At 39.0% G+C, this 487,587-nt stretch overlaps 19 protein-coding genes across 35 annotated transcripts in view; 6 read left to right on the forward strand and 13 right to left on the reverse strand.

Annotated features, from left to right (window-relative positions):
* The window catches only part of csmd3b (CUB and Sushi multiple domains 3b), a 636,199-nt gene extending 555,483 nt beyond the window's left edge, over nucleotides 1–80,716 (forward strand). For 4 of the 6 annotated variants that reach the window (XM_089123029.1, XM_089123027.1, XM_089123031.1 and 1 more), the window contains 21 exons: nucleotides 2,998–3,183; nucleotides 7,878–8,072; nucleotides 8,170–8,343; nucleotides 9,890–10,063; nucleotides 17,917–18,102; nucleotides 19,192–19,377; nucleotides 22,412–22,585; nucleotides 42,105–42,287; nucleotides 47,008–47,184; nucleotides 49,598–49,777; nucleotides 54,781–54,954; nucleotides 56,956–57,129; nucleotides 61,310–61,383; nucleotides 66,259–66,370; nucleotides 69,619–69,798; nucleotides 71,761–71,826; nucleotides 73,331–73,489; nucleotides 74,018–74,130; nucleotides 75,504–75,591; nucleotides 77,678–77,813; nucleotides 78,102–80,716. In XM_089123029.1, coding sequence (XP_088979155.1) covers nucleotides 2,998–3,183; nucleotides 7,878–8,072; nucleotides 8,170–8,343; nucleotides 9,890–10,063; nucleotides 17,917–18,102; nucleotides 19,192–19,377; nucleotides 22,412–22,585; nucleotides 42,105–42,287; nucleotides 47,008–47,184; nucleotides 49,598–49,777; nucleotides 54,781–54,954; nucleotides 56,956–57,129; nucleotides 61,310–61,383; nucleotides 66,259–66,370; nucleotides 69,619–69,798; nucleotides 71,761–71,826; nucleotides 73,331–73,489; nucleotides 74,018–74,130; nucleotides 75,504–75,591; nucleotides 77,678–77,813; nucleotides 78,102–78,261 — 3,251 coding nt within the window. In that variant the 3' untranslated portion in view covers nucleotides 78,262–80,716. The remainder of the gene's footprint in view (nucleotides 1–2,997; nucleotides 3,184–7,877; nucleotides 8,073–8,169; nucleotides 8,344–9,889; nucleotides 10,064–17,916; nucleotides 18,103–19,191; nucleotides 19,378–22,411; nucleotides 22,586–42,104; nucleotides 42,288–47,007; nucleotides 47,185–49,597; nucleotides 49,778–54,780; nucleotides 54,955–56,955; nucleotides 57,130–61,309; nucleotides 61,384–66,258; nucleotides 66,371–69,618; nucleotides 69,799–71,760; nucleotides 71,827–73,330; nucleotides 73,490–74,017; nucleotides 74,131–75,503; nucleotides 75,592–77,677; nucleotides 77,814–78,101) is intronic. The other 2 variants (XM_089123028.1, XM_089123030.1) reach the window with 1 other exon arrangement.
* Nucleotides 80,717–92,823: 12,107 nt separating this feature from the next.
* On the forward strand, nucleotides 92,824–105,929 carry rad21b (RAD21 cohesin complex component b). Of its 2 annotated transcripts, none has more exons than XM_039677904.2 (14): nucleotides 92,824–92,978; nucleotides 95,563–95,750; nucleotides 96,453–96,582; nucleotides 96,659–96,758; nucleotides 96,841–96,947; nucleotides 98,007–98,216; nucleotides 98,296–98,421; nucleotides 99,221–99,352; nucleotides 99,477–99,700; nucleotides 100,700–100,853; nucleotides 102,461–102,606; nucleotides 102,697–102,861; nucleotides 104,618–104,701; nucleotides 104,795–105,929. In XM_039677904.2, exons 2-14 carry the CDS (start codon nucleotides 95,607–95,609, stop codon nucleotides 104,984–104,986), a joined length of 1,914 nt encoding a protein of 637 aa, XP_039533838.1. In that variant the 5' UTR covers nucleotides 92,824–92,978; nucleotides 95,563–95,606; the 3' UTR covers nucleotides 104,987–105,929. The 2 variants fall into 2 exon arrangements, with proteins under 2 accessions (XP_039533838.1, XP_039533840.1); XM_039677906.2 differs by having other exon boundaries at nucleotides 99,224–99,352.
* Nucleotides 105,930–105,934: 5 nt separating this feature from the next.
* mterf3 (mitochondrial transcription termination factor 3) lies at nucleotides 105,935–112,884 on the forward strand. Its single transcript, XM_039675579.2, has 8 exons — nucleotides 105,935–106,059; nucleotides 107,116–107,498; nucleotides 107,575–107,727; nucleotides 107,799–107,988; nucleotides 111,734–111,881; nucleotides 112,037–112,108; nucleotides 112,190–112,351; nucleotides 112,609–112,884. Exons 2-8 carry the CDS (start codon nucleotides 107,141–107,143, stop codon nucleotides 112,801–112,803), a joined length of 1,278 nt encoding a protein of 425 aa, XP_039531513.2. The 5' UTR covers nucleotides 105,935–106,059; nucleotides 107,116–107,140; the 3' UTR covers nucleotides 112,804–112,884.
* Nucleotides 112,885–246,585: 133,701 nt separating this feature from the next.
* uqcrb (ubiquinol-cytochrome c reductase binding protein) lies at nucleotides 246,586–248,646 on the forward strand. The gene is made up of 4 exons (XM_039681025.2): nucleotides 246,586–246,708; nucleotides 247,322–247,390; nucleotides 247,500–247,666; nucleotides 248,458–248,646. Exons 1-4 carry the CDS (start codon nucleotides 246,690–246,692, stop codon nucleotides 248,533–248,535), a joined length of 333 nt encoding a protein of 110 aa, XP_039536959.1. The 5' UTR covers nucleotides 246,586–246,689; the 3' UTR covers nucleotides 248,536–248,646.
* Nucleotides 247,536–255,954, reverse strand: lrrc14b (leucine rich repeat containing 14B). 4 transcript variants are annotated; one of them, XM_089123035.1, is made up of 7 exons: nucleotides 254,955–255,910; nucleotides 254,834–254,860; nucleotides 254,702–254,748; nucleotides 252,659–253,926; nucleotides 251,346–252,525; nucleotides 249,935–250,294; nucleotides 247,536–249,639 (listed from the first exon to the last, which is right to left on the reverse strand). In XM_089123035.1, exons 5-7 carry the CDS (start codon nucleotides 252,248–252,250, stop codon nucleotides 249,324–249,326), a joined length of 1,581 nt encoding a protein of 526 aa, XP_088979161.1. In that variant the 5' UTR covers nucleotides 252,251–252,525; nucleotides 252,659–253,926; nucleotides 254,702–254,748; nucleotides 254,834–254,860; nucleotides 254,955–255,910; the 3' UTR covers nucleotides 247,536–249,323. The 4 variants fall into 4 exon arrangements, with proteins under 4 accessions (XP_088979161.1, XP_088979163.1, XP_088979162.1 ...); XM_089123037.1 differs by adding an exon at nucleotides 254,011–254,119 and having other exon boundaries at nucleotides 251,346–253,926; XM_089123036.1 differs by lacking the exon at nucleotides 254,955–255,910 and adding an exon at nucleotides 255,921–255,954 and having other exon boundaries at nucleotides 251,346–253,926.
* A 621-nt stretch (nucleotides 255,955–256,575) lies between these two features.
* On the reverse strand, nucleotides 256,576–260,754 carry gatad1 (GATA zinc finger domain containing 1). The gene is made up of 5 exons (XM_039681168.2): nucleotides 260,310–260,754; nucleotides 259,816–259,938; nucleotides 259,677–259,736; nucleotides 259,416–259,599; nucleotides 256,576–259,234 (listed from the first exon to the last, which is right to left on the reverse strand). Exons 1-5 carry the CDS (start codon nucleotides 260,487–260,489, stop codon nucleotides 259,053–259,055), a joined length of 729 nt encoding a protein of 242 aa, XP_039537102.1. The 5' UTR covers nucleotides 260,490–260,754; the 3' UTR covers nucleotides 256,576–259,052.
* A 689-nt stretch (nucleotides 260,755–261,443) lies between these two features.
* On the reverse strand, nucleotides 261,444–354,024 carry ankib1a (ankyrin repeat and IBR domain containing 1a). Of its 2 annotated transcripts, XM_039681176.2 has the most exons (21): nucleotides 353,806–354,024; nucleotides 348,541–348,819; nucleotides 341,230–341,530; nucleotides 337,487–337,669; nucleotides 335,971–336,088; nucleotides 333,804–334,012; nucleotides 333,628–333,716; nucleotides 332,478–332,622; nucleotides 332,012–332,172; nucleotides 279,874–279,962; nucleotides 279,581–279,711; nucleotides 277,549–277,683; nucleotides 276,760–276,846; nucleotides 276,612–276,678; nucleotides 276,364–276,509; nucleotides 273,399–273,577; nucleotides 272,588–272,639; nucleotides 272,332–272,406; nucleotides 269,172–269,292; nucleotides 268,593–268,636; nucleotides 261,444–266,492 (listed from the first exon to the last, which is right to left on the reverse strand). In XM_039681176.2, the coding sequence occupies exons 2-21, from the start codon at nucleotides 348,726–348,728 to the stop codon at nucleotides 265,803–265,805; spliced, it is 3,210 nt and encodes a 1,069-aa protein (XP_039537110.2). In that variant the 5' UTR covers nucleotides 348,729–348,819; nucleotides 353,806–354,024; the 3' UTR covers nucleotides 261,444–265,802. The 2 variants fall into 2 exon arrangements, with proteins under 2 accessions (XP_039537110.2, XP_039537111.2); XM_039681177.2 differs by lacking the exon at nucleotides 272,332–272,406.
* Nucleotides 354,025–356,283: 2,259 nt separating this feature from the next.
* Nucleotides 356,284–366,536, reverse strand: lypla2 (lysophospholipase 2). Its single transcript, XM_039680720.2, has 10 exons — nucleotides 366,424–366,536; nucleotides 364,818–364,910; nucleotides 363,851–363,882; nucleotides 363,711–363,776; nucleotides 363,561–363,608; nucleotides 362,316–362,386; nucleotides 362,016–362,089; nucleotides 361,823–361,924; nucleotides 360,802–360,978; nucleotides 356,284–358,755 (listed from the first exon to the last, which is right to left on the reverse strand). The coding sequence occupies exons 2-10, from the start codon at nucleotides 364,893–364,895 to the stop codon at nucleotides 358,705–358,707; spliced, it is 699 nt and encodes a 232-aa protein (XP_039536654.1). The 5' UTR covers nucleotides 364,896–364,910; nucleotides 366,424–366,536; the 3' UTR covers nucleotides 356,284–358,704.
* Nucleotides 366,537–367,401: 865 nt separating this feature from the next.
* On the reverse strand, nucleotides 367,402–369,238 carry pithd1 (PITH (C-terminal proteasome-interacting domain of thioredoxin-like) domain containing 1). Its single transcript, XM_039680722.2, has 6 exons — nucleotides 368,872–369,238; nucleotides 368,489–368,532; nucleotides 368,278–368,355; nucleotides 368,074–368,178; nucleotides 367,874–367,982; nucleotides 367,402–367,706 (listed from the first exon to the last, which is right to left on the reverse strand). Exons 1-6 carry the CDS (start codon nucleotides 369,058–369,060, stop codon nucleotides 367,605–367,607), a joined length of 627 nt encoding a protein of 208 aa, XP_039536656.1. The 5' UTR covers nucleotides 369,061–369,238; the 3' UTR covers nucleotides 367,402–367,604.
* An 801-nt stretch (nucleotides 369,239–370,039) lies between these two features.
* On the reverse strand, nucleotides 370,040–384,370 carry eloa (elongin A). Its single transcript, XM_039680661.2, has 12 exons — nucleotides 384,214–384,370; nucleotides 382,815–382,871; nucleotides 382,601–382,716; nucleotides 381,281–381,759; nucleotides 380,687–380,961; nucleotides 380,504–380,615; nucleotides 377,464–377,616; nucleotides 377,092–377,189; nucleotides 376,062–376,242; nucleotides 375,121–375,247; nucleotides 372,218–372,366; nucleotides 370,040–370,660 (listed from the first exon to the last, which is right to left on the reverse strand). Exons 1-12 carry the CDS (start codon nucleotides 384,283–384,285, stop codon nucleotides 370,599–370,601), a joined length of 1,881 nt encoding a protein of 626 aa, XP_039536595.2. The 5' UTR covers nucleotides 384,286–384,370; the 3' UTR covers nucleotides 370,040–370,598.
* A 1,317-nt stretch (nucleotides 384,371–385,687) lies between these two features.
* On the forward strand, nucleotides 385,688–395,490 carry klhl43 (kelch-like family member 43). Its single transcript, XM_039680660.2, has 6 exons — nucleotides 385,688–385,894; nucleotides 389,267–389,879; nucleotides 390,948–391,294; nucleotides 392,124–392,423; nucleotides 392,722–392,897; nucleotides 394,255–395,490. Exons 2-6 carry the CDS (start codon nucleotides 389,465–389,467, stop codon nucleotides 395,009–395,011), a joined length of 1,995 nt encoding a protein of 664 aa, XP_039536594.2. The 5' UTR covers nucleotides 385,688–385,894; nucleotides 389,267–389,464; the 3' UTR covers nucleotides 395,012–395,490.
* A 1,589-nt stretch (nucleotides 395,491–397,079) lies between these two features.
* Nucleotides 397,080–401,715, reverse strand: rpl11 (ribosomal protein L11). The gene is made up of 6 exons (XM_039681097.2): nucleotides 401,616–401,715; nucleotides 400,906–401,056; nucleotides 400,458–400,564; nucleotides 398,233–398,364; nucleotides 397,868–397,978; nucleotides 397,080–397,157 (listed from the first exon to the last, which is right to left on the reverse strand). Exons 1-6 carry the CDS (start codon nucleotides 401,619–401,621, stop codon nucleotides 397,128–397,130), a joined length of 537 nt encoding a protein of 178 aa, XP_039537031.1. The 5' UTR covers nucleotides 401,622–401,715; the 3' UTR covers nucleotides 397,080–397,127.
* Nucleotides 401,716–402,211: 496 nt separating this feature from the next.
* Nucleotides 402,212–410,874, reverse strand: LOC120485031 (cyclic GMP-AMP synthase). Of its 2 annotated transcripts, XM_039680519.2 has the most exons (7): nucleotides 410,691–410,874; nucleotides 410,272–410,350; nucleotides 409,949–410,181; nucleotides 408,699–408,927; nucleotides 406,591–406,854; nucleotides 406,313–406,412; nucleotides 402,212–402,969 (listed from the first exon to the last, which is right to left on the reverse strand). In XM_039680519.2, the coding sequence occupies exons 1-7, from the start codon at nucleotides 410,718–410,720 to the stop codon at nucleotides 402,462–402,464; spliced, it is 1,443 nt and encodes a 480-aa protein (XP_039536453.2). In that variant the 5' UTR covers nucleotides 410,721–410,874; the 3' UTR covers nucleotides 402,212–402,461. The 2 variants fall into 2 exon arrangements, with proteins under 2 accessions (XP_039536453.2, XP_088979166.1); XM_089123040.1 differs by lacking the exons at nucleotides 410,272–410,350; nucleotides 410,691–410,874 and having other exon boundaries at nucleotides 409,949–410,188.
* Nucleotides 410,875–412,576: 1,702 nt separating this feature from the next.
* Nucleotides 412,577–419,143, reverse strand: eef1a1l2 (eukaryotic translation elongation factor 1 alpha 1, like 2). Its single transcript, XM_039680834.2, has 8 exons — nucleotides 419,033–419,143; nucleotides 418,014–418,169; nucleotides 417,185–417,364; nucleotides 416,784–417,080; nucleotides 416,519–416,669; nucleotides 413,402–413,658; nucleotides 413,087–413,321; nucleotides 412,577–412,996 (listed from the first exon to the last, which is right to left on the reverse strand). The coding sequence occupies exons 2-8, from the start codon at nucleotides 418,155–418,157 to the stop codon at nucleotides 412,872–412,874; spliced, it is 1,389 nt and encodes a 462-aa protein (XP_039536768.1). The 5' UTR covers nucleotides 418,158–418,169; nucleotides 419,033–419,143; the 3' UTR covers nucleotides 412,577–412,871.
* A 211-nt stretch (nucleotides 419,144–419,354) lies between these two features.
* LOC120485211 (elongation factor 1-alpha) lies at nucleotides 419,355–422,770 on the reverse strand. The gene is made up of 8 exons (XM_039680833.2): nucleotides 422,592–422,770; nucleotides 421,850–422,006; nucleotides 421,143–421,322; nucleotides 420,754–421,050; nucleotides 420,516–420,666; nucleotides 420,180–420,436; nucleotides 419,863–420,097; nucleotides 419,355–419,773 (listed from the first exon to the last, which is right to left on the reverse strand). The coding sequence occupies exons 2-8, from the start codon at nucleotides 421,991–421,993 to the stop codon at nucleotides 419,649–419,651; spliced, it is 1,389 nt and encodes a 462-aa protein (XP_039536767.1). The 5' UTR covers nucleotides 421,994–422,006; nucleotides 422,592–422,770; the 3' UTR covers nucleotides 419,355–419,648.
* Nucleotides 422,771–427,306: 4,536 nt separating this feature from the next.
* On the reverse strand, nucleotides 427,307–442,092 carry LOC120485150 (sialin). 3 transcript variants are annotated; one of them, XM_089123042.1, is made up of 11 exons: nucleotides 441,970–442,092; nucleotides 438,377–438,544; nucleotides 437,234–437,451; nucleotides 435,337–435,570; nucleotides 434,937–435,111; nucleotides 434,259–434,377; nucleotides 431,908–432,069; nucleotides 431,699–431,831; nucleotides 430,359–430,506; nucleotides 429,309–429,399; nucleotides 427,307–429,216 (listed from the first exon to the last, which is right to left on the reverse strand). In XM_089123042.1, exons 2-11 carry the CDS (start codon nucleotides 438,474–438,476, stop codon nucleotides 429,070–429,072), a joined length of 1,527 nt encoding a protein of 508 aa, XP_088979168.1. In that variant the 5' UTR covers nucleotides 438,477–438,544; nucleotides 441,970–442,092; the 3' UTR covers nucleotides 427,307–429,069. The 3 variants fall into 3 exon arrangements, with proteins under 3 accessions (XP_088979168.1, XP_039536642.1, XP_039536641.1); XM_039680708.2 differs by lacking the exon at nucleotides 441,970–442,092 and adding an exon at nucleotides 440,299–440,441; XM_039680707.2 differs by lacking the exon at nucleotides 441,970–442,092 and adding an exon at nucleotides 440,162–440,441.
* ppt1 (palmitoyl-protein thioesterase 1 (ceroid-lipofuscinosis, neuronal 1, infantile)) lies at nucleotides 440,463–446,331 on the forward strand. Of its 3 annotated transcripts, none has more exons than XM_039680713.2 (10): nucleotides 440,463–440,604; nucleotides 440,815–440,950; nucleotides 441,575–441,684; nucleotides 441,777–441,904; nucleotides 441,988–442,058; nucleotides 442,705–442,807; nucleotides 443,188–443,278; nucleotides 443,388–443,486; nucleotides 443,564–443,635; nucleotides 445,976–446,331. In XM_039680713.2, the coding sequence occupies exons 2-10, from the start codon at nucleotides 440,836–440,838 to the stop codon at nucleotides 446,096–446,098; spliced, it is 912 nt and encodes a 303-aa protein (XP_039536647.1). In that variant the 5' UTR covers nucleotides 440,463–440,604; nucleotides 440,815–440,835; the 3' UTR covers nucleotides 446,099–446,331. The 3 variants fall into 3 exon arrangements, with proteins under 3 accessions (XP_039536647.1, XP_039536646.1, XP_039536645.1); XM_039680712.2 differs by having other exon boundaries at nucleotides 440,464–440,604; nucleotides 440,822–440,950; XM_039680711.2 differs by having other exon boundaries at nucleotides 440,465–440,604; nucleotides 440,801–440,950.
* A 659-nt stretch (nucleotides 446,332–446,990) lies between these two features.
* Nucleotides 446,991–462,342, reverse strand: cap1 (cyclase associated actin cytoskeleton regulatory protein 1). 2 transcript variants are annotated; one of them, XM_039680717.2, is made up of 13 exons: nucleotides 462,202–462,342; nucleotides 458,660–458,777; nucleotides 458,290–458,390; nucleotides 458,116–458,193; nucleotides 456,734–456,877; nucleotides 455,071–455,156; nucleotides 454,874–454,979; nucleotides 454,636–454,798; nucleotides 451,450–451,622; nucleotides 451,100–451,223; nucleotides 450,625–450,707; nucleotides 449,190–449,333; nucleotides 446,991–448,147 (listed from the first exon to the last, which is right to left on the reverse strand). In XM_039680717.2, the coding sequence occupies exons 2-13, from the start codon at nucleotides 458,766–458,768 to the stop codon at nucleotides 448,064–448,066; spliced, it is 1,395 nt and encodes a 464-aa protein (XP_039536651.2). In that variant the 5' UTR covers nucleotides 458,769–458,777; nucleotides 462,202–462,342; the 3' UTR covers nucleotides 446,991–448,063. The 2 variants fall into 2 exon arrangements, with proteins under 2 accessions (XP_039536651.2, XP_039536650.2); XM_039680716.2 differs by having other exon boundaries at nucleotides 462,129–462,283.
* An 837-nt stretch (nucleotides 462,343–463,179) lies between these two features.
* On the reverse strand, nucleotides 463,180–485,342 carry kiaa0319l (KIAA0319-like ortholog). Its single transcript, XM_039680714.2, has 22 exons — nucleotides 485,183–485,342; nucleotides 481,641–481,775; nucleotides 481,390–481,507; nucleotides 478,412–478,746; nucleotides 477,250–477,493; nucleotides 477,012–477,110; nucleotides 476,843–476,934; nucleotides 475,423–475,510; nucleotides 475,229–475,321; nucleotides 474,501–474,633; nucleotides 474,113–474,341; nucleotides 472,291–472,414; nucleotides 472,053–472,185; nucleotides 470,660–470,808; nucleotides 470,173–470,324; nucleotides 469,834–469,972; nucleotides 468,675–468,834; nucleotides 466,877–467,019; nucleotides 466,671–466,793; nucleotides 466,058–466,148; nucleotides 465,877–465,965; nucleotides 463,180–464,485 (listed from the first exon to the last, which is right to left on the reverse strand). The coding sequence occupies exons 3-22, from the start codon at nucleotides 481,484–481,486 to the stop codon at nucleotides 464,289–464,291; spliced, it is 2,910 nt and encodes a 969-aa protein (XP_039536648.1). The 5' UTR covers nucleotides 481,487–481,507; nucleotides 481,641–481,775; nucleotides 485,183–485,342; the 3' UTR covers nucleotides 463,180–464,288.
* Nucleotides 485,343–487,587: the final 2,245 nt, after the last annotated feature.

Below are 487,587 nucleotides of genomic sequence, written 5' to 3' on the forward strand. Positions count from 1 at the left end.
CGAGATATAAACTCGCAATTGTGAGAAAAAAAGTCAGAATTGCGAGATATAAACTCGCAATTGCGAGTTATAAAGTCAGAATTGCGAGATATAAAGTCAAAATTGCTAGATATAAAGTCAGAATTGGGTGATTAGTCGCAATTCTGAGAAAAAATGACAAAAGTGCAACTTTTTATCTCACAATTCAGACTTTTTTGTCACAATTGCAAGTTTACATCTCGCAACTCTGACTTTATAACATAATTGCGAGTTTATATGTCGAAATTCTGACATCTTTTCTCAGAATTGTGAGATACAAACTCGCAATTGCGACTTATCAGGCCAGTTCTAAGGGGAAAAAAAGACTAACATTTTTCCCCCTCAGAATAGTTTAAATCTCACAATTCTGACTTTATATCATGCATTTCTGACTTTATAACACGCAATAGTGACTTTATATCTAGCAATTCTGACTTTATAACTCGCAATTCTGACTTTATCTCGCAATTGCGACTTTATATCACGTAATTCTGACTTTATATCTCACAATTCTGACTTTCCATCTCGCAAAACTCGCAATTGTGAGAAAGAAGTCATAATTGTGAGATAAAAAGTTGCAATTACCTTTTATATTTTTCATTCTATGGCGGAAAGAAGGTTCCATATATTAATGAAAATCTTAGCTTTTCAACAATGTAAATATGCCAGAATTAGCCCCAGGGCTACTTTACATCTGCAGTCCCCCATCAGGTCGTCACAATATCAAATAACCAGGCTAACATTTAAATTTAAGATAGTATTAGTATTAGACAGGTAGTATTCTGGTTCCAGGTTTAATATTACAAAATTAAGCTGAATCGACAGCATTTGTGGCATAATATTAATTACCACAAACAAATAATTTTTTAATCATCCCTCCTTTTCTTTATGATTACTGTGGATGAAGTAAATGGGGACAATTTTAGGAGGATTTAAAAGCATAAATGTGAAGATATTAATGTAATGAAACACTTTTTTGTTTTTATTAATTTGTTGTAATTTTTACAGTAATTGTTGAGTTTTAGGCAACAATTTTGTAAAGAAAAGGATATTTTATCTTACTAAAGTTTTTTTAACACTGATGTCTTGTACGTCTTGTGAATATTGAAACCATTTTCAGAATAGCCTGATTCTTTCATTTTAAGTGCCTTTTTTGTTTTGTTTTAAGAGAATGAGGGATGAATCAAAATAATTGTTTACGCTAATCACCATAATACCACTATTGAACCCGAGGTATTCGTTTAACACCAGTATTGTATTGACTTCAACACCCAGCAGGCCTTTTTTAAAGTCAGCAGGTAGTAATTCAGCGCTTGCAGATATGATCAGTAATTTTCCTGACGCCTCTCTAACAAGCTTTTACGGTCAGTGATGGAGACGCAGTAATTACTGTCTCACTGATACGGTTTATTCATGACCCGTCACATTACTGACTAATCTTCAGAGCTCTCTTTATCCATCGGAGTCGTTGGTCCTGCTCCACCTATCCTCTCAGACTCAGCTTCGCAGTAGAGATGAGCCTGACTAAATGGTTTCTGAGGCGGCGCATTCATGCGGGCCCTTCCTCCAGCACTAATGTGACAGAATGGGCCCCAACTCCCTCTAAGGGCCACAGGCTCCTGTGCCACTAACATCAAGTGACACTTAGATGACTCTGTAAACTTCAAAAAGCATTCTGGGCACTTTCAGCCTTTTGTGTTGGGCAACAAGAGTTCATCTCACGTCACTGTCACTGTCAGAGACTCAGTTCTTGATATGTGCTCTTTGATTATCGGGAGGATATCGAATGGCTGTGAACCGATGCCGTTAATGCTCTTTGTTTCTCAAATGTACCAGTGGTTTTGTTGCTCAATAAATCTTGATGGCTTGTGCACAGCAATGATTCATACTTAGTGTCATCTAAAAGTACTGTGCGTTGATAAATAATATGTTCTGCTTGCATAAGGGAGAAGTGAGATCCATTGGCTGATTTGCAACACTGATGACAAGCGTAGTTATAGTGGGATGGTGTTCAACTCTTTAAGTGCTATTTCGTTGTTTATGAAAAGGGTCTGCCATTTCATGCAAGTTATTACTTTTAACACAATATTGATCTCTCTTAGAAAGTGTATCTGAACTTCAATATGGTTTTACACCACTAAAACTCCTTTTGTAATTAAAAAAGACAACCGTTTGAGAGGCTGTGAAAGTGTACGTCTCATTTCATGGTGTTTGTTGTGAATATTTAGATCTGGTGACTTTGCGTTTTAAAATGACATGGTCACCTGTAGTGGGAACTGGGAAATCTAATCATCCTCAGGTAAAAGTTGATGCATTTCACATATTTACAATATTTGGTTGTTGTTAAGTGTTAGCTTATTACATTTTTGTTGACATTTTATGAATGTATTGTCTATAAATGTTTGTATCTCAGGGGATACGTTGCCCTTTAAGGGGTATAAATCAAGATTTTTAAAAAATAAACCCTGGCCTTGTCTATAGACTTAAGTTCAATACTTAACTCTTAAATGAAAATGTACTGTATATTCAATTATTAAGCCATTTATCTCAGTTATCTAAATTGAATTCAATTATGGGTCAACAATAATTTATGTCAACACTTTCTGTGGTAGAAGGTCTCAAGACAATTAAATATCTGAAATTAGTCAATACTGATCAATTAAAAAAAAACTCTAATCTCTTTTAGCTGATATTGTACAGACGTTAAATATTTCATGCATCTGTAAAAAAAAAAGTGCATTATTGTGACTTTTACTCCTAATATTAGTATTGACCTTAAATAAAGCCATTTTAAAAAAGCATGTCCAATTACAGTATTGTTAAATCAGCCACTCGAATAACCAATTTTTAGTGCTCTAATGGTGAAATATAATAGAGTGATAAGCTATGTTGAGAGTTTTTTTAATTATCTTGTCATAATTATATTTGAAACATAAGACCTAACGTTCCTAACATCCTTCTTATTCCCACACCCATAAGCTGTGTCCTGTGGGCTGCCCAAGGCTCCTGTTAACGGAGGAGTGCTTGCGATGGACTACTCTGTGGGAACACGTGTGACCTACTTCTGCAACGATGGCTACCGGCTGTCCTCCAAAGAGTTGACCAGCGCTGTGTGCCAGCCTGACGGCACCTGGAGCAACCACAACAAGGTCCCTCGCTGCTCAGGTACAGGCCACGCAAAGAGATGCAGAGAATCAGAGAGAACCGCCTCTTAATAGCATATGATAACTCTAGTGTGTGCATTTACTGGACCAGCCTGAACAATCAGGGGGTTTTAGCATTGAGCAAGAAAAGCTAATTGTATTGTATCATTGTTGTCAGATGTGATTACTTATTTGAAGTGTTATTAAAACAATTTAGACAAAGAGGTTTTTTTGTTTTTTTGTAGACTTTTATTTTTTATTGTTATGCTTTTAGTAGAACACAATCAAAAGAACAGAACAAACCGGACCTGGTTTCACAGACAGGGCTTAGATCAAGCCAGAATTAGACCGTAGTTCAGTTGACCCTTCGCTAAGCCCCGCCCTGCCTAGTTACTGTTGCTACGCCTGTCAAGCTTTCGTGGCTGGCGCATCTATTATAGTGTGGATGCACCGGTGTCAGACATTCCCAATGAGATAATTAGTATTTTTTTGGCGAACAAGTGAAATATCTGCGAGAGCAAGACAAAAGGGACTGCAGTATTCCATTCGAGGGATATATTCACGACATAATATGCAACCGATTAGAGAATCATTTCTTAAAAATTGAAGCTAAAGCCTATAGTCCCAGTGCAAGCATCTGCCGCCTCATATGCTGACCATTCAAATGGGAAACACACAAATTGAGGAACAGCTATGCTCGTGCACAGCAGGGTATTTGAAATGTGAAAATAATCCTAATAATTATAAATCTAACAGCTTATCCTTAAATCTTGTGGAATAACACTAATAGACCCCTTCAATGTTTGTACACATTGGAATCCTCTGTTGGGTGCACGCGCAGCATGGGGTCAGAAAAATGGCGCGGCTAAATAGACCGGCATGATATTGTGTCAAGTTATGCACTGTCTTTGAGGTCTTCACGGGTCCAAAAACTCATGCCCGACCCGAAAGAGACCCGTAATGTGCTACACCGAACCGACCCGGACCCGTCGTTCATTTCAAAAGTTGGACCCGGACCCGTGCAGACCCGAGAAATGCCATAAATGTACTGCCCGGACCCGACCTGGACCCGTCTATTATTTGAAAACTGGACCCGAACCCTGCAGGAAGACACAAACCCGACTGGACCCGATTGTCACATATTATTTCACACGAGTTGCGAAAAATAAAACTTTTTGTCTTACCTAATTTTAGTAGCCGTCGTCTCGTTACTGACTGACTGATGCATTAATCCACCGACAAGAAAGTTCTATCCATGCTATTTCTCTCGTTATTCCAAGCTTAATCCACTCATTATTTCAGCTTTAAAAGTCCACTTGATGTCACGGTGATGGATGACAAATGCAACCTTGCACATGTACATTCTGACTCGAGTTAACTCGCATAATAACTTTAACTGTTTGCCCTTTTGAATAACGATTGTTTGTTGCTTGTTCAGCTTGATCATATCTGTGCTCTCTGCTCTTCATTGAGTCTGAATCTGACCACCAAAACTTTAAGATTAGACAAGACGGTTCATTTATATTATTATAAACATTGGAGAAAATGTAAAGCGCGGTTTGGCGGAAGCTCTGCTTTGGTTGCCATAGAAACATGACACGCGCTTGAGATTGCACTCCGATCGCACGGGTATTACCCTACAAATCGCTAGACGCGTATAATTACGTAGTTTGTGGGCATGTTCAGACGGTTTTATATAGCGATATAAGCGATGACTTTTGTGTGTTAAAAGCGGAGGTTTTACCGAGCCAGCGCCAGGGGAAAAAGACCTCTGTCGTGATCAACAAGCGGGCTACATACATACTGCAAATTGCACCTGCATGGCAGGGTAACGTTAATTATTTATCATATTGGAGACGGATGCACTGTAGACTGATTGACTTGATGGTTATTTCCCTAGAAAACTGTCACGACTAGGCTACTAATCACTTACTCAGCATCCGTCACCTTTCCTCCAGGGTCATTATTGCTAAACTAAACGTGTGTCTGTCATTTCACCAATTATCGCTGAGATGTGTGGAAATCGCGTCAGTGCGTGATGTAAAAAAAAAAAAAACATAAAAAAACTCATTAAGACACAACACACGGTTAGAACAAGCATGCACAGTGTACATAGCCGATGTAAAAATACATAAAACAAAAATCATAGTAGGCATATTAGTATTTATCGTTAGTATTTATCGCAAGTTAGTATTTATCGACGCAACAAGTAGGCATGTTGACGAGAAATTCTCCGGTAGCTGGTTTAAACTATGGTTACAGCACGATGGAATGAACTTTTCTGACCCCGACATGCGCACTGCGCACCGCATTTTTTTCTGTGACGTCAACCGTGAAGGGGTCTATACCAGGAAAGTCGCGATCGGATTGGGTTAAAGTTACTTAGTTAGGGGTAGTAGGCCGTCGATTACCAAAATGCTGAAATATATTTTAAAGTATGTCAGTGAGCCTCTGTTTTGTCTTTAATCGTCTTATTTTACGTTAAAATATCCAAAGAACCATCAATATTTCCAAGCAATAGGTGTTTTTGTTAATTTGTTGTTTTGTTAAAAAATTCCACTCCCCGTCCAAACTTTTAGGATATCAGATTTGCACAATCCATACGCACAATGCTTCGGCATTTTTCCCTCGCTCGAAAGCTTGCCAGACCTCCCGTGCCTAGATACATGGCCGTGGGAACTAGGGGTGCTGAGGGTGCTGCAGCACCCCGTGGCGACAGCTGTTTCACTACATTGAAATTTAATATGACGTGACTTTAAATAACTTTTTGTTTTTCAGCATGTTTTTTAAGAACACTTTCTATTTCATTTCCATATGTTGTCGAATATAGTTGTATAGAAATTAATAGGCTGGCTGCCTATCATAAGGCAAAAGTCGATCTCGCATAGAGTGACATGACACTGGTTGAGGTCCAGCATCACAAAATTGATTTGACACTCATTTTATGCATGTGAAAAAACTAAATATAGATGTCTTGATTAAAGCATTCTTTGGCATTAAGGGCTGTTCACAAAGAACGAGTTTTTCCATTACCCTCTGCAACTGTTTCAATGATTTTCCCTGTGAACGCGCACGCAACTGTTGCGCTCGCGTCTCGCGAACGAAACCTCATTCTCAAAACGAGGCACTCAAGTTAAGTTCAACAAAAATGCACCTCGAGACCTTGCATTCCCCCAAATTCGCCTGTATGTGCTGTAATGGTAGTAATGTACTGTAATGGTCTAGTGGTAGAACATTAGACTAACGTGAAAGAGTTTCTGAGTTCTATTCCACACTCGCATAGTTATTGTTTTCCCCTCATTAAAACCGATTATGTTTATCAGTTGTTGTCAAGCAGAGACATGACAAAATGTTTAAATTTATTTTACTTTGTGGTTTCACCGGTACGAATAGAGATTTCTCCGCAACTGGTCAAGCTTGTGTCCGTGTGAAGATGTTCCTTGTGGCAGCGCCAGCCACAAGAGAATCAGCACTCAACGAGTCAACGAGTACTTTGATCACTTGATTTAAAAAACAACACATTTAAGCGTGCTATTTCTCCTCTTATTTAACAAATAAATGCTCTGCTAGACTAGTTAACCGGATGTTTTATTTATTTGTATTGGTACATCCCATAAACTGTGGTACATCCGTGCCGCGAGATGTTTAAAAGTGCTGGGGACAATATCGACCTTGGCAAAAAGTGGTGGGGAAATTCCCAAATAATAATTATTAATAATTATAATAATAATAAAAGGTGTTTCTGTTTCTGTTTTTTTTTTTTTTTGCGTAAAAATATTTCTCAAACGGCAGTGCCCCTCCAGTAGATCTGCTCTGGCGCCGACTCTGTCAAGCCACGCCCATTAAGCCCCGCCCCCAGCACCCCCATGATAAAATATGTTCCCACGGCCATGCCTAGATACGGTTGCTAAGACATGATTGGCCAGTGACGGTTTTTGGGCGTGGCTTAGCGAAGGGTCCATTTTAAGTAGCTTTTATAAAAGTGCCTTGAGACATCATTGAGCCATATTTTAATGTCAGTGCAAGTTTCTTTCAGTTAAAAACATGCATTTTAGTCTGAGTCTAGACTTAAGCCTTGTCTGTGAAACCAGGGGCAGGTCACTGGGGGTTATCACATACAATTATGTTGTTCATATACTGTTAACGTCATATCAGGGGTTACTCTCCCAATAGTCTCAGAAGAGTGAGAGGTTAAGAGAGAATATATATATATATATATATCAAGTAAAGATTTGTAAGGGTCCATAAAAGGTTCAAGGTTAGACAAAGAGTTTGGGGAATTTCAGTCTTTCTCCATTTCAAGTAAGCAGGAGCTGTGTTTTTATTGCTGTTGGCTAAATAGAAAATAGCTGCCGGGTGCATAACCAAGATGGCCGCTGAGTGAACCGAAATCTCTTTGCTTCAACTTTAATATTCATCTATTCATGAGCCAATTATATCTGCCGTTCCAAAGCAATGCCTCTTTGCAATGAAGGATTTTAAGACACCCTTCTCAACACCAAAATAACGTTGCCTTTTAAGACGCATTCATTTAGAAATTTTTTAAAGGCCCGTTCACACAAAAGAACGATAATGGCACAATACGGAACTATAATAAAATATTACCAGTACTTTATGGGTGTTAATGGTTGTACTACTGGCACCATGTATGGGTACCACCTGGTACCGGGTGGCCATTTGTTTCTGAATACTGGTTTCTGTGTATTTTCTGCACAGTTGTGGTTTGTCCAAGTATCGGATCTTTCTCTCTGGAACACGGAAGATGGCGGATCGTTAACGGCTCGCATTATGAATACAGAACAAAAATCATCTTCACCTGCGATCCTGGCTATTACCGGCTAGGCCCCGCCCACATTCAGTGCACAGCCAATGGTGCGTGGAGCTGGAGGAACGAGAGGCCCCACTGTCAAAGTAAGTGTGCAATCCACCAGCTGTTTGGCTCTGTTAGTCGAAGGTTTAAACCTTCCAGATTGTCTTTGTTTGTCTCACCCTCTCCCTTCCCTCTCAGTCATCTCGTGTGGGGATCTGCCCACTCCTCCCAATGGCAAGAAAATTGGAAGTCAGACCTCCTTTGGGGCCACGGCCATATTTACATGTGACAACGGGTATATGCTGGTGGGATCTACAGTGAGAGAGTGTCTATCTTCTGGTCTGTGGAGTGGAACAGAGACGCGCTGCTTGGGTAATGTGCTGTACATTCACTGCTGTTCGCATCTTCTGTTTCAGGCATGTTTGCCTGGCAGTGGCTTGATTCTTAAACCTTGTTAAGTGTGATAAATTCATCATCAACCTAGGTTCTAGTAGTACTTTCGGTAATACTTTACTTGAAGGGGTGTGCAAAAGACTGACATGACGCCTTCATAACCATGACATGACATACCGGTATGTCTTGAATATGAAGTAGGGTTTATGCATGCTTATGACAACTGTCATTAAGTGTCTTTCACTCAATAATGACATTTTGAATGCAAATATGACATTGTTTGAGATGTCTTTGTTATGACATCTTGACAACCTGTCAGTGTCTTTATCATGACAACTTGACATTAAATCAAGTTAAACTGAAGTTAAACAAAATTGGTTTTTATTACTTTTCAGTCAGCTCATCTGTTTCTTATTTTCTTTTGTGTATTGTTTTATTTTATTTTATTTTACACCTGATTTCCATGTATGGATATACCAAATATCAAGACATATACATTTTTTATTTTCATTATGAAATTGAAAAGTCGAAAACTTCGAAAAGTGAAAAACCTATTTTCACTATTGTAATCTTTGAAAAAAAAAAAAAACATTTAAAATGTGCCTACTTTTTTTATTTTTGTTAAAACTGAAAACTGAAAAAAAAATTATGAAAGTTCAAAAGGTCAGTAATTTAATGTCATCCAAGATGTCCATGTCTTTCTTTCTTTTCAGTCGAAAAGAAATTAAGGTTTTTGATGAAAACATTCTAGGATTTTTCTTCATATAATGGACTTCATTGGGGTCCAAACAGTTCAAGGTCCAAATGAGAGTTTCAGTGCAGCTTCAAAGGGCTTTAAACGACACCAGACAATGAATAAGGGTCTTATCTAGCGAAACGATTGCTCATTTAAAACAAATAAATAAAAAAGTTTAAGTTTTATAAGCACAAATACTCGCCTTGCTCTGTTCTGTGATGCACGTTTTTGACTCTCCTGTTCGAACTTGTTCATCAAAATGAACAAATCTTATTTCAAGTTATTTCATTCAAGTCATTATCCTGATAATACATTTAGCAATTTATATTTTGTAAATTTTGAAAAGTGAAAAACCTATTTTCACTATGATATTATTTGAAAAAAAAAAAAACATTTAAAATTTATATTTTTGTTAAAACTGATTAATTTTTTTTAAATTATTTTATGAAAGTTCAAAAGATCAGTCATTTAATGCATCCATGATGAATAACAGTATTATTTTCTAAAAAAAAAAAAAAAAAAAAATTCTTAATGACCCCAAACTTTTAAATGGCATGTAAACACACTCACACACAGTGTCTAAGTACTTGAATTACATTTGACCTCAATCATGTTTCTTTCTCCTGCTCCACTGAAGGTCTCACTTTTTTGAATTTGCATACACTCCACTAAACACTTAATTGCTTGAAGCAGTTGGTCTCTCTAAAAGCATCTGATGTTAATATTTTACAGTGTAATGTAGCTGCGCTGCACTTTAATCACTCTCTCTCCTCGTTCCTGTCCTTTCAGCCGGCCACTGTGGTTTACCCGAGCAGATTGTCAATGGTCAGGTGATCGGGGAGAACTTCGGCTACAGAGACACCGTGGTGTACCAGTGCGTCTCCGGCTTCCGGCTCATCGGCTCGTCTGTGCGGATCTGCCAGCAAGACCACAACTGGTCCGGACAGCTGCCCATCTGCGTCCGTGAGTTTGGGACTCGCTTTTCTCTCTCAGACAAGCTGTGGAAAATTACGGAATCCATGAATAGATTCATTCAGAAAAAGGTCGAAAGCGCCACACGCTGGGGGAAGGAATAGACACAGTCACATAGGTTTTAGCTACAGCTGTCAACTTAGCACATAGTTAAGTATAATTAATAAAAAAAAATGTTAATGCAAATCTGGCATTTGAATGTACTATGGAAATAATTATTTAGAAAGAGAATTATTCTCTTAATTAAGAGATGTTTGGGGTTAGTCAGAAATATTTTAAAGAAAATTCATTTTTATTCAGCATGGATGCATTCAATTGATCAAAAGTGACAGTTAAAAACATTTAATATGATACAAACGATTTATAATTCACGTTGAAGCTGTACTTTCTGTTAACGTTATAGACTTTATAGTCTTTGCAACCTTAAAAGACTTAAAAAAAAAAAAAAAAAGTAAAAAAAATCTTACTGACCCCAAACTGTTCAACGGGAGTGTAATTCATTTATTTAAAGCTTTGACTCAATTGATAGCCCTAATTTTAGCACACCCACTGTTGCACTTTTGACTACTACTATATCTAGGACACGGAGAATAACTCTATTGCATATAAGCCTAAGGGGACGTGACATCATGACATCAGCGCTCCGTTTCTCCTCCTTAAACGGCACTGGCATTTCAAGAATCCACCTTAAGAGCTCTGTATTTTGGGGGCTATTTTTATTTTTTAAGAAGTGGCGTCACTGTCATCTCCCACTGGGTCCACACACACATACACACACACACTCCCAGCCTATATCAGACACGCACTGCAGTAGGTCTGCCTCACTTCAACGGGGGCGTTTATTTGTTTGAAGAACATTTAGACAAAATGAGCCGATCAAAAGCTGCAGGGAAAGTAATGAAGTACGTCTCACCAAAAGCTGCAGGATTTGAGACTGCAGAATTTATCCACATCATCTCCCATTTTATTAAAATTATAGTTCACCCCAAAATTCAAATTCTGTCATTTTCTCTCACTCATGTCATTCCAAACCTGTTTGAGTCAAGTCAAGTCTGGGCACATTTATTTCTATAGTATTTCACACAACACAGATCGAATTCAAAGCAGATTTAAAGTGAAAAACAAGGTTCAATTCTGCTATAAAACAGCTCTAAAAAGACAATAGTACATTATTCAATACAGCAGTCCTTGTTCAGTTGAAATCAGTTTAGTGTTAATTCAGTTCAAGTTTAATGACTGTATAATGTTCATCAGTTATGAGTTCAGTTCAGGTGGAAACAGTGATGTCATCATCAGCTCAGTTCAATTCTCATCCAATAGTGTCAGTGCAGTCAAATCAGTAACAATGTTGAATTTTAAAGGAGTAATTCACTTTAAAAGAAAAAAAAAACTTTTGCTGATAATTTACCCCCATGTCATCCAAGATGTCCATGTCTTTCTTTCTTTGGTTGAAAAGAAATTAAGGTTTTTGATGAAAACATTCCAGGATTTTTTTCCATATAATGGACTTCAATGGGGTCCAAATGGTTCAAGGTCCAAATGAGAGTTTCAGTGCAGCTTAAGGGTCTTATCTAGCAAAACGATCAATCATTTTTAAAAAAAAAACCCCGTTTGGACCCCATTGAAGTCCATTATATGGAGAAAAATCCTGGAATGTTTTCATCAAAAACCTTAATTTCTTTTCGACTGAAGAAAGAAAGACATGGACATCTTGGATGACTTGGGGGTGAGTAAATTATCACCAAAAGTTTTTTTTAAAGTGAACTACTCATTTAAGTGTCCCCAACTAAGAACGCCAGAGACGCCAAAGGAACCCAAACTCCATCGGTGACAAAAATGGACAAAAACAACATTGGGAGAAAACAGACTCAGTCTGTCAAAATTAGCAAACTTTTAAGTTGGTGGTTTTCAAATGACAGGTTATGACCTAAGATTAGTTTCAGGTAGTGTTATTTTAGTTTTATTGTAGTTTTTATTTTTAGTTTGTAGTTGATTTTTGTTTCATTTTCAGCCCTTTCATTCTGTGATTCTGTAATTAAAAATATTGATTTATTGAGTTTTATAGCTTTATTTACAGTATTTCTAGGTAATAAACTTCAACTTCTTTTAGCTTATTGCCAAGGCATACGGTTTTTCAAATAGTATTTTTATTTTATTTTATTTCAGCTTTATTTCAACAGAAATCTTAGTTAACAATGATATTGCTGGTTGCAGGTCTGGCTCACTTGATCTCCAATCTAAAATCTGGGTTCTCTGCGAAACCCTTTGAGAGCCACGGCTTATATTTGGTGCTATCTGACTGTCATTTGATTTGATTCAAATTTTATTCACACTTTTATTCATGTGGCATCTCTTCCATGATCTTTTAGAGAATGGCAGTCAATTACGATGAAAGCGGGGCGACTGAGGCGTCGCTTTTGATGATGGTGATCACGGCATCTGAAATGATCACCGTTTTTTTGCATCTACAAATCATCTCACACTTTCTCAAGCCGAATAAAGCAAAAGGGAAGAAAGGCAATTTCAATGCAAGACAAGTTGCACCAGGCTTTGTGATTCCGCAATGGATCTAACCAATAGCAGCTGACATTCTTGATGTATTAATCGTTTACTCGACTTAAAGACCCCAAGAAATGAATATGGGAGTTTTTTTGGCTTTGTTTTGAGGTCGTCTATTTGCTGGTGTATTACTAAAAGTTTGCAATTGATTTTTAGCAGATTGAGAGTTTACATCAAAAATGTAAATTTTTTTCCCAATCAAATGCTTTCCAGAGTGAAAACATCCCCTTTCACCAAGACCACTTCTGATGAAGTCATACATATTTGTTTTTGTCTCATTGAGATACTTTTTATAGTTTGTATTAATATTTTGAGTACATTTTTGCTCAAGTAATGTCATTTTTTGTTTGTTTGTTTTTTGTTTAGTAAGTTATACATTTTATTTACTTTGAGTTATTTTAATAAGAAATGTTGTTCTAGCTAAAACAAAAGCTTTTATTTCAGGCAACGTTTATTCTATTTCAGTTTTTAATGGATTTTAATTAACTATAATAACCCTGCCATGATGTAAATTAGGCACTAAGTAAATAAAGGCACTCACTTCCTATTTCAATAGGAAATACATCAACACAGGAAAGACAAAACATGCTCATTGAGTGATTTCAGGGGGGCTTTAAACATAAAATTATCACTTTTTTCCACAGCTACTGTACGTTTCACAAGCTTTGCACGACAATCTGAAATCACAGAAAGATGAACATTTTCAGCTATTTTAGCATACAGTGATTTGGTTGGAAATTTGGGCTACGTACGGAGAGTCTTCAAATGAAAGGGAAATTGCCTCCATGCAAAGAGAAACAAATTACAACCGTGATTATGCAAATCAACTGTGGCTTTTTATGATTGTAGAAAAGAAGCACTGTGATGAACAAAATATACTGCACCCTGGAAGAGCTATTACAGTACAAATATACCTCTAAATGTGCATATCAGCGAAAGAACGGTCTCCTTAATTAAATAAGAGCTCTTCAGTATGTTAGAGTAAGACAGACTGGAGTTAATCAATACACATTAGAGAAGTAAGGCAAGGGTAGGCTCGTCGTACATGCGTTTTCACAATACACAGTAGATAACAAGCAACTTTCACCGCGAACACCAGATACTGACTGACAGTTTAGGTCTAAAACATGGAGTAAACTCAACCTGGCATGTAATTAAAAGGCATTATTTTGTTGTTGGATTGATTTACTTTGCCGCCTGTATGTTCTCTGATAAACGATATGATTTGAGTGTCTAACTGAGCATTAGAGTGACAGCTCTCACCCGAGGGCATTGAGTGTGAATCTTGTATTTACAGCATGCACCGCTTCATTCAGCCAACAAATATCTCCATTTGAGCACAAATGTTGCCCACTGCTATTACGACCGCGGGATTTCAGTGGACTAATATTCCCTTCACACAAAGACTGTCACAGAGCTAAATTACACCTCCCAGACAAAGTGTTTCTTATTCCCTATTCTACTGTTCAAATTTTTGGGGTCTATTCGCGGTTCGTGGTGTTTCAATTCAATCCTATGGAAGTCAAGCTTCACGCTCGCATAGTGCATTTTGGGATTGCAGCGGACCGGTGAAAGCGTTGAGAGCGTCAAAAGGTTGGGCATTTCTCGACTTTATGCAAATTTCAAACGAAAAATGAGGTCGGCAGCTAATTGATGTGACGTCTGTTTTGAGATTTTTTAAATATGCAAATTGTGCCGGAGTTTAGGCTGGATTTAGTGCGTAAATAATTTTGTTTACAAATTAGACGCTTTGCAGTTGTTATATGTTAAATAATTCATTTTGGATGTGTTCATTGTGATTATACTGGCTGGGTTCATAAAAGTTTATAAAATTGACGGGATATCCTTGTTTGGGGAATTTATGTAAACAAAGCTTGCTATTTCCGAATGTAATTGCGTGCATCTCTGATGATTATACTGTGTTTATATGTTGAAAAAAACATTGATTAAACACACTCGCAACAGACACACCCCAAAGTAAAGAGGTTATAGGGTTGCCTGCGGCACTGAGTGGAGTTTTGCCGCTTTAATGGAAACGTACCGTTTTGCTCACTAAATGTGCGTTCACACCGGATACCACATTAATAGCGCGTCAAATTCGCGTCTACCACGTCTAGTTTGACGCTTGACCACTTTGTGTTAATTCGCGCATCAAGAATGAAACTGACACGCGTAAAAACAAAAGTTTGAAGCGAAATTTACACGCATCAGAATTGAAACCTGTTGGCGGCCTTTTTTATGTTGATCGAGCATTCATCAAGAGAGTCACCGCTCTGTTTTTGCTCTGAAGAGCAGAACAGCGGCATGGGGATCATCGTCGCCGTATTTGTGTCCACCGGACCCTTCGGAGGCGAACCGTTTGGCGAGTTTCACCATTTGCTTGCTCCAGGAGCTGCGCCTGTATGACAGCCGATGTCAGCGGTACTTCCGCCTGTTCCGCGTCCAATTTGATGACCTGTTGTCCCGCATCGGAGCGAGGATCACCCTCGCCCTCATCTACTAATCTGTCATTTGTTTTGATGATAAATAGAGCCAGCCTCCAAAAGTTATTAACCTGTCCTGTGATTTTATTTTTCTCTCACACGTCCAGACACAAACTTATGCACATGTATGTTTGTTGTCTTTACATCATAATATTATTTCATATAATCTAGATATGTAATAAATAACATTCAATACATGTCTCGTATATTGAAATAAAGTTTTAAGTGATAAAATATTTGCTTTGTTGTGCATTAGAACCACACAAGGCATTTAGTCATATTACAAAATAACTTATTGAAGCATCCTTCTCCAAGTGAGCAAGCAGCTAGGCTCCTGATTGGTTAACGTGGAGCGAATTGACACCAAAGTTCAGATTTTTCAATTTGGGCGGCAGGCGCGAATTCACGTCAAAGGCGTGAAAGCACTAACTAAATAATTTGCGCTTATCGTGCCAGACGCTCAATTGGCGCGAACTTGACACGTGAATGAAGCATATTTGCGTCCACCGCACCGCACTCTATGCCTCATTCGCGCTGCAGGAAATTTTTACGCGCGTTACACGTCTTTGCATTGACTTAACACTGAAATAACATGACATTGAAAGAACCCTTTTTTATGTATTTTTTATTACGTTAAATATTGGGTAGTGTCACATCTGCCACTTCCTAGAAAGAAATAAAAGTAATGTATGAATATTGAAATTATGAATTGACAAAATTCCATTGAGAAAATACTGTGCATACTGTGTAACGTTTACTTTATTGTTCGGTAAGATTTGTTAATGTTCTCGAAAAAAAAAAATCACTCTTCGTCTCATCAAAACTGGATAAATGGAAAAAATCCAGTAAAAATTGTTTAAATTATTACAATTTAAAATAACTGTTTTAATATATTTTAAAATGTAATTTATCCCTGTAATTAAAGCTGAATTTTCAGCATCATTACTCTAATCTTCAGTGTCACATGATCCTTCAGAAATCACTCTAATATGATGATTTGATGCTCAAGAAACATTTATGACTATAATCAATGTTGAAAACAGTTGTGCTACATTTTTCAGGATTTTTTGATGAATAGAAAGTTCAAACAGCATTTATTAGAATCAAAATTGTTGTAAAAGTAATTTGTGACGAATTTAGCTCATCCTTGCTGAATTAAAGTATTAATTTCTTGTAGTCTTACTGACCCTAAACTTTTAAACAATAGTGTATATATAGAGAGAAAGCGAGCCATGGATTTTTACATTTTCCATAAATAATATTATTATTATAGATTATTTATATTCTTATTTCTTTTCATTTGAATGTTAAGTTTTCTCTAGAAATAAGCTGTAAATCATACAGTTAAAACGTGACTTCATACAGTAAAAAAAATTTGCATTAAAATGATGGCATATACGATGCAAAACATTTCAGATTGTTTTGTTTGTTTATTTGTCTGTTTATTTCCACACTGTTTATTTCCCTTTGTTTTTAAATGGATGTGTAATGTACATCTTTTGGGTTGAGCCCTGCCTTCAAAGCTGTATGTGATTGTGTAGTATTTGAAATGACAGTGAATTAATCTTGCCTTTATTTCTGTGCATTAGCCTTTAGAATGTGGTTCTGGTTTTATCAAGGAGAAACTGAATCTGATTTATTGCATTTGAATTGGCAACTTACCAAGTGAATTATTAGAAATTACAGAGGGAAATTGAACTAATTTTCTGCATTGACCAATCAATATTTAGGGCACATCTATTTTCTGCCATAATTGAATCACTCTCTAAAACGTTTAAATCTTTTAATATGTACCTGTCCTGTTGTGAGAAAACAGCTCCCAGGAAGAAATCATCCCACATTGTCAAGTCATTTTCATTTATAGCACTTTTAACAATGTCGATTTTTCCAAAGCAGTGATAGGAAATTAAAGTAACAGATTGTTTTGGCTTTATGACACCAGATCCAGAATAAAGTTTACAGCTAATGTTAGTTGAAATTGATTCACTTCCGTCACAACGATCATTAGTTATTAACTTATGGGCCACTAACACGACACCGTTTTACCAGAAAACTCTTTAAGTTATCTCTATGCAGACTTTAATAACACAAACCTGTGAGAACGCTGATAGTGTGCATATTATGCATATTAGAGGAGTAGTTCACTTTAAAAAAAAAAACATTTGCTGATAACTTACTCAACCCCATGTCATTCAAGATGTCCACGTCTTTCTTTCTTCAGTCGAAAAGAAATGAAGTTTTTTGATGAAAACATTCCAAGATTTTTCTCCATATAATGGACTTCAATGGGGTCCAAATGCTTCAAGGTCCAAATGAGAGTTTCAGTGCAGCTTCAAAGGGCTTTAAACGACACCAGGCGATGAATAAGGGTCTTATCAAGCGAAACCATCAGCCATTTCAAAAATTAATAAAAAAGTTTACGTTTTATAATCACAAATGCTCGCCATGCTCTGTTTTGCGATGTCCTTTTTTTTTCGAGTCATTTGGTCATTCAACGAATGAAATGAACGAAATGACTCGAAAAAGAGTTGTTCATTTTGATGAACGAGTTCGAACAGGAGAGTCATGAACACGCATCACAGAACAGAGCAAGACGAGCATTTGTGCATATTAAAATTTTCTATAGGGATGTGCGTTTGATATGTGCGCAGATATATACAGTAGTCCTTCCCTAAAAAACCCAGCCCTTAACAAACTACTTGTCTGTCCTTAAAATGTATAATATATAATTTTATCACATTGCTGCACACAGATTGTATGCTTATGCCACATTAAAGTCTCTCTCTCTCCTGTGATCTCTAGCCATCAGCTGTGGGCACCCGGGAAGCCCCATCTATGGCCGGACCGTCGGCAACGGCTTCAACCTCAACGATGTGGTGAGCTTCTCCTGCAACATGGGCTACGTGATGGAGGGTCCTTCCCGAGCCCAGTGTCAGGCCAACCGGCAGTGGAGCCAGCCACCACCAACATGTAAAGGTGGGGAGAAAAGTTAAGTCTTTTATTCACACGGAGCTTTGCCTGATTCACCGGCTGACCGTATTAAAGCAGCGCAGTGCACTGTGGGTAAGAAAGGCTGAAGCAGATGTTGGATGTTGAAAAGTGGCTGCCGATTGTGGGGTTTGGTGGCAGTAATTTCATAAACTAAATTGTCAGTAATGATGCCTGGTAAGGAAACACAATGTTGTACTGTTATTATACTAAAATGTTATGCCGATATATTTAGTTTGCATGTTCTGCATATGCCATTCTGCATTTGTGCACTGACTTATTACTGCATGCAACTGTGTGATACATGATACTAACACAGATTGAGCTGAATTATGTTGAAAAATATATTATATTACAAAAATAGGGGTTATATATATATATATATATATACAGTATATAAATATATATAGTGTATATATATATATATATATATATAATATATAATATATATATATAAGTAGGTATATGTAGGTATATAAAATATGTATGCATATATATATATATATATATATATATATATATATATATAAAGCGCTGTCAAATCAATTAATCCCGATTAATTGCATCTACACTTTAAAAAATGCTGGGTTGTTTCAACCCAAATTTGGGTCAAATATGGACAAACCCAATGTAATTTAAAATTTTAACCCAACTTCAACTTTCACTTTTAACTTTAATTTTTTTTTTAATTACATTTTTAACCCAACATTTCGGTTTGTCCATATTTGACCCAAATTTTGGCTGAAATAACCCAGCATTGTTTAGAGTGTAATATAAAAGTTTTTGTTTATATAATACCTGTGAATATTTATATATATATATATATATATATATATATATATATATATATATATATATATATTCATATTATTGTCTTGATTAGTCCTATGTCACTTTTTTTAAAAGATCCTATATGTCCTATCAGTCAATTTTTGAGTGGATGTCTGTGACAGAATGGCAAATTCTCATTCTCTGCGTTGCTTGCCGAGAGCATCTGACCTAGTTGTTTCCACTGAAGTCACTTGCTTAGTGCTTCTGCCAAATAACATGTCTCTGTTTCTGTCCTCTCCCGTTCTTCTCTTTATTCAGTTGTCAATTGCTCTGATCCTGGGATTCCTGCCAACTCCATCAGGCAGAGTAAGATCGAGCACGGAAACTTCACCTTTGGCACGGTGGTTTTCTACGACTGCAACCCCGGCTATTACCTGTTTGGCTCCCCCGTCCTCACCTGCCAGCCCACGGGTCAGTGGGACAAACCGCTGCCCGAGTGTATCGGTATGTTTCTAGCGTCTTTCAATGAAAATTTGGCAGTGGCATTGTGTTGCTAATCACCTGTTCCTTCCAGTAATTGAGGGGAATCAGTTGCACGACCCTCTTCCTGCTGCTCAAGATCAGTGGTTGTAATTGAGGGACAGGTGGAACACAGATTAGCAATTATCTGATTCCCGCTTTATTATGTGAAAGTTAAAACACAGCTCAGTGCAGTGAGACACGATTAGCAGCAGCTGTGAAGTCGACGGGACCCGAGCTTACATTTCGCCCTGACAAGACTCCCTGCTGTCAGAGATGCCCTTTCTCCCGGTCGCCACTTTGCTTTGTGTTTCTATAACCTTTGCTGTAGTTTTACATGTGTGATCCTAACACCATTTGCAAGGCTCTTTGAATACCTAAGTGATCTGAGATACGTTCTGCATAAAAATGCTGACGCTTACTTGCAGTCCTGTATGAAGAGTGTTTGTTTCTCACTTGATAATGAGATTTACTCAATGCTTTATTTATACATATTTATGTGTTCACAGCTTTTCTGCTGACATGCAAAAATATATATGCACAGTTGAGACCCTTTGTTTAAGCTTTTCTGTTGTTTTACATTTGAAGCATGTTAAAACATATCTATTTCTGTTCAATTCGTATAGCGCTTTTTACAATACTTATTGTTTTAAAGCAGCTTTACAGAAAGTGCATCAGAAAGCTTTTATGTTAGCTTTATTACAGTACATTTCTGTGTGAGCCTTTAATGTGGCTCATTACTTTTAATACTCTTTTAAATAGCTTAAGATAAATCATTACTTTTAATTAAATCATATCAATTCATGCATTGAAATGCATTTTGATTAAAGTATTTAAATTTTAGCAGCGAGGTCTGAAATACAGATTAGGAAGAAACTTTCAGAAAGTGCTGATCAAAATGCTCACACAGGAAGCTGAATTACCACCGTATTCATTGAGACCAACTAGAGCGATTATATAATTAAAAGTTAAGAGCAGCTTTGTTTCAAGTTTTTTATGTTTTAATAAAACACCTATGAAGAGACGACACCAACTCCTGCACTCCTTCAGATGATTCAAGCTCTGAATCATATTCTTCTAAATGTCATCATTTGTTAAAGAGATACTTCACCTCTGGAAAGTTGAATGCACATTTAAAATGGGTCATTTATGTAGAAGAAATGTGAAATTATTTTTGAATTTGGAGATTTCTAGACTGAGAAAAGCCAGAAAATTTATTTTTTGCTTATGTGGATGAAAGACAACAACTCCCAGAATGCACTTGCTTCGCTGCCCTTGGAGGCCACGCCTACCGGTAACAGAGAGCAGTAGTTAAACAATAAGGCTACTAGTGAGTCTCCGTGACGAGTCTGCCCAAAAATGTGTTTCTAGATCGCCCCAAATATCCGGGATTCGGCTTTTGCGTTCTACAGTCGCCATTCATCATGTTTACTGTGGCTAGCGGGACGAGTGAGGGCCGCGGGAGAACGGCGCGAGGCCGGTGGTGTGATTAGTGATGAGCGACACCTGTGAGACGCACCGGTCTCGTATCTCTCACGTAGGAGCGGGAATTATCTTAGCAATGTTAAAACGCACATCAACCAATCACTTGTTTAGCGTTCATGTAAACATTACATTCAGATTCACCAATCGGAACGAATTCAGTTAGATTGAAACAAAAGCTGTGCATGTAAACAATGAATGGCGACTGCAGAAAGCAAAAGCTGAATCCCGGACATCGACGGCCGGACATGTCCTGGAGAAAGAGGACGGTAACCCCTACTACTCAGCTTTCTCCACAGAACAAGAGCCTGCTAGCTTAGCTTCCAAACAAAGATGGCCGACACTATGTGTTCATTCTGTGAGTGAGATCCACCCTCTATGGGCAGGTTGAGAACATGCAGACCCTACAGACCCAGGTTTCCTACAAATACAAAGCTTAAAGGGTTAGTTCACCCAAAAATGAAAATTAAGTCATTAATTACTCACCCCCATGCTGTACCAACCCCGTAAGACCTTCGTTCGTCTTAGGAACACAAATGAAGATATTTTTGATTAAATTTGAGAGCTGTATAACTACCACATTGGCTCCTAAAGGACTGCCTCTTGACGGCCCAGAAAGTCAATGAAGAAAATGTTTAAATATCCCAAGTGACTACCGTGGCTCAACTATATGTTTATCAAGCGACGCGAATACTTTTTGTGCGAAAAAACAAACACAAATAACGAGTTTATTCGACTATTTCTTTTCTTCCTTGTAGGCCAGAACGAGACTTCCTTAGATTTCCACGACGCATGCGCGAGAATTGCGATCTGCTCACACCAGCTTACACTACTTCAGATCGCAATTCTCGCGCATGTGTCGTGGAAATCTAAGGAAGTCTCGTTCTGGCCTACAAGGAAGAAAAGAAATAGTCGAATAAACTTGTTATTTTTGTTTGTTTTTTCGCACAAAAAGTATTCGCGTCGCTTGATAAACATATAGTTGAGCCACGGTAGTCACTTGGGATATTTAAACATTTTCTTCATTGACTTTCTGGGCCGTCAAGAGGCAGTCCTTTAGGAGCCAATGTGGTAGTTATACAGCTCTCAAATTTAATCAAAAATATCTTCATTTGTGTTCCTAAGACGAACGAAGGTCTTACGGGGTTGGTACAGCATGGGGGTGAGTAATTAATGACTTTATTTTTATTTTTGGGTGAACTAACCCTTTAATGCTAAATCCTGAAGTATCCCTTTAACAAACAAGTATTCGTTACTTCAATGAGCTCATAGTTTCTGCCTTCAATTATTACATTGTTTAAAAAATCAATAACTGATTTTGTATATTTACATTTCTGAAATCCATAACTTAGACAGTTAGCTCTGATAACACATCACTCTAAATTGTAATGTGGACTCGGAAACGATGTGTATTGTGAAAAGCGCTATACAAATAAATGTGAATTGAATTGAAAAGAATCATATTCAACTTGTGAACGTGTACTGAAGGAGTGTTTGCCGATCCAGTCATTATTTCCCGTGTGTGTGTTGTGTATAGTGGTGGACTGTGGGCATCCTGGATCTCCTCCTAATGGAGTGCTGAGCGGGGACAAATTCACCTTTGGTGCCACGGTACGCTACATGTGTACGGGTGGTCGACAACTGAAGGGCGAATCCTCACGAACCTGCCAGCTCAATGGTCACTGGAGCGCACCCATGCCCTTTTGCTCAGGTAGGACAAATACACGCAACCTGCATGATTAAAGATGCTATTACACACCATGTCCAGACACGACACGACTACAAGATGCGAAAGATGCTTCACAGTTTGAATGTTCATGTTTCCTTCAACCTTCGGTTAAAGCCACACTATGCATTCTCTGATTTTTCTGTAAAACAGTGACCTCTAGAGCCGCTGTGGTGTACTTGCACTGTAGTAAATAACCGTTATTCCCCTGTTACTGCATACCTACTGAACTACTGTCAAGTTTTAGACTACTTTATAATAATAAAGTTGCCTATCGCGTTTGCTGGCTTATAAAGTTTTTACGTGATTTCTGCTAAATCACAAGTAAATTGCCTATAGTGTTGGACTAATACTATTTCATTTGTGTTTTTTGATTTTAATGTAATCATTACAAAATGTTATGATTTCATTAGACATGATTGACATAAAAGTTAGCAAATTGTGTTCAATTACACTATTTACAACCTCTAGGCTTATATATGTCCTAATAATTATGTGAGATATTGACTATGTTCTCATGATAATCACAGGAATCAACATCAACAGCGTCAAGATTTAATTGATTAATAATCAACACAATCCGAAGAAAAATTACAGTCGGGAAGTGCATTGTTAGTCAGATAAAGTTTATATAACAGTAACTTACGCCATAAGAACCAGACACAGGACTAACGTTACGTGATACACATCACAACACAACACCACACAATAACGAAAAAAACAACAACAAAACTAAGAGAAACGACTGTTTGTTAGGAAGTCTGCTTACAGCTTTTGTAAACGAAAGCTAGCTAGACGTGTGGGAATTATTGAACTTGTCTAATTATCAACAACGGATTGTAGATCTAAAAAAACTTATTTTGCTTTCCCCATGAAAAGAGACACCAGTGATTTTGCCAAGAGATCTCTCGAATTTATTTATAATATTTATAAGACATAGGAGGAAGAGAAACAGAGGTCTTCATTCTGCATCGTTATCATCTCTTCCTGCTTTTCGGACAAAAGGGTCTTAGTCTTTATACCACTGACCAAGAAAAAAAACTGCATCACCATAGTAACACATGCATTACCACAAGAACATTTGGTTTCCATTAACTATGGAGTGTATATACATCCCTGATGGAAACTATACACTACATAAACTTTCAGTCTCACTCCAACATACATTCTCTCATACAGTTTAACTTATTACAAAGTCTCTCTCTCTCCTACATCTTCAAAACATTATAATCACAAAATGCAAAGATCACAAATAATAATGTGTGTACATGTAATAAAACAGATACATATAATGAATATTAATAAAAAATAATAATAGTACTAAAAACAACATTAAATGAAGAGATTTTGAATCTTCAGGATGAATGAACAGCACCGTAAAAAATGACAAACTACAAGCTAGCGCAACAACATACAACATAGAACGCAAACAAGTTTACAAATAAGAGATTTACTTACAAGTCCATCACAAGATTGGCAGGTCAGCATCGCAGTTACAATCCAGTGCTGCTTTTAAGCTCGCGCCAACGAGTGAAAGCCCGACCGAGTGGGACTCTTGTCCGGTTTCTAGCACGGTCCGATTCTCTTTCCCTTTTTCTGGACATTTCTGACCGAGTTTTCTTGGATGCGCGCAAGTAGCTTCACACAGTATGTTGTTGTTGATGTGTGTGACGTCGTTGCCGTAAACCATTTCGTGATGTGTCAGGTGCCCCCAAGCTTTCCTACCAGGATGATTCGCCCTACTATGACTTTGTTAACCACCGAAACGACTTTGAAGCTGTTATATTAAGGTACAGATCTTGCATAAAGCGCCTTTAAGTATTCTAACATCTTGCCTCCCCAAAGAAATCTACATTTGTAGGTTGCGAAAGTTATTTTCAGTCCACTAGTTTGATTGGACAGGCGATACTCCAAAAATGCTGGTCTTTTGTAGAACAGTTCTGGATCAGTCTGTTGACTGTTCGCAACACTTCCTACCTTGGCTTCTTTTGAAACTGTTTTCTCTGGCAGAGCAAATCTGAAAAAAATAGCTGGCCATGTTGTGTTTGGAATGTAAGTTAGTTGATATTATACAATTTCTTTTCTAATTTGTGTTCCAAGAGTCCTGATATACAGTCCAACTCTAGGAGTTGTCACTGTTTGTATCTCTCTGCTTGACTGTGTTCCAGATAGAATCTCAGTGTTTTTATTTGTAGATTTTTTAGCAATGCTTTCTGCAAGTTGTATATTGAAATGCTCGTAAATTACTTTTTTTTCCCCCTTGCACTCGGCGCAAATGACTTTATACACAAACACCTGTATCATTCCTATTTTGCACCCGCGCAAAGCGGGCTTTTCCCTCCACAGACGCACGGCGGTAAACTAGGAAATGAACTTGCGCTCCTTGGGCAGGTCGACGCAAAAAGGAGGCGTGTTTCGGCGCAAACATTCCTTAGTGCTATTTTGCACTTCCAGAAAACAATTGCGCCACTGACCAGAAAAAAAACCCAGTCTAAAGTCAGTGGCTTGTTGCACGTTGTTCGAGAGCATAAGTCCCGCCCCTCCGCTTCCGGCTCATGGGACCTTATTTCGGAAAGAATATGAATGGTAGTCAATGGCGAGAGACAACTTATCTTTTTATTCTGTCTGAACTGTGCCCTGAATTACACATATGATGTTTGTCAATTTAAAAGATAATTCTGAAAGTCAAAAATATCGCAGTTTGTCATAAAACAGAAGAGTAACATTTAGTTTTATGTGAAAATCGCTCAATGAACTACATCTCCCGGGAAGTGAAACAACGAGCAAGATCCGCTTGTGTGTGCAGTCTGGAACAAAAACACTCAGACATGACGGCGTAACGTTACGATTGTAACGTAAGACTGTAGAAACAATGACAGACATTAGCCTCAGTAAAGTTAGCTTCATTCATTGAGAGAAAATGTGCGCCTTTGGGGTTTGTAGTCTTTGTAATTACGTATTTTCACAGTCTTATACCTCAACGGTTTTACATCAAACTTAGACGTTCTTGACTTTAAAATGATTCTTTTAAATTGACAAACATCATATGTGTAACTCAGAGCACAGTTCAAACGAGATCAAAATATTTGTTGTCTCTCGCCATTGACTACCATACGATATTTTTCCGAAATAAGGTCCCATGGTGGTCGACCGGAAGGGGAGGGACTTACAGTAGGCTCTCTAAGCGTGCATGCTTGGCCATAATGTAGCGAATGCACAACGTGCATACACTTTGATTCTCTCATCAACACAGATGCAGCAGTTTTTATTTTTGCAAATCATACATTATAACAAGGAACAATATTAACACATGAGGGAACATGCGCACCTGCTCTTAAAATGTATGTTGGATGACGCTCTGATTGGTTGATGTTACGCCCAAACCACACCTATGAATAATGAGGCTACTTCAGACCAACCCCTTTTAAACTTGCGCCCGGCGCAAGAGTCATTTATCCCGCCGGTTAAATAGCAACAGTGCCCAAGACTTACAAACTTACTTGCGCTTCGCGCTTGATACTTGCGTTTCAGATCGTTAAAATAGGGCTCATTGTGTCATTCACTCAAACGTCTTGGTCAGAAACACAGTCATTCAGTGTAAAACATTACTACACACGATGGTTGATTGTTCTTTGACTTTGTTTGAAACAAATTTCATAGTTGAAGCAAAATAGATAAAGTAACTCTATCAGTAATGCGTCTAAAGGCCGTTTTTAGCATCGGTCGGGTCAGCTTAGTTTTTTCAGTGTGTTCAGCAGCATTGGCTCTAGTCGGACACTATGGGTTTTTTTCTGCATGTTGAATCAGCGCCTGGCCTTCGGTGAGAGAGAGAACTGTGATTGGCTGTTCAGTCAAGAGAACGAATCAGCAGTAAGTCGAATCAAAGAAGTCAAGATGGTACAGGCTCCTATAATATTGTCATCTTACCCAAAATATCGAATGCAGGAATATTTTCATAATAACATGAGCCGAGCCGACAGGAATGAAGAAAGTGATCCGCGCGATTGATACTGTATTCAAAATCAAAGCAAACGCTGCTTTGTTTGCGGTTTGTTTATCTGCAGTCTTTCAGTGTCCCTTTTTGAATGACGAAAATATACTATTAAAAGCTGATATAGACAGATATTTACTTGCACGCGGGTGCAGAACGCACATGCTAGTTGACAGAAGAGGTGACAAAACAGCTTTCGTCTCCGCTAGTTCTTTGACGTCGGCTTGGTGTGTCCTGGGCTTAAAATAACTATAAAGTTAACTCTTAAAGATAACAGTAGTGCTTTATTTTACAGTCGTGTTCCCCATGTATATACATTGTACTTGTTATTGTAATTGCAAAAAATGGTAATAACTAACCTTAACCCATGTAGTTAGTTACCCTATATTAACCAGTCCTCCGCCACTTTAAAAGTCGGCTGTCATTTATTTTCTTATTGGCTGTCAATGTTTTTATCGTTCATAAGCTGGAAAAAAATGATTCCGAAAGTGATTCAAATGATGTTCTTTATCTGTCTCATTATTGTTGTAGTTGTAGTGTGGACTTATAGTTGTATAGTTTATCGTTGTAGTTATCGTTCTTGCTGTGAACAGACCTTTAGTGAATAATAACATTTTTTTTTTTACACCTTCTGTCAAATCACTGCTTCAGAATGGAAGAGGAGTCACAGAATAAAGAATAAAGCCCCTGACATTTCTTTTCAACTCCCTGTCACGTGAAGCTTGCGAAACAGGAATAACACACAAACAGACTCGCTAAAAATAGGATGCAATTTGTTTAGCATCTTTCCCCTTTGAATGCATATGAGTGTGTTTACTCCTCTGGGACTTTCCATTGAGAGTATGTGTTTATGCACAGCTAGAGTGAGAAATGGTGTTACTTTCAGTAAACACAGTCTGTTCTGCTTCTGCTTTAATATGTAATTAGTCATTTTATTGGTCATTTAAGTGTAGAAGAACTTCAGAAAATAGCTCGGCTGCACAACCACCACGGTAAACAATTTGTGAGAAATAAGTTTGGATGACTTCCAAGCAGTAAAAATGCCTTCCAATAAATCTTGTCAGGTCTTCGGTGTGAGAAGAAACTCTCCAGCAAGGCCGTGAGAAAGCATTAACTCAGCAGAGGTTCGCGTGGCCGGGACTGTTAACACTAACGCCCGCTGAGAGACGCGCTCCAGACTCGCTCTGACTGTCCCATGACTATGTAAATGAAGTTTACGGCTGAAACATCGGCTGGTGGGGGCGTCCGACGTCTGTGAGGTGTATAATTATAAAGTGGGTTTGCTGTGCTGTTTTTTAAAACATTTCAGTCATTTTTTATTGAGATTACATGCTGATGGCTTTCGGTGGAGATGCAGTAGTGGCTAAAAGGAAAATTTGTTTTAAACCATTAAACCATCAAAACATGAGGAAAATGTTTTGTATATTTTAAATATGAGGGTAGAGCGATGCACTAAACTTGTTTAAAGGGGTGGTTGATTGCGATTTCACTTTTTTCATTTTAAATAGTGTGTAATGTTGCTGTTGGTGTATTAACATTATCTGCAAAGTTGCAGTGCTGAAAGTTCAATGTAAGCAGAGATATCATGTGGAAAAGGACCCAAGGTCTAACTAGGACCAAGGAGCAGGACCGGCGCACAGAACGTTTTAATATATTTATTAGTATAAAATGACCGACGTTTCGACGCACATGCGTCTTCTTCAGAGTCAAACGACATCTTTTAGAAATCAGGAATTTTACTGTCTACAAAAATGACTCAAATGGCACTACAATGGATTTTAGACGTCACTAACCCATACATTTACATCAACCCTCCCTCCGGAATATGCTAGAAAAGGGCATGGCCATATTTCTGCGGCTCGTCGAAAGTGTGTTATGTTGATCCAGCTGTCAGGTCTTCTGTGTTCAGGCTTCCCACGGACGTTGTAGTTCGTCAACAATGGATACAATTTATGTTTGATTATGTTCCTGAAAATTAAATAGCTCTCTCTGCTGCGCATTTGAAGAAAAACAGCTTCCAGAATCTCCATGAATTCAATGCCAGATTCAACAAGAAACTGTTACTAAAACATGAAGCTGAAACCTTAAAACCTGAGGCAGCAGTTGTTGGGCCACAACCTGTAAGTAAGACTTAATAATTTTAAATGTATTTCAGACCTAATGTTTTAGTTTTATCAAATGCCAGCACTAGCTTTATATCCACTTAGTTATGCTATTTTGTGTCTACGACAAACGCATAAAAACATTTTGGACCTGAATTTGTATATGTACTAATGTTGTAAATGTATTTTTCATATACTTTATGATGTTATTTTTTGATTTGATCAAGAACGTAAACCAATGCCAACGTTGTTTGTGTAAAAATAGTAGCCAGTTAATTTGATGCTACTACTGACTCTGTGATTGGTAGATCAGTGGAGGGTGGAGCATCTGACCAAAACACAACATGACAGTTGAGGGCTGCAACTTAACTTTTTAATGACAATATCCTGGCTGGACTGCTGTTGACAGTGATATAAGTATTGGAAATGAACATAATTTCTTAATGTCTAGTGATATATCAGGACCCTTTTATGATTATTTGAAATAAATTTCTTACATACAGCTCCTTTAAATGTCTGAAACTTAAATAAACATGATGTGGTTACAAATACTCAATAGTTATGGAATATGACAGCACTGGCTTAGCGCCAGCCAACGCACGAAAGCACATTTGAATTTAGAAGTTGATCACGTGACATATAGACGCTGCAGAGCAGTGCGTAAAAGAAGCTGTCTTCAACGTTTCTATCGAAAACTAATAAATTATAGTTTTTTTTATTTAAAATAAGCGATTACAAAGGAAATATTTACAATTTACAGGTTTTTTTTTTATTATTATTTTATTGTATGGAAAAATCCTACTTAAAAAAAAACAGCCCATTCTCACCCCCAAGGCGTCACTTAACTGACGCCTTGGGAAGCATTTGGACATGCTTCAATATCTGACGCTTTAGGCGCCCTTTAGCGTCAGTTAGATGACGCCCTACGATCGCGTGTACCCTACCCCCACCCCACACCTAAACCTAACCGCGTCCTCTAACTGACGCTTTCCTTTAGCGTCAGTTAGATGACGCCGTAGGATCGCGTCATGTAAGTGACGCTAAAGGGCGCCTAAAACGTCAAATATTGAAGCATGGTCAAAGGTGACGCCTTGGGGTGAGAATGCGTTGAAAAAACAGACCGCCATTGCATTTTTCCTCTCGCGCACCCCCTGGTGGCAGCTCACGTACCCCTGTGGGTGCAAGCACCTCACTTTGGGAATCCCTGATTTAGCTGACGCTTTTATCCAAACCGACTTAAATTGCTATATATGTCAGAGGTCGCACGCCTCTGGAGACACTGGGGGTTAAGTGTCTTGCTCAGGGACACATTGGTGTCTCACAGTGGATACGAACCTGGGTCTCTCACACCAAAGGCATGTGTCTTATTCACTGCGCCATCACCACCCTGTAATCTAGCTACTTCAGACCAACACATTTTAGATATGCATCGGAAGAGTCATTTATCCCGCCGGTATAATAGCAACAGTGCCCGAGATCCGCCCAGAAAATGACTTGTGTTTCGTGTTTAATACTTAAGTTCTCTCTTGTTTTTGCATGTGTTCATATTTTCTTTATATGAGCTTGTTTGTTGGCACATTTGTCATGTTTCATTGCGTTATCACAAATAGAACAAATTGACCGTTGAAATTGAAAAAACGCAGTATGCTTACAAAATCTTTAACACATTTTTAGTAATATTTGAATAAAGGGTGAAGGTGTCATGTTTCACTACTATGCGGAAACATGCACACACACACAAGGAGTCTGTGTCTGTTTATGTTGTTAGATTTTAAAACAAGGTGATCTGCAGAGACCAGACCGAACATGAACATTTCGTAACTAACACAAACACAACACAATCCCCCCAACCATCTCACTGCCATTGTTCATTCTGTAAATGGAAAGGAAAGGCATGTACTAACTTAGAAAAATCCAGAGGGGAACCTCAAAGGTCTCCACATGTGAGTTCCTACACCCACGCGAACACCACAAGTTTAGCTTAGAGAGATTTTACATTAAACCATCCGCACACAAAGCGCTCTGCAAGGCCACTTCAAAAAGCTCTGAACTTAGTGTGCTAGCAGCAGCTGAGCCTTTGTCACATACAATTATCGCGAATCAAGGATCCTTGTGTCCAATGCCTCTCCTGACTTTTGTTCTACTACATTGTTGCATTGTCCTTGGGGACTTTAAAGGGAATTAAAAATAAACACGCAGTGAAGGTATGGAGTGAGCGAACGGCTCAGTCACTGGCATTTTGAATAGTGTTATATCCCATTCTGGTTCAGTGAGCTCAACAAGTCCCTCCTGAAACAGTCCGCATGCCCTTTAAGAGAAAAAGAGTTTGTGCACCGAACCACTGACTTGGTATTGATAGCGAAGGACACAATTCTCCCTTTTAAACAAACTTTTAGAGTCGTTTGTTGTTCTTGGGATTGAGAAGGAGCTCTTGAATAATTAGAAATCAGGACAAGAGGTTTTGCTGTTTTTTTTTTTATAACCATATATACCGAACTGTGATTGGTTTGGTTGATTGTAGTGTCCTTGTGTTTTAAATCCATCCATCAGAATCATTGTTCATGATAAACACTTGGTGTGCAATCTTTTAAGCCCTTTAATTGTAAAAATTACATGTATTTTGAGTGTATTGTATTACATGTATTGTTAATGTGTGTTCGATAAAATGGCGTCGGTCTAAATTACTGTTTGTAAGCCTTCAAACTGAGCATGAATTACACTGAGCAGCTCTACTTTTGTAATCAGCAAAACCTCAGCTCATTCCCGTGGCTGATATGTGCCAAGTCAACTGCATTTTTCTGGTTATTAGGTCTCGGATTTTGGCGTGTTGGCCATTTTTTTCCCCCACATTGATACTACTGTTCAAAAGTGGTCAGTGCAATTTTTTTCAAAGAAATTAAAGGAGTAGTTCACTTTTAAAAACACTTAAAGTTCCCCATGTCATCCAAGATATCCATGTCATCGAAAAGAAATTAAGGTTTTTGATGAAAACATTCCAGGATTTTTCTCCATATAACTATATAACAGTTCAAGGTCCAAAAGACAGTTTCAGTGCAGCTTCAAAGGGCTTTAAACGACACCAGACGATGAATAAGGGTCTTATCAAGAGAAACGATCGCTCATTTAAAAAAATAAATAGCAATGTTTAAGTTTTATAAGCTCAAATGCTCGTCTTGCTCTATTATGTGATGCACGTTCGTGACTCTCCTGTTCAAACTCGTCCATCAAAATGAACGAATCTTTTCCCGAGTTAACTCATTCATTTTGTTAATTGAATGAACCAAATGGCATGAAAAAAGATTCGTACATTTTGATGAACTAGTTCGAACGGGAGAGTCACGAACGCGTATCACAGAACAGAGCAAGGCGACCATTTGAGCTAATAAAACGTAAACTTTGTTATTTATTTTTTAAATGAGCGATCATTTCGCTTGATAAGACCCTTATTCATCGCCTGGAATCATTTAAAGCCCTTTGAACAGTTTGCAGTTTGCACTGAAACTGTCTTTTGGACCTTGAACCGTTTGATTCCCATTGAATTCCAGTATATGGAGAAAAATCCTGGAATGTTTTCATCAAAAACCTTCATTTCTTTTAGACTGAAGAAAGAATTACATGGACATCTTGGATGACATGGAGGTGAGTAAATTATCAGCAAAAGTTTTTTTTAAAGCGAAATACTCCTTTAATACTTAAATGGAGTAAGGATGCACTAAATTGATCAAAAGTGACAATAAATGAATTTTAATATGCCCTAATGCTGTACATTTATAATAATTTTGAAACATTTGTTGAGCAGCAAATCATTATATTAGAATGATTTCTGAAGGATTGTGTTACGCTGAAGACTGTAGTAATGATGCTGAAAATTCAGCTTTGATCACAGGAATAAATTAAATAAAAATTGTAAAAAATATTTGTCAGTAATCCTGTTTTTGTTGTATTTTTGATCAAATAAATACAGCCTTGGTGAGCAAAAGAGACTTTCAGAAACATTTATAAAAAATCTTACAGACCTCCAACCTTTGAATGGTAGTGTAGATTAAACATCAAATTGTGATATTGTCATGATTTTGTCGAATAACAGCATTTTTTTCGTTGCTACTTGGCTCATGGGGTCACTGTTCCTTGCCTAAGTCATATTTTTATATAAATGTAATATAATAAATATAAAAAAATATTACTATATTGCGCTTCAAAAAATGCTTTGGGTCAAATATGGACAAACTCAGCCATTGGGTTAAATGTTTAAATTACATTTTTAACCCAACATTTGGGTTTGTCCATATTTGACCCAACATTTGGGTTAAAACAACCCAGCATTTTTTACAGTGTAAGTTCCTACTCTTACGTTTATTACATTTTACTAAACATTGCTTATTGATGTTTTTTTCAGCATGCAAGAAAAAACGAAACAACCATGTTGTAATTGAGTAGAGGACTAAGTGAATTAAACAACAGAGTTAAGAAATGATAATAATGTTCAGAGTAATGTCCAGCATCCTACACAAATGGATTAACTAAACTTCCATTTGACAAATTTTGAATTGATTGCACGCAATGAAATTAAGCAGTGTCAAAATGTTCAAGAATTGTGTTGCGTTAGCTCATTTTAATCAACCAAATTGCACAAGCAGCAAAAAAACATTTTTTGAGTGCATGTTGCCTCTGATCACCAACTCGCATTGAATACAAATCACTTCACCTTGCTTTGTCATTACAAATCGCCGTCAGTGTGACTATACCATGCTGGACACATTCACACAGTCTTTGCATGAATGTGAACACTCAGATGCATGTTTTTAAACACCCACTAGACCTGTGTTAAGTATCTGTGACCCATAAAGCGTGAACACACACAGTCTCTCTCCAATCCTGCTGTATACGCCAGATCCATGACCCAGAAAGAGAGAGAGAACAACAGCTAGACAGAAAGAGAAATCTCTCTTCCTCTTCCTGGTACTGTTCATCTGCCTCCAGGGTTTTCTGGGTTTCATGGCACAAAATCATAGCAGCGCAACTTCATCCTTTTTCCTGTGTGTTGTGCTGAAGGCATTCGTACGCACAACATGTGCTCACGCAGGGGACTGCAGACTGTTAGAAAGGCCTGAGTTGATGTTTTTGTGTGTGCATCTGTTGCGCGAGCAGCTCTTGAGATCGGGTCCCGTGCTATTTTACTACCTTTTCTTTTAATAACAGTCCAAACTGAAGCTATTACAAGCCTTTGGCCTCTTCTAATTGCCTACATCCAGTGAGAGGTCTCTGAGGTAAAGCCTCCTGAAGTTATGACACGATCCAACCCTGTTAAAATCAACAAACAACCGTTTACTCTTTGCCCCTGAAACAGCCTGATACCCAATTAGCACATGTACTGGGCCGCTTCAGTTAGGGCTTTAGTGTCCTCCTGATGGGAAGATCTTCTGTTCTCTCTCCGCTCACACCTGAACTTCCCGTGGCCCAATTAAAGCATCTGTACGTATGTGAGGACTGAAGCCTTGAGCAGCGAGCCTCTCCAGACTTAACTTCCCAGCTCTGCTTGAGCTTTCTGGCACTGCTTGACTGCAGATAAAGCGAGGCGACTGCACTCAGATCAGACCTCGGGGATTCGGCTTTTCTTAAAGGTGAAGTGGGTCATTTCTCCATCCCTAAAAGAACCTAAAAAATTAAATTGCTTCCAATCAGGTCTCTCACAATCTCCGAGGACACCTATTGCTCGTGGTTTGGACAAACAGGTTGTCCCGACCTATTAGGCTAGAAATAATGGGTAACACTTTACTTGAAGGAGTGTGCATAAGACTAACATGACAACTTCATAATCATGTTTGTTACAATTGTCATTAAGTGTCATTCGCTCAGTTATGACATTTTTAATGCAAATATGACATTGTTTGAGATGACACCTTGACATAAACCAATACATCATAACCTGTCAGTGTCATTGTCATGACATCTTGACATTACTAAGACAACACAACCTGTCATAAACATGACATAGCAGATTAATTATCAAACTCAAGAAACCACCTAGCTTTATTGGTTAACATTACATTAAATTGTCTATTGGTTGGTTTTGACATTGGCTGTTATGAAGCCATTATAACATTTTAATGACAAATTCATTTAGTACCACTGTAGTTGAGGTACTAGTCATATATGAGTCATATTTGCATTCAAAATGTTATTATTGAGCGAATGACAGTTGTAAACATGCATAAACCCTACTTCATATTCATAACATTGGTCATGTCATGGTTATGAATGTGTCATGTCAGTCTTATGCACACCCCTTCAAGTAAAGTGTTACCAAAAAAGGTAATGGGAATTTTAGTGAATGTGTGTGACGTCACGGTCGGCCGGAGTGACTGCGGATACACACACTAAGTGGCAGCATTGGTTTTCAGCGTGAATGGTGCAAAAAAACACAAAACACATATAAAACGGGAGATTTACTGTACAAAAAAAGATTTGACAAGAGATCTGAGGTGTATTTTTACAGACTGCCAAAAGCTACAGAACAGAGAAGCTGCAGTTCACAGAAACAACTGTATCCAGTCAACGAAAGGTGGATTTGCAGTTATCATATTGTGCAAATATGCTGCATTTTGTGGTAAAATCATACCCTATATATTGTATTGACAACTCATCAATTAAAATTGTTTAATTGCAATGCCGTTGTTCTGACATTCCATCCTACCCGTCAGATTGTCCTACCAAGGCTTACTGCGCATGCGCACATCAATAATACGTCATTTTTGTCACGCTGAACAACACGCCCATAATATTTTACTACTGATGAGGTATTTTGCACTGTAAAATCATACTACTCGTTTATTTCATACAGGTAGGACAATTTGATGAGGTATTTTGCCCTGTAAAATTATACTACTCGTTTATTTCATACAAGTAGGACAATCTGATGAGGTATTTTGCACTGTAAAATCATACTACTCGTTTATTTCATACTGGTAGGACAATCTGATGAGGCATTTTGCACTGTAAAATCATACTACTCGTTTATTTCATACTGGTAGGACAATCTGATGAGGCATTTTGCACCGTAAAATCATACTACTCGTTTATTTCATACTGGTAGGACAATCTGATGAGGCATTTTGCACTGTAAAATACTACTCGTTTATTTCATACAGGTAGGACAATTTGATGAGGTATTTTGCACTGTAAAATCGTCCTACCCTTGTATATCATACTGGTAGGACAATCTGATGAGGCATTTTGCATCGTAAAATCCTACTACTCGTTTATTTCATACTGGTAGGACAATCTGATGAGGTATTTTGCAACGTAAAATCATAGGCTACTACTCGTTTATTTCATACTGTAGGACAATCTGATGAGGCATTTTGCACTGTAAAATCATACTACTTGTTTATTTCATACTGGTAGCACAATCTGATGAGGTATTTTGCAACGTAAAATCATCCTACCGTTTATTTCATAGGACAATCTGAAGAGGTAACGTTACTTTGCACTGTAAAATCACCGTAACATGGCCTAATAAGAAAATTCGGCAAAGTTACACTGAAATATTTTATGTACTTAACGTTAGTCACAGACGCGAAGCAGAAACGCTCAGTAGGAATTTACGACGAGGTAAGATGAACCGATAGATATGGCTATAATTTTGCGCTACGGTAGGAAAATCTGACAAGGTAGGACAGATCGACAGAACACTGTAACAAATGCAATGTTCATTGTTAGTTAATCCATTAACTAATGTTAACTAATGGGATCTTATTGAAAAGTGTTACCAGTGCACCTTTAAAGTAAGATAAGAGAAAATTCAAGATTCAGTTCTAGTATAGAAAATATTGCATACTTTACTTTGTAACGTATGCTTGATTATTGTGGTAGAAGGGAAGTGACATAAGTGGACTTTTTCCATTTCTTTGACCGAAATTCTAGAGACAGGGCAGGGAATTATGGGGAGAATGAGATGTTGGATATGTGTGTCTTGATTGAGTGTGGACAATGTGTGCTTGAAAGGCAATTTTCACCCAAAAATGATTTTGTCATCATTTACTCTCTCTCGCTGAATGGCTTGCTCTTCTGCAGAACACAAAAGAAGATATTTTGAAGGCTTCTTCAGCTGTTTTTGTCCATACAATGCCAACATTGGACACCATGGACTTTCATTATATGCACAAAAAAAGAACAAAATATCTTCTTTTGTGTTCAACAACATGAGGGTGACTAAATTTCAACTAACTTTAAATGCTAGGCTATGGCTCAGTCAATTCTTCTGTTTCATATTTGACCCATATCTGCTGTCCAAAAGCATATTTGACTGGAAGTGAAAACTCAAACCTGACTGCTAAAAGCCACCAAAGATGCAGCTGATCAATAATCCATGCTTAATTCCCCACTCGAGGTTTGTGGATGCAGAAAGATGACGTTTAGTGTCAGTCATCTGTCCGCAGTGTTGCATCGAAGTGTGAACTGCATGTTTTCAGTGACTTCTTTTGATCAGAAGTGGCTGTACATCAACTTGTGACATGCAAATGTACCCTCTCCTGGCGTGTCTGCGGCGGTCTCCGAGCTGCTGTTGGATAAGTGGAAGAGTTCCAGCGGGACGGCTAATACAGCAGTCCCCTCCGTCTGCCCTTGAAGTGTGATGCTTGGTCAGCACTCTCTCGCTGACAGAGTCCAAACACACACACACACACCTCACGGCTCTCGCTCCTCTCGTCCTCTGCCACCAGCAAGAAAGACATAGAAGCACACGTAGACCTCCCAGGCAATTTGCCACCATGTGTTTTCCAATAAGAGCTGGACGTTGCATCACGTCCCAAGAAAAGTACATGTCACTGTCACAACACGTTGAAGTAGTTGACAATGCAAGCGTGACCGATGGGGTTCCCGTTCCTTCATCGCACCGAACCCTGAGAAACAGATCCCTCGCTGTGCTTGTTCTCCGAGCGGAAACCCCTCTCCTCACTTAACTTCATTTCAACATGCATCACGGCGGTCTGGCCGCGGGTCCCACTGTGTGATGCATGGCACATGTGTGCCATTTACAATAAAAACCTTCCAGTCATGCAAGGGTCAACAACTGGTCGTTCAGCAGAAGAGCCTGTTTAAGCAGCTCACTGACGTATTAATAAGTAAGAGGAACATCCTGCAGTCCTTTAATGACAGTCATTTTAATCTGTCCCGTGGGCCGCCCGGCCTACTAACTCCCCAGCCACACTGATGACTTACAGCTGCCCGTTCTTAAATAAATCATTACTTGTTTATGGAGGCGGCCGGTTCCTTTGACATGGGTTGTTTTAGATGTTGGCTGACCTGATATGAGAGGGGAGTTTTATATTAAGTATTTTATGTTTGGCTTTAGGGTGTTGGGAGGCTTGCACCAACTGAAGGTCTTTGGGAACTTCATACTAGTGCTCTCTGAATAAATATATAGCATCAGGGCTTTCCTAACTTGCATAAATGAGCTATAATGTCCTGCACCCACTATATAAAGAAAATGTAAAAAATTAAAGCAGCACTATGTAGTTTTTTCAACCTTTATAATATTTTTCCAAAACCCTTGAGATGGTACATCGACTTACAATTAGGGTTGGGTATCGTTTGAATTTGAACGATTCTGATTCCGATTCCTTGTTTCGATTCTGGTTCCTAACGATTCTCAATTCCGATTCTTTTAAGAGGCAGGGTCAAAAAAGTTTAGCTAACCTTGCTAACCAAAGGTCTTTCGGAAGGAAATAATCCTTTCTGAAGGAAATACTCCTTCTGTCACAAATACTCCTTTTGTCACAAATACTCCTTTTGTCACAAATTTTGCCGAGATTTCGTTATTTTTAGAAAAGTGAAGCCACACTTTGGACCGCCGACGTAAGCTACTCATGTTCGACTCGCGCGGTTATGCCAACACTTCCGGTAGACGCTTCTTCGTTGGTGTTGTCCAGCGGTTTCTTCTTCCACTCGGCGGACTGTGAATATCGAAACTAGGAATCGAAATTTTAACTTTTGAACGATTCCGGGAAAAACGAAAAGTTAGTCCCGGTTCCAATCGATACTCGATTCTCGATACCCAACCCTACTTACAATAGGTTGAATGACAGGTCTGCCATACGTGACAGTGTCTGTATCGCTTTTACTGGCACTCTGTAGCTTCGGGGAGCGGGTAGGAACCCAAAATTCGACTGCTTTACGGCATACATCGCTTTCCCCACTTCCTCAAATCCTGACACAAGAGCCCAACGAGCGTTTTTTTTTTTCTTTTCTTTTTTCGGTAATGTGTTGTGTAGCTTCGTCCCTCGCCATATCCATTGTAGACTGCATTGCTTTCTTTTGAGGGCGCTTAAAACACTCAAGCATACGCGTAGAGCCGGGGCAGGCAGCTCGCGCCAGCTCGAGATGTGAAAAAATACTGATTAATGAGTTTGGTTGGGGTTAAGTAAATAATACACGATTAGACAAAATAATCGGTCAGGATAACTATCCTATGTCTGCAGGCTGATAGTCATGTTTGTTATTTATTTTTCTGGTGAAAGTGTCTTGCCTCAGGCTATAATGCAAATCGACTTTTCAAATTTGCAGATTCATCTATGGTAGCTTGATATTGTAATATTGAAGACATGGCTATTATCTACTACACAAATATTGAATTGTATTAGCATCAGGTAAATCCATAGCCAATAGGCTAACGTTACTATAAAGACGCTGGCTTGTAAACGTAAGCTATGCGATCTTTTGACGTTTGAAAAAAATAAAGCCCATAAAACTTTATTCATAAGACATGCTGAAATATATGCCAATGTACCTGGGAGTCTGCGCAAGATGTGAGAACTCCTTCCTTCTGCAGAGTTGGGGGGGAGCGCTTGTCATCAAATGCACGCGTGTATTACCCAGTGTAACCATGAGAGATTTTACGACAGTAGTAGAAGACAATACTGTTTCCCAACTGTAGGGGGAACCAGAGAGCAAAATTTCAAAAGTAACATAATGCTGCTTTAAATATGGTAGATATTTTTTTGGCTTGACTGTATAAATGCCATGTATATATGTGTGAAGGACTGAAGTCTTGTCAGGTAAAATATGAGGTCTTTGATATAATTGAATCAGTCTGCTCATATCCAGACGCTTTCGGTAAGTATTTATTTTATGCATGATATATTTGTGCAATGCTCTAATATTGTAAATTGTAACTTGGCGCCAGAACTAAGGTTAGTTGCACACAGCTGTTACAACCTGCCTCTGATCTATTTTAGCTCTTATGGTTTCAGCAATAAGTCATGGTTTCTAACACTGTGTCCTAATCAGCTTTCCAGGGGCAAGATATTTTTCTGTGCATGCAGAATGTGAAACCGCTGTGCGACGTGACACAATCACAACCGATCACTTTCTATATTTGGTGTGGCTATATTATTCATAAGCCCTACAGTATGTGCGTGTGCAGGTGTGTGCCTGTGTGTGTGCTGATGATGAATGGAGCGCAGGTTCAGGTGAGGTGCAAGGCTGCAGGGCCCTGAGCTCAGATATATGGATGCTGCAGGAATCAATCAGGAATATCAATTTCCAGAGAGCTGTAGCAAAGCCTTGAGTGCATGGGGAAAAGCTGTCCTCCTCCCAGATTACATCCTGAGAGAGGCCGCGAAACAGGCGAAGGACTAGTCATCCTTTTTTATTCAGTTGACAGTAGAATAGGTTAAAATGGTACGTTTCTTTACACTTGACGCAAATTCTTGATTTATTTCTTTTTTCTGCCTCATATTTTCTTATTTCATTCCTGTCATGCGGTATCTTTTGCTACTTAAAATAACTTTGTTCTGTCGTTCTATCTATCGTCTGTCTATCGTCTATCTATCGTCTATCTATCTATCCATCATCATCTGTCTGTTGTTCTATCATCTCTATCTATCTATCTATCATGTATTGTCTGTCTATCTATCTATCTATCTATCTATCTATCGTCTGTCATTCTATATATCATCTATCTATCATCTATCTTTCGTCTGTCTTTCCTTCTATCTATCTATCTATCTATCTATATCAATCAATCATCTGTCATTCTTTCTATCATCTATCTATCATCTGTCGTTACTTCTATCTATCTATCTTTCTATCTATCTATCTAGCTATCTATCATCTATCTGTCTATCGTCTGTCGTTCCTTCGATCTATCTATCAAGCGTCTGTCATTCTATCTATCATCTATCTATCTATCATCTGTCGTTCCTTCTATCTCTCTATCATCTATCTATCGTCTATCGTTCCTTCTATCTATCTATCATCTGTCGTTCATTCTATCCATCTATCCATCCATCCATCCATCCATCCATCCATCCATCCATCCATCCATCCATCCATCCATCCATCCATCTATCTATCTATCTATCTATCTATCTATCTATCTATCTATCTATCTATCTATCTATCTATCTATCGATCGTCTATCTATCTATCATCTGTCATTCCTTCTATCTATCTATCAATCGTCTGTCATTCTATCTATCTATCTATCTATCTATCTATCTATCTATCTATCTATCATCTATCGTCTGTCGTTTCCTTCTATCTATCTATCTATCTATCATCTATCTATCATCTATCTATCGTCTGTCGTTCCTTCTATCTATCTATCTATCTATCTATCTATCTATCGTCTATCTATCTATCATCTGTCGTTCCTTCTATCTATCTATCAATCGTCTGTCATTCTATCTATCTATCTATCTATCTATCTATCTATCTATCTATCTATCTATCTATCATCTTTTTATTTTAGAGACATCAAATTACCCTTTACATTAACCGAATCAGTATTTACAGTACATATACTAAAGTTAAAAAATGTTTTTTTTTAAAGAAATTAATACTTTTATTCAGGATGTATTAAATAGATCAAAAGTGAGAGTAAGGACATTTTCACATCTTTACAAAACAATTCTACTATGAACGAATGCTGTTCTTTTGAACTTTTATTTGTCAGAATCCTGAAAATCCTGATGTCTATAAGAAAGCAGCACAACATACAATAGTAACAAACTTAAAAAATCTAAATCATATTGATAAGTATTTCGGTAACACTTTGCTTAAAGCCTTTATTTATAATGCATTATAAAAGTATTTTATACACCTTATAATGCATTGTATGGTCTTGTTATAATACACTATAACACATATCTATTAATTGAACACAACTTTAGAAATTAAAATGCATTAAATCACATGACAAATATCAAGGAATTTGCAGTATATTTTAAATTCACCCCCATATGTTCACTTAATGGTGATATTGTGATAAAAGAATACTAACCAATGCAGCTTCTGTCTATAAAATTCTGAGTTTAATATTATATCCAATATATTATGCCATATACAACAGGGATATGAACATTTACGACATAGTTGTAATGACCCTCGCCTCTTCTCTTTGTCTCTCAAGGTGATTCATCGGGGACATGCGGTGACCCAGGCACACCGTCCCACAGCAGCCGAGATGAGAGTGACTTTCGGATTCGCAGTAAAGTGCACTTCAGGTGCTCGCTGGGATATGAGCTTTTTGGCTCGGCAGAAAGGATGTGTTTCCCCAACGGCACATGGTCCGGTTCTCAACCGTCCTGCAAACGTAAGCGCCTGCAGCGTCTGACATGATACAGCATCTCTGAAACTGCCCAACTCACACTTCACACACTCTTCTGAATTCACTGGGTGAACATGACATTGCAGACCAAAGCTAGTCAGTAGTTTTCACAAGTCATCGGTTAATCTGAGACTTTGTACAAACTGCACACAAATATGGTTTGGTTGTCAAAGCCGATATTTAGAGCCGACTGTCATTTTGCATGTGATGAATCCAATTGTTCAGATTTGGTGAGTTAGATGCTGCAACTATACCATCTGTTTCAAACATAATTTTTTTTTCTCAAATTCTGATCATACTTTCATTTGATCTTTTTGCATTTGATGGCCATTCAAACTGACCATTGTATTCCGGTGAAATCATTTTTCAATCAAATTATTATTTACTGTTCTGAAGTTTCAGGTCAGACTAAATATGGGCTTTGTTTACAGTAGCCATGTTTACATGGACACAATCAGATTGAAATCAATACGATTGATGAATCCGATCAAGGTGTTTACGTGAATGATAAATAAAGTGATCGGGTTGATGTGCGCGTTTATATGTGACAAGATTAAAATCGGAATTGATTTTTTGACATGCGCACACTGCACGAATATGCCACTATACACGCATAACCATAACTATTCTCCCCTATTGGTTCTGTATTTGTTTTAAACAACAGACTTTTTTTATCCGTCTTTTTAATTTTTATCCGTCTCTGGTCATGATTTGGGGACGATGAGCATGAACCGTTTTGCCGTGCTGATTGTATTTATCACGCAGTAAAACCCCGCGCCCAAAAGTCGCGTGTGGATGAGAATGTAAAACAAGCACTGGTGGGACGTTGTCCTGCTTCACTTCACAGACATGGAGTGAAATGAGAAATTTTTTTTAATAACGAAACATTTATTTATATGACACTTTATTCAACAGGAAGAACAGCTCGTTCCGTGCGTCATACGTCATTACGATATTTCAACGTCATTGCACATCCGCAGTCCTTTTAGTTTCGGTTTTCAATCCGATCAAGTGTTTACATGTTCTCTTGCTCGGATTACAAAAGGAGTAAACCACCCCTTTCAGTCCGATCGAAATTCTAGTCGGATCGAGCTCAATCGGTTAAGGTGTTTACATGAAGGGTTTTTAGACCGATTGAGCCGCCAATCCGATTAAAAGGGTCCATGTAAACGCAGCTACTGATTTCTGTTTCAAATTAATGCGGTTCTTTTGAACTTTCTATTCCTCAAAGAATTCTGACAAATGTATCAGTTTCCAAAAAAATATGAAGCAGCACAACTGTTTTCAACATCAATAATAATATGAAATGTTTCTTGAGCAGCAAATCAGCAGGATAGATAGATAGATAGATAGATAGATAGATAGATAGATAGATAGATAGATAGATAGATAGATAGATAGATAGATAGATAGATAGATAGATAGATAGATAGATAGATAGATAGATAGATAGATAGATACCCAGATAGCAAACTGAAACAACGTTGATCTGACATTGTTTTGCTCATCGAATTAACGTTGAACCAACGTCAGAAGCGTCATTCTTTCAAAACTAACGGAAAATCAACTTGAAATCAACGTTGTTTCAACGTTATGAAAGCAAACCAATTTTCGATTTTCATTTAGCTTTGAAGAATGCCGCGTCTGACGTTGGTTTAACATTAATTCGATGAGCAAAATCAACGTTGTTTCAATGTCATGAGAGACGTCGTTTCCACGTTGATTCAATGTCAGTTTGCTGTCTAGATAGATAGATAGATAGATAGATAGATAGATAGATAGATAGATAGATAGATAGATAGATAGATAGATAGATAGATAGATAGATAGATAGATAGATAGATAGATAGATAGATAGATAGATAGATAGATAGATAGACATACAGACAGACAGACAGACAGACAGACAGACAGACAGACAGACAGACAGACAGACAGACAGATAGATAGATAGATAGATAGATAGATAGATAGATAGATAGATAGATAGATAGATAGATAGATAGATAGATAGATAGATAGATCACATCTTTCATCATGTTCACTTTCACATATTGTAGACTTATATAACATTTTATATAATTCCAGCTTTATAAAGAGATCTTAATGACTGGTGGGCTCTGGTTGCTATAGTGAAGATGTATGCATAACCACTATATGAAAAGACTTTCTCATCAGCAACTGAGAGTTGTTTTGGAAGAATAAGATGGAAATCGTGACCTTCTCATTATTGTTGCTGATCTGAAAGTGGAACTTATTAAACTCTATAACAAGCCTTCCCTTATTATTTCTGATTAAGTGCTGAACAGAGGACCTTCCTGTTCATTTCAATAATGATATTGCATCCAGCCGAGCCCCCTGGAGCAAGACTTGTCTTTGTTATGCCATAAAATAGTCTCAAAAGTCATTTATCAGTAACAAACAATAAAATCAACTACCCGCTAAATAATATATCCCCGTCCATATTGTTACCTGATGTTTTATTTGGGCCTGTTACAGTCGTACAGTTGTGAGAGTCGTAATAAAGCCACATTTTCCCCGAGGCTGTAAAGTCTACAGCACAAATGAAAGATGACCAGGCTCTTCCAGGGGCATGCAGACAGTGTTTTCTTTAGGAAACATGATGCACCATCTTGTTTTCTTGCTTCGAGACCTGACTAATGGTGCTTCTCCCAGGGCTCCCACTGAACTTAGTGTTGACATGACCCAAGCCATTGTGCGGGAATCATTTTTGAGAGACAGCAATTGGCACCGGGACACAGGAACACTGACTAATTGAGGGGGAAGGTGTCGCGCTGTTATCCGTCCCTCATGCCGTGAAGTCACAAGCCCTGTGGGAATCACAATGGTCAGCGTGTCATCGCAAGACAAAGCGAGCGCTGAAGTTCCCCGGCATGGAGGTGTACCGCAAGCGCTGTCAGTTTAACAACTGCACAGAGAGATGATTCAATCCTGAAAGCTGCTCCATTGCAGGAGAAGCGCTTCGGCTTGGCGGTTTAATGGGTTTTCCACCGGTTAATTCACTCAAACAGCATCTCTGCGGCTCTCTTTTGTTCGTTTCATTGTCTCTGTGCCATGCTCCGGGTATGATCTACAGGCCTGTCACACCATATCTTCAAACTACATCCCACTCATTTAAGCCTTGCAGCCGCTAATACCTCATTCTGTTACAGCCACTGTCCCTTATCATAGTCATTACATGGTCAACGGCGTCTCTGTAATGATCTCTGTTCCTTTAGACCATCACTTTCTTCCCATCAGATGTCCATAAAAGAGTGTGGGGAAAGCAAGCTACTCAAAAAGTATATGGATATACAGAATAACACATAACGGACTACTTCGCTATAAATTGTGATTGTTCAGTTGCTGATAACTTTATGCTATTACTTATTAGAAAGCACATAGACTTGTGTGGCCAGACCTTTGACAGAACAGCATATGGTTTGGTCCGCTGAACATTGCCACTTATTCTTGCCAAGAACCACCTACTTAGATCGTTTTTGTGAGCAATATGTAAGGAACAGACTGTGTGTGCCATCTGAGATACAAAGATACAAGGCTGAGCAAGACACTGGGGGTATGTACTGTGTGTGATATTTTTAAGTAATATTTTATGTAGAAGCACAATTTATCAAAGTGAAAATGCATTATAGATTAATGTTTTAATTTTTTCATGCACCCTATTGTTCAAAGTTTGGGCTTGTTAAGATGGTTTTGAAAGTCTCTTCAGCACTGCATTAATTTGATCAGTACATTAATATTATTACCTATCTAAAATCATTTTTTTCTATTTTAATATATTTTAAAATGTACCGTAATTTATTCCTGTGTCTAAAGCTGAATTTTCAGCATCAGTCTTCAGTGTCACATGATCCTTCAGAAATCACACTAACATAGTGATTTGATGCTCAAGAAACATTTATGATTATTATCAATGTTGAAAACAGTTTATTTAGAGAAGCATTTAATTGAATCAGATTTTTTTTTCCAACATTATAAACTTTTATGTCACTTTTGATCAAAATGTATCTTTACTAAATGCAAGTAATAATTTATGTTTATAAATAATTTGGACACTGACCACACCACCCAAAAAAATGACCCCTAACTTAGTATGAACCCTAACGGTAGTATATGTTTAAATAAATCTCCTGATTCTGTCACAAAATATCTATCATCACAATATCCAACATTTTGACAATGTCTATTATTTCAGTTTTGAACCTTCAGAAATCATAAACAAGGTAGTATGATGGCCATCAATTATTATATCTCATAGAAATATAGATATTTTTTTCCTTCAGTTTATAAAAGCATTTGTTTTTGGGATAAAGTGATTCAAACTGATGCTGCAGGTCACAGTACAGTAAACAAGGGATAATAGGACAATAAGGTAGGCCTACATGTGTGAACGGTGAACGTGATTTCACCAAGTACCACATGTTCCTGGATCAACTTTCCAATCAACCAATCAGATTTGAGGTACAAGTTTACAGTTTATGTCAAGTTTAGGCTTAGAACCAGAGTGAAGTACCTTAATAACCCTCTGATTTTAGGGAAAAGTTACGGTTAGGGGTTACGGTTATACATTTTCTGGGACAGGAATGTTGATCCAGGACCATGTCTTACTTGGCAAAATCACGTTGACCATGTGGGAACAGCTCTTCATAACTCTTCATATATTTGTGTTTCTGAAATACTATAGCGGTGCAGTGTGGTAACCCTGGGACTCCCAGTAACGGACGGGTTTACAGACTAGACGGCACCACCTTCTCACACTCGGTCATCTATTCGTGTATGGACGGCTACCTGTTGAGCGGCTCCACCACACGACAATGCCAAGCTAACGGCACCTGGTCTGGCACTGCACCCAACTGCACCTGTGAGTCCAACACGCCAGCACATAGAAACAAAGAATACACCATAATGGCCTCAGTAGCTCTTCATTCCAGAGGTGATAATATAATTGAGGTGATGTGACCGTGGGATTCGTTTGTGTAAAGCTGTACTAAAAATATTTCATCATGGTACCAAACTTGACTGATAGAGAAAAGTTCAGGCGACCAACTTCATGAAAGCTTCATTCAGGCTCCTCCATGAGTTATAGTGTTCATTTGAATATGGAAGATTAGAAAGTTTTCAGATAAGGGCATTTTGTGGAAGAATTGGGCCATAATTGGTGCGATTGCCGGATCAGGTTTCTCTGTAATGGTCTTTTGTCAAAGGGAGGAAGATGAACAGGTCAGAATGATTCCTCATTTGCTTCTGCTAGATACATGAATCAATTGTTTCAATATTTAAAAATCGCAATGCTGAACTAGAGTCCTTAAATTAGTCACAAACCCTGTTCGTTTAAATGCCGTGATCATCTTATGCACATTACCGATAGCAAAAATACAACACAAATTATTTACGGGATATATATATATAATAAAATATAATCATGTGATGTCATGAAGGAACTTTTTGGAATGTCCTTTTACTTTTATTCATAAATTATATGGCAATTCATAGTTTTTTACTTGCAAAAACAATACATTTCACAGTATTTTACAGCAAAATGTCATCTAACGCAATGTTTTTCAGAATATATGTTAACTTAAAGTAACGTGTTAACCAATTAAAGCAGCACTATGCAGATTTTTACCTTAACTGAATAGCTTTGGAGTTATTGCAATGGTTATATGACTATTTTCGGTTTGAATGTGGGCGTCCCCACCCCCGTTGCCTGTAAGAGGAAAAAACACACTTGCAACTTTGAGTCGGCGGGCCGCAGCATCAGGAAGTGTCGCATGATATCACGTCTCGCGATGTAACAAATTGCTTTACGGCAAGAAATATCTGCTAAAATCAGCATCAAACAGAAATGACCCGGCGCCGTATATATGTGGTGTTCGAGGCGCATACAATACAGACTGCCGACAGTTCAACATGGCCCAGCTCTTAAAGGAGCCACACCTTATTTCCACTCGTTACAGCTTCCATCCTACTGAACAGGTACCGGTATACGGGGGGGTGGGATCAGGCCGTGAGTGCAGAGACATCTCTGCTTGAGTGCTATTTACGACAGTACAAGTACTCCACAGTGACTCTAGGGGTCACACTTTGACAAAAACGGAAAGCGCTGCTTTAACAGTTGTGTACTGTTGCATTTAAAACATTTTCTGTAAAAAAATGAAAACATCAAATAGCTATTTGTTACAGTCATTGTTTTTTCACATGGTTAGCTTGCGGATCATTTCAATCTATTTCACTTCGATTTGTGAGTGATGTAACGCTCACAAATTATAGTAGTAATAGTTGTTTGAGGAATGATGAATAGCCACACGGAACAGTCTGCGTAATGTGTCTTGGTAAATTGACATTATCATCCATAATCACATCGCTTAATGCTCTCACCCTTACACATGTGCATATTCCCTGCAAACTGTAGACCGGGATCATATGGGAGGCGCACCAAACCAGCTCTGATTGATGCGGCTCTACATGTGTTTATTGAGTGGGCCGAAAGCGGTGATACATGGCTCTGTCCGAGGGAGGAGTCGCATTAGCATTTAGCGTTAGCCATTTCTCACCATCAGCTGACATGTTTATGTGCGAGGCCGCTGATGGATTTTACAAAGCATCATTTTCCGTCCTTTTCCAAAAGACACAAAATGTATGGCAACTCAAGGGTGACAAATAAGTAATGGTCCACCATAAATCAATAGAGGAAATTAAGATGTTGCATTGGGGAAATAATTAAATAAATGCACTGATCGAGTGTGGTTTTGTCAGCCACAGCAAAGTGCAAAACTACAAACAAATTTGTTACATCTGAATTCCAGTAGCGCCACATTCTTTCTCGCATCATTCCTACACAACCACCTCTTATTTATCCATCGGGAGGAATGATAATTGTAAAAGATCTGTGGGATTGATTTGAAGTTGCACCTCGGGGACGTCGGTGGGAAGGGAGCCGTGCTTGCGTGCTACTATTGATTTCTTTACATAATAGCAAGATCTATCATTGGAAATAAAAAAAAAGCCAGGGGTCCTAAAGATCGCTGTAGCGTAAATGAGTTGTTAAAGATGATTTGTGAACGTGGCTCCCTAAGGTTTGTTTCGATAGCCTCAATCACATTGCCACAAAAAGCTATGATTGCCATGTGATGAGTCGTATGAAATATTGAATAAAGATCTACAGTGCTGTTGTGTGGCACATTTCCCAGACTTTTAGCTCACATAGAGACTGTGCTAAACACAGTAGTTTATGTTGGCCTATAAACATCATAATTCTGATCTTTAATTTTCAGTGATCAACTGCGGAGACCCTGGAGTGCCAGCCAATGGGCTGAGATATGGTGAGGAGTTTACCATTGGACAAAACATCACTTTTATGTGCCAGCCCGGATACACGATGGAAACCGAGAGCTTCTCTATCATCACTTGTACCGGAAACGGGACCTGGAACGCCCCTGTGCCTTTCTGTAAAGGTAAAAACTTGATTTAAACTTCAGTGGACATAATAAAAATGACAGTTGTAATAGATTCTGATAAAACTTTACAGTTAGGTTCAATGCTTAAAACATATAAGTTGTCATGTGATAACAATGTACAATACTCGTACAGCTTTGTTTTAAGGAATAGTGCAATTCTGTCATTTCTTCTGTAGAACATACACTCTAAAAAATGCTGGGTTGTTTCAACCCAAATTTGGGTCAAATATGGACAAACCCAAATGTTGGGTTAAATTTTGAAATTACATTTTTAAACCAACATTTAGATTTGTCCATATTTTACCCAAATTTGGGTTCAAACATCCCAGCATTGTTTAGAGTGTATAAGGTTGTCTCAACTGGTTTTGTCCATTTAATGAAAGTCAATGAGTCCAAAACAACTTTGGACCCCACTGACTTTCATTTTATGCAAAATATAACATATAAAATAAATATCATCTCTGCATACTAAAAAAAACTGGGTTGTTTCAATTCATATTTGGGTTCAAATATGGACAAAATAGAACCAAAAAAATATTTGACCCAAACATGGTTTGAAACCACCCAGCATTTTTTTAGAGCATCTGGTATGTATTCATGTATACATATACTATTTTGTGTGCTTCTTTACTAATACTTTTTAATTAAGGACCAAACATTTAACACTTCATTCATGATAGAAGTGGGTGGAGTTATGAGGTTTGGCTGACAGTTTGAAAATCCAATAGAGTTGTGAGGTCTTTTTAATACTGTAAGGCCTGGTTTCACAGACCAGGATTATGTTAGGCTCAGGTAAATTCAGAAATTTAAGTTGTTTTTATAAACGTGCCTTAGAAAAAAAAACATTACTGGTGTGCATCGTGAGACAAAACAATGGCATTGACATATTTTAAGAAATGTCAGTGCAAGTTGCTTTCAGTTAACACCGATCAAACATTCTTTTTACTCTGGGATTAGTTTAAGCCTTGTCTGTGAAACCGGGGAAAAATTGGTTACATTTTTGCAAAACTCACAGAAAGACGTAAAGTGTGACCAATATTAATGATTAAGAGGAAAAAAATAATGTTTCCGCCAAACAGCAACAGTTTTTTTTTTTTTACTTTTCAAGTTGAACAAATTAAAAAAATATTTAAAGGACTATACACAGATGAAAATGAACAATGAACAATATATTTCCAAATTAACATAAACAAACATTAACATAAAATTAACAAATTGAACCTTGTAGTAAAGTGTTCCCTAAGTTCTCCTCTGTGGTCCCAAGATTAACACATTACTCCAGCATTTTCTCTGCCAAGTAAAGCCAAATAGCTTTATTGTTCACAAGGCACGGTTTAAGATGACTCTCTCACTGATATATATCTGCATATCTGGCCTCGACCGCCCCGAGCGTTAGATACACAGATGCTCCTCCTAGAGCGAGTTGAGGTCTTCCAGCTTTGTGTCTTCGCTGTTGTGATGTATGTCTTGTTTGAAATGTAGGGAGGAATGTTTATGCACCCTTGTAAGTCATCTTTTCTCGTGCGATTGCGCCTCAACCAACGGTAAACATTCATGTTTTATCAACCAATCATGCTGTGTGACAAATGACAATCGTACGCAGACACAGACTGAGCGTTCAGCCCTCGAGGGCTCTGTTGTTCCCATTATTATAATCAGCTTTGACCTATGAGCCCTTGCATTTCTTGTAATTAATTTCACAAATGCCTCCTGTCATCTTCCTACTGCCAAGAGATGAACTGGTACTGAATATATCAAGTGATATGAAATTGAATTTCAGGTTTGGACATTGCATTTGTGATCCTCCTCACCAGTGCCCTAGCCTCGAATGCCATTTTGCTAAGCTCATTTAGATAGACACAGATGTCTCATTTATTCCTGAAGGCAGCGACCTCCTCCTTCTCTTAAAGGACATGTTGTGCATACATATCTGAACTTCAAACTCCACTGATCTTCTGTCTCACAAAGCCATTAATACGCATGCTGAAGTGAGTTCACTCAAAAGAAAAACACTCCCACATGTGTCAAACGCTTCAGGTGTGGGAAGGATCCTGACATTGAGCGTGTGTGTGTCCCTTCTGTGTCTTTTCTTCAGTTGTAGACAGTATGTATGAAATATTCATTAGCTTAGGAGCCCCAGTCTGGTCCAGGCCTTTTAAAAGGATGCCAACACAGATTCTGATTGAGTAGTTCACTTTTGAAAAAAACTTTTGCTGATAATTTACTTGCCCCCATGTCATCCAACATGTCCATGTCTTTCTTTCTTCAGTCGAAAAGAAATTAAGGTTTTTGATGAAACCATTCCAGGATTTTCTCCATATAATGGACTTCAACGGGGTCCAAACGGTTCAAGGTCCAAATGAGAGTTTCAGTGCAGCTTCAAAGGGCTTTAAACGACTCCAGACGATGAACGATTTCATCGTTGACGATTTCGTTCGTTGAATGAACCAAATGACTTGAAAAAAGATTCGTTCATTTTGTGCCTTGTGCCAGAAAAGAGCAAGGCAACCATTTGTGCTTATAAAACTTAAACTTTTTTGATTATTTTTTTTTTTAAATGACCGATGGTTTTGCTTTATAAGACCCTTATTCATCGTCTGGTGTCGTTTAAAGCCCTTTGAAGCTGCACTGAAACTCTCATTTGGATCTTGAACCGTTTGGACCCCATTGAAGTCCATTACATGGAGAAATATCCTGGAATGTTTTCATCAAAAACTTTAATTTCTTTTCGACTGAGGAAAGAAAGACATGGACATCTTGGATGACATGGGGTCGAGTAAATTATCAGCAAAAGTCTTTTTTAAAGTGAACTCCTTTAATAATACAACATTGGGGATTTTTTGTGTATTGATTGTTTCACATCAAGCAAAGACAACACAATCAGCTCATAAAGAAGCTGTCAAATTTATTGTGTTTGCATTTTGGCTGGAACTTTACCATGGTTTAAAGAGTGTTGGATTGGGTGTTGCTCCATGTGTCATCATGAGTGGCCGATTGAGCAAGGCATCGGCTTCCTGTCTGGTGGAGTGTGATTGATTTTAAAAGCTTGTGTACCTGAGGACTGATAACCGAGGAAGAGGACTTACCTCACAGAGTTGTGTGGGCAGTTATTGGAAAAGATGGGGCCTCTAAGACAGATATAGCATTCAGTGCCTTCAATAGTGTTTGCAGAAGCAATTAATCTCTCTGAACCTGCTAGTATTGCTATAGTTAACACTTTTTTAGACATATTGTTGTGTCTTGTTCTCTGAGAAAATTCAACTTTTCTATTACACATTTGTGCTAGATTTGACAATTTAATATTTAATATGCAAATTGAATATGTATTGCATGAAATGCTGTTCTTAATCCTCCATGTCTTTGTCTTGTTTTGCAATAAAAAAACTCAAATAAAATGGATTTACTTCATGTTAACTCTTAAAACAAGTTATAAAATATTATACAAAATTATACAAATTAAATGTTTATTATAGGGCTGTCAAACGATTAATCGTGATTAATCGCATCCAAAATAAAAGTTTGCGTTTACATATATATGGGTGCACTGTTTATAATTATTTATATATATATATATATATATATATATACCACACATGCTTGTTGCATATTTAAGAAATATTTTAATGAATATACTGTATATAGATTTTTTCCTAAATATACATGGTTGTGTGTGTATTTATATATACAAAATAATTATACACAATGCACCCACATATATTATGTAAACGCAAACTTTTATTTTGGATTCGATGAATCGTTTGACAGCCCTAGTTTATTAAGATTAAATGTAAATTTTCAAAAATAGTATTAAAGATTCACTGATTGAATTATTGATACATATTCATATATTTCATAATTATTTCAACGTCTTATGTATGATTTATATTTTTAGATTATTCATAATAATTGTATGTAATATTTTTAAGTAATATTTAGCGGGAATTATGCAGACGGTCTACTAATACTTTAATGACAGTTAGTTGACTTAAGTTAGTTGACAGAAGATTGTCAACAAATTATCAACAAATTATTAGAATTATCAACAAAAGTAAAAATTGTATCATTTCAACCCTGTTAACCATGTTGTTGTAAGAAAAAATAGTCAAGTGATTTTCTTTAATTTATTGCAAATAAAGAAAACAAACCACATTTGGTCCCGAACTCTCCCAATGGAGACTTTTTATGTTTATTTAATGTTTATTGCTAGAAGTAAATCACATCAGGCTTTTAAACTGTATTTATTCCTCAAATGTTGGTAACAAGGTTGCAAACCTCATATAAACTGAACAGAAAATAAAGAAGCTCGTATAATATTTAGTTTGCCCTCCTGGGGCGAGCAATCAGCATGTTCTCAAGGTTAAGCTTTTCTTACACTGAACATTTGTTAAACGGGAAAAAGAGGCCCTGGGAAGTGACATTTGTTGTATTTAAAGGGTGTTTAGACATTTTTACTGGAAATCAAGTCAAATACTTGATTAATATACATTTTTTTATGTTGGTTACATTCTAATTTTACCATGGTCTGTTAATTCTGATTGGCTGGAAGATGTGCATTAAAACCATTTAATGCACTGGTAGTTCACATATACACACGTAATTCACACATGCATCTGTCATTGATTGATAATTAATTAAAATAAATGATATAATTCATTAATTCAAATAAATGTAATGTCTTACCGCACTACCTTATCTCTGTGTCTGATTTAAAGCGGCTGAATGCTGGATTTAAAGATCCATAACTAATGAAAATAACCGTCATATTTAACATTCCGATCAAATGTTGTGCTGCAAACATCAAAAACAGCTTGTCAATGCTGGCCAATGACTATGGTATAAGCGGGATAATCCACGGCTTGCTGTGCATTCAATTATTCACGTCGGGTGGCTCTTCGCCTCCCCGTCATGCACTTAAATTGTTAAATGCACAGATTATCCCTGACTTGTATTTGAAATGGGATTGTTAATTATGCGTTGCTCTGTTTAATGTGTCCGTTCAGCCGTGACCTGCACAGCTCCTGTTCCCATCTCAAACGGGCTCCTGGAGGGCCGAGACTTTGAGTGGGGCACCAGCGTGAGTTACAGCTGCTCCCCGGGATACGAGCTCTCTTTCCCTGCCATCCTCACCTGTGTGGGCAACGGGACATGGAGTGGAGAGGTGCCTCAGTGCCTGCGTGAGTACTGTAAATTAATACTAATCAAATCCCTTTGGGTCTTTGCAACCCTATGCATGCTAACATTTCAGCCTTATACTTGCTGTTAACGTGGAATTAATGATCAGATTTCATTGATTGAGTGGTTCATCTTTGAATATGTACATACAGTATAATTCAACAATTGACATTACATCCTTTTACAAATATTTGTTAAAGGAGTAGTTCACTTTTAAAAAATCTTTTGCTGATAATTTACTCACCCCCATGTCATCCAAGATGTCCATGTCTTTCTCTCTTCAGTAGAAAAGAAATTAAGGTTTTTGATGAAAACATTCCAGGATTTTTCTCCATATAATGGACTTCAATGGGGTCCAAACGGTTCATGGTCCAAATGAGAGTTTCAGTGCAGATTCAAAGGGCTTTAAACGACACCAGACGATGAATACGGGTCTTATCTAGCAAAACGATCGGTCATTTCAAAAATAAATCCAAAAGTTTTAGTTTTATAAGCACAAATGATCACATTCGTTAGTTAAATGAACCAAATGACTCGAAAAAAGTTTCGTTCATTTTGATGAACGAGTTCGAAAAGGAGAGTCACGAACGCTCATCACAGAACAGAGCAAGGCGAGCATTTGTGCTTATAAAACTTAAATTTGTTATTTATTTTTGAAATGACCAATGGTTTCGCTTGATTAGACCCTTATTCATCGTCTGGTGTCGTTTAAAGCCCTTTGAAGCTGCACTGAAACTCTCCTTTGGACCTTGAACCGTTTGGACCCCATTGAAGTCCATTATATGGAGAAAAATCCTGGAATGTTTTCATCAAAAACCTTAATTTCTTTTCGACTAAAGAAAGAAAGACATGGACATCTTGGATGACATGAGGGCGAGTAAATTATCAGCAAAAGTTTTTTTTTAAAGTGAACTACTCCTTTAAGGGACACCAGACACGGTGGGCTCAGCATGGTGTAGCTTGGGATATCAGTTCTGTCTGTTTCAGCACATCCAATGCTGTATTGAGGTTTTGAACATCTAAGATGAAGAAACTGGCATGAGAATTTAAAGTTTAAAAAGCCTAGTTATCACAAAGGTACCCTTGTTTTAGCCCTCACATGTAATAAAAGCAGGCAAACTTTAGCTTGAGAAAGAAAGTGTACCTCTGACTTTGTGATGCTGATTTTTTTCCTTCTCTTTGTTTTCCACTTTTATTTTATATCTTGACAGCATATCTATAATTCATCAAGAAAAGTCAAGTTTGTAGTGCTGGATCTCAGGCACATTAGTCTGACCAGCATATTTATGATGGATCCGTCAGTTGGTGACGTCAAGCATGTGATTGATTTTCCCTCAGACTCGTTGTTTGCCTGACAGTGACAGAGCCATAGATAACACTCTTCGTGTGCTTGGGATTTCCCACACTATTCCATACTATTCTTACCATTCCTTCAGTATATAATATGTACACACTATTTTGGGGTCAGTATGATTTAGCAAGGATGTATTATGAAAATATTACAAAATATTATGTTTTAAATAAATGCTTATCTTTTGAACTTTTGAACAAATAATTTTTCGGTTTCGGACAACTGTCATTAAGTGTCTTTCGCTCAATAATGACATTTTGAATGCAGATATGACATTGTTTTAGATGTTAACCAATAAAGCTAGGTGGTTTCTTAAGTTTAACAATTAATCTGCAATGTCATGTTTATGACAGGTTGTGTTGTCTTAGTAATGTCAAGTTGTCATGACAAAGACACTGACAGGTTATGATGTATTGGTTTATGTTAAGGTGTCATAACGAAGACATCTCAAACAATGTCATATTTGCATACATGAGCGAATGACATTTAATGACAGTCATGGTTACGAAGGTGTCATGTTAGTCTTATGCACACCCCTTCAAGTAAAGTGTTACCAAACCTTTTTATCTAACAGTTTACATGCATCCTTCATAACTAACCCTTTGAGGATGATTTAGTTGAATGTGTTTCTTTATGATTTCTGTGATAATAGCAAAGTTCTGTGGAGATCCTGGAATCCCTGGTTTTGGCTCGAGGGAAGGCCGCAGTTTCATCTTCCAGTCTGAGGTGTCATTTAGCTGCATGGCTCCCTACATCCCAGTGGGCAGCACGACACGCTTCTGCCAGGCTGATGGCACCTGGAGTGGATCCCAGCCTCGCTGTATAGGTAAATCAATTATGATGACACAGTTTGCATGTTTCAACCATATGTTGAATTCCCATTGAAACGGACTGCCATACTAATTGTTATATGTATATCAAAACCCAATAATCCCTAAAACCAAATAATAAGCTAGCTGGCCGCTATGTCCAACTCTGCTCAGCGAGAAGCAATTACGGCCGCTTAAAGTGCTCCTATGATGCTTTTTTACATTTGACGTTTTCAATGTTCAATGTTGCTGTTTGAGCAAGTTACAAAGCAAAGGGAGTTATTTTGTATATCAGTGTCAGTGTTTCTGAACTCCCGAAACGCCTCAATTGTAGTCTTGAGTTTTAATCTTAATTTAAATAATTCATACACAGAATAAATGGGCGGGGCCTGGTTGAGTTAGTTAGTAGTGTGTTAAACTGCTGGTTATGGTAAGGGGCGGGACATTTCCCAAACACACTCAAAGCTGTTGACCAATAACAACACACTGATCCAGCCGGCCAATCAGAGCACAGAGGGCCTTTTCAGAAGGAGGGGCTTCATAGAGACAGGAACTAAACAGAGCGTTACTGACAGACTGGGAAGAGAGGAGCCGCAATAATGGAGAATATGTGGAAAATAATACTTTTTTTTTTTTTTTTTTGAGCATTCAAGCATGAAAACCTATTCTAGTAGAGCCCAAAAAACAAAAGTTATTTTAAAAGTTATTTAAAAATGTTTTACGATTCAGTTCAGACATTTAACCTAGGTGGTCAGAATTGAAAGTTTTGCCCCAATTAACACTTTCCCGTTGCTCCAGCTGCTGAGTGTTAGGATTTCCACCCACAACGAAAAGCTGTTTTGGTCTTTTTTGTCGCCCAGTGCACAAAAGAGCTCAAAAGTATTTAGTAGCAACAACAACTCCAAAGAAATCAATGCCCTCCACACAGCCCAGGTCAGCGCTGCTCCAAGCCCGCCTGGTGTTGTCTTGACAATTATGGTGGAGAAGAACAAAGCCACTCCTTTTAGTGACCTCTGAACAAGGGAAGTGGGAACAGTCTGCAGACGAGTGGAAAGAATGAAGTGTGGAACCGAGGTCAAGGAAAACTATATAAGTTTGCCAAACGTCAACTTGCCAAACTTATTTCTTGACAGTCGGCAATGGGAGCTGTTGTGAAGCTGTTGTAATTGTTGGCTTGATTCCCATGACCTCCTCAAACACAGGTGTGCTGAATACTACATTAATGTATTCTGAACCAACATCAATCAACAATGAACAATTCATTGTTCATTAAAAATGTTTTTATGTATAATGAGAAATTTTAACTTATTGTGAAATATTACTAAAATAGTATTAATCAATTAAAAGTCACTTTGTGTCCTTTTTGTAAGTTAAACTTGAGATGAAATAGAAGTAGCAATAGATCTTTTTTGGTAATGTGACAGAGACAAATGTAGGTCAGGTACATCAGCTGTTGATTGGATGTTGATTTTAGGAAAGGGGCGGGGTTTAAGCAAACTAAATTGTAGAATATGTCACTAGCAAGATGTCGGTCGTCTCAGTGGAAGATTGAGGTATGATATTTTATAAGATCAATAACATGCCTTTTCAAAATAGGCTGAATTTAGATGTTATGCCGATTTAACACAACCAGTTAATGCTGTTGTTTGGCACTTTTTAGTATATATATATATATATATATATATATATATTAGGGGTGTAACGGTACCCGCATGTGTATTGAACCGTTGGGCTTTCGGTTCGGTACGCATTTCAAACCGAACGATTTGATGGACCATTTTTCCTGCCGACCAAAATTTTGTTTGCATTTGCGCTGGCGCGGCCACCACAGCACTGCCCAACATCAGATGGTAAACGTGATGAAAGCGGAACGAAACTGCGCAACTCTTTTGTGTTTAATGAACCCTTATGGGTTTGGACCAAATAAAATAACCTTTGTTATCCTTATAACTACTACAATATTACATTTCATTTTTTTTATAAGGAACTGTTTTCGTTTTGTATGCTGCTAAGAAGAGACAAGTATAGCTCCATCATTGTTCAAATTTGAAAAAAAGATACTTTATGATGTTAGTTTTAATAAATAAATACAATTTTAAAAATCAAGGAAATTTCTCAGGCATTTCATTCTTTTTGCTCCATCGAAAATATACCGAACCTTGTCACCACTGTATCGTATCGAATCGAACCATGCATTTTGTGAACCTTTACACCCCTAATAAATACTGTGTGTGTGTATATATATATATATATATATATATATATATATTAAGCATGATCTGTCACCAGATTTATGTCTTTACTGTTTTGTGGTTTATAAATGCTGTGATTGCAGGATAACTTATATTATCATCTGAAATTATTCTCTTGTCGATTGAGTTAACTTTCTGTTATTAACTTTCAGTGTGGCTAACCATTTTTAAAGACTATCTTGACTATAGTTGAACTAGTTTAAATTCCGTAAACTTCCCCAACACATACTGTGGGAGTTTCGAGTCTTTGTTCCTCCCAGGGTTTCGTATAAAGGCACTAATCTCTGTAAATCTGCTTTAGGGGGCAAAAAAGGATTCATGTGAATTAGTTCTATTTATGTATACATACCTCATATCCTCACTTCTCCTTCTCATTCCCTGTGTATGATGTGCTGTATTACGGCTACATCAATTTCTCCTCATCTTATTAACAAAGACTCCTCTTACTGTCCCCCTGCGTACAGTGTTTATCTGATTAAACCCCTCAGTTTATTCATTCATGAGGGAGTCCTTCTCCTAACATCAATAAATACATTGATAATTGTTTTTAATTGAGCAAGTAATTGAATAAATGGTCCCAACTCTGTGAGGCCATTATTGAGGAGCTGTGAACAGCCAGCAGGAGATTTGGATGAGCTCTGATTGGCGTTTTTAAGCATTTAGTGTATTGCGTCGACAGAAGATGACAGCCATGGCCCCAAAGCAGGTGTAATCATTTAGCAGTTTCAATGGAGTGTTACGTATTATGGCCTCATACAGTATTACACAATCAAAGACACCATGAAAACGAAATGAAGTGCTCTAAAATGCCACTGCATTTTTACCCACACCAATGCATATAGAATGAATCCTATTGGCTGTTGTAGTTTCCATTTGGTACATCTGGGATTACTGAGATAAAAACCCCATGCAGTCTTGTTTGATTAAATGCAAATAATGTTATTGAACTAACCTTAAAATTGTGCATAGAATAAATCAGTTAGAGAAAACATTTTCCATATCTTTTGCTGTTGATGTCAGGCTGTGCATCCAAACTCTAGCACAGATTCATCCATCAGTTTTAGACACAGGCAAATGGTGACATGAACAGGCTGTGTGACCTCATCTTCAAAAAACATTGAACTCATGCAATGCAAGGTACATGAAAACACGACCCAACCAGTTGTTGCGTGCGAGGACAGGTTTGCACAATCAGAGACATTTAGAAACCAAATTTATCAATTGTATTGTACTGTTCTGTAGGGTAAATGCTATTTTCATCTGAGTACCTCCATTCCATGATATCTTTTCAATGGTGGTGATGATGACTTTTAAAACTTCCATATGGATGTGGAAAGATGTGAACATCTCCCATGTACATGTGGTAGTTTTTACTTAATCCTATTTGGCCTGCTAGTCAGTTCTTCCTTCAAAATCAAAGCAACACGAGCACCGTCTGCAACTCTTTTATCCATATGGCAATGCAGTCATATATTTTCTCTGTGCTGACTCGGTATTCGAAGCCCCACACACATAAAAACGGGTGGGTTGTGTAAGCCTCGCAGGTTGTCCTGTCATTTGCACGCCTGCATTGAATCAAGGGTCTCTGCGTCAGCTCAAAATGTGCTCTACATCCCAATTACAGAGCAGCACATCTGTGTGGGAGCAGATGCACTTCTGCAGCAACACTGCCCCCTGCTGCGTCTCCCTATAACACGGCTGTTACGACATCGCTGCAGCACTTACATAAACACACAGGCCCATAACAATCACCATAAGCCCTAGCACTGCTTTGAGCGATGTGTCTGGGCTCAGGAGGGGCTATGTTGCACGTATTTATGAGAGATGAAATGCTGTTTCTCTGTTATGGTGGTGAGATAGAAACTGCCTCAGTTGTGGCTGATAAGAAGATCTTGAGATGAAGAATGTGACTGGATGTTCATTTGTTTTGCCTTTCTTTCCCCAGAGCCAACTCGTACCACCTGTGAGAACCCTGGGACGCCCCGCTATGGCTCTCTCAACAGGACCTTTGGCTTTAAGGTAGCAGGACGACTACATATAATAGAAAACATTGTGTCAGAGTTCAATGTTCATGGTTTGTGTCAGTTTGAGTGTTGCTTTCATGAAAGCCAAAGAGGGACAAAACAAAACACTAGACTCTAACAAATGCTGGGTTGTTTTAGCCCAATTTTGGGTCAAATATGGACAAACCATTTGGTTACGTTTTTAAATTACATTTTTAAGCCAATGTTTGAGTTTGTCCATATTTGCCCCATGATTGGAGTGTATTTTAAGAGTGTAAGAATAACCCAATACTCTTCTGAAATGGATAATTTAAGAAGTAATATTGACCAAATTAAGCTATTTTTTTTTCAGTTAAACTTTTACTATTATTATATTATATTATAAAAAATTGTAGACTTTTGTTGTATTTTTGTTGCTTTGGTCCAAGGCCCCCTATAGAGGGAACGCATTGACGTCACTTTCCCGCCGGAACAACCCCTCTCAGCCTGACTGAATGGCACAATTTTATCAATTTAGACTAAATGTTCGACTTAATATAGCGTTCCTTACAACTTACTAAAGATCCAGATTGACATGCAGCCAGGAATCGTGTTGCCTGACATTTATGTTTGCCTGTCCAATAATGAAGAATATGCAATGATAAATCTTTAATTAATGAGCTGTAAATATACACTCACTTAAAGGAATATAAGGAACATCATACTAATGCTGTGTTTGACCCCTTTTCGCCTTCAGAACTGCCTTAATTCTACGTGGCATTTATTCAACAAGGTGCTGAAAGCGTTCTTTAGAAATGTTGGCCCATGTTGATTGGATAGCATCTTGCAGTTGATGGAGATTTGTGGGATGCACATCCAGGGTACGAAGCTCCTGTTCCACCACATCCCAAAGATGCACTATTGGGTTGAGATCTGGTGACTGTGGGGGCCATTTTAGTACAGTGAACTCTTTGTCATGTTCAAGAAACCAATTTGAAATGATTCAAGCTTTGTGACATGGTGCATTATCCTACTGGAAGTAGCCATCAGATGATGGGTACATCATGGCCATAAAGGGATGGACATGGTCAGAAACAATGCTCAGGTAGGCCGTGGCATTTAAACGATGCCCAATTGGCACTAAGGGGCCTAAAGTGTGCCAAGCAAACATCCCCCGCACCATTACACCACCACCAGCCTGCACAGTGGTAACAAGGCATGATGGATTTAGGTTCTCATTCTGTTTACGCCAAATTCTGACTCTACCATCTGAATGTCTCAACAGAAATCGAGACTCATCAGACCAGGCAATATTTTTCCAGTCTTTTGGTGAGCTCTTGCAAATTGAAGCCTCTTTTTCCTATTTGTAGTGGAGATGAGTGGTACCCGGTGGGGTCTTTTGCTGTTGTAGCCCATCCGCCTCAAGGTTGTGCATGTTGTGGCTTCACAAATGCTTTGCTGCATACCTCGGTTGTAACGAGTGGTTATTTCAGTCAAAGTTGCTCTTCGATCAGCTTGAATCAGTCGGCCCATTCTCCTCTGACCTCTAGCGTCAACACGGCATTTTCGCCCAGAGGACTGCCACATACTGGATGTTTTTTCCTTTTCACACCATTCTTTGTAAACCCTAGAAATGGTTGTGCGTGAAAATCCCAGTTACTGAGCAGATTGTGAAATACTCAGACTGGCCCGTCTGGTACCAACAACCATCCCACGCTCAAAATTGCTTAAATCATTGCTTAAAACTTTCCCATTCTGACATTCAGTTTGGAGTTCAGGAGATTGTATTGACCAGGACCACACACCTAAATGCATTGAAGCAACTGCCATGTGATTGGTTGATTAGATAATTGCATTAATGAGAAAATGAACAGGTGTTCCTAATAATCCTTTAGGTGAGTGTATATAACAATACAAAATATATGGGTATGGTTTTACACCTAAATTCAGCATATTGACACAAAATGATAACTGCAAATCCACCTTTCCCTGACTGGATGAGTGATCCATTTGCTCCTCTTTCTATAGCAGTCTGTAAAAATGTACCTCAAAGCTGTCAAAGCTAGTTGTACAGTCAATCGCAAAGCTCTTTCCCACTTTATTTGTGTTGTGTTTGTTTTCGCGGCATTCACGCTGAAAACAAATACAGCCGCTCAGTCTTTTTGCCACTCACTGTGAGTAATTGCAGGCCGACGGAGACATCACGCGCATTCCCTCTATTGTCCACAGCAATACTGACATTTCCAGATATGTAATATTTACTGGAAAAGGAAATTCACAATTTCAACCTGATATTTTAGGATTTCAGAGCTTGCCATAACTAGAATAATTTTGATTAAAAAATAAGCTTAAAATTGCTCTCAGGAATTTAATATATATGACTTTTCCAAGTATAGTAATAACACTTTTATAGTTCTTTTCCAAGAAAACCATTGTTGAGATGGTGAATACGATTTTTTTTTTTTTTGTGTGTGTGTGGTTTAGGATTTTTTAAATCGTTGTTTTGTCTTTATTTTAAATCATTTTGTGTCATCTTGGCCACCTGGTTGAGATCCACTGCTTAAATAGAAATAGTTCATGTCAAAATGAAACATTTTATGTACATTTACTAACCCGTATATCATTCCAACCTGAAGCTACAGCTTCTGATGACAGTCCTGATGAGTTGTATGGACCGCTTTCACAAAGTCAAAGACCTCATTTTGTGTTTCACTGAAGAAGGAAATTGATACTGGGGTTTGAATAACATTAAAAATTGTTGGTGAACCATTCCTTTAATCTTCACATTAATTCATATCTTCACTTATTCCTTCCTTGAAAGCATTCTTAATGATCTAAAGAATGATTCATGGCTTTTCTTAAACCCACTCCAGACAAACTACTTGGTGAAGGCCCTTCATTCCCTCACATCCACTACAAAATATTATTAAGCCCTCTCAAGACTTGAGGAGCGATGAAATGTATGCATGGATGTAATAACACCTAAGAATCACTTGAATACAACAAAAAAAAAAAATCTGATTATGTTTCTTCAGGAGAGCAGGACAGATGGGTGAACTGAGAGAGATGTGAAAAACAGAAACACTGAGATTTACTGAGGAAGAGCATTCATCGCTGGCATTAAGAATTCAAGTCGTTACAGTATCAGAGGTCAAGCCCTCCGGAGGCTTCATGAAACCGCTAAATATCAGCCTTTCATATTCGTAAATCATTTGTCTGGCCTGGAGAAAAAGGAGCCAGTCAAGCTCTTTTGCTTTCCGGGGCTTAATGATGTTTGAGTCGGCGAGGGGAGATATCACACACCTCAGATAAGCAGCAGTGTCTATGGCTCGTCAGCTGTGTTTGCAGTGAGCGGGGACATGTTAATCAATTAATATGCTAAACCACAGTGACATGTGTTAATATCTTACTTCTCTCGTATGTATCCTAAAGCACAGCCCACGCCCACAGGGATATATGCGGCACTTTTTTGTCCCATGACCTTGCTGATAATAACGTATAGCAGCCGAACACGTTTGCATGAGGAGCGCTACCATATATTATGGAAATAAGTGGCACTTTACATCACTAGTGGTCCGGAAAGGAGGTCACAATGGCCTCCTAAGTGCATGTACGGGTGATTACTTGAGCTGTAGGTAAAGTAGGTAAGTAGCATATATATGAGAATATCCACCCAACATTAGCACACTTGCACTTTAGCTAAAGAGTGAGTCTGGGAAGCAGATGGCATACGGCGATGCAGAAGAAACCTGAAGGATCTGGCATTTCAGGAGTGAAAACTCTACGGTTTGTCAGGCTTGAAACAGGGTCATTGTAAACCCGGGTAAGGGTGATTCTTTAACTATGGTACTCTTTGAGCTAGACAGTTTCAGAAAAATAAAATATTTCTTACTACATTAACTTAATTAATTGTATGTTTTTTTTGTTTTTACATGAATTTTTTAGTATATAGCCCAAAATAATTTGCTGTTTAGCACGAACAATGTCATTTCCACCACAACCTGTCTTTACCACCACAATGAACACAGTGGTGGAAATGACATCATGCTATGTTAGCCTGTTAATATTAGTTGTACAGTTAGCATTAAATATACACAAATTACACATTATTAAATTCATTTTATCCAGTTATTTTTACGTCCATGTGAAATATGAACCATTTGGAAATGACATATTTCAGTTTTAGCCATATTTACTTTACTTTTTCTTCTTTTCATTACCCCCTAAAAAGGTCACCCTTTCACCCAGCCATGTGATCACTGTGGAGTTACTATTGCTATGGTTACTAAGTATTCAAACCTAAAACAATGATCCCAGGATTCTATTTTGTACAGTGTGGTGGAAATGACAGTGAACCCAAGGGACAAGGGTTCTACTTATGAAAAATATAAGAAAATGTGAATAAATATTGCAATATATAATATGTATAATTGAAATAGACATTATTTTATAATTTGTACTTAAAATCTACATTATTTAAATATTTAATTTAGAATTAAGCGAGGTTGAAGGTACAAAGTCTGGCTTAGGGACAGGGGGAAGTAAAAATCATGCATAAAAGGCCTCATATTATATAATAAAAAGAATGATTAAGCCATGATACATTTTTTAATGGTTCGTCTGGCAGCACAATGTGGTTTTAACAGCACAAAATCAGCACTAATCCTGCTCCGGAGCAAGGTTTCATACTCCTGTGTAAAAAGCGGAGCTAACCCCGCTCTTAAATTACAAGTGTGAAACATTCCTTTACCTGGGGTTAAAAGCAGGGTTTAGAATGACAATATGGGGTTAAACCCAGGGTGAAAAAGCTTTTCTTTCATTTAAATCTCCAAGTATTAAGTGTTTAACATTGTTTGTCTCCAGAAGAGTGATGGGGAGTGCCGTGTCTAATGGGTGTGTGTGTTTGGTGTAGGTTGGAAGTATGGTGGCTTTCCAGTGTCAGCCTGGTCACCTTCTGCAGGGCTCCACCACACGTCTCTGCCAGACCGACCTCACCTGGAGTGGGACACAGCCGGAGTGCATCCGTAAGTCTGATCCCTATACACTCTTTGAAATAAAGGTTACTTTTTAGCATCTATGGTTCCACGGAGAAGCTTTAACCTTTACATTACATAAACAGTTCTTGAAAAATGTTCTTTGGGCTATTAACTCGTTTCCCGCCAAAAGAGTTTTTCCGTCATTTTATGACACAACCGTTCCAATCGCCATTGTTTTCACTGTTATACGGTAGGGGGTGCTGTTGTGCATCTTCTGAAATGGTACAGCATATCCGGATCGAAAAATAAGCTCTGCATAAACCAGAAAGAACAGATCGAAGTTTATGCACAAGTAAGCAAACGGGATCATCAAAAAATTCAACAGTATATAAATGAAAACTGCTTAGCATCACCAAATTAAATGGCGAACCCACGAAAAGGAAGCTTTGGGGGTGTTGATGGACTACTTGATATATGGTTTGATAATCGTTCCAAATCCGATGTTAAAGAATGAATGAAGCTAGAATTTATTTTTTTGAATGAAAGTTTTGTGAATATGGTCAAAAATGTTGGCAGGGACTGGTGGGGAAAAAGTTCGAATTTTCTATGCACAAGAGGGAAAGAAATGCATTGGTTGGTTGATGAATTGGTTGAATTGAATGAACTGAATGGTTCTTTGGGGAACCCAAGTGTACCAGTTGCCACAATCATGGGAATCTGTCAGAATACCAATTTATATTTATTGAAGTTTCTCATTTATAAAGGTCAATGCAGAATATATTTGTATAATTGAGCTACAAAGAAATGAGTGCACCAGTATAGTCGAGAACAGCTCATTCGAGTCCAAGTCAAGACTGTGACCAGAAGAGAGTTTACATGTACCAAAAACATGAAAATATGGACTTGGCCTTGAGTCAGAGAGCAAGACCCTGATCTTGGCCCTCAAGTTCAAATTTTAATGGTCTTGGTCCTGTCATGGACTTGGTCATGACTTGGACTTGACCCCGTTTTGGTCTTGGTCTTGACTTTGATTTGAAGGAACTGGTCTTGTGGTGTCAGTTAAACTTAAAGAAACTTAGAAGCCAATTTTTCTATAAACAAGACATTAATATCAGTTAACTTGCTTTTGAGACAGCAAATGGCAAGTTATTTTGCTTTGCTAATTAAAGTAGCTCCACAGAATAATCATACTCATAAGTCAGAACACATCTTTTGAATGAAATCTTAGAGCTTTTTTGTCCCTCCATTGACAGCTACGCAACTACCACTGTTAAGGCCAAGAAAGGTAGTAAAGACATCATTAAAGTAATCCATGTGACTCCAGTGGTTTAACAACAGATTTATGAAGCGACACCAGTGCTTTGTTTACACAAAAATAACATAATGTATAACTTTATTTACAAAATCTAAATCTCCAATGCGCTTTCACGAGAGCACCATGACGCATGCGAGTTGGAGATCAACAGAAGCTCCGAAATCAAGAGCATTAAAGCAGGCTGAAGAACGAGAAAACAGCTGGCCTCCAATTTCACAAGACAGATTGCCATTCAGTTGAAGCATTTCAAAAGCTAATTACATTTTTCATCAAACCACTGCCCCGATCTGCCCCGAAGTTCTGTCATTGTTTTGCAAAAATTAGGAAACTAACCAATGAGATGGCTAGGAAGACACAGCACTTAATTGTAAATCTGTGATAAAACAGCTTTTTTTTTTCAAGAATAACCGAGATCATTCTGTAATTACGCACTGTAATTTTGTTTACACAGAGCAGTTGGCTACTCACAGAGTCAGGCTAAGTGCTAAATCATCTTTCTCATTTTTCACGCAGAATTGGATAATGGCTGGCTGTCCTTTCCATTAGCGTTACACTAGATTGGTCTCCAAAGAAATAAAATCATTTTGTGTTTTTTTTTTTTTTTTTTCTTGCGCTTTGCTTTGTCCTGAGAATTTATTTATTTATTTATTTACTACAAGTGGACTGTATAATATAATTCATAGCTATGGAAGGCTTCCACATGCAAAAAGCTATAGACTGTTTAATTTAAGTATGATGTAAAAATACATTTATTTATTTTTCAAGAGAGCAGGGATAATTTTAATCATATCAGTAATCGAATGATATCATGATAATTTTGCACAATGTGAAAAATATTGTCCAAATTAATTTTATCTCTTAAAACTCACCAAAATGACATATTTAAACGTTTTTTTTCCCCCCCTTGGAATAGATTTAATGTAAGTCGACACCCTTGCCTCATTTATTATACATGGTTCTGTGAATATGTAAATGAGACCCGCCTCCACTCATTCACTCAGCTCAGAGATCAACTCGTTGATGATCACATGTTGATCTGATTGGTTACAAGGTCATTTGTGACATCAGAAACACCAGCGATTTCAAACCGTGTGTTTGAGACTGTCTTTAGTTCACTGGATATTTGAGGAAAAACTACTCAGGACTTATGAATATACACATGGTTTGTCTTAAAGCATTAAAAACACCACATGGACACATAAACAACATTAAAATCTTGATTTTCACCAGCTCTCGTCTCTCCTTTAAAAGTTGTTTTGGTTTTTGTATGATTTGGTGGCAATATTACAAGGATTTTAATATTTTTAAATATTGCAATATTTCATCCAGTTTTTAAATTAATATTAATAATAATAATATGAACTTAACATCAAAGCAAAATTTAATTTGTATTTTCTCAATCAATGAGTAGAAATGTATTTAAATAATTACAATAATCCCCATACGCCCTCATATTACACTGCAATGTAACGAGACACCATAATAGTTTCTTTGCCTGATTTTGTAGCTGTATTGTTGTTCTGGCTCTAATGGATAGAAACCCTTATCAAAGTCTTGTATAAAAGAACTGGGCCCAACTGTGCTCTGAGCCAAAACCTCAATCCCGGCTACTTTTGATCAAAGTCACAGTGATGATGGAGCTGTTGGAGTGACTGGGTGAGCATTGGCTTGTGTTTGATCTGCTGGTGTGACAGGTAAAGGTGCGCTCCCTTTAAGTGCCGTCTGCCAGCATGCATCAACGTCTGCCACTCTTAAGGTTCTCCGCCAGCTTTTGTAGGCACAGGAATATGGTGGTGTCAGCTACTGAGAGAGAGAGAGCATAGATTTTCTCTAAAGAAACACGCCATGTTGTCTTAAAAGTTCAAACTTCATTTTGATTATGGCCACTGAAGTTTGAAGTCTGATTATACAGGGATCGAGATGGTTTGCTGGATAGCACTTTCATCTCTTTTGTTTCTCTTTGTCTCTGTTCTCTTTGTAGCCCACAGTTGTAAACAGCCCGAGAGCCCGGCTCATGTGGATGTTGTGGGCATGGATCTTCCCTCCTATGGTTACACGCTCATCTACACCTGCCAAACCGGCTTCTTTTTGTCTGGAGGGTCTGAGCACCGGGTCTGCCGGTCCGATGGAACCTGGACTGGGAAGATGCCTGTGTGTCGAGGTATCAAACACTTCACATTATCTGCTAGCACACTTAACAGCACAACACAACACTTAACACAGCATGCACCAAGCGTGCCGCACAAGCCCTGAAAAGTGAAGCCGAAACGTCTCAAACTTTTTTTTTTGGATTAGCCCAACCCTAAACCTAATGCACAATTGCGCTGTGCTCACTCTTTTCATTTGTTTTGAGCCTATGCTTTATTTTTCAGTAGCACTTTATTTCATTTCTGCTCTCATCTTGATCTGGTTTGTTTAATAAATATTATTTTTTATTAAAGTGGGCGTGCCTTTTGTGTTTAAGAGTAAATCTTTAAAGTAGTTAACTTTTAAAAAAACTTTTAATAATTTACTCACCCCCATGTCATCCAAGATGTCGATGTCTTTCTTTTTTCAGTCGAAAAGAAATTAAGGTTTTTGATTAAAACATTCCAGGATTTTTCTCCATATAATGGACTTCAATGGGAACCAAACGGTTCAAGGTCCAAAAGAGAGTTTCAGTGCAAACTGCAAACTGTTCAAAGGGCTTTAAACGATTCCAGACGATGAATAAAGGTCTTATCAAGCGAAACTATCGCTCATTTAAAAAATAAATAACAACGTTTAAGTTTTATAAGCACTAATGCTCGCCTTAATGCTGTTCGAACTCGAATGAATCTTTTTTCGTGTCATTTAGTTCATTCAATGAACGAAATGAACAAATTGACTTGGGAAAAGATTCGTTCATTTTGATGAACGAGTTCATACAGGAGAGTCACGAACGCGCATCACAGAACAGAGCAAGGCGAGCATTTGTGCTTATAAAACTTAAACTTTGTGAATTATTTTTTAAATGAGCGATCGTTTCTCTTGAAAAGACCCTTATTCATCGTCTGGAATCGTTTAAAGCCCTTTGAACAGTTTGCACTGAAACTGTCTTTTGGACCTTGAACCGTTTGGTTCCCATTGAAGTCCATTTTATGGAGAAAAATCCTGAAATGTTTTCATCAAAAACCTTAATTTCTTTTCGACTGAAGAAAGAATCACATGGATATCTTGGATGACATGGGGGTGAGTAAATTATCAGCAAAAGTTTTTTTTTTTTTAAAGTGAACTACTCCTTTAAGTTAATTGTCTATTTGTATATATGTTCAGCCTCGCTCTGTGTAAGTTATTATAACATATGAAACAAACAATTGTCTAAATTATGTTGCATATTCCTCAACAGTTCTGCTGATATCACTAGTTGACATAGTACTATTTTCGGAAATCACAGGCTATAATATTGTGCGGTTGCACGTGATGCAAGTGTGTCATTTCAGTGCAAAATAATTCGGTCAAAAATGATTTAATATACTGCAAATAGCCTACTCATTCATTTAGGCGGACAAGGCTACCAAGTACTGCACTGCTAATTAATCGAACAGGGGTTTTTTTTCAGCGTTTTTCTGGGGTTCCCCGTCCATCTTTTCAAAAGTTGAAAATTCAGGACTTTTCAGTCGAGCAAGATTTTCTTTGGTTGATTGCAGCCCTATCAGGTATAGCGCTAGAGTGTGGCCGGCGTGCTGCAGTGCTGGGATTAGATCAGGTCTTCCTCCTGCAGCTCAAGAGCGCTGCACAGCTGTACACTTCAGGCTTTTCAGTAATTACTGCACATAAACAGATGTGATTGTCTATAAAAAAAATTAAAAAAAACCCTGAGCTTCTCCAAACTGGGATGAGACCTCATTTTTCTGCGCCTGTCCTAAACATCCTCCTATTGTAAGATCTGTTCTGCTCTTCTGCTGCTCGATACGCTGACCGTGACACCTCCTGCTGTCTACGGTCACCTAGTTTTTCTTTGTTAAAGGGAAGAAAAAATATCAATCACACTGTTGCCTGGGGATGTTACTGTATGCTTGAAATGATGAAAGTGATGCCAATTTGATCTCTCAATCTTTTCATATATAAGTGCCTTTATTCATTTTTCCTCTTTCTTTCCCAGCGGGCTCCAAACTATCTGAAAAGCCTATTAAAACGGTCCCAGGAACGCCGAGTCCGAAGCTAAATGGTGGGTGCATTTATTCTGAAATGGGATTTTCATTTGAAAGATCCACTTATGAGTGTTAAGCGCACCTTATTTTGGATGAATAATTTTGGCTCCAGCACGAGGGGACTAATGAGGAGAAAACGGTTCCAGTTATTTTGACAGTAAAGTAGACCGGCAGCTGCAACATACTCGACTGGAATCATAAGATAATACTACTGAACTTCGCCAGACGTTCTCAGAGCGTATCACGTCTTATGTTTATATACTTGGAGAGCAGGATTACATTGGAGACAAGTTGGTGTTCTGCAAAGCTTTAGGGATGTAACGATGAGGCTCCTCAAAGCAAGAGCACCTACAGTAAATATGACTTTCTAGACTAGAGTCTCTGACAGAAAGGACGAACCAGATATCCAGCACGTATCCAGAAACTGATGGATCTTAGGATCAGTAAGACACAGAAAACCCTTTGAGCTTCTGGGTTCTGTTAGATTACAGGACAAGTCTTTGTAAAGACTCATAGCATGTTATCGGAGAACTCCGGCCAGCACATTATTTCTTATCTGGCTCCGTATTAAATATCTTACCTCAATATTTATATGCTGTCTTTATTATGGATAAGTTTGACCTGATCATTTCCTTTGCCTAAGCTGTAAGATATGGGAGGGTGTGCTATATAACCGTATGTGTATATATATATATATATATACGTATATACCGTATGTATATATATATATATATATATATATGAATGTGTGTATATATAATATTTATTTATTTATTATAGATAAAAAGTCTATATTGTGTAGTTCCATTTTATAACAGCAATGGATACTACAAAATATAGCCTTTGTAATTTTACATAGCAATATATTTTTATAAAATATATAAAAATTATTTTTCAAATTTCAATATTATTCAATATTTATATATGAAGAGTTCAGATGCAAAAGCCTCTAAGTGCCATTTGAAATTTTCTTCTTTAATGATGATTTTTATCAAACTTGTATATTTAAGTTCAGTAATTTCACTTAAATTGCAATAATAATTATTTAAGTGAATTACTGAACTTAAATATACAAGTTTGATAAAAATCATCATTAAAGAAGAAAATTTCAAATGGCACTTAGAGGCTTTTGCATCTGAACTCTTCATATAATATACATATGTTTAATAAGATGCGGTTATTACATATCATTTTATAAAAAATACTATGTTTTTCTTTTATATTTTTATTTTCTGACTTGAACATTAGCTAATAATATGTTGCACATTATAGAATGTAATAATTGTTATTTATGTTTTTGATTAGGTAATTCATTTTTTTCTAAAATATTCGTTTGGCAATATAATATAGCAATGATTGTGTTGGTTTCCTGGTAAATGTAAATCAAAAGAGAAATTTCAGGAATTAAAAAATATGCAGATGTGTGTATGTGAGTATCACTGTTTGTATTTCATAATAAATGTCCTTGGATGGAAATTAACATTTTGTTTGTCTTTCGTCTGTTTGTGTATTTGTTCACAGTTCCTGATGATGTATTTGCTCCTAACTACATCTGGAAGGGCTCGTACAACTACAAGGGAAGAAAGCAACCAATGACTTTGAGTATCACAAGCTTTAATAAAACGACGGGTAGAGTAAATGTCACATTAACAAGCAGCAACATGGAACTACTGCTTTCAGGTTGGTTTACTGTGATATTCTGCAGATTTACTCAACTGACTGAACACATTATAATACACACTGCAAATCAAAGCAAGCAAACATGAAGACAGTGCTCCCACTATCACAGAATCTGATTTAATCCATCAGAGTCAAATTAAAATATTATAAGTATTCAACTTCATATTTTATTTAATTTCAGTTTTATTTCAATGAACAGAAATGTTTTAATTAGATTTAGTTAGTTAACGATAATAACCCTGATTGGAGGGCGTTTTCCAGGTCACAATTAGGTTAATGTTTGTAGCTTGGAAAGTGGGCGGTTTGTTCAGGAGGAGAGATTGTAGACAAAGAGCCTAGATAATGTAGGGCTTGTAAATACTTTTATTTTGTGGTCAGACTAAAAGGAAATGAGAGAGCGTGTTTGGGCTTGTGTGTGTGCAATTCTGAGACAAAGAGAGTGACCGAGACGAGGAGAGAGCAATAAGAGGATGAAATGCATCTCCATGAGTGTATAGACAGCTGTCTGCTCTCTGTTCTCTGTCACAGGTGTGTATAAGAGCCATGAAGCACGTCTGATGCTGCTGGTGTATCATGTGAAAGCGTCCTCATCCACCACACTCAGCAAGATCAAAGAAGAGCAGTGGACCCTGGATGGATTTGTATGTGCAAATGTGTCTTATTATCTTTTTAGGCTGTTTTGTACAGAAGAATATAGTGTTATACACTAAAATGCAGTGATAGACAAAGTACAACAACATCCTGTATCTGAGTTGTAAGCTGAATTTTAAAAAAAATAATAATAATAATTGCGACTTTTTATCTCACAATTGCGAGATATGAAGTCAGAATTGTGAGATATGAAGTCAAAATTGCGAGATATAAAGTCGCAATTCTGAGAAATAAAGTCGCAATTGCAAAATATAAAGTTGCAATTATGAGAAATAAAGTTGCAATTGCGAGATATAATGTCACAATTATGAGAAATAAAGTTGCAAATGCAAATATAAAGTATTAGTTCTAAAAAAATATAGCCGCAATAGCAGGATATAAAGTCGCAAATATGAGAAATAAAGTCGCAATTGTGAGATATAAAGTCGCAATTATGAGAAATAAAGTTGCAATTGCGAGATATAGTCACAATTATGAGAAATAAAGTTGCAAATGCAAATATAAAGTATTAATTCTGAGAAATAAAGTTGCAATTGCAAGATATAAAGTCGCAATTATGAGAAATAAAGTCGCAATTGCGAGATATAAAGTCGCAATTATGAGAAATAAAGTTGCAATTGCAAATATAAAGTATTAATTCTGAGAAATAGTCGCAATTGCAAGATATAAAGTCGCAATTATGAGAAATAAAGTTTCAATTGCAAATATAAAGTTAATTCTGAGAAATAAAGTCACAAATGCGAGATATGAAGTCAGAATTGTGAGATATAAAACGCAATTATAAGAAATAAAGTCACAATTGCAAGTTGCAATTGCAAATATAAAGTCGCAATTATGAGAAATAAAGTTGCAATTGCAAATATAAAGTATTAATTCTGAGAAATACTTTTTCCCCTCAGTATAGTTTATATCTCACAATTCTGACTTTAAAACACACAATTGCAACTTTATATCAATCAATTCTGACTTAAGCTTCCATAAAATACAGATAACATGATGAAATAGTACATCTCTTTCACATTTGAGTAAAATAACTTCTTTCTAAATGTGTCACACAAATAAAGCTCAATCTGACTTTTGTTATGTTATTAGGGATGAAAAATTAGGAGTCAAGTTATTAGTTATCTACTGCAATCGTATCCGTTGAATTCACAAAATGATTCAATGTGATTTATGAACTAGTTCAATCATTTGTTTACTGATCAAACTGATTCTCAAAGCGGATGTCGATTTCTTAACTTCAGCATGTTGACAATTTCATTGTCAGATTATCTCCCATATTTATCTTGGCAGTCTGAGTGAGCAGTAGTGATAATATATGGAAAGTAGATTCCCGTTGATCTGTTTGATTGTTGTCTGTCAGGTGTCTGCTGAACCAGACGGCTCCACATACGTCTTTCAAGGCTTTATACAGGGTAAAGACTTCGGCCAGTTTGGCCTGCAAAGGCTAGGTAAGAGATTGTGATGGTTTTTGTTGTTGTTGATTGTTTAAAATATGTTATTTCACTCTGTTTTTGGTGTGAACATTTGTTTTTAATAAAGGGCTCCTATTATGTTTTTTTACATCTTTAACTTTCCTTTCCTGTTTGAGCATGAAAAAGCTCTGCAAAAGCCCCTCAAATTGGGAGTTATTCTCTATATCAGTTTCAGTGTTTCTGAACTCCCTGAAACGCCTCCATTGTAGTCTTAAGTTTTCTTTATTCCTCATTTAAATAATTCATACGCAGGATAAAGGGGCGGGGCCTGGTTAAGTTAGTTATGCGCTTTTCCTCTACACAGTACCAGCTCGACTCGACTCGCCTTTGTTTGGTTTTGCACTGTGTAAATGTACTTTTTTTATATCACCTCCGGCGAGGTTCGGAGGCAATACTAAAATGTGACGTAAAAACAATGCCGACTGCTGATTGGTCAGAGAGAATCGTCACCATTCACTGTGTCATCATTGCACGCGCCAGATGGAGTATCCAATAACCCTGCCATTTTTAAATAGTTTGGACAGAGATAGTTACTAAAGTACTATTATTATGACAACTCAGAAGAATACGCTGTGGTCAAACGAGGCAGTGCAGACTTTCCTTTGTTTGGTTGCCGAAGAGAGGATCTAGCGAGAGCGTGACGGGGCAACGAGGAAAGAAAGGCGTCGCCACTATTTGCAGTGGTGGAATGTAACGAAGTACAAATACTTTGTTACTTTACTTAAGTACATTTTTCACGTATCTTTACTTTACTTAAGTAGAACAAATAGCGCATACTTTTTACTTTTACTTCGTTACATTTTGCAGCAATTATTATACTTTCTACTCCACTACATTTCTACAACTTCGGTTACATTTTCATTACATTTTCTGATCAGTTTTTCCCCTGCCAAAACGTAATCTGACCGTCCGTCCGTTGCAAGTTTGTCTCACCAGTGACGTTTGGTCGCCATAGAGCCTCCATTTTTGCACTCAGGTCTAAGGCCCATGGCCCTCTATCAGAATCCAGAGTTTCAAGAAGATTGGAGAAACTTATTTTTTCGCACAAAAAAAAAAGGACAGGGGTAACACTGTCGTTTTTTTTTTGGGTCGAAATTTTGAGTTTCTCCAATCTTCTTGAAACTCTGGATTCTGATAGAGGGCCATGGGCCTTAGACCTGAGTGCAAAAATGGAGGCTCTAGATATATCAACCCGGTCACACTAAATGCGTCTCCCATGCAGTGCGTTTATAGTGCAATTTATGAGCGAAAATTAATTTTTACATGCATAGGAAACGCACCGTGTGTAATATACGTTTGGTTAGGATTATGGCAAGCCAAGAGGTTCAGAATTACACCATAAATTAATCGCGTTTACTGCCATAGTTATTAACATATAGTAAGGATAAGCATGATGTGTATATTACCTAATTGCAAGCTTGTTTCAGAAATGGTGACGACAATTTTTTTCCATCGTTATTGAACATCATTATAGGAGTATTAGGTTGAATGAGTTAGAATTAAATGTTTTATTAATCATTAGAAAATAGACATTAAGAAAATAAATTATGCAAGTACTTTTACTTTTAATACTTAAAGTACATTTAAAATCAGGTACTTTTTACTTTTTGCTTAAGTATGGTTGTCATTGTGTTACTTCTACTTTTACTAAAGTAAATATTTATCTGGTTATTTGTATTTTTACTTAAGTACTGAGATTTAGTACTTCCTCCACCACTGACTATTTGTGGCGGTAAAAGCGAGTCGAGTCGAGGTGAGCTGCTACCGGTAATGGAAAAGCGCCGTTAGAAGTGTGTTGAAACTGGCGATTTTGGTAAGGGTCGGGACAATTCCCAAACATGCTGAAAGTGCTTGACCAATCACAACTCACCCATACAGCTGACCAATCAGAGCTCATTGAGTTTTCAGAAGGAGGGCCTTCATATGGATAAGGAAGGCTGTGTATCTTCAAGTATGAAATCATATTCTCATAGAGCATTTGTAAAAAGGCATAATAGGTCCTTTTAATGCATCTTTGACATATTTTGCAACATGAAAATTCATAATTCTCAATCTCTTGCAGGTTTGAACATGTCAGAAAGTAATAATTCGTCAAACCCACCACATGGTACAAACAGTAGCTCTGTGGCCATAGCAATCCTTGTGCCTTTTTTCGCCCTGATATTTGCAGGCTTCGGATTTTATCTCTACAAGCAGCGGTGAGTCTCGCGTCTTTTCTCATTTGTCAAAGTTTGTTTGCGGAGTTGTTATTGCTAGACAGATCAGAACGAATTTAGAAATCAGTCTCTGACAAAATCATCATCATTTCCTGCAGGACGGAAAGAAATAGATGGTGACAGATAACGTCTGTAGAGACAGAATTAGCTGGTTTGCAGGTTATTGAATGCGATCATAATTTGATGCTTGCGTGTGCTTCCACTGCAAACTCTCAAAGCGCTTGCAGATTGTTTTCTAATGACGTTTTGATGTTGTGTCTCGTCTGACAGGACTACTCCAAAAACCCAGTACACGGGCTGTTCGGTTCACGAGAACAACAACGGACAGGCCGCCTTCGAGAACCCCATGTACAACACCAACGCGAAGTCCGTGGAAGGCAAAGCCGTCCGGTTCGACCCCAATCTGAACACAGTCTGCACAATGGTATAATTAGATCCGCCTGACGCGATGAGAACATCTGTGGATTTTCTTTTTATTTAAGGGTTTTCGCCTTGTTTTTTTTTTAAATGGAGGTGGATACAATCGCATTACAGTCATGGACGGATTTGTCTGAGACTCGCAGAGGATGTCTAGCACAAACACTGTTGCCCTTCCTCTGGGATATAAAGCACACTCTTCAGGAACCGTTTGACCACGCGTGTCCGCCGAGGACATGTATGAAATACGAAACACATTGTCATGGGGGATCTTTTTCTGAAGACTCGCTCTGAAAAGGTTCTTCATGACGGAAAGCATGAAGAGATTCTTCTGCTACCTTATTCACACTCCGTGAGTGCTTCTTCACAGTGGACTGGGTATTTTTTTAGGGGAAAGGGATCTGTAAATCTACTTGCATATATATGAGGAGCATTCACCACCTATATTTTTGTGCTATATAGGGAAACGCCCACAGAGAACGATTCTATCAAGAGTTTATAAAGAGATTCACATTGACCAACACGTATTCTCTGACGGTTTTGTACGGTACACAACGTTTTATTTACAGCTTATTCAGTCATTCCTTAGGTTTCGGTTCGTGATGTCGCCAGTGATTGGACATTGATGCATTTTGTGATGTGTGATGATGTGTATGGGCAAAACACGAGAGAAAAAGAGGATTTTTTTTTTTGTTATAGATCTTTGATATTCGGTGGGTATGTCTGTTTATAAGCACCCATCTTCAGTATGGGCCGTAGGACACATGTCAGCATTCTGACCTGAAGCCTGCAGATTCATTTCTGGTAACACTTAAAGCCTTTATATAATGCATTGTAGAAGTATTTTTATAATCGTAAGCTGCATTGTATGGTATACATGACAAACCATGGAAACTGCTAATAGTATAATGCATTATAACGTGCATTATGAATACCTTGATAATGCATTAAACATACAGGTTTTAAGGGTTACTGAACTTTTCAGTGCTGAAGTGTCATTGAGCTCCATTTGTATTTGGTAGACAAATTTGATATGATAATTTGGTCATTATAACAACTTGCCATTCTTAATATATACAAATTTGTATAAAATGAAATGCACTTGACATTTATACAGTATACTTTTATATATATATATATATATATCTCAGATTACATAAAACCAATGCATGTTTCTTATATTGATATATGGTGGCATCATATCTATCGTGTACATAAGGCCCATGAAACTCTTTTCCAGTTATGTCTGACCTTGGTGTGTTAACACCAAACACACCCGTAAACTTTTGGTGACTAAGTAAACCGATGCGGACTTGATTTTAGAAATAAAGTGGGTTTGGTTAACCTTAAAAGTAAAAACGCGAAACACACCTAAGAGATGCGCTAAATGTGTGGTATTTGAGGAAATTACGGTACAAACACAAGCAGGGTCAGACACTATTGGTCATGTGTTTCCAGGCCTGCAAGCTGTGAGATTCATTCCAGTGCCTTCTGAAGTACTCACCACCACATGTTCCTAAACAGGCCATATGAAAGGATATTGAAAATGATTTTGTGTCCGTAGAATGAATGAGATATTACAGATATTACAGCTGTTGTGTGTTGCAGACTTCAGGAGGCTATGCTGACATCACTGTCCTGGAGGTCCAAAAACTAACAAACCAACATTTTTTGCATTCATGTTTGCACTCAGCCATAGGGATCTGCAGTCTTGCACGCCATTGACCGATTTATTTTGTTTTATTATTTATCAGGATGGTTGTTTTTTTAATACATGGCAGATTTTTTACACAGTGCCTACCAAAAACCATGTGACCCAGGTCTGCTGCTTCCTCACTTCACTTCTGCCATATTTCTTCCCATTGTTTTAATTCCTCCCTGCCAGTGAAATGTGTGGTTAAGAAGTTTTATCCAACGCCGTGGCCCGTTCCAGACCTTTCGACTTCCTCTGCCAGTCTGAACTTATTTGCCAACAACAGCTTTTGCTATACCTGACTGCAATAAAAGAAAACACACATTTATGATAAAAAAAAGACACTTTTTGATCAAACAGAAGAATATTTGCAGTACAGCTGGGTACTCCTCCCATGATAATGCATTCAAAAGAGATATAAAAAAAAGAGGGTAAAAAAAGAATAAAAAAGTTTTGTAAAGAAATATATTTTTATGAAGAAATTATTTGTAAAATGTATGAAACTATTATGTAAATTTTCAATGCAATGTAAGATTAAAAAGGCTAATTCCTTTTGTAATGAGTGTTTTGTGTTTTCATACTTTCATTCTCGTGGAATTAGACATGGTCTGTAAAGATGAGCCAAAAACAACAGACCAATGATATTGTCATGCTTTAAAACATGTTCTCCTAATATTATTCAAATCCATCAGATCCTTCTCAAAATCTCAGTGTGAACATTGTTCAGCAAACAACATGACTGATTAAGATTTCACAATTAAACATTGCTGTTTACCCCCTGCGTAAATGTCACACTTGTTGTCTTCAGGAACATTTGTGTTGCTGTGCAACCACTTGATTGACACCTTCCTTCACACTCTGACGCATTGAGTGCAGGGGTTTTTGAAGCTGCAGAAGTCCCTGTGGGGTGGACCAATCTCATTTCCCCTTTGACACCGTCTTAATTGCAGTAGCGGTCCACAAATGAATAAACTCTGCCCATGACATCCATCAAGTTACAATGGCTGCATGGGAAATCCAATACTCTACTTATTTTGAAGTACTTTGTGACCGCTAAAAGAGTATGTTCAAATGTGTGTTGTATGAATATACATTCGCCATGTTGTTCTTATCACGCAGCATCAGTTGTCGCATCACTGCCATTCACAAATCCTCTTAAAGGGTAACTAAACCCCTGGTCAGAGCCTGACTCCACCCACTGGCAATATTTGAAAAACGCTGGAAAAGTGGGCAGAGCCCAGCGGAGGGGGGCGTGCACCTGAGACGCATCTCTTTGTATGGAACTTGCCTATGTCACCAACAACCGCTATTTTACATACCACCGCAAACATCCAATAGGAAAATTCAACTGCAGTCGCCACCGTTCAACCTGAAGAGGGCAGCACTAAGACGTTTTTACAGCATACATTGTAGAAATAGAACACTTTATAAACAAATGCCAAAAAAGTTACTCGAGTCAATGACTGGTATTAATAAAGATCCATTCTTACAGATCATTAACTAAAAAAAGTTGGTTAAGTGTTTAGTTACTCTCCATCATATACAGACTTCTCACCGGAAGATCATATGTACATATGTACACACACACACACACACACACACATGCATGTATATTTAAGAAAAAAAAATATTATATATAAAATATTTATATTTATAAATTATATATAAATCTATACAGTATATATACAAGCATGTGTGTGTATTTATATGTATAAAATAATTATACACAGTGCACCCACATATATTATGTAAACACAAACTTTTATTTTGGATGCGATTAATCGCGATTAATCTATATTTATTTAGAAAATGGACAGTGTACATTAATAAACATTCTTACATAATGCACCCAAATTAGCCCGAAGGCTAGTTTTCATTGCTAGTCCCTTTGCCAGATGTTAGCGTCTAAACTAGAAAAAAAAGAGTTAAACATTACAGCAATACAACAGTCACAGAACTAAAAGTATACAAAAAGACAATATATGGTAACACTTTATGGTAAGGGTACATGAATTATCATGAATTCATGTATAAATGAATGCATGAATTGCATTCATTCATGCATTATTTCTCATGAATCATCAGGAACTAACACAAGTTCAACGTTTTTCATTCATGACTTCATAAATGAACAACACCTTAATTAAAACATTAACTAAGATGTGCACATCACCATGAATTATTATTATTATCATTTGTATTACGCATAATGTTTTCTTTGTTCTTTGTCTAGGTCAGTGACCTAGTCACCACTTTTTTTAAGGGGCCACACACATGATGAAGTCATTAATAGATTAATGCTTAGTTAATGATGACTATTGGACAGACACCATAATAGAGCAATCACAGCTCTTAGCACACACATTCTGTAAATCAAATACAGAAGTCATCATTAAATATGCATTATCTATCAATGACTTCATCATGTGTGTGGCCCCTTAACTAAAGTGGTGAGTAGGTCCTTTGAAACACTGATGAACAATGTGCTATTGAAAGGTGGCATAACTGTGAACAAAGAAAACATCATGATCATACGTAATAAATCATAATTCATGATGATGTGCTCATCTTAGTTAATGTTTTAATTAAGGTGTTGTTCATTCATGAAGTCATGAATGAAAAACGTTGAACTTGTGTTAGAATGCATAATTCATGCATTAATTTATACATGAATTCATGATAATTCATGTACCCTTACCGTAAAGTGTTACCCAATATATATATATATATATATATATGAAGAGTTCAGATGCAAAAGCCTCTAAATGCCGTTTGAAATTTTCTTCTTTAATGATGATTTTTATCAAACTTGTATATTTAAGTTCAGTAATTTCACTTAAATAACAATTAATAGGTAATTATCATTGCCATTTAAGTGAAATTACTGAACGTAAATATACAAGTTTGATAAAAATCATCATTAAAGAAGAAAATTTCAAATGGCATTTAAAGGCTTTTGCATCTGAACTCTTCATATATATATACATACAGACACAATTAAACAAAAAATAGAAATTAAACATATTTTAGTTAAATATGAATGAATCTATAATAAAATGAATAATAAGGTTAGTAATAATAATAATAATAATAGAGGAGCAGCGTTAATGTTCACATTGTTGGTTATGAAGTAGCCATTTCTTAAGATTAAGCTTGAAAGAGTTAAATGATGAGCACTCTCTAATTGGTTGAGGTACAGTATTCCACTGATGTGAGGCTTTGTATGAAAAAACAGCTTGACCAAACGATGTTACAATCCGCTCCAATTGCACCTCTTGTAATTCTGTTTTCAACAGATTTAGATTTAATCAAATCTGCCAAAGGAGGTGGAGCCAAATGCATAATCCTATAAACTAAACAAACATTTTTAAATTTTATTAGATTTTCCCTGTTAAACAGGTTATACTTATTTAAAATGTGACAGTGATGAAAACTGAATTGTTTTTTAACTATAATTTTTAGTGCTTGTTTGTATAGTGATTCTAATGGTTTCAGTACAATCAAATGTGTATTTGACCAGCTTGTCAAACAATATGTGACATGAGAAAGTGTAATAGAATGGAAATATATCTTTGCTGCCTGATTTGATAAACAATTTCTAATAAACCTAAAATTAACCAAGTTAAATGTAATCTTTTTGCAAACTTTTTTTACGTGAGTTTTAAAACCAAGATAGGAGTCCAGATGTACCCCTAGATATTTACATTGTGAAACAACTTGTACTCTTTCTCCTGTAAAAATAAAAATGTCCTATTTTTTATCAGACCTATGTCCTTTAGATAAGAACATACAAACAGTTTTTGCCACATTTAACCTCAGAGAATTCTGATTAAGCCAGGATGTAACTTTTACCATAACGTCTGTCAACTTTTTTGCAATCTCTTCTGCATTTTTGCAATGTGTAAAAATGACTGTATCGTCAGCATACATTAAGATATCACATTGTTCACACTCCTTGGGTAAATCATTAATATACATGCTAAAGAGTATTGGGCCCAGTATGGACCCTTGTGGAACACCAGTTGATAGACCTAATAAATTGATAAATTTAAAATGATCAATTTTTACTAATTGAGAACGGGAAGAAATGTAAAATTTGATTAAATTTACAAACTGTATAGAAAAGTTAAAATCATACATTTTTTTTAAAAGACTATTATGGTTTAGAGTATCAAATGCTTTCTGTAAATCAAGAAATACAGCCCCCACCATTCCACCTTTATCCATTAATGCTTTTACCTTTTCTGTAAAGTAACATATTGCGATATGCCCTAAAACCAAATTGCATCGGATGTAATTGGAAGGAACTATTATTAAGATGATCAATAATTTGTTTGGCCACTAGTTTTTCAAAAACCTTTGAAATTGTAGGTAGGACACTGATGGGCCATTACAAGGTAAGCAAGCTTGAACAATCGCTTGAAAGCCTTAATTTTATCAGACTACACAGCTACTTTCGAATGGCAGCCAATTGAAAAACACATTCTGAACTGAAGCTAACCAATCAAATCACCCTCTTGGGCAGGGGTGGGGAACATTGATCCTGGAGGGCCACTAGGTGTTTCTCAATGTCAAGGATACTTCCTTGGCAGGACGGGTCCTTCCAAGTCATTTCCTTCAGAGGCTAGGCAAGGGTCCTCTTTAGCGTTCGGAGAACATGTAAATGGAACAGGCTAGCAAGTGCACGTCATTGCGTCATTACATCAGTGAAAGGTCCGCTTCGGCGCTGCAAAAACCATTGTGCTGGTGTACTGCACTGTTTAAATACACTTGACAGTCCTTATTTTGTCTTGTCAGTCCTCATAGAAATAAATAAATAAAGGGATAATGTATACCAGGCGGTTGTTATAGTGAATACAACCCCGCAAACTAAAGCAGAGGGGTCTTGATCAGCCGGTTGTATTCGCTGTAACAACCGCCTCGCTATACATTTTCCCACTTATAACATGGCTACCTACCAAATAAATCAATAATTTGACACAAAATATTGATTTAAAAAGGAGTTTATTCATTCAAAAACGATTATTACCGGAGTTAACAGAACTACCTCCATATAGCAACATGATCTAGCTGTTAAAACACATGCAATTGTAAAATATGTGACCAACAAAAAAGGCTATGAAGTAAAAATTAAAAAGTTAATCACCAGTAAAAGGGAACAGCTTTAAATCCCCTCAGCAAATTTGAGCCGATATGTTAAATAGTTTAACAAACATTAAATAAATGGGCCTGGCTAAACTGAAATTATACTTGCTTACATTTGAAAGCATATTGCCGTAATCACTCCGACTCCGCTAACGGTCGACATTTTTTATTTTTTGAACAAGATAGCAAAGCTGCGCATAGGATTGTGGGTGATTTAAGAGCGCGAAGGCTACACATATGCATCCTTTCCTGTGTATGGGATATTTTCCGAACGAAGGACTCAGTCCTTGGTTGAAATTCTGAGGATCCTCGACATTGGAACAGTCCTTCGACGGACGTCGATGACGTAGCATCCTCGAAATTCCGGCTTCCGAGGATCCTTCCTTGACATTGAGAAACGCCTACTGTCCTGCAGAGTTTAGCTCCAACCCTAATCAAACACACCTGAAGCTAATCAAGGTCTTCAGGATTACTAAAGTTACAGGCAGCTGAATGTTTTTTTCAGGGTTGGGGCTAAACTCTGCAGGACAGTGGCCTTCCAGGATCAACGTTCCCCACCCGTGCTCTAGGGTGAGTGCCAATATCAATTTTATTTGTCAAGTCAACCAAAGTCATGCAAATCCGTCTTTAAGGTTTTAAATGTCTAAAATGGAATTGCATGTGTGTTTAATCAAAATGAAACAAATTGTGTTGAATATGATTTGCATTGTGGGTCTAAAAGTTAAGCTATACTTGTTTGTGTATGTCAATTCAAATGATGATTATGTTCCCCTGTGTTTGAGTGGAAATGCACTCTTTTGTTTGTACAATATTATTGTATGTATAGAGAGAGAGAGAAAAACACATGAATCAAGTTAAGATCATGGAATATATATATTGCCCTGCTGTCTGAAAGGAAGATGAAAGAGAATAGATGAAACAAACTCATCCTCTGTTCTTGAAAGTGTACATTCCTGACAGACCTTGAGATACTGAAACTTATGCAGGGATGAATGTACGGCCCGTTCCAGTTTGGCAAGAATTCAAACAAGGTGAAACACTGATGAGGAGGAGCAAGCCAAAGAATTGCACATTCATCATCAAGTTTTTATGATTATTATTATTACAACAAGTGTTGACAAAAATGATTAACAATGTACTAATAATATTTCTTGAAGAAGAAAAATGTGTATTTTTTTTACTCACCTAAATGCATTCAGATTCAGCACATAAACATCAAATCCATTCCAATTTCCAAGTATCTATTATTTAAGTATCACATTGCATTAAAACATGCCTAAACATAAAGCCTACAGGGTAACACTTTACTTGAAGGGGTGTGCATAAGACTAACATGACACCTTCATAACCATGACATGTTTTTTCCATTAAGTGATTTTTTTTTTGTCATTAAGTGTCATTCGCTCAATTATGACATTTTTAATGCAAATATGACATTGTTTAAGATGTCTTTGTTATGACAACTTGACATAAACCAATACATTATAACCTGTCAGTGTCTTTGTCATGACAACTTGACATTATTAAGACAACACAACCTGTCATAAACATGACATAGCAGATTAATTATCAAACTTAAGAAACCACCTAGCTTTATTGGTTAACATTACATTAAACTGTCAGGTGGTTGGTTTTGACATTAGCTTTTTAATGACTTTTTAATGACAAATTCAATTAGTACCACTGTAGTTGAGGTCACGAAAAATATTCATGACACAGTTATAATGGGCTCATGACAGCCAGTGTCAAAGCCAACCACATGACAGTTTAACTTTATTTAATGTCAAGTTGTCATATGACAAAGACACTGACAGGTTATGATGTTATGGTTTGTCATTATGTCATAACAAAGACATCTTAAACAATGTCATATTTGCATTCAAAATGTCATATTGAGAGAAAGACTTAATGACAGTTGTCATAAACATGCATAAACCCTAGTTCATATTCAAGATATGTCATGGTTATGTAGGTGTCAGTCTTATGCACACCCCTTCAAGTAAATTTTTACCAAATACAGTTTTCACATGTTGTTTTTGTAGTAAATTTGTGTAACTTAAAACAACAATGTGTAATTCTGCTTATATATATTGTCGACTAAATAGCATTTTTAGTCAGTCAAAGTGACAAACATTAATGTGAAATTAAGACTTATTGGAAAAAGGGTATTTTCATCAAAAGATGAAACACGACTGCATTTTAAAAAAGATAATTAAATGCACACTATTTAATTATTAGTTATTGTTTAATTATAAGTACCCCCCACCTCCAAAATCCCAGTTTAATCCCAGGATAACCTTTATCTGCAACCTAACCGGAAGCCTCTTGCGAACACAGTAACCATGAAGTCTAATGCGTCTAAGAGCTGAGGTTCATCTGAACGCCGCTACGTTTTATATCACAACAGCTTCAGGCGTGTTCTCTTTGAGACGAACCAGCAATTTTTCTCTTTCTACATCATTTCACGGCAATATTGAGATCAAGGTTACTAGTAAAAGTTCTCCTTTGCCACGGTAAAGCGGGAGATGACACCGCAGCATTCTGTATTGCTCTGAGCGTATACTTTAAAGGGGAAGCAGAATCACGCAGAGAGAGAGAGCTTACAATGATGATAACCAAGAGTGGCATGAGCACTTATTCACTTTCAGCCTTAACTCACATGCTTCGTCCGCTCTTTCACATATTGGAGCACTTTTACTGCCGTGTTCATGAGAGAAGCAGCCGAAATACGAATTGTTCTTTTGAGTCGAATTGTTTAAAAAAAAATCTGTTGCTCTGCCTTACAAAACAAGTCTGGGCAGTTTCCAAAAAGCATGGTGAGCCTGTGTTGATCGTGGAAACCATTTGTTTCTCGAATTGGTTTTCACTAGTCCACAAAAAAACATTGATTCTTTTCTCTGCCTCAATATAACTGCTCACTGAATGGGAGGTTTATCGTTGAATGATGATTTTAATATGGGTCTGTTGTTCACACAAAGCTAGTATTTCTTATAGTGCACAAGTTATTATTATAGGTCTAGTGGACAACCGCTTTTGGGTTCTTAAAGGGATAGTTCACCCAAAAATGAAAGGCCCAGAGAAAAGGAAATGAATAGTTGAAATATTTTATTTTTTTTTATTTTTTTTGTGTGCACAAAAAGTATTCTCGTCGTTTGATAAACTTAAGATTGAGCCACTAGTCACTTGGACTATTTTAACAATGTCTTTAATAACTTTTCGAGGCCGGTCGGCAAGTTTCAATCTCCCAAGAAGCCTATAGAGAGCCTACGTCCCTCCCCTTCCGGTCGACTACCATGGGACCTTATTTCGGAAAAATATTGTATGGTAGTCAATGGCGAGAGACAACAAATATTTTGATCGTGTTTGAATTGTGCCCTGAATTACACATATGATTTTTGTCAATTTAAAAGATACATTTTAAAGTCTAGAAATTTGCAGTTTGATGTAAAACTATTGAGGTATAAGACTGTGAAAATACGTAATTACAAAGACTACAAACCCCAAAGGCGCACATTTTCTCTCAATGAATGAAGCTAACTTTACTGAAGCTAACGTCATTGTTTCTATAGTCTTACGTTATAATCGTAACGTTACGCCGTCATGCGTAATGAGTGTTTTGTACCAGACTGCACACACACAAGCGGATCTTGCTCGTTGTTTTGCTTCCTGGGAGATGTAGTTCATTGAGCGATTTTCACATAAAACTAAATGTTACTCTTCTGTTTTATGACAAACTGCGATGTTTTTGACTTTCAGAATTATCTTTTAAATTGACAAACATCATATGTGTAATTGAGGGCACAGTTCAGACGGAATAAAAAGAAGATAAGTTGTCTCTCGCCGTTGACCACCATACATATTTTTTATGATATACTGTAAGGCCCCATGAGCCAGAAGAGCCGGAGGGGCGGGACTTAGGCTCTTTATGGACTTGTATGGAGGAGTGATCCAGCTCTCAGTTTTCTCAGATTTGTGTTCCAAAGATGAACAAAGGTCTTACGGGGTTGGAACAACATGAGGGTGAGTAAATACTGAAAGAACTTTCATTTTTGGGTGAATTATCCACCCACCCAAAAAAAATTAATTCATCTTGGTGAGTCATTGTATTAACAAGAGGTTAGTGACCCAAAACTTGCCTCTTCAAAAACCACACAAAGCAAACCAGTGGAGGAATCACTGTCTTCTGAAACTAAATGAGGTGTGTGTGTGTGTGTGTGTGTGTGTGTGTGTGTGTGTGGGTGAGAGAGAGAGAGAGAGAGACTTTTATATAAATCATCACGTCCAGCCCAATGTGTGTCAACATGCGTTTGACAATTGGCCGGAAGCAATGGTTTATAGTTTAAAATATTAGTCATTTCCTCATACACACATGTTTCACTGCAGAAGACATTGGCTGAGTACCAATTTCACACTATCCAACCCTAAATATTCTAAATTAGATTGTGTGTCCCAAACTGTAGTATATTGAATAAAGATACTAGGATGGTCTACTTTTTTCGGTTTGAATACAAAGTGCAGATTCGTGCACAATATAATGAATAAACATAAATAAAAAGTGTTTAAAAGTGTTTAAAAACTACCAACATGGCGGACGTCCGACCGTTTAGTAGAGAGATTTAGTTAAAGAGGTTTCATTTGACAATTCTCTCCAAAACGGCAGGAAATTAAATTAAATGTGGAGGATTTCAACTATGACAATATGATTGACTGGGCAGTTTAAATGTTGATCAGAAGCACGTAATAAGCAGAGCTGTCCATTAAAGATGCAGTTATGATGAAGTATGACTCTTCTACACACTCAAAACATGTACTGTTTCTTCTCAGAAAATAGTGCGGGCATAGTAAAGTAGGTGAATTGGGAGGAAGAAATTGATTCCTCCACTGGGGTCTCGTATAAATTACTGTCATGTTTGCTTTGCGTGGTTTTTGAAGCGTCAATTTTTGTTTGCTTTATACTCAAAGAGATGGATTATTTTTCATCGCTTAATTTTTAAAGGAAGAAAGTCACAGTAAAGCATGAGGGTGATGGGTAAATGATGAGAGATTTTTCCATTTTGGCTGAACTGTCCCTTTAATGAAGCTTGAGCTTTGGGCCCTAATTCATTGTACTTACAGCTCAACTCTTTTCATGCGCCACAGAAGACTGAAAGCCTGTTTTGGAACAACATGAGGGTGAGTATAATTTTCATTTTGGGTGGGTGAACAGTCCCTCCAACACCTCACCATTTCTGTAATGTATTGAAGAAATCACTCAGTCGTGAGTTTCCATCTCTGACATGCCTCGCGATCGCCATTCCTGCGCATCTACAGCAGATTCCATACTGTTGTTCTCATTTCCCACTGGCTGCCGATTCAGATTGCAAATGCACTCATGGTTACTCAAGAGCAAGTGCAGATGTCTCTGCTGCGTTTCTGTGTTTCGTCTGCATCTGCCTGCATCCCTGCGCTAATGAGATTATTAGAGGCCTGATTAAACACACTGAGCTCGAACCTCAGCTGTGACAGTGACAGGGCCATCCAGACCCGATGGAGGACATGGCCTGAGAGACCACGAAAACACTGATCAAGAAGGATGGCCAGAGACTTGGTGAAAGAGAGAGAGAGAAGTTTGTCTTCCATTGTTGCTCAAGGTCACTTTCCTTTCCGCTCGCTGAAGAACAAGTGTCTCCTGCCCTGAGACTTGATGGATGTCTCATTCTGGACTGACACTGTGGGCACCATATGAGAATAAATGCATGACAAAGCCTTCCACAGTAAAGCTCACACGAGAGTTATGATCATTTCCAATTAAAAGTAAGCAATTCGGTTGTCATGGAGGAGTAATGGAAACTCATATTCTCAGACTTGGAAACCCCTCACCCTAAAGGTAATATGCTGGAAATGACTGTCCTTATATATTCATTCCCCAAAGCGCCATGATTTATGCTAAATACTTTAAGAAGGTGCCGCTATTGTCATTAAAAGCAAAGGACAACGTAAGGGTATCACTCATGGCTCATATGCACCAAACTCCAAACTTATTTACCTCAGGTTCACTCCACATTAAGATCAGTAGGATGTGAAGGATATTTGTTACTTAAATGCATTTAAAAATATATGTACAATATGCATTTATTTCAATAATTGATTTTGCTTGGTCATTTTTTTTTTTTTATATGTGAGTGCAAGAAAAACATTTTTCATATCACTTAGTTAAGGCAACGTTATCATAATTTGATATATTACAAACAAAGACATGGCAGGGCAATTAGCTATACTTTTCAAACTGTTTTTTTATTTATGTGCCCTCATAATCTTGAATCAAAATAACTTCCCCTCCCTCTTGCAGCAACATGTCTTTTCTCTGGTGGTGACGCGTTTACTGGCGCAAGGGCAGGGCAACCTGTCACTCACATGAGATGAAAACATTCCAGGATTTTCTCCATATAATCGACTTCAATGGGGTCCAAACGGTAAGGTCCATATGAGAGTTTCAGTGCAGCTTCAAAGGGTTTTAAACGACACCAGACGATCATTTCATAGTAAGTAAATGTCTACGAATTCCAAATGATCAATATGCATTAAGCACATCATCTTTATAGCACAGGTAGGCCTTGGCGTTGCGACCTGTATCCGGATGTTGTCAACATACACAATGAAAAGACAAGTGTAAACGCACTTCTGATCGGATCTCAGTAATGTAAACGCAATCTAAGATGCTGCTAAAAAGTGCTTTATCTGGAAACCATCTTTTGTGTACAAACTAACATCTAATAAACGTCTTAGAAAAGGCAGTTTTGCATACATGCTCAATCATAAACAATTAAAGACATTTTCTAAATGTCTATTCAACGTCTGGCCTGATACTTCTTTAGAGACATTGTTATTGAAGAAGTGCAAACACTAAAAAATACACGTTTCTTGCACGTTTCTGTGATACGCGTGTGGTATCAGGGACACGTCACGTGTGTGTGTGTGTGTGTGTGTGTGTGTGTGTGCGTGCGTGCGTGCGTGCGTGCGTGCGTGCGTGTGTGCGTGTGTGTGTGTGTGTGTGTGTGTGTGTGCGTGTGCGTGTGCGTGTGCGTGTGTGTGTGTGAGGCTTTGCAGCGTCAAACTGCAGTGTTACTTAGGACGGAGTGTGAGCACCATCTGGTGGCTATGAACTGACTTTGTTATTCATAAAAAAAAGTTTGAAGGCTCCAACTTTCATTTCAACGTGATTTTTCTTATTGTAGGCTAGTGTGTTTGTAGATATCATTTTAAGTGCTTGTAATTGTACAAATTGTAGATTTCTTTGACTATTGCAGTGTAGGCTACATTAGGGTTTGTCATCATCAACCTAAATCGTTTCTGTTGCAGTTTCATTGCAACTGTAGTAAAGTACACTAGGCCTATGTACTGTCCATCACAGAGTCTATTTGACGTCTGCATTTGTATCTTACAGCAATATGTATTTTTTTTTTAGAGTTTGCTAATGCCACAGTTACAAGCAACAGATCATTAAGCAACTCAAGTCTTTCCTAGGATCATCATTTAAAGGCCTACGTAATAGCAACTTGTTCTTCTTGAGAAAATTATTTGTGGCTTACTAAATATATTAGAGCCCAATCTAGCAATAGCTCAACCAAAATTGCAGAAAAAATATATAGAAATATCCCGGAGTCGTCATAATTTGTATTCTCTGTAATTTTCATTCTCAGTTTTTATGTGCATGAGCTGTGAATGTTATGAATTATGCAGTCTCCCACACTTGTCCTCCATAAGCATCCAGCTCGTTCTGAACCTCTCAGCGTCGGCGGGAGGGGGCGTCGCCATTTTGTTTGTTTTAGGGAAACTGTACAGTGGGAGGAGGGTGAGAAAGGTACCCTAGATACGGTTGCTAAATACGGAAAGCTACGATAGGACCGTTCCGCGTAAGTACTTTCGGCGAAAACATAACAAAATGCATTTAAGTGCATGCATTGGAATCATCACCATTCGTTTTCGTCATGAAACTTGCTAGAAAATTCCATTCTCTCTCCCTGGTAACGTAACACCAGGGACAAATGGCAGACGCTGTGCAACATCACTTCTTTATGTTATCACAAAATACGCTAAAATGACATCTGTGAAGAATGCCATTGCAATTCATGAGCAAAATCCGCACATGGCGCGAGCGCAGGCAGATGTTGATCTCGCGACAGCACACCGTTTGCTTGCTAGCTCTTCTTTAGCCGCAGCCTTACATAAACAGTTGTCCTTCGTGTTAGATTATTAACGATCATTTAATGTAACATACATTTCATAGACTATTAAACAGCTCAGGAATAAAGCCATTTAGAGAATAATAAAAGTGCGTAAATAATAAAAGCGCATCACACAGGCCCTCCATCACTTGCAGTCACACACCCATCTCTGAAATAATAAAGGGGTCTCTATCTAAACACCCATTCTAGATTATTATTTGATTTAACTATTAATACAAATTAATACAGATATTTAGAACAGTTATTGCATCAAATATTAAAGATGTACATCTATCATCATTACCATACCATTTCTTAAAATGTAAAGGTAACTTTAAACTACATTTTCGCAGACGCGACGAAGAATCGTAAATTTTGCAAAGTTTTTTATATTTTTAATTTTGTAAATTGTGAAAATCTGCTAGACTGCTGTCTTTAATCAAATCTATTATTTCTAAACATTACATGTTTAGAAATAATACGTAATCAGATTTTAAGTAGCTATAAAAATGTCATTTATTTCTTTTAAATTTACAACAAAATATGAATTAATTTTTGAAATAGGTGACGCAAGTTACAATTGTTTTCCCGTTTATTGACTGACATCTCTTATGTTTACATGGTGAGAGAAACTGTAACGTTAAGTTGTAAACATGATGCTTATTGATTATTGGTTATACTCATCTCACTTGCACTAAACATTTCAGCATTCCTTAAAATGAATAGAAACAGTTAAATGCAAATTCAGAATATTAAATAATTGTGTTAAATAATATATTTTTTGTAAGCTATGTATTTTTAATCTCACTGTCTTTGCTGCTGACCTTCACTTGAAAAACAAACAAGCAAACAAGCCCAGCCTAGGTGAGAAAATTAATGCACAAGTAACGTAATGCATTACTTTCCATAAAAACTATAAGTAACTGAATTAGTTACTTTTTTAGTGAGTAACGCAATATTGTAATGTATTCGCTTTAAACTTTCCCCAACACTGCTACGCTCACTATAACTATCGATGTCCATCCAATTTACCAATGATTCGTTTATTTGAGTGAGTCAAATCCTTTGAATTGAAAATGTTGACTTTTTAGAGCAACATGCTCAGGAACCACATGATGAAGTACGTTGTGGCAGACATGAATTATTAAATCATATAGGATTATTTTAAACTGTGTAACAGAAATTAATCTGAATATCATAACAGCTTCCTGTGCTGTCTTTCATTGTTTGGTCAGACTGACAGTCCGGCACAACCTCGTACAAACAGCAACGCTTTGATACCACTAGCATTTACAGCATTCAAGGGCATAAAATTGCGTGGTTAAAGTTATCTCTGCATAAACTCTTAAAAGAATAAAAAGGAAGCCGAAAGCTGTCACTGGGGCGGTACCCTATCAAAAGATACATATTGGTACCAAAAGATAACATTTTACTAACCAAATGGTGCATAATACCTGTTTAAAGGGTAGTGTCCCAGTGACAATATTTGTGTCTGAGTGCTGGGTGCCTGGGACTGAGGAAAGTCTTAACATCAAAAAATTACACATCATCACCTTTAAAGGGATAGTCCACTTTGAAATTTATTTTTGGTATGTTTTAGCTTACCTCAAGGGCATTCAAGATATAGGTGTCTTTGTTTCCACAGTAGTCTCAATGTTGATATTTTTAGGTCAAACCATTCTTGTCTGTCAGTCATATAATGCAGGTCTATGGTCACCACCTCAAAGAGCATGCACAGAGAAGTCCAAATTAAATATGATTTAATGACTCGTAAATGTAAGTACACATTGATTGCCTAAAACACGAAACGAGCGGTTTGTGTGAGAAAACGAACAGTATTTATATTGTTTTTACCTCTTAACCACAGCCACAAAGCACCCGTGCCCTCAGATCACTTGGACGGGGTTGTGGTAACAAGAGTGTGGTTATAAAATGCTGTTCGTTTTCTCACACAAACCGCTCGTTTCATGTCTTGGGCCATCAATGTGTACTTACGTTTACGAGTCATTAAATCATGTTTAATTTGGACTTCTCTGTGCATGCTCTTTGAGGTGGTGACCATAGACCTGCATTATATGACTGACAGACAAGAACGGTTTGAACTAAAATTGAAACTACTGCGGAAACAAAGACACCTACATCTTGGATGCCCTTGAGGTAATCTAAAGCATACCAAAAATTAATTTCAAAGTTAACTATCCCTTTAAGAGCAATCAAATCAATAATGGTGATGTAGTGTTAAACCTAACACCAGTGCCATTTTATCCTGCAGGTTCAGCGTCCCCCTCCACCTCAGTGTGAGAAGGTGCAGGGACGATGTTCTACGCTCACTTTGTCCTCAGCAAACGTGGGCCGCTGGCCAAAATCTGGCTGGCGGCCCACTGGGATAAGAAGCTGACCAAAGCACACGTGTTTGAGTGCAATCTGGAGAGCAGCGTGGAGAGCATCATCTCTCCAAAGGTCAATGGATTTTCTCGAAATCACACTGTTTAGGTTTTTTGTGTATTATGGATTATTTTTAAAAGCTTAAAATGTATTTTAGACCTTTTTTTTAGAGGAATAGTGCTGTTCACAATATATTATATGAACATAATATAACACAATATAACTGAAAGTTTGTAATCCTAAGACCCTACCACATTTGAGGTTTTACTTTGAAGTTTGAATTTGCAAAAATGTTCGTTCAGAGTTTTGAACTCTATAAACGCATACATGTAATCCGATGCACATTTTCATTTACATGTGGATTATTAATATGTGTATTATTCAGGACCAAACTTCAGTTCATTTGTACTGCACCACGATAATGTTACTGGAACTACTATGAGTATAAATGCCATTTTTGCCTTGATAACATGTAAATAATGTTGATTGGATTATTTCAGGTCTGCACCGCCCCTTTAAATTTGATCAAAATTTAATGTGGATCGAGCTCATTAGGAGTGTTTTCATGATGTCCTTTCAATCCAATTGAGTCATAAATCCAATTCTAAACAGATTATTTCTGTGCATGTTGCTACTGATGCTTGTTACAAACTCTTTTAGCAGACCTTTACCCATAAATCAAAAACCTCTATTCAAAAATCACATTAGAAATTGACATCATGACTGAGCAACTCTATAGCAGCTCCATTTACTTCTAATATGTGCTTAATTTGATAGGTAAAAATGGCTCTCCGTACATCTGGTCACTTACTCCTGGGCGTGGTGAGGATCTACCACAGAAAAGCCAAGTACCTGCTGGCAGACTGCAATGAGGCTTTTATTAAGATTAAAATGGCTTTTCGCCCAGGTAAGTTGTGGCTGGACTACATAAGTTGATCCTGTTGCACTGCAAGAGATAATATTTTGTGCATTGTTTGACACAGGTGTGGTCGACCTGCCTGAGGAGAACCGTGAAGCTGCCTACAACGCCATTACGTTACCTGAGGAGTTTCACGACTTCGATCAGCCTCTTCCCGACCTGGAGTATGTGCAACTTTAATTTATAGGTATCATATAATTGTAGAATGCTGTCAGTGTTGACCCTTCCCTGTGTTGTGGATTGTAGCGACATTGACGTTGCCCAACAGTTCACCCTGAATCAGTCCCGTGTGGAGGAGATCACCATGCGAGAAGAAGTGGGGAACCTCAGTCTACTGCAAGAGACTGATTTTGGTATGGCATAAAAAGCATCATCTTTATATATACTCATAGAATTGCATATACTCATAGTTAAACTGGTGGTTATGGTAAAGGGCGACCTTTCCCAAACACACTCGGAAGCGCTTGATCAATCACAACACACTGATCCAGCTGACCAATCAGAGCACAGTCTGCTTTTCAGAAGGAGGGGCTTCATGGAGACAGGAACTAAACAGAGCGTTACTGACAGACTGGGAAGAAAGAAGCTGCAATAATGTCAAATATGTCAAAAATAATGTTTTTTTTTTTTTACATTCAAGTAAGAAAACCTGCATTGGGAATGCATTGATGTCACTTTCCCGCCGGAACAATCCCCCTCAGCCTGACTCAGTGGCAAAAGATCTGCTGCGTGACTGGATTTAATAGGGGAAACTGCGAAAATGCGACTAAAATGAAACATTTTATCAATTTAAACTAAATGTTGGACTCAATATAGTGTTCCTTACAACTTACTAAAGATCCAGTGATCCATGGATATTGACATGCAGCCAGGAATCGTGTTGCCTGACATTTATGTTTGCCTGATTTCGACACCGGGGAAATAAAAGCAATATAGACCTAAACATAAAGCAAATTTGCCTGTAAACGCGTTATTTAAATATATGGGTATGGTTTTACACCTAAATTCAGCATACTGACACAAAATGATAACTGCAAATCCACCTTTCGCTGACTGGAGTCGTTGTTTCTGTGAATTGCAGCGATCCATTTGCTCCGACCTCTTTCTATAGAAGTCTGTAGAAATATACCTCCGATTTTTTTGTCAAATCTACAATCGCAAACCTCTTTCCCACTTTATATGCGTTGTGTTGGTTTTTCGCGGCATTCACGCTGAAAACAAATACAGTCAGCCACTTAGTCTTTTTGCCACTCATTGTGAGGAACTACAGGCCCTCCGGCCGACGGTGACGTCACGCGTATACCCTCTATTCTAGTTTCAATGCTATGAATAGGTCCTCTTTAAACTGATTATTCAATCACATTGCACTCCTTCTCATACAGTAGAAATAACCAGCACATATTCCTCAACAGCTGATTTTGGGATGGATGACCGAGAGATGATGCGAGAGGAAGGTGCATTTGAAGTGGACATCATCCATGGGGCGTCTGTGTCTAACCTGCTGCTGGAGTCAGAGTCAAGTAGTGTACAGATGACGGACAAGTCCAATCACCTAGAGTATGACCAATACAAGGATGACTTTGGAGACAACCCTATGGAGAGCACCGAGGGAGGCATGCTGGGTAAGAGAGGCATCCATAAGCACAACGAAGCATGTAAAAGCATCCGTTGAGACTGAGCTGGCTGCTTGCTGTGTTGCAGTGGACAAGCTGCTCAGTAATGAAGATGGAGGGGGTATTTTTGATGACCCTCCTGCCATCGCTGAGGGTGTGATGATGCCCCAAGACCACGGTGGAGATGATGAGGATGATTTCGACAACCTTTCACGTAAAAAGCTTTTAACACAATGATATGTTAAAGGAGTAGTGCACTTTTAAAAGACTTGCTGATAATTTACTCACCCCCATGTCATCCACGATGTCCATGTCTTTGTTTCTTCTGTTGAAATAAATTAAGGTATTTGATGAAAACATTCCAGGATTTTTCTCCATATAATGGAGTTCAATGGGGTCCAAACGGTTCAAGGTCCAAATGAGAGTTTCCGTGCTGCTTCAAACGGCTTTAAACGACACCAGACGATGAAAAAGGGTCTTATCTAGCGAAACCATCGGTCATTTAAAAAAAAAATTAAAGTTTAAGTTTTATAAGCACAAATCATTGAATTAACCAAATGACTCAAAAAGATTTATTCAGTTTGATGAACGAGTTCGAACATGAGAGTCACGAACACGTATCACAGAACAGAGCAAGGCAAGCATTTGTGCTTATAAAACTTAAACGTTGTTATTTTTTTTTTTTTAAATGACCGATGGTTTCGCTTGATAAGACCCTTATTCATCGCCTGGTGTCGTTTAAAGCCCTTTGAAGCTGCACTCAAACTCTCATTTGGACCTTGAACCATTTGGACCGCATTGAAGTCCATTATATGGAGAAAAATCCTGAATGTTTTCATCAAAAACCTTAATTTCTTTTTGACTGAAGAAAGACAGACATGGACATCTTGGATGACATGGGGGTGAGTAAATTATCAGCAAATGTTTTTTTTTTTTTTTAAATGTGAGCTACTCCTTTAACATCTATATTACATGTTTGCATAATAATAAAGATTCTTTATTTTGTCCAATAGCAGCAGGAGGTCCAGACAGTCCTGATTCTGGTCCTGTTGAGCAGCTGCCCACCATGACAGACCAGACTGAACAGACCACCCTAGTCCATAATGAGGAGGAGGCGTTTGCTTTGGAGCCCATCGACATCACAGGTCAGCCAGAATAAATAAACAGTAAAGGTGCAGTCATACACCTGGTAATTACGTCGACATTACGTACCAATTCACCTAAAGTTCTCTTGCAAACAAAATGTCATTTTGCCTGGTATATTAATAGTGAAAGAAACCAAAGCAAAGAGAAAGAGGAAGCTGATTGTGGACAGCGTGAAGGAGCTGGACAGTAAGACCATCCGTGCCCAGCTGAGCGACTACTCCGACATTGTCACCACTCTGGATCTGGCTCCCCCCACCAAGAAGCTGATGATGTGGAAGGAAACAGGAGGAGTGGAGAAGCTGTTTTCTCTGCCAGCTCAGCCTCTGTGGAACAGCAGACTGCTCAAGGTCAGGACAGATCCCGGGAACAAGCTGTGAGACATTAATACAGGCTTTAGTGCAACAAAATACATAAGTAGCCTTGGATATGTCTGTTTTTGGCACTCTTTTGCTTATAATAATACACAGAAAGTTATGATGAAAATGAAAATTATGTCATTAATGACTCACCCTCATGTCTTTCCAAGCCTGTAAGCCTCCATTCATCTTCAGAACACAGTTTAAGATATTTTAGATTTAGTCTGACATCTTACCATTGAAAATATATGTTCGGTATCCTGTCCTTGTCCAGAAAGGAAATAAAGACATCATCAAAGTAGTCCATGTGACATCAGTGGGTTAGTTTGAATGTTTTGAAGCATTGAAAATACATTTTGGTCTGAATATAACAAAAACTATGAATTTATTCAGCAATGTGTTGTCCTCCGGTTCTGTTGTGGATCCACAATCAGTGCCGCTGCTGACGTGTGTCTGGTGCGGCTGAGCTTACAGTCTGAGGGAGACGCACGCTGTATAAAACAATCTTCACAAACATGTGTAAGGATTTCTACACAGAGGAAGACTGGCATTTTTTTCCCCAGCCATATTTATTTGAACCCGAATACACGGGTACCGAATACACCAGACGCGCGTCAGCAGCGGCACTGAACGCGGATCCACAACAGAACCGGAGGACAATAAAATGCTGAATAAAGTTGTTGTTTTTGTTATTTTTGATGCTTCACAACATTGTAACAAACCACTGATGTCACATGGACTACTTTGATGATGTCTTTATTTCCTTTCTGAACAAGGACAGTATATCGTACATACATTTTCAATGGAGGGACAGAAAACTCTCGGACTAAATCTAAAATATCGTAAACTGTGGGCTTACGAGCTTTGAACGACTCATTAATGACAATTTCATTTTTGGGTGAACTAACCCTTTAAAACAACTTATTAGGAGATTTTTTTTTGTTGTCTTGCCCTTAAAGTGTAGTTACCCAATGAATGTCCTCTGTGCAGATGTTCACACGCTGCCTGACCCCTCTGGTGCCCGATGAACTGAGGAAGAGGAGGAAGGGTGGAGAAGCGGACAGCTTGGACGAGTTCCTCAAAGACCTGGAGAACCCTGAGGTTCCTCGGGAAGAGGTCCTGTCTCAGCAAAGAGACATCATTGGTAAGATAGGCTGACTTGTGCTTTTAACTTCTAGAGCTGCACAATTTATTGTTAAACACCCACACAAACTTATTCCTAAAAGAATATGATTCTTCTAAGATGTCTATTTGACAAGTACGATCAGAGAACAGTCAGATCTGTGTTCTGACTCAGAGAGAGCAGCTGTTTATAGATATGAAACAGCTTTTCATATATCTGTCCTACAATAATTCAAATGACTGAAGTATTAGGATAAAAGTTTATAGTTTGGATATAAACACTGATGTCTTCAGTAGTGATCAAAATAGAGTAAATCTCCTTTTGAAAGAAACTTGACGCTTCAAATAAAGATCAATTACATTGTTACACCAGTAGGTGGCGACAGGTGACTGTTAAAAATATATTTGTTATTCATTCCAGAGATTCATTCAAAATTGCTGATTCATTCTTTATGGCTGCATTTACACTGCAGCTCTTGATGCCCAAATCCGATTTTTTTTTTTTTTGACGTCCCGCTCACAGCATCGTTTAAAAGTGACCCGTATCCGATTTTTGCATTTACACTATACACTGCTGAAACTACCAAATGTAGATGTTCTGACCCGGAAAAGGAAGTAAAACGGCACGAAATGCAATGGATGCAGATGCAAATAAAATTCTGCAGCGTTTTTTTCTTTCCACAATATTTTGAAAAGTCATCCAAAAAGTCAGAAAAAACATTGGTTTCTTACGGCGGAGGGAAAGAGGAGAGCACATATCCCCATGTTTTGTGAAATGTCTTCAAACAAGTATTTATTTCGGTAACAACCCTGCATTTTTGCCAGCACTCTTCGCCTCAAACACTCAAATACATGAAATCTCCGCATTGCTCCACTGTGTGTATCCTTCGTCTACATCGTGCCTATAATAAGTCATGTGATCTCAGTTGGTGGTGTCCATCTGAGTTGATGTCACTTTTTTAATGACGTACGACTTGCATTTACTGGGGAATATTCGATTTGTATGCTTACATGGCACAAGCAAATGTACGTTTCCGCTTCATATCCGATTTATAACCTCATATGAGTGAGGCCAGAATCTGATCTGAGAAAATCAGAATCCATTTGCTTTTTTCCTGCTTACACGTTCACCGGTCATATCCGATCTGTGCCACATGAGAGGAAAAAAATTAGATTTGGGTCACTTGAACCATGCAGTGTAAATGAGGCTTACGAGTGAGTCATTGAATCATTCATGCAGACCGATTGTTATAAATAAAAAAAAAATAATGAATATTTTAAAATAGACGGCAGCAATTAACATTTTGTAACACCTGTAGTACTGTAATTTTCATGTTATTTTGTTTACTTGTTTTATTTAGAATCTACCGAGAATCATGATCTATACTTTAAACACTTTTTTTTAAACTCACTGAAGATTGGAGTAATTAAGAAATTCAGCTTTGCATCACATTTACAAAAATATATTCACAGTTATTTTAAATTGTAATAATATTTCACTGTTTTTACTGTATTTTTGATCAAATAAATTAAGCCTTGGTGAGCTGTTTTAGAAACATTTGGAAAATAAATGACTCAAACATAGTTTTCTACTTTTTTCACTAATGCCCGTTTTTTGGCTTCTTGCAGACCAGACCATCTTGGAGGAGCCCAGTGTTCTGCAGGCTTCAGCCATGGAGGGCAGTCGCACAACCCTCGATGAATCAGTCATGCCTCCTCCATCCGGACCCCGCGGACAGAAGCGCAAAGCTCAGGACGCAGAGCCTGCCTTACCTGTGAGATCTGGAGTCGCAGGGTTTTCAGTGTGGCCATTGACCCCACTGAATATGTTTTTGTAATTCTGTGTCTTACCTATTTTCCTAAAGATGCTTGAGGATGATCGCTCCTCCATTGTTTCCACACAACACGTGAACATGCAGCCGGTGGAACTTCCTCCTGAGGAACCAACCAGCATCTCACAGCTCATCCCTGAGTTCGACCTGATAGGAGAGAAAAGCAAAGACAAGAAGGATGATGATGAGGAGGATGAGGTGAGGAGGCTTTAATAGACACAAATCATGGAGTTAAATGAGAAAAAAACTGTTATTATTCAAGGCCCTTGCACACCGCGTCCAAAATTTTCGCATGTTAAAAAATAAATACGACCTCACGTTATGTCAATCACGCTTGAACAATGTCTCTGAAACTTTCGTCCGTCATAAAAAAATAGGAGTGTTCTGTAGCATCTGTAGCGAGCAGTTTGAACAGTGTTTTGACAATTTTGAGCCACCGAATCACGAATACGAAAAAACGCATACGAAAATTTTGGACTCAGTGTGCAATGGCGTTAAAGAAGTAGTTCACTTTTAAAAAAAACTTTTGCTGATAATTTACTCACCCCCATGTCATCCCAAGATGTCCATGTCTTTCTCTCTTCAGTCGAAAAGAAATGAAGGTTTTTGATAAAAACGTTCCAGGATTTTCTCCATATAATGGACTTCAATGGGGTCCAAACGGTTCAAGGTCCGCTTCAAAGAGCTTTAAATGACACCAGACGATGAATAAGTGTCTTATCTAGCGAAACGATCGATCATTTCAAAAATAAATAAACAAGTTTAAGTGTTATAAGCACAAATGCTCGCCTTGCTCTGTTCTGTGATGAGCGTTCGTGACTCTTCTGTTTAAACTCGTTCATCAAATCTTTTTTCGAATCATGACTCGAAGGGTTCTAGATAAGACCCTTATTCATCGCCTGGTGTCGTTTAAAGCCCTTTGAAGATTCACTGAAACTCTCATTTGGACCTTGAACCGTTTGGACCCCATTGAAGTCCATTATATGGAGAAAAATGGGGACTTCAATGGGGTCCAATTGTATGGAGTTGGACTGTTTGTTTGATGATGTTTTCATCAAAAACCTTAATTTCTTTTCAACTGAAGAAAGAAAGACATGGACATCCTGGATGACATGGGGGTGAGTAAATTATCAGCAAAAGTTTTTTTTAAAGTGAACTACTCCATTAATGCTTATTTTTTTAACAAGAAAACCTGCTTAGTACAGCCAAACAATCTGCAGTCGCTTTTAGGTTTTCAGATTTAGGCTTTGTAATAGTAGAAACGTTATTTAAAAACATAATTTTTAAATGCCTAATTTTTTGTAGAATTTATAATTGTGCTACTATTTATGTTTTATGTGATTTCAGATTTTGATCAGTTATTAAAATATATATATATCTGGGGCATACTTTTTTGCCATTCACTGTTCACTTTTGCATTAGAAAATGTATTTTGCACCTGATTCCTATTAGATCCCTTCACTCAGTTAAAGAGGACATTTTATGCTTTTTTAACATGTTCAGCTTTCTTTATTGTGTAATGTTTGAACATTAAAAAAGATCTGCAAAGTTACAATGCACAGTCTCTCCCTGAAACGCCTCCATTGTCTTCTTGAGTTTTCTTCCTATATTCCTCATTTAAATAATTCAAACACAGAATAAAGAGGCGGGCCTGGTTGAGTTAGTTAGTAGTGTGTTAAACTGCTGGTTATGGTAAGGGGTAGGACATTTCCCAAACACGCTCGAATTGCTTGACCAATCACAACACACTGCTCCAGCCGACCAATCAGAGGACAGTGTGCTTTTCATAAGGAGGAGTTTAAAGAGACGGGAACTAGAGCGTTACTGACAGACTGGGAAGAGAGAAGCCGCAACAATGGAGAATATGTGAATGACATGTTTGAACATTCAAGAATGAAAACCCAAAGGAGTACAGCCCAAAAACAAAATGTTTATGTTTATTTTTGTTTATTAGGAGGAGGAAGGTCAGAGTGGAGACCAGGATCAGGAAGAGAGGAGGTGGAACAAGAGAACACAGCAGATGCTGCATGGTTTACAGGTTTGGCAGAATTGAAACATGCTCTAACTATCTTGATATTGCAATAGACTGACTTTATATCAACAAATACCCTTTTTATTCCTCTTCCTACAGAGAGTCATTGCTAAGACTGGAGCAGAATCGATCAGCTTGCTGGAACTGTGCAGAAACAACAACAAGAAACAAGCAGCTGCCAAGTTCTACAGTTTTCTGGTGCTAAAGAAACAGCAGGCGGTGGAGCTCCGGCAGGACGAGCCCTACAGCGACATCATCGCCACCCCGGGCCCCCGGTTTCACATTATATAGACTCTTACAGGTCAACACTGGCAGATTGTATTCTTTTTAATGGTTTTGTTTGTACATGATGTGTTGCGTATATCTGTGCATGTGCATTTTAATGCATACTACACGTGCTCTCTGTCTCAAATGGGAAAAAAGACTTTTATAATGTTGAAAAAGTGCTTCTTATAGCAATTTGCAAAGGCTTTGAGCCTTCAGTTGGTTGTCTTTAATCATGTTTCTCAGATGCTTCTGTTTCTTATTATTTGATGCTGTTTTGCATGCTTTGAATTACATATTGACATGCAACATACTTGTTTACTTTCATGAAAGTGTTTTCTTTGTCGTTTAAACTTAAGAGTAACATTTTAGCTGCTCCAAAGATATAAAAATAAAAGTTTGTACTTTGTATGTTTAAAATAGTATAATGAAGTATCGACCTACAGAGTGTTTTGTTTTTAGCTTTACTACTGTAACAATACTATTTCTCTCAAGTCTCCCTGAGCTTCAGTGTTGTGAACATTCACCCAAAAGCAGCTTTAGTTTTGCTTGTCAGCCCGAAAATTAAAGCAAATGTTATATATTGTGATACACATTGGTTAAAAAAATAATGTTGTGCCATTTGTTGTAAAGATCATTTTTGTAATTGTGCAAGCACTTTTTTAAACAGTCTCACAGACTTTGGTTTTATCGATGTTACCTATATGGCAACGCTCTGTTTTGTATGTTAAAGTAATTAAACACTATCTGTTACAGTACAATACAGTCCTTTATTTAAATGTCTCTGAAACTGCTTGTTTTATTCATATGATATGGATATTAAAACAATTCAAAATAATGTTGATAACAAGTTCTATTATTAAAATCGTACACATCACATTGTTTGCTTGTAGCCCTGATTTGGTACAACTGTGTTAATCGAAGTAATTTTTTTAATAAATAGTAATTAATAAATCCATTTGTCCCCTGACTGAATTGATTTTTCATTGAATCATCCGTGCATTAGAGGGCGCTGTGACTGACCAGCGAAGAGCAAAGACTGGAACAAACCATAGGAACAAACACGTGAACTCGCAGTATTGAAGATTCGTACTAATCAGGTAATGTTTATTTTTGTAAGACGTAAGTCATGTCTATGATATACAGGCTGCGTTATAATAATGTTATATAAGCTGCATTCCTGTTTCACCTTCTCTGGATAACTTTCATGTGATTCATGTTGATGTGGTGACATTGAAGTCTGTCAGGCACATAACGTTACACTGATATAAACTCGCAGTTGCCTCGTAAACTAATGAAACTGATGCATGCATTATGTAATCAAATATTATGTATTTTTACAATATCCTCCTGAGACCCAGGCATTAACTTTGTTTTCCTCTGTAGAGGACATAATATTTTAGCGAATTTCTCTGCGACCTAGTTTTAAAGGGATAACGTTAGTGCTGAAAATTCAATGGACAACAACTTCTCCTTGGTGTTTATAAATGACTGACGTTGACTGAATTATCAAACTTAGCACCCTTATGGAAATATGATAATCAAATTGTCATAAATCAATATATCGGGAAAAAGTAATGAAGTTTCTAATCAAAATATGATTGTTTATTACAAAACGGGGCATTCATTTCATACACGTCTACTGTAGAACCAGGACTTGTAGAAAGCATGTTTATCAGGCATTTTGGGGAGACAACACACTGAAAGAAATTATATATCAATAATTCTTTGAAATATGAAATATTCTTATGAAAATTACAAGTTATTACTTTCATTATTACACTTCATTTTTCATTACGTGTTGCCTCAAGAATACATTACTATGCTAAAATGTATGGCCATTTTACACACACATTGCATAAAGTAAACTAGCATATCAAATCCTTCTGTTATACTATATTTTATAACATTGTTGAGAACAATCTTTATACAAAGTTTGGTTAAAAATAGAAACCAAAAAATCGATTGCTTAATGTAACAAAAATTGCCTATACATGTCATTTTATTTGTTAATAACTAGTGTCCCCATCAGAGGACATTCCAAAAAATATTTCTACAATTGTTTCTTATCCTCCAAACAATGTAATGACATAATTAAAAAAAATCATGTTCTCATGAGAATGTATAATCATGTAACACAATCTTATTCCATCCAGGAAAACACTAGTGATTCGTATCATCATGCATCTTTGTCGGCGATGTGTGAGTTTGTTGTTCTCGAGGCCGTTATTATCTGCAGCTCTCCAGCCGTCAACACACACACTGCATCAGCGCTCGCATCATATCCTGCTGCAGCACTCGCACCATATCCTGCTACAGCACAGTCGGGAACAGCCACCCGTCCACAGTCTCACACAGAGGCACAGTGGAGAGACATGGGCACTGCGTGGAAGACGAAACTTAACCGACCACCAAGCCGCTTCACCAGATGTGTATAATAAGACTGATCTTGCTGAAAGAGAGGTTGAAAAACATATTGTGCCATTTGAAAATTTGAACGTGCATCAAATATCAAACCAAGAGTCCCTTTCGGATATAGGTATGTATATATAGCTATACTTGCATGTGTGTCCCTGATACTTATATTTTAATGGTATTAATCTGGTTTGTTATAGGCTTGGATGCATTTGTGCGTCCTTCTCCTCTTCAGGAAATCAGTGAGGAAGAAGCGGTCCAGATCCAAGTGCCTTCTGCCCTTCCGCCAGATTCTTTCACACTCAAACCTTATGTGGATAAATCAGAAACTCTCAGCAAACTTGTTCAGCTTGGTATGTCTCATATCTATATGTTGGAATGTTGGATTCTTTAGGATTTGTCTAATCTTTTGCTCAATTTCCAGGTGTCAACCTGTGGGAACTAGAGCAGAGGCCCAATGTAGGCTCCATGCTGATTAGGCTTGACTTCAATGCTGATGTTGCACCCAGACTTCTCTTCCTCAAAGATCTGGGAGTTGAGGAGTCTAAACTGGGCACACTGCTCACCAAGAACCCCTTCATCCTCACAGAAAGCCTGGACAAGCTTGAAGCAAGGTCAGTAAGAGAATTTAAAGTGGACCTAGTTTATGCTTGTTTACATGTTCATCTTTCTTTAGCAGTGCTCGAAGTGGGGCGGTACTCACCGGTACGCAGGACCGGCACTTCTATATTTTACTCTTAAGCGGACCTGCACTTTTTGTTGCGTACCGCTACTTCTCGCATGTAGCCGGTACTGTATAGCCTACCACTGACCACTGAAAAAGCATGACGGCCGTTTAACCCCTCATTTACTACACACATCTGCGGCGCGATACTGCTGCGAAACGGCAATCAGAGTTGATCGCGGGATTCGCGGCCACCGCAAGCGTGAGCAGCGCGTATTTTTCCGGCTTGCATGTTAATCAATGAATGCATTCAAACCGTGAGGAAGAGTGTCGCATAAGCAGGGTTGAGTCTATTTTTGAGTCAGGATTCAGTCTGAAGCGGGTTAGTCTATTTTTGGTGTGCTCACGCTCATTTAAGGTGAAAGCACACTTTTGATGGAGAAATTAAATATGATTTCACACAAAAAGTGACCAAAATGCACAGACTTTGCATGTCTAGTGTGTTTTAACAAGAACTGGAGTAGGCTACATCAGAAAAAAAAAAAGACTCAAAGATATTTATACAAGATTTAGCCATTTAAACTTGTCTTAATTATTCAGTTTGGGTAAAACTATGTTTTATAAATAAATAAAACGAGCAAGCTAGGCAGAATATAAGCTTTTCTTTTAGTTTATGTAATAGCCTACACAGACAGGTAGCCTACATTCCCAAATCAAACCTAGTGTAGGCCTACTTATTTTATGTTTGCTGTCTTGTAAACACATCGAAGATGACTGAAAAGACAATATCAGAGCTGTTTTCTTGGTTGTTTCTGTTGTTTACCATTTACATGCAATTGTTGTATACTTCCCATCTTAACAAACTTCAAGAATCAAGTTTATTAATGACCAACTTCTAAAAAGAGAATGTTTCTTTGCAAAGAAATGCGTGCGCACACACACACGACTTGTTTAACTACATTTGTTAACAAATAACAATAAATTGTTATTGTAAGAGCAATATTTTTAAGTTTTGTTTTTCCCTGTAAAAATTTCAAAAGTCATGATTTGCCAATTCAAGAGAGTACCGGCACCTTTTTTCCCCCACTTCAAGCACTGTTCTTTAGTGTTGTTGTTGCTGCTTGAGCATGAAAAAGTTACAAAGCAAAAAGTTGTTCCAGCGAGAGTTCTTCTCCATATCCGTGTCAGTGTTTCTGAACTCCCTGAAACGCCTCCATTGTAGTCTTGAGATTTCGGGAACAAACACGTCACAATATTCCTCATTAAATAATTAATACGCAGAATAAAGGGGCGGGGCGTGGTTTAGTTAGTTAGTAGTGTGTTAAACTGATGGTTATGGTAAGGGGCGGGACATTTCCCAAACACACTCCAAGCGCTTGACCAATCACAACACACTGATCCAGCTGACCAATCAGAGCACAGTGTGCTTTTCAGAAGGAGGGGCTTCATAGGACAGGAACTAAAACCATAGTTCCAACAAACATTCAGAAACAACACAAAGTTGTGTGGTTGGAACGACAGCTCTTGGCCTGTGGTTATAACCATAGTCTCTTGTTTGCGTGACATGGACTTAATAATTCCTTTTTTTTGAGACAAACAAGTAAGCTGACATTCAATACAATCTATATATTTTATTTAAAATACATACAAATGTCATTTACGTCTTTTAGTTTGTCAATAGATTTAAAGCACCGTCTTTGAAGAGTGCGCATGTGCGGATGTGCTCTACGTCGTAAGAACGAGCCGATGATTGAATCTGGTAATAAAGAAAAATAACTAAAATAACTGACGATAAGAATAACTGGAGATCTCAAATGGATTAATTAAAAGTTATTACTCACCACAATGACATCATTAACCAACGTGGCCAAATTTGCGAAAATACAGTTTCGGGAAAGAATTGTGAATAGTTATTTGATTTTTTTCCACAATTCATCATACTTAAAGCCACACCGTGGAACTCTTCAACCTTTATAATATATTACCAAAACCCATTGAGATGGTAGATCGACTTACAATAGGTTAAATGACGTGTCTGCCGTCTCCTGAAAGTGTCTGTATCACTTTTACTTGCACTTTGTAACTTCGAGTTTCGGGTAGGAACCCGAGCACAAAAAGAACTACAAAATTTGACCGCTTTACGGCATACGTCACTTCCCCCACCACCTCCTCAGAATCTAGTGCTCAACTCGCGTTTGATTGCCGTCCGTATGTTTTCGTCATGCCGAACAACAGCTACAAGGAAGAAGGCAACGGTTTTATCAGAGGAAACTAAAAAAGAAATGGGGAGAGTGACAAATTAAAAGCCAGGACGAGGATTAACATATTGGTCCAGCTTTCGCTTCGCTCGCTGGCGTGAGCTAAAGGAGGAGGGGTGCTCGACCGATGCGGACGCTTGCCTGCACACAAATGCCGTTTCTAAGGTAACCCAGATAAATTCATATAAGCAGTGTAGTATTTTCTAGTATTCCGGCCACAGCCGATGGTGTTATGAGTGTAATAAAATGCCCACAGATCAGTGTTCATTTCTACAGACACAGCCCGCCTCAGTGCTGGGCTCGCACTAATAAAATCGGCTCTTGTCAACGTGAACGTGCTAACATTACACACCACATGTCCCACGGTTTCTGTAAAAATAAACCAACACACATAACGTTACAGTCAGCTCTGGCCGACGGTGTTTTCAGTGCAGTGAATGTGTCCCCGCTGTCCCGCGCCCACATTCACTCACAGAAATGATAATCCCCACGGGGATCACCCCTCTCGCTCTGTCAGCCGACTGCTATAAGGGAATCAAGCGCGGCAAGGCTGCCCGGCCCGCCTCATACATTGCAAGCACCATAGACAGTAAAAGCACAAGCACACACAATCTAAAGACACGGGAGGCTGACTGGTTGACTGTTTGTTGACTTTAATTTGCGACAGTGCTGCGGAGCTTGTGGCCTCTAGGGACGTTGGACGTGAAAATTACATGTCGAGCACCATCTAGTGGCCAAAAAGTTCCGCAGTGTGGCTTTAAGTTACGTAGTTAAGGAGTATTTCACTTTTAAAAAAAAAAACTTTTGCTGATAATTTACTCGCCCCCCATGTCATCCAAGATGTCCATGTCTTTCTTTCTTCAGTCGAGGAGAAACTAAGGTTTTTGATGAAAACATTCCAGGATTTTTCTCCATATTATGGACTTCAATGCGGTCCAATTGTATGAAGTTGGACCCCATTGTATGGAGTTGGACTGTTAGTTTAATGATGTTTTCATCAAAAACCTTAATTTCTTTTCGAAAGAAAGACATGGACATCTTGGATGACATGGGGTTGAGTAAATTATCAGCAAAAGTTTTTTTTTAAAAAGTGAACTAATCTTTTAAGCAGCGAGTTACGTTGCTTTATGAGAAGCACAGCCCAGAGCGTTACTGCCAGACTGGGAAAAGAGGAGCTGCAACAATGGAGAATATGGGGAAAAATAAGGTGTTTATTTCAACATTCAAGCTAGCTCTACCTATTCTAGTAGAGTCCCAAAATAAAAACAAGACTTTGTAAAAGGGCTTAATAGGTTCTCTTAAAAAACAAAAAATTTTAAATAAACTGTAAATTGTCTCAATTGACATCCACTTGACGTGGATGACGTCTGCACTGCTTTATTTGTTGATCATTTTCTTCTAAATGTTACTTTCTTGCTTTGGTCTGTTCCTTTTAAGGGTGTCCTATTTAAAAACAAAGAAGTTCAGTCAACAGTCTGTGGCTGTCATGGTGAGCAAAGCCCCATATCTGCTTAACTTCAGCGTTGAGAGGCTCGACAACCGTCTTGGGTTTTTTCAGCAGAAATTGGGACTCAGTGCTGAGAAGGTAAAGCTGAATTGCATAAAATTTGTTTGAAAAAAAAAAAACAATCTCACTTTTAAGATCCATTCATACAGTGACTCCATAATGAAGTGATCCTGATTTTCATACTGACCTTCAGCTACATTCACCATGAGTGTTGTCGTGATTTATGCTTTCAGACCCGAAATGTTGTGACTCGTCTACCGAAACTACTGTGTGGAAGTTTAGAGCCAATCAAGGAGAATCTAAAGGTCTGACAATTAGTTGGTCTTGCTTAACTTTGTTTTTAATTGTAATATTGTGACAGCTATTGATTTATTTCTCTCTCTAAGGTTTGTGAACTGGAGTTTGGATTTCGTGAAAATGAAATCCAACACATTGTCACAACTGTTCCTAAAGTTTTAATCGCTAATAAAAGAAAGCTCACCCAAATATTTGACTTCGTTCACAACACCATGGAGGTTCCACACTCACTTATTGCTAAGTTCCCACAGGTACATCTTATTTGCCCCTTTCATATAAAAAAATAAAGAAAGAAATGTAGAGTTAGAGCTGTGATTGCTTATAGAGATAGGAGGATAATATTGTATGTGAGGCATTTTGCAAGGTAAATACTGAATTCAGATATTGTGCCAGTTTTTTATAAATTGCTTTTTCAAGGAAGAGAAATGGTGTCTATTCTGCTGTGTTAAATGGTAGAACTACAGTGTCAGAGTTTACTTGAATTTTGTTTGTTTTTTACTTCTCAAAGGTCCTTAATGCCAAATTCCTTCGCATCAAAGAGCGGCATTTGTTTTTGGAGTACTTAGGCCGGGCCCAGTACCAACCATCTCAACCCAACTATATCTCTTTGGATCGCTTGGTTTTCCTGCCTGATGACGTTTTCTGCTCAGAAGTAGCATTAGCCAACCTTGAAGACTTTGAAAGATTTCAGAAAACATTGTAGATGTACAGAATAAATTAAGTTACTTTAGGTTAGGTTGTATGAACATAGTCTTATAAATAAAAATTTAACATCAACATGAAATATATACGTTTTGATAGTCTTTTCTTCCCTGTTGTGACCTAAATCCAAGTGAAATGGCAAACAAGAACAAATGTAGGGCGGGGCTTGATTTTGTCAATAGGGAATTGATTGGATGGTTGTGGTTTGCTATTGGTGGATCTCATGTGAGTGTGACCTCGCGTCAGTAAACACTTCATAAGAGACTGTCACTGTAATAGGGAGGGGAAGTTATTTTAATTAAAGATTATAGAAAATTAATTAATTAATCATTAATTATAGAAAAATAATGATATGCATGGATAAATCATTAATAATAAATATTATGATATAACAAATTAAAATGAAGCAAGAATTATCCATTTTGATTTCATCTTGACTTTAGAAGTTGAGCTGCCCATGTGCAAATCTGGAAATGCCACCTGTTTATCTCTTATTATATATTCCAGTTTAATAAAAGGTTCATAATTGGCCTTGGTGCACTTGAATAAGTTCAGACTGACTTTATTTTGCTAGAGCCTTCCATTTTTGCACTCAGCTCTAAGTCCCATGGCCCTCTATCAGAATCCAGAGTTTCAAGAAGATCAGAGAAACTCTAAATTCCCCCCACCCCCCCAAAAAAAACCAACAGTGTCAAAACAGTGTCGACACTGTCGTTTTTTTTTTTTTTTCGGTGCGAAAAATAAGTTTCTCCAATCTTCTTGAAACTCTGGATTCTGATAGAGGGCCATGACACTTAAACCTGAGGGCAAAAATGGAGGCTCTAGACCCTTCCAGAGCTGAGATATCGAAACTCAAAATTTCGACCCGAAAAAAACCGACAGTGGTACCCCTTTCATTTTTTTTTTTTGACGAGAAATTAAGGTTCTCCAATCTTCTCAAAACTCTGGATTATGACAGAGGGCCATGAGACTTAGACATGAGTGCAAAAATGGAGGCTCTAGACCCTTCTAGAGCTGAGATATCGAAACTCAGAAATTCGACCCGAAAAAAAAAAACGACAGTGGTACCCCTTTCGTTTTTTTTTGTTTTTTGTTTTTTTCCGGGCGAAAATTACGTTTCTCCAATCTTCTCAAAACATTTGGATTCTGATAGAGGGCCATGAGACTTAGACCTGAGTACAAAAATGGAGGCTCTAGACCCTTCCAGAGCTGAGATATCGAAACTCAAAAATTTGGCCCGAAAAAAAAAACGACAGTGGTACCCCTTACGTTTTTTTTTTTTTCGGGCGAAAAATTAAGTTTCTCCAATCTTCCCAATCTCTGGATTCTGATAGAGGGCCATGAGACTTAGACCTGAGTGCAAAAATGGAGGCTCTAGCCCCTTCCATAGCTGAGATATCGAAACTCAAACATTCGGCCCGAAAAAAAAAAACGACAGTGGTACCCCTTACGTTTTTTTTTTTTTTTCGGGCGAAAAATTAAGTTTCTCCAATCTTCCCAAAACTCTGGATTCTGATAGAGGGCCATGAGACTTAGACCTGAGTGCAAAAATGGAAGCTCTAAACCCTTCCAGAGCTGAGATATCGAAACTCAAAAATTCGGCCCGAAAAAAAAACGACAGTGGTACCCCTTACGGGTTTTTTTTTTTGAACGAAAAATTAAGTTTCTCCAATCTTCCCAAAACTCTGGATTCTGATAGAGGGCCATGAGACTTAGACCTGAGTGCAAAAATGGAGGCTCTAGCCCCTTCCAGAGCTGAGATATCGAAACTCAAAAATTCGGCCCGAAAAAAAAAACGACAGTGGTACCCCTTACGTTTTTTTTTTCGGGCGAAAAATTAAGTTTCTCCAATCTACCCAAAACTCTGGATTCTGATAGAGGGCCATGAGACTTAGACCTGAGTGTAAAAATGGAGGCTCTAGCCCTTTCCAGAGCTGAGATATCGAAACTCAAAAATTCAGCCCGAAAAAAAACGACAGTGGTACCCCTTACATTTTTTTTTTTTCGGGTGAAAAATTACGTTTCTCCAATCTTCCCAAAACTCTGGATTCTGATAGAGGGCCATGAGACTTAGACCTGGGTGCAAAAATGGAGGCTCTAAACCCTTCCAGAGCTGAGATATCGAAACTCAAAAATTCGGCCCGAAAAAAAACGACAGTGGTACCCCTTACGGGTTTTTTTTTTTTGGACGAAAAATTAAGTTTCTCCAATCTTCCCAAAATTCTGGATTCTGATAGAGGGCCATGAGACTTAGACCTGAGTGCAAAAATGGAGGCTCTAGCCCCTTCCATAGCTGAGATATCGAAACTCAAAAATTCGGCCCGAAAAAAAAACGACAGTGGTACCCCTTACGTTTTTTTTTTCGGGCGAAAAAATTAAGTTTCTCCAATCTTCCCAAAACTCTGGATTCTGATAGAGGGCCATGTGACTTAGACCTGAGTGCAAAAATGGAGGCTCTAGCCCCTTCCAGAGCTGAGATATCGAAACTCAAAAATTCGGCCCGAAAAAAAATGACAGTGGTACCCCTTACGTTTTTGTTTTTTTTTCGGGCGAAAAATTAAGTTTCTCCAATCTTCCCAAAACTCTGGATTCTGATAGAGGGCCATGAGACTTAGACCTGAGTGCAAAAATGGAGGCTCTAGCCCCTGCCAGAGCTGAGATATCGAAACTCAAAAATTCGGCCTGAAAAAAAAAACGACAGTGGTACCCCTTACGTTTTTTTTTTGGGCGAAAAATTAAGTTTCTCCAATCTTCCCAAATTCTGATAGAGGGCCATGAGACTTAGACCTGAGTGCAAAAATGGAGGCTCTAGCCCCTTCCAGAGCTGAGATATCGAAACTCAAAAATTCGGCCCGAAAAAAAAAACGACAGTGGTACCCCTTACGTTTTTTTTTTTGGGGCGAAAAATTAAGTTTCTCCAATCTTCCCAAATTCTGATAGAGGGCCATGAGACTTAGACCTGAGTGCAAAAATGGAGGCTCTAGCCCCTTCCAGAGCTGAGATATCGTAACTCAAAAATTCGGCCCGAAAAAAAAAACGACAGTGGTACCCCTTACGTTTTTTTTTTTGGGGCGAAAAATTAAGTTTCTCCAATCTTCCCAAATTCTGATAGAGGGCCATGAGACTTAGACCTGCGTGCAAAAATGGAGGCTCTAGCCCCTTCCAGAGCTGAGATATCGAAACTCAAAAATTCGGCCCGAAAAAAAAAACGACAGTGGTACCCCTTACGTTTTAGTATTTGGGGCGAAAAATTAAGTTTCTCCAATCTTCCCAAATTCTGATAGAGGGCCATGAGACTTAGACCTGAGCGCAAAAATGGAGGCTCTAGCCCCTTCCAGAGCTGAGATATCGAAACTCAAAAATTCGGCCCGAAAAAAAACCGACAGTGGTACCCCTTACGTTTTTTTTTGGGCAAAAAATTAAGTTTCTCCAATCTTCCCAAATTCTGATAGAGGGCCATGAGACTTAGACCTGAGTGCAAAAATGGAGGCTCTAGCCCCTTCCAGAGCTGAGATATCGAAACTCAAAAATTCGGCCCGAAAAAAAAACGACAGTGGTACCCCTTACGTTTTTTTTTTTGGGGGCGAAAAATTAAGTTTCTCCAATCTTCCCAAAACTCTGGATTCTGATAGAGGGCAATGAGACTTAGACCTGAGTGCAAAAATGGAGGCTCTAGCCCCTTCCAGAGCTGAGATATCGAAACTCAAAAATTCGGCCCGAAAAAAAAACGACAGTGGTACCCCTTACGTTTTTTTTTTTGGGCGAAAAATTAAGTTTCTCCAATCTTCCCAAATTCTTATAGAGAGCCATGAGACTTAGACCTGAGTGCAAAAATGGAGGCTCTAGCCCCTTCCAGAGCTGAGATAACGTAACTCAAAAATTCGGCCCGAAAAAAAAAACGACAGTGGTACCCCTTACGTTTTTTTTGGGGGGGCGAAAAATTAAGTTTCTCCAATCTTCCCAAATTCTGATAGAGGGCCATGAGACTTAGACCTGAGTGCAAAAATGGAGGCTCTAGCCCCTTCCAGAGCTGAGATATCGAAACTCAAAAATTCGGCCCGAAAAAAAAAACGACAGTGGTACCCCTTACGGTTTTTTTTTGGGGGCGAAAAATTAAATTTCTCCAATCTTCCCAAATTCTGATGGAGGGCCATGAGACTTAGACCTGAGTGCAAAAATGGAGGCTCTAGCCCCTTCCAGAGCTGAGATATCGAAACTCAAAAATTCGGCCCGAAAAAAAAACGACAGTGGTACCCCTTACGTTTTTTTTTTTGGGCGAAAAATTAAGTTTCTCCAATCTTTCCAAATTCTCATAGAGGGCCATGAGACTTAGACCTGAGTGCAAAAATGGAGGCTCTAGCCCCTTCCAGAGCTGAGATATCGAAACTCAAAAATTCGGCCCGAAAAAAAAACGACAGTGGTACCCCTTACGTTTTTTTTTTTTGGGCGAAAAATTAAGTTTCTCCAATCTTCCCAAATTCTGATAGAGGGCCATGAGACTTAGACCTGAGTGCAAAAATGGAGGCTCTAGCCCCTTCCAGAGCTGAGATATCGAAACTCAAAAATTCGGCCCGAAAAAAAAAACGACAGTGGTACCCCTTACGTTTTTTTTTTTTGGGCGAAAAATTAAGTTTCTCCAATCTTCCCAAATTCTGGTAGAGGGCCATGAGACTTAGACCTGAGTGCAAAAATGGAGGCTCTAGCCCCTTCCAGAGCTGAGATATCGAAACTCAAAAATTCGGCCCGAAAAAAAAACGACAGTGGTACCCCTTACGTTTTTTTTTTGGGCGAAAAATTACGTTTCTCCAATCTTCCCAAATTCTGATAGAGGGCCATGAGACTTAGACCTGAGTGCAAAAATGGAGGCTCCAGCCCCTTCCAGAGCTGAGATATCGAAACTTAAAAATTCAGCCCGAAAAAAAAAACGACAGTGGTACCCCTTACGGTTTTTTTTTGGGGCGAAAAATTAAGTTTCTCCAATCTTCCCAAAACTCTGGATTCTGATAGAGGGCCATGGGACTTAGACCTGAGTGCAAAAATGGAGGCTCTAGCCCCTTCCAGAGCTGAGATATCGAAACTCAAAAATTCGGCCCGAAAAAAAAATGACAGTGGTACCCCTTACGTTTTTTTTTTTGGGCGAAAAATTAAGTTTCTCCAATCTTCTCAAATTCTGATAGAGGGCCATGAGACTTAGACCTGAGTGCAAAAATGGAGGCTCTAGCCCCTTCCAGAGCTGAGATATCGAAACTCAAAAATTCGGCCCGAAAAAAAAACGACAGTGGTACCCCTTACGGGTTTTTTTTGGGCGAAAAAAATTAAGTTTCTCCAATCTTCCCAAATTCTGATAGAGGGCCATGAGACTTAGACCTGAGTGGAAAAATGGAGGCTCTAAACCCTTCCAGAGCTGAGATATCGAAACTCAAAAATTCGGCCCGAAAAAAAAAACGACAGTGGTACCCCTTACGTTTTGTTTTTTTTTCGGGCGAAAAATTAAGTTTCTCCAATCTTCCCAAAACTCTGGATTCTAATAGAGGGCCATGAGACTTAGACCTGAGTGTAAAAATGGAGGCTCTAGCCCTTTCCAGAGCTGAGATATCGAAACTCAAAAATTCGGCCCGAAAAAAAAAACGACAGTGGTACCCCTTACGTTTTTTTTTTGGGGCGAAAAATTAAGTTTCTCCAATCTTCCCAAAACTCTGGATTCTGATAGAGGGCCATGGGACTTAGACCTGAGTGCAAAAATGGAGGCTCTAGCCCCTTCCAGAGCTGAGATATCGAAACTCAAAAATTTGGCCCGAAAAAAAAATGACAGTGGTACCCCTTACCCCTTTTTTTTTTCGGGCGAAAAATTAAGTTTCTCCAATCTTCCCAAAACACTGGATTCTAATAGAGGGCCATGAGACTTAGACCTGAGTGTAAAAATGGAGGCTCTAGCCCTTTCCAGAGCTGAGATATCGAAACTCAAAAATTCGGCCCGAAAAAAAACGACAGTGGTACCCCTTACGGTTTTTTTTTTTCGGGCGAAAAATTAAGTTTCTCCAATCTTCCCAAAAGATTGTCGTTTTTTTTTTGGGCCGAATTTTTGAATTTCGATATCTCAGCTATGGAAGGGGCTAGAGCCTCCATTTTTGCACTCAGGTCTAAGTCTCATGGCCCTCTATCAGAATCCAGAGATTGGGAAGATTGGAGAAACTTAATTTTTCACCCGAAAAAAAAAAACGTAAGGGGTACCACTGTCTTTTTTTTTCGGGCCGAATATTTGAGTTTCGATATCTCAGCTCTGGAAGGGGCTAGAGCCTCCATTTTTGCACTCAGGTCTAAGTCTCATGGCCCTCTATCAGAATCCAGAATTTAGGGGAAGATTGGAGAAACTTAATTTTTCGCCTGAAAAAAAAAAAACGTAAGGGGTACCACTGTCGTTTTTTTTTTTCGGGCCGAATTTTTGAGTTTCGATATCTCAGCTCTGGAAGGGGCTAGAGCCTCCATTTTTGCACTCAGGTCTAAGTCTCATGGCCCTCTATCAGAATCCAGAATTTAGGGGAAGATTGGAGAAACTTAATTTTTCGCCTGAAAAAAAAAAACGTAAGGGGTACCACTGTCGTTTTTTTTTCGGGCCGAATTTTTGAGTTTCGATATCTCAGCTCTGGAAGGGGCTAGAGCCTCTATTTTTGCACTCAGGTCTAAGTCTCATGGCCCTCTATCAGAATCCAGAGTTTTGGGAAGATTGGAGAAACTTAATTTTTCGCCTGAAAAAAAAAACGTAAGGGGTACCACTGTCGTTTTTTTTTTGGCCCGAATTTTTGAGTTTCGATATCTCAGCTCTGGAAGGGGCTAGAGCCTCCATTTTTGCACTCAGGTCTAAGTCTCATGGCCCTCTATCAGAATCCAGAGTTTTGGGAAGATTGGAGAAACTTAATTTTTCGCATGAAAAAAAAAACGTAAGGGGTACCACTGTCGTTTTTTTTTTGGCCCGAATTTTTGAGTTTCGATATCTCAGCTCTGGAAGGGGCTAGAGCCTCCATTTTTGCACTCAGGTCTAAGTCTCATGGCCCTCTATCAGAATCCAGAGTTTTGGGAAGATTGGAGAAACTTAATTTTTCGCCTGAAAAAAAAAACGTAAGGGGTACCACTGTCGTTTTTTTTTTGGCCCGAATTTTTGAGTTTCGATATCTCAGCTCTGGAAGGGGCTAGAGCCTCCATTTTTGCACTCAGGTCTAAGTCTCATGTTTTGGGAAGATTGGAGAAACTTAATTTTTCGCCCGAAAAAAAAAAAAAATGTAAGGGGTACCACTGTCGTTTTTTTTTCGGGCCGAATTTTTGAGTTTCGATATCTCAGCTCTGGAACGGGCTAGAGCCTCCATTTTTGCACTCAGATCTAAGTCTCATGGCCCTCTATCAGAATCCAGAATTTAGGGGAAGATTGGAGAAACTTAATTTTTCGCCTGAAAAAAAAAAACGTAAGGGGTACCACTGTCGTTTTTTTTTTCGGGCCGAATTTTTGAGTTTCGATATCTCAGCTCTGGAAGGGGCTAGAGCCTCCATTTTTGCACTCAGATCTAAGTCTCATGGCCCTCTACCAGAATCCAGAGTTTTGGGAAGATTGGAGAAACTTAATTTTTCGCCCGAAAAAAAAAACCGTAAGGGGTACCACTGTCGTTTTTTTTTCGGGCCGAATTTTTGAGTTTCGATATCTCAGCTCTGGAAGGGGCTAGAGCCTCCATTTTTGCACTCAGGTCTAAGTCTCATGGCCCTCTATCAGAATCCAGAATTTAGGGGAAGATTGGAGAAACTTAATTTTTCGCCTGAAAAAAAAAAACGTAAGGGGTACCACTGTCGTTTTTTTTTCGGGCCGAATTTTTGAGTTTCGATATCTCAGCTCTGGAAGGGGCTAGAGCCTCTATTTTTGCACTCAGGTCTAAGTCTCATGGCCCTCTATCAGAATCCAGAGTTTTGGGAAGATTGGAGAAACTTAATTTTTCGCCTGAAAAAAAAAACGTAAGGGGTACCACTGTCGTTTTTTTTTTGGCCCGAATTTTTGAGTTTCGATATCTCAGCTCTGGAAGGGGCTAGAGCCTCCATTTTTGCACTCAGGTCTAAGTCTCATGGCCCTCTATCAGAATCCAGAATTTAGGGGAAGATTGGAGAAACTTAATTTTTCGCCTGAAAAAAAAAAACGTAAGGGGTACCACTGTCGTTTTTTTTTTTCGGGCCGAATTTTTGAGTTTCGATATCTCAGCTCTGGAAGGGGCTAGAGCCTCCATTTTTGCACTCAGGTCTAAGTCTCATGGCCCTCTATCAGAATCCAGAATTTAGGGGAAGATTGGAGAAACTTAATTTTTCGCCTGAAAAAAAAAAACGTAAGGGGTACCACTGTCGTTTTTTTTTCGGGCCGAATTTTTGAGTTTCGATATCTCAGCTCTGGAAGGGGCTAGAGCCTCTATTTTTGCACTCAGGTCTAAGTCTCAAGGCCCTCTATCAGAATCCAGAGTTTTGGGAAGATTGGAGAAACTTAATTTTTCGCCTGAAAAAAAAAACGTAAGGGGTACCACTGTCGTTTTTTTTTTGGCCCGAATTTTTGAGTTTCGATATCTCAGCTCTGGAAGGGGCTAGAGCCTCCATTTTTGCACTCAGGTCTAAGTCTCATGGCCCTCTATCAGAATCCAGAGTTTTGGGAAGATTGGAGAAACTTAATTTTTCGCCTGAAAAAAAAAACGTAAGGGGTACCACTGTCGTTTTTTTTTTTGGCCCGAATTTTTGAGTTTCGATATCTCAGCTCTGGAAGGGGCTAGAGCCTCCATTTTTGCACTCAGGTCTAAGTCTCATGGCCCTCTATCAGAATCCAGAGTTTTGGGAAGATTGGAGAAACTTAATTTTTCGCCCGAAAAAAAAACCGTAAGGGGTACCACTGTCGTTTTTTTTGGGCCGAATTTTTGAGTTTCGATATCTCAGCTCTGGAAGGGGCTAGAGCCTCCATTTTTGCACTCAGGTCTAAGTCTCATGGCCCTCTATCAGAATCCAGAGTTTTGGGAAAATTGGAGAAACTTAATTTTTCGCCCAAAAAAAAAAAAAAAATGTAAGGGGTACCACTGTCGTTTTTTTTTCGGGCCGAATTTTTGAGTTTCGATATCTCAGCTCTGGAACGGGCTAGAGCCTCCATTTTTGCACTCAGATCTAAGTCTCATGGCCCTCTATCAGAATCCAGAACTTAGGGGAAGATTGGAGAAACTTAATTTTTCGCCTGAAAAAAAAAACGTAAGGGGTACCACTGTCGTTTTTTTTTTCGGGCCGAATTTTTGAGTTTCGATATCTCAGCTCTGGAAGGGGCTAGAGCCTCCATTTTTGCACTCAGATCTAAGTCTCATGGCCCTCTACCAGAATCCAGAGTTTTGGGAAGATTGGAGAAACTTAATTTTTCGCCCGAAAAAAAAAACCGTAAGGGGTACCACTGTCGTTTTTTTTTCGGGCCGAATTTTTGAGTTTCGATATCTCAGCTCTGGAAGGGGCTAGAGCCTCCATTTTTGCACTCAGGTCTAAGTCTCATGGCCCTCTATCAGAATCCAGAGTTTTGGGAAGATTGGAGAAACTTAAATTTTCGCCCGAAAAAAAAAACGTAAGGGGTACCACTGTCGGTTTTTTTTCGGGTCGAATTTTTGAGTTTCGATATCTCAGCTCTGGAAGGGGCTAGAGCCTCCATTTTTGCACTCAGGTCTAAGTCTCATGGCCCTCTATCAGAATCCAGAGTTTTGGGAAGATTGGAGAAACTTAATTTTTCGCCCGAAAAAAAAACCGTAAGGGGTACCACTGTCATTTTTTTTTCGGGCCGAATTTTTGAGTTTCGATATCTCAGCTCTGGAAGGGGCTAGAGCCTCCATTTTTGCACTCAGGTCTAAGTCTCATGGCCCTCTATCAGAATCCAGAGTTTTCGGAAGATTGGAGCAACTTAATTTTTCGCCCGAAAAAAAAAACAAAAACGTAAGGGGTACCATTGTCATTTTTTTTCGGGCCGAATTTTTGAGTTTCGATATCTCAGCTCTGGAAGGATTCTGATAGAGGGCCATGAGACTTAGACCTGAGTGCAAAAATGGAGGCTCTAGCCCCTGCCAGAGCTGAGATATCGAAACTCAAAAATTCGGCCTGAAAAAAAAACGACAGTGGTACCCCTTACGTTTTTTTTTTTGGGCGAAAAATTAAGTTTCTCCAATCTTCCCAAATTCTGATAGAGGGCCATGAGACTTAGACCTGAGTGCAAAAATGGAGGCTCTAGCCCCTTCCAGAGCTGAGATATCGAAACTCAAAAATTCGGCCCGAAAAAAAAAACGACAGTGGTACCCCTTACGTTTTTTTTTTGGGGCGAAAAATTAAGTTTCTCCAATCTTCCCAAATTCTGATAGAGGGCCATGAGACTTAGACCTGAGTGCAAAAATGGAGGCTCTAGCCCCTTCCAGAGCTGAGATATCGAAACTTAAAAATTCGGCCCGAAAAAAAAACGACAGTGGTACCCCTTACGTTTTTTTTTTTTGGGGCGAAAAATTAAGTTTCTCCAATCTTCCCAAAACTCTGGATTCTGATAGAGGGCCATGAGACTTAGACCTGAGTGCAAAAATGGAGGCTCTAGCCCCTGCCAGAGCTGAGATATCGAAACTCAAAAATTCGGCCCGAAAAAAAAAATGACAGTGGTACCCCTTACGTTTTTTTTTTGGGCGAAAAATTAAGTTTCTCCAATCTTCCCAAATTCTGATAGAGGGCCATGAGACTTAGACCTGAGTGCAAAAATGGAGGCTCTAGCCCCTTCCAGAGCTGAGATATCGAAACTCAAAAATTCGGCCCGAAAAAAAAACGACTGTGGTACCCCTTACGTTTTTTTTTGGGGCGAAAAATTAGGTTTCTCCAATCTTCCCAAATTCTGATAGAGGGCCATGAGACTTAGACCTGAGTGCAAAAATGGAGGCTCTAGCCCCTTCCAGAGCTGAGATATCGTAACTAAAAAATTCGGCCCGAAAAAAAAAACGACAGTGGTACCCCTTACGTTTTTTTTTGGGGGGCGAAAAATTACGTTTCTCCAATCTTCCCAAATTCTGATAGAGGGCCATGAGACTTAGACCTGAGTGCAAAAATGGAGGCTCTAGCCCCTTCCAGAGCTGAGATATCGAAACTCAAAAATTCGGCCCGAAAAAAAAAACGACAGTGGTACCCCTTACGTTTTAGTTTTTGGGGCGAAAAATTAAGTTTCTCCAATCTTCCCAAATTCTGATAGAGGGCCATGAGACTTAGACCTGAGCTCAAAAATGGAGGCTCTAGCCCCTTCCAGAGCTGAGATATCGAAACTCAAAAATTCGGCCCGAAAAAAAACCGACAGTGGTACCCCTTACGTTTTTTTTGGGGCGAAAAATTAAGTTTCTCCAATCTTCCCAAATTCTGATAGAGGGCCATGAGACTTAGACCTGAGTGCAAAAATGGAGGCTCTAGCCCCTTCCAGAGCTGAGATATCGAAACTCAAAAATTCGGCCCGAAAAAAAAAACGACAGTGGTACCCCTTACGTTTTTTTTTTTGGGGCGAAAAATTAAATTTCTCCAATCTTCCCAAATTCTGATAGAGGGCCATAAAACTTAGACTTGAGTGCAAAAATGGAGGCTCTTGCCTCTTCCAGAGCTGAGATATCGAAACTCAAAAATTCGGCCCGAAAAAAAAACGACAGTGGTACCCCTTACGTTTTTTTTTTTGGGCGAAAAATTAAGTTTCTCCAATCTTCCCAAATTCTGATAGAGGGCCATGAGACTTAGACCTGAGTGCAAAAATGGAGGCTCTAGCCCCTTCCAGAGCTGAGATATCGAAACTCAAAAATTCGGCCCGAAAAAAAAACGACAGTGGTACCCCTTACGTTTTTTTTTTTGGGCGAAAAATTAAGTTTCTCCAATCTTCCCAAATTCTGATAGAGGGCCATGAGACTTAGACCTGAGTGCAAAAATGGAGGCTCTAGCCCCTTCCAGAGCTGAGATATCGAAACTCAAAAATTCGGCCCGAAAAAAAAACGACAGTGGTACCCCTTACGTTTTTTTTTTTGGGGCGAAAAATTAAGTTTCTCCAATCTTCCCAAATTCTGATAGAGGGCCATGAGACTTAGACCTGAGTGCAAAAATGGAGGCTCTAGCCCCTTCCAGAGCTGAGATATCGAAACTCAAAAATTCGTCCCGAAAAAAAAACGACAGTGGTACCCCTTACGTTTTTTTTTTTGGGCGAAAAATTAAGTTTCTCCAATCTTCCCAAATTCTGATAGAGGGCCATGAGACTTAGACCTGAGTGCAAAAATGGAGGCTCTAGCCCCTTCCAGAGCTGAGATATCGAAACTCAAAAATTCGGCCCGAAAAAAAAACGACAGTGGTACCCCTTACGTTTTTTTTTTTGGGCGAAAAATTAAGTTTCTCCAATCTTCCCAAATTCTGATAGAGGGCCATGAGACTTAGACCTGAGTGCAAAAATGGAGGCTCTAGCCCCTTCCAGAGCTGAGATATCGAAACTCAAAAATTCGGCCCGAAAAAAAAACGACAGTGGTACCCCTTACGTTTTTTTTTTGGGGCGAAAAATTAAGTTTCTCCAATCTTCCCAAATTCTGATAGAGGGCCATGAGACTTAGACCTGAGTGCAAAAATGGAGGCTCTAGCCCCTTCCAGAGCTGAGATATCGAAACTCAAAAATTCGGCCCGAAAAAAAAACGACAGTGGTACCCCTTACGTTTTTTTTTTTGGGGCGAAAAATTAAGTTTCTCCAATCTTCCCAAATTCTGATAGAGGGCCATGAGACTTAGACCTGAGTGCAAAAATGGAGGCTCTAGCCCCTTCCAGAGCTGAGATATCGAAACTCAAAAATTCGTCCCGAAAAAAAAACGACAGTGGTACCCCTTACGTTTTTTTTTTTGGGCGAAAAATTAAGTTTCTCCAATCTTCCCAAATTCTGATAGAGGGCCATGAGACTTAGACCTGAGTGCAAAAATGGAGGCTCTAGCCCCTTCCAGAGCTGAGATATCGAAACTCAAAAATTCGGCCCGAAAAAAAAACGACAGTGGTACCCCTTACGTTTTTTTTTTTGGGCGAAAAATTAAGTTTCTCCAATCTTCCCAAATTCTGATAGAGGGCCATGAGACTTAGACCTGAGTGCAAAAATGGAGGCTCTAGCCCCTTCCAGAGCTGAGATATCGAAACTCAAAAATTCGGCCCGAAAAAAAAACGACAGTGGTACCCCTTACGTTTTTTTTTTTGGGGCGAAAAATTAAGTTTCTCCAATCTTCCCAAATTCTGATAGAGGGCCATGAGACTTAGACCTGAGTGCAAAAATGGAGGCTCTAGCCCCTTCCAGAGCTGAGATATCGAAACTCAAAAATTCGGCCCGAAAAAAAAACGACAGTGGTACCCCTTACGTTTTTTTTTTTGGGGCGAAAAATTAAGTTTCTCCAATCTTCCCAAATTCTGATAGAGGGCCATGAGACTTAGACCTGAGTGCAAAAATGGAGGCTCTAGCCCCTTCCAGAGCTGAGATATCGAAACTCAAAAATTCGTCCCGAAAAAAAAACGACAGTGGTACCCCTTACGTTTTTTTTTTGGGGCGAAAAATTAAGTTTCTCCAATCTTCCCAAATTCTGATAGAGGGCCATGAGACTTAGACCTGAGTGCAAAAATGGAGGCTCTAGCCCCTTCCAGAGCTGAGATATCGAAACTCAAAAATTCGGCCCGAAAAAAAAACGACAGTGGTACCCCTTACGTTTTTTTTTTTGGGGCGAAAAATTAAGTTTCTCCAATCTTCCCAAATTCTGATAGAGGGCCATGAGACTTAGACCTGAGTGCAAAAATGGAGGCTCTAGCCCCTTCCAGAGCTGAGATATCGAAACTCAAAAATTCGTCCCGAAAAAAAAACGACAGTGGTACCCCTTACGTTTTTTTTTTTGGGCGAAAAATTAAGTTTCTCCAATCTTCCCAAATTCTGATAGAGGGCCATGAGACTTAGACCTGAGTGCAAAAATGGAGGCTCTAGCCCCTTCCAGAGCTGAGATATCGAAACTCAAAAATTCGGCCCGAAAAAAAAACGACAGTGGTACCCCTTACGTTTTTTTTTTTGGGCGAAAAATTAAGTTTCTCCAATCTTCCCAAATTCTGATAGAGGGCCATGAGACTTAGACCTGAGTGCAAAAATGGAGGCTCTAGCCCCTTCCAGAGCTGAGATATCGAAACTCAAAAATTCGGCCCGAAAAAAAAACGACAGTGGTACCCCTTACGTTTTTTTTTTGGGGCGAAAAATTAAGTTTCTCCAATCTTCCCAAATTCTGATAGAGGGCCATGAGACTTAGACCTGAGTGCAAAAATGGAGGCTCTAGCCCCTTCCAGAGCTGAGATATCGAAACTCAAAAATTCGGCCCGAAAAAAAAACGACAGTGGTACCCCTTACGTTTTTTTTTTTGGGGCGAAAAATTAAGTTTCTCCAATCTTCCCAAATTCTGATAGAGGGCCATGAGACTTAGACCTGAGTGCAAAAATGGAGGCTCTAGCCCCTTCCAGAGCTGAGATATCGAAACTCAAAAATTCGTCCCGAAAAAAAAACGACAGTGGTACCCCTTACGTTTTTTTTTTTGGGCGAAAAATTAAGTTTCTCCAATCTTCCCAAATTCTGATAGAGGGCCATGAGACTTAGACCTGAGTGCAAAAATGGAGGCTCTAGCCCCTTCCAGAGCTGAGATATCGAAACTCAAAAATTCGGCCCGAAAAAAAAACGACAGTGGTACCCCTTACGTTTTTTTTTTTTGGGCGAAAAATTAAGTTTCTCCAATCTTCCCAAATTCTGATAGAGGGCCATGAGACTTAGACCTGAGTGCAAAAATGGAGGCTCTAGCCCCTTCCAGAGCTGAGATATCGAAACTCAAAAATTCGGCCCGAAAAAAAAACGACAGTGGTACCCCTTACGTTTTTTTTTTGGGGCGAAAAATTAAGTTTCTCCAATCTTCCCAAATTCTGATAGAGGGCCATGAGACTTAGACCTGAGTGCAAAAATGGAGGCTCTAGCCCCTTCCAGAGCTGAGATATCGAAACTCAAAAATTCGGCCCGAAAAAAAAACGACAGTGGTACCCCTTACGTTTTTTTTTTGGGGCGAAAAATTAAGTTTCTCCAATCTTCCCAAATTCTGATAGAGGGCCATGAGACTTAGACCTGAGTGCAAAAATGGAGTTTCTAGCCCCTTCCAGAGCTGAGATATCGAAACTCAAAAATTCGGCCCGAAAAAAAAACGACAGTGGTACCCCTTACTTTTTTTTTTTTGGGGCGAAAAATTAAGTTTCTCCAATCTTCCCAAATTCTGATAGAGGGCCATGAGACTTAGACCTGAGTGCAAAAATGGAGGCTCTAGCCCCTTCCAGAGCTGAGATATCGAAACTCAAAAATTCGGCCCGAAAAAAAAACGACAGTGGTACCCCTTACGTTTTTTTTTTTGGGGCGAAAAATTAAGTTTCTCCAATCTTCCCAAATTCTGATAGAGAGCCATGAGACTTAGACCTGAGTGCAAAAATGGAGGCTCTAGCCCCTTCCAGAGCTGAGATATCGAAACTCAAAAATTCGGCCCGAAAAAAAAACGACAGTGGTACCCCTTACGTTTTTTTTTTTGGGGCGAAAAATTATGTTTCTCCAATCTTCCCAAATTCTGATAGAGGGCCATGAGACTTAGACCTGAGTGCAAAAATGGAGGCTCTAGCCCCTTCCAGAGCTGAGATATCGAAACTCAAAAATTCGGCCCGAAAAAAAAAACGACAGTGGTACCCCTTACGTTTTTTTTTTTTGGGCGAAAAATTAAGTTTCTCCAATCTTCCCAAATTCTGGTAGAGGGCCATGAGACTTAGACCTGAGTGCAAAAATGGAGGCTCTAGCCCCTTCCAGAGCTGAGATATCGAAACTCAAAAATTCGGCCCGAAAAAAAAACGACAGTGGTACCCCTTACGTTTTTTTTTTAGGCGAAAAATTTAAGTTTCTCCAATCTTCCCAAATTCTGATAGAGGGCCATGAGACTTAAACCTGAGTGCAAAAATGGAGGCTCTAGCCCCTTCCAGAGCTGAGATATCGAAATTTAAAAATTCGGCCCGAAAAAAAAACGACAGTGGTACCCCTTACGTTTTTTTTTTTGGGGCGAAAAATTAAGTTTCTCCAATCTTCCCAAAACTCTGGATTCTGATAGAGGGCCATGAGACTTAGACCTGAGTGCAAAAATGGAGGCTCTAGCCCCTTCCAGAGCTGAGATATCGAAATTTAAAAATTCGGCCCAAAAAAAAAACGACAGTGGTACCCCTTACGTTTTTTTTTTTGGGGCGAAAAATTAAGTTTCTCCAATCTTCCCAAAACTCTGGATTCTGATAGAGGGCCATGAGACTTAGACCTGAGTGCAAAAATGGAGGCTCTAGCCCCTTCCAGAGCTGAGATATCGAAACTCAAAAATTCGGCCCGAAAAAAAAACGACAGTGGTACCCCTTACGTTTTTTTTTTGGGCGAAAAATTAAGTTTCTCCAATCTTCCCAAATTCTGATAGAGGGCCATGAGACTTAGACCTGAGTGCAAAAATGGAGGCTCTAGCCCCTTCCAGAGCTGAGATATCGAAACTCAAAAATTCAGCCCGAAAAAAAAAAACGACAGTGGTACCCCTTACGTTTTTTTTTGGGGGGCGAAAAATTAAGTTTCTCCAATCTTCCCAAATTCTGATAGAGGGCCATGAGACTTAGACCTGAGTGCAAAAATGGAGGCTCTAGCCCCTTCCAGAGCTGAGATATCGAAACTCAAAAATTCGGCCCGAAAAAAAAAAAACGACAGTGGTACCCCTTACGGTTTTTTTTTGGGCGAAAAATTAAGTTTCTCCAATCTTCCCAAATTCTGATAGAGGGCCATGAGACTTAGACCTGAGTGCAAAAATGGAGGCTCTAGCCCCTTCCAGAGCTGAGATATCGAAACTCAAAAATTCGGCCCGAAAAAAAAAAACGACAGTGGTACCCCTTACGTTTTTTTTTTTTGGGCGAAAAATTAAGTTTCTCCAATCTTCCCAAATTCTGGTAGAGGGCCATGAGACTTAGACCTGAGTGCAAAAATGGAGGCTCTAGCCCCTTCCAGAGCTGAGATATCGAAACTCAAAAATTCGGCCCGAAAAAAAAAAACGACAGTGGTACCCCTTACGTTTTTTTTTTTGGGGCGAAAAATTATGTTTCTCCAATCTTCCCAAATTCTGATAGAGGGCCATGAGACTTAGACCTGAGTGCAAAAATGGAGGCTCTAGCCCCTTCCAGAGCTGAGATATCGAAACTCAAAAATTCGGCCCGAAAAAAAAAACGACAGTGGTACCCCTTACGTTTTTTTTTTTTGGGCGAAAAATTAAGTTTCTCCAATCTTCCCAAATTCTGGTAGAGGGCCATGAGACTTAGACCTGAGTGCAAAAATGGAGGCTCTAGCCCCTTCCAGAGTTGAGATATCGAAACTCAAAAATTCGGCCCGAAAAAAAAACGACAGTGGTACCCCTTACGTTTTTTTTTTAGGCGAAAAATTAAGTTTCTCGAATCTTCCCAAATTCTGATAGAGGGCCATGAGACTTAAACCTGAGTGCAAAAATGGAGGCTCTAGCCCCTTCCAGAGCTGAGATATCGAAATTTAAAAATTCGGCCCGAAAAAAAAACGACAGTGGTACCCCTTACGTTTTTTTTTTTGGGGCGAAAAATTAAGTTTCTCCAATCTTCCCAAAACTCTGGATTCTGATAGAGGGCCATGAGACTTAGACCTGAGTGCAAAAATGGAGGCTCTAGCCCCTTCCAGAGCTGAGATATCGAAACTCAAAAATTCGGCCCGAAAAAAAAAAAACGACAGTGGTACCCCTTACGTTTTTTTTTTGGGCGAAAAATTAAGTTTCTCCAATCTTCCCAAATTCTGATAGAGGGCCATGAGACTTAGACCTGAGTGCAAAAATGGAGGCTCTAGCCCCTTCCAGAGCTGAGATATCGAAACTCAAAAATTCGGCCCGAAAAAAAAACGACAGTGGTACCCCTTACGTTTTTTTTTTGGGCGAAAAATTAAGTTTCTCCAATCTTCCCAAATTCTGATAGAGGGCCATGAGACTTAGACCTGAGTGCAAAAATGGAGGCTCTAGCCCCTTCCAGAGCTGAGATATCGAAACTCAAAAATTCGGCCCGAAAAAAAAAACGACAGTGGTACCCCTTACGTTTTTTTTTTTGGGGCGAAAAATTAAGTTTCTCCAATCTTCCCAAATTCTGATAGAGGGCCATGAGACTTAGACCTGAGTGCAAAAATGGAGGCTCTAGCCCCTTCCAGAGCTGAGATATCGAAACTCAAAAATTCGGCCCGAAAAAAAAAACGACAGTGGTACCCCTTACGTTTTTTTTTTTGGGGCGAAAAATTAAGTTTCTCCAATCTTCCCAAATTCTGATAGAGGGCCATGAGACTTAGACCTGATTGCAAAAATGGAGGCTCTAGCCCCTTCCAGAGCTGAGATATCGAAACTCAAAAATTCGGCCCGAAAAAAAAACGACAGTGGTACCCCTTACGTTTTTTTTTTTTGGGGCGAAAAATTAAGTTTCTCCAATCTTCCCAAAACTCTGGATTCTGATAGAGGGCCATGAGACTTAGACCTGAGTGCAAAAATGGAGGCTCTAGCCCCTTCCAGAGCTGAGATATCGAAACTCAAAAATTCGGCCCGAAAAAAAAAACGACAGTGGTACCCCTTACGTTTTTTTTTTTGGGCGAAAAATTACGTTTCTCCAATCTTCCCAAATTCTGATAGAGGGCCATGAGACTTAGACCTGAGTGCAAAAATGGAGGCTCTAGCCCCTTCCAGAGCTGAGATATCGAAACTCAAAAATTCATCCCGAAAAAAAAAAACGACAGTGGTACCCCTTACGTTTTTTTTTTGGGCGAAAAATTAAGTTTCTCCAATCTTCCCAAATTCTGATAGAGGGCCATGAGACTTAGACCTGAGTGCAAAAATGGAGGCTCTAGCCCCTTCCAGAGCTGAGATATCGAAACTCAAAAATTCGGCCCGAAAAAAAAAACGACAGTGGTACCCCTTACGTTTTTTTTTTTGGGGCGAAAAATTAAGTTTCTCCAATCTTCCCAAATTCTGATAGATGGCCATGAGACTTAGACCTGAGTGCAAAAATGGAGGCTCTAGCCCCTTCCAGAGCTGAGATATCGAAACTCAAAAATTCGGCCCGAAAAAAAAACGACAGTGGTACCCCTTACGTTTTTTTTTTTGGGCGAAAAATTAAGTTTCTCCAATCTTCCCAAATTCTGATAGAGGGCCATGAGACTTAGACCTGAGTGCAAAAATGGAGGCTCTAGCCCCTTCCAGAGCTGAGATATCGAAACTCAAAAATTCGGCCCGAAAAAAAAACGACAGTGGTACCCCTTACGTTTTTTTTTTTGGGGCGAAAAATTAAGTTTCTCCAATCTTCCCAAATTCTGATAGAGGGCCATGAGACTTAGACCTGAGTGCAAAAATGGAGTTTCTAGCCCCTTCCAGAGCTGAGATATCGAAACTCAAAAATTCGGCCCGAAAAAAAAACGACAATGGTACCCCTTACTTTTTTTTTTTTTGGGGCGAAAAATTAAGTTTCTCCAATCTTCCCAAATTCTGATAGAGGGCCATGAGACTTAGACCCGAGTGCAAAAATGGAGGCTCTAGCCCCTTCCAGAGCTGAGATATCGAAACTCAAAAATTCGGCCCGAAAAAAAAACGACAGTGGTACCCCTTACGTTTTTTTTTGGGGGGCGAAAAATTAAGTTTCTCCAATCTTCCCAAATTCTGATAGAGAGCCATGAGACTTAGACCTGAGTGCAAAAAAGGAGGCTCTAGCCCCTTCCAGAGCTGAGATATCGAAACTCAAAAATTCGGCCCGAAAAAAAAACGACAGTGGTACCCCTTACGTTTTTTTTTTTGGGGCGAAAAATTATGTTTCTCCAATCTTCCCAAATTCTCATAGAGGGCCATGAGACTTAGACCTGAGTGCAAAAATGGAGGCTCTAGCCCCTTCCAGAGCTGAGATATCGAAACTCAAAAATTCGGCCCGAAAAAAAAAACGACAGTGGTACCCCTTACGTTTTTTTTTTTTGGGCGAAAAATTACGTTTCTCCAATCTTCCCAAATTCTGGTAGAGGGCCATGAGACTTAGACCTGAGTGCAAAAATGGAGGCTCTAGCCCCTTCCAGAGCTGAGATATCGAAACTCAAAAATTCGGCCCGAAAAAAAAACGACAGTGGTACACCTTACGTTTTTTTTTTTGGGGCGAAAAATTAAGTTTCTCCAATCTTCCCAAATTCTGATAGAGGGCCATGAGACTTAGACCTGAGTGCAAAAATGGAGGCTCTAGCCCCTTCCAGAGCTGAGATATCGAAACTCAAAAATTCGGCCCGAAAAAAAAACGACAGTGGTACCCCTTACGTTTTTTTTTTTGGGGCGAAAAATTAAGTTTCTCCAATCTTCCCAAATTCTGATAGAGGGCCATGAGACTTAGACCTGAGTGCAAAAATGGAGGCTCTAGCCCCTTCCAGAGCTGAGATATCGAAACTCAAAAATTCGGCCCGAAAAAAAAACGACAGTGGTACCCCTTACGTTTTTTTTTGGGGGGCGAAAAATTAAGTTTCTCCAATCTTCCCAAATTCTGATAGAGAGCCATGAGACTTAGACCTGAGTGCAAAAAAGGAGGCTCTAGCCCCTTCCAGAGCTGAGATATCGAAACTCAAAAATTCGGCCCGAAAAAAAAACGACAGTGGTACCCCTTACGTTTTTTTTTTTGGGGCGAAAAATTATGTTTCTCCAATCTTCCCAAATTCTCATAGAGGGCCATGAGACTTAGACCTGAGTGCAAAAATGGAGGCTCTAGCCCCTTCCAGAGCTGAGATATCGAAACTCAAAAATTCGGCCCGAAAAAAAAAACGACAGTGGTACCCCTTACGTTTTTTTTTTTGGGCGAAAAATTACGTTTCTCCAATCTTCCCAAATTCTGGTAGAGGGCCATGAGACTTAGACCTGAGTGCAAAAATGGAGGCTCTAGCCCCTTCCAGAGCTGAGATATCGAAACTCAAAAATTCGGCCCGAAAAAAAAACGACAGTGGTACCCCTTACGTTTTTTTTTTTGGGGCGAAAAATTAAGTTTCTCCAATCTTCCCAAATTCTGATAGAGGGCCATGAGACTTAGACCTGAGTGCAAAAATGGAGGCTCTAGCCCCTTCCAGAGCTGAGATATCGAAACTCAAAAATTCGGCCCGAAAAAAAAACGACAGTGGTACCCCTTACGTTTTTTTTTTTGGGGCGAAAAATTATGTTTCTCCAATCTTCCCAAATTCTGATAGAGGGCCATGAGACTTAGACCTGAGTGCAAAAATGGAGGCTCTAGCCCCTTCCAGAGCTGAGATATCGAAACTCAAAAATTCGGCCCGAAAAAAAAAACGACAGTGGTACCCCTTACGTTTTTTTTTTTTGGGCGAAAAATTAAGTTTCTCCAATCTTCCCAAATTCTGGTAGAGGGCCATGAGACTTAGACCTGAGTGCAAAAATGGAGGCTCTAGCCCCTTCCAGAGTTGAGATATCGAAACTCAAAAATTCGGCCCGAAAAAAAAACGACAGTGGTACCCCTTACGTTTTTTTTTTAGGCGAAAAATTAAGTTTCTCCAATCTTCCCAAATTCTGATAGAGGGCCATGAGACTTAAACCTGAGTGCAAAAATGGAGGCTCTAGCCCCTTCCAGAGCTGAGATATCGAAATTTAAAAATTCGGCCCGAAAAAAAAACGACAGTGGTACCCCTTACGTTTTTTTTTTGGGGGCGAAAAATTAAGTTTCTCCAATCTTCCCAAAACTCTGGATTCTGATAGAGGGCCATGAGACTTAGACCTGAGTGCAAAAATGGAGGCTCTAGCCCCTTCCAGAGCTGAGATATCGAAACTCAAAAATTCGGCCCGAAAAAAAAACGACAGTGGTACCCCTTACGTTTTTTTTTTGGGCGAAAAATTAAGTTTCTCCAATCTTCCCAAATTCTGATAGAGGGCCATGAGACTTAGACCTGAGTGCAAAAATGGAGGCTCTAGCCCCTTCCAGAGCTGAGATATCGAAACTCAAAAATTCAGCCCGAAAAAAAAAAACGACAGTGGTACCCCTTACGTTTTTTTTTTGGGGGCGAAAAATTAAGTTTCTCCAATCTTCCCAAATTCTGATAGAGGGCCATGAGACTTAGACCTGAGTGCAAAAATGGAGGCTCTAGCCCCTTCCAGAGCTGAGATATCGAAACTCAAAAATTCGGCCCGAAAAAAAAAACGACAGTGGTACCCCTTACGTTTTTTTTTTTTGGGCGAAAAATTAAGTTTCTCCAATCTTCCCAAATTCTGGTAGAGGGCCATGAGACTTAGACCTGAGTGCAAAAATGGAGACTCTAGCCCCTTCCAGAGTTGAGATATCGAAACTCAAAAATTCGGCCCGAAAAAAAAACGACAGTGGTACCCCTTACGTTTTTTTTTTAGGCGAAAAATTAAGTTTCTCCAATCTTCCCAAATTCTGATAGAGGGCCATGAGACTTAAACCTGAGTGCAAAAATGGAGGCTCTAGCCCCTTCCAGAGCTGAGATATCGAAATTTAAAAATTCGGCCCGAAAAAAAAACGACAGTGGTACCCCTTACGTTTTTTTTTTTGGGGCGAAAAATTAAGTTTCTCCAATCTTCCCAAAACTCTGGATTCTGATAGAGGGCCATGAGACTTAGACCTGAGTGCAAAAATGGAGGCTCTAGCCCCTTCCAGAGCTGAGATATCGAAACTCAAAAATTCGGCCCGAAAAAAAAACGACAGTGGTACCCCTTACGTTTTTTTTTTGGGCGAAAAATTAAGTTTCTCCAATCTTCCCAAATTCTGATAGAGGGCCATGAGACTTAGACCTGAGTGCAAAAATGGAGGCTCTAGCCCCTTCCAGAGCTGAGATATCGAAACTCAAAAATTCAGCCCGAAAAAAAAAAACGACAGTGGTACCCCTTACGTTTTTTTTTTGGGGGCGAAAAATTAAGTTTCTCCAATCTTCCCAAATTCTGATAGAGGGCCATGAGACTTAGACCTGAGTGCAAAAATGGAGGCTCTAGCCCCTTCCAGAGCTGAGATATCGAAACTCAAAAATTCGGCCCGAAAAAAAAAACGACAGTGGTACCCCTTACGTTTTTTTTTTTTGGGCGAAAAATTAAGTTTCTCCAATCTTCCCAAATTCTGGTAGAGGGCCATGAGACTTAGACCTGAGTGCAAAAATGGAGACTCTAGCCCCTTCCAGAGCTGAGATATCGAAACTCAAAAATTCGGCCCGAAAAAAAAAACGACAGTGGTACCCCTTACGTTTTTTTTTTTTGGGCGAAAAATTAAGTTTCTCCAATCTTCCCAAATTCTGGTAGAGGGCCATGAGACTTAGACCTGAGTGCAAAAATGGAGACTCTAGCCCCTTCCAGAGCTGAGATATCGAAACTCAAAAATTCGTCCCGAAAAAAAAAACGACAGTGGTACCCCTTACGTTTTTTTTTTGGGGCGAAAAATTAAGTTTCTCCAATCTTCCCAAATTCTGATAGAGGGCCATGAGACTTAGACCTGAGTGCAAAAATGGAGGCTCTAGCCCCTTCCAGAGCTGAGATATCGAAACTCAAAAATTCGGCCCGAAAAAAAAACGACAGTGGTACCCCTTACGTTTTTTTTTTTGGGGCGAAAAATTATGTTTCTCCAATCTTCCCAAATTCTGATAGAGGGCCATGAGACTTAGACCTGAGTGCAAAAATGGAGGCTCTAGCCCCTTCCAGAGCTGAGATATCGAAACTCAAAAATTCGGCCCGAAAAAAAAAACGACAGTGGTACCCCTTACGTTTTTTTTTTTTGGGCGAAAAATTAAGTTTCTCCAATCTTCCCAAATTCTGGTAGAGGGCCATGAGACTTAGACCTGAGTGCAAAAATGGAGGCTCTAGCCCCTTCCAGAGTTGAGATATCGAAACTCAAAAATTCGGCCCGAAAAAAAAACGACAGTGGTACCCCTTACGTTTTTTTTTTAGGCGAAAAATTAAGTTTCTCGAATCTTCCCAAATTCTGATAGAGGGCCATGAGACTTAAACCTGAGTGCAAAAATGGAGGCTCTAGCCCCTTCCAGAGCTGAGATATCGAAATTTAAAAATTCGGCCCGAAAAAAAAACGACAGTGGTACCCCTTACGTTTTTTTTTTTGGGGCGAAAAATTAAGTTTCTCCAATCTTCCCAAAACTCTGGATTCTGATAGAGGGCCATGAGACTTAGACCTGAGTGCAAAAATGGAGGCTCTAGCCCCTTCCAGAGCTGAGATATCGAAACTCAAAAATTCGGCCCGAAAAAAAAAAAACGACAGTGGTACCCCTTACGTTTTTTTTTTTGGGCGAAAAATTAAGTTTCTCCAATCTTCCCAAATTCTGATAGAGGGCCATGAGACTTAGACCTGAGTGCAAAAATGGAGGCTCTAGCCCCTTCCAGAGCTGAGATATCGAAACTCAAAAATTCGGCCCGAAAAAAAAACGACAGTGGTACCCCTTACGTTTTTTTTTTGGGCGAAAAATTAAGTTTCTCCAATCTTCCCAAATTCTGATAGAGGGCCATGAGACTTAGACCTGAGTGCAAAAATGGAGGCTCTAGCCCCTTCCAGAGCTGAGATATCGAAACTCAAAAATTCGGCCCGAAAAAAAAAACGACAGTGGTACCCCTTACGTTTTTTTTTTTGGGGCGAAAAATTAAGTTTCTCCAATCTTCCCAAATTCTGATAGAGGGCCATGAGACTTAGACCTGAGTGCAAAAATGGAGGCTCTAGCCCCTTCCAGAGCTGAGATATCGAAACTCAAAAATTCGGCCCGAAAAAAAAAACGACAGTGGTACCCCTTACGTTTTTTTTTTTGGGGCGAAAAATTAAGTTTCTCCAATCTTCCCAAATTCTGATAGAGGGCCATGAGACTTAGACCTGATTGCAAAAATGGAGGCTCTAGCCCCTTCCAGAGCTGAGATATCGAAACTCAAAAATTCGGCCCGAAAAAAAAACGACAGTGGTACCCCTTACGTTTTTTTTTTTTGGGGCGAAAAATTAAGTTTCTCCAATCTTCCCAAAACTCTGGATTCTGATAGAGGGCCATGAGACTTAGACCTGAGTGCAAAAATGGAGGCTCTAGCCCCTTCCAGAGCTGAGATATCGAAACTCAAAAATTCGGCCCGAAAAAAAAAACGACAGTGGTACCCCTTACGTTTTTTTTTTTGGGCGAAAAATTAAGTTTCTCCAATCTTCCCAAATTCTGATAGAGGGCCATGAGACTTAGACCTGAGTGCAAAAATGGAGGCTCTAGCCCCTTCCAGAGCTGAGATATCGAAACTCAAAAATTCATCCCGAAAAAAAAAAACGACAGTGGTACCCCTTACGTTTTTTTTTTGGGCGAAAAATTAAGTTTCTCCAATCTTCCCAAATTCTGATAGAGGGCCATGAGACTTAGACCTGAGTGCAAAAATGGAGGCTCTAGCCCCTTCCAGAGCTGAGATATCGAAACTCAAAAATTCGGCCCGAAAAAAAAAACGACAGTGGTACCCCTTACGTTTTTTTTTTTGGGGGCGAAAAATTAAGTTTCTCCAATCTTCCCAAATTCTGATAGATGGCCATGAGACTTAGACCTGAGTGCAAAAATGGAGGCTCTAGCCCCTTCCAGAGCTGAGATATCGAAACTCAAAAATTCGGCCCGAAAAAAAAACGACAGTGGTACCCCTTACGTTTTTTTTTTTGGGCGAAAAATTAAGTTTCTCCAATCTTCCCAAATTCTGATAGAGGGCCATGAGACTTAGACCTGAGTGCAAAAATGGAGGCTCTAGCCCCTTCCAGAGCTGAGATATCGAAACTCAAAAATTCGGCCCGAAAAAAAAACGACAGTGGTACCCCTTACGTTTTTTTTTTTGGGGCGAAAAATTAAGTTTCTCCAATCTTCCCAAATTCTGATAGAGGGCCATGAGACTTAGACCTGAGTGCAAAAATTGAGTTTCTAGCCCCTTCCAGAGCTGAGATATCGAAACTCAAAAATTCGGCCCGAAAAAAAAACGACAGTGGTACCCCTTACTTTTTTTTTTTTTGGGGCGAAAAATTAAGTTTCTCCAATCTTCCCAAATTCTGATAGAGGGCCATGAGACTTAGACCCGAGTGCAAAAATGGAGGCTCTAGCCCCTTCCAGAGCTGAGATATCGAAACTCAAAAATTCGGCCCGAAAAAAAAACGACAGTGGTACCCCTTACGTTTTTTTTTGGGGGGCGAAAAATTAAGTTTCTCCAATCTTCCCAAATTCTAGCCATGAGACTTAGACCTGAGTGCAAAAAAGGAGGCTCTAGCCCCTTCCAGAGCTGAGATATCGAAACTCAAAAATTCGGCCCGAAAAAAAAACGACAGTGGTACCCCTTACGTTTTTTTTTTTGGGGCGAAAAATTATGTTTCTCCAATCTTCCCAAATTCTCATAGAGGGCCATGAGACTTAGACCTGAGTGCAAAAATGGAGGCTCTAGCCCCTTCCAGAGCTGAGATATCGAAACTCAAAAATTCGGCCCGAAAAAAAAAACGACAGTGGTACCCCTTACGTTTTTTTTTTTTGGGCGAAAAATTACGTTTCTCCAATCTTCCCAAATTCTGGTAGAGGGCCATGAGACTTAGACCTGAGTGCAAAAATGGAGGCTCTAGCCCCTTCCAGAGCTGAGATATCGAAACTCAAAAATTCGGCCCGAAAAAAAAAACGACAGTGGTACCCCTTACGTTTTTTTTTTTTGGGGCGAAAAATTAAGTTTCTCCAATCTTCCCAAATTCTGATAGAGGGCCATGAGACTTAGACCTGAGTGCAAAAATGGAGGCTCTAGCCCCTTCCAGAGCTGAGATATCGAAACTCAAAAATTCGGCCCGAAAAAAAAACGACAGTGGTACCCCTTACGTTTTTTTTTTTGGGGCGAAAAATTAAGTTTCTCCAATCTTCCCAAATTCTGATAGAGGGCCATGAGACTTAGACCTGAGTGCAAAAATGGAGTTTCTAGCCCCTTCCAGAGCTGAGATATCGAAACTCAAAAATTCGGCCCGAAAAAAAAACGACAGTGGTACCCCTTACTTTTTTTTTTTTTGGGGCGAAAAATTAAGTTTCTCCAATCTTCCCAAATTCTGATAGAGGGCCATGAGACTTAGACCTGAGTGCAAAAATGGAGGCTCTAGCCCCTTCCAGAGCTGAGATATCGAAACTCAAAAATTCGGCCCGAAAAAAAAACGACAGTGGTACCCCTTACGTTTTTTTTTGGGGGGCGAAAAATTAAGTTTCTCCAATCTTCCCAAATTCTGATAGAGAGCCATGAGACTTAGACCTGAGTGCAAAAAAGGAGGCTCTAGCCCCTTCCAGAGCTGAGATATCGAAACTCAAAAATTCGGCCCGAAAAAAAAACGACAGTGGTACCCCTTACGTTTTTTTTTTTGGGGCGAAAAATTATGTTTCTCCAATCTTCCCAAATTCTCATAGAGGGCCATGAGACTTAGACCTGAGTGCAAAAATGGAGGCTCTAGCCCCTTCCAGAGCTGAGATATCGAAACTCAAAAATTCGGCCCGAAAAAAAAAACGACAGTGGTACCCCTTACGTTTTTTTTTTTGGGCGAAAAATTACGTTTCTCCAATCTTCCCAAATTCTGGTAGAGGGCCATGAGACTTAGACCTGAGTGCAAAAATGGAGGCTCTAGCCCCTTCCAGAGCTGAGATATCGAAACTCAAAAATTCGGCCCGAAAAAAAAACGACAGTGGTACCCCTTACGTTTTTTTTTTTTGGGGCGAAAAATTAAGTTTCTCCAATCTTCCCAAATTCTGATAGAGGGCCATGAGACTTAGACCTGAGTGCAAAAATGGAGGCTCTAGCCCCTTCCAGAGCTGAGATATCGAAACTCAAAAATTCGGCCCGAAAAAAAAACGACAGTGGTACCCCTTACGTTTTTTTTTTTGGGGCGAAAAATTATGTTTCTCCAATCTTCCCAAATTCTGATAGAGGGCCATGAGACTTAGACCTGAGTGCAAAAATGGAGGCTCTAGCCCCTTCCAGAGCTGAGATATCGAAACTCAAAAATTCGGCCCGAAAAAAAAAACGACAGTGGTACCCCTTACGTTTTTTTTTTTTGGGCGAAAAATTAAGTTTCTCCAATCTTCCCAAATTCTGGTAGAGGGCCATGAGACTTAGACCTGAGTGCAAAAATGGAGGCTCTAGCCCCTTCCAGAGTTGAGATATCGAAACTCAAAAATTCGGCCCGAAAAAAAAACGACAGTGGTACCCCTTACGTTTTTTTTTTAGGCGAAAAATTAAGTTTCTCCAATCTTCCCAAATTCTGATAGAGGGCCATGAGACTTAAACCTGAGTGCAAAAATGGAGGCTCTAGCCCCTTCCAGAGCTGAGATATCGAAATTTAAAAATTCGGCCCGAAAAAAAAACGACAGTGGTACCCCTTACGTTTTTTTTTTTGGGGCGAAAAATTAAGTTTCTCCAATCTTCCCAAAACTCTGGATTCTGATAGAGGGCCATGAGACTTAGACCTGAGTGCAAAAATGGAGGCTCTAGCCCCTTCCAGAGCTGAGATATCGAAACTCAAAAATTCGGCCCGAAAAAAAAAAAACGACAGTGGTACCCCTTACGTTTTTTTTTTTGGGCGAAAAATTAAGTTTCTCCAATCTTCCCAAATTCTGATAGAGGGCCATGAGACTTAGACCTGAGTGCAAAAATGGAGGCTCTAGCCCCTTCCAGAGCTGAGATATTGAAACTCAAAAATTCGGCCCGAAAAAAAAAACGACAGTGGTACCCCTTACGTTTTTTTTTTTGGGGCGAAAAATTAAGTTTCTCCAATCTTCCCAAATTCTGATAGAGGGCCATGAGACTTAGACCTGATTGCAAAAATGGAGGCTCTAGCCCCTTCCAGAGCTGAGATATCGAAACTCAAAAATTCGGCCCGAAAAAAAAACGACAGTGGTACCCCTTACGTTTTTTTTTTGGGGGCGAAAAATTAAGTTTCTCCAATCTTCCCAAAACTCTGGATTCTGATAGAGGGCCATGAGACTTAGACCTGAGTGCAAAAATGGAGGCTCTAGCCCCTTCCAGAGCTGAGATATCGAAACTCAAAAATTCGGCCCGAAAAAAAAACGACAGTGGTACCCCTTACGTTTTTTTTTTGGGCGAAAAATTAAGTTTCTCCAATCTTCCCAAATTCTGATAGAGGGCCATGAGACTTAGACCTGAGTGCAAAAATGGAGGCTCTAGCCCCTTCCAGAGCTGAGATATCGAAACTCAAAAATTCATCCCGAAAAAAAAAAACGACAGTGGTACCCCTTACGTTTTTTTTTTGGGCGAAAAATTAAGTTTCTCCAATCTTCCCAAATTCTGATAGAGGGCCATGAGACTTAGACCTGAGTGCAAAAATGGAGGCTCTAGCCCCTTCCAGAGCTGAGATATCGAAACTCAAAAATTCGGCCCGAAAAAAAAAACGACAGTGGTACCCCTTACGTTTTTTTTTTTGGGGGCGAAAAATTAAGTTTCTCCAATCTTCCCAAATTCTGATAGAGGGCCATGAGACTTAGACCTGAGTGCAAAAATGGAGTTTCTAGCCCCTTCCAAAGCTGAGATATCGAAACTCAAAAATTCGGCCCGAAAAAAAAACGACAGTGGTACCCCTTACTTTTTTTTTTTTTGGGGCGAAAAATTAAGTTTCTCCAATCTTCCCAAATTCTGATAGAGGGCCATGAGACTTAGACCTGAGTGCAAAAATGGAGGCTCTAGCCCCTTCCAGAGCTGAGATATCGAAACTCAAAAATTCGGCCCGAAAAAAAAACGACAGTGGTACCCCTTACGTTTTTTTTTGGGGGGCGAAAAATTAAGTTTCTCCAATCTTCCCAAATTCTGATAGAGAGCCATGAGACTTAGACCTGAGTGCAAAAAAGGAGGCTCTAGCCCCTTCCAGAGCTGAGATATCGAAACTCAAAAATTCGGCCCGAAAAAAAAACGACAGTGGTACCCCTTACGTTTTTTTTTTTGGGGCGAAAAATTATGTTTCTCCAATCTTCCCAAATTCTCATAGAGGGCCATGAGACTTAGACCTGAGTGCAAAAATGGAGGCTCTAGCCCCTTCCAGAGCTGAGATATCGAAACTCAAAAATTCGGCCCGAAAAAAAAAAACGACAGTGGTACCCCTTACGTTTTTTTTTTTTGGGCGAAAAATTACGTTTCTCCAATCTTCCCAAATTCTGGTAGAGGGCCATGAGACTTAGACCTGAGTGCAAAAATGGAGGCTCTAGCCCCTTCCAGAGCTGAGATATCGAAACTCAAAAATTCGGCCCGAAAAAAAAACGACAGTGGTACCCCTTACGTTTTTTTTTTAGGCGAAAAATTTAAGTTTCTCCAATCTTCCCAAATTCTGATAGAGGGCCATGAGACTTAAACCTGAGTGCAAAAATGGAGGCTCTAGCCCCTTCCAGAGCTGAGATATCGAAATTTAAAAATTCGGCCCGAAAAAAAAAACGACAGTGGTACCCCTTACGTTTTTTTTTTTTGGGGCGAAAAATTAAGTTTCTCCAATCTTCCCAAAACTCTGGATTCTGATAGAGGGCCATGAGACTTAGACCTGAGTGCAAAAATGGAGGCTCTAGCCCCTTCCAGAGCTGAGATATCGAAATTTAAAAATTCGGCCCGAAAAAAAAACGACAGTGGTACCCCTTACGTTTTTTTTTTTTGGGGCGAAAAATTAAGTTTCTCCAATCTTCCCAAAACTCTGGATTCTGATAGAGGGCCATGAGACTTAGACCTGAGTGCAAAAATGGAGGCTCTAGCCCCTTCCAGAGCTGAGATATCGAAACTCAAAAATTCGGCCCGAAAAAAAACCGACAGTGGTACCCCTTACGTTTTTTTTTTGGGCGAAAAATTAAGTTTCTCCAATCTTCCCAAATTCTGATAGAGGGCCATGAGACTTAGACCTGAGTGCAAAAATGGAGGCTCTAGCCCCTTCCAGAGCTGAGATATCGAAACTCAAAAATTCAGCCCGAAAAAAAAAACGACAGTGGTACCCCTTACGTTTTTTTTTTTGGGGCGAAAAATTAAGTTTCTCCAATCTTCCCAAATTCTGATAGAGGGCCATGAGACTTAGACCTGAGTGCAAAAATGGAGGCTCTAGCCCCTTCCAGAGCTGAGATATCGAAACTCAAAAATTCGGCCCGAAAAAAAAAACGACAGTGGTACCCCTTACGTTTTTTTTTTTTGGGCGAAAAATTAAGTTTCTCCAATCTTCCCAAATTCTGATAGAGGGCCATGAGACTTAGACCTGAGTGCAAAAATGGAGGCTCTAGCCCCTTCCAGAGCTGAGATATCGAAACTCAAAAATTCATCCCGAAAAAAAAAAACGACAGTGGTACCCCTTACGTTTTTTTTTTGGGCGAAAAATTAAGTTTCTCCAATCTTCCCAAATTCTGATAGAGGGCCATGAGACTTAGACCTGAGTGCAAAAATGGAGGCTCTAGCCCCTTCCAGAGCTGAGATATCGAAACTCAAAAATTCGGCCCGAAAAAAAAAACGACAGTGGTACCCCTTACGTTTTTTTTTTTGGGGGCGAAAAATTAAGTTTCTCCAATCTTCCCAAATTCTGATAGATGGCCATGAGACTTAGACCTGAGTGCAAAAATGGAGGCTCTAGCCCCTTCCAGAGCTGAGATATCGAAACTCAAAAATTCGGCCCGAAAAAAAAACGACAGTGGTACCCCTTACGTTTTTTTTTTTGGGCGAAAAATTAAGTTTCTCCAATCTTCCCAAATTCTGATAGAGGGCCATGAGACTTAGACCTGAGTGCAAAAATGGAGGCTCTAGCCCCTTCCAGAGCTGAGATATCGAAACTCAAAAATTCGTCCCGAAAAAAAAACGACAGTGGTACCCCTTACGTTTTTTTTTTTGGGGCGAAAAATTAAGTTTCTCCAATCTTCCCAAATTCTGATAGAGGGCCATGAGACTTAGACCTGAGTGCAAAAATGGAGTTTCTAGCCCCTTCCAGAGCTGAGATATCGAAACTCAAAAATTCGGCCCGAAAAAAAAACGACAGTGGTACCCCTTACTTTTTTTTTTTTTGGGGCGAAAAATTAAGTTTCTCCAATCTTCCCAAATTCTGATAGAGGGCCATGAGACTTAGACCTGAGTGCAAAAATGGAGGCTCTAGCCCCTTCCAGAGCTGAGATATCGAAACTCAAAAATTCGGCCCGAAAAAAAAACGACAGTGGTACCCCTTACGTTTTTTTTTGGGGGGCGAAAAATTAAGTTTCTCCAATCTTCCCAAATTCTGATAGAGAGCCATGAGACTTAGACCTGAGTGCAAAAAAGGAGGCTCTAGCCCCTTCCAGAGCTGAGATATCGAAACTCAAAAATTCGGCCCGAAAAAAAAACGACAGTGGTACCCCTTACGTTTTTTTTTTGGGGGCGAAAAATTAAGTTTCTCCAATCTTCCCAAATTCTGATAGAGGGCCATGAGACTTAGACCTGAGTGCAAAAATGGAGTTTCTAGCCCCTTCCAGAGCTGAGATATCGAAACTCAAAAATTCGGCCCGAAAAAAAAACGACAGTGGTACCCCTTACTTTTTTTTTTTTTGGGGCGAAAAATTAAGTTTCTCCAATCTTCCCAAATTCTCATAGAGGGCCATGAGACTTAGACCTGAGTGCAAAAATGGAGGCTCTAGCCCCTTCCAGAGCTGAGATATCGAAACTCAAAAATTCGGCCCGAAAAAAAAAACGACAGTGGTACCCCTTACGTTTTTTTTTTTTGGGCGAAAAATTACGTTTCTCCAATCTTCCCAAATTCTGGTAGAGGGCCATGAGACTTAGACCTGAGTGCAAAAATGGAGGCTCTAGCCCCTTCCAGAGCTGAGATATCGAAACTCAAAAATTCGGCCCGAAAAAAAAACGACAGTGGTACCCCTTACGTTTTTTTTTTAGGCGAAAAATTTAAGTTTCTCCAATCTTCCCAAATTCTGATAGAGGGCCATGAGACTTAAACCTGAGTGCAAAAATGGAGGCTCTAGCCCCTTCCAGAGCTGAGATATCGAAATTTAAAAATTCGGCCCGAAAAAAAAAACGACAGTGGTACCCCTTACGTTTTTTTTTTTTGGGGCGAAAAATTAAGTTTCTCCAATCTTCCCAAAACTCTGGATTCTGATAGAGGGCCATGAGACTTAGACCTGAGTGCAAAAATGGAGGCTCTAGCCCCTTCCAGAGCTGAGATATCGAAATTTAAAAATTCGGCCCGAAAAAAAAACGACAGTGGTACCCCTTACGTTTTTTTTTTTGGGGGCGAAAAATTAAGTTTCTCCAATCTTCCCAAAACTCTGGATTCTGATAGAGGGCCATGAGACTTAGACCTGAGTGCAAAAATGGAGGCTCTAGCCCCTTCCAGAGCTGAGATATCGAAACTCAAAAATTCGGCCCGAAAAAAAAACGACAGTGGTACCCCTTACGTTTTTTTTTTGGGCGAAAAATTAAGTTTCTCCAATCTTCCCAAATTCTGATAGAGGGCCATGAGACTTAGACCTGAGTGCAAAAATGGAGGCTCTAGCCCCTTCCAGAGCTGAGATATCGAAACTCAAAAATTCAGCCCGAAAAAAAAAACGACAGTGGTACCCCTTACGTTTTTTTTTTTGGGGCGAAAAATTAAGTTTCTCCAATCTTCCCAAATTCTGATAGAGGGCCATGAGACTTAGACCTGAGTGCAAAAATGGAGGCTCTAGCCCCTTCCAGAGCTGAGATATCGAAACTCAAAAATTCGGCCCGAAAAAAAAAAAACGACAGTGGTACCCCTTACGGTTTTTTTTTGGGCGAAAAATTAAGTTTCTCCAATCTTCCCAAATTCTGATAGAGGGCCATGAGACTTAGACCTGAGTGCAAAAATGGAGGCTCTAGCCCCTTCCAGAGCTGAGATATCGAAACTCAAAAATTCGGCCCGAAAAAAAAACGACAGTGGTACCCCTTACGTTTTTTTTTTTGGGGCGAAAAATTATGTTTCTCCAATCTTCCCAAATTCTGATAGAGGGCCATGAGACTTAGACCTGAGTGCAAAAATGGAGGCTCTAGCCCCTTCCAGAGCTGAGATATCGAAACTCAAAAATTCGGCCCGAAAAAAAAAACGACAGTGGTACCCCTTACGTTTTTTTTTTTTGGGCGAAAAATTAAGTTTCTCCAATCTTCCCAAATTCTGGTAGAGGGCCATGAGACTTAGACCTGAGTGCAAAAATGGAGGCTCTAGCCCCTTCCAGAGCTGAGATATCGAAACTCAAAAATTCGGCCCGAAAAAAAAACGACAGTGGTACCCCTTACGTTTTTTTTTTTGGGGCGAAAAATTAAGTTTCTCCAATCTTCCCAAATTCTGATAGAGGGCCATGAGACTTAAACCTGAGTGCAAAAATGGAGGCTCTAGCCCCTTCCAGAGCTGAGATATCGAAATTTAAAAATTCGGCCCGAAAAAAAAACGACAGTGGTACCCCTTACGTTTTTTTTTTTGGGGCGAAAAATTAAGTTTCTCCAATCTTCCCAAAACTTTGGATTCTGATAGAGGGCCATGAGACTTAGACCTGAGTGCAAAAATGGAGGCTCTAGCCCCTTCCAGAGCTGAGATATCGAAACTCAAAAATTCGGCCCGAAAAAAAAAAAACGACAGTGGTACCCCTTACGTTTTTTTTTTGGGCGAAAAATTAAGTTTCTCCAATCTTCCCAAATTCTGATAGAGGGCCATGAGACTTAGACCTGAGTGCAAAAATGGAGGCTCTAGCCCCTTCCAGAGCTGAGATATCGAAACTCAAAATTTCGGCCCGAAAAAAAAACGACAGTGGTACCCCTTATGTTTTTTTTTTTGGGGCGAAAAATTAAGTTTCTCCAATCTTCCCAAATTCTGATAGAGGGCCATGAGACTTAGACCTGAGTGCAAAAATGGAGGCTCTAGCCCCTTCCAGAGCTGAGATATCGAAACTCAAAAATTCGGCCCGAAAAAAAAACGACAGTGGTACCCCTTACGTTTTTTTTTTTGGGCGAAAAATTAAGTTTCTCCAATCTTCCCAAATTCTGATAGAGGGCCATGAGACTTAGACCTGAGTGCAAAAATGGAGGCTCTAGCCCCTTCCAGAGCTGAGATATCGAAACGCAAAAATTCGGCCCGAAAAAAAAACGACAGTGGTACCCCTTACGTTTTTTTTTTGGGGCGAAAAATTAAGTTTCTCCAATCTTCCCAAATTCTGATAGAGGGCCATGAGACTTAGACCTGAGTGCAAAAATGGAGGCTCTAGCCCCTTCCAGAGCTGAGATATCGAAACTCAAAAATTCGGCCCGAAAAAAAAACGACAGTGGTACCCCTTACGTTTTTTTTTTTGGGGCGAAAAATTAAGTTTCTCCAATCTTCCCAAATTCTGATAGAGGGCCATGAGACTTAGACCTGAGTGCAAAAATGGAGGCTCTAGCCCCTTCCAGAGCTGAGATATCGAAACTTAAAAATTCGGCCCGAAAAAAAAACGACAGTGGTACCCCTTACGTTTTTTTTTTTGGGGCGAAAAATTAAGTTTCTCCAATCTTCCCAAATTCTGATAGAGGGCCATGAGACTTAGACCTGAGTGCAAAAATGGAGGCTCTAGCCCCTTCCAGAGCTGAGATATCGAAACTCAAAAATTCGGCCCGAAAAAAAAAAACGACAGTGGTACCCCTTACGGTTTTTTTTTTTGGGCGAAAAATTAAGTTTCTCCAATCTTCCCAAATTCTGATAGAGGGCCATGAGACTTAGACCTGAGTGCAAAAATGGAGGCTCTAGCCCCTTCCAGAGCTGAGATATCGAAACTCAAAAATTCGGCCCGAAAAAAAAACGACAGTGGTACCCCTTACGGTTTTTTTTTTGGGCGAAAAATTAAGTTTCTCCAATCTTCCCAAATTCTGATAGAGGGCCATGAGACTTAGACCTGAGTGCAAAAATGGAGGCTCTAGCCCCTTCCAGAGCTGAGATATCGTAACTCAAAATTCGGCCAGAAAAAAAAAACGACAGTGGTACCCCTTACGTTTTTTTTGGGGGGGCGAAAAATTAAGTTTCTCCAATCTTCCCAAATTCTGATAGAGGGCCATGAGACTTAGACCTGAGTGCAAAAATGGAGGCTCTAGCCCCTTCCAGAGCTGAGATATCGAAACTCAAAAATTCGGCCCGAAAAAAAAACGACAGTGGTACCCCTTACGTTTTTTTTTGGGGGGCGAAAAATTAAGTTTCTCCAATCTTCCCAAATTCTGATAGAGAGCCATGAGACTTAGACCTGAGTGCAAAAAAGGAGGCTCTAGCCCCTTCCAGAGCTGAGATATCGAAACTCAAAAATTCGGCCCGAAAAAAAAACGACAGTGGTACCCCTTACGTTTTTTTTTTGGGGGCGAAAAATTAAGTTTCTCCAATCTTCCCAAATTCTGATAGAGGGCCATGAGACTTAGACCTGAGTGCAAAAATGGAGTTTCTAGCCCCTTCCAGAGCTGAGATATCGAAACTCAAAAATTCGGCCCGAAAAAAAAACGACAGTGGTACCCCTTACTTTTTTTTTTTTTGGGGCGAAAAATTAAGTTTCTCCAATCTTCCCAAATTCTCATAGAGGGCCATGAGACTTAGACCTGAGTGCAAAAATGGAGGCTCTAGCCCCTTCCAGAGCTGAGATATCGAAACTCAAAAATTCGGCCCGAAAAAAAAAACGACAGTGGTACCCCTTACGTTTTTTTTTTTTGGGCGAAAAATTACGTTTCTCCAATCTTCCCAAATTCTGGTAGAGGGCCATGAGACTTAGACCTGAGTGCAAAAATGGAGGCTCTAGCCCCTTCCAGAGCTGAGATATCGAAACTCAAAAATTCGGCCCGAAAAAAAAACGACAGTGGTACCCCTTACGTTTTTTTTTTAGGCGAAAAATTTAAGTTTCTCCAATCTTCCCAAATTCTGATAGAGGGCCATGAGACTTAAACCTGAGTGCAAAAATGGAGGCTCTAGCCCCTTCCAGAGCTGAGATATCGAAATTTAAAAATTCGGCCCGAAAAAAAAAACGACAGTGGTACCCCTTACGTTTTTTTTTTTTGGGGCGAAAAATTAAGTTTCTCCAATCTTCCCAAAACTCTGGATTCTGATAGAGGGCCATGAGACTTAGACCTGAGTGCAAAAATGGAGGCTCTAGCCCCTTCCAGAGCTGAGATATCGAAATTTAAAAATTCGGCCCGAAAAAAAAACGACAGTGGTACCCCTTACGTTTTTTTTTTTGGGGGCGAAAAATTAAGTTTCTCCAATCTTCCCAAAACTCTGGATTCTGATAGAGGGCCATGAGACTTAGACCTGAGTGCAAAAATGGAGGCTCTAGCCCCTTCCAGAGCTGAGATATCGAAACTCAAAAATTCGGCCCGAAAAAAAAACGACAGTGGTACCCCTTACGTTTTTTTTTTGGGCGAAAAATTAAGTTTCTCCAATCTTCCCAAATTCTGATAGAGGGCCATGAGACTTAGACCTGAGTGCAAAAATGGAGGCTCTAGCCCCTTCCAGAGCTGAGATATCGAAACTCAAAAATTCAGCCCGAAAAAAAAAACGACAGTGGTACCCCTTACGTTTTTTTTTTTGGGGCGAAAAATTAAGTTTCTCCAATCTTCCCAAATTCTGATAGAGGGCCATGAGACTTAGACCTGAGTGCAAAAATGGAGGCTCTAGCCCCTTCCAGAGCTGAGATATCGAAACTCAAAAATTCGGCCCGAAAAAAAAAAAACGACAGTGGTACCCCTTACGGTTTTTTTTTGGGCGAAAAATTAAGTTTCTCCAATCTTCCCAAATTCTGATAGAGGGCCATGAGACTTAGACCTGAGTGCAAAAATGGAGGCTCTAGCCCCTTCCAGAGCTGAGATATCGAAACTCAAAAATTCGGCCCGAAAAAAAAACGACAGTGGTACCCCTTACGTTTTTTTTTTTGGGGCGAAAAATTATGTTTCTCCAATCTTCCCAAATTCTGATAGAGGGCCATGAGACTTAGACCTGAGTGCAAAAATGGAGGCTCTAGCCCCTTCCAGAGCTGAGATATCGAAACTCAAAAATTCGGCCCGAAAAAAAAAACGACAGTGGTACCCCTTACGTTTTTTTTTTTTGGGCGAAAAATTAAGTTTCTCCAATCTTCCCAAATTCTGGTAGAGGGCCATGAGACTTAGACCTGAGTGCAAAAATGGAGGCTCTAGCCCCTTCCAGAGCTGAGATATCGAAACTCAAAAATTCGGCCCGAAAAAAAAACGACAGTGGTACCCCTTACGTTTTTTTTTTTGGGGCGAAAAATTAAGTTTCTCCAATCTTCCCAAATTCTGATAGAGGGCCATGAGACTTAAACCTGAGTGCAAAAATGGAGGCTCTAGCCCCTTCCAGAGCTGAGATATCGAAATTTAAAAATTCGGCCCGAAAAAAAAACGACAGTGGTACCCCTTACGTTTTTTTTTTTGGGGCGAAAAATTAAGTTTCTCCAATCTTCCCAAAACTTTGGATTCTGATAGAGGGCCATGAGACTTAGACCTGAGTGCAAAAATGGAGGCTCTAGCCCCTTCCAGAGCTGAGATATCGAAACTCAAAAATTCGGCCCGAAAAAAAAAAAACGACAGTGGTACCCCTTACGTTTTTTTTTTGGGCGAAAAATTAAGTTTCTCCAATCTTCCCAAATTCTGATAGAGGGCCATGAGACTTAGACCTGAGTGCAAAAATGGAGGCTCTAGCCCCTTCCAGAGCTGAGATATCGAAACTCAAAATTTCGGCCCGAAAAAAAAACGACAGTGGTACCCCTTATGTTTTTTTTTTTGGGGCGAAAAATTAAGTTTCTCCAATCTTCCCAAATTCTGATAGAGGGCCATGAGACTTAGACCTGAGTGCAAAAATGGAGGCTCTAGCCCCTTCCAGAGCTGAGATATCGAAACTCAAAAATTCGGCCCGAAAAAAAAACGACAGTGGTACCCCTTACGTTTTTTTTTTTGGGCGAAAAATTAAGTTTCTCCAATCTTCCCAAATTCTGATAGAGGGCCATGAGACTTAGACCTGAGTGCAAAAATGGAGGCTCTAGCCCCTTCCAGAGCTGAGATATCGAAACGCAAAAATTCGGCCCGAAAAAAAAACGACAGTGGTACCCCTTACGTTTTTTTTTTGGGGCGAAAAATTAAGTTTCTCCAATCTTCCCAAATTCTGATAGAGGGCCATGAGACTTAGACCTGAGTGCAAAAATGGAGGCTCTAGCCCCTTCCAGAGCTGAGATATCGAAACTCAAAAATTCGGCCCGAAAAAAAAACGACAGTGGTACCCCTTACGTTTTTTTTTTTGGGGCGAAAAATTAAGTTTCTCCAATCTTCCCAAATTCTGATAGAGGGCCATGAGACTTAGACCTGAGTGCAAAAATGGAGGCTCTAGCCCCTTCCAGAGCTGAGATATCGAAACTTAAAAATTCGGCCCGAAAAAAAAACGACAGTGGTACCCCTTACGTTTTTTTTTTTGGGGCGAAAAATTAAGTTTCTCCAATCTTCCCAAATTCTGATAGAGGGCCATGAGACTTAGACCTGAGTGCAAAAATGGAGGCTCTAGCCCCTTCCAGAGCTGAGATATCGAAACTCAAAAATTCGGCCCGAAAAAAAAAAACGACAGTGGTACCCCTTACGGTTTTTTTTTTTGGGCGAAAAATTAAGTTTCTCCAATCTTCCCAAATTCTGATAGAGGGCCATGAGACTTAGACCTGAGTGCAAAAATGGAGGCTCTAGCCCCTTCCAGAGCTGAGATATCGAAACTCAAAAATTCGGCCCGAAAAAAAAACGACAGTGGTACCCCTTACGGTTTTTTTTTTGGGCGAAAAATTAAGTTTCTCCAATCTTCCCAAATTCTGATAGAGGGCCATGAGACTTAGACCTGAGTGCAAAAATGGAGGCTCTAGCCCCTTCCAGAGCTGAGATATCGTAACTCAAAATTCGGCCAGAAAAAAAAAACGACAGTGGTACCCCTTACGTTTTTTTTGGGGGGGCGAAAAATTAAGTTTCTCCAATCTTCCCAAATTCTGATAGAGGGCCATGAGACTTAGACCTGAGTGCAAAAATGGAGGCTCTAGCCCCTTCCAGAGCTGAGATATCGAAACTCAAAAATTCGGCCCGAAAAAAAAAACGACAGTGGTACCCCTTACGTTTTTTTTTTTTGGGGCGAAAAATTAAGTTTCTCCAATCTTCCCAAATTCTGATAGAGGGCCATGAGACTTAGACCTGAGTGCAAAAATGGAGGCTCTTGCCCCTTCCAGAGCTGAGATATCGAAACTCAAAAATTCGGCCCGAAAAAAAAAACGACAGTGGTACCCCTTACGTTTTTTTTGGGGGGCGAAAAATTAAGTTTCTCCAATCTTCCCAAATTCTGGTAGAGGGCCATGAGACTTAGACCTGAGTGCAAAAATGGAGGCTCTAGCCCCTTCCAGAGCTGAGATATCGAAATTCAAAAATTCGGCCCGAAAAAAAAACGACAGTGGTACCCCTTACGTTTTTTTTTTGGGGCGAAAAATTAAGTTTCTCCAATCTTCCCAAATTATGATAGAGGGCCATGAGACTTAGACCTGAGTGCAAAAATGGAGGCTCTAGCCCCTTCCAGAGCTGAGATATCGAAACTCAAAAATTCGGCTCGAAAAAAAAACGACAGTGGTACCCCTTACGTTTTTTTTTTTGGGGCGAAAAATTAAGTTTCTCCAATCTTCCCAAATTCTGATAGAGGGCCATGAGACTTAGACTTGAGTGCAAAAATGGAGGCTCTAGCCCCTTCCAGAGCTGAGATATCGAAACTTAAAAATTCGGCCCGAAAAAAAAACGACAGTGGTACCCCTTACGTTTTTTTTTTTGGGGCGAAAAATTAAGTTTCTCCAATCTTCCCAAATTCTGATAGAGGGCCATGAGACTTAGACCTGAGTGCAAAAATGGAGGCTCTAGCCCCTTCCAGAGCTGAGATATCGAAACTCAAAAATTCGGCCCGAAAAAAAAAAACGACAGTGGTACCCCTTACGTTTTTTTTTTTTTGGGCGAAAAATTAAGTTTCTCCAATCTTCCCAAATTCTGATAGAGGGCCATGAGACTTAGACCTGAGTGCAAAAATGGAGGCTCTAGCCCCTTCCAGAGCTGAGATATCGAAACTCAAAAATTCGGCCCGAAAAAAAAACGACAGTGGTACCCCTTACGTTTTTTTTTTTGGGCGAAAAATTAAGTTTCTCCAATCTTCCCAAATTCTGATAGAGGGCCATGAGACTTAGACCTGAGTGCAAAAATGGAGGCTCTAGCCCCTTCCAGAGCTGAGATATCGTAACTCAAAATTCGGCCAGAAAAAAAAAACGACAGTGGTACCCCTTACGTTTTTTTTGGGGGGGCGAAAAATTAAGTTTCTCCAATCTTCCCAAATTCTGATAGAGGGCCATGAGACTTAGACCTGAGTGCAAAAATGGAGGCTCTAGCCCCTTCCAGAGCTGAGATATCGAAACTCAAAAATTCGGCCCGAAAAAAAAAACGACAGTGGTACCCCTTACGTTTTTTTTTTTTGGGGCGAAAAATTAAGTTTCTCCAATCTTCCCAAATTCTGATAGAGGGCCATGAGACTTAGACCTGAGTGCAAAAATGGAGGCTCTTGCCCCTTCCAGAGCTGAGATATCGAAACTCAAAAATTCGGCCCGAAAAAAAAACGACAGTGGTACCCCTTACGTTTTTTTTTTTGGGGCGAAAAATTAAGTTTCTCCAATCTTCCCAAATTCTGGTAGAGGGCCATGAGACTTAGACCTGAGTGCAAAAATGGAGGCTCTAGCCCCTTCCAGAGCTGAGATATCGAAATTCAAAAATTCGGCCCGAAAAAAAAACGACAGTGGTACCCCTTACGTTTTTTTTTTTTGGGGCGAAAAATTAAGTTTCTCCAATCTTCCCAAATTCTGATAGAGGGCCATGAGACTTAGACCTGAGTGCAAAAATGGAGGCTCTAGCCCCTTCCAGAGCTGAGATATCGAAACTCAAAAATTCGGCCCGAAAAAAAAACGACAGTGGTACCCCTTACGTTTTTTTTTTTTGGGCGAAAAATTAAGTTTCTCCAATCTTCCCAAATTCTGATAGAGGGCCATGAGACTTAGACCTGAGTGCAAAAATGGAGTTTCTAGCCCCTTCCAGAGCTGAGATATCGAAACTCAAAAATTCGGCCCGAAAAAAAAACGACAGTGGTACCCCTTACTTTTTTTTTTTTGGGGCGAAAAATTAAGTTTCTCCAATCTTCCCAAATTCTGATAGAGGGCCATGAGACTTAGACCTGAGTGCAAAAATGGAGGCTCTAGCCCCTTCCAGAGCTGAGATATCGAAACTCAAAAATTCGGCCCGAAAAAAAAATGACAGTGGTACCCCTTACGTTTTTTTTTGGGGGGCGAAAAATTAAGTTTCTCCAATCTTCCCAAATTCTGATAGAGAGCCATGAGACTTAGACCTGAGTGCAAAAAAGGAGGCTCTAGCCCCTTCCAGAGCTGAGATATCGAAACTCAAAAATTCGGCCCGAAAAAAAAACGACAGTGGTACCCCTTACGTTTTTTTTTTTGGGGCAAAAAATTATGTTTCTCCAATCTTCCCAAATTCTGATAGAGGGCCATGAGACTTAGACCTGAGTGCAAAAATGGAGGCTCTAGCCCCTTCCAGAGCTGAGATATCGAAACTCAAAAATTCGGCCCGAAAAAAAAAACGACAGTGGTACCCCTTACGTTTTTTTTTTTTGGGCGAAAAATTAAGTTTCTCCAATCTTCCCAAATTCTGGTAGAGGGCCATGAGACTTAGACCTGAGTGCAAAAATGGAGGCTCTAGCCCCTTCCAGAGCTGAGATATCGAAACTCAAAAATTCGGCCCGAAAAAAAAACGACAGTGGTACCCCTTACGTTTTTTTTTTAGGCGAAAAATTAAGTTTCTCCAATCTTCCCAAATTCTGATAGAGGGCCATGAGACTTAAACCTGAGTGCAAAAATGGAGGCTCTAGCCCCTTCCAGAGCTGAGATATCGAAATTTAAAAATTCGGCCCGAAAAAAAAACGACAGTGGTACCCCTTACGTTTTTTTTTTTGGGGCGAAAAATTAAGTTTCTCCAATCTTCCCAAAACTCTGGATTCTGATAGAGGGCCATGAGACTTAGACCTGAGTGCAAAAATGGAGGCTCTAGCCCCTTCCAGAGCTGAGATATCGAAACTCAAAAATTCGGCCCGAAAAAAAAACCACAGTGGTACCCCTTACGTTTTTTTTTTGGGAGAAAAATTAAGTTTCTCCAATCTTCCCAAATTCTGATAGAGGGCCATGAGACTTAGACCTGAGTGCAAAAATGGAGGCTCTAGCCCCTTCCAGAGCTAAGATATCGAAACTCAAAAATTCGGCCCGAAAAAAAAAACGACAGTGGTACCCCTTACGTTTTTTTTTTTTGGGGCGAAAAATTAAGTTTCTCCAATCTTCCCAAATTCTGATAGAGGGCCATGAGACTTAGACCTGAGTGCAAAAATGGAGGCTCTAGCCCCTTCCAGAGCTGAGATATCGAAACTCAAAAATTCGGCCCGAAAAAAAAAAAACGACAGTGGTACCCCTTATGTTTTTTTTTTTTGGGGTGAAAAATTAAGTTTGTCCAATCTTCCCAAATTCTGGTAGAGGGCCATGAGACTTAGACCTGAGTGCAAAAATGGAGGCTCTAGCCCCTTCCAGAGCTGAGATATCGAAACTCAAAAATTCGGCCCGAAAAAAAAACGACAGTGGTACCCCTTACGTTTTTTTTTTGGGCGAAAAATTAAGTTTCTCCAATCTTCCCAAATTGTGATAGAGGGCCATGAGACTTAGACCTGAGTGCAAAAATGGAGGCTCTAGCCCCTTCCAGAGCTGAGATATCGAAACTTAAAAATTCGGCCCGAAAAAAAAAAAACGACAGTGGTACCCCTTACGTTTTTTTTTTTGGGGCGAAAAATTAAGTTTCTCCAATCTTCCCAAAACTCTGGATTCTGATAGAGGGCCATGAGACTTAGACCTGAGTGCAAAAATGGAGGCTCTAGCCCCTTCCAGAGCTGAGATATCGAAACTCAAAAATTCGGCCCGAAAAAAAAACCACAGTGGTACCCCTTACGTTTTTTTTTTGGGAGAAAAATTAAGTTTCTCCAATCTTCCCAAATTCTGATAGAGGGCCATGAGACTTAGACCTGAGTGCAAAAATGGAGGCTCTAGCCCCTTCCAGAGCTAAGATATCGAAACTCAAAAATTCGGCCCGAAAAAAAAAACGACAGTGGTACCCCTTACGTTTTTTTTTTTTGGGGCGAAAAATTAAGTTTCTCCAATCTTCCCAAATTCTGATAGAGGGCCATGAGACTTAGACCTGAGTGCAAAAATGGAGGCTCTAGCCCCTTCCAGAGCTGAGATATCGAAACTCAAAAATTCGGCCCGAAAAAAAAAAACGACAGTGGTACCCCTTATGTTTTTTTTTTTTGGGGTGAAAAATTAAGTTTGTCCAATCTTCCCAAATTCTGGTAGAGGGCCATGAGACTTAGACCTGAGTGCAAAAATGGAGGCTCTAGCCCCTTCCAGAGCTAAGATATCGAAACTCAAAAATTCGGCCCGAAAAAAAAAACGACAGTGGTACCCCTTACGTTTTTTTTTTTGGGGCGAAAAATTAAGTTTCTCCAATCTTCCCAAATTCTGATAGAGGGCCATGAGACTTAGACCTGAGTGCAAAAATGGAGGCTCTAGCCCCTTCCAGAGCTGAGATATAGAAACTCAAAAATTCGGCCCGAAAAAAAAAAACGACAGTGGTACCCCTTATGTTTTTTTTTTTGGGGGGTGAAAAATTAAGTTTGTCCAATCTTCCCAAATTCTGGTAGAGGGCCATGAGACTTAGACCTGAGTGCAAAAATGGAGGCTCTAGCCCCTTCCAGAGCTGAGATATCGAAACTCAAAAATTCGGCCCGAAAAAAAAACGACAGTGGTACCCCTTACGTTTTTTTTTTGGGCGAAAAATTAAGTTTCTCCAATCTTCCCAAATTGTGATAGAGGGCCATGAGACTTAGACCTGAGTGCAAAAATGGAGGCTCTAGCCCCTTCCAGAGCTGAGATATCGAAACTTAAAAATTCGGCCCGAAAAAAAAAAAACGACAGTGGTACCCCTTACGTTTTTTTTTTTGGGGCGAAAAATTAAGTTTCTCCAATCTTCCCAAAACTCTGGATTCTGATAGAGGGCCATGAGACTTAGACCTGAGTGCAAAAATGGAGGCTCTAGCCCCTTCCAGAGCTGAGATATCGAAACTCAAAAATTCGGCCCGAAAAAAAAACCACAGTGGTACCCCTTACGTTTTTTTTTTGGGAGAAAAATTAAGTTTCTCCAATCTTCCCAAATTCTGATAGAGGGCCATGAGACTTAGACCTGAGTGCAAAAATGGAGGCTCTAGCCCCTTCCAGAGCTAAGATATCGAAACTCAAAAATTCGGCCCGAAAAAAAAACGACAGTGGTACCCCTTACGTTTTTTTTTTTTGGGGCGAAAAATTAAGTTTCTCCAATCTTCCCAAATTCTGATAGAGGGCCATGAGACTTAGACCTGAGTGCAAAAATGGAGGCTCTAGCCCCTTCCAGAGCTGAGATATCGAAACTCAAAAATTCGGCCCGAAAAAAAAAAACGACAGTGGTACCCCTTATGTTTTTTTTTTTTGGGGTGAAAAATTAAGTTTGTCCAATCTTCCCAAATTCTGGTAGAGGGCCATGAGACTTAGACCTGAGTGCAAAAATGGAGGCTCTAGCCCCTTCCAGAGCTGAGATATCGAAACTCAAAAATTCGGCCCGAAAAAAAAACGACAGTGGTACCCCTTACGTTTTTTTTTTTGGGCGAAAAATTAAGTTTCTCCAATCTTCCCAAATTGTGATAGAGGGCCATGAGACTTAGACCTGAGTGCAAAAATGGAGGCTCTAGCCCCTTCCAGAGCTGAGATATCGAAACTTAAAAATTCGGCCCGAAAAAAAAAAAACGACAGTGGTACCCCTTACGTTTTTTTTTGGGGGCGAAAAATTAAGTTTCTCCAATCTTCCCAAAACTCTGGATTCTGATAGAGGGCCATGAGACTTAGTCCTGAGTGCAAAAATGGAGGCTCTAGCCCCTTCCAGAGCTGAGATATCGAAACTCAAAAATTCGGCCCGAAAAAAAAAACGACAGTGGTACCCCTTACGTTTTTTTTTTTGGGCGAAAAATTAAGTTTCTCCAATCTTCCCAAATTCTGATAGAGGGCCATGAGACTTAGACCTGAGTGCAAAAATGGAGGCTCTAGCCCCTTCCAGAGCTGAGATATCGAAACTCAAAAATTCGGCCCGAAAAAAAAACGACAGTGGTACCCCTTACGTTTTTTTTTTGGGGCGAAAAATTAAGTTTCTCCAATCTTCCCAAATTCTGATAGAGGGCCATGAGACTTAGACCTGAGTGCAAAAATGGAGGCTCTAGCCCCTTCCAGAGCTGAGATATCGAAACTCAAAAATTCGGCCCGAAAAAAAAAACGACAGTGGTACCCCTTACGTTTTTTTTTTTTGGGGCGAAAAATTAAGTTTCTCCAATCTTCCCAAATTCTGATAGAGGGCCATGAGACTTAGACCTGAGTGCAAAAATGGAGGCTCTAGCCCCTTCCAGAGCTGAGATATCGAAACTCAAAAATTCGGCCTGAAAAAAAAACGACAGTGGTACCCCTTACGTTTTTTTTTTTGGGCGAAAAATTAAGTTTCTCCAATCTTCCCAAATTCTGATAGAGGGCCATGAGACTTAGACCTGAGTGCAAAAATGGAGGCTTTAGCCCCTTCCAGAGCTGAGATATCGAAACTCAAAAATTCGGCCCGAAAAAAAAAACGACAGTGGTACCCCTTACGTTTTTTTTTTGGGCGAAAAATTAAGTTTCTCCAATCTTCCCAAATTCTGATAGAGGGCCATGAGACTTAGACCTGAGTGCAATAATGGAGGCTCTAGCCCCTTCCAGAGCTGAGATATCGAAACTCAAAAATTCGGCCCGAAAAAAAAACGACAGTGGTACCCCTTACGTTTTTTTTTTTGGGGCGAAAAATTAAGTTTCTCCAATCTTCCCAAATTCTGATAGAGGGCCATGAGACTTAGACCTGAGTGCAAAAATGGAGGCTCTAGCCCCTTCCAAAGCTGAGATATCGAAACTCAAAAATTCGGCCCGAAAAAAAAAAAAACGACAGTGGTACCCCTTACGTTTTTTTTTTTGGGCGAAAAATTAAGTTTCTCCAATCTTCCCAAATTCTGATAGAGGGCCATGAGACTTAGACCTGAGTGCAAAAATGGAGGCCCTAGCCCCTTCCAGAGCTGAGATATCGAAACTCAAAAATTCGGCCTGAAAAAAAAACGACAGTGGTACCCCTTACGTTTTTTTTTTGGGCGAAAAATTAAGTTTCTCCAATCTTCCCAAATTCTGATAGAGGGCCATGAGACTTAGACCTGAGTGCAAAAATGGAGGCTCTAGCCCCTTCCAGAGCTGAGATATCGAAACTCAAAAATTCGGCCCGAAAAAAAAAACGACAGTGGTACCCCTTACGTTTTTTTTTTGGGGCGAAAAATTAAGTTTCTCCAATCTTCCCAAATTCTGATAGAGGGCCATGAGACTTAGACCTGAGTGCAAAAATGGAGGCTCTAGCCCCTTCCAGAGCTGAGATATCGAAACTCAAAAATTCGGCCCGAAAAAAAAACGACAGTGGTACCCCTTACGTTTTTTTTTTTGGGGAGAAAAATTAAGTTTCTCCAATCTTCCCAAATTCTGATAGAGGGCCATGAGACTTAGACCTGAGTGCAAAAATGGAGGCTCTAGCCCCTTCCAGAGCTGAGATATCGAAACTCAAAAATTCGGCCCGAAAAAAAACCCACAGTGGTACCCCTTACGTTTTTTTTTTGGGAGAAAAATTAAGTTTCTCCAATCTTCCCAAATTCTGATAGAGGGCCATGAGACTTAGACCTGAGTGCAAAAATGGAGGCTCTAGCCCCTTCCAGAGCTAAGATATCGAAACTCAAAAATTCGGCCCGAAAAAAAAAACGACAGTGGTACCCCTTACGTTTTTTTTTTTTGGGGCGAAAAATTAAGTTTCTCCAATCTTCCCAAATTCTGATAGAGGGCCATGAGACTTAGACCTGAGTGCAAAAATGGAGGCTCTAGCCCCTTCCAGAGCTGAGATATCGAAACTCAAAAATTCGGCCCGAAAAAAAAAAACGACAGTGGTACCCCTTACGTTTTTTTTTTTTGGGGGTGAAAAATTAAGTTTCTCCAATCTTCCCAAATTCTGATAGAGGGCCATGAGACTTAGACCTGAGTGCAAAAATGGAGGCTCTAGCCCCTTCCAGAGCTGAGATATCGAAACTCAAAAATTCGGCCCGAAAAAAAAACGACAGTGGTACCCCTTACGTTTTTTTTTTTGGGCGAAAAATTAAGTTTCTCCAATCTTCCCAAATTGTGATAGAGGGCCATGAGACTTAGACCTGAGTGCAAAAATGGAGGCTCTAGCCCCTTCCAGAGCTGAGATATCGAAACTTAAAAATTCGGCCCGAAAAAAAAAAAACGACAGTGGTACCCCTTACGTTTTTTTTTTGGGGCGAAAAATTAAGTTTCTCCAATCTTCCCAAAACTCTGGATTCTGATAGAGGGCCATGAGACTTAGTCCTGAGTGCAAAAATGGAGGCTCTAGCCCCTTCCAGAGCTGAGATATCGAAACTCAAAAATTCGGCCCGAAAAAAAAAACGACAGTGGTACCCCTTACGTTTTTTTTTTTGGGCGAAAAATTAAGTTTCTCCAATCTTCCCAAATTCTGATAGAGGGCCATGAGACTTAGACCTGAGTGCAAAAATGGAGGCTCTAGCCCCTTCCAGAGCTGAGATATCGAAACTCAAAAATTCGGCCCGAAAAAAAAACGACAGTGGTACCCCTTACGTTTTTTTTTTGGGGCGAAAAATTAAGTTTCTCCAATCTTCCCAAATTCTGATAGAGGGCCATGAGACTTAGACCTGAGTGCAAAAATGGAGGCTCTAGCCCCTTCCAGAGCTGAGATATCGAAACTCAAAAATTCGGCCCGAAAAAAAAAACGACAGTGGTACCCCTTACGTTTTTTTTTTTTGGGGCGAAAAATTAAGTTTCTCCAATCTTCCCAAATTCTGATAGAGGGCCATGAGACTTAGACCTGAGTGCAAAAATGGAGGCTCTAGCCCCTTCCAGAGCTGAGATATCGAAACTCAAAAATTCGGCCCGAAAAAAAAACGACAGTGGTACCCCTTACGTTTTTTTTTTTGGGGCGAAAAATTAAGTTTCTCCAATCTTCCCAAATTCTGATAGAGGGCCATGAGACTTAGACTTGAGTGCAAAAATGGAGGCTCTAGCCCCTTCCAGAGCTGAGATATCGAAACTCAAAAATTCGGCCCGGAAAAAAAACGACAGTGGTACCCCTTACGTTTTTTTTTTTTTGGGCGAAAAATTAAGTTTCTCCAATCTTCCCAAATTCTGGTAGAGGGCCATGAGACTTAGACCTGAGTGCAAAAATGGAGGCTCTAGCCCCTTCCAGAGCTGAGATATCGAAACTCAAAAATTCGGCCTGAAAAAAAAACGACAGTGGTACCCCTTACGTTTTTTTTTTTGGGCGAAAAATTAAGTTTCTCCAATCTTCCCAAATTCTGATAGAGGGCCATGAGACTTAGACCTGAGTGCAAAAATGGAGGCTTTAGCCCCTTCCAGAGCTGAGATATCGAAACTCAAAAATTCGGCCCGAAAAAAAAAACGACAGTGGTACCCCTTACGTTTTTTTTTTGGGCGAAAAATTAAGTTTCTCCAATCTTCCCAAATTCTGATAGAGGGCCATGAGACTTAGACCTGAGTGCAATAATGGAGGCTCTAGCCCCTTCCAGAGCTGAGATATCGAAACTCAAAAATTCGGCCCGAAAAAAAAACGACAGTGGTACCCCTTACGTTTTTTTTTTGGGGCGAAAAATTAAGTTTCTCCAATCTTCCCAAATTCTGATAGAGGGCCATGAGACTTAGACCTGAGTGCAAAAATGGAGGCTCTAGCCCCTTCCAAAGCTGAGATATCGAAACTCAAAAATTCGGCCCGAAAAAAAAAAAACGACAGTGGTACCCCTTACGTTTTTTTTTTTGGGCGAAAAATTAAGTTTCTCCAATCTTCCCAAATTCTGATAGAGGGCCATGAGACTTAGACCTGAGTGCAAAAATGGAGGCCCTAGCCCCTTCCAGAGCTGAGATATCGAAACTCAAAAATTCGGCCTGAAAAAAAAACGACAGTGGTACCCCTTACGTTTTTTTTTTGGGCGAAAAATTAAGTTTCTCCAATCTTCCCAAATTCTGATAGAGGGCCATGAGACTTAGACCTGAGTGCAAAAATGGAGGCTCTAGCCCCTTCCAGAGCTGAGATATCGAAACTCAAAAATTCGGCCCGAAAAAAAAAACGACAGTGGTACCCCTTACGTTTTTTTTTTGGGGCGAAAAATTAAGTTTCTCCAATCTTCCCAAATTCTGATAGAGGGCCATGAGACTTAGACCTGAGTGCAAAAATGGAGGCTCTAGCCCCTTCCAGAGCTGAGATATCGAAACTCAAAAATTCGGCCCGAAAAAAAAACGACAGTGGTACCCCTTACGTTTTTTTTTTTGGGGAGAAAAATTAAGTTTCTCCAATCTTCCCAAATTCTGATAGAGGGCCATGAGACTTAGACCTGAGTGCAAAAATGGAGGCTCTAGCCCCTTCCAGAGCTGAGATATCGAAACTCAAAAATTCGGCCCGAAAAAAAAACGACAGTGGTACCCCTTACGTTTTTTTTTGGGGGGAGAAAAATTAAGTTTCTCCAATCTTCCCAAATTCTGATAGAGGGCCATGAGACTTAGACCTGAGTGCAAAAATGGAGGCTCTAGCCCCTTCCAGAGCTGAGATATCGAAACTCAAAAATTCGGCCCGAAAAAAAAAAACGACAGTGGTACCCCTTATGTTTTTTTTTTGGGGGGTGAAAAATTAAGTTTGTCCAATCTTCCCAAATTCTGGTAGAGGGCCATGAGACTTAGACCTGAGTGCAAAAATGGAGGCTCTAGCCCCTTCCAGAGCTGAGATATCGAAACTCAAAAATTCGGCCCGAAAAAAAAACGACAGTGGTACCCCTTACGTTTTTTTTTTTGGGCGAAAAATTAAGTTTCTCCAATCTTCCCAAATTGTGATAGAGGGCCATGAGACTTAGACCTGAGTGCAAAAATGGAGGCTCTAGCCCCTTCCAGAGCTGAGATATCGAAACTTAAAAATTCGGCCCGAAAAAAAAAAAAACGACAGTGGTACCCCTTACGTTTTTTTTTTGGGGCGAAAAATTAAGTTTCTCCAATCTTCCCAAAACTCTGGATTCTGATAGAGGGCCATGAGACTTAGTCCTGAGTGCAAAAATGGAGGCTCTAGCCCCTTCCAGAGCTGAGATATCGAAACTCAAAAATTCGGCCCGAAAAAAAAAACGACAGTGGTACCCCTTACGTTTTTTTTTTTGGGCGAAAAATTAAGTTTCTCCAATCTTCCCAAATTCTGATAGAGGGCCATGAGACTTAGACCTGAGTGCAAAAATGGAGGCTCTAGCCCCTTCCAGAGCTGAGATATCGAAACTCAAAAATTCGGCCCGAAAAAAAAACGACAGTGGTACCCCTTACGTTTTTTTTTTGGGGCGAAAAATTAAGTTTCTCCAATCTTCCCAAATTCTGATAGAGGGCCATGAGACTTAGACCTGAGTGCAAAAATGGAGGCTCTAGCCCCTTCCAGAGCTGAGATATCGAAACTCAAAAATTCGGCCCGAAAAAAAAAAAACGACAGTGGTACCCCTTACGTTTTTTTTTGGGCGAAAAATTAAGTTTCTCCAATCTTCCCAAATTCTGATAGAGGGCCATGAGACTTAGACCTGAGTGCAAAAATGGAGGCTCTAGCCCCTTCCAGAGCTGAGATATCGAAACTCAAAAATTCGGCCTGAAAAAAAAACGACAGTGGTACCCCTTACGTTTTTTTTTGGCCGAAAAATTAAGTTTCTCCAATCTTCCCAAATTCTGATAGAGGGCCATGAGACTTAGACCTGAGTGCAAAAATGGAGGCTCTAGCCCCTTCCAGAGCTGAGATATCGAAACTCAAAAATTCGGCCCGAAAAAAAAAACGACAGTGGTACCCCTTACGTTTTTTTTGGGGGGCGAAAAATTAAGTTTCTCCAATCTTCCCAAATTCTGATAGAGGGCCATGAGACTTAGACCTGAGTGCAAAAATGGAGGCTCTAGTCCCTTCCAGAGCTGAGATATCGAAACTCAAAAATTCGGCCCGAAAAAAAAACGACAGTGGTACCCCTTACGTTTTTTTTTTGGGCGAAAAATTAATTTTCTCCAATCTTCCCAAATTCTGATAGAGGGCCATGAGACTTAGACCTGAGTGCAAAAATGGAGGCTCTAGCCCCTTCCAGAGCTGAGATATCGAAACTCAAAAATTCGGCCCGAAAAAAAAAACGACAGTGGTACCCCTTACGTTTTTTTTTGGGGGCAAAAAATTAAGTTTCTCCAATCTTCCCAAATTCTGATAGAGGGCCATGAGACTTAGACCTGAGTGCAAAAATGGAGGCTCTAGCCCCTTCCAGAGCTGAGATATCGAAACTCAAAAATTCGGCCCGAAAAAAAAACGACAGTGGTACCCCTTACGTTTTTTTTTTTGGGCGAAAAATTAAGTTTCTCCAATCTTCCCAAATTCTGATAGAGGGCCATGAGACTTAGACCTGAGTGCAAAAATGGAGGCTCTAGCCCCTTCCAGAGTTGAGATATCAAAACGTAAAAATTCGGCCCGAAAAAAAAACGACAGTGGTACCCCTTACGTTTTTTTTTTTGGGGCGAAAAATTAAGTTTCTCCAATCTTCCCAAAACTCTGGATTCTGATAGAGGGCCATGAGACTTAGACCTGAGTGCAAAAATGGAGGCTCTAGCCCCTTCCAGAGCTGAGATATCGAAACTCAAAAATTCGGCCCGAAAAAAAAAACGACAGTGGTACCCCTTACGTTTTTTTTTTTGGGCGAAAAATTAAGTTTCTCCAATCTTCCCAAATTCTGATAGAGGGCCATGAGACTTAGACCTGAGTGCAAAAATGGAGGCTCTAGCCCCTTCCAGAGCTGAGATATCGAAACTCAAAAATTCGTCCCGAAAAAAAAAAACGACAGTGGTACCCCTTACGTTTTTTTTTTTTGGCGAAAAATTAAGTTTCTCCAATCTTCCCAAATTCTGATAGAGGGCCATGAGACTTAGACCTGAGTGCAAAAATGAAGGCTCTAGCCCCTTCCAGAGCTGAGATATCGAAACTCAAAAATTCGGCCCGAAAAAAAAACGACAGTGGTACCCCTTACGTTTTTTTTTGGGGCGAAAAATTAAGTTTCTCCAATCTTCCTAAATTCTGATAGAGGGCCATGAGACTTAGACCTGAGTGCAAAAATGGAGGCTCTAGCCCCTTCCAGAGCTGAGATATCGAAACTCAAAAATTCGGCCCGAAAAAAAAAACGACAGTGGTACCCCTTACGTTTTTTTTTTTGGGGCGAAAAATTAAGTTTCTCCAATCTTCCCAAATTCTGATAGAGGGCCATGAGACTTAGACCTGAGTGCAAAAATGGAGGCTCTAGCCCCTTCCAGAGCTGAGATATCGAAACTCAAAAATTCGGCCCGGAAAAAAAACGACAGTGGTACCCCTTACGTTTTTTTTTTTTTTGGGCGAAAAATTAAGTTTCTCCAATCTTCCCAAAACTCTGGATTCTGGTAGAGGGCCATGAGACTTAGACCTGAGTGCAAAAATGGAGGCTCTAGCCCCTTCCAGAGCTGAGATATCAAAACTTAAAAATTCGGCCCGAAAAAAAAAACGACAGTGGTACCCCTTACGTTTTTTTTTTTTGGGGCGAAAAATTAAGTTTCTCCAATCTTCCCAAAACTCTGGATTCTGATAGAGGGCCATGAGACTTAGACCTGAGTGCAAAAATGGAGTCTCTAGCCCCTTCCAGAGCTGAGATATCGAAACTCAAAAATTCGTCCCGAAAAAAAAAAACGACAGTGGTACCCCTTACGGTTTTTTTTTTGGGCGAAAAATTAAGTTTCTCCAATCTTCCCAAATTCTGATAGAGGGCCATGAGACTTAGACCTGAGTGCAAAAATGGAGGCTCTAGCCCCTTCCAGAGCTGAGATATCGAAACTCAAAAATTCGGCCTGAAAAAAAAACGACAGTGGTACCCCTTACGTTTTTTTTTTTGGGCGAAAAATTAAGTTTCTCCAATCTTCCCAAATTCTGATAGAGGGCCATGAGACTTAGACCTGAGTGCAAAAATGGAGGCTCTAGCCCCTTCCAGAGCTGAGATATCGAAACTCAAAAATTCGGCCCGAAAAAAAAACGACAGTGGTACCCCTTACGTTTTTTTTGGGGGCGAAAAATTAAGTTTCTCCAATCTTCCTAAATTCTGATAGAGGGCCATGAGACTTAGACCTGAGTGCAAAAATGGAGGCTCTAGCCCCTTCCAGAGCTGAGATATCGAAACTCAAAAATTCGGCCCGAAAAAAAAAACGACAGTGGTACCCCTTACGTTTTTTTTTTTTTGGGCGAAAAATTAAGTTTCTCCAATCTTCCCAAATTCTGATAGAGGGCCATGAGACTTAGACCTGAGTGCAAAAATGGAGGCTCTAGCCCCTTCCCGAGCTGAGATATCGAAACTCAAAAATTCGGCCCGAAAAAAAAAAACGACAGTGGTACCCCTTACGTTTTTTTTTTGGGGCGAAAAATTAAGTTTCTCCAATCTTCCCAAATTCTGATAGAGGGCCATGAGACTTAGACCTGAGTGCAAAAATGGAGGCTCTAGCCCCTTCCAGAGCTGAGATATCGAAACTCAAAAATTCGGCCCGAAAAAAAAACGACAGTGGTACCCCTTACGTTTTTTTTTGGGGCGAAAAATTAAGTTTCTCCAATCTTCCTAAATTCTGATAGAGGGCCATGAGACTTAGACCTGAGTGCAAAAATGGAGGCTCTAGCCCCTTCCAGAGCTGAGATATCGAAACTCAAAAATTCGGCCCGAAAAAAAAAACGACAGTGGTACCCCTTACGTTTTTTTTTTGGGCGAAAAATTAAGTTTCTCCAATCTTCCCAAATTCTGATAGAGGGCCATGAGACTTAGACCTGAGTGCAAAAATGGAGGCTCTAGCCCCTTCCAGAGCTGAGATATCGAAACTCAAAAATTCGGCCCGAAAAAAAAAACGACAGTGGTACCCCTTACGTTTTTTTTTTGGGCGAAAAATTAAGTTTCTCCAATCTTCCCAAATTCTGATAGAGGGCCATGAGACTTAGACCTGAGTGCAAAAATGGAGGCTCTAGCCCCTTCCAGAGCTGAGATATCGAAACTCAAAAATTCGGCCCGAAAAAAAAAACGACAGTGGTACCCCTTACGTTTTTTTTTTTTTTGGGCGAAAAATTAAGTTTCTCCAATCTTCCCAAATTCTGATAGAGGGCCATGAGACTTAGACCTGAGTGCAAAAATGGAGGCTCTAGCCCCTTCCCGAGCTGAGATATCGAAACTCAAAAATTCGGCCCGAAAAAAAAACAACAACAGTGGTACCCCTTACGTTTTTTTTTTGGGGCGAAAAATTAAGTTTCTCCAATCTTCCCAAATTCTGATAGAGGGCCATGAGACTTAGACCTGAGTGCAAAAATGGAGGCTCTAGCCGCTTCCAGAGCTGAGATATCGAAACTCAAAAATTCGGCCCGAAAAAAAAACGACAGTGGTACCCCTTACGTTTTTTTTTTTTGGGGCGAAAAATTAAGTTTCTCCAATCTTCCCAAATTCTGATAGAGGGCCATGAGACTTAGACCTGAGTGCAAAAATGGAGGCTCTAGCCCCTTCCCGAGCTGAGATATCGAAACTCAAAAATTCGGCCCGAAAAAAAAAAACGACAGTGGTACCCCTTACGTTTTTTTTTTGGGGCGAAAAATTAAGTTTCTCCAATCTTCCCAAATTCTGATAGAGGGCCATGAGACTTAGACCTGAGTGCAAAAATGGAGGCTCTAGCCCCTTCCAGAGCTGAGATATCGAAACTCAAAAATTCGGCCCGAAAAAAAAACGACAGTGGTACCCCTTACGTTTTTTTTTGGGGCGAAAAATTAAGTTTCTCCAATCTTCCTAAATTCTGATAGAGGGCCATGAGACTTAGACCTGAGTGTAAAAATGGAGGCTCTAGCCCCTTCCAGAGCTGAGATATCGAAACTCAAAAATTCGGCCCGAAAAAAAAAACGACAGTGGTACCCCTTACGTTTTTTTTTTGGGCGAAAAATTAAGTTTCTCCAATCTTCCCAAATTCTGATAGAGGGCCATGAGACTTAGACCTGAGTGCAAAAATGGAGGCTCTAGCCCCTTCCAGAGCTGAGATATCGAAACTCAAAAATTCGGCCCGAAAAAAAAAACGACAGTGGTACCCCTTACGTTTTTTTTTGGGCGAAAAATTAAGTTTCTCCAATCTTCCCAAATTCTGATAGAGGGCCATGAGACTTAGACCTGAGTGCAAAAATGGAGGCTCTAGCCCCTTCCAGAGCTGAGATATCGAAACTCAAAAATTCGGCCCGAAAAAAAAAACGACAGTGGTACCCCTTACGTTTTTTTTTTTTTTTTGGGCGAAAAATTAAGTTTCTCCAATCTTCCCAAATTCTGATAGAGGGCCATGAGACTTAGACCTGAGTGCAAAAATGGAGGCTCTAGCCCCTTCCCGAGCTGAGATATCGAAACTCAAAAATTCGGCCCGAAAAAAAAAACAACAGTGGTACCCCTTACGTTTTTTTTTTGGGGCGAAAAATTAAGTTTCTCCAATCTTCCCAAATTCTGATAGAGGGCCATGAGACTTAGACCTGAGTGCAAAAATGGAGGCTCTAGCCGCTTCCAGAGCTGAGATATCGAAACTCAAAAATTCGGCCCAAAAAAAAAACGACAGTGGTACCCCTTACGTTTTTTTTTTTTGGGGCGAAAAATTAAGTTTCTCCAATCTTCCCAAATTCTGATAGAGGGCCATGAGACTTAGACCTGAGTGCAAAAATGGAGGCTCTAGCCCCTTCCAGAGCTGAGATATCGAAACTCAAAAATTCGGCCCGAAAAAAAAACGACAGTGGTACCCCTTACGTTTTTTTTTTTTTGGGGCGAAAAATTAAGTTTCTCCAATCTTCCCAAAACTCTGGATTCTGGTAGAGGGCCATGAGACTTAGACCTGAGTGCAAAAATGGAGGCTCTAGCCCCTTCCAGAGCTGAGATATCAAAACTTAAAAATTCGGCCCGAAAAAAAAAACGACAGTGGTACCCCTTACGTTTTTTTTTTTTTGGGGCGAAAAATTAAGTTTCTCCAATCTTCCCAAAACTCTGGATTCTGATAGAGGGCCATGAGACTTAGACCTGAGTGCAAAAATGGAGGCTCTAGCCCCTTCCAGAGCTGAGATATCGAAACTCAAAAATTCGTCCCGAAAAAAAAAAAAACGACAGTGGTACCCCTTACGGTTTTTTTTTTGGGCGAAAAATTAAGTTTCTCCAATCTTCCCAAATTCTGATAGAGGGCCATGAGACTTAGACCTGAGTGCAATAATGGAGGCTCTAGCCCCTTCCAGAGCTGAGATATCGAAACTCAAAAATTCGGCCCGAAAAAAAAACGACAGTGGTACCCCTTACGTTTTTTTTTTTGGGGCGAAAAATTAAGTTTCTCCAATCTTCCCAAATTCTGATAGAGGGCCATGAGACTTAGACCTGAGTGCAAAAATGGAGGCTCTAGCCCCTTCCAAAGCTGAGATATCGAAACTCAAAAATTCGGCCCGAAAAAAAAAAAACGACAGTGGTACCCCTTACGGTTTTTTTTTTGGGCGAAAAATTAAGTTTCTCCAATCTTCCCAAATTCTGATAGAGGGCCATGAGACTTAGACCTGAGTGCAAAAATGGAGGCCCTAGCCCCTTCCAGAGCTGAGATATCGAAACTCAAAAATTCGGCCTGAAAAAAAAACGAAAGTGGTACCCCTTACGTTTTTTTTTTGGGCGAAAAATTAAGTTTCTCCAATCTTCCCAAATTCTGATAGAGGGCCATGAGACTTAGACCTGAGTGCAAAAATGGAGTTTCTAGCCCCTTCCAGAGCTGAGATATCGAAACTCAAAAATTCGGCCCGAAAAAAAAAACGACAGTGGTACCCCTTACGTTTTTTTTTTTGGGGCGAAAAATTAAGTTTCTCCAATCTTCCCAAATTCTGATAGAGGGCCATGAGACTTAGACCTGAGTGCAAAAATGGAGGCTCTAGCCCCTTCCAGAGCTGAGATATCGAAACTCAAAAATTCGGCCCGAAAAAAAAACGACAGTGGTACCCCTTACGTTTTTTTTTTTGGGGAGAAAAATTAAGTTTCTCCAATCTTCCCAAATTCTGATAGAGGGCCATGAGACTTAGACCTGAGTGCAAAAATGGAGGCTCTAGCCCCTTCCAGAGCTGAGATATCGAAACTCAAAAATTCGGCCCGAAAAAAAAACCACAGTGGTACCCCTTACGTTTTTTTTTTTTGGGGCGAAAAATTAAGTTTCTCCAATCTTCCCAAATTCTGATAGAGGGCCATGAGACTTAGACCTGAGTGCAAAAATGGAGGCTCTAGCCCCTTCCAGAGCTGAGATATCGAAACTCAAAAATTCGGCCCGAAAAAAAAAAACGACAGTGGTACCCCTTATGTTTTTTTTTTTTGGGGTGAAAAATTAAGTTTGTCCAATCTTCCCAAATTCTGGTAGAGGGCCATGAGACTTAAGTTTCTCCAATCTTCCCAAATTGTGATAGAGGGCCATGAGACTTAGACCTGAGTGCAAAAATGGAGGCTCTAGCCCCTTCCAGAGCTGAGATATCGAAACTTAAAAATTCGGCCCGAAAAAAAAAAAACGACAGTGGTACCCCTTACGTTTTTTTTTTGGGGCGAAAAATTAAGTTTCTCCAATCTTCCCAAAACTCTGGATTCTGATAGAGGGCCATGAGACTTAGTCCTGAGTGCAAAAATGGAGGCTCTAGCCCCTTCCAGAGCTGAGATATCGAAACTCAAAAATTCGTCCCGAAAAAAAAAACGACAGTGGTACCCCTTACGTTTTTTTTTTTGGGCGAAAAATTAAGTTTCTCCAATCTTCCCAAATTCTGATAGAGGGCCATGAGACTTAGACCTGAGTGCAAAAATGGAGGCTCTAGCCCCTTCCAGAGCTGAGATATCGAAACTCAAAAATTCGGCCCGAAAAAAAAAAAACGACAGTGGTACCCCTTACGTTTTTTTTTTGGGCGAAAAATTAAGTTTCTCCAATCTTCCCAAATTCTGATAGAGGGCCATGAGACTTAGACCTGAGTGCAAAAATGGAGGCTCTAGCCCCTTCCAGAGCTGAGATATCGAAACTCAAAAATTCGGCCTGAAAAAAAAACGACAGTGGTACCCCTTACGTTTTTTTTTGGCCGAAAAATTAAGTTTCTCCAATCTTCCCAAATTCTGATAGAGGGCCATGAGACTTAGACCTGAGTGCAAAAATGGAGGCTCTAGCCCCTTCCAGAGCTGAGATATCGAAACTCAAAAATTCGGCCCGAAAAAAAAAACGACAGTGGTACCCCTTACGTTTTTTTTGGGGGGCGAAAAATTAAGTTTCTCCAATCTTCCCAAATTCTGATAGAGGGCCATGAGACTTAGACCTGAGTGCAAAAATGGAGGCTCTAGTCCCTTCCAGAGCTGAGATATCGAAACTCAAAAATTCGGCCCGAAAAAAAAACGACAGTGGTACCCCTTACGTTTTTTTTTTGGGCGAAAAATTAAGTTTCTCCAATCTTCCCAAATTCTGATAGAGGGCCATGAGACTTAGACCTGAGTGCAAAAATGGAGGCTCTAGCCCCTTCCAGAGCTGAGATATCGAAACTCAAAAATTCGGCCCGAAAAAAAAAACGACAGTGGTACCCCTTACGTTTTTTTTGGGGGGCAAAAAATTAAGTTTCTCCAATCTTCCCAAATTCTGATAGAGGGCCATGAGACTTAGACCTGAGTGCAAAAATGGAGGCTCTAGCCCCTTCCAGAGCTGAGATATCGAAACTCAAAAATTCGGCCCGAAAAAAAAACGACAGTGGTACCCCTTACGTTTTTTTTTTTGGGCGAAAAATTAAGTTTCTCCAATCTTCCCAAATTCTGATAGAGGGCCATGAGACTTAGACCTGAGTGCAAAAATGGAGGCTCTAGCCCCTTCCAGAGCTGAGATATCGAAACTCAAAAATTCGGCCCGAAAAAAAAAACGACAGTGGTACCCCTTACGTTTTTTTTTTTTTTTTTGGGCGAAAAATTAAGTTTCTCCAATCTTCCCAAATTCTGATAGAGGGCCATGAGACTTAGACCTGAGTGCAAAAATGGAGGCTCTAACCCCTTCCCGAGCTGAGATATCGAAACTCAAAAATTCGGCCCGAAAAAAAAAAACAACAGTGGTACCCCTTACGGTTTTTTTTTGGGGCGAAAAATTAAGTTTCTCCAATCTTCCCAAATTCTGATAGAGGGCCATGAGACTTAGACCTGAGTGCAAAAATGGAGGCTCTAGCCGCTTCCAGAGCTGAGATATCGAAACTCAAAAATTCGGCCCGAAAAAAAAACGACAGTGGTACCCCTTACGTTTTTTTTTTTTGGGGCGAAAAATTAAGTTTCTCCAATCTTCCCAAATTCTGATAGAGGGCCATGAGACTTAGACCTGAGTGCAAAAATGGAGGCTCTAGCCCCTTCCAGAGCTGAGATATCGAAACTCAAAAATTCGGCCCGGAAAAAAAACGACAGTGGTACCCCTTACGTTTTTTTTTTTTTTGGGCGAAAAATTAAGTTTCTCCAATCTTCCCAAAACTCTGGATTCTGGTAGAGGGCCATGAGACTTAGACCTGAGTGCAAAAATGGAGGCTCTAGCCCCTTCCAGAGCTGAGATATCGAAACTCAAAAATTCGGCCCGAAAAAAAAACCACAGTGGTACCCCTTACGTTTTTTTTTTTTGGGGCGAAAAATTAAGTTTCTCCAATCTTCCCAAATTCTGATAGAGGGCCATGAGACTTAGACCTGAGTGCAAAAATGGAGGCTCTAGCCCCTTCCAGAGCTGAGATATCGAAACTCAAAAATTCGGCCCGAAAAAAAAAAACGACAGTGGTACCCCTTATGTTTTTTTTTTTTGGGGTGAAAAATTAAGTTTGTCCAATCTTCCCAAATTCTGGTAGAGGGCCATGAGACTTAAGTTTCTCCAATCTTCCCAAATTGTGATAGAGGGCCATGAGACTTAGACCTGAGTGCAAAAATGGAGGCTCTAGCCCCTTCCAGAGCTGAGATATCGAAACTTAAAAATTCGGCCCGAAAAAAAAAAAACGACAGTGGTACCCCTTACGTTTTTTTTTTGGGGCGAAAAATTAAGTTTCTCCAATCTTCCCAAAACTCTGGATTCTGATAGAGGGCCATGAGACTTAGTCCTGAGTGCAAAAATGGAGGCTCTAGCCCCTTCCAGAGCTGAGATATCGAAACTCAAAAATTCGTCCCGAAAAAAAAAACGACAGTGGTACCCCTTACGTTTTTTTTTTTGGGCGAAAAATTAAGTTTCTCCAATCTTCCCAAATTCTGATAGAGGGCCATGAGACTTAGACCTGAGTGCAAAAATGGAGGCTCTAGCCCCTTCCAGAGCTGAGATATCGAAACTCAAAAATTCGGCCCGAAAAAAAAAAAAACGACAGTGGTACCCCTTACGTTTTTTTTTTGGGCGAAAAATTAAGTTTCTCCAATCTTCCCAAATTCTGATAGAGGGCCATGAGACTTAGACCTGAGTGCAAAAATGGAGGCTCTAGCCCCTTCCAGAGCTGAGATATCGAAACTCAAAAATTCGGCCTGAAAAAAAAACGACAGTGGTACCCCTTACGTTTTTTTTTGGCCGAAAAATTAAGTTTCTCCAATCTTCCCAAATTCTGATAGAGGGCCATGAGACTTAGACCTGAGTGCAAAAATGGAGGCTCTAGCCCCTTCCAGAGCTGAGATATCGAAACTCAAAAATTCGGCCCGAAAAAAAAAACGACAGTGGTACCCCTTACGTTTTTTTTGGGGGGCGAAAAATTAAGTTTCTCCAATCTTCCCAAATTCTGATAGAGGGCCATGAGACTTAGACCTGAGTGCAAAAATGGAGGCTCTAGTCCCTTCCAGAGCTGAGATATCGAAACTCAAAAATTCGGCCCGAAAAAAAAACGACAGTGGTACCCCTTACGTTTTTTTTTTGGGCGAAAAATTAAGTTTCTCCAATCTTCCCAAATTCTGATAGAGGGCCATGAGACTTAGACCTGAGTGCAAAAATGGAGGCTCTAGCCCCTTCCAGAGCTGAGATATCGAAACTCAAAAATTCGGCCCGAAAAAAAAAACGACAGTGGTACCCCTTACGTTTTTTTTGGGGGGCAAAAAATTAAGTTTCTCCAATCTTCCCAAATTCTGATAGAGGGCCATGAGACTTAGACCTGAGTGCAAAAATGGAGGCTCTAGCCCCTTCCAGAGCTGAGATATCGAAACTCAAAAATTCGGCCCGAAAAAAAAACGACAGTGGTACCCCTTACGTTTTTTTTTTTGGGCGAAAAATTAAGTTTCTCCAATCTTCCCAAATTCTGATAGAGGGCCATGAGACTTAGACCTGAGTGCAAAAATGGAGGCTCTAGCCCCTTCCAGAGCTGAGATATCGAAACTCAAAAATTCGGCCCGAAAAAAAAAACGACAGTGGTACCCCTTACGTTTTTTTTTTTTTTTTGGGCGAAAAATTAAGTTTCTCCAATCTTCCCAAATTCTGATAGAGGGCCATGAGACTTAGACCTGAGTGCAAAAATGGAGGCTCTAACCCCTTCCCGAGCTGAGATATCGAAACTCAAAAATTCGGCCCGAAAAAAAAAAACAACAGTGGTACCCCTTACGGTTTTTTTTTGGGGCGAAAAATTAAGTTTCTCCAATCTTCCCAAATTCTGATAGAGGGCCATGAGACTTAGACCTGAGTGCAAAAATGGAGGCTCTAGCCGCTTCCAGAGCTGAGATATCGAAACTCAAAAATTCGGCCCGAAAAAAAAACGACAGTGGTACCCCTTACGTTTTTTTTTTTTGGGGCGAAAAATTAAGTTTCTCCAATCTTCCCAAATTCTGATAGAGGGCCATGAGACTTAGACCTGAGTGCAAAAATGGAGGCTCTAGCCCCTTCCAGAGCTGAGATATCGAAACTCAAAAATTCGGCCCGGAAAAAAAACGACAGTGGTACCCCTTACGTTTTTTTTTTTTTTGGGCGAAAAATTAAGTTTCTCCAATCTTCCCAAAACTCTGGATTCTGGTAGAGGGCCATGAGACTTAGACCTGAGTGCAAAAATGGAGGCTCTAGCCCCTTCCAGAGCTGAGATATCAAAACTTAAAAATTCGGCCCGAAAAAAAAAACGACAGTGGTACCCCTTACGTTTTTTTTTTTTGGGGCGAAAAATTAAGTTTCTCCAATCTTCCCAAAACTCTGGATTCTGATAGAGGGCCATGAGACTTAGACCTGAGTGCAAAAATGGAGGCTCTAGCCCCTTCCAGAGCTGAGATATCGAAACTCAAAAATTCGTCCCGAAAAAAAAAACGACAGTGGTACCCCTTACGGTTTTTTTTTGGGCGAAAAATTAAGTTTCTCCAATCTTCCCAAATTCTGATAGAGGGCCATGAGACTTAGACCTGAGTGCAAAAATGGAGGCTCTAGCCCCTTCCAGAGCTGAGATATCGAAACTCAAAAATTCGGCCTGAAAAAAAAACGACAGTGGTACCCCTTACGTTTTTTTTTTTGGGCGAAAAATTAAGTTTCTCCAATCTTCCCAAATTCTGATAGAGGGCCATGAGACTTAGACCTGAGTGCAAAAATGGAGGCTCTAGCCCCTTCCAGAGCTGAGATATCGAAACTCAAAAATTCGGCCCGAAAAAAAAACGACAGTGGTACCCCTTACGTTTTTTTTTTGGGCGAAAAATTAAGTTTCTCCAATCTTCCTAAATTCTGATAGAGGGCCATGAGACTTAGACCTGAGTGCAAAAATGGAGGCTCTAGCCCCTTCCAGAGCTGAGATATCGAAACTCAAAAATTCGGCCCGAAAAAAAAAACGACAGTGGTACCCCTTACGTTTTTTTTTTTTTTGGGCGAAAAATTAAGTTTCTCCAATCTTCCCAAATTCTGATAGAGGGCCATGAGACTTAGACCTGAGTGCAAAAATGGAGGCTCTAGCCCCTTCCCGAGCTGAGATATCGAAACTCAAAAATTCGGCCCGAAAAAAAAACGACAGTGGTACCCCTTACGTTTTTTTTTTTGGGCGAAAAATTAAGTTTCTCCAATCTTCCCAAATTCTGATAGAGGGCCATGAGACTTAGACCTGAGTGCAAAAATGGAGGCTCTAGCCCCTTCCAGAGCTGAGATATCAAAACTTAAAAATTCGGCCCGAAAAAAAAACGACAGTGGTACCCCTTACGTTTTTTTTTTGGGGGCGAAAAATTAAGTTTCTCCAATCTTCCCAAAACTCTGGATTCTGATAGAGGGCCATGAGACTTAGACCTGAGTGCAAAAATGGAGGCTCTAGCCCCTTCCAGAGCTGAGATATCGAAACTCAAAAATTCGGCCCGAAAAAAAAAACGACAGTGGTACCCCTTACGTTTTTTTTTTTGGGCGAAAAATTAAGTTTCTCCAATCTTCCCAAATTCTGATAGAGGGCCATGAGACTTAGACCTGAGTGCAAAAATGGAGGCTCTAGCCCCTTCCAGAGCTGAGATATCGAAACTCAAAAATTCGTCCCGAAAAAAAAAAACGACAGTGGTACCCCTTACGTTTTTTTTTTTTGGCGAAAAATTAAGTTTCTCCAATCTTCCCAAATTCTGATAGAGGGCCATGAGACTTAGACCTGAGTGCAAAAATGAAGGCTCTAGCCCCTTCCAGAGCTGAGATATCGAAACTCAAAAATTCGGCCCGAAAAAAAAACGACAGTGGTACCCCTTACGGTTTTTTTTTTGGGCGAAAAATTAAGTTTCTCCAATCTTCCCAAATTCTGATAGAGGGCCATGAGACTTAGACCTGAGTGCAAAAATGGAGGCCCTAGCCCCTTCCAGAGCTGAGATATCGAAACTCAAAAATTCGGCCTGAAAAAAAAACGACAGTGGTACCCCTTACGTTTTTTTTTTGGGCGAAAAATTAAGTTTCTCCAATCTTCCCAAATTCTGATAGAGGGCCATGAGACTTAGACCTGAGTGCAAAAATGGAGTTTCTAGCCCCTTCCAGAGCTGAGATATCGAAACTCAAAAATTCGGCCCGAAAAAAAAAACGACAGTGGTACCCCTTACGTTTTTTTTTTGGGGCGAAAAATTAAGTTTCTCCAATCTTCCCAAATTCTGATAGAGGGCCATGAGACTTAGACCTGAGTGCAAAAATGGAGGCTCTAGCCCCTTCCAGAGCTGAGATATCGAAACTCAAATATTCGGCCCGAAAAAAAAACGACAGTGGTACCCCTTACGTTTTTTTTTTTGGGGAGAAAAATTAAGTTTCTCCAATCTTCCCAAATTCTGATAGAGGGCCATGAGACTTAGACCTGAGTGCAAAAATGGAGGCTCTAGCCCCTTCCAGAGCTGAGATATCGAAACTCAAAAATTCGGCCCGAAAAAAAAACCACAGTGGTACCCCTTACGTTTTTTTTTTTTGGGGCGAAAAATTAAGTTTCTCCAATCTTCCCAAATTCTGATAGAGGGCCATGAGACTTAGACCTGAGTGCAAAAATGGAGGCTCTAGCCCCTTCCAGAGCTGAGATATCGAAACTCAAAAATTCGGCCCGAAAAAAAAAAACGACAGTGGTACCCCTTATGTTTTTTTTTTTTGGGGTGAAAAATTAAGTTTGTCCAATCTTCCCAAATTCTGGTAGAGGGCCATGAGACTTAAGTTTCTCCAATCTTCCCAAATTGTGATAGAGGGCCATGAGACTTAGACCTGAGTGCAAAAATGGAGGCTCTAGCCCCTTCCAGAGCTGAGATATCGAAACTTAAAAATTCGGCCCGAAAAAAAAAAAACGACAGTGGTACCCCTTACGTTTTTTTTTTGGGGCGAAAAATTAAGTTTCTCCAATCTTCCCAAAACTCTGGATTCTGATAGAGGGCCATGAGACTTAGTCCTGAGTGCAAAAATGGAGGCTCTAGCCCCTTCCAGAGCTGAGATATCGAAACTCAAAAATTCGTCCCGAAAAAAAAAACGACAGTGGTACCCCTTACGTTTTTTTTTTTGGGCGAAAAATTAAGTTTCTCCAATCTTCCCAAATTCTGATAGAGGGCCATGAGACTTAGACCTGAGTGCAAAAATGGAGGCTCTAACCCCTTCCCGAGCTGAGATATCGAAACTCAAAAATTCGGCCCGAAAAAAAAAACAACAGTGGTACCCCTTACGTTTTTTTTTTGGGGCGAAAAATTAAGTTTCTCCAATCTTCCCAAATTCTGATAGAGGGCCATGAGACTTAGACCTGAGTGCAAAAATGGAGGCTCTAGCCGCTTCCAGAGCTGAGATATCGAAACTCAAAAATTCGGCCCGAAAAAAAAACGACAGTGGTACCCCTTACGTTTTTTTTTTTTGGGGCGAAAAATTAAGTTTCTCCAATCTTCCCAAATTCTGATAGAGGGCCATGAGACTTAGACCTGAGTGCAAAAATGGAGGCTCTAGCCCCTTCCAGAGCTGAGATATCGAAACTCAAAAATTCGGCCCGGAAAAAAAACGACAGTGGTACCCCTTACGTTTTTTTTTTTTTGGGCGAAAAATTAAGTTTCTCCAATCTTCCCAAAACTCTGGATTCTGGTAGAGGGCCATGAGACTTAGACCTGAGTGCAAAAATTGAGGCTCTAGCCCCTTCCAGAGCTGAGATATCAAAACTTAAAAATTCGGCCCGAAAAAAAAACGACAGTGGTACCCCTTACGTTTTTTTTTTTGGGGCGAAAAATTAAGTTTCTCCAATCTTCCCAAAACTCTGGATTCTGATAGAGGGCCATGAGACTTAGACCTGAGTGCAAAAATGGAGGCTCTAGCCCCTTCCAGAGCTGAGATATCGAAACTCAAAAATTCGTCCCGAAAAAAAAAAACGACAGTGGTACCCCTTACGGTTTTTTTTTGGGCGAAAAATTAAGTTTCTCCAATCTTCCCAAATTCTGATAGAGGGCCATGAGACTTAGACCTGAGTGCAAAAATGGAGGCTCTAGCCCCTTCCAGAGCTGAGATATCGAAACTCAAAAATTCGGCCTGAAAAAAAAACGACAGTGGTACCCCTTACGTTTTTTTTTTTGGGCGAAAAATTAAGTTTCTCCAATCTTCCCAAATTCTGATAGAGGGCCATGAGACTTAGACCTGAGTGCAAAAATGGAGGCTCTAGCCCCTTCCAGAGCTGAGATATCGAAACTCAAAAATTCGGCCCGAAAAAAAAACGACAGTGGTACCCCTTACGTTTTTTTTTTGGGCGAAAAATTAAGTTTCTCCAATCTTCCTAAATTCTGATAGAGGGCCATGAGACTTAGACCTGAGTGCAAAAATGGAGGCTCTAGCCCCTTCCAGAGCTGAGATATCGAAACTCAAAAATTCGGCCCGAAAAAAAAAACGACAGTGGTACCCCTTACGTTTTTTTTTTTTTTGGGCGAAAAATTAAGTTTCTCCAATCTTCCCAAATTCTGATAGAGGGCCATGAGACTTAGACCTGAGTGCAAAAATGGAGGCTCTAGCCCCTTCCCGAGCTGAGATATCGAAACTCAAAAATTCGGCCCGAAAAAAAAAAACGACAGTGGTACCCCTTACGTTTTTTTTTTGGGGCGAAAAATTAAGTTTCTCCAATCTTCCCAAATTCTGATAGAGGGCCATGAGACTTAGACCTGAGTGCAAAAATGGAGGCTCTAGCCCCTTCCAGAGCTGAGATATCGAAACTCAAAAATTCGGCCCGAAAAAAAAACGACAGTGGTACCCCTTACGTTTTTTTTGGGGGCGAAAAATTAAGTTTCTCCAATCTTCCTAAATTCTGATAGAGGGCCATGAGACTTAGACCTGAGTGCAAAAATGGAGGCTCTAGCCCCTTCCAGAGCTGAGATATCGAAACTCAAAAATTCGGCCCGAAAAAAAAAACGACAGTGGTACCCCTTACGTTTTTTTTTTGGGCGAAAAATTAAGTTTCTCCAATCTTCCCAAATTCTGATAGAGGGCCATGAGACTTAGACCTGAGTGCAAAAATGGAGGCTCTAGCCCCTTCCAGAGCTGAGATATCGAAACTCAAAAATTCGGCCCGAAAAAAAAAACGACAGTGGTACCCCTTACGTTTTTTTTTTGGGCGAAAAATTAAGTTTCTCCAATCTTCCCAAATTGTGATAGAGGGCCATGAGACTTAGACCTGAGTGCAAAAATGGAGGCTCTAGCCCCTTCCAGAGCTGAGATATCGAAACTTAAAAATTCGGCCCGAAAAAAAAAAAACGACAGTGGTACCCCTTACGTTTTTTTTTTGGGGCGAAAAATTAAGTTTCTCCAATCTTCCCAAAACTCTGGATTCTGATAGAGGGCCATGAGACTTAGTCCTGAGTGCAAAAATGGAGGCTCTAGCCCCTTCCAGAGCTGAGATATCGAAACTCAAAAATTCGTCCCGAAAAAAAAAACGACAGTGGTACCCCTTACGTTTTTTTTTTTGGGCGAAAAATTAAGTTTCTCCAATCTTCCCAAATTCTGATAGAGGGCCATGAGACTTAGACCTGAGTGCAAAAATGGAGGCTCTAGCCCCTTCCAGAGCTGAGATATCGAAACTCAAAAATTCGGCCCGAAAAAAAAAAAAACGACAGTGGTACCCCTTACGTTTTTTTTTTGGGCGAAAAATTAAGTTTCTCCAATCTTCCCAAATTCTGATAGAGGGCCATGAGACTTAGACCTGAGTGCAAAAATGGAGGCTCTAGCCCCTTCCAGAGCTGAGATATCGAAACTCAAAAATTCGGCCTGAAAAAAAAACGACAGTGGTACCCCTTACGTTTTTTTTTGGCCGAAAAATTAAGTTTCTCCAATCTTCCCAAATTCTGATAGAGGGCCATGAGACTTAGACCTGAGTGCAAAAATGGAGGCTCTAGCCCCTTCCAGAGCTGAGATATCGAAACTCAAAAATTCGGCCCGAAAAAAAAAACGACAGTGGTACCCCTTACGTTTTTTTGGGGGGGCGAAAAATTACGTTTCTCCAATCTTCCCAAATTCTGATAGAGGGCCATGAGACTTAGACCTGAGTGCAAAAATGGAGGCTCTAGTCCCTTCCAGAGCTGAGATATCGAAACTCAAAAATTCGGCCCGAAAAAAAAAACGACAGTGGTACCCCTTACGTTTTTTTTTTGGGCGAAAAATTAAGTTTCTCCAATCTTCCCAAATTCTGATAGAGGGCCATGAGACTTAGACCTGAGTGCAAAAATGGAGGCTCTAGCCCCTTCCAGAGCTGAGATATCGAAACTCAAAAATTCGGCCCGAAAAAAAAAACGACAGTGGTACCCCTTACGTTTTTTTTGGGGGGCAAAAAATTAAGTTTCTCCAATCTTCCCAAATTCTGATAGAGGGCCATGAGACTTAGACCTGAGTGCAAAAATGGAGGCTCTAGCCCCTTCCAGAGCTGAGATATCGAAACTCAAAAATTCGGCCCGAAAAAAAAACGACAGTGGTACCCCTTACGTTTTTTTTTTTGGGCGAAAAATTAAGTTTCTCCAATCTTCCCAAATTCTGATAGAGGGCCATGAGACTTAGACCTGAGTGCAAAAATGGAGGCTCTAGCCCCTTCCAGAGCTGAGATATCAAAACTTAAAAATTCGGCCCGAAAAAAAAACGACAGTGGTACCCCTTACGTTTTTTTTTTTGGGGCGAAAAATTAAGTTTCTCCAATCTTCCCAAAACTCTGGATTCTGATAGAGGGCCATGAGACTTAGACCTGAGTGCAAAAATGGAGGCTCTAGCCCCTTCCAGAGCTGAGATATCGAAACTCAAAAATTCGTCCCGAAAAAAAAAAACGACAGTGGTACCCCTTACGTTTTTTTTTTGGGCGAAAAATTAAGTTTCTCCAATCTTCCCAAATTCTGATAGAGGGCCATGAGACTTAGACCTGAGTGCAAAAATGGAGGCTCTAGCCCCTTCCAGAGCTGAGATATCGAAACTCAAAAATTCGGCCCGAAAAAAAAACGACAGTGGTACCCCTTACGTTTTTTTTTGGGGCGAAAAATTAAGTTTCTCCAATCTTCCTAAATTCTGATAGAGGGCCATGAGACTTAGACCTGAGTGCAAAAATGGAGGCTCTAGCCCCTTCCAGAGCTGAGATATCGAAACTCAAAAATTCGGCCCGAAAAAAAAAACGACAGTGGTACCCCTTACGTTTTTTTTTTGGGCGAAAAATTAAGTTTCTCCAATCTTCCCAAATTCTGATAGAGGGCCATGAGACTTAGACCTGAGTGCAAAAATGGAGGCTCTAGCCCCTTCCAGAGCTGAGATATCGAAACTCAAAAATTCTGCCCGAAAAAAAAAACGACAGTGGTACCCCTTACGTTTTTTTTTTTGGGCGAAAAATTAAGTTTCTCCAATCTTCCCAAATTCTGATAGAGGGCCATGAGACTTAGACCTGAGTGCAAAAATGGAGGCTCTAGCCCCTTCCAGAGCTGAGATATCGAAACTCAAAAATTCGGCCCGAAAAAAAAAACGACAGTGGTACCCCTTACGTTTTTTTTTTTTTTTGGGCGAAAAATTAAGTTTCTCCAATCTTCCCAAATTCTGATAGAGGGCCATGAGACTTAGACCTGAGTGCAAAAATGGAGGCTCTAACCCCTTCCCGAGCTGAGATATCGAAACTCAAAAATTCGGCCCGAAAAAAAAAAACAACAGTGGTACCCCTTACGTTTTTTTTTTGGGGCGAAAAATTAAGTTTCTCCAATCTTCCCAAATTCTGATAGAGGGCCATGAGACTTAGACCTGAGTGCAAAAATGGAGGCTCTAGCCGCTTCCAGAGCTGAGATATCGAAACTCAAAAATTCGGCCCGAAAAAAAAACGACAGTGGTACCCCTTACGTTTTTTTTTTTTGGGGCGAAAAATTAAGTTTCTCCAATCTTCCCAAATTCTGATAGAGGGCCATGAGACTTAGACCTGAGTGCAAAAATGGAGGCTCTAGCCCCTTCCAGAGCTGAGATATCGAAACTCAAAAATTTGGCCCGTAAAAAAAACGACAGTGGTACCCCTTACGTTTTTTTTTTTTTGGGCGAAAAATTAAGTTTCTCCAATCTTCCCAAAACTCTGGATTCTGGTAGAGGGCCATGAGACTTAGACCTGAGTGCAAAAATGGAGGCTCTAGCCCCTTCCAGAGCTGAGATATCAAAACTTAAAAATTCGGCCCGAAAAAAAAACGACAGTTGTACCCCTTACGTTTTTTTTTTTGGGGCGAAAAATTAAGTTTCTCCAATCTTCCCAAAACTCTGGATTCTGATAGAGGGCCATGAGACTTAGACCTGAGTGCAAAAATGGAGGCTCTAGCCCCTTCCAGAGCTGAGATATCGAAACTCAAAAATTCGTCCCGAAAAAAAAAAACGACAGTGGTACCCCTTACGGTTTTTTTTTGGGCGAAAAATTAAGTTTCTCCAATCTTCCCAAATTCTGATAGAGGGCCATGAGACTTAGACCTGAGTGCAAAAATGGAGGCTCTAGCCCCTTCCAGAGCTGAGATATCGAAACTCAAAAATTCGGCCTGAAAAAAAAACGACAGTGGTACCCCTTACGTTTTTTTTTTTGGGCGAAAAATTAAGTTTCTCCAATCTTCCCAAATTCTGATAGAGGGCCATGAGACTTAGACCTGAGTGCAAAAATGGAGGCTCTAGCCCCTTCCAGAGCTGAGATATCGAAACTCAAAAATTCGGCCCGAAAAAAAAACGACAGTGGTACCCCTTACGTTTTTTTTTTGGGCGAAAAATTAAGTTTCTCCAATCTTCCTAAATTCTGATAGAGGGCCATGAGACTTAGACCTGAGTGCAAAAATGGAGGCTCTAGCCCCTTCCAGAGCTGAGATATCGAAACTCAAAAATTCGGCCCGAAAAAAAAAACGACAGTGGTACCCCTTACGTTTTTTTTTTTTTGGGCGAAAAATTAAGTTTCTCCAATCTTCCCAAATTCTGATAGAGGGCCATGAGACTTAGACCTGAGTGCAAAAATGGAGGCTCTAGCCCCTTCCCGAGCTGAGATATCGAAACTCAAAAATTCGGCCCGAAAAAAAAACGACAGTGGTACCCCTTACGTTTTTTTTTTGGGGCGAAAAATTAAGTTTCTCCAATCTTCCCAAATTCTGATAGAGGGCCATGAGACTTAGACCTGAGTGCAAAAATGGAGGCTCTAGCCCCTTCCAGAGCTGAGATATCAAAACTTAAAAATTCGGCCCGAAAAAAAAACGACAGTGGTACCCCTTACGTTTTTTTTTTGGGGGCGAAAAATTAAGTTTCTCCAATCTTCCCAAAACTCTGGATTCTGATAGAGGGCCATGAGACTTAGACCTGAGTGCAAAAATGGAGGCTCTAGCCCCTTCCAGAGCTGAGATATCGAAACTCAAAAATTCGGCCCGAAAAAAAAAACGACAGTGGTACCCCTTACGTTTTTTTTTTGGGCGAAAAATTAAGTTTCTCCAATCTTCCCAAATTCTGATAGAGGGCCATGAGACTTAGACCTGAGTGCAAAAATGGAGGCTCTAGCCCCTTCCAGAGCTGAGATATCGAAACTCAAAAATTCGTCCCGAAAAAAAAAAACGACAGTGGTACCCCTTACGTTTTTTTTTTTGGCGAAAAATTAAGTTTCTCCAATCTTCCCAAATTCTGATAGAGGGCCATGAGACTTAGACCTGAGTGCAAAAATGAAGGCTCTAGCCCCTTCCAGAGCTGAGATATCGAAACTCAAAAATTCGGCCCGAAAAAAAAACGACAGTGGTACCCCTTACGTTTTTTTTTGGGGCGAAAAATTAAGTTTCTCCAATCTTCCTAAATTCTGATAGAGGGCCATGAGACTTAGACCTGAGTGCAAAAATGGAGGCTCTAGCCCCTTCCAGAGCTGAGATATCGAAACTCAAAAATTCGGCCCGAAAAAAAAAACGACAGTGGTACCCCTTACGTTTTTTTTTTGGGCGAAAAATTAAGTTTCTCCAATCTTCCCAAATTCTGATAGAGGGCCATGAGACTTAGACCTGAGTGCAAAAATGGAGGCTCTAGCCCCTTCCAGAGCTGAGATATCGAAACTCAAAAATTCTGCCCGAAAAAAAAAACGACAGTGGTACCCCTTACGTTTTTTTTTTGGGCGAAAAATTAAGTTTCTCCAATCTTCCCAAATTCTGATAGAGGGCCATGAGACTTAGACCTGAGTGCAAAAATGGAGGCTCTAGCCCCTTCCAGAGCTGAGATATCGAAACTCAAAAATTCGGCCCGAAAAAAAAAACGACAGTGGTACCCCTTACGTTTTTTTTTTTTTTTTGGGCGAAAAATTAAGTTTCTCCAATCTTCCCAAATTCTGATAGAGGGCCATGAGACTTAGACCTGAGTGCAAAAATGGAGGCTCTAACCCCTTCCCGAGCTGAGATATCGAAACTCAAAAATTCGGCCCGAAAAAAAAAAACAACAGTGGTACCCCTTACGTTTTTTTTTTGGGGCGAAAAATTAAGTTTCTCCAATCTTCCCAAATTCTGATAGAGGGCCATGAGACTTAGACCTGAGTGCAAAAATGGAGGCTCTAGCCGCTTCCAGAGCTGAGATATCGAAACTCAAAAATTCGGCCCGAAAAAAAAACGACAGTGGTACCCCTTACGTTTTTTTTTTTTGGGGCGAAAAATTAAGTTTCTCCAATCTTCCCAAATTCTGATAGAGGGCCATGAGACTTAGACCTGAGTGCAAAAATGGAGGCTCTAGCCCCTTCCAGAGCTGAGATATCGAAACTCAAAAATTCGGCCCGGAAAAAAAACGACAGTGGTACCCCTTACGTTTTTTTTTTTTTGGGCGAAAAATTAAGTTTCTCCAATCTTCCCAAAACTCTGGATTCTGGTAGAGGGCCATGAGACTTAGACCTGAGTGCAAAAATGGAGGCTCTAGCCCCTTCCAGAGCTGAGATATCAAAACTTAAAAATTCGGCCCGAAAAAAAAAACGACAGTGGTACCCCTTACGTTTTTTTTTTTGGGGGCGAAAAATTAAGTTTCTCCAATCTTCCCAAAACTCTGGATTCTGATAGAGGGCCATGAGACTTAGACCTGAGTGCAAAAATGGAGTCTCTAGCCCCTTCCAGAGCTGAGATATCGAAACTCAAAAATTCGTCCCGAAAAAAAAAAACGACAGTGGTACCCCTTACGGTTTCTTTTTTGGGCGAAAAATTAAGTTTCTCCAATCTTCCCAAATTCTGATAGAGGGCCATGAGACTTAGACCTGAGTGCAAAAATGGAGGCTCTAGCCCCTTCCAGAGCTGAGATATCGAAACTCAAAAATTCGGCCTGAAAAAAAAACGACAGTGGTACCCCTTACGTTTTTTTTTTTGGGCGAAAAATTATATTTTCTCCAATCTTCCCAAATTCTGATAGAGGGCCATGAGACTTAGACCTGAGTGCAAAAATGGAGGCTCTAGCCCCTTCCAGAGCTGAGATATCGAAACTCAAAAATTCGGCCCGAAAAAAAAAACGACAGTGGTACCCCTTACGTTTTTTTTTTGGGCGAAAAATTAAGTTTCTCCAATCTTCCCAAATTGTGATAGAGGGCCATGAGACTTAGACCTGAGTGCAAAAATGGAGGCTCTAGCCCCTTCCAGAGCTGAGATATCGAAACTTAAAAATTCGGCCCGAAAAAAAAAAAAACGACAGTGGTACCCCTTACGTTTTTTTTTTGGGGCGAAAAATTAAGTTTCTCCAATCTTCCCAAAACTCTGGATTCTGATAGAGGGCCATGAGACTTAGTCCTGAGTGCAAAAATGGAGGCTCTAGCCCCTTCCAGAGCTGAGATATCGAAACTCAAAAATTCGTCCCGAAAAAAAAAACGACAGTGGTACCCCTTACGTTTTTTTTTTTGGGCGAAAAATTAAGTTTCTCCAATCTTCCCAAATTCTGATAGAGGGCCATGAGACTTAGACCTGAGTGCAAAAATGGAGGCTCTAGCCCCTTCCAGAGCTGAGATATCGAAACTCAAAAATTCGGCCCGAAAAAAAAAAAACGACAGTGGTACCCCTTACGTTTTTTTTTTGGGCGAAAAATTAAGTTTCTCCAATCTTCCCAAATTCTGATAGAGGGCCATGAGACTTAGACCTGAGTGCAAAAATGGAGGCTCTAGCCCCTTCCAGAGCTGAGATATCGAAACTCAAAAATTCGGCCTGAAAAAAAAACGACAGTGGTACCCCTTACGTTTTTTTTTGGCCGAAAAATTAAGTTTCTCCAATCTTCCCAAATTCTGATAGAGGGCCATGAGACTTAGACCTGAGTGCAAAAATGGAGGCTCTAGCCCCTTCCAGAGCTGAGATATCGAAACTCAAAAATTCGGCCCGAAAAAAAAAACGACAGTGGTACCCCTTACGTTTTTTTTGGGGGGCGAAAAATTAAGTTTCTCCAATCTTCCCAAATTCTGATAGAGGGCCATGAGACTTAGACCTGAGTGCAAAAATGGAGGCTCTAGTCCCTTCCAGAGCTGAGATATCGAAACTCAAAAATTCGGCCCGAAAAAAAAACGACAGTGGTACCCCTTACGTTTTTTTTTTGGGCGAAAAATTAAGTTTCTCCAATCTTCCCAAATTCTGATAGAGGGCCATGAGACTTAGACCTGAGTGCAAAAATGGAGGCTCTAGCCCCTTCCAGAGCTGAGATATCGAAACTCAAAAATTCGGCCCGAAAAAAAAAACGACAGTGGTACCCCTTACGTTTTTTTTGGGGGGCAAAAAATTAAGTTTCTCCAATCTTCCCAAATTCTGATAGAGGGCCATGAGACTTAGACCTGAGTGCAAAAATGGAGGCTCTAGCCCCTTCCAGAGCTGAGATATCGAAACTCAAAAATTCGGCCCGAAAAAAAAACGACAGTGGTACCCCTTACGTTTTTTTTTTTGGGCGAAAAATTAAGTTTCTCCAATCTTCCCAAATTCTGATAGAGGGCCATGAGACTTAGACCTGAGTGCAAAAATGGAGGCTCTAGCCCCTTCCAGAGCTGAGATATCAAAACTTAAAAATTCGGCCCGAAAAAAAAACGACAGTGGTACCCCTTACGTTTTTTTTTTTGGGGCGAAAAATTAAGTTTCTCCAATCTTCCCAAAACTCTGGATTCTGATAGAGGGCCATGAGACTTAGACCTGAGTGCAAAAATGGAGGCTCTAGCCCCTTCCAGAGCTGAGATATCGAAACTCAAAAATTCGTCCCGAAAAAAAAAAACGACAGTGGTACCCCTTACGTTTTTTTTTTGGGCGAAAAATTAAGTTTCTCCAATCTTCCCAAATTCTGATAGAGGGCCATGAGACTTAGACCTGAGTGCAAAAATGGAGGCTCTAGCCCCTTCCAGAGCTGAGATATCGAAACTCAAAAATTCGGCCCGAAAAAAAAACGACAGTGGTACCCCTTACGTTTTTTTTTGGGGCGAAAAATTAAGTTTCTCCAATCTTCCTAAATTCTGATAGAGGGCCATGAGACTTAGACCTGAGTGCAAAAATGGAGGCTCTAGCCCCTTCCAGAGCTGAGATATCGAAACTCAAAAATTCGGCCCGAAAAAAAAAACGACAGTGGTACCCCTTACGTTTTTTTTTTGGGCGAAAAATTAAGTTTCTCCAATCTTCCCAAATTCTGATAGAGGGCCATGAGACTTAGACCTGAGTGCAAAAATGGAGGCTCTAGCCCCTTCCAGAGCTGAGATATCGAAACTCAAAAATTCGGCCCGAAAAAAAAAAAAACGACAGTGGTACCCCTTACGTTTTTTTTTTGGGCGAAAAATTAAGTTTCTCCAATCTTCCCAAATTCTGATAGAGGGCCATGAGACTTAGACCTGAGTGCAAAAATGGAGGCTCTAGCCCCTTCCAGAGCTGAGATATCGAAACTCAAAAATTCGGCCTGAAAAAAAAACGACAGTGGTACCCCTTACGTTTTTTTTTGGCCGAAAAATTAAGTTTCTCCAATCTTCCCAAATTCTGATAGAGGGCCATGAGACTTAGACCTGAGTGCAAAAATGGAGGCTCTAGCCCCTTCCAGAGCTGAGATATCGAAACTCAAAAATTCGGCCCGAAAAAAAAAACGACAGTGGTACCCCTTACGTTTTTTTTGGGGGGCGAAAAATTAAGTTTCTCCAATCTTCCCAAATTCTGATAGAGGGCCATGAGACTTAGACCTGAGTGCAAAAATGGAGGCTCTAGTCCCTTCCAGAGCTGAGATATCGAAACTCAAAAATTCGGCCCGAAAAAAAAAACGACAGTGGTACCCCTTACGTTTTTTTTTTGGGCGAAAAATTAAGTTTCTCCAATCTTCCCAAATTCTGATAGAGGGCCATGAGACTTAGACCTGAGTGCAAAAATGGAGGCTCTAGCCCCTTCCAGAGCTGAGATATCGAAACTCAAAAATTCGGCCCGAAAAAAAAAACGACAGTGGTACCCCTTACGTTTTTTTTGGGGGGCAAAAAATTAAGTTTCTCCAATCTTCCCATATTCTGATAGAGGGCCATGAGACTTAGACCTGAGTGCAAAAATGGAGGCTCTAGCCCCTTCCAGAGCTGAGATATCGAAACTCAAAAATTCGGCCCGAAAAAAAAACGACAGTGGTACCCCTTACGTTTTTTTTTTTTGGGCGAAAAATTAAGTTTCTCCAATCTTCCCAAATTCTGATAGAGGGCCATGAGACTTAGACCTGAGTGCAAAAATGGAAGCTCTAGCCCCTTCCAGAGCTGAGATATCAAAACTTAAAAATTCGGCCCGAAAAAAAAACGACAGTGGTACCCCTTACGTTTTTTTTTTTGGGGCGAAAAATTAAGTTTCTCCAATCTTCCCAAAACTCTGGATTCTGATAGAGGGCCATGAGACTTAGACCTGAGTGCAAAAATGGAGGCTCTAGCCCCTTCCAGAGCTGAGATATCGAAACTCAAAAATTCGTCCCGAAAAAAAAAAAACGACAGTGGTACCCCTTACGTTTTTTTTTTGGGCGAAAAATTAAGTTTCTCCAATCTTCCCAAATTCTGATAGAGGGCCATGAGACTTAGACCTGAGTGCAAAAATGGAGGCTCTAGCCCCTTCCAGAGCTGAGATATCGAAACTCAAAAATTCGGCCCGAAAAAAAAACGACAGTGGTACCCCTTACGTTTTTTTTTGGGGCGAAAAATTAAGTTTCTCCAATCTTCCTAAATTCTGATAGAGGGCCATGAGACTTAGACCTGAGTGCAAAAATGGAGGCTCTAGCCCCTTCCAGAGCTGAGATATCGAAACTCAAAAATTCGGCCCGAAAAAAAAAACGACAGTGGTACCCCTTACGTTTTTTTTTTGGGCGAAAAATTAAGTTTCTCCAATCTTCCCAAATTCTGATAGAGGGCCATGAGACTTAGACCTGAGTGCAAAAATGGAGGCTCTAGCCCCTTCCAGAGCTGAGATATCGAAACTCAAAAATTCTGCCCGAAAAAAAAAACGACAGTGGTACCCCTTACGTTTTTTTTTTTGGGCGAAAAATTAAGTTTCTCCAATCTTCCCAAATTCTGATAGAGGGCCATGAGACTTAGACCTGAGTGCAAAAATGGAGGCTCTAGCCCCTTCCAGAGCTGAGATATCGAAACTCAAAAATTCGGCCCGAAAAAAAAACCGACAGTGGTACCCCTTACGTTTTTTTTTTTTTTTTGGGCGAAAAATTAAGTTTCTCCAATCTTCCCAAATTCTGATAGAGGGCCATGAGACTTAGACCTGAGTGCAAAAATGGAGGCTCTAACCCCTTCCCGAGCTGAGATATCGAAACTCAAAAATTCGGCCCGAAAAAAAAAAACAACAGTGGTACCCCTTACGTTTTTTTTTTGGGGCGAAAAATTAAGTTTCTCCAATCTTCCCAAATTCTGATAGAGGGCCATGAGACTTAGACCTGAGTGCAAAAATGGAGGCTCTAGCCGCTTCCAGAGCTGAGATATCGAAACTCAAAAATTCGGCCCGAAAAAAAAACGACAGTGGTACCCCTTACGTTTTTTTTTTTTGGGGCGAAAAATTAAGTTTCTCCAATCTTCCCAAATTCTGATAGAGGGCCATGAGACTTAGACCTGAGTGCAAAAATGGAGGCTCTAGCCCCTTCCAGAGCTGAGATATCGAAACTCAAAAATTCGGCCCGGAAAAAAAACGACAGTGGTACCCCTTACGTTTTTTTTTTTTTTTGGGCGAAAAATTAAGTTTCTCCAATCTTCCCAAAACTCTGGATTCTGGTAGAGGGCCATGAGACTTAGACCTGAGTGCAAAAATGGAGGCTCTAGCCCCTTCCAGAGCTGAGATATCAAAACTTAAAAATTCGGCCCGAAAAAAAAACGACAGTGGTACCCCTTACGTTTTTTTTTTTGGGGCGAAAAATTACGTTTCTCCAATCTTCCCAAAACTCTGGATTCTGATAGAGGGCCATGAGACTTAGACCTGAGTGCAAAAATGGAGGCTCTAGCCCCTTCCAGAGCTGAGATATCGAAACTCAAAAATTCGTCCCGAAAAAAAAAACGACAGTGGTACCCCTTACGGTTTTTTTTTGGGCGAAAAATTAAGTTTCTCCAATCTTCCCAAATTCTGATAGAGGGCCATGAGACTTAGACCTGAGTGCAAAAATGGAGGCTCTAGCCCCTTCCAGAGCTGAGATATCGAAACTCAAAAATTCGGCCTGAAAAAAAAACGACAGTGGTACCCCTTACGTTTTTTTTTTTGGGCGAAAAATTAAGTTTCTCCAATCTTCCCAAATTCTGATAGAGGGCCATGAGACTTAGACCTGAGTGCAAAAATGGAGGCTCTAGCCCCTTCCAGAGCTGAGATATCGAAACTCAAAAATTCGGCCCGAAAAAAAAACGACAGTGGTACCCCTTACGTTTTTTTTTTGGGCGAAAAATTAAGTTTCTCCAATCTTCCTAAATTCTGATAGAGGGCCATGAGACTTAGACCTGAGTGCAAAAATGGAGGCTCTAGCCCCTTCCAGAGCTGAGATATCGAAACTCAAAAATTCGGCCCGAAAAAAAAAACGACAGTGGTACCCCTTACGTTTTTTTTTTTTTTTGGGCGAAAAATTAAGTTTCTCCAATCTTCCCAAATTCTGATAGAGGGCCATGAGACTTAGACCTGAGTGCAAAAATGGAGGCTCTAGCCCCTTCCCGAGCTGAGATATCGAAACTCAAAAATTCGGCCCGAAAAAAAAACGACAGTGGTACCCCTTACGTTTTTTTTTTGGGGCGAAAAATTAAGTTTCTCCAATCTTCCCAAATTCTGATAGAGGGCCATGAGACTTAGACCTGAGTGCAAAAATGGAGGCTCTAGCCCCTTCCAGAGCTGAGATATCAAAACTTAAAAATTCGGCCCGAAAAAAAAACGACAGTGGTACCCCTTACGTTTTTTTTTTGGGGGCGAAAAATTAAGTTTCTCCAATCTTCCCAAAACTCTGGATTCTGATAGAGGGCCATGAGACTTAGACCTGAGTGCAAAAATGGAGGCTCTAGCCCCTTCCAGAGCTGAGATATCGAAACTCAAAAATTCGGCCCGAAAAAAAAAACGACAGTGGTACCCCTTACGTTTTTTTTTTGGGCGAAAAATTAAGTTTCTCCAATCTTCCCAAATTCTGATAGAGGGCCATGAGACTTAGACCTGAGTGCAAAAATGGAGGCTCTAGCCCCTTCCAGAGCTGAGATATCGAAACTCAAAAATTCGTCCCGAAAAAAAAAAACGACAGTGGTACCCCTTACGTTTTTTTTTTTGGCGAAAAATTAAGTTTCTCCAATCTTCCCAAATTCTGATAGAGGGCCATGAGACTTAGACCTGAGTGCAAAAATGAAGGCTCTAGCCCCTTCCAGAGCTGAGATATCGAAACTCAAAAATTCGGCCCGAAAAAAAAACGACAGTGGTACCCCTTACGTTTTTTTTTGGGGCGAAAAATTAAGTTTCTCCAATCTTCCTAAATTCTGATAGAGGGCCATGAGACTTAGACCTGAGTGCAAAAATGGAGGCTCTAGCCCCTTCCAGAGCTGAGATATCGAAACTCAAAAATTCGGCCCGAAAAAAAAAACGACAGTGGTACCCCTTACGTTTTTTTTTTGGGCGAAAAATTAAGTTTCTCCAATCTTCCCAAATTCTGATAGAGGGCCATGAGACTTAGACCTGAGTGCAAAAATGGAGGCTCTAGCCCCTTCCAGAGCTGAGATATCGAAACTCAAAAATTCTGCCCGAAAAAAAAAACGACAGTGGTACCCCTTACGTTTTTTTTTTGGGCGAAAAATTAAGTTTCTCCAATCTTCCCAAATTCTGATAGAGGGCCATGAGACTTAGACCTGAGTGCAAAAATGGAGGCTCTAGCCCCTTCCAGAGCTGAGATATCGAAACTCAAAAATTCGGCCCGAAAAAAAAAACGACAGTGGTACCCCTTACGTTTTTTTTTTTTTTTGGGCGAAAAATTAAGTTTCTCCAATCTTCCCAAATTCTGATAGAGGGCCATGAGACTTAGACCTGAGTGCAAAAATGGAGGCTCTAACCCCTTCCCGAGCTGAGATATCGAAACTCAAAAATTCGGCCCGAAAAAAAAAAACAACAGTGGTACCCCTTACGTTTTTTTTTTGGGGCGAAAAATTAAGTTTCTCCAATCTTCCCAAATTCTGATAGAGGGCCATGAGACTTAGACCTGAGTGCAAAAATGGAGGCTCTAGCCGCTTCCAGAGCTGAGATATCGAAACTCAAAAATTCGGCCCGAAAAAAAAACGACAGTGGTACCCCTTACGTTTTTTTTTTTTGGGGCGAAAAATTAAGTTTCTCCAATCTTCCCAAATTCTGATAGAGGGCCATGAGACTTAGACCTGAGTGCAAAAATGGAGGCTCTAGCCCCTTCCAGAGCTGAGATATCGAAACTCAAAAATTCGGCCCGGAAAAAAAACGACAGTGGTACCCCTTACGTTTTTTTTTTTTTTGGGCGAAAAATTAAGTTTCTCCAATCTTCCCAAAACTCTGGATTCTGGTAGAGGGCCATGAGACTTAGACCTGAGTGCAAAAATGGAGGCTCTAGCCCCTTCCAGAGCTGAGATATCAAAACTTAAAAATTCGGCCCGAAAAAAAAAACGACAGTGGTACCCCTTACGTTTTTTTTTTTTGGGGCGAAAAATTAAGTTTCTCCAATCTTCCCAAAACTCTGGATTCTGATAGAGGGCCATGAGACTTAGACCTGAGTGCAAAAATGGAGTCTCTAGCCCCTTCCAGAGCTGAGATATCGAAACTCAAAAATTCGTCCCGAAAAAAAAAAACGACAGTGGTACCCCTTACGGTTTCTTTTTTGGGCGAAAAATTAAGTTTCTCCAATCTTCCCAAATTCTGATAGAGGGCCATGAGACTTAGACCTGAGTGCAAAAATGGAGGCTCTAGCCCCTTCCAGAGCTGAGATATCGAAACTCAAAAATTCGGCCTGAAAAAAAAACGACAGTGGTACCCCTTACGTTTTTTTTTTTGGGCGAAAAATTAAGTTTCTCCAATCTTCCCAAATTCTGATAGAGGGCCATGAGACTTAGACCTGAGTGCAAAAATGGAGGCTCTAGCCCCTTCCAGAGCTGAGATATCGAAACTCAAAAATTCGGCCCGAAAAAAAAAACGACAGTGGTACCCCTTACGTTTTTTTTTTGGGCGAAAAATTAAGTTTCTCCAATCTTCCCAAATTGTGATAGAGGGCCATGAGACTTAGACCTGAGTGCAAAAATGGAGGCTCTAGCCCCTTCCAGAGCTGAGATATCGAAACTTAAAAATTCGGCCCGAAAAAAAAAAAACGACAGTGGTACCCCTTACGTTTTTTTTTTTGGGGCGAAAAATTAAGTTTCTCCAATCTTCCCAAAACTCTGGATTCTGATAGAGGGCCATGAGACTTAGTCCTGAGTGCAAAAATGGAGGCTCTAGCCCCTTCCAGAGCTGAGATATCGAAACTCAAAAATTCGTCCCGAAAAAAAAAACGACAGTGGTACCCCTTACGTTTTTTTTTTTGGGCGAAAAATTAAGTTTCTCCAATCTTCCCAAATTCTGATAGAGGGCCATGAGACTTAGACCTGAGTGCAAAAATGGAGGCTCTAGCCCCTTCCAGAGCTGAGATATCGAAACTCAAAAATTCGGCCCGAAAAAAAAAAAACGACAGTGGTACCCCTTACGTTTTTTTTTTGGGCGAAAAATTAAGTTTCTCCAATCTTCCCAAATTCTGATAGAGGGCCATGAGACTTAGACCTGAGTGCAAAAATGGAGGCTCTAGCCCCTTCCAGAGCTGAGATATCGAAACTCAAAAATTCGGCCTGAAAAAAAAACGACAGTGGTACCCCTTACGTTTTTTTTTGGCCGAAAAATTAAGTTTCTCCAATCTTCCCAAATTCTGATAGAGGGCCATGAGACTTAGACCTGAGTGCAAAAATGGAGGCTCTAGCCCCTTCCAGAGCTGAGATATCGAAACTCAAAAATTCGGCCCGAAAAAAAAAACGACAGTGGTACCCCTTACGTTTTTTTGGGGGGGCGAAAAATTAAGTTTCTCCAATCTTCCCAAATTCTGATAGAGGGCCATGAGACTTAGACCTGAGTGCAAAAATGGAGGCTCTAGTCCCTTCCAGAGCTGAGATATCGAAACTCAAAAATTCGGCCCGAAAAAAAAACGACAGTGGTACCCCTTACGTTTTTTTTTTGGGCGAAAAATTAAGTTTCTCCAATCTTCCCAAATTCTGATAGAGGGCCATGAGACTTAGACCTGAGTGCAAAAATGGAGGCTCTAGCCCCTTCCAGAGCTGAGATATCGAAACTCAAAAATTCGGCCCGAAAAAAAAAACGACAGTGGTACCCCTTACGTTTTTTTTGGGGGGCAAAAAATTAAGTTTCTCCAATCTTCCCAAATTCTGATAGAGGGCCATGAGACTTAGACCTGAGTGCAAAAATGGAGGCTCTAGCCCCTTCCAGAGCTGAGATATCGAAACTCAAAAATTCGGCCCGAAAAAAAAACGACAGTGGTACCCCTTACGTTTTTTTTTTTGGGCGAAAAATTAAGTTTCTCCAATCTTCCCAAATTCTGATAGAGGGCCATGAGACTTAGACCTGAGTGCAAAAATGGAGGCTCTAGCCCCTTCCAGAGCTGAGATATCAAAACTTAAAAATTCGGCCCGAAAAAAAAACGACAGTGGTACCCCTTACGTTTTTTTTTTTGGGGCGAAAAATTAAGTTTCTCCAATCTTCCCAAAACTCTGGATTCTGATAGAGGGCCATGAGACTTAGACCTGAGTGCAAAAATGGAGGCTCTAGCCCCTTCCAGAGCTGAGATATCGAAACTCAAAAATTCGTCCCGAAAAAAAAAAACGACAGTGGTACCCCTTACGTTTTTTTTTTGGGCGAAAAATTAAGTTTCTCCAATCTTCCCAAATTCTGATAGAGGGCCATGAGACTTAGACCTGAGTGCAAAAATGGAGGCTCTAGCCCCTTCCAGAGCTGAGATATCGAAACTCAAAAATTCGGCCCGAAAAAAAAACGACAGTGGTACCCCTTACGTTTTTTTTTGGGGCGAAAAATTAAGTTTCTCCAATCTTCCTAAATTCTGATAGAGGGCCATGAGACTTAGACCTGAGTGCAAAAATGGAGGCTCTAGCCCCTTCCAGAGCTGAGATATCGAAACTCAAAAATTCGGCCCGAAAAAAAAAACGACAGTGGTACCCCTTACGTTTTTTTTTTTGGGCGAAAAATTAAGTTTCTCCAATCTTCCCAAATTCTGATAGAGGGCCATGAGACTTAGACCTGAGTGCAAAAATGGAGGCTCTAGCCCCTTCCAGAGCTGAGATATCGAAACTCAAAAATTCTGCCCGAAAAAAAAAACGACAGTGGTACCCCTTACGTTTTTTTTTTTGGGCGAAAAATTAAGTTTCTCCAATCTTCCCAAATTCTGATAGAGGGCCATGAGACTTAGACCTGAGTGCAAAAATGGAGGCTCTAGCCCCTTCCAGAGCTGAGATATCGAAACTCAAAAATTCTGCCCGAAAAAAAAAACGACAGTGGTACCCCTTACGTTTTTTTTTTTTGGGCGAAAAATTAAGTTTCTCCAATCTTCCCAAATTCTGATAGAGGGCCATGAGACTTAGACCTGAGTGCAAAAATGGAGGCTCTAGCCCCTTCCAGAGCTGAGATATCGAAACTCAAAAATTCGGCCCGAAAAAAAAAACGACAGTGGTACCCCTTACGTTTTTTTTTTTTTTTTGGGCGAAAAATTAAGTTTCTCCAATCTTCCCAAATTCTGATAGAGGGCCATGAGACTTAGACCTGAGTGCAAAAATGGAGGCTCTAACCCCTTCCCGAGCTGAGATATCGAAACTCAAAAATTCGGCCCGAAAAAAAAAACAACAGTGGTACCCCTTACGTTTTTTTTTTGGGGCGAAAAATTAAGTTTCTCCAATCTTCCCAAATTCTGATAGAGGGCCATGAGACTTAGACCTGAGTGCAAAAATGGAGGCTCTAGCCGCTTCCAGAGCTGAGATATCGAAACTCAAAAATTCGGCCCGAAAAAAAAACGACAGTGGTACCCCTTACGTTTTTTTTTTTGGGGCGAAAAATTAAGTTTCTCCAATCTTCCCAAATTCTGATAGAGGGCCATGAGACTTAGACCTGAGTGCAAAAATGGAGGCTCTAGCCCCTTCCAGAGCTGAGATATCGAAACTCAAAAATTCGGCCCGGAAAAAAAACGACAGTGGTACCCCTTACGTTTTTTTTTTTTTGGGCGAAAAATTAAGTTTCTCCAATCTTCCCAAAACTCTGGATTCTGGTAGAGGGCCATGAGACTTAGACCTGAGTGCAAAAATGGAGGCTCTAGCCCCTTCCAGAGCTGAGATATCAAAACTTAAAAATTCGGCCCGAAAAAAAAACGACAGTGGTACCCCTTACGTTTTTTTTTTTGGGGCGAAAAATTAAGTTTCTCCAATCTTCCCAAAACTCTGGATTCTGATAGAGGGCCATGAGACTTAGACCTGAGTGCAAAAATGGAGGCTCTAGCCCCTTCCAGAGCTGAGATATCGAAACTCAAAAATTCGTCCCGAAAAAAAAAAACGACAGTGGTACCCCTTACGGTTTTTTTTTGGGCGAAAAATTAAGTTTCTCCAATCTTCCCAAATTCTGATAGAGGGCCATGAGACTTAGACCTGAGTGCAAAAATGGAGGCTCTAGCCCCTTCCAGAGCTGAGATATCGAAACTCAAAAATTCGGCCTGAAAAAAAAACGACAGTGGTACCCCTTACGTTTTTTTTTTTGGGCGAAAAATTAAGTTTCTCCAATCTTCCCAAATTCTGATAGAGGGCCATGAGACTTAGACCTGAGTGCAAAAATGGAGGCTCTAGCCCCTTCCAGAGCTGAGATATCGAAACTCAAAAATTCGGCCCGAAAAAAAAACGACAGTGGTACCCCTTACGTTTTTTTTTTGGGCGAAAAATTAAGTTTCTCCAATCTTCCTAAATTCTGATAGAGGGCCATGAGACTTAGACCTGAGTGCAAAAATGGAGGCTCTAGCCCCTTCCAGAGCTGAGATATCGAAACTCAAAAATTCGGCCCGAAAAAAAAAACGACAGTGGTACCCCTTACGTTTTTTTTTTTTTTGGGCGAAAAATTAAGTTTCTCCAATCTTCCCAAATTCTGATAGAGGGCCATGAGACTTAGACCTGAGTGCAAAAATGGAGGCTCTAGCCCCTTCCCGAGCTGAGATATCGAAACTCAAAAATTCGGCCCGAAAAAAAAACGACAGTGGTACCCCTTACGTTTTTTTTTTGGGGCGAAAAATTAAGTTTCTCCAATCTTCCCAAATTCTGATAGAGGGCCATGAGACTTAGACCTGAGTGCAAAAATGGAGGCTCTAGCCCCTTCCAGAGCTGAGATATCAAAACTTAAAAATTCGGCCCGAAAAAAAAACGACAGTGGTACCCCTTACGTTTTTTTTTTGGGGGCGAAAAATTAAGTTTCTCCAATCTTCCCAAAACTCTGGATTCTGATAGAGGGCCATGAGACTTAGACCTGAGTGCAAAAATGGAGGCTCTAGCCCCTTCCAGAGCTGAGATATCGAAACTCAAAAATTCGGCCCGAAAAAAAAAACGACAGTGGTACCCCTTACGTTTTTTTTTTTGGGCGAAAAATTAAGTTTCTCCAATCTTCCCAAATTCTGATAGAGGGCCATGAGACTTAGACCTGAGTGCAAAAATGGAGGCTCTAGCCCCTTCCAGAGCTGAGATATCGAAACTCAAAAATTCGTCCCGAAAAAAAAAAACGACAGTGGTACCCCTTACGTTTTTTTTTTTTGGCGAAAAATTAAGTTTCTCCAATCTTCCCAAATTCTGATAGAGGGCCATGAGACTTAGACCTGAGTGCAAAAATGAAGGCTCTAGCCCCTTCCAGAGCTGAGATATCGAAACTCAAAAATTCGGCCCGAAAAAAAAACGACAGTGGTACCCCTTACGTTTTTTTTTGGGGCGAAAAATTAAGTTTCTCCAATCTTCCTAAATTCTGATAGAGGGCCATGAGACTTAGACCTGAGTGCAAAAATGGAGGCTCTAGCCCCTTCCAGAGCTGAGATATCGAAACTCAAAAATTCGGCCCGAAAAAAAAAACGACAGTGGTACCCCTTACGTTTTTTTTTTGGGCGAAAAATTAAGTTTCTCCAATCTTCCCAAATTCTGATAGAGGGCCATGAGACTTAGACCTGAGTGCAAAAATGGAGGCTCTAGCCCCTTCCAGAGCTGAGATATCGAAACTCAAAAATTCTGCCCGAAAAAAAAAACGACAGTGGTACCCCTTACGTTTTTTTTTTGGGCGAAAAATTAAGTTTCTCCAATCTTCCCAAATTCTGATAGAGGGCCATGAGACTTAGACCTGAGTGCAAAAATGGAGGCTCTAACCCCTTCCCGAGCTGAGATATCGAAACTCAAAAATTCGGCCCGAAAAAAAAAACAACAGTGGTACCCCTTACGTTTTTTTTTTGGGGCGAAAAATTAAGTTTCTCCAATCTTCCCAAATTCTGATAGAGGGCCATGAGACTTAGACCTGAGTGCAAAAATGGAGGCTCTAGCCGCTTCCAGAGCTGAGATATCGAAACTCAAAAATTCGGCCCGAAAAAAAAACGACAGTGGTACCCCTTACGTTTTTTTTTTTTTGGGGCGAAAAATTAAGTTTCTCCAATCTTCCCAAATTCTGATAGAGGGCCATGAGACTTAGACCTGAGTGCAAAAATGGAGGCTCTAGCCCCTTCCAGAGCTGAGATATCGAAACTCAAAAATTCGGCCCGGAAAAAAAACGACAGTGGTACCCCTTACGTTTTTTTTTTTTTTGGGCGAAAAATTAAGTTTCTCCAATCTTCCCAAAACTCTGGATTCTGGTAGAGGGCCATGAGACTTAGACCTGAGTGCAAAAATGGAGGCTCTAGCCCCTTCCAGAGCTGAGATATCAAAACTTAAAAATTCGGCCCGAAAAAAAAAACGACAGTGGTACCCCTTACGTTTTTTTTTTTTGGGGCGAAAAATTAAGTTTCTCCAATCTTCCCAAAACTCTGGATTCTGATAGAGGGCCATGAGACTTAGACCTGAGTGCAAAAATGGAGTCTCTAGCCCCTTCCAGAGCTGAGATATCGAAACTCAAAAATTCGTCCCGAAAAAAAAAAACGACAGTGGTACCCCTTACGGTTTTTTTTTTGGGCGAAAAATTAAGTTTCTCCAATCTTCCCAAATTCTGATAGAGGGCCATGAGACTTAGACCTGAGTGCAAAAATGGAGGCTCTAGCCCCTTCCAGAGCTGAGATATCGAAACTCAAAAATTCGGCCCGAAAAAAAAAACGACAGTGGTACCCCTTACGTTTTTTTTTTTTTGGGCGAAAAATTAAGTTTCTCCAATCTTCCCAAATTCTGATAGAGGGCCATGAGACTTAGACCTGAGTGCAAAAATGGAGGCTCTAGCCCCTTCCCGAGCTGAGATATCGAAACTCAAAAATTCGGCCCGAAAAAAAAAAACGACAGTGGTACCCCTTACGTTTTTTTTTTGGGGCGAAAAATTAAGTTTCTCCAATCTTCCCAAATTCTGATAGAGGGCCATGAGACTTAGACCTGAGTGCAAAAATGGAGGCTCTAGCCGCTTCCAGAGCTGAGATATCGAAACTCAAAAATTCGGCCCGAAAAAAAAACGACAGTGGTACCCCTTACGTTTTTTTTTTTGGGGCGAAAAATTAAGTTTCTCCAATCTTCCCAAATTCTGATAGAGGGCCATGAGACTTAGACCTGAGTGCAAAAATGGAGGCTCTAGCCCCTTCCCGAGCTGAGATATCGAAACTCAAAAATTCGGCCCGAAAAAAAAAAACGACAGTGGTACCCCTTACGTTTTTTTTTTGGGGCGAAAAATTAAGTTTCTCCAATCTTCCCAAATTCTGATAGAGGGCCATGAGACTTAGACCTGAGTGCAAAAATGGAGGCTCTAGCCCCTTCCAGAGCTGAGATATCGAAACTCAAAAATTCGGCCCGAAAAAAAAACGACAGTGGTACCCCTTACGTTTTTTTTTTTGGGGCGAAAAATTAAGTTTCTCCAATCTTCCTAAATTCTGATAGAGGGCCATGAGACTTAGACCTGAGTGTAAAAATGGAGGCTCTAGCCCCTTCCAGAGCTGAGATATCGAAACTCAAAAATTCGGCCCGAAAAAAAAAACGACAGTGGTACCCCTTACGTTTTTTTTTTGGGCGAAAAATTAAGTTTCTCCAATCTTCCCAAATTCTGATAGAGGGCCATGAGACTTAGACCTGAGTGCAAAAATGGAGGCTCTAGCCCCTTCCAGAGCTGAGATATCGAAACTCAAAAATTCGGCCCGAAAAAAAAAACGACAGTGGTACCCCTTACGTTTTTTTTTTGGGCGAAAAATTAAGTTTCTCCAATCTTCCCAAATTCTGATAGAGGGCCATGAGACTTAGACCTGAGTGCAAAAATGGAGGCTCTAGCCCCTTCCAGAGCTGAGATATCGAAACTCAAAAATTCGGCCCGAAAAAAAAAACGACAGTGGTACCCCTTACGTTTTTTTTTTTTTTTTGGGCGAAAAATTAAGTTTCTCCAATCTTCCCAAATTCTGATAGAGGGCCATGAGACTTAGACCTGAGTGCAAAAATGGAGGCTCTAGCCCCTTCCCGAGCTGAGATATCGAAACTCAAAAATTCGGCCCGAAAAAAAAAAAAACAGTGGTACCCCTTACGTTTTTTTTTTGGGGCGAAAAATTAAGTTTCTCCAATCTTCCCAAATTCTGATAGAGGGCCATGAGACTTAGACCTGAGTGCAAAAATGGAGGCTCTAGCCGCTTCCAGAGCTGAGATATCGAAACTCAAAAATTCGGCCCAAAAAAAAAACGACAGTGGTACCCCTTACTTTTTTTTTTTTTGGGGCGAAAAATTAAGTTTCTCCAATCTTCCCAAATTCTGATAGAGGGCCATGAGACTTAGACCTGAGTGCAAAAATGGAGGCTCTAGCCCCTTCCAGAGCTGAGATATCGAAACTCAAAAATTCGGCCCGAAAAAAAAACGACAGTGGTACCCCTTACGTTTTTTTTTTTTTTGGGCGAAAAATTAAGTTTCTCCAATCTTCCCAAAACTCTGGATTCTGGTAGAGGGCCATGAGACTTAGACCTGAGTGCAAAAATGGAGGCTCTAGCCCCTTCCAGAGCTGAGATATCAAAACTTAAAAATTCGGCCCGAAAAAAAAAACGACAGTGGTACCCCTTACGTTTTTTTTTTTTTTGGGGCGAAAAATTAAGTTTCTCCAATCTTCCCAAAACTCTGGATTCTGATAGAGGGCCATGAGACTTAGACCTGAGTGCAAAAATGGAGGCTCTAGCCCCTTCCAGAGCTGAGATATCGAAACTCAAAAATTCGTCCCGAAAAAAAAAAAACGACAGTGGTACCCCTTACGGTTTTTTTTTTGGGCGAAAAATTAAGTTTCTCCAATCTTCCCAAATTCTGATAGAGGGCCATGAGACTTAGACCTGAGTGCAATAATGGAGGCTCTAGCCCCTTCCAGAGCTGAGATATCGAAACTCAAAAATTCGGCCCGAAAAAAAAACGACAGTGGTACCCCTTACGTTTTTTTTTTTGGGGCGAAAAATTAAGTTTCTCCAATCTTCCCAAATTCTGATAGAGGGCCATGAGACTTAGACCTGAGTGCAAAAATGGAGGCTCTAGCCCCTTCCAAAGCTGAGATATCGAAACTCAAAAATTCGGCCCGAAAAAAAAAAAACGACAGTGGTACCCCTTACGTTTTTTTTTTTTGGGGCGAAAAATTAAGTTTCTCCAATCTTCCCAAAACTCTGGATTCTGATAGAGGGCCATGAGACTTAGACCTGAGTGCAAAAATGGAGTCTCTAGCCCCTTCCAGAGCTGAGATATCGAAACTCAAAAATTCGTCCCGAAAAAAAAAAACGACAGTGGTACCCCTTACGGTTTCTTTTTTGGGCGAAAAATTAAGTTTCTCCAATCTTCCCAAATTCTGATAGAGGGCCATGAGACTTAGACCTGAGTGCAAAAATGGAGGCTCTAGCCCCTTCCAGAGCTGAGATATCGAAACTCAAAAATTCGGCCTGAAAAAAAAACGACAGTGGTACCCCTTACGTTTTTTTTTTTGGGCGAAAAATTAAGTTTCTCCAATCTTCCCAAATTCTGATAGAGGGCCATGAGACTTAGACCTGAGTGCAAAAATGGAGGCTCTAGCCCCTTCCAGAGCTGAGATATCGAAACTCAAAAATTCGGCCCGAAAAAAAAAACGACAGTGGTACCCCTTACGTTTTTTTTTTGGGCGAAAAATTAAGTTTCTCCAATCTTCCCAAATTGTGATAGAGGGCCATGAGACTTAGACCTGAGTGCAAAAATGGAGGCTCTAGCCCCTTCCAGAGCTGAGATATCGAAACTTAAAAATTCGGCCCGAAAAAAAAAAAACGACAGTGGTACCCCTTACGTTTTTTTTTTGGGGCGAAAAATTAAGTTTCTCCAATCTTCCCAAAACTCTGGATTCTGATAGAGGGCCATGAGACTTAGTCCTGAGTGCAAAAATGGAGGCTCTAGCCCCTTCCAGAGCTGAGATATCGAAACTCAAAAATTCGTCCCGAAAAAAAAAACGACAGTGGTACTCCTTACGTTTTTTTTTTTGGGCGAAAAATTAAGTTTCTCCAATCTTCCCAAATTCTGATAGAGGGCCATGAGACTTAGACCTGAGTGCAAAAATGGAGGCTCTAGCCCCTTCCAGAGCTGAGATATCGAAACTCAAAAATTCGGCCCGAAAAAAAAAAAACGACAGTGGTACCCCTTACGTTTTTTTTTTGGGCGAAAAATTAAGTTTCTCCAATCTTCCCAAATTCTGATAGAGGGCCATGAGACTTAGACCTGAGTGCAAAAATGGAGGCTCTAGCCCCTTCCAGAGCTGAGATATCGAAACTCAAAAATTCGGCCTGAAAAAAAAACGACAGTGGTACCCCTTACGTTTTTTTTTGGCCGAAAAATTAAGTTTCTCCAATCTTCCCAAATTCTGATAGAGGGCCATGAGACTTAGACCTGAGTGCAAAAATGGAGGCTCTAGCCCCTTCCAGAGCTGAGATATCGAAACTCAAAAATTCGGCCCGAAAAAAAAAACGACAGTGGTACCCCTTACGTTTTTTTTGGGGGGCGAAAAATTAAGTTTCTCCAATCTTCCCAAATTCTGATAGAGGGCCATGAGACTTAGACCTGAGTGCAAAAATGGAGGCTCTAGTCCCTTCCAGAGCTGAGATATCGAAACTCAAAAATTCGGCCCGAAAAAAAAACGACAGTGGTACCCCTTACGTTTTTTTTTTGGGCGAAAAATTAAGTTTCTCCAATCTTCCCAAATTCTGATAGAGGGCCATGAGACTTAGACCTGAGTGCAAAAATGGAGGCTCTAGCCCCTTCCAGAGCTGAGATATCGAAACTCAAAAATTCGGCCCGAAAAAAAAAACGACAGTGGTACCCCTTACGTTTTTTTTGGGGGGCAAAAAATTAAGTTTCTCCAATCTTCCCAAATTCTGATAGAGGGCCATGAGACTTAGACCTGAGTGCAAAAATGGAGGCTCTAGCCCCTTCCAGAGCTGAGATATCGAAACTCAAAAATTCGGCCCGAAAAAAAAACGACAGTGGTACCCCTTACGTTTTTTTTTTTGGGCGAAAAATTAAGTTTCTCCAATCTTCCCAAATTCTGATAGAGGGCCATGAGACTTAGACCTGAGTGCAAAAATGGAGGCTCTAGCCCCTTCCAGAGCTGAGATATCAAAACTTAAAAATTCGGCCCGAAAAAAAAACGACAGTGGTACCCCTTACGTTTTTTTTTTTGGGGCGAAAAATTAAGTTTCTCCAATCTTCCCAAAACTCTGGATTCTGATAGAGGGCCATGAGACTTAGACCTGAGTGCAAAAATGGAGGCTCTAGCCCCTTCCAGAGCTGAGATATCGAAACTCAAAAATTCGTCCCGAAAAAAAAAAACGACAGTGGTACCCCTTACGTTTTTTTTTTGGGCGAAAAATTAAGTTTCTCCAATCTTCCCAAATTCTGATAGAGGGCCATGAGACTTAGACCTGAGTGCAAAAATGGAGGCTCTAGCCCCTTCCAGAGCTGAGATATCGAAACTCAAAAATTCGGCCCGAAAAAAAAACGACAGTGGTACCCCTTACGTTTTTTTTTGGGGCGAAAAATTAAGTTTCTCCAATCTTCCTAAATTCTGATAGAGGGCCATGAGACTTAGACCTGAGTGCAAAAATGGAGGCTCTAGCCCCTTCCAGAGCTGAGATATCGAAACTCAAAAATTCGGCCCGAAAAAAAAAACGACAGTGGTACCCCTTACGTTTTTTTTTTTGGGCGAAAAATTAAGTTTCTCCAATCTTCCCAAATTCTGATAGAGGGCCATGAGACTTAGACCTGAGTGCAAAAATGGAGGCTCTAGCCCCTTCCAGAGCTGAGATATCGAAACTCAAAAATTCTGCCCGAAAAAAAAAACGACAGTGGTACCCCTTACGTTTTTTTTTTTGGGCGAAAAATTAAGTTTCTCCAATCTTCCCAAATTCTGATAGAGGGCCATGAGACTTAGACCTGAGTGCAAAAATGGAGGCTCTAGCCCCTTCCAGAGCTGAGATATCGAAACTCAAAAATTCGGCCCGAAAAAAAAAACGACAGTGGTACCCCTTACGTTTTTTTTTTTTTTTTGGGCGAAAAATTAAGTTTCTCCAATCTTCCCAAATTCTGATAGAGGGCCATGAGACTTAGACCTGAGTGCAAAAATGGAGGCTCTAACCCCTTCCCGAGCTGAGATATCGAAACTCAAAAATTCGGCCCGAAAAAAAAAACAACAGTGGTACCCCTTACGTTTTTTTTTTGGGGCGAAAAATTAAGTTTCTCCAATCTTCCCAAATTCTGATAGAGGGCCATGAGACTTAGACCTGAGTGCAAAAATGGAGGCTCTAGCCGCTTCCAGAGCTGAGATATCGAAACTCAAAAATTCGGCCCGAAAAAAAAACGACAGTGGTACCCCTTACGTTTTTTTTTTTGGGGCGAAAAATTAAGTTTCTCCAATCTTCCCAAATTCTGATAGAGGGCCATGAGACTTAGACCTGAGTGCAAAAATGGAGGCTCTAGCCCCTTCCAGAGCTGAGATATCGAAACTCAAAAATTCGGCCCGGAAAAAAAACGACAGTGGTACCCCTTACGTTTTTTTTTTTTTTGGGCGAAAAATTAAGTTTCTCCAATCTTCCCAAAACTCTGGATTCTGGTAGAGGGCCATGAGACTTAGACCTGAGTGCAAAAATGGAGGCTCTAGCCCCTTCCAGAGCTGAGATATCAAAACTTAAAAATTCGGCCCGAAAAAAAAACGACAGTGGTACCCCTTACGTTTTTTTTTTTGGGGCGAAAAATTAAGTTTCTCCAATCTTCCCAAAACTCTGGATTCTGATAGAGGGCCATGAGACTTAGACCTGAGTGCAAAAATGGAGGCTCTAGCCCCTTCCAGAGCTGAGATATCGAAACTCAAAAATTCGTCCCGAAAAAAAAAAACGACAGTGGTACCCCTTACGGTTTTTTTTTGGGCGAAAAATTAAGTTTCTCCAATCTTCCCAAATTCTGATAGAGGGCCATGAGACTTAGACCTGAGTGCAAAAATGGAGGCTCTAGCCCCTTCCAGAGCTGAGATATCGAAACTCAAAAATTCGGCCTGAAAAAAAAACGACAGTGGTACCCCTTACGTTTTTTTTTTTGGGCGAAAAATTAAGTTTCTCCAATCTTCCCAAATTCTGATAGAGGGCCATGAGACTTAGACCTGAGTGCAAAAATGGAGGCTCTAGCCCCTTCCAGAGCTGAGATATCGAAACTCAAAAATTCGGCCCGAAAAAAAAACGACAGTGGTACCCCTTACGTTTTTTTTTTGGGCGAAAAATTAAGTTTCTCCAATCTTCCTAAATTCTGATAGAGGGCCATGAGACTTAGACCTGAGTGCAAAAATGGAGGCTCTAGCCCCTTCCAGAGCTGAGATATCGAAACTCAAAAATTCGGCCCGAAAAAAAAAACGACAGTGGTACCCCTTACGTTTTTTTTTTTTTTGGGCGAAAAATTAAGTTTCTCCAATCTTCCCAAATTCTGATAGAGGGCCATGAGACTTAGACCTGAGTGCAAAAATGGAGGCTCTAGCCCCTTCCCGAGCTGAGATATCGAAACTCAAAAATTCGGCCCGAAAAAAAAACGACAGTGGTACCCCTTACGTTTTTTTTTTGGGGCGAAAAATTAAGTTTCTCCAATCTTCCCAAATTCTGATAGAGGGCCATGAGACTTAGACCTGAGTGCAAAAATGGAGGCTCTAGCCCCTTCCAGAGCTGAGATATCAAAACTTAAAAATTCGGCCCGAAAAAAAAACGACAGTGGTACCCCTTACGTTTTTTTTTTGGGGGCGAAAAATTAAGTTTCTCCAATCTTCCCAAAACTCTGGATTCTGATAGAGGGCCATGAGACTTAGACCTGAGTGCAAAAATGGAGGCTCTAGCCCCTTCCAGAGCTGAGATATCGAAACTCAAAAATTCGGCCCGAAAAAAAAAACGACAGTGGTACCCCTTACGTTTTTTTTTTTGGGCGAAAAATTAAGTTTCTCCAATCTTCCCAAATTCTGATAGAGGGCCATGAGACTTAGACCTGAGTGCAAAAATGGAGGCTCTAGCCCCTTCCAGAGCTGAGATATCGAAACTCAAAAATTCGTCCCGAAAAAAAAAAACGACAGTGGTACCCCTTACGTTTTTTTTTTTTGGCGAAAAATTAAGTTTCTCCAATCTTCCCAAATTCTGATAGAGGGCCATGAGACTTAGACCTGAGTGCAAAAATGAAGGCTCTAGCCCCTTCCAGAGCTGAGATATCGAAACTCAAAAATTCGGCCCGAAAAAAAAACGACAGTGGTACCCCTTACGTTTTTTTTTGGGGCGAAAAATTAAGTTTCTCCAATCTTCCTAAATTCTGATAGAGGGCCATGAGACTTAGACCTGAGTGCAAAAATGGAGGCTCTAGCCCCTTCCAGAGCTGAGATATCGAAACTCAAAAATTCGGCCCGAAAAAAAAAACGACAGTGGTACCCCTTACGTTTTTTTTTTGGGCGAAAAATTAAGTTTCTCCAATCTTCCCAAATTCTGATAGAGGGCCATGAGACTTAGACCTGAGTGCAAAAATGGAGGCTCTAGCCCCTTCCAGAGCTGAGATATCGAAACTCAAAAATTCTGCCCGAAAAAAAAAACGACAGTGGTACCCCTTACGTTTTTTTTTTGGGCGAAAAATTAAGTTTCTCCAATCTTCCCAAATTCTGATAGAGGGCCATGAGACTTAGACCTGAGTGCAAAAATGGAGGCTCTAGCCCCTTCCAGAGCTGAGATATCGAAACTCAAAAATTCGGCCCGAAAAAAAAAACGACAGTGGTACCCCTTACGTTTTTTTTTTTTTTTGGGCGAAAAATTAAGTTTCTCCAATCTTCCCAAATTCTGATAGAGGGCCATGAGACTTAGACCTGAGTGCAAAAATGGAGGCTCTAACCCCTTCCCGAGCTGAGATATCGAAACTCAAAAATTCGGCCCGAAAAAAAAAAACAACAGTGGTACCCCTTACGTTTTTTTTTTGGGGCGAAAAATTAAGTTTCTCCAATCTTCCCAAATTCTGATAGAGGGCCATGAGACTTAGACCTGAGTGCAAAAATGGAGGCTCTAGCCGCTTCCAGAGCTGAGATATCGAAACTCAAAAATTCGGCCCGAAAAAAAAACGACAGTGGTACCCCTTACGTTTTTTTTTTTTGGGGCGAAAAATTAAGTTTCTCCAATCTTCCCAAATTCTGATAGAGGGCCATGAGACTTAGACCTGAGTGCAAAAATGGAGGCTCTAGCCGCTTCCAGAGCTGAGATATCGAAACTCAAAAATTCGGCCCGAAAAAAAAACGACAGTGGTACCCCTTACGTTTTTTTTTTTGGGGCGAAAAATTAAGTTTCTCCAATCTTCCCAAATTCTGATAGAGGGCCATGAGACTTAGACCTGAGTGCAAAAATGGAGGCTCTAGCCCCTTCCCGAGCTGAGATATCGAAACTCAAAAATTCGGCCCGAAAAAAAAAAACGACAGTGGTACCCCTTACGTTTTTTTTTTGGGGCGAAAAATTAAGTTTCTCCAATCTTCCCAAATTCTGATAGAGGGCCATGAGACTTAGACCTGAGTGCAAAAATGGAGGCTCTAGCCCCTTCCAAAGCTGAGATATCGAAACTCAAAAATTCGGCCCGAAAAAAAAACGACAGTGGTACCCCTTACGTTTTTTTTTTGGGGCGAAAAATTAAGTTTCTCCAATCTTCCTAAATTCTGATAGAGGGCCATGAGACTTAGACCTGAGTGTAAAAATGGAGGCTCTAGCCCCTTCCAGAGCTGAGATATCGAAACTCAAAAATTCGGCCCGAAAAAAAAAACGACAGTGGTACCCCTTACGTTTTTTTTTTGGGCGAAAAATTAAGTTTCTCCAATCTTCCCAAATTCTGATAGAGGGCCATGAGACTTAGACCTGAGTGCAAAAATGGAGGCTCTAGCCCCTTCCAGAGCTGAGATATCGAAACTCAAAAATTCGGCCCGAAAAAAAAAACGACAGTGGTACCCCTTACGTTTTTTTTTTGGGCGAAAAATTAAGTTTCTCCAATCTTCCCAAATTCTGATAGAGGGCCATGAGACTTAGACCTGAGTGCAAAAATGGAGGCTCTAGCCCCTTCCAGAGCTGAGATATCGAAACTCAAAAATTCGGCCCGAAAAAAAAAACGACAGTGGTACCCCTTACGTTTTTTTTTTTTTTTTGGGCGAAAAATTAAGTTTCTCCAATCTTCCCAAATTCTGATAGAGGGCCATGAGACTTAGACCTGAGTGCAAAAATGGAGGCTCTAGCCCCTTCCCGAGCTGAGATATCGAAACTCAAAAATTCGGCCCGAAAAAAAAAAAACAGTGGTACCCCTTACGTTTTTTTTTTGGGGCGAAAAATTAAGTTTCTCCAATCTTCCCAAATTCTGATAGAGGGCCATGAGACTTAGACCTGAGTGCAAAAATGGAGGCTCTAGCCGCTTCCAGAGCTGAGATATCGAAACTCAAAAATTCGGCCCAAAAAAAAAACGACAGTGGTACCCCTTACGTTTTTTTTTTTGGGGCGAAAAATTAAGTTTCTCCAATCTTCCCAAATTCTGATAGAGGGCCATGAGACTTAGACCTGAGTGCAAAAATGGAGGCTCTAGCCCCTTCCAGAGCTGAGATATCGAAACTCAAAAATTCGGCCCGAAAAAAAAACGACAGTGGTACCCCTTACGTTTTTTTTTTTTTGGGCGAAAAATTAAGTTTCTCCAATCTTCCCAAAACTCTGGATTCTGGTAGAGGGCCATGAGACTTAGACCTGAGTGCAAAAATGGAGGCTCTAGCCCCTTCCAGAGCTGAGATATCAAAACTTAAAAATTCGGCCCGAAAAAAAAAACGACAGTGGTACCCCTTACGTTTTTTTTTTTTTGGGGCGAAAAATTAAGTTTCTCCAATCTTCCCAAAACTCTGGATTCTGATAGAGGGCCATGAGACTTAGACCTGAGTGCAAAAATGGAGGCTCTAGCCCCTTCCAGAGCTGAGATATCGAAACTCAAAAATTCGTCCCGAAAAAAAAAAAAACGACAGTGGTACCCCTTACGGTTTTTTTTTTGGGCGAAAAATTAAGTTTCTCCAATCTTCCCAAATTCTGATAGAGGGCCATGAGACTTAGACCTGAGTGCAATAATGGAGGCTCTAGCCCCTTCCAGAGCTGAGATATCGAAACTCAAAAATTCGGCCCGAAAAAAAAACGACAGTGGTACCCCTTACGTTTTTTTTTTTGGGGCGAAAAATTAAGTTTCTCCAATCTTCCCAAATTCTGATAGAGGGCCATGAGACTTAGACCTGAGTGCAAAAATGGAGGCTCTAGCCCCTTCCAAAGCTGAGATATCGAAACTCAAAAATTCGGCCCGAAAAAAAAACGACAGTGGTACCCCTTACGTTTTTTTTTTTGGGGCGAAAAATTAAGTTTCTCCAATCTTCCCAAATTCTGATAGAGGGCCATGAGACTTAGACCTGAGTGCAAAAATGGAGGCTCTAGCCCCTTCCAAAGCTGAGATATCGAAACTCAAAAATTCGTCCCGAAAAAAAAAAAAACGACAGTGGTACCCCTTACGTTTTTTTTTTTTGGGGCGAAAAATTAAGTTTCTCCAATCTTCCCAAAACTCTGGATTCTGATAGAGGGCCATGAGACTTAGACCTGAGTGCAAAAATGGAGTCTCTAGCCCCTTCCAGAGCTGAGATATCGAAACTCAAAAATTCGTCCCGAAAAAAAAAAACGACAGTGGTACCCCTTACGGTTTCTTTTTTGGGCGAAAAATTAAGTTTCTCCAATCTTCCCAAATTCTGATAGAGGGCCATGAGACTTAGACCTGAGTGCAAAAATGGAGGCTCTAGCCCCTTCCAGAGCTGAGATATCGAAACTCAAAAATTCGGCCTGAAAAAAAAACGACAGTGGTACCCCTTACGTTTTTTTTTTTGGGCGAAAAATTAAGTTTCTCCAATCTTCCCAAATTCTGATAGAGGGCCATGAGACTTAGACCTGAGTGCAAAAATGGAGGCTCTAGCCCCTTCCAGAGCTGAGATATCGAAACTCAAAAATTCGGCCCGAAAAAAAAAACGACAGTGGTACCCCTTACGTTTTTTTTTTGGGCGAAAAATTAAGTTTCTCCAATCTTCCCAAATTGTGATAGAGGGCCATGAGACTTAGACCTGAGTGCAAAAATGGAGGCTCTAGCCCCTTCCAGAGCTGAGATATCGAAACTTAAAAATTCGGCCCGAAAAAAAAAAAACGACAGTGGTACCCCTTACGTTTTTTTTTTGGGGCGAAAAATTAAGTTTCTCCAATCTTCCCAAAACTCTGGATTCTGATAGAGGGCCATGAGACTTAGTCCTGAGTGCAAAAATGGAGGCTCTAGCCCCTTCCAGAGCTGAGATATCGAAACTCAAAAATTCGTCCCGAAAAAAAAAACGACAGTGGTACCCCTTACGTTTTTTTTTTTGGGCGAAAAATTAAGTTTCTCCAATCTTCCCAAATTCTGATAGAGGGCCATGAGACTTAGACCTGAGTGCAAAAATGGAGGCTCTAGCCCCTTCCAGAGCTGAGATATCGAAACTCAAAAATTCGGCCCGAAAAAAAAAAAAACGACAGTGGTACCCCTTACGTTTTTTTTTTGGGCGAAAAATTAAGTTTCTCCAATCTTCCCAAATTCTGATAGAGGGCCATGAGACTTAGACCTGAGTGCAAAAATGGAGGCTCTAGCCCCTTCCAGAGCTGAGATATCGAAACTCAAAAATTCGGCCTGAAAAAAAAACGACAGTGGTACCCCTTACGTTTTTTTTTGGCCGAAAAATTAAGTTTCTCCAATCTTCCCAAATTCTGATAGAGGGCCATGAGACTTAGACCTGAGTGCAAAAATGGAGGCTCTAGCCCCTTCCAGAGCTGAGATATCGAAACTCAAAAATTCGGCCCGAAAAAAAAAACGACAGTGGTACCCCTTACGTTTTTTTTGGGGGGCGAAAAATTAAGTTTCTCCAATCTTCCCAAATTCTGATAGAGGGCCATGAGACTTAGACCTGAGTGCAAAAATGGAGGCTCTAGTCCCTTCCAGAGCTGAGATATCGAAACTCAAAAATTCGGCCCGAAAAAAAAACGACAGTGGTACCCCTTACGTTTTTTTTTTGGGCGAAAAATTAAGTTTCTCCAATCTTCCCAAATTCTGATAGAGGGCCATGAGACTTAGACCTGAGTGCAAAAATGGAGGCTCTAGCCCCTTCCAGAGCTGAGATATCGAAACTCAAAAATTCGGCCCGAAAAAAAAAACGACAGTGGTACCCCTTACGTTTTTTTTGGGGGGCAAAAAATTAAGTTTCTCCAATCTTCCCAAATTCTGATAGAGGGCCATGAGACTTAGACCTGAGTGCAAAAATGGAGGCTCTAGCCCCTTCCAGAGCTGAGATATCGAAACTCAAAAATTCGGCCCGAAAAAAAAACGACAGTGGTACCCCTTACGTTTTTTTTTTTGGGCGAAAAATTAAGTTTCTCCAATCTTCCCAAATTCTGATAGAGGGCCATGAGACTTAGACCTGAGTGTAAAAATGGAGGCTCTAGCCCCTTCCAGAGCTGAGATATCAAAACTTAAAAATTCGGCCCGAAAAAAAAACGACAGTGGTACCCCTTACGTTTTTTTTTTTGGGGCGAAAAATTAAGTTTCTCCAATCTTCCCAAAACTCTGGATTCTGATAGAGGGCCATGAGACTTAGACCTGAGTGCAAAAATGGAGGCTCTAGCCCCTTCCAGAGCTGAGATATCGAAACTCAAAAATTCGTCCCGAAAAAAAAAAACGACAGTGGTACCCCTTACGGTTTTTTTTTGGGCGAAAAATTAAGTTTCTCCAATCTTCCCAAATTCTGATAGAGGGCCATGAGACTTAGACCTGAGTGCAAAAATGGAGGCTCTAGCCCCTTCCAGAGCTGAGATATCGAAACTCAAAAATTCGGCCTGAAAAAAAAACGACAGTGGTACCCCTTACGTTTTTTTTTTTGGGCGAAAAATTAAGTTTCTCCAATCTTCCCAAATTCTGATAGAGGGCCATGAGACTTAGACCTGAGTGCAAAAATGGAGGCTCTAGCCCCTTCCAGAGCTGAGATATCGAAACTCAAAAATTCGGCCCGAAAAAAAAACGACAGTGGTACCCCTTACGTTTTTTTTTTGGGCGAAAAATTAAGTTTCTCCAATCTTCCTAAATTCTGATAGAGGGCCATGAGACTTAGACCTGAGTGCAAAAATGGAGGCTCTAGCCCCTTCCAGAGCTGAGATATCGAAACTCAAAAATTCGGCCCGAAAAAAAAAACGACAGTGGTACCCCTTACGTTTTTTTTTTTTTGGGCGAAAAATTAAGTTTCTCCAATCTTCCCAAATTCTGATAGAGGGCCATGAGACTTAGACCTGAGTGCAAAAATGGAGGCTCTAGCCCCTTCCCGAGCTGAGATATCGAAACTCAAAAATTCGGCCCGAAAAAAAAACGACAGTGGTACCCCTTACGTTTTTTTTTTGGGGCGAAAAATTAAGTTTCTCCAATCTTCCCAAATTCTGATAGAGGGCCATGAGACTTAGACCTGAGTGCAAAAATGGAGGCTCTAGCCCCTTCCAGAGCTGAGATATCAAAACTTAAAAATTCGGCCCGAAAAAAAAAACGACAGTGGTACCCCTTACGTTTTTTTTTTGGGGGCGAAAAATTAAGTTTCTCCAATCTTCCCAAAACTCTGGATTCTGATAGAGGGCCATGAGACTTAGACCTGAGTGCAAAAATGGAGGCTCTAGCCCCTTCCAGAGCTGAGATATCGAAACTCAAAAATTCGGCCCGAAAAAAAAAACGACAGTGGTACCCCTTACGTTTTTTTTTTGGGCGAAAAATTAAGTTTCTCCAATCTTCCCAAATTCTGATAGAGGGCCATGAGACTTAGACCTGAGTGCAAAAATGGAGGCTCTAGCCCCTTCCAGAGCTGAGATATCGAAACTCAAAAATTCGTCCCGAAAAAAAAAAACGACAGTGGTACCCCTTACGTTTTTTTTTTTTGGCGAAAAATTAAGTTTCTCCAATCTTCCCAAATTCTGATAGAGGGCCATGAGACTTAGACCTGAGTGCAAAAATGAAGGCTCTACCCCTTCCAGAGCTGAGATATCGAAACTCAAAAATTCGGCCCGAAAAAAAAACGACAGTGGTACCCCTTACGTTTTTTTTTGGGGCGAAAAATTAAGTTTCTCCAATCTTCCTAAATTCTGATAGAGGGCCATGAGACTTAGACCTGAGTGCAAAAATGGAGGCTCTAGCCCCTTCCAGAGCTGAGATATCGAAACTCAAAAATTCGGCCCGAAAAAAAAAACGACAGTGGTACCCCTTACGTTTTTTTTTTGGGCGAAAAATTAAGTTTCTCCAATCTTCCCAAATTCTGATAGAGGGCCATGAGACTTAGACCTGAGTGCAAAAATGGAGGCTCTAGCCCCTTCCAGAGCTGAGATATCGAAACTCAAAAATTCTGCCCGAAAAAAAAAACGACAGTGGTACCCCTTACGTTTTTTTTTTGGGCGAAAAATTAAGTTTCTCCAATCTTCCCAAATTCTGATAGAGGGCCATGAGACTTAGACCTGAGTGCAAAAATGGAGGCTCTAGCCCCTTCCAGAGCTGAGATATCGAAACTCAAAAATTCGGCCCGAAAAAAAAAACGACAGTGGTACCCCTTACGTTTTTTTTTTTTTTTTGGGCGAAAAATTAAGTTTCTCCAATCTTCCCAAATTCTGATAGAGGGCCATGAGACTTAGACCTGAGTGCAAAAATGGAGGCTCTAACCCCTTCCCGAGCTGAGATATCGAAACTCAAAAATTCGGCCCGAAAAAAAAAAACAACAGTGGTACCCCTTACGTTTTTTTTTTGGGGCGAAAAATTAAGTTTCTCCAATCTTCCCAAATTCTGATAGAGGGCCATGAGACTTAGACCTGAGTGCAAAAATGGAGGCTCTAGCCGCTTCCAGAGCTGAGATATCGAAACTCAAAAATTCGGCCCGAAAAAAAAACGACAGTGGTACCCCTTACGTTTTTTTTTTTTGGGGCGAAAAATTAAGTTTCTCCAATCTTCCCAAATTCTGATAGAGGGCCATGAGACTTAGACCTGAGTGCAAAAATGGAGGCTCTAGCCCCTTCCAGAGCTGAGATATCGAAACTCAAAAATTCGGCCCGGAAAAAAAACGACAGTGGTACCCCTTACGTTTTTTTTTTTTTGGGCGAAAAATTAAGTTTCTCCAATCTTCCCAAAACTCTGGATTCTGGTAGAGGGCCATGAGACTTAGACCTGAGTGCAAAAATGGAGGCTCTAGCCCCTTCCAGAGCTGAGATATCAAAACTTAAAAATTCGGCCCGAAAAAAAAAACGACAGTGGTACCCCTTACGTTTTTTTTTTTTGGGGCGAAAAATTAAGTTTCTCCAATCTTCCCAAAACTCTGGATTCTGATAGAGGGCCATGAGACTTAGACCTGAGTGCAAAAATGGAGTCTCTAGCCCCTTCCAGAGCTGAGATATCGAAACTCAAAAATTCGTCCCGAAAAAAAAAAACGACAGTGGTACCCCTTACGGTTTTTTTTTTGGGCGAAAAATTAAGTTTCTCCAATCTTCCCAAATTCTGATAGAGGGCCATGAGACTTAGACCTGAGTGCAAAAATGGAGGCTCTAGCCCCTTCCAGAGCTGAGATATCGAAACTCAAAAATTCGGCCCGAAAAAAAAAACGACAGTGGTACCCCTTACGTTTTTTTTTTTTTTGGGCGAAAAATTAAGTTTCTCCAATCTTCCCAAATTCTGATAGAGGGCCATGAGACTTAGACCTGAGTGCAAAAATGGAGGCTCTAGCCCCTTCCCGAGCTGAGATATCGAAACTCAAAAATTCGGCCCGAAAAAAAAAAACGACAGTGGTACCCCTTACGTTTTTTTTTTGGGGCGAAAAATTAAGTTTCTCCAATCTTCCCAAATTCTGATAGAGGGCCATGAGACTTAGACCTGAGTGCAAAAATGGAGGCTCTAGCCGCTTCCAGAGCTGAGATATCGAAACTCAAAAATTCGGCCCGAAAAAAAAACGACAGTGGTACCCCTTACGTTTTTTTTTTTTGGGGCGAAAAATTAAGTTTCTCCAATCTTCCCAAATTCTGATAGAGGGCCATGAGACTTAGACCTGAGTGCAAAAATGGAGGCTCTAGCCCCTTCCCGAGCTGAGATATCGAAACTCAAAAATTCGGCCCGAAAAAAAAAACGACAGTGGTACCCCTTACGTTTTTTTTTTGGGGCGAAAAATTAAGTTTCTCCAATCTTCCCAAATTCTGATAGAGGGCCATGAGACTTAGACCTGAGTGCAAAAATGGAGGCTCTAGCCCCTTCCAAAGCTGAGATATCGAAACTCAAAAATTCGGCCCGAAAAAAAAACGACAGTGGTACCCCTTACGTTTTTTTTTTGGGGCGAAAAATTAAGTTTCTCCAATCTTCCTAAATTCTGATAGAGGGCCATGAGACTTAGACCTGAGTGTAAAAATGGAGGCTCTAGCCCCTTCCAGAGCTGAGATATCGAAACTCAAAAATTCGGCCCGAAAAAAAAAACGACAGTGGTACCCCTTACGTTTTTTTTTTGGGCGAAAAATTAAGTTTCTCCAATCTTCCCAAATTCTGATAGAGGGCCATGAGACTTAGACCTGAGTGCAAAAATGGAGGCTCTAGCCCCTTCCAGAGCTGAGATATCGAAACTCAAAAATTCGGCCCGAAAAAAAAAACGACAGTGGTACCCCTTACGTTTTTTTTTTGGGCGAAAAATTAAGTTTCTCCAATCTTCCCAAATTCTGATAGAGGGCCATGAGACTTAGACCTGAGTGCAAAAATGGAGGCTCTAGCCCCTTCCAGAGCTGAGATATCGAAACTCAAAAATTCGGCCCGAAAAAAAAAACGACAGTGGTACCCCTTACGTTTTTTTTTTTTTTTGGGCGAAAAATTAAGTTTCTCCAATCTTCCCAAATTCTGATAGAGGGCCATGAGACTTAGACCTGAGTGCAAAAATGGAGGCTCTAGCCCCTTCCCGAGCTGAGATATCGAAACTCAAAAATTCGGCCCGAAAAAAAAAAAACAGTGGTACCCCTTACGTTTTTTTTTTGGGGCGAAAAATTAAGTTTCTCCAATCTTCCCAAATTCTGATAGAGGGCCATGAGACTTAGACCTGAGTGCAAAAATGGAGGCTCTAGCCGCTTCCAGAGCTGAGATATCGAAACTCAAAAATTCGGCCCAAAAAAAAAACGACAGTGGTACCCCTTACGTTTTTTTTTTTTGGGGCGAAAAATTAAGTTTCTCCAATCTTCCCAAATTCTGATAGAGGGCCATGAGACTTAGACCTGAGTGCAAAAATGGAGGCTCTAGCCCCTTCCAGAGCTGAGATATCGAAACTCAAAAATTCGGCCCGAAAAAAAAACGACAGTGGTACCCCTTACGTTTTTTTTTTTTTTGGGCGAAAAATTAAGTTTCTCCAATCTTCCCAAAACTCTGGATTCTGGTAGAGGGCCATGAGACTTAGACCTGAGTGCAAAAATGGAGGCTCTAGCCCCTTCCAGAGCTGAGATATCAAAACTTAAAAATTCGGCCCGAAAAAAAAAACGACAGTGGTACCCCTTACGTTTTTTTTTTTTTTGGGGCGAAAAATTAAGTTTCTCCAATCTTCCCAAAACTCTGGATTCTGATAGAGGGCCATGAGACTTAGACCTGAGTGCAAAAATGGAGGCTCTAGCCCCTTCCAGAGCTGAGATATCGAAACTCAAAAATTCGTCCCGAAAAAAAAAAAACGACAGTGGTACCCCTTACGGTTTTTTTTTTGGGCGAAAAATTAAGTTTCTCCAATCTTCCCAAATTCTGATAGAGGGCCATGAGACTTAGACCTGAGTGCAATAATGGAGGCTCTAGCCCCTTCCAGAGCTGAGATATCGAAACTCAAAAATTCGGCCCGAAAAAAAAACGACAGTGGTACCCCTTACGTTTTTTTTTTTGGGGCGAAAAATTAAGTTTCTCCAATCTTCCCAAATTCTGATAGAGGGCCATGAGACTTAGACCTGAGTGCAAAAATGGAGGCTCTAGCCCCTTCCAAAGCTGAGATATCGAAACTCAAAAATTCGGCCCGAAAAAAAAAAAACGACAGTGGTACCCCTTACGGTTTTTTTTTTGGGCGAAAAATTAAGTTTCTCCAATCTTCCCAAATTCTGATAGAGGGCCATGAGACTTAGACCTGAGTGCAAAAATGGAGGCCCTAGCCCCTTCCAGAGCTGAGATATCGAAACTCAAAAATTCGGCCTGAAAAAAAAACGACAGTGGTACCCCTTACGTTTTTTTTTTGGGCGAAAAATTAAGTTTCTCCAATCTTCCCAAATTCTGATAGAGGGCCATGAGACTTAGACCTGAGTGCAAAAATGGAGGCTCTAGCCCCTTCCAGAGCTGAGATATCGAAACTCAAAAATTCGGCCCGAAAAAAAAAACGACAGTGGTACCCCTTACGTTTTTTTTTTGGGGCGAAAAATTAAGTTTCTCCAATCTTCCCAAATTCTGATAGAGGGCCATGAGACTTAGACCTGAGTGCAAAAATGGAGGCTCTAGCCCCTTCCAGAGCTGAGATATCGAAACTCAAAAATTCGGCCCGAAAAAAAAACGACAGTGGTACCCCTTACGTTTTTTTTTTTGGGGAGAAAAATTAAGTTTCTCCAATCTTCCCAAATTCTGATAGAGGGCCATGAGACTTAGACCTGAGTGCAAAAATGGAGGCTCTAGCCCCTTCCAGAGCTGAGATATCGAAACTCAAAAATTCGGCCCGAAAAAAAAACCACAGTGGTACCCCTTACGTTTTTTTTTTGGGAGAAAAATTAAGTTTCTCCAATCTTCCCAAATTCTGATAGAGGGCCATGAGACTTAGACCTGAGTGCAAAAATGGAGGCTCTAGCCCCTTCCAGAGCTAAGATATCGAAACTCAAAAATTCGGCCCGAAAAAAAAAACGACAGTGGTACCCCTTACGTTTTTTTTTTTTGGGGCGAAAAATTAAGTTTCTCCAATCTTCCCAAATTCTGATAGAGGGCCATGAGACTTAGACCTGAGTGCAAAAATGGAGGCTCTAGCCCCTTCCAGAGCTGAGATATCGAAACTCAAAAATTCGGCCCGAAAAAAAAAAACGACAGTGGTACCCCTTATGTTTTTTTTTTTTGGGGTGAAAAATTAAGTTTGTCCAATCTTCCCAAATTCTGGTAGAGGGCCATGAGACTTAGACCTGAGTTCAAAAATGGAGGCTCTAGCCCCTTCCAGAGCTGAGATATCGAAACTCAAAAATTCGGCCCGAAAAAAAAACGACAGTGGTACCCCTTACGTTTTTTTTTTTGGGCGAAAAATTAAGTTTCTCCAATCTTCCCAAATTGTGATAGAGGGCCATGAGACTTAGACCTGAGTGCAAAAATGGAGGCTCTAGCCCCTTCCAGAGCTGAGATATCGAAACTTAAAAATTCGGCCCGAAAAAAAAAAAACGACAGTGGTACCCCTTACGTTTTTTTTTTGGGGCGAAAAATTAAGTTTCTCCAATCTTCCCAAAACTCTGGATTCTGATAGAGGGCCATGAGACTTAGTCCTGAGTGCAAAAATGGAGGCTCTAGCCCCTTCCAGAGCTGAGATATCGAAACTCAAAAATTCGTCCCGAAAAAAAAAACGACAGTGGTACCCCTTACGTTTTTTTTTTTGGGCGAAAAATTAAGTTTCTCCAATCTTCCCAAATTCTGATAGAGGGCCATGAGACTTAGACCTGAGTGCAAAAATGGAGGCTCTAGCCCCTTCCAGAGCTGAGATATCGAAACTCAAAAATTCGGCCCGAAAAAAAAAAAACGACAGTGGTACCCCTTACGTTTTTTTTTTGGGCGAAAAATTAAGTTTCTCCAATCTTCCCAAATTCTGATAGAGGGCCATGAGACTTAGACCTGAGTGCAAAAATGGAGGCTCTAGCCCCTTCCAGAGCTGAGATATCGAAACTCAAAAATTCGGCCTGAAAAAAAAACGACAGTGGTACCCCTTACGTTTTTTTTTGGCCGAAAAATTAAGTTTCTCCAATCTTCCCAAATTCTGATAGAGGGCCATGAGACTTAGACCTGAGTGCAAAAATGGAGGCTCTAGCCCCTTCCAGAGCTGAGATATCGAAACTCAAAAATTCGGCCCGAAAAAAAAACGACAGTGGTACCCCTTACGTTTTTTTTGGGGGGCGAAAAATTAAGTTTCTCCAATCTTCCCAAATTCTGATAGAGGGCCATGAGACTTAGACCTGAGTGCAAAAATGGAGGCTCTAGTCCCTTCCAGAGCTGAGATATCGAAACTCAAAAATTCGGCCCGAAAAAAAAACGACAGTGGTACCCCTTACGTTTTTTTTTTGGGCGAAAAATTAAGTTTCTCCAATCTTCCCAAATTCTGATAGAGGGCCATGAGACTTAGACCTGAGTGCAAAAATGGAGGCTCTAGCCCCTTCCAGAGCTGAGATATCGAAACTCAAAAATTCGGCCCGAAAAAAAAAACGACAGTGGTACCCCTTACGTTTTTTTTGGGGGGCAAAAAATTAAGTTTCTCCAATCTTCCCAAATTCTGATAGAGGGCCATGAGACTTAGACCTGAGTGCAAAAATGGAGGCTCTAGCCCCTTCCAGAGCTGAGATATCGAAACTCAAAAATTCGGCCCGAAAAAAAAACGACAGTGGTACCCCTTACGTTTTTTTTTTTGGGCGAAAAATTAAGTTTCTCCAATCTTCCCAAATTCTGATAGAGGGCCATGAGACTTAGACCTGAGTGCAAAAATGGAGGCTCTAGCCCCTTCCAGAGCTGAGATATCAAAACTTAAAAATTCGGCCCGAAAAAAAAACGACAGTGGTACCCCTTACGTTTTTTTTTTTGGGGCGAAAAATTAAGTTTCTCCAATCTTCCCAGAACTCTGGATTCTGATAGAGGGCCATGAGACTTAGACCTGAGTGCAAAAATGGAGGCTCTAGCCCCTTCCAGAGCTGAGATATCGAAACTCAAAAATTCGGCCCGAAAAAAAAAACGACAGTGGTACCCCTTACGTTTTTTTTTTTGGGCGAAAAATTAAGTTTCTCCAATCTTCCCAAATTCTGATAGAGGGCCATGAGACTTAGACCTGAGTGCAAAAATGGAGGCTCTAGCCCCTTCCAGAGCTGAGATATCGAAACTCAAAAATTCGTCCCGAAAAAAAAAAACGACAGTGGTACCCCTTACGTTTTTTTTTTGGGCGAAAAATTAAGTTTCTCCAATCTTCCCAAATTCTGATAGAGGGCCATGAGACTTAGACCTGAGTGCAAAAATGGAGGCTCTAGCCCCTTCCAGAGCTGAGATATCGAAACTCAAAAATTCGGCCCGAAAAAAAAACGACAGTGGTACCCCTTACGTTTTTTTTTGGGGCGAAAAATTAAGTTTCTCCAATCTTCCTAAATTCTGATAGAGGGCCATGAGACTTAGACCTGAGTGCAAAAATGGAGGCTCTAGCCCCTTCCAGAGCTGAGATATCGAAACTCAAAAATTCGGCCCGAAAAAAAAAACGACAGTGGTACCCCTTACGTTTTTTTTTTGGGCGAAAAATTAAGTTTCTCCAATCTTCCCAAATTCTGATAGAGGGCCATGAGACTTAGACCTGAGTGCAAAAATGGAGGCTCTAGCCCCTTCCAGAGCTGAGATATCGAAACTCAAAAATTCTGCCCGAAAAAAAAAACGACAGTGGTACCCCTTACGTTTTTTTTTTTGGGCGAAAAATTAAGTTTCTCCAATCTTCCCAAATTCTGATAGAGGGCCATGAGACTTAGACCTGAGTGCAAAAATGGAGGCTCTAGCCCCTTCCAGAGCTGAGATATCGAAACTCAAAAATTCGGCCCGAAAAAAAAAACGACAGTGGTACCCCTTACGTTTTTTTTTTGGGGCGAAAAATTAAGTTTCTCCAATCTTCCCAAATTCTGATAGAGGGCCATGAGACTTAGACCTGAGTGCAAAAATGGAGGCTCTAACCCCTTCCCGAGCTGAGATATCGAAACTCAAAAATTCGGCCCGAAAAAAAAAAACAACAGTGGTACCCCTTACGTTTTTTTTTTGGGGCGAAAAATTAAGTTTCTCCAATCTTCCCAAATTCTGATAGAGGGCCATGAGACTTAGACCTGAGTGCAAAAATGGAGGCTCTAGCCGCTTCCAGAGCTGAGATATCGAAACTCAAAAATTCGGCCCGAAAAAAAAACGACAGTGGTACCCCTTACGTTTTTTTTTTTTGGGGCGAAAAATTAAGTTTCTCCAATCTTCCCAAATTCTGATAGAGGGCCATGAGACTTAGACCTGAGTGCAAAAATGGAGGCTCTAGCCCCTTCCAGAGCTGAGATATCGAAACTCAAAAATTCGGCCCGGAAAAAAAACGACAGTGGTACCCCTTACGTTTTTTTTTTTTTGGGCGAAAAATTAAGTTTCTCCAATCTTCCCAAAACTCTGGATTCTGGTAGAGGGCCATGAGACTTAGACCTGAGTGCAAAAATTGAGGCTCTAGCCCCTTCCAGAGCTGAGATATCAAAACTTAAAAATTCGGCCCGAAAAAAAAACGACAGTGGTACCCCTTACGTTTTTTTTTTTGGGGCGAAAAATTAAGTTTCTCCAATCTTCCCAAAACTCTGGATTCTGATAGAGGGCCATGAGACTTAGACCTGAGTGCAAAAATGGAGGCTCTAGCCCCTTCCAGAGCTGAGATATCGAAACTCAAAAATTCGTCCCGAAAAAAAAAAACGACAGTGGTACCCCTTACGGTTTTTTTTTGGGCGAAAAATTAAGTTTCTCCAATCTTCCCAAATTCTGATAGAGGGCCATGAGACTTAGACCTGAGTGCAAAAATGGAGGCTCTAGCCCCTTCCAGAGCTGAGATATCGAAACTCAAAAATTCGGCCCGAAAAAAAAACGACAGTGGTACCCCTTACGTTTTTTTTTTGGGCGAAAAATTAAGTTTCTCCAATCTTCCTAAATTCTGATAGAGGGCCATGAGACTTAGACCTGAGTGCAAAAATGGAGGCTCTAGCCCCTTCCCGAGCTGAGATATCGAAACTCAAAAATTCGGCCTGAAAAAAAAACGACAGTGGTACCCCTTACGTTTTTTTTTTTGGGCGAAAAATTAAGTTTCTCCAATCTTCCCAAATTCTGATAGAGGGCCATGAGACTTAGACCTGAGTGCAAAAATGGAGGCTCTAGCCCCTTCCAGAGCTGAGATATCGAAACTCAAAAATTCGGCCCGAAAAAAAAACGACAGTGGTACCCCTTACGTTTTTTTTTTGGGCGAAAAATTAAGTTTCTCCAATCTTCCTAAATTCTGATAGAGGGCCATGAGACTTAGACCTGAGTGCAAAAATGGAGGCTCTAGCCCCTTCCAGAGCTGAGATATCGAAACTCAAAAATTCGTCCCGAAAAAAAAAACGACAGTGGTACCCCTTACGTTTTTTTTTTTTTGGGCGAAAAATTAAGTTTCTCCAATCTTCCCAAATTCTGATAGAGGGCCATGAGACTTAGACCTGAGTGCAAAAATGGAGGCTCTAGCCCCTTCCCGAGCTGAGATATCGAAACTCAAAAATTCGGCCCGAAAAAAAAAACGACAGTGGTACCCCTTACGTTTTTTTTTTGGGGCGAAAAATTAAGTTTCTCCAATCTTCCCAAATTCTGATAGAGGGCCATGAGACTTAGACCTGAGTGCAAAAATGGAGGCTCTAGCCCCTTCCAGAGCTGAGATATCGAAACTCAAAAATTCGGCCCGAAAAAAAAACGACAGTGGTACCCCTTACGTTTTTTTTTGGGGCGAAAAATTAAGTTTCTCCAATCTTCCTAAATTCTGATAGAGGGCCATGAGACTTAGACCTGAGTGCAAAAATGGAGGCTCTAGCCCCTTCCAGAGCTGAGATATCGAAACTCAAAAATTCGGCCCGAAAAAAAAAACGACAGTGGTACCCCTTACGTTTTTTTTTGGCCGAAAAATTAAGTTTCTCCAATCTTCCCAAATTCTGATAGAGGGCCATGAGACTTAGACCTGAGTGCAAAAATGGAGGCTCTAGCCCCTTCCAGAGCTGAGATATCGAAACTCAAAAATTCGGCCCGAAAAAAAAAACGACAGTGGTACCCCTTACGTTTTTTTTGGGGGGCGAAAAATTAAGTTTCTCCAATCTTCCCAAATTCTGATAGAGGGCCATGAGACTTAGACCTGAGTGCAAAAATGGAGGCTCTAGTCCCTTCCAGAGCTGAGATATCGAAACTCAAAAATTCGGCCCGAAAAAAAAACGACAGTGGTACCCCTTACGTTTTTTTTTTGGGCGAAAAATTAAGTTTCTCCAATCTTCCCAAATTCTGATAGAGGGCCATGAGACTTAGACCTGAGTGCAAAAATGGAGGCTCTAGCCCCTTCCAGAGCTGAGATATCGAAACTCAAAAATTCGGCCCGAAAAAAAAACGACAGTGGTACCCCTTACGTTTTTTTTGGGGGGCAAAAAATTAAGTTTCTCCAATCTTCCCAAATTCTGATAGAGGGCCATGAGACTTAGACCTGAGTGCAAAAATGGAGGCTCTAGCCCCTTCCAGAGCTGAGATATCGAAACTCAAAAATTCGGCCCGAAAAAAAAACGACAGTGGTACCCCTTACGTTTTTTTTTTTGGGCGAAAAATTAAGTTTCTCCAATCTTCCCAAATTCTGATAGAGGGCCATGAGACTTAGACCTGAGTGCAAAAATGGAGGCTCTAGCCCCTTCCAGAGCTGAGATATCAAAACTTAAAAATTCGGCCCGAAAAAAAAACGACAGTGGTACCCCTTACGTTTTTTTTTTTGGGGCGAAAAATTAAGTTTCTCCAATCTTCCCAAAACTCTGGATTCTGATAGAGGGCCATGAGACTTAGACCTGAGTGCAAAAATGGAGGCTCTAGCCCCTTCCAGAGCTGAGATATCGAAACTCAAAAATTCGGCCCGAAAAAAAAAACGACAGTGGTACCCCTTACGTTTTTTTTTTTGGGCGAAAAATTAAGTTTCTCCAATCTTCCCAAATTCTGATAGAGGGCCATGAGACTTAGACCTGAGTGCAAAAATGGAGGCTCTAGCCCCTTCCAGAGCTGAGATATCGAAACTCAAAAATTCGTCCCGAAAAAAAAAAACGACAGTGGTACCCCTTACGTTTTTTTTTTGGGCGAAAAATTAAGTTTCTCCAATCTTCCCAAATTCTGATAGAGGGCCATGAGACTTAGACCTGAGTGCAAAAATGGAGGCTCTAGCCCCTTCCAGAGCTGAGATATCGAAACTCAAAAATTCGGCCCGAAAAAAAAACGACAGTGGTACCCCTTACGTTTTTTTTTGGGGCGAAAAATTAAGTTTCTCCAATCTTCCTAAATTCTGATAGAGGGCCATGAGACTTAGACCTGAGTGCAAAAATGGAGGCTCTAGCCCCTTCCAGAGCTGAGATATCGAAACTCAAAAATTCGGCCCGAAAAAAAAAACGACAGTGGTACCCCTTACGTTTTTTTTTTGGGCGAAAAATTAAGTTTCTCCAATCTTCCCAAATTCTGATAGAGGGCCATGAGACTTAGACCTGAGTGCAAAAATGGAGGCTCTAGCCCCTTCCAGAGCTGAGATATCGAAACTCAAAAATTCTGCCCGAAAAAAAAAACGACAGTGGTACCCCTTACGTTTTTTTTTTTGGGCGAAAAATTAAGTTTCTCCAATCTTCCCAAATTCTGATAGAGGGCCATGAGACTTAGACCTGAGTGCAAAAATGGAGGCTCTAGCCCCTTCCAGAGCTGAGATATCGAAACTCAAAAATTCGGCCCGAAAAAAAAAACGACAGTGGTACCCCTTACGTTTTTTTTTTGGGGCGAAAAATTAAGTTTCTCCAATCTTCCCAAATTCTGATAGAGGGCCATGAGACTTAGACCTGAGTGCAAAAATGGAGGCTCTAACCCCTTCCCGAGCTGAGATATCGAAACTCAAAAATTCGGCCCGAAAAAAAAAAACAACAGTGGTACCCCTTACGTTTTTTTTTTGGGGCGAAAAATTAAGTTTCTCCAATCTTCCCAAATTCTGATAGAGGGCCATGAGACTTAGACCTGAGTGCAAAAATGGAGGCTCTAGCCGCTTCCAGAGCTGAGATATCGAAACTCAAAAATTCGGCCCGAAAAAAAAACGACAGTGGTACCCCTTACGTTTTTTTTTTTTGGGGCGAAAAATTAAGTTTCTCCAATCTTCCCAAATTCTGATAGAGGGCCATGAGACTTAGACCTGAGTGCAAAAATGGAGGCTCTAGCCCCTTCCAGAGCTGAGATATCGAAACTCAAAAATTCGGCCCGGAAAAAAAACGACAGTGGTACCCCTTACGTTTTTTTTTTTTTTGGGCGAAAAATTAAGTTTCTCCAATCTTCCCAAAACTCTGGATTCTGGTAGAGGGCCATGAGACTTAGACCTGAGTGCAAAAATTGAGGCTCTAGCCCCTTCCAGAGCTGAGATATCAAAACTTAAAAATTCGGCCCGAAAAAAAAACGACAGTGGTACCCCTTACGTTTTTTTTTTTGGGGCGAAAAATTAAGTTTCTCCAATCTTCCCAAAACTCTGGATTCTGATAGAGGGCCATGAGACTTAGACCTGAGTGCAAAAATGGAGGCTCTAGCCCCTTCCAGAGCTGAGATATCGAAACTCAAAAATTCGTCCCGAAAAAAAAAAACGACAGTGGTACCCCTTACGGTTTTTTTTTGGGCGAAAAATTAAGTTTCTCCAATCTTCCCAAATTCTGATAGAGGGCCATGAGACTTAGACCTGAGTGCAAAAATGGAGGCTCTAGCCCCTTCCAGAGCTGAGATATCGAAACTCAAAAATTCGGCCCGAAAAAAAAACGACAGTGGTACCCCTTACGTTTTTTTTTTGGGCGAAAAATTAAGTTTCTCCAATCTTCCTAAATTCTGATAGAGGGCCATGAGACTTAGACCTGAGTGCAAAAATGGAGGCTCTAGCCCCTTCCCGAGCTGAGATATCGAAACTCAAAAATTCGGCCTGAAAAAAAAACGACAGTGGTACCCCTTACGTTTTTTTTTTTGGGCGAAAAATTAAGTTTCTCCAATCTTCCCAAATTCTGATAGAGGGCCATGAGACTTAGACCTGAGTGCAAAAATGGAGGCTCTAGCCCCTTCCAGAGCTGAGATATCGAAACTCAAAAATTCGGCCCGAAAAAAAAACGACAGTGGTACCCCTTACGTTTTTTTTTTGGGCGAAAAATTAAGTTTCTCCAATCTTCCTAAATTCTGATAGAGGGCCATGAGACTTAGACCTGAGTGCAAAAATGGAGGCTCTAGCCCCTTCCAGAGCTGAGATATCGAAACTCAAAAATTCGGCCCGAAAAAAAAAACGACAGTGGTACCCCTTACGTTTTTTTTTTTTTGGGCGAAAAATTAAGTTTCTCCAATCTTCCCAAATTCTGATAGAGGGCCATGAGACTTAGACCTGAGTGCAAAAATGGAGGCTCTAGCCCCTTCCCGAGCTGAGATATCGAAACTCAAAAATTCGGCCCGAAAAAAAAAAACGACAGTGGTACCCCTTACGTTTTTTTTTTGGGGCGAAAAATTAAGTTTCTCCAATCTTCCCAAATTCTGATAGAGGGCCATGAGACTTAGACCTGAGTGCAAAAATGGAGGCTCTAGCCCCTTCCAGAGCTGAGATATCGAAACTCAAAAATTCGGCCCGAAAAAAAAACGACAGTGGTACCCCTTACGTTTTTTTTTGGGGCGAAAAATTAAGTTTCTCCAATCTTCCTAAATTCTGATAGAGGGCCATGAGACTTAGACCTGAGTGCAAAAATGGAGGCTCTAGCCCCTTCCAGAGCTGAGATATCGAAACTCAAAAATTCGGCCCGAAAAAAAAAACGACAGTGGTACCCCTTACGTTTTTTTTTTGGGCGAAAAATTAAGTTTCTCCAATCTTCCCAAATTCTGATAGAGGGCCATGAGACTTAGACCTGAGTGCAAAAATGGAGGCTCTAGCCCCTTCCAGAGCTGAGATATCGAAACTCAAAAATTCGGCCCGAAAAAAAAAACGACAGTGGTACCCCTTACGTTTTTTTTTTTTTTTGGGTGAAAAATTAAGTTTCTCCAATCTTCCCAAATTCTGATAGAGGGCCATGAGACTTAGACCTGAGTGCAAAAATGGAGGCTCTAGCCCCTTCCCGAGCTGAGATATCGAAACTCAAAAATTCGGCCCGAAAAAAAAAAAACAACAGTGGTACCCCTTACGTTTTTTTTTTGGGGCGAAAAATTAAGTTTCTCCAATCTTCCCAAATTCTGATAGAGGGCCATGAGACTTAGACCTGAGTGCAAAAATGGAGGCTCTAGCCGCTTCCAGAGCTGAGATATCGAAACTCAAAAATTCGGCACGAAAAAAAAACGACAGTGGTACCCCTTACGTTTTTTTTTTTTGGGGCGAAAAATTAAGTTTCTCCAATCTTCCCAAATTCTGATAGAGGGCCATGAGACTTAGACCTGAGTGCAAAAATGGAGGCTCTAGCCCCTTCCCGAGCTGAGATATCGAAACTCAAAAATTCGGCCCGAAAAAAAAAAACGACAGTGGTACCCCTTACGTTTTTTTTTTGGGGCGAAAAATTAAGTTTCTCCAATCTTCCCAAATTCTGATAGAGGGCCATGAGACTTAGACCTGAGTGCAAAAATGGAGGCTCTAGCCCCTTCCAGAGCTGAGATATCGAAACTCAAAAATTCGGCCCGAAAAAAAAACGACAGTGGTACCCCTTACGTTTTTTTTTGGGGCGAAAAATTAAGTTTCTCCAATCTTCCTAAATTCTGATAGAGGGCCATGAGACTTAGACCTGAGTGTAAAAATGGAGGCTCTAGCCCCTTCCAGAGCTGAGATATCGAAACTCAAAAATTCGGCCCGAAAAAAAAAACGACAGTGGTACCCCTTACGTTTTTTTTTTGGGCGAAAAATTAAGTTTCTCCAATCTTCCCAAATTCTGATAGAGGGCCATGAGACTTAGACCTGAGTGCAAAAATGGAGGCTCTAGCCCCTTCCAGAGCTGAGATATCGAAACTCAAAAATTCGGCCCGAAAAAAAAAACGACAGTGGTACCCCTTACGTTTTTTTTTTGGGCGAAAAATTAAGTTTCTCCAATCTTCCCAAATTCTGATAGAGGGCCATGAGACTTAGACCTGAGTGCAAAAATGGAGGCTCTAGCCCCTTCCAGAGCTGAGATATCGAAACTCAAAAATTCGGCCCGAAAAAAAAAACGACAGTGGTACCCCTTACGTTTTTTTTTTTTTTTGGGCGAAAAATTAAGTTTCTCCAATCTTCCCAAATTCTGATAGAGGGCCATGAGACTTAGACCTGAGTGCAAAAATGGAGGCTCTAGCCCCTTCCCGAGCTGAGATATCGAAACTCAAAAATTCGGCCCGAAAAAAAAAAACAACAGTGGTACCCCTTACGTTTTTTTTTTGGGGCGAAAAATTAAGTTTCTCCAATCTTCCCAAATTCTGATAGAGGGCCATGAGACTTAGACCTGAGTGCAAAAATGGAGGCTCTAGCCGCTTCCAGAGCTGAGATATCGAAACTCAAAAATTCGGCCCAAAAAAAAAACGACAGTGGTACCCCTTACGTTTTTTTTTTTTGGGGCGAAAAATTAAGTTTCTCCAATCTTCCCAAATTCTGATAGAGGGCCATGAGACTTAGACCTGAGTGCAAAAATGGAGGCTCTAGCCCCTTCCAGAGCTGAGATATCGAAACTCAAAAATTCGGCCCGAAAAAAAAACGACAGTGGTACCCCTTACGTTTTTTTTTTTTTGGGCGAAAAATTAAGTTTCTCCAATCTTCCCAAAACTCTGGATTCTGATAGAGGGCCATGAGACTTAGACCTGAGTGCAAAAATGGAGGCTCTAGCCCCTTCCAGAGCTGAGATATCGAAACTCAAAAATTCGTCCCGAAAAAAAAAAAACGACAGTGGTACCCCTTACGGTTTTTTTTTTGGGCGAAAAATTAAGTTTCTCCAATCTTCCCAAATTCTGATAGAGGGCCATGAGACTTAGACCTGAGTGCAATAATGGAGGCTCTAGCCCCTTCCAGAGCTGAGATATCGAAACTCAAAAATTCGGCCCGAAAAAAAAAACGACAGTGGTACCTCTTACGTGTTTTTTTTTGGGGCGAAAAATTAAGTTTCTCCAATCTTCCCAAATTCTGATAGAGGGCCATGAGACTTAGACCTGAGTGCAAAAATGGAGGCTCTAGCCCCTTCCAAAGCTGAGATATCGAAACTCAAAAATTCGGCCCGAAAAAAAAAAAACGACAGTGGTACCCCTTACGGTTTTTTTTTTTGGGCGAAAAATTAAGTTTCTCCAATCTTCCTAAATTCTGATAGAGGGCCATGAGACTTAGACCTGAGTGCAAAAATGGAGGCTCTAGCCCCTTCCAGAGCTGAGATATCGAAACTCAAAAATTCGGCCCGAAAAAAAAACGACAGTGGTACCCCTTACGTTTTTTTTTGGGCGAAAAATTAAGTTTCTCCAATCTTCCCAAATTCTGATAGAGGGCCATGAGACTTAGACCTGAGTGCAAAAATGGAGGCTCTAGCCCCTTCCAGAGCTGAGATATCGAAACTCAAAAATTCGGCCCGAAAAAAAAAACGACAGTGGTACCCCTTACGTTTTTTTTTTGGGGCGAAAAATTAAGTTTCTCCAATCTTCCCAAATTCTGATAGAGGGCCATGAGACTTAGACCTGAGTGCAAAAATGGAGGCTCTAGCCCCTTCCAGAGCTGAGATATCGAAACTCAAAAATTCGGCCCGAAAAAAAAACGACAGTGGTACCCCTTACGTTTTTTTTTTTGGGGAGAAAAATTAAGTTTCTCCAATCTTCCCAAATTCTGATAGAGGGCCATGAGACTTAGACCTGAGTGCAAAAATGGAGGCTCTAGCCCCTTCCAGAGCTGAGATATCGAAACTCAAAAATTCGGCCCGAAAAAAAAAAAACGACAGTGGTACCCCTTACGTTTTTTTTTTGGGCGAAAAATTAAGTTTCTCCAATCTTCCCAAATTCTGATAGAGGGCCATGAGACTTAGACCTGAGTGCAAAAATGGAGGCTCTAGCCCCTTCCAGAGCTGAGATATCGAAACTCAAAAATTCGGCCTGAAAAAAAAACGACAGTGGTACCCCTTACGTTTTTTTTTGGCCGAAAAATTAAGTTTCTCCAATCTTCCCAAATTCTGATAGAGGGCCATGAGACTTAGACCTGAGTGCAAAAATGGAGGCTCTAGCCCCTTCCAGAGCTGAGATATCGAAACTCAAAAATTCGGCCCGAAAAAAAAAACAACAGTGGTACCCCTTACGTTTTTTTTGGGGGGCGAAAAATTAAGTTTCTCCAATCTTCCCAAATTCTGATAGAGGGCCATGAGACTTAGACCTGAGTGCAAAAATGGAGGCTCTAGTCCCTTCCAGAGCTGAGATATCGAAACTCAAAAATTCGGCCCGAAAAAAAAACGACAGTGGTACCCCTTACGTTTTTTTTTTGGGCGAAAAATTACGTTTCTCCAATCTTCCCAAATTCTGATAGAGGGCCATGAGACTTAGACCTGAGTGCAAAAATGGAGGCTCTAGCCCCTTCCAGAGCTGAGATATCGAAACTCAAAAATTCGGCCCGAAAAAAAAAACGACAGTGGTACCCCTTACGTTTTTTTTTGGGGGCAAAAAATTAAGTTTCTCCAATCTTCCCAAATTCTGATAGAGGGCCATGAGACTTAGACCTGAGTGCAAAAATGGAGGCTCTAGCCCCTTCCAGAGCTGAGATATCGAAACTCAAAAATTCGGCCCGAAAAAAAAACGACAGTGGTACCCCTTACGTTTTTTTTTTTGGGCGAAAAATTAAGTTTCTCCAATCTTCCCAAATTCTGATAGAGGGCCATGAGACTTAGACCTGAGTGCAAAAATGGAGGCTCTAGCCCCTTCCAGAGCTGAGATATCAAAACTTAAAAATTCGGCCCGAAAAAAAAACGACAGTGGTACCCCTTACGTTTTTTTTTTTGGGGCGAAAAATTAAGTTTCTCCAATCTTCCCAAAACTCTGGATTCTGATAGAGGGCCATGAGACTTAGACCTGAGTGCAAAAATGGAGGCTCTAGCCCCTTCCAGAGCTGAGATATCGAAACTCAAAAATTCGGCCCGAAAAAAAAAACGACAGTGGTACCCCTTACGTTTTTTTTTTTGGGCGAAAAATTAAGTTTCTCCAATCTTCCCAAATTCTGATAGAGGGCCATGAGACTTAGACCTGAGTGCAAAAATGGAGGCTCTAGCCCCTTCCAGAGCTGAGATATCGAAACTCAAAAATTCGTCCCGAAAAAAAAAAACGACAGTGGTACCCCTTACGTTTTTTTTTTGGGCGAAAAATTAAGTTTCTCCAATCTTCCCAAATTCTGATAGAGGGCCATGAGACTTAGACCTGAGTGCAAAAATGGAGGCTCTAGCCCCTTCCAGAGCTGAGATATCGAAACTCAAAAATTCGGCCCGAAAAAAAAACGACAGTGGTACCCCTTACGTTTTTTTTTGGGGCGAAAAATTAAGTTTCTCCAATCTTCCTAAATTCTGATAGAGGGCCATGAGACTTAGACCTGAGTGCAAAAATGGAGGCTCTAGCCCCTTCCAGAGCTGAGATATCGAAACTCAAAAATTCGGCCCGAAAAAAAAAACGACAGTGGTACCCCTTACGTTTTTTTTTTGGGCGAAAAATTAAGTTTCACCAATCTTCCCAAATTCTGATAGAGGGCCATGAGACTTAGACCTGAGTGCAAAAATGGAGGCTCTAGCCCCTTCCAGAGCTGAGATATCGAAACTCAAAAATTCTGCCCGAAAAAAAAAACGACAGTGGTACCCCTTACGTTTTTTTTTTTTTTTTGGGCGAAAAATTAAGTTTCTCCAATCTTCCCAAATTCTGATAGAGGGCCATGAGACTTAGACCTGAGTGCAAAAATGGAGGCTCTAACCCCTTCCCGAGCTGAGATATCGAAACTCAAAAATTCGGCCCGAAAAAAAAAACAACAGTGGTACCCCTTACGTTTTTTTTTTGGGGCGAAAAATTAAGTTTCTCCAATCTTCCCAAATTCTGATAGAGGGCCATGAGACTTAGACCTGAGTGCAAAAATGGAGGCTCTAGCCGCTTCCAGAGCTGAGATATCGAAACTCAAAAATTCGGCCCGAAAAAAAAACGACAGTGGTACCCCTTACGTTTTTTTTTTTTGGGGCGAAAAATTAAGTTTCTCCAATCTTCCCAAATTCTGATAGAGGGCCATGAGACTTAGACCTGAGTGCAAAAATGGAGGCTCTAGCCCCTTCCAGAGCTGAGATATCGAAACTCAAAAATTCGGCCCGGAAAAAAAACGACAGTGGTACCCCTTACGTTTTTTTTTTTTGGGGCGAAAAATTAAGTTTCTCCAATCTTCCCAAAACTCTGGATTCTGATAGAGGGCCATGAGACTTAGACCTGAGTGCAAAAATGGAGGCTCTAGCCCCTTCCAGAGCTGAGATATCGAAACTCAAAAATTCGTCCCAAAAAAAAAAAACGACAGTGGTACCCCTTACGGTTTTTTTTTGGGCGAAAAATTAAGTTTCTCCAATCTTCCCAAATTCTGATAGAGGGCCATGAGACTTAGACCTGAGTGCAAAAATGGAGGCTCTAGCCCCTTCCAGAGCTGAGATATCGAAACTCAAAAATTCGGCCTGAAAAAAAAACGACAGTGGTACCCCTTACGTTTTTTTTTTTGGGCGAAAAATTAAGTTTCTCCAATCTTCCCAAATTCTGATAGAGGGCCATGAGACTTAGACCTGAGTGCAAAAATGGAGGCTCTAGCCCCTTCCAGAGCTGAGATATCGAAACTCAAAAATTCGGCCCGAAAAAAAAACGACAGTGGTACCCCTTACGTTTTTTTTGGGGGCGAAAAATTAAGTTTCTCCAATCTTCCTAAATTCTGATAGAGGGCCATGAGACTTAGACCTGAGTGCAAAAATGGAGGCTCTAGCCCCTTCCAGAGCTGAGATATCGAACCTCAAAAATTCGGCCCGAAAAAAAAAACGACAGTGGTACCCCTTACGTTTTTTTTTTGGGCGAAAAATTAAGTTTCTCCAATCTTCCCAAATTCTGATAGAGGGCCATGAGACTTAGACCTGAGTGCAAAAATGGAGGCTCTAGCCCCTTCCAGAGCTGAGATATCGAAACTCAAAAATTCGGCCCGAAAAAAAAAACGACAGTGGTACCCCTTACGTTTTTTTTTTTTGGGCGAAAAATTAAGTTTCTCCAATCTTCCCAAATTCTGATAGAGGGCCATGAGACTTAGACCTGAGTGCAAAAATGGAGGCTCTAGCCCCTTCCCGAGCTGAGATATCGAAACTCAAAAATTCGGCCCGAAAAAAAAAAACGACAGTGGTACCCCTTACGTTTTTTTTTGGGGGCGAAAAATTAAGTTTCTCCAATCTTCCCAAATTCTGATAGAGGGCCATGAGACTTAGACCTGAGTGCAAAAATGGAGGCTCTAGCCCCTTCCAGAGCTGAGATATCGAAACTCAAAAATTCGGCCCGAAAAAAAACGACAGTGGTACCCCTTACGTTTTTTTTTGGGGCGAAAAATTAAGTTTCTCCAATCTTCCTAAATTCTGATAGAGGGCCATGAGACTTAGACCTGAGTGCAAAAATGGAGGCTCTAGCCCCTTCCAGAGCTGAGATATCGAAACTCAAAAATTCGGCCCGAAAAAAAAAACGACAGTGGTACCCCTTACGTTTTTTTTTTGGGCGAAAAATTAAGTTTCTCCAATCTTCCCAAATTCTGATAGAGGGCCATGAGACTTAGACCTGAGTGCAAAAATGGAGGCTCTAGCCCCTTCCAGAGCTGAGATATCGAAACTCAAAAATTCGGCCCGAAAAAAAAAACGACAGTGGTACCCCTTACGTTTTTTTTTTGGGCGAAAAATTAAGTTTCTCCAATCTTCCCAAATTCTGATAGAGGGCCATGAGACTTAGACCTGAGTGCAAAAATGGAGGCTCTAGCCCCTTCCAGAGCTGAGATATCGAAACTCAAAAATTCGGCCCGAAAAAAAAAACGACAGTGGTACCCCTTACGTTTTTTTTTTTTGGGCGAAAAATTAAGTTTCTCCAATCTTCCCAAATTCTGATAGAGGGCCATGAGACTTAGACCTGAGTGCAAAAATGGAGGCTCTAGCCCCTTCCCGAGCTGAGATATCGAAACTCAAAAATTCGGCCCGAAAAAAAAAAACAACAGTGGTACCCCTTACGTTTTTTTTTTGGGGCGAAAAATTAAGTTTCTCCAATCTTCCCAAATTCTGATAGAGGGCCATGAGACTTAGACCTGAGTGCAAAAATGGAGGCTCTAGCCGCTTCCAGAGCTGAGATATCGAAACTCAAAAATTCGGCCCGAAAAAAAAAAACGACAGTGGTACCCCTTACGTTTTTTTTTTGGGGCGAAAAATTAAGTTTCTCCAATCTTCCCAAATTCTGATAGAGGGCCATGAGACTTAGACCTGAGTGCAAAAATGGAGGCTCTAGCCCCTTCCAGAGCTGAGATATCGAAACTCAAAAATTCGGCCCGAAAAAAAAACGACAGTGGTACCCCTTACGGTTTTTTTTTGGGCGAAAAATTAAGTTTCTCCAATCTTCCCAAATTCTGATAGAGGGCCATGAGACTTAGACCTGAGTGCAAAAATGGAGGCTCTAGCCCCTTCCAGAGCTGAGATATCGAAACTCAAAAATTCGGCCCGAAAAAAAAAACGACAGTGGTACCCCTTACGTTTTTTTTTTTTGGGCGAAAAATTAAGTTTCTCCAATCTTCCCAAATTCTGATAGAGGGCCATGAGACTTAGACCTGAGTGCAAAAATGGAGGCTCTAGCCCCTTCCCGAGCTGAGATATCGAAACTCAAAAATTCGGCCCGAAAAAAAAAAAACAACAGTGGTACCCCTTACGTTTTTTTTTTGGGGCGAAAAATTAAGTTTCTCCAATCTTCCCAAATTCTGATAGAGGGCCATGAGACTTAGACCTGAGTGCAAAAATGGAGGCTCTAGCCGCTTCCAGAGCTGAGATATCGAAACTCAAAAATTCGGCCCGAAAAAAAAAAACGACAGTGGTACCCCTTACGTTTTTTTTTTGGGGCGAAAAATTAAGTTTCTCCAATCTTCCCAAATTCTGATAGAGGGCCATGAGACTTAGACCTGAGTGCAAAAATGGAGGCTCTAGCCCCTTCCAGAGCTGAGATATCGAAACTCAAAAATTCGGCCCGAAAAAAAAACGACAGTGGTACCCCTTACGGTTTTTTTTTGGGCGAAAAATTAAGTTTCTCCAATCTTCCCAAATTCTGATAGAGGGCCATGAGACTTAGACCTGAGTGCAAAAATGGAGGCTCTAGCCCCTTCCAGAGCTGAGATATCGAAACTCAAAAATTCGGCCCGAAAAAAAAAACGACAGTGGTACCCCTTACGTTTTTTTTTTGGGCGAAAAATTAAGTTTCTCCAATCTTCCCAAATTCTGATAGAGGGCCATGAGACTTAGACCTGAGTGCAAAAATGGAGGCTCTAGCCCCTTCCAGAGCTGAGATATCGAAACTCAAAAATTCGGCCCGAAAAAAAAAACGACAGTGGTACCCCTTACGTTTTTTTTTTTTTTTGGGCGAAAAATTAAGTTTCTCCAATCTTCCCAAATTCTGATAGAGGGCCATGAGACTTAGACCTGAGTGCAAAAATGGAGGCTCTAGCCCCTTCCCGAGCTGAGATATCGAAACTCAAAAATTCGGCCCGAAAAAAAAAACAACAGTGGTACCCCTTACGTTTTTTTTTTGGGGCGAAAAATTAAGTTTCTCCAATCTTCCCAAATTCTGATAGAGGGCCATGAGACTTAGACCTGAGTGCAAAAATGGAGGCTCTAGCCGCTTCCAGAGCTGAGATATCGAAACTCAAAAATTCGGCCCAAAAAAAAAACGACAGTGGTACCCCTTACGTTTTTTTTTTTTGGGGCGAAAAATTAAGTTTCTCCAATCTTCCCAAATTCTGATAGAGGGCCATGAGACTTAGACCTGAGTGCAAAAATGGAGGCTCTAGCCCCTTCCAGAGCTGAGATATCGAAACTCAAAAATTCGGCCCGAAAAAAAAACGACAGTGGTACCCCTTACGTTTTTTTTTTTTTGGGCGAAAAATTAAGTTTCTCCAATCTTCCCAAAACTCTGGATTCTGGTAGAGGGCCATGAGACTTAGACCTGAGTGCAAAAATGGAGGCTCTAGCCCCTTCCAGAGCTGAGATATCAAAACTTAAAAATTCGGCCCGAAAAAAAAACGACAGTGGTACCCCTTACGTTTTTTTTTTTTTGAGGCGAAAAATTAAGTTTCTCCAATCTTCCCAAAACTCTGGATTCTGATAGAGGGCCATGAGACTTAGACCTGAGTGCAAAAATGGAGGCTCTAGCCCCTTCCAGAGCTGAGATATCGAAACTCAAAAATTCGTCCCGAAAAAAAAAAACGACAGTGGTACCCCTTACGGTTTTTTTTTTGGGCGAAAAATTAAGTTTCTCCAATCTTCCCAAATTCTGATAGAGGGCCATGAGACTTAGACCTGAGTGCAAAAATGGAGGCTCTAGCCCCTTCCAGAGCTGAGATATCGAAACTCAAAAATTCGGCCTGAAAAAAAAACGACAGTGGTACCCCTTACGTTTTTTTTTTTGGGCGAAAAATTAAGTTTCTCCAATCTTCCCAAATTCTGATAGAGGGCCATGAGACTTAGACCTGAGTGCAAAAATGGAGGCTCTAGCCCCTTCCAGAGCTGAGATATCGAAACTCAAAAATTCGGCCCGAAAAAAAAACGACAGTGGTACCCCTTACGTTTTTTTTTGGGGCGAAAAATTAAGTTTCTCCAATCTTCCTAAATTCTGATAGAGGGCCATGAGACTTAGACCTGAGTGCAAAAATGGAGGCTCTAGCCCCTTCCAGAGCTGAGATATCGAAACTCAAAAATTCGGCCCGAAAAAAAAAACGACAGTGGTACCCCTTACGTTTTTTTTTTGGGCGAAAAATTAAGTTTCTCCAATCTTCCCAAATTCTGATAGAGGGCCATGAGACTTAGACCTGAGTGCAAAAATGGAGGCTCTAGCCCCTTCCAGAGCTGAGATATCGAAACTCAAAAATTCGGCCCGAAAAAAAAAACGACAGTGGTACCCCTTACGGTTTTTTTTTTTTTGGGCGAAAAATTAAGTTTCTCCAATCTTCCCAAATTCTGATAGAGGGCCATGAGACTTAGACCTGAGTGCAAAAATGGAGGCTCTAGCCCCTTCCCGAGCTGAGATATCGAAACTCAAAAATTCGGCCCGAAAAAAAAAAACGACAGTGGTACCCCTTACGTTTTTTTTTTGGGGCGAAAAATTAAGTTTCTCCAATCTTCCCAAATTCTGATAGAGGGCCATGAGACTTAGACCTGAGTGCAAAAATGGAGGCTCTAGCCGCTTCCAGAGCTGAGATATCGAAACTCAAAAATTCGGCCCGAAAAAAAAACGACAGTGGTACCCCTTACGTTTTTTTTTTTGGGGGCGAAAAATTAAGTTTCTCCAATCTTCCCAAATTCTGATAGAGGGCCATGAGACTTAGACCTGAGTGCAAAAATGGAGGCTCTAGCCCCTTCCAGAGCTGAGATATCGAAACTCAAAAATTCGGCCTGAAAAAAAAACGACAGTGGTACCCCTTACGTTTTTTTTTTTGGGCGAAAAATTAAGTTTCTCCAATCTTCCCAAATTCTGATAGAGGGCCATGAGACTTAGACCTGAGTGCAAAAATGGAGGCTCTAGCCCCTTCCAGAGCTGAGATATCGAAACTCAAAAATTCGGCCCGAAAAAAAAACGACAGTGGTACCCCTTACGTTTTTTTTGGGGGCGAAAAATTAAGTTTCTCCAATCTTCCTAAATTCTGATAGAGGGCCATGAGACTTAGACCTGAGTGCAAAAATGGAGGCTCTAGCCCCTTCCAGAGCTGAGATATCGAAACTCAAAAATTCGGCCCGAAAAAAAAAACGACAGTGGTACCCCTTACGTTTTTTTTTTTGGGCGAAAAATTAAGTTTCTCCAATCTTTCCAAATTCTGATAGAGGGCCATGAGACTTAGACCTGAGTGCAAAAATGGAGGCTCTAGCCCCTTCCAGAGCTGAGATATCGAAACTCAAAAATTCGGCCCGAAAAAAAAAACGACAGTGGTACCCCTTACGTTTTTTTTTTGGGCGAAAAATTAAGTTTCTCCAATCTTCCCAAATTCTGATAGAGGGCCATGAGACTTAGACCTGAGTGCAAAAATGGAGGCTCTAGCCCCTTCCAGAGCTGAGATATCGAAACTCAAAAATTCGGCCCGAAAAAAAAAACGACAGTGGTACCCCTTACGTTTTTTTTTTGGGCGAAAAATTAAGTTTCTCCAATCTTCCCAAATTCTGATAGAGGGCCATGAGACTTAGACCTGAGTGCAAAAATGGAGGCTCTAGCCCCTTCCCGAGCTGAGATATCGAAACTCAAAAATTCGGCCCGAAAAAAAAAAAACAGTGGTACCCCTTACGTTTTTTTTTTGGGGCGAAAAATTAAGTTTCTCCAATCTTCCCAAATTCTGATAGAGGGCCATGAGACTTAGACCTGAGTGCAAAAATGGAGGCTCTAGCCGCTTCCAGAGCTGAGATATCGAAACTCAAAAATTCGGCCCGAAAAAAAAACGACAGTGGTACCCCTTACGTTTTTTTTTTTGGGGGCGAAAAATTAAGTTTCTCCAATCTTCCCAAATTCTGATAGAGGGCCATGAGACTTAGACCTGAGTGCAAAAATGGAGGCTCTAGCCCCTTCCAGAGCTGAGATATCGAAACTCAAAAATTCGGCCCGAAAAAAAAACGACAGTGGTACCCCTTACGTTTTTTTTTTTTTGGGCGAAAAATTAAGTTTCTCCAATCTTCCCAAAACTCTGGATTCTGGTAGAGGGCCATGAGACTTAGACCAGAGTGCAAACATGGAGGCTCTAGCCCCTTCCAGAGCTGGGATATCGAAACTCAAAAATTCGGCCCGAAAAAAAAAACGACAGTGGTACCCCTTATGTTTTTTTTTTTCGGGCGAAAAATTACGTTTCTCCAATCTTCCCAAAACTCTGGATTCTGATAGAGGGCCATGTAACTTAGACCTGAGTGCAAAAATGGAGGCTCTAGCCCCTTCCAGAGCTGAGATATCGAAACTCAAAAATTTGGCCCGAAAAAAAAACGACAGTGGTACCCCTTATGTTTTGTTTTTTTTCGGGCAAAAAATTAAGTTTCTCCAATCTTCCCAAAACTCTGCATTCTGATAGAGGGCCATGAGACTTAGACCTGAGTGCAAAAATGGAGGCTCTAGCCCCTTCCAGAGCTGAGATATCGAAACTCAAAAATTCGACCCGAAAAAAACAAACGACAGTTGTACCCCTTTCTTTTTTTTGGGTGGGGGGGCAAAAATTAAGTTTCTCCAATCTTCCCAAAACTCTGGATTCTGATAGAGGGCCATGAGACTTAAACCTGAGTTCAAAAATGGAGGCTCTAGCCCCTTCCAGAGCTGAGATATCGAAACTCAAAAATTCGGCCCGAAAAAAAAAACGACAGTGGTACCCCTTACGGTTTGTTTTTTTTTGGGCGAAAAATTAAGTTTCTCCAATCTTCCCAAATTCTGATAGAGGGCCATGAGACTTAGACCTGAGTGCAAAAATGGAGGCTCTAGCCCCTTCCCGAGCTGAGATATCGAAACTCAAAAATTCGGCCCGAAAAAAAAAAACGACAGTGGTACCCCTTACGTTTTTTTTTTGGGGCGAAAAATTAAGTTTCTCCAATCTTCCCAAATTCTGATAGAGGGCCATGAGACTTAGACCTGAGTGCAAAAATGGAGGCTCTAGCCGCTTCCAGAGCTGAGATATCGAAACTCAAAAATTCGGCCCGAAAAAAAAACGACAGTGGTACCCCTTACGTTTTTTTTTTTGGGGGCGAAAAATTAAGTTTCTCCAATCTTCCCAAATTCTGATAGAGGGCCATGAGACTTAGACCTGAGTGCAAAAATGGAGGCTCTAGCCCCTTCCAGAGCTGAGATATCGAAACTCAAAAATTCGGCCTGAAAAAAAAACAACAGTGGTACCCCTTACGTTTTTTTTTTTGGGCGAAAAATTAAGTTTCTCCAATCTTCCCAAATTCTGATAGAGGGCCATGAGACTTAGACCTGAGTGCAAAAATGGAGGCTCTAGCCCCTTCCAGAGCTGAGATATCGAAACTCAAAAATTCGGCCCGAAAAAAAAACGACAGTGGTACCCCTTACGTTTTTTTTGGGGGCGAAAAATTAAGTTTCTCCAATCTTCCTAAATTCTGATAGAGGGCCATGAGACTTAGACCTGAGTGCAAAAATGGAGGCTCTAGCCCCTTCCAGAGCTGAGATATCGAAACTCAAAAATTCGGCCCGAAAAAAAAAACGACAGTGGTACCCCTTACGTTTTTTTTTTTGGGCGAAAAATTAAGTTTCTCCAATCTTTCCAAATTCTGATAGAGGGCCATGAGACTTAGACCTGAGTGCAAAAATGGAGGCTCTAGCCCCTTCCAGAGCTGAGATATCGAAACTCAAAAATTCGGCCCGAAAAAAAAAACGACAGTGGTACCCCTTACGTTTTTTTTTTTTTTTGGGCGAAAAATTAAGTTTCTCCAATCTTCCCAAATTCTGATAGAGGGCCATGAGACTTAGACCTGAGTGCAAAAATGGAGGCTCTAGCCCCTTCCCGAGCTGAGATATCGAAACTCAAAAATTCGGCCCGAAAAAAAAAAAACAGTGGTACCCCTTACGTTTTTTTTTTGGGGCGAAAAATTAAGTTTCTCCAATCTTCCCAAATTCTGATAGAGGGCCATGAGACTTAGACCTGAGTGCAAAAATGGAGGCTCTAGCCGCTTCCAGAGCTGAGATATCGAAACTCAAAAATTCGGCCCGAAAAAAAAACGACAGTGGTACCCCTTACGTTTTTTTTTTTGGGGGCGAAAAATTAAGTTTCTCCAATCTTCCCAAATTCTGATAGAGGGCCATGAGACTTAGACCTGAGTGCAAAAATGGAGGCTCTAGCCCCTTCCAGAGCTGAGATATCGAAACTCAAAAATTCGGCCCGAAAAAAAAACGACAGTGGTACCCCTTACGTTTTTTTTTTTTTGGGCGAAAAATTAAGTTTCTCCAATCTTCCCAAAACTCTGGATTCTGGTAGAGGGCCATGAGACTTAGACCAGAGTGCAAACATGGAGGCTCTAGCCCCTTCCAGAGCTGGGATATCGAAACTCAAAAATTCGGCCCGAAAAAAAAAACGACAGTGGTACCCCTTATGTTTTTTTTTTTTCGGGCGAAAAATTACGTTTCTCCAATCTTCCCAAAACTCTGGATTCTGATAGAGGGCCATGTAACTTAGACCTGAGTGCAAAAATGGAGGCTCTAGCCCCTTCCAGAGCTGAGATATCGAAACTCAAAAATTTGGCCCGAAAAAAAAACGACAGTGGTACCCCTTATGTTTTGTTTTTTTTCGGGCAAAAAATTAAGTTTCTCCAATCTTCCCAAAACTCTGCATTCTGATAGAGGGCCATGAGACTTAGACCTGAGTGCAAAAATGGAGGCTCTAGCCCCTTCCAGAGCTGAGATATCGAAACTCAAAAATTCGACCCGAAAAAAACAAACGACAGTTGTACCCCTTTCTTTTTTTTGGGTGGGGGGGCAAAAATTAAGTTTCTCCAATCTTCCCAAAACTCTGGATTCTGATAGAGGGCCATGAGACTTAAACCTGAGTTCAAAAATGGAGGCTCTAGACACTTCTAGAGCTGAGATATATCGAAACTCAAAAATTCGACCCAAAAAAAAAACGACAGTGGTACCCCTTTCGTTTTTTTTTTTCGGGCGAAAAATTAAGTTTCTCTAATCTTCTCAAAACTCTGGATTCTGATAGAGGGCCATGAGACTTTGACCTGAGTGCAAAAATGGAGGCTCTAGCCCCTTCCAGAGCTGAGATATCGAAACTCAAAAAAACGTGCGTGCGTGCGTGCGTGCGTGCGTGCGTGCGTGCGTGCGTGCGCGCGTGCGCACAGTAGTGCAGTGCCAGATCAGTGCTGTGTGTAATAAGCCCAGCATTGTTTATGTGGATGAGTGCGTTTTGGTGCTGACTGTGTCCTTTTCACATCCGGTCCTCCACTCCTCCAGCACCTGACTGCCAACACTCACTTCAGTCCCTAATATGAAGAAATGTTGTGATGGATCCGTGTCAATATCGGGATTCTGATAACACCTGGTTTGGCCTATACATCCTTTAACATTCCCCGTTATTTAAGCCTCTAAAAGTGTGTGTTGTGTACCGTTATAACCGATCTTCAGGCAGTTTCATGGGATTTATGTAACATGTTTGCCCCCCCTTTTTTTGTAGGGAAAGTGTTGAATATTTATAATGGCATAAATGCTAAGTGGGATCTCCATATCTCAGCTCTGGACGGGTCTAGAGACTCCATTTTGGCACTCAGGTCTAAGTCCCATGGCCTTCCATCAGAATCCAGAGTTTTGAGAAGATTGGAGAAACTTATTTTTTCGCACCGGAAAAAAAATGACAGGGGTACCACTAATTTTTAGTTTCTCCAATCTTCCCAAAACTCTGGATTCTGATAGAGGGCCATGAGACTATAGAGCCTCCATTTTTGCACTCAGGTCTAAATCCCAGGCCCTCTATTTACAGTATATGTACTTACACAAGAAAGTAGCAAGGTAACTTCATGGGTTAATGTTAGTTTTAGGGGACGGTTCAGAGTTAGTACCAATTTAAGGTTAGCTAGCTAGTTAGTCAGCTATTTATCAAAATTATGGACACTACAGAACACTACAATAAAGTGTTTCCAGACTAGTTATAAAGGAATAGAGCTAGAAATATACTTCTGCTGAACTTCTTGTTCACAAAAGAAGTAATTACACAAAAAAAGTAATTTTGAAGAATATGGGTAACCAAACAGTTTACTTAAGTCAATGGGGCCCATCATCGGTTTCCGACTTTCTTCAAAATGACTTATTTTGTGTTCAACAGAAGAAGGTCATTCATACAGGTTTGGAAAAACTTTGATGACAGACAGAATTTTCATTTTTGGGTGAACTATCCCTTTAAGAAAACCTCTGACTGCCAGATTCAACCGGATTCAACCAATCACATTCTGAGAAAACAAGATTGCGTAATCACCGGACGAGACGTCACATATCCCAGAATACTGTGCTGCTTTCCTTGCGAACAGAAATGGCGTCGAGGGCACCAGGTAAAATGTTTACAGATTTATTTATTTTTTAAATTACGAACTTATGAATTTGTTGTCAGCAAGTTAAGGAGTTTTTTTATAACATCTCCTTTCTGCGCTATTAGAATGACTGTTGGCGTCGTTGTCTGTTTTGTCATGTAAATCACTGATGTCCTCTACTGAGTGAGTGTCCTCGTCTGCACTAGTCGAAATACGTTTTTATTCCCACGTCGCCTGTAATACCTACTTTTGTGTGTACGCGTGCGCGAGTGTTTTAATTATAAGAGATAATTTAATTCTGAGTGTAGAGACCCATAACTGAATCTCATGTCAGCTGTGACCGTTTGTCAGAGATTTTTCTGCTTTAAATGGATAGCTCCCCCAAAAAAGAAAATTATCACTAAGTTGTTCTAAACCTGTATGAGTTTCTTTGTTCTGTTGAACACAAAATAAGATATTTTGGAAGTAATATGGAAGTACTTCTTCCATGAAATACTATGGAAGTGAATGGCTACCATCAGCCATTCACTTAGGGTGAGTGATGTCAATTTTGGGTGGCCTATCCTCTTAATAACCTAGTCAACACTTGAAAGTCACCATAAACTTCACATTTAAGTCATTTGTTTCTGTACAGCTGCAACCGGCCGGCTCCTGTTGGGCTTCAGAAAGTGGTACTACAACGCATGCGGTTTCAACAAACTTGGTAAGAACTGCCATCGCGTTACCATGCAGACAATGCAATGTTTTGAAATTGTGACCTTCAAGAAGTATATGGTATGCAAATGTATTCATTTCTTCCTCATGTCATGTAGGTTTGATGCGGGACGACACCATCAACGAGGACAGTGACGTGAAAGAGGCCATTCGTCGGCTTCCAGAACCGGTTTACAACGACAGGATGTTTCGCATCAAGAGAGCTCTGGATCTTTCCATGAAGCAACAGGTTCTTCCCAAGGAGCAGTGGACTAATTTTGAGGAGGTGGGAAAGAGATTGTCCTGGGGCTTTTATTAAAGTTTGATATTCCTTAAAGGACAACTCCAGTGCAAAATGAACCAAGGTGTACACTGGTTAGCTCCCCAGCCAGAGACACCACATCCAACCCTGGTATCAATTCAAAAGAATTTTTTTACCTAATGGGAGTTGTTTAGCTAGAGGACAGACTGATCTCATGATGTCATGTTGCAGAGGAAGTGAAGGGGAAGGGCCATTCAGTCCAATCATTCAGTAACAGGGCATGCTAGTTGCACCCACCAACAGCACCCAGAGCAGACACCCGACCTAAAGTTTTTATATTTAAAAAATTAAATAATAATAGAAAATAAGGTTATTGATATTTATACATAATATTTTATGAATTGTTACTTATAGGAAGAAAAAGGAAGGGAATGCTCATAATTCTATAATAATAATATCTATTTCATCTTCCCTACTACCACCACCCTCTCTGATAAATATCATAAAGATTATAGCAATAGTGATAAAATACAGATTATAAATCTTTATTTTATTTTAAACAGCACTTTTATTTCCAACATACCCTCATTCATGTCTGTTTTGAGGTGACCATAGACCTCCATTATATGACTGGCAAATAAGACCGGTTTGACCTAAAAATATAAAAATTGAAACTACTGTGGAAACAGACACCTACATCTTCGATGCCCTTAAGGAAAGCTAAAACATACCAAAAATTAATTTCAAAGTGAACTATCCCTTTAAGCACCTTTCAGATATAAGCGGTTTTAACTGCTGTTCATTCTTCCCCGCAGGATGTTCCTTACCTCGAGCCGTATCTGGTGGAGGTTATCCGTGAAAAGAAGGAAAGAGAGGAGTGGGCGAAGAAGTAGGATGAGGCCAAAGCTCCTGTTTGATGTGGCGTCTGGTGTCTTCTATTTAAGAGTAAATGTATTATGTGATTAGTCCCTATACCTATTAAAATGTCTTTTCTGACAAAAGTCTGCAAATGCCTGTAGTGTTTTTTTTTCCTTTGAGTAAAAAAAGGCCATTTAATTAAATATGCAATTGTTCTTAAGGTAGGTGTTTGTTATTTACAAAATAACTCACATTTTACAAGACATAGTACAATTTCATGGTTAACTTGGACAATAAACTGAGATCAAGCTCAATCACAATCCTGTTATGGATAGTCGCAAATGTTTTAAATACTTTATTAGACATTGTCTAATAGAGATGTGCATGTCTTGCAGACACTGAACTCTGTTTCTGTTATGTTTAGCCTTCTTGAATATTAAGGTATTTTCAAACATTAATTTTCCACTTTGAATTAATGTACAAACACAAAGGCAGTTATTTTTAAAGAGGTTTAATAGAATATTTTTACTAAGTATTGAATAAAGGTCATAATTGATTCCAATATCTATACTGGTGTCTTGGATAAAAATTACAAATTTTATCTCCAGGGGAGAAAAAATATCCATTAAACATAACAGTAATTGAAAGCTAATCCTAAAGTGCAAATTATCGCATTTTTTATTTAATTGCAGACCATTAAAAAATAAGTTAACCTTAAACAAGTTACATTTAACTATAATCAAAGCTGAATTTTTCAGCTGAAGAAATATGTCTTATAAATGTTGAAAACATACATCCTAAGTTCTCGTTCATTTTGAACGTCTCACTCCATCATTCTCTGCTCTCTCTGTTGATTAACACTATTGACAGTGTCAATGAAGTTCCCTACGACACTGTTGACCGATCGCAACATGGAGACTCCCAGTTCGTTGCTGGTCTCGTTGATGTCAGGATCGTAGGCTCCAAATAATGGAGTGCAGACTTCTATGTGTCTTTTCCCCTCCCTCTCTAAAATACCAACAAGTTCAGTCCTGGCTAGCTGGAACTTCTCCCTGTCGTAGTTTGTCAGTGTCCCATCGTCCAGCGGGTAGGTGGCACCTTCAGGATAACAGTCACGAGGGACGGGCAGCTCAATGTATCTGTGGCACAAAGTCAGAAGTAAACACTCAAATCGCTAAAAAGTTCAAAGACATACGTGCTTTTACAAAGTTTTGGTTTTGGCCTCTTTTTCATGCTTAAATGTTTAAAAACATTATGTCCCCCTGTCTATGTTGGGACGCAATGAGGGAGTTCAGAAACAGTGACACTGATATAGAGAATAACTCCCGCTGGAGCGACTTTGTTGCTGTTTGAGCATGAAAAAGTTACAAAGCAGAGAGTTGAACATGTAAAAAAGTCTAATATGACCCCAATGAGCACACAGTCTTACTGTACCTCAAAGCAGGAAAACCCAGCGCCAGCGTATTGAAAAGAATGCGCAGGGCAGCGATGCTCAGGGGATTACCCAGGATCTTCAGTTCCTGTAGTGCGTGACAGGGTCTCAGTGCTTGTGTGAACATATCCAGGGTCTCGTCGTCCAGTCCGCACTCCTCCACACCCAGACTCGTGAGTGTGGCAGAACAGCGATACAGAAGCTTCCTGAAGGGGTTGGGGAAGACGTCTGCCACCGCATGACCACTCAGGTCCAACTTCACGATGTGCTCACTGTGCAGGCTGTTGGCGAAGTACACCATGTCCACTGCGCTGAGACTACAGTTCGCTAACTCGATAACCTGCAGCGGAGTGTTTAGTGGACTGGTGAAACAAACAGATTCATGTTACTCAAAACAAGTGTTTTAAAAATGATCTAAAATAAGATAATAGCATAATGAAATGTACACTAAATGCAGCTAATAATAGGCATGCTATTATTGCATTGCATACTATAATATCAAAACTGTTAATATTTAAAAAATAAAAGCATTTTTAAAATAATTTGGCAAAAAGCTGCATTAAAATAGCTGAAAAAAATCTCTCTTTTTTTGAAAATTTGTTTCTCTGCAAATTTGACAGGATTATTGATGAATATTATTACAATTTAGTTTTTCATTTCAATATTATTGTAAAATGACATTTAATCCTGTGATCAAAGCTGAATTTTCAGCATCATTACTCCAGTCTTCGTCGTCACATGATCCTTCAGGAATCACTCTAATATGATGATTTTTCTATTATCAATGTTGAAAGCGCTGCGCTGAATATGATTCATATAAAATGAATAAAAGTATTAATATCATGGTGCAGATCGTGTTTTGGCACCTGTATGACATGTGATGTTGTGACTGTTATAAGACACACTGCTATTTACAGCGAATGTAGAACACACTGTTTTGCCAGTCATGCCCTGGCCTACTTAGAGTTCGCAATGGGACAGCTGTCTGCATTCTTACAGTCACACAACAAACAGGGTGCGATTTCAACAACAATAACAGGTTTATTATCAACCCATGTTGTCTAGTCTAGTGTGTTGTTGAATCGCTCCCTGTTTACAAACCCTCAATAAGATTCTCAGATCTAACATTTAAAGGGATACTCCACCAAAATATGAAAATTCTGTCATCATTTACTCACCCTCAAGTTGTTGCAAACCTGTGAGTTTCTTCCTTTTGCTAAACACAAAGGAAGATATTTTGAAGAATGATTATGGAATTAGACTAAAAAAGTACCCGAAAGCAGAAACAGGTACAACTTTTACACAGTGGAAAACCAAACAAAGGCAAGCCGAGTCGAGCTGGTACTGATGGCTTGAGGGTGAGTAAATTATGGGATAATTTACATTTTGGGGTGAACTATTCCAACCGTTTACCTCAGCAGTCTCCTCAGATGTCCTGTAAGAGTGGAAAAGCCCAGATAAAGCTCTCTCAGCTCAGTCAGTTTGCTCATCAGCTCTCCCAGAACTCCCATGAGCCCCTCGTCATCCGGGCCCAACCGGTGCACGTTCAACGCCTGCGCAGGAAGGGTGATGGAGCGCAGCTTGGGGAACTTCAACTGGGAGAACATCACTTCGATGTGTGGAGCCTCCAGATGTACGTTGTGTACCACTTCTAGCTTCTGCAAGCCGTGTGACTCCACCAGCTTCAGGAGGTAAAACAGGTCCCTGAGGCTCAACGAATCCACACGCAGGCCCAGGAAGTGCAGTTTTAACGGGCAATGTCTGCGAAGCAACAAAGCCTGAGCCACAACCTCGTTGTTCCGTCCAGTAACAAAAGCATCCATGCGAACGTCTACCTCCACTTCAAACGCTGATGGTGCTGCTTGACCATCTTGCATGGATGCCATAGTCTCGTAGCACATGCGGGTGAGAAGCTCGGTTCGTGCCCAACGCCCGAGGGTCCGTCCACAGGGACATACCTGGTGTTCAGTGTCTTGCAGACCCATTATATCCACCACACATAGCTTTTTAGCATACGTGCTTGGAGCTTGAAACACATAGTCCCTCAGACCTGTGAGAAGGGCCTCCAAACAGAGCCTGCATGTGCGGGACGTGAGATCCTCCGGACAGTCCACCGTTCGGCCTAACAGTTTATTCAAGTTAATCTCTGTCAGAGGCCACGTCTGGACCAAGTCGTGGAGCACTGATGCCTCCTCGCGCAGATAACTGGCCTTGAAGAGGATTGGGTAGAGATTGCAAGACAAGCAGTGGAGGTTCTGACACGCGTTTGTGCCGGTTTGGACAAAGCCCTCGGCTGCTAGGAACTTCAAGCTTTTCATGGTTTTTTGTCAGCTCCGAAGATCAAGGAGACTTCATAGAGCTGTCAGCCTTTAGGAGTTGTGGTGTGTTTCTTCTGCCCTCTTTCAGCCAACATATACCTATACGTCAACTCAAGAAGAGAGCCGTACTTAGCGAGAGCACGAGGAGGGAGGCAGTCGAGAGGGGGTTAGTTATTTATAGAAGCAGCTGTCTCATACTCTCATGGTTATCAGACAGGGGTTAAACAGTCATTAGATTCCGGACGGCTGCTAAGGAAAAAGAAGAAGTCTCTTACCTGTGCTTATTGACCATCAGACAGAAAAGGGGAAAAGATGATGAGAATAATAATAAGATTATTCTAAGGAGTAGAATATTCTAAAGGAGTAATTCACTTAAAAAAAAAAAACTTTTGCTGATAATTTACTCACCCCCATGTCATCCAAGATGTCCATGTCTTTCTTTCTTCAGTCGAAAAGAAATTAAGGTTTTTGATGAAAACATTCCAGGATTTTTCTCCATATAAAGGAATTCAATGGGTCCAAATGGTTCAAGCTCCAAAAGACGATTTTTAAACGATTCAAGACGATGAATAAGGGTCTTATCAACCGAAAAGATAGATAATTTAAAAAAAATTTAAAAAGTTTAAGTTTTATAAGCACAAACGCTCGTCTTGCTCTGTTCTGTGATGCACGTTCGTGACTCTCCTGTTCGAACTCGTTCATCAAAATCAACAAATCTTTTTGAGTTATTTGGTTCATTCAACGAACAAAATGAACAAATTGACTTGGAAAAAGTTTGAGAGTCACGAACGCGCATCACAGAACAGAGCAAGATGAGCGTTTGTGCTTATAAAACTTTTTTTATTAAATGAGCGATCGTTTCACTTGATAAGACATCGTCTTTTCGAGTTGTGGTGTGTCATCATCGTCTTATTAAGATTCATCGTCTGAAATGGTTTAAAGCCCTTTGAACAGTTTGCACAGAAAGTAAGAAAATCCCTTATGAGGGTACATTTGAAACTTACACATACATTTGAAACTCAAAAAATTAGAATATTGTGCAAAAGTTAATGTATTTTAGTCATTCAAGTTAAAAGGTGAAACTAATATATTTAGTATATATACTTATATACATATGCATGATTGTACTTTTCAGAGGGCTGAGATTTCTGTATTTAAAATACTCTTTTTTTTATTGATTTCATGTAATATTCTAATTTTCTGAGATTTTGAAATTGGGGTTTTCATAAGCTGTAAGCCATCATCAAAATTAAAACTTTTGCACGATATTCTAATTTTTCCAGTTTCACCTGTACAGTTAAAATTAGGCTTGAAAACCTTGTGGACGGGGACACGGGGGGGGGACGGGTGGGATATGTCCCCACCACTTTTGAAACATCTACGCGACACAGATGTACCAATGCAAATAAAACATCTCCAGTTAACAGCATTCGTTTCATTTGTTTGTTAAATGGGATTCTCCATTATTCTCTCTGGTGGCAGTGTTACTACAAATAACAGATAAGACTTAGACAGAAAAAAACACTATTTTTTTTTTTTTTAGAAAAAGATCCAACTTTACAGAACATTTGACAAGATGACAGAGACACTGTTTGAGAAGGAATTTCCTTTCAAAACTTGACTTACCTCGCAGTGCACAGTATTGCTCTACTTCTGGATCTCCACCACATATGATCCTAGAGTTAAACAGACAAAACAAATCATTAAAACTTTGGACATCCAATTAAAACAATGGACAACCACTTCCCCCCATTTTCCACCTTCGTTTCCCACCCTCTGTTTTCAAAACCAGTGTTGGGGCTGCGCTCAAAGACCCTGCTGTTCTGGCTGCCGGCCATATGCCTTTCACACAGTGATGAAAACTCCAGGCTCCAATTGAGAGAATGAGAGCAAAGGAAAAAGATGGACGAGACCCAACACCGTCTTAATACAACGCTGAGAACGACAGTGTAGTGTGGAGAGGACCGTTCGATACATGCATGCTTTCAAAAACTCTAAATATGAATGATCAAGACAATTTACATTGATTTGTGTTGATGACTCACATTTACATTTATTCACTGCAGTTCTAACAGTGCAAGCTAATGCAAATTTTCAGTTCATTTGACGTTTCAGTCACTATATTCCACTCAAACAATAGGAACACTTGCTATTTGTCCAGCATTTTATCATCTATAAAAAAACGTATTGGTACTTATATATCATTTCATACAAATAAAGACAAACCTAAAGTGCAAAATTAGGAAGGAAGGGTTTCATTTCATTAGTAGCCTACATTCTGTATAAGAATTTTTAAGTTGTTATAGCATGTTGTAATGTTCCATGATGATTAAAAGTTGAGATGAAGATGGCTGTCGTACTCATCAACCAATCAACACTTTACAGGTTTAACATGACCAAGCACTTATAGTGTAGTGTACAGTGACAGTTAACACATCTGAACTGCTTTACCTGCTTGTTTCTGTCCACTTCACCGATGCAGTCCTTGAAAGCATCACCTTTTGCGACACAAAAGTCCACTTAATACACTTTTAATGTAATAGCTAGACCTACATGCCAGAAATAATGAAGATGCACACTTACCCTCTGGGTTTTCTCTTCGTTTGCACGCTAGAAAAATAAATAAAACAAGAATGAGCATTAAGTAGCTTGATATTGCTGGAGATATTGAATCGTCTGGCATGTTATTCCCAAAGTGTCTTACCAGGTTTTTCGATTGCAGTTTTCACATGTTGATTCATCTAATGGAATAAATTAACGAGCTGCCATTTTAGGAACAGGAATGGAGTGGGATATGATATGCATGTTTCCATTGAAGTCTGTCTATGTTCTCGAAATGAAGTTTGAGAAACTCTCCTGTGAGGATTTGCTACATGGAAGAAGCAGCGCAACTCAACTAACACTCCCTTTGGGCATCCTTCAGTTTGAGCACAATATCCTCACTCTACAGTCTAGTCAAATTTGCATGAGCATTATTTTCCAAGCCTTCGAATATATTCCGGAACTACCTTTTCGGTGCTCGTGTCTCTTCTTAAAGAAGAACGTTTAATAAAAAGATTTGATTCGCTCAAATTGAAAACAACATGAATATTTCAAATGAATATATATTTTAGTATTGAGATACCTCTATCCAATTTAACATCAGCACGAATTCAGTATTAAAGGGGGAAAGTTAACTTTGCAACATTTGACTATACAAAAATAACAGCTGCATAAATAAATTAAATTAATAAATTAAATAGTCATCATTACGTTGTAGCGCACTCTCGTGGCGTGTCGAAATACAGCAAGATCTCACGAAATAAAATGTGATCAGTTTTTAAACTTTTTTCTCTGCAAGACTGCAACATCACAATTTTTAGCAACTCCAAAAAGTGATGACAATTACTTTACAACTTTACATAAGCTCTTTGTCAGTTTCATTAATGGTATGATTATTAATATTGTTAGCCGATTGATATTAATGATATTAAGTGTCATGCTCATTCTGATTAAAGATCATTTAATAGGAGAGATGGTCATAGGGACATACAGTCTCATCCATTCCTAAAGCATGCGGTTATCAATATCAGTTGATTAAACTGGATTCTGTTGCCCACTACAAATCAGTGTATTATTGGTTAAAGGGTTAGTTCACCCAAAAATGAAAATTCTGTCAATATTTACTCACCCTCATGTTGTTCCAAACCTCTTATGTGTTTATTTGTTCTGCTGAACACAAAGGAAGATATTTGGAAGAATGTTTTAATCAAACAGATCTCATTCCCCATTGACTACCATAGTATGTAGCCTATTTTTTCCTACTATGGTAGTCAATGGGGAATGAGATCTGTTTGATTAAAACATTCTTCCAAATATCTTCCTTTGTGTTCAGCAGAACAAATAAACACATAAGAGGTTTGGAACAACATTAGGGTGAGTATATACTGACAGAATTTTCATTTTTGGGTGAACTAACCCTTTAAAATCAGTAGGGACACTGAGAATCCGCTGCACAGTATGAAAATATTAAAAACACCTGATATATGTGCAAAAGGGAGCCATGTGCACACTGAGACACAATGTAGAAACCTCACTCACAGTATCTGCAGAGATCAGAGGTCCTGTGATTGCTCTGAATTACGAAGAAATAACATTTATTTTACTAACAACTATAGATAAGTTTTGTTTGTGAAAAAAAACAACACAAATACAAAATACACCCTGAAATTTGACTATTTTTTATTTATTTATTTATTTTTAGAAAGAAAAAAACGGGAAGGGTGTATGTTAATGCTTAGCTTTCTTAATAATATTATTTTTAAAAAAACATGAGGAACATGACATCCTCAGGATATAGCCTTTTTTATTTTTGAGTCATTTTGCAATTTTAGTCGTTTAGCAATTTTGCAAACAATATGTTTAAATACAGTTGATTTGTGTGATTAAAAAAAGAGCGATAAACATGAAAGGTACATCAAATTAAACACAATTTAAATAAAGGTATTTGATTAAACCCATTCATGCTTTTACCTTCTGTGTAAAATACACTCCACACAGCATGCTCACTAGTTAAATTTGGCTTTTTATTTGCTCGTATGATCATTTGTCTTGGTTCAGGTCACAGAAAAACATATAACTTTCTTATTTTTCTGGTTGTCATTCTGGTGTGTATACACATTTATCTTTGTTTACATAACCAAAGACTCAGATGGATATCTATAAGGTATTTAAAGAATACATTAACTTACCTCAAATCTTCCTATTTAATGCATAATTAAAAATGCATTATAATATTTGCAATTTCTTTTGAAATTGTTTCTCGTGTGTATTATTTATAATCTATGATAACTGTGGTTACAATTATTCATGAGACCTTACACTGCATTATGAGGTGCATTACAAGGCACAATAAATGCATTGAAAATTGGGGCTGTGCAAAGATTAATTGTGAATAATTGCATCCAAAATAAAAGTTTGTGTAATAAACGTGTGTGTGTGCTGTGTATAATTATTTTGTATATATAAATACATATGCATACATGTTTGTAATTATTTAAGAATTATTTGTACGTAAATACTGTGTGTGTGTGTGTGTATATGTATATATATATATATATATATATATATATATATATATATATATATACACACATACATAAGCTATATTATATATAAATATTTTACATATGAACAACACATTTTCTTATATATTATACATGCATGTGTGTGTATTTATATATTCAAAATAACTATACACAGCACACACAAATATTTTACATTTAATATAAATATATTAAACACAAACATTTATTTAGGATGCGATTAATCGAAATTAATCTTTGCACGGACCTATTGAAAATACTTCTAAAATGCATTATACAACGGCTTTAAAGTAAAGTGTTAATCATAAATGGCTTTCCAGAAATAATCACTCATCAGATACTTAGATATACTTAGAATAATCAGAATTATTATTTTTACCCCCTTCGAGTGGATTATTGTGAATAAAATTTCAATAAAATAAAATATAGACAAAAATATACATTTAAAATTTAAATGAATCTGTTTTAATTAGTCAGTTGGAATCTGTTTCAGGCAAATCTTTAAGACACCGGCCCAGCACCTGAACAATTGTCAGAGTCATGTTCAGTTTCTGTCTTTAGGTTTTTTATAGTTTTCATAGTCTGACTTGTCTGAGTTCTAGAGTGCATTTCAATCTGCTCCCAAGTTGAGTAGTCAGGCCACTGATCAGGGCGTCGGCCATTTTAAGGGCTTCCTCAACCACAACACCCTTCCAGTGCACTGAAACATTCACTCCCTAAAAACTCCCACAATGCACAGAGAAACCCAGGGATAATTTATATAACATGAAATGAAGCATGTATATGTAATAATGTAAGGTCGATGCACATAAAGTTAGCAGTGTCCCAATAGCAGCATCCGAAATCACATACTTCCCTACTATATAGTTGGACGAAAAAAGTATCAAATTCACAGTACTCATAAAAGAGTCGGTGAAAAGTACCCTGATGACCTTCTACTTCCGAATTGTGAGAGATTCTGAAGTGTTTATATGATGGACACTTTAATATCCCATGAGGCCACTGGAGAGGATTTGTGAATGACAGTGATGCTGGTAGGTCACATGATAATGACATCATGGCGAATGTAGTACGTCCAGATTGCATTCATACTACACATACTTTTTTAGTGAATAAGTAATTACTTATTCAAAATAAGTACCGAGAGAGTATGTGATTTCGGAGTCAGAGTCCTTACTAGTGTCCAAATTAGTGTACACCATATACTGGTTCATGACCTAGGAAGCGAGGGCTGATTGAGATGCACCCCAAGTTATTCATTAGATGTCATGGTTCCTAATTAGTTCTCACCTGTTCTGTTGATCATACTCCTCCTGTGTCTTTTGTTCATGGTCTTGTGTTAACATTAGGATGGTAAACGTTGGTTGAAAACACATTTGGGAAATAAACAAGTACAAAACATGAATGAATTTATAGATGCCTGAAAAGGGAGTCGCATATGGACACTCTGAATTAAATACAAATTAACTTTGTATTCAAATGTGACCTCTGTGTCGTAATGTCGAATACAGCGGCTTATGTGTTTAACAGGCGTTCTGAGGCTCCTCTGGAAAATAAGAGCTCGGGAGTATTCAGTTACAAATGTAATTGTAGAAAATATTCGATGGCCAATACCTCACATATCCTAATTCAAGCAGAACAGTTGAGTTTTTGAAAGTGGACTGAAAAGGCAAAAAGTTCAGTTCAGTCTGAATGTACAGTGATTTTAAGGGTTAACTTCACCCAACAGTTTCTTTGATGGCAACAGCAGGTGTTGGTCCAATATGAGTCCAGACGTAGCCTTTATCAGGACGGACTGGTATTGTTGGGAAAGGGCAACTTCTTGATTTGAAATACTCTGATGGAGCATGACAGACAAACTCCAGGTATTCCATTTTTCTTGGCAAGTCCTCTTCAGGGCCTAAGCAAAGAAATAAATGTGTTTATGGAGCTATTAAATGAATAAATCTTGTTTGAAATTAGGATATATGACTGGACCAATATATTCCGGTTTATCAATTCAATTCAAATATCCTTTAACAAATAATTCACATTACATTTGTCAGCAAGGAACATAAGAATTTATTTCAGCAGGAACTTACCAAGGATGTATGTGCCTGGATCAAATCGATCTCGAGGACTGGCCTGAGTTGGGATCAGCCAAGTTAACGCAGCACTTTTCTCACAGTACTGGTCCTGGACAAAACCACGAATCTGTGCGTAATACGGTTTACCGTCATCCTCGTCTATTACTTTAATGACATCTCCTATTTGATAATAGACACCCTGAACACAAGACGTACAGGTTAGATAGGAAGTGGCAGATAAAACAAGCATTTTGAATAGTAGAGGGGAGTGGGTACCTTGTAAAACATGGACTCCGATGTGATGATTGTTGACACAGACTCTGGTGCTTTGATAGGCTATGGGACATGTAGAAAGGAAGGAAGTATAAATACCATTGAACCATTGCATTAAACAACCTAAGTGAAAAACACTTACATTTTTTAATTTAAAAATATGTCGTCTGCCCTTTCCTTTGGTCGAGACTTTTTTCTCAGATGCTGGTGCTTTGTACTTGGTGCTCCGTAACCGAGCGGAGCGTCTGTGGATTTCCTGTTTGGACTGTAACATAAAAAAGAAAAAATATATAGTACCGGTTGATTTGTTTACAAACACTGTACAGAAAATATGGTAGAATTGTTTTGACAGTTGTGTCGTAAATATGGCAACGCCCAGAAGGGGGCGACCCGCTCCGTGTACAATAAATATCACCAATTTGCAACAATTTAATGATATATCTTTCAACTATATTAATATATTTACAAAAAATGTCTTAAACCTTTTTTTTTAAAAGAGCTTTTTAACAAGTAAACATGGGAGCGATGTTGTGTTTGCAAGTGCTTGATTATAAATGGTGTACCGTGTAGCTTGAAGTCTAAATGATAGGTTACGTAAATTAGATGTTAGAAAGCAATTTAAGCAAGATTTCAAACCTGTTTTCCTCCGCCATTATTCTGCTGGATGGTGGATGAAGCAGATGCTCCGGATCCTCCACTCGTTACAATTTTACCCGTGCAGTTGTTACACAAAATTTCCCCCTGGTTTCCTTTTTTCCACATGGAAGAAGAGTTCGTCTTGCATACAGCACAACATGGTTTTAGACCAAGAGGCATGTTTGCTGACCACAAGCAGCAGCCTGGCAAGGTTGCGTTTACAACGGTCTTGCGAAGTTAATTCTGAACTAAACCGTCGTGTTTTTCCTATAGAATGCGATCAAAGCCAAAAATCTACAATAAATGGCGAATTCGAAGAAATATGATCATTCGTTTAACCTCAAATAGACATCTTTCATTTTGAAAACAATGAATGATGGGTCCCGTATGTTTGGTTTTATCAAGCATAAGAAAAAAATCTTCCCGGATACGAAATATGCCAATGTAAAATAAAAGTCCTGACTGGACGATACTTATTTTCAAAATAAAGGTTTAAAAACTGTCTGTGAAAACATTTCACTCCAGGGCGTTGTTCGTTGCCATTTAATTTTAAGCAAGCAAGTACAATATGTAGCATTACTGTTTTTTTCATTAACCACAACAAATAGGAGAGCTTTCTTTTAAACTTTTTAATCCGATCAAACCTTCTCCAATACTTTCTGTTTATTGGCTACACATCAAACAAACTGGGAATGTATCAAGTATAGTCTATGAGTGTGCAAATGACAATTCAATGTTAATGGTCACGTTTAAAAAAAAAAAAACTCAAATCAAATCACAAAAATACCACCACCATACATACTTAGGCAAAAAAAGAGAGAAACAAATCATCCAAACTTCAACCATTTTTACACACAACAGTCAGATTAAGATGTAAAATCTGGTCATCGCTTAAAACACAAGATGATAAACTGCTCATCAATTCCAATGTAAAGTGTATCTGAAAGAAAAAAAAAGCTAAATTGCACAAACTAAATGCACCAACTCTACATTTGATATTCTTTCTTTCCCGTTATATCATTCGGTCATTAAAACTGTAATGAGAGGGCATCAAAAAAAAAAATGGCAACCTATTCAGTGTAATAGAAAACATGAGGCTGTCGTCAACATGAAACAAAGACTATCTAACCAGGGTAATATGTAAGGTTGATTGTATTTGATTGACACAGCAAACTCCAACTTAATTAGGCAACATGTACATAAATAAGAAAAAGTACAAAAAGGCACACATGAGCACAGTAGAATTTTAAAAAATAAAAATAATAAACAACAATCTCTTCCTCACATCTATAAACTTCCAACAATATATCAGTATTAGAAATCAAACTGGTATTTATGACTCTTAGATCATTATTCTGGTTTAAATGACACTTTAAGATATTGACAGGATCAGAGTTTGTTTTAAAATGCATTTTATTTTTTTGTGGTTCTCAATACCACGCCATGTAAATCTGACCATGTAAATCTGAAATTGCATTTAAACTGGAATATTTTTTGAAGTTGTGTTTACTGAACAGGAGGTTTTGTCAAAGGTGTTAATTAGATGTATTATTTTGGCCACATATCCTGTACATCCAACAGGAGCATATAGAACGGTTTTTGTTGTTAATGATAATGACTTCCTTTGTCTCTGATTGTGGCACACATATGAAATCAGGTAAACCACTGTTTTTATCTCTCTCTATTTCTTCGGTAGCCCTGTGCAGTGTCTTTATGGATATATCCATGAGCCCAATGAAATGCACAACCCTGGATATCAGAGGTGTTGTGTGTAGTAGTCACAAAAGATAAGTATCAATGCTATCAAATTTTCATTTATATCGTGTTCCCTTTCTGCAGCAAACAACATTTCACACTGCTCAAACACTTCTCATTTATAATATGTGAAATGTGCACACCAATTGCATTACATATGGCATAGAAAGAACATTAGTGTTTTTAAATAAAGCATTAGATTGGCATTGCTAAGTAAAAGGGATGCTGTAGAATAAAAGTAAAATAATGTTCAGGGATGGTTGCATAAACATAGCCATTGTGTGTAGACAGTGTCTTAAGTTCAAGTATGACCCACTAGCAGTCAGTCTTAGTTTTCGGTATCAAATTAGGCAAATCTACATTTTAATGTAACTGATTCAAAAAAGCCATGAACAAAATAAATTGATGTCTAACTTGTAAGATTAGTCTTAGAGGTTTATGCAACCTGATGCAGGTCTTAATGTTGGCTTCACACTGGATGAATGCATTCACAAATTCATGTTTTCTTCTGCATGTAAACATTCCCATTTTTTCAGAAAGATACAACTATCAAAAATGTATTCATTTCACTCTTTATCTCATCTCTTTAAAAGAAAGAATGAATTTCCAATCTAATACAGATGGAGTTTTCTCTAATGGCACGCACAGCATGATTTCTGGCCTTGCTTACCTTAAAATCGGCATGAAATGAAACATTTCTATATGCATGTTATTAAAACTTATAGTGGACAATTAATTTTTTTTCTTTTGACCTCATAACTCAATCGTGATGTCATATTTTCAGGTGAAAATGACACGCCTCTCTTGATGATGCATGCTGGAATTCTCCAATCATTTAGTCCGCTTAAACTCCGCCCCTTTCTTACAAGCTTGCGTTCAGATCTCCCTCAATCCAATCAACAAACGATGGAAATAAAAGTCCTCGCCTTACATTTTTTCCTTTTCAAATCATTTTACTCAGATGTACGTCACAATATGGATGAAAAGATGGCACTTCTTTCCTTTCATTGCGACTTTAACACTTTGCAACATTCACTTATAAACCGCATGATCTTATGTGCACAGAAAAGGTTCTCACACAAAATTGCCACCTGATTCACAACAGATATGCACATAATTTTGCTCTTACTGCCAGATTATCATACATAAATATGCCTAAAGTTAGCAATAAGCATAACTAGTGTCCTAACCATCTCCATACAGTGGCTTTCCGTACATAAAGACCTTTTATATAGGTCTAACATCTTTTTATCCAACTACTCCAGATCAAACTACAGTAAAACTACAAATAATAGCCGAGTCCCAAATAGACGCCTGTCTCTTTTGCACGCCTGCATGGGGTCTCATTTATAAAACTGTGCGTAGGATCCTTTCTAAAAGTTTACATGCGTCCCAAAGCCAAAAATGGCGTACGCAAAAAGAAGAATGTGCGCACATGCCGCTCCTCCCCGAAATAGCCATCTATGGAGCTCACAACGCCTAGTTTAAATACGCATATCCTCATCTGCTTATCATTTGCATATGATTATTCATCCATGATACCATGTACCAAGGTACAAGATGTTAGGAAAATAGGAAATACAGATGTGCTGTGTCACAATAAATTATTATTATTATTTTTTATAGTAGCCTATCATTGCCTTGTTTTTAAATCAAATAGTGTAAAATAGATTTCAGAGAAAGATTTTCTCAATCTTTTCCACTGGCCAAATAGTATTTTTAATTACTTTATGTTTTTAATGGAAACAGATAGACATGGTCGTGCCTTATTTGCATGGAACTATTTTCTCAGTCAATCTGATAATCATGATTAGCAATTATCTCTATTTAAAACATTTAAACCTTGCCAGAGGGAAAGTGTTCAAAAGCATTGCATCCACAACAAATATATATTTCTATTTATTGAATACAATTTTTTTGTAACTTCTCCGTAATGATTTCATGTAGTTTAAGTGTTTAACTCCATTAATGAGAATGGCATATTTAATATAAATGTTTATATCAGAAGTAAAACATGCAGCATTTATTAAGACTCATGAAGATTAACGGTTTTACATCATCTGCCATTAGATTATAGTCTATATGTGCGTCAGTTTCACTATCGTCCCAACGCGCTTGCTGGAGCGGACATTTAAGCAGGGATGGATATTGTCTTCAAGTGAGTGAAATTATATTTGTACTCTATTATCTTTCTGTAGCCTAAAGTCTATAATTTTCTTTAGATTTTTGGTCTAAAAGTGAGTTAACTCGAGCTCACCATCGGTGTCGCCAACTCCCTTTGTCTCCAGAATGTGCGTACGCACGGCTCAAAGTTTGCTTAAAGGTGCGCACATTCTCCCGTCAAGTTTGTTTTTTATAGATCATAACCTTTGCATGAAAACTAGTGTACGTACGTTTTCAGCCCCGTTTTGTGTGTATGCGCGCTTTATAAATGAGACCCCTGGTGTGGCTGCAGTGTTGGGTAAATAAAAGGCAAATCTTGTCCCGCCAAAGCCAACGTATTTTGATCGGTAAGTGATGCAGAATAGAGACTGCTGCCCTTGACAGGGTGCATAACGAGGAGAGAGAGAGAGAGAGAGAGAGAGAGAGAGAGAGAGAGAGAGCCCTAGCCGCGCACGCACTCTCAAGACTTCAAACAACATGAGCGCTGTCTTGCTCTCTCTCCCTCGTGCTTTGCCGAAGTTACGACGTCACTCTGTAGGCCAAAACGCGGAAGTGAGTTAGCATTTTAGCACTACCGGTTCCCTCGCTCTATGGGATTTTTGAATGGGTTTTTGCTAAATTGCCTGAAATAAGGTCTGTGGTGAACAAAGGCTCTAAATATTTTCACGTTTTGATCTAGGACATAGAACACACCAGTTATAACCTACTTGTGTTTTGTAAAACTTTTTTGTGTCTTAAAAAAAAACTTTATATAGGCTTCAAAATGTACACATTTTGGGTTAACTTGTAAAGATTATCTAGATAGACAAAACGTGTAAGGGTCACAACTTTTTGTTAAACACAGATATTATTTTTTGCGATTTTCCAAAAGTCTATGGGGAAAAATGCATAGCTTTTCGATCCAGCACCGCTAACTTCCGAGTTGTCCTACAAAGTGACGTCATCACTTAGGCACTCTATTGATACGATAGTAAAAGGTTGGACGACCGCAGTTTCACGTGGAGCATTTGGAGATTTGAACAACATCAACACTAAATTATAAAGGCCTGTCTCAAATACAAGCCGGTGCAGTTTGACGAATTATGAAAATAGCCCGGGCTATTATTTGAAGTTTTACGGTATAACACTTGTAATTCTTTAATACTAATTTTTTGTTAAAATCCTGGGTCAGATTTTTAATTAAATGTAAAACTTTCCGGCTTAAAGCATGTTTTTTTGGGCCACGAGATCTGGTTTTTCCATGCATGCCGTTTTAGTTGGTTCAAAATAATTTGCGGAGTGTAGAAAAAAAGTGCAAACTTATTGATGAACTATGATTTCTGTGCAAAAACACAAATACAGTTAGTGAATGAGACCCAATCTTCACTGATCTACTTTCTTTAGCTTGAATCGGAGCACGTTTTCTTGTTTCTTCCACCAGACGCGGTGGAACACACAACCGAGACGAGTCCCATCAAACCCCACTGCACCTCGTCGTTCACACTTCTCCATTTTTGCACGAGCAGTTTTGTTTTGTTATTTAGTGTTTTGGCACAATAAGAGCACTCAGTTGGTAAATGTAATTGGACTCATTCCTCACACTAGGTGCACTTCCTCCTCCCACTCCGAGGGTTCCTGCCGATCAGCACTGCTTTCAGGACAAACTGCACAAGTGAGATCTACACTGCCCGAATCCTCCAAGCCTGGCTCTGCTTTAGGAGGTTGCGCATCATCCACACATTCTAGCTCCAAAAGTTGCGTCGCCAACATTTCTGAACTTCCTTTTGTCAGCGTTAGGGAGTCTTCCACTTCGTTCTCCTCGTCCTGGGCTTTGGCAGGTTGTTCCTCTCCAAAAGCGAGTGGCTCGGGACCGGCATCCGAGGTGGCTGAGGGAATCAGTGCGATGCTCTGTGGATTCATATCGTGGAACCAGGCCATAATGTTGCCAAGCAGGTTGGCATTGGTGGAAGGGTCCAGGCAGTCTGGGTCACTCGGGGTGAAGGCATCAGGGAAGGAGCTCATGTTAAAGGGTGTGTAGTGGCTGGTAATGTTGCCCAGTCTCATAAGGCTGTCTCCCAGCTCCAGAAGCTCAGAACTGCTCATGGAAGCCCGGAGAGGATCCGCAGAATCCAGTCTTGAGGACAGAGAGGAACCGCTGGCCCCTACAGAGGCGTCGTTACTGAGACCATCCTGAGGCTCGGGGTCCAAGGCCAGCCCGGACTCCTGTAGGGACAGCTGAATAGCCAACAAAATATTGGGGTCATCCTCATCCAGAGAATCAAGTGCCTGAGGGGATCAAAGAGATTCAAATTCTCAATAGATGATCATTGACTCATTTTTGATTGAACTACACTACCATTCAAATGAGTAAGTAAATGGTAAGTAAAAAATCATTTATATTGCTACAGAAGATTTCTATTTTAAATGATGCTCTTTTGAACTATATTCAAAGAACTCTGAAACATATTAATATTAATAATAATAAAATTAATATTAATATGATGATAAGAATGATGTTTCTTGAGCAGCAAATCATCATATTAGAGAGATTTCTGAAGGATCATGTGACACTGAAGACTGGAGTAATGATGCTGAAAATTCATCTTTGATCACAAGAATATATTACATTTTAAAATATATTCAAATAGAAAACAGATTAAGTTGTAATAACATTTTACAATATTTATACTTTTACTGTATTTTTAATAAAATTAATGCAGCCTTTGTGAGCAGAAGAGACTTATTTGCAAAAAATAAAAAATAAAAAAAAATAACAATCCCAAACGTTTTAACGGTATCTTTTTAAATGTTGTTACATGTTTAAAATAAAATATAAAATGTGTTTTGTTTAATAAGACATTTGTATGAAATATTTAATTTTGTATATTTGACTAAAATTTAGAAAACATTTTGTAGTAAATCTGACCAAAATTAATGAATTTAGTATGATTATTTTATTATAAATTTAAATACAAAAATGTGACCAAAACAAATAACTGTGTAAAAACTAGGGATGTGCCTGAAGCCGAATACTATGTTTAGAAAGGAAATGACACTTTCTTGTTGATGAGAAAAAATATGAGATTAAATAGTTGTGTAATTATATTGTATAGAATTTCGTAGGCATCGGGTAGCCGCTACTATCTACAGTAGTATTCTGTACTGACCGCACATTTTACAACTTAAGATATTTATCAATGACACTATCGAGCACATGATTTGTAGTGCAAAACCAAATCCTCTGACATCATCCTGTCAATCATCTCTCCTTACCAGCTTCACCTAATAAGTGAAATCTGATGTATTGTAATGCAACCGACTACTGCAATAAGCCTAACCATGTCTCTTCAGGGGCTCCAGATTTAAAGGGGTCATGAACTGGCTTTTAAAATTTTATTATATTGTTGTCTGAGGTCAACTTATGACGTTTTGCATTCAAAAACATCAAAATGAGTAAGTAACAGGCTATTTTCTACCCTAGTTTTGAGCCTAGCTGAAAAATGCTCGGTTTTTATGGGCGTGTCGCACTGAAGACTTGGAAGTAAACGCCCACTGCTGTGAGTGGACAACAATTTTGCATATTATAATGAGTTTCAACTCACCCCTCGGTGCACTTGGGGGAAATTGTTTTGAAAACGTCCAATATTGTAAAATGGCAACCGGAATGATTCGCCCATACATGTCCGACCCAGAGTCCGTGTGTTGCACCATTACTGTCGGATCCAATATAGACGGCACAGCACCGTTCTTTACCCTTAATCGGTCTGCAAATCCAGCCTTGTTTACATAACAATCCTCAGTGAAATGAAGCGAACAGACGAACAATGTTTTACCTCATCAGCTGGAACGTCATTAAAAATAAAGTTTATCCATGCAGTCCTATTGGAATCCAGAGAAGGCATATGCAGCGACTGTCTTCTTCCACAACCAGGCACTGCACAATATTTTGTATTGCTCGGCAGCTCGATCCGGTTTGTCATCACGAGGTAGGCCTATGTTATTTATCTATGCGTGTAATGCGCGAATCGGTGGGCGGGGCTAAACCAGCCGTGTTGAAGTAGGCGTTTTTCTTCTTCTGAGGGGGTGGTGGTTATCCTGTTGGTTATCCTATGGTCAATATCCCATATCCTAAGAGGATATGGCTATTCTCTTTGACGTCATAGTTCCCCACTTTGAAAAACGAGTCGTTTGCTGAGCCTGGTGTCAATAAACGCTTTTATTGGACTAACAAAGACCTTTTTTAGTTCTGAAACTTACTGGATATACTTATATGACCTCTTAGATGTCAAAAGCTCAAGGAAAATTTGATTTCTCAGTTCATCACCCCTTTAAGCTTCAGGACATCCCTAGTAAAAACATCACATGATAGAAAATCAGTATATTTACCGTGGAGATCCCATGCCTTTGTGAACTGCCTCCCTCATGCGTTTCTGTAGACACATTGGACACACATGGATTTCAAACGGAGTAACACTGATTTAAAGGACAACTCAGGCGCAAAATGAACCTTTGCTCTAATTACACATTGGGACCTAGTCAACTGTTTTCTGAGATTTGTTTTCTAAGGACTTTGTGTATACAGGCAGGAGCCATCTTTGGAAAACAGTCTCGACCAGTCAAACCACGAACGGCGTTCATACAGTTCAGCTCACTTAGCAAGGCGTTCGTGGTTTGACTTATCAAGACTGTTTTCTAAAAATGGCTCCTGCCTGTATACATGAAGTGGTATTAACTAGCGATTTTTATTTTTCATTACTCTATGCCCTATATTAGTGTTGTAATCTAAACCGTTTTTTGAGATAAAACTCTTTACATTGGATTATCATGAAAACAAATCTTGGAGAACGGTTGACTAGGTACCGATGTGTTATTAGACCAAAGGTTCATTTTGCAATGGAGTTGGCCTTTAAAGCAACTCTTTATTTTCACATGATGTGGCCTCGCGCTGTCGGTCAGGAGCTGTACCTGAAGTGGTGTCAGTGGGGTCGTGTGGTTCGGGGGTGTTACTGCGAAGGCTGTGGAGTCGGAGCAAGTCTCCTCGACGCCGCTGTCGGTGTCTTCGTCTGTACTGGAACTCAGAGTATTCCTGCAGGAACAATCAACTTCAGATTAATTGCAAAAATACATGATCTGTTGACAAGGAGCAGTTATTATGGATAGAAATGAATAGATCCTTAAATGGTCAGCCTCTCATGAGAATACAATATCTATATTACAAGTACTGAATAAACGAGATTAACAAATGTAGTGTTATATATAGCATATACTGTGATAAACTGTGCCCCTAATCTGTATTACTATGGATTAAAATAAAATAAAGTTACCCTACAATGTTTTTGAACACTTAAAGGGGTCCAATTATGCTTTATAGTCACAATATTCCTCGTTTAAATAATTAATATGGAGAATAAAGGGGTGGGGCCTGGTTGAGTTAGTTAGTAGTGTGTTAAAACCTGGTTGAAAATGGCAGTTATAGTAAGGGACGGGACATTTCCCAAACATGCTGGAAGCGGTTGACCAATCACAAAACACTGATCCAGCCAGCCAATCAGAACACATTGTGCTTTTCAGAAGGAGGGGCTTCATAGAGACAGGAACTAAACAGAACGTTTAGAAGAGAGGAGCTGCGACAATGGAGAATATTTAAACATTCAAGCATGAAAACCTATCCCAGTATATCAAAAAAAAAAAAAAATCAAGACTTGAAAACACTTGACACACTTGAAAAATTGTATGTAACATTATGTAACAAATATCCAACCAAGGTTTTATTTTAAACAAACACACAAACACTTTTCAAGCAAATCATTTCACAAAAGGAAAGTTTGTTTCAAGCGTTTTTTAATTTGACTAAGTATTTAGATACTTTCTGGTTACGAAGCATTAGTGAAAATGTAGTAGAAAATGTTCAAGGTTAATGTGATTAACTACACCGGTGGTTATTCTGCAAGGATGAACTTCCTAAACTACTAAAAATTACCTTGTTTGTTAAAAGTCAACCAATCAGAAAACTATGTGTAGCATAATTTGTTTGCAGATTCCTCATAGTTTAATATGCAATTATCAATTGCGATAGAATTCACACATTTTTAGTGTCCAAATCCTGTTTGAGGCCACTGTATTTAGGCATAAAAAACTAGAAAAAAAAGAGCAGCTTATTTTATATTGAAGGGTTAGTTCGGTATTTTACGCTTAAAGCCCTGTTTTAAGATCGTTTCTGAGGAAATAGAACGGTTAAAGGAGTAGTTCACTTTTAAAAAAAACTTTTGCTGATAATTTACTCACCCCCATGCCATCCAAGATGTCCATGTCATTCTTTCTTCAGTCGAAAAGAAATGAAGGTTTTTGATTAAAACGTTCCAGGATTTTTCTCCATATACTGCACTTATATAACCAAACGGTTCAAGGTCCAAAAGACAGTTTCAGTGCTTTAAACGACACCAGACGATGAATAAGGGTCTTATAAATCGAAACGATCGCTCATTTAAAAAAAAATAAATAAAGTTTAAGTTTTATAAGCTCTAACGGTCGCCTTGCTCTGTTCTGTGTGTCTCTCCTGTTTCTAACTTATTTATCAAAATGAACAAATCTTTTTTCGTGTCATTAGGTTCACTCAATGAACGAATTGATTCGGAAAAAGATTCGTTCATTTTGATGAACGAGTTTGAACAGGAGAGTCACACAGAACAGAGCAAGGCGACCGTTAGAGCTTATAAAACTTAAACTTTGTTATTATTTTTTAAACGAGCGATTGTATCGCTTGACAAGAGCCTTATTCATCGTCTTGAATCATTTAAACCCCTTTGAACAGTTTGCAGTTTGCACTGAAACTGTCTTTTGGACCTTGAACCGTTTGGTTCCCACTGAAGCCCATTATATGGAGAAAAATGTTTTCATCAAAAACCTTAATTTCTTTTCGACTGAAGAAAGAAAGACTTGGACATCTTGGAAGACATGGAAGTGAGTAAATTAACAGCAAAAGTTTTTTTAAAAGTGAACTACTCCTTGAAGATATGCTCACACAAAAATCGCTGCAAAAGATGCTTTCAAACAGGTTTTATCATAGTTTTTGTCCGACTCCATTGACTTGACTTGGTACAAAAACTACGAAACTCCTGTTGGAAAGCATCTTTTGTGCATATCAGTGAACACGTTTTATGAATGATTGTTCCAGTGCACAAAAACAACCATTGTGTAGGTGGGGGTGGGGGTGAAACAGAAACCTAAAATTCTTGGGACAGCGCATTTGTCCAAATTTTAATCTTAACCGTTCTATTTCATCAGAAATTATCTTAAAACAGGGCTTTAAGTGTAAAATCCTGAACTAACACTTTAATTCATACTTTGAAGTCACGTGACTACCATGGATAGCTGGCGGGCAACAATCTAGTCAACAATCCTGTTAGCCTGTAATGTAGTATAGTAATAAGTGTACAATAGTAAGCATGCAAAGTAACTAAGTAAGTAATAAGTAGACGCAGTACAACAGTAACGTGTAATTCATTCTCCATGTATTCACCTTCTCATTTATCAAATCAAATCACGAACAGATCACACTGGCGATCATGCAAGCACATTTATGTTAAGATTACACGATTGACATTAGTACATCCAGTCGCACAACAACTATCGGGTATGTCGTTTACACCTCAAAACACCATCTTTTGTGTATTAAAACTGGCGAGGTCCTGGCAAGATCCTTGATTAGTTTACGGAGTTTCCTTGCTAGAGAACGACGTTTTTGCCCGCCAGCCAGTACGTGAGACGTCACGTGCAAATTATGAATTGTGCAGTGGTTAGAAACACTAAACGCTGATTATTCAGTCACACTGAGTGCATGACAAAGCACCCTACAACAGTGTCCACATTTCAAGAACGGTGAAGTTGACCACAGGACAGGAATCCTGGTTTAATTAAGTGAATTAACCATCTGAGTTGAGTAATAATGACATTTAATAATGGCACCCTCTGAGTTGAGTAATAATGGCCTTTATCTGGAATATTCCAGGAGATGACCAGCCTTAACTGCTAACCACCGGATTACATTTATGCTAATAGTGATATATATAACGAGGGAATTCTAAATGTCAAATTTTGTATGTTTTACTTTTGTTTTCAGCAGTACCTGCGGCTGGCCTCCTGCATTGTAATTGTTCTCACGCTGTGCATTTGATCCCCGTACTGGGTGATTCCTCACCATCTTTGGACACAAAATGAGATTCAATGACTGCTAGTAGTTCACAGCATCACACAACACTCTTACATTAATACAAGGAGAGACAGAAAAAGAGTATTAACAGTCTAGTGAGCTGCAACTCTGGGTGAGCTTTGCAATAACAGAGGTTAGTTAAAAACAGAAAAATATAGAGATGCAGCAATACCTCAGGAGAGGCAAATCCCAGATACTCCCAGTCCCACGTCCCACCAGCAAAACTGCAAGAGAGGAGAAAATGTTTGCACTATTGTAATACATATAACTCTTAGAGAAAGTACTGTGGCTGTAGTAAACTGTGTTTTGGACATGGCACCAAGGTAATGTCATTTTCTTTGTAGACATTAGCCATAGTATCAACCATAATATCATATATAATATATATAATTAACCATAATATCATAACAATATAGTATTGTTTAAAGTAAAAAAAAAAGTTACTTGAAAGAATGCAATGGTGCTACTATAGTAAATGCCCAAAAAACATAGCCAGGGATGCAATATTATCAGAGGTTCAAAAGGTGATATGACTATATACTAATGATCATCATTATTATTATACCAATAATACTATTTATTACAATAACAATAGTTACTATGGTACAGTAGATATTATTTAGTCTTTTAATAAAAAATAGTAATATAAGAGTATTTAATTATTTTTTATATTATTATTATTATAGCAATAATACTATTTAATACTATGAGAGTTGCTATAGTATAGTAATATTAGAGTTAATAGTTTATTTATTTATTATTTAACACTATATCAGCATTCATGGCATTCAATTATTCAAAATACAATATTAATATTTATATCAACAAGTCTTAATTTGCTTTTTAAACATTAAACCATAGAGATTTTATTTGGGCAGAAACCGCAGGGAGACCTTACAGCTTTTCTTTTGTTGACAACAGATCTAAGGAGCGATTTTGGCTGTAATGAATCTTTGAAGGCAAGGCAGCACACACTACTTTACCTGCGGCGCGAAGCCTCGGGTGAATCATTTGGAGCGACACCTCGAGCCACAGAAGCCAAGAACTCCCGTCTCTTCTGCTGCACCAGAAACGTGGCACTGATGATCTTATGGCGAGGGGTGCGGAGGTAAGGCCTGTTTACCTTCTGAGCGAGGTCTTCAGTGACCATCTCTAGATCAGTCTGTGAATAATGGAAAGAGAAACATCAGAAAAGTATGTTGTGCATGAAAACTTTACACAAAAAATTAATTTCACATGGTGTCGCTTTTCTTAAAGGGATAGTTCACCCAAAAATGAAAGTTCAGTCATCATCAATAAAACTTTTGTTCATCTTCAAAACACAAATGAATGTATTATTAAAGGGTTAGTTCGCCCAAAAATGAAAATTAAGTCATTAATTACTCACCCCCATGCTGTACCAACCCCGTAAGACCTTCGTTCGTCTTCGGAACACAAATGACGATATCATATTTTTGATTAAATTTGAGAGGTGGGTCACTCCTACTTAAGCTGCCTAAGGGATTGAAACTTGATGGCCCGGAAAGTCATTGAAGACAATTTTTAAATATTCCATGTGACAACAGTGGCTTATGTTGAATTATAATGAGTTAAATAATGAGTTGAAACTCATTATAATATGCAAAACTGTTATCCACTCACAGCAGTGGGCGTTAACTTCCAAGTCCTCAATGCGAGACGGCCATAAAAACAGCGTTTTTTTTTTTTTGCTAGGCTCAAAACTAGGGTAGAAAATAGCCTATTACTTATTCATTTTGATGTTATTGAATGTAAAAATCAAGCGAACCTCATAAGTTGACCACAGACAACAATATAAAAAAAAATTAAAAAGCCAGTTCATGACCCCTTTAACTCTTATAATAATTTAACATGCGTTTTCTTTCTCAACTGTTTACATTCACTTAAAAACATATCTGACTTTTCGTGTGAATAGTCATTAGTCACCAAAACCGGCATTTGACATTATTTTGTGTGTATTTGACGGTTTAAGTGCAATAAGCAGTGAAAAAAAAAACTTAATTCAGTACTAAGAGGCAGGTTTATACGCACAAACTTTGGGTGTGAACACAAAATCTATGGGAATGAGTAATGCCCAATGCCACGTCAAAAGAGGATATAGAGATATATATATATATATATATATATATATATATATATATATATATATACACTCACCGGCCACTTTATTAGGTACACCTGTCCAACTGCTCGTTAACACTTAATTTCTAAGCAGCCAATCACATGGCGGCAACTCAGTGCATTTAGGCATGTAGACATGGTCAAGACAATCTCCTGCAGTTCAAACCGAGCATCAGTATGGGGAAGAAAGGTGATTTGAGTGACTTTGAACGTGGCATGATTGTTGGTGCCAGAAGGGCTGGTCTGAGTATTTCAGAAACCGCTAATCTACTGGGATTTTCACGCACAACCATCTCTAGGGTTTACAGAGAATGGTCCGAAAAAGAAAAAACATCCAGTGAGCGGCAGTTCTGTGGGCGGAAATGCCTTGTTGATGCCAGAGGTCAGAGGAGAATGGCCAGACTGGTTCGAGCTGATAGAAGGGCAACAGTGACTCAAATAACCACCCGTTACAACCAAGGTGGCCAGAAGAGCATCTCTGAACGCACAGTACGTCGAACTTTGAGGCAGATGGGCTACAGCAGCAGAAGACCACACCGGGTGCCACTCCTTTCAGCTAAGAACAGGAAACTGAGGCTACAATTTGCACAAGCTCATCGAAATTGGACAATAGAAGATTGGAAAAACGTTGCCTGGTCTGATGAGTCTCGATTTCTGCTGCGACATTCGGATGGTAGGGTCAGAATTTGGCGTCTACAACATGAAAGCATGGATCCATCCTGCCTTGTATCAATGGTTCAGGCTGGTGGTGGTGGTGTCATGGTGTGGGGAATATTTTCTTGGCACTCTTTGGGCCCCTTGGTACCAATTGAGCATCGTTGCAACGCCACAGCCTACCTGAGTATTGTTGCTGACCATGTCCATCCCTTTATTACCACAATGTACCCAACTTCTGATGGCTACTTTCAGCAGGATAATGCACGATGTCATAAAGCTGGAATCATCTCAGACTGGTTTCTTGAACATGACAATGAGTTCGCTGTACTCAAATGGCCTCCACAGTCACCAGATCTCAATCCAATAGAGCATCTTTGGGATGTGGTGGAACGGGAGATTCGCATCATGGATGTGCAGCCGACAAATCTGCGGCAACTGTGTGATGCCATCATGTCAATATGGACCAAACTCCCTGAGGAATGCTTCCAGCACCTTGTTGAATCTATGCCACGAAGAATTGAGGCAGTTCTGAAGGCAAAAGGGGGTCCAACCCGTTACTAGCATGGGGTACCTAATAAAGTGGCCGGTGAGTGTATATATATATAGAGAGAGAGAGAGAGAGAGAGAGAGAGAGAGAGAGAGAGAGAGAGAGAGAACATCTGGTATTGTGTATCTATTTTGCAGGAAATTAGTATTGGAAGCGTTTCAGATATTTCAGTATCAATTTGAATTGAAAAACTATTTTTGACAACACTACATAGCACTTATTCTAGATGCATTTTTTAAAAGACTGTATAATTTTCTGTAAAATTCAACCTGCCAAAGTGGCTAGTAGGAATGACTGATAAAAGCCACTGCATTTGGCGGGGTTGAAAGGTGTTAATGTCAAGCCCTGTTTACAGGTTAATAAAAGCCGAAATTAAACCTGTCCATCATATGAAGCGAACAAAACAATCATGTCTCTTCAGAAGACTTGGATTAAATCTGCTCCATTCATTTAGATTTTTTTAGGATCTCTTTATGAACTTGTGTCAGAGTTTTGGTTGAATAGACTTTCAATGGAGAACGACATGAGGGTGAGTAAATGATGACAGAATTTAAATTTTGGGTGAACTATCCCTTTAAGCAGTGAATGAATACTGATCTCAGAACCTGCATAAGTTCAAATATTTCTTTCTTTGTGCTTTTGGGCTCCAAGAAGAAACTATATGGATAAGAGCACTTAAGGATGCGTCGAGTCTTGAGAAGTTCATGCACACCGTCCTCAATGAACGTGGTGTCAGGTGGGGCTCCGTCCCCTTAAAGAAACAGATACATTTTTATACATTCATATTATTCATACATCTGTTTATAATAACACTTGCATAAAATATGGTCTGATTAATCAAATTCCAACTCACTTCCAATGAAAGCTTTACTCAGTTGCTCCATCTTCTCTTTGGCTGTTTTCAGGAGTCTTTCTTCTAACTAGTGTAAAGGAAATCACCTTTGATGAGTGACTGGGAAACTGGAATGCATCAAAGACATTCATTACATAAAAATGTCTACCTGGTAACTGTGTTCGTGGTTCTTGTATCGTGTGTAATAATGCATAAAACAGTCAAGTTCCTGAAAACTCTTGTGCTTTTTTTCTGCCTGTGAGACACAAAACATAAAAGCAAGAGTGAATCCCAACTTCAAGACTACAGTAGTGGCCAAAAATGATATTTGCTTTTTATAACCCTACAAGTTTGATTAATACATCAAAATAGGAGGAAACTATTTCATGCATTTTAAATATGACAGAAAAACAAAACACTAAACTTGGTTAAGGTATTAATTTTACAAAATTATTTGGCAAAAATGGCAAACTACAGCTACAGGTTTTATTTCACTATGCAAAAAAATGCACAGAAAAACAAAAAGCTCAAAGAAAAAAAAAAAGCATACACTGACTACAACATAATCACTTATTAATATTTCATTGGTTAATAAGTGATTAAGTGGTTTCAAAATGATGTTTGCACAATCTGGCATGTTTCATATATATACCAGAAAATAGTAAAAATAATACATCTGAACACATCACTCTTAGTAAACTACAGACCTGTCTCTCTCCTACCATTCATTGCAAAAACACTTGAACGAGTTGCTTTTAACCAAGTATCATCTTTCCTGTCCCTGAACATAACTATATGTTCTATATTTATATGAAATATAAGCCTTGAAAGTAAACACTTAGTGTTTTGAGACTTTATTCACTAAAACCGTTGCGTTAAAATGGCAGTCCACAAACAAATCCCAAAAGCTCCAAGTAAATGCATTGGTTGAATGTACACTCCTTTTAGACACGAGTACCTCCACAGTCATTTCCTTGGACTGTTCCTCCACCTGTTGGATGACCTCGTAGCGCGTGCATCGATAGTATCCTCCGGTAGAGGAGCTGTGTTTCTTCCATTCCTCAAGACAAATCCAGCAGAAATCATACTTGCACTGCGAAGAGATCGAGATGAGAACAGAGAGCAAGACAAAACTTATGAGCAGGATCAAATAGCAAGCACTAACCAGCTATAAAGTAGATTTAAAGAGTGTTTTAAATTGAAAAATTGTTGTTTGAGCATGAAAAAAGTCTGTAAAGTTACAAAGCACAAAGTCCCTCCAGCGGGAGTTATTCTCTATATCAGTGTCAGTGTTTCTGAACTGCCTGAAACGCCTCCATTGTAGTCTTGAGTTTTCTTCCGGGAACGAACACATTACCATATTCCTCATTTAAATAATTAATATGTCATTATTAATAATTAATATAGGAACAGGAACTAAACAGTGCATTACTGATAGTTTGACACTATGTAAAAAATTTAGGGGGTTTATATTCAAGCATGAAAATCTATTCTAGTAGAGACCAAAAAACTAAATCGAGAAGGGCATTAACCAGGTCGTTGTCACTGACATAAAAAAAAAAAAATCAAGAGATTAAAATCAGAATCAATGTTACTAAACAACAAATGAGTGTGCTAAAAGAACCACAGATTAGATAGTACAAGAACCTTTGTATATGACATAATAAATAGCCGGCACGAGAGAGCGTTCAACATTTGTTTAGGTTATTTCACAGGATGGTGGTGTGAATAGCGTCCCCTTCCCCCTGCGCCTGTCAATCAGACCCTTGGTTAAGCCTTCATTAAGAAAACAGGGAGGATATGACCATTGTTCAAACACCTGCTCTGACGTCAAAGGGTCGGTTTGCATCACACATACATCTTGTGTAATGGACACACACGTAAAAACACACTCCTATGTTGTCTGTAAGAGGACAAATACTATGTAAATGTTCATTTAATGCCTATGCAATTTTGTTGTCAAGACCATTATGAAGGGAGCTATTAGTTTTAGGTCCAAAAGCATCCCAGTTTAAATACAATTTCCCAGTGTTGAGTTTCCTCTAGCTAGATACAACAACATGCCATTAACATGACAAAAATGTATAGTTCTAGAATAGCTGGCCATGTTGTGTTTAAAATGAAATTTACTCAATATTAATGTCTTTTTTGTACAAATTATATTAAAAAATATTGTTTAAATCACTATTGCTTCACTATTATTTCAGTTTCTTTCAATCAATTGATTAAATGTTTGGTTTTTTTTTTACATTAAAGTGGACATGTTGTGTTTTGAAATGCTTAAAAAATGCTCTCATTAAGGTGATCATTTTTTAGGATCCAAATATTTCATGATCATTTTTTAGGATCCAAATATTGAACCTTTATATGATGAACAGATTTAACACATTTGTGTGATTACCAACTTCTCCATTGAGGACATCTGACCTTTTTAGTCCATAATCTAAATTGATAATTTTCAGATTTATTTATTTATTAATTAATTAATTAATGTGTGTATTTAGTTTCTTCCATTCCCCAAATCACCTTTGCATCTTTATGTATTATAATTTAGACTGTGATTTAAATCATCTTTTGTAGGAATTCTTCATGCAGGTCTGTTTGTAATTGGTTGGGAGGGTGGGGTATGTACTGGTTAAAAAAAAATAAACGCATACACACACGCACCTATACATGAACACACTTTTATTTCTCTTCTGGAATTATGGAATTACTAGATTATTCGCTACTGCACTATCTTAGTTTGTATGTCTGACTGTTAAATACATAAATAAATAAAATTACAATGAAGAACAAAATATAAATATTTTTTTTTAATTAAAAAAGGGAAAATATCTATATTCCATCGTACAGTAATTGTTTTTGCAAAGTTGTCATTCAATAAAAAATCAGAACAGATAATTTTCGGACAGGTCCCATTTAGAGTTTAGCGGGCTGACATTGTAATGGCTGCAGATGTTTTTTCCCCACATAAGCCATTGTGTACTGACCTTCGAGCACTGCATGTGATTACAGCCTTCGTTTTTCTGGATGGGGGATTTGCAGTTGGCACAAGGTTTGGAGTTGGTGAGCAGCCACAGGCAGTTGGCAGCATCTTCATAAGCTTCGCTCACACCGGCCACTGTACGGAGACAAGGAGGGGCTCAATATCAAAACCTAGAGCAGCAGGTTATGTCATGAACATCCATTAAATAAAGATGCAGGTCAAATGTTAATGCATGCTGAGGTCTTTGATTAAATGCATGGTCTGGAAGAACAATATAATAAAGTCTGGAGTTCCTACATTCTTCAGGCTTCATCTCAGACACCTTCTGCAGCCACATCTTCCATGTCTCACAGTCACAGGGTTCATGAGCATCACCAAGACACTCCCTGAGGAGAAACCCAAGAGGTACACATGGTATTTTACAGGATGCACAAAATCAAAATGTATTTAAAATAAAGGGGTTTTATTTAAAATAAAATAAATCATTAGGGGGTTTTGTTCCCTCACAGTTGTCAGGCACGCGGAACATATTGAAGATTACAATAAAAGTCCACGGGACCAAACTGTAAAAACGTGAATTTATGCTGTGAAAACGGACATTTTAACATGGGGTATATGGACATTTGCTCCCTTTTGGGACCGGCCTCTAGCAGATTTTCGATGTATTGCAGTTTGTCGCACTTCCGGGTAGGCTTCATGTTTCAGATTAGAATGTTGCCGCTTGGTTGAAACTGATGCTTATGGAAAGGGGCGGGACATTTCTAGGGCTGATCCAATACCAATTTTTCACACACAGGCCTTTTAAGTTAAGCAATATTTTTAATAAGGTATAGTCTGCTCACTGACAAAGTAGGGTAGATTTAAATAAATAAAAACTAATTTAAATAAATAAAAATTAAATTTAAATAAAACACGAAATTTACATGAAACAGCAACAAAATTGAAATTAATAAAAATTAAATTTAAATAAAATAAAAACGATAATAATTAAAGCTGCAAGCAGCATTTTGCGGGGTTCAAGCAGTTTAGGCCTTTAAGGCCTTTAAGCACAAAAGCATCAAAAGACATTAAGTTTTATGTAGCAAGCATTATTTACCATGATAAACCATATTTCAATGTGATTTTTCATGATTTACCATGTTCTAGTATGATTTACCATGAATCTAACATGATTTTCCATAGTTTACCTTGATATACCATGTTATAGGATGGTTTACCACAATATAGCAAGTGAAAAGACTATTAATAAGAAAAGTGGCCAACAGAGGGCAGTAGAAGACCACTTATTGGCACACTTCCATTTTGAAATACTTTGTTTCTCCAATATTCTGCACTAAAGCAAACCATTTTTTTCATGTTAACTTCATAAAGCATGCTTACACACAAATGCATGCACACGCACACACACACACACAAACACACACACATTTATAGTGTGTACAGTACATGTATAGTTTGACTGCAAAACATTAACAAAAAGAAATTTGTTAAATAAATTAACTATGCAAAATATAGTGTGTACTAGGGGTGGAGCCGAATACGGTATTCGGAAAGGCACAAATAATGTGTTTTTTACGAATACTTATTCCGAACAAATACTTAAAAAATATTTGTGTTCGGGAACAAGAAATACTGTATGTCAAAAAGCTGCGTTCCTCACGAGACCGCAGTGCGCGAGTTGAGTGAGCGACGTTCAGGAAGAGGTGACTGACACAGGCTGCTCCACACAGCAACAGAGAGGGCTCGGCTGAGCGAAAAAACACTTAACTGCATCACTATTTTTGTTGAATAGATGTTTGTACCTTAACTAGGTTCCAGAGGCAGTTTATAACTTTCGGGAAGCGGAGTTTGATCGGGAGTATATTCCATTATTGACGTCTGCAGACGAGTGCTCTCCTGTTCGCTCTGTTTACGTAGCTCTGTTAGCTCGGTAACGGTATTTATTTGTTTCTTATATGGCTTGGTTGAATTCTAATGTAGAGTGCGGTCTGTTGTTATAACAGGCCGCTGCTTATAAGTATAACACACCGTTGCCATGAAAAACAGAGCGTTGCCATGGATTCTAAACGTAGAGACAGAACGGACTATTTTTCTTTTTTATCGGCAATCGTTTTTTAAATCAATAAACTCCTGTTTATATCTATATTTTGAGTCAAATTATTGATTTACTTGGTAGGTAGCAATGTAATAAGCAGGGTAATGTAGAGCGAGGCGGTTGTTATAGCGAATACAAACCCGCAGGCTTTGCGTAATCCCTAACTTATTCTGCGTCCTTCACCGTGGTGTTTGGGTTCATAATGTTCACAATTGTATTTTATTAGTTGTTGGTTTAACCATGGTTCATGAGGTAATGGCTGACTGTTATTTTCTTCTCAATGACTTTTCTTGTTACATGTTCATTGCTGGATTTATAGAAAAACACCAACCAATATTGCATAATGGATATAATTAAATAATTCATAATAGTAATTGAAAAGATTTCCTTTCTAATCTCTTTCAACTCCATTTCGCTTTTTCAATGAGACTCTGCCACTTCACCATGCACGACTCACCTGTTGCCTATAAATTGATTGTGAACCCTTTGGCTCATTCTTTGCACTCTTTCCTAGCACTTTGATGTGTGTCTTTATGAATTACGTGAGTCCATCTATTAATTTGATTGTGTTTACATTGTTTATGCCTTTTTATGATTTAATGTCACTGTCAGCCTGTGCGCTGCTAATTGATTAATTTGTTTGCCAGACATGTGCCCTGAGCCATGTTGTAAGATTGTTTGTTTCAATGATTTTTTTACTGCCTGTTTCATTGTGATTAGTACTCATATCTTTGTTCATTTATATCATTGTTCCTTTTGTGTTGATTGATCACTGTCACCAATTGTGTTATTTCTTTATCTCCTTATGCAACAACACACAAACAATGCATTGATCCAAAGTCAACAGGCACCTAAGACGAACTCTTTCATATTTTCGCTACATTACTGTGTTGTTGACTATTACTGACGGTAAGGTTGCACTGTTGACCCTCGCGCAGCCTCTCGAGCAGAAATCTACACAAATGAGCGCAGAACACACTCAGACCCCATTTACACCTGGTATTAAAATGCGATCTGTATCCAGATAAGTTATCCGGATAATAAAAAACGCATGTTAATGCAAGGTGTAAATGCGTTGTGATCGGATCGCGATTGGATCTGCCTGACCACATCTGGAGGTAGTCTGGCTCGCATTGTGTCCGGATCTTTACTAGGTGTAAACGCAATCTGGTTGTTGAAACCACATATGTATATTTTACTCCTCCCAAAAAGGCAAAAAAATAAACGAGTGAGCTTGTTATATAGGCTATATATGTCATGTTATAGTCAGATATGACGGCGCTACTGCGACACGGATCACCCATCACCGCAGATGAGCAGCTGAGCGTCTATTCATCGAGCCAATGTGCAAACATCGCAAATAAAAGTGAAAGTAACTCACAGACGCTTATCACACAATCATCTTCAAGTAAAGAAACGAAATTATCTTACCAGCGCTGTTGCCACTCTTTTATTGATGTCTTTGATTTGGAAATTAGCTGATGACCAACGAAATGCAGCTCAAATCTGTTGCTTTTGGTGGCGTGCAATCCATTAAATCTGCATATAACGCGGGAGTTTAAGATCGGATTTATATCCGTTTTGCAAAAACACATTTATGTGGCCATGTGTAAATGGAATCGGTACTTATTATCCGGATAACTTATCTGGATACAGATCGCATTTTAATACCAGGTGTAAATGGGGTCTCAGTTAACAACATAGGCTACTGCCTAAATCTAAATAGAGTTTTTATAATTCTGACATGTTAAACAACCTCAATTATTCTTCCTGAACACCATCACGATTGAAAACGTGACATTGATTTCCTACAACAGTTCAATAAACAGTAAAAAATTAAATCACTTACATTTTAGATGCTATATTGGCTGTTTTTGTTCTGTTTCAGCAGCGAAAATAGTTCCAAACAATAATCACAGCAGAACCACGGCACATGTCACAGGAACACTCGACGTGTTTACTGAATGATTCAGCATTTTGAACGAATCGATTGAGTCAAAGATTCAAAGACCCATTCAAAAACATCGGTCTCATTCTTGAATGATCAGCTGTTTGAACGAATCGTTTGAATAAATGAATCAATGACTCACTCATTAAGACGGTCGCCTGCCACCACCTACTGGCGGTTTAGTGTTAAATGTTTAAAAGTGGTATCATTCTTTCCCAGTTTCTTATGTAAATTTAAATAAATGTCATAACATTATTTTATGCAATTGTGATTTTTCAGTGTAAATGATTTAATTTGATCAGCCCCTAGGGTAACAGCCCATAGTGTCTTATTATTCGAAATAATTTAATTTATTTATCAAATTTAACTATTTAAAATGAAAGATGAAGCATACATTTAATAATATTGGGTGAGGGGATATTAAAATAATGTGATTTAAATATCAAAGCTGATTGAACACTGATGAGAATATTGTTTCAGAATAAATCAACACACACAAAATAAAAAATAAAAAATCTGGTCAAGCAACTTTATTACTCAGACAAATGAATGGCAGACTTACTTGTCCGAAGGACAAGCGTATTAAAAGGGTTAATGTCGAGGCCTCCCTATAGCAATGTTATCAGGATACACATACACCGGTAGACAGTGGCCCACCTTACCTGGTGACCACGTCGTGGTCCACCAGAATTTATAGTTTACCCACCTCTTTTTTTACCACTACACCTCTGACCATAGTGTACATTAAATTACCATGTTCTAGCATGATTTATCATTATTTACAGTGATTGGGGCTTGGATTTTAAAGTGATTCTAGGAATATAGTATAGCTATTTACCACGTTAATAGCAATTATGTGAAGATTCAGAACAACTGAAGTGATAAACTTTGACAAAAAAATGATTGTGTTCAATATTTGACTAAATGTGATTGCAAATGTTAAAATAGATCATTAATAAAGTCATAATATTAATTATAGTTGAGTAGTGAGACACTTACTATTTTGAACAGCAGAGGGCAGTAAAACACCACTTATTGGCTTAATAGACCATCATTTTGATATCATTTCACCTTTTTTAACTGTTATTTAGGCATATTTTGTCAGATCTGTCTGAAAATGTTCATGATTATTTAATGTCACGTGTTCTGACTTGTTTATTGAAGAGATCAACGCTTTCAGGGACACTGAAAGTGTAGTAATAGATGGCTTCAACACACTAAATGTTGAAGCCATCCTATTATAGTCATCCACATGACGTAGTTCAACTTTTTGTTATAATGATTGATCTAGAGAGTCCAGAGAATTGTACTGCACTGGTTTTAACATTATGATATGATCAGAGATGGAAAACACCATTTACAGCCAATACTGGCAATTTACCATTGGAAATACGTGGTTTTAAAGCTTTTTAACAGTTATAGCGCCACCTATGGTCCGATCTCCATGAAACTGTGCATGCTTCTTCAGCATGTTATGACACATATGCTCATCAATTTTTGTAAAGTTCTGAGTTTTCCTTTAGAATTTACAGGCTTTTGGGGGCTTTTTGTCACGCCCTTTTGTAAATGACCCTGTTATAGCAAGACAAATGACAAAGTTGAACTTTATTTGGATAATTATTGATCAAGAGAGTCCAAAGAATTATCCTAGACTAGTCTGGTTCCGATCGGGCAAAAAACCAGGGACTAGTTTGCAAAAGTAGGTTTTTAACATATTCGTGAATATTTAACGAACGAATTGATTGACAGCAATGGTTCTTGAGGCAAAGTTGTTCATCATGAGGAGATCTATCAATTGATATACATTTTGTGGGGGTGTGTGCAACACCACGTGATTACAGAGCAATAAAACTCGTTAGCGCCAACTAGTGGCCGATTTCTTTCAAAATTTTTACAGACCTCTAGGGCCATGAGTCGAACATTCCCAACGAGTTTCGTTCCGATCGGCCTTCGTTAACCTTGTTTCATAGATGCTCAAACTTCATTGGCCGATGGCGGCCATGTTTTTTGAGATACACCAATGTCCTTATAGACTTACATGAGGCCTTGGACCAAGACACTGCATACCAATTTTCAAGTCAATCGGACTGACGGTCAGGTGTTTATCTGTTTTTTTCATTTTATAGCGCCACCTAGTGTTCAATCGTCGCGATTTTTTTACTGTTACCTCAAATTGAACTCTTACACATGTGTACCGAGTTTGGTGAAGATATCTCATTTACTTCTCGAGCTATAGCCATTTTAGTAAAATAGGCTCCTCCCACAACGTTTATTTTGCTTCCCCTAGCGACCGGAACGAGAAATTTCAACATTTTTTTGATAATTATTGATCTTCAGACTCCAGAGAACATTTCTGCACTGGTTTGGTTCCGATCGGGCAAAAATCCAGGGACTAGTTCGCAAAAGTAGTTTTTCGACAAAATTCAAAATGGCGGAAAAATTTGCATACCGGAAATGAAATCGGAGATATACGTTTTTTTCTTCAGGTGACCAGCTTTCCAATGATATAAAACACTTGAGTGTACGATTTACGGTCTAGGAGTTATGAGCAGTTTCGCGCAATTGGTCGCTATAGCGCCACCTATGGGCCAATCGGGCTCATAATTTGATAACCTCTCCTCGATTTTTGTACTACCATCTGACAAAGTTTCAGAGCTGCAGCCCTTACGGTTTGGTCTGCACTATGCGTTTTAGGGGAGAATAATAATAATAATTAAAGCTGCAAGCAGCATTTAGCGGGGTTCAAGCAGTTTAGGCCTTTAAGGCCTTTAAGCACAAAAGCATCAAAAGACATTAAGTTTTAAGTTTCAATAATGGCAATTTGCTATAGGGTATACATTGTTTTTAATATTTTTAACAATTATAGCGCCACCTATAGTCCGATCTCCATGAAACTTTGCATGCTTGTTGAATACGTTATGACACATATGCTCATCAATTTTTGTGAAGTTCTGACTTTTCCTTTAGGATTTATAGGCTTTTGGGTGCATTTTGTCATGCCCCCTTTTTTAAATGACCCTGTTATAGCAAAACAAATGGCAAAGTTCAACTTTTTTTGATAATTATTGATCTAGAGAGTCCAAAGAATTGTCCCAGACTGGTCTGGTTCCGATCGGGCAAAAAACCAGGGACTAGTTCGCAAAAGTACGTTTTTAACATATTCGTGAATTTTTAACGAACGATTTGATTGACAGCAATGGTTCTTGAGGCAAAGTTGTTCAGCATGAGGAGATCTATCAATTGATATACATATTGTGGGGGTGTGTGCAACACCACGTGATAACAGAGCCATAAAACTCGTTAGCGCCAACTAGTGGCCGATTTTTTTCAAAATTCTTACAGACCTCTAGGGCCATGAGTCGAACATGCCCATCGAGTTTCGTTCCGATGGGCCTCCGTTAACCTTGTCTCACAGGTGCTCAAACTTCATTGGCCGATGGCGGCCATGTTTTTTTACATACGCCAATGTCCTCATAGATATACATGGGGCCTTGGTCCAAGACACTGCATACCAATTTTCAAGTCAATCGGACTAACGGTCATGTGGTCATAGCCCTTTTTATGTTTTTTTCATGTTATAGCGCCACCTAGTGTTCAATCGTCGCTATTTTTTTACTGTCACCTCAAATTGAACTCGTACACAGGTGTACCGAGTTTGGTGAAGATATCTCATTTACTTCTTGAGTTATAGCCAATTTAGTAAAATAGGCTCCTCCCACAACGTTTATTTTGCTTCCCCTAGCGACCGGAAATAGAAATTTCAACATTTTTTTGATAATTATTGATCTTCAGACTCCAGAGAACATTTCTGCACTGGTTTGGTTCCGATCGGGCAAAAAACCAGGGACTAGTTCGCAAAAGTAGTTTTTCGACAAAATTCAAAATGGCGGAAAAATTTCCATACCGGAAATGAAATCGGAGATATACGTTTTTTTCGTCAGGTGACCAGCTTTCCAATGATATAAGACACTTGAGTGTACGACTTACGGTCTAGGAGTTATGAGCCGTTTCGCGCAATTGGTCGCTATAGCGCCACCTATGGGCCAATCGGGCTCATAATTTGATAACCTCTCCTCGATTTTTGTACTACCATCTGACAAAGTTTCAGAGCTCCAGCACTTACGGTTTGGGCTGCACGATGCGTTTTAGGGGAGAATAATAATAATAATAATAATAAAAATCAATACAATTACAATAGGGTTTCAGCACTTCGTGCTTGAACCCCTAATTAAAGCTGCAAGCAGCATTTAGCGGGGTTCAAGCAGTTTAGGCCTTTAAGGCCTTTAAGCACAAAAGCATCAAAAGACATTAAGGTTTAAGTTTCAATAATGGCAATTTACCATAGGGAATACATTGTTTTTAACATTTTTAACAGTTATAGCGCCACCTATAGTCCGATCTCCATGAAACTTTGCATGCTTGTTGAATAAGTTATGACACATGTGCTCATCAATTTTTGTGAAGTTCTGACTTTTCCTTTAGGATTTATAGGCTTTTGGGTGCATTTTGTCATGCCCCCTTTTATTAATGACCCTGTTATAGCAAAACAAATGACACAGTTCAACTTTTTTTGATAATTATTGATCTAGAGTGTCCAAAGAATTGTCCTAGACTGGTCTGGTTCCGATCGGGCAAAAAACCAGGGACTAGTTCGCAAAAGTACGTTTTTAACATATTCGTGAATATTTAACGAACGATTTGATTGACAGCAATGGTTCTTGAGGCAAAGTTGTTCAGCGTGAGGAGATCTATCAATTGATATACATATTGTGGGGGTGTGTGCAACACCACGTGATAACAGAGCCATAAAACTCGTTAGCGCCAACTAGTGGCCGATTTCTTTCAAAATTCTTACAGACCTCTAGGGCCATGAGTCAAACATGCCCAACGAGTTTCGTTCCGATCGGGCTTCGTTAACCTTGTTTCATAGATGCACAAACTTCATTGGCCGATGGCGGCCATGTTTTTTTAGATACGCCAATGTCCTCATAGATATACATGGGGCCTTGGTCCAAGACACTGCATACCAATTTTCAAGTCAATCGGACTAACGGTCATGTGGTCATAGCCCTTTTTATGTTTTTTTCATATTATAGCGCCACCTAGTGTTCAATCGTCGCTATTTTTTTACTGTGACCTCAAATTGAACTCGTACACATGTGTACCGAGTTTGGTGAAGATATCTCATTTACTTCTCGAGTTATAGCCAATTTAGTAAAATAGGCTCCTCCCACAACGTTTATTTTGCTTCCCCTAGCGACCGGAAATAGAAATTTCAACATTTTTTTGATAATTATTGATCTTCAGACTCCAGAGAACATTTCTGCACTGGTTTGGTTCCGATCGGGCAAAAAACCAGGGACTAGTTCGCAAAAGTAGTTTTTCGACAAAATTCAAAATGGCGGAAAAATTTCCATACCCGAAATGAAATCGGAGATATACGTTTTTTTCGTCAGGTGACCAGCTTTCCAATGATATAAGACACTTGAGTGTACGACTTACGGTCTAGGAGTTATGAGCCGTTTCGCGCAATTGGTCGCTATAGCGCCACCTATGGGCCAATCGGGCTCATAATTTGATAACCTCTCCTCGATTTTTGTACTACCATCTGACAAAGTTTCAGAGCTCTAGCCCTTACGGTTTGGGCTGCACGATGCGTTTTAGGGGAGAATAATAATAATAATAATAATAATTAAAGCTGCAAGCAGCATTTAGCGGGGTTCAAGCAGTTTAGGCCTTTAAGGCCTTTAAGCACAAAAGCATCAAAAGACATTAAGGTTTAAGTTTCAATAATGGCAATTTACCATGGGGAATACATTGTTTTTAACATTTTTAACAGTTATAGCGCCACCTATAGTCCGATCTCCATGAAACTTTGCATGCTTATTGAATACGTTATGACACATGTGCTCATCAATTTTTGTGAAGTTCTGACTTTTCCTTTAGGATTTATAGGCTTTTGGGTGCATTTTGTCATGCCCCCTTTTATAAATGACCCTGTTATAGCAAAACAAATGACAAAGTTCAACTTTTTTGGATAATTATTGATCTAGAGAGTCCAAAGAATTGTCCCAGACTGGTCTGGTTCCGATCGGGCAAAAAACCAGGGACTAGTTCGCAAAAGTAGGTTTTTAACATATTCGTGAATATTTACCGAACGATTTGATTGACAGCAATGGTTCTTGAGGCAAAGTTGTTCATCATGAGGAGATCTATCAATTGATATACATATTATGGGGGTGTGTGCAACACCACGTGATAACAGAGCCATAAAACTCGTTAGCGCCAACTAGTGGCCGATTTCTTTCAAAATTCTTACAGACCTCTAGGGCCATGAGTCAAACATGCCCAACGAGTTTCGTTCCGATCGGCCTTCGTTAACCTTGTTTTATAGGTGCTCAAACTTCATTGGCCGATGGCGGCCATGTTTTTTGAGATACACCAATGTCCTCATACACATACATGGGGCCTTGGACAAAGACACTGCATACCAATTTTCAAGTCAATCGGACTAACGGTCAGCTGGTCAGAGCCCTTTTTTAGTTTTATTCGTTTTATAGCGCCACCTAGTGTTCCATCGTGGCGATTTTTTTACTGTGACCTCAAATTGAGCTTATACATATGTGTACCGAGTTTGTTGAGGATATCTCATTTACTTCTCGAGTTATAGCCATTTTAGTAAAATAGGCTCCTCCCACAACATTTATTTTGCGCCCCCTAGCGACCGCATAGAGACTTTTTCAACATTTTTTTGATAATTATTGATCTTCAGACTCCAGAGAACATTCCTGCACTGGTTTGGTTCCGATCGGGTGAAAAACCAGGGACTAGTTCGCAAAAGTAGTTTTTCGACAAAATTCAAAATGGCGGAAAAATTTCCATACCGGAAATGAAATCGGAGATATACGTTTTTTTCGTCAGGTGACCAGCTTTCCAATGATATAAGACACTTGAGCGTACGACTTACGGTCTAGGAGTTATGAGCAGTTTCGCGCAATTGGTTGCTATAGCGCCACCTATGGGCCAATCGGGGTCATAATTTGATAACCTCTCCTCGATTTTTGTACTACCATCTGACAAAGTTTCAGAGCTCCAGCACTTACGGTTTGGGCTGCACGATGCGTTTTAGGGGAGAATAATAATAATAATAATAATAATTAAAGCTGCAAGCAGCATTTATCGGTGTTCAAGCAGTTCAGGCCTTTAAGGCCTTTAAGCACAAAAGCATCAAAAGACATTAAGTTTTAAGTTTCAATAATGACAATTTACCATAGGGTATACATTGTTTTTAACATTTTTAACAATTATAGCGCCATCTATAGTCCGATCTCCATGAAACTTTGCATGCTTGTTGAATAAGTTATGACACAAGTGCTCATCAATTTTTGTGACGTTCTGACTTTTCCTTTAGGATTTATAGGCTTTTCGGTGCATTTTGTCATGCCCCCTTTTGTAAATGACCCTGTTATAGCAAAACAAATGACAAAGTTAAACTTTTTTTGATAATTATTGATCTAGAGAGTCCAAAGAATTGTCCTAGACTGGTCTGGTTCCGATCGGGCGAAAAACCAGGGACTAGTTCGCAAAAGTACGTTTTTAACATATTCGTGAATATTTAACGAACGATTTGATTTACAGCAATGGTTCTTGAGGCAAAGTTGTTCAGAATGAAGAGATCTATCAATTGATATACATATTGTGGGTATGTATACAACACCACGTGATTACAGAGCCATAAAACTCGATAGCGCCAACTAGTGGCCGATTTCTTTCAAAATTCTTACAGACCTTTAGGGCCATGAGTTGAACATGCCCATCGAGTTTCGTTGCGATAAGCCTTCGTTAACCTTGTTTCATAGGTGCTCAAATTTTTTACAGCCAATACTGGCAATTTACCATAGGAAACATATGGTTTTAAAGCTTTTTAACAGTTATAGCGCCACCTATCGTCCGATCTCAATGAAACTTTGCATGCTTCTTCGGCATGTTATGACACATATGCTCATCAATTTCTGTGAAGTTCAGAGTTTTCATTTGGGATTTATAGGCTTTTGGGTGCATTTTGTCACACGCTTTTTCTAAATAACCATTTAACACCATGCGCAAATTTAAAAAGTTTAACATTTTTTTGATAATTATTGATCTAGAGAGTTCAGAGAATTGTCCTAGACTGGTCTGGTTTTGATAGGACAAAAAACCAGGGACTAGTTCGCAAAAGTAGGTTTTCAACATATTCATGAATATTTAATGAACGATTTGATTGACAGCAATGGTTCTTGAGGCAAAGTTGTTCATCATGAGGAGATCTATCAAATGATATGCATATTGTGGGGGTGTGTGCAACACCACGTGATTACAGAGCCATAAAACTCGTTAGCGCCAACTAGTGGCCGATTTCTTTCAAAATTCTTACAGACCTCTAGGGCCATGAGTCAAACATGCCCATCGAGTTTCGTTCCGATCGGCCTTCGTTAACCTTGTTTCATAGGTTCTCAAACTTCATTGGCCGATGGCGGCCATGTTTTTTGAGATACGCCAATGTCCGCATACACATACATGGGGCCTTGGACCAAGACACTGCATACCAATTTTCAAGTCAATCGGACTAACGGTCAGCTGGTCTGAGCCCTTTTTATGTTTTTTTCGTTTTATAGCGCCACCTAGTGTTCAATCGTCGCGATTTTTTTACTGTGACCTCAAATTGAGCTCATAAACATGTGTTCCGAGTTTGGTGAAGATATCTCATTTACTTCTCGAGTTATAGCCATTTTAGTAAAATAGGCTCCTCCCACAACGTTTATTTTGCTCCCCCTAGCGACCGAAAATCAAAATTTCCACTTTTTTTTGATAATTATTGATCTTCAGACTCCAGAGAACATTTCTGTACTGGTTTGGTTCCGATCAGGCAAAAATCCAGGGACTAGTTCGCAAAAGTAGTTTTTCGACAAAATTCAAAATGGCGGAAAAATTTGCATACCGGAAATGAAATCGGAGATATACGTTTTGTTCGTCAGGTGACCAGCTTTCCAATGATATAAGACACTTGAGTGTACGACTTACGGTCTAGGAGTTATGATCAGTTTCGCGCAATTGGTCGCTATAGCGCCACCTATGGGCCAATCGGCCTCATAATTTGATAACCTCTCCTCGATTTTTGTACTACCATCTGACAAAGTTTCATAGCTCCAGCCCTTACGGTTTGGTCTGCACGATGCGTTTTACGGCAGAAGAAAAATAATAATAATTAAAGCTGCAAGCAGCATTTTGCGGGGTTCAAGCAGTTTAGGCCTTTAAGGCCTTTAAGCACAAAAGCATCAAAAGACATTAAGTTTTATGTAGCAAGCATTGTTTACCATGATAAACCATATTTCAATGTGATTTTTCATGATTTACCATGTTCTAGTATGATTTACCATGAATCTAACATGATTTTCCATAGTTTACCTTGATATACCATGTTATAGGATGGTTTACCACAATATAGCAAGTGCAAAGACTATTAATAAGAAAAGTGGCCAACAGAGGGCAGTAGATGACCACTTATTGGCACACTTCCATTTTGAAATACTTTGTTTCTCCAATATTCTGCACTAAAGCAAACCATTTTTTTCATGTTAACTTCATAAAGCATGCTTACACACAAATGCATGCACACGCACACACACACACACAAACACACACACATTTATAGTGTGTACAGTATATGTATAGTTTGACTGCAAAACATTAACAAAAAGAAATTTGTTAAATAAATTAACTATGCAAAATATAGTGTGTACTAGGGGTGGAGCCGAATACGGTATTCGGAAAGGCACAAATAATGTGTTTTTTACGAATACTTATTCCGAACAAATACTTAAAAAATATTTGTGTTCGGGAACAAGAAATACTGTATGTCAAAAAGCTGCGTTCCTCATGAGACCGCAGTGCGCGAGTTGAGTGAGCGACGTTCAGGAAGAGGTGACTGACACAGGCTGCTCCACACAGCAACAGAGAGGGCTCGGCTGAGCGAAAAAACACTTAACTGCATCACTATTTTTGTTGAATAGATGTTTGTACCTTAACTAGGTTCCAGAGGCAGTTTATAACTTTCGGGAAGCGGAGTTTGATCGGGAGTATATTCCATTATTGACGTCTGCAGACGAGTGCTCTCCTGTTCGCTCTGTTTACGTAGCTCTGTTAGCTTGGTAATGGTAATTATTTGTTTCTTATATGGCTTGGTTGAATTCTAATGTAGAGTGCGGTCTGTTATTATAACAGGCCGCTGCTTATAAGTATAACACACCGTTGCCATGAAAAACAGAGCGTTGCCATGGATTCTAAACGTAGAGACAGAACGGACTATTTTTCTTTTTTATCGGCAATCGTTTTTTAAATCAATAAACTCCTGTTTATATCTATATTTTGAGTCAAATTATTGATTTACTTGGTAGGTAGCAATGTAATAAGCAGGGTAATGTAGAGCGAGGCGGTTGTTACAGCAAATATAAACCCGCAGGCTTTGCGTAATCCCTAACTTATTCTGTCTGTTAAGCGTCCTTCACCGTGGTGTTGGGGTTCATAATGTTCACAATTGTATTTTATTAGTTGTTGGTTTAACCATGGTTCATGAGGTAATGGCTGACTGTTATTTTCTTCTCAATGACTTTTCTTGTTACATGTTCATTGCTGGATTTATAGAAAAACACCAACCAATATTGCATAATGGATATAATTAAATAATTCATAATAGTAATTGAAAAGATTTCCTTTCTAATCTCTTTCAACTCCATTTCGCTTTTTCAATGAGACTCTGCCACTTCACCATGCACGACTCACCTGTTGCCTATAAATTGATTGTGAACCCTTTGGCTCATTCTTTGCACTCTTTCCTGGCATTTTGATGCATAACTGTGTGTGTCTTCATGAATTACGTGAGTCCATCTATTAATTTGATTGTGTTTACATTGTTTATGCCTTTTCATGATTTAATGTCACTGTCAGCCTGTGCGCTGCTAATTGATTAATTTGTTTGCCAGACATGTGCCCTGAGCCATGTTGAAAGATTGTTTGTTTCAATGATTTTTTTACAGCCTGTTTTATTGTGATTAGTACTCATATCTTTGTTCATTTAGATCATTGTTCCTTTTGTGTTGATTGATCACTGTCACCAATTGTATTATTTCTTTATCTCCTTATGCAACAACACACAAACAATGCATTGATCCAAAGTCAACAGGCACCTAAGACGAACTCTTATATTGCGCTGCATTACTGTGTTGTTGACTATTACTGACGGTAAGGTTGTACTGTTGACCCTCGCGCAGCCTCTCGAGCAGAAATCTACACAAATGAGCGCAGAACACACTCAGACCCCATTTACACCTGGTATTAAAATGCGATCTGTATCCAGATAAGTTATCCGGATAATAAAAAAACGCATGTTAATGCAAGGTGTAAATGCGTTGTGATCGCGATTGGATCTGCCTGACCACATCTACAGGTAGTCTGGCTCGCATTGTGTCCGGATCTTTACTAGGTGTAAACGCAATCTGGTTGTTGAAACCACATATGTATATTTTACTCCTCCCAAAAAGGCAAAAAAATAAACGAGTAAGCTTGTTATATAGGCTATAAGTCATGTTATAGTCAGATATGACGGCGCTACTGCGACACGGATCACCCATCACCGCTCATGAGCGTCTATTCATCGAGCCAACGTGCAAACATCGCAAATAAAAGTGAAAGTAAGTCACAGACGCTTAACACACAATCATCTTCAAGTAAAGAAACGAAATTATCTTACCAGCGGTGTTGCCACTCTTTTATTGATGTCTTTGATTTGGAAATTAGCTGATGATCAACGAAATGCAGCTCATATCTGTTGCTTTTGGTGTCGTTCAATCCATTAAATCTGCATACGCGGGAGTTTAAGATCGGATTTATATCCATTTTGCAAAAACACATGTATGTGGCCAGGTGTAAATGGAATCGGTACTTATTATCCGGATAACTTGTCTGGATACAGATCGCATTTTAATACCAGGTGTAAATGGGGTCTCTTATTCTTCCTGAACACCATCACGATTGAAAATGTGACATTGATTTCCTACAACAGTTCAATAAACAGTAAAAAATTAAATCACTTACATTTTAGATGCTATATTGGCTGTTTTTGTTGTGTTTCAGCAGCGAAAATAGTTCCAAACAACACAGCAGAACCACGGCACATGTCACAGGAACACTCGACGTGTTTTCATTACTGAATCATTCAGCATTTTGAACGAATCGATTGAGTCAAAGATTCAAAGACACATTCAAAAACATCGGTCTCATTCTTGAATGATCAGCCGTTTGAACGAATCGTTTGAATGAATGAATTGAATGACTCACTCATTAAGACGGTCGCCTGCCACCACCTACTGGCGGTTTAGTGTTAAATGTTTAAAAGTAGTATCATTCTTTCCCAGTTTCTTATGTAAATTTAAATAAATGTCATAACATTATTTTATGCAATTGTGTTTTTTCAGTGTAAATGATTTAATTTGATCAGCCCCTAGAGTAACAGCCCATAGTGTCTTATTATTCGAAATAATACACCAGAATTTATAGTTTACCCACCTCTTTTTTTACCACTACACCTCTGACCATAGTGTACATTAATTTACCACGTTCTAGCATGATTTATCATTATTTACAGTGATTGGGGCTTGGATGATTGGATTTTAATGTGATTCTAGGAATATAGTATAGCTATTTACCACGTTAATAGCAATTATGTGAAGATTCAGAACAACTGAAGTGATAAACTTTGACAAAAAAAATGATTGTGATCAATATTTGACTAAATGTGATTGCAAATGTTAAAATAGATCATTAATAAAGTCATAATATTAATTATAGTTGAGTAGTGAGACACTTACTATTTTGAACAGCAGAGGGCAGTAAAACACCACTTATTGGCTTAATAGACCATCATTTTGATATCATTTCACCTTTTTTAACTGTTATTTAGGCATATTTTGTCAGATCTGTCTGAAAATGTTCATGATTATTTAATGTCACGTGTTCTGACTTGTTTATTGAAGAGATCAACGCTTTCAGGGACACTGAAAGTGTAGTAATAGATGGCTTCAACACACTAAATGTTGAAGCCATCCTATTATAGTCATCCACATGACGTAGTTCAACTTTTTGTTATAATTATTGATCTAGAGAGTCCAGAGAATTGTACTGCACTGGTTTTAACATTATGATATGATCAGAGATGGAAAACACCATTTACAGCCAATACTGGCAATTTACCATTGGAAATACATGGTTTTAAAGCTTTTTAACAGTTATAGCGCCACCTATGGTCCGATCTCCATGAAACTGTGCATGCTTCTTCAGCATGTTATGACACATATGCTCATCAATTTTTGTAAAGTTCTGAGTTTTTCTTTAGGATTTACAGGCTTTTGGGGGCTTTTTGTCACGCCCTTTTGTAAATGACCCTGTTATAGCAAGACAAATGACAAAGTTGAACTTTTTTTGGATAATTATTGATCAAGAGAGTCCAAAGAATTATCCTAGACTAGTCTGGTTCCGATCGGGCAAAAAACCAGGGACTAGTTCGCAAAAGTAGGTTTTTAACATATTCGTGAATATTTAACGAACGAATTGATTGACAGCAATGGTTCTTGAGGCAAAGTTGTTCATCATGAGGAGATCTATCAATTGATATACATTTTGTGGGGGTGTTTGCAACACCACGTGATTACAGAGCAATAAAACTCGTTAGCGCCAACTAGTGGCCGATTTCTTTCAAAATTCTTACAGACCTCTAGGGCCATGAGTCGAACATTCCCAACGAGTTTCGTTCCGATCGGCCTTCGTTAACCTTGTTTCATAGATGCTCAAACTTCATTGGCCGATGGCGGCCATGTTTTTTGAGATACACCAATGTCCTTATAGACTTACATGAGGCCTTGGACCAAGACACTGCATACCAATTTTCAAGTCAATCGGACTGACGGTCAGGTGTTTATCTGTTTTTTTCATTTTATAGCGCCACCTAGTGTTCAATCGTCGCGATTTTTTTACTGTCACCTCAAATTGAACTCTTACACATGTGTACCGAGTTTGGTGAAGATATCTCATTTACTTCTCGAGTTATAGCCATTTTAGTAAAATAGGCTCCTCCCACAACGTTTATTTTGCTTCCCCTAGCGACCGAAACGAGAAATTTCAACATTTTTTTGATAATTATTGATCTTCAGACTCCAGAGAACATTTCTGCACTGGTTTGGTTCCGATCGGGCAAAAATCCAGGGACTAGTTCGCAAAAGTAGTTTTTTGACAAAATTCAAAATGGCGGAAAAATTTGCATACCGGAAATGAAATCGGAGATATACGTTTTTTTCGTCAGGTGACCAGCTTTCCAATGATATAAGACACTTGAGTGTACGACTTACGGTCTAGGAGCTATGAGCCATTTCGCGCAATTGGTCGCTATAGCGCCACCTATGGGCCAATTGGGCTCATAATTTGATAACCTCTCCTCGATTTTTGTACTACCATCTGACAAAGTTTCAGGTCTCCAGCCCTTACGGTTTGGTCTGCACGATGCGTTTTACGGCAGAATAATAATAATAATAATAATAAAAATCAATACAATTACAATAGGGTTTCAGCACTTCGTGCTTGAACCCCTAATTAAAGCTGCAAGCAGCATTTAGCGGGGTTCAAGCAGTTTAGGCCGTTAAGGCCTATGAGCACAAAAGCATCAAAAGACATTAAGTTTTAAGTTTCAATAATGGCAATTTACCATAGGGAATACATTGTTTTTAACATCTTTAACAGTTATAGCGCCACCTATAGTCCGATCTCCATGAAACTTTGCATGCTTGTTGAATAAGTTATGACACATGTGCTCATCAATTTTTGTGAAGTTCTGACTTTTCCTTTAGGATTTATAGGCTTTTGGGTGCATTTTGTCATGCCCCCTTTTATAAATGCCCTGTTATAGCAAAAAAAATGACAAAGTTCAACTTTTTTTTGATAATTATTGATTTAGAGAGTCCAAAGAATTATCCTAGACTGGTCTGGTTCCGATCGGGCAAAAAACCAGGGACTAGTTTGCAAAAGTACGTTTTTAACATATTCGTGAATATTTAACGAACGATTTGATTGACAGCAATAGTTCTTGAGGCAAAGTTGTTCAGCATGAGGAGATCTATCAATTGATATACATATTGTGGGGGTGTGTGCAATACCACGTGATAACAGAGCCATAAAACTCGTTAGCGCCAACTAGTGGCCGATTTCTTTCAAAATTCTTACATACCTCTAGGGCCATGAGTCAAACATGCCCAATGAGTTTCGTTCCGATCGGCCTTCGTTAACCTTGTTTCATAGATGCTCAAACTTCATTGGCCGATGGCGGCCATGTTTTTTTAGATACGCCAATGTCCTCATAGATATACATGGGGCCTTGGTCCAAGACACTGCATACCAATTTTCAAGTCAATCGGACTAACGGTCATGTGGTCATAGCCCTTTTTATGTTTTTTTCATGTTATAGCGCCACCTAGTGTTCAATCGTCGCTATTTTTTTACTGTGACCTCAAATTGAACTCTTACAGATGTGTACCGAGTTTGGTGAAGATATCTCATTTACTTCTCGAGTTATAGCCATTTTAGTAAAATAGGCTCCTCCCACAACGTTTATTTTGCTTCCCCTAGCGACCGGAACGAGAAATTTCAACATTTTTTTGATAATTATTGATCTTCAGACTCCAGAGAACATTTCTGCACTGGTTTGGTTCCAATCGGGTAAAAAACCAGGGACTAGTTCGCAAAAGTAGTTTTTCGACAAAATTCAAAATGGCGGAAAAATTTCCATACCCGAAATGAAATCGGAGATATACGTTTTTTTCGTCAGGTGACCAGCTTTCCAATGATATAAGACACTTGAGTGTACGACTTACGGTCTAGGAGTTATGAGCCGTTTCGCGCAATTGGTCGCTATAGCGCCACCTATGGGCCAATCGGGCTCATAATTTGATAACCTCTCCTCGATTTTTGTACTACCATCTGACAAAGTTTCAGAGCTCTAGCCCTTACGGTTTGGGCTGCACGATGCGTTTTAGGGGAGAATAATAATAATAATAATAATAAAAATCAATACAATTACAATAGGGTTTCAGCACTTCGTGCTTGAACCCCTAAAAATCAATACAATTACAATAGGGTTTCAGCACTTCGTGCTTGAACCCCTAATTAAAGCTGCAAGCAGCATTTATCGGTGTTCAAGCAGTTTAGGCCTTTAAGGCCTTAAAGCACAAAAGCATCAAAAGGCATTAAATTTTATTAAACATACATTTATCCAGTGACATAATAGATGGAAAACACCATTTACAGCCAATACAGGCAATTAACCATTGCAAATACATGGTTTTAATGCTTTTTAACAGATATAGCACCATCTATGGTCTGATCTCCATGAAACTGTGCATGCTTCTTTTACATGTTATGACACATATGCTCATCATTTTTTTTTTTGAAGTTGTGAGTTTTCCTTTAGGATTTATATACTTTTGGGTGCATTTTGTCACCTACATCTTGGATACCCTTGGGGTAAGCTAAAACATACGAAAAATTAATTTCAAAGTGAACTATCCCTTTATCTCCATTATGCTTGCTTACACCAGCAGGGTGCATTACTGTATCTCCTCATTGGCCTTCCTAAAAATACCATAAGACAGTTGCAGCTCATACAGAACGCCGCTGCCAGGATTCTGAGCAGGACCAGAAAATATGAGCAGATCACACCAGTCCTCAGGTCTTTACACTGGCTCCCAGTTACATTTAGGATTGATTTCAAAGTATTATTACTGGTATATAAATCATTTAATGGGTTAGGACCTCAATATATTACAGATATGCTCACTGAATATAAACCTAACAGATCACTCAGATCATTAGAATCACATGAGCTAGATGTGACAGTTGTCAAAGTAAATGTGACAGTTGTCATAGTAATTTTGGTAAATGGACAGCATTTATATAGCACATTCATAGACCTAATGGTCACCAAAGCGCTTTACATATTGCCTCACATTCACCCATTCACACACTGACGGCGGTGTCAGCCATACATGGCACCATTCAGCTCGTCAGCTGGGGTTGGGTGTCTTGCTCATGAACACCTCGACACTTGGTCAGGCTGAACCGGGGATCGAACCACCAACCTTTCGGTTTGTAGACAACCTACATGAACCACTGAGCCACTGCCGCCCCTACCCTTTTTGACTAAATTATTGTGATTATGTGATTATTGTTAAACTAGTGAATTGATAAAGTCATAATATGAATTATAGTTGAGTAGTCATGACAAATGACAATTTTGAACAGCAGGGGGCAGTACAACTCCACTTATTGGCTTAATAGACCATCATGTTGATATCATGTTCACCTTTTTAACTGTTGTATAGGCATATTTTGTCCGATCTGTCTGAAAATGTTCATGATGTTTTAATGTCACGTGTTCTAACTTGTGTTTAACATCTGAGCATTCATTTCAAGGCTACATGTTGAAGCCATCGATTATAGGCATTCACATGAAGTAGTTCAACTTTTTCTTATAATAATTGATCAAGAGAGTTCAGAGAATTGTACTGCACTGGCTAACATTATAGGGTTAGGTGTCTTGCTCATAGACACCTCGACACTTGGTCAGGTGGAACCGGGGATCGAACCACCAACCTTTCGGTTTGTAGACAACCTACATGAACCACTGAGCCACTGCCGCCCCTACCCTTTTGGACTAAATTATTGTGATTATGTGATTATTGTTAAACTATTGAATTGATAAAGACATAATATGAATTATATATTATGTCTACGGTTCGATCTCCATGAAACTTTGCATGCTTCTTCAGCATGTTATGTCACATATGCTCATCAATTTTTGTGAAGTTCTGAGTTTTCCTTTAGGATTTATAGGCTTTTTGGTTCATTATGCCACACCCCTTTTCAAAATAACCCTTTTAATACCATGCAAAAAATTAAAAAGTTCAACTTTTTTTCAATAATTATTTATCTAGAGACTCCAGAGATTTGTCCTAGACTGGTTTGGTTTTGATCAGACAAAAAACCAGGGACTAGTTCGCAAAAGTAGGTTTTCAATATATTTGTGAATATTTAATGAACGATTCAATTGACAGCAATGGTTCTAGAGGCAAAGTTGTTCATCATGAGGAGATCTATCAAATGATATTCATTTTGTGTGGATGTGTGCAACACCACGTGATTACAGAGCCATAAAACTCTTTAGCGCCAACTAGTGGCCGATTTCTATGAAAATTCTTACAGACCTCTAGTGCCACAAGTCGAATATGCCCCTCGAGTTTCATTCCGATCAGCCTCCGTTAACCTCGTCTAATAGGTGCTCAAACTTCATTGGTTGATGGCGGCCATGTTTTTTGAGATATGCCAATATCCTTTTAGACATACATGGTAACTTGCACCAAGACACTGCATACCAAATTTCAAGTCAATTGGACAAATGGTCAGATGGTTTTAGCCAATTATATGTTTATTTAATGTTATAGCGCCACCATGTGACCAATCGATGCAGTATTTTTACAGTGACCGCAAACTGTCCTCATACACATGTCTATTGAGTTTGGTGAAGATATCTTATTTACTTCTTGAGTTATAGCCATTTTAGTAAAATTGCCTAATTTCAAAATGTTCATTTTGCACCCCCTATCGACCTTGAATCGAAAATACAACTTTTTTTCGATAATTATTGGTATTCAGACTCCAGAGAACATTTCTGCACTGGTTTGGTTCCGATCGGGCAAAAATCCAGGGACTAGTTCGCAAAAGTAGGTTTTAGATAAAATTCAAAATGGCGGACGAATTTGCATATAAAATTAAAAATCCGAGATATACGTTTTGTCCTTCAGGCATCCAGCTTTCCAGTGATATAAGACACTTGAGTCTACAACTTACATTTTAGGAGATATGAGCAGTTTCGCGCAATTGATTATTATAGCGCCACCTATGGGCCAATATGGCTCATAATTTGATAACCTCTCCTCGATTTTTGTACTACCAGCTGTCAAAGTTTCAAAGATCCAGCTCTTACGGTTTGGGCTGCACGATGCGTTTTACGGCGGAATAATAATAATAATAATAATAATAAAAATCAGTACAATTACAATAGGTTTTCAGCACTTCGTGCTTGAACACCTAATTAAAGCTGCAAGCAGCATTTAGCGGGGTTCAAGCAGTTTAGGCCTTTAAGGCTTTTAAGCACAAAAGCATCAAAAGACATTAAGTTTTAAGTTTCAATAATGGCAATTTGCTATAGGGTATACATTGTTTTTAATATTTTTAACAATTATAGCGCCACCTATAGTCCGATCTCCATGAAACTTTGCATGCTTGTTGAATACGTTATGACACATATGCTCATCAATTTTTGTGAAGTTCTGACTTTTCCTTTAGGATTTATAGGCTTTTGGGTGCATTTTGTCATGCCCCCTTTTTTAAATGACCCTGTTATAGCAAAACAAATGACAAAGTTCAACTTTTTTTGATAATTATTGATCTAGAGAGTCCAAAGAATTGTCCCAGACTGGTCTGGTTCCGATCGGGCAAAAAACCAGGGACTAGTTCGCAAAAGTAGGTTTTTAACATATTCGTGAATATTTAACGAACGATTTGATTGACAGCAATGGTTCTTGAGGCAAAGTTGTTCAGCATGAGGAGATCTATCAATAGATATACATATTGTGGGGGTGTGTGCAACACCACGTGATAACAGAGCCATAAAACTCGTTAGCGCCAACTAGTGGCCGATTTCTTTCAAAATTCTTACAGACCTCTAGGGGCATGATTCAAACATGCCCAACGAGTTTCGTTCCGATCGGCCTTCGTTAACCTTGTTTTATAGGTGCTCAAACTTCATTGGCCGATGGCGGCCATGTTTTTTGAGATACACCAATGTCCTCATACACATACATGGGGCCTTGGACAAAGACACTGCATACCAATTTTCAAGTCAATCGGACTAACGGTCAGCTGGTCAGAGCTCTTTTTTAGTTTTATTCGTTTTATAGCGCCACCTAGTGTTCCATCGTGGCGATTTTTTTACTGTGACCTCAAATTGAGCTTATACATATGTGTACCGAGTTTGTTGAGGATATCTCATTTACTTCTCGAGTTATAGCCATTTTAGTAAAATAGGCTCCTCCCACAACATTTATTTTGCGCCCCCTAGCGACCGCAAAGAGACTTTTTCAACATTTTTTTGATAATTATTGATCTTCAGACTCCAGAGAACATTCCTGCACTGGTTTGATTCCGATCGGGCAAAAAACCAGGGACTAGTTTGCAAAAGTAGTTTTTCGACAAAATTCAAAATGACGGAAAATGTATCATGACGGAAATGAAATCGGAGATATACATTTTTTTCATCAGGTGACCAGCTTTCCAATGATATAAGACACTTGAGCGTACGACTTACGGTCTAGGAGTTATGAGCAGTTTCGCGCAATTGGTTGCTATAGCGCCACCTATGGGCCAATCGGGGTCATAATTTGATAACCTCTCCTCGATTTTTGTACTACCATCTGACAAAGTTTCAGAGCTCCAGCACTTACGGTTTGGGCTGCACGATGCGTTTTAGGGGAGAATAATAATAATAATAATAATAAAAATCAGTACAATAACAATAGGGTTTCAGCACTTCGTGCTTGAACCCCTAAAAATCAATACAATTACAATAGGGTTTCAGCACTTCGTGCTTGAACCCCTAATAATAATAATAATAAAAATCAATACAATTACAATAGGGTTTCAGCACTTCGTGCTTGAACCCCTAAAAATCCTACCAATTACAATAGGGTTTCAGCACTTCGTGCTTGAACCCCTAATAATAATAAAAATCAATACAAAAACAATAGGGTTTCAGCACTTCGTGCTTGAACCCCTAATAATAAAAATCAATACAAAAACAATAGGGTTTCAGCACTTCGTGCTTGAACCCCTAATAATAATAATAATAAAAATCAATACAAAAACAATAGGGTTTCAGCACTTCGTGCTTGAACCCCTAATAAAAATCAATACAAAAACAATAGGGTTTCAGCACTTCGTGCTTGAACCCCTAATAAAAATCAATACAAAAACAATAGGGTTTCAGCACTTCGTGCTTGAACCCCTAATTATTGACATTCGGACTCCATAGAATCTCGCCGCATTGGTTTGGTTCCGGCCGGGCCAAAAACCTAGGACTAGTTCGCAAAAGTAGGTTTTACGAAAAACGCAAAATACCCGAAAATGTACCCAGGGTGACGAGCCAATCCGAGGCATGCATCTTGTCCGGCTGGAGCCAAGGATTCCAACGATGTAAGACACTTGAGCCTACGCCCGACGGTTGAGGAGTTATGAGCCATTTCGTACTTTTGCCCTCTGTAGCGCCCCCGTCAGGCCGACCGGGGCGCGCCTTTGTGACGCTGTCGGCGGATATGAGTACTACCAGCCCACAAAGTTTCAGGTCTCTAGGACTTACGGTTCGTCCTGCACGATCAGTTTTACATTTACATGTTGCATTATGGGTAAATTAACAATAACAATAGGGTTTCAGCACTTCGTGCTTGAACCCCTAATAATAGGGGCTAAAAAGGGACTAAAAATGCCTATAAAAATAAAACCGTTGGGTCTACGCACTTGGCGCTTGCACTGCTGCGTTCCAAAAACTTTATCACACTTTTTAACATGTGCCTTGGAGTGGAGAGGGTCGCTTTTTTGCCTTTTTAGCTCATTTTTCATGGAAATGTGGTGTTTTATTTTTTCACCTTTTAAACCGCGCCACCTCCACCGATGGCCCGATCTCCATAAAACTTTGCACGCTTCCTTAGAATAATATGGCGCACATGCTCAGCTAATTTGGTGAAGTTTTGAGCAGAGCAGACCATTTTTCAGTCACTTAAATGTCATTCTGCATATGATTTTATGGAGCATTTTCTCCCTTTATAACAGTTAAAGGGCCACCGGTGGACCGACATCCATAAAAGTTTCCAGGCCTCTATTGGGTCAGTTGACGCATGCGCACGCCCGGTTTTGTGAGGTTTCATGCAAATCAGGCAGGTAGAGGGCCGCTTTCATCCATTTCATGGGATTTGCCATAGAAATACATCATTTTGGCACCTTTTTAACAGTTATAGCGCCACCAAGTGGCCAGTCGCCCCGTCCTTTTTAACGCAACCACAGAATGAGCTCTCACACAGGTGCGTTGAGTTTGGTGCAAATATCTCGTTCCGTTGAGGAGTTATAGGCCATTTAGTCAAAGGGGCTCCTCCCACTTGGGACGTTTTGGCGGCCCTCAGGGACCGTGAACCCAAATTTCAACTTTTTTTTGATAATTATTGACATTCGGACTCCATAGAATCTCGCCGCATTGGTTTGGTTCCGGCCGGGCCAAAAACCTAGGACTAGTTCGCAAAAGTAGGTTTTACGAAAAACGCAAAATACCCGAAAATGTACCCAGGGTGACGAGCCAATCCGAGGCATGCATCTTGTCCGGCTGGAGCCAAGGATTCCAACGATGTAAGACACTTGAGCCTACGCCCGACGGTTGAGGAGTTATGAGCCATTTCGTACTTTTGCCCTCTGTAGCGCCCCCGTCAGGCCGACCGGGGCGCGCCTTTGTGACGCTGTCGGCGGATATGAGTACTACCAGCCCACAAAGTTTCAGGTCTCTAGGACTTACGGTTCGTCCTGCACGATCAGTTTTACATTTACATGTTGCATTATGGGTAAATTAACAATAACAATAGGGTTTCAGCCCTTTGTGCTTGAACCCCTAATAATAGGGGCTAAAAAGGGACTAAAAAGGCCTATAAAAATAAAACCGTTGGGTCTACGCTCTTGGCGCTTGCACTGCTGCGTTCCAAAAACTTTATCACGCTTTTTAACATGTGCCTTGGAGTGGAGAGGGTCGCTTTTTTGCCTTTTTAGCTCATTTTTCATGGAAATGTGGTGTTTTGTTTTTTCACCTTTTAAACCGCGCCACCTCCACCGATGGCCCGATCTCCATAAAACTTTGCACGCTTCCTTAGAATAATATGGCGCACATGCTCAGCTAATTTGGTGAAGTTTTGAGCAGAGCAGACCATTTTTCAGTCACTTAAATGTCATTCTGCATATGATTTTATGGAGCATTTTTCCCCTTTATAACAGTTAAAGGGCCACCGGTGGACCGACATCCATAAAAGTTTCCAGGCCTCTATTGGGTCAGTTGACGCATGCGCACGCCCGGTTTTGTGAGGTTTCATGCAAATCAGGCAGGTAGAGGGCCGCTTTCATCCATTTCATGGGATTTGCCATAGAAATACATCATTTTGGCACCTTTTTAACAGTTATAGCGCCACCAAGTGTCCAGTCGCCCCGTCCTTTTTAACGCGACCACAGAATGAGCTCTCACACAGGTGCGTTGAGTTTGGTGCAAATATCTCGTTCCGTTGACGAGTTATAGGCCATTTAGTCAAAGGGGCTCCTCCCACTTGGGACGTTTTGGCGGCCCTCAGGGACCGTGAACCCAAATTTCAACTTTTTTTTGATAATTATTGACATTCGGACTCCATAGAATCTCGCCGCATTGGTTTGGTTCCGGCCGGGCCAAAAACCTAGGACTAGTTCGCAAAAGTAGGTTTTACGAAAAAACGCAAAATACCCGAAAATGTACCCAGGGTGACGAGCCAATCCGAGGCATGCATCTTGTCCGGCTGGAGCCAAGGATTCCAACGATGTAAGACACTTGAGCCTACGCCCGACGGTTGAGGAGTTATGAGCCATTTCGTACTTTTGCCCGCTGTAGCGCCCCCGTCAGGCCGATCGGGGCGCGCCTTTGTGACGCTGTCGGCGGATATGAGTACTACCAGCCCACAAAGTTTCAGGTCTCTAGGACTTACGGTTCGTCCTGCACGATCAGTTTTACATGGAGAATGTTGCATTATGGGTAAATTAACAATAACAATAGGGTTTCAGCCCTTTGTGCTTGAACCCCTAATAATAGGGGCTAAAAAGGGACTAAAAAGGCCTATAAAAATAAAACCGTTGGGTCTACGCTCTTGGCGCTTGCACTGCTGCGTTCCAAAAACTTTATCACGCTTTTTAACATGTGCCTTGGAGTGGAGAGGGTCGCTTTTTTGCCTTTTTAGCTCATTTTTCATGGAAATGTGGTGTTTTGTTTTTTCACCTTTTAAACCGCGCCACCTCCACCGATGGCCCGATCTCCATAAAACTTTGCACGCTTCCTTAGAATAATATGGCGCACATGCTCAGCTAATTTGGTGAAGTTTTGAGCAGAGCAGACCATTTTTCAGTCACTTAAATGTCATTCTGCATATGATTTTATGGAGCATTTTTCCCCTTTATAACAGTTAAAGGGCCACCGGTGGACCGACATCCATAAAAGTTTCCAGGCCTCTATTGGGTCAGTTGACGCATGCGCACGCCCGGTTTTGTGAGGTTTCATGCAAATCAGGCAGGTAGAGGGCCGCTTTCATCCATTTCATGGGATTTGCCATAGAAATACATCATTTTGGCACCTTTTTAACAGTTATAGCGCCACCAAGTGTCCAGTCGCCCCGTCCTTTTTAACGCGACCACAGAATGAGCTCTCACACAGGTGCGTTGAGTTTGGTGCAAATATCTCGTTCCGTTGACGAGTTATAGGCCATTTAGTCAAAGGGGCTCCTCCCACTTGGGACGTTTTGGCGGCCCTCAGGGACCGTGAACCCAAATTTCAACTTTTTTTTGATAATTATTGACATTCGGACTCCATAGAATCTCGCCGCATTGGTTTGGTTCCGGCCGGGCCAAAAACCTAGGACTAGTTCGCAAAAGTAGGTTTTACGAAAAAACGCAAAATACCCGAAAATGTACCCAGGGTGACGAGCCAATGCGAGGCATGCATCTTGTCCGGCTGGAGCCAAGGATTCCAACGATGTAAGACACTTGAGCCTACGCCCGACGGTTGAGGAGTTATGAGCCATTTCGTACTTTTGCCCGCTGTAGCGCCCCCGTCAGGCCGATCGGGGCGCGCCTTTGTGACGCTGTCGGCGGATATGAGTACTACCAGCCCACAAAGTTTCAGGTCTCTAGGACTTACGGTTCGTCCTGCACGATCAGTTTTACATGGAGAATGTTGCATTATGGGTAAATTAACAATAACAATAGGGTTTCAGCCCTTTGTGCTTGAACCCCTAATAATAGGGGCTAAAAAGGGACTAAAAAGGCCTATAAAAATAAAACCGTTGGGTCTACGCTCTTGGCGCTTGCACTGCTGCGTTCCAAAAACTTTATCACGCTTTTTAACATGTGCCTTGGAGTGGAGAGGGTCGCTTTTTTGCCTCTTTAGCTCATTTTTCATGGAAATGTGGTGTTTTGTTTTTTCACCTTTTAAACCGCGCCACCTCCACCGATGGCCCGATCTCCATAAAACTTTGCACGCTTCCTTAGAATAATATGGCGCACATGCTCAGCTAATTTGGTGAAGTTTTGAGCAGAGCAGACCATTTTTCAGTCACTTAAATGTCATTCTGCATATGATTTTATGGAGCATTTTTCCCCTTTATAACAGTTAAAGGGCCACCGGTGGACCGACATCCATAGAAGTTTCCAGGCCTCTATTGGGTCAGTTGACGCATGCGCACGCCCGGTTTTGTGAGGTTTCATGCAAATCAGGCAGGTAGAGGGCCGCTTTCATCCATTTCATGGGATTTGCCATAGAAATACATCATTTTGGCACCTTTTTAACAGTTATAGCGCCACCAAGTGTCCAGTCGCCCCGTCCTTTTTAACGCGACCACAGAATGAGCTCTCACACAGGTGCGTTGAGTTTGGTGCAAATATCTCGTTCCGTTGACGAGTTATAGGCCATTTAGTCAAAGGGGCTCCTCCCACTTGGGACGTTTTGGCGGCCCTCAGGGACCGTGAACCCAAATTTCAACTTTTTTTTGATAATTATTGACATTCGGACTCCATAGAATCTCGCCGCATTGGTTTGGTTCCGGCCGGGCCAAAAACCTAGGACTAGTTCGCAAAAGTAGGTTTTACGAAAAAACGCAAAATACCCGAAAATGTACCCAGGGTGACGAGCCAATCCGAGGCATGCATCTTGTCCGGCTGGAGCCAAGGATTCCAACGATGTAAGACACTTGAGCCTACGCCCGACGGTTGAGGAGTTATGAGCCATTTCGTACTTTTGCCCGCTGTAGCGCCCCCGTCAGGCCGATCGGGGCGCGCCTTTGTGACGCTGTCGGCGGATATGAGTACTACCAGCCCACAAAGTTTCAGGTCTCTAGGACTTACGGTTCGTCCTGCACGATCAGTTTTACATGGAGAATGTTGCATTATGGGTAAATTAACAATAACAATAGGGTTTCAGCCCTTTGTGCTTGAACCCCTAATAATAGGGGCTAAAAAGGGACTAAAAAGGCCTATAAAAATAAAACCGTTGGGTCTACGCTCTTGGCGCTTGCACTGCTGCGTTCCAAAAACTTTATCACGCTTTTTAACATGTGCCTTGGAGTGGAGAGGGTCGCTTTTTTGCCTTTTTAGCTCATTTTTCATGGAAATGTGGTGTTTTGTTTTTTCACCTTTTAAACCGCGCCACCTCCACCGATGGCCCGATCTCCATAAAACTTTGCACGCTTCCTTAGAATAATATGGCGCACATGCTCAGCTAATTTGGTGAAGTTTTGAGCAGAGCAGACCATTTTTCAGTCACTTAAATGTCATTCTGCATATGATTTTATGGAGCATTTTTCCCCTTTATAACAGTTAAAGGGCCACCGGTGGACCGACATCCATAAAAGTTTCCAGGCCTCTATTGGGTCAGTTGACGCATGCGCACGCCCGGTTTTGTGAGGTTTCATGCAAATCAGGCAGGTAGAGGGCCGCTTTCATCCATTTCATGGGATTTGCCATAGAAATACATCATTTTGGCACCTTTTTAACAGTTATAGCGCCACCAAGTGTCCAGTCGCCCCGTCCTTTTTAACGCGACCACAGAATGAGCTCTCACACAGGTGCGTTGAGTTTGGTGCAAATATCTCGTTCCGTTGACGAGTTATAGGCCATTTAGTCAAAGGGGCTCCTCCCACTTGGGACGTTTTGGCGGCCCTCAGGGACCGTGAACCCAAATTTCAACTTTTTTTTGATAATTATTGACATTCGGACTCCATAGAATCTCGCCGCATTGGTTTGGTTCCGGCCGGGCCAAAAACCTAGGACTAGTTCGCAAAAGTAGGTTTTACGAAAAAACGCAAAATACCCGAAAATGTACCCAGGGTGACGAGCCAATCCGAGGCATGCATCTTGTCCGGCTGGAGCCAAGGATTCCAACGATGTAAGACACTTGAGCCTACGCCCGACGGTTGAGGAGTTATGAGCCATTTCGTACTTTTGCCCGCTGTAGCGCCCCCGTCAGGCCGATCGGGGCGCGCCTTTGTGACGCTGTCGGCGGATATGAGTACTACCAGCCCACAAAGTTTCAGGTCTCTAGGACTTACGGTTCGTCCTGCACGATCAGTTTTACATGGAGAATGTTGCATTATGGGTAAATTAACAATAACAATAGGGTTTCAGCCCTTTGTGCTTGAACCCCTAATAATAGGGGCTAAAAAGGGACTAAAAAGGCCTATAAAAATAAAACCGTTGGGTCTACGCTCTTGGCGCTTGCACTGCTGCGTTCCAAAAACTTTATCACGCTTTTTAACATGTGCCTTGGAGTGGAGAGGGTCGCTTTTTTGCCTTTTTAGCTCATTTTTCATGGAAATGTGGTGTTTTGTTTTTTCACCTTTTAAACCGCGCCACCTCCACCGATGGCCCGATCTCCATAAAACTTTGCACGCTTCCTTAGAATAATATGGCGCACATGCTCAGCTAATTTGGTGAAGTTTTGAGCAGAGCAGACCATTTTTCAGTCACTTAAATGTCATTCTGCATATGATTTTATGGAGCATTTTTCCCCTTTATAACAGTTAAAGGGCCACCGGTGGACCGACATCCATAAAAGTTTCCAGGCCTCTATTGGGTCAGTTGACGCATGCGCACGCCCGGTTTTGTGAGGTTTCATGCAAATCAGGCAGGTAGAGGGCCGCTTTCATCCATTTCATGGGATTTGCCATAGAAATACATCATTTTGGCACCTTTTTAACAGTTATAGCGCCACCAAGTGTCCAGTCGCCCCGTCCTTTTTAACGCGACCACAGAATGAGCTCTCACACAGGTGCGTTGAGTTTGGTGCAAATATCTCGTTCCGTTGACGAGTTATAGGCCATTTAGTCAAAGGGGCTCCTCCCACTTGGGACGTTTTGGCGGCCCTCAGGGACCGTGAACCCAAATTTCAACTTTTTTTTGATAATTATTGACATTCGGACTCCATAGAATCTCGCCGCATTGGTTTGGTTCCGGCCGGGCCAAAAACCTAGGACTAGTTCGCAAAAGTAGGTTTTACGAAAAAACGCAAAATACCCGAAAATGTACCCAGGGTGACGAGCCAATCCGAGGCATGCATCTTGTCCGGCTGGAGCCAAGGATTCCAACGATGTAAGACACTTGAGCCTACGCCCGACGGTTGAGGAGTTATGAGCCATTTCGTACTTTTGCCCGCTGTAGCGCCCCCGTCAGGCCGATCGGGGCGCGCCTTTGTGACGCTGTCGGCGGATATGAGTACTACCAGCCCACAAAGTTTCAGGTCTCTAGGACTTACGGTTCGTCCTGCACGATCAGTTTTACATGGAGAATGTTGCATTATGGGTAAATTAACAATAACAATAGGGTTTCAGCCCTTTGTGCTTGAACCCCTAATAATAGGGGCTAAAAAGGGACTAAAAAGGCCTATAAAAATAAAACCGTTGGGTCTACGCTCTTGGCGCTTGCACTGCTGCGTTCCAAAAACTTTATCACGCTTTTTAACATGTGCCTTGGAGTGGAGAGGGTCGCTTTTTTGCCTTTTTAGCTCATTTTTCATGGAAATGTGGTGTTTTGTTTTTTCACCTTTTAAACCGCGCCACCTCCACCGATGGCCCGATCTCCATAAAACTTTGCACGCTTCCTTAGAATAATATGGCGCACATGCTCAGCTAATTTGGTGAAGTTTTGAGCAGAGCAGACCATTTTTCAGTCACTTAAATGTCATTCTGCATATGATTTTATGGAGCATTTTTCCCCTTTATAACAGTTAAAGGGCCACCGGTGGACCGACATCCATAAAAGTTTCCAGGCCTCTATTGGGTCAGTTGACGCATGCGCACGCCCGGTTTTGTGAGGTTTCATGCAAATCAGGCAGGTAGAGGGCCGCTTTCATCCATTTCATGGGATTTGCCATAGAAATACATCATTTTGGCACCTTTTTAACAGTTATAGCGCCACCAAGTGTCCAGTCGCCCCGTCCTTTTTAACGCGACCACAGAATGAGCTCTCACACAGGTGCGTTGAGTTTGGTGCAAATATCTCGTTCCGTTGACGAGTTATAGGCCATTTAGTCAAAGGGGCTCCTCCCACTTGGGACGTTTTGGCGGCCCTCAGGGACCGTGAACCCAAATTTCAACTTTTTTTTGATAATTATTGACATTCGGACTCCATAGAATCTCGCCGCATTGGTTTGGTTCCGGCCGGGCCAAAAACCTAGGACTAGTTCGCAAAAGTAGGTTTTACGAAAAAACGCAAAATACCCGAAAATGTACCCAGGGTGACGAGCCAATCCGAGGCATGCATCTTGTCCGGCTGGAGCCAAGGATTCCAACGATGTAAGACACTTGAGCCTACGCCCGACGGTTGAGGAGTTATGAGCCATTTCGTACTTTTGCCCGCTGTAGCGCCCCCGTCAGGCCGATCGGGGCGCGCCTTTGTGACGCTGTCGGCGGATATGAGTACTACCAGCCCACAAAGTTTCAGGTCTCTAGGACTTACGGTTCGTCCTGCACGATCAGTTTTACATGGAGAATGTTGCATTATGGGTAAATTAACAATAACAATAGGGTTTCAGCCCTTTGTGCTTGAACCCCTAATAATAGGGGCTAAAAAGGGACTAAAAAGGCCTATAAAAATAAAACCGTTGGGTCTACGCTCTTGGCGCTTGCACTGCTGCGTTCCAAAAACTTTATCACGCTTTTTAACATGTGCCTTGGAGTGGAGAGGGTCGCTTTTTTGCCTTTTTAGCTCATTTTTCATGGAAATGTGGTGTTTTGTTTTTTCACCTTTTAAACCGCGCCACCTCCACCGATGGCCCGATCTCCATAAAACTTTGCACGCTTCCTTAGAATAATATGGCGCACATGCTCAGCTAATTTGGTGAAGTTTTGAGCAGAGCAGACCATTTTTCAGTCACTTAAATGTCATTCTGCATATGATTTTATGGAGCATTTTTCCCCTTTATAACAGTTAAAGGGCCACCGGTGGACCGACATCCATAAAAGTTTCCAGGCCTCTATTGGGTCAGTTGACGCATGCGCACGCCCGGTTTTGTGAGGTTTCATGCAAATCAGGCAGGTAGAGGGCCGCTTTCATCCATTTCATGGGATTTGCCATAGAAATACATCATTTTGGCACCTTTTTAACAGTTATAGCGCCACCAAGTGTCCAGTCGCCCCGTCCTTTTTAACGCGACCACAGAATGAGCTCTCACACAGGTGCGTTGAGTTTGGTGCAAATATCTCGTTCCGTTGACGAGTTATAGGCCATTTAGTCAAAGGGGCTCCTCCCACTTGGGACGTTTTGGCGGCCCTCAGGGACCGTGAACCCAAATTTCAACTTTTTTTTGATAATTATTGACATTCGGACTCCATAGAATCTCGCCGCATTGGTTTGGTTCCGGCCGGGCCAAAAACCTAGGACTAGTTCGCAAAAGTAGGTTTTACGAAAAAACGCAAAATACCCGAAAATGTACCCAGGGTGACGAGCCAATCCGAGGCATGCATCTTGTCCGGCTGGAGCCAAGGATTCCAACGATGTAAGACACTTGAGCCTACGCCCGACGGTTGAGGAGTTATGAGCCATTTCGTACTTTTGCCCGCTGTAGCGCCCCCGTCAGGCCGATCGGGGCGCGCCTTTGTGACGCTGTCGGCGGATATGAGTACTACCAGCCCACAAAGTTTCAGGTCTCTAGGACTTACGGTTCGTCCTGCACGATCAGTTTTACATGGAGAATGTTGCATTATGGGTAAATTAACAATAACAATAGGGTTTCAGCCCTTTGTGCTTGAACCCCTAATAATAGGGGCTAAAAAGGGACTAAAAAGGCCTATAAAAATAAAACCGTTGGGTCTACGCTCTTGGCGCTTGCACTGCTGCGTTCCAAAAACTTTATCACGCTTTTTAACATGTGCCTTGGAGTGGAGAGGGTCGCTTTTTTGCCTTTTTAGCTCATTTTTCATGGAAATGTGGTGTTTTGTTTTTTCACCTTTTAAACCGCGCCACCTCCACCGATGGCCCGATCTCCATAAAACTTTGCACGCTTCCTTAGAATAATATGGCGCACATGCTCAGCTAATTTGGTGAAGTTTTGAGCAGAGCAGACCATTTTTCAGTCACTTAAATGTCATTCTGCATATGATTTTATGGAGCATTTTTCCCCTTTATAACAGTTAAAGGGCCACCGGTGGACCGACATCCATAAAAGTTTCCAGGCCTCTATTGGGTCAGTTGACGCATGCGCACGCCCGGTTTTGTGAGGTTTCATGCAAATCAGGCAGGTAGAGGGCCGCTTTCATCCATTTCATGGGATTTGCCATAGAAATACATCATTTTGGCACCTTTTTAACAGTTATAGCGCCACCAAGTGTCCAGTCGCCCCGTCCTTTTTAACGCGACCACAGAATGAGCTCTCACACAGGTGCGTTGAGTTTGGTGCAAATATCTCGTTCCGTTGACGAGTTATAGGCCATTTAGTCAAAGGGGCTCCTCCCACTTGGGACGTTTTGGCGGCCCTCAGGGACCGTGAACCCAAATTTCAACTTTTTTTTGATAATTATTGACATTCGGACTCCATAGAATCTCGCCGCATTGGTTTGGTTCCGGCCGGGCCAAAAACCTAGGACTAGTTCGCAAAAGTAGGTTTTACGAAAAAACGCAAAATACCCGAAAATGTACCCAGGGTGACGAGCCAATCCGAGGCATGCATCTTGTCCGGCTGGAGCCAAGGATTCCAACGATGTAAGACACTTGAGCCTACGCCCGACGGTTGAGGAGTTATGAGCCATTTCGTACTTTTGCCCGCTGTAGCGCCCCCGTCAGGCCGATCGGGGCGCGCCTTTGTGACGCTGTCGGCGGATATGAGTACTACCAGCCCACAAAGTTTCAGGTCTCTAGGACTTACGGTTCGTCCTGCACGATCAGTTTTACATGGAGAATGTTGCATTATGGGTAAATTAACAATAACAATAGGGTTTCAGCCCTTTGTGCTTGAACCCCTAAAAATCAATACAATTACAATAGGGTTTCAGCACTTCGTGCTTGAACCCCTAATTAAAGCTGCAAGCAGCATTTAGCGGGGTTCAAGCAGTTTAGGCCTTTAAGGCCTTTAAGCACAAAAGCATCAAAAGACATTAAGGTTTAAGTTTCAATAATGGCAATTTACCATAGGGAATACATTGTTTTTAACATTTTTAACAGTTATAGCGCCACCTATAGTCCGATCTCCATGAAACTTTGCATGCTTGTTGAATAAGTTATGACACATGTGCTCATCAATTTTTGTGAAGTTCTGACTTTTCCTTTAGGATTTATAGGCTTTTGGGTGCATTTTGTCATGCCCCCTTTTATAAATGACCCTGTTATAGCAAAACAAAAGACAAAGTTCAACTTTTTTTGATAATTATTGATCTAGAGTGTCCAAAGAATTGTCCTAGACTGGTCTGGTTCCGATCCGGCAAAAAACCAGGGACTAGTTTGCAAAAGTACGTTTTTAACATATTCGTGAATATTTAACGAACAATTTGATTGACAGCAATGGTTCTTGAGGCAAAGTTGTTCAACGTGAGGAGATCTATCAATTGATATACATATTGTGGGGGTGTGTGCAACACCACGTGATAACAGAGCCATAAAACTCGTTAGCGCCAACTAGTGGCCGATTTCTTTCAAAATTCTTACAGACCTCTAGGGCCATGAGTCAAACATGCCCAACGAGTTTCGTTCCGATCGGCCTTCGTTAACCTTGTTTCATAGATGCACAAACTTCATTGGCCGATGGCGGCCATGTTTTTTTAGATACGCAAATGTCCTCATAGATATACATGGGGCCTTGGTCCAAGACACTGCATACCAATTTTCAAGTCAATCGGACTAACGGTCATGTGGTCATAGCCCTTTTTATGTTTTTTTCATATTATAGCGCCACCTAGTGTTCAATCGTCGCTATTTTTTTACTGTGACCTCAAATTGAACTCTTACACATGTGTACCGAATTTGGTGAAGATATCTCATTTACTTCTCGAGTTATAGCCATTTTAGTAAAATAGGCTCCTCCCACAACGTTTATTTTGCTTCCCCTAGCGACCGGAACGAGAAATTTCAACATTATTTTGATAATTATTGATCTTCAGACTCCAGAGAACATTTCTGCACTGGTTTGGTTCCAATCGGGTAAAAAACCAGGGACTAGTTTGCAAAAGTAGTTTTTCAACAAAATTCAAAATGGCGGAAAAATTTGCATACCGGAAATGAAATCGGAGATATACGTTTTTTTCATCAGGTGACCAGCTTTCCAATGATATAAGACACTTGAGTGTACGACTTACGGTCTAGGAGTTATGGGCAGTTTTGCGCAATTGGTTGTTATAGCGCCACCTATGGGCCAATCGGGCTCATAATTTGATAACCTCTCCTCGATTTTTGTACTACCATCTGACAAAGTTTCAGAGCTCTAGCCCTTACGGTTTGGGCTGCACGATGCGTTTTAGGGGAGAATAATAATAATAATAAAAATCAGTACAAAAACAATAGGGTTTCAGCACTTCGTGCTTGAACCCCTAATTAAAGCTGCAAGCAGCATTTAGCGGGGTTCAAGCAGTTTAGGCCGTTAAGGCCTTTAAGCACAAAAGCATCAAAAGACATTAAGTTTTAAGTTTCAATAATGGCAATTTACCATAGGGAATACATTGTTTTTAACATTTTTAACAATTATAGCGCCACCTATAGTCCGATCTCCATGAAACTTTGCATGCTTGTTGAATAAGCTATGACACATGTGCTCATCAATTTTTGTGAAGTTCTGACTTTTCCTTTAGGATTTATAGGCTTTTGGGTGCATTTTGTCATGTCCCCTTTTGTAAATGACCCTGTTATAGCAAAACAAAAGACAAAGTTCAACTTTTTTTTGATAATTATTGATCTAGAGAGTCCAGAGAATTATCCTAGACTGGTCTGGTTCCGATCGAGCAAAAAACCAGGGACTAGTTTGCAAAAGTAGGTTTTTAACATATTCGTGAATATTTAACGAACGATTTGATTGACAGCAATGGTTCTTGAGGCAAAGTTGTTCATCATGAGGAGATCTATCAATTGATATACATTTTGTGGGGGTGTGTGTAACACCACGTGATTACAGAGCAATAAAACTCGTTAGCGCCAACTAGTGGCCGATTTCTTTCAAAATTCTTACAGACCTCTAGGGCCATGAGTCGAACATTCACAACTAGTTTCGTTCCGATCGGCCTTCGTTAACCTTGTTTCATAGATGCTCAAACTTCATTGGCCGATGGCGGCCATGTTTTTTGAGATACACCAATGTCCTCATACACATACATGGGGCCTTGGACCAAGACACTGCATACCAATTTTCAAGTCAATCGGACTGACGGTCAGGTGTTTATCTGTTTTTTTCATTTTATAGCGCCACCTAGTGTTCAATCGTCGCGATTTTTTTACTGTCACCTCAAATTGAACTCTTACACATGTGTATTGAGTTTGGTGAAGATATCTCATTTACTTCTCGAGCTATAGCCATTTTAGTAAAATAGGCTCCTCCCACAACGATTATTTTGCTTCCCCTAGCGACCGGAACGAGAAATTTCAACATTTTTTTTGATAATTATTGATCTTCAGACTCCAGAGAACATTTCTGCTTTGGTTTGGTTCCGATCGGGCAAAAATCCAGGGACTAGTTCGCAAAAGTAGTTTTTCGACAAAATTCAAAATGGCGGAAAATCTATCATGGCGGAAATGAAATCGGAGATATACGTTTTTTTCGTCAGGTGACCAGCTTTCCAACGATATAAGACACTTGAGTGTACGACTTACGGTCTAGGAGTTATGAGCAGTTTCGCGCAATTGGTCGCTATAGCGCCACCTATGGGCCAATCGGGCTCATAATTTGATAACCTCTCCTCGATTTTTGTACTACCATCTGACAAAGTTTCAGAGCTCCAGCACTTACGGTTTGGTCTGCACGATGCGTTTTACGGCAGAATAATAATAATAATTAAAGCTGCAAGCAGCATTTAGCGGGGTTCAAGCAGTTTAGGCCTTTAAGGCCTTTAAGCACAAAAGCATCAAAAGACATTAAGTTGTAAGTTTTAATAATGGCAATTTACTATAGGGTATACATTGTTTTTAATATTTTTAACAATTATAGCGCCACCTATAGTCCGATCTCCATGAAACTTTGCAGGCTTGTTGAATACGTTATGACACATATGCTCATCAATTTTTGTGAAGTTCTGACTTTTCCTTTAGGATTTATAGGCTTTTGGGTGCATTTTGTCATGCCCCCTTTTTTAATTGACCCTGTTATAGCAAAACAAATGACAAAGTTCAACTTTTTTTGATAATTATTGATCTAGAGAGTCCAAAGAATTGTCCCAGACTGGTCTGGTTCCGATCGGGCAAAAAACCAGGGACTAGTTCGCAAAAGTACGTTTTTAACATATTCGTGAATATTTAACGAACGATTTGATTGACAGCAATGGTTCTTGAGGCAAAGTTGTTCAACATGAGGAGATCTATCAATTGATATACATATTGTGGGGGTGTGTGCAACACCACGTGATAACAGAGCCATAAAACTCGTTAGCGCCAACTAGTGGCCGATTTTTTTCAAAATTCTTACAGACCTCTAGGGCCATGAGTCGAACATGCCCATCGAGTTTCGTTCCGATGGGCCTCCGTTAACCTTGTCTCACAGGTGCTCAAACTTCATTGGCCGATGGCGGCCATGTTTTTTTACATACGCCAATGTCCTCATAGATATACATGGGGCCTTGGTCCAAGACACTGCATACCAATTTTCAAGTCAATCGGACTAACGGTCTTGTGGTCATAGCCCTTTTTATGTTTTTTTCATGTTATAGCGCCACCTAGTGTTCAATCGTCGCTATTTTTTTACTGTGACCTCAAATTGAACTCGTACACATGTGTACCGAGTTTGGTGAAGATATCTCATTTACTTCTTGAGTTATAGCCAATTTAGTAAAATAGGCTCCTCCCACAACGTTTATTTTGCTTCCCCTAGCGACCGGAAATAGAAATTTCAACATTTTTTTGATAATTATTGATCTTCAGACTCCAGAGAACATTTCTGCACTGGTTTGGTTCCGATCGGGCAAAAAACCAGGGACTAGTTCGCAAAAGTAGTTTTTCGACAAAATTCAAAATGGCGGAAAAATTTCCATACTGGAAATGAAATCGGAGATATACGTTTTTTTCGTCAGGTGACCAGCTTTCCAATGATATAAGACACTTGAGTGTACGACTTACGGTCTAGGAGTTATGAGCCGTTTCGCGCAATTAGTCGCTATAGCGCCACCTATGGGCCAATCGGGCTCATAATTTGATAACCTCTCCTCGATTTTTGTACTACCATCTGACAAAGTTTCAGAGCTCTAGCCCTTACGGTTTGGGCTGCACGATGCGTTTTAGGGGAGAATAATAATAATAATAATAATAATTAAAGCTGCAAGCAGCATTTAGCGGGGTTCAAGCAGTTTAGGCCTTTAAGGCCTTTAAGCACAAAAGCATCAAAAGACATTAAGTTGTAAGTTTTAATAATGGCAATTTACTATAGGGTATACATTGTTTTTAATATTTTTAACAATTATAGCGCCACCTATAGTCCGATCTCCATGAAACTTTGCAGGCTTGTTGAATACGTTATGACACATATGCTCATCAATTTTTGTGAAGTTCTGACTTTTCCTTTAGGATTTATAGGCTTTTGGGTGCATTTTGTCATGCCCCCTTTTTTAATTGACCCTGTTATAGCAAAACAAATGACAAAGTTCAACTTTTTTTGATAATTATTGATCTAGAGAGTCCAAAGAATTGTCCCAGACTGGTCTGGTTCCGATCGGGCAAAAAACCAGGGACTAGTTCGCAAAAGTACGTTTTTAACATATTCGTGAATATTTAACGAACGATTTGATTGACAGCAATGGTTCTTGAGGCAAAGTTGTTCAGCATGAGGAGATCTATCAATTGATATACATATTGTGGGGGTGTGTGCAACACCACGTGATAACAGAGCCATAAAACTCGTTAGCGCCAACTAGTGGCCGATTTTTTTCAAAATTCTTACAGACCTCTAGGGCCATGAGTCGAACATGCCCATCGAGTTTCGTTCCGATGGGCCTCCGTTAACCTTGTCTCACAGGTGCTCAAACTTCATTGGCCGATGGCGGCCATGTTTTTTTACATACGCCAATGTCCTCATAGATATACATGGGGCCTTGGTCCAAGACACTGCATACCAATTTTCAAGTCAATCGGACTAACGGTCATGTGGTCATAGCCCTTTTTATGTTTTTTTCATGTTATAGCGCCACTTAGTGTTCAATCGTCGCTATTTTTTTACTGTGACCTCAAATTGAACTCGTACACATGTGTACCGAGTTTGGTGAAGATATCTCATTTACTTCTTGAGTTATAGCCAATTTAGTAAAATAGGCTCCTCCCACAACGTTTATTTTGCTTCCCCTAGCGACCGGAAATAGAAATTTCAACATTTTTTTGATAATTATTGATCTTCAGACTCCAGAGAACATTTCTGCACTGGTTTGGTTCCGATCGGGCAAAAACCCAGGGACTAGTTCGCAAAAGTAGTTTTTCGACAAAATTCAAAATGGCGGAAAAATTTCCATACTGGAAATGAAATCGGAGATATACGTTTTTTTCGTCAGGTGACCAGCTTTCCAATGATATAAGACACTTGAGTGTACGACTTACGGTCTAGGAGTTATGAGCCGTTTCGCGCAATTGGTCGCTATAGCGCCACCTATGGGCCAATCGGGCTCATAATTTGATAACCTCTCCTCGATTTTTGTACTACCATCTGACAAAGTTTCAGAGCTCTAGCTCTTACGGTTTGGGCTGCACGATGCGTTTTAGGGGAGAATAATAATAATAATAATAATAAAAATCAATACAATTACAATAGGGTTTCAGCACTTCGTGCTTGAACCCCTAAAAATCAATACAATTACAATAGGGTTTCAGCACTTCGTGCTTGAACCCCTAATAATAAAAATCAATACAATTACAATAGGGTTTCAGCACTTCGTGCTTGAACCCCTAATTAAAGCTGCAAGCAGCATTTATCGGTGTTCAAGCAGTTCAGACCTTTAAGGCCTTTAAGCACAACAGCATCAAAAGGCATTCAGTTTTATATAACACACATTTATCCACTGACATAATAGATGGAAAACACCATTTACAGCCAATATAGGCAATTTACCATTGGAAATACATGGTTTTTATGCTTTTTAACAGTTATAGCGCCACCTATGGTCCGATCTCCATGAAACTGTTCATGCTTCTTCGGCATGTTATGACACATATGCTCATCAATTTTTGTGAAGTTCTGAGTTTTCCTTTAGGATTTATAGGCTTTTCGGTGCATTTTGTCCCGCCCATTTAGTAAACGACCCTGTTATAGCAAAACAAATGTAAAATCTCAACATTTTTTTGATAACTATGTATTTAGAGAGTCAAGAGAATAGGCCTAGACTGGTTTGGTTCCGATTGGACGAAAAACCAGGGACTAGTTTGCAAATGTAGGTTTTTAACATATTCGTGAATATTTAATGAACGATTTGATTGACAGCAATGGTTCTTGAGGCAAAGTTGTTCAGCATGAGGAGATCTATCAATTGATATACATATTGTGGGGGTGTGTGCAACACCACGTGATAACAGAGCCATAAAACTCGTTAGCGCCAACTAGTGGCCGATTTCTTTCAAAATTCTTACAGACCTCTAGGGCCATGAGTCAAACATGCCCAACGAGTTTCGTTCCGATCGGCCTTCGTTAACCTTGTTTTATAGGTGCTCAAACTTCATTGGCCGATGGCGGCCATGTTTTTTGAGATACACCAATGTCCTCATAGACTTACATGAGGCCTTGGACCACGACACTGCATACCAATTTTCAAGTCAATCGGACAAACGGTCAGTTGAATTTATGTTTTTTTCAGTTTATAGCGCCACCTAGTGTTCAATCGTCACCATTTTTTTTTGTGTGACCTCAAATTGACTTCCTACACATGTGTACCGAGTTTGGTGAAGATATCTTATTTAGTTCTCGAGTTATAGCCATTTTAGTAAAATAGGCTCCACCCACAACGTTTATTTTGCGTCCCCTAGCGACCGGAAATAGAAATTTCTACTTTTTTTCAATAATTATTGATCTTCAGACTCCAGAGAACATTTCTGCACTGGTTTGGTTCCGATCGGGTAAAAAACCAGGGACTAGTTCGCAAAAGTAGTTTTTCGACAAAATTCAAAATGGCGGAAAATCTATCATGGCGGAAATTAAATCAGAGATATACGTTTTTTTCGTCAGGTGACCAGCTTTCCAATGATATAAGACACTTGAGTGTACGACTTACGGTTTAGGAGTTATGAGCAGTTTCGCGCAATTGATTATTATAGCGCCACCTATGGGCCAATCGGGCTCATAATTTGATAACCTCTCCTCGATTTTTGTACTACCATCTGACAAAGTTTCAGAGCTCCAGCACTTACGGTTTGGTCTGCACGATGCGTTTTACGGCGGAAGAAAAATAATAATAATAATAATAATAATAATAATTAAAGCTGCAAGCAGCATTTATCGGTGTTCAAGCAGTTTAGGCCTTTAAGGCCTTAAAGCACAAAAGCATCAAAAGGCATTAAATTTTATTAAACATACATTTATCCAGTGACATAATAGATGGAAAACACCATTTACAGTCAATACAGGCAATTAACCATTGCAAATACATGGTTTTAATGCTTTTTAACAGATATAGCACCATCTATGGTCTGATCTCCATGAAACTGTGCATGCTTCTTTTACATGTTATGACACATATGCTCATCATTTTTTTTTTGAAGTTGTGAGTTTTCCTTTAGGATTTATATACTTTTGGGTGCATTTTGTCACCTACATCTTGGATACCCTTGGGGTAAGCTAAAACATACGAAAAATTAATTTCAAAGTGAACTATCCCTTTATCTCCATTATGCTTGCTTACACCAGCAGGGTGCATTACTGTATCTCCTCATTGGCCTTCCTAAAAATACCATAAGCCAGTTGCAGCTCATACAGAACGCCGCTGCCAGGAGTCTGAGCAGGACCAGAAAATATGAGCAGATCACACCAGTCCTCAGGTCTTTACACTGGCTCCCAGTTACATTTAGGATTGATTTCAAAGTATTATTACTGGTATATAAATCATTTAATGGGTTAGGACCTCAATATATTACAGATATGCTCACTGAATATAAACCTAACAGATCACTCAGAATTATCTCATTCACTCATTAGAATCACATGAGCTAGATGTGACAGTTGTCAAAGTAAATGTGACAGTTGTCATAGTAATTTTGGTAAATGGACAGCATTTATATAACACATTCATAGACCTAATGGTCACCAAAGCTCTTTACATATTGCCTCACATTCACCCATTCACACACTGACGGCGGTGTCAGCCATACATGGCACCATTCAGCTCGTCGGGAGTAGCTGGGGTTAGGTGTCTTGCTCATGGACATCTCGACACTTGGTCAGGCTGAACCGGGGATCGAACCACCAACCTTTCGGTTTGTAGACAACCTACATGAACCACTGAGCCACTGCCGCCCCTACCCTTTTTGACTAAATTATTGTGATTATGTGATTATTGTTAAACTAGTGAATTGATAAAGTCATAATATGAATTATAGTTGAGTAGTCATGACAAATGACAATTTTGAACAGCAGGGGGCAGTAAAACTCCACTTATTGGCTTAATAGACCATCATGTTGATATCATGTTCACCTTTTTAACTGTTGTATAGGCATATTTTGTCCGATCTGTCTGAAAATGTTCATGATGTTTTAATGTCACGTGTTCTAACTTGTGTTTAACATCTGAGCATTCATTTCAAGGCTACATGTTGAAGCCATCGATTATAGGCATTCACATGAAGTAGTTCAACTTTTTCTTATAATAATTGATCAAGAGAGTTCAGAGAATTGTACTGCACTGGCTAACATTATAGGGTTAGGTGTCTTGCTCATAGACACCTCGACACTTGGTCAGGTGGAACCGGGGATCGAACCACCAACCTTTCGGTTTGTAGACAACCTACATGAACCACTGAGCCACTGCCGCCCCTACCCTTTTGGACTAAATTATTGTGATTATGTGATTATTGTTAAACTATTGAATTGATAAAGACATAATATGAATTATATATTATGTCTACGGTTCGATCTCCATGAAACTTTGCATGCTTCTTCAGCATGTTATGTCACATATGCTCATCAATTTTTGTGAAGTTCTGAGTTTTCCTTTAGGATTTATAGGCTTTTTGGTTCATTATGCCACACCCCTTTTCAAAATAACCCTTTTAATACCATGCAAAAAATTAAAAAGTTCATTTTTTTTTCAATAATTATTTATCTAGAGACTCCAGAGATTTGTCCTAGACTGGTTTGGTTTTGATTAGACAAAAAACCAGGGACTAGTTCGCAAAAGTAGGTTTTCAACATATTTGTGAATATTTAATGAACGATTCAATTGACAGCAATGGTTCTAGAGGCAAAGTTGTTCATCATGAGGAGATCTATCAAATGATATTCATTTTGTGTGGATGTGTGCAACACCACGTGATTACAGAGCCATAAAACTCTTTAGCGCCAACTAGTGGCCGATTTCTATGAAAATTCTTACAGACCTCTAGTGCCACAAGTCGAATATGCCCCTCGAGTTTCGTTCCGATCAGCCTCCGTTAACCTCGTCTAATAGGTGCTCAAACTTCATTGGTTGATGGCGGCCATGTTTTTTGAGATATCCCAATATCCTTTTAGACATACATGGTAACTTGCACCAAGACACTGCATACCAAATTTCAAGTCAATTGGACAAATGGTCAGATGGTTTTAGCCAATTATATGTTTATTTAATGTTATAGCGCCACCATGTGACCAATCGATGCAGTATTTTTACAGTGACCGCAAACTGTCCTCATACACATTTCTATTGAGATTGGTGAAGATATCTTATTTACTTCTTGAGTTATAGCCATTTTAGTAAAATTGCCTAATTTCAAAATGTTCATTTTGCACCCCCTATCGACCTTGAATCGAAAATACAACTTTTTTTCGATAATTATTGGTATTCAGACTCCAGAGAACATTTCTGCACTGGTTTGGTTCCGATCGGGCAAAAATCCAGGGACTAGTTCGCAAAAGTAGGTTTTAGATAAAATTCAAAATGGCGGACAAATTTGCATATAAAATTAAAAATCCGAGATATACGTTTTGTCCTTCAGGCATCCAGCTTTTCAGTGATATAAGACACTTGAGTCTACAACTTACATTCTAGGAGATATGAGCAGTTTCGCGCAATTGATTATTATAGCGCCACCTATGGGCCAATATGGCTCATAATTTGATAACCTCTCCTCGATTTTTGTACTACCAGCTGTCAAAGTTTCAAAGATCCAGCTCTTACGGTTTGGGCTGCACGATGCGTTTTACGGCGGAATAATAATAATAATAATAATTAAAGCTGCAAGCAGCATTTATCGGTGTTCAAGCAGTTCAGGCCTTTAAGGCCTTTAAGCACAAAAGCATCAAAAGACATTAAGTTTCAATAATGACAATTTACCATAGGGTATACATTGTTTTTAACATTTTTAACAATTATAGCGCCATCTATAGTCCGATATCCATGAAACTTTGCATGCTTGTTGAATAAGTTATGACACAAGTGCTCATCAATTTTTGTGAAGTTCTGACTTTTCCTTTAGGATTTATAGGCTTTTCGGTGCATTTTGTCATGCCCCCTTTTGTAAATGACCTTGTTATAGCAAAACAAATGACAAAGTTCAACTTTTTTTGACAATTATTCATCTAGAGAGTCCAAAGAATTGTCCTAGACTGGTCTGGTTCCGATCAGGCAAAAAAACAGGGACTAGTTCGCAAAAATAGGTTTTTAACATATTCGTGAATATTTAACGAACAATTTGATTGACAGCAATGGATCTAGAAGCAAAGTTGTTCATCATGAGGAGATCTATCAAATGCAATTGCATTTCGTGGGGATATGCGCAACACCACGTGATTACAGAGCCATAAAACTCGTTAGCGCCAACTAGAGGCTGATTTCTTTCAAAATTCTTACAGACCTCTAGGGCCATGAGTCAAACATGCCCATCGAGTTTCGTTAAGATCGGCCTCCGTTAACCTTGTCTCATATTTGCTCAAAATTCATTGGCCGATGGCGGCCATGTTTTTTGAGATACGGCAATGTCCTCATACACATACATGGGCCCTTGGACCAGGACACTGCATACCAATTTTCAAGTCAATCGGACTAACGGTCAGGTGGTTATAGCCGTTTTTATGTTTTTTTTGTGTTATAGCGCCATCTAGTGTTCAATCGTCGTGATTTTTTTACTGTGACCTCAAATTGAACTCACACGTATGTGTTCTAAATTTGGTGAAGATATCTCATTTACTTCTCGAGTTATAGCCAAAAAATAGGCTCCTCCCACAATGTTTATTTCGCGCCCCCTAGCGACCCTGAATAAAATCTTCCGATGGCTCATTGACGGATCCATGGACGTATCATGTCCTGTGCACTGTGACCCCAGCGTGTGTTGCATGTTATGACATCAAAAGCTACGTCATTTGACCATGCGTTTGACTCCCATTTGACTCCCATCTGCTGTTGCTTCTAATCGTTATTTTCTTTTTACCATTGCTTCATTCTATCAATTTTTTTCTAGTTTATACACTCGCAAATACAAGCATATTCACACACACACAAACACAAATTTATTTATTTTATATTTATTTTATTATTAATTGTTCTGACAGGGTGTATTTATTTTATATTCTAACCAATTCAATGTTTCAATCAATATACAAAAGCAAAATGTTATCTGTTTGACCACAAATGTAATTGAATATTTTACATGGCATTTTTATCCCCTTTTTTTGAATGAGTGTAAAAATGAGTCTATCTTAAACTAATTTATGTAAACAGTTCAAATCAATTCTGTATAGTTTTTAATTGTTTTATGCACATGTTTCACATTGACAAGTTTACGGTTGACATTTATCATTTTTTTGTATTGAATAAAATATGTAGAAATGTTTTTTATATATTTTTTTGTTTATTGCACTTTTGAGATATTTATCAACGTTCTATTGATTATTTACAAACATAGCCTTCAAATTGGGACAGTAAGGATTTTTTTGATGTATGGCATTTGAAAACGCTCAAAAGAATGACAGCACAGCATGTAAAAATACAAAGATACACTCTAGTGGAATTGTTCTATGGCAGGTCATACAGGGTTAATATTGTATTATTTATCATAAATATTATTTCATAATAAATAGCTTTGAGCGTTTGTTTGTTAGCCAATGCTGAAAACTGTTTAAAAGATTAAAATGTCTAATGCTTTTGCTCTCTCTAGTGGACAACATGGTTCTATATAAACTGTTGAAAATGAATGACAGGAAATTCAGTTGAAATGCATATCTTTGTCGGCTTATATCTTGGGAATGCCTGGGATAAATAACAACATACTCGAATCGAAGCTAGATGAAGACGGGCCCTTTCCAACGAGCTATGCCACAAGGATCTAGGTGGTCTAGGTCGGGAGTTACAGCCGCTCAAAGTCGGGGTCTAACGGATTCGCGATCCGCGGGGGGGTCGCTCCCGAGCCCCGCGACACTAGATTTCGATCAAGAGCCCGGAGAGAACCTCACCATAAAAATTTGAGCACTAAGCGACTTTTAGTTTTTGAGTTATAAGTGAATTTCTTTTCGGGGGGTGTGGCCTAAAGGTTTCACTTTCGTTTAGAAGATTCAACGTGGATTTCAATGTGATTAGTAATATAGTAAAGCTATTCACAACGTTAATAGCAAGTAGGTGAAGAGGCAGAACAACTGAAGTGATAAACTCTGACAAAATATGATTGTGTTATAATAATGTTATTTAAAGGATTTTTTAGTGTCTATGTGAAAGACTATTGATAAGTAAAATGAACAGCAGAGGATAGGAAAAACCACTTATTGGATCACTTTATTTCTCTATTTCAGTAATATTAAGCAAACCAGTTTTTTCATGTTAACTCCATATAATGCATTCTTATGCACACACACACACACACACACACACACACACACACATGTTTGGGATATTTCTTTGTAATCTAATGATATAAAGCTATGTTAAAACCAGTGACAACAGTGGTATTACATAGTTGCCATGTTAATCATATCATTTATCTACAACAGAATGACTGTGTACATTACAGATTTTTAACTTCAGGGACTATTTTGAACAGCAGAGGGCAGTAAAACACCACTTAATAGACCATCATGTTGATTTCGATTTCACCTTTTTAACTGTTATATAGGCATATTTTGTCCAATCTGTCTGAAAATGTTCATGATTATTTAATGTCACGTGTTTTTAAGAAGATCAGAGCATTCATTTCAAGGTTACATGTTGAAGCCATCGATTATAGCCACCCACATGAAGTAGTTCAACTTTTTCTTATAATTATTGATCTAGAGAGTCCAGAGAATTGTACTGCACTGGTTTTAACATTATGATATGATCAGAGATGTACACACACACACACCTTTGTGATATTTCTTTGTAATCTAATTTTATAAAACTTTGTTAAAAACAGTGACAACAGTGGTAGTTATTCATATCATTTATCTACAACTGAATGAGTGTGTGTAGATTTTAATTCAATATGACAGTTGTCATAGTACTTTTTGACTAAATGTGATTGTAAATGTTAAATTAGTGAATTGATAAAGTCATAATATGAATTATACATGACAACTTACTATTTTGAACAGCAGGGGGCAGTAAAACTCCACTTATTGGCTTAACAGACCATCATTTTCACCTTTTTAACTGTTCTACAGGCATATTTTGTCCGATCTGTCTGAAAATGTTCATGATTATTTAATTCCACGTGTTCTGACTTGTTTATTGAAGAGATCAATGCTTTCAGGGACACTGAAAGTGTAGTAATAGATGGCTTCAACACAGTACATGTTGAAGCCATCCACATGAAGTAGTTCAACTTTTTCTTATAATTATTGATCTAGAGAGTCCAGAGAATTGTACTGCACTGGTTTTAACATTATGATATTATCAGAGATGGAAAACACCATTTACAGCCAATACTGGCAATTCACCATAGGAAATACATGGTTTTAAAGCTTTTTAACAGTTATAGCGCCACCTATGGTCCGATCTCCATTAAACTTTGCATGCTTGTTAATGATGTGATGACGCATATGCTCATCAATTTTTGGGATGTTCTGAGTTTTCCTTTAGGATTTATAGGCTTTGGGTGCATATTGACATGCCTCTTTTTGTAAATGACCCTGTTATAGCAAAACAAATGTTAAAGTTCCACTTTTTTTTGATAATTATTGATCTAGAGAGTCCAGAGAATTGTCCTAGACTGGTCTGGTTCCGATCGAGCAAAAAACCAGGGACTAGTTCGCAAAAGTAGGTTTTTGACATATACGTGAATATTTAATGAACAATTTGATTGACAGCAATGGTTCTAGAAGCAAAGTTGTTCAGCATGAGGAGATCTATCAATTGATATACATATTGTGAGGGTGTGTGCAAACCACGTGATTACAGAGCCATAAAACTCGTTAGCGCCAACTAGTGGCCGATTTCTTTCAAAATTCTTACAGACCTCTAGGGCCATGAGTCGAACATTCCCAACGAGTTTCGTTCCGATCGGCCTTCGTTAACCTTGTTTCATGGGTGCTCAAACTTCATTGGCTGATGGCGGCCATGTTTTTTGAGATACACCAATGTCCTCATACACATACATGGGGCCTTAGACCAAGACACTGCATACCAATTTTCAAGTCAATCGGACTGACGGTTAGGTGGTTATCTGTTTTTTTCGGTTTATAGCGCCACCTAGTGTTCAATCGTCGCTATTTTTTTACTGTGACCTCAAATTGAACTCATACACATGTGTACCGAGTTTGGTGAAGATATCTCATTTGCTTCTCGAGTTATAGCCATTTTAGTAAAATAGGCTCCTCCCACAACGTTTATTTTGCTCCTCCTAGCGACCGGAAATAGAAATTTCCACTTTTTTTCAATAATTATTGATCTTCAGACTCCAGAGAACATTTCTGCACTGGTTTGGTTCCGATCGGGCAAAAAACCAGGGACTAGTTCGCAAAAGTAGTTTTTCGACAAAATTCAAAATGGCGGAAAATCTTTCCAGGCGGAAATGAAATCGGAGATATACGTTTTTTTCGTCAGGTGACCAGCTTTCCAATGATATAAGACACTTGAGTGTATGACTTACGGTCTAGGAGTTATGAGCAGTTTCGCGCAATTGGTTGCTATAGCGCCACCTATGGGCCAATCGGGCTCATAATTTGATAACCTCTCCTCGATTTTTGTACTACCATCTGACAAAGTTTCAGAGCTCCAACCCTTACGGTTTGGTCTGCACGATGCGTTTTACGGCAGAAAAAAAATAATAATAATAATAAAAATCCTTACAATTACAATAGGTTTTCAGCACTTCGTGCTTGAACACCTAATAATAATAAAAATCAGTACAATTACAATAGGTTTTCAGCACTTCGTGCTTGAACACCTAATAATAAAAATCAGTACAATTACAATAGGTTTTCAGCACTTCGTGCTTGAACACCTAATAATAATAATAATAAAAATCAATACAAAAACAATAGGGTTTCAGCACTTCGTGCTTGAACCCCTAATAAAAAAAAACTAATAACTTAAATACAGAAAAAACAAAATTTAAATAAACAAAAACGAAAGAAGCGCTTGACCAATCACGACACACTGATCCAGCCAACCAATCAGACTCGGACATAATCTTTGACATACCAGCAGAAGAGATGGCCTTTCCCACAGTCTACAGCGGGAGCTTTGAGCAAAGGGAAGCTCCGAGAGTCAGAGGCTCCAGGTCCGGGTCTAGTCAGTCGCACGGCTCTTTCACATCTGGCTACGGGGCACCAGCGAATGGCAGGATTATTATCCACAAAAGCCTGGGGATGGAAAGAAATGTGTTGAAACACGCTATTTGTTTTGGATGATGTAAATTACCCATTACCCCAAATCTTTAAATCCAAATCAAATTGACGTGATATTTACCCAACAATCAAACATTTGACTTCTGAGCAAGTGTGTTTACAAGAGCTTTTTCGGCTCAAACAATCTCTGGCAAAAACTCAACCAACAGCAGGACGCTGTCAGAATTTTGATTCAAAGCCAGCTTCAGACAGTCTATGATAAGAGAAAAGAAATGGCAGCTCTGAAATGGTTTCCAGGGCTTAGTGAGCTCCAATTGTACCTTAATGTCAAACTGCAGGTAGCGCTTATCCATCTCTCTGGAGACAACGCTTTCAATGACCTCCACAGGAACCAGCTGGAAGCAGTCATAAGCAGGGCAAAAGATGTTATGTGCTTCCCCTTCTTGGATCTTCAGATTCAAAAACCTGACATCCAGACAAAGAGTGTTTAAAGGTTATGAATATATGGATCATAAACAACTCACAATATAGTAGAATAGAGTGCTTTTTCAGTGGAAGTGTTTTTCTATTCATTTGCACTTTACAAAAAAATTTTACAACTCATAACAGCACTGCGTTTTAAGCAAAAAAATCATCCCATGAAGAACTGACAAAGCCATAATCAAATATGGCTAGTGAAATGGTAGTAAAATAAATAGCTGCTGACTTATAGTTAGTGATTATAAGTATAAAAGCTAATATATTTGAAGTTTATTGCAAACAAATCCAGGGCGTTCAAAAGTCAGATTTTTTAATGTATTGAAAACAAAAAACAATTGGTTGATCAAAATCACTAATAATTTTGTTACCACTTAAAATATTTTCTATTTCGATATATTTGAAAATTATACTTACTAAAAAAAACTAAATAAATAAATAAACTGCACTAAAATTAAACTGAGAGGGGTTATAGCACCTATGTATTGTTGTCCTACTGTTCGTTTATTGTTCTCATTTGTAAGTCGCTTTGGATAAAAGCGTCTGCTAAAATTAATAAATGTAAATGTAAAATGTAATTTATTCCTGTGATCAAAGTTACATTTTCAGCATCATTACTCCAGTGTTCAGTGTCACATGATCCTTCAGAAATCATTTCTAATATGATGACTTGCTGCCCAAGAAACATTTCTGATTATTACCAATGTTAATATTTAATATTAATATTTTTGTGGAAACTTTTTTCAGGATTCTTTGACGATCAAATTTCAAAAGAACAGCATTTATTTGAAATTTGTAACATTATAAAATGTCTTTACTGTCACTTTTGATCAATTTAATGCAGTCTTGACAAATAAAAATGATTAATTTCTTTAAAAAAAAATCCTACAAACTTTGAAACGGCCGTGTAAGTAGTTAACTGTAATTGATGTATTATGATGACAACTGCACACGAGCTTGTACTTTAAAACACACTTATATTCCAATGCTTACCCTTCCCAGCATGCCCGGCAGAATTCGTGTCCACAAGACATGTCCACAGGGTCCTCAAACACTGATATGGTGCACATGCAAATTCCACACTAAATGAAACATTGAACAGACTGTGTCAATATATTTTCATGATGAAGAATGTGGATCATGATGTCATGCACAGAGATGAATCTAACCAGAGCAAGGCCATCAGCAGGAGACAGCAGGCTGATATCATCAGGCGAGGTGACGGAGGAACGAGTGGTTCTGGGAGTTCGAGGTGAAGGCAGAGTGTCCCAAGCATTGTAGCCACTCGGCGGAGGAGTTGGCATCTGAACACCTGAGCGCTGGCAGCAGTCCTCTGCATTAGACATCCAGTCCTCCAGAAGCTTTTCCCGGTCCCAGTCTGTACAGCAGAAAAAAAGGGATTGAAACTTACTGACCGGTAAAACCTTCCTGTAATGCAGAGGTTCTCAGCATTTTTGATTTACAGGCATAGTCAAACACAATGTTCATAGAAAATATAAAAAACATAAAATAAGGGAAGATATTTCCTCCAGTATTTGGGCCACAATTATAGCACAACTTTTTATAAACAAACTGGAAAAGTGTAATAGAATATGTTTTTATGCTTGAATGTTAAAAAAAAAAAAATTTTCCCCATATATTTTCCATTGTTGCAAGCCTGACTGCGTCAGACTTCATACTTCCGCTCTATTTCAGTTCGCTTCTGTACCCAGTTTGAGACATCTGCTGCATCCCAATTCGCATACTATCCAACCTAAATAGTATTCGAAAACAGAACTAGAACATCCCAAATCGTAGTATGTTGAAATGAGTGTTTCAAAGATACCCGGATGGTCTATATCCGCTCCTCTCTTCCCAGTCTGTCAGTAACGCTCTGTTTAGTTCCTGTCTCTATGAAGCCCCTCCTTCTGAAAAGCACACTATTTTCTGATTGGTCGGCTGGATCAGTGTGTTGTGTGATTGGTCAACCACTTCGAGTGTGTTTGAAAAATGTCCCGCCTCTTACCATAACCACCAGTTTCAACACACTACTAAGTAACTCACCCAGGCCCCGTCCCCTTTATTCTGCGTATGTCTTGGGCAGGAATTATTTAAATGAGGAATATCTGTGATGTTCGTTCTCGGAAAAAAACTCAAGATTATAATCAAGGCACTCCAGTGATTTCAGAAATAGTCCTGATTTAATATGCAAACATCACTGAGTATAAGGTCAGATATGCCTTCAGAATTAACCTAACATCCTTTTTTATCGCATAGGCCTATACCTGATATGCTTGATATGTTAAAAGCAATTTATTCCGTGTAAATCTGAGTTTTTCTCCAAAACAGCAATATGAAATTCTTACAGAATTCTCCCATTAGTCATTTTAATTTTCAAAAAAAAAATATTATATTAAAGTCTGCATGAAACAAAAGCTGCAAAGGTGTTTTCATCCCTATATATTTGAGTGAAACGGCTTTCAAATGAGAAAGAAATATAGGACGGGCTTGATTTTGTCCATTGGTAATTGTTGGTTGTGGTTTGCTATTAGTCGATCTCATGATCTCCTCTCATAAAGGTAATTACTTTTAACCAGGAGTCCTTTAAAATGTATGTCTGTATTTGCTCATGTTAAGTAGGTATAATGTCTTGTTTGTGTGTAGAGATTTGTGGTATAATATGTAATCTTTGTCCTGTCTTATTTTTTATTTTATTTGTACTTTTTTGCCGCCTGTTTTGGGCAGGATAGAGGTACTGTAACTCAATGGGATTTTTCCTGGTTAAATAAAGGTTAAATAAAATAAAAATAAAATGTGAGTGACAGCCCATTTACCAAAATAATGATGAGCACAGATAAATCATTTATAATAAATACTATGTTTTTTTATTCCATAAAAACATTAGACTTGCCAATTTTGACTTCATGGTGACTTAGAGCAAGGCTTTTTATAGTTTCCTCAATAATAAACATGAGCCAAACCCTTTTGCTTGTAATATCTTGATGAATGAACGATCTTGGAAATTGACCAAGTTTGACATATAACTTTAACTGATGAAATGGATCAGCTGGCACATTGAAAGTCCTTGCAAAACATTAACCACTTCATCTCTAATCTCTTATAATAAGTACTGCACCAGGACCTATGGAGTGTTATCAAATTATACTTTTACATGGCACTTCATTATGTCTCACAGAATACCATGAACATGTCTAAAAGAACATGGTAAGACCAGTAGAGCCTTTTATTGTGTGTACTCATAAGTCTTGGACTCTTGCACTTGTAATGCAAATGTAAAATATAAAGCATAGAAACGTAGCGTTCTCATTGGCTGAAGTAGCAGCAGTAAATCCGTACCGTGAGCTCGCAGAAGCGCCTCAGCCGTGAAAAGAGGAGCCTGAAGCATGTCCGCCGTCTCCACTATCAACATGTCTTTCAGCCGACGCAAGTCCTGAAGTTTCAATCCCTCATATGGCTGGAGAGAAAGAAAGATGAAGGGATAAGTGAAAGGTTAAAAATGACAAGTGTGAAGCAAAGAGGATGTAAGAGAGGTGATGGAAAAATAACTAATAAAGCTTTTCTATTTAAACTTTTATATTTTCTGCAACAGCAAAACAAAGCAATCATGAGTCTGTCAATCCACTTTTGATTGATGTCATATCCTGTGACATTACATTCCTAAGCTGTGATTTATCTTGTGCTCAATTCTTCAGTGCACACAACACAGAAAGAACAGCGAACATGCACACGGAAACTTCTACCTATTATATATTGGGCTGTAAATTGATTATCAAGTAGAATTATAAGTTAATTACACAATATGCTGATAAATTGCAAATAATTGCATCAGTGTTTAAATCAGTGTTTGTTGAGAAAAACTTGCATAGAACGAATCCATTCAAGGATCAATCAAGGACCATTAAAAATGTTTTTTAATGTTTCTTTTAATCAATGTTGCTTAATTTGTTTGGAAACTGACTGCATTTCTTTTCAGGAATCTTTGATTTAAAAAAAAAAAACGCATTTATTCGAAATAGAAATCTATTGTTATAGATTATAACATTATAAACTAACATTATAAACTGACACTTTTCCCCAATTTAATGCATCCTTAAAGGAGTAGTTCACTTTTAAAAAAAACTTTTGCTGATAATTTACTCACCACCATGTCATCCAAGATGTCCATGTCATTCTTTCTTCAGCAAAAAGAAATTAAGGTTTTTGATGAAAACAAACCAGGATTTTTCTCCATATAATGGACTTCAGTGGAAACCAAACGGTTCAAGGTCCAAAAGACAGTTTCAGTGCAAACTGCAAACTGTTCAAAGGGCTTTAAACAATTCCAGACGATAAAATAAGGGTCTTATCTAGCAAAATGATCGCTCATTTAAAAAATAATAACGAAGTTTAAATTTTATAAGCACAAATGGTCACCTTGCTCTGTTCTGTGATGCACGTTCGTGACTCTCCTTTTCGAACACGTTTATCAAAATGAACGAATCATTTTTCGAGTCATTTCGTTCATGAACAAGGCGAGCATTTGAATGTTTTCATCAAAAACCTTAATTTCTTTTCGACTGAAGAAAGAAAGACGTGGACATCTTGGATGACATGGGGGTGAGTAAATTATCAGCACAAGTTTTTTTAAAAGTGAACTACTCTGAATATGAATAAAAGTATTAAAATTTTCTCTCTCTCTATATATATATATATACACACACACACACACACACACACACACACACATATATATACATATACATATATATTAAATAATATATATTAAATAAGGAGGTGTGTATAAACATATATATATAAAACGAAATGTCACAGTCTCTAAACTCAGAAAGCACAGTTTTTAACACCACCGTACCTCTCGTCGGTCAAGGGCGGCATACTCTGCTTCGATCTCCTGAGCTCCAGCATCCTGAGAGAAAACCATCTGAGACTCCAGACTGAGCGCCAGCTCCTTGTGATGCTGTTTCTCCGCACAGTCACACGGCGTCTCCCTGTCCTCGTTCTCCACGAACAGATCGGCATCGTTCTTCACTAACAGCTGTAAAACACAAGACTAGCCCTTAGCAAGAGCCTTCAAAGTTATGATCAATCACAGCATCCTACAATTAAAACAGAAAAGTAATCTTGTTTGGTCCAGGACCAGGAGTTTTAATGAGTAAGACTAAACTCTTAAAAACATAAGGTTTTCGCAGAGATGCTATAAAATAACCATTTTTTTCTTTCTCTGAAGAACATTTTCCACTATAAAGAAGGGAATGTCCCATGGATGTTAAAGGTTCATAATGGATATATATTAAGCTTTTTTAAATGATCCTAATGTTGTTTCGGATTCTCCTACAAAAGGTTTACATGCATCCAAAGTCACTTAAATTTTTTCGTAACATAAATTGTACAATCAGCTCTTTTCTCAGTGTCTAGATCAGTGTTTCCCAACCCTGTTCCTGGCAGCACACCAACACTGCCTGTATTCTTTGTCTCCCTAATCAAACGCACCCGATTCAACCCATTAGCTCATTAACCCACCTGATTATGAGCTGATGGGTTGAATCAGATGTGTTTGATAAGGGAGACAAAGAATACACGCAGTGTTGGTGTGCCGCCAGGAACAGGGTTGGGAAACACTGGTCTAGATGTTTCGATAAAGGACTCAGTCTCTCTAAACCCCGCCTTTCTGAGAGCCTACTCTGCTCTGATTGGTCAGATAGCCCAGTCTGTCTGTGTTTTACAACGTGTGTCGGAAACAAAATGCTCATTACCATATCTGAAATTCAGCTCTGAATCTTCCTCAGCCTTTGCGTAACCAGTGATGCGAACAGTAACGATGGTGTCGGTTTTACCGTATCAATTCGAGCCCGAGTCCACATCCCTTCGAAAAGCATCAAAGTGGATTTGCTTTCGCAGCAGAAAACAGCGTCTTCTCGACATGTCGACAACACGAACCAAACTCTTCCAGGTCTCAGCTACAACTACAGTGTTTGAGGGCGGGGCAAAGTAGACATTGTTCGCAGGCAGCCAATTAAGACCATAGGCTGGCATTATGGAAATGTATTACAAACCTACATATGTTCGTGCAGGAAGGAAGTAAGATTGGAATTACTGACGACTCGTTTCATTTGGAAGACAGTAACTCCATTTATCTGCACTTTGATCTTTGCAGACCGTTTACATTCAGCTACAATACACACTGCATGAATGTAATATCCAAAATAGCATATTAGGGGCACTTTAAAAGGTTAGTCCACCCAAAAATAAAGTAATTCTGTCATTAATAATTGGCGTCACTCGTTCCAAACCCGTAAGACTTGCGTTCATCTTCGGATAACAAATGAAGATTCATTTTTGATGAAATCTGAGAGCTTTCTGTCCTTCCATTGGCAGCTACACCACTTTGAAGCTTCAAAATGTTCATAAAGAGATCGTAAAACTAATATGAATTAAGCGATTTAGTCAAAAAATTCTGAAGAGACGCCATCACTTATAATGAACAGATTGAAATTAGACTTTTATTCACATATAAACTTTGATCAGCGAACATAAACAGAAGCTCAACCGAACCTACTTGACACACGAGAACACACACTAGATCTTGCTGAAGCTCAAACGTGCCGCGTAACAGGAGAATGAACCTCATAGCAGCCATAACACCCTGGAACCCATGGGCTCCCATTTCTCAGGAGGTCTCCCATCCAGGGACTGACCAGGCCCTGCTTAGATTCAGTGGGGAACCAGTCTGACCAGTTTACTGCTGGAAGAGGTGTTAGTGAGGCCAGTAGACGGACTTATACGGCACCATTTATTTTCAAGTATTACAGCTGAATCTTAATGCCATCTTTTTAAGAATGTAAGCCAGTATCACTAATATTACATCTACTGATGTCTCCAAGAAAATGATTTTTCCCCAAATTTTAAACATTAGGCTTTAAAAAATATAAGTAAGGAATAATTGAATTGAATTATTGAATTATTAGAAAAATATTGCACACCCGAGGTGGTAATGCGGTCACAACGCTTTACTCCTCGTGTGTGCATTATTTTTCAAATAATTCAACGGCCTGAAGTCAATTATTCCGCTTATACTACAGTTACCACACCTCAAAACATTGTTCACAACATGATGCATTTCAAGACTTTTGTCAAGTTTTTGTCATTAAAACGCTCTAGTATCTAGGACTAATTTCTTACGCATCTAATTCCATGCCTCTGTTGCTAATTCCAAAACGTCATTTTTGAGGTTTGAGCCACTTATAGCAGGGGACAAACTTACAACTCGCTGAAATATTCGAAGACCGACTGTTTCCATCGACTGTAGCAGGTCTTATTAAACACCAACTGTGAACTGTGAACTTGGAGAGAACTTGATACTGGCACGCGTCTTTCTGACTCATGTGTGTGCGCATGCATGTCAGGAGGACATTCACTGACAGCGCGTTCTATTTTTCTTGTCCCGCATGAGTGGTTTGAAGCATTTGCGTGAATAACAGCATGGTCATAACCCTAGCTAAAGGATGACACAAAGAGCAGATGCTGCGTTTGCATTAAATATTTTAACACATTAATGCTGGACAAAAATTAATCGCGAAAATAAAAAAATTTTCCCCTCACGGCCACACGGAGATATTTTAAGCCCTGGGCACTCACCATGTGGTCTGTGTGGGTCCTAACGCCCCAGTGTGGTGACAGGGACACTATACTGTCAAAGAGCAACGTCCTTCGGATGAGACGTCAAACCGAGGTCCTGACTCTGTGGTCATTTTAAATCCGGTATCCTGGCCAAATTTGCCCCTTGGCCTCCATCCATCATGGCCTCCTAATCATCCCTATATACTGATTGGCTTCATCACTTTCTCCTCTCCACCAGTAAGCTGGTGTGTGGAGGGCGTTTTGGTGCAATATGGCTGCCGTCGCATCATCCAGGTGGAGCTGCACATTGGTGGTGGTTGAGGAGATTCCCCCTTCCATGTAAAGTGCTTTGAGTACCCAGAAAAGAGCTAAATGTAATGAATTAATTATTGGTTCTCGCACATCAAGCGAACAAGCTTGAGGTTCTGTCTCTAACAAGTGGTGTGAGTTGATAAATGTTTATATGTAAATAAATGTAACCTGTGCATTATATAGACCATTTTGCAAGATGTAAACAACACTGGTCCAGAAGCACTTCCTGTTTCAGTTTTTTAACACTACATAAGAGCTGGGATTAAATACAACCAACAGAACATATAAAACCGAATCAAAAAGTTAAACAAACATCTTTAAGATGTTTTCTTTACATGTGAAATAAAGAAAACAGTTACAAACTGAAACAGGAAGTGTTTCTGGACCAGTGTGTTTTACAGCTTGCAAAATGGTCTATAAAGTGATAGAATCTTGAACCGCTCAATTTAAAAGGATTCGTTTTACGATCTCTTTATGAACTTTTTTAAGCATCAAAGTTGCGTAGCCGGACATTTAATTTGTGTTCTGAAGATGATTGACAGTTTTGTGGCATTAAAACAACATGAGGGTGAGTAATGACAGAAATTTCACTTTTGGGTGAACTACCCCTTTAAGAATGAAAATACACCACGAGACCTAAACTACATAAAGTACAAATCTTGTCACCTCAACACAGTTCTTCATGCCAGCGGCCGCTGCGTAGTGCAGGCAGGTGCTCTTCCTTTTGTCGGTGGCGTTGACGTTGACTCTCTCATACTCGCCCTTGTCCAGCTTGGCTCCGGTCCACTGCAGGATCATCTGGAGGCACTCGGCCCGGTTCTGCTGGTCCTCTTGTGGGCGGCTGATCCGTGGCTGAAGCGCTCCTTCACACAGCATGATCTGCGGACCCATACACAGCAGGTGCAGTGCCGTCTCATTGTGAATGTTGCACTTGTTGGGGTTTCCATCTTTGGAGAAAAGGAAAGACCTGCAGGATAGGAAGAAAAGAATGGTACAAACTGTAATTAAGAATTACATTTAAGAATACAAATTACAACAGCAACATAAACAGTAGATGCTATGAATGAATCAAAATGCAAAACACTGAAGATTAATAGTCTAGGCTTAGTGCATATTCATTTTGCACACAATAATTATTTTGATTCAGGCTGATTCTTTAATGAATCATTCATTTAGGCTGTAAACAGCTTTATATGATTCTTTGAAAATAACCAACTCAAAAAACAAATCATTTTAAAAATCAGGCACTACTATGACTTATTGCTATTATATTTAGCAATATACTGCTATATAAAATTGCATATACATCTGCTGAAATTATAGATAATAGGGGGCTAAAATAGAGGGCTATTTTAGTACAGTGAACACATTGTCATGTTCAAGAAACCAATTTAAAATGATTCAAGCTTTGTGACATGGTGCATTATCCCGCTGGAAGTAGCCATCAGAGGATGGGGACATGGTGGCCATAAAGGCATGGACATGGACAGAAACAATGCTCAGGTAGGCCGTGGCATTTAAACGATGCCACATTGGCACTAAGGGGCCTAAATTGTGCCAAGAAAATTATTACATCACCATTCACCACCACCAGCCATTACACCACCACCACCACCAGCCTGCACAGTGGTAACAATGTATGATGGATTGGATCCATGTTCTCATTCTATTTACGCCAAAATTCCAGTCTTCAACTGTCCAATTTTGGTGAGCTCTTGCAAATTGTAGCCTCTTTTTCCTATTTTTAGTGGAGATGAGTGGTACCCGCTGGGGTCTTCTGCTGTTGTAGCCCATCCGCCTCAAGGTTGTGCGTGTTGTGGCTTCACAAATGCTTTGCTGCATACCTCGGTTGTAATGAGTGGTTATTTCAGTCAAAGTTGCTCTTCTATCAGCTTGAATCAGTCGGCCCATTCTCCTCTGACCTCTAGCGTCAACAAGGCATTTTTGCCCACAGGACTGCCGCATACTGGATGTTTTTCCCTTTTCAATTCACACCATTCTTTGTAAACCCTAGAAATGGTTGTGCGTGAAAATCAGAGTAACTAAGCAGATTGTGAAATACTCAGACCGGCCCGTCTGGCACCAACAACCATGCCACGCTCAAAATTGCTTAAATCCCCTTTCTTTCCCATTCAGTTTAAAGTTCAGGAGATTGTCTTGACCAGGACCACACCCCAAAAAGCATTGAAGCAACTGCCATGTGATTGGTTGATTAAATAACTGCATTAATGAGAAATTGAACAGGTGTTCCTAATAATCCTTTAGGTGAGTGTATATCTAATTATCTGAAACTATAAAAATGTATATGAACTATAGACATTTCCATAATTTAAGATTTTATTAAATCTCCTTTCCTGGAATTTATTTTTATTTGTTCTTAATTAAAATCTGTGATTTATTGTGATTTATTATAAGTCATTTGCACCTTATTTTTTTTAAATAAATGTGGACGTAGACAACAATAAACAAAAAATTTGTTATGCTGTTTGATATTGTAATCTGGTATGTCATGATGATCGTAATCAAACATGCTCTTTTGTAGTGAAAGTACTAAATATATATATGGAAAAATATAAATATCTCATACCAGGGTAATTATTAACGTTAACTAAAACTATGAAAATTATAAAATTATAACGTAATAACATTTCTGTAAATTGGAATACAGATTAAATAAAATAAAGTTGAAAAAATTAAAATTAGAAATGTTTCTTTGGAAATAAACTGAAAAAAGTTTAAAGTTAAAGCATTAAAATGATTAACTGGAAATAAATAAACTAACTCAAACAGCAGTATTTAAAACGAAACAAAAAAATAATAAAGACAAAAGCACATAAGGAAATTACAAAAAAAAAAAATCAGGCTAAACTAAAATTAACATGAAAACTAAAAATACAATCTAATTCAAAATATTAATAAAACATATCACTGAGATAAAAAAAAATATCACTGTGCATAACCTATTATCAATACTCATTGATTTTGCATGATTAAAGCCTCAAGGGTGCCAAGCAGTTATATGCTGAACAAGAGTTATTAAAATTTTGTAAATTATGTCATGCTGTATTGACCAATAAGCATCCAAGACCATAACTCTCAGGCATATCAATTTTATAAGCATCTATAAAACACAGATACAGGTCGAATTTAAAGCCAACCTTTGTCCTCCCAGAGCTATTACTTGAAGAAATACAGGCGAGCTAGTGCTGGCATCTCATAACACATGAGAGGGCATCATAAAGATGATAAAAAGATGAAAGATCATAACCACATTATCAGTGAAAATGTCATGACACTTTTCCACACAGCTAGAATCCTCAGTGTCTCCCAGCCTGATGACTGATATCATTTCAGCCAATTAAATGTGGGAGCTTCAAAGTAGTTGATAATGCACCCTAAAATGGACTTAGCAAACTTACATCCTCGTAAGATTTAAGAGTGAAATTGGCGGATGCATTCAGCAGGCTCTAATGCCTTTCATGGAAATGACTCAGCGAGCTGTTCTGGGAAGTCGGATGTGAATCTAGCACTGGGAGTTTATTAGTTGATGCAACTGAAAACAACAGCTTTAACTCCCTGCATTCCCCAACTGCCCCCGAGAGGCCAGAAAGACTGGATGAACTGCTAAGAAATTGGCACGGACACCTGTTAACAATGCAACCCAGTGAGATGTAGGACAATAATGACATAACCACATCATGAAATGCAAAGCCAAGCATTTCATCAGGAATGACACCAACATTCAAGAATAAAGTCTAGACAAGCATGTGACAGATATCTTGTGTTATGTTCTGCAGTATGCTGGCTAATGAAAGTGTAATCATACTAAATACAAGACCACACATTAGGCCAAATGTCAGAGCTACACATATTTCGCCTCAGAAATGTTGGGTGTAGTCTAGACCGGCAGGCTGTTTTTACAGGAATCAGTAGCAGATGAAAAGTGAATCAGAATTCCAGCAACAGGATCCTGAAGTCTGAATTTAAATGTTTAACCACTTCAAACTGGCCGTTCTAGCGAGGGAGGTGTTTCTAACTATGGTGTTTGTAGTTTACTCAACTCTTTGTTCCCAAACTGTCAAACAAAGGACACATTTTTGAGCTCTAATTTGGTTGACTGACGTTAAAGGGATAGTTCACACAAAAATCCAATTTCTGTCGTTAATTTCTCACCCTCAAGTCGAGTTTTGTCCATCTTCGGATCACAAATGAAGATATTTTTGATGAAATCTGAGCTTTCTGTCCCTCCATTGACAGCTACACCACTACTACTGTGATGCTTCAAAAATGTATAAAGAGATCATTAAAGTAATCCTTATGTATTGAGAGGTTTAGTCCAAAGTTTTGTCCAACAGAGGGACAGAAAACTCTCAGATTTCATCAAAAAGATCTTTATTTGTGTTATAAAGATGAACCAAAATCTTGTGGGTTTGGAACATAGACTGTAAAAAAAAATCTTGGGACTTGAGTCTGCACAGAAGCAATTTCGGGACCAGACATGCACAGTTGTGAGCAGGAAGTAAAGCCATGAAATCAAGGCCGGCCCCACCCTCACTCTCGCAGAATCAATCGCAAGCACATGCTCCTGCACTTTTTAAAATTAATTATAGAAATTTAGATATTAAATATAAAGCTCCGATCTCCTCAGTCCTCCGAAGATCCCGAAAAAAGTCTGTTGGTGCTTCAGTGACTACTTCGCTCAGAGAACCAATCATGATGTCACACCACCAAATCAAATAACTAACTAAAAACAAACTTATTTTAAAAACTAACACTTCAAGCGTGATGTAAATGACAGAAATCATCTTTGGAAAAAAGTTGTTTAGTTGGTCTCACGTGCCGTTGAATAACACAGGGAGGCGGGGTTTATGACCTATACTAGGACCGGCCAGTGGGGGGGGCGATCGAGACGCATTGGCTTCACTTTTCAGGGCTTGTGCGGCACACTTGGTTTGGAACGACATGAGGGTGAGAAATTAATGATAGAATTAGATAAGAGAATTAAACACACACACACACACACACACACACATACATATATATATACTGTATATATATGTGTGTGTGTGTGTGTGTGTGTTGTTTAATATGGAGGAGATTCAAGCTTGAAGCACACACACACACATATATATATATATATATATATATATATATGTGTGTGTGTGTGTGTGTGTGTGCGCTTGAAGCTTGAATCTCCTCCATACAAAACTCAAAACAAATGCGCAGACTGGGAGGAGCAGTCACACGCAGTTCAACGTCACTACATCTTCCGCCCCGGACCGGTACTTTAGTCCGCGGTGTAAACGCAGTAAGCAAGCGGTCTGGGGCAAAAAAAGTTCCTATGAAAAAAGTTCCTGGGACAAATAGTTCCTGGGACAAATAGTTCCTGGTAATTCACCTTTGGCTAAGCCACGCCCTAGAATGTAGATTGACCAATCACAGCACAGCTAAGAACGAGCTCCCACAGAGGTCGGACACCTTTTCACAGCGTTCTATTGACTTTCAACACAGGCCTCTCGTATTTTTGGTCTCGGCAGGCTATTACCGTTGAATGGTTAAACGTTGTGCCTCGGACATTTGTAACACAGATACGAGTTTCCCAGAGAGGTTGGAGGGGGGTGTCCGTTTTTTCCCCTTCCCAAAACTGAAGTAAAATCCTGACAAGTGTCGTCTTTGGATTAAACTGTATGGACGTCCTCAGTCAGCTAACGTTAAACGCCTCAAAGATCAACAAGCACATCTTTTTTTACTTCTAACCTTACTGTGAGTGTGAAGTTATACTAGTTAGACCGTTTTATAATGTTTTAGGTTATGATTTTGGTTCTCATACCGGTTGTTGATACGCTAGCACACGCTGCTAATAAATACAACGTTATACTCGTGTAGTCCGTTTGCTTTGTAATAACGATTATAGAAGTGAATAGAGACCTACCCAGTGTTGCTCCCTGATATTGTTAGTCCCAATTAGTAGGAAATGCGGTGGTTAATTTTTTTTGACTGTGACCAGTAACGTTATGCTTTTGCCTCTATTTTGGACGCCTTGCTGTTTCTTGCGTTTCACCTGTATGTCTTGAATATAGCCTTCGAACGCATATTGCAGCCCCTTTTGCCTACTTCTATCGGACACTTTATTTGCTGCTTTATAAAGTTCGATAATATTTCAGCAGGATGAGCTGTTACAGCATAAGCCACGCAGAGCGCAGATGAAGTTTGACGGATGTAGCAACAGTAACTAAGGGGGGCGGGGCTTAGCCAAAGGTGAATTGCAGTGGAAACGCAGATATTGACTGCCATTTTTCCAGTGTTTACCATCCAACAATTTGTGGAGAATGCTGAGCGATTTTCCCCCCTTTTACTGTGGTATGATCTGCAAATCTGCACAGTAGAATAAACTGAGGTTTGTCACTTTACGTCTATCAGTTGCTCTTTCTCTGTCTGCATAGGCCACAATTAGCAGCAATTTGGGCCAGAGACCCTACAGTGTTTCAAAGGTACAGTTATGCCCGGTATTATTATTGTAAACTAAACCTAAAACTATTTGTCTGTTAATTGAAATCAGGCTCTGCAATGATTGAGGTTACTAGTAGTGTGCTCCAATGTGCTGTAAAATAAAGAGAGGACACAGAAAGAGGAGGGACAGAGAGTCCTCAGTGGCCAGCTGTTCTAGCTGGTAATTACCAACCATTATCTCTGAAGGGTGCATTAACTACTACACTTGCAAGTAAGAGTTGGCTTCATAGCTCCAAGTGATCTTGACTCAAATACCAAACACTGGAACTCAACAACCATGCAAAAATAACCTTGTATTGCACAAAAAACGCCACAGGCTCTACACAAGCTTCCCATTCCATGCATATTTGCTCTAGGACTTGTCTGTTAGGGGCCAACATGGGAAAGTTGTTCAGAGTCGTTTTGTTCTCCCTGAAGCATCAACCCTACAAACCCAACTGTGCTGTTAATGTTGACATACTGTTTGGCTTTCCCCATGACATTCAAGGTACAATATATAAGAATTCTGTATCAAAATATCCCAAAAAACACATGCACAGTGTTATATATTTATTTCAATTGTGTTCTTGTATTACCCTAAATGTTTCCAAGAATTTGTAAATTCATAGAAATTCACAATTTTAAATGGTGCCCGTCCCTGTTCACTTGTCGCCTGTCAATGACATAATATCAGCGTTATCCTTGGTTTCCGCTCTCACCACCCTAGTAACCATGGCAACAGACGTAGACAACTGCGTTACGTCTAGTGGCAGGCTCACAATGTTGTCGTTTCATTCAAACATCACGGACCATGGCTAAAGGAGAACTAAACTGAGGATCAATATCGGCGTGGCGTTTTGCCGAGAGCTAGCATCCGCGACCAACTTCGACTTGACAGAGAGCATATGTACATAAAACTAATCAATGTAATATAGCTCAACATGATGAAATGTTAGAATATGATCAGTATGTTATACTAATGAATAACATTATATCTTTCAACACACTCAAATGCATTCTTGCTCTCATTAGCGTCTCAGAGTCATGTTAAAAACATGAATGTTTTCTTTCATCCATAAAGATTATTAGATCAGTTGGTATGACGACAAGTTCCATGATTTCACTTATCACTGCATCATCAATCTATGCATTTGTTTTTGTAAGAGGTTAGAGACCCCTAACGGAGAAAAAAATGACATATTGTAGCTTTAATACAGTTTAAACAGTCTTAAAATTCTGATTATCTATTAACAGAAATGCAATATGACATCATTTTCAGTGGTGTATTAAGAACTTGTATACCGTAATGTTTTTATTACCTTAGAATGAGACAGACATTTGTATCTACATAACCGTGGGCACCCCCTACAACAATAACAAGGGTTTCTGAATTCTACACTTAGCCCAACTCATGCTTGTATGCTTATGCTTGTGCTTATGGATGCTTATGCTTGTATTTGGGGGTGCCCATTCATCTGAAGCTCTTACCTGATGAGGCGCGTCATGGCATGGCGTGAGGCATAGAGCAGTGGTGTGTTGTGTTGATAGGGGTCCCCATAAGACGCGTTTGGCTCCAGAGACTCTTTAAATTGGGGGTTGCTGTCATAGAGCTGACAAGCCAGGCCTTCATCTCCACTGATAAGTGCTTTACGAAACTTGGTGGCGGTATTTCCCATGGCGGGAGCTGGACTGGGACCCGCAGAGCGGCCCACATGCAGTTTTCAGCACTCAGCCAGCGCAAGAGGGGCGGGCCGCATACCGCAAGTCCTGTAAACACACCAACATGGTCGCAGTTATTGGCTGCATGGTGTGGCAATGGTTATTTGACAGTGTGATCATCCCGTGTGCATCAAGGGATGTAAAATCAATGTGTAAAATCAACAGCACCATTTTGCAATCTCGATTTAAAAGTATGAGATCAGACAATCAGGTTTTGCTCTGTGCTGCATTATCTCTACGCCCACTACTAGTCTGTTCCCTTCACCTTTTTAGGCTTAAAGCTAAAGTGCAACATTTCTGCACCACAAGCATCCAAATGTAAATGTCAATTGTATTTATTTATTTATAATTTAAAGCCATATCAGCATCAAAGGCTATATCCAAGGCAAACTCTATAGCAGTAATAAATGATAAACAACAATACATAATACAAATAATAAGTTATATATTTGATAAAATTTCTAATATTGTCCCAGGAGAAAGCTTTTTCAAAATTCAATAAATATACATGGGAGGAAAGTCTTGTGTGACCAAATCAATATCTTATAAACACTCTCTGGTCATTTCTATTTTCAAAATGAAAACAATGGTTAGATCTTTTATTTTTAATGGATACATTTCATATAATCTATTATGGACACATTCATCCCATTTGGCTGGAAATGAAAGATCTTGAAAGACAAATTAAAGGGACACTTCACCCATTTGCATTAAGCTTTGTATCTTTAGAAACCCAGTAATATTTTTGAATGGTCATGGTTAGGGCCGTCAACTTTAGTCGTTTAGTCGACTAAAGACGGTCGATGCCGTCTTGGTTGACTGACATTCTTATTGGTCGACCAGTTGCATTTTTATTTTTACCAATGGAAAGAAATTTTCAATGATCTACTCCTTGATATTTATTCCTTTATAAGCAGTTATATATTACTGTATTCTAAATATAATAAGCTTATGTTTTATCCCCATCTTTAAATGCTTTAATTTAGGCTATTTTGTAACAGCGCCACAGTTTAGCGCACACACACATAGAACACTCGGTTCGCATCTGTGGCTGGCTGCGCTGCTGCTTCGCGCTCAGTAAAGGATATAGTTTAGCTGTATTCATTCAGTTAGAATGCTACTTGTTTTGGTTTTTATGTTTTCATAGACTATATGTTTTTTGTTTTTATCTCAATGCTGCCTGGACGCACTTGAAAAAAAAAAAAAAAGGAGCGCGTTGCTTCCTTTATGAGCGCGCACACCACGCGCCAACATTTGAAATCGAACTTGAGCGCGCAAAAGACGTGAGCAGGCAGTGGGCACTTTAAAGGGATACTCCACTTTTTTTTGGAAATAGGCTCATTTTACAACTCCCCCAGAGTTAAACTGTTGAGTTTTACCGTTTTTTAATCCATTCAGCCGATCTCCGGTTCTGGCGTTACCACTTTTAGCATAGCTTACATACATAATTGAAGTGCACAAGACCATTAGCCTTTCTAAAATAAAATGACCAAAGTGTTTCGATATTTTTCCTATTTAAAACTTGACTCTTCTGTAGTTACATCGTGCACTAAGACCAACGTAAAATGTAAAGTTGCGATTTTCTAAGTTGATATGACTAGGAACTATACTCTCATTCCTGCGTAATAATCAGAAAACGTCCACTGTTGTACCATGAGTGCAGCAGGCGTAATGTTATGACGTAGCGCCTGAAAATAGTGCCCAGCTTCCAACATGACCAGGACTAAGTTTGTAGTCATCACGCCTGCTGCACTCATGGTACGGCAGTAAAGTTTCTTGATTATTACGCAGGAATGAGAGTATAGTTCCTAGTCATATCAGCCTAGATAATCGCAACTTTACATTTTCCGTCGGTCTTAGTGCACGATGTAACTACAGGAGAGTCAAGTTTTAAATAGGAAAAATATCGAAACACTTTGGTAATTTTTTTGGGAGAAATGCTAATGGTCTTGTCCACTTCACTGATGTATGCTAAGCTATGCTAAAAGTGGTACCGCCAGAACCGGAGATCGGCTGAATGGATTCAAAAGAGGTAAAACTCAACAGTTTAACTCTGGGGGAGTTGTAAAATGAGCCTATTTCCAAAAAAAGTGGAGTATCCCTTTAACGGCTTTAACATGCTGACTCAATAGATTGTGTTTTCTTCATATGTTTTTGTTTTTTTGTAAACTTGATGCATTTGAAAATAGCCTAAATAATGTAACAAAGCAAAAATAAACCTATATGCGGCCCTACAATACAGCCTATTATTATTAGGATTGTCTTTTAGGCTCTTTGGGTTTTTTGTGTGTTTGTTTTAAAACGCCTAGATCGGCTGGACAAAAGTTAACCCATAGCTTTGAAAGTAAATAAGAATAAACAGCCTGTATAAACGAGAGCTTTTATGTTGTCTTACTAACAAATATATATTTTCTGACAAGAGGGCACCAAATTCAAAAATTATTTTACATTTCGACTACATATATGATCCACTTTCAATAAAGATTAATGTTGAAATGTGTGAAATGCTCCTTTAAATCATACACTTTCCTTGTCCGTCAATGGCCAGCCTTACAGAAAAAACCCCGAACAATCTCACATTATTGGTTGAGATAACATTACTGTTTGAATCGAATCGAATCCATGAAACATGAAGTCTTTCTGAACTCTGAACTGAATCCTTGATATTGATTAAGAAGTCTTGATTTTGTTTTCGGTCTACTAGATTAGGTAATGTTAAAGAAAAAACGTTATTTTCCCACATATTGTCCATTGTTGCAGCTCCTCTCTTCCCAGTCTGTCAGTAACGCTCTGTTTACTTCCTGTCTCTTTGAAGCCCCTCCTTCTGAAAAGCACACTGTGCTCTGATTGGTCAGCTGGATCAGAGTGTTGTAATTGGTTAAGCGCTTCCAGCATGTTTGGGAAATGCCACACCCTTTACCATATCCATGAGTTTAAAACACACTACTAACTAACTCAACCAGATTATTGGAAGGAAACTCAATGCTACAATGGAGGCGTTTCAGGATTTCAGAAACACTGACACTGAAATGGAGAATAACTCCCTTTGGTTTGTAATTTTGCAGAGCTTTTTCAAGCTCAAACAGCAACATTACACACTAAAGAAAGTTGAACATCTAAAAAAAACACCATAGGAGGGCTTTAACTTGAGCACTGCATGAGACATGTCAGTCTAGCACATGTTTACATAGAAAATCTAAATCAGTTCTGTGTTAACAGCCCCATATAGGCATATTAAACAGTAAAACAACCATTCCCTTTAGCTTTACCGATTACTCATATGAAGCTACTGTACTTGTGTGGGAAAAATAAACAAGCCACTATTCAACTCTCATAACTCTCTTATGGAAATCCCTAATGAAACAAAACCAGTCAGCTTCACACAACACACTCATTTGCATATGACCACATTGTGCAAATAAAAATCTTGCACAGGTGCCCTTATCTGATCTTATAGTTACACTTTTTTTCTAAACATGTCCATCAGATAAAACTGCCGAGCGTCTTTTTGAAAAAAAAAAAAAAAAAACTGTTCAAACTTTTTTAAAAGGATGCATGACCTAAGGGATATAATGTTTCATCAGCAAAACAACCAGCATGCATCACGTCACGCTCTAATAAATCTACTTGAGAGGGTTGTGTGAGCAGAGAGTGGCAGCAGGTGCACCGATCGGGCATGAGTGAGTGGGAGCACACGCTTTTTAGGTCATTCTGTCTGCTCTGTTGTTCTTTTCCACATCATTTCATATAAACGTCTGTGGAGTTACACTAGAAACAAAGCACATTTCAGAACATTATAAATGCACTCTTGGACTTGTGGTCGAAAAGGCTCACTTTCAGGTGGGACGTCTGAGAATGCAGAACAGATGAATTAAGAGCAGCACTTGGCAGGCACACAAAGAGAAGAAGGAAACGTTTCTGTTCCACAAGCTTCCCCCACACCAGAGCTCAATCATTAAACATACTGTGTGTCCATTAACGGTAAAATTCCATTTGCATTCATTTTACAGGCAGTGGGCTACTTCTAAACAATGCAGGCTTTGTGTTAAAAGATGATCCTCAACTGCTGTGCCGTTTTCACTTTTAACAATGTCTGAAACTCCAGGCTAAATAATAACCATGGCCGAAAGGAACAGCATGCAGTAACCTGACATTTAAAGTGACAGTACCAATCTACCAAGCCTGTACGAATGTCTTTATAGCATGAAAGACCAAATGGGGAATGTCAGTCTGATTTATACTAGATGGTCTTACGTATAAACTTATTAAAATACACTTATTATGTACATGCACACTGGTCATTGTATTTGTAACGTACTTGCATTACTGTTAACTTTAGGCCTAACCCCAAAAAACTCTAATCCTAACCATAACCATAACTTCAACTTCAGCAGTAAATGTGGGAATTTTTCAGAACGACATGTAGTTAGACAGAAAATCCATAGTCTTGAAGGTTATGTTGCTTTAATGTTAGTCAATAGTACCGAATGGTGACATGCTGAACAACATCTCCTTTGTTCTTCAGAAGAAAGAAAGTCATACGGGTGGACTACTCAAACATGGAGACAAACTAAAAAAAAAAACATAATATACATAAACAGTTTTTAGATTACTTTGTGGCTTTGAAAAGAAAGCAATTACTGACAATATCCCAACAGACACCAAAGCCTGACTTTCATATAATCCATCCCAATGTATTGGATTAATACTGCACACTAGCTCTGTGAATTGCATATTTGTTTACAGTGGTGGTGGAGTGGGTTTCTCTCTGATTTCTCATGAAGCATTTGTAACGACTGTCTAAGGATTAAACCAAAGCTCTGAAACTCTGGCTGCAGTTTTCAAGGATGCATTTACTGTGTTGACAGCAGCTGATCAGCTCCATCAGTTCATCAACACCGGACGGTGTATGACTGACAGATCGCTATACCAACAAACACGTTTGATAAAGCAGAGCTTTAACCTTCTGAGCTGGTCAAGCGGAGATTTGCAAACCAAGGCGAGTTGACAAGAGCGATCAACACACACACGTACCTCATCACTGACGTATCCATGAAGCGTTGACACATCAAATGACCAGAGCAAGCGGCGTGTCAAAAGTTTATGTCGAGATTGTTATCAGGCAGCAGACCTTCGATCATGTTAGCGATTAAGTAAAAAGAAATGATAAAGAACTGTATAATCATAGGGGTGGTGCTCGTGGCTGTGTTTGCTGGTCATGCTCTCATTTCATAGGACAATAATCTGCGTCTCCTTCGCGGTGCTAAAGGCAGATGAAGGACCGAGTTTGAGAGTGACTCGCCGCCACCTACCGCACAGGAGGATGCACAGCTAAAACTGAAAATAATAAATAAAAGAAAATAATAATATACGTATATATATAATACATTACAATACACACACACACACACACACACACACACATATATATATATATATATATATATATATATATATATATATATACCAGAGTACTGAAAGTGAAATAATTCTATAATGGATTCAAATTAAACAAACAAACAAATGTATTCTGAAATAATTAAATAATTATTCAAATATTAATTTAATTTAAGGAATCATTAATTAAATAATTAAATAAATCATTAAATAAATGTGTATAACTATCTTCTAACTATATATATATATATATATATATATATATATATATATATATATATATATATATATATAAATTCAGGACTAAATTAATTGTATTTATTTCATCATTTCCAACTCTGTATTTTCATTTTTCTTTCATTAATTATTTTGTGTTTTGTGTATTAATTTTTAATTTATCTCTAAATTGATTTATGTATTTAAAAAATAAATATTTTATGTTTGTTTTTTTATTTACGTGTATTTTGCATAGATTTATTATTAGGTGTTCAAGCACGAAGTGCTGAAAACCTATTGTATTTGCTAGAAAGAAAAGAAAAAAATCCCCTAAAACGCATCGTGCAGCCCAAACCGTAAGGGCTGGAGCTGTGAAACTTTGTCAGATGGTAGGGCCTCGAATTGTGGAGAAGCTATCAGAGTATGACCCCGATTGGCCCATAGGTGGCGCTACAGCAGCCAAAAGTACTAAATTGCTCATAACTCCTAGACCGTTTGACTTAGCTTCAATGTTTTTACACCACTGTAATCCCTGGCTCAAGACGGACAAGATGTATATCTCTGATTTCCATTTGGAGCAAAAAAAAATGCTATTTCGGTTTTTGTCCAAAACCCACTTTTGCGAACTAGTCCCTGGTTTTTTGCCCAATCGGGACCAAAACCAGTCTAGGCCTATTCTCTGGACTCTCTCGATAAATAATTATCGAAAAAAAGTTGAAATTTTGCATTTGGTTGGCTGTAACAGGCTCATTTAGATAGTGGTCTGTGGCAAAATTCAGTCAAAAGCCCCTAAATCCCCCCCAAAAAGTCACAACTTCACAAAAGTTGTCGTTGTCGTTGTCACTTCATCGTTGAGCATATGTGTCCTAACATGGTTAGGAAGCATGCAAAGTTTCGTGAGGATCGGATCATAGGTGGCGCTATAATCGCGTAATGTATTGATTGTAAATGGTGTTTTACATCTATTATGTCCGTGCATAAATGCATGTCAAATAAAATTGAATGCCTTTCAATGCTTTTGTGCTTAAAGGCCTGAACTGCTTGAACACCGATAAATGCTGCTTGCAGCTTTAATTATTATTATTATTATTCATTCATTCAATTTAATACTGTATATGTTATATGGTAGATGTATTTTCATTGATTTTCAATAGTTGTTTTTTTTCAATAGTTTTGTTTCTTATTTACAGTTCTGTGCAAAATAAATCATTAACTTTAGACTACTCAAACGCAGAAGAAACATTTGGTTACAACAGGGTTACAAATATGACCAGTTGGAAAAAAAACAGGCAAAATATCAGATTGAACATCATTGGCTCATTATTTGCGCCACCTAAAGGAAACTTTTATATCGACTCCAAAGTCCAAACTCAGTCTTTGCGCTCGAGTAATTTTGTGGAAATGTGAACAATGAACTGAACCAGTCTGGCTATTGTGATATTTAGAGAGATGTTATGTAAATCCATGTGTCAGATGATTTATATCAAATACAGGCTGATGTAGCTAAGTACTATTTCAAGCAGCAGTTAAAACAGATCACGTGTTGAGGACAGCAGTTCTGCAGCTTGTCACTTTCCTTGTGATTTACACATTTTGACCCACTTTAGACCTGTTTTAATTAAAAGATAAATAGAAAATAAAAGACATAATAAAAGAAAATAAAATAGAAGCTTTGGTTTATTACTGGAGGCGTATAGGCCTATACACATTCTCATGCCTTAAACCTGTTACACCCTTTGGTCTATTTGCTTGCCTCCTGTTAGAAAAACAAAACGAGAGACTCAATGTTGTAGCCTACTGTACATAACCATAACATGTGCTGTGCATGGAGGTCTGAGACGTTTGCATGCCTTGCTCGGTTAAAGTTGACATTATCAATAAAACACAGGACTGCATTGCTGTGATTTGCATCATTTATTTCACATACAGGTGTTTTGGGAAAGTTTCTGAAGAACCAATTGTTCCTCAGTACACTTCAAATAAAGACAACTGAACAGATTTTTAAAGACAAAAAAGAAAAACCCAGCAACAAAGCACAACTCAGGAGGACATAAACTTATAAGTTCACTATTAAACCCAAAGATATTGCCCATTTCTGCTGACCAACTTGTGCCTGGCATTCCCATGATTCATTCAATAAACACTCAAGCCACAGGGCAAATAGGAAACCTGTCTAAAGCTCAAAAACTAAAAATAAGGAATAATGCCAATTAGAAAAGAGGGGATCATAGCAGTTATGAAAACATGGAAGTCAAATGGACTTAGAAGATAAAATAACACTGAAATAATATATAATTGAAAAACATCTATTTAGATTAAAAAAGCAACATTCACTACTTTGCAAACGACTGGTTTAGAGATATCATCACACATTTTAATAATCCATTTCAAATGTATACAAGCAAACTGTGAGAGAAATGACTCATATTTCAATTTTAATAGTTAATTAAGGTTACCTCATAATTCTTTAATATCAGCAGGCTTAATCGCCACGCTGCTGCTTAGCTGTGACCTTCCATCGTTTGTTAATAGGTTGTATCAGTAAACAATACTTTTATGCAATAATATGGAACCTGAAATGTATATACATATGCCATCTGAGACCCCAGAACACTTGAATGTGTTTGGTCACATGGGTGGAGGATGATGCGTCATGAGGTGACCGGGGAATTGGGAAGATGTTTAAAGCAAATGAAAAAAATGATCGGCCCGTCTGGAGTGACTCACGATATAATATTAATGATGTCAAGAGCTTAGTCTCGTTGATTATTTTACAATGAGATACTAAAGCTGATTATGTGCATTTATTGTAAAAAAAAAATGTTTTTAATTTAAAGGTGTAGTTCACTTTAAAAAAAAAAAACCTTTGATAGTTTACTCAACCCCGTGTCATCCAAGATGTCCATTTCTTTCTTTTGGATTGAAAACATTCCAGGATTTTTCTCCATATAATGGACTTCAATGGGGTCCAGACAGTGCAAACTGTTCAAAGGGCTTTAAATGATTCCAGACAATGAATAAGGGTCTAATCTAGTGAAACCATCAGCCATTTCAAATGTAAATAAAAAAAGATTTTATTAGCACAAATGCTCGCCTTGCTCTGTTCTGTGATGCACGTTCGTGACTCTCCTGGTCGAATTCGTTTATAAAAATTAACAAATCTTTTTTAGAGTCAATTGGTTCATTCATCGAACAAAATGACTTGATTAGTTCAAAGATTAGTTCATGTTGATGAACGTGTTCGAACAGGAGAGTCACGAACGTGCATCACAGAACAGAGCAAGGCGAGTATTTGTGCTTATAAAACTTAAACTTTGTTATTTATTTTTTAAATGACAGATGGTTTCGCTAGATAAGACCCTTATTCATCGTCTGGTGTCGTTTAAAACCCTTTAAAGCTGCACTGAAACTTTCATTTGGACCTTGAACCTTTTGGACCCCATTGAAGTCCATTATATGGAGAAAAATCCTGGAATGTTTTTATCAAAAGCCTTAATTTCTTTTTCAACTGAAGAAAGAAAGACATGGACATCTTGCATGACATGGGGGGGTGAGTAAATTATCAGCAAAGGTTTTTAAAGTGAACTACTCCTTTAAATAAGTCTATTATATAAGTACTTGCATGGTGTAAATCAGCGAATTTTGCATATAGACTTTGTGCCAGAATTCTTATTCCATGGAGAGAAAAGCATACTGGACGATTCCAATGAGTCATTAGTAGTTTATTTGAGACATTTAAGCTTGCCTTTCTCACATTTCTAGTTAAACTAAACAAAAGTATGAGTTGCAGCGTCCCGATGAAGCCATGCACCGTGGGACCAGCATGCAGAGCAGAGCAGCGCGACGAGACTCGCTCCAGACGGCACCGGCTCTCACTAACTCCCTCCACCAACACAGATTTGCAGCATCTCAACTTTTCCAAGTTCTGCGACAAAGCTGTCTGGAAAAATGTTACGTTTACCGCCTTGCTTAAGAGAAAGAGACCGAGGAGCAGGGGAGAGAGAGAGACTGGGAAACGGTTTGAGATTTAACTCTTACAGGAATGTATGATGAAAGTTAATGAGATAAAAAAAAAAGTTTCATAGGATATTATTGTATGTACGGATGTTAACTGTTGTCACTTATAATAATAATAATGATGTATGAAATTACAAAGAAAGGCGTGAGATGAGATGGTTTGCATGTATTGCATGTTCACAGTATGTACAACTGAATATTCATGCTCATGTGTTGTAGGGGATCATGGCTGTTTCCTGTGAGAGAATGGCAGGTCTGAGGTGAGAGGTCAGTGTCTAAGGGTCACAGTGAGTTAGATTGAGGTCAGACTCGGGGCAACTGCTTTTCAATGAATTCCTTCACGGCAGACATCTCCTGTAAAGCCAATCAGAGAGCAGTATGGGTGTTAGTAAAATAATATAGTTTGACATAACTACTGTACAACATATAAGACAATATTTTGCATGATTTCAGTTCAGATCTCATCCTATTATTGGTTCACAGGAGTTTGCTTCTAAAGTTTACTTCTGAGCGATATTTACGATACTGTTTTTCCCAGTTCTTTTCAAAAAGATAATACATTTATTCTGTTAGGATATTAAATTTGATCAAAAGGCAAATGAAAGACAAAAGTCACTTACAATGTCAGATTTAAATAAATGCTTTTTTGAACTTTTTACTCATGGTTTTCACAAAAACATGAGGCAGCACAACTTTTTTTAATTTTAACAGTGATAATAATAACCATAAATGTTTCTTTAGCAGCAAATCATCATATTGGAGTGATTTCTGAAGGATCATGTGACTCTGAAGACAGGAGTAATGATGCTGAAAATTCAGCTTTGATCACAGGAATAAATTACACTTTAAAAAAATATATTAAAATAAAAAATAAAAAACTTTTAATATTATTTCACAATATTACTTTTACTATATTTTACTGCATTTTTGATCAAATACATGCCTTGGTGAGCATAAGAGAAAATCAAAAGTTGCTCATCCATCTGAAAATGCAATTTTTGATACCAAGAGAGCAGACACAATAAAGTTCTCACGCTATTCTTCTGGCACGATCATTTTATTAACAAAATATCCCACCATGCAGTGTTGAGTCTCAAAATCACATGGTCTAAAAGCAATGGTCATGTTTTGCAGCAGGACATCAACTGCGAGTTAATTTTCAGGCATCTGAACATTTCTCTTTAGCAACACTATGAAAGTCTATAGCAGCAGGCACACCAATGCCGGGATAACCATACATATCTATGGGTACAATATGCGTCACATGACTAGTAAACATGCGACATTAAAGGGGGGGGGGGGGGGGTGAAACACTCAGTTTCAGTCAATCTCATGTTAATCTTGAGTACCTATAGAGTAGTATTGCATCCTTCATATCTCCAAAAAGTCTTTAGTTTTATTATATTCATAAAAGCAAGATAGACTGTACTGAGTCTTTCCAGAAAAAAAACGAGCGGGTGGAGGCGTGCCGTGTGGGCTGTGTTTGGTCACATGATGAGCTGCGTTTAGTGCAGATTAAATGGTCTAGAGTCACTCGATTTTTATACTCTTTTTATCAGAGTACATTTTAATTATGCATTGATTTAAACAGAAAGTTAAAACAAATTTGGAAAAATGTTTTTTTTATTTTTTATTCCTACCTACAATACCTTTAATTAGACTAGTTAACTAAGCTACTGTTAATAAACTGCACTTCTACAGCATTGTTAATGTTAATTTCAATATTTAGAGAGTCTGTATAGGCCCACTATATGTGAAGTAGCCACTAAATAAGCGCTTTTAGTTTCATTTTTGTTAAAATATTATAATGTTATTTTTTTACATCTATGCTGATTATGAAAATTGAACAGCATGAGTAAGATGGGCAATATATCGGAAGATTTGATGGGTCAGACATGATTTTGACCACTAAATTAAGTTTGGTTTAGTAGAAAGCCTTTCTTTAAAGTGAATTTCGATTTTGTATAAATTGTATCTTCAGAATCAACCAATTCCCTGGATATAATAAATAAGAAGCAAATATAGCATGATATGGAGGCGCCACTCTCGTCTATGTCATTAGATCCACGATCGAAAAAAAAAAAAGCCGAAACTTGTACCAACCCGGAAGATTTTCAGGAACAGAAATTCTCTTTTATTCGTCCAAAATTAATATTCTTTAAACTTTGGCCATGTTTAGCATCTCTTTAACACTGTAAAGAACTCTGAATACATAAAACACCATTGTACCCCCGTTTTAATCTACTTGGAAGAAAGTTTTCAAAAACCTTAGTCTTCATTGACAAAAAAAAAACGTATCAATGTGGACAGAAGGCCAAAACGGAGAGAAAAAGATGCGTTTTCAAACGAAGACGTATTAGTGAGGCCTGAGGCTTCTGTGAGTGCAACAGAAAGACTGACCTGAGGACAGGAGCTATGCATGAGACCCGGGTAGGTGCGGAAGGTGATGTTCCCTGGAGAGACGATGGTCTTGAGCTTCTCTGCTGTCATGGCCCCGAACTGCACAGGGATCATGGGATCCATCTCACCATGACACTGCAGAATGGGAGTGCCCTTGTTTCCACTCCCACTTGCAGCCTAATGGAGAAAAAGCAGATAGATATTGACATATACATCAGGGCAGGGCATTGACACCTGTTTCACGATTCGAAATCAAATCACAAGCTTGCGATTTCAATTCAGCAGTTTCACTGGTCACAATTTTGACATTGATACCATGGGGAAAAACTGCCAAATAGATATATTTTATATTATCTATAACTATAATTTGGCTACAGGTATATTAGGCAGCTGTCACTTTAAGACCTGCCACACTGATCCATTATACTGTTACACGTGCGGTTTCTTTCTCAACGATTTGTGTTCACTTAAAACATAACCAACTGTGTTTATGTGAATACTCGCCTAAACCAGCATTTTGACATTATTATGTGTGTATTTGACTGTTTAAGAGCAATAAGCAGCGAAAAAAAACTCAATTTAGTGCTGTGAGGTGGCTTTATGAGCTCAAAATATGCAGGAACAAGAACATTTATTCGTAAAACAATCCTACGTCAAATTCAAGCTAACAATAAGCTAACACCAACAATATTCATCCGAAGCAAATGAAACGAGTGAGTGAGGAGAGGCGGGCTTGTGTGTCACTCGCTGTCGGACAGATATATACTGTGTACTGTGTGTGCGTATCTATACTGTGGAAAATTAGATTTGGAAGCGTTTCAGATTGATATGTATTCACAACAGTACATTGCACTTAGTTGATCAATTCAGATGCCTTTTAAAAGACTAAAACTTAAAAATGTATTTTTATATATCAAATTTAACCCGCCAAAGTGATTGCGTTAAACGCTACTGCTGAAATGCATATCAAGCCCTGATTATACACACATTTATTCTCACACAAACACTAAATGTCTTGTACCTGTGGGAAAGTCTTGTGAAGTGGAAGCCAACAACTAAGTCCAACAACACCCGCTAGTTGCTGCTGAGAGGTCAGGGCGGTGTAGAGAGACAGAGCTCCACCCTGAACATCAAACAACAAACCGGAAACTGAAGATCAACTGCACCCTCAGCAATTTAACAGATCCTACAAACTTTCAGGAGGGATCACTTACCTGAGAGAAGCCACCCAGAAGAATACGATTAGATGGTATACCATTCTTCACCTCGTGATCAATGATGGCCTTTACTGTTGAAGAGAGGGAGCGGACTATACTTAGCGCCACATAATCAAATTTCAGCATATAACAATATTCTCTCGCATTACATGTGTTCTTCATTAACTTGATGGGTTTGTTCATGTGGTTTTACATTGGCTGACACAGACTAAGCCAATTTTTGGATGTTTTTAAGTCATGTACAGCTTATGATGTATTCACTGTGCATGTGTGTCATAAAAAACAACTTCTGCTCACTGTTCTCTGCTGCTCTCTTAATCCCTGCTTCATCCTCTGGGGATTCTGGGCTTAAGCCCATCAGGTCAAACCTGAGAAGATGAAAAATTAGACAAGAATTAAACAAAAAAAAGGACCCAAAAGTAAAAATCCACTAGTGGAAAATGGTTTTATTTTGAATTTTTTTTAATAGTTTACCCCGTTTTATACAATATTAACAAACCATTAAAATATTTGGCTGATATATTAACATCGAAAAGTAAAAATGTTGCCTTAACTTTTAGTGCTAAAATCATTTAACAGAAAATATATGAAACTGGCCAAAACTAAAACTGAAATAAAAAATAAATTAAGCCTATATAGTATTATTTAAAAAAAAAAAAAGAGAGAGAGAGACAAAAAGCACACTAACTAACTAAATTACAAAAAAATCAACTGAAATTAACAAAAATAAAAATTAAGGTTATTAAAAATATTAATAAAAATATAAAACTTAAAAAACACTGATTAGAATATATAGCCGTGAATGCTCATCAAGGCTGCATTTATTTGATTAAAAAAATATAATAATAGTGAAATATTATTTAAAAAATATTAAAGCTGTTTTCTATTTAAAATATTTTAAAATGTTGGTATTTATTTTAAAATGTAATATATTTTCTAGGGCTGTCAAACAATTAATCGCGATTAATCGCATCCAAAATAAAAGTTTGTGTTTACATAATATATGTGGGTGCACTGTGTATAATTATTTTGTATATATATAAATACAAACACATGCATGTATATTTATGAAAAAATATTATTTATATATATCAAATATTTATATTTATATATAATATAAATTATATATAAATCTATATACAGTATATACATGAAAATATTTTTTAAATATATACAAGCATGTGTGTGTATTTATATATATTAAATAATTATACACAGTGCACCCACATATATTATGTAAACAGAAACTTTTATTTTGGATGCGATTAATCGCGATTAATCGTTTGACAGCCCTAATATTTTTAAATAATTTATTCTTGTGATTTCAAAGCTGATTATTATATTACATCAGCAACCTGACAACTGAAAAATCCTTTTTACTTTAACCGCAACAAAGTCACATGCTCAATATCACAAATGTAATTATTTGATTAAATGACCTAAAATAGAGCAGAATCTGAAATACTACATCATAAATTTCCTTTGTTTCCTTTTAAGTAACTGTACTAGAGCTGTAAAGTACCCGCAGAAGAGGCAGCTTACCATGAGGGCATGGTCATCTTCATGTTGAGTGTTACAGGGATTCTGGGTCTGGAGTCAGAAAAAATGACAGACTTCTTTTGCAATAAACTACACAATACTTCTTTATTGCATAACAACCAACACATCTAAAATGTTTTGCAAGTCACTTACGCGTGTGGACAGATGTATTTGATATACGGCAGTCTAATAGACGTCAACGAATCAGCCCAGCCGTGTCTAGAAGGAACATGAAAGGGTTATTTTCATGCGAGGGCCATGGGAAAATCAGGCAGGTAGTGAACAGAACTTACCCTGTGTCACCCAAGCCATGAAGGAAGATCACCTGCAAAGTTAACAGAATGTGATGTGAAACTAATCTCTCTGCAAGGCCCAAAAGAGGACCGATTTCCTGTGTTCGATGCTGACTCTTGGTTATTTTATATGAAGATACCATCTCAATAGCAAGCTTGAGCTCTCTGTGTGCCTATTTCCTCTGATAAAGAAGGCAACAGATAGACATTCAATCAGACTGTGAAAGAGCATCGCTATTAAAAAAATACAAATTTACTCACGTAGTTCCAAAACCATTACACTTTAGTTGATGTTTGAAACACAAATGAAGATATTTTTAACGAAAGTCCAAAACTTTTAACTTGAAAGATCCAAAAAGGTTATAAATGTGTTTTGAAATGAATCCATATGAACTGGATGGTTTAACCCAAGTATTGTGAAGAGATATGATCACTTTATATGATGAATAGATTTAATTTAGGCTTTTATACACATATAAACAAACATACATAGAGAAAATCACATATGCTAAACATCACACTCTGGAACAAATCTCATTGGTTCTCATGCTCACATTTTGAGTGTCCGTGTTTACAATACTTGATGAGCTCTATGCATGTGTCCGTCATTGTTTAGATGTGAATAAAAGGCTAAATTAAATCTGTTTACCATATAAGGGATCTCTTTAGGAGACATGGGTTAAATCATTTGACTTGATTTTTGATGCCTTTTATGAACAGGAATTTTCCATTTTCAGTCTTTCAGAAACCTCTTTGACTTAATAAAAAAACATCAATTTGTGGTTTGAAGAAGATGAATCAAAGTCTTATGGTTTTAGAACAACATAAGGATGAGTAAACGATGACAGAATTTTTATTTTGGGGAGAACAAACCATTCAAATAAACTTGAAGCCTGGCCTCTGTAATGCTAATGAATCTCTCTAGAGCAACATCAGATTTTGGTTAATGATTGGACTGTTCTCTCACCACAGCCGTCTCCTTCTCCGTCCCAGACACGGTCACGGCTTCAGCGAGCAGAGGTACAGACATGTTGTTGCCACACATACAATGTGAGGAGTGCTTTTAGAAAAATACAAAAACAACAAGTTCAAAAGCAATCAGCACAACATGTTTATGTAAAACACAAAGGCCCAGGCATGTATGGGTGAAATGGTTATTAAAGATACAAACCAGCAATTTTAGAAAGAAACTGTCAGCAGGCTGCAGAATGATTAACAAAAGTTGGTTTAATTGCCAGTGTTGTTAGTCATTTTAACTAGCAAGCCCATCTATAAGTGCTCTATTGAAAACTAGACTGAGGAAAAAAAAGTGAAAAATTACAGGGTGATTAAGTCACTGGATAAGCACTGACGCTTATGTTAATCATACACGCAGAGCTTCATTTTCTTCAGATCACAAGTTTGTACTTGCAGACGTCTGCTTAAGACGAGTTCCCAGAAAACTAATGAAGCCTAAATGAAAACCACGGGTCCCTGTTTTCCTGGAACCACATGACAGTGCTGAGAAATCAAATCTTGACAGTTGCAGGAGGCAAAACACTCCAGTTTAATGGATTCACTTGTGTTTGTGAGAGGCCTGGGTGACTGTGACAAGAAATAAGAAAATTTGGCCGATCGAATCATCGAATGGTCGATAAATAATGGATTATTTCCTTCATGTTTGACTTGAAGGGTTTAAATTGCTTAAAATATGGTTAGAAACATAAAAAAAATACAGTGAAGTGTAAAATGTGCAGCACATGTCTGTCATATAGGCTAAATAAAATTATGAGAAAATTTTGTGTAAATGTGGATTTAGATTTATATATCAGTTATCTTTCAAATATAAATAATTATATGTTATCCATATCAGCCAAATTTGTATAGTGCATCCCTAGTTTCAAACAAACACTTGAATAAACTTTATGTGCCCGTCTGAGTTTTTAATCGGTCAGTCTGACTTCCTAGACTTTAGTACTGGCACATGTTATCAAATACTTATACCACCTGCTTATGGAATCTCCACAAAATACCAGAAGAATATATGAAATGACTTTTCCAATGAAACTGCATGGCGTCTTAATATTATGCACCAGTTTGAGCGTCTGCCACACAATGGCTCATTGATACACATTAACAAATGACTGTATTGATCATCTCTAATGCGTCAGTTCAATAATCCGTCACATGATGAACACCACGATCATATATTCACAAGGAATAGGAAGGGATGGGCAGTGAAAACAATAGAAACTCATAGGTTATTTTTTCAAGCCTGATGGAATCAAGGACATGATTCATGTATAAATAAAGCCGCTAGGTCGTTTCATTAATACTCGAGCGACATGATCGGCAGCTTAATCCTGTTTCGCCTGTAACGTTATTATTGTCACAATGAACCCACAGCATCAGAGACAGAGCTAGCTGGATCTCTCTACCCCCGCGATTAAGCCCACTATCACGCTGCTCAGCGACAAACTTGCGCTTTTATACCGATCGTTAAAGCCAAGGTCAGTGGGTAGAATACATTTTAGTGTTCAGGCAGAAAAAACAGATATAAACAGCGGTTAACTGCAACAAATGTATTGACTCACCGCTTGCTATCCCAGGTCACAACGGAACTTCCGCTCTTTCTGCCGGAGAGGGGCGGGGACACGGCGACGTGACGTCATCGCGTTTCTGCAACCGCGTAAGCTTAAATGTTGCAAAAGCCAGCAAACTGTACCTTATTTTGTAAATAAGGTAAAAGTTTAAAATTCCGGTTCCAATTTATTTGTAAAGCACATAATAAAACAACAGTGTTGACCACAGTGCTGTACTGAAAGTACAAAACAAAAGTATTATAAAAATAAATAAACACTAAAAACATCACTTTTTTTAAATGTCTAAAGGTATAATACAATAATTTTTTTGTTGTTTGAAATCTATTAAACAAATACCACAACAGACCCAAAATTATTTTAAATATTTAACTTGTCAACAACAAATTGTTATGCATAAGTGAGGAAAAATGGGTTTGTAGTGATGGATGCTCAAAATAGTGTCATATTCACTGCTCCAGTCACATTTGATTGTATTTTTGGTTACACTTTATTTCAAGGTGTCTTTGTTACAGTGTAATTCTATATTTAAGTACTGATAATAATCAACAATATGTACTTACTGTAGGGTTAAGGTAGGATTGGGGTTTGGTTGAGTGTTAGTTGTATGTAATTAGTTTACTGTTATCACTATGGTAAGTACATGTAATGTAACAAGACACTGTAAATTAAAGTGTTACAGAATTTGTATTTAACTAACAGCAGCATAATGCATAAGTTGTTGTAACATTTCTGTGATATTATGAAATGCCAAAAGTGATTGAAATTAACCAGAAAAATTCACTTTTAAACAAACCCCAGGAATCAATCAATATTAAACACTTTGAGGACCCGAGTAGAACACATTTTCCTAAATGGTTTTTAATCTCACATTTGAACCAAATAGTGCAAAAAAATATTAAATGCATGAGTACTACATTAGAATACCAAACTGAGAGCATAAACTTTCCACTTGACATTTAAAGAACAGACTTCTTGCATGGCTCATCTGTTCTGTTATTTGAAGCGTTTATTTGACATAAGCATACATTTAGTAATATAAATATAGCTTAATGTTTATTGGCAAATTAGCAGATAAACAAACCATAGTAAATAAATCCTCTGGCCGTTACCAAAACTCATGCACACTTTTATAGTTTGACACAGCAGGCGTGGGATTCTCTCTCTTCCGTTTGTCATGATATGAACTGTGTCTGGGGTGTAATGCTCTTCACTTTGTGATCTGCTGGATTGGCTGCTGCTTCGTAGTTGCAGATTGTTACCTCATGTCTGTGAGCCTGAAAGAGATAAAAAGATACTAGATGAAGGATTATCTGATCCTATTTTCCTTTCCAAAATGAAACAAATATTTATAAAAACAGCAACACTAACATATTATCATAAGTATGTAGTGCATTTCCAACCAGTTATTGTTATAGCAGAACATGTTTAATCCAGTACTGACCTCTGTGTATTCTCCCCGCAGACCAATGTAATACACACGAGTGGATTCTGTCCCAAAGTTTCGAGATATGTGGATAGATAAGTGCTCAACATTGGAGAATCTCGCAATCCTATTTAAAATGTTGGAGGTGGTCAACATAGGTTTAGTGTACAGTATAATTAATGTTCTTGTGCATGTTAACATACTTAAAATTTGCTTACTTGGTTGGATACTCAAGCTCGGCATGCGGATCCCTGTTTAGGCGAAAGGCTTGTTCTGGCTCTCTGCTTGTATCATCAAATGACATTTGGGGTATGTTCTTGTACCTGATTAAAAAGCACCAGTTGCAGCATGTAAATTGTAGTTGCACTATCCATATGTGACGCTGCAAGAGAGGTCTCATTTTACAGTGAGAGCAAACTCACAGTCTCATTTCAGCTGGGTGTGACTCATCATCTTCTCCAGCAATAATGATCCCTTTCAGCTTCACGCTACCTGTAAACCTGCAGATTTAACCATGGGCATTAAACACATCCACGTCTGCTGGCAAATTGCATTAAATAGAAATTGAATAAGAACAGAACAGAAATTGAAATTAGTCTAGGAGGATGAATGCTGCTGCAATATAATGCTTACGGTATATTGAACAGAAGCTCCTCGTCAGCATCACTTTCAACAAACTGAAAATGACATGGGAGACATCACATAACTGGTACATTACAACAAACAGAAGAGCAATCTGATAATAAAACAGCCAGTGTGTTTAATTTCTCTATTCTTAAATATATAAAACATAATTTACGTGTGTGTGTGTGTGTGTGTGTGTGTGTGTGTGTGTGTGTGTGTGTGCTACACTACACGCACACTTATGCATTCTTGTTCATAATATATAGACATACACACACACAATATACAACAAACAAAAGGTGGTAAATCTTTACTTTTAAGATTATAATATATGTGGTGGCTTTAACTTGCTGTCAAAAACCTCCTACAAAACTATTCTATACACTGCGTACCTTCGTCCTGTCAGTGCGTTGATCCCAAGGCTTGAAGACCAGTTTCCCGTCTCCGTCTCGGCTCTCGTTCAAACACTGAAGCTTCTCGATATCAATGCGTTTGTACAGCTCATATTCCACTCCTCGCTCAGCAGGCTCGTGCTCGCATTCACAGCAGCCGTGACCGTGGCCGTGGCCGTGACCCGACATGGTGTGTGTGTGTGTGTTTGTGAACAACGGAAAAAAGTGCCAAAACACTCACAACTATGTTCTAATGGGAGATATTCGACAGCTCGAGCGATTTCTGTGACATATGCTAAAATCGCAGTTACACACACAGGTGGTGGAAGCTACAAAGTAGACAACACGCAAATATGAAAGGTGGAATATGATTGGACCTTAAAAAGCAAGGGAACCAATGAGGAGCCGAAATGGGAGTCGCGTTTTTGTGACGCAATGGTCGCGTCTGTGCGTCAGCGTAAATAAAGTGGAAACAAAGCAGTCCGTTCAATTATTATTTTTTTTGTCTTGATTGTAAATTCGTTTTCAGTCTGATTTGATGTGTACATGTCTGCCTCTGAGAATTGTAATTTCATAATATTATAATATAAATTTCAACACCCTTGTTACATTAATTAAAATACTTCTCAGATACCATCAGTAAAACGCAATACAGCTGTATAATTTGCTTGTATTATATAATATGTTACAGGTTACTATTATTCAATTGTATGTATTATGTGCTTTTTTGGATTTAATATGGTTCTGCTGTGTTGAGCCAACAGTGCCAGTTTTTTCTGTATATTGACTGTTTTATGTCGTTTTGTTGTATTACGATTTTGCATTCAATAAGGAAAAAAACAGTCTGTTCCAATAAAGTAAAGCTATTAAATTAATTGTAATTATATACTCACTGTTCTAAACCTCTAATCTAGACTTAAATACAGCAACTCGCTTTACTTTCATTTTATAAAAATAAATAAATAAATAGTGAACTAGCCACGAACATCTTTTGTGTTCCACTGACGAAAGAAAGTCATACAGGTTTGGGACAACATGAGGATGAGTGAGAAATGCCGATATTAATTTCAGGTGAAAGGGCAGAGTGAAGTTACTGGATCATAACCAAAACAATTCAGCATAAAATTATATTAAATATGCATTCATACACAAATAAATAGGAAAATAGTGAGAGCAACACATGGATTTTATTAAAAATGTCCATAGAACACTTCATAAAATCTATTAAAATGACTTGATCTTTCATTCAAGGCAAGGTCCAGGGCTGCCAGGTCCAAGATTTAAAATAATAAATATAATGGTGAGGAAGTGTACAGTCCTTGAACTTTTTACATCTTATCTCATTCTCACACTACCATAAAACCATATACTTAGCCCCATGACGATGCAGTGATTATAGTTTACCAATTAAATAAACACGTAACAGTGAATCTGGTTTGTGGTGTCTCATTGTAATCTGTAGTGTACCACATGTTTTTCGGTGTTTGAAAAAGCTTACGACGTGCTATGACAATTGAGTGTGGATGGTTGCTGATGCTGATTTTTTTTTTTGTAATTGCATCCACTGAGCTGGTAATATTAAACTGTACTGGTAATATTAAAAAGCATTAAAACATAAGAAGTGAGAGGGCATTGCACATTTCCTAAGAAGCATAACAGAATAAAAGTTTTTTTTTTTTCCTCCAGTTGTTGTCTCATATCACACACACATAAAACATTTTTCCCTTTTACCGGCGAGAAAATCTGTTCTTGAATGCCTTGATAGTCTTAGCCATCATAGGAGCAATTTCTGAAACAGAAAACACAGAAGTGGTAAAAATGTCCAAACATAACCAGTTCAATGGGCAAATATTGGACATGATTTTCTCAACACCAATGGTTAATATACAGTAGTGGTTAACAGTGATGTCTGGCATTTGATATTTGATTTTAATGACCCTACAAGTTTGATTAAACCATCCAAATGTTTTAAACATAAGGGAAGAACAAATCACTTAATGTGGGTAAGGCATTTATCTGACAAAATAATAAAGCTGACAGGAAAAATCATACATTGATATTGTTTTTGCACGCGTTCATAATTTCTTTGCATGAAAAGATTATGTACAAAAATGACATCCATACAATTTAGCAATTGACGATGTAATATGTTTACGAAATCTTTAACATTACAATAAAAGCTTAAAGGAGTAGTTCACTTTAAAAAAAAAAAAACTCATCAAAATGAACAAATCTGTTTCAGAGTCATTTGGTTCATTCAACGAACGAATTGACTCAAAAAAAGATTCGTTCATTTTGATGAACGAGTTCAAACAGGAGAGTCACGAACGCGCATCACAGAACAAAGCAAGGTGAGCATTTGAGCTTATAAAACTTAAACGATGTAAATTTTCTTTAAATGAGCGATCGTTTCGCTTGATAAGACCCTTATTCATCGTCTGAAATTGTTTAAAGCCCTTTGAACAATTTGCACTGAAACTCTCATTTGGACTTTGAACCGTTTGGTTCCCATTGAAGTCCATTATATGGAGAAAAATCCTGGAATGTTTTCATCAAAAACCTTAATTTCTTTTCGACTGAAGAAAGAAAGACATGGACATCTTGGATGACATGGGGGTGACTAAATCATCAGCAAAAGTTTTTTGAAAAGTGAACTACTCCTTTAAGTTCATTTTCCTAGGCCGAACATCACTTTTGGCCACTACTGTGCAATACACCTAGCCTAGAAATCTAGACGCACTCTAACGGGAGCAAATTAATTTTGCAGTCAGGGCGATCAAGCAACTGTCCGTTGGCTTGCGAGATGGAAAAACCAAACTCTAGCCAGGCCAATCACATCGTGTATAGAGTCGGCGGGCGGGCTTTAAATAACGATGACAGAGTTGCGACGGTTCCTTGCAACTTAAAGAAAGAAACTGGCGAACAGCGGTATTTCGAATCGGCTTTGGCCGTGAATCTGGAGGACTTTGAGTTCAGCTTTTCTTTGAGAAAAGAACTGCACTTAAGTCATTTTTAAAAAAGGAAAATGTGTTCGTAGCTTTGCCGACCAGATACAGCAAAAGTTTAATCTATCAACTAGCTCCGCTGGTGGGAAAACGCTCTGGTTGGTTGCGCTATCCTATTGCGTGCAGAAGGAATAAAAGACAGTGGTTTATCCCGCCCCTCGGATTGAGCTCTGCCAATGGTGAGTTCCCAGACCCAACATATTGATGTGGGTCTGGCCAGCCAGGCTACAATACACCCATTTCTATAAAAGAACTCATTATATAACTAGGAGCTAAGTATACATAGCTGTAGATAAATGTGTAACAGCAGCAGCTGAGCAATCATGTTTATTTTGACTCACTTTTGACTTGTGGTTTGTCTCTGGCACTGTGTCCACCAGCAGTGCTGGGAGCAGAGGAGCGTGAGGAGGACTCAGGGGGGCTGCTAACAGAAGACTGACCAACCTCGGCGGGTTTGCTATGGGAGCTGTAGTTTGTTGCTGGTCTGATCCTGCACATGAAGAATCAAGAGTTAGCGTCATAAAGTCAGCATGAAACAGAAGTTGCGGTAGTCTTCTAGAAATGGCTTCTCGAACAAGTATAGGGCAGGACTTACAAAATAACAACGTGCATGGATAAATCATTTATGAGAAATGCTAGAATATTTCATAACAAAAACAAGTAATGTCCATTTTGATTTCATGGTGACTTTAGGGTGTGTTCACACTTGAAGTTTGCTTGAAAAAAAAACAAACAACCCTTTTAGCCCTGGTCCGCTAAGCATTCACACTGGCATTTTAAAACCGACCTTAAATACATAGGGATATGTTCAACCTGTTAGGTGGGCTTTTATTATGTATATATTTCGCAATGGAACTTAAGCCAGGTTCACACTGTAAGATTTTGGCTATCTGAGACAAATTGTGCAAATCCTAAAAGATTCCTCTGATCCTAGGCTAAAATTTTAAGTCTTTGATCGTTAATTTGACATGTTCACCGAGAGCCGATTATTAATGACCATTGCGCTAAAATTTTATTCTGGCAGTGTCAGAAGATTTGACTCACAGTCCTGCAGTGTGACTTCTGCTATGACAACGAACAAATTGTCTTCATTTTCCAAGACAAGCCATGACCAAAATTAACATTAGAGATTTCTTTGTAGCCACCATTTCAATCCTGCGCGTAATGCAGCTCACAGTCACCGAACGCGTAACTGATTGATGTAAAACTCCGGAAGAGTTTCTTGCGTGTAAATTTTTAACGCATCTCGACTATCTCACAGTCTGACATTAATGAAAACTTGGATCTTATAGTGTGACATGGCATGTTCGTACTAGAGCCAGACCGATATTAGGCATTTTCTAAAATATCGGTATCGGCAGTTATAATGGCCGATAAATGAATATTTCAAAAATATAATAAAAATGGACGAATCACGCTTCAACCATGTCATGAGTGTTGGAGTTGTATAGTTTGTCCATCAGAGGGCACAATACACCGTCCCTGTTGGCAACACTCGTGTATAACGCACCACACATCCTGCAACCCGCTGATCCAGCCAGAGTCAGGCAGAGAGAACCAGTTTTCCGTGAGTGAGATAAACGGTGAAGTGTGTTCATGGTGAGTTGGTCACGAGACATACATTGCTTGAATAAAAATTAATAAATGTTAGCTTTTCTTTTACACGTGTGTGAAATCCAACGACGCCAAGTGTGCGTTGCAAACTGTCGTTCTGTAATGGATTTAGATTAGAATCGCTAAATAGTAGGTTTTTGAAGGCAGGCAGCAACTGATGATTGAAAATGGTTTGATGTAGCTTGATGGAAAGAATTTAAAAAGTGCAGGTAAAGGGATAAGCAAGCTGACATTGCAATTGGCTTTATGCACAGCTACATTACTTCCTGAACTTAAGCCAGCTCCTTGTTTCCTGTCTGCCATTATTGGTCAAATTGATTAATTCAGGTGTGTCTGACCTCAGTAGTCACAGCAACAATAATCAGACACACCTGAATTAATCAAGTTCGGCCAATAATAGCAGACAGGAAACAAGGAGCTGGCTTAAGTTCAGGAAGTAGTGCAGCTGTGCATAAGGTCAAAGGCAATGTAGGGACTAATTATTATTTTATTTATCAGAACTTTAATATATTTTGATGTTCCTCTGTTCTGTTGTGACAATAGAAACAAGTTTCTTTTTAAAATGCATCATATTATTTTAGTTAAAACTACACTGTGTAACTCTTATAGTTTATTGTTAGCTAAAAACACTTCTTTCAAAAATATATGTGCTCATTAATGTATATTTACTTCGTTCGAGTAATAAAGTATTCTCATGAGTGAATAATATGCCATTGAAAATACATACGGGTAAGCGGTTCTAATGTCGGTCGCCATGTTGCCCCTCCATCTTGAAAGTACATTAGCCAAAGAGGGACATACCCGTTAATTCAAGCTTCGCCTTTCGTGTTTACGTTTGAATTAACACTCATGGACGAGGTCGAACTGGAAGCCATGTTAATCTTGGACTACATTGGCCACCGTAGGAGTGAATACGAAATCGGAATAAAGAGGAACAGAAACTATTATTCACTGGATGGTCATATACCTTTTCACCACTAGATGGGGATAAAAATCACACAGTGTAGCTTTAGCTTTAAAACTCATAAATATCTACAAATAACTAATGTTAGAGAAATCTGTTAATATTTTGTTGTGCGTTTCTGAAATAAAAAATATAATAATAATATCGGCCGATACATATCGGAATATCGGATCTTAAAACCAACAAATATTTGTATCTGTATCGGCCTTCAAAATCCTTAATCGGTCGGGCTCTAGTTCGTACAGTCTGAAAAAGAACAATCATAAAGTATTATTACAAATCGCAAATTGCGCACCCGTCCACCGAACATTCGAATCGAGGGCTAAATGCGCTCGTTGTATGTGCTACAAACGATGGTATTTTGACCAGCTGAGAACTCCAGTAGAGCTTATAAAATGTGAAAAGGAAAATATGAGAAAGTTTGTTTGGAAGCAGAGTGAGATCTATCTTTTCAGCGTCTCGGTTCACTTGTTTGTTGTCACAAGGGTTCAGATGAGAGCATTCACACTAATTCAAATCAACCACACTAACAGAACAATCGCATCAGAGTTTGTTGCCGAGTGTGGACACCCTAAAATGCAGTTACAACAAAAAAAATTGAGAAACTCAGAAGAAAAGAAGATTGTCAGCAGGAACATCATAATGATTATTGCAGCATTCACTCACCTGGCAGATGGAGGAGCAGAGCTTGTGCTGGTAGAACCATTTTTAGTGCCAAACTTCTCTTGAAGACGGAGGATATTCCGTGGAGGCTTAGCGGCTGAGTTAACATACGCCATTTTAACTTGCCGTCCTGTTAAAAGTCAATAATATATTACAAACATTGATTGTGAGCACTGGTCACTGAATCCTGAAGCCATATTTTTATTTCACTCATTTAGTTAATATATGTTTAAGCAATTGACTTTTTTTCCAAAAAATATTGAGTTGAGTTAACTGCATGATGTGCTGATTAATTCATTAATTAATTGAATTATGTTTTAGGAGATAATGTTTTTAATTATGTTTGAAGAGAGTTTCTCACCAAATATTGAAATGGATGATATTCAAAGACATTGACATCTGACATGTCAGATAAGCAAAGCTTTGAATAGACATAAAAATAGACTTAAAGGTGAAGTAAGTGATTTCTGATCGGAACAAGTGCCACAATTAACTTGTAGCCAATCAGCACAAGGGGGCGTGTCCACCTAATGAGGGAGGAGAGAGAGTGAGCAAGAGGGAGATTTGAAGAATTAATGTAGAAAGATGGCTGAGAGACATTACAAAGAGAAAAGCTCCTCCTCGCTTTATTTTTCACAAGCATTATTTTGCTTCACTTCTTCTAGAAAAAAGACACATCCACTGCATTGTGTGTTTGTGCATTTTGATGGTGGAGCAAAGAAAGCGGTGCGCTTGATTGGATTGATTTTAAAATATCAACAGTGTTCAAGTCTCAGAAATTTCATACTGCACCTTTAAGTCAAATATACATGTTTGCTAATAATATTTTCCCCCAATAAGTTAATTGAGTAATTGTATTATGAGTTAAATTGACAGCTTTACTGAAAAGTAAACGTTTATGCATTAACTTTGATCTAAATGTCCTGACTACTGCCTCCGAGCACCTTTAGGTTTGTTTGCATGGGCAGAGCTGATGTTCATCGTGAGCTTGCGCAGACGTTCTTCCCGTTCTTCGTGGAGCCGGAGATACAGCTCCCTCCAGGATTCATACTCTTGAGGAGCTTCACGTCTAAAATCCCTCTTACAGTGTCTCATCCACAGATCATCTGACTCTTCTGTGAAATACTGATAAGATACACTTGCAATCAAAGATTTGCCCAAAATTAGCTAAAGGAAAACCTTGCATGCAGCGTTAATCTTGAGATAAATAACTAATGTTTAAAAACTTGGGGTTAGAAAGCTTTTTTAATGTTTTTTTAAGAAGTCTCTCTTGCTCACTAAGACTGCATTTATTTAATCAAAAACCGTAATATTGTGAAATACTATACAAATTAAAAATAACATATTGCAATATATTTTACACTGTAATTAAATCCTGTGTTGCAAAGCAGAATTTTCAGCATCATTAATCCAGTCTTCAGTCAGACTGGAAGACATCTTTCAGAAATCATTCGAATATGATGCTTTGTTTCAGAAAACAGTTGTGCTGCTTAAAAATGCCCCTATTATGCTGTTTTAAAGGCTCATAATTTAGTTTTAGAGACCTCCAACAGTAGGTTTACATGCATCCAAGGTAAAAAAAAAAAAAAAAAACTACTTTTTCTCATAACATACAGTACATTGCAACATCATCACAGTGTCTGAAACAGTTCGATAAAGCATTCAGTCTCTCTAAGAGCCTACTCGGCAAAATCTTTAGTAAAATTATAATTATGGTATGGTATGGTAGTTTATTTATATAGCACAATTAAATACAATTTGCATTGTCCAATGTGCTTTACAATATAAATAAATATCATAAAAGACAGACAACAAAACAACAACAACAGTACAGGTGTACATTTATATTTACTGTAACTTATGTTTAATCTAATGTATTAATATAATGCATGTGGAATAACACAACAGATATGTGATTAAAACTATAAAATAGATAATCTGCACGTGACTTTTCACAACTTGACACAAACACACCTGATTGCACTGCTCAATCCTGTAAAGCTGCTCAGGCGTGCATCTCTCCAGAACAGGCTCCAGAATCTCAAATGGCACTCCACCCACTTCATCAATCGCTAAAAAAAATAAATAAATAAAATATTAGTAAAAAGCTGATTAATTATTTAGGTGATGTATGCGGTAAACACTTCGGTCAGCCTGAAACATCATCCTTTACAGCGATTTGATTATGGCAATATAAAGTGCGGCCAGATTTTTCCCACAAACAGCCATCTGTGACTCTTGAGATGTGCTTTGTTATGTAATATCCCATTAGGGCTAAACACACTATACTGAAATGTTTAATTAAAATATTATTAAAACAAATAATCAGAGAATGAGAAAACTCACAATCTATATTGTTCTGCAGGACTCTAATGCACTGATCATACAGAGACATCATTTTCGGCAAATATGCAGTCTTGGACCCAGAGTACACAACCATTTTGGAGTTCAGCCTTCGACCTGCGCAGCCAAGATCCTCTTCGTCATTTGACACAGCGACTAAAGGAGAAAAACATGTTGCTTTGAGTCAATGCAGACAGAATCATTGGGATGTATACATGATTTGTTTTGATTTCAATTCTGTTTTGTTTTTTTCAGGTATGTTAGGCAGTTTGATTTATGGGGCATGTTTTGATTTTGTTTTTGGGCTCTACTAGAATACGTTTTTATGCTTGAAAAATCACATTGTTGACAATTGACATTGTTGCGGCTCCTCTCTTCACAGTCTGTCAGTAACGCTGTTTAGTTCCTGTCTCTATTCTGAAAAGCACGCTCTGCTCAGACTGGACGGCTGGATCAGTGTTTTGTCAAGCGCTTCAAGCGTGTGACACGTCCCGCCCCCTAACCATAACCGCCAGGGCTGCGTTCAATTCAATAAATTGTCATGTCATTCACTCTCCAACTTTCCTCCGTCTTGCTCACTCGGATGTAAGTCATTGCTTAAGTTGCATGAGTGCCCACTACTGGCGAAACCTTTGCAACAGGCTGAACTGGAACGAGCTAAGATCACTAAGGGTCAACAATCAATCCAGATTTATTTATTTATTTTTTCCTTAGGAAATCGTTTAATCAGAGTTGTTTGTGGTGGGGTAAATTAAGCGCAATATTGCTGCCTGAAGTGTACATCTAAGTCAAAATTGAGGGAGTGAGGGTCTGGTCCATATAAACTTCCCTCGCCCACTTCACGAAGTGAAATGCACTTCAAAATGGTGGCAGAGATTCACCTGAGGGGAAGTGCTTAGGGAAGTTCGCAAGTGCATGTCTAAAATACCCCTTTTCTAACAATGCATTTTGAGAGCTGGTTCGGAGCCGGTGCCTTCTCGAGAACGAGTTCTTTGTGTTTCGACAGTCAAAGAACCGGTTCTTGACCAGGAAAATTGGTTCCTAAGCGGGGCCAACTCTTTGCTGAACTAGAATCTTTCTTTTACCACGTCATGTTTACGTCGTGGGCTAGGGGCGGGGTTATTGTGACCAACAACACGACGGGAATGGGAAAGCTAAGATGTATGGCGACGTACACATGTAGAGCCAGACCGATATAACGGCAGGCCGATATTATCGGCCGATATTAGGCATTTTCCAAACTATCGGTATCGGCAGTTATAATGGCCAATAAATTAATATTTCAAAAATAAAATAAAAACTGACGAAACATGCTTGAACCATGTCATGAGTGTTGGGAGTCTTGTACACCGTCCATGTTGGCAACACTCGTTGAGTTGGTCACGAGACATACATTGCTTGAATAACAATTAAAAGAACATCTCCATCAGTTCTCTTAACTCAAATAAGCATGACAAAATTTGTGACTATCATGTCCAGTTTTGCGCCTGTTAAATAAGCTGAGAGTGAAGCGGAATTAGCTAGTAATAGTTACGTTACGTTGTTACAGTGTAGTTTAATGACTGTTGTTACAGATAATGTCTTTTTTTTAGAAAGTATGTGTGTATTCTGAGTGTTTTGTTGCAGGAGAAGACGTGGCCTGTACTCTAGCTAGCAGAGATCCTGATTGGTCTGATCCTGATTGGTCTGAGCAACTTTGTTTTGCGCTTGATTGCCTTTATGGTTATGTACCTTTTTTGAAACTTGTTTTTGTTTGATTTGCAATTTCTATGTTATTTTGAAGCACTTTGGCCTTCAGTTGTATGATGTAAATATTATTTGTAAACATTTAATTTAGGGGAAGTAGGGAGTGTGACGCCATTTATTTTTGCATATGTTTATTCTCTGTTTGGGCTAAGGAGTTAGGGAAGTTGTGTTGTATTCTTCTTTGAGCGTGATTTATTTCTTGTTTTTTTTTTTTTTTTTGTAGGGAATTTAGAGGGTACAAAATTAGTTAATTTTGTTTGTTATTTTGGCCTTGTCCACTCCTGAATTTAACCCCTTTGTTATTTTTTTTCTCTCTTTCCTTTTTTTTTTGTTAATAAATTTATATTTGTTTAAACTCTACCTTTGCGAGTGAGCGCATATTTATTTATGTTGTGGCGAGCCCTAGACGGTCGTAACACTGTCCTTTTAACTTTTGACAATGTGACTGAAGTATTTCTTTAAAAGCACGTGACAATGATAGCAATGAGACGTGTCATATCTCCTTGGCCTGTTATATTGAAAATGTATGTTTTACAATTTGCAGTATGACGTAATCCATTGCTAAATTATGGCTCATCATAGACTAGCTAACCACAAAGCTAGCTAAAGTCACTATCATCAATCTGTTCTGACAATAAAAATTTTCTTTTTAAAGTGCATTATCATATTATTTTAGTTAAAACTCATAAATAACTACAAATAACTAATGTTAGGGAAATCTGTTAATGTTTTGTTGCGCGCTTCTGAAGTAAAAAAAAAAATATACATCGGCAGACATATCGGAATATCCGATTTTAAAATCAATAAATATTTGTATCGGTATCTGCCTTCAAAATCCTTTATCGGTCGGGCTCTAGTACACAGTAACGTAACAAAGTGGTTCGCTGGTCTCTCTAGTCAGTGGAAAAACAAACAGGTTCTGAGAAGGTTCGTAAGTTGAACCAACTTTGAACCAGCACCAGTTCCAAACCAGTTCTTTTTTGGTGGAAACGAGGTAAAAGTGGACTGGAACAGCCCAGTTTCAACACACTACTAACTCAACCAGGCGGGAATTATTTTTGCGGGAATTATTTAAATGAGGAATATTGTGACGTGCTCGTTCCTGGAAGTAAACTCTACAATGGAGACGTTTCAGGGAGTTCAGCAACACTGGCACTGATATAGAGAATAACTCCCACTGGAGGGGCTTTGTAACTTTGCAGAGCTTTTTTTATGCTCAAACAGCAACATTACACACTAAAGAAATTTGAACAAAATAGGTCCTCTTTAAAGTGTTCTAAAACTAAAAAACACGTACTTTTGCGTCTCTGGGGGGACAGTGGCGTAAGATCAATGGAGGGCAGTGGTCTGTAGTTGGGCTGGATGGATGGCAAAGGGATATCAGGCAGCATGGGAACCACATCCACTACCTGGAGAAATAATGATTAGAAATCCTTTGACAAATCCCTTCACCCCACCAGAATAACAAGTTCAGCCTCACCTTCCTGCGTTTCTCTGGAACAGCAGGCGTGGTCGCTGTGGAAGAGGATGGCTTTGAGTGTTTACTGCTGGTGCCGTTAGCCTTGCCAGACTTCGAGGAAGCCGAAGGAACCGAAGCCGGAGGCTGAGGGGGTCGCGAGGACTGCTTTTTCTTCTTTTTGCTTGGGGTCGGGGCGTCATACGTGAGGAAGGATTCAAAAGACATGGTTGGAGCTTCAAAAGGCTCCTCTTCCTCATCCATTTTCTCTGGAACTTCCCCCCTCTCCCTTGATTTTCCTTAAGGACAAAAGCAGATCAACCTAAAATCTTATACTTCGAATAAACAAACAATTGATCAAAAGTGACAGTAAAGACATTTATAATGTTATAAAAGATTCTATTTCATAATATAAATGCGGTTCTTTTGAACTTTCTATTCATCAAAAAATCCTTGAAACAATCATGGTTGCAGACTGGAGTAACGATGCTGAAAATATTTGATTTTGAAATGGACTAAAACAGAAATACGCTGTTTTAGATTGTATTGATATTTCACAATATTACTGTATTTGTCATGAAATAAATGCAGACTTGGTGAGCATAAGAGACTTCTTACCATCACTTCCTCCTTTCTTTTCCTTTTTGCTCTCGTGTGAGCTTAAATGTCGATCATGTTTAGATTTGTGACTCGTCCCACCCTGTTGCTCTCGTTCGGCTCTGTGCGTCCTCTCCTTGCTGCCGCCGGGTTGGTGCTTCCGTCTCTCCCGTTCCCGTATGTCTTGGGAACTGTGCTCTCTGACTGGCTCTTTGTGTGGCTTGTTGTGTCTAATGTCATTACGTGGAGGACTAGGCTCCGGCTCCAGCTCCTCTTCTGGAGGGCTTTCATACTCATCTGACTGATACCCCCTTGCACTGCTGTGTCTGTACTGTGAGCTGTAGTTCTGTGGAGGCGAGGGCGAGTAGCCATGCTGGTATTCCATCTCGTCGTGTTGCTCCTCCTCCATAAGTGGAGGTTCGTCTGGAGACCGTTCCCGGACTCGTTTGTGCCCTCCAGACTCAATGCGTGAGTGGGAACGTCCCTCCTTTACAGTTGGTCTATTGATAAACATGAACCATATATAAACTTATTATTCATCTCGTATCTCTCAACATTGCCAAGGTTCCAAAATGAACACCCAACAAACATCAAATTAGAATAAAACTCATCAGCAGTGCCAGTGGTAACTTATATTCACTACGGTTCAAAAGTTTGGGATCATTAAGATTTTCTTATAAGAAATGAATACTTTTACTCGGCAAGGATCCATTAAATTAATCTAAATTGAAAGTAAAGACCTCTACATTGTTACCTAAATATATACATTTCAAATAAATGCTTTTCATTTGACATTTCTATTTATCAAAGAATCCTGAAAAAAAATTATAACGTTCCCACAAAATAATTAAGTTAATCATTTTGCTTTTAACATCGATAATAAAAAATGTTTCATAAGCAGCAAATCAGCATATTAGAATGATTTCTGAAGGATCATGTGACACTGAAGACTGGAGTGAAAATTCAGCTTTGATCACAGGAATAAATTACATTTTTAAATATATTCACATGGAAAATATTTTTCTCAACATTACGGTTTTACTGGATTTTTGATCAAATATGCAGACTTTCTTAGCATAAGAGACTTAAATAAATAAATAAATAAATAAAAAACTCACCTTCCTTAAACTTAGATATAAAAATATGTATGGCCCATTCATTTTTCTCAAATCACTCGCCACAGGCAGTTGTGACAAAAAGTTAAGTCTGGACCATGGGCATATTCTAAAGAACAGTTGTTTCAGTTTCGGTTTTCTTTAGAAGATGTTCTGCATTTTCATTACCTAAAAAAAGTTAATTGCAATGAAATTAACAGATAATAGATCACTTTATGAAGCTTACCTGTCTGCAGATCTCTCTGGCACCAGCTTTTTCCACTTGGCCACAAGGTTCTTCGCAACCTCTCCAGCAAATTCATGTTTGCGCAGAGAATTCACAGCCTTCCCAATGCCAGTTTCCTGCAAGAATCAGAGAAAACAAACATATTAAAAGCTAGAGATCTGTGAGATCAAACCAAAAGTAATAGATGTGAAGATAAGCAATATTTTGATCTTACCACCAGGATGTCTACCGTCATGGGCAGCTCCCCCAACCTTTTGAGAGTTTTCAGAAGCTAGACAGAACAAGGAGGAGGAAAAATATAAGAATGCATATCACAGACAAGAGATTAATTAATCCATTGTTATGATTATACTATATATATATATATATATATACACACACACACACACAAACATTTTCTCATAACACCCACCACTGCCAGTTGGGGCAAAATTTTCATTTTTGACCATGAAAAACAATAATATTGTAAGGAGTATATTGTAAAAATGATCAAATCAAGCATTTATCTGCACTCTTTGTGGACAACAAGACCATTCTTATTAGTTATCTACAAAAAAAAATCACTTACAATGTAGCCTATATATAATACTAAAATACTAAATCGCATCATTGTATAAAACTAAACCTAAAACCACAGAAAAGAGATGCGAGCGTAGTTATATAAAAATATACATAGACCCAAATTGTCCTCCTGTCAAATCGATTAATCGCATTGACATAAAAGTTTTTGTTTACATAATGTGTATACGTTTTATTATAATTATACATACACGTGAGTGAACATTTCTGTGTTTATACACACATATACACATACACAGAGAAACATAAACATACATGTATATATTTACAGGACACACGCATATTATGTTCCACCAATTAATCGATTTGACAGTTAGAAAAATACTGGCAGTACCATATCATACACCATGATATGTACATATTTCAAGGAAGTGTTCATGCCAAAATGAGTATGATAAGAACATGGTGCAGTGTCCAAATAACATGGTAGTACTGTGGTATTTAACAGTAGTAAATAACAGTAGTGTCAAAGTTATTAATTTGTTATATAGTGTCCAAGACTCATTTACCAAACTAAAATAGCCAAATTTACCAAACAAGGCATTTAAGCGCACTTAAAGTGTAGTCGTGGCCTCTAGTCTAGAGGAACAGGGGGGTCGCATCTGAAACTCGGCTCTACACAATAATGCGTAGGCAGTTCTCTAAATTTGAGACACAGCCTTAGTTTAAGTACAGTGAGTATTGCGGAGGAATCATGTTTTATAGAGTAACATCCACTCTGCTGCACTATCACGGCCTGTCTTCATCTGTCACAGTTATCATAATAAATTGCTATGGTTGTCATTTCTGCTACCTGAGCACTAGCTTCTGATTCTGCTTCCTCTGGCATATTTAAGGAAAAAGTCTGAAAATCTGATCGATCATTCATTTCACGGTCTGCTGCTGTTGTAATTGTTATACGTAGGATTTCTGGATAGCGATTTTGCACGATCCTCAGACTAGCCACGAGCAGAAGCGCGTATTACACAGTCATACACTGTGCAAAAAGCGTCGACGTAAAGTGTTGGCTTCGTCTCAGAGAAAGGGTGTATTACCTTGCGAGGCTCTTGATTCTCCTCGAGCCTCAATCGCAACTTCTCGACTGCTTCCATTAGCTCCTCCGCCATGTTTACAGCTGGTACATATTGCCCGGAAGTGGGGGCCTGCTGTTGTTTCAGAGTCAGACTGCTACGAACTTCCGTCACTCCGAAAACAAAAACCGGAAATACGTCATACTGCTGTCATAAAGCCATTTTGGTCACTCGATGAGGTCATGATGCATTTATCGTTAAGCTTTTATAATTCAAGGTGGTATTTCAAATACATCCTACTAAAAGAGGTTAAATAGAGTCATCATCTTTTACTAGCAAACTATTTATTTATAATTTGCAATGTCTTCAAACATTCATCCACACACACACATGTTCGCTTAACGTGCGCGAACCAATGAGATTCATTCTTGTGTTACGCAGCACTTTTGAGCTTCAGAAAGAACCAATGACCAGGTTCGGTTGAGCTTGTTTCACTAATCAAGGTTTATATGTGAATAAAAGCCTAAATTCAGTCTGTTCTTTGTAGAAAGCAGCCAAATCTCCTTAGAAAATTTGGACTAAACGGCTTAATTCATATGGATTAGTTGTAAAATCTCTTATAGGAACTTTTTGAAGCATCAAAGGGGTAGTTGCTTGTCAATGGAGGGACAGAAAGCTCTCAGATTTCATCAAAAACATCTTAATTCCGAAGATGAACTAAATTCAGTCCCACTTTATATTGTTATGGGTAGGTAAGGATGGGTTAAGGTGTAAGGGAAGGGCCAACTGTTCAATTACATAAAATAATTACAGCTGTAATTACATGCCGGTATTTTTAAATTATAAGTACAATGTAAAAACATGTATAAGTCCATTGTATCAAATGATTAATTACAATGTAAGTACATAGTACTTAAGCCACTTAATATAAAGCAGGAACCGAAAGTCTTATGGGTTTGAAACGACATGAGGGTGAGTAATTAATGAAAGAAATATAAAAAATTTGGGGTTAACTATCCCTTTAAAAATTATTAAAATAAAAGGACTCACCACAACAACAGTAAAACATCTCCTTGACTAAAGACGCAAGCAAATTTTCAAGCATCATCACAGATTGGAGACTGAAATGTACAGGCCAAATGACTAAGCAAAATGTAAAACATACACACATTACAGAAATACTGTAACAATAACATGATATTGGCTGGTTAATATAATAATATTATTAGGATATTATTATTATCCATTTTGGAGTAGGACCAAAGATAATAGCGAATCTGCCATTGAAAAAAAACACTCTCATCTAAATATTGGGCAATGTCTATGCTGGTTATGGCCCTGACCTCGTCATGGCTGTAAGAATAACACTGCCTCTATGTCCTATCAGGTTGGAGTTAGGAGGACAAGCTGGATATGGATAGTTTTTTTGGGGAGGGGTGGATGACTGTATATATATATATATATATGGAGAGGGATGTGTAGGTGGAGTTGGGGACTGGTGGGATTGTGTTGCAGAGCTGTGGTTGGTTCATCTTTTCCACTAACTCCGGCTCCCGACAGCTATCTGCCCTGACAGACAGACAGACAGACAGAGAAAGAGACAGATTAGCAAGAACAAAAAGAAAACAGTGTGGATTCAAGAACTGGGAGAAAGCAAATGAGAAAACAAGGAAGGACAAAGAAGGAGAGCAGATAGAGAGTAGAGGTAAAACATCCGGACTGCTTTTCTTTCTTTTGATGAATGCATTAGGTTGCAATAATACATTAGATTAAATTAGACATTGGCATGTGAATATTTTAACAGCAACATAACGTTAGATATTTTTTAATGCATGAATCCACTTCACAAATTATATGCTTGAATCATTTAACATGCTTGCTGCATGTAGAAATGCTTCAATTTATTTGAGATGATTGAAAACTAAACATCACTTTGGATATGCATCCCTGACATCTCACAATCCAAACAAACACTGTATGAATTTCTGATCAATGGCATCCCACTGTAGTCGGGTGGTCTAAATTTAAACGAACCCTTGTCAGAGTGCAAAAAATAAAAACATGAGGGTTGTTTCTCACTCTCTATAAATAACCAGCAGAGGGTGAAGCTTGTTGGGATTGGACACACAAATAGTTGGCTTTCCACGACACTACAGCGTTTTAGACTGAAGACAGACAGCCTGGCATTCAGCTTTTAGGACTGACATGTGTGACAGCTGCTTCTTTTCAATCTCTTCATCCTCTCTTTTTATCCTTCCCTTTCCATGAGGTATAGAAATGTCCTTGTCCCCTACTTACCTCTAACCTTCTTGAACATTTTGTTTACAGCATCACATGAACTTATCACATTTCAGTAATTTTACAGGATCTTTGATAAGTCTATCTGGTCAAATAGTTGCACACCCATCACTGAAACATTCATTAAACTACTGAAAATGATTTTAGTCATTGATTCTTTCCCCCCTCATGCATTTTCCTCTTTATGCTGTAAATAGCTGTGTGTGTGTGTGTGTGTGTGTGTGTGTGTGTGTGTGTGTGCGTGTGCGTGTGTGATAGTCAGCAGGGCCAGCAGCTGCTGTGGTGAAATACAAGAAGTGACAAGAGTGTTTTTATGACGGACATTATGTTGCAACACTCCTGAAATCATTTAAACGTATGCAGATATTGCAGGTTTGATCTAAATTATATTAAGCGTCACAAAACATACTCGCTCTTGTTTACATTTTATAAAAGTCTACTTTTGATATATGTTCAGAAGGTCTTCCAGGTTTGTGGAATTGCACACAGAACAGCTACTAGTCATGTGACTATCAGACCAGAAAAATACAGAAAATACAGAAAAAAAATTGCAAGTGTTTTCTCAATATTGAAACATTACATGCATATCTAATCAACTCCTGACAATGAATTATTTGAATTATCACTCAGTGAGACATTTAAACAAGTATTACTGTCTTTAGAAGGCTTTTGTCTTTTAAACACATTAAAATGTACAAGTTCATGTCATTTCATATTTACATGCAGAGATTCCCTAACTTTTTTTTGTCAGCTAAAGTTCTTTGACCTAATATATTTCCTTAAAGTACCTCCTGATTTTAAGTTAATAAGTTAGGTCACTGATTTAAAAAAGAGTCAATAACAATAATAAAATTAAGTTTGTGGTTCTCTGATGTTGGTTAAATAAATAAATATGATGAAATTAATGAAATGTTTTATTTCGATTGGAAATATATTTGATAAACGAGAAAGGTCAAAAGTAATCTAAAAGTAATAATGTAATGTGTACTAACTACAATTTTAGTCATGCAATTTGGTATTTGGAATCAGTAACTAATCAGTATTTGTACATAATATACCCAAGAACTGAAAGTACCAATCTCGAAATGTTAGCGCCTAGCAAGGACATAAAGTACTGTAGTGTTTGGAAGGTTTGTTGTTGGATCACAAAAAAACACAGTGACAGGACAAAATACTAAAATGTCTCAGAGATTGATTTTATTTTAACGTATTAGCCTCAGCCAGACAAAAATAAAAAAATACATTTCTATCCTGCCATTTCCATCATAGAATGCTATTAAACAATACACGATTAGATGGAAATGACAAAATGGTTTATGTGTAAGCTTATTGCCTTTTGCTGACATAAACATTTGCTTTCCTAACATTCAGGGTTTAAGCATTGCATTGTCCAACATCTATATTTAAATTGATCCTGCTATTTTTTGTTTTTAAAGTAGACTCCTCTTAATTTGAGCACCTGTTGCTGGAACTCGAGCAGTCTTTATCGGTCCCTGGTGAAAAGGGTTGTCATAGTAAATGGGTGGATTCACTTGGCACAAGGATTGAGTCATTTCCGTGCGTTTCCACTTAAATGAAAGCAACTGCGTCTGATTTTGAGGACACGGATAGACCTTTATGTTGTGGTTTGGAGGTGAGACTGGAGTGCGAGAGAGGGGACTGGTGACAGCGTGAGGGTAATTTACGCTACACAACCTCTGCCATATTTTCCTATGTGGCTATTTTTAGAGACATAAACATACCTGTCTATCACAGTCCAATCATACTTGTTGGTTTATCTGAGGGCACTGCCTTGTTCTGGTTTTGATAACAGCACAGTCCCCTTTTTGAAACAATACAAATTTCCAATGAGCTGACTAAAAACAACATGGGCAAATATAAGTGAGATTATGGAAAGAAATTAGTTTGCATGCATATGCCGTGATCTGTAACACGCCTGGTTATCTATAATAACTGCCAGATGAGTGAGGATTACTAATATAAGTCAAGAGTAACCACACATTCTCTACTACAGGCTGAATCCCATAATAAAAATCAAATATCAATGCAAATATTCATTATTAAATTTAGTAAAGTAACTGCATATATCGTGTCCTGCAATATGACATGCTATGCCATCTAATACTAATAAAATCTTTAAAAATGTACTCATTTTTGAAGTTTTTATGCACACAAAGGAATATTTATACCACATTTATAAAATTTGGTAACAATTTGCAATAATTTTCCATTAATGCATTAACTAATGTTAACTAACAATGAGCAATACATTTATTACAGCACTTATTAATCTTTGTTAACATTAATTAATAAAAATACAACTGTTCATTGTTAGTTCAACTTCATTAATTAATGTTAAAAGACGCAGCTTTTGATTTTAATCATGTATTAGTAACTTTTAAGATTAACATTAACAAAAGATTTATAAATGCTTTAGAAATGTTTTCTTTGTTAGTTCAGGTTAACTAATGTAGTTAACAAATGAGATCTTATAAACTACAAAAAAAAAACTATAAACTATAAATCTTCAATTTGGAATGACAATAAAAAATGTGGTACATGCTATTTGTAAATGACTCAGCTTGCTTATAATAAATTTCAACCCTGGCAATCCTTTTTTGGGAACTCCCTTCGTGACCACATGCACCTGTCAATCACCGTTATATCGTCCCACTGTAAAAGAGTAAGATGAGATAAACCCACGAGTGTAAACCCAAACCCATCCATGTTGATCATGATATGATGACTCATACTGCATGTTTACTGTGTTTCCTTTCAGGCAGCGTGTGCTGAAGCGGATCCCTCACCATACTCCACTTTGTTAGTTTGCAAGTGTAGTCTGTCTGTCCATCTATTATCTTGGTAAAAGTGTCAGTTTTTTACAACACATAAAATAACAACTTAAAGAGGTACTGGGTAATTGTGACTATCAGCACAGAATATATCATTAAAAAGCTATCCTACACTACACATTACAATGGCTCCCAAAAAGAAGTCACCACGGCCTAAGAAGCCCATACCTGAATTGACAACAGTTGAGAGTGGAGTGGTTGTACCAGAGCTGGGCGTTAAAAAGCTGGAGTTTCCCCTTAATATTGAGCAGCTGAACCGTCTCAATGGTGTTCCCCTGCCGCCCCCTGTGATCCGACCCGGGGAGAAAGGTTTCGGCCTGGGCACTGAGCTCACCCGTCCCCTGCATGGATCCGCTATGCTGGAGGAGCTGAGCCGCATGAGACAGGAACGCTTCCTCACTGACATGGAATTGGCCTGCAAAACCAAGGCATTTGATGTTCACAAACTAGTCATTTCTTCAGTCAGCCAGTATCTTCGTGAAGTCCTGGCTAAAGACCCTGGACTCAAACGACTGGAACTTCCAACCCTCTCACCTCTCGGTAAGCCTTAAAACATATCAGAGGTGCTTCCAGAGACCCATTGTCCTGGAAAAATTTAGCAAACCTAAACCAACAATGTCTTTGGATCTGAACTAATATGTAATATTATCTCCAGCAACAGGGTCACCTGACATGGCTGAATTTGTTAAAGTTACTAAATATTTCAAGTGACCCAAACAACTGGAATAATCTACAGTCAACAAAATGTATTCAGACACCTTAACATTTCTCACATTGTCACAGTTTATTCACTATAGTTTATTTGCTATATAGTCGTAAAAACTGGTTTTGGCCATCCTACTGTTAGACTGTCTCTACGTTGAATAGCTGTCAACTGGATTGGATAAAACCAATTTAAGTCAACCAATTACTAAGCAATGCTTAAGTCGCAATAGCAATTAAAGAAAAAACACTTAAAGGGATAGTTCACTTCACTTTGAAATTAATTTTTGGTATGTTTTCGCTTACCTCAAGGGCATCCAAGATGTAGGTGTCTTTGTTTCCATAGTTTCAATTTTGATATTTTTAGGTCAAACCGTTCTTGTCTGTCAGTCAAATAAAGGAGGTCTATGGTCACCACCTCAAAGAGCATGCACAGAGAAGTCTAGATTAAACATGATTTAATGACTCGTAAATGTAAGTACACATTGATGGACTAAGACGAGCGGTTTGTGTGAGAAAACGAACAGTATTTATATCATTTAGACCTCTCAGAGCTCTTTGAGGTGGACCCCATAGACCTCCATTATATGACTGACAGACAAGAACGGTTTGACCTAAAAATATCAATATTAAAAATAGTGTGAAAACAAAGACTACATATTGGATGCCCTTGAAGTAAGCTAAAACATATCGTGTCAAAGCGTCGGAAAAATTTTTGGTCGCAAATTTTTACTGGTAGTCACTGTATTTTTACTTTATTTTGCTATCCTCGCATACATAAATGAATGATAGTGTCCTGCACTCACCAGTAAAAAAAGATTTTAAATTATATCTGGTGTCTGAAAATTTTTGGGTTTGACTGTATAATAAATATCCATGAGATATTTGTATTATATTTCTCCTCAGGACTTGCCAATGTGATTACATTTGCTTACCTGGGCCGTGTGCACATGTCCCTGTACACCATTGGCTGCACTGTGGCTGCGGCGAGCACAATGCAGATCCCTCATCTTCTCCAGATGTGCATGGAGTTCATGATGTCCGAGGTGAACGCTCACACGTGTGTGTACATATGGAACATCGGCGCTGCGTACGGCCTGATGCCTGTTCGCGAGGCCGCCCGGCGCTTCATTCTGGAGAATTTTGCCCAGTTTTGTGAGACCGCTCAGTTTAACCAACTCACCCTGGAGCAGATCACATCTTTCCTGCAAGACGACAACCTAGTTCTTCCCTCAGAGGTCACCACCTTCCAGGTCAGTGTAAAGAGAGAAGGATTAAAACGCAGGAGGAATTGGGATTTTACAAAAGGAGTAGTTCACGATTAAAAAAAAAACTTTTGCTGATAATTTACTCACCCCCATGTTATCCAAGATGTCCATGTCATTCTTTCTTCAGTCGAAAATAATTAAGGTTTTTGATGAAAACATTACAGGATTTTTCTCCATATAATGCACTTAACTGGGCACCAAATGGTTCAAGGTCCAAAAGACAGTTTCAGTGCAGCTTCAGAGGGCTTTAAACGACACCAAACGATGAATAAGGGTCTTATCTAGCGAAAAGATTGGTCATTTAAAAAATAAATAAAAAAAGTTTAAGTTTTATAAGCTCAAATGCTCTCCTTGCTCTGTTCTGTGATGCGCGTTCGTAACTCTCCTGTTCGAACTCGTTCATCAAAATGAATAAATCTTTGAGTCATTTGGTTCATTCAACGAGCAAAATGAACGAAATGACTCAAAAAAAAAAAGGTTCGTTCTTGTGATTATGGAGAAAAATCCAGGAATGTTTTCATCAAAAACCTCAATTTCTTTTTGACTGAAGAAAGAAACACATGGACATCTTGGATGACATGGGGGTGAGTAAATTATCAGCAAAAGTGAACTACTCCTTTTAGAACTCCCATTTATACAGTGAATCAAAAGCTAAATATGTCGGCAAAAATAGCACATCCTATAAAAAGAGATATAGCTACAGAGTCTTGAGAAGGATATAGACATGCACAGGATGAACACTATTTATAAAGTAGACTGAATTAGATACTAAATATGGATCACTCACTTGAACTTTTCTTGGAATCTACTGTAGATGGCGATGAAGTGGTTAGACTTCGACCCAAAGAGGCAGGAACATGCTGCAGAAGTGCTGTCTCACGTGCGCTTCGAGACCATCCCTGCCAACGAGCTGGTTAGTGAGATCCAGCCAGTGGCTCGCATGATGCTAGATTCTCGGTGTCACCGTCTTCTGGTAGATGCCATGAACTACCATTTGCTGCCATACCAGCAAAACACACTGCAGTCACGGCGCTCAAAGGTCCGGGGAAGCCAGAACGTTCTTCTAAGCATTGGGGGTCGCCCATCTCTAACTGAGCGTGCCCTGAGTCGAGAGGTAAATATGACAAAGTCCATGGCATTTTTTATTAATAGGTGTCCAATTCAACTCCTGGTGGGGCGAGTTTATCTCCATCCTGCTCCAACACACCAGTCTCGTAATACTGAATACCTTGGCTAGGTTTGATTAAGTTTGAAGCTAAACTCTTGCCCTCCAGGACCAGGAATGGACTAGAAAATACACTAGTCAACATTTGAAAGCCGTTCTTGTCTTAGGACAACTTTGATGCACTTTATTGATCCACTTCAAATGCTGACTACTGTAAATTTCTGATTTCATTTTGATTGGTCACCAGGTGCTGTGGAGAGATCCTCGAGAGGGAACGGCTATATGGCGTCATCTTACTCAGCTGCCAGCAAAGAGCTTCAACCAGTGTGTGGCTGTGATGGATGGATTCCTGTACGTGGCAGGAGGAGAAGATCAGAATGATGCCCGAAACCAGGCGAAACATGCTGTTGGCACTCTTAGCAGGTGTGTTATCACAAATAATTGAATCTAATACAGGGGTGGTCCAGTTCTGCTCCTGGAGAGCCATCTATAGAGCAGTGGATGGCCACAGGTCTGCACAGTTTTACTCCAACCCTAATCAAACACACCTGATCAAACTAATCAAGGTCTTCAGGATTACTATTAACTTCTACTATTAAGCAGGTTTGAGTTGGAGTTGTTTGGAGCTAAACTATGGGCCTCCAGGAATAGTTTGAGACCACTGCTATTGAGAATGAGGAGTCACTTGCCTATTTGGGCGGGGTCTGAGCCGGTCGGCCATGATGGTAGGTGACGCTATCGGTTACCAGGGTTTTTATCGGTTTTTAACGCAGCAGTTACTTCCAGGCATGGTAAAACAGTGCGGTATTGCGAGAAACTCCTCTACTACCGAGCTAAAAACACACGTAATCAATACTGTTTTGTCGTGGGAATCCTACCAACATGGCGGAAAGGGGAGGGGCACTGTAAAATGACGTCAACTCCTCATTCTCAATAGAGGTCAGAAACCTGATTAAACACGCCAGCTAATCAAAAGCTTAAAGGGTTAGTTCACCCAAAAACGAAAATTATGTCATTAATGACTCCCCCTCGTGTCGTTCCAAGCCCGTAAGATCTCTGTTCATCTTCAGAACAGTTTCAGATATTTTAGATTTAGTCCGAGATCTATCTGTCCCTCAATTGTAAATGTATGTACGGTATACTGTCCTTGTCCAGAAAGGAAATAAAGACATCACCAAAGTAGTCCATGTGACATCAGTGGGTTAGTTACAATGTTTTGAAGCATCGAAAATACATTTTGGTCCAAAAATAACAAAAACTACGAATTTATTCAGCATTGTATTGTCTACCAGTTCGGATCCGCGTTCAGTGCCTCTACTGACGTGTGTCTGGTGCGTCCGTGTATTCGGGTTCAAATAAATACGGCTGGGCAAAAAAATGCAAGTCTTCCTCTGTGTGGAAATCCTTACACATTTTTGTGAACATTGTTTTGTACAGCGTGCGTCCCTCAGACTGTAACCGAACCTCAGCCGCACCAGACACGCGTCAGCCGCGTCACTGAATACGGATCTGCAAAAGAACCGGAAGACAATACAATGCTGAATAAAGCCATAGTTTTTGTTATTTTTGGACCAAAATGTATTGTCGATGCTTCAAAACACTGTAACTAACCCACTGATGTCACATGGACTACTTTGATGATGAACTAACCCTTTAAAGATTACTTGCAGGCAAGTGTGTGCTTGAACAGGTTTCAGCTAAACTCTGCACTCCAGAAACACGATTGAACACTCCTGGTCTAAAACCTATTTGACCGTCCGCATTACCTTCTGGTCCTCAGATATGATCCTCGCTTCAACACCTGGCTGCATCTGACCAGCATGCGCCAAAGACGTACACATTTCAGTTTGGTGACCACTGGTGGGCGGCTGTATGCCATTGGTGGGCGAAACACCGATGGCCTCTTGGCCACTATTGAGAGCTACCAGCCCTCTACCAACACTTGGCAGCTCCGTACGCCAATGGATATGCCACGATGCTGCCATGCCAGTGCAGTCCTACCATCAGGAGACATCTTGGTGACTGGCGGCTATGTCAACTGCGCTTACTCTCGCTCGGTCATCCATTATAGCATTAACACCGACACTTGGAGCGAGCAGGGAGAGTTGGAAACACCTCGAGGATGGCACTGCTCCGCAACAGTAGGCGGTAAGGTGTACGTTGTAGGTGGAAGCCAGCTTGGTCCCGGTGGAGTCCGCATTGATGTAATGACCATGGAAGTCTTCTCCCCTGAGAGCAAAGAGTGGACAAGAGCGGCAAGCCTTCCCTTAGGAGTGAGCACAGCTGGCATGTCCCCACTTGGAGACCACCTGTACCTGCTGGGTGGGTGGAATGAAGACGAGAAACGTTACAAGTCAGCGGTCCAGCGCTTTGACTCAGGCACCAACAGCTGGTCAGCAGTGGAAGATCTGCCAGAACCCATAGTGGGAGTGTCTTGCTGTGCCCTACCTTTGCCCCCACGTCAAGCGTCCCGAAGACACCGAAACACCCCTTCCCATGAAGACCAGAGCAGAGTGACACAGCACAACACCGCATGAGAAATGAAAGCTGGGGAAAGTCAAAGAGCAAAAGAGAGACAGGGTGAAAGAAGAGATTGTTAGAGTGTAGAAAAGAGAGAGCGAGGGAGAGGGACGTGTCGGTGAAATGGAAATTTAGAGAGTAGAAAGTAAGGATTAACAAAATAAAGTGGAAAGCCAGCACAGAAGTCTTGTTGTTCTTAAGGTTTCTTTGAGTTTAAAGAAAAGGTACTAACTAGGACGTATTTATAAAGAATGTGAAAGTTACATTTCAGCCTCAGCAGTGCGAGGAATTTAGTAATATATCTATGAGTTTCTGAGATTTAATGAGTTTTCGAAATTGAGCCATGCCTCGGATAGCACACGTTCGTCTCCAAGATTTCTGCTAAAGAGCAGTTCATCTGGAAAGACGAACGTCTTTACATACGTTCTAAATAATAAACATCTTAAAGACATCTTCTAATCGCCTATTCAGCATCTGACAGGATGTATTACAGAAGTACAAACACTCTTAATACATCTTGCAGGTGCAAACTCACATTTCCGAGATGTACATGTGCTATCAGGGGCAGTTTTATTGAAAATACCATTGTAGGATCATCAAAAACATGCTAAATTCAGTAGTACTGAATCAAGTGTGTCAGTTTATTTATTTCTTAAAATATTTATTGCTTTTTTTATTTTAATCAAGTTTTGATTCAGTTTTCTCTCTTGCAGTTATTGGGTCTGGCTTTTAAAGTCTGTTCAGGGGTACTTATGGTTTTTTATATACAAAGACTTGCACAGTGCAAATGTCAATGCCCCCATAGAGATACAATCAGGCACCAATACATTGATATTGCCCACCAAAGAATGTGCATAACACCACACCAGTTAGACTATAGACTGGCTATCGATGAAATGTTTCATGCTTACAAGCATTGATATAACTTGTTTAAAGTTGTCATTAAAGGGTCTTTACCTGCATGTGTAGTGGTCACAACTACCACCTATAATTGTAGGATAAAGACCAGTAAAAGGAACCAGTAAAACACACAACAAAACTGTCAGTAATAGAAACACAAAATGAAAATGTAAGTATGACATTGAAAATACAGATTTAGGAGTCTGAAGTGTGTCTAGGACTAGATCTCTCTGGGATTTAACTAAATAAAGCAAAATTGATTAAAAACAAAATAACGTCTCTTCATTCTTCATTCCTTTGAACCGTCATAACCAGTCACCAGTTCACCCTCAACTGTCTGAAGTGTTTTAGCAATAAATAGATGTACTTCAAATAGCATCACACCACCACACAAGTCTTTAGATTAGGAAAAATAAAATCTTATCCAAGGATATCAAGAAGGTATCAGCTCTTCCTAAAATTACTATCACCTACACTGAAAAAAATGATGTTTTAACTTAAAGTAACCTGACCGACTTAATTGAGCTCACTGAAACTAAAAATCTGTTGATAGACATTTTTCAGTCCATGTTAAACAAATGATTCAAATGTGCACTTGCATAAACCTAAAATGCTTTATAAATTGCATTTTCACCTGGATAACCGTTCACTTCTGTAAATGTGGTTCGACAAACATTGATTGCACAATCACCAAACAGCAAAGTACAGTCTAATTTAGCTGGTCGTTTGCTGGTTCAAGTGGCATTTCAGCTAAATCATTTAGTCTCAACTCGAAAGTAGTTTCATAAGTACAAACGTGCACATTAAATTCATTCAGTAGTGTTCCACAATCATTAAACTTTAGCCGTGAAATCACAGTGCTTGTATGAATTTTAGATTTTAGAAAACTAAACAAGTGAAATAGCCTGAAATTTCTCTTTTCCAGACTTGCAAATTATTCAAATTTCCATACTTTGCAAAAATGCATAGGAACCCTGATTGAAGTTGATTTGAAAAAGCTGGTAAATCGTGCATTACCTTTTACAGTGAGTATACAAACAAGTACAGCTGATATTATGGTTTCAAAATTGCTTCCCAAAATTGTCATCTCATTTAAGTCATAATTTGCCACACAAATAAAAGAAGTTAATTGAGCAACACACCACAACTGTACTTCACACAAATAAAGACACGGACTGCATCAAATTTTGGATTTTTCATTTATTTGTGTTACAAATTCAAAAAGGTGGTCCTTTACTTGCCGGGGAGGATGATGCCATCATACTGAAACACAAAGAAAATGGTGTAAGGAAATTCAGAAGAACAGAAGACACACTGGACTTATCTACTAAATTTACAGCTCATCTTACTTGTGTATATATATATATATATATATATATATTTTTTTTTTTCAAAGCAGCTTCACAGAAAAATAAAATGGTTCTCATTAGCCTACATTTATTAAAAATTGAATTGAAAAACACTAAGACAAAGTTATTATCAACATTAGTCAGCACTAGAATGTGAACTGAGGATTTATCTTCAGTATATCTATATACAAAGAGGCTTGAACTTCTGACAAATTAAAAGATTAATATTAAAAGTAATATTTATTTTAATAAATATATAAATCAAAATCATATGGAATGCACTGCACACACTGAAACTAGTAAAAGTTATTTCCATCATTAACCTTGAATGATTGAACCACTTGTTTGCCCATTTTAACAGCACAATTTTAGGATTGTTCAACTTCTGGCTCACTCTTAATTAAACTGGAAAAAAATAAATAAATAAAAAAAAAAATAACAGCTACTGCTCCAAAAACAGCAAACACGTCTGTCTAGCATCAAATCAACTACAAACGAGCAAAGAAAGAACTGGGACGCAGTATTTAGCCAAACAAGGCCAGCAATCTGTGAAAAAATTAGGATACACTAGAACAAGGACTGTTTGGGAATGGAGTCGAGTTGTGTAACAGGTATTAAACACACCTTCTGTTGGAACCAGCGCATTGCCTCCTCCTTGCGGATCCGGTGCTTGGCACCGATGCGGCCCTGCTTCCTCTTCTTGTCAGCAATACTGAAACCAGGTCTGCCAAGAACCTATAGTACACAGGTAAAGAATTACTTGGCCATATCCATCACAGAAACACAACAGTTACAGGTTAAAGTTAAACTATGTGATTGTTTTCATCCGTTTTGCACGGTATCCCACAAATACCCATTTTTATAACATCCATTTAACTAGTAATTTCAACCAACCTGAGTGTAGAGACAAAAACCATTGCACAACTCAAAACAAACTCCTAAAAGCCTTAATTCTAACAGGTTCAACTGTAATGTAAATGCGTGCTCACCACGTAGAAGTCCAAGCCGTAGATTCCAATGCTTGGGTCGTACTTGATGCCCAAATCAATGTGTTCCTGGATACCAAAGCCAAAGTTTCCGGTGTCTGAGAAGTTGTTTTTCCTCAACTCGTACTCACGCACCTGGACAAAATAAAAAAATAATTAAAAAAGACGAATGATTTTTTTTTAAACCCACTGTGGACTTTTGGAAGTTGGGAGTACATTTACATTTTTTGTTGTATGAGCTCGCAGGTGATTTCTTTTTTTCTCTCTGGAGAAAAACTGATGCTCGTATAGCTCACATTGTGCAAGCCGTGTAGGTTACGTACACCTCCTGATAATTTTTAAACATGTTCAGGGAGTCAGCCTGATTTTGATCGGTGTATAGGCTGTTTCCTATTGCCAAATCATACATAACAACGTCACAATAGGCTAGATTTATGCAGATTACATTCCAGTGGCTATACTGTACATACACTAACACACAAATACACCATCTAATTGTTTTGTTGATTTTGAGTTCTGTGCTGTTTAGGGGTGTAACTGTTCACAAAACTCACAGTTCGGTACGATACACTTGTGTCACGGTTCAGTACGTTTTCGATACAGCAAAAAGAAAGAAATGCCAGAGAAATTATTTTTTTTAATTATGTTATTAAAAATACACCGTATTCACAGCAGCGCCATCTTTGATTTTTAATGAAAATTAAAGCAAGGCTGTGAGGGATGGACATGCATCTTTTCAATGGGCTGTACTGTTATTTAATGTGTTTTCGGATTTTTCTGCTCATGAAACACTGGAAAAATATCTTTCCAAGAAATTTCAGTTGACAAACTCAAGACAATATAAGCTGTGGGAAATTGTAAGTAATCTAGCAGCTTTATTCAGCTTTTTACAGCGGATGCCATTGGAAACATGGCAAGTCTATCCCTCACAGGCTTACTTTCATACCGGTCATGGCGCTGCTCTGAATAAGGTCTATAGTACGATTTTTTTTATACTTTGAGCAATGATGGAGCTATACTTGACTTTTCTTAGGAGCATGTAAAAACAAAACAGCTCCTTAGACAAAATGAAATGTAATATTATAGTAGCTTGTGATAAAAGGTTTATTTTAGTTCAGATTACCATTTTAGGGCAGCAATTGTATTCATAATGTCAAAATAAAACCGACGTGATGTTACTTGAAAGCATTATAGCCTACTATTCTGGTCAAACTTCCATGATTACAGTTAATAGTGTTACTACAGTAAATCCATGGTGAATGTTGCTGACATGTGGACATTGAATAGTTCATTCATAGCACAATGTTTCTTCCTGGTTTCCACCTCAGCACTGTTTGATCCGTTAATAACGGAGCAATGGGAATGTTTCTCAAGATCTCACAGCAATGTTATTACTTCAGTGGCAAATTCAAATGCGTTATTGACTGGATTTGGCTTTCTACTAACAGTGGTGCTGGCACTGCATTGGTCCAAACTGACAACCAGACAATTAACGAGTTGCTCAGTTTCGTTCCACTTACATTACATTTACCATTTGATGTTGGGAAATGTTGTGGTCACGCCAGCGTCTCTTACATTATGAGCGCGCTTGGCATGCACAACGGGCCCAGGGCTGTCACGATAACCGCAGAATTGTAGTGCCGCGCTACTGACGAGTCAACCACAGAGGACTGAAAGCAACCGCGATAAACACGTTTATTTATAAGGCTATACCCTTCTTGTTTTGAACATGCATGGGTATTGATTGTTAAGCTGGTTCATTGTGATATCAAGACCGTTTATTGTAGTGATTTGTAGCCCACAGAGGCTTCGCACAGACAGTGAATGAGAGAGATCGGCAGAGTGCGTGCGATAACCTGCATCTGTCTGAGAAGTCATATAAATATTGGTGAAAAGGTTGCCGTGACGAAGAAAAGCGAAATGCTTGTCGCATTATCCTTATAACATTCATGTCAAGGGTATTTACATTAATGAACAAAACAAACTGGTAGCTTTACATTTCAATCAGAGACGGCCTCTGGGCACTCCTCAGCCAATGAAAGCTGCTTTGGAGTCCAGACCTTCTGTCGGGAGTCTGAAGGTCTGGATACACAAGAATAACTGACTTGTAACACGTGCAATGGCTCACAACCTCCCAAGTGTCCGAATTCGCACAGTGTGAGGGATAGAAGTAGAGTCATGGCTAATTGTTAGCCAAATAGTCAATTCCAATAACACATTCCTCTCACCTTCAGTCCCTTCTCCAGGATTTCCTCAGCCTTGGCTCCACGGACCGTGCAGTGGACTGCAATCTTTTCATTTCTACGGATACCAAAGGATCGCACAGTGTAGCGGGCTGGTGGGAAACATTTGCAATTAATGCATGGCTCAACTTTACAAACAGCAACAAGTGTCACTCCACATTCATCAGGTGTATCAGAATGCTAAAAATTCAATTGATTTATTTGTATAACGCTTTTCACAATCCACATTTCATAGCAGCTTTACAGAAAATGCATGAATCCACATTACAAGAGTGATCTGTTATCAGGGGTAGCTCTCTTGTTATGGATTTCATAAATGTACATATACAAGATTGCAGTTAGCAATCTCTAAACAATAATTCGATGGAACAATGAGCTTGTTTAACAAATGATTGTAACACTTGAAAATGTATAATTTGTGCATGTCGCCTACCCTTGGAGAAGACAGGAGTCTGTCCGGTCAGCTGTTCCAGCACTTTAGCAGCTCTGGTCAGTCTGTCACCACTCTCTCCGACACAGATGTTCAGGCACAGCTTGCGGATGCGAAGCTCCTTCATCGGGTTCTCCTTCTTCTCGGCCTGTTCCTGTACAGAGAAATATAGCTGTCATGAACACGGTCTCTCACAAACCTGCACCACCAGCTCTCTAAATATCATGCAAAAGCTGTAGCTCAAATAAAACCATCGCTGTTTTGCGTTATAGCACTAGCACGTTACGTTACTAGTGGTGTAAGCTCTTCAAGAGGCGAACTCTAATGAACATGCCCGGACATATCCACCATTTGGAGAGGAGCTAGCATGGCATTACAAGTCAACATACTGTCATATTGAGTACTACATACAACTGAGCTCTTGGTTAATCATTCGGATTCTATTTGCTTTATAAAAACAAAGTTCAGACAGTATTAAAAACACACAAGTAACTTTAAACGAGTCAATGACATGCCGTGTCGGCACTACGGTGAAGCTAACGCCAATCTACGCCGCATCAAATCATTCAGGCCACAAATATCGCCATCATTCTGCTCGTCACATCAACAGCGACTGATAACGTTGTGCTTTACGTGATTGTTGCATAAAAACAAGAAGATGTTAGTTGATTTTACTGATACTCCTTCGTGATCACAATTTCTGCTGTACTCACCGCCATGTTTGATCACTCAGAAAAGGACGAAACACTTCCGGCGCAGAGAATTTATCTTGCGTTTAACCACTCAGAACTACACTTCCCATCATGCTTTGCGCTCAAGGACGAGCTTCCGGTATTATTTAAAGACTCATAACATCAAAATTGGTGTTTTGTCCATAGACAGTATAAAAAAGGTTTTTTTTGATAAGGTGGCCTATTGTTAAATTGTGCTAGGACAAGTATACATATTTGATATTACGTATACATGCTTGAAAATGTTTGATATCCTGTAAAAAAAACCGAATGTGGACTCACGTGTGATGACATATTATGATCTTTTGTCATATTACCTGCAAATTTGTTCGGAAAACTGGAAAATTGGAGTTTATTAAATCAGATTTCACATCTGAATTTCAAACACGTCTTAATCAAAAGTTAGCCGCTTTTAAAAGTACCAAATTGTAATAGGCCTACATTTATAGAGATAAATGGCACTTTATGAGGAAAGGAAGTTCACAGTTTTAGTGGCCCATATAAATATAAATATTTTTTTTTTTCAGATTTATTCTTCAGAAAATAGACATCAAATATGTTTTTCAAATGTGAAAAGATACTTTTAACATGTTTATTTGCACAGTTTACAATGATCATCCATACAAAAAAAGAGTTTACATGCACTGTTTTTGACTATACATTTCTGGAAGAAAAAAAAACACAAACATAATTTAAGCATATAGCATAAATGCATAATCTTAAGTTTCACATGACTAATAATATTTTAATTAATAAAAACAAACATCTTGAATTGTACAATGATAAGGCCTATTTTTCCATTTGGAGAGGATTCTACAAAATCTTTTTTTAAAATGCACATCCGATTCCAACACACACAATAACAACCACTAACCCGATATAGATATAGACATACCTAAAAGAACATTCATAGGCAACAATACTGTCAGTGCCATTGACTGGGTTTGGGTGAATAAGAGCATCAGTGTCAGGAACAAGAGCAGCGGAAGGACTCGGCACCTTTAAAACAGGGAGCCCCAGTTCTCTTTGCTCCTTCAGGACATTGGTCAGAAATGCAAGCGCCCTTTTGGGAAACGCAGGCGGAGAGAACAGATTATGCTGGCGAATGAAGAAGTGAGGTAGAGAACCATCTAGTGCACGTCGCTCAAAGTATCCAAATAGCTTCATGAAGGAGACAGACAGCTGGGCTGGAGACCAGAGGGAATCCTGCACTCGGTCAGACAGCACATGGAGGAAGGCTGTTTTCCCGTGGTAGGAACACAGAGGCTCAAGCTCTTTGGGATAACGCTGCTTCAGTCCCTCAATCAGACACTTGAGAAGCTGCAAACAACGTTTCCTAAGAGAAGAGAGAACAGGGAAAGCATGGTTTTAAAGGCAGAGTTAACCTAAAAATAACATTTTTGTCATTAGTTACTCAGCCTCATGTCGTTCAAAACCTGTAAGACTTTCGTTCATCTTCAGAACACAAATGAAGATCTTTTAAACCTTTTGAATTCCGCACTAAGAAAAAAGATATTTCTTATCTTCTTTTGTCACTAGTAACCACACTCAATGTATTTTTTTTATTTTATTATTATTTTTTTTTAATATCGGCCTCTACCAAATGATTGAGATGTCACTTAATGTTAATAAATGGTACTGGAATTCATACACTTTGCCATACTTTTCATTTCCCATCATAATTAACAAAACCTTTTCTAGTCTTGACAAAAAACATTGTCAGAAAGGTCTCGAGGTCTCAAGGTTCCATATTTTGTAACAGAAGTCATATCTGGACAGAAATGTATTAATTTGTTACAGCAGAATGCATAGAATTAAATTCAATGGAATTTATGTCATTTTTGGTATTACACCTAAACAAAAGCTCATGAGAACTTACATTTTTGTGATATCAGCTTCAAATTTGGAACAAAACTTGGTAAGATATATGGCTTTGATTTTATAGTAAATTTATAGGAAAAAATATTTTGTAAAATATATATTTTATATAAAAGAAAAAATATTTAGTACAGTATATAAATTTAAATCTTCCATAACTATTTCATACTTTTATTTTTTGAAGTGCTTTTACTTCAGCAATAATCTGCTGAGTGTTTTCTTTAAAACAAGACTAAACTTAGGTCTTTATTCCAAAGCATACTTGAATTACAACCAAGTTACAATAGTGCATTTTAATGTCCATTCTCAAAAAGGGGGGTGACAATTAACCGTTATGTGCCAAACCAACCGTTTGGTTGAGCATGTTTTTGAAAAATTATTAAAAATATACTTAAGTTTTTTTCATAGCACCAAGTAACATCATTTTGTAAAGTTAGGGCTCTTACAGTGTAATATGTAAAAAAAAAATGCTTTGCTTTCAAAATTTCACCAAAAACAGTTCACATGGCTGGGGTGATTTATTTGTTTCTTACATCCATGTTAGAAGAAGTGTTGTGACAAGTGCTGTTGATTGACACTGTGAAATCTAGTGGTATTTTTTTCTTGGCATAATATACCTCAACCATATGATAGAGATGGCTCAATCAGTTTGAGTTAAGTTAGGTACTCCTCTCAATAAAATAAAGTGACTCAAAATGTGCTCAACCGTTGAGAAGTCAGTTAATATGAGAGCTTTCTGTCCATCCATTGACAGCTACGCAACTACCACTTTCAAGGCTCAGAAATGAAGACATCATTAAAGTAATACATGTGGTTTAACCTCAATTTTATGAATCCGTTTTGTGCGTGAAAAAAAACATAATTTACTACTTTATTTACTAAATATTAATCTTCAATCCACGTTCACGCAGCAACGTCTACTTTCGCATCAACACTACACAAATGCGTCTTTGTGCTCTCGTGAACATGCGTTGGAGAATTTGTTATTAAAGTGGTAAATAATGCCTTTTTGCACAAACAAACAAACAAACACTTGCGTTGTTTCATAAAATCAAGGTTAAACCACTGGAGTCACATTATTTTAAAGATGTCTTTACTACCTTTCTTGGCCTTGAAAGTGGTAGTTGCATAGCTGTCAATGGAGGGACAGAAAGCTCTCATATTTCATTTAAAGGTGCCATCTGGAACTAAAAATCAAAAAATATTCCATATTCCATAACAGATGGGGGCAGTATACCTCCAGAAAATGTGTTGTGCCGCGGCCGCACGCACTCACGTCTTCAAACAACACAAGCGAGCGCTGTTTTGCTCTCTTTCTCCAAATATTATTCAAATCATTTGTCACGATAGTAAAAGGTCGGAAGACCGCAGTTTCACGTGGAGCATTTGGAGATTTTTAGAGATCAGAGACTCAATGAACAACATCTCAACACTAAATGATGAAGACCGACTCATAGATGCTTGTCTCAAAAACAAGCTGTTGCATTTCGACGATATGGGAAAATAAAAGCCTGCGGGCTATTATTTTAAGTTTACGGTATTCGTTTTGTTCATATTACACTTTTATTGTTAGTTTGAATTAATTTGACAGACAGCATTCGCTGATGTTGATCAACCTAGCGCCATTCAAAGCTGCCAACTCTCACGAATTCACCGTGAGACACATGCAATTAACACTTAGCAAGCAGGTTAGTTAAGCTCTTAGATTCTGTCAATTTTATTATGCAATTCAAACAATAAATACCGTTTTGGCGCTTGTACATGTTACACCAGAGATCCCTAGCGCACGTGAACCGATCGTCTCTACTAGCTAATGGAAAAAGAACCCGAACACTGTTGAAAGATACAGTATGCTACAACTTACCAAAATGTATTCCTCATGCATAATATCGACCAATCATTTTTTGAACTCTTCCCTGAACTGAAATGTAGTATTGGGCTGTATTTCCACACGACTGACATCAGGTTCAAGTACACACAAGCCTGCGCGAGCGCAACTCACTCGTGTACTGCAGTTTGGCTGGTGGTAACGTTGCCCGCCTGCATACCGCCTCCCATGGCCGGAACTGGTATTACGACACCTGCCGGGCCGGGGCTAGTAATTTAGCATGCTAATTTAGGTTTATATCTCGGCAGCACTATAACTTGTCAGTTTTTTAATTACATCATTGCACTTATTTCTTCTCATTCTTTTGTTGCGTGTAGCTCATTTTTTGGATATTTTTACCCCAATTATTACAGATGGCACCTTTAAAAGATCTTAATTTTTGTTCTGAAGATGAATGAAAGTCTTGCGGGTTTGGAACGACATGAGTGTATACTTACGTTTTCTGAACGTACGTTTCCCTGCCACATCTGAATTTCATGTGGCGCATTCGCACGGGATAAACAAAGCCTGTGATTTTACTCAAATTTACTGACTTATCTCCCGGATATGACGTCAATAAAGCGTTCTGATGATGGTTGGAAATTGCTTTTCGTTATAGGTCTAGTATGATATATTATGACATCAATAGAATAAAGTTCCTAACCGCATGCTGTAAATTAAATGCAATGCAATAATTAAACCACTGGAGTCACATTATTTTAAAGATGTCTTTACTACCTTTCTTGGCCTTGAAAGTGGTAGTTGCATAGCTGTCAATGGAGGGACAGAAAGCTCTCATATTTCATTTAAAAGATCTTAATTTTTGTCCTGAAGATGAATGAAAGTCTTGCGGGTTTGGAACGACATGAGTGTGAGTAATTAATGACACAATTTAAAATTTTTGAGTGACCAAAACTTTAATGAACCTACTTACCGACAACACTTATTGGAAAAACTCTCACAACACGTCTTATTATGGCCATGATACTGCATCATCTCTTTTTCAATGTGAGAGAAGGATATCCGCCAGCTCTCTGAAAACATATACCGCAAATATATAAACAAAATGCTTCTAATATAAAATATATGTTGTTTTGACAATAGAAATTGACACATTTTTAAAGAACATTTAACACCAAAAAAGATGATATACTAGGACAAAATGTCTTAACTGATTCCCAAAAGAAAAAAAAGGAATAACTTCCAGAATACCTTTGGCATCATCTTTGAGGTTTCTTCCTTTAGGTCTCTTTGGGACGAAATACACAGCCTTGCTTACAAACTGGCGGCGACATTTCTTTCCAAGCCAGTTGTTTATATTGGGACCGGCCCGTGCCGCTTGTGGCCATCCTTGTGGCACCTCGAGAGTAGGTACGATATCTACAGACATAATTTCATCTTCTTTCTCTTTGTTGTTAAACTCAAGAGTCACTGCCGGTGAATTTAGCTGTTTCCTGCATATCACCCACCCTTGACCTGTGAGGGGCGACAGAACCAAAAACACTCTCAATGTATAATACGATACATCACTGAAGTTTAGGTTTAAAGAAAGAAATGTCTATTTATTCAGAAAGAGACATTTATTGTGTTACAAAAATATTTCTGCCTCAAATAAATGCTGTTCTTCTGAACTTTCAATCCATTAAACATTCCAGCTAAAAAATGCATCACATTTTTCACATCAAGTCCCGTCCTAAATTTTTTCTGGTTTGAGCAGCCGTTTCACTTCAATATATGTCACACTCATAAGCCCTATTCGCATGGGATTAGTATTATCTGGCAACCTTGTGCGATTTAGAAATTACAGTACCCTGCCACATCTGAATTTCATGTGGCGCATTCGCACGGGATAAACAAAGCCTGTGATTTTACTCAAATTTACTGACTTATCTCCCGGATATGACGTCAATAAAGCGTTCTGATGATGGTTGGAAATTGCTTTTCGTTATAGGTCTAGTATGATATATTATGACATCAATAGAATAAAGTTCCTAACCGCATGCTGCTATACACGTCATTCATCTCATCCTCATCTCTATTGATTCTCAGCTTTCTTTTCTGCAAATTGTGTAGTTGTATATAGCGATATGCCCCAGCACCCAAAATACTACTAAAACACTCCGACACAGCCTCCATTCTTTGCGAAAGATGGATAAAAAGGCGCATGAAAGAAAAACCATGAAAAAATGATATAGCCTACGATCCGGCCATATCACAGAGATACCGATTCGCACGGGACTAATATTATCACAGGACCTCAGTGTTCAGCGAAATATAGTAGGTCATTTGTGGGGGAATTTTCACTTTACAAAATACAGGCATGGCCGATTTGCTAGGGGTATAGATCTCAGACATCCTCTGCAATTATTACAAATGACTAGAGGTCACCAGGTAATACTTATCCCGTGTGAATAGGGCTATAGACTGTAAAGGAAGAAAAGAATAACAGAAGTTTTAAGTTTCATGCTGACTTTAACGCTGCAGTCTGCAGTTTTTCCTCTTTGTCGCCATCTCTGTTTGAAATCTGCAATTGCAGTCAATCGCGGCATTATCAACTTTACGTGAGTTGTACTTCGACATTGAGTGGAAGAACGCAATGTTTGAGAAGAGTGTGCAGCTGTCAATCACCGCGGCGGTGTGGATACTGGCAATCGCAATCACAGATTACACTTTTTGGAAGTATGACCAACATAATAACTTTCACTGGAAAATGTCTGAAAAAGTAACATCCACTTTTGTTGTGACCAACTAACTGAAAAAATTATACTTTGTTCTCAAATTGTTAATTTTAATGACGCAAAGATATGCACGAATCCCTCGTGGAAATCCACCAGTACCACTGGAATTAAAAACATCGAGCTACGGCAAGAGTTTTGAAGACTGGCTGGTTATGTACTTGTTAAAAAAAGTTATTTTGAATAATTTTTAACCCCAAAAAGTTACTGACTAGACCTTAAAGCAGCACAACTGTTTTCAACATTGATAATAATCAGAAATGTGTCATGAGCAGCAAATCATCATATTAGCGTGATTTCTGAAGGATCATGTGACACTGAAGAGTGGAGTAATGATGCTGAAAATTCAGCTTTGATCACTGGAATAAATTACATTTTTTTTAAATATTCACATTTTTATAATAAACTGCATTTTCAATTGTAATACTATTTCGGAGAGATGTTATTTTTACTGTATTTTTGGGAGAAAAAAAATATGACAAAACATAAAATTAAAAAAAAAAACAACCCCAAACTTTTAACTGGTAGAGTAAAAAGAGCCATCTGAACATGTGAGTGAACTTGTTGAGAAACTGACCAACACACCTTTAAAATGTGTGCTAATGAATTTACGGACCAAGCGGTGCATTTCTGCTTTGATTTTGGTGGCTGAGACGGTCCGTTCATCTTCCAGAAGAAAGTGCTTGATTTCTTCGCGTGTGCCTTTTAAAAGCTTCAAATTATAAAACAGTCCTTGATATTCTTCCAGTTCTGACATTTCAAGCCTTGGGACTTTCAGTTTCAGCATAATGTCAAACTCATTGGGCTTGTTGATCTGTTGGTAATAAAATTCATGTTTGTCATTACATTATGCATTATGCACATTATGCAAGTCATTACTTTGTTCTTCGAGATGTATTACACTACCATTGAAAAGTTTGGAGTTGGTAAGATGTTTTAATGTTTTTGTTTTACAATTTAAAATAACAGTTTTCAATGTGAGTATATTTTAAAAATATAATTTATTCCTGTGATCAAAGCTGAATTTTTAGCATATTTTTTTTTTTATTATTATTATCAATACAGATTGGTTCATGCTTCATATTTTTGTGTAAACCGTTAAATATATTTTTCTGTATTATTCGATGAGTACAAAAATTAAAAATAAATCCGTCACTTTATCAATTTAATGCTTCCTTGTTGCTGAATAAAAGCATTCATTTCTTTTTAAAAAATCCCAAACTTTTGAACAGTAGTGTGTATTTTATATGTTTTAGCTTACCTCAAGGACATCCAATATGTAGGTGTCTTTGTTTCCACATGTATTTTAAATTTGGATATTTTTAGGTCCAACCGTTCGTGTCTATCAGTCATATAATGGAGGTCTATGGTCACCACCTCAAAGAGCATGCACAGAGAAGTCCAGATTAAACATTATTTAATGACTCGTAAATGTAAGTACACATTGATGGCCTAAGACACGAAACGAGCGGTTTGTGTGAGAAAACGAACAGTATTTATATCGTTTTTACCTCAGCCACGTCCGAGTGATCTGAGGGCAAGGGCGCTTTGTGGCTGTGGTTATAAGAGGTAAAACGATATAAATACTGTTCGTTTTCTCACACAAACCGCTCGTTTCGTGTCTTATGCTCTTTGAGGTGGTGACCATAGATCTCCATTATATGACTGACAGACAAGAACGGTTTGACCTAAAAATATCAAAATTGAAACTAAAGACAGCTACATCTTGGATGTCCTTGAGGTAATCTAAAACATATCAAAAATTAATTTTAAAGTGAACTTAACTTACTTTTAGACACTACTAGCTGATTTTTGTCAGTACTGATATTTCTCACCTTCACCATCTCATAGTAGCTGCCGCTGGTGAGAACCGAGACTTCCCTGAAGAAGGGCTGATCCTCATTATTCTTCAGGAATTCCAGAAGGCTTTCGATCAGATGGTTTACTATCTTCACAGCATTCTGTTGGTCAACCTTACGCACCCGTAGATCTCGACCTCTCTGCTTGATCAAGCGGTCCAGCTCCGGCGAAATATCATCTCCAGGATGAGTTCCAACAGAAACTACATCTATCATAAAAGAACAAACAGGTTATTCTGAAAACCACACTAAATACAATTGCCTCAGGACAACAGTGCACAAACACAGTATGTCATTACTTGATCTCATTCTCCTTTGACTGTCCATGATGTTGTGTTGAATATCCCGAGGTCTTGATCCTCCAACGCTCAATCCTGCCTAAAATTTACATGGAGTAGCCTATCAATGCAAATGACATGACATTTTTATTTTACAGCCAAATAGCGCATACCCTTTTTTACGGCTTTCATAAATTCTAAGACTGAGAACGTTGAACTGCTGCAATCCAGAACAGACATCAGGGATGTTTTGATCCACTTATGTGTGTATCTTACAACAATAACAAAAGACTGGCACACGCACAAAGTCATTAAAAGGTAAAAAGATAAAAACTTACAGGATGTTTAATCTAGATGATTTTGTGGCACATACCGTGAAACTACATTTGATCTATTTGTTATTTGAACTTTCTCAATCATATGCATGAATGCAGACTTACCCGCTTCCTGGTCGAGAGAAAATTATCCATTACAGAGATACAGCACAAAGTAGCCTATATATGGACTCTAAGCTCCTCCCTGACACATTTGACGATCTTTCACTTTACAGTAAAAGGTTAAGGGTGTGACTGTAATCCTTTAAATTCGAAACTTAAGGAACACATATTTGCATGATGTTTACCTGCTGAGGTCACACAGGTGTTTCATTTACAGGTGTAAAGATCGAATCATTTCAGCTGAAATCTCTCTCTCTATATATATGTGTGTGTGTGTGTGTGTGTGTGTGTGTGTGTGTGTGTGTGTGTGTGTGTGTGTGTGTGTGTGTGTGTGTGTGTGTGTGTGTGTCAGTGTTGTGCAAGTGACTTCCAAATGCAATACATTACTTATTACTGTTATAGTAATTCATTACCTTACAATACTGTCTCAGAATTGTAATGCGTTACATTACTCATGTATTACTTTTGAGTTACTTTCACCAAAATAACTAAGTAGAACTTAACTTTTGGGCTTTAACGATATGCAATATGAAACCGAAATCGCGATTCGCCACATGACTCAGATCCACGAACCGAATCGCGACACACCTCTTCCAACTCCAGCGTTATTCTCCTTACCGTCCAGATCCAATGCTGAATCTTTAAATTAGGCTATTAGTATTATTTGAAGTTAACATTATAAAATACGTAGACCTACACCACAAAACTAGTTGAGGATAAATTATTTAAAATTGGGGAAGTCCAGCATTATAGACATGACATTTGCACCCAAAACTTGAAATAAAAATTCTCAGAAAATACATGCATTGTAACGTATATTGGCTACTTCCTTAAAGGACTCCAGACATTAGACAAATATCAGTCTATGTTTTATTTTTAATATTAGGGAAAAGACACAAATTCATGCGTGACAAAAAAAAATAGGAGGCAAAATATATTTTTTGTAGTTAATTACACTGCTCCAGTCTCCATAGAACTTAAAATATTCATTTTATTTTAGTTTTTGTGTTCGCATTTATGAGGAAAAAACAATGTTACTGGCACTAAAAGACTGCTTTAAAACTTTCACACAGTCTGTTGCCTTTAAGAAGTAAAAGCAGACAATACTGTAATACAACTGTAATACAAGCCTCACTGAACATGTAACGAGTAAAATATTACTGAAAATTGATTAGTAATGCCTTACACTACTGCGTTACAGCAAAAAGTAATATGTTACTGTAATGTACTACTTTTGTAATGCGTTACTCCCAACACTGGTGTGTGTGTGTGTGCGTGCGTGCGTGCGTGCGTGTGTGTGTGTGTGTGTGTGTGTGTACAAAGACCTTGGTCTGATGTTATGTACTTACCAAAGTGCAAACTTTAATGTCTTTAAAAGTATTACTCTGTGTGGACTGCACACAATTTAAATAAACAGTACATAAATACAATAGTGTAAATAAAAGTGTTACAACAGACAATGAAATTAAAACTCATTTTTTATATCTAAGCACCTGGTTAAAATTAACTAGGCCTATACAAAATTATGAATGATGTGTGTTTTTAATCAACAGTAGCATTAGTGCATAAAAGTATGGATATGTGGGTGACAAACAGTGTTAGTTTACTATTATTTATATACTATTATAATAATAATAGTATTATATGAATTAGCTTACATTTTAATTTCCAGTCATTTTGTTATTATTTTATTTCTATTTAGTCTTTAATTTAATATATCAGTTTTAGTCATTTTAGTACTTCAACTTATTTTATTTCAGCCTTTCCAACTTTACAAATTAAAATATTTTAAATAAATCTCAACTGACAAAATGATTTTGAATCATTTTAGTTTTAGCGAACAATAGCAGCAGAGATGAAAGAAAAGCAAGAATATTAAGGCAAAAATATTTATCATGTTCAAAAATAATTTATTTATGAAAGCACTTACAATAAAAACCCATTCACGGTGCTTTGACTTTGACAAGAAAGAATAATGGCACAATCTGTGATGTCTGATCATTGTTTATTTAACTAATCATTTTCTTGAAATATGTTCAGAAATACATGATTTCCTCCTTTCCTTCTGAAGCTTTTACGATGGGTTTTTATCAGCATAAGCCAGTCCTTTAAAACCGTGCTCAGGTTCTGAAATATTGCAGTGTAGGTTTTCAATGAGGCTTGCTGTGTGTCTGATGGGACGATTCATTTAGCTTTGGCAGCCTTCTGAGCAGACTTGGTGACCTTGCCAGCAGAGGACGCTTTCTTGTCAACAGCCTTGATGACACCAACAGCAACGGTCTGCCTCATGTCACGCACAGCAAAACGACCTGAAAAGTAGTAGCGGGATGGTAAGGAGTTTGAACACAACCAGAATGTTTACGTAAAATCGCATATTTGACATAAATGATCACACTTACCCAGTGGTGGGTACTGAGAGAAGCTCTCCACACACATGGGCTTGCCAGGGATCATGAGGATAATGGCAGCATCTCCAGATTTAAGAGCCTTGGGGTTGTCCTCAAGCTTCTTGCCAGAACGACGGTCGATTTTCTCCTTGAGCTCAGAGAACTTGCAGGCGATGTGAGCAGTGTGGCAGTCCAGCACTGGGGCGTAGCCCTGAGAGATCTGACCAGGGTGGTTCAGGATGATGACCTGCGATGAAGAGGGGTAACATGATAAAGCACTTTACATTCTATCAGTTAGAAGGACAATCAATCCGAGTATATTCTAACCTGAGCCGTGAAGCTGCCAGCCTCCATTGGTGGGTCGTTCTTGCTGTCTCCAGCCACGTTTCCACGACGGATGTCCTTGACGGACACGTTCTTGACGTTGAAGCCAACGTTGTCACCGGGAAGAGCTTCGACAAGGGACTCGTGGTGCATCTCAACAGATTTAACCTCAGTGGTCACGTTGGCAGGGGCAAAGGTCACAACCATGCCAGCCTTCAGAGTTCCGGTCTCAACACGACCCACGGGCACAGTTCCAATACCTGAAGGAAAAACACAAAGAACGCTTGAACATGGTCTCTCATCAGAGAAAATTGTGAATAAGGATGGAGGCAGGGTTGTTACTGTTATGAAAACAGCAAAAAAATAACAGCAAACACTTTTACCTTAAAAAGCCATTTTACTAAGCCTTGATTACTAGACACTTTCACATTCATTATTTCCCACATATTCTCCATTGTTGCAGCTCCTCTCTTCCCAGTCTGTCAGTAACGCTCTGTTTACTTCCTGTCTCTATGAAGCCCCTCTTTCTGAAAAGCACAATGTGCTCTGATTGGTCATCTGGATCAGTGTGTTGTGATTGGTCGAGCGCTTTTTGAGTGTGTTTGGGAAATGTCCCGCCCCTTACCATAACCATTAGTTTCAACACAGTACTAACTAACTCAACCAGGCCCCGCCCCTTCATTCTGCATATTAATTATTTAAATTAGCAATATTGTGACGTGTTCGCTCCCGGAAGAAACTCAAGACTACAATGGAGGCGTTTCAGGAGTTCAGAAACACGGACACTGATATAGAGAATAACTCCCGCTAGAGGGACTAACTTTACAGACCGTTTTCATCCTCAAACAGCAACATTACACACTAACGAATATTAACAATACAACTGGGAAACACAAATTAAATGTATTTTCATGTCTCCAAAAAAAACCAAAAAAAAAAGTTTACACATTCATTTTAGTTTTGGATTCATGGTATAACATAAAATATGATACCTTTACTTCCGTTTGTATTAAACATGAAAATGGCACTTATTGAATTTACTTCTTTTTTTTTACCCTGTAAAATATTTGGTAACGCTTCCTTTTACAGTACAGTACTTACAGTGTACTTACCTAGAAAGTACTGGCTAATATAAGGTAAGTACAATATTTTGCCTTGGCATAACTTGACAAATGTATATAGCATGGGCAGTATTTCAATTAAATGTATTTGAAATACGTATTTAATTACTTTAGTGTATTTTGTCATTTGTATTTTGCAGGTGTGGAAAAAATAAAATGTAGTTTGTAACAAAATATTTTGACGGAGTGTATTTGAGTATTTCAAATACTTAAATACTTAAGAAAAATCACCATAGTAATGTCATGATTCTGCCCTCGATTTTCTCTAGTCTTGAGGCAGGATCATGACAGACCCATGTTTTGTGTGCATGCACATGGCCTTTTTTTTGGGCCATGTGTTTGTGTTGTCTCGTTACGTACCCCGTCCCCTTGTTTTCCACGTCTTGTCATTGTCAGCTTCACCTGTTCTTGTCATTAGTGTGTCTCCCTATATCATCCCTTGTGTTTGCTGTCCTGTGTTGGTTCATTGTGAATTTCTTACCTGCGTGTTACCTTAGTTTGTTGAGCCTTGTGAGTATCATGTCAAGAGTATTATCTAGAGAGAGTTCTGATTCTATATTTGCTGTGATTTCAGACCCAAAAAAGGCAGAAACATAAGTTATCATATTCATCTCATTTTTGTTAGCGATCCGCTAGCCGCCCTTCCCAGAAGCATGCCGTCTAAAAACCCAGCCCGTTCTTATCCCAAGGCATCATTAATTTATATATGAAGCTTTGTTTTGCCAAAGCGTAGACATCCAATGCACATGGCACCCTTTAGCGTCAATATGAGACGCAGATATATATAGGCAGATGACGCCTCCTAGTGGTCTAACCCTATCCCTACCCCAGACCTAAACCTACCCATACTCTGTGCATGTTATATTGACGCTAAAGGGTGCCATGTGCGTTGGATGTCTACGTTTTGGCAAAAGCGTTGTATATGCCGCCTTGGGATGGGAATGTTTTGAAAAACCGTGTCTCTGTAGGCTACCAAGACTCTGAGATCTGCACACAAAAACAATGGGTTCACCAACCACTAAAACCTAAATAAACAGTGTTCCAAGTTACCAATCACCGACGCGGTGGGTGTTGTGAGGTTTGCGCTCGTGCACGGCTGCACGCGAAGTCGTCCCTAACCCTAACCTTTCATAGGCCCTACCTTTTATGAAACGGCGCGTCTGTCACAAATTTACTGAAATCTCCATGATAAGCAAGCGTTCACACAATATAAATGTATTACATATGAGAAATATCAATTTTGTATAAAACTACCACACCATTGATGTGAACTTGGCTATACATGCCGGTTATGTCATAGGGTGCTATTTCAGGCCCTGTAGGGATTTAGTGAAATGCCCAATTTTTTTTATTTTGCTACTTTGCCATTTTGAATTTAATCATTTATAATATTTGTGTTATTGCTACTATTTTTGTTATTGACCTTAGAGTAACAGAAAAAGACTATTGTGATTTTTATTATTATTTATAAGATTATTGTGGGAGTATTTTTGTATTTTCAAAATACGAATTACTTGTATTTTATTTAAATACATTTTTCACATCAGTATTTTGTATTTTATTTAAATACATTTCATGAGCCAGTATTTGTATTTTGTAACAAAATAGTTTTTGATGTATTTGTGCCCACCTCTAACAATACTTATGACTTTTCCAAGTCTACAAATCATACTTTTAATATTAGACCTCATAATTACAGGCAAACCTGTTTTTTGTCAAAGAAAAAAACACTTGTTGAGGGGGTGAATTAAAATATTTATATTTTTATTTGATTTTAGGCCCCCTGGATGAGGACTGCACTGAGAAAATGAAAAGCATTTGTAAATGATAACAATTAGCACATTAATTATGGCTGGCCCAAAATACTCAAACTAATAAAACAACTAAATGAACAAATGAACTATAATGAAAAATACAAATTATAGTGAACAGGCTAAACCGACTAAACTGAAAATACAAAATCTAAAATATAATAACCCTGGTTGGTGGCAAATGTTACCTCCAATCTTGTACACGTCCTGCAGAGGCAAGCGAAGAGGCTTGTCGGTGGGTCGACTGGGTGGCAGAATGGAGTCCAGGGCCTCGAGAAGAGTTACACCATTGGCAGCACCTTCCTTCCTCTCAATCTTCCAGCCCTTGAACCAGCTCATCTATTATCCATTAAGAAAATGCAAAAGACAAAGCATGAACAATCGCAATAATCACAAACCCTTTAGATGCACCTATGTAACTTCTTCCGACCCAGGAAAAAGGCAGACGCTCACGTTTGAGCTGGCCTCCAGCATGTTGTCTCCATGCCATCCAGAGATCGGAACGAAGGCGACGGTGGCGGGGTTGTAGCCGATCTTCTTGATGTAGGCGCTGACTTCCTTGGTGATTTCCTCATAACGCTTCTGGCTGTAGGGGGGCTCGGTGGAGTCCATCTTGTTGATTCCAACAATAAGCTGTTTCACTCCCAGAGTGTAGGCAAGCAGGGCATGTTCACGGGTCTGTCCGTTCTTGGAGATACCAGCCTCAAACTCACCAACACCAGCAGCAACAATCAGCACGGCACAGTCAGCCTAGGTGGAGGAAGAGACAAATAAAAATCATGACATTTAAAAAAAATATAATGCAATATACACGGTAAACGGTAATTGATATGTTGGAAAAACAAAAAGCTTACCTGAGAAGTACCAGTGATCATGTTCTTGATGAAGTCTCTGTGTCCAGGGGCATCAATGATGGTGACATAGTACTTGCTGGTCTCGAACTTCCAGAGAGAAATATCAATTGTGATACCACGCTCACGCTCGGCCTTCAGTTTGTCCAGCACCCAGGCATATTTGAAGGAGCCCTTGCCCATCTTGATGGAAAAAAATATTCAGAAGAATATAAGATGTTTGAGAGACTGAATGGACAAAATAATGACAGACAGACAGACAAACAGATTAGATAGATAGCTAGATAGATAGCTAGATAGATAGCTAGCTAGATAGATAGATAGCTAGATAGATAGATAGATAGATAGATAGATAGATAGATAGATAGATAGATAGATAGATAGATAGATAGATAGATAGATAGATAGATAGATAAGTTTAACATCTTTTCAAACATGATTGATGGATGGATAAATAGATACTATATTAGATAGATAGATAGATAGATAGATAGATAGATAGATAGATAGATAGATAGATAGATAGATAGATAGATAGATAGATAGATAGATAGATAGATAGATAGATATTCAAACATGACATCTACAAATTATGTATTAACTGAACCACTGTAATTATCATAATGCTCAACATTTCATGAATACAGAATATTCTAAGAGAAATTCTACTATTTATGCTCAGTTTAGTTATTCAGAACTGATCAATAAATACTAATAAAACCAAACTCTAGATGTCGCTCACAACACAGTGTTAAAAAAAGACACGCCCAGAATATTCTTGTCATATGGATATATTAGTCATCGGAAGTCAGTCACTCGGCTGATGACGTACCTCAGCAGCTTCCTTCTCAAACTTCTCGATGGTTCTCTTATCGATACCTCCACATTTGTATATGAGATGTCCGGTGGTGGTGGACTTGCCAGAATCGACGTGGCCGATAACCACGATGTTAATATGAATCTTTTCCTTACCCATATTGTAAATGTACTGTGGAAAGACATTGCTGGATTAGTTTCGACGGCATAAACATTGACACGATGTTTAACACACATAATTAGTGTTCAAGGAATTGGAATATCTATGGCAGGAAAAATAAACTAAAATCACAACGACAGTGTATGAACAGTCAGGGCTATGTCTGCGTGAACGCGCAGCATTGTTGTTGCCAAGTCCATTAAAATGGACCTATTTATTTCCAGACTGCGATAACACGTATTAAATGTTATCAGCTTCAAAAATAGTGCAAACTTAAAGGCTTAATATTTTTTAAAGTACATTTAACACTTTACATCGTATTATATTACCTCTGCATATTGCACACACACAAAAAGTTAACGCTGCTGTGAGGGTGTTTCTAACACAGCTGCTGTGGCAGTGACGGTAAACCGCATAGCATACAAAATTTGAGATTAAGCGTTAAATTACACCTACAGCTTGATATCATTTAGATCACGTCGGAATTTAATTAAAAAGCCCATACTTTCGTGAAGAAACCCTTATATTAGGCATTTTTCAGTTCAAGCTTCTTTTGAGACTTGGCAACCCTCCCCTCCCTCTGTTCACTTGTCCTCCATGTTGAAGGACTGGAATGACAGCACCAGCCATGTTCTCTCCAGCTTAGCCAACAAATCTATTCTCTACATGTGCAACAAGTTAGTGAAAAGGGGGCAGCAGTGCAAAAATAAAAAAAGGAACCTGATGTAATCTTGCCAAACCCAACAAAGAGAAAAATACCTGATCTGAACATTTAACCTGAAGAAAATTTGATTTTAAAAGGATATTTTTACTTATGCTAAGGTCAAGCTAGACATATCACAAGGATTGAGTAAATAATACAGTAATAAACTTACCCGACAAGAACGAATGACGCCCCGTGCAGGCTGGAGAAAAAGGAGCGAGTCTCAATGGCCGTCTAAATTTATACCGGTTCAGACAGGGGTGGGATATGATAACTCTTAAACCACATAGATACTGCCTAGGAGAGGGGTACCATTGGTAGCTTTACTGTGCACTGACTACTAGCCATTGGCGGAGGACACATCACTTAAGTAGGCACAAGGAAGGTAAAAAAAGGCCTGCAACACGTGTTAAAACAGCTGCAATGACCCTGACAAACCACTTCAGTTGCTCATCCCACCCATTACCCAAGTCACCACAGGAGACAACGCACAATTTCGATTTTTAATACCTTTATTAGTTTATTCAGCAGCTTCTTTCCAAATTTTACTGTGGCAACAGGTGCAGTTCTAAACCATTTCAAAACAAATTTAATAACTGAAAGAGGCACTATCAGTCAATCAATAAAGCCACACTTAATCCAAGTTGTTTTCCTTTCCTGCGAAAATTTTTCCGATGAGTTTTAATCAGCATTAGCCAGTCCTTAAGTAGAGTGCCCAGGTTTAGAGATATTCCAGGAGGTTGGGCAGAACATACCACAACCTTTGGAACAGCCTGATCGAGGGGAATTCACTTGGTCTTGGCAGCCTTCTGTGCAGACTTTGTGACCTTGCCAGAGCCAGCAGCTTTCTTCTCAACGCTCTTGATGACACCAACAGCAACGGTCTGCCTCATGTCACGCACAGCAAAGCGACCTATGGATGGAGAGAGATTAGCATCATGTTCCACACAAGTGGATACTGAAGACATAGATGAGAGAAGGTCAATTAGTAAGAGAACTTACCAAGAGGGGGGTAGGTAGAGAAGCTCTCCACACACATGGGCTTGCCAGGGATCATGTCAACAATGGCAGCATCTCCAGATTTAAGAGCCTTGGGGTTGTCCTCAAGCTTCTTGCCAGAACGACGGTCGATTTTCTCCTTGAGCTCAGCAAACTTGCAGGCGATGTGAGCAGTGTGGCAGTCCAGCACTGGGGCGTAGCCCTGAGAGATCTGACCAGGGTGGTTCAGGATGATGACCTGCGAGACAACACGAGTTAATACAGGAGTTTACATCAAAACTGACTATTATAAAAAACCATAATAATGGAAAAGGCCTAACCTGAGCCAAGAAGCTGCCAGCCTCCATTGGTGGGTCGTTCTTGCTGTCTCCAGCCACGTTTCCACGACGGATGTCCTTGACGGACACGTTCTTGACGTTGAAGCCAACGTTGTCACCAGGAGAGGCCTCAGAAAGGGACTCGTGGTGCATCTCAACAGATTTAACCTCAGTGGTCACATTGGCAGGGGCAAAGGTCACAACCATGCCAGGCTTGAGGATACCGGTCTCCACACGACCCACGGGCACAGTTCCAATACCTTGAGAATAAAGTTACATTAAAGACAATCCAAGCATTTTGAACTTAGAACTTAAACAATCTGGAGTATTAATACAAACCTCCAATTTTGTAGACATCCTGAAGTGGCAGACGGAGGGGCTTGTCGGTGGGACGGCTTGGGGGCAAGATGGCATCCAGGGCATCAAGAAGAGTAACACCACTAGCATTTCCCTCCTTACGCTCAACCTTCCATCCCTTGAACCAGCCCATCTAAAAAGGAAGATAAACAATGCCAATTAAAACTCGAAAATATTGCAAAATTGCTCAACTTTAATGCAGATCAGCAAAGTTAATTACGTTTGAGCTGGCCTCCAGCATGTTGTCTCCATGCCATCCAGAGATTGGGACAAAAGCAACACTGGCGGGGTTGTAGCCGATCTTCTTGATGTAGGCGCTGACTTCCTTGGTGATTTCCTCAAAACGGGCCTGGCTGTAGGGGGGCTCGGTGGAGTCCATCTTGTTGACTCCAACAATAAGCTGTTTCACTCCCAGAGTGAAAGCCAGGAGGGCATGTTCACGGGTCTGTCCGTTCTTGGAGATACCAGCCTCAAACTCACCAACACCACCAGCAACAATCAGCACAGCACAGTCAGCCTGGGTGGGAAGAACACAAGAACGGTTAACCACACCCTACTTTAAGATCATCCCAAAGAGCACAGTTATGCATGAATAGAGTGTAGGCCTACCTGAGAAGTACCAGTGATCATGTTCTTGATGAAGTCTCTGTGTCCAGGGGCATCAATGATGGTGACGTAGTACTTGCTGGTCTCGAACTTCCAGAGAGCAATATCAATGGTAATACCACGCTCACGCTCGGCCTTCAGTTTGTCCAGCACCCAGGCATATTTGAAGGAGCCCTTGCCCATCTGTTTGACAAAGAGAATTGTTAATAAACACGCTTTATTTAACAAGAAACAATAGAAATAGTACAATGTTCCAATAAGACAGGATAAAAGGGTACAACTTAAGTTTGCTATTGCTGATCTTATGTGACTAACAAGTTGTCCTGCTCCTCACATCAGTAAAGTCTTTGCAAAAGGGAGGGGAAAAGAGTTGTTTAGAGATTAGGGCAAACTAAACTAACTTCACAGAAATAAATTTTAAGTTCCATTTTGATTTAAAAGTTAACAAAGAATTTATTAAACAATTGATTTGAGTAGTGAAACTGCTTGAAACGTTGAAAGGAACTAGTGCACATGTCACTCGGCCTACTAGGCGCCATTACAGAAACTGCAACGTCATAGCGAGTCCCGTTGAGGCTCCGCCCCTTCCCACACCCAGCCGGCTTGAGCCCAGGAACGCGTGCTACCGCCGCCATTTTGGCTCTTGTTACCTCAACTTACGCCGCAATCCATTTACGAATAAAAAAACGTTAAAGCGTCCAAACACTCACCTCGGCAGCTTCCTTCTCAAACTTCTCAATGGTTCTCTTGTCGATTCCACCGCATTTGTAGATCAGATGGCCGGTGGTGGTGGACTTTCCGGAGTCGACGTGGCCAATGACCACGATGTTAATGTGGATCTTTTCCTTTCCCATGATTGATTAGTTTCTGTACAAGGAAGGAAAATGGGAAAGCTTAAGACAAAAGACAAGCACATTTTTCATATAAACCTTTGATTGGGGATCTCGCAACTAGAGATGCCCAATCTTTCAACCGGCCTACTTCACATAAGGCGACTGCGACACGTGTTTCTTTAGGGTAGTGGGGTATTAAGTTACAATAAATAACTTAAATGTTTGAGAGGCATCCAAAGGAGTCAGACATCTGTCTCTAGTAACAGCTGTTGGATGCGAGAATGTGTGGAAGGCTTTTAGCGGGCCTGTGACTTCAGTCGGTTAACGTTCACGTTACTGCCTTTGTTCTCTCACCGGTTCCCATTCTTTGAACGATAAACGTACACGGAAAAAATAATTAAAATTAACTCCTCTAAACATACAAATTAAACAAATACAACGTTTAAAAAACAAAATTAGAGCGAAACCATTATATAAACCGCCAGTGATAAAACACGCTAAGTAACAAATTTTAAAACAAACCGCGAACCTTATAAAGAAAAAATAATTGTCCCAAAGTTTCTAGCAAGTCAAAAACTGACTAAAAACCAAAGGCCTAGGCAGCAGAAAAAGCACTCACCAGGATTGAGCGATAACTCCTCGGCTGCTGCTCCCCTTTGCCAGGTAACAGAAAGAGGAAGAAATATGCTTTGGTTGGCGAATTTATACGCGGGAGGAGGAACAACCCCCCGCTTCCTCTCCCTCCCTAATCGCCCCACAAATCACACACATTTGCGTGAAAATCTCCCGGCTCGTCATCCATACGTCACGACTCTGTTTCTCTGAACCCTATGCTCTGTCTGAACATCGGCTTCACTGTTTGAATTTTTTTTGTTTTGTTTTTTTGTTACAAATATATGTTGCGATATACAGTATAAATATGTAAAGTCAAAGTTTTTTTTGTTTTTGAAAGTAGCCTCTTAATTTCACCATGGCTGCATTTATTTGATTATAAAATAATACTGTGAAATATTGTGACAATTTAAAATGACTATTATAATATATTTTAAAGTGTAATTTATTCCAGTGATCAAAGCATCATCATCACTCCAGTCTTCAGTGTCATGTGACCCTTAGAAATCATAGTTAAATGCTGATTTTGTGCTGCAGTTATTAATAATGGTTCTCATTTTTAAACCATTTTTGCATGCTTAATAGGTTTGTGGAAATCGTGATACATTTTGTCTGGATTCATTTAATAGAAAGGTTAAAAAAACAAAACAGTAGGCCCTATTTGAAATTGAAATCTATTGTAACAATATAAATGTCTTCACTCTCAACTGAATGTGTCCTTTCTATAGGCCTATATTACTTTGAATGGTAGTGTATCACGGTTTCCTAAAAAGAAAAATATTAAGCAGCACAGCTGTTTTCAATATTGATAATAAAAAATGAATGTTTCTTGAGCAAATCATCACATTAGAGGGATTTCTGAAGGATCATGTGACACTGAAGACTGGAGTAATGATGCTATAAATTCAGCTTTACCATCATAAAAATAAAGGCTATCAGTAAAACGTAAAATGTAATAATATTTTACAATATTACTGTTTTTACTGTATTTTTGATCAGATAAATACAGCCTTGGAGAGCACAATAGACTTCTTTCAGAAACATTTACTAATTTTGAATGCTACTGTACATAATGGGAACATATATTGTTACTTATTATATACATTTTTTGAGATACCAATACAAATAGGCAATAAATATTTATTACACATAAATATATTTTTAAATACACATTTGCATCTTTAGTCTTTCCATTTTAAATCACTCAAGTTACATTTTTTGATGTCTTTATGATGATTGACAGCAATCATCACTATAAAACTAAAACTGCATTATATCAGTGATTAAGCTGAATAATTTCATCACACATACTTCTTAAAAATTCACATTTAATTATTTGGGTTTGGTTAAAGTTGCTACAGTGCATTATATACACAGCAGTTTATTTCTTTTTCCTCTTTGTGCTTATTCTCAAAGTAAAAAAAAATCATTGCATCAGCTTCAGTGAATGGACAGGAATTATAATTGTATTTTAGTTGATGAAACCAAGAGAGACACAGTGATCAGTCCAGTCCTGTATGTAAATGAGTCAGCAATAGCACAGAGTCGATAAGGCCACTCAGGTCTATTGTCTCAGATGCATCTCCACCCGCTGGTTGGTCTATTCAGATTCAAATGCCATCAGATAGGACTATTTGCAGAATGGTGAGATTTTGACGAGCCTATTTTAAAACATAAGCCCATGGGAGGCAATGAGACTTTCGTAATTTCCCTTAGTTTGCATGCATTTAATGCATTCAGAGTTCATTGTTTTTAGAGTGTAGAGAATCTTCCATTGCCTTCAACGCTATACAAGCCTTTAACGCCATCCTCAATGTCTTGCATTCCTCATAGCTTTATTTCAAAGAGCTGGCGTCTCCAGTTAACTCTCCCTAGGACTAGGTAACAGATGCGTGGTGGTCGGCAGCTGCTGTTTTCAGTCAAGATCAGGCGCACAGTCTGGCCATATATACTAGGACAATCAGAGTCTAAAGTCAAAGAAATCACTGGATTTTTTTCATTTAAAACTGCTAATAATATAATAATTGTAAAAAAAAAAATGCTGGAGAACATGATAAAACATGTTTTACACAAACTTGCAGCTCAAAGTGCTGTCATAAAAGAAAAAGGGGGACAACACTTTTATAATATAACTTGTAATACTATTCATAAGAACTAACATAATAGACCAATATTTCACTGTTGCATGCGTTTGCGCCCCACATCACACAAATGACAAGGATCGACTGTCTATTCGAGTAAAATATAATCAGTCATAATTGTATTAACAGTCTTCATACAGTGTCCTTCATGCAAGCAATGCTTTGCATTGTCAAAAGATAATACATAGAAATAAAAAGCTGAATTATGTGCATTAATAATAATAATGAGACAATAAACCAGTTTTCTAAATTTGCAATAAATTGAGTGAAAATTAAGTTTAGTGGGTTCAGGAAGACATTGGAATTGTATTATTTATATCCACAAAAGACATCAGTTGATAAAACAACTACACACTGCATTAAATAAATAAATAATGTCTAATGTCTTCATACCATGAAATATTGCATTAATGAGCTAAATATATTTATATAATCTAGTATATAATTTATATATATAATCAACATTTTTTTTACTTCCACATTGCAATATTGTTTCAATACTGCATGCTTTGCAGATGGTGTTACATCATTTTGAAATACCGGTAAGAAACTTTATTTTAATCAAAAAAATAAATGAGTTTACCTGTCAGCTTGATGCTTGTGAAACAGCTAATCTAAATTTGAAACAACTCTGATTAAGTCAACCCGAACCTACAAGGGCAAGTAAATAATCAGACAAATCCTTTAAAAAATCTCGTTATTAATCATGATTGTGGTCTTCTTTAACAGAAATCCTAGAAAATGAAGGTAACAGAATTGTGCAAGCATATGACTGAAATAAAAAAGAGATTCCACAGCAATTGAGAAAAAGAAAAAAAAAGATTGACATTCACATTCACAAAGTGAATTGCGGCGATTCGTACTTTTCCTCACACATAGCTCAAGGATGATCACTATTCACTCAGCACAGCTGTCTGGAGTCCCAACATACAAACACAGCTCAGCATATATCAAACCGCTTCAAACCACTGAACATTTGTCTTTGTTTATAGGGACGACTCTTGGTCGGGTCGGACCGGTTTGGCTGGTTCATGTAGCAGCACAATGCTAACAGGCTTAATAGATATTTATCCAGATATATTGCCATTTGGTTTCTAGCTGAGGCACTCCACAAGTGTGGGAGGGCAGGGAATGTGTGCCACGAATCAACGTCAGAGTCTGGCATGAGATCAGTGTTGAGTCATGCAATACAGAGGGAAAGGCCTGAACTTCACTCTCTCTCTTTCTCCCTCAAAGCTCAGTGCAACGTAGCTTTGTATTATGGCTTACTTTTTAAGTATTGCAGCAATGCATGTGAGTTTTGCCTCATAAATTGGATTAGATCAAAGTTTCTGCTAAATGAATAAATGCAAATGTAATGTAAATTGTCATTTTTTGCAATACACACATCTTGTTTAAAGTCTACATGAAATGGAAGTTTCCCTATTGGTGACATACATCTGAATAAAAAAGCTTCTGGAACAGAAACAAAACTTTTTTATTTTGTTTGGCAAATTTTTTATCCATAGACATTTATGGGCTCACCTCATTTTTTGTTTGAGATAAAGGTCACTGCTCAAGTCTTTTAGTTTAAACATAGCAATGAAAAAAAATATGATAGAATCCTGAAATAATTTGAACTATTGCTTTGTTTTTAGTTTTCTCTGATACATTGTTTTTTTTCTAATTATCTATCCAGTTAATATTGTTTCCCTACAAAAATATGGTACGTAACCTTTTATTTTTTTTTTATGTCTTTAATTTATATGTAGGCCTATGTACATACACATAAATGTATGTAAATGATCCTTAATACATATGTCTTTACATTCAAATGTTTTGTTTTTTTTTAATTACTTTTTGTACCCCTGAAGGTGTTTGTATATTTGCATCATCTGTTTCTTGAATAAAAAAGAAAGAAAAGCTTTACAAATGTAGGGGGGCGTGACTTGATTTTGTATGTGAAGAATTGATCGAATGGTTATGGGCTGCTATTGGTCGATCAGAGAAGAAATGTTGCTGCAAGAGAAGAAATGTTGCTGCAAGAGGGAGAGGAAGTTATTTTGATTAAAAATTATGAGGCATATGAAAATAATCATGTGCATGGATAAATCATTTCTATTCCTTTAAATAAAGCCTTCAAAATGTCCAATATATAGTCATAAATATTAGGCCAATCTTGTAACAAAGAAAAAAACCTTTAACTTAAAAGTTGAAATCCTCCACCTCCCCCTCAAGGGAACAAACTTACACTTGATTTGCAATGCATTTTCTCCCATGCATTTTTAAGGTGTAATGCAAATGGCTGGGGGTCAAAGAACACACATCTGCATGTGTGAGAACCCCATGCATCTGTCTCACACATTTGGTGAGAATGCAAATGTCTATGAATGAAAGGAAATCACTTCACAACTGCTAAAAACCAAAATAAAAAACGTGTTCATATTAAGGCTATATAAGCCTAAAATATGACTCATCTACAGTAATATAATTAACAACATGACAGGGTTTTTATGGAAAGTTCAAGTTCATAGTTCAAATACTTTGCTCCCTTGAACAGCTAGTAAAACTGTAACACAAGAAATGTTATTTTACGACTCTCCCAGGTTTAGTTTTGTCCACCAAATCATTTATTTAAACACAAATTTTGGAAATAAGGAATATACGTGCTTTTACATAGGGTACATTAAAAAAAGACTAGCCTAAAATAGTAAGGATATCCCGCTCTCTTGTTGATAAAAATTCGCCCTATATCAATGAAACTATCCAGTCAGGCTACATTACATTCTTCACGCTTACATCAGGGTCACGCCTGATGTAAATAAGCAATCACGTGAGATCTTGCCGCATTCAGCAAAGCACATCCGGGTCGTTTACTCAACTGTGCTGATGTAACCGTAATGTAAACACCGGAGGCAGTGTCACTGTGCATATTTCTGGTATTGTTACTCATCAACCGTTTTAGTTATAGGCTTACACATTTTGAATACATATAGCATTTAAACACTCAGTTCTATCTGCTGTAAAATTTGCGACATTCTTATGATCTAGCCATTTATCAGCGATGGGATGCGCCACCTGCTGGCAGTCACTGCACAGCGTCAGTTAAAGGGATAGTTCAGTTTGTTCCAACCCTGTATTAGTTTATTTCTTCTGTCGAACAAAAAATATTATATTTTGAAGAATTTTGGTAACAAGAGAGACTTTTGTGTGCAACAAAATAGAGTGAGAAAATGATGACATCATTTTGGGTGAACTAGCCCTTTAATTAGAATGTGGTTGGGTCTATTGGTTCATCTATCATATATCTTTTATCATATATCAGTGTAGCAATTAAAATTATGTGGGGTTATCGCACATAGGAATGCACATATTTGATTAGTGATCTCTAAATCATGACCCTAAATCTGCACTGTAAACATCGCATTGCATTTATTGTACAGAAATATTTATAATTTAAAAAATTAAACTAAAATACTAAACAATGAGATATTCATGTCGTTGGCATTGTGACTCAAACAGAGACAAATTAAGTGCTTAAAATAAACATTAAATTAAACTTAATATGACTTTGTAACTTTGTAAACCTTTGAAAAGGCAAGTTTCAAACAATAATGAAACAATAATTTCCGTCTGGATTATTCCAGTAAATATGAACACTATCTGTAAGTAAAACGGAAAGACCATGGTTTTCATGAAAATGTTAGATAGCAACCAGAGCTAAACTGTCACAATGAATAGAGTAGTTCCTTCATTAACAAGATTAAAATGGCCTGAAAAGAACTGGTACCAAAAAGAGTCAAGTATTTTCATTATTGATGCATTAAAGTGCTTATTAATAAGTATTTTCAATTGCAATAAAATATGATTGAAACCTCTAGATTTGTACATTTCACCAACGTAACACATATTACACTTAGCAAAAGTAATAGAATTATGAAACGAAATTATTCCATTCAATTCCATCCTTCAATCATGATTAACTCAACGTGTAAAATATTGCCAGAAACTTTTTGTTGTTAAGGCACTTCCGGTTTTCCCTTAAAAAACCCTGAGTGAAAAATAATTAATATCAGAGTCAAAAGTTTGGACAGACATTTTTTTTTAAAGTTTTTTTAAAGTATGGAAATTATGTAGTGGCCTAAAAAATACTATCTGGTTCATTTAAAAGAATATATATATATATATATATATATATATATATATATATATATATATAATGACACTGTAAAATAAAGTGTGTAACAATGTGTGTTTTTTTTTAAGAGCATGAAAAACAAAGCAAAGTGTGTCCAAACTTTTGACTGATAACATATCCCTCTGAACATATCTGTAATATCCCTGTGAATTGGTCAACTGGAATGTTTAATTGTGTGTATCTGTGTCTGATTCCTCATCTGTCCTTGCCCAGCTCTGAATCTTTCCAGTGCCAAAGATGACGTAAAAGATGGCTCCGAAGGCGCTCACTCCAGCAGACAACCAGAACACATGCCTCCATCCTGTAACTGAGTGCTGGTCGGAGCAAAGAAAGGGAGAATATGTTAAAAAAACATACCAAAATGACTTCAAACTGTAGATATATAATGTATACAAGGACAGCTTACATCTTTGGTCAAGTAACCCACTACTATTGGTGCAAGAACACCAGGGATGGTCCCAAAAGTGTTTGTGATTCCTAGAAGCATTCCCGCGTACCTGAGAAAATATGGATATATAACTGGTGCAAAAAAGTGGAAGATGTACTTAAAGGAGTAGTTCACTTTTAAAAAAAACAAAAACTTTTGCTGATAATTTCCTCACCCCCATGCCATCCAAGATATCCATGTCTTTCTTTCTTCAGTCGAAATGAAATTAAGGTTTTTGATGAAAACATTCCAGGATTTTTCTCCATATAATGGACTTCAATGGGAACCAAATGGTTCAAAGTCCAAAAGACAGTTTCAGTGCAAACTGTTTAAAGGGCTTTAAAACGATTTCAGATGATGACTAATGGTCTTATCAAGCGACACAAGTTCTGTTCTGTGATGCGCGTTTGTGATTCTCCTGTTCAAACCTGTTCATCAAAATGAACAAATCTTTTCCTGAGTCAACTCATTCATTTTGTTTGTTGAATGAACCAAATAACACGAAAAAAAAGATTTATTCATTTTGATAAACGAGTTCGAACAGGAGAGTCACGATGGCGCATCACAGAACAGAGCAAGGTGAGCATTTGAGCTTATAAAACTTTTTTTGTTTTTTGTTTTTGTTAAATGAGCGATCGTTTCTCTTGATAAGACCCTTATGCATCGTCTGGAATCGTTTAAAGCCCTTTGAAGCTGCGCTGAAACTGTCTTTTGGACCTTGAACCGTTTGGTTCCCATTGAAGTCCATTATATGGAGAAAAATCCTGGAATGTTTTCATCAAAAACCTTAATTTCTTTTCGAGTGAAGAAAGAAAGACATGGATATCTTGGATGACATGGGGGTGAGTAAATTATCAGCAAAAGTTTTTTTAAAAGTGAACTACTCCTTTAATTCATAGACTTCATTCATTAACCACAGACTTGATTTTAAAATTTAGAAATTCTTCAAAAACCAATAGGAAATTCCAGAAGGAACTCATAGCCTACAAATAGTGGTTAAAAACCCCCATAGTGGTTTAGTTTTTGTACCGTGGAGCAATATCAATCTGGTTAAGGAAGACGCCAGCAGCACTGAAACCCCCAAACGCACTGGACACAGTCAGAAACGTCACGGCCATCACAGCACTACAGCCCGAGAAGCCCACCGCCAGCAGGAAAACAGCGGGAAGAAACAGACCTATGGGATACAAGACAAACATATCAATAGAATTGCCTAGAAGTTGCACTACAACGTATATGTATCTGTCCCCTCTTACACTTGGTTACCATAAATATTCATTAAAATTTGTGACAAAAGAAAAAATGTCCAAACACAGAATATTTATCTATTTATCTCACAATTTTTCAAACTTGTTCCTCATAATTCTGAGTTGGTCTCACAATTCTGAGAAATTAAGAGATATAAACATGCAATTGCAACAGAATTGTGAGATATAAACTTGTAATAGATCAAAATCGCAATTCTGAGGAATAAAGTCATAATTGAGAGAAATAAAGACAGAATTGTAATTAACTCACAATTGCAAGATCAAAAGTCAGAACTGTGAGATAAAAAGACAAATATGTTCTTTATGTTTATATCTCACAATTCTGATAAATAACATCAGAACTGAGAAAAAATAAATAGAAACTGAGAATATTTTTCCTCAGAATTGTGAGATATAAACAAACCTAAAATTGCAAGAGAAAAGTAAAAATTATGCGAGTTTTATATGTGATAAACTCGCAATTGCGAGAACAAAAGTCAGAATTGTGAGATAAAAATAAAAAAAATCAACATTTGTTTTTGCAATTTTAAGTTTATATCTCACAATTCTGAAAAATAACATCAGAACTGAGAAAAATAAATAGAAACTGAGATTTTTGTGTGAGATATAAACCTAAAATTACAAGAAAAGTCAAAATTGTGAGACAATTCTGAGATATAGTAAAAACTGAGAAAAAATTCGAATTTTTTTCTCCACAGAATTGAGAAAAAATCTGAATTGTGACAAAAAAGTCAAAATTACCTCACAATTCTGATTTTTTTACTCCTAGTTTAGAGTTTATATCACAATCTTGAGGAAAAAGAGTCAGAATTGCGAGTTACAAACTTGGAATTGCAAGAAATAAAGTCAGAATTGTGAGGTAAGAAGTTTTTTTTTTGTATGGAGCCCCACACGACATCATTGAAAAGTATATCATGGCCACAATTTAACGATTCTTTCCCACGACTTACTAATACATCAGCATGTTTTTCTTAATATTTTTACTATATTCACTAAAACGAGACAACGAATTCTTAATTCGTGGCCACGATGTACATTTCTTGTCTGCACGTCGGCTCCGTAATTTAGTTTTATTCCATGGCTTCCATTCAAATCACGTACCAATGAAAGTGAATATCTTGCGTATGGCGGTGACACTCAGGAGCTCTCTCTCCAGCAGCTCATCTGCCAGCACACCCGAGCCCACTGAGAACAGCCAGCCAAACAGATACGGCAGAGCAGAGAGGAACGAGTTCTGAATGATGACAAGATACAGTGAGACGCAGTATAGAAACCAGACTGGTTCAATCGAATTACACCGATTGCCTCACCTGTTGCAAATCAAAGTGGAGCACAGTGTCCATGTAGATGGGAAGTGAAGTGAGGAGAGTGTAATAAGACCAGTTGGAGCACATCTGTGAGATGATTATGGCCCAAAGAGGCACAGAGAACAGCATAGGCACTAAAGGCACTGACCAACCATGAGGAGTCCCCTAAAAACAGAGAAAATAGCTGGATTTGAGTCATTTCGTTCGTTGAATCGACCAAATGACGAACTGCTAACTCGTAATTATGAGAAATAAAGTCCTAATTGTGAGAAATAAAGACAGAATTGTGATAAACCCACAATTGCGAGAACAAAAGTCAGAATTGTGAGATAAAAAGACGAAATACGTTCTTCTATACTACGAGTTTACTGGTGCGTTCATGTGCAATGGAAATTATGGTAAATGCCAAAAGCCGACGAGGAAAGTGCACCCGAACACCCCCTCATGTGGGATTTTCCACTGGGCAGCTCGTAGAATATTTAGATGCAAGAGTTGCTGAGATGAGGTAACCTTTGACCTTTTCAAAATGGCAGAAAGCAACGCGAGAGTCGTGAATGGTAAAAATATGTACTATTCATGATCTAGAAACTATACAGCATTTTATTTACCGTTTGAGCTTTGATAAATCATCTTCTTGCTGTGGGAGATGACTTTAGCAAACTAAATAATTTAGGTAAATAACAGGTCTGGATCTCCATCTTTTTACCACATTACGACAACAAAAACACTTGAACGCAATCATATTTTCTCACAATTTTTTACTTTTTTTTGCAATTTTAAGTTTATATCTCACAATTCTGAGAAAAATAAGCATCATAGATGCCTGTTGATCTAAAACACAGATTAATTATGATGCTGGAAATTCATGTTATTTTGCTGATTAGTTCTAAGCACAAAAACACATTTATCATCATGCTAGATTTTATTTTTAGGCAAGACAAGTTTATTAATATTTCACATTTCATACACAAAAGAAATTCAAAGTGCATTACATAGAAGAAATTAAAATAATCAAAAGAAATAAGAATAATTAAAACAGTTTAGAATAAAGAAATACAGTCAGTCGAACAGCAGCTCAGTAAAAGCACTTCTAAACTGAAGTGTTTTGAGTCTGGATTAGATGTGACTGTAGGAGCACATCTGATCACCTCTGGAAGCTGGTCCAGCACAATAGCTAAAGCAGAGTCTCCGTGCGTAAAGAGAACCCTTGGTATTTCTAGCTGATGTGATCCTAATGATCTGAGTGACGGTGGTGGTAACAAAGTAAAAACACTTTGTTACTTTACTTAAGTATTTTTTTGGGGGGATCTGTACTTTACTTGAGTATGTTTTATTTGCATCTACTTTCACTCTTACCCCACTGCAATATTAAAGACAAAGTTTAATTTTTACTCCGAATCCGATACATTTCCCAATGCCCGGTCCAAGTATTTGTTAAACTTTATTGGCTTTCCAAACCAATAAAAAACTTGGTTTTCTTTTGAATGGTGAGTTGATGTTAAAGCAACACTAAAGAAGATTTTTTTTTTACCTTAAAATAATGTTTCCAAAATAATTTTAGTGGTTCATCAAATCAGGGCGAAAGGCACTTCTGCCTTTGCTTTGTGGTCCAATATCTGCTATAACCACACTATGCAAGTTTGCCAGATCGGGTCGCGTTTCTGTAGTTCGAATAAGACAATAAGAAAATAAGAAATTACAAATTTGACTTGCTTTGCGGTAACCATTACAATTGGACATCGTTTACTCTAAAGCCGGTGCTGGATAAACAGCAAGCGGTGTGTGCGACAGTAGGCTGTGGAAGGCTAAATTATTTACAACAGCGGTAACGGACAATTCCACTTCCAACCTGTAGGGGGACCACAGAGGAAATGTTCTTTAGTGTTGCTTTAATGTTATTGTTGGCCAAGTGATTTCATATTATTCATTTAGGTATTTATACTTTTGAGAACTTTTACCGCCCCTGCTGAGTGATCTATTGGGTCTATATTTAGTGAGTATATCTGCAATATAATGAGGTCCTAGCCCAAAACTGGGTTGCTGCTAATTCTTGTATATAGAAACATTGCACTATTTTCTAAAATACAGGAAGTGTTCTCAATGTTGTATTTGTTGTGTATTGTATTTTATTTTATTTCTATTTCACCGAGTGAGAAACGGAATCACGATTTCCCAATTTACAATAGAGTTGACCTTGACCATTAAATGATTTATATACCCGTAATAATGCTTAAATGTAACCTAAATGTAACTGGGAGCCAGTGTAAAGACCTGAGGACTTTAGCATGACTGATTTACCCCTCATGAATGAAGAAGGAGACCAAACTGTATGCATCATCAAAAGTAGATCATACCTGTGAACCAATTGAGGTAACTATGTAATCTTTCTCTCTGTCACTAATTCTTGGGTGAGTTCGGGGTTCATCCGATACCAGGAGAAACCAAATCACTGCCCAAAGACACCCTGCAGCACCTAGTGGTAAAAAAAAAAAACGTTAATTAATATATATGTTTGTATACAAAAAAATACAAGATATAATTTTATTTATATTACATTAAGCATGATATTAAAAATATGAAGACGAAAGATGCTGTTCAAAAGTTTGTGGTTTCGTAAGATTTAAAAAAAAAAGTTTTCTAAAAAGTATCAAGGCTGCATTTATTTGATGAAAAATACAGTAAAAACACTAATGTAAAATATTATTACAGTTTAAAATAACTGTTTTCTAATTTAATTAATATTAACATGTGATCAAAGCTGAATTTTCAGCATCATTACTCCAGTCTTCAGTGTCACATGATCCTTCAGAAATCATCATAATATGATGATTTGCTGCTCAAGAAATATTTCTGATTATTAATGTTGAAAACAGTTGAACTGCTTGATATTTGTTTCAGAAACCACAAAAAAATAATTCTTAAATGAATATAAAATTCAAAAGCACAGCATTAATTTAAAATATAAATCTTTTGTAACATAATAAATGTCTTATTCATTTCTATTATTGACCCAAAACGTCTGTATCCCTCACCGCAGGAGTAGAAGACTGCAGGCCATCCCAGACTATGGCAGATGAGGCCAGTGAGAGGAAGAGCCACGAAGGCACCGAAGCTCGACCCTGCCCCGGAGAACGTCATGAGACGAGCCCTCTCTAACGGAGGAGCCCAGCGGGCCCACATCGCCATCATGGCCGGAAACGTCACACCCTAGACACAACAACACCACACACACTCAAACACAGATGCATATTATACACACACTCTCCACTTGAATCATGGGTAAGACTTTACAATAGGGTTCTTCAGATAACATTAGAATGAACAATAATTCTACAGCATGTATTAATCTTAGTTAGTATTAATTTCAACAAGATATTACTATTGTGTCAGTTGTTGTTTTATTTTATTTTATTCACTAAAGCGCCCGCGAACCTCCCCGAATCCCTCGAGGGCACGCAGGGCGAACAGCCACTTGTCCCCGAGCTGAGCTGACAGTGGAGTGAGGAGAGTGAGGACGGCCGTTCCAAGAACACCACCACCCAGGAAGAGGCTTCCCCCAAAACGACCTGACAGGTATCCACCCGGGACCTGAGTAAACAGGTATCCAAAGAAGAACGCACCAAGCAGCATTCCCTGTGTTTCGGGACTCCATGGGTATCTTGGAATCTTGGGAAAGAAAATTAAAGAGAGAGAAATATGACAAGAATCAATGAGAAATCCAAAAATTTGAATATCATGCAAAAGTTAATTTCTTTCAGTAATTCAGCTTAAAAGATGAAACTAATATTTTGTATGCAAAGTGAAATATTGCAAGCCAATATTTGTTATAATTTTGATTATTATGGCTTACAGATAAATAAGAATATTGTGAAAAGCTTTTCATAAGCTGCAAGCCACAATCATCAAAATTATAACAAATAAAGGCTTGAAATATCTCACTTTGCATACAATATATTAGTTTCACTCTTTAAGTTGAATTACTGAAATAAATGAACTTTCTGCGCCATATTCTAATTATTTGAGTTTCACCTGTACACTACAGGGCAAAAGTTTGGGGAGAGTACAATTTTTTTGTGGTTATTAAAATACATTAAAAATGTTCAAACTAAATTACTCACCCTCAAGTTGTTCCAAACCTGTATGAGTTTCTTTCTTCTGTTGAACACAAAAGAAGATATTTAAAAAAAATGGTGGTAAGCAAACAGTTGACTGTAGGATTACCAATATTCTTCAAAATATCTTCAAATTTTCTTTTGTGTTCAACAGAAGAAAGAAACTCATACAGGTTTGGAACAACTAAGTGACAGCACTTGCAATTTCATTTTTGGCTGAACTATCGCATTAATACTTTTATTCTGCAAAGCCAAGGAAGCATTAAACTGATCAAAAGTGACAATGAAGAAATTTTTAATGTTTTTAAAGATCTCTATTTCAAATAAATGCTGTTCTTTTGAACATCCCATTCATCAACATTGATAATAATCAGAAATGTTTCTTAAGCAGAAAATCAGGATATTAGAATGATTTCTGAAGAATCATGTGAAAATTCAGCTTTGGCTTAACAGGATTACAATTATTTTTTTTTTAAAACATCTCATCCTTTTCACACGGGTCAAAATTGACCCGAAGCCCAAAAATTATCCTTTTTTTTGTCCAGAAACATTATTTCATTTTGATAGTAGTTTTTGTGCATTTTTTTTGGGAGATGTTTTGTTATTTTTCATTGTATTTGCCTTTAAATTACTAGATTTTAATCAATAAATATAAATAAATAAATAATTTAAACCCATTCTTCCCATTCTTTAAATGTAAATTCAAAATCTCAATTTCATGAATAACCCTTTTAATTCAGCTCAAACAATCTTACATTGGGTGGGTCTCTTTGCCAACCTCTTGTTGACAATAATAATAATATAACATGATATTTCAGGTCATATTTAGTCTTGCCACTAGAGGGCCTTATAGCTGTATCTGGAGAAAATGAGCTGTTCCGCTGGGTAATAAAGTCAGGTAACTTCAGTATGCATTCAGATACATACCGGTATGTAGACTAGACATTATAAAATCATTGGTGAAGTTTTAGCATTTTTAGTTTGAATTTTGAGCAAACTTTTAGGTTTTTCTATGAGTACTGAAGCATTCCTGGCATTCCATTCATTCCCAAGGGGGTCAAATTGACCCGCGAGGGAAGGATTTCAACCACAAAACTCCTAGAATCAAAATCACCGACCCCAAACTTATGAACAGTAGTGTATAAGAACAGATCCATGACATATGTGGAGACTTGCGAGGTCCAGAGCATGAAAAGCTTTGTGCGGTTTATTCTTACCCCTGGCTGTTCTGAGCTTTGGCTGTTGTTGTCAAGTGTATGGGAGGGTCCTGGACACTCGTTTGATACATTGCTTTTGGATGACGGCTGGTCATTGGTACCATTTACCATAGCAACCATGGCAACACTGAGATTTACACGCAGACCATAAACCACAGCAAAGCCAAAGAACATCATAGCAGCCAGATTGCATCGCACTGAGCAGCATTTGGGGGGCACTGTCACACATATAAATACATTCTGAAATGTCAAATAATTATATATTTAAAAAATATTTATAAAGATTATAGTCACTTAGTACAGTACTTTGCATAAGTTTGGGGTCAGTTAGATTTTTTTTTTCCTTTTTGAAAGAAGTCTAAATCTAACCTAAATCTAGATACATATACATATATATATTAGGGCTGTCGAATGATTAATCACAATTAATCGCATCCAAAATAAAGGTTTGGGTTTACACAATATATGTGGGTGCACTGTGTATAATTATTTTGTGTGTGTATATATATATATATATATATATATATATATACACATACATGCATGTATATTTAAGAAAAAGATATTTATATATAATATAAATTATATAAATCTATATACAGTATATACATGAAAATATTTCTTAAATATATACAAGCATGTGTGTGTATTTATATATATAAAATAATTATACACAGTGCACCCACATATATTATGTACACACAAACTTTTATGTTAGATGCGGTCAATCGTGATTAATCGAGTTGACAGGACTTAAAATAATACTTATTCAGCAAGGACGGATTCAATTGATCAAGAATAATAGAATTGAAGAACCCTGAAAATAAACTCAGGGACCACAAAAACTGTTTTCAACATGGATGAAGCAACGGCGAACGAAAATAGGAATACATTACATTTTAAAATAGATAAAATAGAAAACAGCCATTTTTGGCAATAATATTTCACAATACTGTATTTTGGATCAAATAATTGCAGCCTCAGTGAGCATAAGAGACTTCTTTGAAAAGCATTCAAAATCTTACTGACCCCACACTTTTGAACAGTAGTATTTGTGTGACAAGACTTATGAAGCACATTATAAACACACAACTTTTCATGCAGATTTTTAATGAACTGCAAAAGATCAAATCGCAGTCTAACCTGTGGTATTTCTCTTCACTTCTCTTTCTAAAAGTGGTGCAGTGTCACTGTCCTGGTCGTCTGCGCTCGAGTTAATGGAGTAGCCGTGGTTTAGCGCCATGATCGCGATGGCTGAGGCGGAAGATTTGAGCTAAACTTGAGCTAGTCGAAGTATGACATCCACAAATCCTGAAACAAAAACAACACATTTGGGTTAGTGACGTGATGTGTCAACTCAACCAGAGGCCCCTGGCTTATATATTTTTCCTCTGGTAAAAGAAATATGTTACAGATGAGTCATTCACAGTTTTGTAGTGGGTCAAAATGATTATTTTCACCTGAGATTTTAGGCCAAATTACAGGGGGGGTCAAAATAACTTTAGAAAGAGGCAGCATCATTATTTTATTTCAGGTTTGATTGGTAGGTCTATTCGTTAAATCTGTTGACTTTAGCAATATTTGTTGCATTATATGCCAATGGTGAAAGCTCAGAAATGAGAAAAAACATTTATTGTTTGTTGCCCTAAATATGCACCTGTAACTCAAGAAGTATTAAAGATATCTTAATATCCTTTTAGATTCGGGTTCTTAACACAGATTTCTTTTGGCATCTTCATTTTAAAAAACCTTCAATATTCAATATTCGTTCTTGTCTGTCAGAAAAAAAAAAACCCTAAAAATATGTTACAGTTTGACCAAAATTGAAAATACTGTGGAAACAAAGACACCTACATCTTGGATGCCCTTGAGGAAAACTAAAACATACCAAAAATTAATTTCAAAGTGAACTATCCCTTTAAACAATTGCATCATCATCAACGACAATCGTGTTTCTGATGCTGTATTTGCTATTCTGTTTCCAGTTCCATTTCTGTCTAATTCTCCATATTAGTGTTTGATATCATCAGTCCATTCACTGTGGGCTCTTCCTTTTCTGTTGGACCATCCATCATGATCAATATACATTTTTTAATCTTCCTGTCATCATTCATTATGCAAATGCGTCTGTCTCATTTTCTTTGATTCACGAATTCTATGACAATGTTCTTCATTCATGACCTTTTGGGTTCATTCCTTGATTCCTTTCAAATACTATTAACGGTACATCTTTAGCTTTGCTTTTTTTTCCATCCTGTTTTTTTTACTCTCCAGATCTGTTCTATTATTTTTTGCAGTTCAGGTCATTTGTTATATTGCACATATGTAAACATCTCCACATTCTCCTTTCAATCTTTGTGATTTTCATGTCATTAAATGCTATTGCCCAAATTAATAAGGAAGCTCTAAATTTAAAAAGTAGGCTAATAGTATTCACTAATGGTTTTAGTTCACTCACTCAGATGTGGACTGCATCTATTGTGAACTGAAGCCCAAAACTTGTGTAGCAAATTGTCCAAGCACTAGAAACTGTAAAATATCATATCATATTGGTTTAAACTCCCATTATCTCTAGTGTAGAACTTGAGCACATGACAGCATATGAGCATAACATATGAACAGCACAAAGGTTATTAGTAGATCAGCTGACATCTTGAATAAACATCAGCAACAACATCTTTATGTCGATAGCATCATTAATACAGGTGGCATTATTTGCATCCTCTTTACTTGACTCAGCATAAATATTAAAAGGTGAAAAAAAAACAGCGAAATGTAAAAACATATGATAATATATAACTTACAGTAGCCTATGTGTGTGTGTTTGTACACACACACGTATGCAAAGGGTTGTATATTGGTTTTTATACGTTATTTATACATATACAAAGTATCATATGACATATAGCACTTTTTATTTATACTTACCATTATTAGCATGTTTTAATTCCAAACAAATGTAACAACCGCTGGATGTCTTATAAAGAAGACGATTCGTTTACGGCCCCTCCATAAACTTGCAAACCGTTTAAATGTTTTTAATAAGTACTAAATTTTTAAAATACCTGGAAACATTAATGCTGACCGGTATGTTGCATTTCGAGACGGTCAGATCTGTTTAGTTTTGTCAGAGCCATACTTGGCTCTGAGTTTTGTTTAACGTACGTCTTGATCACGTGATGTGGATGGAGACTTCCTGCTCTGGGAAACATCACAATCTAAACGCTCGGGATCGACTGACTGTGTTTGTTTATATAGACAGAAGGTTTATGCTATAGTTGATAAGTCTAATATCTTTTTTTAAACAGAATTTGTTGGAAGTGAGCGGTGTTTTCGTCTGTCATGTGATTAAGGAACAGAAAGTAATCACAGTAAGTACACAATGGCTTAAACTGACAATTGTTAAGCATTTATTAACGCAATTCATATAAGATACCCATTCCTATCTAGGCAAAGTGGAGGCTTCCGGTTGTATATTCGCACATATTACGTCAGAAACCAAACGATATCGAGTTATTCAGTTCCTTGTTTAGTGCTTTCCCTTCCTGTAACTGTGTTCTGTTAAAGATAAATGTGTTGAGTCTTCAGACTGAGATTGAAGAATGAGGTTCTCTGTGGAGCTTCGCCTCATCGCTGTGTCTGTGTGTGTGTTGCTGCTGTGCGGCTCATCGTGCGGATCTAATGCCTCTGTTCCTCTGGTCATATGGCACGGCATGGGTGAGACACATCATCACATCACATCACATCCAGATCAGTCAAACCTGCTGGTCAATAATAGGCCACTGAGTCACTGAATACGGGAATCACTAGTGTACAGTGTCACTCCACAAAAAGGCCTTTGTATACATAGTGACTTAGCAACTAAAAACTGACTCCAAATTTTTGAAATATGCAATTTATAGATACATTTGAAAATATAATATATATATTTTTAGTTCTGTCAAATTGATTAATCGTATATAATCTGAAAGGTTTAAATATATAATGTGTTAATAACAGTTATAACAGTTTCCCCTAAAATATTAAGCGGCACAACTTTGTTCAACATTGATAATAACAATGAATGTTTTTCGAGCAGCAAATCAGCATATTAGAATGATTTCTGAAGGATCATGTGACACTTCAGAAATGTATATTTAATGACAAATAGAAAATGGCTATTTTAAATTAAAATTATTGCTATTTTTATTGTGTTCTAATAAAGCCTTGTTGAGAATAAAATATTTCTTATTCTAATAAATACCTTTAAGTGTCATGATCTATGGAAGAGGCATTTTTTGTGCAAAATGACCTAAACACACAAATTACCTACTGCGTTTGCTACGATACTTGGTTTTGCAGGAGACAGTTGTTGCAATCCACTGAGCATGGGTGCGATGAAGAAGATGGTGGAAGAGGAAGTCCCAGGAATTTATGTGCTTTCCCTGATGATTGGCAAGTCAGTTCTACAGGTAAAGCAGGTCGACACCCTCCATTCTTGTCATTGCCGTTGTTGTTTTCTGAATCAAAGTCAAGTGTCTGATTTTGATTTGTTGTTTCACAGGACACTGAAAATGGCTTCTTCATGGATGTCAATGAGCAGGTGTCTTTCGTTTGTGATCAGCTGTCCAAGGACCCTAAACTGAAGGGAGGCTACAATGCTATGGGCTTCTCCCAAGGGTCACAGTTTCTGTGAGTGGTTATTACACAAATATATTCATGCAAAGGATTGTCGGAAGTGTAATCGTGTCGTTTACCTCTCTGTCTTTCGTAAGGCGGGCAGTTGCTCAGCGCTGTCCTGACCCCCCGATGAAGAACCTGATCTCGGTCGGTGGGCAGCATCAAGGTAATGTGACAGATGTGCTTTGCTCACGCTGTGGTGGTTTACTTAAAAAAAAAAAACAATTACTTCCTAAAAGTGGTTAGCAGTTTACAGGAACAATGTGGCATAACAAACCTGGTTTTGATTATGTTGCTTCAAGATATGAAACTGTTTTACATAATGGAGTAGGAATAAAGTTACATGGAATATCATTTTATAATATTTGCAGTCACAATCTTTTACAACATTTAAAATGACACACACTACTGTTAAAAATGTCAAAGTCTCCAACTACTGTTAAATAAAGTCTCTTATTCTCACCAAGACTGCATTAATTAAGAGTAAAAATGTAAGATTATTGCGGTTTAAAATGAATGTTGTTCTAATTGGAATATATTGTAAACTGTAATTTATTACTGTGATCAAAGCTGACTTTTCTCCATTACTCCAGTCTTCAGTGTTACATTCTTAATATTCTGATTTACTGCTTAATAAATTTCAATGTTGAAAACAGTTGGTCTGCTTCATTATTATTTCTTTTTGTGGAAACCGTGATACATATTTCAGTATTTTTTTCTGAAAATAAATTTCAAATGAGTCAAACAGCTTTTTTTAAATCCTGTTTTCGTCTGACATGTGGCTCTCTCTTCCTCTTTTCTGTAAATCACAGGGGTATTTGGTCTTCCTCGATGTCCTGGTGAAAGCTCTTATATCTGTGACTGGATTCGCAAGAAGCTGAACTCAGGAGCCTACACAGATGCCATTCAAAAACAGTGTGTGCTTGGTTATGTGCTTCTCAACAGGCCATTTCATGTTACTCTAAACTGATTATTGTTTCCGAGTGTCTATTCTCTGCCTTTGTTGACAGAGGCTATTTACACAAACTCTGCCCACCAATGTCAAAATTACAGAAGATATCCAGTTTTATGATTGCAATCTATATGGTCATGTACACTGAATATGTTGTTATTGCATACAGTTTTATAATATACTACACTTGGTGCAAATATTTTCTGCCACAAGTAAAAAAAAAAATATTTTTTCAAAACTACTGTTTGCACTTAGTGCAAAGAAAATACATTTTGTTACTATTTACACTTAGTTGCTGCCATATTTCATTTTTTATGTGATATTGATTGTGATTTTATGTTAGCTTGGTGCAGGCACAATACTGGCACGATCCCCTCAATGATGACTTGTATAAAAAGTACAGCCTATTCCTTGCTGACATCAATCAGGAGCGGGTACGTCTGAGGATAAGGGAGAAATTACTAATATATATATATATATATATATATATATATATATATTTGTCTGTGTGGTGTAAACGTAAATGAATGGTATTTCTGTCAGGTGCTGAACGAGACCTACAAGAAGAATCTCATGTCTCTGAATAAGTTTGTCATGGTTAAGTTCCTGCAGGACACTATGGTCGATCCTGTGGATTCTGAGGTACATCAACAGTTTATTTTAAATTTCTCTTTTATCATTGAACTAAAATCTCTTACTAACTGAATTTTCGTCATTAGTGGTTTGGGTTCTATAAAGCTGGTCAAGGTAAAGAGCTGGAAACGCTGCAAGAAAGTGCAATATATAAAGAGGTAAACATGCTTGTCTTTTTTTCTCTGTCATTAATGATCTACATTTAACCCACATTTTGTATTTTATTTTTAAATACTTTATATCCTGCATAATATTGCTATTTATTTATTACTTTGATTATACTGTTACCACATTTACTGTTCAATTGAACCTAGTGATGTGAGACACGAAGCTTTGAAAGCTTTGATTCAATTGAATCAAATTCTTCGCAAAATGAATCGCTGTTTGTAAGCGCTGAAAACGCCGCACCCTGGTGACGCCTGCTGGACATGCATAAAAAACACCTTTTACAAACTAATTGACTTTATGCACAGCTGCACTACTTCCTGAACTTCAGCCAGCTCCTTGTTTCCTGTCTGCCATTATTGGACAAATTGATTAAATCAGGTGTGCCTGACCTCAGTAGTAACAGCAACAATAATCAGACACACCTGAATTAATCAATTTGTCCAATAATGGCAGACAGGAAACAAAGAGCTAGCTGAAGTTCAGGAAGTAGTGCAGCTGAGCATAAAGCCCTTTGCAAATTTATTATTAAAAGTGTAATCCATTAAATGCAATTAACAAGTAGGCCTAATCTAATACCATTGAATACGATGTGTCTGTATTAGAGCCCGACCGATAAAGGATTTTGAAGGCCGATACCGATACAAATATTTTTAAAATCCGATATTCCGATATATCGGCCAATGTATATATATTCTTTATTTATTTCAGAAACGTGCAACAAAACATTAACAGATTTCCCTAACATTAGTTATTTGTAGTTATTTATGAGTTTTAACTAAAATAATATGATAATGCATTTTAAAAAGAAACTTGTTTCTTTTATTGTCACAACAGAACAGACTGATGATAGTGGCATTAGCTAGCTTTGTGGTTAGCTAGTCTACGATGAGCCATAATTTAGCAATTTAGCAATATTTTCAATATAACAGACCAAGGAGAGATGAGACGTCTCATCGCTATAACGGTCACGCGCTACTAAAGAAATACTTCAGTCACTGTTGAATCTCAGATGTTAAATGTATCCAAAGTTCGTTGGCGTTGTAGAAACTTGATGGTGTGTCTGATTAAAACACATGGAAAAAATACCAGTCCTTTGCTCTCATTTATTTTTAGTTCAGGATGATAAAGTCTTAATTCACTTGGAGCTGACACACATGATGCCAATGAACAGATGTTAATGGATGGACAGGATAAACAGGATGTACAAGATGGTCTTTAGTCACTACAAACAATACAATAAAGGAAATTAAACTCATATAATTCTTCAGTAACATATTATCAACAACATATATTTTAAACAATTGGCAAAACAAACTTACTCAACGCATCCTAAGGAAAGGACATGGTTGGGTGTCCATTCCAACCGCCACACCTCACCAATACAAAAGAAAAAGGGGAGGAAGTGAGGTCTACTTATAGACCTTGCCCAGGGGGTGTATGGGTAATGTAGTGAAACTGACAAAAGGATTGTGGGATATGAAGTGCAAAAAAATAAAAATAAATAAAAGGTATAATTAAAGGATCAAATTCACAACAGTCACATTGTCAAAAGTTAAAAGGACAGTCAGTCAACTACACTGTAACAACATAACGTAACTATTACTAGCTAATTCCGCTTCACTCTCGGCTTATTTAACAGTAGCAAAACTGGACATGATAGTCACAAATTTTCTCATGCTTATTTGAGTTAAGAGAACTGATGGGGATGTTCTTTTAATTGTTATTAAAGCAATGTATGTATCGTGACCAACTCAACGAGTGTTGCCAACAGGAACAGTGTAGAGTGAGTGCCCTCTGATGGACAAACTATACAACTCAAACACTCATGACATGGTTGAAGCATTTTTCGTTCGTTTTTATTTTGTCGAAATATTCATTTATCGGCCATTATAACTGCCCATAGTGTTTGGAATGGGAAGTTATAATGGCCGAAAAATGAATAGTTTGGAAAATGCCTAATATCGGCCGATAATATTGGCCTGCCGATATATCGGTCTGGCTCTAGGCTGTAAAATGTGTTATTTTATTACAAAGGGCTTGTTTTATGGAGAGCTTGATTAATCAGTCCAATAAGAAACTAAAACGCTATTAAATATTTTACATATGTGGCAAAATGTCTACAAATGTATAAAACATAAAAAAAAAACACAGGGAGGGATCATCGCCCCGACTTGAAACCATGTGACTTTACACGCGAAGAATCATTGGTTCGAATCAAGGTTTCAAAGCTTCATGAATCACTGTGCACCCATTATTTACTGAATCTTTTTCCTTATTAAGTGTATATATAGGGGTAAGGGATTCATCTACCGTTGTTTTGTATTTGTTAGGATCGCCTGGGGTTGGCACAGATGGATTCTGCAGGAAAGCTTGTGTTCCTCGCCTCAGATGGAGATCACCTACAGTTCACCCGAGAGTGGTTTAATGAGCATTTACTTCCTTACATACGCTAAACACAGTAACGTTAACTCGCTTTATTCCCAGTAAGAGAGTTAACGCACACTTCCACTGTCAGTCTTACACTGTCTCATATATGAATTAAGCCTGTTTTGTTTTACTGATCTGATTTTTATTTGATTGATTCAATAATAATAAAATCTTTTCTTAATGAAATAACGATTATTTTTTGGTTCTAATTGTGCACTATTTTCAGTTCCTTTTTTAATAAAACACTGAATCTTATGAACCCAGTGGCCCATGTATTTATTTACAACTGACTAATATTAAACTGCACCGATAGCAGCACCGATCTGATTTTTATTTGACTGATTCAATAATGAAAAAACCTTAATTACTTTTAATTGTGTAACTTCTTTTTTTCTGTTCATTTTTCTCACACAAAAAAACCCAATTTCCTATGTATTTAATTACTACTAATCACATAAAGTGTGTACCACTTCCATTACCAACTACTTGGAGACTAACATTAAACTGTATCAAACATACTTGAGGCTTGTTGAGCTGCACAGACAGAGAAAAGTTGTAAATTGGATAAAACGGGACGTGTTTAAGTGCCTCTTACATAAGGACATTGCCGTTAGCAAACAATGTGTACATTTTTGATGATTATGGTGGGGTTTTCATAATCATCAAAATTATAACAAATAAAGGCTTGAAATATCTCACTTTGCATGTAATGAGTCTATATATTAGTCTCACTTTTTAATTTGAATTACTGAAATAAAATAACTTCAGCATGATATTCTAATTTTTCGAGTTTCACCTGTACATTGGTTGTTTCTTTGACTGTTGTTCAACACTATATCACCTTTCTGGTAACATTTTCAAATTGCCCTTTTGCAACAAAATGTATCTGCCGATTATAGTCAATAAAGTACAACAAAAAAAAGTGATGTTATTTATTGCAACAGTTTTAATGATGTTTGTTCTCCAGTACTATATCTCAGAGCAAAAAGACAAATGATGCAAAAATTCCATACACATGAGCTCAATATTATGAAAAGTAAAGATTAAGAGGTTGGAATTAAGGTCTAAACTAGTTAAAGCATGTGATGAGAGCAAGAGGTGGGACACAATTCATGTAAAGCCAGTCTCTGTACAGCAGATCGCCATCAGACACAAACCGTACCATGAGCATCCGAACATTAGACTGTGTGCCTTTTCTGCCTCTAAAGTTTGTGCCAAAAACACTCAAGACATCAAAATGCTTCCCACACCTTTCCATCACAAACCATGGAATGTTAATTTATTTACATTACAGGGAATGCTGCATGTGCTCTGGAATACAGGATGAAATAAAGAGGGAAAAGAGAATTTCTAAAGCAACTATAGTTTCAGTGACACGATTGGAATTATAACGGTGATTCTGCAAGTTGCTCAAGATGCCAATTCACCCTCTAAATAAGATTTGACAAATCTTCATTCTAATTATCGCTTGGAATTATTCTTTTTTTAGTAAAAGTTACAGTAAATGTTTGTGTTGGTGGTCAGAATAGGGACATTTGTGTGCTTCATATCTGAATTGCATATGTCAAACAGAAAATACAGTGACCCTCCGCCCAATACTTGTGCCCTGACTAGAAAATGCAAAAAAAGAATCAAAAATACAAAACACAATTTTGATAAAATGACTTGATTCCTCTTGTTGGCCATTCATGTGTTATTTCATATGGCTGCAAGACAAAAACAAAACATGAAAACACCCCAACTGTTGGCAATCGATTTCAAGTGCTAATGTTTTAAATCAATGGAATAGAAGGAGAATGATGCCCTGCCATTGACTGAGTGAGTGTTTCTGGAAAGCATGTCACTAGCTGAAGGAAGATGTGATTGCCGCTGTGATTGGCTGATAGGAGAGTTGACCTGGTTGGCATTCCATTCTACTTTGTAGTTTAAGCTCATTGGTCAGTCAGGTAGGACACTGCAATGGGGGCGGTCTCTCGCACAGGTTGGCCCTTTTATCCGGCAATCTCGGTTGCTGTGGTGACCAGCTTGCTGCCGTCCCATATGGTTTTGAACTGTTCAGGGACTGGGATCTCAGTCTTGAAAGAAAATGGGGAAACATAAAAAGTAGCGCTGTCAGTCGACTAATTAATCGCGCATTTTCAATATTTTAAGTTAGGTTAACTTAAGTGAACTGTGCCTTTAATATAGCAGTCTGGCCGGTTTTTGATGCATGCAACCTTGTTAACAGTGTTTCAATATTTGGGTAGGAAATATACAGAAATTGATTACTGTAAAGGTGAAGATACGCATGGCATATTTTTGAGCAATGTTGCCATCAACGTGCAACCAGAGGAGACACAGAACCCACGACCAATCTAAATTATCCAGATAGAAATGTATTGCCCATTTTCAACGTGAAAGCAACAGCAACACTGAACTCAAAAAGTTGCTCTGTGTAACATCACCTTTAGACATTTGTAAAAATCTTAAAAGTAATCGCATGAAAAATAACACTACACTGTAACTGTATAAATGAAATACCGATGAATCAAATTAAAGCTACAAAAGTTATTCAGTGAAGAGCAGGAATTGAGTGATTTTCTCTTTTTCTTTTGTTCTTTTATTAACGTCAATGACAGATTGCATTGGGTTTATTAGGCTGCAGACACACACATTCGATTTTCTCCCAACTCTTGATGTTCATTTAAGAATTTTTTAACTCATTTAAAGCTTGGTGTCGTTGCCTTATGACTGTGATTATGAGGATTCTCTGCAAAAACAGGCATTTAGACATAATTTTGTGTGTTTTTGTCCGTATAAACATGATAAGACGCGATAGAGAACTCAAATTGGTACCGGCATGCTGACGGTGAGGTGGCTTTATGTGTGTCGGATGTGCGTTTCACAAACAGCACACCTGTACAGAATTGCCTTCTTATCACGTTTGAATGGTTTAAATTAAAAGCACTTGAACGGATGAGAGCATATACCGTTACACTAGCCAAAGGATGCCAGGAAAAACAGATGTTACACTATACATTAACACGTTAAACAAAAAAGAAAAATCACAAAAATGAACGTGATGACTTTAACAGCTCTAGTGTCAGGAAAATGTTTATAATTCATATCTTCGCTTACATATTCTCCATCTTTGTTGGGCACCAGCACGTTCATCTCGGAGCTCTTAGCACTGATGATTTCACATGACATAGAGTCTTTGCTCAGGTACACATGGCAGCCATCGGTCTTGTTGATGGAGATGGTTGGCACTTTACCTATAACCTGGAAATCAAGAGAACAATGACTCAGAATAAAGAGCAGATGCAAAACAGGAGTGCTAAGAAACGAAAGCAGGCAATGCTACAACTTAGGGATGGGACGATTATTGGTTTCACGATAAAATATACTGACGGTTAGTATTATCGTTTAAAAAATAATTATCATTAAAACTGTGTTTGATTATCACGATTTTAATAACTCACTGTAAATCCGGTCGACCAGTCTGACGCAGGTGCACGCTGGCTGCACGCAATGGTTTTTTTTTTAATTACTATGCGAGAAAGAATGACGGAAGGCAGTGACCGTGCTCGGGAGATTTTTCAGCCTTTTAAGAGGACCAAATCTGAGGTGTGGTCATATTTTGGCTTTTACAAAAGTCCTGAGGGAAACTTGATCGAGGATAGTCACCCGTGTCTGCCGAACAAAAAGTCACTGTGCAAAAGAAACACTTCAAATCTGCCGAGTCATCTTGTGTGACCATCACCCATGTTGTATAGCGAACGATTTTATTTTTACCACATAATTACGGGGACATATTGAATTGATAATGAGATTAGCTAATGTTTTAAATCTTACTCGTTTATAAATGAATTTGTTAAAACAGTCCTCAACATATGATCTATCACACCAATATCAATCAAACTCTGTAAAAAATAAACTCAAATTATTTCATTTTCAATACCATAAAAAAAAAAACGCAAGACAGAGACGCAAGACGGCAAGTTGTATTTGAACGAAACGAGAGCGCGTGTCCGTTGTTATATGGATGTGCGCTGTGTAATAATGCGTTGCTATTGACGATGGGCATTTTAAAGAAGGAAATACCGTAGAATATAATCTTGCCTAAACTGCATAGAGCTGCTTGTTTATTTGTTGTTTGTTGATTTTCATTTATAAAACTTGTTGAAACGTTTTCAGTGTGAGCATCAGTTCTTTTTGAACACTTCCATCTAATTTTAACAAAACAGAGATAATATTGACAATCACGATAATTTTGGACACTATAATCGTGATATGAAATTTTCATACGGGACGGCCATCCGTACTACTACTTTTAATTACAAGATACATATATGTTTAAGGGAATTACTTTTCAGACCATTTTAATTAAAAGTAAAAAAAAAAATTAAATAAACGGGTTTCACCTAGTCTTTCCCTATCTTTCGAGTCTTTCGAGTTTCATCTAGTCTTTCGAGTCTATCAACTCACTGAAACACTTTACCAAAACTGTGGATACTTGGTTGTACAAGTACATGTATAGGAAGAAGAGAGTAATAAGCACAAACATACACACCTGGACCTTAACATCCCTGCAGTTGATCACCTCAACAATACCCACAACATCGTCAAAGACAAGACCCATTTTCTTACAGTTATCTGCAGAGAAAACAACACTTATATCTGAACTTTCTACTTGTTCGTTTAACATTAGTAACCACATGAACGAACAGTAAACAATACTTTTACAGCATTTATTAATCTTTTAATTAATCTTAAACTGCATATTTACTAATACATTAAAAAAAAATTAAAGTGTTACATTAGTTATGCACTGTTCTGAGCTAACATGAACATTTTTAATGACTAAAAATCTGTCATCATTTAGGTTTGGTCCAATTTGAGGGTGTGAGAATGACCGTTTTCATTTTTGGGTGCACTATCCTATAATGTTGGCTAATAAAAGTGTTTGTTCATATGTGCATTATCTAATGTTAACAAACGAGACCTCACTGTAAAATGGTACAGGAACTGCTGTAGTGTGTACAGACCTAAAATAATGGAGTTGATCTTCCCCTTCACCTGTAAAGTGCTGTTGTTGCACTTAAAGGCATAAACCACCTGTTTCAGTTCTGTGTCGCTGATCACAAGGCCCTGGGCACCTTCCTGGTTTTCCTACAGGCAAAAAAGCCAGAGAGAGGATTGCATACAAAGTTAAATGAACTGGCCAAACAGAGTCATGTCTTCAAATATTTCGTTTATGTCAGCACTAACACATTACATCTTTTTTTAGCCTCTTTTTGTATAAACGGCTGAGATGGAAAATACCTTTCAAACAGGCATTTCCAAAAATAGTCTCAGCTGCATACACAGACTATAACCGTCATACTGACTCACTCACCACTTTCCATTTCTTGCCGTCCAGCTCCAGCACTGGGGGAAGAGTGCGGGCCGGGCTGGCGGCTGCCGTGGGCCGAGAAGCGAAGGGTTTGGGCCCAGAAGGCAGAGGACCAGATTGGGCTTTGAGCGCAGGATTCTTGTGGGTCTTCTTGTCATCAGACACATGCTTCAGTCCTTACAGGGAGATAAAAACATAAGGATATTAAAGACAGGTTTTCAATAAATTACACACCCTGAATTTTTTGGTTTTCAATCTTCATTCATTTTTTCCCCTCTTAATTCAGCCATTTTCATCGACAAACAAGGGACATTTGACGTCTGTGTTTCTCTCGTAAACGGTGTTGACAATTCTTTTTATTGTAATGATTGTATGGGCAGGGATGGGAAAAGTATATTGTATAATACTAGAGACTAAACTAGGTTTTTCGCATCTTGTGGAAGGAGAGCACAACTGCGTACAGAGTTTTTTTTTGTCTAAGACCCCTTTTTCCCAAGAATATATTTTAGGGCCCCCCCTTCACATTTAATAATATTATTGTTCTTGTAAGCTTGCAGCAAGGATAACAAAATATGTTGTTTTCAAACAAACGATATGTTTACTTTAACCAGATATGTTTATGCACAAATAATAGCCTATAATATTGAAAATACAATATCAGTAGGCCCTTTGTAATTTAAAAACGTAAGCCTAAGAGAAGCCTATAAATTGGCCCTATTTTAAATGCAAAAAAGCAAAAATATTCACAGTGTTGTGTTGTTAAAAAAAATAAATAATATAGACTATTACAAAATGTGTTATTTGTGAGGCTTTATTTTTTACGCTTTTGTCACTATAGCGAGCGATAATAATCTTGCGTTTATTAACAGAATAATGCATTTTTCGGAAGAACATTGTAGCTGGAACTAATTCTTGCAGGTACTGGGCTACCAATCCGAACCAGTGTAAAATAGTCCCAATGTAAACACTTCTAAGTGGACAATAGTGGTTCAGGATAAGACAAAAACACGGATTGATGGATTCATGATGAACTCGTTCATTATATAAATTTTTGGGCCACGACCCCCCTGTTGGGAACCGATGCTTTAAATCATCTAAAATCAAAAACATGCATGTTAGACCCTTTACCTACTAAACTACTGAAAGAGATGCTTCCAGAGCTCATTGGTCTTCTTAAAATCATTAATTCGTCTGGAACTTCTGACTAGGATGACTAGTAATTTCCTACTACTTAATTCTGAAAAAACAGATAAGTATTGGACACAAAACCTCTGCATATAGTAACCTAGAATACTGTCTGAGACTTGACGGATGTTCTGTCAAGTCTTCATCGTGCGCAAGGAACCTAGGTGTGCTTTTTTTATACCAATGTTTCATTTTAAAGCCATATTTCTATACCTCAATTAGAACCTCAATTACCTTATTGACTTCCATAGTATTTTTTTCCTACAATGGAAGACAATGGGGTCCATCAACTGTCTGTCAACTGTCAAATTTAAATTTTTTAAAGAGCAACATGCAGGTTGAATTTATTTCTGAATTAATACTTTAAATTGTCTGCAGAGGTCTTTTAAAAACACATATGTAGAAATTACTAATGAAATCTAATTTGATGTAGAGATTTTGATGAAAATGCGCTAGGCTCTGGAATACGCCTTTCCCGCTAGCAATGCGTCATATGACGCAGGCCGAGGCAAACAAAAGAGCTTGCGGTCCGCTTTCTCATTGTTGGGTGTTGATGTAGTTAGAGCAGTAGTGAGAGACAGAGAGTTTTAGATCAATGTTTTAGATCGTGAGAAGCCATAATGGTTAATTATTGTGTTTGTGCTGGTTGCACGAATTCCAGCCTGTCAGGACATCGTGTCCATCATTTTCCTTCTAGGAAAAACAAGGCTTTTCGTTCTTGGGTGCGTTTTGTGCAGGTGAAGAGAGCAGACTTCACTGCCGCATCTGTTCCCACACACTCGGTCATTTGTGGCGCACTTTTTACTCGCTTTAAATGGTATCACTAACTGCAGTTGAAAAGCAAACCGAGCTAAAGCGAGCCGAGCCGTGCCAAGCCGAGTCATACCACGCAGTGGAAAAGCAAAGCGAGCTGCACCGACCGAGCCGTGCCATGCAGTGGAAAAGCGCCATTAGACTGTTGTTATTGCAGCTTAGGTATTATCATTGTATATTGGTTGTTATGGCATGGTCATTAGTCAATTAAGATAGTGCTAACCAGCTTGGATGGACTGCATAATCACTGTCAGCGTAGAATATGAGAAGACAAAATGTTGCTGGCTCAAATTAAGACAATCTAAATGGATGTTTAATCAAGAACCAGGTCGAACATATGTTTGCTAAAGCAGATTTATTACAAAACACTAAAGGTACTAGCCATACAGTATATGAACCATTGTTAGCCACGGTGCTAACTAAGTCACTTGCCCTATTCGCCACTGGTTTTCTTGACACCACAACTCTAACGTTACTTCTCTCCTCTGCCCATTGTTCCTCCCCCGATCTGCCCCTGACTTCTATCTCTCCTAGGAGGCTCATAATTATAGGCCTGTGGGCCATCATAGGCATGTTCGTCAACGTCGGAGAACTCGGTTTCTTCACTCGCATCCATTGTAACCTGAGCTTGAACTTGAACAGACTCCCTTGCCGATCGCCACTTCTGGTTAGTGCTTCATAGACGCGGGTTATTTTATCACAATTTTTCTCAAAATATCGTTAATGGCTAAATATACATTACTCCAGTTCAGAAAATCTAGTTGTTTTATCATCAACATACACTACATTATATAGGGGTGTCCAACCTGCATGTTGCTCTTTAAGTGAACTATTCCTTGAAGTGTCACTTCATGGCAAAAAAAAAAAAACCTGCCATAGAGCCTCATGGATGTACAAATGTGATGGCCACAGGGACATATTGTTTGGATCAAGCCCTAACTTTGCCCCTTTTGCTGTGAAGGCTGCAATGACCTTTTCACATACACTGATGCTCCCATTACAGTGCATCAAGATGAACAATCTGCATCATTTCCAATCAATCAAACGGACATGTTCCAATCAATTAAAACGGTTTAATGTTTTAGCGATGATCCTTCCATCATTTAAACTGCAATAAATGTGCCACTGAATGTTTTATGGCCCTACCGGAGCCACTTTACTAGCACATCAAGTCAGGGATCCATGTAATACCTTTAGTAATATCAGCTCCCTTGTTGAGAGAGGCGAAGAGAGCATTGCGAGAGACTGCTCCAGAGTCTCCACCAGAAGACTTTTCACCGAAGTCCATAGGGGGTGGAGGAGGGCCGGGGGGAGGCGGAGCCGGAGCGCCACCAGAGGCCGAAGCTACGGGACCCTGTAAAACAAAAACAATTCAACTTTATATTCTGAGCCACGTGGGACAAACAGAACACACGAGAATGAGACTCACAGTCTTGCTCCAGCTCAATCCAGTGGTGTGATGCTGCTTGATGTAGGCCTGCAGCTCGGTCCAAATGGACACATAGGCATTGACCCAGTCCACATGCATCTTATCTCTGAAAATAAGACAATAAAGCAGATGGGAAAATGACCGATGTGCCATTTAGCTTCTGTGCTAGTTTCTTCACACCACAGACAGACACATACTTCTCCTTGTAATCCTTGAGCACACGGTTGGTGTAAAACATGGCTGCGTCCTGCATGTCCTTCACAAAGGGGCCTGGCTTTGGGGCCTAAAAAGAGTTGCAAATTTACTTGCATTCAACTAGTGACAAAAAGAGGCGAGCATATCTATATTTTTAATCATTTTGCATTAAATTTCTTTGAAATGACTCCTTGAAAAAACATATCATCGCTGTCAGATAGAAACCTTGTATCACCACATTTCTTTCCCCTACCATGAATCCTTACTATCGGTCACCCTTTGCATCCAGCTTTGAGTTTTGCAAATAATTAACAAATGAAGAGTACTAAAAAAAGAGCTTGAGACTAAACCTCGTAACTCCATTGGATCCTCAAACTGTCAGTCAAACCATATAACTCCACCCACCTCTATCATGAATGAAGTGCCACACACATTGTGGAGCTAGTTTGCAATGCAAGGGTAAATAAACAACTGATTGTTTAAATAAATATATACATTTATTTAAAGGCTGATTTATGTATTTGAGGAGCGGAGAAGAGCATCTTAGTCTAGTATTTGTAGTCAAGTCATAGTCAATACCGTTTTTTAATAGCCTGTGTGAAGGACTTCATCTTTTATAAGATGAGATTTTGGCCAAATGACAAAAAAACTGAGCGCCCACATAGCTACAATAAACATTATAACCCGTAAGTTGATGAACATGTACTGCGATACACATAGATCCTGCAAACATGACTGTCTGATATTTGCTGATCGAAAAACCTTGTAATTTGAGCTTGATATTGGTAAAATGTTAAAGGGGTCATGAACTGGCTTTTTAAATTTTATTATATTGTTGTCTGAGGACAACTTATTTATTTTGATGTTTTTTTATGTAAAAACCAAGCGAATGTCATAAGTAATAGGCTATTTTCTAGCCCAGTTTTGAGCCTAGGCATGTCTAAAGTCTAAAGTAAACGCCCACTGCTGTGAGTGGATAACAGTTTTGCTTATTATAATAAGTTTCACTCTCTATCCGGTTTTTCATCACGAGGTAGGCCTATGTTATTTCGCTATGCGTGTAATGCGCAAATCGGTGGGCGGGGCTAAACCTGCCGTGTTGAAGTAGGCGTTGATCTTCTTCTGCGGGGGTGGTGTTTTATCCTTTGACGTCATAGTTCCCCACTTTGAAAAACGAGTCGTTTGCTGAGCCTGGTGTCAATAAAAGCTTTTATTGGACTAACAAGGACGTTTTCAGTTCTGAAACTTACAGGATATTCTTATAATTTGATGACCTCTTAGATGTCAAAAGCTCAAAGAAAATTTGATTTCTCAGTTCATCACCCCTTTAATAATATAAATGACATGCAAGTATCTGGCCATATATAAAGCCACAACAATATCAACTTTAACACAGTGTTTAATTATAGATAGTGTTTCTTTTTCTTCGCATTTCCTGAAAAGTAGCGCTTTTGGGCACATGAGTTTTCCGCATGACGGTGACGATACGCAAAGTATGCCAGCCTAACCCAGATATTTGTAAATGTAGTCACAGCAGGAAATGTTCACACTTGAGGAAGAGGAAAATGAATGGTTAAGAGTCCAAAAGTCCAATAACTGATTAAATTACAAACAGAAATGACACACAACTACAAAACTGCAACACACTGACAGCACCAGACTTACCATGGCGACCCAGCCCAGGGCGGGGATACTCTCACTGACCGCAGAGAGGTGGTTGAAGAAAGGAGAGGAGCGGTTCTTCTCTCTGAACGCCTGCACCTCCTCGATCACTTTAGACACAGGGGCCAGAAGAGGAGCCAGGGCAGACTAGATCACAGAGGAGAAGATGCACAGACGGATGACGAGATGAGAAAATGTTGCAAAAGTAGTAAACAATGTTGGTGTGAAAGAGACACTAATGTTCAAACACTTGGCTTCAGCAAGAATTTAAGGAGTAGTTCATCCTGTGTCATCCAAGATGTCCATGTCTTCCTTTCTTCAGTCAAAAAGAAATTAAGGTTTTTGATGAAAACATTCCAGGATTTTTCTCCACATAATGGACTTCAATGGGGTCCAAACGGTTCAAATGAGAGTTTCAGTGCAGCTTCAAAGGGCTTTAAACGACACCAGACGATGAATAAGAATCTTATCTAGCGAAAACCATCTGTCATTTAAAAAATAAATAAAAAAAGTTTAAGATTTATAAGCTCAAATGCTCGCCTTGCTCTGTTCTGTGATGCACGTTTGTGACGTCACGTAATACGCAATTACGTTGAAAAGGTCTCACAGAACAGAGCAAGCATTTGTGCTTATAAAGCTTACATTTTTTTATTTATTTTTTAAATGAGCAATCATTTCACTAGAAAAGACTCTTATTCATCGTCTGGTGTTGTTTAAAGCCCTTTGAACAGTTTGCAGTTTGTACTGAAACTGTCTTTTGGACCTTGAACCGTTTGGACCCCAGTAAAGTCCATTATATGGAGAAAAATCCTGGAATGTTTATCAAAAACCTTAATTTCTTTTCGACTGAAGAAAGAAAGACATGGACATCTTGGATGACATGGGGGTGAGTAAATTATCAGCAAAAGTTTTTTTTTTTAAGTGAACTAATGCTTTAAAGAAATTAAACTGATTAAGCAAGGATGCATTAAATTGATCAAGTGACAGTAAAGACATTTATTATGTAAATAAAAGCTGTTCTTCACTTTTTTTATTTAAAAGAAAAATCCTTAAAATGTTTCAGTTTCCACAAAAATGGAAATAAGCAGCACAACTCTTTTCCACATTGATAATCAAAAATGTTTCTTCACATTAGAATGATTTCTGAAGAATCATGTGACACTGAAGACTGGAGTAATGTTGCTGAAAATTCAGCTTTGATCGCAGGAATAATGACATTTAAAAAAATATTCAAATAGAAAAATTGTTATAAATTGAGATAGTTGAATGGTTTTAATGTATGTTGATCAATTAAAAGCAGCCTTGTTGAGAGACTTCCAAACATACAACATTTTTAGCGGTAGTGCAGTAACCAATCTTATTTTAAAAAGCAACATCATACTTACATCAGAAGGTTTCTGAGAACGGGAGGCAGTGACCAGAAGCTGTCTTTGACAGGAAAAGGCCTGCTTGATCATCTCAGCCTATGACACAGAACCAAGGAGAAGGAACAATGCGTTGACTCGTTATCAATGTGTGCCAGTGTTCAGGAACTATAATGACAGTGCAGGATTACATACATGCTTCTGAACATCTCCCCCGATCTTCTGACTAAGGGCAGCGTACTGAGCCACAGGGCCAGAGATCAAACCGTCATAGGCTTCAACATACGCCGACACCGCTGAGGAGAAGAGAAATGAGAGGAAATTACACCATGTTCTAACAAGACTTTCAGCAACAAGACTTTCATGATCAGGAGGGTCCACACCAAATTTTGCAAGCCCAATTGAAATATTTTTTGACGTAATAGCACATCTTCAACGAGCTGCATTATTGGAGGTGATGCAGACAATTTAGCAGCTAAGTTTAATACTTGAACTCCAAGTGCACACTGGCTGAGCGGTAATGATTATCTTCAGACAGAAATGGTTTACATAAGGCTCTTCTTACCTCCAGATCCAGCAGCAGGGCTGCTCACTCCACCTCCACTCCCAGACATGGACTCCAGACGGCCCACAGCCAACTCCAAACGCTGCACTAGACCCGCCAGCTCTGCCATACCTGCTCACTGAGAGAATGAAACAGAATAATTTAAATTAAATAGACAAATCTTTTCTTCTGTAATGTTTATTCTGAATAATCACAAAATAACACCGTCAGTTGTTGATTGGATGGAGGCAGATCTGAATGAAAGCTTGCAGTTGATTATAAGAAAGGGTGGGGTTTAAGTGGACAAAAACATTGGTTACACCAGAAGATCAAGGTTCGATCTTGAATGAGAATATGAGCTAAAATTAAAAAAAAATTGACCTGTCGTGATTAACCATCTGACTGTGTTATTTGATCAAATTGTGATGTAAATTTCAAATCACATTCTGCCAATAAATAAATAAATAAATAAATAAATAAATAAATGCATGCATGCATGCATGCATACATACATACATGCATATGATCACATGAACCTTTGACTATCTTTGTGTACTTCAAGTAAAACAACGTAAAAAATTATTAGGCTTACCCTGTAAATGCCATAAACGATTGTGGCAGGCCAGTAAAAAAAAAAAAAAAAAAGTAAACGAACGATTCTGACTTCAGCATTTTATTTATTCTCATTTATAGTAAATTCAACAAAGAGCATCAGTGGCAGAGCACACAACAAGTGAACACATGGATGCACAATGTGCCGAGAACGCAGGACGTGCCATAACATGTCGTCCCGCAAGAATGCAACAGGAAGAAAAAAATCTGCAATTAAGGAAAAACTTTAGCCAAACCTCTAAGATACACACAAAAAGTAGGAAGTAGATCTTATTTGCCTTCTCTGGGCAACTTTCAAAGGGCAAGTCCCTCTTTACTGCCCCTTCACATGCACACACACACTAAACAGGTAACATTACGCAACAGAAACCTGATACACGAATCTGGCTCACTGACTCACTCCCCCTTTCACCTGAACACTCTTCTGGGAAGCGCAAAGGTATCCATATATGAGCACCTGCTTCTAATGAGAGCATGCACCGAATCCTGAGGGTAATTTTGTAACTCCTTCAGGAATCACACATTTCCCAAGACTGCATTATAACTAATACTAAACTATTACAGGTGAGCAGGTTCATGTCTGATACATTAAATGGCCCTGGTACAGAAAATACAATATGAAAGCTGTAATAATATACTTAATTTGAGTAAGTTAGTCAACATTACTCTAATAATAATAATAATAATAATAACGGATTCCTCTGTTGCCACAATCAGCTGTGGCTTTTTTCAGGAAAAACATTTAAATCACAGCACATGAGCAAAGCAGAATTTCAACTTTTGCCAAATATAATAATTATGGCACGAGTCAACGAGCAGACTGGAGTCAAACTAGAGTCAAATTTTCTTTTTCTAACTTTTTTTCTCTCTCCACATTGTAAGAAAATATTTACATTCAAATTAGAGCAGTCAAATTTCATTGCCTCAGGCTCAGACCAATTCCTAGTGTCCTCACCCTAAAAACCAGACTGAGGAGAAGCCAACGATTACTGCAGAAACTGCAACATACAGATGTGGGAAATGATGATCTTAACTATAATTTATAAATCACAGTTTGAAATTTAACTTTCACTCACCAGGCAACTACAAGAGTAAGTTATCAGCCTTTCAGAACTTTTACAAGCAAACACAAAAACATCAGAAATAAAAAATATACTTAAATCTAAGCAGTAATTTTGATAATCTGGTTTATTAAATCATTAAATTATAAAATCTTTATTAAATTAAAGTGATAGTTCACCCAAAACGGTTGATGGGCCCCCACTGACTTCTGTAGTATTTTTTCCTCTTTAGTAGGCTATATGTATGTTAATGGTTACAAACATTCTTCAAAATATCTTCATTTGTGTTCAGCAGAAGAAGAAAAAGAGAATGAGAAAATGCTGAAGTATTCCTTTAATTTCAAACCCAGCTTATTATGACTTAAAGCAATAGCTGCTGTGCTTCAATTGAGATTTAAATTAGGTAGGTGACACCCTTAAGGTAAACATATCAAAACAAGATAAGAAAAAACTACAGTAAATTCAAAGACAAGACTAAAACGTCAAGAATATGCGTGTAAACTGCTCTTCTGGACATAAACAGGTCATTTATGCTTCAGGACTAGTAAAACTAGGCCATATGACATCCATTCTCGGCACAGCGCATGAGATGTGCCATTTACTATAAACACACACGACCATAGTCTAGTGTTTTTTTGTTTTGTTTTGTTTTTTTGACCAGCAATCGAGCATTAATATGATTGCAATAGGACACGAAGCAAGAGACAAGCCAAGAGATTTGATGTGATTTGACTTGACTGAATAATCAGGCCAGCCGGTACAACACGGTCGAGCGGTCAGTCAGACAATACTGAGCTAATGTTTATGGATAATTATATGAAGACGGAAACAATTTAGCGATCGCGACTCGCGACGGGCTTGTGTTCATATTTCCTGCCCTTTACATCCGCTCACTTCCTACATTTACACTGTAGCGATTTTCGGTGTTCTTTTGAATCGGATCTTTTCAGTGAATCAGTTGAACCGAATTTTTAATGGAACTGAATCAACTGTCAAACGGTTTTCTAATCAACATCTCACCACCTACAACCGATAATAATGAATGATCTGTGACACGATGCAGGTGAATACTAGAAATGTTACAAATAAAACGTAGCCTATTGATGTTTACACCTTGATTGACAATTTTCACATTTCCGGGTTTCTCAGAAGCAGTAGTAGTCATATTTGGGTAAACTTCTTAAAATAGAGGTGAATAAAAGACTACATTAAATATTTTACATGTTACCAATAATGTCTTCACAACTTTCAAAAGAGGAAAAAGATATAGAGAAATTGATAACGGCAGTCAAGGTTATTTAGTTGGTTTTTTTTAAAATATTTATTTATTTATTTTACGATTGAAAATATATGAAACTGCAGGATTTACAATGCTGATGACTGTCAAAAAGCCTAATCAGTCTGTGAAAACTATCCACACATTAGAAATGCGTTTTATTGGAACACTATGACGTAATGATGCAAAAGAATCGCTTTATTGTTTTTGAACCGGTTCTTGAAACAAACTGTTCGAAAGAACCGATTCGCAGAGATGAGTCAGTCGGACTTTCCATCACTGAGCTCTGCAAGATCAGGAACTTTTCCAACCGACGCAATTATAATGCAGTTAAGAAATCTGCACACATGCAAATGTATGAAAATTCGCGTTTTATTTACAAGGCATAATGCTACTGTGAGAATGTATCGCTTTTGAGAGCATTATTATACGCGAGCGATGCCCGTTTTAGTTGTCATGATTTGCGCAGAGACAATTTCCGCCGGCAAGTCGCTTAAGATATCTAATCAATGAGACTATGCATTCAGGCTTTTCTCCTTACCTTTACCGTCTGAGAAATGTTACAGTGGTCCTGGCTATAATCTTTGATGTTGAATGGGTGTGTTAGGGCTCACCGTCTGCGTTGTCTTCCTGTATGAGCGTGTTGAAGTTCCCAGCTGTCACCGCGCGCCGTTTCCGCCCAAACTCCACCAACAGATCCACTTCCTTATAAGGACAAAGGAGAGAGAGAGCGGTTATAAAGTGATGAAGAAGAGTGAAACAGGAACAGGAAGACTTTGGATTTAGTACGAATATCACTTTTGTTTATATTGATTTCACTCAAACTCAATCTAGGTAATTATGTAGCATTAATAAAAGGAATTCCCGCAGCCTACCATGTAAGACATGTGACATAATTATGTAATAATTAAAGTGCTTATTTTCTTAATTTTTACTCTTGCTTACTGGCAGGTTTAAAGCAGTCTATGGTTAGATTTTGTACAGTCTATGGTTTAAAGTTATTTGTGGAGCTGCTGGAGAGTTAGAGACATATGGGATTCAGTTAATATATTTGTTGCCAAAACAGGAAGTGTGAATGTCACAATTTTGATCTGCAAACTGTGCATGGAATTAACAAGTGCCTGCTTTGACTTGTAATAAAAGGACAGTTTTCAATATTTGGCTCCCTGTGCTTTAAACCAGGGCATTTCCAACACCAATTTAATAACCCTTTACAGTGTCCTTGTTAAGCATGTTACATATAGCAGTAAAAACTGAGCATAATTACAAACAAGGAACCTTAAACTATTTTCCCTCACTATGTACACCTATGAAAATCAAAATAAATAGTTAATCTCAAAATAAAAATCGGTCAGTAAATAAACACTTTTTAAAAAATCAATTTCAGACCCCGGAAAAAATGTTGATTGATAGAAATTAGGTGTTCATTCACTATGATAACAATAATTAAAAACAAAAATATAAGCATAGAATCTAATTAGATTTTTAAGCTCCTCTTGAAGCAGTAAACATGTGTGATTTAGTTTACAAGAAATTGTCTACAATTATGAGATTATAAGGACAGAAATCAAGTATAACAAAAAAGACAGCTGTAAATATATATGTTTTAATTTACTCCAGTTGAATTAGAACAAGTCACATGAAACAGGAAATTCTTTACTAAAAACAACAACAAAAAGCATGGATTAAAAAAAAAAATCTTCATTTTCCCCATGCACTCATCTGCAACTCAGACATGTAGGGTGTAAAATAAAAAAATAAAACATTCGAATACACCATCAAAATAACATTCAACCTTTTCATAATAAACCACCACGTAACATTGGAAATGAAAAGATTCTTGGCTGAACTGAAACTATTTTAAAACCAAATGATGATTTCTGATCACCAAATAGAGTAAAAAGCAGTACTAATGCAAGCCAAGTGTAACAAAACATGATTTATTATTTGGCGGCTGTTCCGGTTTGAGTAAGTCAGACCCCATCTTGTCATATTCACCCTCAAAACCAGAGCGGGTAAGAGACTCCAGTGCAACATCCAATACAATTTCCAGTGTATTAAATAAAAGAAACCCTCGACAAACATGGCTATTGTGCAGCAGACGTCACACTTGCTGGTGTTTAAAGGGGCAAGACTGCAGAGTAGCACACGCACGTCTCAATCAAATACATGCAAACCATGAAACAAGGATAAACAAATCTTGCCTTCTCATGCAGTCATACATGGCACTGTTGCGCGCCTAAGGACTCATCCTCTGCATTATTACCAAAAGTAAAAATATACAAATTATTAGACATGCCAGGCAGTGTTTGGATGTGACAGGCTGCCTGTCATATCAGGAAGCGTCGTAGGAAGGGGACAGTGAGGCAGGCTCAGTTATCCGCGGTGAGATGAGACATTCTGGCGGGGAAGATTTCTACTTTAAAATGCTCAACTCTTTCGGCTAGTACATAAATCTCTGCAGGGAAGCAGGAACATTCTCATTGTCTATTGAGGTGCATGGCTCTACAGATCTGACCATTCGGGTTTAATTGCATTTTCATTTTGGCTCAGACTGGGCTGCGATTCAACCCGAAGATGCAGGTGCAGAGGTCATTCCTGAAGTCCCGCAGGTTCCCTCCCGAGTTAAAGTCGTGACACGTGTCATGGATGAGGGGTGAACAGTGCGTTGGTGCGATACGAGAGAGGTTGGGTCTGTGTGCTAAAGCAGCTCGTCTTTTTGTTTTTTGGGTTTATGAGGACCTTGGCCGTTACGCAGAGATCCGTTTTGGGGCGGCAGGAGTTTTCCACGCTCTCGATCGGACCACGGGACGCCTGCTTGGCCGTCGTCACTCTCCAGGTCGGAGTCGGAGTGCATGAGCGCGGAGGATGAGGGAGCAGGAACGGACTTCAAGCGACCTGGAGGAATCAGTCGAGTATCTTAGCCATGGAGGACGCATCATAAGTTAAAATAAACTAGGGCTGTCAATTTAACACATTTATAGAATTTAAAATTATTTACTCATTTAAAATAAAAAAAATATAAAGTGAATAAAACATAAAAAAAGCATTATTAAAGGAGTAGTTCACTTTAAAAAAAAACTTTTGCTGATAATTTACTCACCCCCATGTTATCCAAGATGTCCACGTCTTTCGTTCTTCAGTCGAAAAAGAAATTAAGGTTTTTGATGAAAACATTCCAGGATTTCTCTCCATATAATGGACTTCAATGGGGTCCAAACGGTCCAAGGTCCAAATGAGAGTTTCAGTGCAGCTTCAAAGGGCTTTAAAAGACACCAGATGACGAATAAGGGTCTTATCTAGAGAAACGATCGGTCATTTAAATAATAAATAAAAAAAGTTTAAGTTTCATAAGCACAAATGCTCGCCTTGCTCTGTTCTGTGATGCGCATTTGTGACTCTCCTGTTCGAACCCGTTCATCAAAATGGTTTGTTTCGATCAACGAACGAAATGACTCGAAAAAAGATTTGTTCATTTGTTCAAGATTCGTTCGTCACAGAACAGAGCAAGGCTACCTTTTGTGCTTATAAAACTTAAACTTTTTTATTTATTTTTTGAAATGACCGATCGTTTCGCTAGATAAGACCCTTATTCATCGTCTGGTGTCGTTTAAAGCCCTTTGAAGCTGCACTGAAACTCTCATTTGGACCTTGAACCGTTTGGACCCCATTGAAGTCCATTATATGGAGAAAAATCCTGGGATGTTTTCATCAAAAACCCTAATTTCTTTTCGACTGAAGAAAGAAAGACATGGACATCTTGGATGACATGGGGGTGAGTAAATTATCAGCAAAAGTTTTTTTAAAAGTGAACTACTCCTTTAATACTTTTCCAAATATATTGACTACGGTCCAAAATTTGGAGTCGGTAAGATTTTTGAATGTTTTTGAAAGAAGTCTCAAATGTAATATTGTAAAATATATTTCAAAATGTCACTTATTGGCATTTTTTTTCTTATTATTATTTTTGAAAACTATTGCTTAATATCTTGTACAAAATGTAATGTTTTTTATGTTTCTTTAATGAATAGAAAGTTCAAAAGGACAGCATTTATTTGAAATAGAAATCTTTTGCAACGTTATAATGTATTTACTGTCACTTTTGACCAATTTAATGCATCCTTGATGAATAAAAATATAATAATAAAAAAAGTCTATTGAATGGTAGTGTATATTCAATTCTTTACTCTGTCTTTGGAAATACATTCTTAAATAAGTGATTAATTACGTAATTTATTCATTTAAAACATTGTTCAGAGACTGCCAGATCTGATAGATCATTTTATTACCAGGTCTTGGTAACTGTAATTCCAGAGCCTCTTGTTCATCCCCATCCAGCATTTTATAGCGGCTCTTTCGTCTCCCTTTGCTTTTCCGTCTGCTCGAGACATCAAGAACACTTAATAAACACTAGCAATAAACTCCAAATAGAAAACCTAATAAACAGTTTATTATTAGTCTAACTCTTACCTTCGACAGCAGCACACAATACCCCATATTACAGTTGCTATGCCAGCCACGGTCATAAATGATGCTATCGTCACGTATAATACACTCCATTCTGAAAAAGAAAACATAAACAGGCCATTACACTACATCACACAACTTTCTTTAGTGTGTAATGTTGCTGAGTGAGCATTAAAAATGTCGGCAAAGTTGCAAAGAAATGCCTCCATTGTAGTTTTGAGTTTTCTTCCCAGGAATGAACACATCACAATATTTCTAATTTAAATAATTACCACCCTAGCTAAATAAAGGGGCGGGGCCTGTTTGAGTTAGTAGTGAGTTAAACTGGTGGTTATGGTAAGGGGCGGGACATTTCTCAAACACGCTCAAAGCAGTTGACCAATCACCACACACTGATCTAGCCGACCAATCACAGCACAGTGTGCTTTTCAGAAGGAGGGGCTTCATAGAGACAGGAACTAAACAGAATGTTACTGACAGACTGGGAAGAGAGAAGCCGCAACAAAAAATTAGTTGAAGCATGAAAACTTATTCTAGTAGAGCTGAAAAAAAAAGCAAAGGCATAATAGGTCCTCTTTAAAGCAGCTTCCCTCAACAATTTTTTGAGTACCCTCACCACAGTTGCTCACAGCATCCCCGAAATAAGTACTGAATAAATTCTCCATCCAGAACGGGTGGCACACGCAACGTCTGGTGAAGGAGTCGCATTCCCCGTGACTGGAGCAGTTCAGCTGGCAGACTGGGGAAAGATCAGACGCTTAATACAAGACCACTGCTACAATAAAAACAACGGTTAATAGGATGTTTAACATGAATACTCACTAACTGTGTCCACTCGCCGGGCCCTAAAGATAAGGAATTCGTTTTTTTGCTTGCGAAATTTGTTGCGCAGTTCCATAGCAACACTATGGCCAGTCAATGGAGGTCGTCCAGGACCTCCAGATACCAGAAATACCAGGCGAGTGCTGTAAAGTACGTAAGTAATCATCATATATGCAACATATATTGCATAAAACAACTTTCATAAAACTTCTGATATGACTGGAACATGCATGATTTTAAACATTAACTTCAAAAGTACTATAGAGTGCTGCAGGGATGACAAATTTGGTTACAAGTTAGCATTTTAGCACTTCCGGTTCCATTCATAGTTATATATCATAGACTGTAAAAAATATGGACAAAGCGTCTGTGACGTCACCCATAGACTCTCTGAAGAACGGGTTTTGATTAGAGCTGATTATGGGGGGTATGTGCGGCGCCATACTGGAAAATCTTGGGAAATACAAAATACAAAAGTTTCAGATAGGATACAGAGTTGGTATGATGTGTTGTGTCAGATCATGGCCGAGACGTCAAATTCACTCGGCGCAGCCCGTTATCACCTGTCAATCAAAGTTAATCGCCCTTATTTGTCATACGTTTTATATCTAAATATGATCTAAACTAACGAGTTAGAAAAAAATTCACCCCTTCACAGTTGTCAGGCACACAGAACATATTGAAGATTACAATAAAAGTCCATGGGACCAAACTGTAAACATATGAATTTATGCTGTGAAAACGGATATTTTAACATGTCGTCTATGGATTTTTGCTCCCTTTTGGGGCCGCCCTCTAGCGGATTTGAGATGTATTGCAGTTTTTCGCACTTCAGGGTAGGCTTCATCTTTCAGATTAGAATGTTGCCGCTTGTTATATATACACAGATGCCTCATTATTGGCTGTTTCTATGGGCCGCTGTACGTATCGAACGGTCAAAGGCATGAACGTTAAAGAGCAAGTTGACTGAGCATCTGCAACCAGAGTTATACGTATGTATGAATATCTATATCTACAATAGATTTCAGCAGATAATATTGCTAAACTAACACAACGCAAGACGAAGGTGTCAGCTAACACAACATTAAAAGTTACCATAGTAAATAAACATTCAAAAGTACCATAGTAAAAACCTTTAATACATATAAAAAACAAATATATTCTCACCAGTGAAAGCTCATTCTATTTCTTCAGGAATTTAAATCTCTAGTGCCAGTTGCATAAAGCACCTTAAGTTTTTCCTTTAAATATGATACTTAAGGAGAGATTTCCCCTTACCTACGAGAATAACTTAAGGGTGTTGCATATAATCTCTTAAATGGTTCTCTTTGGTAAGGGAAACATTTAAGTGTTTCACGACAGCGATCCTAGATTCAAACTATTATAACTTCTGAATCTTAGTGATGGTGTTGTTGAAGCTGCGACTGTAGTGTAGTTTTTTTATATCCTATGTTTGGCTTTTCACTTCTGCTGTTTGAATTTAGGCTTCAAAATTCATAATATGTGTGTTAATTTGTGAAAATTATCATGATGAACAAAACGTGCAAGAATGAAACTTTTGTTGAACTCAGAGCTTATTTTCTGCAAAAATCCAAAAGCCAAAAGAAAATTGGGTGTTTGTGGAAGGAACCAGGGTGATGGCCTACAGAAATACGTCATCACTGCAGCGCTCTATTCTATTTATGTAAAAACAAAGTTCTTCTGTGATTTCATTACAGGACCATCAAGCAATTTAATCAGATCAGTGGAGATGAGGCGTTAACTTTAGCGCTGCCTATAAAGCCTAAGCCGGACTTACCTGTGCTCATTGAAGGCACTAATCTCTCGCACAATGATGTCACTGTCCAAGACTCCCAGAAGGACACCAACCTGCCTGATGAACATATCCTTCTGTCTGCGGGACACCTTATCCACAGGAACGTCTAGGATCAGCTCCACCAAGTCTCGCACATAAACATCTGAGGTAGAACGAGAGAATTATTTTTTTTACAAGTTCAAAATTATTTTTAGTGTCACTATGTTATGTTGCTGTTTGAGCATGAAAAAGCTGCAAATCACAAAGTCCCTCCAGCGGAAGTTATTCTCTATATCAGTGTCACTGTTTCTGAACTCCCTGAAACGTCTCCATTGTAGTCTTGAGTTTCTTACGGGAAAGAACACATTACAATATTCCTTATTTAAAGGGGACCAGTTATGCTAAATTCACTTTCATAAGGTGTTTGTTTACACACACTGTGGATACACATGTGTTCAACCAGCCTATAATGGCTGGTGTGTCTGTCTCCAGTTTGAACGTGTAAGGCTGCACAGACAATTTCTGACATTTCGGCTCCGCCCTCTTCTGGAAAGGGGAGGAGCTGCAGCTCATTTGCATTTAAAGGGACACATAAAAACGGCGTGTTTTTGCTCACATCAAATAGGGGCAAATTTGAAAAACTAAAATAAATGATCAGTGCGGTATTGTGAAAAAATACTTAAATATTTTTGTATTTTGAAACTTCAAAGACACATTGGGGGACACCAGAGACTTACATTACATCTTGTGAAAATGGGCATAATAGGTCCCCTTTAAAGGGGCGGGACCTGGTTGAGTTAGTAGTGTGTTGAAACTGGCAGTTATGGTAAGGGGCAGGACAAATCTCAAACACACAAAGCACTTGACCAATCACAACACACAGGACATTGTGCTTATCAGAAAGAGGGGCTTCATAGAGACAGGAACTAAACATAGCGTTACTGACAGACTGAGAAGAGAGGAGCTGCAACAATGTTAGAGATGTGGAATTATAAGGTGTTTTTTTTTTTTATTACATTAAAACAACCAATTATAGTAGAGCCCAAAAACAAAATCAAGACTTTGAATGCTCAAACAGCAACATTGCACGCTAAAGAAAGTTGAAAAAAGCATAATAGAGCCTCTTTAATACAATGCTATTAAAAATGGCAAGCATACAGACCTGGTCGAACCTCTACAGTGCCTTTGTCAGCATGGGTCTTTCCCTTACTGTCAGTTACAGTCAGGGTGAAAGTGTACTTCCCTTCCACCAGATTACCAATAAAAAGCACTGCCTGGTGGTTAGAGTTATTCAGGACATCCTGGAAGAGAAAAACAGAGGGCACATTTCAACAGTGTCATTTTCTGGTCCTGATTAATGGCTCCTCAATCTTTGAGGAACACATTCTTTAAAAAAAACTGTACCAAACTAACCGGTGTCCCTGGTTCTGTCACCACCTCACAGTATGCTTGAATGTTCAACAGAGCCATAAATGTAATGTGCTTTATAAACAGTACTTACCCCTGCAGCCGGGCTTGTGTCTTCACGGGTCCAGAGGTAGCTGATGCTACCCTTATCATCTGATGATCGAGAACCGTCCAGAACCGCAGTACGGATGGGAAGAGTGATCGGAGGACTGGACAGCACTTTGGCAACAGGTGGCTGATCATCCTCTGATTTGAACAAGCCAAAAGCAAAATTATTTCTAATATGACAGACAGACCACAACAGAACTAAACCAGTGGTTCTCAACCTCTCCTCCAGGGACACCCTGACAGCCAAATTTTAGTTTTAACCCTGAAATGGCACCACTGATTCAATTAATTAAAGGCTCAAAGGCTTAATGTGTAGCTGACTAATTGAATCAGGTGTGCCATTTTGGGGTAAAAACAAAAACATGTTTGGGGGTCCCTGCAAGAGAAGGTTGAGAACCATTGAACTACACGAACAAAGTTTTCCAACTAAGACCAATATAAAACGTTTCTCAGATTTAATTAAGGACGCACACCTTCTCGGACGATGACGGAGACGGTGTCAGAATTCTCCAGCATCCTTTCATCCGTCACCGTCAACATGAAAATGTACTCGCCCTCTTGCAGACCCGTCACCACAGCAATCGCGGTGTCCGCATTTTCAATCTTCACCCCTTCTGGGCCCCTGTGACACCATTAAAAACATATAAGAACTACCTTACTACCCTGTACATTTGAAAAGTAAGATATTTGATACAAAAAAGTAGGGAATCAATTAAATAAATCAATTAAAAAATTAATGAAACCCATGCAGATTATTTAAAAATATTTTCATAATAATATTTGCTAAACAACAGTTCCCAAAAACATCATCACACTACAGCAGATGAGTAAGCCATTGAAGAGTAAATACATTTTTTGTAATATACAGTATATAAACAAACTACTGTTCTGGATTTTTTTAAGTGTTTTTGAAGGTCTCTCATTGCTCATGAAAGCTGCATTTATTTGATCAAAAATACAGCATAAACAGTAATATTGTGAAATATTATTACAATAACCATTTTCTACTTTATTATATTTTAAAATGTAATTTATTCCTCTGATCAAAGCTGCATTTTTCAGCATCATTACTCCAGTCTTCAGAAATCATTCTTATTTGCTGCTTAAAATGTTAATTGAAACAGTGATGCATTTGTTTCAGGATTCTTTGATGAATAGAAAGTCCAAAAGCACAGCATTTATTTGAAACAGAAATTTTCCATAACATTATACTCTATACTGTCACTGTAAATCAATTGAATGTTAAATAAAAGTATTTCTTACAAAAAAATACTGTACTGACCCCAAATTTTGAATGGTACTGTATGTTAAATGTGTTAAATTGGCCTTAAAGCTACACTGTGTAACTCTTTTAGTTTATTCTTAGCTAAAAACACTTAGTTCTTTCAAAAATATATGTGCTCATTAATGTATATTTACTTCGTTCAAGTAATAAAGTATTCTTGTGAGTGAATAATATGCCATTGAAAATACATACGGGTAAGGGGTTCTAATGTCGGTCGCCATGTTGCCCCTCCATCTTGACAGTACATTAGCCAAAGAGGGACATACCCGTTAATTCAAACTTCGCCTTTCGCGTTTACGTTTGAGTTAACACTCATGGACGAGGTCGAACTGGAAGCCATGTTAATCTTGGACTACATTGGCCACCGTAGGAGTTAAAACGAAATCGGAATTGAGAGGAACAGAAACTAATATTCACTGGATGGTCATATACCTTTTAACCACTAGATGGGGGTAAAAATCACACAGTGTAGCTTAAACAAAATAAATCCAGTCTATAAAATGAGACTGTACATTTTGTACAAGAACATTTTACAAATATACATAAAATGAACGCGGGAAGAGTGATTGTGTGTAACTGACGTGTTCTTTGTCCAGTGGTACGTGGCAATCTTTTGGTCGTCGGTGCTCTTGCTGCCGTCCAGTGTGGTGCGATCGACAGGCAGCGTCAGCTCCTTATCTGGACCAGCATCCGCTACAGGGGGCTTGTTATTCTCTGGAGGGATTTCACATAGAGAGAGAGATCAAACACAAACAGAAGCTTCAAATGTAGATTTACAAGTTAAGTATGAATCATTGTGTCCTGTTTTTAAAAAGATACCTGGCTGGACAATGACGGTGACCTGAGCCGTGTCTTGCTGGCCAGACGAGTCAGTGACGGTCAGCTGAAAGGTGTAGTCGCCCTCCTGCATGGCAGAAAGCTGCAGAGTGGCCGTCCTCACACCCTATGGAGAACAAATGCTCACTAATACACTCACTGACAAAAATAATCAGCATAATAAAAGAGCAAGTTAGAGCAAGTTTTTTCTTTAATAGAGATCACGATTCAGAACTAACAACTAAACAAAATAACATGTCATTTACTAGAGGTTCTGACAAAAATAAAAAAAAAACATCTAATTATTTGAATGAATTATTAAAAATTTGATTTGAATGAATGATTCAACGACTCACTCTTAAAACTTGGGCTGTGTGTAAAATCGCCCCTATACCCTTAAACAGAGCCCTATTTGAGGAGACAGCAATTTGTAGTGGTGTCTGAAATCATAGTGGATGTTATCGATTGCACTCATTCAACAATGCACCGCAATACCAAGTGTACAACCAATGTACGCTCAAAGGCTAGAGAATACCCATAATGCACTGTGATGGTTATGCTGAATAATCCCAGGTCTTGTCAGAAGATGATTGAATCACCCATACATCTATTTTCCAAACCGCTGGTCCAATGAGGGTAGTTCAAGTTAAATGTTTTCATTACAACTGGAGCAGCCAGTTTGCAAAGTTCCAAATGATTACTAAACCGCAAAGGCAAACTATGCAAAAACGGCAGTCCATTCGGCACACACAGGCCCCGTCCACACTAAAGCGTGTTCGTTTAAAAACGGAGACCTTTTGCTACCTTTGCACCTCCCGTCCAGACTAAAACGGAAAAAACGAAGACCTAAAACGGAGAAGTTTGGAAACGCTGCAGCTCCGTTTTGCATTTGAATCTCGGGAAGGCGTTTTAGTGAAGACGGGACAAAACGGAGAACTTTAGAAACGATGACGCAGAGGCTCATGCTCGGCTCTATGATTGGGTGTCATCAGTCATGACGTGTCCTTCCCTGATTCATCAGCCACCTATCACATGACCAGTCCCCGTCCCCAAATCTGAGGAATAGCAGAGAATAGTTTGGGAATAGTCAATCCGTTTCCTCTTTACACCGGTACGCGCATGCCTAGTGTTGGTAAATGGTCACGTGATCCGCATTTTCAGTCGTTTTAATGTGGATGGAGATCAATTCTAATACGCAGACAAAACGCTGGTGTGGACGGAGATGGTATTCGTTTTAATTCTCTGTTTTTACACAAAAAAGCAGTAGCAGTGTGGACTGGGCCTCAGTGTCCAAATTCACTCACTCGTTGTAATTCACTTCTTCACCTGGACCATATTAGTGGACTAATATAGGTAATAGGGAATGAGCTATAGAGGGCAATTTCGAACACAGGTTTGCACAACTGCATGAACAAATCTCTTGAGTAAATGATTCAATGACATGCATTTTTTAACAGTCATTTGTCGCCACCTACTGGTGTAACAATGTAATGATACAATCTTTATTTGCAGTGTTAAGTTACTTTCAAAAGGTGATTTACTCTATTTTGATCGCTACTTTAGACATCAGTATTTATTTACTGTATTTATATAGTATTTATTTATATCAGTAACCCAGTACTTCTGAGATAATTTTAATTATTGTAACAGAAATAATGATACTGCGTGCATGACAACCGCTCTCTCTGGGTCAGAACACAGATCTGAATATTTGCTGATTGTACTTGTCAAAGGTTTAAAAGACAGACGAATAGTGTGGGTGTTTGAATCAAGATTATGTCATCATGCAGCTCTACTGAGAAATGGCATTGTGTTTCTCATGTACCTGCATCTCCACCACCTTGCCCTTGCTCTCAGGGCTGAGAGACCATTCATAGGACAGATTCTCATGGTCGTCAGTGCTTTGGTTGCCGTATAGTATGATATAGTTGTGTGGCAGTGTGATCACTTGGTTAGGTCCAGCGTTCGCTGTAGGCTTGTAGTCCGTGGCCTTGTTGACCAACAACATGGCTTGGGTTGAATTCTGAGCTCCATCCGAGTCAGTCACTGTGAGTCTGTTAGAGAATAAATATGATATACTATAACAACCTTTTTTATTTGTTGTTTATTTTGGAGTGTCTGTAAATAGTTTTCCAAATGACAGACTGGTTTGCCAGGTTTTGCAGTGGTTATCTGCTGATAAAAAATGTGCAAAAAATGGATATAAGACATACCTGAAGGTGTAATTACCCGGAACCAGGTTTGTGAGGGTGAGAACAGCAGTATCACCTGAGGCCTTTTCTTCTCTGAGCGGCCCCTTCACCTCCTCCCAATGCCACGTCACCACTTTATCATCATCAGTACTCACTGAGAAACACAAGACAATGATCACGAATGTTTCATTAGACATTCTTGGCCACCGCGGAGAACATTATATTTAAAGATATTTAGCAATGTGTTAAAGTAGGGCTGCACGATGTTTAATAATCAATCACAATATAGTTTTTATTGTAAATTTAATCAATTAAATACTGCAACCTTGGTGAGCATAAAAACTTTTCAAAAACAAAATATTTTACTGATCCCAAATTAAATTGACATTTATTTGTATAGCGCTTTTCACAATACACATCATTTCAAAGCAGTTTTACAGAAAAAGCATGAGTTATATATTTCAGAAATGTACAAATAAAAAATTGGGCTAAAAATATATTAATTTAAACAATGTCATAATTTAAGGCAGCAACAATGAGCACTTAACAAATGACTATGCCATATAGAAAGTTTTAGCATTGGTGCGTGTTGATTTAGAGTTTGCGTCATCTCGCAGGAGTTGGTGGCGAAAGGTAGAGTACATTTATTTGATTTATTTTTTAAATAATGCAAGTAATAGAATGGCTATTATGGCTCATACAACATTAAAATCTGGTTTAGTGAAAGCAAAAAAAAGTGTGATACGCACGTTGACCGTCAATCACAGTGGAGCTTGTAGGCAAGGAGATTTCCTGGTACTTTGGAGAAACTACAGCAACAGGTGGCTTATTCACTCGGGGCTCTGTAGAAGCAAGAAATGCAGGACTTATATAGGCTGACCAAAGAAAACTCTGAAAACTGATTCAAGCATACAGTTAACAGGTACATCTATACTAAAGTTACCTGGTTTGACAGTAACGTTGACGTATCCCTCCCCATGAGCACCGTCACCATCCACAACCACCTCAAACTCATAGAGACCCACTGTCAGCTAAGGGAAACATTTGGAATATTAGAAATGTTTAGAATATTATATATATATATATATATATATATATTTTTTTTTTTTTATTTTTTTTTTTATTCTGGGTCGGGTTCTACCAGCCGTTCGAAAGTTCTTCCTTAAATTGGAGTCCACACTAGAGGCTTAGTAACTACTAGCTAGTTTGTAACTAACTCTGTTCGTAAGGCAGAACGTAGCTAGTAGGTCGTAAACTCTCTGTAAAGTAGGCTAATATGACATTTACCCTCATTGATCCAGCAGCCTTCAAATACAGGAGCTGAAATTGCTTAAATGCTGGGAATTTCAGTTAACAATTCATTCTAACTTCTTTTGCCTTAATTAACTAACAAGAAAAAAAAGTTTCCATTAAATAGGAACCTTAATCATGAATAAGTGCTTTTATATGTAAATAATATTCAGAAACTGTATAAAATTAATAAGGATAAATGGGACAGATGCACACACTGTAGAAAGGGTTCGTATTGATGAGCCGCTAACAAAGTCATCTATTCACATTCTGTTCTCTCTCTTAAAATGTAAGCGAGCGCAAATGTCAGCATGATCATATATGTCTAAAGAATTGAAGTCTGTCAGGTAAAAGAAGTGCTTGTTGATGCAGAGCAGTTACTCCTGATCGGAGGCTTCTGTAAATATTTAGTTTATACATAGTATTATGCTTCAACTCAGTTAAATGGTGTAACGCAAAAATATTTAGTACTATAAGCAGGATGCAGTTGATGGAGATTTGTGGGATGCACAGACATCCAGGGCATGAAGCTCCCGTTCCACCACATCCCAAAGATGCTCTATTGGGTTGAGATCTGGTGACTGTGGGGGCCATTTTAGTACAGTGAACTTATTGCCATGTTCAAGAAACCAATTTGAAATGATTCGAGCTTTGTGACATGGTGCATTATCCTGCTGGAAGCAGCCATCAGAGGATGGGTACATCATGGCCATAGAGGGATGGACATGGTCAGAAAAAACGCTCAGGTGGGCCGTGGCATTTAAACGATGCCCAATTGGCACTAAGGGGCCTAAAGTGTGCCAAGAAAACATCCCCCACACCATTACACCATCACCACCAGCCTGCACAGTGGTAACAAGGCATGATGGATCCATGTTCTCATTTTGTTTACGCCAAATTCTGACTCTACCATCTGAATGTATCAACTTAATAATCCTTTAGGTGAGTATATATATATACGTACGTATATATATATATATATATATATATATATATATATATATATATACATAACACGTTTAGGCCAGGGGTGTTCAATCCTGCTCCTGTAGACAATGAACAATTTTATTTACCTTACTGAGCTTAAGTGTCTTGCTGTGTTTACCCTCCATTTCTCCACTATAGTCTTTTGGATGTGTCCTCAAACGCCAGTCATAGTTAGCCCCTAAAGGAATTAACAGAGAAATTATAACAAAGATAAAGGAGGAGAAGCCGACTGCAATGGCGTATTTAGAGCAGTACCTGAAGGCGGCTCCGGCACCACAAAAGCGTTCAGTTCCACCTCACTGCGGGGTAAAGTGACCTCCACATTTTTGCCAGCAGACACGACCAGCTCTCGCACTGAAACAATTGTTACAATACGTCACAGAATAGTCTGCTTTGTAGACCTTGATTTTCATTTACTTTGAAAACCTCACATGGAGGGTAATAAATGCATACAGTACAACACAACACATAGCTACAGAGCAGTATGTCGTACCAGCTGGTGTTGTTGTTGGAGTCACTGAATGTGTGTCAGACGTGGACTGTGGAGACTGATTACTGTTGTTTAATGCTGAATGATCTCCAGTGTCTGCATCCAGTGTTGAATTATGCTCAGATACTGAGACAGCTTCATGTTCGCCACTGCCACTGGTGGACTGGATGGAGATCTCACCGGGTGTGTGTGGAAGTGCTGTATCATGGGATGTAGTCAATGGCACTGTGGGTTTAACAGACATGTCCTGTGAGGGTGAAAATATCAGTTAGTTCACAGAGATAAGCTGCAAAACGAGAGTAAAAGTGCAAAATGGTATGCTTAAGGAGAGTGGTATTAAAATTTGATTACAAATTTGTCCAAATAAACACAACATTATAATGTACAGTATTAAGCATTTTTAGACTTTAAATTACATTTAACATTAAATTATTTTCATTATTTAATACAACTTAAAAATGACATTTAAGTAAACATTACATGATGGCAAAGGTATTCTAAATGTAAAATATGGGAAATTATATAAAATTATATGCATTTATGATTCAAATAAAGAGTTGAAGAGCAAGATTTTATGCTTCAGGACATATTACAATTCTAAATAATGTTTGTCTAAATAAATTATAAATAAATAAAATCCTATTTGAAAATTTCACTAATCACCACAACATAATGTACAGTGATCTCAGTAAAAAAAGGGGAAATGAGCATGCACAATTAAATTGAACAAATACAATATAAATAGAATCAAAAGAAAATATACAATTTTGTCTAAATAAATTAAAAATAAATTAATAAAATCCCAAATTGTGAAAAGCAACAGGTCACCACAACTTTATAATATACAGTATAAAATAAAAGTGCGATTTGCTATTAAAAAAAAGGAAATGAGCATGCACAATTAAGTATACGTTAATCAGACAATATATACAGTATATGCTGCGAATCAACAGTTAGTGCAATATTTTATTCTTTAGGATAGTGGGTCTCATTCTCTAGCTCATGTAGAATAATCCAGATTCATCAACATTAGAACGAGGGTAACCACAAGCATACCTTGCCGGTGGATATTTTTAACACATTTAATAGTAAGGACACTTAAATGTACTTATTAGTGAATGAGACCCACTACTGAACGCGTTTGAGATCATATAATATGGCTTACACGCTCCGTCTCCCGGATTACTCGGACATCCTCAGCGTTGTAAACGTCCCTCTTACTGCGCATGCCCGTGTTCAGATGCTGAAGAAGCCCCAGAGATTCTACATACGGCTGAGGAAGAGACCTAACGCCGCAGCCCTTCGCTCGAGTGCAGGCCAGCAACACACAGCGTCCACCGAGGCTCCACACGGCACCACAGGAGGGCTTCATACAGCAGGATTCCCAGCAGCGAGCCCCTAAATGGTCCACTGCCAGTGGCTGCCAGCCCAGACCAATGACGCTGCTCCAGTGGATACCCAGGACACCACCCGTTACTGTGCACATGCTGCCCGAAACCCCTGAGAGAGGGACAAACAAGGCCAAAATAAAGGTTGACAAGGAGAAAATAGAGCTGAGAGGGAGAAAAGATTAGTGAATATGGCAAAGCTATGACAATTTAATGACAGCTTTAATTAATTGTATATATATCTGTGTGTGTGTGTGTGTGTGTGTGTGTGTGTGTGTAGATCTACATATACACATATACATACATACATACTGAAGATCTATATATATATATATATATATATATATATAGATCCAAATAAAAATATATAAAAAAATTTAATTTAACTGAACTAAAATCACTTGTGCCATTTAAAGCCATGGATTTTATATATATATATATATATATATATATATATATATATATATATATATATATATATATATATACGTAACATTGTCTAATAACCAATATATGTCTGATATTAAAATTCTACACGATTGTATTCTAGTCACCACAATATTATAGAAAATATTATATAATGTACAGTGTGAAAATTTTTTGGGATTTGCATATACACTTAAGTGTTATAAAATTTTTTAATTATAAAATATGAAAATAAATAATACATTTGAATTTGTATTAAATTAAATGGAATAAAACATTTATTAAAACTAGTATTTTTATCATTTTAAGTGAAATATTAGCAAGATAATTTAAATCTAAAAAAATAATAATATATAATAAAAAATAATCAGCATGAAAAATTAAATATATGCTAATATTGGCAGATATATCAGAAATAATATACAATTCATAAGCCATGCAATTGTTTATTATATTCAGAAAACAACAGGTCTCTCAGTTAAGCTCAACTGCAAAGCTCAGAACAATACTGTCAGTCCATGCAGACTCACATCTAGCCCTGATTGGATGGGAAATAATGCCGGTCCACTAAAAAACAAGGCTGTTTATCATACAGGTCACTAACACATTACACTTGTGTGCACTGACAAGTTTCAGGAAGTCAGAGTCCAGTTAGACATCCACCCCTTCCCCAATCCCTTCATAGACACGGTTTTGTCTCTGAAGACTGTAACCATGACAACAGAGGGTTGTTAATTATGGGGTGGCAGTGAAACTTAAACTGCAAGACACAGTTGGAAGCCCCACCCGTGCGTTTTTTCTTTGGGGTGGGGGACTATAGGCCTGTTGTGCGATTTCCCCCCTTTGTGGAAACGAACACAGTGTGTCCATTATGCTTCCCACTTTGTAATCCTCCAAATCAGTGCCATCACTCACCATCACCGCAACAAGTAACAAACATATACAAACAATGGTCTAAGATCCAACTACTCAAATAATGCTCTTGCTTTAGTTTTTATATTTATAGTTGTGTTGTTTTAGGCTATGTTCATAAATGGCAGGTTTTGGTTTGATTAAAAGCAAACCCTGTTGCGATTGCTCTGATAGTGATCATTTGAACGAGTGTGAACGTGGTCATCCGAATTCTGGTGCGCGTTAAACAAGCGGACCGAGACTCTAGTGCAGTTTGACTTAGGCTACGTCCACACGAAGCCGGTGCGTTCCCTATGATTTTTTTTCCTTGTTCTAAAAAAAAAAAAAAAAAAAAATGTAAACACGCCATCGTTTCAAGAAATATCTGCGTACACACGAAACCACTGAAACCGACTGAAAACAGTGTAGTATATATGCCAGACCAGTATGGGGCGCTGTAATTCTGCCACAGAGATAAACTATACACGGAGAAGAAGACTTTGAGCATGCGCATAACCTTGTGCGCTGTATACGAACCAAGAAGAAGAAAACGAAGATGGCGTGTGACCCAGCCGATACGTGATGTGATGACATCATCGTTTCACAAAATATACGAATTGGCTGTACACACGAAACCGCAAGGGAGTCGTTTTCAGATTTATCCACTTTGGGACCCGGTTTCAAAAAACAGCGGTTTCACTCTCCCAAAACGCCGGATCCGTGTGGACGATAACTTAATTTGTGTTCCGAAGATGAACAAAAGTCTATAATGAGGTTGGAACAATGAGGGCGAGTAATTATCATTTTGGATGAACTATCCCTTAAAAGGTGCATTGCACAAGTCTCTGAGTTTTTGTAGAACTACGCCCCCTCTGGCAACAAGCAAAACCGCAACCAGAGGTGTGCACGCTCAAGACAAAAGTTTTATTTTCCTTGTCTTACGTGGAGTTTGGAATGAACTACAAGCCGGTCTCTTTGAATCCATCTGCTGCTTTTGTCAAAAGTTGACTAAAGTTTTGTTGCTTGAGTTGTCTTCTAATACGGAGAATGGCGGAGAATACACAAACCTGCCAGACATCGCCAGGTGAGCGTGAATGCGGATGACATCAAGCCCAGTCTCAAAGTCCGTCCCGAATCCCTCTTATTTATTTGACTGTACAATATTTTAAAATCAATATTGTGATCAGAGAAGGGCTCATTCAGACCATCAGGCAATTGTTTAAGCATGTATGGGTTAGAAAAACGGGTATTTTCAACATGAAATGTTGCGCAATAGACCTTTAAATGTATAAATTGTTATGGGTCCAGACCAAAAGAACCAAACTAAGTGTGAACACCCCCTTAATTATCATGCAGTTCTTTAGATCATCCTTCTTATGCCACTGATATGGAGTTATTTCATACAGAGATCACAGAAATGACTACGGGACCTGCTTACCAGAGACTGAACAGAAGAAATACAGACAGCTCAGGTACAGTGAGGTAAACTGGACGGGCCATTTCCATCTGCGCATCCTCAGCTCCGCATTGAGCATCTTCTAACTAAGAGCACAGATCTTAGAAAGAAAAAAAAAAAGATATCAAACTCGTACAGCGAATTCATCTTACGTATGTTAAACAAAACCAAGGCAACAATAGAGATTAGTTTGTGTTGTAGATGCTTGCGATAACAAAGAATGTTTGTCATACCTTTTCCCAAAAATGATCCTGAAACGCCTGCGCTACAGGGAGGTAAATGATGTGAGATGTGAGCAGACAGGTGAAGAGTCGTCCACACAAACACCTCCTGAAGCCACAGCCGCATGGCACCACAGCGCTGCCAAACTGTTGGACAATTCATATTAAACAAACAGAACGAGAGATTTAGGGTAAAAATCTTAGCTCAGTGTTGAAAAAAGCAACAAACTTTTATGTATTGATGAGTCCTAATCTAATTAATGCTTTTCCATTATTATTTTGATTAACTGACAACTCAGACAATACTGCAATATCAAAAATATGACAATTTATACATTACATATATATGAGTAAATAAATATATGTGTATTCGAGCACACACGCACACACACACACACACATATATATATATATATATATATAAATTAGGGCTGTCAAACGATTAATTGTGATTAATTGCATCCAATTGCATCCATAAAAGTTTGTGTTTACATAATAAACATGGGTGCACGGTGTATAATTATTTTACATTTTTATATATATATATACACTCACCGGCCACTTTATTAGGTACCCCATGCTAGTAACGGGTTGGACCCCCTTTTGCCTTCAGAAATGCCTCAATTCTTCGTGGCATAGATTCAACAAGGTGCTGGAAGCATTCCTCAGGGAGTTTGGTCCATATTGACATGATGGCATCACACAGTTGCCGCAGATTTGTCGGCTGCACATCCATGATGCGAATCTCCCGTTCCACCACATCCCAAAGATGCTCTATTAGATTGAGATCTGGTGACTGTGGAGGCCATTTGAGTACAGCGAACTCATTGTCATGTTCAAGAAACCAGTCTGAGATGATTCCAGCTTTATGACATGGCGCATTATCCTGCTGAAAGTAGCCATCAGAAGTTGGGTACATTGTGGTCATAAAGGGATGGACATGGTCAGCAACAATACTCAGGTAGGCTGTGGCGTTGCAACGATGCTCAATTGGTACCAAGGGGCCCAAAGAGTGCCAAGAAAATATTCCCCACACCATGACACCACCACCACCAGCCTGAACGTTGATACAAGGCAGGATGGATCCATGCTTTCATGTTGTAGACGCCAAATTCTGACCCTACCATCCGAATGTCGCAGCAGAAATCGAGACTCATCAGACCAGGCAACGTTTTTCCAATCTTCTATTGTCCAATTTCGATGAGCTTGTGCAAATTGTAGCCTCAGTTTCCTGTTCTTAGCTGAAAGGAGTGGCACCCGGTGTGGTCTTCTGCTGCTGTAGCCCATCTGCCTCAAAGTTCGACGTACTGTGCGTTCAGAGATGCTCTTCTGCCCACCTTGGTTGTAACGGGTGGTTATTTGAGTCACTGTTGCCCTTCTATCAGCTCGAACCAGTCTGGCCATTCTCCTCTGACCTCTGGCATCAACAAGGCATTTCCGCCCACAGAACTGCCGCTCACTGGATGTTTTTTCTTTTTCGGACCATTCTCTGTAAACCCTAGAGATGGTTGTACATGAAAATCCCAGTAGATTAGCAGTTTCTGAAATACTCAGACCAGCCCTTCTGGCACCAACAATCATGCCACGTTCAAAGTCACTCAAATCACCTTTCTTCCCCATACTGATGCTCGGTTTGAACTGCAGGAGATTGTCTTGACCATGTCTACATGCCTAAATGCACTGTGTTGCCGCCATGTGATTGGCTGCTTAGAAATTAAGTGTTAACGAGCAGTTGGACAGGTGTACCTAATAAAGTGGCCGGTGAGTGTATATATATATATACACACATGCTTGTATATATTTAAGAAATATTTTCATGTATATACTGTATATAGATTTATATATAATTTATATTAAATATTAATATAAATAATTTATATATAAATATTTTTTTTCTTAAATATACATGCATTTGTGTATATTTATATATACATAAAAAATAATTATACACAGTGCACCCACATTTATTATATGTAAACACAAACTTTTATTTTGGATGCAATTAATCACGATTAATCGTTTGACAGCCCGTGTGTGTATATATATATATATATATATATATATACATACATATTCATAAAACTTCTATGTTAGATGTGCAATAATTGATTTGACACCACTAATATATTTAAACACTTTTGTTAGATGTGATTAATTGATTTGACAGCACTAAGTAATATAAAAAATTTAATAAAAATAATGAATATATTATATTAAGTATATAGCTACAGTAGTATATATAAGAACATACAAGTATAATACAAATAAAGTAAATATAAAGGTTTAAATATATTCTCAAACAGATTTAAAATTAATATTTAATTTAACAATCTAAAGCCAGGCTTAAACAGATGTCACAACTTATGAGGAATTAAGAAACCGAAATCAACTATTTTTGGAGAAAATATGTCACTTGACTGAAAAATAAAACCAAAAGCTCTCAAAGATCTTTGGTTACATTACTTCACAAACAGTAACATTCGGATACATACTTCTTAAAATGTCAAACAAACAAAGATGGCTGGTTTTATCAGGGTGTGAAGGAATGAACAGAGATAGTTCACTCTCTCTCACACACACACACACACACACACAAACTAATTCTTTAGTCATTTAATCACCCGCATATTGTTTCCAACCTGTACACTTTCAATCTTCTGTGGAACACAAAAGGAGATGGTTTGGCAGAAGGACAGTTTCTACATACAATGAAAGTGAAAAGTGACAGAAGCGGTTTTTCCACAGAAGAAAGGCTGTCCTTCGCGGTTTTAGCAACATATACAGGCAAATAAATGACAGCAGAATTCGCATTTATGGATGAATTCCTTTAAATCCACTTCATGTATTTCAAAATAGCTTCTAAAGCACACTGGTTTTTAATCTTTTGATGTTATGATGGACTGACAAGTCTGTCAGACGCGCCGCAAACGCGATGGTGTGACAGTATCGCGTCGCGTTTGAGACAGAGACAGGTGTGTGTACAAGACGTGTTAAGATCCGGGCTGGCAAGCAGTCATTACAGGCCTTCTTTGTGCCAACACAAATACAACTACAAGTAAACGGATTCATTAGGGTAATCCATGCAGGTTTTATTTACCGTATAATCGCATGCTGAGTTTGCGATGTCAATTGAGTGACCGGATAATTAAGAAATGACGATGACAACATCTTAAAATAATCTAATTATTTTACTGTATGGCACTAATCATCTTCACGGTTTACATTATAATTAAAATGGATGTCAGTTCAGAATCTTAATGCGTTTTTAATACACTATTTACAAGTTGGAAACGCTCACATTGCGCACTGATGCATATTAAATGTATAACCCCACAAAACGTCACGTTTAGTCGACATTATATATTTTGCTTCTTTGTATGCATGACTAGTTGAGGCTCGCGCGTATAGTGCAGTTTTTGGTAATTACCAGTGGACAGGTTGCTAACAGCTGTTTAGTGATAGTTACCCACTAACTCACGAATGAACCAACATCATCACGCGGCTCTGTGTTTATCGATATATTGTGATAAATGGGATCAAAATATGTCACTCACCTACTCAATGTCAAGTCAGATTACTATGGCGCAAAATGACATTAGACCGTTCCAGCAGGACCTGTTTTCATCTCGATCTGGGTCAGTAATCTCTCACACTCACACGGACGGAAACAGACGCGCGCTCACGGAGATTCGGAGAACCGTCGCATTTCCGCCCCGCACACCGAGTCATCGTTTTAAAACGTTGGAATTCGATCACAAAACAGAACTTCAGTGGAAGTTATCAATATATAAAATCATCAATAGAGTTCTAAAAATACAATTTATTTAGCTAATTTTAACCATAACGAATATGCCACTCACAAACATGTCCGAAAACATCCCCCAAAACGTCACTTCCGTTTTTAATTTCTCGCTCCAATATCTGGATGTTATAGCTAGGGGTAAAACGTATATTTAACAATATTATCTGACATCTGAAAACTGAATTACTTATAAAATAATTGTATTGTTTTCGTTTGTTGTTGTTTTTCAAGTGTGTTGTTAGCTCTGGTTTCTGGACTCTTTTTTCCAGATATTATTTCACCACACAAGAGAGCGCTGTTTATCTTACTTGGCCTCTCTCTCTCTCTCTCTCTCTCTCTCTCTCTCTCTCTCTCTCTCTCTCTCTCTCTCTCTCTCTCTCTCTCTCTCTCTCTCTCTCTCTCTCTCTCTCTCTCTCTCTCTCTCTCTCTCTCTCTCTCTCTCTCTCTCTCTCTCTCTCTGTCTCTCTCTCTCTCTCTCTGACGACCAGTCTCACATTAAAAAGTGTTCAGTTTGCGTCAGTCTGTCCCTATTTAATGTAAATAGGCTAACGTTGTAAGGCGGGGGAATGCAAGCTCACCACATGTAGGCCTGCAGTAGGCTACTATTAAAGAAATTGGACTGGTGTGAGTGAAATTAGCTAAATTAGGGAAATTATACGTATGACACAAAATGCTATACACAAACAAAAATTAATATTATTATGTTTTTTCCTAGCAATGAGCCAGAGAAAAAGCAGGTCCCACTTGAATTGGAGAATGTCAAGAGTGTGCATGCAGATCTGTAATCTAGGCAAAAGGTGGCCGTTGGAAAACAGCATATCATACATAATTCACATATTTTACTTGTGTTAGTATTGTGTTTTTCATAGGCCTAGCTCTTTCAAGCTCTATAGATATCAGACATATCCTGGAAGTGTATAGCCAGGAAGTCGACAGAATGCTGCATGTCCTGGGGAAACATCTGGGGCTTTAGACATGAATGAGTCAGGGTAGATGTTATCAATGATGTCATATCTGACCAGAAGACTCTCTTCTGAGGATCAAAAGCCCTTATCTAGACGCTTTGAAGACCTGATGCAGCATCATCAAGGTCAGAGGTCACACCAGGTCTGTCTTTCAAACACACACAGCTATCAGTAACACGCCATCTGTGTATTCAACAGTACAGGTTTCTCCAGTGTATTGATCACTTTTACCACTTGCATCTTACAACTCATGTCACTTGTGGCACGATGACCTCAGATCAGCAAGGGAAGGAATACACTTGCTTCATACTTTGCATTGGCCATCCAGCTTGTGTGTGAAAGGCCATGTTAAACTGTGGCAGGATATTTGCATATGACTGCGAATGGAGCCGGAGATTAAGAGCATGTCCGGTGCCGGGTCGGAGTATTGTGTTTGAGCAGTGAGGCTCACTCCTCACTGCAACAATGTGTTTGGGAAAGCAGGTTTTCCGGATGACATATTGTTACATAACCTTTTACCTCAAAAAGACAATTCTGTTATAATTTACTCAGATTTAGAAAACTATCTGAAACTGAGGCCAATGAGCAAGATACAAATCCAGTACTTGCAGAACATCATGGTTCAGCCGAATAACTGCCACAGATAAATGGGAATGCTATCGGATAGTTTTCTCAAGGTATATTAGAGCTTGGTTTACAGAGCAGGGCTGTTACAGAGACATTCCAGGATTTTTCTCCATATAATGGACTTCAATGGGGACCAAATGGTTCAAGGTCCAAATGAGAGTTTCAGTGCAGCTTCAAAGGGCTTTAAATGACACCAGACGATGAATATCTAGCGAAACGATCAGTTTCAAAAATAAATAAAAAAAATGAACGAATCTTTTTTCGAGTCATTTGGTTCATTCAACGAACGAAATGATTCGAAAAAAGATTCGTTCATTTTGATGAACAAGTTCGAACAGGAGAGTCACGAGTGAGCATTTGTGCTTATAAAACTTAAACGCTTTTATTTAGTTTTTAAATGACTTCTCGTTTTGCTAGATAAGACCCTTATTCATCATCTGGTGTTGTTTAAAGCCCTTTGAAGCTCCACTGAAACTCTCATTTGGACCTTGAACTACTTGGTCCCCATTGAAGTCCATTATATGGAGAAAAATCCTGGAATGTTTTCATCAAAAACCTTAATTTC

This window comes from Pimephales promelas, chromosome 18 (assembly GCF_988280905.1).
Source record: "Pimephales promelas chromosome 18, fPimPro1.hap1.1, whole genome shotgun sequence".
Taxonomy (NCBI): Eukaryota; Metazoa; Chordata; class Actinopteri; order Cypriniformes; family Leuciscidae; genus Pimephales; species Pimephales promelas.

What these genes read in the sequence shown, in the direction of transcription:
- LOC120485150 (XM_089123042.1), bottom strand. Translation starts at nt 438,476, where the DNA reads ATGGCGCTAAACCACGGCTACTCCATTAACTCGAGCGCAGACGACCAG. An exon ending in AAAGCTCAGAACAGCCAGGG is followed by an intron (nt 435,571 to 437,233) that starts GTAAGAATAAAC and finishes TTCTTTCCCAAG; the next exon opens with ATTCCAAGATACCCATGGAG. An exon ending in CCCTCGAGGGATTCGGGGAG is followed by an intron (nt 435,112 to 435,336) that starts GTTCGCGGGCGC and finishes TGTTGTGTCTAG; the next exon opens with GGTGTGACGTTTCCGGCCAT.
- klhl43 (XM_039680660.2), top strand. Translation starts at nt 389,465, where the DNA reads ATGGCTCCCAAAAAGAAGTCACCACGGCCTAAGAAGCCCATACCTGAA. An exon ending in CAGAGGTCACCACCTTCCAG is followed by an intron (nt 391,295 to 392,123) that starts GTCAGTGTAAAG and finishes AATCTACTGTAG; the next exon opens with ATGGCGATGAAGTGGTTAGA. An exon ending in GCTGTTGGCACTCTTAGCAG is followed by an intron (nt 392,898 to 394,254) that starts GTGTGTTATCAC and finishes TCTGGTCCTCAG; the next exon opens with ATATGATCCTCGCTTCAACA.
- uqcrb (XM_039681025.2), top strand. An exon ending in ATGCGGTTTCAACAAACTTG is followed by an intron (nt 247,391 to 247,499) that starts GTAAGAACTGCC and finishes CATGTCATGTAG; the next exon opens with GTTTGATGCGGGACGACACC. An exon ending in AGTGGACTAATTTTGAGGAG is followed by an intron (nt 247,667 to 248,457) that starts GTGGGAAAGAGA and finishes TCTTCCCCGCAG; the next exon opens with GATGTTCCTTACCTCGAGCC.
- rad21b (XM_039677904.2), top strand. Translation starts at nt 95,607, where the DNA reads ATGTTCTACGCTCACTTTGTCCTCAGCAAACGTGGGCCGCTGGCCAAA. An exon ending in ACTGCAAGAGACTGATTTTG is followed by an intron (nt 96,948 to 98,006) that starts GTATGGCATAAA and finishes ATTCCTCAACAG; the next exon opens with CTGATTTTGGGATGGATGAC. An exon ending in TCAGCAAAGAGACATCATTG is followed by an intron (nt 100,854 to 102,460) that starts GTAAGATAGGCT and finishes GGCTTCTTGCAG; the next exon opens with ACCAGACCATCTTGGAGGAG.
- LOC120485211 (XM_039680833.2), bottom strand. Translation starts at nt 421,993, where the DNA reads ATGGGAAAGGAAAAGATCCACATTAACATCGTGGTCATTGGCCACGTC. An exon ending in TTGAGAAGGAAGCTGCCGAG is followed by an intron (nt 421,323 to 421,849) that starts GTGAGTGTTTGG and finishes TTTGTCAAACAG; the next exon opens with ATGGGCAAGGGCTCCTTCAA. An exon ending in TGCTGGAGGCCAGCTCAAAC is followed by an intron (nt 420,667 to 420,753) that starts GTAATTAACTTT and finishes CTTCCTTTTTAG; the next exon opens with ATGGGCTGGTTCAAGGGATG.
- lrrc14b (XM_089123036.1), bottom strand. Translation starts at nt 252,250, where the DNA reads ATGAAAAGCTTGAAGTTCCTAGCAGCCGAGGGCTTTGTCCAAACCGGC. An exon ending in CATCTGAGGAGACTGCTGAG is followed by an intron (nt 250,295 to 251,345) that starts GTAAACGGTTGG and finishes TTGTTTCACCAG; the next exon opens with TCCACTAAACACTCCGCTGC. An exon ending in CTGGGTTTTCCTGCTTTGAG is followed by an intron (nt 249,640 to 249,934) that starts GTACAGTAAGAC and finishes TTTGTGCCACAG; the next exon opens with ATACATTGAGCTGCCCGTCC.
- lypla2 (XM_039680720.2), bottom strand. Translation starts at nt 364,895, where the DNA reads ATGTGTGGCAACAACATGTCTGTACCTCTGCTCGCTGAAGCCGTGACC. An exon ending in AAATACATCTGTCCACACGC is followed by an intron (nt 363,609 to 363,710) that starts GTAAGTGACTTG and finishes TTCTGACTCCAG; the next exon opens with ACCCAGAATCCCTGTAACAC. An exon ending in TAAGAGAGCAGCAGAGAACA is followed by an intron (nt 362,090 to 362,315) that starts GTGAGCAGAAGT and finishes TCTCTTCAACAG; the next exon opens with TAAAGGCCATCATTGATCAC.
- eef1a1l2 (XM_039680834.2), bottom strand. Translation starts at nt 418,157, where the DNA reads ATGGGTAAGGAAAAGATTCATATTAACATCGTGGTTATCGGCCACGTC. An exon ending in TGCTGGAGGCCAGCTCAAAC is followed by an intron (nt 416,670 to 416,783) that starts GTGAGCGTCTGC and finishes AATGGATAATAG; the next exon opens with ATGAGCTGGTTCAAGGGCTG. An exon ending in GGACGTGTACAAGATTGGAG is followed by an intron (nt 413,659 to 416,518) that starts GTAACATTTGCC and finishes TTTTTCCTTCAG; the next exon opens with GTATTGGAACTGTGCCCGTG.
- cap1 (XM_039680717.2), bottom strand. Translation starts at nt 458,768, where the DNA reads ATGGCAGAGCTGGCGGGTCTAGTGCAGCGTTTGGAGTTGGCTGTGGGC. An exon ending in GATCAACTCCATTATTTTAG is followed by an intron (nt 450,708 to 451,099) that starts GTCTGTACACAC and finishes TTTTCTCTGCAG; the next exon opens with ATAACTGTAAGAAAATGGGT. An exon ending in CCAACAAAGATGGAGAATAT is followed by an intron (nt 448,148 to 449,189) that starts GTAAGCGAAGAT and finishes TTTTCTTTCAAG; the next exon opens with ACTGAGATCCCAGTCCCTGA.
- kiaa0319l (XM_039680714.2), bottom strand. Translation starts at nt 481,486, where the DNA reads ATGCTCAATGCGGAGCTGAGGATGCGCAGATGGAAATGGCCCGTCCAG. An exon ending in GGTGCCGGAGCCGCCTTCAG is followed by an intron (nt 476,935 to 477,011) that starts GTACTGCTCTAA and finishes TAATTCCTTTAG; the next exon opens with GGGCTAACTATGACTGGCGT. An exon ending in CCGGCGAGTGGACACAGTTA is followed by an intron (nt 466,794 to 466,876) that starts GTGAGTATTCAT and finishes ATCTTTCCCCAG; the next exon opens with TCTGCCAGCTGAACTGCTCC.
- ppt1 (XM_039680713.2), top strand. Translation starts at nt 440,836, where the DNA reads ATGAGGTTCTCTGTGGAGCTTCGCCTCATCGCTGTGTCTGTGTGTGTG. An exon ending in GGTCATATGGCACGGCATGG is followed by an intron (nt 440,951 to 441,574) that starts GTGAGACACATC and finishes TTGGTTTTGCAG; the next exon opens with GAGACAGTTGTTGCAATCCA. An exon ending in ACAGATGCCATTCAAAAACA is followed by an intron (nt 442,808 to 443,187) that starts GTGTGTGCTTGG and finishes ATTTTATGTTAG; the next exon opens with CTTGGTGCAGGCACAATACT.
- LOC120485031 (XM_039680519.2), bottom strand. Translation starts at nt 410,720, where the DNA reads ATGGATAATTTTCTCTCGACCAGGAAGCGG. An exon ending in GCTACTATGAGATGGTGAAG is followed by an intron (nt 408,928 to 409,948) that starts GTGAGAAATATC and finishes TATTACCAACAG; the next exon opens with ATCAACAAGCCCAATGAGTT. An exon ending in CCTCAAAGATGATGCCAAAG is followed by an intron (nt 406,413 to 406,590) that starts GTATTCTGGAAG and finishes ATATGTTTTCAG; the next exon opens with AGAGCTGGCGGATATCCTTC.
- rpl11 (XM_039681097.2), bottom strand. An exon ending in TCCTGGAGAAGGGACTGAAG is followed by an intron (nt 398,365 to 400,457) that starts GTGAGAGGAATG and finishes TATTTTGTCCAG; the next exon opens with GTGCGTGAGTACGAGTTGAG. An exon ending in TGCGCTGGTTCCAACAGAAG is followed by an intron (nt 397,158 to 397,867) that starts GTGTGTTTAATA and finishes TTTGTGTTTCAG; the next exon opens with TATGATGGCATCATCCTCCC.
- pithd1 (XM_039680722.2), bottom strand. Translation starts at nt 369,060, where the DNA reads ATGTCGGGTCACGGCCACGGCCACGGTCACGGCTGCTGTGAATGCGAG. An exon ending in GAGCTTGAGTATCCAACCAA is followed by an intron (nt 367,983 to 368,073) that starts GTAAGCAAATTT and finishes CATTTTAAATAG; the next exon opens with GATTGCGAGATTCTCCAATG. An exon ending in TGCGGGGAGAATACACAGAG is followed by an intron (nt 367,707 to 367,873) that starts GTCAGTACTGGA and finishes TATCTCTTTCAG; the next exon opens with GCTCACAGACATGAGGTAAC.
- eloa (XM_039680661.2), bottom strand. Translation starts at nt 384,285, where the DNA reads ATGGCGGAGGAGCTAATGGAAGCAGTCGAGAAGTTGCGATTGAGGCTC. An exon ending in AAAGAAAGGAGGAAGTGATG is followed by an intron (nt 380,962 to 381,280) that starts GTAAGAAGTCTC and finishes TTTGTCCTTAAG; the next exon opens with GAAAATCAAGGGAGAGGGGG. An exon ending in GGATTGAGCAGTGCAATCAG is followed by an intron (nt 376,243 to 377,091) that starts GTGTGTTTGTGT and finishes GTATCTTATCAG; the next exon opens with TATTTCACAGAAGAGTCAGA.
- mterf3 (XM_039675579.2), top strand. Translation starts at nt 107,141, where the DNA reads ATGCATCTTTGTCGGCGATGTGTGAGTTTGTTGTTCTCGAGGCCGTTA. An exon ending in CTGGACAAGCTTGAAGCAAG is followed by an intron (nt 107,989 to 111,733) that starts GTCAGTAAGAGA and finishes GTTCCTTTTAAG; the next exon opens with GGTGTCCTATTTAAAAACAA. An exon ending in CAATCAAGGAGAATCTAAAG is followed by an intron (nt 112,109 to 112,189) that starts GTCTGACAATTA and finishes TCTCTCTCTAAG; the next exon opens with GTTTGTGAACTGGAGTTTGG.
- gatad1 (XM_039681168.2), bottom strand. Translation starts at nt 260,489, where the DNA reads ATGCCTCTTGGTCTAAAACCATGTTGTGCTGTATGCAAGACGAACTCT. An exon ending in ATAATGGCGGAGGAAAACAG is followed by an intron (nt 259,939 to 260,309) that starts GTTTGAAATCTT and finishes TTTATGTTACAG; the next exon opens with TCCAAACAGGAAATCCACAG. An exon ending in TCCAGGCACATACATCCTTG is followed by an intron (nt 259,235 to 259,415) that starts GTAAGTTCCTGC and finishes TTCTTTGCTTAG; the next exon opens with GCCCTGAAGAGGACTTGCCA.
- ankib1a (XM_039681176.2), bottom strand. Translation starts at nt 348,728, where the DNA reads ATGGGAAATACCGCCACCAAGTTTCGTAAAGCACTTATCAGTGGAGAT. An exon ending in CTGCTGATGGCCTTGCTCTG is followed by an intron (nt 333,717 to 333,803) that starts GTTAGATTCATC and finishes TGTTTCATTTAG; the next exon opens with TGTGGAATTTGCATGTGCAC. An exon ending in ACCTGCAGTTTGACATTAAG is followed by an intron (nt 332,173 to 332,477) that starts GTACAATTGGAG and finishes TTCCATCCCCAG; the next exon opens with GCTTTTGTGGATAATAATCC.